The sequence below is a fragment of the Giraffa tippelskirchi genome, chromosome 9 (assembly GCF_054371585.1).
Source record: "Giraffa tippelskirchi isolate mGirTip1 chromosome 9, T2T-mGirTip1v1.2.pri, whole genome shotgun sequence".
Classification (NCBI taxonomy): Eukaryota; Metazoa; Chordata; class Mammalia; order Artiodactyla; family Giraffidae; genus Giraffa; species Giraffa tippelskirchi.
This window is the reverse complement of record NC_137283.1, coordinates 95468027-96001327: the sequence shown is the minus strand read 5'-3', so window position 1 is coordinate 96001327 and position 533301 is coordinate 95468027. Positions and strand designations below refer to the sequence as shown.

Genomic DNA, 533301 nt, shown 5'->3' with positions numbered 1-533301 from the left:
GTTGCCTTTGACTGCTATTTATGGGTTATTTAGCTAAAAATCAAGTAGTAATTGAAGCTGCGTGTCCAAGTAATTTAAATTCCTGGATGTAACCACAAGCAATCTCCACCACCAGTTTTTCCAACATTCTGTTTAGTCCTATGAGCTAGGCACTGTGCTAAACACTAAATGCTTTACTATACTATTTATTACTACATATTGCATATTATTTGGGGCTCCCTCAATATTCAGGGGTAAAGAATCCACCTACAATACAGGAAACACAGGAGACGTGGGTTTAATCGGGAAGATTCCCTGGAGGAGGAAAAGGCAATCCATTCCAGTATTTTTGCCTGGAAAATGCCATGGACAGAGGACAGTCCATGAGGTCAAAAAGAGTCAGAAACAACTGAGCAACAAAGCGCGTACACACACACACACACACACACACACACACTGTTTGAAAACACAGGGCTCATGCTGTTTACCCTATGTTTTACATTGAATTACTTAAGGAGTACCAAATGATTCTTTTGTTTTTTTACAATCACAAGGTATCTGTTTTTCATTACATAGGGAATAATTTCAAAACAGTATGAAAAGTCTTCTTTCACAACCATAAAGAGTTGGAAAGAAGTTATTAAAATATATTTTCTTAACCAAAAATTTTCTTTTGGTTTGACAGAATTAGCAAACAGCCTCATTAACTCGCTTAGGAAAATGAAAGTAGGTGTAGTAAAGAGTGCTTTTGTAAAGTGATATTTCCACCAGCAAGGGTGGTCTTTCTTCTCTTCAACACATTTAATTATTTCTATTTAATTTTACTGAGAAAAGCAATTTCTTGGGTTTAGTACTCTATAATTAATGGCTAGCATCTTTCTCAAGGTGATAATTTTCCATTAATAAGCAAGTGCCCTGCTTGATTTGCTTTATAAACTGAAACATATACTTTAAAATTAGTTAAAATACCTGATTGCAATCCTAGCAGAAGGTAACATTAGACACTTAATGAAATGATCTATAGTTTTTCTATTAAAAGCAATTATATTGCTTGAGCATATGTACTAGTCATTGAGTCATAGTATACATATTTTCTACTCACCAAACACAAACTTATGGCTCAAAAGTGGCTTTTTCTACACACTTTTAAATGAAATTTAATAGATATATCAGTGTGGAGTTTAGTGTAATGAGGCTGATTTTCATATGTTCTTATACACTAAAATTATTTTAGGCATTTAAAAAATATTCCTACATTATATTCAATCTGGAATAGCATAAAATACTACTATAAGCATATCTGCCACTATATTAGAATATAAAACAAAGCTTAATTTCCTAATTTAATATTTCCTCTCAGATGGAGCTACTGCATGGCCTTTTATCAATGATTCCATTACTATGGCTGAAATTAACAGTAACCAAATCAGAATTCTAAAGATTATTGGGGTCTCAATTTCATTCTGTAGTATCTAAGCAGATGTATGGTTAATTCTCCCCTGGCCCAAGTCCCTCTCAATGTGATGGTGTTCAGTTTTCAAAGTTTTCTTCTTTCCATTTAGAAACATGACTGAGGACTATAGTGATATATTTTAGGAACATTCCCTCTAACACAATGTTGGAATGAAGTAGAGATGGATGTCCAACTTTCTTTTGGGATGAAGTGCTGGGAGGAGGGATATTCCCCCATGCTGAGGATATTGGGTGTTTTTGCATGGTCAGCATCACCAACTTCTCTTCCGTAAATATCGCATCAACCTGACATTACTTGGGTGAGGTAAGGTTTTCCCCATTCCCACATCTTCCTCTTGACAGCACAGGCTAAGGCCTTAAAAATAGACGTTAAACAGTGAAGCCCACATTTGGAGGATACCATATTTGGAGGATGCCAATGTTCCTATCTTTGACCACTGTCCATTTCATAGCCCTAGATTTTAGATGGTCACATGCTACACTGAGAATATGTTGATGTTTTTCAGTCCCTAAGTCATGTATGACTCTTTGCGACCCCATGGACTGCAGCACACCAGTCCTCCCTCTCCGTCACTATCTTCTGGAGTTTGCCCAAGTTCGTGTCCATTGAATCGATGATGCTCTCCAACCATCTCAACTTCTGTCACCATCTTTTCCTTCCACCTTTAATCTTTCCCAGCATCAAGGCTTTTCCAAGAAGTCAACTGTTTGTATCAGGTGGCCAAAATACTGGAGATTCAGCTCCAATGAGTATTCAGCATTGATTTCCTTTAGGATTTGATCTCCTTGCTGTCCAAGGGACCCTCAAGAGTCTTCTCCGGCACCACTGTTTGAAAACATCAATTCTTTGGTGCCCTGCCTTCTTATTGTCCAACTTTCACATCCGTACATGACTGCTGGAAAGGCCATAGTTTTGAGAATATACCCCATGGATAAATAACAACTGTTCTTCAGCGTACTTAGTATTTTTCTCTAATTTGATTTAATCAACTAAACTTTGAAAATTTTGAAATCATTTTAAATTTACAAGCGTTTGTAAGAAGTATTACAGAGATCCTATGTACCGTTTAGCCAGTTCCCCGCAATGGTAACATATTACACAGCTATAGTACAAAATCACAACCATACTGACACTAATACAATCTAGCCATCTTATTTGGAGTCTTCAGTCTTACTTGTATTCATTTGTATGTTTATGTATATTTAACTTTATGCAATTTAATCATATGTATAGGACTTCCCTGGTGGTACAGTAGATAGGAATTCACCTGCTAATGCAGGGGACATGGGTTTGATCCCTGGTCCAGGAAGATTTCACATGCTAAGGAGCAATGAAGCCCATGTGCCACAGCAATTGAGCCCACACTCTAGAGCCCGAGAGCTGTAATTACTGAGCCCATGTGCAACAACTACTAAAGCCGGCACATCTAGAGCCTGTGTTCTGCAACAAGAGAAGCCACCATGATAAGAAGCCCACACACCAAGGAAAAGTAGCTCCAGCTCACTGCAACTAGAGAAAGGTGGCAACAAGGAAGACCCAGCACAGACATAAATGTTGATAAATAAATAAATACTTAAAAAATCATAAGTTTGTAAATCTACCAACACAATGACAAGACAGAACATTTTCATCATCAAGAGGATGTTTACCCTGTCTCTAAACACTGACAACCAATGATCTTTCTCCATCCCTATAATTTTATTATTTAAAAACCTTAAATACATGAAATCCAATAGCATTCATGTTTTATGATTGGCTTTATTTACTCAGTTAAATTCTTTGGAAGTTCATCCAGGTTGATGAATGTATCAATGGTCATTCTTCTTTTTGGCTAAATAGTATTCTATGGTTTAGTTATATTATTGTTTAATCTTTCACCTGTTAAAGGATATCTGCCTTCCTGTGGGTTACTTGAACATTTTTAAGATTTCATTATGATATGTTTATAGTGTTTTTGATCATATCATTTTGTATACTTTTCTTAGTGATTGCTTTGGATATCATATTTGTATGTAATTTATCATATCTACTAGTATCAATGTCTACAACTTCAACTGAAATGAAAATTTATTTACATTTTTGCTTCATAATCTTAATCACTGTTAAATATTATTGTCTTTAGTATTAGAAAGAATTATAATTTATATTGTCATATATGATTTAGAAATTTCCAGATGGTAGTTGATTGTGTTTACTCGTATTTATGCTTTTTCCACTTGTCTTTCTTCCTGATGCTCCAAGTTTTTTCTTAAATCATTTCCTTTCTCCTTGAAGAAACTCCTCTAGCCATTCTTTAAGGGTAGATCTGTTAGTGACAAATTTTTCAATTTCCTTTGCTGAGAATGCCCTTATTTTCCCTTCTTCTCTAAAGATTATTATTGTTTGTTATAGAATTATGGTTAGCAATACTTCTCTTTGAGCACTTGAAAAATGTGACACTTGCCTTCTTGCCACCATATCTTTAAATGAAGAATTTGCTATTATGCAAATTAGTGATCCTGTATATGTCATATGTTCTCTCTGCTTTTATGATATTTTTCTTTGCCTCTAATTTATCTTGATGTTTAATTAAGGTCTATCAATGTAATTTTGTTCACCTTTATTCTGTTTGGATTCACTTAACTCCTCGATCCTATCAGTTCTGACTTCTGACAATTTTTTTTTTCTGAAAACTGGAAGGTTTTCAGCCCTTATTTCTTAGAATATTTTTTTTTTTTAGCCCCACTCTCTTCTTTCTCTCTTTTTTGGACTTCAATGAACATAATATTGGATATTTTATTATTTTACCCAAGTTTCTAAGACTCTTTACTTTTTTTGTCAATCCATTTTCCTCTCTGTTGTTCAAATTGGGTAAATTCTATCTATCTCTTCTCAAGTTTACTGACTCTATCCTTTATCATTTCTATTCTACTGAAAAACCTGTTAGGGACTTTATTATTTTAGTTATTATATTTTTCAGTTCTATAATTTCTATTTCTTATAACATCTATTTTTTGCTGAGATTTTCTATTTCTTTAAAAATTTGTTTCAAGAGAATGTTTGCTGACGTATTTTTATGATGATAATTTTGTCAGATAATTCCAGCATCTGGTATATCTTGGCATTGTCATCAGCTGCTTGTCATTTAAGTTTTGATGTCATTCAAGTTGTGATCTTTCTGGTCACAAATGGTTCTTTTTGGTATAATGAGTGATTCTTAGCTAGGTAAGTGAAAGGAGTCTTAGAACTCGTACTAAGGGAGACCACTTCCTCCTGGCTACTTACTGTCAGTGGGGCTCCTGATTGATTCCTAGTGACTGGTGCCACTTGTTGATTATGGTGGAATTCCTGTTTGATCTGGGAAAAGATTCATAAACCTGGAATGCCTTCTGTTGCTATGTTGATAATCAGGAGATAATCTTCCAGTTCTAGAGGCCCTAATTAATTCGTCTTCCTCTTCCTACTTTTCAGAGTCCTTATTGGTTGCTTGCTATGTTACTTCCAGTAATTATAACTGTACTTAGTGAGGAGTAGCAGGGAGAAACAAGCTGATGCTATTTTCTCTGATCAGAAATCTCTAATTTTATTTTAAATTATTTACACAGAATCATCCAAAGAGTTAAGGCCTAGAGAAGTGATTTCTATAAAACTGATCAGCTTATTATGTATATATATATATATATATATATATATATATATATATATATACTACATAATATATATAAGTTTCAAATACATAATAAATTACAAAATAAAAAATGTTCCTCTGAAACAATTGGGCATGTCGACTGTAGTACACATACTGTACCACACTGGGAAATATTGTACTACAATATAATGAACTTAAAATAATTTGGGTTTTTCCTACTTTAATTGTTTAAAAGCTTATTTTTGTTATTTAGTCACTCAGTCATGTCTGACTCTTTTGCGAACCCATGGCCCGTAGCCCGCCAGGCTCCTCTGTCCATGGGATTTCCCAGGCAAGAATAATGGAAAGGATTGCTATTTCCTTCTCCAGGAGCTCTTCCTGACCCAGGGATTGAACTCGCATTTCCTGCATTGGCAGATGGATTCTTTACCACTGAGCCACCTGGAAAGTCCATTTAAAAGATTAACATCTCCTTTATTAATCTGGTTCTTTCTCAGAACCCAGATGCCCCTCTCAGAACACTGCTTCCATGTTGCAATGGAGAGGTAGCAACTTTGGGCACCAGTCAGCAAGTCAGAATGTGAGTCATTCCCTGCCAGATATCAAAAATGAGAATGGAGAAACTTTTAGCCCAAAGCCAGTTAAGTTCCTGTCAGCCCAGAGCAGACACAGCCATCCTTACTTCACCTCATCTAAATTCTTGACCCACAAACCTATGAGCCTAATAAAATGACTACCCTTTATGCTACTGATTTTTAGGTGGTTTATTATTCACCAGTAGATATCAGTAACAGTAGTGCTGTACATTAGTATTTTTGTAATGATCTTGATGAGATTTAGTAAAAATAGAATTATCATTTAATTACATTTGGCTGCTTAACAGTGCTTACTGAAACTTTTGTAGCTTGGAGACTGTACCATCAACACAATATTACGGTAGTGAACTGAATATTTAGTTCAATTCAACTTGCATTTGTTTAATGATAAGCATGTAGAAAACACTCTACAAATACTCTAACCTTGATATCATCATCTATTTAAAGTGCCACACTCTAGATAAGCAAAGATATTCATATAATGGTCCTTATAGAGCCACCTTTGAGCTTTAAAATGTTTAGTTTCTAGAAAAAGTTCTTTATGACCACACAGATGTTTCTTTGATGTAAACTCATTATCAAGGCCTATGACTTATTTTTGGTCAAAGAATTATGGTACATATGTCTTAGAAATCTTTAACAACTTTGGATCACTTCTTTATGTATGGAAATGTGATTTGTGAAGATTCAATTTACTCTGGAAAAGCACATTGCATTTTTATGTGAATGCTAAACTTTTACTAAGATATATTTGTGAGATTAACAACTATTTTCATGTAGTTCGTTGATTTTATTGGCACATTTTTTCTTCTTCCACAAATTGCGGTTTATATTTTCTAGCATTTGATCTACTGCTACCCATTAAACCTCCAGAGGTGGTTCTTTATCGTCTTCTATAAGATGATTGTCATCCATGTCTAATGGAGCTTTGATTGAGGAAGTTTGTTTTGATCATACACCTAAATTGGACTTTATTCTTTCAGAAACTCAGAGGGCACTGGCATGTCACAGTAAATTCTGAAAGTCTTAAACCCCAGGGCCTCATAAATAAATTTTCCAATAATATGCTCAAAGAATAAATGGTATACATTTTAATATATCCCCCAATAGGCACATCAAGAACTAAATATGCAGTCACTCTGTTCAGCCTGAGAACATCAAGATGAAGCAGGAACCATTCTTATCTGACCTTGGAGGTTGTTAAAGAAAGTTCTTTCTTCAAATGAAAACATATTTCTTATCTATATGGCAAAGTCAAATGTCCTTTGGAATATAAGCTTCTGTCAAATCAGAGTTAGAGAAATAAAAAACTCCTTTGTTAAATCAATTTAGTTATTTCCTCCAAAGTTTGTGTAACGCCAAGGATAACAATTCCTTGAAAGCAGAGTTCATGCCATTACTTCAGTTTAGCTCAAAATCTTGCCCTTTATCCAGCATGTAATAAGCACCAAATAATGTTTACTTTGAAATGAATTGAATTTCACATACAACTAAATCCTGAGGTCTACACATATCCCAATCCAACAATAATATTAGTTAATACAAGAGCAAAGATATCCTCCTCCCACTGAATTAAAAAAATTATAAATCTCTCTTTTACAGAATCTTGTCAAACTATAAGAATCTTACTGTAGCATCTTCAGTCTACATATCAGAATTTACTTACATTGCGGTTGGAATCCTGAGCATTCTTAAAATCCCACCATTCAGTTCAGTTCAGTTCAGTTCAGTCGCTCAGTCGTGTCCGACTCTTTGCGACCCCATGAATTGCAGTACGCCAGGCCTCTCTGTCCATCACCAACTCCCGGAGTCTAACCAAACTCATGTCCATCAAGTCAGTGATGCCATCCAACCATCTCATCCTCTGTCATCCCCTTCTCCTCCTGCCCCCAATCCTACCCAGCATTAGGGTCTTTTCCAATGAGTCAACTCTTTGCATGAGGTGGCCAAATTATTGGAGTTTCAGCTTCAACATCAGTCCTTCCAATGAACACCCAGGACTGATCTCCTTTAGGATGGATTGATTGGATCTCCTTGCAGTCCAAGGGACTCTCAAGAGTCTTCTCCAACACCACAGTTCAAAAGCATCAATTCTTCAGTGCTCAGCTTTCTTCACCGTCCAACTCTCACATCCATTCATGACCACTGGAAAAACCACAGCCTTGACTAGACAGACTTTTGATGGCAAAGTAATGTCTCTGCTTTTAAATATGCTATCTAGGTTGGCCATAACCTTCCTTCCAAGGAGTAAGCATCTTTTAATTTCATGGCTGCAATCACCATCTGCAGTGATTTTGGAGCCCCCAAAAATAAAGTCTGACATTGTTTCCACTGTTTCCCCATCTATTTCCCATGAAGTGATGGGACCAGATGCCATGATCTTAGTTTTCTGAACGTTGAGCTTTAAGCCAACTTTTTCACTCTCCTCTTTCACCTTCATCAAGAGGCTCTTTAGTTCTTCTTCACTTTCTGCCATAAGGGTGGTGTCATCTGCCCACTATTACTACAACGTATTTGGGAAAAAAGAGGGAGAGCCCTGCTCAGGCCCAGAGAGCAATATGAGACAAATCTGATGTGAGAAGCACCTAGCCTCTGAGGTCATGAGAATGACACTAAAACTCCCAAGAATGAAACTAATCAGATGTAGATCCAGGTTCACTTGATTTTAAACATTTTCTTTTCACTGCTAAAACTTTTGATTATCAAGTTTTAGGCAATCTCTCTCTCCTTCATTTTTAAATTACTTTCTCCATCTGGTATAGTCAAAACCATTGAACTGGGAACCAGAAGATCCTAGTAAGATATTATCTCTAAGACTTTCTCTAAATTTTCTTTATCTCTCAAAGTCTATGACTGTTACTTCCAAATGTTGAACCATATTTCATTTTATTTAACCTCTTACGTGTTATAATTATCTGGGAATTACTTGTATTGAGTATCTACAGAGTTATCAAAATCATGTGAAAGTGTGCTTTAACCTATTTGTTCTTTTGTCTTATTTGAGCTGGGTTTAAGGTGCAGTCAATGTGGTGGAAATAAATGGGTCTATCCAACTTAATCAGTGTGACTTACTTGGTGGAGGATTTTCAAATTACATTATGTAGTATATACATATAAATATCCATATGTATGCATATATTTATAATTCTGGATAGTAATTTAAGTGTATTTTATAGTACTCTTGAATAGATTGAGAGTCTCTCAAGCAACAACAAAGAAAGGAACAATTGTTTATATTCAATGGAGTTCAGAACAAAAATTGTCAACAGCAAAAAATACACAATGGTACTTTATCTTTTTTGTTGTTGTTGAAAGTTTGGTTCTGAACTCCATTGAATATAAATGTTAAATAAAATATTGCCTGTCATATCAGTAAACAAAGGGTGTCACAGTCAGCAGTGATTACATACCTCAAGTGGTGAGCCAGTGAGCCCTGAGGGAACTCAGGAAGAAAACAAAGAATACCTGCCATCTAGCAACCATCAAGACTGCAGCCACTCCCAACAGTGAGCCCTGAGGATACTCAGGATGTGAAAACACAGGATATTCATTGGCCTCAGTAGCAGATGAGGTACAGGGCTTCCCAGGTAGCTCTAGTGGTAAAGAACTTACCTACCAATGGAGGAGGCTTAAGAGATGCTGGTTTGATCCCTGGATTGGGAGGATCCCCTGGTGGAGGGCATGGAAACCCACTTCAGTATTCTTGCCTGGAGAACCCCATGGACAGAGGAGCCTTGTGGGCTACACTCCACAAGGTCACAAAGAGTTGGACACACCTGAGGTGACTTAGCATGCACACATGTAGATGAGGTACATATCAAGGAATGATTTCCATTGGCTCAGACTCTTACATCTTCCCTTACACAGAAAAGCACTAAATTTCTTAAATGGAGAAATCTAGTTTTCTTTTATTTACAGTAATCTTTTGTTTCTACCACCTGTGCTTTGTTGCAAAACTCCTTTATATCCCAGCTGCCCTCCTCACCTCCTCAGAGCAGTTCTGTCAGGGTTAGTTGAGGAGCTGCTTCCTGGGCTTGAAGTCCTCAGTATGCCCACTGAATAAAACATAACTCAAAGGCAGTGGCACTCCACTCCAGTACTCTTGCCTGGAAACTTCCATGGATGGAGGAGCCTGGTAGGCTGCAGTCCACGGGGTCGCTAAGAGTCGGACACGACTGAGCGACTTCACTTTCACTTTTCACTTTCATGCATTGGAGAAGGAAACGGCAACCCACTCCAGTATTCTTGCCTGGAGAATCCCAGGGATGGCGGAGTCTGGTGGGCTGCCGTCTATGGGGTCGCACAGAGTCGGATACAACTGAAGCGACTTGGCGGCAGCAGCAGCAAAATAAAAAAACAACGAAACATAACAATGGAACTAACTAATGGCAAAAGCAAAACTTAAATAGTAGGAATAAATTAGACCAAGCCACCTTGGGATTTCAAACAGAACTTTAGGATCCAATATTTGTCTACATTTCTCGGTTTTTAATTAGTATTTTTATTAATGTTCAGTGTAGGGGGAATCTTTTCAATAGTGCTATATATTCCATACTTTATAATTTCTTAGAGTTGTTTCCATGGGAATAGAGGCTTTGTGTATGTGTGTGTGTGTGTTACCTCAGACAGTTAGTGATGTTCTCAGGTGATACAGATGACAAAGATCATCAGGATTTGTACAATTTCGAATGAACTCCAAAACTCATTCGATCTTGGAAAATGAAGCAAAAAAGAAATGGAAATTGCACTGTGAAAATTAGCATTCAATATTGAAATTTAATGGGCTTCCCAGGTGATGCTAGTTGTAAAGAACCCATCTGCCAATGCAGGAGACATTAAGAGACGCGATTTCAATCCCTGGATCGGGAAGATCCCCTAGAGGAGGGCTTGGCAACCCACTCCAGTATTCTTGCCTGGAAAATTCCATGGACAGAGAAGCCTGGCAGGTACAGTCCATAGGGTTGCATAGAATTGGATACGATTGAAGTGACTTAGTATGTACACACACATTGAAATTTAATAGCATGATTTAGTATAATAATATATAGCATGTTAAATTATAAAATATTAGTTCTAAACAAAAAGATGGTATCTAAAACTCATATTGGATCAAGTAAAAAGAGAATTTTAAAAAGTAAATGTCAAATGGCAACATTAACATGAACTTATGACCTTTACAATAAAAAGGGATTTCTCACTTCATTAATAAAGTGATCCCCTCTTCTAAAGTCACTTGCTTAACATCAGGATTTATGCTTCACTGGTGCCTAGATTCGGATCTCTAATGCTCCTTGACAACCATTTGGAGAATAATTGGTCTCATGTCTTGATACATAAAAAATAAAGATTATCCTGGAATGTACTGTTTTCAGAAACAAGGAGACTCAGTAATTCCTGAGTTAGTATTAAAATGGACAATTTGACCATCCAGAACAGATGATTTTTACTGGACAAATTTTGACAGAGCATTAATAAGAAAAAAATGATTAAGGTCAATTGAAACATTTCTAGTATATGAGATAAGCTACAGTATTGAAGTGTTTCCCAGGTGGCGCTAGTGGTAAAGAGCCTGCCTGCCAATGCAGGAGATTTAAGAGATGCAGTTTCAATCCCTGGGTCAGGAAGATCCCCTGGAGGAGGGCACAGCAGCCCACTCCAGTATTCTTGCCAGGAAAATCCCATGGACAGAGGAGCCTGGAGGGCTACGGTCCATAGGTTGCAAAGATCTGGACACAACTAAAGTGACTTAGCATGCACACACAGTGTTGAAGGAAAACACAGGTGTAAATATGTGCTAAAAGTTAGTTTTGTCCACATGAGTATCCAATATTGTTTCCAAAAGTACATGAAGTGACTCACACAAATTATATGAGTCCAAAAGTAAAGCTGTGACCAACTTCCTAGGTACATAAGATTGAAAAGTGTTTTTTTTTTTTTTTTTTTAGTACAGCAAAAAGACCTTTAAATATGTAAGGGGGATGTTTGTTGTGTCATGTATCTGGCTTTCTTGTTTTTTTCTCTACTGGGGCTCTGGTGGCCCAGCTTGGATCTTATTTGTAGGCTGCTGTAGAACTTGTATTTTGATTGCTTGGTCGTTGCTCTGTGGGAAACCATGCATTAAAGACTGGATTGTCAGTGATAAAATGGGGGGAAAAAAAAGGAAAGGAAAGAAAAGGGAGAAGAAGAGAAGAGGAGAAAGGGAAGGAATGGGAGAGGAAAGGGGGGAAGAGATTACCTGAGTTTGGACTAATTCTGGGAAACTGAACATGAGCAATGTGTTTAACAACGGAGTATGATATGAAGACTTCCCTGCTAGCTCAGCAGTAAAGAATCTGCCTGCCAATGCAGGAGCTGCAGGTTCTTCTCTAGGTCAGGAAGAAGGAAGTGGCGATTCACTTAAGTATTCTTGCCTGGGGAACTTCCATGGATAGATGACAGCCCATGGGATGGCAAAGAGTTAGACATGATTTGAGGACTAAACAATAACAACAACAGCTGTATGTGGAGCCTGACTTGGCCTACTCCTGTCAGTTCCTAACTGGAATCACAGGCAGGGTAGACTTGGTTATAGAAGTGCTGCACCAGAATATGTGGACACAAACTGAAGTGTATTTTAATTGTAATGGAGCATAGAGTTAAATTAATAGAAATTTAACTCAGAAAGACAGAGAATTATCCATGAAATAAATACTTTCACGATCACTTGGGCAGGACAGCTTTGGAAGGGTAGGAGAGGGTAGCAGTTCTATTCAGTCACTCAGTCATGTCTGATTTTTTTATGATCCCATGGACTGTAGCAAGCCAGCCTTCCCTGTCCATCACCAACTCCTGGAGCTTACTCATACTCATGTCTATCAAGCTGGTGATGCCATCCAACCATCTCATCCTCTGTTGTCCCCTTCTCCCACCTTTGGGTCTTTTCCAATGAGTCAGTTCTTCGCATGAGGTGTCCAAAGTATTGGAGTTTCAGCTTCAACATCAGTCCTTCCAATGAACACTCAGGACTGATCTCCTTTAGGATGGACTGGTTGAATCTCCTTGCAGTCCAAGGGACTCTCAAGAGTCTTCTCCAACACCACAGTTCAAAAGCTTCAATTCTTCAGCACTCAGCTTTCTTTATAGTCCAACTTTCACATCCATACACAACTACTGGAAAAACCATAGCCTTGACTAGACAGACCTTTGCTGGCAAAGCAATGTCTCTAAAGGTCCTGTGCACACACTGCCGTACTCAGTGCTCCTGACCCCGCAGCAGGCCACCATTGACCCAATCCTCTGCTGGACACTCCTGGACACTCATGGGAAAGTCTGGGTCAGTCTCTTGTGGGGGCACTGCTCCTTTCTCCTGGGTCCTGGTGCACACAAGGTTTTGTTTGTGCCCTCCAAGAGTCCTGTTTCCCCAGTCCTGTGTAACTTCTGGCGGCTCTATGGTGGGATTAATGGCAACCTCTTCCAAGAGCGCTTATGCCATACTGAGGTCTGCTGCACCCAGAACTCTGCCCCTATGACAGGCCACTGCTGACTCATACCTCCGCAGGAGACTCTCAAACACTCAAAGACAGGTCTGACTCCATCTCTGTGGGTTCTTCTGGTGTGCACAAGGTTTTGTTTGAGCCCTCCAAGTGTCTCTGGTGGGTATAGTGTTTGATTCTAAATGTGATTTTGCCCCTCTACCGTCTTGTTGGGGCTTCTTCTTTTCCTTTTACATGGGTTATCTTTTTTTGGTGGGATCCAACATTCTCCTGTCAACTGTTGTTCAGCAGCAAGTAGTAATTTTGGAGTTCTTGCAGGAGAAGATGAGTGCACGTCCTTCCGCCATCTTGATTGTGTAAACACCATCACAGAAAACTGATCAAACTGATCACGTGGACCACAGACTTGTCTAACTCAATGAAACTACAAGCCATGCCATGTAGAGCCACCCAAGATGGATGGGTCATTGTGGAGAGTTCTGAGAAAATGTGGTCCACTGGAGAAGGGAATGGCAAACCACATCAGTATTCTTGCCTTGAGAACCCCATGAACAGGATGAAAAGGCAAAAAGATAGGTCACTGAAAGATGAACTTACCAGGTTGGTAGGTGCCCAGTATGCTACTGGAGATCAGTGGAGAAATAACCCCAAAAAGAATGAAGAGACAGAGACAAAGCAAAAACAACACCCAGTTGTGGATATAATCGATGATGGAAGTAAAGTCTGATGCTGTAAAGAACATTATTGCATAGGAACCTGGAATGTTAGGTCCATGAATCAAGGCAAATTGGAAGTGGTCAAACAGGAGACGGCAAGAGTGAACACTGACCTTTTAGGAATCAGTGAGCTAAAATGGACTGAAATGGGTGAATTTAACTCAGAGGACCATTATATCTACTACTGTGGGCAAGAATCCCTTAGAAGAAACGGAGTAGCCCACATAGTCAACAAAAGAGTCCAAAGTGCAGTACTTGGATGCATCTCAAAAACGACAGAATGATCTCTTTTTCTTTCCAAGGCAAACCATTCCATATCACTGTAATCCAAGTCTGTGCCCCAACCGGAAATGCTGAAGAAGCTGAATTTGAATGGTTCTATGAAGACCTACAAGACCTTCTCGACCTAACACCCAAAACAAATGTCCTTTTCATCATAGGGAACTGGAATGCAAAAGTTGAAAGTCAAGAAACACCTGGAGTAACAGGCAAATTTGGCCTTGGGGTACAGAATGAAGCAGGGCAAATGCTAATAGAGTTTTGCCAAGAGAACGCACTGGTCATAGCAAACACCCTCTTCCAACAACACAAGAGAAGACTCTACACGTGGACTTAACCAGATGGTCAATACTGAAATGAGACTGATTACATTCTTTGCAGCCAAAGATGTAGAAGCTCTATACAGTCTGCAAAAACAAGACCGGGAGCGGACTGGGGCTCAGATCATGAACTCCTTATTGCCAAAGAGGGACTAGGAAGCATCACCATGAACAAAGGTAGTGGAGGTGATGGAATTCCAATTGAGCTATTTCAAATCCTAAAAGATGATGCTGTGAAAGTGCTGCACTCAATATGCAGCAAATTTGGAAAACTCAGCAGTGGCCACAGGACTGGAAAACGTAAGGTTTCATTTCAGTGCCAAAGAATGATCAAATTACTGCACAATTGCACTCATCTCACATGGTAGCAAAGTAATGCCCAAAATTCTCCAAGCTAGGCTTCAACAGTATGTGAACTGTGAACTCCCAGATGTTCAAGCTGGATTTAGAGAAGGCAGAGGGGTCAGAGATCAAATTTCCAACATCTGTTGGATCATCGGAAAAGCAAGAGAGTTCCAGAAAAACATCAACTTCTGCTTTATTGACTATGCCAAAGCCTTTGACTGTGTGGATCACAACAAACTGTGGAAAATTCTTAAAGAGATGGGAGTACCAGACCACCTGACCTGCCTCCTGAAAAATCTGTATGCAGGTCAAGAAGCAACAGTTAGAACTGGAGAGGGTAGCAGTTTCATCCAAAATACACATTGTCAAATAACCCAGTAGTTTTGAGATTTCTTAAAATATAACAATTCCTTGATAATATATTGCATAATAAAATTCTTAAAATGCTTTTCTGAACAACTGGGCCTATGTAGAGATGGGGCAAGCTGCTACTCAGTTTGAAAAGTGGAAGTGAAGTCACTCAGTCGAGTCCGACTCTTTCTGACCCCATGGACTGTAGCCTACCACACTCGTCCATCCATGGGATTTTCCAGGCAAGAGTACTGGAGTGGGTTGCCATTTCCTTCTCCAGAGGATCTTCCGGACCCAGGAATCGAACCTGGGCCTCCCGCATTGTAGGCAGACGCTTTAGCATCTGAGCCACCAGGGAAGTCCAAAAAAGTGAGTGTGGTTCAGTCATGTCCCACTCTTTGCGACCCCTGGACTGTCCATTGGATTCTCCAGGCTAGAATACTGGAGTAGGTAGCTTTTCCCTTCTCCAGGCGATCTTCCCAACCCAGGGGTTGAACCCACGTCTCCCGCATTGCCGGCAGATTCTTTACCAGCTGAGCTATGAGGGAAGCCCTGTGGCTCAGATGTTAAAGCGTCTGCTTAGAATTTGGGAGACCCAGGTTCAATCTCTGGGTCGGGATGATCTCCTGGAGAAGGAAATGGCAACCCACTCTGGTATTCTTGCCTGGAAAATCTCATGGACGGAGGAGCCTGGTAGGCTACAGTCCATGGAGTCGCTACGAGTCAGACACGACTGAGCGACTTCACTCAGTTTGAAGGGCAACTATTAAGGATATGTATCAGTAATTAAATTTTCTTAGACTAGAGAGAAATTCTGGAGAAGGCAATGGCAACCCTAGTCCAGTACTCCTGCCTGGAAAATCCCGTGGACGGAGGAGCCTGGTAGGCTGCAGTCCATGGGGTCACTAAGAGTCGGACACGACTGAGCGACTTCACTTTCCCTTTCATGCACTGGAGAAGGAAATGGCAACCCACTCCAGTATTCTTGCCTGGAGAATCCAGGGATGGCGGAGCCTGGTGTGCTGCCATCTATGGGGTCGCACAGAGTCGGACATAACTGAAGCGACTTAGCAGCAGCAGGAGCAGAGAGCAGAGAGAAATTCTACCTTTATCTCACCTGCGAAGTAGGATGTTGTGGTTCATTTGCTAATCTGTGTCCAATTCTTTGCGACCCTGTGGACGGTAGCATTCAGGGCTTCCCTGTCCTTCACTATTTCCCTGAGTTTGCTCAAACTTGTGTCCATTGATTCGGTGATGCTATCTAAACATCCCATCCTCTGCAGCCCCTTTCTCCTTTTGCCTTCAACCTTTCCCAGCATCAGAGTCTTTTCCAATGAGTTGGTTCTTCATATCAGGTGGCCAAATTATTGGAGCTTCAGCTTCAGCATCAGTGAAGTGGGATGCTGACCCTAAATAATGGACTTCAAGTATATCCCAAAAGGGATTAACAAGCCTCAAAAATACATCATGAAAGCCCCTTGGACTGAATATATGTATAAAATAAGCTGCCCTGCCTTATAATGTTTTGAATATGAACTGTGTTTTCAGGGAAGGGATGGGTAATTGATCTTTTGAAAACATCGTTGCTGTGATGCCATAAGTTAAATTTGCACATGCAAGTCACAAACTGTGAGTGATATTAACAACATAGATTTTAGAGAGTCAATGCCCAAAATGAACAAAGACCTCCCCTGGTTGGGAACCAAGATCCTAGATTCTGAGGGGCAACTAAGCCTGTGCCATGCAACTACTGAAGCCATGCTCCACAATGAAGAGCCTGTTCACTGCAACAAAGATCCAGCACAGAAAAAACAAAAAAAAGACTCAAGGTAGCCTAAAAGACATGTAAAGCACAAGATACCCTAATAGAAAAGGAGGGAGGATAAAAATAGAAATTTGTGCAAAGAAGTAACATGCCTAATAGAACATGTAAAGTTATCAGGGAAATGAAAATTGAAATAAGATTTTTTTTTCTCATAATATTAGGGTAACTAAGAGCTTGTTAATATTTCCTGATGGTTAGGGTGAGAGAAAATGGGTACTTACATAAATGGTTGGTAAAAATTGTTTGGCTTTATTTGAAGTCAATTGGTAGTATTACAATTGAAATGTACCTATCTTTCAACTGAACATTTAGGATACTGATGTCAAAGAAATATATGAGAACATAAAAAAGCACATACAAAGGTGTTCACTGCTAGAGAGGGTATAAAGTTTTAATACATAGTCTCATCCTCATGGAGTTTATTTGGCTGGAAAGACATATATAAGAAAAATGTTAAACCATCATTTTTGTGTTTTTATTCAAACAATGTGTAAATATTTAGAAGGAAAAATAAAATGTGATCTGAGTTTCTCAAAAAAGATTTTATGGAGAAGGTAAAACTCTGGCTTATAAAACCATATAGGTAATTATTATTAAAAGGTGAGCCTTTATTAATTAGAATATGTTATATGAAGGTAGGTTTTTTTGGTTTGTTGTATTTATTGCTGTTTTCCAACATCTAGAAGAGTGCCTAGCATAAATTGGTCAATGAGTACATACTTTTTAAAGAAATTAAATTACAAAAAAAAAGTAAAATAATGAAAATGCTCAAATAAAGAAGCTTCCAGAGTAAAGCTAAATAAAATAATAGACAGTAGAAAAAAAATTGCCTCATTAATCCCATTATATTATAGGTAGTCAAGGAATAACAGTACCAGCTGAATAATAACACTATGGCATTTTGTTTTATTCTCTGTGAAATATGCCTCTAAAAGAATTTAAAATGACAGAGAATTTTATCATTTTAAAAACAAAGTAAGCTCAAAGTAACTCAAGGGAAACCTAAAGGCACTATGTCTAAGCAGTAAAATATTTATCCCTCCACTTTCTAAATTAAATTAATTGTTTGCTCTTTTTATAAGTAGCATTGGTATAAGCTGTCAGTTTGAATGAAACATTTTATCATTCCAGCTATATCCAAAATCAAACTTTCCTCCAAAATTTGAACTCACTTTTTCTCTATTAAAAGAAAGCTTTGAGATTTCTGTATTTCTAAAAGTATAGATCAAAGACATTGTGTTAGCATGTGCTGCATAGAAAATTAAATTCTAATATTAAAGTCCTTAGAGATTGTCTACTCCCATCCATTTTTATTTATTTTATACATAAAAGTCTAGATGAGTCTGATAGAGACTTGTCCCTGAGTTAACAACTCAGCAATCAGTCTGTCATTTTTTTCGTTGATTAAGGGTCATAACAAATTATTTACAAGTGAAATCAATGATAGTACATGTTAAGCAAAACAGCACATCTACATTAGTATGTAGCTCATATTTCCTGGGAAAAATAATGAAATTTTAGTATTGAGTACTTTCTCTAATTTTGATTGTAAGCCATACATGTAAATTTCAATATTGGACACAGCTTTCTATGTTCTTCTATTTTTTCTTTTTTCATTAAAAATTCCTGCCTTGTACTTATTTTCCTAGCATAGTTATTAATAATGACTCCTATTACTTTCAAAATATTCTAGTTAAATAATGTTATAAAGTCATCCTTGGTTTAAAGTAAATATATGCTCTTTAACTGACATTAAAGCTTTGTAAAAATTTCTAATTAGAGCCATGTCACAAGGAATAAGGACCATTACTATGGCCTTATGATGAGATATCAAGTTTGATCTGTTATATTAACTCACTTTAAAGGCCAAATATCCATTAAACGGAAAAAGTTTAAGAAAAAAAATGTAACAAGTCATCTACAACAAGCTATGGGAGATTTATTAATGATGACAGAATGCCCAAAACCATCAAAGCTTAAGTGATAACATCCTTGCATAAAAAGAACACTTCATAACAGATGGTTCATTGGTATGTAAGCATAATAAGCCCCAAAGTCAACTGAACAAGGGTATTTATTTCCTTTTAAAATAAGAATTTTCCAGTTATATATTAGTATCAATTGAGAGCTATAGAACTTGCCTAGACATACCTTCGGAGAAGGGAATGGCAACCCACTCCAGTACTCTTGCCTGGAAAATCCCATGGATGGAGGAGCCTGGTAAGCTGCAGCCCATGGGGTTGCACAGAGTGGGACACGACTGAAGCAACTTAACAGCAGTAGCAGCAGCAGACATACCTGATGAATATAAGCTGTTAAATGAAGTGCTGCCAAACTAAGACAGCCTACCTGTCATAATCAAGCTGGCTTTCTGAAATACTTTGCTGCTTCTAGTAAGTCAGGAAGATAAAGCCGTTTTTCTGAGAGTTTAGAGCTCTGTGTCCTAGTATCAATACTAACTAAGGAATAGTTCATACTTTTGAATAAATTCCCATTTTCTTTTATACATGGAAAAGTAAATACATATTTGTGGAAGTGCTTTGGAAAGATTTTCTGCTAATCATTATTCTGTTAGATGTTTAGATTTCTTAAATTATCTTAAGAAGACTTTTACCATTTCCCTTCAAAAAACCCTTTTTCAACAGCAATTTTGTCCAGTTATGTTTTTTCTTTTTATTATCAAATTCACACTCTTTATGTGGAGTCATAAATAATGATATGCACAAAGGTCAAAAGAAAAGTGAAGACAAGCAGAAGTTTTGAATTTTCCATGATTTAGATCCCTTTGAAATTAGGTGTTAATAGAATAAATAGTTGACAGGCATATTTTACATGCAGAAGAAAGTCAAGGAAAATAGTCCAGGAAATTTTCTTTCTCTCTTTTTTAAACAAGAAAGCAAACTTAGTGTTACATAGTTAACAAGAGCAATTATAATAATAGTAATACCACAGATTAGATGCTGAACAACAATGCATTACTGCAGAAGTCATTATAGTCAATAGTCATTTCCTACAATATCTTAAGCAATACGTCAGCACTCACAATTTAATTTTCTAGCAGGGGCTGAAACTCACAGACACAGAGCAATAAAGGATCAGACTAATATCATAACTCATTTCTACACTGAGCTCACTGAATATCTGGGGAAGGTCTTTCCTCATTCTCTCTCCATCACCAACTAGAGTAAATCAACTTTGTCACATGTAAAAACTGTGCAGCTAAATTTCCAACCTCTTTACAAAATGTCCAAGTTTTCTATGTCTGTAAGTTTCCTAGTCCCCTTTGTTTATTTAGGTTTCTCTGCCTCCCAGCAGAACTGTCAAAAGAGGTCAGTTTTTGGAAGATTACACAGAAATGGGAAAGCAGGAAGACAGAACAATCAAGTTACCATCATTTTTTATTCAACCACACAAGGAAATGATCCTGTTAAGGATCTTAGAATATGTTGACTAGAAAAAGAGAGAAAAGTATTTTTTCATGCTGAATAGCTATTTAAGAAGGAGGCATTTTGTCTTCTTTCAGCTAAGGGATTCATTTATTGATATATTTACTTTATGACTAAAACTCATCTTGAAGTGACAGGTTTTTTTTTTTTTTTTTAGTTTTGCATGCCTTGAAGTTTTTGTAATTTGGGAGCCTCTCTTTCTTCTTTTTTTATTGGATAAATTTGACATGTAATATTCATATGTGTGTATGTGTGTGTGTGTGACATCTTCATCCACTCATCTATGAACAAACATTTAGGTTACTCCCATGTCTTCAGTCAGTTCAGTTCAGTTGCTCAGTTGTGTCCGACTCTGTGACCCCGTGGACAGCAGCATGCCAGGTCTCCCTGTCCATTACCACCTCCTGGAGCTTACCCAAACTCATGTCCATTGAGTTGGTGATGCCATCCAACCATCTGATCCTCTGTTGTCCCATTCTCCTCCTGCCTTCAACCTTCCCAGCATCAGGGTCTTTTCAAATGAGACAGCTCTTTGCATCAGGTGGCCAAAGTACTGGCATTTCAGCTTCAACATCAGTCCTTCGAATGAACACTCAGGACTGATCTCCTTTTGGATGGACTGGTTGAATCTCCTTGCAGTCCAAGGGACTCTCAAGAGTCTTCTCCAACACCACAGTTCAAAAGCATCAGTTCTTTGGTGCTCATCCTTCTTCATGGTCCAACTCTCACATCCATACATAACTACTGGAAAAACCATAGCTTTGAGTATACAGACCTTTGCTGACAAAATAATGTCTCTGCTTTTTAATATACTCTCTAGGTTTGTCATAGGTTTTTCTTCCAAGGAGGAAGCATCTTTTAATTTCATGGCTACAGTCACCATCTGCAGTGATTTTCGAGCCCCCAAAAATAAAGTCTGCCACTGTTTCCACTGTTTCCCCATCTATTTGTCATGAAGTGATGGGACCGGATGCCATGATCTTAGTTTTCTGAATGTTGAGCTTTAAGCCGACTTTTTGACTTGCCTCTTGGCCATTGTAAATAGAGCTCAATAAACACTGGAGTATATAGGTTTTTTTGAAGTAGTGTTTTTGTCTTTTTTAGTTAAACACCCAGAAGTAAAATTGCTGGATCATATGACAGTTTTATCTTTGATTTTTTGAAGGAACTCTACACAGTTTTCCATAGTGGCTGCACCAATTTACAATCCTACCTATGGTGTGTGAGGATTCCCTTTTCTTCACATCCTTGCCAACCCTTACTTGCTGTTTTTTTGATGATAGTCTGACAGCTGTGAGGTGGTATGTCATTGTGGTTCTGATTTGTATTTCCCATGATTAGTGATGTTGAGCATCTTTTTATGTGTCTTTTGGCCACCTTTATATCTTCTTCAGAAAAATGTCTATTCAGATCCTCTGCCTGAATAGACCAATAGGTTTTTGGACTTCCCAGGTGGTTCAGTGGTAAAAGAATATGCTTGACAATACAGGAGACACAAGGGATGCGGCTTAATCTCTGGGAAGATCCCCTGGAGAAGGAAATGGCCACCCATTCTAGTATTCTTGCTTGGGAAATCCCATGGACAGAGGGGCCCCAGGCTAGAGTCCACGGGGTTGCAAAGTGTTGGACACGACTAAGTGACTGAGCATGTCTGTGTTTTCATTGAGTTGCTTGTTATTTGGTGTTAAGTTGTATGTGTGCTTTGCATATTTTAAATATTAACCCTTTATCGAATATTAAATATATTGTTTGCCAATATCTTTTCCCACTCAGTAGCTGCCACCCAATGCCACCACCCTGAGCAACTGAATAAATTCAGGTGGCACCTATTATGATGGTGAGTGCTGAGGAAATAGGAGTTTGGTTCTTTTCTGGTTAAGTCTGAGATGACTGTTAGACATCATAGTAAAGATGTTGAGTAGGAAGTTTACTATGAGACTGGAGTGAAACGTTTAAAGATCTGGCCTGGAGACATAGTTCCTGGTATTGCCAGTATAGCAATGTTATTGGACCAGAAAGATCATGATCTTGGAGATGAGCATAAAGAGAGAAAAAGCCAAAGCACTGAGGACTCAAGTCATATACATGGTATTGTTATGACCTCAGGGGTCATAACAATTAAATGCTCTATTAAATGCTCCTATTAAATGCTCTTGTTTGTATCTTTCATTTTTTTCCCCCTTGGAACTACTGCTAATCCTAATGGTAGAATAGTGAGGTCACTCAGTCGTGTCCAACTCTTTGTGACCCCATGGACTGTAGCCTACCAGGCTCCTCCATCCACAGGATTTTCCAGGCAAGAGTACTGGCTGCTGCTGCTGCTGCTAAGTCGCTTCAGTCGTGTCCGACCCTGTGCGACCCCATAGACGGCAGCCCACCAGGCTCCGCCGTCCCCAGGATTCTCCAGGCAAGAATACTGGAGTGGGTTGCCATTTCCTTCTCCAGTGCATGAAAGGGAAAGTGAAAGTGAAGACGCTCAGTCGTGGCCGACTCTTAGCGACACCATGGACTGTAGCCTACCAGGCTCCTCCATCCATGGGATTTTCCAAGCAAGAGTACTGGAGTGGGGTGCCATTGCCTTCTCCAGGGGATCTTTCCAACTCAGGGATCAAACCTGGGTCTCCTGCATTGCAGGCAGACACTTTACCATCTGAGCCACCTAACCTTATCTTAAATAAATATCATTTCCTCGTGGAAGCCTTTTCTTACCTTCTAGAGAGATCAGACACAATTCCTATAAACCCCATTGCCACTATTTAGCCTTGTGTAACACACATCATCTTCCTATACTTTGATAAATAGTATTATGTTGCATGACCCCTGAGGTCAGGTATTGTATTTGTCTTCTGTTCAGTGTACCCAGTTCTTAATCCAGTGCAAGTATGTAATGTTCTCTCAATATCTTATTCTTTAAACACAATTGACTCATTAGCCAGAAACCAATCTCTTCTGACTTTTGAGCAAGGTTTCCATTAGGACACAAGATTATCAACAAATAGTATTAACTGAAGAATTAATGTTTGAGTTTTTTTACAGAAGCTTCAGTTCTCTGCATTCACATTTCCATTCCATTGCCATTCCATTCCATTGCCATCTTGATTGAACAGTGCAATTACATACAGTGTTAATTGTCTGCTAATAGGAGGAATAATGATAAAATTACATAGTACATTCATGTAATAACACTCAAATTACTGTTTTAGATTCCTTTCCAATTTATAATCAAGTTCAGCTGATCCAATTTTTAACAAATACACTAGCAAATAGTGTTGGTATAAGTATTTTATTCAAATCAGGAATTTAAAGTATATGGTGGAATTAGGCAATGTAGCAAGATACAAAATCAACACACAAAAATTATTTGCCTTTCTGTACATTAACAATGAACAACCTGAAAAGAAAATATAACAAAAACAATTCCCTTTATAATAGCATCAAAAGGAATAAAACACTTTGAAATTAATCAAAGAGGTGAAAGACATACAATGAAAACTATAAAATATTCCTGAATGAATTTAAAGAAGATAGGTAAGTAGAAGAATTCCATGGTCATGAATGGGAAGACTTAATATTATTAACATGTTAATACTATCCCAAGAGATCTACAGAGTTCATGAGATTCTTATCAAAATTTCGGTGATTTTTTTTTTTGCAGAAATAGAAAAACTCATCCTAAAATTCATATGGAATATCAAAGGACCCTAAATAGCCAAAACAATAGCTCTAAGACTCACACTTCCTGATTTAAAGACTTACAATAAAGCTACAGTAATCAAAAGAGTGTAATACTGGCATAAAGACAAACACATAGATCAATGGGATAAAATCAGATACAGAAATAAATCCTCACATCTATGGGTCAAAATATTTTGCACAAGGGAATCAAGACCGTTGAAGAGAAAAAAGACAATCTTCAAAAACGGTACTTGGAAAACTGGATCGTCATATGTAAAAGAATCAAGTTGGACCTACCCAACAACATATACAAATATTAATTCAAAATAGATTTATGACCTAAATGTAAAGTCTAAACTATAAAACTCTTAGAAGAAAACGTAAGGCAGAAACTTCATGACACTGGATTTGGCAATAATTTCTTGGATACACACAAAAGGCACAGGTAACAAAAGAAAAAATAGACAAATTGAACTTCATAAAATTTTATTTAAATTGTGCATCAGATGACATTATTAGAATAAAAAGGCAACCCACAGAATGGGAGAAAATATTTGCATGCTTTAATATTTAGAATATATCAGTTCAGTTCAGTCACTCAGTCATGTCCGACTCTTTGTGATCCCGTGGACTGCAGCACACCAGGCTTCCCTGTCCATCACCAACTCCTGGAGCTTTGCTCAAATTCATGTCTAGCAAGTTGGTGATTTCCTTTAGGATGGACTGATTTGATCTCCTTGCAGTCCAAGGGACTCTCAAGAGTCTTCTCCAACACCACAGTTCAAAAGCATCAGTTCTTCAGTGCTCAGCTTTCTTTATGGTCCAACTGTCACATCCATAACATGACTATTGGAAAAACCATAGTTTTGACTAGATGAACCTTTGTCGTCAAAGTAATGTCTCTGCTCTTTAACATGCTGTCTAGGTTGGTCATAGCTTTTCTTCCAGGGAGCAAGCATCTTTTTAATTTCATGGCTGCAGTCACCATCTGAAGTGATTTGGAGCCCAAGAAAATAAAGTCTGTCACTGTTTCCATTGTTTCCCCATCTATTTGCCATGAAGTGATGGGATGGGATGCCGTGATCTTAGTTTTTTGAGTTTTAAGCTAGCTTTTTCACTTTCCTCTTTCACCTTCATCAAGAGACTCTTTAGTTCCTCTTTGTTTCTGCCATAAGGGTGGTGTCATCCTAAAACTCAACAATAAAACAATCCATTTCAAAGCTGGGAAAAGGACTGGAAAAGACATTTCTCTAAGGGACATATAGTAGGCCCTCTGTTATCCACAGGTTCCACATCTATGACCAGCCAACCACAGAACAAAAATATTTGATAGAAAAAAATTCTAGAATGTCCCAAAAAGCAAAACTTGAATTTGCTTCATGTTGGCAACTTTTACACAGTATTTACATTTTATTTAGAACTATTTACATTATGCTATTAGGTATTATAAGTAATCTAGAGATGATTTAAACTACACAAGAGGATGTCCATAGGTTATATGCAATGACTACTCCACTTTATTTAAGGGAATCGAACACTCATGGATTTTGGGTTTCTGCTGAGGTATTAGAATCAATCTTTCCACAGATACCAAGTGACAAATGTATACAAATGGTCAATAAGCACATGAAAATATGTTCAATATATTGTTAATTATCAGGGAAATATAAATCAAAACTACAGTGAGTTACCACCTCACATCCATAAGATGGCTGCTATCAAAAAAATAAATACAGAAAATTAGTGTTTGTAAGGATGTGGAGAAATTGGAACTCTAATACACTGCTGGTGGGAATGTAAAATGGTACAGCAGTTGTGGAAAACAGCATGATAATTCCTCAAAAAATTTAAGCTAGAATTAACATGTGATCCTGCAAGTTCACTACTATATTCAAAATAATTGAAAGCAGGGTCTTTAAGAGGTATTTGCACATTCATGTTCATAGCAACATCGTTCACAATAACTAAAATGTAGATCCCAAGTGTTCATTGAAGAATGAACCGATAAACCAAATATATATTTTATATATATATATGTGTGTGCGTATATATGTATATATATATATACACACACACACACAGACCACATTTGGTATATACTAATGAAATATTAGTCTGCCTTAAGAAAAGAAAAAAATCAAACACATGCTACAACATGGATGAACGTTGAGTTCATTATGCTAAGTAAAATAAGCCACTCACAAAGTGACAAGCATTATGTGATTCTACTTATGTGAGGTGCTCTAGAAGTACTCAAAATCATAGAGACAGTAGAATGGTACTTGCCAGGGGCTAAGGGAAGGGGCGTGGGGAATTATGTTTAATGGTTACAGCATCTCAGTTTGGCAAGATGAAAGGAGTTCTGGAGATGGATGGTAGCAATAGTCGGAAACAAATATGAATGTATTTAAACCATTGAACTCTACACTTGAAAATGGTTAAGATAGTAAATTTTATGTTATGTGTAGTGTACCACAATTTAAAAAAATGGAAAAACTATGCGAATTGGGCTAGCATTTGGGCATGATTTGGAAGCAAGGAGAATTCAGTTTTACAGTTTTAAATCTTCATTTTAAATAGCTTTGGTAAGCTTTAAACCTAGGATTTGCTGTAGGATTGGATACGGGGTGTGACAGAAAGAAAAACACATTCCCTAAATTGTTCAACCATGAGTATTCATTAAATGCAAATAGAGGCTTCCATTTAAAAAGTGGTGGAGAGATATTGAAGTTAATTTAGTTCTTGGACACTGATGTATTTATCCTAATGTTTTTCTGGTTTTTATATTAGAACCACTTTATTTTAACAATGTACATTATTTATACTAATTCTCCATACTTTTAAAGATTCTAGAAAGCTAACTTTCTCAGAGTATTCCTCAGTGGTATATAAAGATACAATATGCCTCACACTATTAAACTAAATAATTCAAGTACTTGCTCATATGTGCCTATGATCAGATAATCTCGTTTAAACAACATTTATATCTGCTTTCCTCAGAAATGTCTCTTACTACCCACTCCTTATGAATAAAGATTCAGCATTTCAGCCTGAATTTGAGGCCATTCACAACCTGAATTGTGCTCTAGTCTTTCTTCCACATTAATTTCTCACTATTGCCAAACATAAGCCACTTAAACCTCACCTCACAAGAACAGACACAGCCAATTTTCAGCCAAACACATTGCTCCTAAATCTTGCTCTGTACTTTTTTACTCATGCACATTCCTCTGCCTAGAATTCCTTTCTTTCTCCAATTCAAATTTCCAAACCCTATAGGATGAAAGTTATGAAGTTATTTCCATGCATTTCCTCTTGTATCTGTGTCTCCAGTCACTAAGCTAACACAGGATTTGCTCTTTTAAAGACTGTGCTTATTCATTTCTTCTGTATTTATTGTTTTTCACAATTCAATTCTAGATTTGTTGATTATCTTTTGTGGGCAAGATCTTATTTACAGTCACTCTGAAGATGAGGATCACATCTTATTTTTCCCTCACCACTATCATTGCATTTGTTTAATACTCTCAATAAATACTTGTTGAATGAATGGACTAATTAATGCACACTTCTGAATTTTTTTCTGACTCAAGAGATAAGTGTAGTGGACACCATTAGTATCCTGATTAATGTGACCCATTAGTACCCATTACTCACTGAATCCAGTGCCTACGATGGTGGCTAACGTCTGACACACGTGATCTTTGCATGGATTCTCTCTTGACTGATGGGTGCAACCTCAGCTGGAGAAACCTGGAGATTAACCATCATCTCATCTAGTTGGTGACTGTCTGATGGGGTGGTACAAAAGCCCAACAACACTTTCTCTAAATTGGAACAAACTTATAGAACAATTTATAGTCCAGAACCTTTTTGTGCCACTCTGCTGCCCACCATCAGGTTGAAGAGAGCTGAGCCTCTACATATTTATGCTCTTCCCCTTCTCTTTACAGGTTCATCCTGAAGCACACTTTTTCAGTAAATCATGTACATGCAAATCCTTGTTTCAGGCTCTGCTCTGTAAAGTCCAAATAAAATTTCTAGGTGGCCCAGGGAAATTGTTACAATTTAGGCCCTTTTTCTTGCATTTCAGAGGCCTAACTGGGGAATGATGTTAAGAGCTATACTGAAGCAACGTAATCTTGAGAACACCAAAGTTTCTTTTGTTCTTTGCTTTTATTTGCTTACTTTAGATGAAAAGAATCAGTCAGTTCAGTCACTCAGTCATGTCTGACTCTCTGTCATCCCATGGACTGCAGCACGCCAGGCTTCCCTGTCCATCACCAACTCCCAGAGCTTGCTCAAACTCATGTCCATTGAGTCACTGATGCCATCCAACCATCTCATCTTCTGTCGTCCCCTTCTCCTCCTGCCTTTAATCTTTCCCAGCAGCAGGGTCTTTTCCAATGAGTCAGTTTTTCGCATCAGGTGGCCAAAGTATTGGAGTTTCAGCTTCAACATCAGTCCTTCCAAAGACAAAAATAGCTATTGAAAAAATTTTAGGTGGATAAAGTCTATGCTCAGCTGTGTCTGACTCTGCGACCCTATGGACTGTAGCCCACCAGGCTCCTCTGTCCATGGGATTTCTCTGGCAAGAATACTGGAGTGAGTTGCCATTTCCTCCTCCAGGGGATCTTCCCAACCCAGAGTTCAAACCTCTATCTCCTGGGGCTCCTGCATTGGAAGGCAGATTTTTTGCCACTGAACTACTTGGGGTTTAACAGATTAGGTTTAGCTATTTCTTTAAAAACCTCAACATGAAGTTATAATTAACTTGTCTCAGTCTAAATTCTATCACGTATGAGATATATACTAACTAAACATTGATTATAGCTTCCCAGGTAGCTCAGATGGTAAAGTGTCTGCCTGCAATGTGGGATACCCGAGTTTGATCCCTGGGTCAGGAAGATATCCTGAAGAAGGAAATGACAACCCACTCCAGTATTCTTGCCTGGAAAATTCCACGGACGGAGGAGCTTGGTAGGCTACAGTCCATGGGGTCACAAAGAGTCAGACACGACTGAGTGACTTCACTTCACTTCAAACATTGATTAGCAAGAACACATGTAACATGAAAACATAAAATGAGCTATTTATGAAAACTTTAAAAGTGTTCTATAACTTTAAAAATACTAAAATAATAAGAAGTGAAAAAATGCCTTATTTTGATTACATGAAGAACAATATCTTTTGGCTTACCAGGATAAAGGTGGAAATATTTAATTAAATTTGAATATATTGACAGAGAGGCAGCATTAGGGAACTATGGTTAGTTCAACAGCATATTTTTATTATTTTGTTTGTTTGTTTTTGTTTGGCTGCACCAAGTCTTAGTCTTGGTTGGCATTTAGGATCTTCATTGCAGCATGTAGTTTTTCTCTCTTTTTGTTAGTTGTGGTGTTCCAACTCTTAGTTGCAGAATGTGGAATCTAGTTTCCTAGCCAGGGATCAAACCCAGATCCCATGCACTGGGAGTAAGAAGTCTTAGCCACTGGCCCACTGGGGAAATCCCTCAATAGTGTATCTTCAGACTTTCCAGCATATAAGTGGAAACATACATGCTTAGCTCAGTCAAAAGTGGTGAATGAAAGTGGTGAATGTTCCTGGACTAACATATTTTATTCCAACTTGAATCTCTGTGAGTGAGCTCAGCTGGGTAGAGTGTGTGAAATGAGAAAGGAAGATTAAATCTAGTAAAATATTAATATTATGGGGCTGGGTTAACATGAGGAACCCAAAAGAAGGTTCACAAGCTAGATGGAAGTTTTGTAGAGAGACGTGAGGCAGGAATCAATAGAAAAAAGATTTCAAGGAGAGGATGTTTAACAAATTTAAATTCTCCATTGAGATCATGATAAGAGTATAAAGGTATCTATAAGAATGGATAAGAGTAGAAGGTGTCTCTTGGATTTGGTAGTTAAGAGTTCACTATAAGCATTTGTGGGGTGGATTGAGCAATGAAAGGGAGATGAAGTAATGGAACAGGGAGTCCATACTCTGATTTTAACAAGTTTGACATGAGCTTCATTCATTTATTCTTCAAAGTGAAGAGTAAACTTAGGATGGTAAAACTCATTCAAAATGGGGGACCAAATGTTCCCAGATTTGGTGAGAGGTAAATTAATAAAAAAAAAAATATATTAAATAAATACCTAAAAAAACGACAAACTTGAAATGAGATTATTAATAAGAACAGGAACTATACGAAAAAACATATCTCTGACCCATCAAATGCGGCATTATGTGAAAATAACTTACTTTTTAAATAGCCCCCATGCCAACAACCCATGGGCACTCAAGCACACTGAACTACAGAATGAGGCTACATGTCAGTTTTTATGTTCCCATAGTCGCTTTTCAACATGGACCTGTGTTCTATTACTACCCTGGGATCCTAGTTTCTTCTCAGACATGTATTAATGGGATGAAGAAGAATGACCCAAGCAACAGACTGCTTCAAGTTATCTGACCTCAAGCCCATCTCCACAGGGCACCTACACCTAGAATGTGAGCTTTTCCTTTTTTGCCTTAAAAATAATGTCATTTATTAATATCTGCATGTAGGAAGGAAATGAAAGCAGCTCTTGTCCTTCATACCTCTATCTTTTCTACTTGCTTTTTAAAGTTATTTTTATTGTGATAAAACATAAATAACATAAAATTTAGTATCTTAAACATTTTGCACGTGCAGGTCAGTGGTGTTTAATGCATCCATATTGCAGTGCAGCCCTCACCACCGTCCTTCTCCATAGCTATTTTCATCTTTCAAACTGAAACTGTGTCTCCATTAAACACAATTTTCCCCCTCTCCTGAACCTTTGGCAACCACCATTTTACTTTCTGTCTCTCTGATTTTGACTGTTCTAGTATCTCATATAAGTAGAATCATACAGCGTTTGTCTGCCTTATTTACTTGGCATAATGGTCTCAAGATCCATCCAAGTTGTAGCATGTGTCAGAATTTCCTTTCCCTTTCTGCCTTTTTAAAGGTGTGCCTCAAGCAATGACATATAGGATACTGTGACAGTCCATCTACACATTGATTCTAAGTAGATTTGACCAGGCAGTAGAAGACATCATAAGTTCTTTTTTATTTAATTCTTTTTCTCATGCTGTCACCTTTTGCCTTTTGGTACAAATTCGTCTCAAACTCCTCTCCAAGTCTTTCGCCAACATAGAGCTAAGTAGACCATTTGTGATGCCACATTTACTTTGTTTTTGTGCATTTTCCCATTATAATTCTATTATAATAAGGTGAAGTCCCCTCTGAGGGGATAATCTTGAAAGTTTTATGTGTCGTTTTCAGTCTTCTAAAATCTTACCATTATCTGGTTAAAATACCAGTGGATTCTTGGCTTACTTCACTTCCCACATTTTCCTGATAGTAGCTAACTTGGATCACTTCCAACCCATTCTGGCCATTCAAAAACACCATGATTATAAAGTAATCTGCTCAGGGATCATCTAGAGTAGAATGTGGTGCTAGGGAGCTCTTAAATCTTCCCACTTTATTGCCTTAAGAGTCTGCCTTAACATGTAATATAGTGAGAAAGCCTTTGTCTAAGGCTCAGAGTCCCAGATTTCAGTCCTACTTCTGTCACATACCTACCATATGCTCTCATAGAAGTCTTGTGATTGAGTTTTTTCATTGTTAAAGGATCAGAATAATGCTTGTCCTACTGAACTGGTAAGATTGATTGCAGACTAAATAAAATAATGTGAAAAGGCTTCAAAGACTCTAAAGTACAATAAAAAGGTATGTTGTTGTCATATGTGAAAAAAGAAAGGAAGCAAGCAGGGCCTAAATTAGACGTGTCCAAATATTTGTGGCTTCTCCAGTGGCTCTGGTAAAGTGTCTGCCTGCAATGCAGGAGACCCTGGTTTGATCCCTGGGTCGGGAAGATCTCCTGGAGAAGGGAATGGCAACTCACTCCAGTATTTTGCCTGGAGAATCCTACAGACAGAAGAGCCTTGCAGGCTACAGTCCATAGGGTCACACAGAGTCAGACACGACTGAAGAGACTGAGCACAGCACACACACACAAATATTTATGATTAGGAGTTAAAAATAAACTAAGAAAAAAACGATAATTTAATTTACCGATATTATTTTCAAACCTCCAAACTTTGGAAACTGATATTCTATTTCAGGGCTTCCCAGGTGGCACTAGTGGTAAAGAATACGCCTGTCAAAGCAAGAGACATAAGAGATGTGAGTTCGATCCCTGGGTGGGGAAGATTCCCTGGTGGAGGAAATGGCAATGCACTCCAGTCTTCTTGCCTGGGAAATCCCATGGACAGAGAAACCAGGCAGGCTACAGTCCAGTTCTATTTCAACTACTAAGTGATGCCAGCCTTTCAAATACCACATTCTTTTGGGGCTCATTCTAATACTCTTTCTGAGTCTTTCAATTCCTATTTTGGCAAACTCACTAACATAGTCAACATAAAAAATGAATATAAAGGGAAATGTAGAGCGGGAAAAAATGATGAAATATTAAAAGCCCTAAACATGTATTTGCCTGAGGGCAAGAAAGCTTAAATATGTAAAATTGAAGCTTGCTGTAAGGTTCAACTATACTTTGTAGAATTAAATAGTTCTAATCAATAGTTCTAATATGTATTATGCATTTTCTTCTGTACTCAAAAAATAACATGATTTATCAACTGATGGTCAAGCTTATCCAGGAAGCAAGAGTAATTTATTACTTATTTACAGTAAAACATTAGCTTTAATACTAACGGACTTTTTGAGGTCACCTACCCCTCCTCTACTTACTGGCAGAAAATACCCAAATATATTCAAAGTACAATAATTTATTTACTGACTAGTGTTTCTATTCCTTGCTCAAAATACGAACAAGTTCTTAGTTCTCACAGAGGTATGTACATTCCACACTCTTCCCCTGTAACTTAAATCATATTCTGACATCACTAAAAATGTGCCACTTTATGTTGATTATTTCAGTCTTCTTCTTTATTGAGTTTACAATAGCTAACAAATTGGTAATTTGGCATAAGAGCAACCAACTTTGCTTTATCTTTTCCCATAATTACCAGTGATTTTGTTCCAGGCATTATATAATTAACTTACATATGGTATAACTTTTATGCCCGAAATTACATAGTACGTTGTCAAATTTAAAGTGCTATAAATAGGTATAGGTCAACAAGTCATTTACAAAGATTCACATTTGAAATTAATTTGATATGAAATACAGCATTCAGATTTTTAAAATAAAATATAGCATTCAATGTTTAAGATTTAATGCTTGTTTTGTGTTATGGATCCTCATGTACTCGTAAGATTTATAAATACCTGTCACTAGCATCAGACTGTGAGCCCCTTAAAGCTGAGACTCTTTCATTCATTTTGGCATTTTTTTCTGACTAACCATGCTTGGCAGATAGCAAGTGCCACATAAAAGATATGTTGAATGAATGAAGGAATCTTAGATGTGGCAGACGATCTTCCTACACAATAGATATTGCACTTGGGACCTAATTTTATTTGAATGCCGATTTTCCCTGCACTTACTCTAAACCAAATATAGCAATAAATATCCCTATTGACATAGTTCTAGGAATGACTATGTGATCCAGTCCCAGTCAGTAAGTTATAAAGGAGACTCCACTGGGGTTGTCTGGGGAAAGATCTTCTTTTCTAATGAAGGAGATAGCCATAAAAGTAGAATGCTCTTTATTCTGCTTGACCTTTCCTTCACTTGGGAAAATGACAGGTGAAAATGTGAAACCTTGTCCCCGAGGGCAAGACCTCCCTGATACTCTGAGGATGACAGCCCAGCAAGCAGAGATTGCTGGGAGTTGGGAAGACAAAAGGAAAGTGAAAGTGAATTTGCTCAGTTGTGTCCGACTCTTTGCGACCCCATGGATTGTAGCCTGCCAGGCTCCTCCACCCATGAGATTTTCGAGACAAGATTACTGGAGTGGGTTGCCATTTCCTTCTCCAGAGGATCTTCCCAACCCAGGGATCGAACTCGGGTCTCCCACATTGCAGGCAGACCCTTTACCATCTGAGCCACCAGGAGTCTTGTTCATGTATATTTTCACCTTTCTGCACAGTCTGGGCTTTATGAGGTCTGAGGCTAAAAGATAAGGGCCCTCCGTCTCTCCAGGGAGGAGAAGGGACAGATGCACCAGCTGTCCTATATAGGCTTTGAGACATAATTTCCAGGTTCGTCTCCTGTGGTGCAAACCCTCACTGTATGCGCAGGAGGCAGCAGGCTTCGTAGTGTTGCCTTAAGAATTGGGGGACAAGGAACCTGTGTAAGATGCTCTGCGAGGAAGTAGTGTGTTCTCTGCTCTAGAGCCTTCATATTTCCTGTCAGAGTGAATAAATATATATACACATACTCTGCCTAATACCAGGTATTTTAGAACATGTCAGGTTGGTATATCAATTCTGTAATCTCTCATGTGAGAGAATTATATGTCTTGATTTCTAAAAACATTTTTAGACAGGTGTTCCGTTACATTTAGTTAAAGACATCCTAACTGAAACAGAATTAATCTACTTCTTACTTAGACTCATATGGTGTGGCAATTTTCTTGGGAGTACTTTGACAGGACCTCTATCTAATGTATGCTTAGTTTCTTAGGAAATCCATACTATTCAGCCAAATTGTACCTTCTGTTTACCATATCTATAGCATACTGTTCAAAAATATAAGGTCTGTGTACATTCAGATCCAGGTTTTCATTCTAATTCTAGAATTTATTGGCTGCATGTGTGTGTGCTCATTTGCTAAGTCGTGTCTGACTCTTTGCAACCCCATGGACTGGGGACCTGCCAGGCTCCTCTGACCATGGGATTTCCCAGGCAAGAATACTGGAGTGGGTTGCCATTTCCTTCTCCAGGGGATCTTCCTGATGCAAGGATCTAACTCATATCTCCTGCATTGACAAGTGGATTTTTTTTTTTTTTTTTTAACCACTGAGCCACCTGGGAAGCCCAGAATTGATTTGCTATATGATACTTCACCTTTGTTCTAAGCTTGAGTGTCCCCATTTGTAAAGTGAGTAAAACAGTATTTATATCATAGGGTTTTATAAGAGTTAAATGAGATAATTTATGTAAAGTACTTAGCAGGATGCTTGGCATAGAATAAGTACTTTTTAAAACCGGTAATTTCAGTGAGTGAAATAGAAATTCAACTACCACTGCAATTACTGAGAAGTATGTCAGTGTATAATCTAGATGTATTTTTCAAATTATAAATGCTTAGCCCCTACTCCCATCACTCTCACAAAGGTAGATACTACAGTACGACTGATACTTTCACAGGGCTTTCCTAGTAGTTCAGATGGTAAAGAATCTGCCTGCAGTGCAGGAGACCCAGGTTCAATTCCTGAATCAGGAAGATCCCCTGGAGAAGGGAATGGCAACCCACTCCAGTATTCTTGCCTGGAGAATCCTGTGACAGAGGAGCCTGGTGGGCTGCAGTCGATGGGGTTGCAAAGAGTCAGACACAACTGAGCAATTAACACACTTTCATACAGAGCCAAAACAAATGGCAGAGAATCATGGCATTAATAAATCTGCTAATTTTTTATAGGTCTTCTTCAGCAGGATGATATTTTTATGTTTGCTGACAAACAACATGCTTCCTCGTGTTTCTTCTCTTTCCCGTTTGATCTGATCTCCAGACTGTTTGGTCTTCCTATCCCTAATTGTGAATGCCTTGTAGTTTGTTAAAATGTTTTCAAAATATGTTACAGAGAAATAACACCAATAGTTCCTCTCTAAGTAGCATAAACAGTGAAGATCATAGATACCACTGTTTTTCTTTATCTAATGTTTTTTTTTGGAAGTTTGCTTACTACTTCACAAACTCTTTTAGTACTGCTGTGGTAGCCACCACTGGCTCATACTATGCTTGTATCCAGGTTCTATTTTTTCCTGTATGCCTTCTTTAAGCCAAGATCCTATAGTGCACATTAGGAATAAATTTAGGCATTGTATCTTTATTTTTATTGTAATTAATCCTACTAGTTTTAATTCATTATTCCATCTTATTGGGAAACCTTGCTTATATTCTTTCATATTTTCAAAACTATAATTCTGATTATATAAATAATACTTGTGTAGGAGAAAATTTGTTGGAAATACGAAATAGTGAAATATTAGCAAAGTTTTTTTTTTTTTCTCAAAACACATCAATAAAATTCACACTGCCTAGTTGTACATCTTTCCATGTTTTTGTGCTCACATATTTATGCAAGTGCCTTAATAGGTCACATGATTTTCTTATCTTCTCTTTTAAATTTAACTGTTTGAAATATATTTTGGTACTATGTATGGCTACAACCCAGTTGTGTTATAACCAGCCTTTACTTTAAAGACAAACCATCCTTATTTTATTAAGTTCAAGATAAGAAATAGAGAGAACAGAATCAGATATAGTGACTTGTAACACACGCTGAGCACTCTCCTCCAGATTGACATCACTCTATTAATCACACTGTTTGAACACAGGTGTGCTTTCACATAGTTAAGCTATCCTTCAAAGTGTACATCTCCATCATGTTCACAGTAAAGGTTTTCATTCAATCACTTATTCATTGATTAAATTAGCTTATGAAAATAGAACTTGGGAAAAGTCTATATATTATGTAAAGCATTGCACTCTGGTATACAGATACAAATTGAATAAAAACATTCTATATCTTGAAAATACAGTTCCCTGAGAAAAAGGAGATTTATACAAATATCTCTGAAGTATGCCAATTGCTGAATGTACAAAAAGTTATGGGAGTTAAGAGGAAGAAAATTATTATTTCAAAGGGGACAAAGAAAGTTTCCATGTTATCTGAGATACTTGGATCAAATTTCAAATTGAATTCAGGAGATAGCTTGGGAGCAGATGATGGCTGAGTAAAAGATTTTAAACTATTATTACTTTGATGCTAACAGAAAGGAGAAAGCAAATGAAACATAAAGAGTAAAAATTCCATTTTTATTGTAACCATAACTCTAACCTTTGAAGAATAGCTGCCCAGAAGAAATCAACTTTGCTCAAATTTAGGACACTGCAATCTGCATATATTTGCCTCTATCTCTGCAAATCTTGATTGAGTAGAGGTTTCCAAAATCAAATAGCAAGCCTTGGATTGGTAGTTCAGTGATGACTGATCTAAGAATGTCAAGGTCTGGGGTATAGGTAGGGTGAAAAGTATATCTGAGATCTTTAGCTGGTCAGGCAGGGCTGAGTAATAGTAACATGGATATGGCATTTTGCAAAACTTAGGCTTTTTTTTTTGACAGCATGAAGGATATATGCAATTGCCAATCGCCTCTGCAGATACTGATCACTATCAAAAGAAAAGAAGTTTATGCTAATTTGTGCAGAACTCTATTATGAATCTAACTGGTGTTTTGTTTAGTTGCTAAGTTGTGTCCAACTCTTTGGTGCTCCTACAGGTTCCTCTGTCCACGGAATTTCCCAGGCAAGAACACTGGAGTAGGTTGCCATTTCCTTCTCCAGGGAATCTTCTTGACCGAGGGATCAAATTCACATCTCCTGCACTGACTGGTGGATTCTTTACCACTGAGCCACCAGGGAAGCCCCTATGACTCTAGTAATGGTAGTAGTAGTGTTAGTCGCTCAGTCATTTCTGACTCTTTGCGATCCCATTGATTGTAGCCCACCAGACTCCTCTGTCCATGGGATTCTCCAAGCATGAATTTAGTAAACTTTCTCATACTCTGGAGATGGGTTATAACTGCAGGTAAGAATTCTGTTAAGGAGTTTCTGATACAAAATAATCACAGCCAAGCTGACATGATTCTTCCCTACCCACAATTTTAGCAGTAAATAGCCTAAAAATGTTAACAATACAGAACCTTCATTCAAAGATAATCATCAGAAAGTGGATAATATCTGGATTTTACCGAAGTATTTCAAGAAAAATGGTAGAAATTAACTTTAAAACTAAGAGTGTAGGGACATGAGAAAACTTCTGGGAGGTATAGAAATGGTCTGAATCTTGTTTGTAGTGGTGCTGACTTGAGGTGAGTATATATCTGTCAAAACCCATTTTCTACTTGTACAGAGTGTCAAGGTCAGTCAGTAGAAAGCACTTAGCATTTTCTTCTTTCCTGAGCTCACAACCCTGGGCCTGTGCAATGAGGTACCTGATACTAGAAATTTACTCTTGAGGAAACTAGCATATATAATGGTAAAGTTACTTGCCTATTGCTACACAGGTATGAGCTCTAGGACACAGATTTAGGATCTAAAGTTAGCCTCTATAACAGTGGTAACTCCTATAAATGACACAAATCACCCTGTAGTTCTTAAAGGACACATTATAGCTAGCAATTGTCTGAACTCCCTGAGGAAAGAGACAACATAAGCCTAGATCATTTCTATTTTGTTATGTTATGACAAAAAATACTTATACAGTTATTATTTTCTCTGACATTACAGTTGAGAACTCCTGTGTGGATTAATTCTTGGTTTTATATCTAGGGGCTTAAATTGTTTGTAAATTTTTAAAAAATAACCTTTTTCATTAGATTATCTAAAAATGTAGGAGCCTCATAGCTCAGTTGGTAAAGAATCTGTCTGCAATGCAGGAGACCTGGGTTTGATCCCTGGTTGGGGAAGATCCCCCAGAGAAGGAAATGGCAATCCACTCCAGTATTCTTGCCTGGAGAACACCCATGGACAGAGGTGCCTGGTGGGCTACAGTCCATGGGGTCACAAAGAGGCAGAGATGACACAGCGACTAAGCACAGGAGTCATATATAATATATTTGTCATTTCTAGAGTCTTCAGCCCTTGGTCATTCTCTACTGAAATATCTGTCTGCTGCTCGGATACAATTTTCAGTGGATGCTTAGGTAAACAGAATCTGCTGAATGACACCATAAATCCCACTGCTTGGCATTGTCATGGGGACTGAAGGATATTCTAAGACTGTTAAATACATTTATTTGAAGAGAGTGCTTGGGTTTTGATCAACTGTAAGAATAGAAGAGAAAACAACAGTGTTTTGAAAAGGGAAGGGTTGTAATTCTTTCTTTTAGGAAAAGTAACTAAGCTTCTTGTGGGGAAGGTATCAGATTGAGAAAACCAAAGAACAACTGCTTTTAACAGTTAGACTTTTTGGCAGTGGTGACAGCAGACCACAGTGCAGAAGCAGATGGAAAAAAATAAATGTACCCCTAAGACAGGGCTAGATCAGATAGGCAACAACAAATAGCAGACTTCTCTTTAAAGAGGGAGCACCTTGGTATTTCAATGAGCAGGGCATCCAGCACTGGACAGCATGGGTTTGAATCTAACTCTTCTTTCTTCCCAGCCTTGTGACCTTGAAAAAGTGACATGTACACTCTGAGTCTCCATGCGGTCATTTGTACAATGATAATAATTTCCCTAACTCACATCAACTAATGACATAAGATACATGGAAACAAAAGCAGTAAATAACTACATACATGTGAACTCTTACTATATTTAAGATGGGTATCTGTGATGCAATTATAATTTATTTTTAGTACTCTTTTACATGTGTGAATTAGATGTTGGATTCTAGACCAACCAGTATCTAAATTTACAAGTTGAAAGCCAAACTTTATTCTTTAAAAGAGTTTTTTATCCATCCCTTTTAAAATTTTGCAAAACTGCATTAAATACCTGCAAGCATTATAGTTTGTGAAGATAGAGTTTAATGACAAAACTAGAAGGTTTTAATCTAATCATTCTTGCAAGTTAATTAGAACTTACTAATAATCATTGGATTCTGTATTGAGGATAGGGATGACCAAAGATCAGTTTTGTTGTAGGATTAAAACACAATTCTTATTATAGTTCTAACAAGCACAATCTTTGAGAATTTAAAAATATATTATGACATTTCTAAAACACGTTTTTATGTCTATATACTGAAGATGATGAAAACTGCTTTTCCTATCTCAAAGAAATTCATATACAACATCTAAGAATGAATCACCAACAAGGGCCTAAATGAAAACTTGGAGTTGTTCTCTCATTTTTCAAAGAACATTTACTGTTTCCTGTCTAACATACCCTAGAGTTTTCCTTTATTATTGAAAAGTTGGACTTCATCAATGGTCACTAACATTTTTATAAGTAATTTTCTTTTCTCTCAGACTGAAAAGCTTACAATCTTTATGTTGAATTTGAACTACCTCGCTTTACAAATTTAGGCTGTAAAACAGTAATAAAAATCAAAGTTCTGCACCTTCAGATCTCCCACCTGGATCTGTTGTTATCAGCGATAACAGTAACTCAATAAGAGATTCCCCGGAGGCTCAGCAGTTAAGAATCTGCCTAAATGCAGGAAATGGGTTTGATCCCTGGGTTGGGAAGATCTGTTGGAGGAGGAAATGGCTACACACTCCGTTTTCTGGAAAATCCTATGGACAGAGGAGCCTGGTGGGCTACAGTCCATGGAGTTGCAAAGAGTCAGACATAACTGAAGAGGCAGATTGAAAAAAAAAAAAAGTCAACACCCTGTGGCTCCTGGCAGAGACATATGCCTAGTCACTGAAATGTCCCAAAGACAAACTCAGGAAGTGCTTTTGAAGGAGATTGTTATCAAGATTCCAAAACCCATCTGTTCTGTGAGTCTTCTGTGCATGACACAGGCCTCATGACTTCAGTTCTAGTGGGTGGAACCTACAGAACTATGATTCAGTTCAGTTCCTTGCTTCTATCATAGTAAAACTGAAGGCTATGCCTTGTACACATGTACACACATAGTATATATGTCTACTGTATGTGTGTGTATTCTAAATTGCATTGTGAAGGAGAAGGATGAATGAAGCAGCTTGTACAGATGAAATTATGAAATATTTGGTTATGGATAATAGTTGCAGTCTTGTTAGTCCTAGGCAGAAAAATTATTTCCTAGTAATAAGAGAATCCTGAATCATGAAGATATGTAGCAAGGAATAGCAATTTTTTTTTTTACCGGTTTGCTTTGCTGCCATAGGATACTTCTCTCTAAAAGTGATCCAGAAACTTTAAATATGAGTAAGGAAATATTTGTTTCAAATTCTAACATTATTAATGCTACTTGTGTTCAGTATCAAAATAAAAAAGTTATTCAAGAAGCATCCAAAATATGCAATAAGTACTAAAACTATGTAATTTAGTATTATCTTATGGTAATGGATTGGCTTTCCAGGTGGCACTAGTGGTAAAGAATCCACTTGCCACTGCAGGAGACTCAAGAAATGTGGGTTTGATCCCTGGGTCAGGAAGATACCCTGAGTAGGGAATGGCAACCCACTGTAGTAGTCTAGCCTGGAAAATTCCATGGACAGAGGAGCCTACAGTCTATGGAACTGCGAAGAGTCGACCATGACTAAATGACTGAGCACACGTGGTAATATATTACATGTTTGTGTGAAATTCTATAGTTGACCCACTGAGCCACGATCAGAACAATACTGAAGAGATGGTTCTGATTCTTGCCTGGTGTTCAGATGATGGCGGCGCAAGTGTATTATTAGTAGTGTACACAGTAACATGAAGAATTACAGACTAATTAGTTAATGCTGACCTTCATAACAAAAATAAATCCAAACCTTACTGATTATTTAATCTGTGCTAGTACTGTGCTAAATGTTTTATAAGTATTTCTAATTTAATCCCAGCAACAATCTCATAAGATGGTTTTTGTTAGCATCTACATGTTCAGATAAAGAAATGGAGAGTGAAGTTAAGCATTTCATCCTTATTGACAAGCTGGTTAAGTGGTTGTAACTCAGTCCCTGAACTTTTTGCTTAATCACTGCAAAACTGCTATATCAGCATACTGACCATCTCAAATGACAGTGAACTTACTTACATATGTTTAACCCTATTGTATTTTTAATGTTAGATACTGTTTTTTTAAATCAAATTTAAATCCGATTTATATCCTGTCTCTAATGTATGCTTACTTTCCTATAGCTAATGTGACTGAAGAATAGCATCCAGCACAATTTCTTGTGGAACAATGTTCAGAATGACTGACTCGGTCATGTTCTGATTAAATAAAACTTTAGTGAGTGCCTATTATGTGTATAGAAATGTAAGGTAAAAAGCTGAACAAGACACAGATCAGCCCTGCAGAATCTTTCATTCCAATAATGGAGATGGCAGAAATACTGCCAACACCAAATGAAATAAAAAACAGAAGATATAATTATTACAGAATGATTATCTGCCTTATTCTAAAAGACCAGGAACAAGGTCACCTTGCCTTATGTGGCTCTTGATCACCTTTATCTATCATCACCAGATTTTTTTATCCACGCAAAGTCGGGTACATTTTTAAATCTCCTTTCCCCCTATCTCCTACACTTGAGATTTGTATCTCTCTGGAACTCTCATCAGCCCGCCAAGAATTTCTCCATAAATTCACCTTCTTTTCATGTTTTTTTCCTGGTACTCACCTACTCCCTGTCCACTAACAACACTGCTTGTCCAGAAGCCTCTCTGGACAATTGAAGTGTGTCAATTTTTTCTCCCATGTTCTATGTACCAGAGATCCTAAGAGTAGAATGAATTTCCTGCTGAATAATCCTTGCTCCTCGAAGCCCACATGTATTTTGACGTATAGGCTTCCAGGAGGAATCACCCGCCACTACTCCTCTGCCAATCTCCCTGACACTCCCTCCTGACACTCCTGCTTAATAGTTGAAAAACTGGGGATCTGGTCACTGTCTCGTTACTCCATCATCTCTCCTGTCATCAGTCTACCTTAACAGTTTTTAAATTAAAAAAAAAAACCTGTGGCCATTCTGGGTCTTCGTTGCTGTGTGTGGGCTCTCACTAGTTGCGGCAAGCGTTGGCGCCCTACTTGCAGGGCGTGGGCTTTTCACTGCAGTGGCTTCTCTTGTTGCAGAGCATGGGCTCAGGTGCACTGGCTTCAAGAATTGTGGTGCATGGACTCAGTGGCTGTGGTGTACAGCCTCAGTTGCCCTGTGGCATGTGGGATCTTCCTGGACCAGGGATTGAACCAATGTTCCCTGTATTGCAAAGCAAATTCCCAACTGTTGGACCACCAGGGAAGTCCATCTCCTGTCATTATTCCTGATGAATTAAAAAAACTAAACAAAACAAGGAGGAGGGCTTCCCTGGAGGCTCAGTGGTAAAGAATCTGCCTGCCAGTGCAGGAGACATGGGTTCGGTTCCTGATCTGAGATCATACATGCCATGGAGCAACCAAGCCTGTGCACCACAACTTCTGAGTCCCTGTGCCACAGCTACTGAAGCCCGTGGGCCCTAGAGCCCGTGCTCCACAGCAAGGGAAGCCACTGAAATGAGAAACACACTGGCCATGAGTAGAGAAAGCCTGCACAGTGACGAAAACACCCAGCACAGCCAAAGCTCAAAAAAGAAAATTACAAAAACATGGAGGACATATCATCTATTATATAACATTATATGCTATAGATGATTCATCGACTACTACGTAAGTATGTATATATACACATGTATGTGTGTTAGTGTGTGCACTTTTACCCTAGCATTCCATTTCAAGTTTCCTTCTTGCCTGGTCATTGTCAACACCTAACATACCACATTCAAACTTGTTATGTCAAACATCCCTCGCTTAGGTTTGCACTGCTTTCAGCTATCTTATTCTTGTGCCCACTTTGATGCTTCACTCCTATCAGGACTTCTCATTCATTGCTGTTACAAAATTCTCATTTTTTATCACCACACTTTTATCATCATTTCTCCCCACTTTTTTGTCTTAGATTCTATTCACTCAGATTTCAACAAATACGTGTGAAGTGTCCAAATCTGCCCAGCAGGGAATACCCTAAGTAAACTCCATGACCACCAGAAGCCCATGATTAGTGATAATGGTCCATTGCTGGAATCATTCTCCTCTCTCCACTTATTTTTCTCTGTCCACTACACTTCTCTGACAAAATATCAGTCATGCTTTTATCCAATTATTTCCTGGAGCAAATTTCTATGATTGAAAAATACAAAGCTAGTCGACCACTTCCAATTTAAATGTATAATCAAAGATTTCAGGTAGCCCTTGGCACTAAAATCCTATGGCTTCCTGGTTAGTTCATTTTGCTGCATTCTGATATAATAATTTTACCCTTTCTCCTCTAACTTCCAATACCTCATTCACCCTTTTCATTTACAGTTAGTGATCTCACCTTATCTTAAAAGACAATAGAAATATCGAGACACTATTGCAAGGGATAAATTCTTCCTGCACTTTTCTACACCTGACCTTCCACTTGGTTGTAGGCCCCATCCTTTCTCACTAATTTAAATACATTGCTTTTGCAGTTTTATTCCCCCTTCTTACTCTATTTCCTCCCAATCAAATAATTCCTAAAGCATGCCAATAAACCCAAACCTCTCTTAAATAATGTGAAAACACATGTACACATAAATAGATCTCTGTCTTTTTGTCAGTGTCTTGGTCTACCTGTATTTATATCATCTATGTCTATATCTAAACATAAAATGTTGAGTATACCACATGTATAATGTTGAATATAAAAGCAACTGAACAACATATATTGAAGATATATATATATAGCAACATATATATTGAAGATATAAAATCTTGAATTAGATTGCAGTTTTTTCATGAAAGAAAGTAATCTGAGAGATTAAATTACTCAAAATTTATCAGTATCTCATCTATCTAGATAAAATATAAGGTTATTGTAAGACATGTGACTTTGTGATCTTGAAATTTCTCAGCTGAGACAAATGTCACACCTCTGTAAGGATTACAGAAATGCAGCACACCTTAATGTATAATATATACATATACCTCATACCTATGTATTGCATATCATATCTATTTATCTATCAAAAAAGAGAAAGACAGATTTAATCCAAAAACAATCTAGGGAAATACTGCATCAGTTATTATTGCTATCTTTTTGCATTTCTATATTGACATCTAGTAAAACTAGATGCTACAAATAAGTCAGAATAATATAAAAACCTAGAATTCACTGTGAGTCAACTGAGCGACTGAACAACAACAGCAATAAAACAAATATATGTTACTTTGATTTAACAGGAAAACATGGAACATTAGAAATAATATCATTCCAGTGAAGTAGAGAGATTGAGAATTTTTGATAGATGATGGTGACCACTGATTGGAGGCTACACAATCCACGAAGATAGTGCTGGAGATCAACATGGACAAGCCCTTCCACTTCTAGAGGTATAGAAATCATGACAGGACTCAGGGATTGAGGTCACTTCTTTAACTTAGAAGATTTTTTCACCTAATTATTTCACAGTAACATGAACACAATGATGATTTAAATTTTCAGCACTACAATTTTAACAATCTCTGCATTGAGGAATGTATAGTTACATAGTGGTATAAAAAATAAAACTGGCAGGATATCTTAGAAGAAAATACATGGAAGAATATGCTTATTAATCATTTCTGCTCCACAAATGAAATAAACTAGAATGAAGCAATCACCCAACAGGGACTCTTAAAAATTCTGATGTATTAAGTCTAGTCTTCTCTTGGCCTTCTTCAAAGATGCTTAGTGTAATAGAAGCCACTTAAAACATTTATCATGAGAGCAAATGCAAAGTGATTGTGAAGCATGCAGCCTTTAAAACTCCCAGCTAAGACAGATGTCACAGCTCTGTGATGATTGCAGCAATGCCAAGACAGGTTCTTGATTTTATTATGAAAATAAAATTTCATAATGATGACAATCACTGCTGGTGAGAATGCCTTTTCTATTTTTTTTCTCTTTTGGTCTTCTTCAGTGCTCACAGAATCTAGTGTGTCAAATTTAGAAACACAACAGAATTTTTTTAACACAGAAAGTTTTACTCTTCTGTTGCTTTACAGTAGAATGAAATAAAGGGGCGGACTGTCGAGCATTTTAGGCATGCAGCCTTCCTCGTTCAGGTGCGCTTGTTGCTCCTTAGTCATCTTCTTTCCTTCTCCTTCCCTCTCTCCCTATCTCCCTTCCCCCCCGTTCCTTCTTTCTTCCCTTTCTCTCTTCCTCCCTTTTTACCTTCCTTTCTCCCTTTCTTCTTTTCCTCCATCCCACATCATTCAGTTAACATGATTTGAATGATTTCTTTGTGCCAGGAAGGTCTTTAGAAAAGTATGCAATTAGAATAGCATGTATTTTCAGCTGAAAACACAATTATGCTTTGTGAAAAGGATGGAGAGTGGTATTTTCTAGCTTTTTATGGGGTCATCAAGAAAGACATGACAGATGCATCTTCAAGGGTAAATAATGGCTCACCAGAAAAATCAGATAGAAGAAGAAACAGGATGTGACAACTCAAGAGGTTTGAAAGAGCACATGATGTACTGGGAACTGCTATTATTTTCAGTGTCTAGAGACCAAGAGGCATATGCTTGACTGCAAATGATGATGCATCATTTACATAATACTGACCTTCACATTTGGTTTGTTGATTACGGAGGGTGATTAAAATGTTTAAAACACTGTCTGTGTTTTTTGATGATGGTGGCAAGGTGTAGGGGAATTAGAGGAATCAAGTCTGAGAAAGGGAATTCAGATAACAAGCAAACATAAAAGAGGAGTGTGATGTAAAGGAAGGAGCATGGGCTTTAAAGCAGAGGATTAATTTTAAATCCAGCAGATAAAAATAATAACTAAGGTTGCTATGGTACTTTGTAAATTATCAAATATTTTACACGTATCATCTCATTTTAATTAAATTATTCAACTATGTTTAAGAAGCTCTCAGCATCTCTGGAAATGTGTTATAATCTAGCTATTATCTTCAATATACTGTAAAACTCTATAGTCTAGCCAGGCAATATCCTCTGGCAGAATTGCTTATTTCTTACTTATTCAACCTGGATAGCGTATCAGCGTTGCCCTCTTGGACAAGGACAAAATATCAATATGATGACAAAAATAATATATTCACTTCCTTTTAGCCTAAAGTATAACTATGTAAGAAATAACAAATGTAGAGTTAAGACTTTTTATATTATAAGATATTTGAAGATATTTATATCCTCCCTAGAACCTTAATTACCTCTTGAAAGTAAGTACATCCTTAAAAACCTCATGTAAAGGTGAAGGAGTTATACAAGGGAAGATAAGTTATACCCAAAGTCTTCTTAGTGAGCAAAGAAGCAGAATATTGAATCAATTATTTAACATTTTAATTTTCATGTAAAATTAACGTTTGGCTTTTCGTGTAATTTGGATAGATAGGCTATCTACATATATATGTGTATATATATATATGCTGCTGCTGCTAAGTCACATCAGTCATGTCTGACTCTGTGCGACCCCATAGACGGCAGCCCACCAGGCTCCCCTGTCCACAGGATTCTCCAGGCAAGAATACTGGAGTGGGTTGCCATTTCATTCTCCAGTGCATGAAAGTGAAAAGTGAAAGTGAAGTTGCTCAGTCATGTCTGACTCTTTGCCATCCCATGGACTTGTAGCCTATAAGGCTCCTCTGTCCATGGGATTTCCCAGGCAAGAGTACTGTAGTGGGTTACCATTGCCTTCTCTGATATAAATATAAATATATATATATATATATATAATTTAGGGGAACAAGTCTAAGAATTTGAAGTTAAAGCTAGGGCCCCTAATGACCCTTTAACTTTATAACTGATCTATCTATTTAGTGAGGAAGAGCTTTGTTGTTAAAGAGCAAAAAAATCTGGATTTCTGGTTCCAACCAGGATGGATGAATCCTACTGCATGCAATTTCTCTCTCTGATTGCAATTTAAAATTCTGAGGAATAAATAAAATGCAGCTTGGAATTTGGAAAAGTAATCCATTGCAGTTAGATAGGAGCAAGAAGGCAAAGCTTGAGGAATAACCAGTATGACAGTGAACAGTTTTTTGTTTGTACATTTTCCCCCTTTTTTATCTCCTGGATTTGACCCAAGGGTAGACCAAATTGGGGAATTATGTAGCAGGTGCACATAGCAAACTTCTAGATTTTCTTTCTGGCCTAAGGTCTAGGGGACAAAAAGCTGCCATGAACTAGAGAGCATGGGACAAATTCTTGTTCATTTTTTCTCTGTTTTCTAGTGTAGATCTGCCCTGGCGTCAACTTCAATTATGGGACAATGAGCTCACATTGTTGTAGTGAAGATGTGGGCATCTAACCTCCCTCCAGCCCAGAGAAAGCCCTCCCTCTCTGGATAAGACCATAATGATTTACTACTGAGGCTTTATGATGGGTTGTAATATCTGGTAGGTCTTATCCCCTATTATTTCTCTTACTCTTCCACCTTCCAGGGCTCTCTTGAGTATTCTAAGTTTATTTTCCACCAGAAATTTATAATCTACTGTCAAATTCCAGAAAACAAATTTATGTTTTATTTTATTGGGATACATTTATTAACATGTTAAATATATTTTCTTGAGGGAAATGGATAGTCTTTTGATATATCTGTTCTAAAAGAGATGTTTCCCATTTATTTAAGCCTATTTTTGTATCTTCAAGATATTTTAAAATTTTCCCTACTGAAGGTTATCACATTTACTCCTAAATATTTATTTGACCTTTGTGACTAGTTTTGTAAATGCAATTTATAGTTTTTTAAAATCTATGGAGACTATTGATTTTTATATGTTATTATTATTTTCTGCATTACTTTACTGTTTTCACTGATTTTTAAAATAGACTACCTTTAGTTTTCCGATTATATAATTGGCAAAATGTTATAGTAGTGATGGTAGTGAGAATTCCTGCCTTGAGATCTAGTGTTCAGAAAGAAAGATTCCTTTCACAATATTGCTGCTCACTGATAATGCATCCGGTTACTTGAGAGCTCTGATAGAAATAAACAATGAGATTAATGTTGTTTTCATGCCAGGTAACACAATCTCCATTCTGCATCCCATGAATCAAGGATTAATTTTGACTTTCAAGAGTTATTAGTTAAAAACTACATTTTATAAGGTTATAGCTGCCCTAGTGATTCCTCTGATGGATTTGGGCAAAGTCAACTGAAAACATTCAGGAAAGGATTCACTATTCTTTGTTTCTGTTGTTCAGTTGCTTAGTTGTGTCTGACTCTTTGTGACCCCATGGACTATAGCACGTCAGGCTTTCCTGTCCCTCACCATCTCCCAGAGTTTGCTCAAACTCATGTCCATTAAGTTGGTGATACCATCCAACCACCTCAACCTCTGTTGTCGCCTTCTCCTCTTGCCTTCAATCTTTTGCAGCATCAAGGTCTTTTCCAATGAGTCAGTTCTTCACATCAGGTGGCCGAAGTATTGGAGCTTCAGCTACAGCATCAGTCCTTCCAGTGAATATTCAGGGTTGGTTTGCTATAGGATTGATTGGTTTGATCTCCTTGCTGTCCAAGAGACCCTCAAGAGTCTTCTCCAACACCACAATTCAAAAGCATAAATTCTTCGGTGCTCAGCCTTCTTAATGGTCCAACTCTTACATGTGTACATGATTCAGTTCAGTTCAGTTCAGTCGCTCAGTCGTGTCCGACTCTTTGCGACCCCATGAATCGCAGCACGCCAGGCCTCCCTGTCCATCACCAACTCCAGGAGTTTACCCAAACCCATGTCCATTGAGTCGGTGATGCCATCCAACCATCTCATCCTCTGTCATCCCCCTCTCCTCATGCCCCCAATCTTTCCCAGCATTAGGGCCTTTGCCAATGAGTCAACTCTTCGCATGAGGCAGCCAAAGTACTGGAGTTTCAGCTTCAACATTAGTCCTTCCAATGAACACCCAGGACTGATCTCCTTTAGGATGGACTGGTTGGATCTCCTTGCAGTCCAAGGGATTCTCAAGAGTCTTCTCCAACACCACAGTTCAAAAGCATCAATTCTTCGGTGTTCAGCCTTCTTCACCTTCCAACTCTCACATCCATACATGACCACTGGGAAAACCATAGCCTTGACTAGACGGACCTTTGTTGGCAAAGTAATGTCTCTGCTTTTAAATATGCTATCTAGGTTGGTCATAACCTTCCTTTCAAGGAGTAAACATCTTTTAATTTCATGGCTGCAGTCACCATCTGCAGTGATTTTGGAGCCCAGAAAAATAAAGTCTGATACTGTTTCCACTGTTTCCCCATCTACTTCCCATGAAGTGATGGGACCAGATGCCATGATCTTAGTTTTCTGAATGTTGAGCTTTAAGCCAACTTTTTCACTCTCCTCTTTCACTTTCATCAAGAGGCTCTTTAGTTCTTCTTCACTTTCTGCCATAAGGGTGGTGTCATCTGCATATCTGAGGTTATTGATATTTCTCCCGGCAATCTTGATTCCAGCTTGTGTTTCTTCCAGCCCAGTGTTTCTCATGATGTACTTTGCATATGACTAGATGCCAATAGCAACATTTATGATTCATGAGAAGAGGTCATAATATCAATACTAACAGGAGTTTGGAAAAGTTGATTCCAACCCTGAGTGACTTTCAGAGGTATAAGACTTTAGTGGAGGAAGAAATTCCAGATGTTGTAGAAATAGCAAGAGAACTAGAATTAGAAGTGGAGCCACAATATGTGACTGAATTGCTGCAATCTCACTGGGGCTTCCCTTGTGGCTCAGCTGTTAAAGAATCTGTCTGCAATGTGGGGGACCTGAGTTTGATACCTGGGTTGGGACGATCCCCTGGTAAAGGGAAAGGCTACTCATTCCAGTATTCTGGCCTGAGAATTCCATGGACCGTATAGTCCATGGGGTCGCAAAGAGTTGGGCACAACTGAGCGACTTTCATTTTCACATGATAAATGAGTAGTTGCTTCTTATGGATGAACAAAGAAAGTGGTTTCTTGAGATGGAGTTTTTCCTGGCGAAGATGCTATGAAGATCACTGAAATGATCTTTCACTGAAATGATAAGAAAGGAATATTACAAAAACTTAGTTGATGAAAGTAGCAGTGGGGTTGGGAGAATTGACTCCAATTTTGAAATGTGTTCTACTTGTGCAAAATGCTGTCCAATAGCATTACCTGCTACAGAGAAATCATTTGTGAAAGAAAGAGTCAATTGATGGGATGGACTTGATTGTTGTCCTTTTTACAGAAATTGCTATAGCACCCCACCCAGCTTTCAGCGACCACCACTCTACCAATCAGAAGCCATCAACGTCAAGGCAAGACCCTTTGCCAGCTGAAAGATTATGACTCGCTGAATCTTCAGATCATGGTTATCATTTTTTAGCAGTAAAATACTTTTAATTAAGGTATGCAAGCTGTTGTTTTAGACATAGCCCTATTGTGTGCTTAATAGAGTACAGTATAATACAGACACAACTTTTATGTGCACTGAGAAACAAAATATTGTGTGACTATTTCAATATTTACTGTGGAAGTCTGGAACTGAACTTGTAATATCTCAGGATACGTCTGTATTTTTACTCGCTTTCTTCAGTTCTCCAGTAGCTGATACTGTGGTCAACCAAGTATCAGAAATGTTCTCAACAGATAAGCCATTATGGTTGTCTGGGTGACTAATCTATGTTCTATCACCCCTATGACCCTCTCTTCTCTTTTGTTTTCTCCACAATATTATCCTGACTCTCTACTCTGATATGGCTACAAAATTAGCTCTATCTACTTTCTGATTTTTAGCTCTAAACTTCCATGTAATTTGACCATTTTCCATGTTCTGGTTATTCTAGAATGAGGATGAAGTTTCATTTTATTTATCCTCCTTGTCTATGTATCTATTTTTCCCCCTGTAGAATGTGTAGAGAATCCATTTAAAAATTGCTATTATATTATCCCAGGTTGTGCTAGTGCTAAAGAATCCACCTGCCAATGCAGAAGATGCAGGAGACCTGGGTTCGATCCTAGATCAGGAAGATCCTCTGGAGGAGTGCCTGGAAACCCACTCCAGTATTCTTGCCTGAAGCATCACATGGACAGAAGAGCCAGATGGGCTACAGTCCACAGTGTCACAAAGAGTCAGAAACGACTGAAGCGACTTAGCATACAGCATGCATGCTGTTTATAAAATGGTGATCCTAACATCTCAAAGATTCATGGTGATTTTCTCTCACATAAAAAATAAGTGTTAAAAATATAAATTTGGAGAAAGCAAAGAAAGAATTCAAATGAGATATTTGCATTTCACTCATTTCTCCTTTAAGCTTCTTGCAGAAATTATTTTTCATTGTGTATATTGAGTTTTTGTGATATGTGAAAATTACTGTTGTACTGAGGTCATGACTTTTTTCCTGGGAGATGAAAGGAACCCTATGTCTTTTTTATTAAGCCCCAAACCCCTTTAATATATTTGTAGCTAAAGGATTAACAAAAGAGATGACAAATGGGGCAGAAGTTAACGTTAATTGAAAAGAATATCTCTAAAAACTAATGAAAAGAAGGGGAATAAACAGCAATACTTTTTCAGCATTAGTGTGGTTGGAATTATACAATTAACTAATTAAGAGGCAACATGAAACATTTGCTTTGAATTTTGAAAACTACCCACAACTTCATTCATTTTCACTACATCTGCTTGTATATGCACTAAGTTTGGGCATACAGCTTTCTGGATTATACAAAAGCAACATATCTCAGTAAGTTCTAAATAAACACAAAAGGAGTTAACAGTTGAAATATGGAATATGGGACAAAAACAATTATAATTATATCAGACAAAATGTTTAAAAACAGAAGGTAAATCCTGGACCAAATCAATAAAATCTAAGATTAGATTTTCAACGTTAGTTTAGAGAAGCAGAATAAGAACTTAAGTGAGCTATATAAGTGGTTGATGGAACAAAAGCAGAGCTTGTTTGTCAGTATGCTGACACCCTCAACATCCTGGCATGCCCAGTGAAAGTAGAAGATAGCACTAATGTTTCATACCGTTTTAATTCATATTTAACATCAACATTCCTTAATTAATTATTAATTTATTAATTCAGACATTACTTCTGGGTAATGCCTCCCATACCGTTCAAAGAGATAAACTCACTCATCTGTAAACAAACAAGTCTACACGTTTATCTTTATTATGTAAACAGGTGAAAAGTGGAACCTCCTATTAAACTCAGCTCTTCCTGACTAAATGAAAAGCCTTAGTCCCTGACTTTAGGTTTGCATCCTAAGCTTTTCTTGCAAGAGTTTGCACCGGGAACTACTCAAAACCGTCTACGTTTTTCAAAAGTGTAGAAGAGAAGCTTTATCACTCCAAGGCGCACATAGGTACTCCTGTGATGTAAATGTCCTATAATATTTACTGAGAGATATTTGGTTATGAAGACTGATGTATGTGGCACAATTACAGAAGTGGAGAGAAAATTTTACATTCAAAAACACTACCTATCCTTAATATTTATCGGATTTTAAAATGTTTTTTGATAGGTTTGCTTTAAACGCAAATCTAAGTGGCTAGCACTTTTATTAAGTACTTTTATTTTTTATCAGTTATTTATTTCTGCAAATAAAGAGTTGAGTTTAATAGTAAAGGGATGAGAATATCAGGCTCCTGAGGGATGGGAAGAGAGAAGCATTAGAAGGTTGATAAATCACCCTTATTTTTGTGAAGGTCAAAGAACTTGATAAATCTTGCTTTTAACTTAGACCAACATATCCAGATGAAGAGTGAAATGTTCAGTTAGTCATCTGGTTGTTTGTCAACATCACAATCACACAAGTCATTCAGAATTATGAAAAAATAATGAGTATTTAATTTTTCTTTTAGATATTTGTCATTATATAACCATAGTCATTAACACAATAATATCTACCATATGAAGTTGGAGCATGTCAGTGTTATTAACTCAAATGTTAAAAAGATAGAAATTATATTAAGACAAAGAGAATGTTATTCCTGTAGGTTAGAAGCATATTGATTGTATACATCAAAGTCTGGAATCCCCATCAAACTATAATAAATCCTTTAATTTTTGTTGTTTAATATATTAAGCCACAAATAGAGGAGAAACAATAACAGAATTTTAGAAACTAGAAAGCAGATGAAAGAAGAAAGAGGAATTAACAAAACTGAGAAGACAAATCCTAAGCAAGGGAGGCGAAAACACAGAGAACATAAATTACTTTTCTGAAAAATTTTCAAAAGTCTCAGAAAATGCCCGCCCGAAATAACTCTAGAAATTGGAGTAGGAGCGATATGAAGGTAAGGAAGACTTGAGTGAACCCTTGAGTGGAAGGGGAAGATCTGAGTGAGTATCAGCGCTCAGGTCCCTAGCAGACTCCATGCCTTCAGATGACTGCTTCCCTCCAGTGCTAGCCAAATAATGGAATGTCATTTTTGCAGTAGAAAAGAGCATGGAATCTTTGTCCTGGGGACTACGGAAATGATTAAGCCATCAGTTTCCCATGAAAAATGGGGTCATTAATTGCACTTATATATACTCAGTGTCGCATCTTGGCTCTCTTCCTTTTTTTCAACATCCAAAATGCTGGCAGCCAGAACTTTATCCCCCGACACAGATGAAAGAATAGTCTCCTGAATAATTAATAACTTCAGAGGAAATAATTAAGGATACTGACCATAGGCACTCCCTCACAAATATCTTCAGATATACAAATATCTATCTATCAAGAGATAGATCTTTCTATATTGTTTGCATATGAGGTAGCTGAAGATATCCTTTAACAAAATAGGGCAGTACTCAAGAGAGGAAGAGCCACAAAACGCCAGAAGAGAAGATCAACAGAGCAGAGTAGCACAAGGAATTTCCAGAAAAACAAAGAAAAAGAAAGTCCAGGATGTTATCTTAGTACCCGTCATGGAGGACGACCAGTGCATTTGGAATGACTCAAAGGGCATGCATGTTGAAGGCTACCACCACTATACAGTTGCTATTATTGTCATTTTTACAATCTGACAAAATAACTGGGATATATGCTCCAGCAAAATTAGAGAATACATAAAGAAAGAGAAAGACAAGAGATTTAAAAACCTGATAATTCAACTTAGAGGAAAGGCAAAGGGAATTCCAAGGGTGAAGCAAAGGACATTTCATGCTGGCAACCAGGCAGCAGAGAAAATAGAGGTCCTCAGGCAGGATGAATGCAAAAAACCATTGTAACTTATGGATGGTCTAATGTGATTGACATTGTTGAAAATTGTACTAAGAGTTTGCTGGAAGGTAGGAGAAGAATGAGCAACAGACACAAACAAGACTGAGCAGGAAATAGAAGTAATCAATGTTGCATAGGTATAGGAAAATGTAACATTCAATTATAGATAACATTTTCATGGATATTACAATGTAAACACTGAATAATGATTTAACACACATAAAATAGTTGTTGAAGTGATGAGGAAGGGGTAGCTGAGAGAATGGCAATGCTAGTAAAATCTATTACCAAAAAAAAAAAGAAAGAAAAGCCATTTCACAATCCTTGCTATTACTTTGATTGTCATTGCTACTATTAGTCTAAGAGAATTTTCATAATTTATTTACTTATTGTCTTTACAATGTACCTCATCATATCTCTAGAAACAGGAAGATAAGGATGTGGTATATTTACATGACTTGGTGTGATTCTGAATTAATATCAATGGGTCAGCACATTCAAAGTTACTAATGCAACCATAAATGTCTTTATTCATTTAACACACATTTATAGGGTACTTACTATGTGTTAGGCTCTGTTTGCAATATGAAACAGAAAAGAAAATAAATACCTTGTCTCATGAAGCTTATATCCTAGTGAAGAGAAAATAAACAGCAAGCATTAAGTTGAATGCTGATAACTTCCACAAAGAACACAAACAAGATGAAAACAAACTGGAATAATGAAGGATGCTGAATATCTCATTACATCAGATGTAAACAAACATAGCCCAGCAAAGAGTCATCATTAAAATAATCATGTGTTTAAATAAATAGACACTGTCTCAAAATTGGTTTGGCAGGTAAGTCATTACTTTGCAGGGCATGATATCCAAAACAAAGAGAAACTTTTTATTTATTTTTACTTTTGGCCTCTTGGCATGTGAGATTTTAATTCCCTGACCAGGGATAGAACCCACACTCTGTGCAGTGAAAGGGTGGAGCCCTAAACCCTGGACCACCAGGGAAGGCCAAGATAAACCTTTTAAAGGAGAGATGCCTTGTCTGTGTAAGTTCAGTCCCACCAGGGCTTGCATCATTCAAAAGCAAACTGAAACGGAAGGTTTATTCCAAAACTTATTCTAGGCATCTTAGTTTGCTTGGGCTGTCCTAACAACTTAAACCACAGAAACTTCTTGAGTCATAGTTCTGGAGTCTAGAAGTCCAAAAACAAGATGGCTACTCAAACCAAAACAACCCAGAGGGGGGGGATGGGGAGGGAAGAGGGGGGATGATCAAGTGGGAGGGGACATAGGTAAACCTATGGCTGATTCCTGTTGATGTTTGGTAGAAACCAGCAAAATATTGTAAAGTAAATATCCTTCAATTTATTTTAAAATAAATAAATTTTTAAAAAAAATCAAAATCAAGATTGCCCACAGGATCGGTTCTTTCTGAGGGCTGTAAGGAGAAGACTTGCTCCTTGTTGCATAGATGTCCATCTTCAGCTATCTGTGCACAAGACTCTGCACTGTCTTCTCTCTATGCATGTCTATCTCTGTGTTCCCCATTTCTTATTTTATAAGGACACCAGATATATCAGATTAGGATCCACTCTAATGATCTCCTTTCAACTTGATCACTTCTGTAAACTTCCTATTTTCAAATAAAGTCACATTGTGAGGTTTTAGGACTTCCACGTAGCATTTTGGAGGGGATCCATTGTAACCCATTACAGCATCGTAGTGATTAGAGTTGGAACTATTGTCATTGTCCAAGGACTATGAAGCCTCAGGTTTTCTCTAATATCTTTCCTGTAACAGTGGTACTCTGCTAGCACATTCCACTTACCTTTGGTAGTATGAATCCTTCAGGAGAACTAGCCCAATTAGGATAAAATATGATGCTACTCCTGGCACTTAGCAACTCCTCTCGTAGGGACCTGGATCCCATTTTTGGCCTCAGTGAATTGGCCTAAAGCCCTACAGTCAAGGGACTCCAATCTCAGTCTTGCTATTGACTTCCTGTTATTTGCCTCCAGCCACAAATATTTCTGACTACCCGCCTCCCAGCAGACTGGATTGTGTTAGATACTAACACCCCAAATCACGAAACAGTTTTTGGACAAGGGCATGGGCATTTAAATGGCTTCCCAGGTGGTGCTAGTGGTAAAGAATGCACCTGCCAATACACGAGAGGTAAGAGACAAGGGTTCTGTCCTTGGGTTGGGAAGATCTCCTGGAGGGGGGCATGGCAACCCATTCCAGTATTCTTGCCTGGAGAATCCCATGGATAGAGGAGCCTGGTGGGCTATGGTCCACAGGGTCACAAAAGAGTAGAACACGACCGAAGCGACTTAGCACACAGCACATGTGGCATTTAGTATCCCATCCTCACCTAGCCTTGACTTGATCCTCACTCCCAAATAGCTCAGGAAGTTGAAATCCCCGAATATGTTAGGCTGGATCCATGCCTGCCTGAGAGAATGCAAGGCAAGATGCTGCACAGAGATTCTAGATGATACTTGTTTTTAATCAGTTTTTAAAATTCAATAGAAATCTGTGATTGACTTGCAGGTATATAAGGCTTAGAAACAGCTATGTGTATTTTCTGTTTGAATATAATAAGAATTATGCAAAATATGAAGAAAAAGAAAAGAAAATTCAAGTAAGCTTATCTTACTTATATAATCTACTTATATTACCTGTCTAATCTACTTATCTTACTTAGCCTATCTTACTTACATAAAACTTGTCTAATCTTATCTAATAATTTAGGCAGGGCTAGAATGTCCTCATGAAAGTGAAAAGTGGCTCAGTTTTGTCTGACTCTTTGCCAGCCCATGGACTATACCGTCTATGAATTCTCCAGGCCAGAATACTAGAGTGGGTAGCCTTTCCCTTATCCAGGGCATCTTACCAACCCAGAGATCAAACCCAGGTCTCCAGCATTACAGGCAGATTCTTTACCAGCTGAATCACAAGGGAAGCCCAAGAATATTGGAGTGGTTAGCCTATCCCTTCTCCAGGGGATCTTCCCAACCCAGGAATCAAACTGGGGTCTCCTGCATTGCAGGCAGATTCTATACCTATTGAGCTATCCTTGTGGGTTTATAGCAATGCCCAAGGAATCCTGATTATTTTTTCTCCATCTGCACAGGAGAGAACATAGTACTCTGCCTACCTGGAGAACTTCCACAGTGTGGACCTCTGAGAACCGGGAGAAAAATGATCAGGAAAAGGGTGAAGATTCGTACTCAAATCAGCCTAGAGAGATGAACTTGACTTCCAAAAACCAGAGACTGAATATTTCACAATTGAGAAGAAAGAAGGGCTAACTGCTCAGAAGATATGAGAGAGCCACAGGAGCAACTCAGGACAGTTAAGTGTTGTGATGGCAGACTTTGTTAAAGGTTTGTGTATGTGGAGCTGAAACAATTTTGAAAACTTCCAATATGTGGTATTTATTAGTTTTTAAGAGATCCCAAAGTCTTTCTCATACCCACCCCCAGAACTGTTTCTCAAAAATCAAAGTTTGTGGACAACAGAGTTAGAGACAGATTCATAAGGAAGAATTTTGCAGATATGTCTGTGTGTAAGAATAAACACTATGTCCAAAGTCACTATAGGAAATCCATTATATTTTGGGACTATGTATCAATCACTGTAGTAGGCACTAGAGATATACTTTTATGAATAAATATGGTCCCAGTCCTCAAAAAATTGTAATGAGAGAAACATATCCAGGGACCATATAGGACCAACCATAATGGAGAGTCAAGTTATTTATTCTTGAGGGTAAGAAAGGTTTCTTTGAGCATTTAACATAAAACTGATTCTTAAAGGATAAGTAGGAGTTAAGCAAAGGAGGATGTGGGGACTATGTAGGTTGGGAGTCAGGCTATGCTAATGGGAGCATAAACACATTCCAGCGTTGCAGAAAAATATAAAGTAAAAGGGAATGGTTATAGGGAGTTGGGACAGATCAATCTGCAGGTAAAGATTGAACACAGACAATGAAGGGTGGTCTCTGATGACTTCAGACTATATTCTAGTGGCAATGGGAAGCCACCAATGGGAAACAGCAGTAGAATGACAAATTATTCTTTCAAGTGAGAGAATTAGCTTTGGTGACAGTAGGGGATATGGATTGAGAGGACAAGACTGGAGGCAGAGAGAGCACGTAGAACACTTCTATAGTTACCAGATGATGAGCGTAGGCAATCTGAGCTAAGGAAGTAGAAGTGGAGGTGGAGAGAAGTGGATGGACCCTGGGAAGGTAGAATCATTAGAATCTGTGTGGGAAGTAGTAGCTTGGGAAGAAAGGAATGGTGATAAGGAACAGCATGTGGACACAGACAGATTTCTGGCTTCAGAATCAATATCTTTGCAAATACTTTTCTTCTGAAGATTTATTTGGAAATTATTAAGCCAGATAATAGAAAATTTAAGGCTTTGGGTTATTCAGCTAAAAAATAGTAAATAGACCACTAATGTAGGATAGCAGCATCGCCAAATTAGTACAGCCCAGAAATGAGTTTGAGAAACTAGCATTTATCTAAATTACACCTTAGCAAATTGTTTGTTTGTTTGTTTTTTCATTCTTCTAGTCATTTCTGCTTTTGCTGTGGGAATAGGAGAATGTTTGTGTTTGGAACTTCAGAAACAATTTCCATGAGATATCATTGGAAAGAAGTAAATGAAGACAAGTTATCTACAAGGTTCAGGAATTATGGAAGGAACCATCACTTAGAATCAAAAGCAACTAATTTGTGTCCATTTCAAGAGATTATGGTGTGATGTTAGTTCTCATTTAAGTTCATAGTTTGAATAACCAGGCAATAGATATCATAGATTCCTTGGTTAAACATTCTGAACGATATTATGTAGTCTTTTTCTGAAGTTTAGTTGGTAATCAATATTTCTTCATTATGAATTCCACACTCATTTACCAAGCAGACACCTTGGTGTTATTTTTTGTTGACTATTTTATGAGCCTCAGTTTCTTACCACTCATCCTACTTTCTACACAGTGCTTCTTGCTATTCCTTAAGCATGTCATCAAATTACACATTTTCACAACCCCAAGCCTTTGCTGATACTTTCCGTTTTCTATTAAATTGCTTTCTACTCCCTTGTCTTCCACCTTACCACTGTCAGCTCTCCCTTTAAATGTTCCCAATCCTTCTACTGATACCACACAGGACAGAATTTAGCACATCCTTGCTAGTCTCCTATGACAGAGTGTACATGACCATTTTCACTGTTTTAAATTTATTTATAGGCCTAGCTCTCCTCCTTGACCTCAGATACTTGAAGGTGGGAACTACAGCTTCCTCACTGGGTATCATCAGCTTCAGCAACCATGCTTCGCACCCATCACACAATTTATGTTCATACATTTTTAAAATGAATTGATGTGAGATTGTTACCCAGGACTCTTACTGGAAGACCTAGTGTGTAATCTCTGAATTTTATTTCCTGGATAACATAAAAGTAACATAGGAAATGGGTAATGGTATCTTTAAAAAGAGAGACAATGCTTGGCTTTTACAGGTAAATGCAATAGGGTAGCTACTTGGGGATATAATTCTCATAGTTAAAGCCACTGGTCTAGGTTACAACTTTATAACCCTCCAATTGAGGGACAGGCTGAATCACAAGCTCTCTTGTTATACTGGCTTTCAATTTAGAGTAATTGACTTTAACCAGTCAACCATTGATCCTTTTGATGGGAACTTTCCGGCACAGATGAAATTTTCTCCAAATAAGGGTAGAAGACAAAAAAAAAAAAGAGAGAGAGAGAGAGAAACGCCTTATCTTTTCTGTGCTGGTAATGATTTTTCTTAAGTTCAGAATGGTTGCAGTGTAATTGGATGTGTTTGCTAATTTAAGTAAACCACTTATTTGCCTCATCATTAGTAAAATAGAGTCTCCCCAAAGCTCTGCAGAAATTGAACCAAATTGGGGAAACGGTGTTTGCAGGGACGGCATCAGAGGCAATGAATTGCAAGGGAGTGGAAAATTACACATGCTGATTAAATTACCTTGTCTTTAAAAAAATCAGTAGGAAAATGCTTCACCGTAGCACCTGCTTTAGAAAGGGGAGCATAGACAAGAGAATGTAGCATTTCCAGAAGTTGAGAGAAAAAGTTAAGATGCGATACAGAGACTCCAAGATTGAAAGGACAGATAGATGCGAATTCTTGAGGAGGCTGGGAACAATGATTCTAACCTAAATCTAAAGCTGATTACTATTGCTGTTCTTGTTCAGTCGCTAAGTTGTATCCTACTCTTTGCAAACCCATGGACTGAAGCATGCCAGACTTCCCTGTCCTTTACTATCTCCTGAAGTTTGCTCAAACTCATATCCATTGAGTTCATGATGCCATTCAACCATCTCATCCCCTTTTGCCTCCTTTTCCTCATGACCTCGATCTTTCCTAGCATCAGGGTCTTTTCTTTTGAGTAGGTACTTCGCATCAGGTGGCCAAAGTATTGGAGCTTCAGTTTTAGCATTAGTCCTTCCAATGAATATTCAGGGTTGATTTCCTTTAGGATGGACTGGTTTGATCTCCTTGCTGTCCAAGGGACTCTCAAGAGTCTTCTCCAGGACCACAGTTTGACAGCATCCATTCTTTGGTGCTCAGCCTTCTTTATGGTCCAACTCTCACATCCGTATGTGACAAAACCATAGCTTTGACTAGATGAACCTTTGTTGGCAAAGTAATGTCTCTGATTTTAATATGCTGTCTAGGTTGTTCACAGCTTTCTGTCTCAGGAGCAAGTGTCTTTTAATTTCATGGCTGCAATCACCATCTGAAGTGATTTTGGAGCCCAAGAAAATAAATTCTGTCACTGTTTTCATTTGATTACTATACATTGCTCCAAAAATGAAAGTCCAAGTAGGAAAGCATTGGAGGAAGATATTTTGGAATACTTAATCTTTTGGAGAACCATCTATAAAGCCCAATAAGGATGTATATTTTTGCTGCTCTCTTTCTACATTCCTTTGGTCTTTCACATCGGGAATGTCTATCTGCTGCCTAAGCTTAAACACTCTTGAGCACTCTATTTGGAAGGGTTGCTAGATTCTCTGGTCTGCTTCCTTGTGACAAGGTCAGTTCAGGAGGATGCTGAGTGTGAACTGCCAGGGCAACATTGTTTTTGGAACACAGATAAGTTGCCTGCATTAAAATAACTTATTGTTCCTGGGCTTCATTCTTGACAGAGTTCTTAATTCCTTAGCTCTGGGGGAAAAAAAAATACAAATTATCTCTGAGAGAAAATGTTCTTACCATTTTCTTCTTTAAAGTTTGCTGAGGTTGAAACAATAATTGTGGAAGACAGAGGCAGAAAAGGAAGGGGGGTTTGAGAGCATGAAGATGTGGCTGTGAGAGCAGACGAGCAGACAGGCGTAAGCCTTGGTCTGGCCCCAAGAAACTGAAAAAATGATGCTGGTAGTTGGGAAACCCATGAGCAGCTAAAACCTCATCTTTAGGTTCTGATCTGACAAAATCTTCTGGATATTTGATCAAATGATTCCCCCCCGGGGACCTTCTGCCTAGTGTGCAACCATAAAAGTGTTTCATTACTTTATTTATTATCTCAGGGTTAAAATTGCAGTGAAATTCTTGAAAAAAAAATGTACCGTTTAGAAAGTTTTTTCAGAAAATCTCATATTTGAACCAACTATTTTTAATTTCTATTACATAACAAATTATAATAAAAGCCATTATATATTTATTCAGCATTCTAATTTCTACCAACTTTCTAATTAGGCTATTTCTATTAACTGAATACATTTTTAATGAACAATAAATTTATCTCAGGGTACAGATAGTTATCAAATGACTTAATTCCTAAATTTCTTCTTTTTTCTTATAAAGCATATTTTAATATATTTACCTTGAGTTTTATTTCTAGCCCTAGTTTTACCACACAGGAAAATTTGGGGTGTTGTATGAATGCAAATCCATTTTTATCTCTTATTTTATTCTTATACCTTAATGATTTGGATGGGCTCAGCCTGAGAAACAAGGTACCTTGGCATTTCCCCTAGTCCTCATATCACTTTCTTCCTGTGATCTTATTAACCACATAATTTGCACCTGAAATGGTTTCATAGGGCTATGATGAAAGAAATTTATATCTACAAAGGCTGGTCTGGTGGTGTAAGTAGACATTATATAAAAAATGTGAATGGGGTTCTGGTATTTCCATTTCCAAACATATTGGAGTAACCATACGGTGTAACTGTCTTTGGAAATTGGAGAACAAGCTTAGCAGAACACTGATTCATGACAGGAAGGAAGCAAATGATATAAGAACAGTGATCACCACATTATTCTGTCTGGAGGAATTTTTTAAACAATAGTGAATGAGGGGGAACCCAAGCAGAACACGGCAGGCTTGCTGCACCAAGGAGAAGAGAACAGGTTAAGTCTGGACTGAAATGACAGGACTTTGCAGAGTAGACTGTCAGAGAGGATGAAGTACAAAGAAAAAGAGTTTCAATAAATGTGTATGGAGTCAGTTGATGAATACTGATGTATACTTATCTAAATCACTTCAGTTCAGTCGCTCAGTCATGTCCGACTCTTCGTGACCCCACGGACCACAGCACGGCAGGCCTCCCTGTCGATCACCAACTCCCAGAGTCTGCTCAAACTCATCTCCATTGAGTCGGTGATGCCATCCAAACATCTCATCCTCTGTCGTCCCCTTCTCCTCCTGCCTTCAATCTTTCCCAGAATCAGGGTCTTTTCAAATGAGTCAACTCTTCGCATCAGGTGGCCAAAGTATTGGGAGTTTCAGCTTCAGCATCAGTCCTTCCAATGAACTCTCAGGACTGATCTCCTTTAGGATGGACTGGTTGGATCTCCTTGCAGTCCAAGGGACTCTCAAGAGTCTTCTCCAAAAGCTTCAATTCAAAAGCATCAATCCTTCAGAGCTCAGCTTTCTTTATAGTCCAACTCTCACATCCATACATGGCTACTGGAAAAACCATAGCCTTGATGAGATGGACCTTTGTTGGCAAAGTAACGTCTCTGCTTTTTAATATGCTGTATAGGTTGGTCATAACTTTCCTTCCAAGGAGTAAGTGTCTTTTAATTTCATGGCTGCAGTCACCATCTGCAGTGATTTTGGAGCCCCCCAAAATAAAGTCAGCCACTGTTTCCACTGTCTCCCCATCTAAATGGGCTTCCATAATTCAGGGTAAAGAACACCTGGAGCCATGTAAACCTGAGCAGTTCCTTAAGCATTCTCACTGCATTCTGACCAGCTAGGATGGAGACTCCTCACTGAGTGCTAAAGACATTTAGTGGGGACTACACACAGCAGAAGACTAAAATAATGGATAGTGAAGGTTAAGAATAAGCTTTAAGGGGGAAAGCTGATCCATAAATAACTTGATTGATTTCCACAAAAAAATTTAACACCCTTTAAAGGAAGGCAAAATTTCTAGAACTCAACAAGTTTAAAAAATAACCAGCATTATTTAAATTTACTAGACATGCAAAGAATCAGAAAAATGTGTCCCATATCAGAAGATCAGTCAATGGATAAAGATCTAGAAATGACAGAAATCATGGAATTAGCAGAAAAGGACTTTAAAATAGCTATCCTAAATATACTAAAGTGTTAAAAAAAATTAGTATAATGATAAAGAAAATGTGAAAGATAAAAATCAACAAAAAGGAACACTTAAAGAAGAATTATAAAATATGTGAAATGAAATATCACGGTGCACTTATCAGCACATTACATATTGTTGATGAAAAGATTAGTGAATTTTAAGCAGAGCAATAGAAAAATTCCGAATGGAAGCATAGTAAGAAAAAGATCTAAAAGTGATGAGCAGAGCTGCAGTGATGTTGGAGACAAAATCAAGTGGTCTAACACATCTGTAATTGAGTCTTAGAATAATGAACAGCAGTAAAATATTTGAAAAAACTAATGACTAAAATTTTCAGGATTAATCAAAACCATAAACTCCCAGGAGAAAACATAGGCAGAACACTCTGACAAAAATCACCGCAATATCCTTTTGGATCCATCTCCTAGAGTAATGGAAATAAAAACAAAAATCAATAAATGGAATCTAATTGAACTCAAAACTTTTGCACAACAAAGGAAACCATAAACAAAATGAAAAGACACTTACAAAATGTGACAAAATATTTGGAAATGATGTGACCAACTGATAAGGGATTAATCTCCAAAATATATGATATATATACATAGCTCAATATCAAAAAGATAAACAACCCAATACAAAATGAGCAGAAGACCTAAATAGACATTTCTCCAAAGAAGACATACAGATGTCCAAGAAGCACATGAAAAGATTCTTAACATTGCTAATTAGTATAGAACTGCAAATTAAAACTACAGTAAGCCATCATCCCACACCAGTCAGAATGGCCATAATCAAAAAGTCTACAAACAATAAATTCTGGAGAGCGTATGGAGAAAAGAGAACCCTCCTACAATGTTGGTGGGAATGTTAATTGATATGGCCGCTATGGAGAACAGTATGCTGCTGCTGCTAAGTTGTTTCAGTCATGTCCGACTCTGTGCGATCCCATAGACGGCAGCCCACCAGGCTCCACCGTCCCTGGGATTCTCCAGGCAAGAACACTGGAGTGGGTTGCAATTTCCTTCTCCAATGCGTCAAAGTGAAAAGTGAAAGTGAAGTCGCTCAGTCGTCTCCGATTCCTAGCGACCCCATGGACTGCAGCCAACCAGGCTCCTCCATCCATGGGATTTTCCAGGCAAGAGTACTGGAGTGGGGTGCCAATGCCTTCTCCGGGAGAACAGTATGGAAGTCCCTTAAAAAACTACACATAGAGCTACCATGTAATCCAGCAATCCCACCCCCCGGAATATATCCAGAGAAAAACTTGGTTAGAAAGGATACAGTGTTCACTGCAGCTCTGTTTACAATAGCCAGGTCATGGAAGCTAACTAAATGTCCATCAACAGATGAATGGATAAAGAAGATATGGTATGTTTATATATATATACACACAATGGAATATTAGAATATTACTCAGCCGTTAGAAAGAATGAAATAATGCAAGTTGCAGCAACATGGATGAACCTGGAGATTATCATACTAAGTGATGTAAGTCAGACACAGAAAGACAAATATCATATGGCATCCTTTATATGAGGAATCTAAAAAAAATGATACAAATAAACTTATTTACGAAACAGATTCACAGACTGAGAAAATAAACTTACGGTTACCAAAGGAGAAAAATGGGAGGGAGGAAAAAATGGTGAGTTTGGGTATGACATATACACATTATTATATTTAAAATAGGAAACTACCGCACAATTGCACTCATCTCACACGCTAGTCAAGTAATGCTCAAGATTCTCCAAGCCAGGCTTCAGCAATACGTGAACCGTGAACTTCCAGATGTTCAAGCTGGTTTCAGAAAAGGCAGAGGAACCAGAGATCAAATTGCCAACATCCACTGGATCATCGAAAAAGCAAGAGAGTTCTAGAAAAACATCTATTTCTGCTTTATTGACTATGCCAAAGCCTTTGGCTGTGTGGATCACAATAAACTGTGGAAAATTCTGAAAGAGATGGGAATACCAGACCACCTGACCTGCCTCTTGAGAAACCTGTATGCAGGTCAGGAAGCAACAGTTAGAACTGGACATGGAACAACAGACTGGTGCCAAATAGGAAAAGGAGTATGTCAAGGCTGTATGTTGTCACCCTGCTTATTTAACTTATATGCAGAGTACATCATGAGAAACGCTGGGCTGGAAGAAACACAAGCTGGAATCAAGATTGCCGGGAGAAATATCAATAACCTCAGATATGCAGATGACACCACCCTTATGGCAGAAAGTGAAGAAGAACTAAAGAGCCCCTGATGAAAGTGAAAGAGGAGAGTGAAAAAGTTGGCTTAAAGCTCAAAATTCAGAAAACTAAGATCATGGCATCTGGTCCCATCACTTCATGGGAAATAGATGGGGAAAGAGTGGAAACAGTGTCAGACTTTATTTTTTTGGGCTCCAAAATCACTGCTGATGGTGATTGCAGCCATGAAATTAAAAGACGTTTACTCCTTGGAAGGAAGATTATGACCAACCTAGATAGCATATTTAAAAGCAGAGACATTACTTTGCCGACAAAGGTCCGTCTAGTCAAGGCTATGGTTTTTCCAGTGGTCATGTATGGATGTGAGAGTTGGACGGTGAAGAAAGCTGAGCACCGAAGAATTGATGCTTTTGAACTGTGGTGTTGGAGAAGACTCTTGAGAGTCCCTTGGACTGCAAGGAGATCCAACCAGTCCATCCTAAAGGCGATCAGTCCTGGGTGTTCATCGGAAGGACTGATGTTGAAGCTGAAATTCCAATACTTTGGCCACCTCATGCGAAGAGTTGACTCATTGGAAAAGACCCTAATGCTGGGAAGGATTGGGGGCAGGAGGAGAAGGGGACGACAGAGGATGAGATGGTTGGATGGCATCACCGACTCGATGGACATGGGTTTGGGTAGACTCCAGGAGTTGGTGATGGACAGGGAGGCCTGGCGTGCTGCGATTCATGGGGTCACAAAGAGTCGGACACGACTGAGCAACTGAACTGAACTGAACCAACATGGACCTACTGTATAGCACAGGGAACTCTGCTCAATATTCTGTAATAATCTAATTGGGAAAAGAATTTGAAAAAAACAGATAAATGCTTATGTATAACTGAGTTACCTTGCTGTACTCCTGAAACTAACAATAATGTTAACTAACTATACTTCAATATAAAATAACAACTGAAAAAAGAAAGCTGCAAAAAATTACAAAATAAAAGAATACATATCTTCCAAATGTTGACATACCTTACCTGATTTCAGAATGAGTTTCAGTGAAACGAAGTTTCATCGCAAGTGGATTATTAGATAGGCGTGGCCATCATCCTCTAACTCTGTCTACTACAAAATACTGCTAGGCTGAGAGCTCCTATTTGAAATATTGTTTAAGAAAAATGCACAGTTGGGGCCAATAAAGAACTCTATAGGGGTCCTTGTCTTCAAGTGTATAATAAATAACATATCATTTAATTAACAGAAAGGAACAGTAGATATAACAGAAGAAACTGAAGAAATTTTAGAAAGCAGTGGACATCTTAATGTTTTATTTATTTATCTGTTTACTTATTTTTGGCCACTCCATAAGGCTTCCCTGATCTTACTTCCCCAAACAGGGATGAAACGGGCCATGGCAGTGAAATTTCTGAGTCCTAAACAGTGTACTGCCAGGGAATTCCCACCAGTAGACATCTTAAACACAGCATAAAAAATTGTTTTTAATAACAAATTTTATTATATATAGCAAATCTTTAATCACATTCATGTCATTAAATTAATATTATTGTGGAAAGTAAAATTAGGTAGATCCCATGATTTTCATTGTGCTAACTACAGTATTAAAAACCACATCACATTTTTATTTTTTTCACATTTCAGTTCTGCTTGAAAGAAGCTTGTGATTTTAGGCAAGTCAATAAATTGCTCTAAACTTTAGTAACCCTGCTTGTCAAATTACTGGTTTATCTCTTCAAGTTCAAAATTTCTGTAATCACAATATTTTTTCCCTAAGCACTTAAAGCTATTCATAATGACTTTACTGTTTTTCAAATCAATATTATTTTATAAGTAAGAAATACATAACAATTTTCTTAAACATACATTTAAAAAGCTTAATATAACCAATCATTTCTGAAAGATGAAGTTACATATTCCTGTCATTATCAAATTAATGTTTCATTTATAAAAGAAACTAGCTCCTCATTAACTATCAGCTAGTATCTTGATCCTTTTGACTATTAATAATTACTAATATATTCTATTGTCAATCTGCTATGGAAAGAGTGTGATTCTTTATTTTAATCTAGTTAGAGTTTTATTCCATTAGATATGTGAAAAGTATCTTTATATCCCTAAAAATTGGCCTGGTAACCAAAGAATAAGAATCTTTCAGTCAGTTTCAAGATGATTTTCTCTATTTCAAAAGGCTGCTCATTACTTTACTAAAGGTGGTACCACTGAAATTAAACTACAGAAAATGTAACAATGTTGTGGTCCTATTTTCTATAGTATATATTCCATTTTATGTAAAATGTGCTATCTGCCGTTTCATACAAAATGTAAAGCACAGTCTATATTATTTGTTAAAATGTGTTAAAATGTTGTAGCAAAAAGTAATAGAAATAACTAATGAAACAAACAACATTTGCCAATTCCCACTCAACAGCCTAAAAGTTTGCAGTTAATGATGAAAAGATATGCTGTAACTAGATTTATAATAGCAATTTCAGTAGGGTTGATATCAACATGAATTAAAGTCATTTTCAGCAATTTCATGTTTAACAACTTTAGCAGAGGTAACTTGTCTGACTAAGTCATTTTAGGCATACATAAGATAAGTTTTCTTCTCACTAGACAAAGGGTTATAAGCTCTAAAGGAACTGAATAAAATGGAATGTGAAAGGGATTATCATCGATTTCAAGCAAAGATTCCTTTGAACTAAGACAAGCTAAAGACTGTTTTACATCAAAGGTACAGTTGTAAAGCTGAGGGTGTTATTAATATGAATCATGACTTTTTGATTTCTTTAAAATATTTTTTATGACTCATAATGAGATTAAAAGTTGACATTATTTCCAGAGATCTGAAATGTAGGCACCAAACTTTCATTATCCAAAACAACCAACTGGAAAACCTTTGTTTAACCATCCTCAGAATTATAGAAAGTAACAGTTACAAATGAAAATTTTTCATCTCTCAAAACAATTTGTATAACTTCCTCATCAATGCCAAAAGAGACTTGTTTGAAAAGAAACAAATGATTATAATTACAATAGTCTATGCATTGTATCAGGGCTTCCTTGATAGCTCAGTTGGTAAAGAATCCTCCTGCAATCCAGGAGATCCCAGTTACATTCCTGGGTCTGGAAGATCCACTGGAGAAGGGATAGGCTACCCACTCCAGTATTCTTGGGCTTCCCTTGTGGCTCAGCTGGTAAAGAATCCACCTGCAATGCGGGAGACCTGGGTTTGATTGCTGGGTTGGAAAGATACCCTGAAGAAGGGAAAGGCTACCCACTCCAGTATTCTGGCCTGGAGAATTCTATGGACTGTAAACTCCACGGGGTCGCAAAAAGTCGGACACTTCTTGGAAACGACATGGAACAACAAAGAGGACAAAACAAACGAACAACCTGAAAAAATCCAAACTCTTGTATGCTCAGCAAAACTTGGAAACAAAATATGAAAACTCAAAAATATATCTATGTGAAGCCAAAGGTATTCCTTAAAAAAAAAGAGAGAAAAAATCTACTTTACACAGGTCCACAAAATTTAAGCAAGTTTTACATAAAAGAGGATTTCCAAATGATCAGTAAATATATTAAAAGTTCTCAACATCATTGGTCATCAGGGAAATCCAATGTATAAGAGTAACAATGTATGACAACATAGCCCATAGAAGCTAATTAACAAAATGACAATAGCAAGTATAAGTAAGGATTTGGAGAAGCTAGAACTTTTGTACTCTGTTGTTGGAGAGCAAATTGTTACCAGTTAGAAAACTGTTTGGAATTATCTACCAAAAATGTAGATTCACCTATTGTGTATGTGAGTTGCTCAGTCATGTCTGACTTTTTGTGACCCCATGGACTGTAGCTCCACAGGCTCTTCTGTCCATGGAATTCTCCAGGCAAGAATACTGGAATGGGTTGTTGAGCCTGGAGAATCTTCCCGACTCGGATTGAACCCAGGTCTCCTGCATTGCAGGCGGATTCTTTACCATCTGAGCCACCAGGGAAGCCTTCTGTATAAGCCAACAATTCACCTCTGAGTTATAAACCCCCCACCCATCCATGCATACATTTATGCAGTATAAGAAACTAACAAGAATATTTATAGCTGTGCTGTTTTTTTAGACAAAAACCAGAGATGTCTAAATTACCACCCACAATAGAATGCGTACATACCTGAATAAGACAATGAAAAAGGATAAACTACTTCTTTACAATGTAAACGATAACAATTTGAGTGTGTCTTACCTGTATAATGACATAAAGATACCTAATTTATGATTTTATTTATATGAATGTCACAACAGTGAAGACATTTCTTTGATGATAAAGTCAGACTAGTGGTTATCCAGGGGATATTATCCAGGGGATATTTGTTTCCCAGGTGGCACTAGTGATGAAGAACCCTCCTGCCAATGCAGGAGACACAAGAGACATGGGTTCGATCCCTGTTTCGGGAAGATCCTCTGGAGAAGGAAATGGCACCCCACTCCAGTATTCTTGCCTGGAAAATTCCATGGACAAAGGAGCCTGGAGGCTACAGTCCATGGGATCACAAAGAGTTGGACACAATCAAGCACAGGGAGACATTAACTAGATGAAATATGAAAGAGGCTTCTGTAGTGCTATTAGTATTCTGTATCTTGACCTAACTGGTAGTTTTATAGAGGCTTCTAGCTCTTCACTCAAGATGTGTGCATAAGACACATTCACCTGTCTAGATCTGTCTGTACTAATAAGAAAGCTCTGTATGAGCTGGTTTAAACAAATAATTCAAGATATATTTGATAAATAAATGAAAGTACGAAACAATGTCTATGATATGTAATGTTTATGTAAGAAAAGTATCAAAATGAGAACATATATTAGTTTACATTTGTATTTTCATAGGAAGGACACACAAGAATTCATCAATGTAATTAGCTATGGGAAGTAAAGAAGTGGATGGGAAACTGAAGCAAGAAGAATGGGAGGAGAGGACACTTTCTATGTACACCTTTATAAAGTGTCATTTTGAATTTGAACAATGTTAATATATTCCCAGTTTGAAAAATAGTTTTTCATGCATAGATGTTCCAAAGATGAAAATACTTGAATTAATTATTTACTATATTTGTTCTTAAAATTGCTAGAATTGACAGTTGTCTTGTTTTTCTATGAAATATTGCCTCCTTTTTAAAGAATATAACTTCTATTCAAATCATCCCAACTCTGTCCATGATGGTATTAAATATATACAAATGATTTGTCATTGAATTCTGAATATGAGAGAGAGAGAGAGTTCTTCCTTAGCATAGACAAATGTCAATTATTTAAAGATGCAATAACATTTACTTTGACACTGCCTTCACTAAGTTACATTGCTGAAACACCTTCAGATATTCTGACAAATGTTTGATGCTGTAGCATTGTCTGGGGTCCATGGGTCGAGTGGTGTTCTATCTCAGCTTTCTATTCAGGGCACTACCTTTCCACAGATATCTTACAAGATCTATGGGTTCTGAGTCAATGATTTGAAGGACATTCTGTTGTCATTGATTTAGAATATCTGAAGTTGTTTGGGATATATTGTATACCCAATATATACAATGGGATATATAATATATAATATATATAATATTAAATGTATAAACCTTTATTTATTGCTATTACTACTTTATTAACATGAACTTCTTCTGAAATTCGTATGATATATTTATTAATATGCACTAATTCATGATTTAATTTGAGCTTTCCTTTACAATATAAACATGTTTTTGTAAGCATCTGTTTTCCTTACTTATTTTGTTAAACTACAACTTTGGTTGTGTTGAGATTAATTTAAAGAGAGTTGTTTTTCTCTTATTTGGAGCAAATATTTGGGGTCTTTCAGTGACTTATGGCTTTTTTACAGTTAAACAGTGTGGAAAAATAAAAATATTTTCATACACAAAGGAAAGTATCCACAGGAATTTCTAAATGTTTTGTCGACATGTATGATTAATGACGGTTTCCCTGATAGCTCAGTTGGTAAAGAATCTGTCTGCAATGCAGGAGACCCCGGTTCGATTCCTGGGTTGGAAAGATCTCCTGGAGGAGGGAAAGGCTACCCACTCCAGTATTCTGGCCTGGAGAATTCCATGGGATTGCAAAGAGTCGGACACAGCTGAGCTCGCTTCACTTCATAATTAATGAGGGGAGCAGGTACAAGGTAGCAGTAGTATTGATCTGAAAGGAGTAGGGCAAAGAGTGTTGTCAGGAAGCCAGTTACTGGAAAGTTGTGCTGAGTTTCTACATCTTAATGAGTGTGTAAATGACAGAGGTAGTTTATGATGGTGGAGAGTTCAACATGGAGTCACACAGGGTGGGTTATATGTGGTGGATTAGAAAACAGAAGATCCCAGGTCTCCGTCTAATTCTATTACTAGTTAGCAATGCGACCCTTTGGCATGTCACCTAACATCTCTGAGATTCAGTTCCTTTATCTCTAAAGCAAATGAATGAAACTCTTAAAGTCCCTTTAGGCTCTCATGTAGAAAAAAGCAAGTCTTTCCACATAGGATTACATTTCTAACACTGGTTACAGTTAAAAAATAAATTTTGAGATGCTGGATTAAACTAGCTAAGATTTGTAACTGTATCCTGAGGACTAAGTTAAAGGCATTTGGGAGCTAGCTGACTAATGTTCTAGGCCTGGCTTTGATGCAATTGGCTATTTTGGGGAAATTTATGCATTTCTATAAGGATTAGGTTCTTTTTCTGTATTGCCAACTGGGCTAGGTCATCTTTGAATTTTCTATCGGTAATAATATTGGTTATTCTCTTTGCTTTTTTCCAGCAAAATAACTCAAAGAAATAATCTGAGTCCCTCAACATATAGTTCTAGCTTCCAAAATATTCCCATGAGGAATTCTGACAGGGTTGTACCAGAAGGAAATAATACACTGGTGCTTTTCATGTGAATTATTTCAAAAAAGCCTGGCCCCATTATCGGGCTTTATGAAAACTAAACATAAATTTAAAACCTTAAATAATTATTTATCTTCTATAGATCTTCACCTATTAAGAGAAGGTAAAGTGTAGGTGAGAGTAAAGAATTGGAATGAGCAGCCCATACCAATTAGACAAAATGAAGAACTAAAACAATTAACTACTTACACATTCATAACCAATATGACATGAACTATGAGTGAACTACTAAAGACAACAACTTTTCAACCAACCATTTATCTTTTCATTTTAAAATGTAAAGCACAAACATGAAAGGACTAGAAATACTTTATTTGATGAAACTGTATGAACAGATGAGAGTTTAGTTAACAATTTTCATATGCTATTTCATTGTAACTTCAAGCAGATATACTGTAACAACATCGTTACTATTGTTTACAGCATAATTGATTTGTCTAATTACAAGAAGCTGTCATATTTTATTTTTTATCAAATAGTTTTTATAATGAGAATGAAAGAGACCATAACATAATGTAGAAAAGCCCTCAGAGGAACAAGTAGTGCTAATTCAAAAGAATTATTTTAGACATTTTTTTTGTCATGTCCATATTAAGATATTTTGTCAGTCTCCACAGCACATCTGTGAGGTATAAGGTTGTTTGTCCAGAAATCCTTATTTTACACACGGGAAAAATCAGCACGGTATGTTTAGCAAACTTTCCAAGGCCACATATTGTGTCAGGATAGCACTGGGAATATAATTTATCTCTGATATTTTTCTTATACACCCCAGTGCCTAACACAGTGCCTTAGAAAGAGTAAATGCTCAACAGTCATTGAATGAAAGGAATGAATGGATAAGCCATTCCTTTCCATGAAACTGAGAAAACCATCATATTTTCTCTCTATGCCTTTAGTCATTAAGTTGGACAAGCTGGAGAAGTTGAGCAATAAACTTTATCCACTGTCCTACTCATAAGTTTTTATTGTTACAAGAAAAGGCTTTATAAGATGGTACTATCTGATTGGTACTGAAGTTACACACTTCCAGGCAGCCCTCCATATGGAGTGGCATTAATCTTGGTTCATCATATCATTGGCTTTTGTGGTGAAAGTTAGGTCCACCAGCCTGTGGTCAAGACTAACCATTCACAAAAGTCCCTGAACATTCGTTGTTAATAGTTAACTTCTTACTGATGCCCTAGCCTAATGATATTCCAGTGAAACAATGTTCTACATCTTGGACCTAAAGAACTTAGTTGCAGTCCTTGAAAATAAATCACTTGGCTAGTATTGGCTCTGGCTCCTTCAGACTTTGCTGAAGATGATTAAAAAGCCAGAAAGAGTAATTCAATTTACTTCCTGAGTTAATGTGTCATAAGTTAAATTGCTACTGTAAACATAATAAAGGTCACAGTGGCATGACATTTATTCATTTATTTATTTAGACTGTACCATGTGACATGCAGGATCTCAGTTCCCTGACCAGGGATCAAATCTGTGCTCCCAGTGGTGGAAGCGTGGAATCCTAACCACTGTACTGCCAGGGAATTCCCTGGCATGACTTTTATTGTTGATAGAAAAATGTGGTTAAAAAACATAAGTGTTTATATCACCTAGAGACAAAGGATGGCAAAAGTATAGTTGTTTTCCCCAGTGATGCATCATCAAATAAGTTAAAGATTGTTATTCATTTCATTAGCACTGATAAGTAATTACCTAAAAAACAAGTAAGATATCTCATGGTGAACTTAATGGTTAAAATGTGTTCCTTCAACTTTGATGACATTCATATTTTTTTGTTTTGAACAATAAAACCTATTTAACTTCATAGAATGATCCTATTAAAGTGAAATGAAAATCTTCTTGCATCTGTCACCCAAATTTGATGACTGATCTAAAATTTCACCAAGGTGACATTTTCACTCGGGCACAGTCTGGAGAAATCTGGCTAGTCTACATCTCATTTGCTTACATTTAAACAGATAATTCACCAGACTCGCCTAATTGGATGGCATATTTCCACTGGAGTGAATTTCTTAATCGTAATTCAAGACAAATCTTAGGGATAAGATTCATTAAGCCTTTCCACTCCGTCTTATCATGTCTAAAGTTCAGAGATATTTTGAGCTCTAAAAGAGCATCACAAGGAACTTATAGCATTTTTTGGTGAACTGTTACCCATTTTTAGATAACAGTCACAACTAAAATAGATATATATACATAGAAATAAAATTAAACTATTGAATATCAACATATTGGGTAAATTGAGTTTAGATACCTACATGATGCAAAAGAGCAGCTTTTGTATAAGCTCCTATAGCCTTTAAGCTTAAAGCATAGTCTGTGTTTTCACTTAAAAGTTAATATGTAACTGAAGCCACAAATTTCACTTTGTAATTGTATCAATTATGTTTAAAAGATCATTATTAAGCAAAATTTAAATTAGTTTGTGAACAACCTTAAAGTGACTGGAAATAGAAAAACATAAGCACCCACACCCAGCAACACACAAATGACAGATTCTTGAGCGCCAGCCCCTCCAACTTGTCTGCTTATCATTCAGTCCCTCTGCTCACCCTTTCTACACCAGGCAGAAGAGTAAAATATTTTCAAAGAAATCCCCTGGACTACATGATTTCAATTGCCTGTGTCACTGTAGACAAACAAAAGATCCTATTTTCGAAGTCCTAAAGCGATTTGTGAGGGCTGTGCGTTGTGTGTCTTATTGTCGTTGTTGCTTCTGTCCTGGAGAATTTGGTTGGCCAGAGCTCTCTCCAGGGTGGTGCACAGGAGTGACAGGAAACTGAAATCCATAGCCATTGTATCCATCCAAGTAGACACACTGGAAGAAGCTGATGGGGGCTAAGAAAGAGAGCATGATGATTTATTAAAAAACAACTAGAATGTGATTAGGAACAGAGGTAAAGCATTGCAAGGCAGTCTAATTCAATGCATATGTGCATGGGTTCCACAGACAGTCTTGGCAACAGCCAGCATTCTGTCAACCAACCACAGACTTCTTGCAGCTGCCCAGGAAAGAGAATGATAATTGCAGCTTGCAGTATGTGGAATATGGGGTGGGGGAGCTAGTTAAATCCACATGAGTCTAAGGTCTTAGGAAGTAGAATAGAGCAAAGCGTGGGTAGAAAGAAGCTAAGGGAGACAACAAGAGATTTTTCTGATTTCATCACCCATGTTGTCAGCAGACTTTAATCACTAAGCTTTTTCACTGATGAAAATGATTTGGAGAAATCTTGAATTTAATTCTTCTTTCCTCTCTATCTTATCCAGAATTGTTTTCTATTTTGTTTTAGCCTCAAACAGGGGCAGTAACACAACCCGTGCCCCTGCACCCTCGCCAAGGTTGTGAGAGTCTAGGGTTAGGGGTTGGACAGGCTACAGAGAAGGATGATGGTAAAGCTGGGCCTGCATGAAGGAGGAACGGCAGCGCCAGTACTCAAAGGGGGAGAGACCATCAGAATCAGGCTACTGTCCAGCTGAGCCCTCTCATTCACAAGCACCGTCCTGACATTTATTTTATTGATGCCAAATGGCTGTGAGTGAAAATATCATTGTAGCTGCACATTCTAGATCTTCTATAAAAGGCTCATGAATGTCAAACTATAGAACTGCTTCATGGTAAGATAAAAATATTGTTTTGCTACGGTAAATCCCCCAAGTGAACTGAAAATATTTGACACTTTTGCCTTTTACTAAAAAATGAAATTATTTTATTTACTTCTTTTATTTTGAGATCATTGAAGAGTCACATGAAGTTGTAAGAAATGATACAGCCAGAGCCCACGTATCTGTCACCTAGTGCTCACCAATGGCAACATCTTTGCAAAATGAATGATACTATAATAGCCCAAACAGGAAATTGACATGAATATAATCCACCTATCTTATGTTTTAACATTTATTTATGAAATAAGAGATTTTGAGTATTATGTGATAGCCACAAATTGTTACAATTAGGTGAACAATTGGGAAAGCATTGCTAAATAAACAAAAACATGCTTAGATTGATTTTATGGATTTTGCAACCATACCTGAAAGTATTAAGACTACTTATTTATTTCTTATTTCATACAACCTGATTATAGGAAGGATTATAATTTGTTTTCTCTCATCTGTTGCAGTAGCCACAGCATCTAAACAGTGCTTAAAACATAGTAGGCTCTTGATATTTTTTCAATGATTCAGATATATTAATATAACAGGAAGTGTTTGCTATTATAGAGGTCATTTTTGTAATTTCCTTCAGAAATACATTTAAGAAAGCTTGTGGAATCCACAGAACATTACTGACATTATTTCCTCAGATAAATGTCTATTTTTTATTTCAAAAGCCTTATGTGAAGCAAGCTTTGGTTATACTTATTTAAAAAATTGCTTCCTTTAGTCTATGCAGCAAAGACTTTTATGCATATGTGAATTCAAGATGTATTGCTTTACCATCTGAAGAAAAAAATGTCTAATTTGGAAGTGCTGGAATAATAAGAAAATAGGACATTGAATTTTGTAACTGCATATGAATATTGATTGCATTATAAAATCAATGATCCCAAAGATTGAATATTAACAGCCTGCCATATATCGAGAAAAATTAAAAGGAACTTTGAATCTTAGAAGTGAGTTTCTAAGCAATTGAATTGCTAAGACCTATTTCTACATTTTTTTTCTTTTTGAGGTAAAAAATTTCAGCATATCACTTCAGCTGTCTTTTCATAAAGCAGACAGTAACACACATTTAAGCACAGATTCAGTTAGAGTGTTCAGGATCAGAGCTGTGTAGAACGGTTTACAATAAATGCCATTTCAGTCATTACTTTGTAATTCCTCCAAATATGTGCCTCTTGACTGACATGAAAAGTGCAGAACTTCTCTTTGAAATATAAGTGACCTACTTTAATGTTATTCTTCATGTATGTGCTAAGAATCTTTTTCTTCTAACGCTGGTTTTCTTAAGAGAGTCTAAACTTTCAGTTTATATGTACCAGCTACAGAATGCCTTAGTGGTTTTAATCATTTTTTTTTAAACTTACTTTTCTGCTTCTTTGTGGAAGATACATCTTCAGTTTCTTCTAGTGGATACAAAAATATGAAAGTAATTACTTTGTACATTCATAGTTATTATACAAATATGTAGGGAAATGAAAAATGTCTTAAAAGGTGCACAATATGAAAGAAACAGGAGCTATTCGCCCTCCTTATAATAAATTCTAGGTTCTTATTCAGATTCTGTTCAGTCTTTAACTACAAACTTTAGTAGGTTAAGAGCCAGTAATAGAAGAGGAGGCAATGAAAGAAAAGAATGGAAAATGCTACAGGCAATTGTTCACATAGAAACTGGTCCTGATGTGTTGGATGTTAATGGAGCACTGGCTTGACACTCATTCCTTTCTTTGAAGAGGTTTTCATGTTCAGAGTTATAGTGAGGATGGAATCTTGCTATGAAACAAATGTTTTAATCAAAATAATTTTAAACTTGTGAGAGACATGAGTTTTAATGGTCATCCTTGTCATGAAAGAATAGCAGCAAGCTGGGATCCTGTATCCTTTCTTTTCTCAGGTACTCAAGGACTCTTTTGCTGAAGTGATATGCACCATGTGTTTATGTAATGAAGGATAAATTGACACTATTCATTTGAACCCCTTTTCCCAGGTCAGAAGTTCTTAACTGGTGTACAGAGATAAACTTTCACGAGTTTCTTATAAACCTATGAAATGTTAAGATATGAACGTGTGTGTGTGTGTGTGTTTCATCTGAAGCAGGTTTTAGATTTCATCAAATTCTAAATGAGTTCAAAAAACTTCCTTCTCAAAGTGTGATCCATGAACCAGTAATTCTAACATTACTTGGAAAACTTAAATAAACACAGTTATTGGTCTCCAATATCAATTTATTTCATTTCAAAAAGATTTCCAGATGATTTGTATATAAAGTTGTTTGAGAAGTTATGTTCTAGAAGTAAAAACAAAATTAAGTTATTGTTCTTAATAATTGTTTTATAAAAACTCCAAAATTTTAGTATTCACAAATATCTTAAGTGTAAATCTTCTCATAAGAATCAAAAACCTATTCTCTTGTGTCTTTTCTCAAAGTGCTATTTTCCACACTGTTAATTAATTCCAGACACTGCCACAAAACTCGTATTTTGATGACAAGAGCACCTCTTAGGCAAACTCTTATTGTCCACAGGCAAGTCTGAAAGGAGAATAGAAAATATCTATCATATAACAGGCCCAACTAGGAAGCCAAGAAACCTTTCAGGAAAAAAATGCATTAAGTTAAATTAGTTGAAAACCTTACAATACAGATGAATAAATTTAGTCCTGGAAATACTCGCCTAAGGTCATGTACCTGGTTGTAGCAAATTTTTCTGAGGTTTGAGGTCTGTCTCCCCTCGCTCTCTCTCTTCCTCCTTCCTTCCAACTTTTCTTTATGCTACTGTTGCTAATATAGGCAAGTTATCGTGATTTTTCTTAATAAACACATGTCAATATCATATTTGAACATTTACATGGTCCTCCTGTCAAACAACATTTGGGAAATGATGATTTTGAAATATTTCTCTTATTATCTGATTGGCCTACAAATTATTTAATAATTACTTGTAAATAAATCACGTCCAATTAGTCTTCAATATATAGAGATATACAGAGATATATAATATACAGAGATATATAATATATATAGATGTATAGCATATTATGTGTTTTCCAAATAATGTACAAAAACTGTTTACAGATAAGTGTACCATCTAAACATTGCTTAGGTAAAGCTGAGAACCAGAATAGTTAAATAAAACAGAAAAAATATTACAGACAAGAAAACTCGTAGTGAACTGAAGATAAAAATCTTACCTTTAGCTTTCTTTGAAGTTGGTACATCTTCAGAATCTTCTCCTAGAGAGTAAAGAAAGATGTATCAATTCATGACCTATTTCCCAAAGAGGAGATACTGTATTTAAAGGTTTTTAAGAGATAGAAGGTCTCAATCTATAAACTTAGCATCAAGTATCTCTATGAACAAGAACTTTCTAACAAATAAGGCAGCTTGCCTGACTCGGACAGAGTGGGGAGGAAACAGATGCTGTGCCAGGCTGGTGTGGTCAGCAGGCCAACAGTCTGGTGGGGGCACGCAGGACCTGCAGTGATCCTCCCAAATGTGCCTGTCCTCCTCTGACTCCTAAAACTACCTCCCCAAACCACAGTCGCTTTTGGAATTTAGGGAATTTTAGGTAAATAAATTTATATACATATGGCAGATCAAGAGGAAATGCTCCATCCACATCTTTTGTTAGCTGACTTCTGATGATTGTAAAGACAATGAAATGGCATTAAAAGTTGAACAAAAGCTCAGACATAAACAATGACCCTTCAGGAGCATTACATATATGGCATAGTCTTTTGTGCAGTCTACTTAAAAGATACATAGTGGAATAATGTGGCAGTAATTTTAAGTAGGAGATTATTCTAATACAACATAATTAAATGATCTTTACATATTTATATCAATTTTTTAGCACTTATAATGAGTGGAAAGAGGGTAATTTTATATTATTTATTCAGATTTTGCATAATAGCTATTTATAAATAGTTAGAAAAGGGATAAATAGGTTAGTATGCAAATTTTCTCTAGTAGGACAGAAATGTGCCCTTTGGGAAGAGTTATTACTATGTAAAAGAACAAATTGGGGAAAAACAAAACTACTAGCATTTTTTAAGATGAATTATTGAAGTTTCAACCTAGTTAGTTTTTAAAATATTTAAATATAGGTTTAACCCAGTTAAATATTGGATTAAGTGGCCTTAAACTGTCCTATCAACAGTTATAAACAAAATAGTTGTATAAATGATTAAATGATATTTTTAAGTAACATAATATTTTTTAAAAATATCAGAATTCTTAGATGAATCAAATAATGATCATATTTAATTGTGTAGTAAAAAATCTTCTAATTTCTATGGAAGATGTTTACAAAATTAAAATGGTGCAAGGTCCTTGTACAAGAAAAACATATATTATTTTTGTAGACAGTAGCATACTTAAAACCAAAGCACTTATTCTCTGGATCTATTTCTTACCCCCAGGGAAATAAATGCAGATAGAATAAAAACAGCTTATTCTCTTTCCAAAAATCAGTATTCTGACCCAGAGTAAATCAACTACAGGTGATAGAAACTGGCAAGAACTGAGTCACATGTCAACTGCTCAGGCTAACCAGATGGAGAACAGAGACACAAGATAAGCTGCAAGCCTGGGGCAGTTGCCGTAGAAACACAATCTCTGTGTAAGTAACTTAACAGTAACTGGAATTTACTGAAGGAGGATCAATTCATGCGATTTTCATTACTCAGGATACAAAAAAAAAAACAAACCCCGAGAAAGGCACTACAGCCCATTTACTCTTATAACTTGTGCCCTCATTGGGCAAGTGATGGTTTGGATAAAATATTCAATACTTGACTCTGAATGGGTACAGTCATTATTATAAAAGAATTATCAAAATGTGCCAGGGAAATTTTAGGGAGTAACTTGTTTTAACGGGAGGGGTAATCAGAAAATTATTTTATAAAGAAAGTCTAACTCGAAACGACGGAGAAGGCAATGGCACCCCACTCCAGTACTCTTGCCTGGAAAATCCCATGGACAGAGGAGCCTGGTAGGCTACAGTCCATGGGGTCGCTAAGAGTCGGACACGACTGAGCGACTTCACTTTCACTTTTCCCTTTCATGCACTGGAGAAGGAAATGGCAACCCACTCCAGTATTCTTGCCTGGAGAATCCCAGGGATGGCGGAGCCTGGTGGGCTGCCGTCTGTGGGGTCGCACAGAGTCGGACACGACTGAAGCGACTTAGCAGCAGCAGCAACTCGAAACGAACTCTTTCATACAGAGGAGATTTTGACTAAAAGAGATAGTAAGCTTAAAGTGAAGGCTATCAGATGAAGAAAGACTAGATCCAGCAAAAGAAAGGCTATTCAAGGAGCGCAGGAAACACTGAAGAGGGCAGGAGAACCACATCTGGAAACGCTGGACAGGATTGTCGTGTGCAAAGTTTTTATAGGTCAGGCTGAGTTGTCTCTACATAATGTCATAGCAAGTGAAGGTTGTTCAAGAGAAAAATAATATTTTAGATGTGTTTAGTAAAAATGACAAAACTAGAATATGTGAGAATGGATTCAGAGCAAGAAATAGGGAATGCATTTTATAGGCAACCCAGAAACTAGTGATTTCTGCAACTAGGAGTCACTGAAGAAGTTGAGAGTAAATGAGGCTTTATACTGTGACTGCAAGAGATGAATACAAAAAGCGGTAACATCATTTTTGTTAAGATTGAAGAAAGACGGTGGTGCCATTTCCAGCAATGAGGAAAACCTAAGAAGTACTCATTAACTGGGAATCATGAAAAGTTAATTTTTCTATGAGTTCAGTTATGGTGTTGGCCAGTCGTGAAGTTTCAATATCTAGAATGAAGCAAGACAAGGAAGGCAAGATATCTGGAAAAGTTTAGAAGAGATATGCACTGTGTTAATGGACAAAACCGGGAGGGTTGAGACATCACTTTTAATGATGGCAATAAGAGTTAATATTTCCTAACACTTAAACCATCTCCCAGGTCCTATTAAGTAATTTCACATGTACTGGCATATTCAATCCCTACAGCACTTCTCTGACATAGGATCTCTTATTTTAAATCTCCTGTACAGACAGAGCAGAGAGGGGTTAAGTACTGCCCAAGGGCATGAAATGAGTGATTGGCAAGGCTAGGGCATGAACTCCAGCCTGCCTGGGTCAGAGCTGCTTGAATGTAGCTTTATATTTAATTCATAAAGAATGTACTGTAACCTGCCCTCCTTTGTTCTAAGCACAAATACTAACACATTTCACCTCCTCAGCAAATCTGTGAGAAGGTACTATTATTATTCCCGTTTTACAGAAGGGATCATTAAAGTCTAGAGGGTTCCAGAGCTAGTAAGGGGGGAAATCAGGATTCAGACTTCAGCATTTGGGTTCCAGAAACTGTGCTGTTAACCACCAAGCGATCCTACCTCTCAAGAACGGCCTTCTAAACTCAGTCTTCTCTGATTCTAGAACATTATATTGCCGCATTATATTGCTGTTAGCATTATATCGTTTAACAAGTATCTGCCAGAAGGCTCAGACAGAGGCAATTCACACATGAGTCACACACTTGGGCAGAGCAGAGATGAAGCAGTGTTTCCGTAAGTGTGTTCCTCTGTTCTTTCAACGATCTGTTCTCCTTTGGTGTGGATGAGTAGAAGAGTTACCTAGCTGTCTCTGGAAACAGTAATGAAGAGTAAAGGGTAGTACCTGTTCTGTTTGCCTGACCACTTTAACTTGATCATATTCCAAACAATGGAGAATAAAAATGTATTATTTTGACTTTCAAATTGAGGACTCCATCCTATACTTTCATAGAAACTGAATATCGCGTGGAGTTCAAGCCTGAAGATGTGGTGAAGAATTGGTGGGAAGCTTTGTCCAGAAGTGTGGCTGCAAATGAAAGCAGAACAAAAGCACAAGGGCTTCAGGAACAGAAAGGGTAAGAGACATTTTATACAAGGGAATCATCGGAAGATATTTGTCAGCAGGAGGAAGAGGATCTTTTAAAGTGAGAAATGAAAGTGCGGGATTGAGGGAGCAAGATCAGGGGAGACAAGAAAGGATAGAGTCAAGGAGGAATATGGAGTGATAAATCTCGGGAGAAGCAAAGCTTCTTCACTTGAGCATGAGAGGGTAGTGGTGGGTAAAAAAGTGAAAAGAAGAAAAGAGATTGTATTTTGGAGAGAAGGAAAACGTTAAAGGATACACATTAATGGCATATATTGTGTGTTTTTGTTATTTTTACAGATAACATTTTTCTATGCATTGCCCAGTCTGCTCTGCATATTCTTAGCAAACAGGATAAATAAATAAAAACTACCTAAATAATGCATGTGTGTGTACCAGCAGTTACTGTTTATTGCTACTGGCAGTCTATTCTGATTTGTGTAGAGTTTCAAGAAATGCTCATAGGTAAGCATCTGGCACCCTGAAGCACAGACACAAAAGTAGCTTAGCATGGATTTTTGTATTCTTCTTCACTCCTCTCACTTTACCTTATTCACAGCATCACCTTGTGTCTGCAGACTTATTGAAAGCTTCAAATTATTTTCCCAACTGATTTGCTATATTATGTGTAAATAGCCTGATAGAATACTATATTCTAAGAGTTTATATTTTTTCAAGACACCCTAAGAATCTACAGTAGTTCCAGGCAACAGTTGACGGCCAGTTTATTTTAGCTATCAGGTGTGAATAGCTCCTTCTACACAAGCTATTATTTAAAATGGTCATGAGTTTTAAAGAAAATTAACTGCTACACTGAGCAATATCCACAGATTCCTGGAACTGACCGCAGGGAGTAATAAAGTACTCAGAGACAGTTCACATTTGGAATCCTGCACACAGTGAAGCCAAGGGCATTCAATAAATGTGTGCAGCCCTTTCTGAGTGTCTGTTCTGTCACTCTAAGGACAAGACATGACTGTCTTGAGGGCAATGTCAGAACAACTTAACATCACCAATAAATGAATGAGGCCACATTGTTGGTACCCGAAGACTAATAATGGACAGTGACAAACATTTTACCAACTATGCCTTGTACACTGACTTTCTCTGTGCTGTGCCATGCGAAGTCCCTTCAGTTGTGTCCGACTCTTTGTGACCCCCTGAACTGTAGCCTGCCAGGCTCCTCTGTCCGTGGGATTCTCCAGGCAAGAATACTAGAGTGGGTTGCTGTGCCCTCCTCCAGGGGATTTTCCCAATCTAGGGATGGAACCCAGTCTCTTATGTCTACTGCATTGGCGGGCAGGTTCTTTACCACTAGCACCACTTGGGAAGCCCTGGGGACTTTCTCTGGGGTCTAGCAGAAGGAGTGATCAGAGGGAGTGAGCCCAGCAGCTAGCACCTATTTAAAAGGCTTCAGCCAAAAGTAACTGCTCCATTTTTTTTTTTTTTCCCTCCTGGAACAAAATCTCCATGAATTTTATCACTCGTGTTCTAAAAAAGTGGGATTGCTTTAAGTCCACACCAAAATCAGTGAGATTTTTAAATTATTATTTTATCTCATTTTTGCATCCATTTTGACACAAAAGACTTATAAGCAAAGCCTGTCTCTAACTAGGGAAGTAACTTTTTATCATCATTATCACCATCATTATCATCATCATCCTCATAGACAGCAATTAATGATCACTTACTATGCACAAATCACTTATGAACTCTATTTTATCTTAATCTTCCCAAAGTTTTGAAGAGGTAATTTTAATATCATTATTCACATTCAAAAAATAAGGCTACTGAGCACAAAGATGTTAAGCAATTTACCCAAACTTTTAAGTCAGGATGGGAACCCAGTCCATCTAAAGCCAGCTTCCCTGTTATCAGCCACTACCCTATGAGGATTTTTGTATTTCTACATATTCATTTTTAAATTGTTTTGAAGAAAAACTATACTGATATTAGTATCCATCAAAAGTCCATTCCAGCAAACAATCTCTAACAATATTCTGTTTCAGCAAGGGGCATCCAACAAAAAAAGGAGTCAATAATTTTATCCTGAATTAAGCTTTCATCCATATACTACAAGGAAGTGTGTTTTCTTTTTTTAAAGGTTTGTGTCTGTATATATTAACTGAGGGTGAGGATGGTTTTGCTTGAAAGAAGATAAAATTGAGGCTTCTATGAGTCAAGCTTTCTAAAATTTTAATAACAGATTTAGTTTTGTACAGTTGTCTAGAACTAGACTATCAGATATTTTACTTTTTAATTGATAAAAGTAAGCCATGAACCTTGGTTAAAATGAGGTCTGTGGGCAACATTAAAAATACTATTAGGCACAAATACTTCTGATAATATGGTAGACAACAACAACAACTATGAAAGTACATCTTTTGTTGCAGTGCTGGACTCAGAGGACATAACGAAAATCTCCAAACAGAATCCTTCCTCCTGCCCCAGAAACAGGGGAGAAATCCTGCTGCTACATGAAGGGTGAGGTCATCCTGAGGACAAGTGATGACATTAAAACTGGAACTCAAAAACTAAGTGTGCAAGGAGCAAAGTGGGAGTGCAGGGGCTAAGATCCTTTTTTATTTCAGGGATGGTAGGATGAAAATATAACTGACCCAGGGGGTTTTGAGAAGATAATAGCAATACAGTATTTAAATCTCCTCCAAATCCCACCATAAGAACAGATAGCAAAACCCACAGGCAATATTTACTACAAAATGAAATTAACCCTAAAATACTTGTGGATGGGAACAATCAGACAGTCAAAACCCCGCAGGGATCAATGTTTTCAGAAGAGAATGCATAAGGAATAACGGGGATTCTGAGAAACCTGAAAATAAGGAACCCTCCTACAGTTAACAGGTATTTTCTGAAAAGTGAGACTGAGTAATTTTTGATCATCAGCTGAAACTAAGAGAGACTTTGCCCAGTGTTCAGCAGGTGAGCATAAAGCGTTCACCATGAGGTCTAGTGCTCATGCCATCAGGTGCTCTATGACCTTGAGAAACTGATAAGCTAGTGCTGACTCCCAAGACAGGACACCTCAGATGGTAAGAAATTCCTAGGAGTGGGATAAATTTGAGCAGAACAGGGACAATAGAGACAAAGAAAGATAAGTTCAGATAGAAATGAGGGAAAGGAAAAAAAATGTGATTTCATAAAGTCTCAAACACAGAAAAGACCATCGTGAGTGAGAGTCCAAAGAAACAACAAACAACAAATTATATCACAAAGTACTTCAAATATTGAGATTTTCATAGTCAAAATTTAATATATATGAATGTTTTAAGAAATAAAATATAAATTTATAAATAAGAACAAGCAACAGGTGATTGTGAAAATAACAAATAAGATTTAAAAATAACTATTATAAGAAAACTATAACTTATAGGGTTCAAAAAATAATTAGGGAATATATGTTAGAACAGATCAAATTATACTACATTATGGCATAGAGACACAAGAAGATGAAAAACTTAAAAGAGGTGTTAAAAGGGAAGAAATAATGTACATACCCAACATGTTCCTAATCAGCAAAAGAAAAGAAAATGAAGACACAATGTTTGAAGAATAAAGGCTATTAATCCCTCAAATTGTTAAAAGAAGCATTTCACAATAAAAAGAAGCTCTTATTCCAATAAACTTGACTGAAACTGCAGCAGATAAAATGCAAAGAGAAAATATTTAAAGAAGCCAGAAAGAAAAGATAGATCACGTAGGAAGGAATGACAATTCAACTGATAACAGAATTCTCCCACCTCAGTGGAAGAAGAACAAACAAGACAGAGGCATAATACACTGAAAATGTTCAAAGAGTGATAACTGATGACCTAGATATGTGCCAAGCAGAAGGCTCTCAGGAATGAGGATTACTTAAAGACATCGTCGGAGAAATAAAAACAGAGTATATTTTCCACCAATAGGTTTTGCTCAAGGCACTTCTAAAGAAGATGCTCTTGAAAGAAGTAGGACAGCAAAAGGAATTCAGAGATGCAAATGAAATGGTAAATAGTGACACTGGTAAACATATGGGTAAAGACAGACACATACTGATTGAAAAAAATAATACTAATAAAATTTGACATTCATACAGTTTAAAGGTTAGAACCAAAAATACTGAACAAAATTAACATGTAAATCAGGATTAGAAATTCTAGAGAAACGTCTACTTCTGCCTCATTGACTACACTAAAGCTTTTGACTGTGTGGATCACAATAAACTGTGGAAAATTCTTAAAGAGATAGAAATACCAGCCGCCTTACCTGTCTCTTGCAAAACCTGTATGCAGGTTAAGAAGCAACAGTTAGAATCTTAAACAACTAACTGGTTCCAAACTGGGAAAGGAGTACGACAAGGCTGTATATTGTCACCCTGCTTATTTAACTTAATGCCAGGCTGGATGAATCACAACCGAAATCAAGATTGCTGGGAGAAATATCAACAACCTCAGGTATGCACATGATATCACTCCAATGGCAGAAAGTGGAGAGGCACTAAAGAGCTTCTGAATGAGGGTGAAAGAGGAGAGTGAAAAAGTTGGCTCAAAACTCAACATTCAGAAAACTAAGATCATGGCATCTGGTCCCATCACTTCATGGCAAACAGAAGGGGAAAAAGTGGAAGCAGTGACAGATTTTATTTTTGGGGGCTCCAAAATCATTGTGGATGGTGACTGTAGCCATGAAATTAGAAGATGCTTGCTCCTTGGAAGTAAAGTTATGACAAACTTAGATAGCATATTAAAAAGCATAGACATCACTTGGCCAACAAAGTTCTGTCTTGTCAAAACTATGGTTTTTCCAGAAGTCATGAATGGATGAGAGAGTTGGACCAAAAAGAAAGCTGAGCACCCAAAAACTGATGTCTTTGAATTATGGTGCTGGAGAAGACTCTTGAGAGTCCCTTGGACAGCAAGGAGTTCAAACCAGTTAATCATAAAGGAAATCAACCTTGAATGTTCATTGGAAGGACTGATGCTGAAGCTGAAGCTCCAACACTTTGGCCACCTGATGCAAAGAGCGACTCATTGGAAAAGACCCTGATGCTGGGAAAGATTGAAAGCAAAAGGAGAAGAGGACAGCAGAGAATGAGATGGTTAGATAGCATCATCAACTCAATGGACATGAATCTGAACAAACTCCAGGAGATAGTGAAGGATATCCTGGTGTGCTATGGCCATGGTGTTGCAAAGAGTCAGACACAACTTAGAGAATGAGCAACAACAATTTAATGTATATAGAATTTTGCTTCTAACCATTAGAAAATGAATATTATTCTCAATGATATATGGAAATTTACAAAACATATATTATTTCATAAGATAAAAGCTCAACACATTTCAAACAGTAGACCATTTTCTCTAATTACTACACAATTAAGTTAGAAGTTGATTAATAGAGGATGATCTTTATAATTCCCATAGGCTTGGAAATGTTAAAAGTATTTAAAATTCTAAAACATCTATGAAATATACTAATTAAACAATTACAATGGAATTAAGAAATACTTTAAAATGAATGATAATGAAAATACTACATATAAAGAAGCTTGGGAGAGGCTATTGAAGTAGTACTTGAAGAAAAATTTATTACTTGCAATATGTGTAGAAAGGGTAAAGAGTAATAAAATAAACATACATAATAAGATGTTTAAAGGAACACAAAAATCTTAAATCAGAATCAAAGCAAATATATATCAATAGTAGAATAGATTAAAACGCATTTATTCACAAAGTGCTGTACTATACAGCACTGAAAATGAACTGTAACTACATAAAACACTTAAGGATTTGAGAAGCATAGCATTAAGTAAAAAAAAAACAAACAAACAAACACCTCAGAATATATCTTACAATGTGAGATAAAATTAGAAAAAAAATCAAGAGAATTAAAAAAAAAATCAGTGTATTAGTTATTTCTATCAGGAATCAAGAGATAGGATGGAGAGAGTTCAGAAGTAAAGTCACATCATAGTATCTAGTTTTTAAATATACACTTACTTACATGTTATTTTGTTTACGTAAGATATCAAATAATAAAATACCTTTAAATAATTTGAGCTTGTGGAGAAGAAAAGTAAATTTAAATTTTAACATTAATTTGCATGCCAAGATGAATTAGAGAAAAGGATAATCATCTTTCTTGTTAAATCTTCATTTCCTGAGGAATTAATTCAGAAATGGGATGGTCCTTTTTGCTCTTTCTGTTTTTAAGTATTTAATCAATCCCACTGGTTTCAACAATGAATAAGGTAATTATAAAATAATTATTTAAATCAATGGAGATACTCTTTTTAAAAAATGGTCAAACAATTTTAATAGACCACAGAGTGATTTAATAGTCATTTAAAGTGTATGCAATTTAGCTTAGTTTGGGGGAAATATTTTGGTCAACATTAGGAAAATGAATTCAAGATACAACTGGCATTAATAACACCATTCAAACTTACTCTGTAAAAGTAAAGCAAACAATGTTTCAAGACATTTTCTGTAACTGCATCAAATTATATACTTAAGCTTTCTGCACAGTGCTAGAAATGTGACTGGCATATGTTGTGTAATAACAAAATTGATTCACTTCTTTGAAAGTTAAAGTGTTGATATGCCACCATTAGTTAATGGCATACTATTAATATTTTTATTAGCAAATCAATTAGTCTGAGATAACATAAATAATTTGATTTAGTCATGAATTAACTCTTACAGGACTTTAGGTTGTATCTGATTTCTTTAGAAAAGATCATTATTTTAATTGTTTATAAAAGGGAATTACACATAATATTAACATAAACCAAAGCATACTCAGTGTTTAAGGGTTTAAGAGAATTAGTTCCTTTTGCCACTATAGTAACACTTTATAGTTCACTGACTCATTAATAGTTTCATGATTGTCTGACAAAGTCAAACTTTCTTTCAAATAGCAGTAACACGTTCATTAGGAAATTCTGGCTTTCTGAAATTCTTGAAAATTTTCAATCCAGGGATATATAATCAATAAAAACAGGTTATGCTTTTATTAATGACAAATGGTATACTTCAGTTATGTGTAATTAAAATTCTTTAAAAGAAGTGCTTAACCTAAGATATATCAAACATGTAAATGAGGAAAAAGACTATTAGCCTTTACATCCATAGAAACTTTAATTATATCCGTGCTTATTTAAATTTTCAGACAAAATCACAAAGTAGCCGAATTTGATATCTAAAATTATCCACTATACTTTAATACTGATGCAAATTACTTATTAGTTTACCAAATTTATACACAAAAAATGCAGAACCAAAAGATGAATGAGCATTTTAAAAGTTAGAGAGCATTAAAAAGCAAATTACAAATGAAAGCAACAAAGGAAGCTATATAAAAAATGGAAATCCTGGCTAGTCCTCTGCTGGGTTTGCTTGAAGTTTTATTAAAAAGTAAATTAACTTCTGTAAAAGATTAAAATTTATCAGTATTGTGTGAAAAAGTTAAATTCATTATTTTAATATAAATATTTGATCTCAGAGACTTTACAGTGATTCAAACCTGTCTACACAGATAATTTTGGTGAGGTGCTAGCAGTAAAATCCTCACTACCTATGATTGGAGAAAAATGTTACAGAAAAAGATGTCAAAGTTAAATTTCTACATAGAATAATTTCAAGAAATGTTCTTAATACATCACTTCTTTTAAAGTACTCATTTTGAGGGGCAAGCCAACCTAGCTTTACTTAAATGTTGACTGGTAGATACTAAGAACAAAAAACTATGGATTCTTATGAAATCTTTTTGCTTAATTATAAATATAATATAAATATACTGTCAGTGTCTCAGCTATGTCAAGAACCTTGATACTCTTCTAGGTGCAAGCCTTCCCTTGGCCCGTTTGCTTTTAAAGAATGTAGTTCCTCATTCCCTTGCTTTGTTTCATGTTTTGCCGACAGGCAAGTTCCTGGGAATGATGTTTCACATAATTTTTTTGTACACAATTTTTTCTCAAAGAAGAAGTTTTCCAAAGCCTTAAAATATTAATATCAGCAAGAAATAATTACACTTTAAAATTCAAGAATGTGAATATTTGCTTTGCTTTTAATTTTTAAAGTATCAGTAATTATATCTTAAATATAGTACAGTTTCATGCCTCTTGATGTCTTCCTCAAAACTCTGTGGAAAGGTAATTTCATTATATATTTACCATACATACAAAGTAAAAAATACAGAATGAAAATTAAACGACTATTTAGAAATTAGAAATCTATATCCTTTGAAAAAATAAACCCACAGAACAAACATCAATTAAACCACAATAGTCTGTGAATCATGGAAATTTTGATTTTGCAATGTTACTTTCACTGATGTAATAAAGAAATGCTGTTATATTGCTGATTATTTTTTATTCCTAAAACAAACCTTCAGGTAGCTGAGAATCTAGTCCACCAGGATGATTTCAAGAATCTCAATCAGAGTAAGCCACGAGATTTCAGAAAGAGATACTGCTTCTCTCTTTTACATCAATCTTTTCCCACATATTAACAGTCTCCCCCATTCCCACCAAAAAAATCCAGGAATGAATAATGGTCTGTATGCATGCAGCACCAAAGCAGAAAAAAATGATATAGCAGAGGTGGAAGACCTGATTCTGTTCAGAAGACAAGAGATACAGGCACTAGGGGTGGAGAGAACGGTTGGAAGGGAGCAATGAGCACAAAGGAACTATTTCATCAACTTCCTTTAGTTAAAGACAAATAGCTAAAAAATAACTTAGAAGTCTGACAAAAGAAAAGTTACATAACATTGAAAAGAGAGCTCAGAAAAAGAACAATGGTTCTTTAGTTTAAATCATCTTTCGTATGTTCTACTTGATATGTATCTGAGGCAGTTTTTGATAATTACCTCTAAAAAGGCATGATGGAAAGTATGTGCTATAAAAACATAATTTTCATATACACACAAAACAAGCTTATTAAAATGCATTATTCCATGATGTCTTGGACATTTATATCTCCTTATCCACCAGAATCAGTATATTTTCTTCCTCACGCATTTCTCTTTTCAGTCACTACTCTTATTCTTACTACTTCTATTACTGCTATTATGAGGTTAGACTTTCCAACAATTCCTCCACATTTCACTCCTTTACATAAAATAAACCACAGCCATCTGTGGCAATAAGTCTAGAGTTCCCTGACAGGCAGGTTCTCTACCTCATAGTTTCAACCTATATGTTCTTACTTCTCACTGCTTTCTAACAGAAGCCAAAGCAATCTTAAGAAAGAAAAACTGAGCTGGAGGAATTAGGCTACCTGACTTCAGATTATACTGCAAAGCTAGAGTAATCAAAACAGCACATCACTGGCACAAAAACAGAAATTGAGATCAATGGAACAGGATAAAAAGCCCAGAAATAAACCCCCACGTATATGGTCAATTAACCTACAACAAAGGAAGTAAGAATATACAATGAAGAAAAGACAGTCTTTTCAATAAATGCTGCTGGGAAAACTGAATAGCTACATGTTAAAGAATGAAATTAGAACATTCTCTAACATCATACACAAAAACAAACTCCAAATGGACTGAAGACCTAAATTTAAGATTAGATACTATAAAACTCCTAGAGGAAAATATGGGCAGAACACTTTTTGATATAAATTGTATCTGTATCTTTTAGAATCCTTTTCCTAGAGCAATGGAAATAAAAACAAAAATAAACAAATGAAACCTAATTAAACTTAAAAACTTTTGCACAACAACAAAAAAATTATAAACAAGACAAAAAGACAATCTACAGAATGGGAGAAAATACTTGCAAATGATTCAACTAACAAGGGATTAATCTCCAAAGTATACAAACAGCTCACAGATAAATTTTTGATTGGCAACTTATGATGTGCTAAGTCTAATTAGTATCAGAATTGAATTGAATTGTAGAACAGCTGGTGTCACAGAGAAATGCTTGGTATGAAAACAATCCTACTTGCCTGGTGTCAGAAGTGTTAGGAGTGTGGTAGTAGTAGCATGACAGTAAAGGAGAAATACACAGGAGAAGTGAGTTTTTTCTTTACACCTTCTTTTGCCAATTATCCAATCCTAACCATTTTTCAAATACAAATTGTAGAATTACCTCCTAAATGAAATCCATCTTGACTACCTTTGGCCATAGGGGAAGTGTGGAGTGAGATAGTTTCAGAGGGTTTTCTGAAGATCAAATATTAACTTTGCCTGTGCATCAGTGAGACAGTGCTGTAACCTCGTAATTATTTTCCTTTTTTAAAAAAATATCTAAAGCAAGTTCATATGGAACTCTATTACTTGCAGTCAAGGAACTTTAAATGAGATATATGGCAATTACCACCTTTACTGATGGTCTTATATTGTCCTCAATACTCACTAAATATTGAACATAGCAGAAGCACTCAATAAACCCTGAGAACTGCTCTGCCCAATGCAGTAGCCACTGACCACCTGGGCTGTTAGGGAACTGAAATACAGCTAGTACAAATCAATGTGCCATAAGTGTAAAATACACCCACAATTTCAAAGGCTCAATAAAAAATTACATAAACTATCAAAATACTTCTATATAGGTTACATTTTGAAAAAATATTTGAAAACAGAGACAGATACAAATATTAAAATTGTTTTCATCTATTTGTTTTTACCCTTTTAATGTGTCTGTGCTGTGCTTAGCTTCTCAGTCATCTCCCACTCTTTGCCACCCCATGGGCTGCAGCCCGCCAGGCTCCCCTGTTCATGTGGATTCTCCAGGGAAGAATACTTGAGTGGGTTGCCATGCCCTTCTCCAGGGGATGTGCCCAACCCAGGGATTGAACCTAGGTCTCCTGCATTGCAGGAGGTTTCTTCACAGTCTGGGCCCCCAGGGAAGCCCAAGAATACTGGAGTGGGTAGTCTATCCCTTCTCCAGGGGATCTTCCCCACCCAGGAATGAAACTGGGGTCTCCAGCATTGCAGGTGGATTCTTTACCAAGTGAGCTACCAGGGAAGCCCTTTAGTGTGTCTACTTGAAAATTTAAAACTACAGATGTGGCTCTAGTGATACTGCCTTAGATAGCACTGATTTAAAATGATTTGTCTTTTTAAATCCGGAAACTTGAGAAGGAAATTTGCTATTTCCCAGAATTTTAAGATTTATAGGAAAATTCATAGTTGTATCATGTATCATTTGAGCTGCTATCTATAACTGTATCTTGGTATTTCAGAGTATATTCTGAAAGTTTGGTCAGTGTATGTTACATATAAGATTAGACCAAGTCCTAACTATGTCTTCTTTTCAGACATACAATTAAGTTAATGAACATTAGAAAACAACACCACGTGAGGATTATTGCTCAACCAGATGTGCTCTATTCCAAATGTTTAGTGATTGGGGGTTGAAGACCAAAGTAAGATTATTTTATTCCATTCAACCTCAATCACTAAAAAGACTTAAGTATTGAATGCAAGTCACTTTAATCTTCAGGCTCAAGAACATGATAAGGTATTTGTTATAAGCTATTTCAATAATGCAGTTTTGTTTTTTTAAGTTTCAACATAAATAAGATGAAAAGTCATCAAAATCCTGTCAGAAGGTTTAATATGAAATGACTCAATTTCTGAACACATTAAAAAAATAAATATTTCAAGACTTTCAGCTTGCAATTCATACTGTATGCCAAAGAGAATTTATTATCAATACAAGCAGTACTTACTTGATACTCTTGCAGGTTTTTCTACTAAAAATAAAGAAAACAAGTCTTATTTAACTCAGGTAAAATACAAAGATATTATACATCAATAGACTGCATAAAAGTATTTAATATCTTTCGACTTTCTTCCTTATTTTTCATGAGTTAGTGAATAAGTGGAGCTCTCTATTGTCTGATAACATGGATCTTTGAATAGCTTAATTGCTATTATGTGAGACATCAAAAAAGTTATTACTCATTGCAGGTGTCACAACATACTAATGCTTTTAAACACTCTTAATAAAATCATCAGGATCTTTGTTAAACTGTTTTGGTTAAACTATAATTATACCTAACACTAGTGAAATTACTTTGCATTACTTTGCATTATAATTAATTACAATAATAATTATAGATACAATGTTAGATATAATAATAATGATAATTAATCTAAATATTTGCTTTAAACTTTGCAAATTCCATAAAATACATTACTGAGAATTATTTTCCTTTTAGACATGAATAAAAACAAATACTCAATAGACTGTAAAATATTAATCTTAAAAAGCAACATGCAAAATCAACTAATTTTTAATAATCGTTTATTTATTAGTTTCAATGAGAGATTATAATTCTTCAAATATGTTTTTCCATTAAGCTGTATATATTCAGGATGAAGATATAAAGTGAAATTACTGTCTTAAATATAGCAGACTTTCTAACTTTCTGAAACAGAGAGAATGGGTAACATTCATATACCATTAATGTCTAATTTAAAGGGCTACGTTTGAAAATATAATTTTTAAGGAATCTGCATAACATGTTTTACATTAAGACTTGTAGAGTTTCAGATATATCCTAATAATTGCAAAGTTACAAAAGTTAGGTTAGTGGAATTCAGAAAAATACTTTAGAAAAGCTAATGTTATAATCTTTCCTTTCTAAATAGTATTGGCTAAAGAGACAGGAATTTAGATGCAATGAACCATTCCTTGAATGAAGCAATGAATAGAATGTGCTTATATTCTCAACTAGTTCTAAGTTAGACTTATGCTTTCAGTACAGTTCAGTCGCTCAGTCATGTCCAACTCTTTGCGATCCCATGAACCACAGCATGCCAGGCCTCCCTGTCCATCACCAACTCCCGGAGTCTACCCAAACTCATGTCCATTGAGTTGGTGATGCCATCCAACTATCTCATCCTCTGTCCTCCCCTTCTCCTCCTGCCATCAATCTTTCCCGGCATCAGGGTCTTTTCAAATGAGTCAGCTCTTCGCATCAGGTGGCCAAAGTTTTGGAATTCCAGCTTCAGCATCAGTCCTTCCACTGAACACCCAGGACTGATCTCCTTTAGGATGGACTGGTTGGATCTCCTTGCAGTCCAAGGGACTCTCAAGAGTCTTCTCCAACACCACAGTTCAAAAGCATCAATTCTTCGGTGTTCAGCTTTCTTTGTAGTCCAACTCTCACAATCCATACATGACCACTGGAAAAACCATAGCCTTGACTAGACGGACCTTTGTTGACAAAGTAATGTCTCTGCTTTTTAATATGCTGTCTAGGTTGGTCATAACTTTCCTTCCAAGGAGTAAGTGTATTTTAATTTCATGGCTGCAATCACCATCTGAAGTGATTTTGGAGCCCCCAAAAATAAAGTCAGCCACTGTTTCCGTACCTATTTGCCATGAAGTGATGGGACCAGATGCCATGATCTTAGTTTTCTGAACGTTGAGCTTTAAGCCAACTTTTTCACTCTCCTCTTTCACTTTCATCAGGGGCTCTTTAGTTCTTCTTCACTTTCTGCCATAAGGGTGGTGTCATCTGCATATCTGAGGTTATTGATATTTCTCCCAGCAATCTTGATTCCAGCTTGTGTTTCTTCCAGCCCAGCGTTTCTCATGATGTACTCTGCATATAAGTTAAATAAGCAGGGTGACAATATACAGCCTTGACGGACTCCTTTTCCTATTTGGAACCAGTCTGTTGTTCTATGTCCAGTTCTAACTGTTACTTCCTGACCTGCATACAGGTTTCTCAAGAGGCAGGTCAGGTGTTCTGGTAGTCCCACCTCTTTCAGAATTTTCCACAGTTTATTGTGATCCACATAGTCAAAGGCTTTGCCATAGTCAATAAAGCAGAAATAGATGTTTTTCTGGAACTCTCTTGCTTTTTCGATGGTCCAGCGGATGTTGGCAATTTTATCTCTGATTCCTCTGCCTTTTCTAAAACCAGCTTGTACATCTGGATGTTCATGGTTCACGTATTGCTAAAACCTGGTGGAGAATTTTGAGCATTACTTTACTAGTGTGTGAGATGAGTGCAATTGTGCGGGGGTTTCAGCATTCTTTGGCATTGCCCTTTCTTTGGGATTGGAATGAAAACTGACCTTTTCTAGTCCTGTGGCCACTGCTGAGTTTTCCAAATTTGCTGACATATTGAGTGCAGCACTTTCACAGCATCCTCTTTCAGGATTTAAAATAGCTCAACTGGAATTCCATCACCTTACTAGCTTTGTTTGTAGTGATGCTTCCTAAGGCCCACTTGACTTCACATTCCAGGATGTATGGCTCTAGGTGAGTGATCACACTATTATGATTATCTGGGTTGTGAAGATCTTTTTTGTACAGTTCTTCTGTGTATTCTTGCCACCTCTTCTTAGTATCTTCTGCTTCTGTTAGGTCCATACCATTTCTGTCCTTTATTGAGCCTATCTTTGCATGAAATTTTCCCTTTGTATCTCTAATTTTCTTGCAGAGATCTCTAGTCTTTCCTGTTGTATTGTTTTCCTCTATTTCTTTGTGTTGATCCCTGAGGAAGGCTTTCTTATATCTCCTTGTTATTCTTTGTAACTGCATTCAAATGGGTATATCTTTATCACGGCAATCCAAGTCTATGCCTCGATCAGTAACGCCGAAGAAGCTGAAGTTGAACACTTCTATGAAGACCTACAAGATCTTTTAGAACTAACACCCAAAAAAGATGTTCTTTTCATTACAGGGGACTAGAATGCAAAAGTAGGAAGTCAAGAAACACCTGGAGTAACAGGCAAATTTGACCTTGGAGTACAGAATGAAGCAGGGCAAAGGCTAATAGAGTTTTGTAAAGAGAATGCACTGGTCATAGCAAACACCCTCTTTCAACAACACAAGAGAAGACTAGACATCACCAGATGGTGAACACTGAAATCAGATTGATTATATTCTTTGCAGCCAAAGATGGAGAAGCTCTATACAGTCAGAAAAAACAAGACCAGGAGCTGACTGTGGCTCAGATCATGAACTCCTTATTGCCAAATTCAGACTTAAATTGGAGAAAGTGGGGAAATCACTAGACCATTCAGGTATGACCTAAATCAAATCCCTTATGTTTTCACATGTAACAATTTTTTCATGCCGTGTATTCATAATATGAAGATCTTAGAAATGGACTCACACAATACAGTAAGAAAGGAGCATCCATCCAGTGTCCAAATCCCTAGAATCCTTTGGATAGCCGCCCTCTAGTCAGCACTAATAGTCCACTTCCTTGGGGACAAAGTGTGGTGCCTTTTGTCTTTGAAAGTGAAACTGTAGTTGGACAGGCTTCTCTGTCCATAGGGATTCTCCAGGCAAGAGTATCGGAGTAGGTTGCCATGCCCTCCTCCAGGGGATCTTCCCAACCCAGGGATTAAACCCAGGTCTCCCACATTACAGGCAGATTCTTTATTGTCTGAGCCACCAGGGAAGCACACTTTATCTTTGGGCTGCTCTAATTGGTAGAAAGCTTTCCCTTATATTTGCCTACTACAGTGTGGTAGGATATTAAAATGTGATTGGATGGGCTTAAGTCTTTGACGCCACACCCACTTGGAGCCAACTCCTGTCTCTATAAACACTCCTAGAGGTTAGACTTCCTTCACCTAACATTAACTCAACTTTAAACTGTGAATGATCGCTGGGTCTATGCTAAGACAGAAATTGAATTAATAATAGGAAAGGCTATAGGTGTGCATTTTTGAAGTAATACATTACTTTTCATTCTTCTGGTTAAGTATCTTAAAAGATATAATGTTTTTGGAGAAATTTCCAATACAAAAATTGTGTTCTTGTATCATTTTGCAAATCTGATTTGCTCTCTTACTCTAAATGTTACACCTTAATATTACTAAAAATTGTGTCTAAATATGTCCCGTCATTTCAGGTATACACACTACAGGAAGCAGCAACAGGGACCAGTGAAAATCTAGATTCCTCCCACTCCACACTCCCAGTATACACACAGACTAGAGAGCTATATTTACTCTGAATGAACATTTTTGTTTAATTATGGCATGTTTACTTAGCATTTTAAAATCTAAAGCATTTATGTTTTGTTACATTTTGAATTAAGTAGATTCACCTAAAATTTTATGACCCAGACTAACTAATTCAGTTATAATCTTACAGTTTTATGATGATATCACCAAAACAGGTCATTCTCATTTTGGGTGAAGAACACCTGCCTGTCATGTGCATGCTAGCATCTGCCCTCTACTATCTACTTTGTATCTGTTGAATTAATTTCAAAGATAAATTTATAAATAATAAAACTACATTCATTATATTAGTTATATTTGATGTAGTTTCAGATAAACAGACTCTTGGCTCCTTCTCTTTTTACTACTCTATCATCCTTGAATGTAGTCATGCTGGGGAAGTCTTTTTGCAATAATAAATTTTTCCTTCTGATAGGTACTGGGATATCTAATGAATGTTTATGTTGTTAATAGTTTCTATTTCTTCACATTACCTAGTTTTCCACTGAAATGTAAGCATTCTGTTCGATTTCCTACCTGTCCACTTCCTCTGCTGTTAGAACTATATAAACAGCCAGACTTTCTTGCTTTAGAAAATTTAGTGTTAATATTAAGCACCAACATAACTCAGGCATCTCCACATCAACATAGCATTTGAGGATTTACAAAGGTCAAGATTACCTTCTGTCACATTGTGTAACTGAAGACTTTCTTTTCTTGTTGGCACTGTATAAAAAAGAAAATGTAAATTAAAATATGAACTTTTAAAGCAAATCTTCATAAAAAATTTGGCTCACATCAACTCTAAGCTTTAGCAACATGAGAATAATTATATGTAAATATTTTCTCAAGGTGTTTTTAAAATTTTCTCTTCTGCTAACACCTAAGAAAAATAAATGTTAGCTGAAGAGATTGTTGTAGCTGCATAAACAGAGATACGACATGAACTCAGTGATTACAGGGTATTTAAATTGAATCTGAGTCCACAGACAATGGGTAATGCTGATTAACTGAATTTAGGTATAAACCAGAAAAGTGTCTTCTTTTGTTATTAACAATCTTTTTGGTATGTCTAAGAATGCTTTCCTCCTGACTCGACAGAATATTTCTCTGATGATTAAGGCCTTTGTAAGGTTTTTAGATGACTAAACATGGAAATCAGTGATTATTACATTATGTAGTTTCCTAAATAAATAAAACTAAAGTTAAGATAAAAAAGCAGCATTGCAATGCAGCTTCTAACCAGTTGCTCACCAATGATCCAACACATGACTGCACACTGCAGGCGTGGCCTGCCATCCAATGCTCCTTTGACACTGTCATTACCACATGCTATGATTATTTACCACTTTTCTTCTTTTAATCAGGCCAGCAATCATTGCATACAGAAAGAAAAGTTTTCTTTAAAATTGAAATAAATAAATTTTGACTCAAAATATTTTGACTTCAGAAACTTTTAAACTTTTAAAAATTACCTTTTTCTTCTTTAAGATGTCTCCTTTCTGCTTTTTCTATAGAGATAAAATGGCACAGTTATATACATATTTATTCAAAATATTTTGACTTCAGAAACCTTATACTTTTAAAAATTACCTTTTTCTTCTTTAAGATGTCTCATTTCTGCTTTTTCTATAGAGAAAATGGCACAGTCATATACATATTTATTCAAAATATTTTGACTTCAGAAAACTTATACTTTTAAAAATTACCTTTTGCTTCTTTAAGATGTCTCATTTCTGCTTTTCCTATAGAGATAAAATGGTAGAGTCATATACATATTTATTCATAGGTCTTTCTAAGTTTGAAACTACATATTTTGTAGTCAATATTTACAATTCAGGAGTTATATGAAAATAACTCTATGGTGTTAATATAACAATAACAGATGGAGTTTGCTTTAAGATCTAACGTCCTGTTCCCTTTAGATATCTAATAATAATGCAATACTACACTCCTCGCATGAATAACCCCCCAAATAGCTGCATTTCTGATATACGCTTTAAAACCAATATCCATATTTTCAGGAATTGCTTTTTTTTTTTTCTTTCTTTTTTTTTTTTATAAATTTATTTATTTTAGTTGGGGGCTAATTACTTTACAATATTGTAATAGTTTTTGCCATACATTGACATGAATCAGCCATGGGTTTACATGTGTTCCCCTTCCTGGACCCTCCACCCACCTCCCTCCCCATCCCATCCCTCTGGGTCATCCCATTGCCCCGGCCCTGAGCCCTTGTCTCATGCATAGAACAAGGAATGGTGTTCTGTTTCACATATGATAATATACATGTTTCAATGCTATTCTCCCAGAACGTCCCACTAAGTGATATAATTTGTATAATTACATATTTTTGATTCCTGTGCTTTTATCACTAATTTGATATATATGCCTTAAAATGTATTTACCTTTACTTTCCTTTTCAGATTTTTCAATTTTCTTTTTTGCTAGGGGGGAAAAATAACAAGAAACCATTGGCTTAAAAACATAATTTTCTTACTCAGTTTTGGAGTAAATATTGCAGATGAAACTTAATCCCATAAGTGAAAGCGGGTCAAGGTTCTACTTTTAAAAATGTGAAGATAAAGTCTCCCTTCCTTGTGTAAGAACATGTATTTTTCTGTTATCCTTGGTTATTTGGTTTTATAAAGCACAACCCCCTCCTTTTGTTTTCTGGTTTTGTTTTTGTACATGCTTTCAAGTAAAGCTAGAGTAAGCCATGCATTTATTAATAAGTTTAAACTAGTAACAGAAAAAAACATTCAAATTTTCTATTGTTACCTTTAGGAAATGAAAATTTGATTAGTGCTATGAATACTCAATAAATTAACTGTTGAGTGAAAACAATGTAAGAGTCACAATACATCTGTGAGGAAAATGTGGACACATGCTTTTTAAATCAGAGTTTTGACTGACTGATACTTTTCTTTAACTATATTTATCAGACAAGGGTAAGAAGGACACCAATATTTAATGAGTGACAACCAAGCATGTAGTGGGAATGTTACATATGTTATTTTATTTAATACTTATCACAAGCCTTTTGGAAAGTCATTATGTCTGTTCTATAGATGAGTAAACTGGGAATCTGAGCTGTTAATGGATTTTCCCTAATGTTACACAGCTATATAGAGATTCAAATTTAAATACTATTCCTACAGATCTACGTTACCTCCTCTGGGAAAGCAAATATGTACCTGATTCTGTTACTTCCGGTGTTTTCTCTTTAGAAAAAAATAATAGAAAAAAGGAAGAAAAATGAAAGGAAAGAATAATTTTGTTTTTCCAGTAGCAGACAACTGAACTTCATTGTCATGTTATTTTGTATTAATTCCAAAAGTAGTGACAATAGACACATACTCAAAATGGCAAAGAGATACATTGGTAACTAATATTTCTGAAAACATAACTGGTATCTACTCTGGAAATAGAACCACTATACAAATTAATATTAAATAGTTTATTCATACATGGTAGAATGAATCAGTTTAAAGACCTTTGGGTGGTTTTCTCAATTACAAATTATAAATCTCCATTACATAAACTTTTAACAGGATTTGAACATGTACATGCACACATTCATTTATTAACTTTTTATAAAGCAACTTCATGTATAACAAGGACTTAGTGCAATGAGTGGGGTTAAGAGACGAGATTTTAAAATATCACAAAAATAATCTCAACTCCTAATGACTACGGTCATAGTAGTGAGACAAAATATAAAAATGTTATTTATTTGTCTTTAACCTATGATAATGTAGAATTAACCCTTCCACTTGTTTTTATGTGCACAGTATTAGTTAAGGTAATTGCATTAATTACACAGATAATGACAACAGAAGTCATTTTAGGCATTCCCTCACATAATCTGCTATAGTATAATTGGAACTCAAATATATTTTCAAATATTAATGAATAAAATACACACTATTCTTTGTCAATAGGAATCATTTATGTAGGTAATGTCATAATAGCTGTTGCATTAATAAACATAGGACAATAATTTTCACTGCATGTACAATTCAAAGAAATTATAAAATTTAAATACTTAAATAGAAAATTCTTAAAATTTTAGTATGGTACACTTACTTGGAGTTGGTTTTGGCTTGTCTAAAAAGTAAAAAAGAAAAAAAAAAAGAGAGAAAAGAAAAGGTCATTTTCTGGCTATAGGTAAAATATCAGACTTTTATATTTCCTAACTCTGTTTGAGTTAAAATAGGAAAAGGCTAACCTTATATTAAAATGAGCAATAGGCAATGTAATTTGAGCAATTTTAAAATCATGTTCTAATGAATTCCATACTCCAATAATACTTCAAAGTATACGATCTTCTTGGTCTCTTTATCCTTGTAAAGCCTCATATTTCATCTGCTGCAAAATGAATGCTTAAGATAATCTGAACTCCTTACTGTTCCTGAATGGCATAAAAGACATTCTGCTACTGTCGTTTCAGAACATATTAATACTAATTAATATTAACTATTTAAACTTTTCCAATTCAGTCTTTTGAATAAAGAAGCTGACTATAAAATCTCAAGAAAAATAAGTGAATTGTTGGTGAAAAACACAAAACTATGCCATCCAAATACATGATTTGTTTCTCAAATAAACTTTGTCTTCTGAAATTAACTAAAAGCATTAATTATGCAGTCTTACAGGTAAATATCTATTTATTAATAAAGAGCTAAATATTTCTTGATGATTGTGAAGAATTTGAATCATCCAAAATTAGATAATAGAGGAAATATAAGTTAATACAATTTTTAGAGAACTATTAGAGAAACCTATAAAAATTACATTGAATATATCATTTCACTAAAATATTTAAGGAATTTTTATCCTAAAGATAAATTTACAAAACTAGACAGATAATTATATTTATAATTGTATATCATTAAAGAAAGCTTGTCAGATAACTTAAATACAGGTCAATCAGAGACTAGTTAAGTAAACTGTGTATAACAATACAACAGAATACTTAATGAAGAAATGCTTTGTGTACTGATACAGAAAAATCTCTAAACACACTCTTAAACAGAAAACCTAGGGAAAGAGCCATTTATAGTAGATCATGACTTGTGTAAAAAAGATGAGTGTATAATTTGTAGACTGTCCCTTCTCCAGGGGATCCTCCAGACCCAGGGATCAATCTGGGTCTCCTGCATTGCAAGCAGATTCTTTACATAGTTGAGCTACCAGGGAAGCAAATTTGTAGGAAGGTATGTGTGTATATGTGGCCTTCCCTGGTGGCTCAGCTGGTCAAGAATCCACCCCCAATGTGGAGGCCTGGGTTCGAACTCTGGGTTGGGAAGATCCCCTGGAGAAGGGCATGGCAAACCACTCCAGTATTCTTCCACAGAGAATCCCCATGGACAGAGGAGCTGGTGGGATGCAGTCCATGGGGTTGCAAAGAGTTGGGCATGACTGAGTGACTAAGCACATGTTTACGTGTACATGTCTTTTACATATACTGCAGATGGATACATTAAAAAATAACAATGATTACCTATCAGACATTATTGGATACTTGGGAAATGGGAGCTGCTGGTAAAACAGGAAAAGAAGGGGAGGAGGGAAGCTTATTTTTGCAGTGAACCTCCTGTATGCCTTATTGTTGAACCATGCCAAGTATTATATATTTTACAAATTGAATTACAGTTTCAAAAGTATTAAGCTATTATAGAATTGGATGATTTCTATTTTAAGAAATTACACCAAGTTGAAATCCATGATTAATTTTCAGTGAAATATAATATGTGTGATTAGATATGATATTTTAGAGTATATCAACAGTGACGCAACATTCATGCTCATTGTCAGTCCTGTCGGACTCTTTGTGACCCCATATACTGTAGCCTACCAGGCTCCTCTGTCCATGGGATTCTCCAGGCAAGAATATTGGAGTGGGTTGCCATTTCCTACTCCAGGGGATCTTTCCAACCCAGGGATCAAACCCATGTCTCTTGTGTCTCCTGCATTGGCAGGCAGATTCTTTACCATTGTACCACCTAGGGAGCCCCAAGTCAACATTACCAGTATGATAAATGATATCAATACCGGCATCAGTAAAACACTGAATATTTTGGAAGGATCTTGTGAACCATGAAAGCAAATACTATTATGTTAACACAGCTGTATTATAATAGGATGCTTAGCATTCCATATATATTGGTTATAATATTTAGCAAACTGCTTATCAACACTACCATAGCCCTTATGTCAGATAAACTAGATCCTATTACAAAATTACAAGACTAAACATTACCAGGAAAGAAAATGAAAAGTGCTTGTATGCTTTGCTTTAATTTTCAAAGGTAATAAAAACAGTGAATTGGGATAGAATGCAAACCAAAAAGGCAAAAACACCTGTTTTTATAGACGGAGATTCTTTTCCTTGATGTTCAGCTTTTTCTAGAGAGAGAAATAAGAATTAACTCACAATCTGTAGATTGTTTGTGTAGCAAGCATTTCTTATCTATATATTTGGAGGTAATCCTCAGTTTGTATGGGAGGCATGCTCCCAAAGTCATTTGCATGTAACTTGGAACACAGAAAGCATATTGCCATGGAAACATGTTATAAACAAGACTAGGTTCATTCTCAGGGCATCCTGTAAGATACTTTGAAGATGCTAGCCCTCTTGGTATAAGAAGAGGATAGAATATGACAAAAAGGAGAATAATTGTAGGAAGATTTTTCTTTCTTTGCTGAAGCTTGAGTCATTCTTTGGAGATATTTTAAAGCAGATGATATTTGTCTTGGCATTTTATAAGCTTCCTTTTTACCTCTCTGACTTCTTCTAGGTCCCTTCTTGGCAGGACAGAAGCAGTTTGGTGCTGGTCATTCGTTTCTTGTTGAAAATTTAACCTAGACTTGCCTTATTCCAGAAAGTATCACGCTTTGTATTTTCATTTTCCTGGACTACCCTCTCATTTTAGGTTCAGTTAGAACTCTCACAGATGAATCTCAACTAAATCTAGGACATGACAACTAGAATCACAACATGTACTTAATATTCTTCTTGGACCTTTGAAAAATATTTGAATTAAAGTAAATTTTAGTATATATCTTTCTTTCATCAGAAGTAGAATTTCAAATGAAGCTGTTTAGAGTAGGATATTTTGAATGCAGTTAGGATTCTGTGGAAATAGAATAGATCACTGCCAAGTGCTAGTTCTTACTAATTACCCCCAGGTTCATTACCCCTGAGCTGTTCTGGTTTACCTGTCCTTTCCATCCCTCAGCCTGACTTTGGAGATTCTCCAAAAGCCACATTATTTTCTCCTCATCATCTTGCATCAACAGTGAAGCAGGTGGGGAACTGTGGGATCTATGTTTCATAAGATTTAATTGGGTATTTGTAAAGTAAGCATTGATAGCATTCAAGAATGAACTTCCATGATCTTAAAATTGTATAAATGTTAATGTTACACAGCATGCACAATAAAATAAGCTGATGTTCAAGTTATTAAAACTGTGATAATAATAGTACTTCAAAAGTATAATAAAGTAAAAATAATATAAACTATATATATTTTATATTGCATTCAAAATACATGCAATAAGTTCTAGGAGGTAAATACTTTCTATTTAGGCTCCACATATCTCCTGAATCACTAATATGACCTCTTAACTGTCCTAACCAAATCTATCTTTGGATCTTGTCAATTCATTCTTTATATATGATCCAGAGAACATTTGAGAGATATTCACTCATACCTTCATCTAAGCCTCTGTTTAACAAATATATATCATTCAAGAGCCAATATCACAATTCTGACACAACTTTGGACATATTTACTACTGTGACAATGGGCAAATATTCATGCTTTTATAAGACCATTGGTCACTTTTTTAACTCTCTACACCTGTAACATCTGTATCACTCCTGAGCAATGAAGTGGATGATCTTTAAAATCTATGCTCATAAGAAAATTCCATGGCTTTAATAAACAAGTGGCAAAATTTAATAATTCATAAAATTATGAAAAACAATAATACCAAAGATTACCTAACATAATTAATGCTGCTTAAAGCAAATAAATTAAAAATAGTATGTGGTTCATAATACCAAAAAGTGTATATTATTTAATTTTCTTTTGTTATTCATTACATATGTTTAAAAGATTGCCCATTTATTCTGGCTTCTTAGTGTTATTTATAGCTTGTATAGTCTCACCCTTTTAGTATTAGTAATACAATTTCCATAGATTTCTCCCAAACAATTATAGTGAATTATTAATTAGTAGTGACAGACAAAGATGTTAAATCAAAGCCATAGCAATAACAGTAATTTATCACCTACAAAAGTACTTTAGCTTTAGGCAAAACTAAAAATAATAATTGGGGAAAAATAAGCATATTGTAAAAGCTGAAATTGCCAAGTAATAGTTTTCAGATTTTATTTTCATCTCTTACTTGTTGGTTTGGGTTTGACTGTGGAGAATGAAAGAAAACAAATGACATATGATGAATACAAACTAGGGAAAAAATAATTCTTTGGCATCTGTATTTATTACTTCTTCATTTTAAGTTCTCCTTAAGATTACTTCATTCTCTCTGAACACTGTTATTTCACTGTCAGCAAATATGTTAATCACACTGCTTATTGAAAACTAAGATGCACAAACTTTTGTGTAAAATTTGAACCAATCTATATATTTGAGACACAAATACATTGGGCTAGTTTCTTCATAATCTCCAAATACCCATATAACTAAATGAGATACTCAAGGGGTCATATTAACACATTAGGGTGAAAATTAAACATGTTAACCAAAATTATGAGCTTAGGCAATGGTTGGGATACAGTACAATGGTCATATGAGGTAATGTGAAGATAGCCTTATGAGATTTCTTTCTAAAGAAATAATAGTTCACAATTTCTATAAATAATTAGTTTTCTCCTGAATTCTATTATATTTTCCTCTGAGGACTATACTTAAACCCTGATTATCATGATTATCTGTTAAAAGAAAGAAATTACTTCATAGTCCTTTTCCTTTGGAAAGATTTTTAGTAAGAAATAGGACTCTATTCATGGCCAAGTTAGTAGGATTTTCATTTTGGGACCAAATGGAGGAAATTCAGTCTTTCAAGATGTCAGCTGAGATGAAAACTTACTTTTGTTCATCCTTTTAGGACAGAACTCCAGAAGTGAAAGAGTGTATACATTTCTTTTTTTTTCTCTCACATTAAATGATGAGTTGATATTATATATTCTGTTGATCATTTTTCAAGGCAGATTTTAAAACATTATATAATCACATACAGTCTCTATGAAGTTCTCATGAATGAAAATTATTCCATCTCATACATGAACAGCAGACAGTTCCAGATTTTTGTGATTTTAAAATTGGAGAAAATGTGGTTTGAACGTGAGATTAAACACCTAATAGAACAGGATAATCAATGCATGATGCATAGCCTTCCTTGCAAATTATATGTAAGCTTAGGTCAATCACACTTTAAAAAAATAAAGTTATGTCACTAGTTTTTCACTGTTAATTTTTATTGAATATATCTCTCAGTTATTTACAAGAATCTAGAATCTTAGAACTTATGACACAAATAGCTCACACTCCAGTGAAGACGTGTGTGTGTGTGTACACCAACATAACACAAAACTGATACATAGCAGAAAAATTCGAAGCAGCTTATTTACCTGTTTTTTCTATCATGGTAGCTTTTACATGCTTGACAACTTTTTCATCTATGATAGGAAAAACATTAACACAAGTGGACATTTTAAATGCATCAGTTCAAAACAGTGACACATTTCAACCTTGATATTTTGTATTCTCTTTGAAATAACACCAATACTGAGACAACCTTAACTGTTTTCTCAATTAAACAAGTGATATCTTTTATTCAAATTGGATGGGAGCACAAAGAAAATCTGTCCAGCTGAAGATGTCCTTTGCAAGTTTCTTGCCACAAAATTTTTTCTAATTCAAATGGTTCCCTAACCCCTAATCAAAGTACACTTCATCCTTTGCCTTCACTGTATTTCACTGTACCTTTCTATTCAGGAGTACACACAAAACACATAATCCCTTTTCATTATTGAATAAGAATAGGAAGAAACAATTTTTTATCTTTCATGAGCAAGACACCTCCCTGAGAAGCCAGGCTAGCCTGAAAACCCAAGTTTTTATGTCACAAAGATGGGGAAGGGCAAAGGTGGTATATTTATGGGATGTCTTCTGTGCTGTAGATATAGTTAAAGAGATTTGGATCAAAGTAAAGGGATTAGAATAAAGATTCTATATAAAATTAAGCTTTTTAAGTATTCAGCAGTGGGAATTAATCGGTGAAATATCCTAATTGGAAAGTTTCACTTGGAAACAGAATTTAGAGTATGAACATAATCACTGAAATAAAAGATGTGGCTAGAGGGGAATGCCTTTGTTAGACACTCAGAGATGAAACTCTCTCCTGCTCTCAGGATTTCATCTCAAAAATGTGTGTCGTTTGGGACAATAAAGAAACAGGGTTTATTATTCATGATATTAGAAGGTTCTAAAAGTTGCTCCTAAAGTTTTGCTTATGTCAGTACAGACTGCTTTTCTTACCTCCCCACAATCAGGCTCTGCTTTCCTTATTTCTATTGGCTCAAATAGACTGAAAACAGATTTTCTAAAGTAAAATCTTAAAAATATAAGCAGAAGTTTCCTAAGATATGTTTGGAGAAGGTGCTTTTACCTTTTCAAAGATTCTGACCTAACCATATTCACAATGTCAGGTAGACAATTCAGCCTGGAATAAAGGACCATGTTCTACAGAACAACTGGGAATTGGTACAACCTTAAAATTAAATTCATATTTAATGGGTTAAATTAAAATTTAAATAAAGTTTCTATTCTTAAATAAAAACTAATGATTAAACTAGTCTTGGTAACTTTTCTATTTCTTTTTGTGAGCAGAACCCATTGGCTTACCTCCACTTTCTGTAAAGTGTAGAACTAGGAATAAGAAGAAAGGAAGGGAGGCAAAAATGAAGGAAAAAAGGAAGAAGGATGAGAAGCAGGAGGAAACTGCTTTCTTTTTTATTTCCTTTTCTTGAGATTTTTGGAATTGAAGATGGTCACGTTTGAATGGGCCATTCTGAATTACAAGTTTTCTAGGGATGTCTTGCCCCAAACAGAACAAAGCAAAACAAAATATAGAGCCCATTCAACTGGATGGGCATTCAGCATTCAACTGAATGCTGACAAAAATGGTCTTTGTGCTAAGCTAAGTTTCTGACAGGAAAAGATCATGAGCTATCTAGTTATATCTGGCAGGCCAAGTTCTCAGCACAAAAAAGAAACCAAAACAAAACACTGTGAAGATGACTAAAATTAGAAGCTGAGTGACTTAACACATGAATCTTCCCTAATAACTTTAGATTTGACTCTAAGCTCATCATCCTGCTAAAATTAGAACACTGGGAGACAATTTGTTACTACAAATACCACCTGCAAAATACCTGGTTTACCAGGAGAAATAGCCTTTTCTGGTTTCACTGTGTCTTGTTCTGAAAATAACAAAAAGAAAATATTTTTGGATGTGTGTGTTAGTCACTCAGTCATGACTAACAGTTGTACTCTTTACAACCCCGTGGACTGCAGCCCACCAGGTTCCCCTGTCCATGGAATTTTCCAGGCAGGAATACGGGAGTGGGTTGCCATTCCCTTCTCCAGAGGATCTTCCTGACCTAGGACTCGAACCCAGGTCTCCCACATGCAGGCAGATTCGTTTCCAGCTGAGCCATAAGGGGAGTCCAAGAATACTGGAGTGGGTAGCCTATCCCTTCTCCAGGGGAACTTCCTGATCCAGGAATCAAACTGGGGTCTCCTGCATTGCAGAAGGATTCTTTACCACCTGAGCTACCAGGGAAGTCCTTTGGATATTTAGAAGCTTTATAAATTAACATATGGTGAATTTTCTCTGTGACATGGTCCAGTGATTGATAGATTTGAACAAACGTGCCCATGGAGAAGAATTGTGCCTCAATTTTCATGTCATCCTAGTTTAGATAAAAAAAACTTTAAGGTTTTGGTTGAATGAAAACAATATACCCAGATTTCTTATTTACATTTAAGCACCTATAATTTCCAAAACATAGGCCCTAATAAAGCACAAATACTGAGGCATATATTGCGTCTATATTACTAAAATACTTAATTTTTTTGTTAAAATTCTATATTCGCTTTATAGATAAAATAAAGATACATACTGTGTATTTGAGCTTTTTCAGATGAAGCTAAAACATAAACATTTATAATATAAAAAATCAATTAATTTTGCCTGCAAAATTGTAGTATTTATAATAATAAATGAAAATTCTAAATAGTACTAGACCTAAACAGAAGTTTTAAATGATATTGGTTTTCTGATTTTAAAAAAAAAAGAGGTAAAATGCAAAATGTTTATATCGGGTAACACATACTCATCTGCAGCCAATAAATATACTCAGGAAAATAAATCATAAGACAGTAGTTTGGCATTTTTAAACCTTGGTACATTAAAAAGATATATTTTTATAAGAGTAACTAGATTCAAGTTTATGATCAGTTGTCAAGTAAGCTCTGGTGAGAATTAAAGGAAAAATATAGTATTGTACATATACATCTAGACTTGGATTGTTGAGTTTGTTGTTATTAAAGAATCCTGCTACATATTTTTTTTATAATGAAGAAATAGCATCCATACAGCTTGAGTGTTTTTTTGTTTGTTTTTGTTTTGACTTGCCTCAGGTGAGTAGCTAGATGGTACCAGAGCTAGGACTTACACACACTAAATAGCAATGTAAACTTGGAAAGATTGCTCTGATTTAGGTCAATGTTGCCTCTTGATAAAATCATTGTTAGTCTGGGACAATCTCTTAGTGAGATTACCTAGGGTTTTGAATAGACCAAACATGGGCACAATTCTAGCTTCAACGTTTATTAACTTGAAAATCTTGAGAAAATAACTTTCTAAACTTTGTCTATTGAACTGTTTCCACAGATACTAAATATGGGTAATAACTCTCATGTTACATGCCTCTCACAGTGAAATGATGAAAACTGAATCTTACACTACTCCTTAGCTCATAGCAGATGCTTGATAAGTTCTTGTTCTCTTTCAAGTCCCGGTAGTCTATGATTTTGCAACTCCGGTGTGTTATCAGAAATAAAATCACAAATTAATATGACTAACACTAGACTTTGAAGAACTCTAAGAAATGTCTCTTGAAACCTGGAGTCTCTGCTGACATTCATTTAAAGCCATATTCCAGATATTTTGCCTATGGAATATTCCCATTCTCACCTAATCCAGTGCTGTAAAAACATATGGAATAATGGAGTAGGGAAAACAGTGAGGATGTGGAAGACTGTGTAAATCCCCACTGGTGTCATTTTAGTTCTAAAATAACAGCTACATTAGCTCTGTATCTATTTAAGAATAAAATATTGTTACCTGGTTTTGCTTCCTTTTTAACTTGTGACTCTGAAGGGAAAACAAAAGACAGAAATTTTAAAATCTGAAAAAAAATAAACTAGAGCACAAATTCATTTTTGGACACTATTTTATTTCATTTACCATAATTTGAAAAAGCAGAATTTTAGTAAAACTTATCTTAATTTCCTACTGGCCTGCCAGTACTGGACTATTAAATACACAGTAGTTAAAATCATGCCATGTACTAGTGTGTCATTAAGTTGTTGCTACTGCTAATGGATTTCAACTTGAATTTTCTGTTTTCTTGAATATTGTTGTAGAGAATAGCCCCAATGTCAACATAAGATAAATGACTTGATGATAGGACTTGAAAGAATATTTTTTGAAATATATCTAGTTGTGATTCAGAAATTTAGACAATGTTATGACTTGAATTATATGCTTGTTTTCCAGTCTCTCAGTCATGTCTGACTCTGCAACCTCATGGACTGCTACATGCCAGGTTTCCCTGTCCTTCACCATCTCCTGCAGTTTGCTTAAACTATGTGCTACACACACACACAAAATATGTTTAACTCCCATTTGTTGGGTAGAAGGTGGAGTTTGTAAGTGAAGGATATGGATCTTTAGTTTAGAGAACTTGAGTAGAGTGTGGAAAATACAGCGTGGATTCTCTTCATTGCTTATAATAAAATGAGAAAGAGAAGATATATTGAGGAGTAAACTGCTATGCAAAAGGAACCAGTACTTGGTGATTGAGAAAATGCTCACCCTGACTAGATAGTGCACCCTGGAGACAGGACCAAGGGTGTGGCTGGACAGAATCATGGATCCAATCCTCCACCTCAGCAGTAGGCAGAAATAGAGATATGGTGACCCAGGGAGATCTGTGGGGGACCCTCTTGTCCAATGACTTGGATCTTCAGGAACTGAACTCAAGATGAGTCATGTTTTTGAAAATTTTATGCAAACAAAAATAATGCTGGCCTGGACAGAAGTGGACAGAAACAGGATGAAATGAAAGAATATCAACTCTAACAGCCGAGTCATGATTCAAAGGCTGGGATGATGGGACTTCCTTGGGTAGAGAGGGCAGGACTGCCATCCCAGTGGGCCGAGAGGCCAGAGTCACCATCCCCTCCCACAGGTACAGAGAACACAGCACTGAATCAGAGAGGACATTTTCAGGCTTTGATACCTAATGGAATCTTCCCCGCTATGTTTTGGATTTACTTGGGACCTGTGACCCTTTTTCTTCCTTCCAATTTTTCCCGTTTGGAATGGGAATATATATTCTAATCAGTTTCACTTTTTTTTTTTTTGGAAACAGATGATATTTTTCTAGTTTCACAAGTGGAGAGGAATTTTATGAAAGAAGAATCATACCCTGAGTTTTACCCATACTGATTTAGATAAAGAGATATGAGACTTTGAATTGATAAAGTTTTGGACTTAAGTGATGCTAAAATTACTAGGACTCTTAGGAATGTTGAAATGGGGTGAATGTATTTTGCTACATGTGAAGGACATGAACTTCAGAAGCATCACAGGGTAGACCTTTGTAAGCTGACTTGTGTCACCCTAAAAGATGCAGGCCTAATCCCCAGTACCTCAGAAACAAAAAGTGAAAGTGTTGATTGCTTGATTGTGCCCAACTCTCTGTGACCCAATGGACTGTAGCCCATCAGGGTTCTCTGTCCATGGGTTTTCACAAGCAAGAATACTGGAGTGGGTAGCCATTGCTCATACCTGCTGACATCTTGATTTCAAACATCTAACATCCAGAACTGTAACAGAATAAATTTCTGTTGTTTTTAGCCATCTACCCTGTGGTATTTTATTATAGCAACCTCATAACAATAGACTAGTTCAAAATTGGGAAAGGAGTACGTTAAGGCTGTATATGGTCACCCTGTAGACACATCATGAGAAATACCAGGCTGGATGAATCACAAGCTAGAATCATAATTTCTGGGAGAAATATCAATATTCTTAGACATGCAGATAATACCACCCTAATGGCAGAAAGCAAAGAAGAACTAAAGAGCCTCCTGATGAAATTGAAAGAGGAGAGTGGAAAAAGCCGGCTTAAAACTCAACATTCAAAAAACTAAGATCATGGCATCTGGTCCCATCATTTCATGACAAATAGATGGGGAAACAATGGAAATTTTCTTGGGCTCCAAAATCACTGGAGATGGTGACTGTAGCCATGAAATTAAAAGATAAACTTGCTTCTTGGAAGAAAAGCTATGACAAATCTAGACAGCATATTAAAAAGCAGAGACATCACTTTGCTGACAAAGGTATGTATGTCAAAGCTAGGTTTTTCCAGTAGTCACATACAGATGAAAGAGCTGGACCATAAAGAAGGCTGATGCCAGACAATTGATGCTTTTGAACTGCGGTGCTGGAGAAGACTCTTGAGAGTCCCTTGGACAGCAAGGAGATCAAACTAGTCATTCCTAAAGGAAATCAACTGTGAATATTCATTGGCAGGACTGATGCTGAAGCTGAAACTTCAATACTTTAGCCACCTGATGCAAAGGGCCAACTCATTGGAAAAGACTGTGATGCTGGGAAAGATTGAGGGCAGGAGGAGAAGGGGGCAACAGAGGATGAGATGGTTGGATGGCATCATTGACTCAATGGACAGGAGTTTGAGCAAACTCCAGGAGATAGTGAAGGACAAGAAAGCCTGGTGTGCAGCAGTCCATTGGATTCCAAAGAGTCGGATATGACTTAGTGACTGAACAACAACATAATACTAATATGGTTGGGAGACATGAGTCAAAAGTTAACTGTTTTGAAAATCATTGCTGTGTTTTCTTTTAAATAGTGCCTGCTGCCTGCTATTGCCCTCAGAAATGTTCATCTGACTCAGGAGGCCCTCAAAATTAGAAGAGTAAGAGCAGCTGTTTCTTTGATAGGATGTCTGTGTCCTATAGCATCAGCAAAAAATAGTCTTTAGTCATTTGTTTCTTCTGAACTATATAAATTTCTCAGTGATTTGACTTTTGTAAATAGGGCTTTTTTCTAGGAAAAGGTAGTATATGTTATGCTTGTTTTATTTTAAAAAGTTGTTCAAGAATAAGATTTTAGTGTAATATTTGGACTCAGACAGAATATTTGCAAAAAGGGATGCTATTCATGGGGTTTTCCGGGAGGCTCAGCTGATAGAGAATCCGCCTGCAATGCAGGAGATCCTGGTTTGATTCCTGGGTTGGGAAGATCCCCTGGAGAAGGGATAGGCTACCTACTTCAGCATTCTTGGGCTTCTCTGATGGCTCAGACAGTAAAGCATTGAACCCAGGAAGGCCTGGGTTCAATCCCTGGGTTGGGAAGATCCCCTGTAGGAGGGCATGGCAATACCCTCTAATATCCCTGCCTGGAGAATCTCCATGGACAGAGGAGCCCGGCGGGCTACAGTCCATGGGGTCGCAAAGAGTCGGACATTACTGAGTGACTGAGCACGGCCCAGCACACACTATCATTATCAATATGGAGGGCAAGTATGAATCTACACATTAAATGTACATACCTGGCTTCTCTTGTTTTTTGACTTGTGGCTCTAAAAATGAGTTAACATTAGTAATTACGATTATATAAGATATTTATTTCCTATGCTCATGCATATTTCTTTTAGATATTATTTATTATTTTCTAATCATCAATACATATAATTTTCTTCTTATGATTGCAGCAGATTAATACACACACAAGTAAAGATTCTTAATTACCAACCACAATAAAAGTTATTTTGAGAAAATATTGGAAATGTGAACTAAGGTTTTTAATGAGAAGTTAATGAAAAGTATTAATTTGTTCATCCAGGGAATGAAGGATGAAGGAAAATTTCAGCATAGCAAATCTTAAGAAATACAAGATAATCAGCACATTATACACAAAATAGTTAAACCTTTGACTTTATGCAAAACACTCAACAATAGTATCAGAGGATGAATAAGGCATGCACTTAAGAGTTTTTTAATATTTGTCATGCACATAACATACGTGGAGACTTGGGCTTGACTTCTTTGCCTAGAAAAAGTTTAAAAATTATTGAAAATGGAGTCATTTCATTGCTATTGGATCAACATTGTGTATGATAGAATACCACATATTTGAAAATCAAACACTGTAGATCCCAACTATCTTTATTTATTGAAATTTTTATAGGATATGTACTTTAATGTCCAAGCCAAGTTACTAATTGAAAACTCATTTAAAATAACAGCAGTTCAGTTTTATGGCACCATCAAAAAGATACTTTTCTCACAAACTCTTGTATATAAAGTTAACTGTTTAATCTAATGTTAAGGTAGAATATATTATTTTATTTTGAGAAATTACTTTCAGCCTTTCATTACCCAAAATGAAAAATTCAAGACTGCTGTTTTCATTTCCATTAACATTATAAATAAGTTATTTGTTCCAGTATGATATATTTTGAAGTGACTGCTGCTGAATCTGAAATTCTTGATGATCTAAAGTATACTATATGAATTTATTGCATATTGGATTCTTAGTGTAAGGGTTCTCAAATTTTCTGTGAAAGTTCATATATATATATATTTTTTTACTTTGGAGCCATGTGATCTCTGTTGGAGATCTATGGAGATTTTTTTGGAGCCACAGAAGCAGCTACAAACACTATTAGATGAATAGAATGGCTATGTTCCAATAAAACTTTATTTACACAAGCTGGTAGCCAGCCTGCAGGACATTGTTTGCCAACATCTGTCGTATCCATAGTCAATTTTAACTTTCTCTCTTGTCTCAACAAAGATTTTAACAGCAAACAAAGCACCTTTGATTCTGAATTCCCGTATAAAAAGCATTCAATACCTTTCTGTCACTGCTCAACTAAACTTCTAAAAATGTCACCTTTACTTGCTTTTTCCATTTATTGACTCCCATTTAATTATTAATTCACTATCATCTAGCATCTATTCCCAATGTTATATTTAGTAGACATCTGTGGTCACCAATTGTCCTTACTTTCCAATATCAATGAACATATGTAATTATGTGGATCACTTTCTTCTTTCTAAATTTCTGTTCACTTGTCTTCTGGGAAGGAGGAACATAACATTTTCTACTATAGTAAGATAAACATTTATACCATTCTCTTCATTCTCAAAAGTGTCCTAGTGACTTTCCCTTCTAGCTAAGATAAAGGGACTTGATTCGTTTTTGTACTTGAAACTATAGGAAACAGAAGAAGATTATATACAATAAGGTTGGACAACAGACAATAAAGGGCAGTGACTCTTAAGTGATGAAAGACAAATGAAGTGTGCTCTATGATTATCCCAGCTTAGTGTCAGACTTTATTTTTTTGGGCTCCAAAATCACTGCAGATGGTGATTGCAGCCATGAAATTAAAAGATGCTTACTCCTTGGAAGGAAAGTTATGACCAACCTAGGTAGCATATTAAAAAGCAGAGACATTACTTTGCCAACAAAAGTCCATCTAGTCAAGGCTATGGTTTTTCCAGTGGTCATGTATGGATGTGAGAGTTGGACTATAAAGAAAGCTGAACGCCGAAGAATTAATGCTTTTGAACTATGGTGTTGGAGAAGACTCTTGAGAGTCCCTTGGACTGCAAGGAGATCCAACCAGTCCATCCTAAAGGAGATCAGTCCTGGGTGTTCATTGGAAGGACTGACGTTGAAGCTGAAACTCCAATACTTTGGCCACCTGATGCGAAGAGTTGACTCACTGGAAAAGACCCTGATGCTGGGAAGGATTGAGGGCAGGAGGAGAAGGGGACGATAAGAGGATGAGATGGCTGGATGGCATCACCAACTCGATGGACATGAGTTTGGGTTGACACCAGGAGTTGGTGATGGACAGGGAGGCCTGGTGTGCTGCAGTTCATGGGGTCGCAAAGAGTCGAACACAACTGAGTGACTGAACTGAACTGAACTGAATGCTGTGAGAGAGTTGCAGCCAGTTAGTGCAGGCATGGAGCGGATTTGGTGACATCTAGCTGGGAATCTTGTGAAACCAAGACATTGAGAGATCTGGGGTCAGAGTAATGTAAAGTGTTATTTACTGAGTCATGTCTGACTCTTTGTGACCCGGTGGACAGTAGCCCACCACAGTCTCTGCCCATAGAATTCTCCAAGCAAGAATAGTAGAGTGGGTAGCCATGCCCTTCTCCAGGGGAATCTTCCTGACCCAGGTCTCCTTGTTACAGGCAGATTCTTTGCTGTCTGAGCTACCAGGGAAGCACCAGAATAATGTAAAGTAGGAAGCTAAAGATACTAGAAAGAGACAGAAAAGAGATAAAGTCTGGGGAATTTATGGAAGGCTCCCTCAAGTCTTTAGCAAGTACTGACTAGGATATGCACGTAAGGGAACTACTCAAGGTAGAGAAAGAAATACAAATATTACTACTGCAGTCTATAGTTAAGTGTTGAAGTTGGGTAGTATCAGCCCATCAGCTTTGTTTGTTTTTTTTCAGTTTTGTTTTGGCGATTCTGGATTTTATTCTGATCCATGTAAGTGCAACCCACTTCATTACTCTTACCTGGAAAATCCCACGGAGAGAGGAGCCTGGTAGGCTACAGTCCATGGGGTTGCAGGGTTGACCGTGTCTGAGCGACTTCACTTTCACTTTATGTAAACTTTAGAATTAGTCAACATGCACAAAATAACTTGCTGAGATTTTAATGGAAATTGCACTGAATCTATAGATCAAGTTGGGAAGAACTGACATCTTGATACTGAATTATCTACTTTACATTTTATAAAGGGAATATCTCACATTTATGGAAACATTTTCATTTCTTGATTTTTTTCTATCAGAGTTTTCTTCCCTCCATTTTTTTTATTAGGGTTCAGCTATCTTTTCCTCAGAAAGCATTACCTGATATGGTTGCACAACTTTTCCTCTTTATGTGTTGACATTACGTTTTGGATATCATGATCATTGTTAAGCACAATGTACTGTCTAGAACATTCATCTTCCTTCTTCATCTGGCTAAATCCTATTGATTATTCAGAGCAGCTCTGGGGTCAGTGGTGAGACTGGCCACTCATTTGACTCTTCTCCTATGAGGATGCGCTGCCCAGGCTTGGGGAAGGGGAATGCAGGGAAGGTAGATCTATTTTTCCCATGCTCCTCAGTGTATCTTTACTTATTTCTTTGCTTCACTCAGGTGTTTTAATCCCTCACCCAGAATCCTTGGCTCTTGTGAAGTTATTTTCATACACAGATAGTTGTTTGGATTGAAGTTTCTTGAGAGGAAATGAACATTAGAAATTTCTGTATCACCACCTTGCTAATGTCAGTCCTAAATATTCTTTAGCTCTTTTACATTCCTACTTTCTTGATCGTATACATTCAGTTATGACTATATAATACCAGTTTAAAATCTGATGATACTTCACAGGCAAACACACTTGCAGATATATGAACAAATAAAACACATGTAAATGTCTGTTTATACATGGTCTAAGCCTATATATTTCCTAAGGTCCATATTTAGGCTGCAATAAACATAAGGACAAGTGTAGAATGATTTTTGGAGGAGAATTGCATTAAGGCAGTGGTTTTCAAACAGCAACACCACCTGGGAATTTCAAAATGTAAATTCTTAGTCCCATCCCTGACCTTCAGAGTCATAAGCTCTAGAGGTAGGCCAGCCCATCAGGTGTATCTTACACATGTTGAAGTTTGAGAACCATTGTTTGATAACCATGACTACATTTGTTAATAGCATTTATTTAACAAAAAACTAGGGTTATTTTTTTTTTTTACAATTCTGAATTACAGCTAATGGTGTATGTTATATTTCAGCAAACATAGTTAAATTAAAATCAGAGAAAGCCTTCAATCGACTGCAATATAAATGGATAAGCTAAAAAAAGAATATGCTTATGTTGATTATAGTGTGTCAACTTTTCAATGTAGATGACAGCAATATTCTACTCAGATGTTTGTGACTGAGATCTGGAAAGTGTGATGTGAGATCAAATTCATATAAAATGAGAATATTTTATTTTTACAAAGAAAACAAAATCATTGTAACTTTGATATTCTCATGGAAGTAGTAATTGACTCCACATTCACAGAATACATTTCAAATAGTAAGCAGCACTATAATAAGTATATACAGACATAAACATATCTGTTCATTTTACTTATGGAGATTTTAGTTTTTTCTGTTTCTATTGTAGCTTTTATATTTTCTATATTATCTAAATATATTGAATTGTATTAAAAACAACATGCCAGTGCAGTATTTCCCATTTCTACCCTTACAATGCATATATTTAAAAGAATAAATGGTCATATTTAAACAAATAAAAAAAAAGAAAGTAAACAAATTAAGAGCCAACATATTCTAAAATATTAGACACATGAATGATAAAAATCACAGCATTTTAAAATTATATACATGAAACAAAAAATAGCCTATCTATATGTATACATAAAGGAATTTTGAAAGTAACATCTGACAAAATTAATAAAATTTTGACCTAGTACAATCAGAAACTATTTATTTTGTAGGATACTGGGACAGGCAGTGATAAGATATCTTAAGTGTTGGGTCTAATTCTCATTCAGACACTCATTTACTGCGGAACCTTGACATGGCCATTTAATTGGTTTGGTCCTCCTTTTCCAAAAAGAAAATAAATGTAGAAAGTTAGATTAGATGATTTCTAAGATACCATCCAGGTTTTAAAATAATATATTTACAATAAATATTAATTTAAATCTAAATATTAGATCACTTTTACTAGGGACATAGTTTAGATGGTCAACCTGAAATGTTGCAGCATTAACTCCTCTTAGGTTTATTGCTCTTTAGTAAGTCTGTTTACTCAATTCCTGATAGATCTTCTGCTGTGGAAGCACATTTGTAAGTATAAAGCAGATTAACAAACCTTGTTTTTAAGACCAGTGATTTTTGTTTCAGATATATTTCTTACACAGCTATTTAGTACAGAGCAGAAAATGGTTCTGTTGTAGATATATATCTTAGCCCAAAATAACTACTTAACAGGCACTTTGCCTTTTAAATTGACTTGAAGATTAATATCTAAACTTTGTGCTATACATATTGAATAAACAAGCCATTTGGAGGAGGCAAGGAAATGTTAAAAGGACTTTTATATATGCCTGAATCAGTTCAAAGATCCTATTACATTTTACTAGAAGTCACTATTTAGCTACATGTTTTAATAACTTTTAAAACTTTTAATTATCAAAATTAAAATGGAAAAGTATAAATGTTAAATATATAAAATACATTGCAAAACCCTAAAAGGAAATCTTCTCTGATTTGTATATGAACTTTTTCCTGTAGAGGCAACTTATCAAATGTACTATGTAAAGTTACTTGGTTGAAACAATAATACAGTATTATTTATCTAATGTTCACAAATATATTTTTAGAGATTTAATGAAAAGAGAGAGTTAGCATTATTTATGTAGTGCTGAAATCAGGAAAACAGAATACAATTAAGGCTTTTAAAAAAAGCTTTTAGTCTTCTAGAAACCATTTGGTAAGCAAGAATTGCCTTTAACACTTGAAACTAAATTTCCAGAATAATTTTATTTCATAATAGAGAGAAATGAATTATGGAAAACAAGAAGTAAAATATTGTTCATGGCATCCTTTAAATTTAAAAGTAGTATATTTTTATAGTGTTTGGAAAGTTCTTTAAGGTCTACTGTGGTTATGTACTTTCATGGATACATGAATCCAGAGAAATTTATATACAGAAACACTTTTTTTCCAGCTTCATTGGCTTTGCGTTGTTCTAAATATTCTAGGCACCAATTAATTCGTTAAACTTATTGAAGCTGTACTAACAATAAATTTCTATGGAATCTTTTCAGTTATTCAAGCATCCTACCTCTGAGAGATCTGTTCTCACAATGCGTCCTATATAGTTTATATTTTGCCTTAAATGTGTGGTGAGGGACCCTTTGAGTCCTACTTCTTAATGTTCAAAAGAGATTAAAGTGATGTTGATGAAACTATTTAGCAGCAAATGTTTTGTTTGCACCAAGACCAGGTATGACAGATTAGAGGAAGTTAAGAGAAAAGCAATATAGAAAGTTAAGAGAAGTAACAGAATAATTTTGAAGTCTTTTTTTAATGTAGAACTTAATATAGTGGTGATATCACACCATAAATATCACACCATAATTATTCAACTATTCAATCATTCATTCAGCAAGTGTTGACCCAGCATTTAGTATATGTTAAGCACTTCAGTCTCCCAAGAATACTTAGCCTATAGAACTTACCTATTAATTGAAACTGAATTATTACAAAAATGTTTAATTCTGGTGAAAGGCATAGAAATTAGATTTGGTTGAAATGCCATGCTAGGTTCATCTCAATCAAAGGGCATAGAAAATTGTATCAATTCTAGATATGACACCTATCCTTTGAAAGGTTGGAGAAAAATATAAAGAGATAAATGGACTTATTCCACTACTTTCTAAAGAAAAATGTATGTATCAACAGGAAATTCAAACTTAATAAATTCAAAAATGAAACATGATCTATTATTCTCTCCTATAACCAAGTTCCCTATCTTTGTAAGTGGTACCACATTCCACCAACAATTCCAACCAGGAAGCTAGAAGTCACCCGGTATTCTTCTCCACGCTCTGCCATCCCTATTTAATTGTTCAGTGTCCTGTTTCTTTCATTCACTAAACATATCTCGAGTGTACTTCCACTTGTTTATTTTCTCCTCAGTTTGCGCCTCCGTTATTGGCTCAAATATACCCTTTTCATCCTCCAGTTTTCTTTTCATCTGATGTCCTTTTTCCCTTCTTGCCACCTTTCACCATACCATGCTCAGTTATTAAGACAGCTCAGCTCTTGTCTCCCTCACAAAACCCTTCTTGACCTTTTTTCATGGTGGGTTAAATTTACCTGATCGGTGCTCTCCATATCCAGGGTAAACCATCAGTCCTGTACGTTGTAATTATTTGCAATACTTGTGTGTGCTGTCACTTCATTCATGTCCGACTCTGTGACACTATGGACTGTAGCCCGCCAGGCTCCTCTGTCCATGGGATTCTCCAGGCAAAAATACTGGAATGTGTTGCCATGCTCTCCTTTAGGGGATCTTCCCTACCCACGGATCGAACCCAGGTCTCATTATTTGTAATACTTAGTAATTATTTACTCATTTGTTTTTCCCAAATAAACTATGAGATTCACTAGGCAAGGACTGAAACTCTCACCTTCGTGTCCTTTGCACTTGTTTATTATCTCACATATAGTCCACAATAATTGTGTTTAATGAACAAGGGATCACTAAACTCTGTATCAGTGGAGGGTTACTCTCTTGAGTAATGCACACACTAAACACATTCCCACTGATGACCCATTGAAGATGCTGCTAAAATATTTGGGAAGGGGTTGCAAAAAAAGGGAGTTCTTTAACTCTGTGACTCTGCAATAAAGCATTATCAAAACAGAAATCTTCCATTTTCTTCTCTACATAGGATATTTTTCAAATTGTATTGTGATCACCTTGTTTTGGGATACATAAAAAAACATGTGAAAGTCTGTGCAAGGGATTTCTTATTAATGTTGTGATTATTTCATCTAAGAAAAGAAAAAATTATACTATGTTTAGGTGTGACTGCTGTGTAGTTTGGGCCTGGAATATAAAATGCAGTGAAGAGCATTTTAGATTGATCAGCATCACCTGGCACAAGCATGTTTTAACTATTATTTACGGAACTATATTACTTTGCCAACAAAGTTACGTCTAGTCAAAGCTATAATTTTTTCAGTAGTCATGTATGGATGTGAGAGTTGGACCATAAAGAAAGCTGAGGGCTGAAGAATTGATGCTTTTGAACTGTGGTGTTGGAGAAGACTCTTGAAAGTCTCTTGGACTGCAAGGAGATCCAACCAGTCCATCCTAAAGGAAATCAGTCCTGAATATTCATTGGAAGGACTGATGCTGAAGCTGAAACTCCAATACTTTGGCCACCTGAGAGAAGAACTGACTCATTTGAAAAGACCCTGATGCTGGGAGGGATTGAAGGAGGGAGGAGAAGGGGACGACAGAGAATGAGATGGTTGGATGGCATCACCGACTCGATAGACATGAATTGGAGTAAGCTCTGGGAGCTGATGATGGACAGGGAAGCCTGGCATGCTGCGGTTCATGGGGTTGCAAAGAGTTGGACATGACTGAGTGACTGGACTGAACTGAACTGAAACTATATTACCCTAAACACCCTTTCATTACATCCTGATATTTTAAGTGGGTCTTAGGGGAAAAAATAAGACAGTAAGAAATGAGCCCCCATTATGATGTAAGCTCAGTGAGATGCAATCCTTAGTTTAAAGATCAAGGCATTGATTAGGGCATGGTTTAGGGGTGGAGGGTTTGTGAGGAGAACACAGTAAAATGTCTGAATTTGGATAGGCATGTTTAAAGTTGGCAGGCATGGCCTCAAAGGAACCATTATTTTTGCCATGTTAGTTATTGGCCATATCAATTTCAGTTCCAGAGCTCTAGAATATTATATTCTGAAACCAGGGATGTGAGAATAGGAGAGACAGTAGTTAATATTATTTCATTTTGACTATACACACATAAATAGTCTCATTTTCCTTTCTTAAGATGTTTTGGGTCAAAAAGAGATTGAGGATAGGCTCAATTAATTAATAAAAACTAGTATACTTTAGAATAGCAAAGAAAATATAAACTAAGGAATATATTAACATGGGAGAAAACTGAATTTTTTGTAAATTTTGTAATATTCTATCAGAGTAACTCACAAATTAGCCTGGAGTTAGAAATCTTTCTAATAGAGTTGACTTCTTAACAGGTAAGTGTCTAAAAAGCTCTTGAGTTTTTTTTTTTTTTAATTTAGAAAAACAGATCATCAGCTTCCTCAGTGGTAAGTAATGAAGTCTTCACTAGTGAATTGCTTTTGTCACCCTTAAAGCTCTCAATTCAAATCTCATTACTACCACCTTCCTCAATTAGTTTTTGGAGTGGGTTAAAATTGGGAAGGAGAATTTTCAGTGAAAATTTTACATAAAGGGCAAAAAGAGCCCTTCTTTATTACCATAAATTACAGAAGGAAGAAAATCTTTCTGAAGAAAACATAAAAACTAAAAATTATGTCTTTTTAAGGAGTCTAAAATACATATCATTGAAGAAATATCTCTAAAGAAGATGAAATATCTAATTAGTGGTGCTTTGTTTATACTAATACATAAGTAGAGTTTGGTAATTTTAAACGAAGCCATCATTATTCTTCCTTTTTGTGTTGATAGAGAGACCTTTCCTAGGATTCATGGAGCATGAATCTTTCAACCAGCTGAGAAAAATCGTACCTGTCACAGATTGATTCAGAAGTTACTAATGGGACTGTGCTTGATTGAATTGGCTAAGACATATTTCATCTCCCAATCTCTAGAAGACATATTTCACCAGAAAAACTTAAACTACAGTACTCAAGTCATTATTATAAATGAAAAAGAGAAAATTTTAATATAGAAGTGGTCAACATCCAAAGGTCAAACAGGAAAATGGTTATATCTTTTTTCCACAAAATAAAAATCGCTCATCTGAAAGCCAATCACTTAAAAAATCTTAGACTTTTAAAAGACCATCAAATTTTAATTCCGGAAAATTGTCTCATATATTTATTAGCATAATTTATAGCTAACACACCCAGGCTAGCATTTTCAATAAAATACTGTAACATTTACTGTAACCCTCATGAATTCACTTTCTCATTTTAACAAATTAGGAGACAGGCTTCCAGGTCCATTTGACTGAACAACTAAACTCTTACTACATTTGTTCATTCAAAAACATTTACTGAATTCTCACTATGTGCTAGGAACTACTTCAGACACACGTACGAATGAAATAAACCAACAAGTTCCTGCCCGAAGGAACACAGAGTCTACTACCCCAATCTGTTATCAGTTAGTATCATCCACATTTATCTAACAATTGCTTTAGGCTTTCAATTCAAAATAGCTGTACCACCACTCTAACTTTTCTTTCCACCACTGCCCCCAACATCTCTATTTATGTTTTACTGAGAATAGAATGATAATACTGCATGCGAAGCTCGAAATTTGGCAGTAAACGATTATGTTGAATTGACCAAAAAGTTTGTTCAGGTTTGGCCAGCCTAATTTATTTGTGATGTGTTGGCAAAAGGAAGGTAAACTATATTTTATGTTACTTTGAAGTCAAATAGGACAACTTGTGAAACTGGAAGTCGTTTGCTCACTGCCGTAGAAATCAAGTTGAGTGTATTAGTGGTCATCGTTAATATGTTGAAAGAAGCTAGGTCATCCCATCTGTGAATTTTGTAACCTGGGAGTTCACTTCATATTTTTTCTGGTACATTGCCCACTTGAGCAAAATATGAAACTTAAATCACAAGATTTTATAGAACTGATTATATTATGCATGTATATGATTAAATCCTCTTGATTCATTGATTAAGTGTCCCACCAATATTGGTTATTTTTTCATTTTCCAGGATTTGAATTAGTTGGCATTCAGTAAACAGCCTTGAAATTACATGCTAAAAATTATTTCAATTTTCTTAATTTATTATTTCTCTGTGGTAATAATCCCTTTCAGAATATTATAATGACACATACCTACTGACAACTCAGTAAATATTAGTTTACAGTAGGAACAATGGTTGACCTACTGCATTTGCATGGTTGTCTGTAGGGATATATAAGAAGCATTTATCACTAATGCCACTTATCAGTGATTAGTTAAATTTCCATGTCAGCATAATTTTAATACTTTTTTTTTTTAACCCGAAAGACAATGATTGCCTCCTCTCCCAAGAATTTACAGTAGAATTTTTTGTCTTCTTGATGTGGGAAAAAATAAAAGGATATTTTGAGATAGAAATGCCTGGGTATAAATTTATTATTTGTGTTAGCATATCTTCATTGTTCTAAGTGTAACACATTGTTTCTAGTCTTTCTCATTTAGTTTATCTTCTTTTAAAAATCATTGTTGTCACTAAAAAAAAAATTGTATTAGCTTTGATCTACTGCACTATGGTAAATTAAAAAAGATACTGAAATATATTTATATTACATTATGATAGACATAAATTAATACAGCAACAAATTGGAACTAAGTTCTTTAAAACATATAGGCCAGAGATACTTTGACAACTGATAGATATGAGGACATCCTGTTTTCTTTGACTGAGTCATTCACCAACTGTATCAATATCTTAGCCAGCTGGTAAAATAAGAAGACTGCTTACCCTTGACATTCATGTCCTTCAAGCAAAATTTAAGTTTATTTATTTATTATTATTATTATTTACTTATTATTAAGTTTATTTATTTATTTATTTTAAGCTCAAATGAATGCACATGTACAAGCAGTGCCCATTTGCCTGTGCGGTGTTGGGAGAAAGGAATGACTGACTATTTAGTCACTTCCTGGATGACCTAAGCCAACCAATGCTCAGAAAGTGTGAGGCCCTTGTTGCTAGTTAGAAAGCAACCATTCAAAAGCACGTATGCACTTTGCATAAGCTAAGTTTATGGAGAGCAGATTGATGTATTTCTTGATGTATTTCTTTCTTGGAGATAAGGGCAATCATAGACGCCTATGAATTCTGTAATAGTCTTTCTCAAATTTTAACGTGCAGACTAATAACTTCGGGGACTTGCTAAAAATCCAAATTCTTATCGAGCCGTTATTGATGGGACCTAAGATTCTACGTTTCTAACAAGCAACCAGGCGATGCTGATGCTGTTTTGTGAACCACCCTTTGAATATCAAGGGTATAGATGATAATCATGTTTTTTTCTGCTTTCATAGCTGTTGAAGGAACTTTCACGTATATTATATCACATGATTTTAACAATAAGTCTGTTAGATTCGCATGGAATATATTGTTGATGAGAACTCTATTTAATAAGCTATGTTTTTTTTTTCTGGAAGTCATGTACAGATGTGACAGTTGGACCATAAAAAAGGCTGAGCACAGAAGAATTGATGCATTCAAACTGTGGTGTTGGAGAAGACTCTTGAGAGTCCCTTGGACTGCAAGGAGATCAAACCAGTTAATCCTAAAGGAAATCAGTCCTGAATATTCATTGGAAGGACTGATGTTGAAGCTGAAACTCTAATACTTTGGCCACCTGATGTAAAGAGCCAACTCATGGTAAAAGACCCTGATGCTAGGAAAGACTGAGGGCAGGAGAAGGGGGCAACAGAGGATGAGATGGTAGGACTGACTCAATGGACATGAGTTTGGGCAAACTCCTGAAGACTGAAGGACAGAGGAGCCTCGCATGCTGCAGTTCATGGGGTCGCAAAGAGCTGGACATGATTGAGTGACTGAACAACAACAGCAAAGAATCAAAGACTCGGAACTTGTGATTTGTTGTAAATCACTCCATATCTGTTGTCCTACAGCTCCTCTCTCTATATCATCTTGCCTCTATTGGTCTTTCACATTTGAAAAACTGTCTTTGCATGTGCTATACTGCGAAGCTTAGACATATGTCAAAAATAGATTTAAAAAAATATTAACTAATGCTTCCCTTTTCGTGAGGATAATTTTGGTGACCTGTTGTAGCTGTGGTGGCTTTTGAGTGACTTTCTATCTCCCCTGAGAAGGAGAAGGCTGCATAGCTCACAGCAAAGATAATACAGGAGCTGAGACACAAAGTTAGAAGAAATCCATTCAACAAACATGGCTATCACACGATATGCTAGAGAAAAACATGTACAACAAGACCAAGGCTGGAGAACTGTATGGTGTGTGTTTACAGATAGAGAAAAGGGGGAAAAAGTAAGTTGCCAAAATTGGAGGCAAGGTAAACAGGTAAGATGCTTTTGATGTGGAGCTGAAGTGAGAGCAGAATATTAAAAAATCACTGAATAGAGGAAAATTCATAGATCTGGTGATCTTTTCAAAATGTCTTTGTGGTGGGGCTGTGGTGGTAGATTGGACAAATGGAAGCCACACGAAGAAATTCGCTGGGGGCAGCATAATGCAGTGGCAATGAACTTAACACTGTGCCCCTAGAGATATCACTTAGAAAATGTAACTAACATGGGCTTGCAGTAGATCTTTGAGGTGAAGATGGAAACACAATGATTAAATCATGGTTTGTATATTTACGCAGGCAAGAGACGATGAGAACTAGAACTAGGATCTTACCAGGAGGGGAAAAAAGGAGAGACTAAATTTGGGAGACATATAACTTAGCATTTACCTGTATGTTGGGTTCTGAAAAAGGAGAAGCTAGCTGTAAATGACTCAGATGTTTAAGTCAGTGTAACTGAATTCTGAGTCAATGAGTTCCATTTTTTGAGACAAAAAAATAAAATAAAGATAATGTAAAGGACTCATTGGAAAAGACCCTAATGCTGGGTAGGATTGGGGGCAGGAGGAGAAGGGGACGACAGAGGATGAGATGGTTGGATGGCATCACCGACTCGATGAACATGGGTTTGGGTGGACTCCGGGAGTTGGTGATGGACAGAGAGGCCTGGCGTGCTGCAATTCATGGGGTCGCAGAGAGTCGGACACAACTGAGCGACTGAACTGAACTGAATGTAAAGGATATTAAATTCAGTTTTCAAGCAAAATGATGTGCAAGCAAATTAAGCATGTGAAAATATTGATGAGGCAGTTAGAAATGCAGTAATAGAACTCTGAATACTTTGTTTATGAATATTAATTTTCCTGATAAATAAAAAATTATTACTTACACAAATATTTTTTGTTTGTAATTACATTACTACTTATAATTAATGCCTATTGCTTCCTGAAAAGAATATTTAGCTATTCTCCACTTACCTAATAAAATGCATGTCCTATTTGCCATCATTTTCACTAGGGGGTAAAACCAAAGAATCTAGTGCCTAATAATATGGGATCTTCCTGACCCAAGGATGAAACCCAGGTCTCCTGCATTGCAGGCAGATTCCTTACCATCTGAGTCATGAGGGAAGCCCCATATGACATGTCAAAAATAAATAATTGCTACAATGTTGAGTCAGTTTTAAAAAATGTTGCCATCTTTTGTTGCTGTTTTATTTTTACTCTGTTGGTTAAATGTTGTAGTTTATGCCAAATAAAAAGATTTTTTTTTTCCTTTGAGGATTAAGAGATGATGAACATGGTCAGATATTATCTAAAGGTCAATATAATATGAAGAAAGGGAACTATGTCCTGTTTGGCAATGAACACATTAGTGGTCACCTTTCAGAAGAGATTTTAGGACAAAAGAGTACTCAGCAGAGGCATCCTCGCGGACACTCGGCTTTAATCTAATCTATCCTTTCAATGTTTTCTCAAAGCTGTGGGGGGGGGGGCGGTGTATATTTTCTTCCTCACCATTAAGTTAATGCCCTCCACCTATATTATGTATCCCAACCCTTGATCTGGGACAGCTCACTTGGAATTAGTATCTCCCTCTGGATTTCATGCTCCCCCTTTCCCTAGAATGCTCCACCCTATCACAAACATGAAAACGACAAACACAGTTCATTGATTCCACCTGCTGGAATATAGTATTTTGCCTCCTTTTAACAGCAAACTCCAGAAAAAAAGTAGTTGGGGTGTTCTACTTTATAAATTCTCTTATTAATTCCTCTAAGCTGCTTGCTACTTCCACCAGTTTACTAAAAATGCTTTCTAGTGATGATCCAGATGGGTGGGATGGGGGCAGGGTGGAAGGGAGGTCCACGAGGGAGAGATGTGTATGTATGGTGTAGGTTGAGTCACTAAGTTATGTCTGACTCTTGCGACCCCATGGACTGTAGCCTGCCAGGAGTTCATGAGATTTCCCAGGCAAGAATACTGGAGTGGCTTGCCATTTCCTTCTCCAGGGAATCTTTCTGAACCAGGGATCAAACCTGGGTCTCCTGCATTGCAGGCAGATTTTTTACTGACTGAGCCACCAGGGAAGCATAGCCAATTCATTTCATTGTACAGCAGAAACTAACATAACATTATAAAGCAATTATATGTCGATAAAAAAATAAAAATGCTCTTCAAGTGGTCATAAAATGACAGATTTTTGTTAAATATAAGGGCTTTTCTCAGTTATCATGCCTCTTGACATTCCTGTGACATTAAGACTATTGATTTTTCTACTGATGCTTTTTCTTGAAAGTGTCTGGCCTTTAGGATGCTGATACACTGTATCCCTATCTTCCAAGTAACACACTCTCCTTTTCCACCTGTTCTTTTTCTTTTCCAAGAAGCTGCCCTTCATTCTCTTCTCTTTTCTCTCCAAGTTCTGGTTTCTTGAAGAAATCCTTATCAGCTTTGACTTCTAATTCCAAACCTCTAAACTTATGGATACATAGTGTGAGGAATCAAAGTGAAAGTTCCCTATTGCCCAGTGTCGCTAGTACATCTCTCTCCCCCCAACCTGCAACTCCTCTGCAACTTCTACCTTTGATCACCTTCTCCATCCTTTCAAGGTTGAGACCTTGGAGTTATATATATATACCTAATGTCATCAATTTCTAGCCTTTTCCTGTGAAATAGGTTGACACTTACAAAAGTAGTGATATTAATTACACTATAGAGTGTGGTTGTGATTGTATATACTCAAATAATTAAAAGGGTGTATAACAAGAGGTTATTAGTATTTTTCAATGAGTTGCTAGATCCTGTGATTTTTAAAAACTTAATTCCTAATAATTCCACACAGGATATTAGTCATGGCCATAAAAAAATATTTAAACAATTCACTTCCTTATTGCTGCCTCTCTCTCCCTATCAATTTCACTTGCCTTTACAATACTAGATTACTATCAAAGCTCTTGAGTTGAATTTATGATTCAAAATTCTTCATGTAGAATTTCACTCTGCATGGCATTATAAGACTTAGGATGTGACTCTCTTCTCATTCACCTTCTAATCATCCTGGTTTCCTAAGTCCAGTTTTCTAGCTTTCCAGAACCAGACTCACATGTCTACACATCACTGCTGCAGTCTTGGCATCCTCTGTTCCTCTGCGGCCCCTGGAATCTCCTTTGGTTCTTGGTCCTCTCCTCACTGTCTCTTCTCAAGTTACGGTCATCCCTGCCTCTGACTAACGCTTGAATATAACTCCCATTTATTGAATCTGAACCAACTGGAAAACATCAACACTATTTCTTACAACAACTCTACCAGGTGAGTATAATGACTTTTATTCAACAGATAAAATATTGAAACTCAGAAACATTAAGTAATTTAAGTCACATCCTTAGCAAATGGCAAGAGAGTAAAATTCATGTTTTTCTACTATAAACTTGGCTTCCACCATGCTTTATAGTCACCTTCCTGCATCAGATGCTCTTGTATACTCCTAAAATCCCAGCTTAATCCATCATCTCGCTGAAGTTTCAATGATTAGTATAGACTATAGGAATGCCCCTCTCTCTAAACTCCTAGAGACTCTTCACTAATGCAACTAATTATTTGAGAGCCATCGTTCAATAGTTTCCCAGCATCAGGGTCTTTTCCAATGAAAAAACATGTGAAAGTTTGTGCAAGGGATTTCTTATTAATGTGATTATTTCATCTAAGAAAAGGAAAAAATTATACTATGTTTAGGTGTGACTGTTGTGTAGTTTGGGCCTGGAATATAAAATGCACTGAAGAGCATTTTAGATTGATTAGCACCATCTGGCACAAGCATGTTTTAATTATTATATACTGAACTATATTACTTTGCCAACAAGGGTCCGTCTAGTCAAAGTTATGGTTTTTTCAGTAGTCATGTATGGATGTGAGAGTTGGACCATAAAGAAAGCTGAGGGCTGAAGAATTGATGCTTTTGAACTGTGGTGTTAGAGAAGACTCCTGAGAGTCCCTTGGACTGCAAGGAGATCCAACCAGTCCATCCTAAAGGAGATCAGTCCTGAGTGTTCATTAGAAGGACTGATGCTGAAGCTGAAACTCCAATACTTTGGCCACCTGAGAGAAGAACTGACTCATTGGAAAAGACCCTGATGCTGGGAAGGATTGGGCAGGAGGAGAAGGGGACGACAGAGGATGAGATGGCTGGATGGCATCACTGACTCAATGGACATGCGTTTGAGCAAGTCCAGGAGTTGGTGATGGACAGGGAAGCCTGGCATGCTGCAGTACATGGAGTTGTAAAGAGTCAGACACGACTGAGTGACTGACTGACTGAATAACAGGGAATTTATAGTGCATATATTACTTTTTCCACTATATATCAAAAGTAAAATAAGCTTATGGCTTATTAAATACAGTGTTGTTTACAGGAATGGGTGACATGATGCAACTTTTAACTGACCAGCAATTTTTCACTGACAACAGTAAATGTGCTAACAATAGGAGAGCAATTTTTATACATAGCTTTTCCTTTTTTGTAGATATATCTAAAGCTCAATTATAACTTTTGATGTTAAGATTCAATGTATCATTTTGTCCTTATCATGCACTTTTTTCACTGTTTAAAATTGCTCATTTTTCATTTATCATCCAGAGAATGCATACTTTCAGATTTTATGCTGTGGCTTAGTCACTCATATAGTCTGTGACCCCATGGACTATGGCCCACCAGACTCCTCTGTCCATGGGATTCTCCAGGCAAGAATACTGGAGTGGTGTGCCATTTCCCTCTCCAGGGGATCTTCCTGACACAAGGATCAAACCGTGTCTCTTGTGTCTCTTGGCAGGTGGATTCTTTACCACTGGTGCCACCTGGGAAGCCCTTCATATTTTACAAAGTCACTCAAATGATTATGTTCATTCATTAAAAACAGAAAAACACTTAAACAATTCCTTTTGATATGTTGGCAGCACTTTTCGTACAAACGAAAATAATTCAGGTTGATATTTAACCTACACGTGGAATGGTGAAACAAGAATTACTTAAATGTATGTTAAAATGTGTAAAAATGCGCTTGAGTATATGCAAATATTTTAAAACCAATTATATGAATTTCAGGACTGGATGAAGCACAAGTTGGAATCAAGACTACAGGGAGAAATGTCAATATCCTCAGATACGCAGATGACTACCACCCTTTGGCAGAAAGTGAAGAGGAATAAAAGAGCCTCTTGATGAAAGTGAAAGAAGAGAGTGAAGAAGCTGGCTTAAAACTCAACATTAAAGAAACTAAGATCATGGCATCTGGTCCCATCACTTCATGGCAAATAGACGGGGAAACAATGGAAACTGACAGAGTTTATTTTCCTGGGCTCCAAAATCACTGCAGATGGTGACTGCAGCCGTGAAGTTAAAAGATGTGTGCTCCTTGGAAGAAAAGCTATGACCAACCTAGACAGTATATTAAAAGGCAGAGACATTACTTTGTCAATAAGGGTCCGTCTAGTCAAGGCTATGTTTTTCCAGTGGTCATGTGAGAGTTGGACCATAAAGAAAGCTGAGTGCCAAAGAATAGATGCTTTTGAACTGTGGTTTTGGAGAAGACTCTTGAGAGTCCCTTGGACTGCAAGAAGATCCCACCAGTCTATCCTAAAGGAAATCAGTCCTGAATATTCATTGGAAAGACTGATACTGAAGCAGAAGCTCCAGTACTTTGGTCACCTGATGCCTAGAGCTGACTCATTGGAAAAGACCCTGATGTTAGGAAAGATTGACTGCAAGAGGAGAAGGGGACAACAGAGGATAAGATGGTTTGATGGCATCAGCGACTTGATGGACATGAGTTTGAGCAAGCTCCAGGAGTTGGTGATGGACAGGGAAGTCTGGCATGCTGCAATTCATGGGGTCACAAAGAGTTGGACACGACTGAGCGACTGAACTGAACTGAACTGATATGAATGCCTGCATATACACTGTATCACTTTCACTGTAAGGAGAGATATAGACATAACCTTCTTTTGCATATGTAGATACAGGTGTGTAAATATCTTCATAAACATCTTCATATAGATATTTTACATCTTTATTTTCATATAGTATATAAAATATTTGGAATGGAGTTAGCCCTAGAAAGACTGTAATTAAAAGAAGTTTTTGTCAGGAATTTTAGTGTTTTCTTCCTGTCCTTTATTCTATAATGTTCCTTCTTCTAACTTTTAACACCCATCTTAAAAATGACCAGCTAATCTCTTGTCTTCTTGACTCACAAACATTTTCAGAAAGTCTCTTTTAAAAGTATTTCTATTTTCAAATTAAAGGTCAGTAAAGTAATGGATTACCTCTCCTAAAATATGTGGATATTCAAATAGTAAGGGAGAAAATGATTGAACTTTTATGTTAAACCATATGAAACTACTGTTTTTTAGGTAAAAGATGTTCAAGTGTAGGCGATTCCATAAGGTTCAACCAATTATAAGATTTAGGGATTTGTCACAATCTGGCTACATCCTCTGAAATTCAGATTGTCCCCTTAGCACTCTGAAAACAGTATTCAGTTGCCCACTAGATAAATAATAGGTTCAATACTTGGACAAACAACTAAAATTTGCTACCAGAAAACAGAACCCATATTAATTTTAGCATACATCTGTTTATTACTTATTACAATGAAAATATATGAAATACACAAGTATTTTTCAATGTTTTCAGCCTTGGACAGCCTGATCATAACACCAGCTTTGTTGATGATAAACAGAATATACATTAAAAGGTAAATCTTACAAGGTTTCCTTACCTGCTTTGGACATCTTTTCATCTTTTTTAATTTCAGGTTCTGGGGTAAAACAAACAAATTGGAAAAAAATAAGCATTTTAAAAAAATCAGTACTAAATGGAATAATAGGCAGGCTTTATTAGATTTTTCTCATTTGTTCTCAGTTTCAATTATAGTTTCATACTTTAAATAATATACAATGGAATATGTATTTGCAATAAACTATAAAATAACTTAAGCAAAAGTACTTTGATTTAAATTTCTATTAAAAACTGAAAAGTTTTAGTACACTAATCAAGAAATTTGGCATTCTGTCTTCAATAAGAGCCATCTATTATGATTCATAAATTCTCTTAGCATTGCAGATAAGGAAATTAGCCAAAATTGCTCAGGAAAAAAATATGTTGTAACTTTTCCTAATTTGAACAATTTAAGCAATTTTCTATTTTTGACTATATACATTGAATTCATGGAGCTCCACCTGGTGGTTAATTTAATCATTTCAAACTAGTATAATTATTGTTTTTACTAGTATTTGTTATTAATTTTATAAAATAAAAAAATGCCTTAACTTTGGTATAATAATATAAACACATTAAAATAAAGTATTGTCCCTTCTTACTGTCCTAGGACAATGGCATTTGTCTAGAAACTCTGTATTCTAACAACATAAAGGGAAGTCGCTCAGTCGTGTCCGACTCTTTGCGACCCCGTGGACTGTAGCCTACCAGGCTCCTTCGTCCATGGGATTCTCCAGGCAAGAATACTGGAGTGGTTTGCCATTTCCTTCTCCAGGGGATCTTCCCAACCCAGGGATCGAACCCAGGTCTCCCGCGTTGGAGGCAGACGCTTTAACCTCTGAGCCACCAGGGAAGTAAGTATAGGATAAATACATAGATAGTGTTTTGAGCTATCTTCATGACACTATCCCAACCACTGTAATAACTGTATATTTTCATATTCCCCAGGCCTTTCCCTTATTTAAACAATTTTGCCTCAGCCTCAGAGTTCTCCTTTGTTGGCATAAATTCTTGTTTTGATTAATGGAAGGGTTCTGGTACATTACAATCTTTCCTCCTTTCAAACAGCAGAAAAACTGAGCTCGTGGTTGGGCTATTACTGAGTATAAATTTTGTATCAGGCATAGTGCTAACTGGCTTTATTTGGGGCTTAGCCTAATAGGGTCTATTTTCTAAAGTTACAATTTTTTTTAAAAAAAAGCTCATTTGCTTAACTGCAGAATTGTAATAGAGAATTACATAGCCATCGACACCCTACTTCCTGTAACACTTGAATACACATCCTGTGAAAAGTGATTATCGGTACTATTATTGCACGTCCACACTCCCTGGCATGTATTTCTCTTTTTTAGTTAATACATTCATCAGCTGGGGAAGAAGTGGATTTGCTCAGTTGTGTGCGACTCTGTGATTCCATGGACTGTAGATTACCAGGCCCCACTGTCCATGGAATTTTCCAGGCAAGAATACTGGAGTGGGGTGCCATTTCCTTCTCCAAGGGATCTTCCCGGCCCAGGGATCAAACCTGGGTCTCCCACATTGCAGGCAGACGCTTTACCCTCTGAGCCACCAGGGAATCCCATACACTATTTTAATGTTTCCTATGTGCCTCAATGTTATATAAAGTTTTGTTATACATTTTTTTAAATTTAATTTTTGTTTATTGTCTGTATACTGTAATTGATTTTAAGTTCCATAAGGTCAAGAGCTGTGTCTTGTTTACCACTCAAATATCAGCATTTGGTCAAATATCTAATAGGTGGTGTTACGATCAATAAATATTGTTGAATGAATGACTGAACAAAACAGATACAGGCAAAGAAATATAGAGCAAAAAAATATATAAAAAGATGAAATGCTCCCTCCTGTGTATCTGTAGTCCTAGAAGAAATTGATTAATTCCATGGTTCTAGAGTTAAAGAAAAATTCAGTGTCCTAGGATGGGGTCCATAGGCATTTTGTTCATCATGTAGAACTGTCTGTTTGAAAGTTTTTCTTCTTACTGTACACCTGTTTTTCTCCCCGTCAATCACATTGCCACTATAATCTTGAAATGGAATCATTTTAGCCTTGATGCTTATCAAAAGATCTTCTATAAAAAATAAAAGTCGTGGGGAATATTTTTATCAGCTATGTGCACAGTACAATCAGAAACAACTTCTACCTTGTTCATGAAATTTTATAATTTTATAATTATATAAATGTCTTATCATCATTCAGCATGTAGGGGGCTATGGACCCTCTCATGATGCTGGAACTACTGACTTTTGGTGTTAAGTAAACACTAACAAGATAAACGCACAATTTAGGAATTCTTGGCAAGTGTGGAAAGAAGGCTCTTGGATGTATAATCTAGCTTTAATAGCAAGCTCATTTATTTAGTTTTGTTACCTCGGGCATAACTTAAAACCTCGTCTCAATTTTGTCACTGCTGAAATGGAGAAAATAATGTGAAACTGATCAGAGAATTAAGAGTAACATATAGAAAAAGCTTACTCATTTTAAAATTATGCTCATGAACTTAAATCACAGCGCCTCCCAAGGAAATTTTCTTTTGTTCTTACACAACTGGGATTTTACCCTTGAATATGCAAAGCAGGAACTGATAGGTGAGTATTTCTAAGGTGAACATCTCTTTTATTAGGCTACTTAGTCACTACGAACGCAGTGTCTTTGTTTTGTAGAGGGCATTTTTACTGAAGCTTGTCTTTGAGACGTATATTGAGGCCTGCTCTTAGTCATATCAAAGTGATAACTGGATATATATGTCTTATATACATAGACATATTTTATGTATATATGTTGTTGTTGTTCAGTTACTAAGTTGTGTCCAACTCTGCAAACCCATGAATTGCAGCACGCCAGGCTTCCCTGTCCTTCATCATCTCCCAGAGTTTACTCAAACTCATATCCGTTAGGTCAGTGAAGCTATCTAACCATCCCACTCTCTGCTGTCCTCTTTTCCTTCTGTCTTCAATCTTCCCCAGCATCAGGGTCTTTTCCAGTGAGTCGGCTCTATGTATACATTGTTCAGTCGCTTAGTTGTGTCCAACTGTTTGTGACCACATGGACCGCCAGGCTTCCCTGTACTTTACCAATCCCCAGAGCTTGCTCAAACTCATGTCCATTGAGTTGGTGATGCGATCCAACCAATTCATCCTCTGTCATCCCCTTCTCCTCCTGTCTTCAATATTTCTCAGCATCAGGGTCTTTTCCAATGAGTTCGCTCTCTGCATCATGTGGCCAAAGTATTAGAGCTTCAGCTTCAGTATCAGTCTTTCCAATGAATATTCAGGGTTGATTTCCTTTAGGATTGACTGGTTTAATAAAAACAATATATATGTCTATAATAATGTGTGCTCAGTCATGTTTGACTCTTTCTGACCCTATAGACTGAGACCACCAGGCTCTGATGTCAATGGGATTTTCCCAGCAAGAATACTGGAGTGGGTTGCCATTTATTCCTGCACGGAATTGTCCCAACACAGGGATCAAACTCACGTCTACCCATGTCTCCTGCATTGAAGGCAGATTCTTTACCACTGAGCCATTGGGGAAGCCCTATATATGTATACACATTTTTTTTTTTAAGTTTAGTCAAAAGGTTTCATTGAAGTTTCAGGAAACTAAGGGCAGAGATTGATGCTGAAGATTGCAATCTGGAAGTTAGAAAGAGAGAATAGGAACTTTTATTGTCACTCCATCTATACTGCTAAAACATTTTTACCATTATTATTATATAAGGAAAATATCTGGTTTCCATAAACATTTTTCACGTGAGCTCTTCATTTGAGCTTTACACACAAGCACTGCAGAAACATGGAATCAAACAATTCCCAAGCTGAATGGTTGAAGCAGACAGCCTGCCAATTCGTATGTAGCACTGAGTTTTCCAGGCTGCTGATTTCATTTATGAAATGAAAATTGCTGGTGGGCCTGGGGAGGGGAGCTTCATTAACGATTTTTCAATGTCATCAACACTACATTCTCAAGTGAAGCAGGCCAACCGAATTTCAACATGCATGTGCTTGAGTTAAAAAAAGGGTAGCAGTGGAAAACAACTTTGTTTAAGAGTCTCTGCTTTGTCTTCACAAATCAAAAAGTATAAATCCCAAGAATGTGCATTCTTCTTCAAATGTCTCCATTTTAAATACTTTGCAAGTTAGTAGCTGAATGCCACTACTCTTTCTTTTCCCAATTTTTTTTATCATTATCACACAATAAAACAATTTATCATTATCACACAATTATTTGCTTCTTCAGCACATAGGAGCTTTACATGTACAATAAAATATAATAATAATAATAATTCCTGGTTTTGCAACCAATGATGTTTTTTATATTCTACATGGCACTCAGTAAGTGTATTATATGCATTACCTAAAATTTATTTAAATAGTGTTAAATATTCATGTTAAATATTCATAAATATTTATTAGCTCTCTAACCACAGTAGAATACAAACTTCCTGAGTCCTGGGGTGATTTTTCATTTTATCTGCTATATGATAATGCCTTAGATCAGTGCTTTGCCCGATTAGGGATCAATATATATTTGTTGCATGAATGAACAATTATCTTATATAAACCTAATATTACACCCACTTTACAGATAATAATATTGAGGCTTACAATTAATAACATGAAGCTTAATACTTGTCTATGTACGCACTCCCTAGTAAGTGGAAAAACTGGTCTCTGAATGCTGATTTTTTCCAACTCCAAAATGTGAACCATTTGTAAGCACACTGCTATGGGTTCCCCTGGTGGCTCAGACAGTAAAGAATCTGTCTGCAATGAAGGAGACCTGGGTTCAATCCGTGGGTCAGGAAGATCCCCTGAAGAAGGGAATGGCTTCCAGCATTCTTGTCTGGAGAAAATCATGGGCAGAAGACCCTGGTGGGCTACAGTCTATGGGGTCACAAAGATTTGGATACAACTGAGGGACTTAAAAACACACAAGCACACTTCTATAACTACTGTTGATACAGATAGAATGAATGTTTTAAAATATTTCACACAAAAAACCTACATAGAAAGCCATGTACTACATCTCATAGGTACACAGTACTAACAGCGTCATTAAGATTATAATTGGCATGAACAGTAAAGCCATTGAGGTTTCTATTTTTTCAGCCAGTCATTAAATAATGAATCAAATAAATAATTGGAGATGGCAATGGCAACCCACTCCAGTACTCTTGCCTGGAAAATCCCATGGATGGAGGAGCCTGGTGGGCTGCAGTCCATGGAGTCACGAAGAGTCGGACACGACTGAACAACTTCACTTTCACTTTTCACTTTCATGCACTGGAGAAGGAAGTGGCAATCGGCTCCAGTGTTCTTGCCTGGAAAATCCTAGGGACGGGGGAGCCTGGTGGGCTGCTGTCTATGGGGTCGCACAGAGTCGGACACGACTGAAGCGACTTAGCAGCAGCAGCAGCAGTAGCAGCAGCATATAAACAATTTCTTAAATTAAGCTGGTTAAACTAGATAAATAAACCAACTATTGGTAGAATATTGATAGCTGCCTCACTCACTGCCAGAGTAGTATTCAATATTTAGTGACATGGAGAGACTTTACATTTAAAATCAGGTCACCAACTCCATTTATATGAAATATATAAAGGAGCTTCAGTATTGTTTTCCTTAGTCAATTGTATGTCAGTTTTGGTCTGAGGGAGTCTAGAAAGCCTGGTAGCATAGGAGGGAGGTCATGCTGCCAGGCATAGTCCCAAATGTACCTCAAGTGACTGTGTAACCTGGGCAATTCACTCTAGTGCTTCAATTTTCACATTAATGAAAAAAAAGATTGCTGTGAAAATTAGATTGAACACCTCTTGTGAAGCACTTAGAACAAAGTAAACAGTGTATGTTAGTCTCTTTACTGATATTTGAAATGATTTTTCTTATATTTTTCCACCATAATGTTAAATAAAGCATATTTAAATATAAATATATTTAAATAAAATAAAGTTATATTAAATGAAGTTACATTCATAAATTTAATCTAAATCCATGATTTTTGTATCTTTTGAGTAGTCATTTTCACTTTTCGATGAATATCTGCTACTGTTACAATTACACTCATAAACACATTTACATTTCATTGTGGTCCTCATTGGGCTTCCCTTGTTGTTCAAGTGGTAAAGAATCTGCCTGCAATGCAGGAGCCGCAGACGACACAGTTTCGATCCCTGGGTCAGGAAGATCTCCTGGAGGAAGAAATGGCAATCCACTCTGGTATTTTTGCCTGCAGAATCCTATGAGCAGAGGAGCCTGGCAGGCTTCAGTCCACGGGGTCGCAAAGAGTCGTCGGACATCACTGAAACAGCCTAGCATGCACACGCATGTGGTTCTCGTATTATTTACCAATAAATGTTTTGTCAAACACACACACACGCACACTTTCACCTTTTCTTTTCTGCGCGAGAGATAGAGCACTACTGTCACTCTAACTAGCTTCAGTATAAGATTTGGGATTTGCAACAGACTTCAGTGAACCCATGTTTCTTAACTATGTCTTAAGAGAAACTGTTGAAAATAAGAGATATATTTTAGTAGGTAGCATTTGATTCCATCTGCTGTGGATGCATGATTTTGTAATCCAGGTAAATTCAACTGTGGGAAAGACAAGCTTTGATTACCAGTCAGTTTGACTGGGATCATCTTTAGTTCATAGACTTCCAAAAAGACAAAACTGCCCTGAATTTGGGTAAAGTCACACAGAGAACCAACACCTGACAACTTCTACTCCACTTTTCATTTTATCTCTGTCTACATTTCTTTACTTCAATACTCCATGGGCTGTTTAATATTTTTCCTTTCTCTTATTTAACCATGTTCATATGCTTATGAAACCTCATGCATCTTTTATGCTCCTATTTTTCTTTCTTGAGTTTTTAAATCAGTGTTTATCTTTAGTTGTAAACTGAGGAATCCTTTCATGCATAATAAAGGGGAAAGGTGATGGTGTTCTCAAGTAATTGCCCGATCTCACCCAAAGCAAGAGATCATTTGTTGCACTGCAGTTGGAGAAAAACAAACCAAACAAACCAAAAATCCCTCAGTTTAAAACTTATTTCCCTACTTATTAACCAAATGATCTAATGCAAGGCACCTGAAACACTATAAATTTTAAATTCCTAACCTGAAATGGGAACAATGATAATTAGCTAATGTATCTGTGGCTGAAATTAGACTGAATAATTTAACACATATTTCCTGAGCATTCATGTACGAGCATATAACTCATAGATATCCACTGATTGGATGCAAACTTTGGTATGCCTCATCTAAGGCCCCACTGGAGGGCACTTCACTTTTACTCTCTTCCACCTCTCTTTACCAAGTATCCTGAGATCTTGGAGGACAAGGATTGTGTCTTCTTCATCAGTGGAATCTCATGACTAAGATATCCCCAGAATATTATAGTATCACTCAAAAGTCGTTATGAAACAAAACAATTTAAGACGTGGCTTCAAAATGCCAAGAAAATAAAATTTATAAGTTTCATTTTTAGATGGTGTAGACCAAAATATAAAGTAGAATCCTTGTCCCATTAATTAAAAATTTACACGGGTGGAAAAGACCATTAGAATGGACCCAGCAGACACACAGCACTGGGGGACATTATCTTCAGATAATTGTCTGGTAATTTCCAAGCTGCAGTTAGAGTCTCAAGCTACTGGGCACAGTGCTCTTTCCATAACATGTATGCACACATACACAAACACACCCCACCGCACCCATTCTCTCTCTGTATTTGTGTCATTGTCTGTCTCTGTCTCACCTCTCATTCCCATCAGGTCAACAGGAAAAGCAATTACACTTTATAAGCTTCTATAGGTATAGTTCTAAAATAGCTCCTGTTCGCAATACAAAAACTTAATGCATGACTCAATGCTTTATGCCTAAGCCCTGATTCAGCAACATTTCTTTGGCAAGATTCCCACAGGACTTTGATGCTCACAGAGTAAGTTTGCTGAGTGGACACCAAAAACACAAAATGAGCCAGAGGGCATTCTCTCTTTGCAGCACAGAATAAATGCATACATTTTCCCTGCCTCATTCTGTCATCATTTCATTTTTGTCCTTTGTATATGCTAAATACAGTGTACCAGGTTCCTGATGGTGTCACTCTGTCTCTGTCTAATCTTTTTTTTTATGCCTTGCTGTGTGCTATGTGCCTCATTATTCTACCTTTCCCTGAAACTTCCCAACATGAAGACTCTGTACTGAAATAAGTAAGAAATAATGTGAGGAGACTGAACATATTGTAGGTCTCACAGAGAATAGTCAGTACAAACTAGGTCCTGCAATGTTATCTGAAGATGGCAGGAGAGGTGGTTGGATTTATTTCAGGTAATGAGCCAGGTGATTTTAAACCATTCACATGGGTCAGAAAGTGGTGCAAAAATCACTTGCCAAGGTAAATAAGCAGACATTATTTTCTTTTTTCCCTTAACAAAAGAGAGTCACTTTTTCTTATTTATATCTCTGAGCACCAGCATGCATTTTCTTTGACTTGAAGTGAGAATAATTAGTTACATTAATAAAAGATCAAAGGTCATAGGTATGGATCATCCTACATCTGGTTAAATACATAAAAATAATAATGATCTGATATGAAAAACAATACATTTAAAGCTTTTTAAAAAAGTGAACAAGAAAAATAAAAATAAATTAATAAATAAAAAAACTATGATATTTAAAAAAATTTTCTTTCAAGGAGAGAAGCACATTAGAATATTTTCATAAGGTGGCTTGGAGTGACAAGAAAAATGAACACACAGAGTGAAAGTGAGGCATTTTTTTGAGGGCTTAAAGGGAAAGAATACCAAGGAAGGAATATTGAAGCTTTACATTTATAATTGTCCATATATTTCATATACATATAGTTGTACATATATTATGTATATTAATTTCTTGGATGAAGAAAATAAAATTCACAGTACTTGGATACATTAATTTTGGAAAGCCAGTGATTACAGAGAAAATTCTGGCAAGCGTAGTTGAGACTACTTCTCTTACCAACACATAACCACTTTCCATTCATTCTATCAACTTGGCAGTTTGGCCTGATGGGCTTAACTGGAAAAGTGTTAGACTGTTAATTGCTGCTTAGAATAAAAGTGCTACTGTTATTGGTACCATTCTTATCTTCAGGAAAGGAACTGTAAATAATTTTTGTTCACATGTTTGGCAGAATTCACCATGAAGCCTTCTGGTCCTGGACTTTACTTAATTAGGAGGCTTTTGATTATGTTCTCACTTGTTATTACTCTGTTCAAATTTTTTATTTCTTCATGATTCAGTCTTGGCCATTTCATGCTTTTAGACATTTACTCATATCTTCTAGGTTATCGAAGTTGTTGCCATATAAACAGTCATAGTAGTCTTTTATGATCTTTTTTTAATTTTTTGTAGCAAGAGTTATAACATCTCCTCTTTTACTGTGATTTTATTTTACTTGGCTCTTCACTCTTTTTTTTTAATCTAGCTAAAGTTTTGTCATTTTTATTGATCTTTTCAAAAGACAACTCTTGGTTCTGTTGATCTTTCTATTCTCTATTTTGTTTAAGTCTGCTCTAATCTTTTTTATTTCCTTCCTTCTACTAACTTTGGGGTTAGTTTGTTCTTTTTTTCTCTAATACCTTGAAGTATGCAGTTAGGTTGTTTATTTGAAATCTTTCTATTTTTTTAATGTAGATATTTATTGCTATGAAATTCTCTCTTAGAACTGCTTTTGATGCATTCTGGAAGTTTTGGTATGTTGTGTTTTCATTTTCATTTTTCTGAAGATATTTTCTAATCTCCCTTTTAATTTCTTCTTTTACCCATTGGATTTTTAAGAATATGTTGTTTAATTTCCATGTATCTGTGAATTTTATCATTTAAGTGTGCATGATATTATCATTATGATTCATGCTTTTTCATTGGACATTAAATGAAGGGTTTCAAGTATCCTGGCAGGCTATAGTCCATGGGTCTCAAAGAGTCAGACATGACTGAGTAACTAACACATTCACACTTTCACTTTCATTCTTTACTAAAGAAGATATGATAAGTTTTCAATCTAACAAGATTTCTTTTAAAATTAATTTTTTTTAGTAAGAATTTTAAAAATTGTAGCTGTTCTAATGTATGTGAGAATTTACTGACTCCCTCTATAGAAAGAAAGTCTGAGGTGACACCACCTCTTACAGGTGAAAGTGAAAGTCTTTGCATATAATGTTATTCTTTCTGTCAAAATGTCCAAGGACTGTCATTCACATTCAGCACCACAGGCCTGAAACTTGGTTATTTGGTAGTAAACAAATGATGACATTAAATGCATAAAATTTCAAAGCACCAATAATATCTCAGTGTATTACTACAAGAGAGCATTGTTGCTTTAAATGGTAAAATAAAAAAGATGTTAAATATACTCAAGCAGTTATTTGAAACATATAGTAATGTGAAAAGTTCAACATTAATGAAATAAGAATATAACTTTTAAAAAATGCATGTTTTCCAAAATGCTGCCTTCCCCACCATCATTGTGATCATGCAGTGGGTGGGGCTACACTAACCATCTGGGACGGGATGATGAAAAAAAAATTCCCAGAACAATGGGAGAAGACAGGAAACTCTTAAACAGATATTTCCAGTGTTCAAAGACTCAAATTAGCATCACGTGTTTTTGTTGTTGTTTATTTGCTAAGTTGTGCCTGACCCTCCTAAATTGTTTTTCATTTATATATTTATATATTCCACACACATTTCTAGTGGGGAAAAATTTTGCATTTTGCTTTCTTAATAAAACTGTGGCAATTTATAATACTTCTGTCTGTTCCTCATTTTTTAGTATTTACATCTTAGTTTTGAAAAAATTATAATGACACTGAATGATTAAATTACTTAATGCAATCAAATCTTTTCAATATAGATATTTATATAAGTGTTTATTGAAACTGACAGATCATGATAAAGAAATCTAGAGTTATTTTAAAGAAATAAATTATCTAAATCCAAAGGAATGTCTTTAGTCTTCATAATTAATTCATTCTTTTCCTCAAATAATACAATGTAACAACATTTTGCTGCCTGTTGAACATTTAACATAACATGTAAGAATTCTCCTGCAAGCAAAACACTTGAATTTACATAATATGCCAGAATAACATGAAAGTGTATGTAGCACCAAAATAACTGCTCCATAGGTGACAATAAAAATAAAGCTTTGTATATGATGATATTTTTCTAAAGTGAAACATAAATGCCTTAATAAGTTTGGAATCCTTATTGCTTTAAGTGCTTTTTAAAAAATTAAGTACATATGTGGGCTGAGAAAAAAAAAAGTATGCTGTGCTTTCTTGTTTCATTAAATAACAATTTTGTTTAATTTAAATTTAATTGAAAAATAAGAAAAATATGACTTGAGGGTATGTTTTTTATACATTGCTACACTGACTAATGGAGTCTCTCCTCCATCCTTTGTGCATCTCACCAAGTCTTCTGTCGGCTTCCCCTCCCACTGCACTTCCACATCACCTCAGCTCCAAAACATGTTTATACACGTTCATGAAAAGCTTTCTCTTTTAGTAAATTTTCAATAATTTTGAATTTTACCACTAAGCCCCTGCATATTGGTCAATAGTTCACACAGATTTCTTTTCATGGTAAAGTAGAAATGGGCTCTATTTTAACATTTAATACAGCATGGATATATTTCATGGTTTTATTGGTTCACTAATGTGTTCATTTTAATGATAAGAAATATTAGACAATTTGGAGAATTATACTATGCCCATAGAAGGTACTGGGATAATTTGAAACTAAATGTATTACATTGGACTTAACATATTTACTTATATTTTAGGGAATGTAACTTGATGGCTTATCAGAATCCACATTCCTGAGCCTAGTGTAATAGGAAGGCCAGAGGGCCAATAAGACCCCTTAGTAAGATCACAGTGCTTGACTGGGAGATCAGAGTTCTCATGCAGGTTCTGCTGCATATTATAATAACTTTGAAAAGTTTCTAGACTATTTCAGTTTTATCTATGAGGATTTTGGACCTCATCCAAAAATCCTTAGAGTTTACCTCTAAGTGTCTCCAGCTATAAAATTTGTTAGGATTTTACTGTATCTGAACAGAAAGAATGGCAAGCTATCACTGAGAAATTTTAAGTATTTTTTGTATCTTAAATCTTTGTTTTCCATGGCCATTCCTAATAGGATTCACCTTAGGATATTTATAAAATGTAGATTTTCTACTACAGACTCATAAAATCAGAATAGCATATATATTTTTTATTGAAGTATAGCTGATTTACAATGTTATGCCAATCTCTGCTATACAGCAAAGTGACTCAGTTTTACACATATACACATTCTTTTTTAATATACTTTTCCATCATGGTTTATCTCAGGAGATTGGATATAGTTCCCTGGGTTATACAGAAGGAACTTGTTTTTTATACATTCTAAGCTTTCTCAGTATCTCTGACATGGCTACTCATTCATGTGTTGTTTCATAGTACAATTTAAAATTTTACAATAGGAAATAAGTTCTTTTCCCTTTGCAGCAAAATATAGAAGTACATATGAAAGTTATACTTTTGAAAGTATAAAAGTAAATGGATCATATATCGCTTTATTGCAAATAACTGAATATGTAATAGGTGGATCAATGTGTTTTCGCATTTCACTATAGAGTAATACCTTTTTCCTTTAGGGAAGCTGGAACCTTTACTTCTTTTTCCTTAATAGGCTCTGGAAAGAAACATTGAACATGTGTTTGAAACCAAGATCAAAATACTAACACACACACAGTGGAGTCAATAAGCTATCAGTAAGGTGAACCAAGATGGAAATGATATGATGTTTTCTTTCAAAAATAATTTTAATCATAAAGAACAGTATAGAATACAACACGCCATTTTCTAGTCACATTTTTTAAAATAAATGTAAATTGCTGAATGAGGTACAATCTATGTATTCATTTAAGAGGATGAGTTTTTGGATGGCTAGGAACTTGCTTTGTCTGTGATTTTAAAAAAACACATGACTTCAGCATCTAGAAGTCTTCCAAAACTGTTATAATCAGCACTAACTTAGTTTACTTCTCTCAGGCTATGTTTCTTCAAAAAAAAATAAACAGTCAAATGGAAAACTCTGCATATATCATGTAAATTTGGTGTTTTAGTCATCAGACTCAAGTTAAACATTTCAAGAATAACACTAAAATAAAGACTGAGACAGTTTCATCTATGAACTCCCAGTGTCTTAAACATGTAGTCCTTAGTTAAAGCAAATCAAGTCAAACTCCATTTATTCTACCAGGTTCAAATACAAAATGATTCTGAACATATCATGGGTTCCAGAGAGATCTATGGGCAATGCCTTGAACAACATTATGCTCCTTCAATAACTTATTAAAACTCTGCCTTTTCTGCAACATTAAGTCTCAGTATCTATTTTACTGACAAAAGTGACTTATAATACAGTGAGAAAGGAAGGAAAGAAAGAAATCAATCCTTCCAGCCCTTTTTTTCTATTCCCTTCTATGGTGTGGGGTGGAATGCAAAAAATATGGTGGTGGTACTTGCAAATGGACAGGTCACTCAAGCAACTCAGAATTCACTGAGTCGAGGTGAGTTTGGATCATTTCAAGAATGGATTTTGGGGTTCCATTGAAAAGGTTGTGTCCCTCAAAGCAAGATTTTCTCAGCATATAAACTATAGCCTTAAATATCCATAGGCTTGTAGAATTTTTTTTAAATGGCTTTGGTGGAAAAGAAGTGTCCCTGTTGCTATTTATTGTGCTAAAAATAAATAGGATCAATTTTTTTTCTACATTTCAGCATGTGAAAATGAAATCAAGAGCCATGAATTGAATAAACACACTGAGAAGCTTCATTAACTTTTTCTTTCAGGATGATGGTGGTAATTTACTGTTTTGCATTTCCTGGCTAAACCAAAAGAATTAATGTATTGTGAAATGAGAAGTGGTGATAGGGACAGATTCCTGGTGGGGTGGGAGAATGCAATGCTTGGAACTTCAAAATTCAAAATCCAGCATGTTGATTTAAATGGATATCTGTATACAATTGTGTGAGATTAAAGTAGTTGCAAAGTACAAGACCTAAGAAGAGGGCCCATGGACTGCTTTGATTTTGAAGGAGAAAAAAAGAAGATGTGTAAAACAGATAGACTTTTTTAAGGTATCTGAAGGCCATAAACCCATCACTGTAAATTTGGGGAAAGTCCTCAGAAAATAGAAATGATTTTTATTTCCAAGTTGCTAACAGGAGGATGACTTTGCTGCCATGCTGGGTCATCTGCACTGACTTTCTTGCATCTCATTTCTACTGCGTGTTCTTTTTGACTTCAAGGGACTTTGACCTAATTTAAGAAGTCTGTAGGGTGGTCTGAGCAGTCCCTAAATACCCAAGGATGCCAAAGCTGACCAAAAATGGGAGACAGGGTTATATGGGAACTCTTCACTTTTGTGTTAGGAAGAATAAATATGCTATTGCTTTGGGTCAGCTATTAATACATTTTTTTCAACTTAACTGTCTTGTTTGTCAGGAGCAAAGCATTGGAGAGCACATTTTTGCATGTGTGTTGTTTATACAAATATGGTAGTTTCTTAACATTTAACCAAGAGCCTACAGGAAGTCTTAGTAGTCTTCATTATCAGGATCTAGAATATATTTAAAGGTGCTGGGATATAACTTGGAACTCTCAAAGTAATCTGGCAGGGGGTGGTGATGTAGAAAAGTTCACAAAGAAACATAAAGATCATTCCAGGTTTTCCATTTCCCTATACCGCTTCCAGAATCAAAGGCAGTAAGGAACTTGGGTGAGAATTCATGATGAATAAATCACTGGGGATCAGCTGCAAAGTCATCAGAAAACTTACCATTATCCTTAGCAGTAGCTTTTCTTTGGTGAGTGGGAATGGCCAAGAAAAAATGTGGTGAAGACAAATAGAAGTTGGGGGAAACCTCAGGTGCATGGTACTGGGTATCAGAATAGGAAAGAAGATAAGCTTTGCTGAGAATTCCCTGACATTAGATCCAAACATACACATGCCTGAGTCACAAAACTAGTCAATAATTCTAATGTCCATCATATTACACCAATACCAGAGGCACCTGTGGGTGCTATTATTGCATTCTCAATAAAAGAGAAATAATTAATCTCCTTGTTGCCTGGTTACAGTTTGGTTTGCAGTTCCTTGGACCATTGGTAAATCCTGCAACCTCAGATAAGTCAGACCAGTTGCAAGAAGCAAGTTGCAAGAGGATAGGGTGAATGTCAGAAGGACTACAACCAATAACAGGGGTGTTTGATTTCTGGGTGGTCAAGGCCACTTAAGCAGGGCTCTGTCCACTCGAGTATGTAGAGAAGGCTTACTAGCCCAGAGAGTCAGTAGCTGAATCAGCAGCAAAAGCCAACAAGATGTGTCTTTCTCTGGCTCTTTTTCTTTGTAATGATCATCTCCAGCCCTCTCTAAATGTCCTTAAATACACAAGCCTGATGATGTTCTCTGGGTTTCCCTGATGGCTCATATGGTAAAGAATCTGCCTACCATGCAGGGGTCCCAGGATTGATCCCTGGGTTGGGAAGATTCCTTGGAGGAGGGCACGGCAACCCACTTCAGTATTCTTGCCTGGAGAATCCCAGGGACAGAGGAGCCTGGTGGGCTGCAGTCCATGGGACAGCAAAGAGTTGGATACGACTGAGCGACTAACACATTGATGTTTCTCTAAATGCCTAATTTACTCACGGTTGTCATATCCCTAGTAAATGTGGCCCTAAATGATTTCTGTGTAATAATTCTGGTTTTAGAAATGCAGCATTGTTTCAATATGGGTTTCCTAATATGTACATGCAAGTGGAAACTATAGGAGACCAGCAAAGGTAGGCAACCTCTGGGTTGCTCCATGAAATAAGTGGTTATGTAGCAAGTGGAATTGCTGCACTCTGACTCTGCCACAGCTCAGCATCAGGTTTCAAAAACTGATTCCAGAAACAGCAACACTGCAGAGGTTAAAGTCACTGAAATTGTATGAGTAATACGCCATTTTCTCTGATTTTTCTATGTAAAGAAAATTATATTCAGAAACTAAAGGAAAAGTGACAATAAAATTCTTCTAAAGTAGCACCCAGCTTGTATATAACAAAGATAATTGAGGGCATTAACACAGCTTGAATTTAAAGAGTTTCATTTAAAATAGTTCTAAATCAATAATCATATGTAATAGACTTTTATATATACGATTTTATAGTGACCATGGAGACATCTTACAAATAGTAGAGAATTTAACACTGAGGAAAAAATATTCCCTAGGAAATTGTCTGCAATTGTACGTTAGTAACAACAACAGTAATAGAAATTACAAGAGCCTACTTCGTAAAGTGGTCAGTGTGGATTTAAATTGTCCCAGATAATGTTTTCCGGGACAGATGTTTACAACTACCATTTACAAGTAGTTTAGACTTCCGCACAAGTAATAACTGAAATTTTTTATAATCATCATTGCTTGAAAGATAGTGTTAGAGGTAAGACCCAACTTTTCTGTTGTTTTCATAGCAAACAATAATATATGGTCTAAGTATTCTTGTGACATATATGCTCAACAAAATAAGTCTATTTCATACTATACTGGAGGAAGGTTTAGATTTTGCATATATATATATATATATATATATATATATATATATATATAAAATATGGATTTTCCTGATAGTGTGTTTCAATAATACTTTTAGTTTCCACACAAACAATGACACTGTTTTTGTAAATTGCCAGATAAAGAGAGTGGAGGTGAGAAGGAATCTCTCTCTCTCAGAGAACAAGTAATCACTGGTGAAAAATGGACTGAGCTCCTCTGTGGGAATAAAGGGGAGTCACCCAATAGCAAAAGGACTATGAGTATATTTTTCCACACTGTATAGACATTTGTCTATGCGAAATAGACTTTCAAGAATAGGTAACGAGCTCTACACTCAAATCAAAATAAGGATTAGAAAATATCTGTGTTAAAATGGAATAAAGGGGTATTAAACCCAGCAGACTTAACTCTGATTCTTGCCTTTGCTTCTCACCCACAGTGTGACATTGAGTAATTTAAATTACATATAACTCAGCTTCCTTCCTTGTTTACTGAAATGTAGATATCAAGCACAGTTTGCAGAAACAAAATTTATATAGTAGAATTCAATGTGTCTGGCAAAGAGCAGATGCCCTGCTTCTGTACTTCTCTCCAATAATCCTCACACCTTTGTCTGGATAACTCCTCTCCCTTCGTACTTGAATTTAATATAACTTCTTCAGGAAAGCCTTCTCTAATTCCTCAGACTTGATTATGACATCAATAGAAAAGACCTGAAGTTTTATGTGATATTATTCTTAGAAAGAGTCTTGGAATTTGGATGGATTGAGAGAAAAGTCAATCCTTTCAAGAGATTGAAGTTGAAAATTTAAAAAAGAATGTTACGCTCTTTCATAGCAATAAGGAACCTGACAAGACTAAAGTAGACAGGACATGTCTAGAAGTCTGAAAACAGCAGAATTCAGAATTTCAATTCCCAAGTCTTCCTCCCTATTCCTAGCTTTGCCATCTTTGTTTTGCCAATGATTAGTAAGTGCTTGGAAAGATTATGCAGTAAATACATATTTAATGAATGGATAGAAGGAAGAGAACCAGAGAGCATGGAAGCAAGTCCTTCTTATACCCTTTACTTTCATTTTAACATTTTTCTTTTACCCTTTCAATTCTTAAATTTTTTTATCTTTTTTCCTTTCTCTCAGAAATTATAATAAAAGCACTTTTAGATCATGGTGAACAGAAAGTAAGTATTTAAGGGACAGATAAATAAAAAAAAAGTTGTTGGGAGCCGTTCTGGAACTATTGCCGGATGACAAAGTCACGGCACCACTCAAGAAGAAACTGCAAAGCGGTTTCTCTCCAGGATCGGAACCTTCCCTCCTTCCTGTTTCTATGCTTTTGTTGTGGCTAACTCTGTTTCATTCTTTGATGGCTGGAGTTGTAGGGGCTTCCATGATGAGGTCATGAGAGTCCAGCAAAAAGAAAAATGATCCCTTGCCCCAGAGAAACATTCCAAAAATGATTAAACCTACTGAGGCCCCTGGCTGGTGGGTCCCTAACACTCAGACAGGGAATAAGGCCATGATCATTTGGAAAACAAGCCCTAAGCCTATTGTGACCTGGCCTCATGAGGAGATTGTTATTGATGACTGGAAAACTTGGGTCATGTATCAGGGAAAATTACAGAAACTAAGCCAATTGCCTTTTCCCCTCAGAATCTAAGCATAAACAGAAAAGAAATATATAAATTGTATTGTAAATAGTTTCTAGGTAAACTGCAAAAGACTTCCCCCTGCCAGAAACAGTCTTGTAGTATGTGGATAGATGGTAAACAAGCCACCGCTGACAATGGCTGTACTATGAAAAACTTTGCCCTTAGCCACCGCTATAGTACTTATTCACTGAAGCAAGATGCTGTATTTGCTGTAGTAGCAGGCTGTATAAAATAAGTAGATGGAATAATATGATTTATAGACTATGTTTTAGTAAAATAAAAATAGGTTTCAGGGAAAACATGTAACCAAAATGTGACAATAGGCTAGGAAAAAACTTTCAACACATCTCAGAATCAGGGGATATTGATCTGAATGGAAAAATATTGTAAGAATCATTACATAGAAGATCATGTGCTATATAAATAGAGACTAAAGCAATAAAGATTACGGTCCTTGGGCCATCAAAAATTCTCTGTCTCCTTTCTTTTCCTTTCGCCGACGCCGTTCATCCCTTGGGGACCCCTGGACCAGCTGGAGCGGGACTCCGGCAAAAAGTTTTCAAATATGTGAGTGTCATGTGCAATTTTGACCGACAAGTCTGCAAGGAGATGACGTACTGTGGACACATTCAGATGCTTTTGTTAACAAGTCTCTAGTGTTATGTTAAGTTGACTCCATTACCTTTATCCTTCAGAATTGAAGAAGTCTTCCCAGATTTTTCTTTTCTAATTTCTGCAAGAAGAATCATGAGGAGAAAAGGTTACAAGGAATAACAGAGAAAAATGGCAAGTTCTTTACATCATGTTTACTGAGGGAGGCATAAAGAACCGAGGGGCTCTGCACTGATATTCAAGATAGAGGTGTCTACTGGGATAAACTGCCTGTAATATATCGAACTAAGTATGTGTAAGATAGAAAATAAGCCCACAAATTATTATAAGGGGCAGATTATGGTAGATACAAGAATATACAAATACAATGCTATGGGCTTTGGAGAAAGAAGATATGATAAGAGTATTAGCTAATACTGTCTACTTACTATGTATCACAGGGAGTGCTCTCTACTATTTAGTTACACAGTGTTCACAATAACCCTAAAAGGTATGTAGGTTCAGTTATTACCCCTGCTTTTCACACATAGGGATTAAATAACATTCCCAAGGTCATGTAGCTCTCATTAATAAATGGGAAATATGAGATTTGAACTAAATGTCTCTTTGAACTCAAACACAAAGGTATTGGCTCTGGTAGCTCAATGATGGAATCAGGAAAGGCTCTGGCAGGTGGCATTGAATAAGAGCTTGAGAGATGGAAAGGAATTAGACCAAGAGCAGCAGAGCTGAAAGGACATTTTAGGACAGAAGAGAGAATGGGGAGGCGTGGGCTGGACAGTCTGTCAGTTTGGCTGAGTCACTTGTAATCAACAGAATATAGTGGAAGTGTTGCTGTGTGAATTCCTAAGCTAAATCAGGATAAACCATGTGGTTTCTATCTGCTTCTGCTTCTCTAGGGGCACTAGCTCTGGGGGAAGCTGGCTGCCATGTAAATATTCCAGCCAACACCGCCAGGCTGGCAAGACTACATACAAGCAATCCAGTTCAACAGCCCCAGCCGAGCTCCCAGCCAATAGCTAGCATCAACTGCCAGCCAGCTAAGCAGGCCATCTCAGGCATACAGAAGTCAAATTACTTTAGATGTCCACAGTTCAAGCTTACAACTGACTGTAATCACAGGAGATATCCAAGTAAAAAACTGCTCAGTTGATCCCTCCTGAACTTCTTGATCCTCTAAGTCATGAGCAAAGTAAAATCAGCTGTCTTATATCACTAAGTTTTGATGTGGTCTGTCCACAGAAATAGTATGTGAAACAGCTTATAAATAGCAAAATATTGTACCACGCACATTACAAGTTCTCCAGTAGAGCCAAATAGATAACAGAAAAAAGATTAGTTCTACTATTAAAACTGGGGAAGGTTTTTACTGAGAAGATGCCATTTGGGTTCAGATTCCTCAGTTGACTAGAATTTCACTGGCAAGGAAATAACAACAGTTTATCAGGATGCAGGATATAAGTCAGATTTTTTAAAAGCTGAGGATCATGTAAAAAAAGGACTCCAGGAATTCTTGGTTCATTGAAGGATAGTGAAGTGAAGTCGCTCAGTCATGTCCGACTCTTTGCGACCCCATGGACTGTATGTAAGCTACCATGCTCCTCCGTCCATGGGATTTTCCAGGCAAGAGTACTGGAGTGGGTTGCCATTTCCTTCTCCAGAGGATCTTTCCAACCCAGGGATCAAACCCAGGTCTCCCTCATTGTAGGCAGACGCTTTACCATCTGAGCCACCAGGGAAGTCCATTGAAGGATAATCTACCATCAATTACGATATGGAACATAGGGAACAGAGTTCTTTGGAGGAAGACATTATCTTTGTTTTGAATATATTTTATTTCACATGTCAACAAGATACCCAAAAGTGACATGTTGCAGGGAAAAGCCAATTTTGACTCCATGTTGGAACTGTTTTTGTTTTTTTTTGACTTGCTTTTCTTTGCTTTTGTTATTATAAACATACATAATGGCCTGCTTCAGAGAATTCTGCCCTTTTGCCTGACTAAAAGTGCCTTTGTTCAGGCCCCTGTCCACCTGTGGATGGCAGGGAGGAAGAAATGAACTCATCCCTTGCCTGAGGCTTGCCATTCTAGGACATGTTTGCAAGATTCTTAGCCTTTTTACTTTGTTTCCTCACCTCCCCCCACCCCATCTTTGTTCTATAAAAGAATCTGGCATCCAGACCCTGATAAAGGTTAATTTGAGACATTAGTCTGGCATCTTCTCCGTCAGCTGACTTTACTAATAAAGTTGTATTCTTTGTCTCAACACCTCATCTCTCCGATTTATTGGCCTGTTGTGGGTGAGCAGAACAAACTTGGGACTCAGTAACAGACACGTCTTGCAAGCAGTTGGAAATACAAATGAAGTGCATATTTCATGCAAGTGTTGTAGAAGCCAAGCAGCTTGAAGTCTCATTCATAAATGGAAACTATCAATACAACTAATAACAAGATTTTTTTAAAGGCTCCAAACAAATCCTATTTACTTTTGTCACATAGATAAACTTGACTTAGTGAAAAACTAGGTATATAAGAGCAAAATAAACCATAAAGTTAAAAACAGTTTTCTTAATCATATGTAATTAAAAGAAAATTGATGTCCTGTGTTACTTTTTACCTGCATGTTTTAAATCCAATCTCACATAATTGGCCTGTTTTGACATCAATTCATATATTGGCAATAATAAACTTAATTTTACCAGCTATGCTATTGCCAGATGTTTAAAAATGAATACCACACACAAAGTGTGATCAAAATAGCCATAAATAGCAGCTAAATTTTAAATATTATAATCTACTAGATAAAAACTATTAATTTAAAGAGAAAAATATTCAATTTCAAAAATTCAGGGATTTTTCTTTTTAATTTAGGTGCCTGAATATATCTAACCAAGACAAATAAATAGAAAATAGCATTTACTTTTTCTTTTAACATTATCCTCTAAAAGATAAAATGTATATATAACAATACTGTTTCCTTCTACAAGATTTTTTTAAAAGGCTGTGAAACAGGCAAAACAAAAACCTGAAATAATGGCTAGTCATGTAATAAAAGAAATCAGCACTAGAGTTCCTCCTCAGCACATAAATGTTTTGAACGTCAAATAATGTGTATAAAGGAGATGGCAATAATTAATAATATCTTTGATTTATGCTCAGTTGCATCAGTCTTTTGGGACCCCGTGGACTGTAGCCCCCAGGCGGCTCTGTCCATGGGATTCTCCAGACAAGAATACTGGAGTGGGTTGCCACTTCCTTCTCCAGGGGATCTTCCCAACTCAGGGACTGAACTTAATGTCTCTTAGATCTCCTGCATTGGCAGGCAGGTTCTTTACCACTAGTGCCACCTTTGATTTGGCTATTAGTTATTATTCATTGTAAAAAATGATCAATACCAATTTACTATTAGTGACATTACGATATTAACAAAAATATATATGTAGAAGTGTTTTGGCTTGATGTCAATGTCAAGTGTAGCTAGAATGCAAGAAAGAAACTGAAATTGGAAGGTGTAAAAGATCCTCACAGAATTGTCAGGCAATTCAGACTTCCTGGCTGTCTGAGGAATCAAAATCAATATTCTTAACCTTTCTTTCCCAGCTAGCACTACTAAAGGGCTCAATAATATCACTTCAAAAATTATGTTTCTTTCCTCTTTTGAAAATATATAATTTGTCTGCTGATTTGAGATATTGTTTCATGAGTATCATGAATAAGATCAAGTATCCTTTTTTTTTCCCTTCTGATGGAAAGAATGGTTTTAAAGAACCATCTGGAGCACCCTATCCTTATGTTCAATGATAGGTAATTCCTCAGATCATGACTATTAATGTACATTACATCAAAATGATGTTAAAATTGTTGTATAATATTTCTATTGCTTCCTAATGTGATCCTACCTTTTTTCTAGAGTGATTCAATTGTGATCAATTATCTGATTTTTAAATATTCAATATGCAAATGCCCTACATGCATCTGTCATTGTTTTTTGTTCATCTGGACATAACATTTGACAATCAGGGATATTTTATAAAAGATATTTTATAGCATTTTAGATCCTTTTCACACTCCAAAATATGTTTTATAAATAAATACAGAGAAAAGAATTTTCAAATTGTCTAAATGGTTTAGCATTCTATGCTTATAATTCCCATGAGGAAAATATATATTTTGATGTTTTATGCAATACTAACTTTGAATATTTCTGAAAAGATGTTGTCAGTGTTTAATTTTACTCAGGATGTTGTTCATTAACTTTTAATTAAGTATAACTTGATTAGGAAGCCATTTTTAATTTTGTTTTTGTCTTAAGGATACATGTAATTATTTACCTCATTCTATAGGCTAGCTTCCGAGGGGACTCAGTGGTAAAGAATCTGCCTGTCAATGCAGAAGACACAAGAGACAAGGGTTGGATCCCTCCGTCAGGAAGATTCCCTGGAGGAGGAAAGGGCAACCCACTCCAGTATTCTTGCCTGGAGAATCCCATGGACAGTAGAGCCTGGTGCGCTACAGTCGCAAAGAGTTGGACGTGCCTGAACGACTAAACAGTAACTCTATATAAGCATCTCTAAAAGGCTTCCTTCAATTACTCAAGCATTGTGTGGTTCTAGGCAAGCTGGGCTGTGTTACCATGTTAAAACTGTCACATGAAACATGGCATAGGAATTCAAAACAACAGATATAGAACTTATTTAATGTGTAGCTTGTGATCACCATGGAGACAGAAGTTTTGTCCAATGGACTAGGTCTTCTAGCACTTTTGACAAACTCTCTCCTATGGTAATATAGTTCTTCAAATTACCTTGGCTGAGGGACTTCCTGAAGTCATCTAACTACTATTTTCCTTTGACTGAATTCTGATCCAGCTTTACAATAATGATGATTTTAGCCTGCGTAGCTTGGCTCTAAGAGGAGAATACTAATCAGAATTCTGAAGTGTACCTCAGGGGAGCATATTTTACTTTATCTATGATCAGCTCTTTTAGGAAGAATAGTAATATGCAATTACTTAAAAAGTAAAATAAGCACTCCTTTATATTTTGGGAGCTGAGGTAAACTGGGATGCCTTAGAATATAACTCTCTGAGCACTAAAGAATTTGTTTTTCAAAGAAAACTTTATTAGCCATGAATTTTTCTTATGTAATCATGTTCAACTTAAGATGTCAAATTTCTCATGATTCTTTCAAGAAGAAAATCTTTGTTAAAAGATTAATTTCCTTAAGGGCAGACAAAGTTAGGTCTTGGTCATTCCTGTATTCGCATATAATGATAAAGTATTGTTTCGTATGGTTAGACATTTGTACATAAAATCTTGCTATGATTGGAATGTTTGTTTCATCCTGAAATTGATATGCTGAGGCCTAATGCTCGATGCAACGGCATTTGGAGGTGGGGCCTCTGGGAGGTGATTATGTCATGAGACTGCAGCCCTCATGAAAGGGATTAGTGCCCTTTCTTATAAGAAGAGACATGAAAAAGATGACTTCTCTCTTCTCTCTCTCTCCCTCTCCCTCTCCCTTTCTCTCTCTGCACCATAGCAGGATATAGTAAGACATTTGTTTGCAAACCAGGAAGAGCCGCTTTATCAGGAACCAAATTGGCTGGCACCTGACCTTGGACATCCTAGCCTCCAGAAATGTGAGAAACACATTTCTGCTGTTTAAACCACCTAGTCTATAATATTTTGTGATAGCAGCCAGAGTTGACTGAGATAGATCTCTAACTCCTCACCCATTCCAGGAAGGTGGACATTATCTAGATTTTATAGATATGACAGTAGGATCTAAGAGAGGTAAATAACTTGTCCGATATTGCAACTACTAAATGGCAGTGGGAAATTTGAACCCAGATCATCAGAATAAAAATTACAGCTAAACTACTATAGTAAGTGCTGGGAGCACAGTGAAATATAAATTTGATAGCACCACAGATGACTCCTAGAAATGAAGAGTAAGCATACTTGCATCACCACCTCACAGCAATGTTCTTCATAACTGCCTGTCATAGCTTTCCAAATTCTTTTCCTGAAGCAAAGACCATGTCATCTGGCACCTACTAGGAAGTCAGTAACTATTTGTTGAATAAATTAGCCAAATTTATGCTGACCGCATTTTATCAGAAAATTTACTCTTGAATCTTTACACAAAAGCCTAATAATCATATAATCACCTTTCATGGTTAGTTATTTCCCAACTTTGCAGTCCCAAGTTGGCTAAGTTAGCAAAGTAAAATGAAATCATCAGTACTTGACAATTTTCATGGATAAAAATAAAAAAATTATATACATTTCAACTTTACTTCATGTAACAATTTGCTTTTTTTTAACCTAAGAAATCTCGAATGGTGAATTTCCAGTGTTTAATAACCTCACACACCTATATTTACATACTTAATTTCAAATAATTTGTTGTAAAAATCACTAATCATCTCATTTTAAGTGTAACATATTATATTTTCTATGACAACTATAATATTGTATATATTCTACATTGTCTTTAAAATTCTTTCTCAATTAGAAATCTTCTACAAACACATTTATGTGTGATCTGAGAAATGTCTCCTTGTCGTCTGTGTTCAAATATGAAATGTGTTTTATGAGGATATATGTATATATAATTTGAAGAAATATAATTGACTATAAGAAAAATATTAACTTAAAATTATTAATATAATAAAATGAATAGGATTTTGAAATAAATCCTTCTGCTATTCAGTATGAAACGTAAAAATATAGTACTATGAAATTCACTTAGTGGATACATTCTTTGAGATTTCCATACATTTTTTAATACATTCCTGGTCTTTGATTTATTTACTTATTAATTTTTGGCTGTGCTGGGTCTTCATCACGACGCATGGGCTCTTCCTCATTGCTATATGCAGCTCTCTCTATTTGCCGTGAGTTGAGGCTCCTCCCTGGTTGCAGAGCACAGGCTTCTTATTGTGGTGGCTTCTTTTGAGGTAGAGCAGAAGCTCTTGGCACGTAGGCTCAGTAACTGTGGAGAATGGGCCCAGCTGACCTGTGGCATGTGGGATCTTAGCTCCCAGATGAGGGATTGAATCCACGTCCCCTGCACTGGCAGGCAGACCCTCAACTGCTGGGTCACCAGGGAAGTTCCTCCCATACAATTTTTTAAATTAATGCACTATAATAATTTTTAGAGCAGAGTAATGTTTACAATAAATTGAATAAAAGTTCAGAGAGTTCCCACATATGCCCTCCCCTAATATAAATGACCATCTCCATCATCAAATCCCTAACTAATGCTGTACAGTTGTTACCATTGATATATCATTATCAATATTGATACATCACTATCAATCAAAGTCCACAGCTTACATTAGGGTTCATTCTTGGTTTTGTTAATTCTATGGATTTTGAAAAATGTATGACATTCGTATACCATAATTGTAAGATAGTAAATAGCTTCATTGCCTAGAAATCCCTTGTGCACTACCTATTCATCCCTCCCTCTTCCTAAACCCTTGGCAACCACTAAACTTTTTACTATCTCCATAGTTTTGCCTTTTCCAGAAAGTCATGTAGGTGGAGTTATACAATATGCAGATTTTCAGATTGGCTTCTTTCACTTAGAAACAGAATTTAATGTTCCTGATTATCTTTCCATGGCCTGATAGCTCACACATTTTTAACACTGGAGAAAATTCTTTTGTATGGACATAACAGAATTTATTTATCCACTCACCTATTGAAAAATATATTTGTTGGTTTCAAGTTTAGCAACCAGGCTAAAGCTGGAATATTTGTGTACATAAGTTTTCAATTTATTTGGGTAAATACCAAGGAGCATGACTGCTGGATCATGTGATACGAGTATATTTAGTTTTGTAAAAAAACACCAAACTGTCTTCCAAAGTGTCTGTACCATTTTGCATTTCCTCCAGCAAAGCATGAGAATTCCTATTGCTCCACATTCTCTCCAATATTTGATGTTTCACTGCTTTGGATTTTAGCCATTTTCATAGGTATATAGTGGTATCTCATTGTTTTAATTTGCAATTTCCTAATGATGTGTGATGTTGAGCATCTTTTCATATGCTGATTTCCCATCTATATTATCTTCTCTGATGAGGTATCTGTTTAGACAATTTTCCAGTTTTTAGAATGGGTTGCTCATTTTCTTTTTGTTGAGTTTTAAGAGTTCTTTGTGTATTTTGGATAACTGTCCTTCACCAGATATATATTTCACAAATATTTCCTCTTATTCTATGTTTTTTCTTTAACTATTCTTGACAGTATGCTTTGCAGAGAATATTTAATTTTAATAATGTCCAGCATATCAACTTTTCATTTATGGGTTGTGTCTTTTGTGTTGTGTTTAAAAAGTAATCTCCAAACCCAAGATAACCTAGATTCTCTTTTATGTTATCTTCCAGGAGTTTCATAATTTTATGTTTTACATTTAGGTCTATGATCCACTCTGAGCTAGTATTTTGATAAGGATGTAGGATTCTTACCTAGATTCTTTCTTTTTCTTTTTGCTTGTGAGTGTACACTTATTCTCATACCACTTGCTGGGAAGACTATCCTTTCTCCATTGAATTGTTTTTGCTTCTTTGTCAAAGACCAGTTGACTGTATTTTTTTATGGGTCTATTTCTGGGCTCTCCATTTTGTCCCATCAATGTTTGTTGATTCTTTCACCAATATCACACTGTTGACTACTGTAGCTTTATAATAAGTCTTGAAGTTCAGTAGTCCTCAGATTTTGTTCTTCTCCTTTGATGTTGTCTTGGCTATTCTGGGTCTTTTCTTTTTCCACATAAACTTTAGGATCAGTTTGTGGATATTCATAATATCAGTTTGTCAATACCACTGAGATTTTATCATGATTGCATAGAATCTATAGATAAATTTGGGAAGAACTGACATGTTAACAATTTGGAGCCTGCCTACTCATGAACATAGAAAAGATTATATCTTAGATTGATATTCAAGTCTTTTCTTTTTTGGTGCTAATGTAAATAGTTTTGCATTTTTTATTTTATTCATTCCAATTTCTCATTGCTGGTACATAGGAGAGCAGTTGACTTTTGCTTGTTAACCTTGTGTCTTGCAACCTTGCTATAATCACTGATTTAGTTCCAGAAGGTTTTTCTTCTTCATAATTTTCTAAATAGATGATCATATCATGCAAAAAGGCAGTTTTTTTTTTTTCCAATGGGTATGTCTTTGATTCCTTTTCTTGTCTTATTGCATTAACTAATACTTCCAGTACAATGTTGAACAACTGTGCTGAGAAGGCACATTCTTGCCTTGTTTCTTTATCTTAGTGGGTAAGCTTTATGTGACTTAACATTAAGTATGAGGTTATGAGTAGGTTTAATTGTAGATATTCTTTATCAAGTTGGAGAAGTTTGTCTTTATTCCTAGTTTGCTGAGAGATTTTATCATAACTAGTTGTTGGATTTTGTCAAATTATTTTCTGTTATCTATTGAGCTTTTTTCTTGTTTATCTTATTGATGTGATGAATTACATCAATTTATCTTCAAATGTTAAATCAGTTTTGCTTACCTAGAATGAATCACACTTGGTCATGGTGTATAACTCTTTTTATACACTGTTTAATTTGACTTGGTAATGTTTTTGACTTCTATGAATTTTTTAAGAAATCTTTAATAGTACCTTACACTTTGAATTGTATATGTGCATGTAAAAGAAACTTGAGGTCTTAGACTTTCAAAAAGGCTTTGGTTGGAGAAAAAAACAACAAGAAACTCTGCAGAACAAGAAACCCAAGTATAAGCTTCTTCACTTTAGAACAATAGAAGAATTCATTTTGGTATTTTAAAAAGGTCAACTTGATCTAGTCTATGAATATTTATTCAGTGTCTCTTTTGGATTCTGAGCTGGGTAAACAAGATGGCTGCCTGGAGTTCAGTCTATGCTGGAAGAAATCCACATAGACAGATTAAGTAGAATGATGGAGACACACACACATACACAGAGTTCTGAGCTCACAGCAGGACTGACAAACTCTACCTGATGCAACAAGAAAAGACTTCACAGAAGTACTGGTATCTATGGTCAACTCTGAAATTGCATATAATATCTGTTATCAAAGAAGAATTGGAAAGATATTTCCAATACAAGGAACAACATAAGAAAACAATGTAGTGTGAAAATTCAGGTGGCGTAAACAGTGGGTGTACAAAATGAGTGAGAAGCATGTGAGCCTAGGCTAGAAGTCACACTGAGGGTCGGTGGTAAAGAAACCTTCAGCACCTTCCTAGAGAATTAGAATTTATATCCTTCCAGTGATGAGGAGTCTTTAAAGATCTTAAGTCAAAACTTTTTTTTCTGTTATTGTATCAATGCAATTAAAGTTTACTCATGAGAGAATATGATACCTACCGAACTGACTGACAATACTTAGAAAGTCATTGTTATTTTGTTTGGAAATAGTCCAAACCAATACTGAAACCACAATTCACCAACATTTGTGGTATCCATGTTTTCTTCTCTCTTGAGACAATATCTTCTTCTGTTTCATTTTTTAAAGATTCTTTTGTATGAGTGTGTTATGGACAGAATTTCTGCATCCTCTGTGTCATTATCACTGATTCTTTTGGCTAAATTAATGTTTAGAGAATCTTCATGTCATTTCATTGGACATTCAATGGCATGCTTTGCTCCACAGATGTACTTTTTGAAACTTAAGTAAAATTTAAATATATATTTTGAAATTCAAGGGAAGTAAATACTTCAAATATTAGGATTCTATTTAGTATATTTATATAATATTCAGAAATATTTTCATACTAGAATCTGAATCTGATTTTCCTGTTTGTATATTTGCACAGATTGTACTTGCAATCAGAAAAATAAGCTTATTCTTCAGCATCTGGGACAAAGTGCAAATGTCTCATGCATGGGAGACATTTCTTACAAATGAGAATTATACAATATTAAGACTGGAAAATTCTGTACAGAATGCTTAGTAAAATAATCTCAGCTTGTAAAGGAGGCTTTCAAACAAGTAACCAGCCTAATGTCACAGAATAAATTTTTTTTGTGTTTATAAGGGATAAACCAAGCCTTAAGTTTTATTTTGAGATAACTGTATATTCTATTATTAAGGCAAATTAGTATTTCTAATCATTATTAGGTTTTAACAGCTATTTATTTTCAAGGACTAACAATACAAGTGGTAACTCCAAGCTAAGAATTGTTGACCATGATTTTTATTGCCAAGATTTCTAACGAAACTACATATGTTTTATTATGAGTTAGCTGACCTAGTAGTAGCTCTTTCTGATACAAAATCAAATGAAATGAAACCCCAAATTTGCAAGTCAAAATGATGAAAAAATTTTGAGTTATATTTTGCCATTTCATAATTCCAAAGGAGTATCTGCACTGAATTTTCAGGTTTTAAAAACTGCTTTTTCCTTAGCATATAATATACCATAATTCTACAAAAAACTGGGATAGTAATATAGCCAATAAAGTGCAATCAAATTTTATGTAGAATGGTGAAAATTTTTCATGTTTATTCCTGAAATTAGTTGATCTATAACGTGTACTTTACAATTAGAATAAAGTAACAATGCATTTTTATGCAGAGCAGATGATTTAAGATAATAGCTGCAACTTGATTTTTAGAGAATTTTAGCTTAATCTTTTAGCTTAAACTCCCATTAATTTATTATAGGATATGACATAGCAATTGATTTTAAGTAGTTTTATTCAAGATAATGTATAGTATATGCCTATAGCATATGCCTACTTTTTTTTTCCTGAATAGGCTTTTGATTGAAAATTAATTTATACATAAAAGAAAAAATTCAATAAAGAAGGGATAAAAAAATTCTCCCCAAACAATCTCTGGCTTGTAGAGATACAAATAGCCAAACAATGTTCTGGCTACTTAGGTTTGTAACATAGCAGCTTACAATATATTTTCTATTAAAAATCCCTAAGGGAACAAACCCATAGGTTATTTCAGGATAAAAGCAGGAGTAAAAGCAAATATCAATACAAAGAGAGACAAAATTAGCAGCTTAATATTCTTGAGCTTGTAAGGAGGTATTTTTTTGGTGTGCTATAAGGTAAACACTACAAAGCATTTCCTCAGATTTTATACACACTAATGCCGAATAGCAAAGGAACAAATCAAAGTCAGTTTTTCTCTCTGGAGAACAAAACTGTAATCTTCAAATATCTATACTAAATAATTAAAAATAGTTTTTACTGACCAAATCCTGGGGCTAGTGATCAAAATTCTCCATAAGTAAAAATAAGATTTCTAAGAGAATTTTTATTATAAAGAGGATGAGATGGTCTTTTACAGATTTAGGGATTTCCTAAAGAACCATAAACTTAATATTAAGATGTAGATGATGATCAAAACTATTTTAAATTGCTTTAAAATTATTAAATTATATTAAGTATTGCCAAAAGAAATCTGAAGTGCATTGCCATTAAATTCAGAAAGCATATGACAACTTTTCTTCATATTTCAATTTGATTTGACTGGGCTTTAGAAATGGTATATAAATACATTCCATTAGTTTACATAAAGATTGTTGGACATTAAATCAAGACAAAGTTCCATAATTATATATATGATAGGTGTAGCAAGAGTATATGCTTGATGGGAAAAGTTTGTTGTTGTTTTTAGGAGCCTAAAAGATGGATACAATTTCAATTAAGAAAGTATTTTGATGAATCATGGAAGGGGTAAAGTATAGACAGAGTCTTCCCCATGCAGGGGTTGAACTCAGGTCTCCCGCATTGCAGGCAGATGCTTTACCATCTGAGCCATCAGGGAAGCCACCATAGATAGAGTAGGACACATTATCCCTGGATACACTGTCTGTTCTGGTAATGTCAGGTGACTTAATTTGGCCTATCTAACAGCTAGTTCCTCTGAGTCCAGGGTTAGAAAGGTAACCTGGTGGCAAAAGAGGTGACACTAGTATAAAGTGCATGGAGAGGTTCTTGGGATAATCTTATAGTTTTAGTGTGCTTCTCCGATGAAATGCCCACAGTCTCTAAGCAAAGGAATGAAAAAGATAGGCACGTAGGTCACATTAGGCAGAGGAGTGGTTCATTTTCATAGCCAAAAAGCAGAATTATGCATAATGAAAACTGAAATGTGGACATTACACTACATCTCTCTGTGTGATTTTAACTTGACTATAGTATATCCTAAGGCTTCCCTGGTGGCTCAGTGGTAAAGAATCTGCCTGCCAATGTAGGAGACGCAGGTTCAATCCCAGGGTTGGGAAGATTCCCTGGAGTAGGAAATGGTAACCCACTTCAGTATTCTTGCCTGGGAAAATTCCATGGACAGAGGAGCCTAGCAGGCTATAGTCCATGGGGTGACAAAGAGTCAGACATGACTTAGCAATTAAACAACAACAAAAATGGTGAGAGAGAAGGGATGAGAAAGAACTTGCCATTCATGAGATCAAATGACTGTGAGAACATTCTATAAGTATTAAAACAAGAGTGAGAAATGGTGAAATATGTTATGTGAGCAAATGAGATAGTGGAAAATTGCAAAAGTTCTGTTGAAAATATACAAAATATGTAAGCAAGCAGAGTACGCTCACTTTTACAGATGATTCATGAGCTCTGTGTATAGACCATCTTTTCTCTGAAGCCCACTCCATACTCCTCATACCCATTCCCAGCGCCTAGTCTGTTGTGGGCGCTCAATAAATATTAAACAACCAAAGCACGAACTAATGTCAAAAGTTTGGAATTCACAGGAATCAATAGTGTTATTATTATCATTTAACATTTATTGAGGGTCGACAGCATGACTTCGTCCACATGTGAAAATAGGTTATTTTATAACACACATTAAGCAAATAGTTAAATACAGTATGTATCAACCACACTTTCAGTTTTACTCCATTGATCTTAAATATAAAATTGTTTCTATTTTTTTATAATGTTGACACATCATGAATTATAAATATTTATTATTTAAGTGAATAATTTTCTCTCAAGGAAATCACTACTGTTAGATATTATTAACATTCATTTGAAAGTATGGGATCAATCTACAACAAATACATATCACAGGTTCTAAATAGACCAGTTCATTTACAAAGAATAGAAGAGAATCTGAAAAGTGTCTGAGGACAGTGACAAATACACAAAGCATGCAAATAGCATTGGGTTTCACTTGCCTCTGTGACAATTTAAAACACGAATACAATGATGTGGGATACCACTGTTTACAAAACAGCAAAAAGCCAAAGAAAGACAGAAACTCTTCAAGGGGACACAAATTCCTGTACTTACAAATTTAGAAATATTTCTTCATTTTAAGCAAAATACAATTTTTATTACAGGAAGTGAACTGTATTTGATACATTTATAATCCACAATTTTACCCTTAATAAAATTACTGTGTTCAAATTTATTCTTGGTGGTTAACAGGCACTTAAATTCTATTTAATCATTTTTCATGAATATTTTTGTCATGTTTGTACTTAAGTAGATTTTGAAGTGATTTTTAATTGTTAAGAGGATGGAAAACTATACTGAATATTTCTGTAATGAAATTTTCAGCTTAATTTTGGGATACTAATTTTTCCAAGCTTATAAAGTATGTCTTCCCTTAACATTTGAGACTTAGAGTCTTAGAAATAAGTCTTTCTAGACTAGCCTTCTCATAGAGATTTTATATTCTGATATAAGGGACATACTACTTGAAAACTTCAGTGAATATAAGTTTTTTTATAATTCAAAGGAGTGGAAGATCAGCTAATTCAGCTCTAATTATTAAACCATGAAAAATAAGGATAAGGCCTTATGTTTCTATATTTACACTTATACATTGACCTCACTGGGCAATTACTAAATTTTCTCTTTCATTTTAAATTTTTTAAAAATTCACAATATAGAAGGTACAATTGCTAAAATGTAATTTATTCAAAATTTTTATCCGTATGATGGTTCACCACAAGGTTTTGTTACATAAGAATACCTTCTACAAAGATCCTAGGAATGATGTAATTAATGATCAATTAATATTTAGTTGGCTTCCCAGGTGGTGCTAGCAGTAAGGAATCTCCCTATCAATGCAGGTGATGCAAGAGAAGAGGGCTCAGTTCCTGGGTCTGGAAGATCCCCTGGAGAGGATAAAGGCAGCCCACTCCAGTATTCTTACCTGGAGAATTCCATGGACAGAGGAGCCTGGTGGACTCGAGTCCATGGGACTGCAGAGAGTCAGACACAACAGCATAGCGCAGCAGCAGCAGCAGATTTAATGATTAATTTCATCTAGTATTTTTACTTTAAAATGAGGGTAGTTGGATGATTTAATCAGTTATCTTCTGGTTTCTGAAATATTTGGCAACTTTTGCTATCAGAAATCACATGTGATTTACTAAAATATCATAACTGTACAGTATTAGAGACACAGATTATTGCAACCTGCATCACCTAATATTCCTTTCTTCAACAATTCCTCTATGTTTTTATTCAACCCACAAGTATTTATTGGATACTTCCTACATGCCAGCACTGTTAGAGTCCCTAAGAACAAATTCTTAAAGAAAGCTTTAAGTGATATTATGCACAGGTATGAGTGAAAGAAAAAGAAAGATGATATGTGAGTGATTTGATTTATTGCTATTTTCTTCACCTTTTCACTGTTAGATTGAAATCACTTTGAAGGAATAAAATTAGAAACAAGGAGCTACTGGGACTGCAATCTACAACTCAGATCATCAAAGTTAATTGTCTTGACTGGTCTCCTGCCCTGCCCTGGTAAGTAAGACATCACTGGATACTTCCTGAGAGTGACTGCTTTGATCCTCTGGCTAGTAACAAGCAAATATCACCAAAGATTTTCTTCTGAGAGAAAGCAAGATTAAAAAAGAGAGAGGGAAATTGGAGTTAGGGGCCAGGTCAATTTTGAAAAGTAATACCAAGGAGAAAAAAGTACACTAAATATGAGAAATTAAATATCAAATTAAATATCAAACAATAAATAAACCAAGCTTAATGAAATGTGAATTAACCAAGCTTAATGAAATGAAATAAACCAAGCTTAATGAAATGAAATTATATTGAAGTGGTTTCCCTGGTGGTTCAGTGGTAAAGAATCCACCTGCAATGCAGGAGATGCAGGGGACACAGGTTCAATCCCTGGGTTAGGAAGTTCCACTGGAGTAGGAAATGGCAACCCACATAGGTATTCTTGCCTGGAATATCCCATGGATAAAGGAGCCAGACTGACTGCAATCCATGGGGTCACAAAGAGTCGGACATGAGTTTGTAACTAAACCACCAGTGAAATGTGATGTATTCTTTCTAGATATAATATACAATAAATATAAAGACAAACCCTCATACAGTAGAGTGTGTTGTGATGTTTTATCTTTGGCATTCCTTGGCTCTCACTATAAGGACAGCAACATGTACTGTGGAAAATATTTGTGTCTCCTGATGCTTCTAGGTAACTTCTTTCTAAACAAAGAGAAATTGCTAATGGTGTTTATGGTGTGTGTGTGTATGTGTGTGTATCTTTAAAGTGGGGAAATTTATAAAGATTTTCTTAACACTCAAAATTCTGGTCTAGTCAATGTATGATCTTTATGAGAAGAACTGAAAACCGCATGATCCCTCAATGAATTACAGATAAAATTAGAAGTATAATTTTAGACTTTTGCAAAAGTTAACTAAATTTCTAATTCTTACATGATATGAGGACCAGTTTACACATTAACATAAAATTTTTTCACCTATCACTATATGAATTTCCCATAGCATAAAGTTTAGCTTAATCAATGCTTCCCTAGCAATCATAATGCAGAATAGGTCCAGAGGTTCAATATACACAGTTTTACATAGATCAAAAAGTGTATTTGAAACCTATTAAGAATTATGAGTAAAAGTTTGTCCCTAATAGAGTTTGTAAGTTCAAATTTAAATTAATGAAAATAACTCTTTATAAACCATTTAATTGTACTTCAATGCATTATGAACTAGTTTCAGATTATTTATACTTCTAAATATAACTAAAATCTATATAAAGAAGAGAACTACACAATAGTCAAACATCATCTCAGGAATAAATATTAGAATATTATGATGAAATCTGTAGAATATAAGTGATTTATTCTCACATAAATTCCTTAATTTATTAAAATCACAAAATATATTTTCATATAAATTATTTGTCATAGATATACCATCACAAAAATATTCAAGATATCCAAATAACTTATTTTTTGTGATCTGTGTAGTTAAAAAGTATGAATTCATTGCTTTGTAATATTTAAAACTGAAATGATTTACTAAATCAATATTAAAATGTCATTGAAAGACTCATCTTTATATAAGCCAAGTCCCTAAGTGCTTATAAAATAAAATGAATTTAATAAAAGAATGAATTATAAAATCATCCAAAGGAGTAAATTCACATCTCTAAGAGCCATTTCCAGTCTCTTAACTTTCTGAGGCAACATTATATAATTAATGAAACTGACACGAACATGAAGGTAAAAAGAAATAAAACAATCTGTGCTTAAATCAGTTATATGTTAGTACTATTATTAGTGTGGGAATTTTATATTCTAGTAAGTCTTCTCTTAATTTGCTGTGGTTATAAAAACAATTTGCAAATGCCATTAAGATGAGCAGCCAACACCTTTATACTAGAGAGGAGTAAAAGTATGAAGCTTAATGAAAGCAAAGTGATTTGATTCTCACTTATACTGAAGCTGATTTCATAAGGAAAAAGGCCTAGTAAATACTAAATACTTAACTAGGAGTTTACATTTTTTTATGTCCTTTCACATATATTTTGAACTCCACATCTTGTCAGACAGGCAGGTCAAGTATAATTAACCCTATTTTTTTAGAAAAGAAATTTAGGCTCAGAACCTTATACAAGTCAATAAGTTGAGACTGGGATCCATGCTCCTACACCTCAACTTTATATTTCAGAGACAAACATATCCACCTCAAAAAGAGGCTGACAGAAACATTCAACTGAACTCTAAAAGTCCAGGCAGTCCGCAGAAACCAAAATGAATTTGAAAACTTTTTCAATGTGATTTTTATTTTGAAAAACCCAAGGAAATCAATCCTTGACTAATTTTTTAAATTAGTCAATCCTTGACTTAGTTTACTTATCTGAAATGTGAGAGTTTGAATGATTTTCTTAATATATTTATGTAAAAATATCTAAATTTATGATATTAGGAATTTGTCTCTAAGAGGAGAAATTATTTTCATTTTAATCTTGACAAAGTTATGCTAGTTCTAACCTCATCTACTGATTATAATTAATAGTAAATATTATAATATTATAATGTATTAAAAGCCAAAGGATTGAGGGAACAACAATTAAAATTATTAGCAATGTGAGCTCTAACAGAAGGCACAACATCACCTCAAATGCTTTTACTCTATTATGCTGAAGTATTTTCCTCAAGCATATTCTAGAGTGATATATTTATTATACAGATGCATAAGTACAAAGAAAATGCATTAGTTGTAGCATTGTGATTTAGAACACTGAAATTTTAGACCTTTTGGGAGAATCAATTGCTGAAGTCGTAATACAGATTCAAGTAATTTACTTGTATTGCTGGTTTTTCACTTTGTTTTAACATATTATCTTTCAAGCAGTAGAAATTGTTCTTGCATAAACAGAATTGTGTCATCTCTGTTCTTTAAACTATGATCGGTCAGGTGATGTTAAAATCACAAATCACACAGGAAAAATGTCTACCAATTGGCCTGAAAGTTTTCCTTAAATCTTCAGCATTTCTCTTGATGTAATTAAGCAGTTTGTGGCGCTTTCCTGTTCTGAACTTACACTCAAAGTTTAGTTATACAAAAGAACAAAAACCCAGATTGCCACCTCACATTCTCCCTGGCACAGAGAAACATGCAAGGACAGTGACAGAGAGCAATCGATTTAAAGGTTATTGTCGTCCGCCTGTCTGAATCCAGTGCTTTCCTCCTCACGTTGTTGTCTTTCTAAAGAAGATAATGTCAACCTCCTTCATTTTTTTTTACCTTGCTCCACTGTCTTGGTTGTTTTCTCTTCCTTCTTTCCAGGTACAGCTGCAAAGCAGAGATAAGGTTTAAATAAAAGTTCCAATGGAAATGCTGCTTCTGCACAAAAAGGCATTTTGTAACTCATTCAATGCCAAAGATTTCTTCTAAACAGGCTATTTTGAAGCTTTTTCAATACTTCTCATTTCTCTATAATCCAACAGAAACCTACTATTATAAATCTACTCTTAACGAATTAGAGAAAAAAAAAATCCCTTGCCCTCTTCTTACTAGTTTTTACTTCTTACTAGTTTTTCCACCTTATTCTTTTACAGGTTGCTTTGATAAACAAGCTCTGTGAAGAGTTCTGCTTGACAGGATTATGATTAATCAACTTACATTCCAGGTTATTGCTGGAATCACCTAGTGTCTTGAAAATGTCAAGTAGGTGCTCCTTTAAATTCATGCTTAATATCACTTAATCAGCTCAAAGGACAGTGTAGTCATGCTTGAGATTTGCTTAAATATTAAATGAAGTCATCCCAAATCACAAGTAACCAAAAAAAAAGAAAAAAAACAGGAGTATCATTTTGGTGCTGTTTCTGATGAACTACTGAGATTTTACTGCTGTTGGTGGAGCAGTTTACCTGTTTATACATCCAAGAAATAGAGTTCAGACAAAGTTAATGTACTGAAATAGCTGATTCAAGCAAGGATCTTCAGAGGACATTGGCAACTATTAGAAGGATGAATGGGAAACTGAATATTGCCATCATATCCAAGTACCCCCTCAAGAGCTGCACAGGAAAAACTGCAACTTTGAAGTGAAAATGTGATTGTTACCAACTTCACACACTGATGAAACTTAGAACCACTCATTCATAATGGGACATCCAGACATTCTGTGCATCTAATGACACACAGTGTGATATACAACAGTATCACCTCTGAAGTATCCTTGCCGAAGCATTCAAATGGAATCAAGTTAAGCCAAAGATTAAGTTTAGTCAAACATGGGATAGAAAGAACATATTAAATAATATTCTGAAGAAACAATTACAGAAAACCTAAAGTGTATGCAGTGTAAATGACCATGATCTTTTCAAAAAGTTAATGATATTAACTAGGGTGAAAAAAAAGAAAAGTTTTCATCAGTGTGTATGCCCAGCTGTGGGATTGCTGGGTCATATGGCAGGATACAGGTTGCTTGGGGCTGGTGCACCAGGATGACCCGGAGGGATGGGATGGGGAGGGAGGAGGGAGGGGGGTTCTGGAAGGTGAACACATGTACACTCATGGCGGATTCATGTCAATGTATGGCAAAACAAATACAATATTGTAAAGTTAAAAAATAGATAAATAAACTAATTAAAAAAAAAGAAAAGTTTTATAAAACTTGCTAAATTCACTCAGTTGTTCATCTGTAGATTCTTTAGAATTTTTCAAAAAAAATTAAAAAAAGAATTTTTCAAATAGACAATTTCATCTGTGAATAAACTTTTATTTTTAAATTTTTTATTTCTGTACAGATTACTTCTTTTTCTCACATTATTGCAAGGGTTAGAATACCCAGTATAATGGGTAATACAAGTGCTGATAGCAGACATCCTTGTCTTTTCCAATTCTCAGTGAGAAATCTTTCCATTTTCTAAATTGAGTATAATATTTGTTAATAGTTTTGTATATATATTCTCAGAATAGGGAAGGTTCATTCTACTTTAATATGAAATACATCAAATGCCTCAATTATGAAAAGTTTAATTTCCCTTTATATTATTATGATTAATTATGTTGATTTCTGAAATTGCATTCCAGAAATAAAACCAAATTGGTTGCATCTTGTCTTCTGCATGTAATATCAGACTTCTTATTGTTGTTCAGTTGCTAAGCCCTATCCGATTCTTTGTGACTCCATGGACTGCAGAACACAGGCTTCCCTGTCCTTTCCAGGTCTCCTGGAGCTTGCTCAAACTCATGTTCATCTAATCAGTGATGCCATCCAACCATCTCATCATCTGTCGTCCCCTTCTCCTCCTGCCTTCAATCTTTCCTAGCATCAGGGTCTTTTCTAATGAGCCAGCTTTTTTGCATCAGGTGGCAAAAGTGTTGGAAGCTTCAGCTTCAGCATGAGCCCTTCCAATGAATTTTCAGGACTGATCTCCTTTAGGATGGACTGGTTTGATCTTTCAGTCCAAAGGACTCTCAAGAGTCTTCTCCAACACCACAGTTCAAAAGCATCAATTCTTGAGCACCCAGCCTTCTTTATGGTCCAACTCTCACATCCACATATGACTACTGGAAAAACCATAGCTTTGACCACATGGACCTTTGTTGGCAAAGTAATTCTCTGCTTCTCAATATGCTATCTAGGTTTGTCATAGCTTTTCTTCCAAGAAGCAAGCATCTTTTAACTTCGTGACTTCAGTCACTATGTGCAGTGGTTTTGGAGCCCAAAAAAATAAACTCTGTCACTGTTTCCATTGTTTCCAAAAATATTTGCCATAAAGTGATGGTACTGGACGCCACGATCTTAATTTTTTGAATGCTGTTTTAAGCCAGCTATTTCACTCTCCTCTTTCACTTTCATCAAGAGGCTCTTTAGTTCCTTTTTGCTTTCTGCCATAAGGGTGGTGTCCTCTGCATATCTGAGGTTATTGATATTTTACTGGCAATCTTGATTCTGGCTTGAACTTCATCCAGTCCAGCATTTTGCATGATGTACTCTGCATATAAGTTAAATAAGCAGGGTGACAATATATATAGCTTTGACATACTCCTTTCCCAATTTAGAACCAGTCCGTTTTTCCATCTCTGGTTCTAACTGTTGCTTATTGACCTGCATACAGGTTTCTCAGGAGGCAGGTAAGGTGGTCTGGTATTCCCATCTGTTGAAGAATTTTCCACAGTTTGTTGTTAGCCACACAGTCATATGCTTTAACATAGTAAATAAAGCAGAAGTAGATGTTTTTCTGTAATTCTCTTGCTTTTTCTATAATCCAACATCGGATGTTGGCAATTTGACCTCTGGTTCCTCTGTCTTTTCAAAACGCAGCTTGAACATCTGGAAGTTCACGGTTCATGTACTGTTGAAGCCTGGCTTGTAGAATTTTGAGCATTACTTTACTAGCGTGTGAAATGAGTGTTAATTGTGCAGTTGTTTGAACATTCTTTGGCATTGCCTTTCTTTGGGATTGGAATGAAAATTGACCTTTTTCAGTTCGGTGGCCACTGCTGAGTTTTGCAAATTTGCTCACATATTGAGTGCAGTGCTTTCACAGCATCATCTTTTAGGATTTGAAATAGCTCATCTGGAATTTCATCACCTCCATTAGTTTTGTTCACAGTGATACTTCCTAAGGCCCATTTGACTTCACATTCCAGGATGTCTGGCTCTAGATGAGTGATCACACTATTTGGATCATACCATTCGTAATGATCAACATTTGGAGGTGTCTATTTTAGGGGAAAAAGTAGATTTGTATTGTATGCCTTCAGAGACTCCAGCTACTAAAGAAACAAAGTAGCTACCATTCTTATACAGCAATGCCTTGATTATGGACAGATAGCCCTGAGATAAACTGTGAGGTGGAGAAGTTGGTTTTCTATAGTTTCAGGTTGTTTTCTTTTTATTTCCTTTACCACTGTTTAATTTACCTGCAAAGTTCCAGCCTACAGCAAACCTCAATCTCACTTTTATTACAAAGATACCAAAGGATGCTTTCTCAAATTAAAGCTAGTGGCTTTAGTATTTATATCTTACTATATAATACTATTGAGGTAACGTTGATTAATAACGTTATGTACCTTTCACATATACAAGATTATATTTCTACTTTTGAATACATTACAGAATGCTCAGCACCAAAAATTTAGTTTCCATCCATCACTATCGTTTTTACACATTTATCCCCCCCTGCACCTTCCCCACCACTCTGATCTCTATATGTACATGTTGGGTTTTGTTTTCTTTGATCATTTATTTTACTTATCTGTTTGTTTTTTATATTCTACTTATGAGTAAAATTAGATGATACATACCTTTGTCTGACTTAATTCACTTGATGCTACTTGCACGTGCCACAGCACTTTAATTTAAATATGTCTAAAATTAATCTTGTCTTCTCTCACAAAATAGTTTAATCTTTTTCATTTTTATTACAAATACCAATAATATTCTTCTAGTTGTTGTTGTTTAGTAGTTAAGTTTGTCTGACTCTTTTGTGACCCCATGGACTGTAGCCCACCTGGCTCCTCTCTCATGGTATTTCCCAGGCAAGAATACTGGGGTGGGTGGCCCTTTCCTCCTCTAATATTCTTCCAGTACTCAGCTTCAAAACTTTTTATTAGATAATTTCTGAATTTTTCCTTTGCAAAGTTGGATAGTTGTCAAGTTCCATTGAATCTATTTTATGATAGTGCTCATGTAACATCCCTTCTTTCCAATTTCATGATTAATATCAGATACTAACGCACACTGCCTACATTATTGCCAAAACTTCCTAACTAGCCTCAGTTCAGTCAGTCAGTTCAGTCACCCAGTTATGTGCAACTCTTTGCAACGCCATGGACTGCAGCACGCCAGGCCTCCCTGTCCATCGCCAACTCCCAGAGTTTACTCAAACTCATGTCCATTGAGTCGGTGATGCCATCCAACCATCTCATTGTCTGCCATCCCCTTCTCCTCCTGCCTTCAATCTTTCCCAGCATCAGGGTCTTTTCAAATGAGTCAGCTCTTTGCATCAGGTGGCCAACATATTGGAGTTTCAGCTTCAGCATTAGTCCTTCCAATGAATATTCAGGACTGATTTCCTTTAGGATGGACTGGTTGGATCTCCTTGCAGTCAAAGGGACTCTCAAGAGTCCTCTCCAACACCACAGTTCAAAAGCATCAATTCTTTGGTGCTCAGCTTTCTTTATAGTCCAACTCTCACATCCATACATGACTACTGGAAAAACCATAGCTTTGACTAGACGGATCTTTGTTGGCAAAGTAGTATCTCTGCTTTTTAATATGCTGTCTAGGTTGGTCATAATTTCTCTTCCAAGGAGCAAGCATCTTTTAATTTTCTAAAGCAAAAGTCTGAGTATCATTCCTATACTTACAATTCTTCATTGACTCCCTAGTGCTCATAAGATAGAGCTGAATTTTAAAATCAGGTCCCCTTACAGCATTATTAGCATAAGTTATATTAATTCATACTGTATTCTTGAGATTCTTATTACTCTTCACACACATCATGCAATTTTCCTCTGTTTTGCCTTCCTCTGTTACCTAGGCCCAAGATACTCTTTCAACTAATTATTATGTAACAAAAGTCTACCTGTTATTTAGGGCTTAAATTTAAAGTCACCTTTTACAGCAAATCTTTTGCTTTTCCTCAGGTAAGAATAATTTTTAAACTCCTGTGGCACTTTATCTCTATTTATCTATTTATCCTGTTGGCTTTCAAATATAAACTATGATCATACAGAAAACACTTAGATGAAAGCAAAAAAAAATGAGGCCTAAATAACTCACGGAGTCAAGCAAGATTCATATATTCATGATTTTAATTGTTCAAGTAATATCTGAATATTTCTTTAAGTTTTCACATAGTGTATGATGCATAAGTATATGTTGAATGAAAGTGAAAAGTATTTGAAAACTTCAAAACAAATATAAAACAGTAAGGTAATTATCAGATTGATGATTTAATACTATATATCTACAAATAAAATTTGACTTAAAAGCAAGTTAAGATTAAACAATTTATACGAGATATAAACTGGCACATGGTGATTAATTTAAAATATTTAATTATTTTTTTTAACTTTGAACATTTAAAACGATTGTAAAATCAGTAATTTCCACTTAACATAGTAACACAGTTCCTAGTTCAAGCCTCAATGTAGAATAATATGTAGAATAATAAAGTCCAGTGTCTTAAAAACAAAGAAAACCCAAAGGCGATTGAGGGCTGGTTACTATATGTATAGTATACATATACTATATGTATAGTAAAAGAATAGCAAGGAGAGATAAGAAAGCCTTCCTCAGCGATCAGTGCAAACAAATAGAGGAAACCAACAGATTGGGAAAGACTAGAGACCTCTTCAAGAAAATTAGAGATACCAAAGGAACATTTCATGCAAAGATAGGCTCGATAAAGGACAGAAATGGTATGGACCTAACAAAGCAAAAGATATTAAGAAGAGGTGGCAAGAATACACAGAAGAACTGTACAAAAAAGATCTTCACGACCCAGATAATCACGATGGTGTGATCACTCACCTAGAGCCAGACATCCTGGAATGTGAAGTCAAGTGGGCCTTGGGAAGCATCACTATGAACAAAGCTAGAGGAGGTGATGGAATTCCAGTTGAGCTATTTCAAATCCTCAAAGGTGATGCTGTGAAAGTGCTGCACTCGATATGCCAGCAAATTTGGAAAACTCAGCAGGGGCCACAGGACTGGAAAAGGTCAGTTTTCGTTCCAATCCCAAAGAAAGGCAATGCTAAAGAATGCTCAAACTACCACACAATTGCACTCATCTCACACGCTAGTAAAGTAATGCTCAAAATTCTCCAAGCCAGGCTTCAGCAATACGTGAACCGTGAACTTCCAGATGTTCAAGCTGGTTTTAGAAAAGGCAGAGGAACCAGAGATCAAATTGCCAATATCCGCTGGATCATCGAAAAAGCAAGAGAGTTCCAGAAAAACATCTATTTCTGCTTTATTGACTATGCCAAAGCCTTTGACTGTGTGGATCACAATAAACTGTGGAAAATTCTGAAAGAGATGGGAATACCAGACCATCTGACCTGTCTCTTGAGAAACCTGTATGTAGGTCAGGAAGCAACAGTTAGAACTGGACATGGAACAACAGACTGGTTCCAAATAGGCAAAGGAGTACGTCAAGGCTGTATATTGTCACCCTGCTTATTTAACTTCTATGCAGAGTACATCATGAGAAATGCTGGGCTGGAAGAAACACAAGCTGGAATCAAGATTGCCAAGAGAAATATCAATAACCTCAGATATGCGGATGATACCACCCTTATGGCAGTAAGTGAAGAAGAACTAAAGAGCCTCTTGATGAAGGTGAAGGAGGAGAGTGAAAAAGTTGGCTTAAAGCTCAACGTTCAGAAAACTAAGATCATGGCATTTGGTCCCATCACTCCATGGGAAATAGATGGGGAAACAGTGGAAACAGTGTCAGACTTTACTTTTTTGGGCTCCAGAATCACTGCTGATGGTGATCGCAGCCATGAAATTAAAAGATGCTTACTCCTTGGAAGGAAGGTTGTGGCCAACCTAGATAGCATGTTTAAAAGCAGAGACATTACTTTGCCAACAAAAGTCCGTCTAGTCAAGGCTATGGTTTTTCCAGTGGTCATGTATGGATGTGAGAGTTGGACGGTGAAGAAAGCTGAGCGCCGAAGAATTGATGCTTTTGAACTGTGGTGTTGGAGAAGACTCTTGAGAGTCCCTTGGACTGCAAGGAGATCCAATCAATCCATCCTAAAGAAGATCAATCCTGGGTGTTCATTGGAAGGTCTGATGTTGAAGCTGAAGCTCCAATACTTTGGCCACCTCATGCGAAGGGTTGACTCATTGGAAAAGACCCTCATGCTGAGTAGGATTGGGGGCAGGAGGAGAAGGGGACGACAGAGGATGAGATGGTTGGATGGCATCACCGACTCGATGAACATGGGTTTGGGTAGACTCCGGGAGTTGGTGATGGACAGAGAGGCCTGGCGTGCTGCAGTTCATGGGGTTGCAGAGAGTCGGACACGACTGAGCGACTGAACTGAACTGAACTAATATATGTATGATGAAACAATATATATTTCATGTGTGATTAATCGTCACTGATAAGGAGAAATGAAACCATCTGACAAATGAGAAGAGTCTCTTTTGAATGTTATGTGTCACTTGTCAAACTGGTTAAGTCCTACCTGAGTTTCAAAATATTTATGATGGCTTTGGAAGGAACACTTGTTTCTGTTAATTTTCTATAGCTGCAAGGAAATCTAATAAGTAGAGTCACATTTAAATTAATGATTGATGTATGAAATCTAAGATTAACTAGAGGCAAAGTAACTAATGCCAATACTCTGTTTTCATAAACAGGTTATTTATCTCCTTGCATTTCATTCTGAGCCTAGCAATCAGTTCTAATTAATCCCAACCAAAATGTTTGGCCTTACTCTAAACTCAGAGATCATTCTTGGTTGAATATTCCAGTGAACTAACTAAATTATTATTCAATATTAATTCAGTATGTCTGTTCACTCTAATGGGTCTTGACTAACTCCATATTATGTGTGGTCATATTTATACCCTAAATATCTAGGCTCATATTTCTACCCTAAATATCAAGTGATTCAGAGTCTGTGCATGGGTCAGCTACTAGTTTTCAAATCTTTCCTTTTTAATTCTGTCTCCAGACTGTCTTGACAATCAAAGATTTCTTGAGGCTCAGTATGTGAAAGCTAATTCCAGATAAAATCCATATACTGCTACTTGGACATCCCATTGGTCTCATTCACGGCTGAAGATTTTGAACACAATTCTACCTTGCTTCTCTTCTTGCTTCAGCATATATAGATGTCCTTACCTTATAGTTAGGGCTTCCCTGGTGAGGGAAAAGCGTCTGCCCGCAATGCGAGAAACCCGGGTTCAATCCCTGGGTCAGGAAGAGCCCGTGGAGAAAGAAATGGCAACCCACTCCAGTACTCTTGCCTGGAACATCCCATGGATGGAGAAGCTTGGTAGGCTTCATGGGGTCGCAAAGAGTCGGTCATGACGGAGTAACTTCACTTTCAGCTCACCTTGTAGTTACTAGATCCATGTACCCTGTATCCATGCCTAGATTATGACTTTCTCCGAATCTGGAGACCCTTAGCCTTGTTATTGACACCATGGTATTATCCATTCTGAAGCACCCAGGTTTTACCCACACATTACACTTAATGCTGAAAAGTAAAAGTGATTTCAGAATAAGACCTCATAAGAGAATGACATATTTTAATATGGGGTTCCAATAAATTCAAGGCTCTGCCACTTATGGCAAACTGATACCTAGTAAAACATGTCAATGAAACAGGTATCATGGTCACTTATCTCAAAAATGACATCACAAATACTAGGTTACTAAGAAAAAAGCTGTCTAGGAAACAGATTTTATTTCTATTTAATATAAATTCAGAATAATAAGTAGAGTTATTTTTGAAAAAGCAAACCCATTAAATAATTCAACTGCTTCTAATTAAGTATTATCTTACAATACAGCTTATATTTCCTTTAAGTGTTCTTTAATTTTTTGTCTTTCATCAGCATATACATGTGTATAGTAACTTATACACTAATTTATATAACTAACATATTAATTTATAATTCACTTTATTAACTAATATATACCTTTATCAATATATCCATGTATTCATTTAAATATATATGTATATAACTTGGGAATGTGGATATGTATCATATATATTTTATATCTCCCTCTAGTCCTGATACATAGTTAGTTTCTTAAAAAGCATATGAAATAAAGAGCTTTTAAGAAGAAAAATGTTAAGCCATTTTAGTGGCATATATGGAAAAGGGTATATGATATATAAAAGGTAGTGTTTGTATATGTGTATGTGGAGGACAGGGTTGCTAAACTGTGTCATGAGATTCTTCCAAAGACACTGATGTATTATTGATTTCATTTCTATTTGTAAAGTAAAATTACAAATTTCAAAATTATTCCAGTTTATTTTGAATGGAGAATACGTAAATTTCTCACCATACTGAATATTTTTAACATATATTAATGTTCTTAAAGATATTCTTTAGAGTGTCAACTAAGAGGAGTCAGTATTCACATAACAGTTGCTTCTGATTAGATGTGACAAGAAAAATAGGTTTAAAAACTTAAATTTGAAACGTCCTAACATGTTTCTTTCCAGGCAAGCATCCTAAGGAATGTATTTTCTAATTTTACACTCTTCTTGCATAAAGTGAACATTGTTTATGGAAGTTCTACTAGCCAAAGTTCTGTTTGATCAAACCCTAAACATATAAATCAGTGTACTGAGTTTGCATGCTCTCCAGATGATTGAATCCTGTGGAATTTATACAGTTGCATTTCTTCAATTTATTTTCAAAAACTAACTTAACAATGGACTATAATTACTAGCTTTAGTTTATGACCCTAAAAGAATAAAAACTTTTGGCATCAGAGCACTGAAGACAAAGCCTTGGGCGAAGTGGCTTTGTTCCATATCAGTGAAATAGTAAAATCAATAAATAAGGCTCTTCTATAAGCATTAAACAATACATCAAGTTAGCAAAAAGAAGTTATAGTCATGACATCTTTTTCTTTAAGCTGCACTGACCTTTTTTCGATGAAGCAGAACCAACCTCTTCTTTGGTTCGTTCAGTCTCTGTAAATTCATATATTAAAGAATAAGAAATGGATATTAGACATGCCAGGTAGATATCTTATAGTATTCAAAGTCAGATGACTAAAACTACCTAAAGGATAAAATGTATGTGGCACCTAAGAGCAAAGCAAGCAGCAGAGAAAACTTACACTTAATGTGCTTGAAATTTTTTTGGAACTAATTGTTAAATAAGACAGAAATTCTCTTCCAAGATACAATCCTTGTGAAAAGTGCATACCTTTACAACCCCCTGTAAGCTTAAGTAATAAAATATCACCAAAGCATTTGAAACCTCTTATTTGTCTTACTACTCATTGCATACCTCTCTCTTCATCTCAGAACATCATTGCCCGAATTTCTATATAACTCATTTTTTTATTTTTCTGTAGTTTTTTATTACATGAATTTATCTCCAAACAAAGGTAAGGCCATTATACACAGGTTGAGTTATATTGTTTAGTGATAAAACTTTTTATAAATTGAATTTTTTTTTTAATTCTTGTAATTGGCTTCCTTCAAAATGTGCTGAGATGCAGTGTTGAAATAGTTTAACAAGATGGCCTATTAGACTTTAACAGCTTTAGTGCCTTTACTGGTCTACATAAAGAAACCAAAGGCAGAGTCAACAAGATTTTTCTTGAATCAAGAAAATGATACTCAAGAGCAATTATTGTAAGAGCCAAATAACTAAATTTTCCCAAATAAGGCAATATATGTCATAGCCAATTAATATTTTTTTGCTTTGCTTCCAGGCAGTCTCTATAAAACCTTTGCCCTCGCCCCTACTAGTAGAGTTCCCCTCATGTTTTTGTCACTGCCCTATTTGATTCACTGTTTACTTAAATTAGCTGTCACAAGTCATGCTGATATGAGTAGCTGTAGTTGATTGCTTTCACTGCTGTGTAGTATTCCACTGTACACATATTCTACATATTATGTATCCATTCCCCTGCCAATGAACACTGGGTCCTGTCCAATTTTGTATTATTATAAATAATGCTGCTATAAATATTCCTGTATATGAATCCTGGTGCAAGGTGTAAGAATCTTTTAAGAAGTGAAAGTGCTAGGTCATAGCATGTGCTCTTGTTTAACTCTAAATAAATGCCATATTTTCCCAAAGTTTTACATTCACACCAACAGTATATGTACGAGTTTCTACTGTTTCATAGTATAACCATCACCAGAATGAACATTTTCCTCCATTTTTGATCAATTTGATATGTGTAAAATAGTATTATTGTGATTTTACATAAATTTTCATTATTACTAACACACTAAATCTATTTTGATAGATTCGTAGGCCATTTGTGTCTTGTTTTATTTTTGATACTTGCTTATATCTTTTACTCATTTTTTCTACTCACTGTTCTATCAAGTTCTTTGTTCTTTTTTAGTGTTTTTTTTTTTTTAACTACTAACCTCTAGTTACTTATATATGCTACAAACATCTTTTCCAAATATGTACCTTGTCTTTTATCTCTTTATGGTATCTACTGGTGGCTTTAATCTTAATATAATAAAATATATTAAATTTTTTATGACTTGAATTTGCATGTAATTTTTGAGATTCAACTGTATTTCAAAATAATATAAAAATATATCTTCCTATACTTATTTAATGCTTTGTTTTGTTCAATTCCTAAACCATCCAGAATTGATATTTTGAAATTGTACAAAGTAGGAATAAATTACTTTTTTGCAATGAATACCAACTACATAAGCAACACTCAAAAATAATCTCTCCATTTTCTATTGAAATGGCTGTTTTTTCTTACATCAGATTTTGATCAAGTGAAATTGTTTTAGGTCTCTTTTGTTCCTGTCCTACTGGAAAACGTTAGGTCTGCCCTAACACCATGCTACCCTTTAAAACACAATATCAAGAGACTGCTTTATTAATAAGACTCAAGTCACATAGCACTTGTCTCAACAGTCATACATTTTGCTGTACTCATTATACTTCCATAAAATTTATTTCTGATTTTCTCTTTGAAACTCTTTCCTCTTCCTCCCTGCTTTCTTGTTCTAAACTGAACTCAGATTCTACTTCTGCTAGTAATCCTTTATCTAGCTGGGTTTTCTTTGAACCAACCTTGACGAATATTCTTAAGCTCCAAACCATGACATTTTCCAGTTTCAGGATAGCACCCAGAACACCAACTGTGGCTTAATAAGTCGGATTAAACAAGAAGCACATCTTGCCCTACAATCTAAATCAGTCCCAGGTCTACCACAGTCTAGTTTTTATGGTACTTAAATTCCTAAACCAGCATCTGGCGTTGTATCGGTGCTATTTTAAGTTCAATCAGGCACCATCATATGTGATTTGGGTAGTGATCATATAATTTATCATCCAAACTAAGCAGGTGAAAAGAGTTGCTAGTAATTATTTTTCTGGACTAATACGAATAAACCCAGTCTTCCCTAAAGGACTGAGATAAAGTGTCATATAGGACATGCAACCTGTGGTCTAGACACATCTCACTGATATCAGATCTACTAGTTCAGGCCTATAGATCTTTTTCCCAAAAACTTCCATGATAGAATATTTAAACTGAGTAAAAAAGCCATGCAACTTTCTAAGTAATATAAGCTGTTCCCAAATAGTCTTCTAGTATCATATAGTTGAATAAATTCAAAGGTACTTTGTTTTTAAATTCTGCATACTGGATATTCCTGGAAGACCGTGACATATATTGGTAGATCAAGAGATAGATGTGTGTAGATGTGTGACTTACACATGTAGGTATTGAAATGTAGTTAAGGTGTTAAGCAGAGTCAGGCTTGGTGGCTGAGCATAACACAAAAATCTAGTGTGGTGTTAAAACTAAGAAATGAAAAATTCCTGGTTATTGTCATTTAATTCAAATTTAGACCCACAATTAAAAATAACTAGACTTTGGCTCTGATCTGGTCTTTGGTATCTTTTTTACTCATAATTCAAACTGACCACAGGCTGGTCAAATATGCACAAGAAAACATTATCAAAGCCCTGCTGTCTTTGATAAGAGGAATAAAGCAATGTATGGCAGTACTTTAAAGAGTTTGAGGAATACTGGTCCTTGAAGTGTTCTTTGGGAAAAAGAGAGTGATGTCTAATGTATTTGCCAAGCACTGTCTACTCTATTCCCTTTTGCACCAAGAGTAGTGTAAAAGATCTGCGTCTAAAAATCTACTTGTTTCATCCCCTTCCTTCTTGAAAATAACTAGTCATATCATCAACCCCTATATCATTATCCAAAATGGTGGCAAGGAGTTGGGGGGGATGTGCAGTGGACTGCAGGAAGGAAAACTGGGTGTGTTGAGGCATTTTTTTAATGCAGTATGATAATGGAAAAGGTCAATTTTCATTCCAATCCCAAAGAAAGGCAATGCCAAAGAATGTTCAAACTACTGCACAACTGTACTAATTTCACATGCTAGCAAGCTAAAGATCAAAATTCTTCAATCTAGGCTTAAACAGTATGTGAACCGAGAACTTCCAGATGTACAGCTGGATCTAGAAAAGGCAGAGGAACCAGAGATCAAACTGCCAACATTTTGTATTGTAGAAAAAACGAGAATTTCAGAAAAACATCTACTTCTGCTACAATGACTATGCTAAAGCCTTTGACTGTGTGGATCCCAAATAACTGTGGAAAATTCTTTAAGAGATGGGAATACTAGACCAACTTACCTGTTTCCTGAGAAATCTGTATGCAGGTCAGGAAGCAATGGTTAGAACCAGACATGGAACAATGGACTGGTTGAAAATTGGGAAAGGAGTACGTCAAGGCTGTATATTGTCCCCCTGCTTATTTAAATTATATGCAGAGTACATCATGTGAAATGCCAGGCTGGATAAAGCACAAGCAGGAATCAAGATTGCTGTGAGAAGTATCAATAACCTCAGATATGCAGAGGATACCACCCTATAGCAGAAAGTGAAGAGGAACCAAAGAGTCTCTTGATGAAGGTGAAAGGGGAGAGTGAAAAAGCTGTTAAAAAAAAAAAACAGCTGTTAAAAAGCTGTTTAAAAAAAACAGCTGTTAAAAAGCTGTTTAAAAATGTTTAAAACTCAACATTCAAAAAACGAAGATCATGGCATTAGGTCCCATCACTCATGTCAAAAATAGATGGGGAAACAATGGAAACAGTGACAGACTTTTTTTCTTGGGCTCCAAAATCACTGCAGATGGCGATAGCAACCATGAAATTAAAAGACCCTTGCTCCCTGGAAGAAAAGCTATGACAAACCTAGATAGCATATTAAAAAGCAGCGACATTCCTTTGCCAACAAAGGTCTGTCTAGTCAAAGCTATGGTTTTTCCAGTAGTCATGTATGGATGTGAGAGTTGGACCATAAAGACTGAGCACTGGAGAATTGATGCTTTTGAACTGAGGTGTTGGAGAAGACTCTTGAGAGTCCCTTGGACAGCAAGGAGATCAAACTAGTTGATCCTAAAGGAAATCAGTCCTGAACATTCATTGAAAGGACTGATGCTAAAGCCGAAGCTCCAATATTTTGGCCGCCTGATGTGAAGATCTACTTCACTGGAAAGGACCCTGATGCTGGGAAAGATTGAGGGCAGGAGGAGAACAGAACAACAGAGGATGAGATAGTTGGATGGCATCATCAACTCCATGGAAATGAGTTTGAGCAAACTCTGGGAGATAGTGAAGGACAGGGAAGCCTGGTGTGCTGCAGTTCATGGGGTCACAAAGAGTTGGACTCAATGTAGTGACTGAACAACAACAATTATAATGGAATCTTTATTGACTTGTAGAAATTTTAAATCTAAGTTTGGCATCTTTGTTGGTAAAAGGCATTCCTCCTCCATCCACATAATCACTGATGCATAACTTTACTCGTGGAGGCAGTAAGTGCCCTTCCGTAGTGCATGCTACATCACCGAACCTGAATGATTTCTCTTTTCTTCAAGCTCATGACACCATGAGAACATCCACCCTGTACTGATATAGCTCCAAACTAGTCTACGTCCTCCAGTGTTTTTCTTATACTAATTTTGGTTTCCTTAGGACCTAGAACAAATAATTCTACACCACAAATTCAATTCACATTCTAGTTATTTCCTTTAATTGAGTGCTGAAGACAAATTACCTTTTACTTTTTCCCTAGATTTGCATTACTCCTGTCAATCTCACCTTTCCTTGTTAATTCAATTATCCCATAAATACTTAATTTATATTAAACTATATATCTCACTGCCTCACTAGCTCTCATAATTTAAGATAATGTAAAATCATATCCTTAATATTCAGGTTATATACACAATACTATGTGCCCCATACTTTGTGAATAACAGAAGGAATTTTCAATAGTATTGGTAATGAGATGACTTAGGCATTAAGTTTATAATAGCTCACCATATATGGAAGCTATGGAAACATTCTTCCATTGTGTGGTTTCAAGACCCCCTGCCAAAAAAAAAAACACAAGTTCTTAGTTGGGGAAATGGACGGTCACATTGCTAGCAGAGATTTTAAATAATTTATTAATTGTTTTTAATTAATTGTGGCAAGAAGACACAGAAGAATTGTACAAAAAAGATCTTCATGACCCAGATAATCATGATGGTGTCATCACTCACCTAGAGCCAGACATCCTGGAATGTGAAGTCAAGTAGGCCTTAGGAAGCATCACTACAAACAAAGCTAGTGGAGGTGATAGAATTCCAGTTGAGCTATTTCAAATTCTGAAAGATGACGCTGTGAAAGTGCTGCATTCAATATGCCAGTCAATATGGAAAACTCAGCAGTGGCCACAGGACTGGAAAAGGTCAGTTTTCGTTCCAATCCCAAAGAAAGGCAATGCTAAAGAATGCTCAAACTACCACACAATTGCACTCATCTCACACACTAGTAAAGTAATGCTTAAAATTCTCCAAGCCAGCCTTCAGCAATATGTGAACCGTGAACTTCCAGATGTTCAAGCTGGTTTTAGAAAAGGCAGAGGAACCAGAGATCAAATGGCCAACATCAGCTGGATCATCGAAAAAGCAAGAGAGTACCAGAAAAACATCTATTTCTGCTTTATTGACTATGCCAAAGCCATTGTGTGTGGATCACAATAAACTGTGGAAAATTCTGAAAGAGATGGGAATACCAGACCACCTGACCTGTCTCTTGAGAAACCTGTATGTAGGTCAGGAAGCAACAGTTAGAACTGGACATGGAACAACAGACTAGTGCCAAATAGGAAAAGGAGTACGTCAAGGCTGTATATTGTCACCCTGCTTATTTAACTTATATGCAGAGTACATCATGAGAAATGCTGGGCTGGAGAAGCACAAGCTGGAATCAAGACTGCCGGGAGAAATATCAGTAACCTTGGAGAAGGCAATGGCACCCCACTCCAGTACTCTTGCCTGGAAAATCCCATGGACAGAGGAGCCTGGTAGGCTGCAGTCCATGGGGTTGCAAAGAGTTGGACATGACTGAGCGACTTCACTTTCACTTTTCACTTTCATGCATTGGAGAAGGAAATGGCAACCCACTCCAGTGTTCTTGCCTGGAGAATCCCAGGGACGGGGGAGCCTGGTGGGCTGCTGTCTACGGGGTCGCACAGAGTCGGAAACGACTGATGAGACTTAGCAGCAGCAGCAGCAGATATGCAGATGACACCACCCTTATGGCAGAAAGTGAAGAAGAACTAAAGAGCCTCTTGATAAAAGTGAAAGAGGAGAGTGAAAAAGTTGGCTTAAAGCTCAACATTCAGAAAACTAAGATCATGGCATCCAGTCCCATCACTTCATGGCAGATAGATGGGGAAACAGTGGAAACAGTGGCTGACTTTATTTTTCTGGGCTCCAAAATCACTGCAGATGGTGACTGCAGCCATGAAATTAAAAGACACTTAGTCTTTAAAGTTATGACCAACCTAGATAGCATATTAAAAAGCAGAGACATCACTTTGCAAACAAAGGTCCGTCTAGTCAAGGCTATAATTTTTCCAGTGGTCATGTATGGATGTGAGAGTTGGACTATAAAGAAAGCTGAGCGCTGAAGAATTGATGCTTTTGAACTGTGGTGTTGGAGAAGACTCTTGAGAGTCCTTTGGACTGCAAGGAGATCCAACCAGTGCATCCTAAAGGAGATCAGTCCTGGGTATTCATTGGAAGGACTGAGGTTGAAGCTGAAACTCCAATACTTTAGTCACCTGATGCGCAAAGCTGACTCATTGGAAAAGACCCTGAGGGCAGGAAGAGAAGGGGACGACGGAGTATGAGATGGCTGGATGGCATCACCGACTCAATGGACATGGGTTTGGGTGGACTCAGGGAGTTGGTGATGGACAGGGAGGCCTGGCGTGCTGCGGTTCATGGGGTCGCAAAGAGTCGGACATGATTGAGCAACTGAACTGAACTGAACTGATACTGGGAGATAATGCCTATGTAAAGTCCACATCATTCAACTATACAAGGAAATGGATATCAATTCTTTTGAGACTTTTATATTGAGTCTAAGATGATTTGGCAGGCTAAATTTGTTAATTTCCTGCAAAAGATGCTGATCTCTTCAAAACTTGATTGGATAGTGTTTCATAGACAGCAGAACTTACAGAATTTTTTTTTTCATCACAAATGAGTATTTTTATCTAAATGTCACATTTTCCTAGGAAGAAAATGTTCATTTTCAAAGTAATCTCCAATCTAAAGTTCTGAACCACTGCAGCAAAATTATCAAATTTGTTTTATATATTTTCTTGATTATGCATTTCTACAGACTGAGTATTAGCATACTAAATACTCAGTAATATGAAGTTCTAATCAGCTTATATTCAACTAAAAATTTTCATGAAAACATAAGTGGAATTTTAGATTCATGTTATACCTTTCCTTAAGGTCTAAAATGTCTATGTAAACACTTTCAACTGTAATTTTTTAAAAAGACACCAAGCTACACAGCATTATATCTTCCATTTTTCTCTGATATATTCACCAATGATATATTGTCTCATAAACCTGGCAGTAAATAAAACATGCATTCTCTTTTAGTACTAGTACTATCATTAATACTTATGTAACTCTAAATCAAAAGGAAAATATAAACATATTTACACCATGCATAAAAATGTGGTTTGATCTTAAATCTTATAGACAAAGCTTAGAGAAGCTGAAAGAATATTTTTTCCTAAGCTCACACACCATTTTTCCTAAAATAATTGTCATTAATGACCATCTGTTAGATACTTCATCTAATTGAGAAATACCAACAAAGAAAAAAGCATTTATTCTTTAGTGTATTGTCAAAGTTTCATAGATGCAAATGCCACAGTATGTTACAGTTACCAGTTGATAGTTATTAAAAATCTAAGGTTCAAGAAGGAGGGGACATATGCATACTTATGACTGATACATGTTGATGTGTGGCAGAAACCAACAATATTGTAAAGCAATCATTCTTCAATTAAAAATATATAAATTTAAAAATTTTTGAGGATAAAAGCCTTAAAAATTATGATATTGCAAGAGCAATAAATAAATAATAAAACTGTAGGGAGCTTCATTTCATTAAAGACACAATAACTTTCACTAGTAGACAAATTATGTTGCCTCCTGGTTTGACGAAGTGATTAACCATTAGGAAAATTGTCTATTATGTTTAAAAAAACTGAAAAGATCACTTATCATTCTGCACGATGGGAAACAAAAATACAAACAATTCAAAAAGGTGTTATCTAGAAAAATTAACACTTACAAATGAAAGTTCTATAGGTAAATTTTAAGAAGAACTGATTCACAAAAAATACAAGGTTGAGTAAGTATGCATATTTGTTTAACACAACACATAATCAGAGCTAGGAACAGAGTAAGTCAGCCTTAAAAATTAGCATTAGCATTGTCTAAGCAGAAAGTTAAATGAGTAAGCTGCTGAAATATGCTTTTTGTTTTTTCAAGTTTTAGTCAACATACTTGCTTTAATGTGTTTTTCACTTGGAGCTGTTAAGGACAAAAAAAATAATAAGGTCTAAATCAGTTATAAGTCTCCTTGGGTCTCTCTAAAATAGTTTTACAGCTATTTTCATTTTTAAAAAGACTGTATTATAGTCTTGTAAACTAAAGAAGAAAGTATATCTGAGAAAAAAGAACATACAATTTTGTGCTATTTTCTTTTATAAATTTTAAATATATTAGGGCTTCCCTGATACCTCAATTGGTAAAGAATTTGCCTGCAATGCAGGAGACCCTGGGTCGATTCCTGGGTCCGGAAGATCTGCTGGAGAAGGGATAGGCTACCTACTCTGGTATTCTTGGGCTTCCCTTGTGGCTCAGCCGGTAAATCTGCCTGCAATGAGGGAGACCTGGTTCGATCCCTGGGTTGGGAAAATCCCCTGGAAAAGGGAAAGGCAATGCACTCCAGTATTCTGTCCTAGAGAATTCCATGGACTCTATAGTCCATGGGGTCGTAAAGAGTCAGACAGGACTGAGCAACTTTCACTTTTACTCATGAACCACAAATTTCTGATATTCATATACCTTCTCCGAACACAGAATGCTCATTCATGACTCATTCATTTTGTTTTCCATTTTAAATTATATAAGAATCTGATTGATTTTATATATGTGCCAATGCAGTTTCCTTAAAGTCTACAAAATGGTGTGAAAAAGAAGAAAGTGAATCAATAAATTACCCAATAGTTGCAAGAAAAAGATTTCAAGAAATTTAAATTACTGCATTTTGTCAAATATTGGATAGTAATGTTTAGCTATTAAAACTCTTAAAACTGATTATACCCATCATCATTCTTCATGTCTCTCCATGTCTATATTTCTCTGATGTATGCTCTAGTTCAACTTTCTGCATATGTACACAAGTAAGAATATATGTTATGACCACATGGTGGGAACGTTACCCTGGAATACATAATGTGGTGAAAGTGAGATTATTACATATTATAAATTATTTTTGAGTTTTTCATGTTTGTTTTTTCAAAAATATATTATCATATTTGATTTTTTTTTCATCTAATCAAACATTATCAAGTGCCCAAAATGTTCCTGACATTATAATAGGCACTGTGGGGATAAAGATATAAAAAATGATCCTCATCTTCTAATTTCTATTTAAACTGGGAACTAGAAAAGGTAATATGATCATAAAAGTATGTTAAGTGCTTTTATATGGAAAATAAAATGATGCTATGAGAACTAATTGGAGAATCACCTAAATGATTTGGGTTTGCTGAGGAAGTTTTACAAACCTGAAAGAAGAATAAGAAATGTGGTTTCGAATCTGATCTGCTGTGGTTTGTGATAGGGGTAGAAGTAATTTAGCTAGATTTGCTTGGTTATTTGCGTAATATTGTAATTTCTATTTTGGGCATGTGTGCTAAGTCACTTCAATGGGGTCCAACTCTGAGACCCTATGGGCAGCAGCCAGCTAGGCTCCTCTGTGCATAGAATTTTCCAGGTAAGAATACTGGAGTGGGTTGCTGTACCTTCCTCCAGGGTTTTTTCCCAGCCTAAGGATCAAACCTGAGTCTCCTACATCTCCTGCATTGGCAGGCAGGTTCTTTACCACTAGTGCCACCCGGGAAACCCAATTTTTATTTTAATGTATCGCTAATGTAAACGCTATTTCCATTTAAATATATTATGATGGGAGGAGTGACTACTGGATATTATATGAGGCTATGACTACCTACACACATACACACACAGATCATTAAAGTTCCTTGATCAGGAAATACATTCATTTTCATTTGAAACAACAGATAGGGCAAGTTAAATGCCCAGAAACTTTAAGAAAATCATTTGATATCTACAGGTACTGAATTCTTAGTTTTTGTTTGCTTGTATGTATGTTTTTCTGCTTGTCTGATTCTCAATTTGTTTCTTTTTTCCCCCTCATTCGAATGTAAATGGACTGAAGACATAATCTGCTTCTCTCACTGCAACTACCCTGAGTACTCAAGGTGTGTTAATAAAGAACATTTTGAGTAGATAGAGAATATTTGCTACAATTAAATGTTTCATATTTAAAAACAAAGCAATATCAGATGCATTTACAGAAAGGGTTTTGCTTTTATTTTTGCTTTTTACACTAGATATAACAGGGCTTCTCACACACTGCATTGACGAACCCACTGGGGATGTTAGGAAGTTGCAGGTTCTGATTCAGTGGGTCTGGCATGGGGCCAGAGATTCTGCATCTCTAACAATCTCTCAGGAGACCCTTATGCTGCTGGTTCACAGAATGCACATTGAGTAGCAAGAATGTAACATATTACTTGGCTTCCATTTTCTTACATGGCCTTGACATCAACTTTATGTCCAGAGCTGGGAAAAATGACATCTCATAAGATGGAAGGATTTCCTGCCCTTTCTCCCTGTCATGGCCCTTACGCCCTGTCTGAGGCTGCAGCATTAATAAAGCCTGGACATCAGATAGAAAGACCTCTGCAGCCCCAGTCTGACTCACCTGACTGTTCCTTCTTTGGCGACTTTGCTGAATCAAACGAGAAAAGAAAAAAAAATTAACATTCCATGCTATTTGATGGCATTTCAGTATTCAATTTGCAAATTAATATCTCGAAATTAAGAGGATGGAGGAATTTAAAAACAGTTACCTGGTTCCACGTGTTTTTCTTTCTTTTCCGGTTCTGAAATATATTATTTTTGTTATTATTATTATTATTCCAATTTTATTTTTTCCAACTTAATTGTTCTAACACAAAGAAGCATATATGTACTAGTGCTGTATTGCACCAATAATAGCTGCCATGAAGACTAATATCAATGTATATTTAAAATAAGGTTTTCCATTTCTCCTCAGTTTTTCCTCATAGAACAACAATAAAATATTCTGAATATGAGAGGAATTAAAATTGTCCATGGATAAGAATCTAGAAAGATATTGTAAGGTCTATAAACGATGGAAAAAATTTAAATTTTCTTACTGACTAGATCAATATGAAATAAATTTGGGATAAAAAGTAAGCATAAAGGATAATTATTGCAGTTGCTTTAAAATAATCCTCAGATAAGGATGAACAGATTTCCTCTGGACTTTTTATTACAAGGTGAAATTTTCTTGTATTGAAAAGATATTTGTTTAGCTAAGACAAAGGCTTTGCTGAGGCAGATTTAAGACACTAAAAATAGACTAAGAATTTTCAGGAAGAAGCACAACACACTTCCCTTGTTTTTAGGACAAATGCTTGTTACAGAGTCCTTTTCAGATAGTGTTTCTTTTTAAGAACCCACTTTTGCCAGTATTTTATGAGACAAAGCATTATTCTGGCCTCAAGATTAAGCTGACATTTATATTAAAATAAGCACTAATTTTATAGAAGTGCAGGTACTAATTTTATATGAAGTGCTATTATCTACATTTCTATTCTTATTTTGCCTTGACAAGCTTGTCAAGTTAATTCAAATGATTGTCAAATGCTTTAACATAGACATACTAATATCTGATTTTTTAAAGAAAAAGAATGAGATTTAAGTTTTATTTAATGCATATATTTTTGAGACTAGAAGATGTTTACACTGAAAGAGTTCTTAGAACTTTATTTTAGAAACATACAGTATCATCGAATCTCCTAAGGTCATCTCATCAATCTCTCAGGTATACAGTTTTGTTTACCAGGCTTGTAGTTGTGATGGTATAATGAGCAATTCAGCCACTCCCAAGATAGCAGGCAGACAATAAAACAAATAAAACAGATGGCTTGACCAAGCATTACAAATCAAAAGGAAGAAGCACAGGTGACTTAGTTAAAATTAACAACACAATTAAGAACATTACCAAGAATTGTCTGGAAAACATGGAGTAATTAAATGCATTGCTTAATTTATTGCTGAGCTGAACCACCAACTACAAAAATATTTCGAAGAAATTTCTAAAGTGATAATAACCAAAAAATACTGGAAGTAGATTTGGGTATGCATCAGAATCAATTATGAGCTATCGGTGAGATTTCAAAGTTAAAATAAGGATCTTCCAATCATATCAGAATATTATTCTGTAAGCAGAAAAACACCAGTGTTAATTTGGGATGATATGCAAGAAAAGGCTGTCAAGCATTTATTATATGAGATAATTCAAGATGTAATTATTGAGTTGTCTTAATAAATACAAATTAATTTACCCATATATCTACAGGGACTGTGAAATCATATTTACAATTGATTTTTAAATTTTTTTTTACTTTTTATTTTGAAAAAAATATAGACCATTAGAATTGACAAAGCTATACACAGGACGGTCCCATGTACATTTCCCCCATTTCCTCTACCATGATTTGTATTAAACTGAAAAACAAAACAAAATAAATAACTAACTAGTTGTGGTTATAGCAAAATAAGAATATAGGATTGGAGAAGTATAACTGAATAAAGAAATCTTGAAGTAAAAAAAAAAGTCACTAAATCCAATAAATTAAACGATATGACTATAAGAACAACAAAAGCAGGTCCAAATGATAAACTAGAGCAAGTTAGTTAATTTATTTGGAGGAAAACTCTTTTTTCCTGCCCTTATTACTGTCCAAGTCACAACCCACAGAACTTCCCAAGGAGGGAGACGGTTGGGATGCTAAACAAATGTCTGGGAATGCATGTTTATTTATCAAACATATCAATATTCTGAAGATTATCAAGGGGTTGCAGTGTCTGTGGGAACTTTTAAATCATATAGACTGTAATAAAGTGAGTGCTTTAAGGTTACATAAATATGTTACTTAATACCATTTTTCAAATCTCCAGCTGTCCTCCATTTCCCTGCTGGTGAAGTGGTGTATAGAGTGTTTTCTATATCAGCGTGCCACTGCCCACCAGCTGCTGTGCCCACACAGCATTCTAGGACTGAAGGATCACAAACTCCTCTGTAGATAGATTGCTCCCCCTGGCTGAGCTGTGGTACAATTTCATGATTCTCTTCACAGGACTTCCCAGAGCACTTTTATGACATAAGGAGTCTCAATGTCCTATCTTTTGCCAGACCAAGTGCACATAAATCTTTTTTTTTTTAATTGGTATATATTTTTAAACATGTTTTTAATTTCTCCTAGAATCTTTAAATTGCTACTTACTGGGAAATTGATGGCTTTTAATGGCTAATTGAACAGGGTTAAATTGGTAATTGTTGTTTCTGTTTGTTCAACATACCCCATATCTTCAGAGAAGACATACATTCGCAAAAGATACAACAAGCTTTAATAATATGTGTTAAAGCAACACTGGGTGCTGCCTAAGTTATGCATCCTAAACAATGCAATTTCACAGAGCTCATAGTGCTTATAGGAAAAAAGAATCATTTTATGGACAAAATGTCATATATCATCTCAACATACCAAAATATTTGTAGATTACAAGAAGAAAGAAAGCAGAAAAGAGACTGTAAATCTAGCCTGAAAAAGAATTTCTCTTCTATTTTCTAACTACAGAACTAACCAGATTACAGAGACTACATTTACACTAATGTAATATAATACCCTTTCGGTTAATGGAACAAAGTTATATTTTTTGGTGATGACTGTGGATATTATTAGAGGACTGCATGAATTTGAACAGGACTGAAAGAAATTAGAGTGCCATGCTTTTCAGTTCACTCTGATCATCCCCTCCCCAGGTTTTATACTCTTTCATTCTAACAAAAATAAAGGGTTCCCATGCATAAAACATAGAAAAGGAAGATTCAAAACCACAAGTTTAAGAACAGCAGCAAGCCAACAGTTGTAGTAAATAGAAAAAAATATATACTTTGCATGCATTTCCTTACTTTTTCCCTTGGGTAGTTCTGTTGAAAGAAATATAAATAGAAAACTGTTGCTCATGAAATTGTCAAAGATAAAATATACTCCCCCAACATATTGATTTGATTTTAATTTTTTCAATCCCTCCCCCCATTCTCTCCCCTTAAATTTCACAGTAAGTGTTGACTTGAGGTATTGCTGACTATTATAAGTGCTTCCATAAGTTGACTGTAAAACATTATTTGACAATGGATCTAAGATGATACTGTTTAATCATTTAAAATAATAATATATTTTAGTCTTTTTAAATACATGTGAACATATAAACACTCTGTACATATAAACACATACAAACAAATACAGAAGACCCAGGTATACTTGCCACATAGTTTATGATTCTCTTCAAGACTTAAATGATTCAGTTTCATTGATACTGGTATATCCAAGATTAATTAAGTTTATGCTTTCTAGCGAAATAAAGTCGCTCAGGCACATTCAATTCTTTGTGACCCCATGGACTATACAGTCCATGCAATTCTCCAGGCCAGAATTCTGGAGTGGGCAGCCTTTCCATTCTCCAGGGGATCTTCCCAACCCGGGGATCGAATCCAGGCCTCCAGCACTGCAGGCGGATTCTTTACCAGATGAGCCTCAAGGGAAGCCCACTGGAGAAGGGAATGGAAAGCCACTTAAGTATTCATGCCTTGAGAACCCCATGACCAGTATGAAAAGGCAAAAAGATAGGACACTGAAAGATGAACTCCCCAGGTCGGTAGGTACCCAATATGCTACTAGAGATCAGTGGAGAAATAACTACAGAAAGAACGAAGGGATGGACCCAAAGCAAAAACAACACCCAGTTGTGAAGGCGACTGTTGATAGAAGCAATTTTCGATGCCGTAGAGTAATATTGCATAGGAACCTGGAATGTTAGGTCCATGAATCAGGGCAAATTGGAAGTGGTTAAACAGGAGATGACAAGACTGAACATCGACATTCTGAGAATCAGTGAACTAAAATGGACTGGAATGGGTGAATTTAACTCAGATGACCATTATATCTACTACTGTGGGCAGGAATCCCTTAGAAGACATGGAGTAGCCATCACAATCAACAAAAGAGTCCGAAATGCAGTACTTGGATGCAATCTCAAAAATGACAGAATGATCTCTGTTCGTTTCCAAGGCAAACCATTCAATATCACGGTAATTCGAGTCTATGCCCCAACCAGTAACACCGAAGAAGCTGGAGCTGAACAGTTCTATGAAGATCTACAAGACCTTCTAGAACTAACACTCAAAGAAGATGTCCTTTTCATTATAGGGGACTGGAATGCAAAAGTAGGAGTCAAGAAACAACTGGAATAACGGTCAAATTTAGCCTTGGAGTACAGAATGAAGCAGGGCAAAGGCTAATAGAGTTCTGCCAAGAAAATGCACTGGTCATAGCAAACACCCTCTTCCAACAACACAAGAGAAGACTCTACACATGGACATCACCTGATGGTCAACACTGAAATCAGACTGATTATATTCTTTGCAGCCAAAGATGGAGAAGCTCTATACAGTCAGCAAAAACAAGACCGGGAGCTGACTGTGGATCAGATCATGAACTCCTTATTGCCGAATTCAGACTGAAATTGAAGAAAGTGGAAAAAACCACTAGACCATTCAGGTATGACCTAAATCAAATTCCTTATGACTATATAGTAGAAGTGAGAAATAGATTTAAAGGACGAGACCTGATAGACAGAATACTTGATGAACTATGGATGGAGGTTCGTGACATTGTATAGGAGACAGGAATCAAGACCATCCCCAAGAAAAAGAAATGCAAAAAAGCAAAATGGCTGTCTGAGGAGGGCTTACAAGTAGATGTGAAAAGACGGGAAGTGAAAAGCAAATGAGAAAAGGAAATATATTCTCCATTTGAATGCAGAGTTCCAAAGAATAGCAAGGAGAGATAAGAAAGCCTTCCTCAGCGATCCATGCATAGAAATAGAGGAAAACAATAGAATGGGAAAGACTAGAGATCTTTTCAAGCAAATTAGAGATACCAGGGAACATTTCATGCAAAGATGGGCTCAATAAAGAACAGAAATGGTAGGGACCTAACAAAGCAGAAGATATTAAGAAGAGGTGGCAAGAATACACAGAAGAATTGTACAAAAAAGTTCTTCATGACCCAGACAATCACGATGGTGTGATCACTCACCTAGAACCAGACATCCTGGAATGTGAAGTCAAGTGGGCCTTAGGAAGCATCACTACGAACAAAGCTAGTGGAGGTGATGGAATTCCAGTTGAGCTCTTTCAAATTCTGAAAGATGACGCTGTGAAAGTGCTGCATTCACTATGCCAGTAAATATGGAAAACTAAGCAGTGGCCACAGGGCTGGAAAAGGTCAGTTTTCATTCTAATCCCAAAGAAAGGTAATGCCAAAGAATGCTCAAACTAGAACACAATTGCACTCATCTCACACACTAGTAAAGTAATGCTTAAAATTCTCCAAGTCAGCCTTCAGCAATATGTGAACCGTGAACTTCCAGATGTTCAAGCTGGTTTTAGAAAAGGCAGAGGAACCAGAGATCAAATTGCCAACATCTGCTGGATCATTGAAAAAGCAAGAAAGTTCCAGAAAAACATCTATTTCTGCTTCATTGACTATGCCAAAGCTTTGGACTGTGTGGATCACAATAAACTGTGGAAAATTCTGAAAGAGATGGGAATACCAGACCACCTGACCTGCCTCTTGAGAAACCTGTATGCAGGTCAGTAAGCAACAGTTAGAACTGGACATGGAACAACAGACTGGTTCCAAATAGGAAAAGGAGTACGTCAAGGCTGTATATTGTCACCCAGCTTATTTAACTTACATGCAGAATACATCGTGATAAACGCTATGCTGGAGGAAGCACAAGCTGGAATCAAGATTGCCAGGAGAAATATCAGTAACCTCAGATAAGCAGATGACACCACCCTTATGGCAGAAAGTGAAGAAGAACTAAAGAGTCTCTTGATGAAAGTGAAAGTGGAGAGTGAAAATGTTGGCTTAAAGCTCAACATTCAGAAAATTAAGATCATGGCATCCGGTCCCATCACTTCATGGCAGATAGATGGGAAAACAGTGGAAACAGTGGCTGACTTTATTTTTCTGGGCTCCAAAATCACTGCTGATGGTGATTGCAGCCATGAAATTAAAGACGCTTACTCCTTGGAAGGAAAGTTATGACCAACCTAGATAGCATATTAAAAAGCAGAGACATTACTTTGCCAACAAAGGTCCGTCTAGTCAAGGCTATGCTTTTCCAGTAGTCATGTATGCATGCGAGAGTTGGAGTATAAAGAAAGCTGAGTGCCGAAGAATTGATGCTTTTGAACTGTGGAGTTGGAGAAGACTCTTGAGAGTCCCTTGGACTGCCAGGAGATCCAACCAGTCCATCCTAAAGGAGATCAGTCCTGGGTGTTTACTGGAAGGACTGATCTTGAAGCTGAACCTCCAATACTTTGGCCACCTGATGCGCAGAGCTGACTCAATGGAAAAGATTCTGATGCTGAGAAAGATAGAGGGCAGGAGGAGAAGGGGATGACAGAGGGTAAGATGGCTGGATGGCATCATCGACTCGATGGACATGGGTTTGGGTGGACTTAAGGAGTTGGTGATGGACAGGGAGGCCTGGCTTGCTACGGTTCACGGGGTCACAAAGAGTCAGACACGACTGAGCAACTGAACTGAACTGAACTGAGCAAAATAAATGCTTGATACTGAACATAGCTCAATTTCTTGTCCAGCAAACATTTCTTTGAAAATAATTAATATGAAAAGCAAACATATGCAGTATTTATTTTAATTACTGCCAAATATTTTTCATAGAATTATTGTCAATAAAGACTCAACTCTTTCTCTTTCTTTCTTATTATTTCTCTCTCTTTTTAATCCCGTATATAGTTTTTTCTCTCATGTGAATTCTTTAAGAAGGAATTCTGCTTGGGATTCATTAAACATAAGAGAGAAAAAGGAAATATTCTGAATACCTTCTGTAGCTGTTTTTGTTTTCTTGGAATCTGAAAAAAATACAAATTATTGATAAAGCAGTCAAGAAAAATCAACAACTTATAAGTGCACATCAAAATGTTCATACACTCTGAAATCATTTTCAATGAAATGGATTGGTTGCATGATGTATTTCTAGAACATGGGGTTTAAAGAAAAATTATTATGTTTTTGAGAGGAGGATTATTAGGTTAAGGTAGGAAGTGAGAAACTAGAAAATATAGAAAAATACAAAGGAAGATATTCATACCTAATTTGCAAAGAAAGTACATTGTGTCTATCAAAGCTAATGACCTTTTAATAAAAAGTCAAATTGAGTAGATATACTATTTCAGTAGAGATAGTTTGGAATCCCTGAATTTAGTGGCAATTTCTTCATTTGTTCAGTCTATAGCAATCCAGGTGAAGTGCACAGTACTCTCCTTGAACTGATATATCTCCAATACAAACATGAAATGACTCCTATTATAATGAAAAGAAACAGGAGATGATGGCTCCTGGGTTACTGATGAACACAAAATCTACTTAGTAATTGCTATGTAGTAATGTATATTCAGTGATCAAAAGTCATCTCTTTAATTTTGTCTTTTGGGTATTCAGCCTATATCTGGGAAATTTTTTATTTTCAGTATTTATATCATGAAACTATCTATTCCTATCACTTGAAATTAAAAACAAGTTTTTAAAAACATGTTTATTTTAGGATTGTTGTTCAGTCGCTAATTCATTTCCAACTCTCACGACACCATGGACTGTAGCCCATCAGGCTCCTCTGTCCATGGGGTTCTCCAGAAAAGAATACTGGAATGGGTGGCCAATTCTTTCTCTATATTTTAGGATGGAGGCATCTTTCTTTTTTTGGGGGGGAGGGTAGCAGAGGCACCTTAACTTAAATTTTTGTTTAGAGTATTTTGTTCTATTTTCTTTCTTTTGTTTTCTTTTATTTATTCATTTATTTATTATTTTATTGATTGATTTTATTTTTTATTTTCTCTGTTCTTTTCTTTTCTTTCTTTGTTTTCTTTCTTTCTTTCTCTTCTGTAACTTAGTTTTGGAACGCTCTGAATATTACTGAAAATAGAATAAAAATAATGAACGATGAATTGGCACTTGCAAAAGATTGGTAACTGTTCTCTGGCTGACAATTATTTGGCTTAGAACCTACAGTAACAGATATTCACTAACATTTTGGCTAGTTAATGGATTTGTGTGCTTTTTGGTGACGTAGACAGATTATGATTATATTTACAAATGGACCTAAAATGTTTGAAGATGACAGTGAGTAGGAGACTGTTCACAAAAGGCAGTTAGATGGTCAACTGAATTGTTTCATGAGAAAATGATAATCAGCAACATATATAGTGTAGTGAAAATAATAGCCTAATTCCACAGAAGTAGAAAGATGAAAACACATTTTAGGAGAGAAACTTGGGGAAAAAAAATCTAGAAAGTGATTAAAATGAGCACGCTTTCTGAAGCAATAATTTCACTTACAGATTTCCAAGGAGAAAAATACAAACCTATGTCATAGAAAGATGCTTTGTTTCTAACATTGTTTTATACCTCTAAATAATGGGAACATTAATCAGTACCCTCCATAGAGTAGGAGAATGGTTCAGTGGATTCATAGTATATACACATAATTGAAAACTACAGTCATTAAAATGATGTTTTGCAACTTCTTTCTGAATTTCTATTTTTTCTGGAAGAGGGTTATATTTCATGTATAAGAGAAAAACAAACCTTATTTTTAAGCAATATATCCTTGAAACTATATACTTATTTATTGAATAAATATTTATTAAACACCACTGTGCTTAGCATCATTAGTAAAAAGAACTTTTGACTAAATTTTTCTTAATACTTGCCACCTCACCCTCAAAAACCAATCTTTTTCTTGCTATTCAGTTTCTCACCAGAAAGTATAATGAAGTGTGTGAAATTTGTGATCTAAAACAAATGTGCTCTGCAAAATTTCTCATTCATTTCCTTCATGAGTAAATACCCTAATTAGGTAAGCAGGCAATTCAAATACTAGAAAAATATTACATAAATGACTCCACACAAGAATGCAATAAATGTCATTTGTCATTTTACTAGTATATTTAGCTATAATGTCACTTCTATTTGGAGACATATATTCTCATATTACATGGGCTGAAAGTGTGAAGTGAACAGTTCAATGGCCAGCATGAGTTATTAATTAGTTTGGCTCCAGTATACTGGAATAGGATTTCTCCCTGAGAGGTCCTGTGATCCTCATCGAGCAATCTTTTGAGCCCAGAGTACAGCCTAATGCAAACCACGGAAAGATTATGGTGGGCACATGTCATTCAGGACTGCAACTGAAGATAAAGCTGGGGAAGAAAGGTAGAACAGATAGAGGATAAAATGGGCGTATTAGAACTAGATTATTTTCAGTCCCTCTGTTTTTAAACTAGATGCTGGCATGGGGTAGGGTGAAAAGCTTAATAAAATATTGGTAAGTCTAGAATTCCCATTGTTTTTAATCTGTTTTCCTTTTCTCTGTTAGTAAGAATAGATAACATATTGTGTCTGCTAAGTCACTTCACTCATGTCCAACTCTTTCAACCGTGTGGACTGTGTACCTGGCAGCCTCCTCTGTCCATGTGCTTCTCCAGGCAAGAATATAGGAGTGAGTTGCTATGCTTGCGTCCAGGGGATCTTCCCAACCCAGGAATCTAATCCACATGTCTTATGTTTCCTGCATTGGCAGGTGGGTTATTTACCACTAGCATCACCTGGGAAGCCCCAATAAAATATTGTATTAGATATCAATTGTTCTGTAATAAAGAGAGAAAAAGGGGGGCGGTCCTAATATGGTGGAGAAATAGGACGGGGAAACCACTTTCTCCCCCACAAACTCATCGAAAGAACATTTGAACGCTGAGCAAATTCCACAAAACAACTTCTGAATGCTGGCAGAGGACATCAGGCACCCAGAAAGGCAGCCCATTGTCTTCGAAAGGAGGTAAGACAAAATATAAAAGATAAAAAGAGAGACAAAAGAGGTAGAGATGGAGATCTGTCCCAGGAAGGGAGTATGAAAAAAGAGAGAAGTTTCCAAACACCAGGAAACACTCTCACCAGCGGGTCTGTGGTGAGCCTTGGAATCTCAGAGGGCAACATAACCAGGAGGAAAAATAAATAAGTAAGTAAATAATTAATTAAAACCCACAGATTATGTGCCTAACGGCAGCTCCCAGCGGAGAAGCAGCCCAGACACTCGCATCTGCCACTAGCAAGCGGGGGCTGGACAGGGAGGCGCGGGCTGCATTGCTTAGGGTAAAGACTGGGCCTGAAAGCCCTGAGGGCAATCTGAGGGAACTAACTTGAGATAGCAACTCAGACTGTCGGATAGCTCTCCCGCAAAAAGCCCTAACCTAAGACACTGCCAGGCCCGCTCACAGAACAAAGGACTGAGCAGAGCTAGCCAGCTGCGGACCGACCCATCCATCACCGGAGACAGGCAGGCGAGGGCAGCCAGAGCCGGAATGGGGCAATCGCAGCCCCAGAGAGGCATCCTCTACCAAACTGCAAGCAGGCTTCGTTGCTAACCAAGACTTCTTGGGATTCTGGACAGTTGACATCTGTCGGGAGGGTCGCAGCCAGAGATCAGCTCCCCAGAAGAGACACACGGCACACCTGAGAAGGCACGCCCATTGTACACCCAGATAACCAAGTGGCTAGGATGGGAGAGGCGATAAGACACGGCCTCCAACTGGGGGCAACTGTGCTAGCCAAGCACCTGGTCAGCTGAGCGGCTCGGAGCGGGGAAAGGCACAAAACGCAGGCCCAACCAAGTCTGCGCCTTTGTGGAGTACCCAAGAACCTGAACCTGAGCGGCTTTGACCTGGGAAGTGCACGCAACCAGGGCCTGCCTCAGACAGTTCATAGCAGAGCAACCTAGAGCCCGAACAGTGTAGACTGGGAAAGCACACACGCCGTGAGCAGGGGCAAACCCAGTGCGGCTGAAACACTGCGAGCACTCCCCACACACATCAGTGTTATTAGTTTGCAGTGTTCCTCCCTCCCCACAGCACGACTGAACAGTGAGACTAAAAAAAGAGTGACCACCATTGCCCCCTTGTGTCAGGGCGGAAATTAGACACTGAAGAGACCAGCAAACAAGAAGCTAAAATAAACAGAGGGAACCGCTTTGGAAGTGACAGGTGCAATACATTAAAACCCTGTTGTTAGCACCGACTACATAGGAAGGGGCCTATAGATCTTGAGAAGTATAAGCTGGATCAAGGAACTATCTGAAAATGACCTGACTCCACACTGTCTGCAACAGCTCCAGAGAAAGTCCTAGATATATTTTTTACTACTATCATTTTTGAAATTAAATTTAAAAAAATTTTTAAGTCCTCTATTACTCCTTTAATTTTCATTTTTATAACCTACTATTACCTTGCAAAAAAAAGACCCTATTTTTAAAGCAAACTTCATATATATATATTTTATAATTCTTGTGACTTTGTTTTCTTAATATTGTATTTTTGAGAATCTAACTTCTACTCTAGATTTTTAATCTTTGCTTTTTGGTATTTGTTATCAATTTTGTACCTTTAGGAACCCAATCTTCAGTACCCATTTTTACTTGGGAGCAATATTACTGGCTTGATTGCTCTCTCCCCCTTTTGACTCTCCTTTTTCTCCATCAGGTCGCCTCTATCTCCTCCCTTCCCCTTCTCTTCTCTACCCAACTCTGTGAATCTCTTTGTGTGTTCTGGGCTGTGGAGAACACTTAGGGAACTGATTACTTGATGGATCTGTCTCTCTCCTTTTGATTCCCCCTTTTATCCCCCTGGTCCCCTCTGTCTCCTTCCTCCCTCTAACTCCGTGAACATCTCTGAGGGATCCATACTATGGAGAGCACATAGGGAAGTGATTACTGGCTAGCTTGCTCTCTCTCCTTTTGATTCCCCTCACAGGGAGGCCTGCATGCTGCGATTCATGGGGCCACAAGAGTCGGACACGACTGAGTGACTGAATTGAACTGAACTGAACACTTCTCCTCCTGGTCACCTCTATCTCCCTCCTCCCTATTCTTGTCTCCTTGTAACTCTGTGTACCTCTCCGGGTGTCCCTCACTGTGGAGAAACTTTCCATCATTAACCTAGATGCTTTATCATCGGTGCTGTATAGATGGAGAAGTCTTGAGGCTACTGTAAGAATAAGACTGAAAACCAGAGGCAGGAGGCTTAAGTCCAAATCCTGAGAACACCAAAGAACTCCTGACTTCAGGGAACATTAATCGTCAGGAGCTCATCAAAAGTCTCCATACCTACACTGAAACCAAGCACCACCCAAGGGCCCACAAGTTCCAGAGCAAGACAGACCAAGCAAATTCTCCAGCAACACAGGAACATAGCCCTGAGCTTCGATATACAGGCTGCCCAAAGTCACACCAAACACCCTGACATCTCAAAACTCACTATTGGACACTTCATTGCACTCCAGAGTGAAGAAATCCAGCTCCACCCACCAGAACACCGACACAAGCTTCCATAACCAGGAAACCTTGAGAAGCCACCCATCCAACCCCACCCACAGTGAGGAACCTCCACAATAGAGGAACCACAAACTTCCAGAATACGGAAAAGCCACCCCAAACACAGCAATATAAACAAGATGAAAAGGCAGAGAAGTACTCAGCAGGTAAAGGAACAAGATAAATTCCCACCAAATCAAACAAAAGAGGAAGAGATAGGGAATCTACCTGATAAAGAATTCCAAATAATGATAGTGAAAATGATCCAAAATCTTTAAAACAAAATGGAGTTACAGATCAATAACTTGGTAACAAGGATTGAGAAGATGCAAGCAATGCTTAACAAGGACCTAGAAGAAATAAAAAAGAGTCAATATATAATCAATAATGCAATAAATGAGATCAAAAACACTGGAAGGAACCAACAGTAGAATAATGGAGGCAGAAGATAGGATAAGTGAGGTAGAAGATAGAATGGTAGAAATAAATGAAGCAAATAGGAAAAAAGAAAAAAGAATTAAAAGAAATGAGGACAACCTCAGAGACCTCTGGGACAATGTTAAATGCCCAAACATTCGAATCATAGGAGTCCCCGAAGAAGGAGACAAAAAGAAAGACTATGAGAAAATACGTGAGGAGATAATAGTTGAAAACTTCCCTAAAATGGGGAAGGAAATAGTCACCCAAGTCCAAGAAACCCAGAGAGTCTCAAACAGGATAAACCCAAGGCGAAACACCCCAAGACACATATTAATCAAATTAACAAAGATCAAACACAAAGAACAAATATTAAAAGCAGCAAGGGAAAAACAACAAATGACACACAAGGGGATTCCCATAAGGATAACAGCCTATCTTTCAATAGAAACTCTTCAGGCTAGAAGGGAATGGCAGGATATACTTAAAGTGATGAAAGAAAATAATCTATAGCCCAGATTACTGTACCCAGCAAGGATCTCATTCAAATATGAAGAAGAAATCAAAAGCTTTATAGACAAGCAAAAGCTGAGAGAATTCAGTACCACCAAACCAGCTCTCCAACAAATGCTAAAGGATCTTCTCTAGACAGGAAACACAGAAAGGGTGTATAAACTCAAACCCAAAACAACAAAGTAAATGGCAATAGGATCATACTTATCAATAATTACCTTAAATGTAAATGGGTTGAATGCCCCAAACAAAAGACAAAGACTGGCTGAATGGATACAAAAACAAGACCCCTATATATGTTGTCTACAAGAGATCCACCTCAAAACAAGTGACACATACAGATTGAAAGTGAAGGGCTGGAAAAAGATATTCCATGCAAATAGAGACCAAAAGAAAGCAGAAGTAACAATACTCATATCAGATAAAATAGACTTTAAAATAAACACTGTGAAAAGAGACAAAGAAGGACATTACATAATGATCAAAGGATTAATCCAAGAAGAAGATATAACAATTATAAATATATATGCACCCAGCATAGGAGCACTGCAATATGTAAGACAAATGCTAACAAGTATGAAAGGGGAAATTAACAATAACACAAAAATAGTGAGAGACTTTAATACCCCACTCACACCTATGGACAGATCAACTAAACAGAAAACTAACAAGGAAACACAAACTTTAAATGATACAATAGAACAGTTAGACCTAATTGATATCTATAGGACATTTCACCCCAAAACAATGAATTTCACCTTTTTCTCAAGTGTATATGGAACCTTCTCCAGGATAGAGCACATCCTGGGCCATAAATCTAGCCTTAGTAAGTTCAAGAAAAACTGAAATCAATCCAAGCATCTTTTCTGACCACAATGCAGTAAGATTAGATGTAAATTATAGGAGAAAAACTATTAAAAATTCCAACATATGGAGGTTGAACAACACACAGCTGAGTAACCAACAAATCACAGAAGAAATCAAAAAAGAAATCAAAATATGCATAGAAACGAATGAAAATGAAAACACAACAACCCAAAACCTATGGGACACTGTAAAAGCAATGCTAAGGGGAAGGTTCATAGCAATACAGGCTTACCTCAAGAAACAAGAAAAAAGTCAATTACATAACCTAACTCTACACCTAAAGCAACTAGAAACAGAAGAAATGAAGAACCCCAGGGTTAGTAGAAGGAAAGAAATCTTTAAAATTAGGGCAGAAATAAATCCAAAAGAAACAAGAGAGATCATGGCAAAAATCAACAAAGCCAAAAGCCGATTCTTTGAGAAGATAAATAAAATTGACAAACCATTAGCCAGACTCATCAAGAAACAAAGAGAGAAGAATCATATCAACAGAACTAGAAATGAAAATGGAGAGATCACAACAGACAACACAGAAATACAAAGGATCATAAGAGACTACTATCAGCAATAAAATGGACAACTTGGAAGAAATGGACAAATTCTTAGAAAAGTACAACTTTCCAAAACTGAACCAGGAAGAAATAGAAAATCTTAACAGACCTATCACAAGCATGGAAATTGAAACTGTAATCAAAAATCTTCCAGTAAACAAAAGCCTAGGACCAGACGGCTTCACAGCTGAATTCTACCAAAAATTTAGAGAAGAGCTAACACCTATCCTACTCAAACTCTTCCAGAAAATTGCAGAAGATGGTAAACTTCCAAACTCATTCAATGAGGCCACCATCACCCTAATACCAAAACCAGACAAAGATGCCATAAAAATAGAAAACTACAGGGCAATATCACTGATGAATATAGATGCAAAAATCCTTAACAAAATTCTAGCAAACAGAATCCAACAACATATTAAAAAGATCATACATCATGGCCAAGTGGGCTTTATCCCAGGGATGCAAATATTCTTCAATATCCACAAATCAATCAATGTAATACACCACATTAACAAACTGAAAGATAAAAACCATATGATTATGTCAATAGATGTAGAGAAAGCCTTTGACAAAATTCAACATCCATTTATGATAAAAACCCTCCAGAAAGCAGGAATAGAAGGAACATACCTCAACATGATAAAAGCCGTATCTGATAAACCCACAGCAAACACTATCTTCAACGGTAAAAAATTGAAAGCATTTCCCCTAATGTCAGGAACAAGACAAGGGTGCCCACTCTCACCACTACTATTCAACATAGTTTTGGAAGTTTTGGCCACAGCAATCAGAGCAGAAACAGAAATAAAAGGAATCCAGATTGGAAAAGAAGAAGTAAAACTCTCACTGTTTGCAGATGACATGACTCTCTACATAGAAAACCCTAAAGACTCCACCATAAAATTACTAAAGCTAATCAATGAATATAGTAAAGTTGCAGGATATAAAATCAACACACAGAAATCCCTTGCATTCCTATATACTAACAATGAGAAAACAGAAAGAGAAATTAAGGAAACAATTCCATTCACCATTGCAACAAAAAGAATAAAATACTTAGGAATATATCCCTAAAGAAACAAAAGACCTATATATAGAAAACTATAAAACACTGGTTAAAGAAATCAAAGATGACACAAATAGATGGAGAAATATACCGTGTTCATGGGTTGGAAGAATCAATATAGTGAAAATGAGTATACTACCCAAAGCAATCTATAGATTCAATGCAATCCCTATCAAGCTACCAATGGTATTTTTCACAGAACTAGAACAAATAATTTCACAATGTGTATGGAAATACAAAAAACCTCAAATAGCCAAAGCAATCTTGAGAAAGAAGAATGGAACTGGAGGAATCAATCTGCCTGACCTCAGGGTCTACTACAAAGCCACAGTCATCAAGACACTATGGTACTGGCACAAAGAGAGAAATATAGATCAGTGGAACAAAATAGAAAGCCCAAAGATAAATCCATGCACCTATGGACACCTTATCTTTGACAAAGGAGGCAAGAATATACAATGGAAAAAAGACAATCTCTTTAACAAGTGGTGCTGGGAAAACTGGTCAACCACTTGTAAAAGAATGAAACTAGAACACTTTCTAACACCATACACAAAAATAAACTCAAAATGGATTAAAGATCTAAACGTAAGACCAGAAACTATAAAACTCCTAGAGGAAAACATAGGCAAAACACTCTCTGACATAAACCACAGCAGGATCCTCTATGACCCACCTTCCAGAGTATTGGAAATAAAAGAAAAATAAACAAATGGGGCCTAATTAAACTGAAAAGCTTTTGCAAAACAAAAGAAACTATAAGCAAGGTGAAAAGACAGCCTTCAGAATGGGAGAAAATAATAGCAAACTAAACAATGGACAAAGAATTAATTTCAAAAATATACAAGCCACTCCTGCAGCTCAATTCCAGAAAAATAAGCGACCCAATCAAAAAACGGGCCAAAGAACTAAACAGACACTTCTCCAAAGAAGACATACAGATGGCTAACAAACACATGAAAAGATGCTCAACATCACTCATTATCAGAGAAATGAAAATCAAAACCACAATGAGGTACCATCTCACTCCGGTCAGAATGGCTGCTATCCAAAAGTCTACAAGCAATAAATGCTGGAGAGGGTGTGGAGAAAAGGGAACACTCTTACACTGCTGGTGGAAATGCAAACTAGTACAGCCACTATGGAGAACAGTGTGGAGATTCCTTAAAACCTGGAAATAGAACTGCCATTTGACCCGGCAATCCCACTACTGGGCATACACACTGAGGAATCCATAATTGAAAGAGACACGTATTCCCCAACGTTCATCGCAGCACTGTTTATAACAGCCAGGACATGGAAGCAACCTAGATGTCCATCAGCAGATGAATGGATAAGAAAGCTGTGGTACATATACACAATGGAATATTACTCAGCCATTAAAAAGAAAACATTTGAATCAGTTCTAATGAAGTGGATGAAAGTGGAGCCTATTATACAGAGTGAAGTAAGCCAAAAAGAAAAACACCAATACAGTATACTAACGCATATATATGGAATTTAGAAAAATGGTAATGATAACCCTATATGTGAGAAAGCAAAAGAGACACAGATGTATAGAACAGTCCTTTGGACTCTGTGGGAGAGGGTGAGGGTGGGATGATTTGAGAGAATGGCATTGAAACATGTATATTATCATATGTGAAACAAATCGCCACTCCAGGTTCGATGCGTGAGACAGGGTGCTTGGGGCTGGTGCACTGGGATGACCCAGAGGGATGGGATGGGGAGAGGGGTGGGAGGGGGTTCAGGATGGGGAACACATGTACACTCATGGTGGATTCATGTCAATATATGGCAAAACCACTACAATATTGTAAAGTAATTAGCCTCCAATTAAAATAGAAAAAAATAGAAAAAAAAAAAAGAAAGAAAATAACATGAACTCCAGGGTCAGGTAAAGTATATCACTTATTGAAACAGAGAAAAATATTTCACGAAGTAGAAGTGTAAAAAATAATAAGTCATGCTATTTTTAATCTAACTGGATCAATCTAATTGATCTAATCAAATTGGTCTTTAAAAAATTCAATATATTTGCTGTGAGAACTGGGGGCTATTAGTGAAATGTACTTAAAATGTCATCATAATTGCAAGTCTTTTTGTTAGGAGTCAACAGAACAGTAGATTTATGTAAGTAAATATCTGAGCAGCCAAAAATACAATGCTTGAAACTGGAAGATCACATACTGACCCTGAATAGCCATTAGTACCAGGCCTCAATACTCATGTTATTAAACTTCATTATGCTCTCTCAGCATCCTGCTGAGATGGCTTAAAATATAAAAACTTACTTGCTGAATATATCTCCCTATAGGCCATCTGCCCAATAATCTGAACAACAATCTTCTATTAAGAACACAGAGGCCCACAGCAGCTGTGATTTAAAAGCAGTGATGTATTTGCAATCTGTTCATCACTCACTCAACTTTAGCCATGTATCAGGTATGCTCTATTATGTTCATAATGATGCCAGAGAAAAATGAAATTCCAATTGGGATTGAAGGGAAAAATTAACTCTCTGATAGGCTAATAAACCAGGTAATGAAGTACACAATTTGTGAGTGTGTGTGTATGGAACTTGCCCATTGACATCCTTATTCAATTACACTATCAGTGACTTTGCATTGTTTTTCAGCATGGCTCCTCTTCAAATTTTAATGATGAAGTCCTAGAACTTAAGATTATTCTCACATGCGTTCAACTCTATTCAGTCTTGCCCTAATTACAGTAAATAATAAATCTTATCTGGCTAGTTCTCAATGGAGCTGTAGCCTTCAAAACATAACCTGTGTTGAAACAGGTTTTCCAGCCCCTAGGATTTCATCAATGAAGCTGATGTTAGATGAATGAGATCTATCTAGATCTGCTAGTGCAACTCAAGTAGCAGCTAGAGAAAATATACACTTAAGATAAAACTGTTAACATGTGTGTTGTATGTGTGTGATCAGAAATGTCCAAATCTGTGATCCCATGGACTGTAGCCCACCAGGCTCCTCTGTCCAAGGAATTTTCCTGGCAAGAATACTGGAGCAGGTTGCCATTTCCTACTCCAGGGGATCTTTCTGACCCGGGGATCAAACTCACATCTCTTTTGTCTCTTGCATTGGCAGGTGGATTCTTGACCACTGCGCCATCTGGGAAGCCCCAAATTGTTAATAATTGACTAGTAAATTCCTAGACCTAAAAAGCTCAGTGTAATATAACTCCCACATTCAAACAACTAAGATGATGGCATCTGGTCCCATCACTTCATGGCAAATAGATGGGGAAACAATGGAAACAGTGACAGACTTTGTTTTTTTTGGGCTCCAAAATCACTGCAGATGGTGACTACAGCCATTAAATTAAAAGATGCTTGCTCCTTGGAAGAAAATCTATGACAAACCTAGACAGTACATTAAAAAGCAGAGACATTACTTTGCCAACAACGGCCCATATAGTCAAAGCTGTGGTTTTTCTGGTAGTCATGTATGGATGTGAAAGTTGGGACTATAAGGAAAGCTGAGCACTGAAGGATCGATGCTTTTGAACTGTGGTGTTGGAGAATACTCTTGAGAGTCCCTTGGACTTCAAGGAGATCAAACCAGTCAATCCTAAAGGAAATCAGTCCTGAATATTCATTGGAAGGACTGATGCTGAAGCTGAAACTCCCATACTTTGGCCACCTGATGCAAAGAACAGACTCATTGGAAAAGACCCTGATGCTGGGAAAGATTTAAGGCGGGAGGAGAAGGGGATGACAGAGGATGAGATGGTTGGATAGCATCACCGACTCAATGGACATGAGTTTGAGCAAGCTTCAGGAGTTGGTGATGGACAGGGAATCCTGGCGTGCTACAGTCCATGGGGTTGCAAAGAGTTGGACACGACTGAGTGACTGAACTAAATATAACTCCCAATTGAAAAAAAAAAATCCTTCCTTGTCTGCACTGTGAAAATTTGAGTGCCTGCTCATATTTCTTGTGGCTATAATATTTAAGATTTCTGCTGCTGCTGCTGCTAAGTCGCTTCAGTCGTGTCCGACTCTGTGCGACCCCATAGATGGCAGCAGACCAGGCTCCGCCGTCCCTGGGAGTCTCCAGGCAAGAACACTGGAGTGGGTTGCCATTTCCTTCTCTAATGCATGAAAGTGAAAAGTGAAAGTGAAGTCGCTCAGTTGTGTCCAACTCTTCACGACCCCATGGACTGCAGCCTACCAGGCTCCTCTGTCCATGGGATTTTCCAAGCAAGAGTACTGGAGTGGGTCGCCAGTACCTTCTCCGATTTAAGATTCCTAGATATTACTGATTCATTCACATAATAAATATTTGTTGAGCAATGTACACTAAGGAAATGTGTTAGTCCCTGTAGGGGACAAAAATGAATTAGAGATGGTCCCTTTAGTCAAAGTCTTAAAGTCAATTAGAATAGAATGAGAATGATGCAAATAATATGAAGTACAAGGAGCATAAGTAATAGTAAGGAGGTACACACAAACTCTGAAGGAAGACTATAAATGAAAGAGAAAAAAATATTTAATTGGGAGGCTCAAACATTCCAGAGGAAAGAGAATTTATCTTGAGCCCTAAAAACACTGAGTATTCACAGAAGGAAAAGGCAAGGGCAAGATCTATTATGATAATAGCAGGAACAATAACAGCACATTGTATCTGTAAAGTTGAAAGTGCTTTACAATAGATAAAATACATAATACTTAAAGGAAGAAAGTGGGTAAGAGTACAGGACATAGGCTCCACCATGGTGCCCTGGTAACTTTTGTTCTAGGTGTACATGCCATTTAGGCAAAGGTTTGACCCACAGCTAATTCTAAGTCTGGCAGGATGCCTTGTGTCTTTCTAGAATGTAAGGGGATGAGCCTCTGAGGACTTGCTAAGAGACCATCTTCCTTGTGCCTCTCTGTTCTATTGTGTGTCAAAAGCTGTGTCAGGAACTTACTATCTCTTTTTTCTTGTAAGATCTCTGTATACACACCACAACATTGATCATATAAATGATATAATTTCCAAAATGCACTGAAATATTTCCTGTGTATGTGTATACTAATTTCTATGCCTTGATAATAAGTACATTAATACGTATTAGTTGACTTTATTATGATACTATGTAATAGTAATAACCAACTAAAACAGTTTCTCCTTCTGAGATGTATTGACTCTTAGATTCTGGTTTAAGAGAAGTAGAATGTGACCCCCAAGCTCTTATGACTATGTGAAATTGTGATTATACTAAATTTAAAATATAACACTTTTCTTATTTTTCTCAGATCAGATGAACACTAATTAGAATATAACTGTCATTTTCAAAGTCAGAAGTGATTGCTTATCTCTACATGCGATTTTTCACTGAGAAAATAAGCCTAGATTAATGAACTGGGGTGATATCTAGAAACCCTGTCTAAGAGTAGTCAGGATGTGCATTAGAAACATCTCTAAATAGAATCACAGAGATTTAGAGGGCTTTAACACTCTCCTCAGCTTGAATAAAGTTTAGACAGTGTCCCTCTTGACTACAGGCCCCTGACCTCCCTTTTATCAGAGCATTTACTTTAGAAAATTGTAAATCCTTTCTCTGTCCCTTTATAACATAAATCTTTTACAACCAGAAATACCTTTCTCAAGATCTGTAAGATATCACTTTGAAATATAATCATCAAAGGAGATGCATAGTCCTATATGCCAGTCTCTGAGGAAGGGTAGGAGCCTAATTTCCCAGGCAACAATTAGGAAATCTAGATGGCCTCATCGCATTGACCAGCTCCTACTCTAAGTAGGAGTTGAGAGTTAAAGTTGAGAGTTCGGTTTCTCCTGCTGTAAACACACCTGACCCCTTTGCAGCAGTCTTGGATAAAGTCTTCCTTGCCCATTTAAGTGCATCAGGTGCAGTCTCTCTTTGACAACAGGGAATAAAAGACTCCATATCAGGACATCCTGACAAAGGGTGGTGGAGTGCAAGGGATGGATTATGGCTTATTTGCAACTTAATAGAACAAAGTAACATCAGTTGCTTATCAGTGTCACAGATATAAGTAGTTGCTATGAGAAAATTGGTCTATATTTTACATATTTTTGACGTGTAATAAAATTTCTAATGAAATAGAAGGCCTAAGATTTTGAGAGGTGTTTCACCCCCTACACATTGAGAAAGATTAGATTAAAATTCCTGTTTAAAAAAGTGGTTCACCCTTTAGTGTAAGGAGATGTAGAAAAAACATATCCATACAAAATATATGCACATAATAGACCCAAAGTAAATATAGACAAGCTGGCAGTTAAACTTCCACTCGGATTTTTGGTAACTTGTTCACATAAAAAGCATAATGGAACTCTGCATAAAACATACCTTCCTTCTTTTCCTCTTTTTTAGTAGGTGCTGAAATTAAGGGAAAGAAAATAGCATTAGAACTATAGTAAATAACTATTCTTCAGAAAACTGGGAACATGCTAATATAGCGCATGTATTCATAAATTTAGTGGTTATCAATGAATAAACTAACCCATCCAAATTTGAAATAAGAAAGTAAGCTGAAAACAATATTCATATGAAGTAATTTTTTTAATTCAGATACAAACACAGAACAAAAAGAGAATAAAAATATGCTGTTACACAAACAAGTAGTTAAAATAATGTGTTTAGCATAATTCTATTTTAGGTTTGAAATTGTTATATCTGAGCAAATCACAATCACTTCTAAAATAAAAAGACTGAAAGTTGCTCAGTCATGTCCAACTCTTTGCAACCTCATGGACTGTATACTCCCTGGAATTCTCAAGGCCAGAATACTGAAGTGGTTAGCCTTTCCCTTCTCCAGGGGCTCTTCCCAACCCAGGTATCGAACCCAGGTCTCCTACATTGCAGGCAGATTCTTTACCAACTGAGCTATGGACTAGATCTATGCAAAAAATAACGGAATACATAAATTATCTGTGCCTAGTTACTGAAGAATTACTTACCAGTTTATTATACATAGTTATAATAACTGTATAAAATGTATCATTTCTGAAAGAGTTAATAAAAATTCCACCCTCCTTTTAGCGAATGTATACCATCATTTACAAACAGAAAAGGCACAGCACACTTTAATTATCTTTGAATCTTGACTTCCTCTGTGGTGGAATTCACCTAATCCTAGATCACAAGTCTAAACAGGATCCAAGTTATAGTTTATAAATGTTACTGGAAGCATTTGAGGGAGGCATTCAGTCAGCTGGGAGTTGTTCCAAGGGAGGTGACCCTAGGTTCTGTGTAAAGTTCGTTCTGGGGCCAAATCTATGATGCCTTAAGCCACATTAATTGAATCAGAGATTGTGTGCAACCCTTAAAGCAATTCCTTCTGAGTGGATTAGAATTTGGGGGACCACTTACAACCAATATTCAGGACTACAATTGCCAAAACACTTTCATATACATTCTCTCTTTGGCCTTCATAACAATCTTATAAGAAGGGCAGGCCAGAGCAAGGAACTAAGCCTTAGAAACATCAGATGATTTACACATGTTCACACAGTGTAGCAGACTGTGAGTGAGTAGCAGAACTGGGTATAAAAATCAGAAACAAGAGACTGAAAAGGAATATACTTAAATTTATTATATTAATGTATTACAGGTCATTTTTATCTATTTTCTAAATGGTATTAACATGCCATTATTTTTGTAGTAAAAAAGTAAATTCACAAGTAAATTAATTCTACTTGGTTCACATTTGTTTCTTTTAAAGGAGATTTAATTAATAACACACAAAATGTAGACAGGATCTATTCCTATAATGTTTTTAAGTTAAGAAATTCGCCTGTTCCAATGATATAATAAGGAGAGTAATAAAGATACTAAGATGCATTGTAGGATATCAACACTGCCCAGTAGACTTCAAAGCCATCAGGCATTATTTCAGCAAATTCTTTGGAATTGACTCAATAGACTTATTTGTAGTTAGTTCTTTACTTAACAAATAAGAATTTACTTCAAGAAACTGCATAATTTTCAAGAATCACCCACCATGTATACATTTGATTCTCTAATTCACTAAAATGTTCACATTTTACCTGGAGCTTGTACAATAAGGACAGGAACTGAATGGTGTTATCCTTTTAGATACTGCAAAGAGGATTTTGCTTAGTTTTTCTCTTACAACTATCTCCACAATGTCTCCAAAATTTAAGTTATAACCTCTCTCAACACAGATCAAAGAGTGAAGGTAGAGGGTTCTTTAAAAAAAAAAAAACTTAAAACAACACATGTCTCTCTCATGTCTTGATAATGATAACAACCTTTTATAACTATCACTAACTCTTTATATTTACTTAAGTCATCCACTTACCAACAATGCATTTTTTCCTCCAGTTTATTTTTTAGTCACGCTACAAATCCAAGTCAAGTTACCTCTGCTTCATGAGAAATCCCACTTACTGAAAATCACTTTGTCTTAATTCTTTGGCATTTATTATCTTTACAATTCAATTTAGCACTACTAGGTAGCCAATTTGTGTTATTACTTAAATTTTCCCCGTCTCCAAATTGCAATCTCCTGTAGCATACAGTCCATGGGGTCGCTAAGAGTCGGACATGACTGAGCGACTTCACTTTCACTTTTCCCTTTCATGCACTGGAGAAAGAAATGGCAACCCACTCCAGTATTCTTGCCTGGAGAATCCTAGGGACGGCGGAGCCTGGTGAGCTGCCGTCTATGGGGTTGCACAGAGTCGGACACGACTGAAGCGACTTAGCATAGCATAGCAGCCTAGAGACCTTCATTTCATAGACTTCTCAGTGCCTCAAAACACTTTGTTAAAAAAATGCTAAATGTACTTCCAAAAAAAAAAGCATGTTAAATCTTAATTATAATTAAATATGTTCATACATATACAGAATTTATATAAAACTAGGTTTAAAATATTTAGTTATAAAAATTAAAAAATAAACAGATAAACTCTACTTTTCACCCCACTACAACCACCATTAATTTTACCACTTTATCCAATAAAGATATCAGTCTTTGCTATAGCAATATTGCCACTGTTTTTAAGCTGCCTTCACACGGAGTACTTGCAAATATTAATTAGTTCTATGCATAATTTAATTGGGCAGCTGTAGTGTTATAAAACCTGTCTACAAAAGGTCTACTGAGTATGTGCACAGCACAAGTGACATTTATCCCTATTTGGTGTGTCCCTGCTTTGATGTGTCATTACAATTCAGTGAACACATATATATATCTCCTAACTCTTGCCTTGTACATGGTGTTCAATCAACACTTTCATCTAATCTTCCTAAAAGGATAGTTCTAACAAGCCTTCAAAACTCTACATGATTATTCACTCGACAATAAATCCTTTATTCTGAAAGAACAAGTTCTGAGGCTGCCTTATCCAATGTACTTGGAATTGTAAAAGTGAAGAGTCCATGGTCCCAAGCTCAAGTTTGAAGTAGATTTCCAGATATTCCTTCAATTCTCTCCCCTGTACCCTCTAAAATGAGGCTGAACTAACACTAAGTCCCAGCCTCAGGTCATAGTTCCACATCCACCATGACCTTCAGAAACCTCTGTTAAAGTAGATTGTGCTGAATGATTGTGCTTTCTTTCATAAGAACCTATGTGTTTTAACTGCAGTAATTCTTGAACCAGTAGACATTCACTTAAGGAATTTACTCATGAATAGAAAACAAAAGAGATGATGATGTTTGCCTTGCTTTTCCCATAATATTAATTACATTCCTTATCGGAACTCTTCTAAAGAAGAATCAGTTTTGTTGAGCAGCTTAATGATCAAATGAAAACTAAAACTTTGTATCATAATTCTTAACCATTCTAGCATATATATATTATATACAGCCTCATTGGTCTGATGGCTTGTCAACCCATTTTATCAAATGTTCACTAGATTGATTCAACATATAGTTGGGTTCAGGATTAAATGCAACAGGAAATTTTGGATCAAATGTAATCATGTCATGTGCTGAGAAGTCTGCTACAAGGGCCTTCTGCCTAGAAACAAATGTATCACCACCTAAATGCATCTCCTTTACTGGCCAGTACTATATAATGTGGCTTGGTGGTGGTTTAATCACTAAGTTGTGTCCTACTCTTTGCAACCCAATGGACTATAGCCTGCCAGTTTCCTCTGTCCATGGGATTTCCCAGGCAAGAACACTGTTCTGGAGTGGGTTGCCATTTCTTCCTCCAGGGGATCTTCCTGACCCAGGGATAAAACCTGGGTTTTCTGCTTGGCAGAAGGATTCTTTACACTGAGACACCTGGGAAGCCCCATAATGTGGTATAGAAAGATTTTCTCCAGCAAATATTTTACTTTTTCTTTCTTAAGAGTGTTCTATAAAGCAGACACTGGAATTAGAATAGCTTTCTCAAAGGATGTGATTTCAGGTGATAGTTAAAAAACAACATTATAGAAAAATTAAAGCAATTTTCCCAAATTTATGACTTAAAAATCATTATATTTTCTAAAGATCTCTTGAAGAAAATCATTTTTGATGCCCTAACAGTGTTAGGGCAAGTTTTCACAGATGACTCATAAAAAATAGGATGATTACTTTGTAGTCATACCTGATTTTTACAGTCTTAGTATACAGATAAAGTAATACTAATTTAATAATATTCTGACTGAGTTTTCTAGGATGACAGTAATTACAATATTAACTGAAAACACTGGAAAATGTATATATTTGTGTATCTCTGCATTATCATCATCATCATTATCCAACTATCAATTAATCTATGGTTTATTTTTGGAAGTAAAAGGAAAAGCTCATTGAAATATTTGGAGTCAAGATATGAATTCTTGGGTTGTTAATTATCTCCTCTGCAAATGCGGCATTACTCTCAGTTACACATTTTCCATTTACCAAATACGTACTTGAAATGTGTATCTTCATGAAACAAAAAATTTTTTTCTATAATGACCCAGCAGATGGTGCTATTCTGCAATAAACAGCTTGGATTTTGTCAATAAAGTGCTAAGACTTTTTTTTTTTAAGAATTTTAAAAGTGTTTTATTGCTTACCTTGTGCTGCAACTTTTATTGTCCCTTGCTTGGTTTCTGGGGCTTTACTAGGCTCTTAAGAATAAAAAGAGAAATAAATTACCATGAAATACTATTTGAGAAAGATATGTAACAACTAAAAAAGGAAAATTATAAAAACAAACATAAAAACACTGTCCTTGGCATTCAGAATTTTTGTTAAGAAATGAACACAATTATTAGGAGAAGTGCTGAGAGTTAGGCTTACTAAGACAAAAATAACTATTCCAAATAAAAGAATAAAATAAAGTTTCCCAAAACTGTTTTGCTTCACTGTTAACTGACCATAGGATACTTTGCATTTGCTTAGCACCTGATTTTGAAATTCTCAGAATTCTTTCCATATTGTTTCTGTATAATTAGCCCTGTGAAATGCATGGAGCATTTAGAGATAAAGTGACTCATTGAAGGTCATTGTGTGACTGACTAAAGCCCAGGAAAACCAAATTCCAGCACCAGCCTTTGACCAAAATGTCATTCCCTATACAACTGTGGTGCCCATCAACGTAACCATGGCCCTGGGCAACAATATGTGTTGTGAGAGAATCAGCAAGTTTCATTTTGAATTTTTCCTCATTCTTGTCTTAGGGGATTTGTTTTTTTTTTCCCCCATTTGTTCAGAATGTTCTCCTGAAAGAAACAGAGTATCAAAAAACCTCTCCACTTATAAATAATTGAATATATTATTTGACTAATTAGCATAAAAATAAAGGAGAAATAAAGATTTTAAAAAGGAATGGATCATTGCACACTTCACTAAGTAATTGTTCATGATTGTCTTTACTACATTTTCAATACTCGAATTCTCATTTAACGACATGGGAAGGAAGATTTAGTCATTTGTTTCAGATATTAATCTTTATATGTTTATTTACCACATATTTATTTAGGATCCATTATTTTTACGTACTAAGCTAGGTGTAAATGTAGTAATTGATGTACACACATGTTCAGCCTTTCATTTAATTGTCATTAAATGTTGATTATAGATTGTTTAATATTACAATTCTAGTTAGAGTTATAAAATAACAAGACTGCATCCGAATAACTTGGCCAAGAATCAAGCAAAGAATCCATGTTTCTTTGGACAAAACTGAAGGGGTTTAATTTTAATTCATGCTTTACCTCTTGTTGGTAAGATAATTATTTATCTGTATTATAATCATAGTTATGAAAATGGTAAAATTTCATTGTTTTTATATAAAATAAATATTTTTTGATCCACATATATGGTTTACATTATAACTAAATTTATTTCTTAAGACAAAATATATTCTGCCAAAATTAAATTCATAGTCCATTCTACCTATGATCTCTTTATTATTAATTTGTTTTTACCTGGAAGAAAACTCCATGCAGCTATCATGTTAGTGCTACCTTTATCACATATAGATTAGATAGTCTCAAATCAGAATTAAGATTTACATTTAGATAGTGGGGCTTCCCTAGTGGCTCAGATGGTAAAGAATTCTGCCTGCAAATCAAGAGACCAGGGTTCAATCCCTGGGTCGGGAAGATCCACTGGAGAAGGAAATGGCAACCCACTCCAGTATTCTTGCCTGGAGAATCCCATGGACAGAGGAGCCTAGTGGGCTACAGTCCACGTGGTAGCAAAGAGTCAGCAGGACTGAGTGACTAACATACCAACAGTGAATTCCTAATATATTTCTAATTCCTCAACCTTATAACTAGCATTTAGTGGTGACTTAATAAATAATTGGTGAATGAAAAGTTAGATGAAAAGATAAAATAATACATAAGAAAGAGCATTTAAAAAAAAAAAGATCATCATCTAGACTGCCCAGGTGTTTTACTACTTAAAGATCTCAACATATCAGAATTGTGGAGTAGTTCTTAATTAAAAAAAAAAAAAAACTATTTAAAAAGCCACTGTCAGTAAAGTACCTTAGCATTTTATAGTCAAATTTCCACCTATCCTTTCTTTATTTTTTAACTGTATTCTTAGATCACAGATCCTAAAAGATTCTCCATGTCTAAGATTCTGTTAGACCACCATTCTTCTGTTAGATTCTGTTATACCCAGTTGTGAATTATAGATAGCTTTTCTTAGGGCCTTATTATTAACTTTTCTCATTGATCATTCAGTTCATCTCTCAGCCTCAAATCTGTTGAGGACACATACAGAGGTGCTAAGATTTGACATTTGCTTGTGTACAGCATTTCAGTTTTCAAAACCAAGGCTTTAGGAACAGAGTAACTCTGAGACCATAAATGTACATTAAGAAGACCAGAATTCTTAAAACCCTGTAACAGTAAAAACAATTAAATCCTTACAGACAAGTTTTCATTACATATAATTTTTCAGTCTCCTTTTCATTACTGCCAACTGCAAATGACACTAGCCTTTTACTAGTCAAAATTTCAGATATATACAAAATAAAGAAGGTATAGTAAGCTCCATTTTCATTGGTATTCTCAACATTCATTCAAAAATTAAATGATAGCCAGTGTTACTTCCTCTATATTACTCACTACCTCCACTATACACATCCCAAATGAAAATTTTATTACATTTTTTTAAGTTTTTATTTGATAATTTTTATAGTTATACTTTGGAAATAAAATAGTGATTTAAACAAAAACCCAGGACAACAAGAAAATTCAACTGGTTTATAATAATTCTGAAATCCACAAATAATATTTTGTAGTTCAAAATCAGAGACAGGATGGACCTAGATTTAAGTGTCAGTGTAAGACTCCTGGGAATATTTTAACAGGAAAATATCAAAATAGTTATAGTATTTTGATAGTATTCCTAGCTTCCTGAAACATGTTGTATTTATACAAACAAATTGCTATGAATCATATTAGCCAAATATTTTAGTGTCTTCTGATTGTTTATGCTTTAAACAATCATCTAACAAACTGAAAAAATGCTGTGAGTCTGCAAATATTTTGTTAAGAAATCAATTTTGCATATAAGTTTAAATATTAATTTATTATCATGAACTTTTCATCTACAGGGCTCTGTTTATACTCTGACTTCTTTTAATGTGAAGTGTGAATCCACTGAGCTTACAAATGTAGGATTCAAATGTAACTTTAACAGTAAGTATAGTTTTGTAAATTCAGTGTCAGACAGCTTTTCAAATATGTTTCTAGTTGAAAACTGTAGGATTCAAATGTAGTATTTTTAAAAACTAATTATAAAAGTGACCAAAATTCCAGTTGACTGATTTTAAATGAGACATTAAAGTTTCATTTTTAAGATAACACAAAATTAATCTGAACTCCCTTTTTCTCTTTTCGTTGATCCTATATTATGCAGAAAGTGCTTTAATTTTAAATTTCAGAATTTTATTTTCACTAGCACATACTGCGGCCCTGATTACACTTGGGAAGTTGCAGAATTCACTATTTCAAACAAATTTCTTTTTAATTTTCATGGATTGGGAAATATAGAAATTCTTTTTAAGAATTTCTTAAGAATTTCCTAAAAACATCTAAGGAACTAAAAATTTCCCTAGGATTCAAATTAAGACTCAACCTTTTATTAATTTTCTGAAAAGGACTAGAAACATTTTTAAAAACCTGTCTGTCACTAATTATGCAATAGTACAAGGCATTTAGACTGTTAGTTGAGAAAAAGAAATATAGAAAAGTCAAATGACTTTTCCACAAACCAGAAGAAAAATTAATACTTATTAGTTCAGAAGCAAAACAGAAATATAAAAACCTCCTTGATTCTTCAAAAATAAACATCCTTTTCAAGAAATATACCAGAAACTAATGACAAATTATCCTGCAATCCAATGAGCTGCTAAATCAATCTCTAAACTATTATTTCAAGTCTTATAAGATCCAGTATTATTTTTAGGTGTAGATACTCCCCAAGTAGAAAAAGGTTGGCAATTAAGCTAAAAGTTACTACACACTTAAGAACTCTTAAGCTAACTAAACCTCTTGTGCTTGTAGCTCCAGGAAAGCATATCTCAGGGGTATTGCTCATTTCAGTAGGATAATAATCCCACCGAGATGAAATTAATCATGAAGCAGCCTTCGGCCATCCTGTCTGACCACGGGGACTGAAGCCTGAAAGGCGGGCCTATTTGCTGCCAGATATGCAAATTGCAAAAAGTGCACAATGCAGAAATATGAATAATTTATCAAAATAATCTGTTATTGCTAGAGGTTAAAAATCTGAATAAACTGGCAGCATTGCTACAATAGGTAGCATAATTTAGCTAGACTATTTTTTATTTCAGAAAATCTTACCTGATTAAGCAATGTGTTTTCTATGTTGTATTTGCCCTAGAATCTAAATGGCCTTTAATTTAGTAGCATTGCATTATTGAGTTTAATTCAGAGGAAAAAAAGGTTCTTCAAGGTTTGCTGAAATATAGTCTTGATTTTTTTTTAATGTTTAAGAATACGGACTATGTTTTCCATAAAAACCATTAAAGTATTTCTTAATTTGAAAAAAATTATTTTGATGTTTAATTAAATTTAAGTCAAAATCTACCTACAGTTTCTACATACACATGAAGTCAGATTTTTCCTTATTATTTGAAGAGAAGCAAGCATAAGGAGAAAAGAAACTGGAAAGTATCAGTGAGAATATTTACCATTAGAGAATCGAGCATTTCCTCTCAAGGCATCATGTAGCTCTCTGAATGTGTAAGAATGGCGGGTTTCTTAAACATTTAACAATTTAGAGTTGAAGATCAACGTATAAATTTATTTAAACAACTAAAAGAGGAAACCTGTTTTAATAGAAAGAGAAGCTATGAATGAGACACAGATCATTTGGCCTTTCACTTTAAAAAATATTTGGCATGTTGGGGCAAGGCTGATTCCATTTAGATCAAGATAAAGCCTCCTGCCATCCAGCTAGTAAAACAATGGAATGTGACACCATGGGGAGATGTGAGGTCCCATTCCTGGGGATGCCAGATACATATCTGTTTTAGAGAGGTCCTCAATGTATCTGCTTAAAGCAAAAAGGCAGTCCCAGATGATCACTCTAGGTCCCTTTCTACTTCTATAACACCTTCCTAAAATCAGTGACTATGAACAAAAAAATTATCTATGTTATATTTTGATGGCAAATCTCTTATTTATTTTTATTATTGAGGCTTACTTTGGTAGTCCTCCCTTATGATCACATAATTATCCTCTTTTCTTTGATTGAATCATAAAAGCAAATATTTTGACCAAGCACTTTGGACTAATTCTCTTAGAACAATTAGGACTCAAGTAGAAACTTGATTCTTTTGTTGAAATAAATGTTATGATTTGGAAAAATTATTCTAGTCCCAATATGGGTGAGTTATGTTCTCACCTAAAATTTATTTTGGCTCTTTAAGCAAAATAAAACAAAATTTTTAAAAAATCAATAATTTATTCTAGCAAATAAACTATTTTATTCTATATATACATATAATTACATCAACATATCAAGAAAACAAAATTTGTGACTGTTCAGTCATATTTTTCAGAAAAAGTTTGTCTTAAAATTTAAGATATGCTGTTGGTAGATTCTCCAACTCATAACTTGTATATAGAATGGAGAGTGATTTCCTCACTAAGTGGTATCATAGAGCATCATGATCTAAATTCAGCCCTTAAAACCACCAGCCCCTTATAACACAGGTAGCTAAACCCAGTGCTCTGTGACAACTTAGAGGGGTGGGTTGGGGTGCGGGGGCAGGACAGAGGTTCAAGGAGGGGACATATGTATACTTATTCATACATGCTCTGTTATGCAGAAACCAACACAACACTGTAAACCAATTATCCAGCAATTAAAAATAAAAAATTAAATCCATTCATTGATAATATTGTTCAACATGTCATGTTTCAACCTGTCAAAACCATTTTTGTTGGAAAAATAAAGAAATACATGTTTAATAATAAAAAATCACTAGCCCATATTGTTCTAATATTAGTAAACAGTGTCTGTGAATATTATTATTCTGTTTTTCATTTCCTAGAAAATAAGAAATATACAAGTATTCCTTTTATCTCATTACCCAATCAGGGAATGCTATAAATAAACAGAATTGTTAAATGCAAATGTATCCACAGGAAAAAATATATATGTATATATATATATGTGGATAGTGGAAACAAAAATGAAAGCAAAGACTGATTTATTTTTAAGTCTTTAACACAGTTCTTTGCACTAGAAGGCATCTAGTCAATGATTTTGTATGGATACATGAATAATGATTAGGAGATAAGTTGTTTAAAAAAAGGCATTGTTATATGCCTGAAATTCTAAATGAAATGGGTGGCAAATATGCTAATAAAACTGCTCAGACTCACTGAGTCTTTTTTTCCTCTACAATACTGCAGATGTCAAAATCTGAAGATATTATAATCTGCTTCAAAGAGAATCTATGTTTCTTGTAAAAATGGCAAAGTTTATAAAATGCAGATCTATTACAATGAAAATTAGCATGATTTCCAAAAAGAAGAATCCTTAACAGAAAGTCCTAAATCAAGCAATCTAAAGAAGAACTAACTTATATTTTTAAAGAAACACTTTTAGCTGAACTTTGTCCTCAGGTTTAACAGAAAGTTTAAGGTTGAACAACTCCCAATTTGATATTAAATGAGAAAACCTTTCTCCAAATAATTACTGAGTTCCATTACTCATTCTTGCTTCAGTATTTATTGCACTCATGCTTACTGGGGACAGGGACCATAATACTCAGTGTAAGCACTAGTTCCACCCATAGTCTGGTTAGGGATACTACACGAAAAATGCTAAATGAAAAATATAGTAATCTGAGTTCTGGATATGGGTAATTTTTAAGGCGGCAGGAAATAGGTAATGCTTAAAGGAAAGTATAGAGTCACAGGGATAAGGGAAAAAAAGTTACAAATTGAGTAACTGATACAGTATTCCTGTGGATTATGGATCAATCTGGCTGGGGCAGAAGAGTCTCCTTTGTGTTAATGAGAAGTAAAAATAAAAGTTTTCAATTCTCTAAAAGCAAATTATGGTCCAAATAATAACCTTGAAATCTCAGTAAATGAGATGTACTTTTTTCTTAGAACATTAAGAGCCATTACATTTTTTGGGCAAGGAAGTTATACAGCAATGTTTTGAAGAGGTAAGACTTTCTGTGATTGTCAGGAGAAAGGTAGCACAGGAGCCGGGTGAATTGTCACCAAAATATTCTAGTTCCAAGATGATAATTTCTAAGACTAAGTGAGTGTTCATGGAAATGAAAGAAAATAATAAGTCAGACATTTAACGGCCTTCTTTTTCTTCTTATCTAGATTGCCTGACATGTACTGAGGAGGAAAAAGAAGGCTGTTTATTAAAATATGACAGGTTTGGGGCCTGATAAACAGAACTGGTTTTAATATAATTTAATTGAAGTTCATAACACAAATACATATTGCGTTTGATATAATAGTGTAACTTCAAGTGAAAACATTGAGTAGACACTGGGAAAAAATATGGCCTTTGAAGAGAGATGGAGATTCTCACGTCATCTACATAAAGGTTAAATTAAAGTTATGCAAATGAGAGCAAACAGTTTCTCCAACGGACAAACAGAAAGCCTCCGGTTACCTTGAGAAAAATGCTGGTTAATAAGGTATAAGAACAAATCAGAGGTTAATTTCAACAAGGTCAATGAGGATATTTAAAACGTGAGGAAATAAACCTCAGGATCAAATAAAAAGAGAGTTCATTTTGATATCTAGAACATGATTTTGGAATTGGGATACAAATAGCAGGAAGACTATTGTTTTATGCTGGTCATGGCCTATCGATAACCTATGCTGTGTCAGGACAGGCCCTGATATGCTTAGTATGTGTGCAAGACACCTTCAGCAATAATCATTAGGAAACTAGTGAGGGGTTGGAAACATTACTTATCAGTCCTGGAAATTACATGACCCAATCTGGGGGTCTCAAAACAAGTTCTTGAGGGCAAAGAGAGGGAGAGAGAGAGGGTTAGCAAACCTGGAGCTCTGCCTTTGTTGGGGTCAAGGTTTTTCTGGGCTCACTGTTGATGAATATAAAACATAAGAACAGAATTTTTTTCTGGGAAAAAAGGCTTGGGAAGAGAGAAAAACAAGTGGCCCAAATGGTTGGTTATTGAATAAATCAAGATCTCTAAAAATACATAAAGAACCCTGGGTGTGGAAGTGGGCTGTGAGCCCAGAGCAAGGTACCTCTCTGAGACAGACATCTAGGAAGTGTTCGCTTATTTGAAGCAGATGACTCTGAAACCAAAACTTAAGTCAGGCACTTGAGTTAAAAAAAGGAAAAGCCAGCTGTCAGGGCTTATACTATATCTGTCTTTAAGGGCTTAAGGTGGGCAGTGACCAAATCAAGGTGAAGTGTGTTAAGTCATTTATTTGACAAGTGTGGCAAAAAACCACGGGGGGGCGGGGGGGGGAGTGGCTTGAAGGTAGCAGGAAAATCAAGCAAGCACTGTTTCCAAAATAAGGGACTCCCATTTTATTTGAAGACAGCAGAGAAAAACTTGATGGAGATAAAAATATTAAAAAGTCTGGGGGAATTTCCTGGCAGTCCAGTGGTTAGGATTCCACACTCCCACTGCAGAAGGCACAGGTTCCATACCTCGTCAGGGAACGAAGATCCCACGTGCCATGATGCAACCAAAAAATGAATTAAAAAAAAGTCTTGGAAGTGGGAAAGCTATTAAGGTGGCAAGATCCCACGATGTGAGAGAGGGCATAGTAAAATGCACAGGTGGACAGAAAGGCATCTCTTCCTCTGGAAATCAAAATCACCCTATTGAAATGTGAATCAAGCCCAACTATTTCCTGCAAGGGCAATATTGTGATCAATTATGAGTACAAGGAAGACATCCAAATTCAAAGTACATTCAATTTAACTGAAAATGGAATTTTATTAAATAAAGAAAAAAATTGAGATAAAAGGATAAAAAGAAGAAAAAACTACTAGAGGGAATAATTGAAAAAACTGCAAAAACTAGTAGCAAATAGTGATATAAAAGATGACAGTTGAAAGAAAAACTGGGAAAAATATTTGAGATTCAATTTATTATTCAAGTGACTCAGATTTTCTAATGCATAAAATTTCATTATTAAACATTGTATGTAAGTATTCTGATATATCAAGATTATAGGGCAATCTTTTTTTCTCTAAAACTAAAGAGGACTATTTGGCAAATAGTTAACAGATCTAATTAAGACAGAAAGTAATATTTGATTCTTTTCTTCTATCTGATATAAAGATTTTAATCTTATCCTTGGGCCTTTACTAACACTTTATCAGAGCAAAATATTTGGAAGAAGTGACACCTAATTTTTGAAGCTATGTATTATGAGAGATGCCACGTTTGAGGTTTTTCCTCTAATCTATTATGTAAAGTATGCAATTAATTATTTGTTTAAACATGAAGGTGATTTTATTTGCTTTTTGTTATCTCTGGGATGCTTGGGAAAATATGCACTACACATTTAGGATGAAATGTCACTGCAAGAGTCATAGATAATCATCTATATTTATTCCTAATTTTAGAGATTGAGGATTTATTGTAATTCGTGATGATCTGTTCTTTAGCGCACATTTGTGTCAGAGCTCTAAGAGCTCAAATGCTATAACTAGCAGTTCACACATGATCGATCCAGAGAAATAAATGGGCTTCACATTGTTGTCCTCCCTGGAAGGATATATCACCACTTTGTGCTCTCCTTTCCATCAGTGTTGAAGGGAATTATGTACACCTCTCGGGAACAGTAGTTCCCAATGTCAAGGATGCAGATTTAAACTTAAATTGATACTTAAAAGGAAGCCTATAGGTTCTCTTAACAGTAAAATGACAAGCTGAGGTTACTGAGGATTGACATTGCTCTGAAGCCCACATTTTCACATATTGCAGCAAATGTGCTGCTTTACCTGGGGACCAGCCAATGAAGCATAATGGGTTACTTTAGCAGCCGGTCTCTACCTTCGAATATTCAAAATCCATGCTCATATGCACAAATAAGGGAGTTAATATTCAATTACTGGAGCAAGATGCACAGAGGCATTTGAGAGCAAGTCAGTGAAAACACCTTCCCACATACTTTGGTAAAAGGCAGGGTATTAATCTTTTTCTAACAAGTGATTAAACTGAAACCCACTCTTGGAGCTGTAAGGCTTCCAAGAAGCCCATCTCCAACACCCCACAGATGGACAGGATTTCACATGACCCATTTGATGGCAGGACAAATTTTATAAACATGAACTACTATACATATCTGAGTTCAGAAGTCAAAGAAGAGTTTAAAAATCTATGTTAAGAATGAAATTACAATCGACTCTTTGTGGAGCATGAAATATTTTGAGGACTTTAACACTGGCAAGAAATTTCAGAAGCAAGCAGAATAAGTTCCTGTATTATATGATGGGGCTGGAGGGAGAAGGTAAAAACTAAGGATGCAGTAGAAGCTAACATGTTAAATCCTCAGAGCAGAGATTTAGTAAATAATCAAATATCTCTAAAACAAGCTTATATAGTGATGGGAAATTTTAGAAGTCAAGTTAATTTCAAAAAAAAAAAACAACCCTGATAACATGACAGACAAATTATTGGAAAATGCTATCACAGGAGGGTTGAACATTCCACCAATGGTCCCATATTAATGGCAATCCTCATATGTAGGCAATGCGGGAGACCAGGGTTCCATTCCTGGGTTGGAAAGATCCCCTGGAGGAGAGCACGGCAATCCACTTCAGTATTGTTGCCTGAAGAATCCCCACAGACAGAGGAGCCTGGCGGGCTGCAGTCCATGGGATCTCAAAGAGTCAGACACAACTGAGTGACTAAGCACCACACAGCACATGTATCTAACCCAAAATTTCAAGCTCTAGAACCAGAAAACACTCACTAGATGACTAATACCAAGAGGGATGTTCTATCTCTTGAATAGTGGGCAGCAACTTAGTGGTAGTACCTCAGTACTGTGTGCTGAAACGTTCAAAATATTGATTTATCTTTGCCCATACTTGAATCTCTATATCAGTCCTGGGAATATATGTTTACTCAAATTTCTAAAACTTTTATAGATTCCTCATCCATTAGTTATCGAATTTTCTAGAAGATCAGATAAACAAAAATATACAGATTAAAATCATAATCAGATATTTCTTAAACAAAGCAAAAAGCCAAAACAGAATAACAGAAAACAAAAAAAATCAAAACCTATGAATATTCTGCATATTATATTCAACAAAAGTGTATTTCACAGACATCAATACTGCTGTATGACACATTAAGTTCTAGAAAGTGCTCACCAAAATACTGTAAAGCTTACTTCTGTATTTGAGTAAAATTTCAAATTTTTGTGCATCAATAGAATTTCCAAAACCCTTTGCATAAATTATTTCACTTGATTTATGTCACAATCCTATCAGACAGGCAATCAGGCCTACATTGTCATAAACATTCTAATTCCTAGTCCAGCATGTTTTTAACACAGAAAGTCTTATCAACTCTTTTCATTTAATGTCATTGTTTCTTGGAGTTTTAAACTATAAAAATTAATATAAAGTTTAAAATTTTATAGTATATTTGTTGTATATTTTATATTATACATATATAATGAACAGAAGATAATTTCTCATTTATCCTGCTATAAATCATCTTGATAGCCATATATAAACATAGGCAAATCTTTTACCACAAACAGTTCTGGCCTTAAAAAAATAACAATGGCAATACTAACAACTAATTACTATAATACTTTATTATTGTTGTTTAGTTGCTAAGCTATGTCTGATTCTTTTGTGACCCCCACGGACTGTAGCCCACCAAGCTCTTCTGTCCATGTGATTTCCCAGGCAAGAATACTGGAGTGGATTGTCATTTTCTTCTCCAGCGGATCTTCCCAACCCAGGAATTGAACCCACATTTCCTGCCTTGGCAGGTGGGTTCTTTACCACTGAGCTGCCAGGAAACCCAGACAGTAATTTATAGAAAATCCTGTATTATTTGACTTAAACAAGAAAGAAATGCATTATTTCATGTAACAAGAAAAACAAAATAGAAGGCTGCCTTTTAATTACTTATCTTGTTGGGCATAAAATAGTGTCAATATTGCAGTATCATGCTAAATTAGTGTATTGTTATTACAAGAATATTAATTATACATGTGTTATAATTATACAATGTTCACTGTAGCACTATTTACAATAGCCAGGTCATGGAAGCAAACTAAATGTCCATCAACAGAGGAATGGATAAAGATGATGTGGTACATTTATACAATGGAATATTATTCAGCCATAAAAATGAATGAAATTGGGTCATTTATAGAGACCTGGATAGACCTAGAGACTGTCATACAGAGTGAAATAATTCAGAAAAATAAAAGCAAGTATCATATAATATTATGCAGAATTTAGAAAAATGATACAGATGAACTTATTTGCAAAGCTGAAATAGAGACACAGACATAGAGAACAATGTGTGGATAGCAAAGGGAGAATAGCACGGTGGGATGAATTGAGAGATTGGGACTGACATATATACATTACTGTATAAAGCAGATAACTAATTAAAACAGACTGAAAAGCACAGGGAACTCTACTCATTGCTCTGTGGTGACCTAAATGGGAAGGAAATCAAAAAAAGAGGGGATATATATATATATATATATGCATATAGATGATTCACTTTGTTGTACAGCAGAAACTAATACCACACTATAATGTAACCATACTCTAGTAAAAAATAATTTTTAAAAGCGGAAAAAAGAATATTAATTATAAACAAAACAATGATCTTGATAGAGGATAAAATATATTTATCCCTAAATTCTTTATATTTAAAACAATCCTTACAAAAATATGCAAATAATGGCAGCAATTGTATTAACCAAAAATAGAAGAATAAGATATAGTTCTACTACTTTTTAGTTAACTTTGGATTTATAATTTATTTACTTCTATTGAGTTTGGTTGCCTTCACATGAATTTAATCTTTGAATTGTTCTCAGAATTTTTCTTTTTATTCATTTAAAGTCTATAATATATTTTAGTGATTTTGAAATCAGATCATTTAAAGAAAAATTTTTTTAAATTTAGATTTTTTATATGTTAGAGGATTGTCGAAATAGTGAAACAAATTAATTTGGTCTAAGAAAAATCATTTCATATGATTTACATTCAGTGTTATAAACCACTGTCTCAGTTAAAAGGAGCTTGCTGGGCTTTAAAAAAGGAAGATAATCTTTGAGAGTCTCTCCTGAGATCTAACACTTAGGGAATATCTGAAAACAGAGCATGAGTTTCTCTTGCGTATTGATAAGAACAATGGTATCTTTGAATTCAATAAATGCCAAATAAAGAAATGCACAAAGAACACAGCATGCTATGCACACAAATGTTCAAAGTTATCCTACAAATGGGACCATATAGTTGATTTTAAATTAAAGTCTTAAAGAAGCAGTTCAGATATGAAATAGATCTGAAGTTAGCAATACATATATTTGATGTCTGAAGAATGAATTTAAACTGTGGCATTCCTAATTCCATTCAAGCAGGCATTGGCATATTTTTAAAAAATTAAATGATGATGGTTTCAGATGGCAGTTAACCCCTCTGTTCCTGATTATTCCTAAAGTCAAAATCTGTATACCCCTTTACACAAAAAAGAAAAAATGAAAAAGACACAGTCCTAAAAATAACATGAATTTGTTTCAATTACATGAAAATTTTATACTAAGAATTTTAGACTTAAAGTTATTTAGTTAACTTGACAACTTCTCAATGAAAGTGAAATCGCTCAGCTGTGTCTGACCCTTTGCAACCCCATGGACTACAGTCCATGGAGTTCTCCAGGCCAGAATACTGGAGTGGATAGCTTTCCCTTCTCCAAGGGAGCTTCCCAACCCAGGGATCAAACCCAGGTCTCTCACATTGCAGGCAGATTCTTTACCAGATGAGCCACAAGGGAAGCCCAAGATTACTAGAGTGGGTAGCCTATCCCTTCTCCAGCCGATCTTTCTGACCCAGGAATTGAACTGGGGTCTCCTGCACTGCAGGCAGATTCTTTACCAACTGAGCTATCAGGGAAGTCCAATGGTATAGCATATATTTGGTGTGCAAATCTAATATTTAAATATCCTACATGCTATTGTTGTTGTTCTGTGTATGACTCTTTTGCAACCCGATGGGCTGTAGCCTGCCAGGCTTCTCTGTCCATGGAATTTTCCAGACAAGAATACTGGAATACATTGCCATTTCCTCCTTCAGGGGATCTTTCCTACCCAGGGATCAACCTCAGGGCTCCTGTGTCTCCCGCATTGGCAGGTGGGTTCTTTATCATTAGCAGCACCTGGGAAGCAAATATCTCCTGGACAACCATATTTGAATTATTACATGCACCATATATAGAGAGAAGGGTTGTTACACTACAGAAATAAATTTTAAATTAATGGTATGTAACTTTTTATTTGTGTGTGTGTATGTGAAAGTTGCTCAGTCGTGTCTGACTCTTTGTGATACCATGGACTGTAGCTCACCAGGCTCCTCTGTCCCTGGAATTGTCCAGGCAAGAACACTGGAGTGAACTGTCATTTCCTTCTCCAGGGGATCTTCCTGATTCAGGGATCAAACCCGGGTCTCCCTCACTACAGGCAGATTCTTTACTGTCTGAGCCATGAAGGAAGCCCCATACTACTAAATAATAAGTTAAATGACACAAAAAAATATTTTTAGTTAAAGAAGAGAGTCTAATAACATCAAAACTGATATAAAATTCTCAATAGATTTTCAGTTTTCTAGTGTAGAAGAGGTGATATATAGATTTATGAATTTATAGATTTTAGTCATCAATTATGGTGAAAGTTATTATTTTAGTCAATATTCAGACATTATTTGCTTCCTTGATGAATTTGTATTATAATATGCTCCATAAATAGGATCAAACTTCTGCATAAATAATATATAATTTGCATTTGTATGTCTTAATGAATGAAATACCAGAGATACATTTTTAAAAACGGGTTTACATGAGAAACTAAACATGAACATTAGGTGGTCACAGCAGACAGGTTAATCTTCAAAAGTGCATCATCGAATCAAAGCAGATACTGTATTTAATAGTCTGAAAAGGCACTTATGACACATAGGGTATTATATATGAATTTAAGAAACTTCTGGGCATTGTATTCAAGGTTTTAAAAAGTCATATTTTCCACTAAACAAACATTAACCAAAAAAAAAAAACCTGTTCAGTATTATAAGTGAATATTTCACTGGAAAGATGACAACAATTGTGTGGAGTGATCATTAGGCTATATTAAGAGAGAGAGAAAAAAAAGAGAGAGAGAGAATGATGATATTTCTCTTTGACCTTAAATCATGTTGTAGCACTATGGGAATCTTGGTATATGTCTTCTAAAGTGGGGACTGAGGGGACAGAGATTCAAGCACTTGCACGTGTCTGGCACCTGGAAAAGTCTAAGGTGAGACACTGCCCCGTGAGTGGTCCACAGCAGCAAAGCGAAGATAGTGATAAGGTAACAACAGCAGGTTGAGCAAACTGAAGGTTCTTAAGCAGCTAGCTTCCAGAGGCCAGTCACAATTATGGGACAACAATCAGGTTGCTCCAGTACAGAGATTTCAAAGAATCCAAAATAGTACCTCATGAGTGAAGGAATGAATTGGTTTTGGACATCTGACACTAGGATAAGAAGGCACCAAAGTCAGATATAACACTTGAGGCAGTGAAGTACAATTGCGTCCTTCATCCCTGCTACCTCCCCTTCGCTCTGACCTTGGAGGAGAGGAAGGGTGGGTGTTGTGGCAATCAGCTGCCAGGGAGCAGAGTGAGGAACAGGGACAGGAAGCCCAGGGCACCCCACCCACACTTATAGACTTCCAAGCTCAGGGCAAGTTCAAGCTGACCAATGGGAAACTTCTTACCTGGGGTGGATGTTGGGAGCTTTCATATTAGACTGGATTTGGAAGTCTTAAATGCTAGTAGGAAAATACCATTGTTTTTATTCTGAGCATGATCAGGAGAAAATATAGGGTCTTTTTCAGATTTCACCCAATGGGGTAGAGAAAATCAAGTCTAGAGAGAAGGGTTTGCAGCGGTAGTCACTGAAAGAACAAAGGTGCTTACTGCTTACACCCAACTGAATACAGCATGTTTTAGGAACTGCAGACATATAAAAATAGCGCAGGGGCTCTCCTCCAAAGTCTTATTTGTGCTTCTTTTCCTCTCTTTTTATCTTCACATCCAACTACTCTTTTTCATCCAATCTCATACACCATCATTCCTGGAAACCACTTTGGTCCCCACAGAGCAAGTTCTCTCTCATTCCTTTGAGCCTGCATTGTACCTCATCAGGACTTTTCTTAACATATCTATACCATCTGTGTGTGATTTCATTGTTCACATATGTTCCCTTCTCTCTCCCTAATCTACGCATGCAATGAGAACAGACTTTCCGGATGCATCATTTTTCTTTTGTTGTATCTATTTCTGAGAGGAGTTAACTTAATGAGCTATTTTGCAACCCACATGTATAAATTAATTTCCAACCTCGCAACCTCAGAAGTAGCCATCCACACTCCTTGTTTTAATTTATATGGCAGAATACATTTTTAAGAGTAATATTCTCTGAAGAGAAATTTTATAGCTAATTTATAAGTGGTCCATAGAATCCTTGTTCCAACAGATGCTCTTCTCCACAAAGAGTTCTAGGTCAAAGACGTTACCTTTAAGCATGTAGAAAAGATGTTACCTTTCAGGACTTTAACATGATATATTCCACACTGAAATTCTACAGTGTAGAAACCAATTTAAGCTAACTCATTGTTTTCTAAACATATCTGATGACAGAATAGGAATAAATACATTTTGCTTCTCGCTAACACTAATGATGCTATTAATACTATATAGTCATTTATTCAATAGATGCTTATTAAATACGCACAGCTCCTTGTATCTGTGTAGAATATTTATAGTCTACACAGCTCTTTAATATACATATTCTTTAGTTAAGCGAACAAGACGGATAGTAGTCAGCAATTCAGCTTTCTGAACAATGTGGATTGGTGAAAAGAACATAAATATTGTATTCAAAAAGGTTAAGCTTAGAATCCCAGCTTTACCACAGTAGTATTTTATATCCTTGAGTATGCTTAGGTTTTCAAAGGCTCAAATTGCTCTGAGGACTAAATGAAGTGACATATGTAAAGTACTGAGCACAATACTTTGAGCATAATAGACACTTGCAGATGTATGCCTTCCACTGAGTCACTGTCGAACACTAGCAGAGAAACAAAGTTCCCTAATTATGGATAGCACTTATTAATTCTCCTTAATTTTGAACAGAAGCATGATATACGTTTTACATTGTACTCAGCTCTGTCAGTTAAAATCCAGAAACTGATTTCAAAACACAAGACTGAGATCTAGTGAGAGACAATTAAATGCCTAGCGCTGTGCACTATGTTCCATTGTAGGAACAGAACACCAATCTATCCAGAGGGGCAGGAAGGGATGATATGTTGTGGAAATAATAACTGGATACTTCAACATGTATTCAAAACAGAAGAGATGGAGAGGTGAAGATAAGGGTTCAAGATAAGGTGAAGATATGGTTTTTATCCTATAAAACCTTTCTAAAGAAAGGAGCCTCTGAAAGAAACGAGAGTGTAAGAGAGAACTGGATGACTTTAAATGAATGGAGAGAATTTTGTGTGGGGAAACAGTTATCAAGAGATGAAACTAGAGACAGAGTGGGAGAGACATCAAAACCCTTAAATTTGGACTTTATCCTAAGGACAAAGCAAAGCTTCAGCAAATTAAGTGGAGAGTAAAATAACCAGCTATGCATGATATGAATCTCTGCACTGCAAATTATGTGGTGTAGATTATGGGTTGTTCAGAATCAGCCGAGGAGGATAAAAAAGTGCACCAGACTAAAGGCAACAGTATTCTGGACTAGAACTGAGATTCTGGAGACCTAGAGCAGTAAGTAGGAAGGTGTGAGAGACAGACTTTTGAGCCATGTCTATGCCCAAGAGCAGGAAGTCACACAGAGCTCTGTATCTCCCCTCTTCTGCTACAAGCACCTAGCATCAGGGCAATAAAATATTGCCCAATGTACTTGTAAAAATCACCAAATAGTAGTATAGTAAAAACTGAAATAATGATCAAAAAAGCAAAATAATCCAAAATATATAATTAAGCATAACTATAACACTGTACTTTTCATTTATTTTATTTTCTCTTTCATTGAATCCAAAAGTGACTTCAATGCATATTTACTGTGTAGCCACAATGTATACTTAGGGAATTTATAGCAGAAGTAACAACAACAAATAAACACAGGTCAATGGAAAAATATGCTTGCATTAATTAAAAATGCACAGCTTTGTTAAAATGATAATGGATTACATCATTGTCTATATACCTGAGAGTCATAAATATCATAATTGAAAAGACTTAGGGGTGAAATAGAATTTCAATTAGAAGGAACAGATAAACTTATTCATTATGAAATAAAGAAATGAAAAGCTTAATATTTCTGAGGATCACATCATTTATTTCTTTCCCTTAATATTTCTAAATGATTCTGTGCTGTGTGCGAAATCATTTCAATCATGTCCAACTCTTGGCGACCCTATGACTGCAGCCCACCAGGCTCTTCTGTCCATGGGATTCTCCAAAGAAGAGTGCTGGAGTGGGTTGCCATGTCTGCCTCCAGGGGATCTTCCTGACCCAGGGATCGAACCTGTGTCTCTTATATCTCCTGGATTGGTAGGTGGGTTCTTTACCACTAGCACCACCTGGGAAGCCCAAATTTTGCTTAAATGACATCTATTGAACGCCAACATATATTAGCACTGTACTCGGCATTTTGACAATGATTATACTCACTACAAATGTAATAGACGGCCAGCTTTGATATTTTCAATCAGAAGAGTACCTGGCATATAATCAGTATTCAATAAATGTTGTTGAATTTATGAATAACTGCTTTGTAAGGAAGGTCGATCCTGGTAAATAAAAGGCCCTTTAAGCAAAGTGATGAGTTTGGATACTAAAGGGAGAGTCTAGAAGTAGAGACTGGAAATGGTTAGATTGCTTTAATGACTTAATGTCAAGTTTTAGAATTCCTGAGGGCAATCCAAAAGTGAGGGGATAAGGACAAGTGAGGAAAAATGAAAGCTGGAGAGGAGTCAGAGATGGCCCAAGGCTGGAGATTACCAGGCAAAGGACAACAAACAAATCCAGAGGGTATTAAATAGCAGAGATAGCCAATATTGAATCTGTATTGGTTACCATTGATTGGAGTGATCACACACACAAACACACAAATACTCTACCATCCAGAAACTTAAAAAAAAAAAAAATCAACTCTTCACATAGTTTGCATGAATGGATTTTGTGGAAATTAAAATCCTAGTAAGAAAAAAGGACAGAATCAAGAGGATTAACAAGCCAACCTACTAACTGACTCTTTGCAACTCTATGGACTGTAGCCTGCTAGGCTCCTCTATCCATAGAATTTCCTAGGCAAGAATACTGGAGTGGGTTGCTGTGGCTCAGTGAGAAAAGAATCTGGCTGACAATCCAAGAGTTGCAGGAGATGCAGGGTAGTTACCTGGATCAGGAAGATCCCCTGGAGGAGGAAATGGTAATCCACTCCAGTATTCTTGCCTAGGAAATCCTATGGACTAGAGGAGCCTGGCAGGCTACAGTCCATGGGGTCACAAGGAGTTGGACAAAACTGAGCAACTGAGCATACAGGAAGTTGCACCAACTGAACCAATTAAGTAAGAACAGGGTTCACAGCCAGGAGTGGTATTGATCATACAAAACTGGGGAATTTTAGAGCAAATGTGGGAGGGTGTGAACTTTCATGGGGCATGGGTACATTAGAGCCAGTTCATACAAGCTTAGGAGAGCCACTAACCAAATTTTCAGAAATTTCTCCAGCTGGTTGATTTCACATTGATTGCTTCAAAATGGCCATGGTGGGGTTGTTTACACCATGGAAATGAACAAATGATAACTCAGTGCTATATTTTTATCCCCAAGACTGAGACTACCAGCACACCATGGAAACTTACCTAGCTCTTAGGAAGCACAGGAATCCTAACAGATCTCCATGTTAAACTAGGACTTATTATCTGTGTTCTCAGATAAATAAAGGAATGGGGAGGGAGCAAAGGAAGGACCTAGTAAATGTAAAGAGTAGGCTGTGCTGGTCAATAGGGGTACCTTTGACAGTCACATCTGTTTTTTCAAATATAAAACTAAATAAAATTTAAAATTCAGCTTCTTAATAGTACCAGTCATACTTCAAGAGTTAAAAAGCACATGTGGTGAAAAGCCATTATTTTCAACAATGCCAATATGGAACATTCCTATCAATACAAAATGTTTAGCTGAACAGTGGTCATAGATTATCTAACTTCTGATAAATGTCACATTTTTCTTTCTAGGTTTCAAAACCCCCCAGTCATTGTGGTATGGCTTCCTCGTGAGGTGTAAACATCCTTATTTGTCTCCTAATATTGTTTAAGCAAAATATCTGATCAATATTGATTACATATCTTTACCAACAGATTGTGTTCAGTTTTTAAAAGGGTTCATCTAAAACTAACAAAAGTCTAACATAAAGCTTTTAATAATGCCCAAGAATGGAAATTTTTTAGTAAAAATGTTAGGAATAGCAATTTAAGCAAAATAATATCATTTTTAAATTAAATTATCACTATAAATCAGAAAAAATTTTAAAGTTTATATAATATAAAAAAACTTACGAATAAAGAAAAAATAATTGTGATATTAATAAATGGAAAATTTTAAATGTGGCTGCTTCCAGTAGATTAGAATATTTAAAAAATGTCTAAAATATCTTATTATTCTCTGATCAAACATATCATTACATATGTTTACTTGATGGGGGATGAGGTTGGGGAATGAAAAAAATCACATTACATAGAAAGTAGCACAAATAAAATTGACAACCTAGAGGAAATGGACAGATTCTTAGAAAAATTCAACCTTCCAAGACAGAATCAGGAAGAAACATAAATTATGAACAAGCTAATTAAAAACACTGAAATTGAAACTGTGATAAAAAATCTTCCAAAAAACAAAAGTCCAGGGCCGGATGGCTTCACAGGTGAATTCTGTCAAACATTTTAGAGAAGAGCTAATTTCTATACTTCCGTGTGTGTCTGTTAGTCACTCAGTCATGTCTGACTCTTTGTGACCCCATGGATTGCGGCCTGCCAGGATCCTCTGTCCATGGGATTGTCTAGGCAAGAATACTGGAGTGGGCTGCCCTTCCCTTCTTCAGGGGATCTTCTCAAGCCAGGAATCAAATCTAGGTCTCCAGCATTGCAGGCAAACTCTTTATCTCATTCTGAGACCACAATCACCCTGATACCAAAATCAAAGATACCACAAAAAAAGAAAAAGGCCAATATCACTGATGAACATAGATGCAAATATCTTCAACAAAATTTTCGCAAACAGAATTCAACAACATATTAAAAAGATCATACACCATGATCAAGTCGGGTTTATCCCAGAGATGCAAGAATTCTTCAATATATGTAAATCAATCAATGTGATACACCATGTTAACAAACGAAAAGATAAAAACCATATGATAATTTCAATAGATGCAGAAAAAGCTTTTGACAAAATTGAACTCCCATTTATGGTAGAGACTCTTCCAAAAATGGGAATAGAAGGAACCTATCTTAACATAATAAGGGCCATATACAACAAACAGACAGCAAACATTATTCTCAATAGTGAGAAACAGAAAGCAGTCCCTCTAAGATCATGAAGAAGACAAGGGTGCCCACTCTCACCACTATTATTCAACATAGTTTAGGAAGTCCTAGCTATGGCAATTAGAGAAGAGAAAGAAATAAAAGGAATCCAGATTGGAAAGGAAGAAGTAAAACCCACTATTTGCAGATGACATGATACTGTGCATAGAGAACCCTAAAGATACTATCAGGAAATTACTAAAACTAATCACAGGATTTAGTAAAGTTTCAGGATACAAATCAGTACACAGAAATCACTTGTATTCCTATATACTAACAATGAAAGGTCAGAAAGAGAAATTAAGAACTCAATCCCATTTACCATTGCAACTAAAAGAATAAAATATCTACGAATAAACCTACCTAAGGAGACAAAAGAGCTATATGCAGAAAACTATAAGACACTGATGAAAGAAATCAAAAATGACATAAACAGATGGAGGGATATTCCCTACTCCTGGGTTGGAAGAATCAATATTGTGAAAATGATTATACTACCAAAAACAATCTACAGATTCAATGCAATCCCTATCAAATTACCAATGGCCTTTTTCACAGAACTAGAACAAAAACTTTCACAATTTGTATGGAAACACAAAGACCTAAATAGCCAAAGCAATCTTGAGAAAGAAGAATGGAGCTGGAGGGATCAACTTACCTGATTTCAGACCATACTACAAAGCTACAATCATCATGACAGTATGGCACTGGCACAAAAACAGAAGTATAAACCAATGGAACAAAATAGAAACCCCAGAGAAAAACCCATGCACATACATGCACCTTCCCTTTGACAAAGGAGTCAAGGATATACAATGGGAAAAAGATAATCTCTTCAATAAGTGGTACTGGAAGAACTGGACAATTACATGTAAAAGAATGAAATCAGAACACTTCCTAACACCATACACAAAGACAAACTTGAAATGGATTAAAGACCTAAATATAAGACCAGAAACTACAAAACTCTTAGAAGAAAACATGGGCAGAACACTGTATAATACAAAACATAGCAAGATCCTTTATAACCCAACTCCTAGAATAATGGAACTAAAAACAAAAATATATAACTGGGACCTAGTTAAACATAAAAGTTTCTGCACAGCAAAGGAAACTATAATCTAGGTGAAAATACAACCCTCAGAATGGGAGAAAATAATAGCAAATGAAACAACTGACAAAGGATTAATTTCTAAAATATACAAGCAGCTCATACAACTCAATACCGGAAAAACAAACAACCCACTCAAAAAGTGGGCAAAAGACCTAAACAGACATTTCTCCAAAGAAGACATATGGATAGCTAATAAACACATGAAAAGATGCTCAACATCAGTCATTATTAGAGAAATGCAAATCAAAACTACAATGAGATATCGCCTCACACTGGTCAGAATGGACATAATCAAAAATTCCACAAAAAACAAGTGCTGGAGAGGGTGTGGAAAAAGAGAACCCTCTTGCACTGCTGGTGGGAATGTAAAGTGATACAGCCACTATGGAAGACAGGATGGAGATTCCTTAAAAAAATTAGGAATAAAAGCCTCATATGACCCAGCAATACACTTCTAGGCAAATATCCTGAAGAAACCAAAACCGAAAAAGACACATGTACCCCAATGCTCATCACAGCACTATTTACAATAGTTAGGACATGGAAGCAACCTAGATGCCCATGGACAGATGAATTTATAAAATAGCTGTGGTACATATATAAAATGGTATACTACCCAGTCATAAAAAAGAATACATTTGAGTCAGTTCTAATGAGGTGGATGAACCGAAAGCCTATTATACAGAGTGAAATAAGTCAGAAAGAGAAAAAACAAATATCATATATTAACACATATATATGGAATCTAGAAGGATGGTACTGATGAACCTGTTCGCAGAGCAGCAATGGAGATGGAGACACACAGAGAACAGACTTATAGACAAGGATGGGGGAGAAGAGGGAGATGGTGAGATGAATGGAGAGAGTAGCATGAAAGCATATAAACTGACCTAGGTAAATAGACAGCCAATGGGAATTTGCTGTATGATTCAGGGAACTCAAACTGGGCTCTGCAGTAACCTAGAGGAGTGGGACTGGATGGGAGATGGGAGGGAGACTCACAAGGGAGGGGACATATGTACACCTATGGTTAATTCATGTTGATGTATGACAAAAATCAAACACATATTGTAAAGCAGTCATCAATTAAAAATAAATATTAAAAAAAAACACACAGAAAGTAGCACAGAAAAAAAAAAGAGTAATAGAAATAAGAAGTCAAGACATAATAAACAGCAATTCATGGAGGAATGTGATTTTAAAAATAAAAATCTTTCAAAAGTTTAGAACCTATGCAATGAGACTTTGAAAACATCATTTTAAGGGTTTCAACACATAGTGTTCAACAAACTCTCAGTGGTAGTAATGACAATCATATAAGCACCTTAGTCTTCTAAATCAGGTGTCTTAGAGTAAGAACTGAGGGAAGTGCTGAGCTGAAGCTTGGACACATCCTTCTGTATTTGTTCCTAGGATTGACATATACATATTACGATATATTGATATAAAATAGATAACTAATAAGGACTTATTGTATAGTGCAGGGAACTCTACTCAATACTGTGTAATGGCCTATATTGGTAAAGAACATAAAAAAGACTGGATATATGCATATGTATAACTGATTCACTTTGCTGTACATCTGAAACTAACACAACATTTAAATCAATTATATTTCAATGAATTTTTATTTTTAAAATAGAAATGCTTCAAGGGCAGAGACCTGTATATTCTTGTATTTTCTGATAAAAACCATCAAATTATGAGCACCACTCTAATTGGGATTATATCTGAAATAACAACTTGGTGAAGTACCAGACAATATTGATGACAAAAAAAAAAAAATTAAGAGGACTCTTTTTTAAAAATACAGTGCTGTGATTTGAGGACTTCCAGGGTGGCATTAGTGGTAATAAACCCACCTGCCAGTGCAGGAGACATAGAAGACAAGGATTCAATCCCTGAGTTGGGAAGATCCCTTGGAGGAGGGCATGACAACCCACTCCAGTATTTTTGCCTAGAGAATCCCATGGACGGAGGAGCCTGGCAGGCCACAGTCCATAGGGGCGCAAAATGTTGGACACAACTGAAGTGACTTACCGCACACACAACTAAAGCACTCAGAAGCATTAATTTTTTTATGGTGAGATTTATTGATGACTTCACAGCCTTGAAAAAAAGCAAATTCTGCAAGAATAACTAGGGCATTGTACAGAAAGCACTCAAAAACAGAGTGGCGTTTGATATAGCCTGCTGGCAAGTGAATATAGGCCCCAGTAAGCATTCTTTCACATAAAATTATTATAAATGTTATTATGATAGCAAATGTTTCACAAACCAATGATGAGTCATGAATGAGCCTCCTACCAATAAATACTTACTAGTGCCACAATTCAAGCTTATTATCAAAGATAACTAAATCTAGATACTCTCAAGAAATGGTGCAGATCTCTACACATCACTAAGGGTTTCTGTCAGGTTGAGAGTAGTTTATTATCGAGTTGGTAAGTAGAAGTCCAAAAGATTACTAGCTCTCCCTTGTATTCAGTCCATTCTCTCCCTCTGAATCACATATCACAAGGCACCCTTTCAAAAGCTTTGCAACACATTCACCAAGTGTACATAATCTCTCTAATCTTCCAGTTCACTTTCAGATAAAGAATTAAGGTTCATTTTACATGCCTTATTTGATTTTGGTGAACCCATGCTGGGTCTTTGCAATTAGCACTTCCCCCAGGTCCCAATAAATAATCCTTTCCTAATACTTTCTGAAATATTGATCAAGGTTAACATTAAGGTTACAAGATCCTTTTTATTCAGAGTTTTTAAAAATTCTAGAGACTACTGAAGCATGATTAAAATGCAGAGTAAGTACTATATAAGAAATCACTTTACAGGATCTGCAGGTGTACCTGAAAAATATGTGAGTTAGAGAATAAAAATGTTCACAGTGCTCTGGTACTCCGAAGTTCATTGTTTAAGGGGGGTTTTCCATGGACATATATTGAATATTAGCAAGTAGTTGATGATGTGCTGAAATTATTTAACAATTAGTGAATGTATATGCAAATATCAGCTTTTCTTAAGTCTCAGAAAAATGAATCCTTGAGCTCATATGTTGTGAACATGAGTTTTGGCCAAATAGGAAATAAGAAAGTATACATGTAAGTTCCATTTTAGTACAGATGCATATATTAGGGAAAAAGCCAATATAAACAAATTCAGTAATTTGTAAAATAGCTGTGCCAAAATTCCTCTCTTTAAGGATCCTGCTTCCAACTAATAATGCAAGAATCTTTTGATTATTGTTGAAAAATCAGTACCTCAGGATAACATTAATACTGATAACATTTTTCTAGGGAAACTATAATAACAATAATATAATTTTAAACATCATGCCACTTTTACACATGTCTACATGGTAGCTTAGTCGGAGAAGAATCTGTCTGCAAAGCAGGGACTTGGGTTTGATCCCTGGTTTGGGAAGATCCCCTGCAGAAGGAAATGGAAACTCACTCCAGGATTCTTGTCTGGGAAATCACACGGACAGAGGAGCCTGGTGGGCTAGAGTCTATAGGGTCACAAGAGTCGGACATGACTTAGCAACTAAACTACCGACATACAAGAAGCAAAGTTATATGAAGTTCCTTTTTTTAGTAGTTACATGACTAAGAAGTAAAACTAGAGAATTTTAATATTTATGGAGTTCTTTTTCATTCATTCACTTAGCAAATATCTATTGAGTGTGTACTCTGTGCCAGATGCCATTCTAGGCTCTGGAAACACATTGATTAAATCCCCAGAAACTTGCCCTTTTGGAGTTTACAATTCTTTTCAGCAAAGCATAGGTTTGTTGGACATACCAGAACAGTGCTTGCTACAAAGCAAGTGTTTACTCAAATGCTTATTGATTGATCAGACTAAAGCAACTTTAGGAGCTACTAATTTTTTTCATACAAACTTTTCCATGAAATATAATTTGACCTTCAGAATATTAAGCAGAATAAATAAAACTCATAATAGTGATAAATATAGGAACTATTAATATGTATTGATTGCTTATAATATGCCAGATACTGCACTAGGTATCTGACATACGTTTTCTCATCTAATCTTCAGAAAACTCTCATGACATGGCAACTGTTACTGTCTTTCCAGATGAGGAAAGTAAGTTTGATCTGCAAGATCATAGGTGACTGAGCCAAGACTCAAACCCGGGAAGTTTAAATCCACAGCCCTTGACATAAACATATGTAACACTAAAACATAGCTATTTCTTTCCTATAGATTTATTTACATTTATTAGGTGAACATTATGTAAAACAAGTCTGTGTGCTAGCCAAATAATCACACTCCAACAATAGCTACTACACCAAATAGAATATGATGTAGTCTCTCTCTGGATTCAAGAGAATTATAGTCATATACATATGAAAGATAGATGGTACGTCACCGATGACTATACATTAGACTCATTTCTACTGAGTACGAATTTGCCTGATACCCCCTGTGTGAATCGAATTACATACATAGACAAAAATAAGTGTCAGACTAAATTAAAAGATTGCGTGTAGCACAGAAGAGCATCAGCCAGTATTTTAGCAGTTTCTAAAATCATTTTGGTTGTATATGTACTCAATAGATACATTTACCTAGGGTGATGACTATTATTGAAAGCTTCATTAGTTACCCTTAGGCCTGAATGCTTTCATTTTTGCAAATACTCTAAGATAAAGACTGATGCTTAAAAAAAAGACTGATGTTCATAAGTGTGGCCATCAGATGGCACTACTTTTCCTTTACTAAGAAGAATTTTGCATGCAAAATTCAGTGACTAATGGTCACTAGAGGCAAGGGAACAGAGCAGGAGGCAAATTAAAAAAAAAACAAAAACATTTCCAGCCAACAGAGGACTTGAGGAATGTGTTTACCATTCCTATTTTTTTTTTTTTTTTCACTTTTTAATTACTTAAACTGATTTGTACTCAGACCTTTTGAAAGCTCCCATTTGACTGGAAGGGCTTCCCTGATAGCTCAGTTGGTAAAGAATCTGCCTGCAGTGTAGGAGGTCCCGGTTCAATTCCTGGGTTGGGAAGATCTCTGGGAGAAGGGAAAGGCTACCCACTTCAGTATTTTGGCCTAGAGAATTCCATGAACTGTACAGTCCATGGGGTCGCAAAGGGTCGGACATGACTGAGAGACTTTCACTCTCACTTTTCATTTGATTGAGGATTAAAAACCTTTATGATCCAGATCTCTACAACTTGATGATCTTACCTCTTAGCACCCCCTCCTTGCTCATACCATTCCGGCTACACTGCATCTTTTACTGTCCCTTGTTCTCTGGGACATTTTCATTTACTCTTTCTTTCACATGGAATGTTTTCCACTGCCTTGTGCTCAGCTCACTCTCTTACATCATTCAAATCTCTCTTCTGATAGCAGCCCTTAGAAAGGCCTTCCCAGAGGACCCTGCAGAAAACGGCACCTTCCTCACTCTCTATGCCCTTAGCCTTATAATTCTTCCTAGCAGTTATCAACTGAACATGTTATGTTACCTACCAGACATTATAAACAGACATTTATTATGTTTCCTTTACTAGACTGGGAAGTTCTATAAGGGCAAGAGCAAGGTCTTTTCACCATTATTTCCCAGCACCTAGAAGACTGACTCTCATGGTAAGACTCAATAAGTGAAAACATAAATGAAAGAATGAATGAACGAACATCTAGGAAGAATTATAAAATTACTAAATCAACACAAATCATCTGTCAAGAGTACAGATTTGCCTTGCACCAATGCCATTCCCAGGTTGACATTTCCTTTGATACTTGTTTCGTAAGATTATTACATCATCTCTTAAAATTTGAAAGTTTCTAAATTAACCTGAGGCAAGCATGTTAAGTATACATTTCAGATGATAGTATTATTGTCCTAAACTCCTATATGTGAAATTGTGGTTTTATTTTTTAACATTTTTCAGATATTAATTTTTTGACCCCATCATCAGCACCAGAGAATGCAATTTGATTTTACTTTCAGCTGAGACAAGAATGGTTATCTTTAGGGATGAAAATTATTCTGTATATTCTAATCCATGAAGGCCAGGAGGAGCAGTGTATATAAATAGCATTGTATGAGGAGTTATTTTTGTGATTGTTTTGAAGATCGGAAATATGGTCATAGGGCCTCTTTTAATGTCTATATAAAGCAGATCCAAAAGGCCAACCAATGGGAAGAGAGAAGAATCTTTTCCCCCATTCCCCCATGTATCTTTGCTCTTTTGTACTGTAAATTGCATAGGCTGGCATTTAAATGCACAACGTCAAAGGCAAAGCGCTTGCCTTCAACCTATGCTAAAGGACAGCTGGCAAGGGGCAGAAAGAAAAATACTGCCAAAGGCTCTCCAAGCTGAACTGCCTATTGCACATAGCACCTCTCCAGTTTCTCATATTACAGTATTTGCCCTGTGGAAAAAGAAGTAGTCGCCAGAGGAGTGGCTTTTTTTCCAACGGAGCAACAGCTATATTCCACTTGTGAGACCAATAACCCCCTCCTGGCCGCCTCTGTTAAGCAAAGACACCAGGGATGATGATCTGAACCATTTCGGCCCTTAAATCACGTTTGTAACAGCAGCTATTTTTGTCCAAGGCTATTTCTACATTTTGCTTATTTGGCTCTCACAAGTAAAATTACTCATCCAGGACTGGGTAGGTGTAATGCACAAATGCAAGCGGAATTCAGACACTAATAAGGACATGCTGTAATAATTTCAATCAGAGGCAGCTTGTCATAATGGGTAGGGTAAGTGTGATAGTTATATCCCTGGTTTAGGAATATGAGCCAGCTGGCAAGAAAGGGTGGATATTCACACTATTGTCCTCCAGCAACTCAGTAGGAAAGAGACTAAAAAAATCAATTTCTGCTCACATCACCAAATACGTCTTCAGCTGTTCTTCCACATATTGTGTGTGTTGTTTGTGTGGGCGGTCAAACCGAACCTGACGGACAAGTTATTTAATCAAGACGTTGCTAAATCCACTCATAAAGTTTTTAAAAAATGTTTAGGTTTAGAAACAGAAATTAAGGATCATCTACTCCAGTTTTTAACTTTTCCTTTTTCCTGCTCCAAGGTAAGCGATGATGATGACATTCTTCCAACACCAACAGTGGTACTCTAAAAGCAGTGATGGTCAAAGAGAACACCTCTTCACACATGCCCAACTCCCACAGAGGTGCCATCTGGAATCTCATGTAGTTTGACAAAGTGTCCGCTCCCAAGATACTCGTTTCCCCTGGCCTGATCCCCAACCTCAACAGAGAGCCAGTGATACTATTTCAGACTCCTTAGTTTGAAAAGAAAAAGCAGAAGCCTGGAATGATGAAGGACTTGCTCAAGGTCACACAGGCAGTAGCAGGAGTAGACCTCACATTCAGGCTTCTGACTCCCAGCAGAGTATTCTATTTCATTGCCAATGGCCACTTCCTTTATGGGCCTAAATGAATGTTTTATTTGGTATAATGAATGGATGCTTATGTCCCCCAGCCATCCCTGAATTCACATGCTGAAGCTCTAACCCCCAATATGTTGATATTTGGAAATGGGGCCATTGGGAGGTAATCGGGATTAGATGAAGTCATGAGGTTAGGGCCCTGGTCTGAAGGGATTAGTGCCCTTTTGAGAAGAAACACCAGAGACCTTTCTCTCCCCATGAATATGCAACAAGGAAAGGCCTGCGTGCACACAGTGAGATGGTGGCTGTCTTCAAGCCAGGAGAAGACTCAGAATGAAATCTACATTGCTGGCCCTTTGATCTTAGACATCATCATCTCTAGAACTGAGAGAAATAAATTTCTAATGTTAAAGCCACCCAGTCCATGGTACTTTGTTATGGTAGTCCAACCAGACTACTAGATCACCCTGGGCAGCATAGAATCACCTGAGGATCACCAGTAGGCCCCACACCAAGCCTGCTGAATCATAATCTCTGAGTGGGTGATAGAGTCTGGTGCCTGATCCTTCTAAATCTCTGGGAAAGTATGATTTAAAAAGCTGCCTAGATACAGGTGCAATTGTCTATACCAGATACTTCTGAGAATGAAAGGGAGTGTGATAACTATACCAGTACAACAGATGCAAACTAGCATGTATGTTACCTTGATCTTGAGTGATCCTAAAGCACCCCCTGCCTCCCAGTTGCTGACGATCACTGAGGCTTTGACCCTTGTTCTGGAATCAGAGAGGACAGAGTTCAAGTGCCAATCCTTTCTTGTATAAGCAGTAGGATCTTTTACTCTTAAAAAAAATTAAAATGAATATGTGATCCTCTTTGCTCATCTGTGAAATGTGGGTAGTAATTTTCATCAGTTTGTCTTTAGTATCTGAATGGTTAAAACATTAAAAATATTAGACATGAATGTTGACATGACTGGGCCAATCTCATTTAGAGGGGAATCCTGAAGTTTTAAGGCAATAATGCAAGTAATAATAATGGGTAGAGATAAATTTAGCTTTTTTTCTCATATAGCTTAAATATGTGAAATTACAACTCTTTCAAGCAACCTAATTTCTGTTGTGCTGCTTTTGGAAAGAAATCATTTTTAAAGGCAGTTTTATAGTTGTAAGTAAATGAATGGTTTCCATAAAGTTTAGAAGTGACTCTCCTTTTGTTGTGTAATGGTGGCAAAGGATGGCAGCTCAGATGTAAGCATCCTTTCAAGTCTTCTTTCTGGTTCCACTGTCTTTCTAGAGGAGACGCCAGGACTTTTCTAACAGCAAAACTGTCTATTATTCTCTCAAAACAATTAACACAAAAACTTTTGAATTCAGTGAAGGTCAGAGGATTAATAGGTTTTATCTGCAATGTGTTTGAAAAGCTAATTAAGACTCCACATACAGCAGAGGAGACTGGGAATACAAGATTTAGCTTTTCTCGACATGACCACAGTGAGCACAAGTGAAGAGAGAAAGACAAAGTGGATGTAGAAACTTCACTGGCAGGAGGCAAATGCTTTTTAAAGGGAATAAAACTAAAAATACTTCTCCTTTGACAGAAGATGCTTCTTTTATTTATTCAATGAATGTATTCAGCATCTGCTTTATACTCACATTATTCTAGGTGCTGTATATTCAGTGTTGAACAAAACAGATATGGTCTCTCTTTTTATTATTTTTAGATTAGAGACAACCTAACAAAGAAATCACATTAAAAATTAATGAAAAGATATTTCAATTGTTAACAATGGGAAAAAAGGATATATTCTTTGGTTCCCCAAAACATTATTTAACAAAATTGACTCAACCAATCAACTTAAATATTGACATGAAAACAAGGGTGTTATTTAAAGTCATTATAACAAGATGAAACTCATTTCCCTATACTTCTTTTATATTCATTTACTACAACATTCTTCTTCCAGTTAAAAGACAGGCAATAACAGAGATCTCGAACTTCTCCGGGGAACATTATCTGCTAAAGATAGTATTTTAGCAGATATATATATATTTTTTTGTCTTGCTCTGAACCTTGGTTGCCACCCAGTGTGTCATTTTCCTTTATAAAGTTTTGAATGTCTATCTTGTCTGAGTATGTCATGTTGGGTCAGCCCCCCTTTATCTCTCACCAATACTATTTTAATAGACTTGAACTCTATAGTATTTATTAAGATTGCTTTCCAACTAGTATTTCTCTTGGTCTTTCCCCCTGACAAAATATTAGCAGGTTAATATTTATGTTATGTATATACATATTTATACACACATATATGATCACGTCAATCCCTTGCTTTTATACTTCCAGTGGCTCTCCATTATCTGCCAAATGAAGTGTAAATTAGTTAGGTATACACTCAAAGCTAATAATCAGTTTCCTTTTTAATCGGTACCTGGTTTCCCAGTTTTACCTCCCATGCTTTCCCCTTCTACTCTTTCTCTATGCTCTACATGGGCTTTTCCCCGTCTTCTTTCCACCTAATTCCTCTCATGGGACCTCAGCCATAGGAGGGAAAACACATAACCAAGTTCTGCCCACGCATCTAACATGTGACCCAAGTTTTGCTAATCAGTATATTTCTTGGGAATTTTGAGTTACATGATTTTCCTTGGGATTTAGTATTTAAAGGAAATGTAAGCCTGAAGCTTACAAAAATAATTTTGCAACAAGGTGTAGAGAGATTACATGAGACTACAGATAAGGGATAAACTGATGAGAGATGGGGGAAAAAAAGAAATCAAGATGGAAAGCCATGATAATACCACTTATTCCTCCCTTTGGACTCCCAAGGAAAGTAATCCAATAAATCTTTTTGTATAAATTAGTTTGAACAGAACTCATCATGATGAATCAGAATTCAAATGCTCCCCACAAAATAGTGGACACTCTAAATATTTTTTAAATAATTGTTAAAGTCCCCATGATCTTCACATGAAGATTGTAATGGCAAGTCATTGCTGCTCACAGTTTACACAAGGAGTAACATAAGATATAACAGTTGAATAAAACTGTACAAGGTTATATAGCAAAACTTAGGCCTAACAAAAGAAGCATTTGGTATTTTCAGTACTTACTACCTAAAGCTAAATTCTATATTACAAACCCTTTAATTTCCTCTGTTTATCTCAATAGTGACAATTTTCACAGGTTTTAAAAACTTCCTGGATCTATAATAGATACTGAAGATTATAATAGAGAGGATATGTGTTTTTAAGGGGCTGTTAGGACAAAAATAGCAAAAAAGTCGTAACAGGAATAAAGTACATTTGAAACAGAAAGGATAGTGAGCTCTTTCTAACTACAGTTACTAGAGAAACTAATAAATACAACAGCATTATGAGATGTTGTATTATCTCTGATTTGTCTTCAGCTGACTCACGGTGTTTATTAATAGCTTGGAGAGATAAACATGTTGTTAATTTTATACTCCAGTTATAAAATGACATCTTTTCAAATTAAAAGTCAAAAAGAAAGCCAGGCTTAAACTCAGAATAAAATTAAGAGAGTCATTTGGGTTTTACTTTCTACTATTATTTATAAAATAATACAAATGAGTCACCCCTATTTTTAATAATAAAATTTTTTACTCTATTAACACAAATGTTTTCTGGCAAGCAAGTGCTGAATTGATGAATACAGTTTCCTTTCTAGGTCTGATTAAAAATATACATATTTTTTCCACTCTCTAAAGCAGACTACCATGTAACAAGCACCTATGAACAAATATCGGAGAAGAATTATTTTCTATTTTAAGGATTCATGCAGCAACACAAGATTCATCAAACACAAAATTCTTGATATAAGTTATCTACCTGTATGATTTGAGTTTTTAGAATGCTATAACTATTCTAAACCTGCATGGAAATTTCATTTGGTAATGAATCTTTAGGTTGGAAATGACACAATCCCAGCATAAACTAACTTGAACAAATGGAAGAATTAACAAAATGATGTAACCTAATGGCAGGAGGTCAGGAAATGGTAGTTTCCAAGGACACCAGGACCATAGGTTTGAAATATCTTTAAAATTCTACCTTCATTCTTTGCTTCTGTGTGTCAGCATTATTTTCAAGACTGTCTGTCACAACAAGAGTGTAAATGTAACCAATGACATTCCCTGGACTCACGTTACCTAGTTTCACCACCGTAAAGGAAGAGATCACCTTTCTTTTGTCCTTTGTAAAATATCCATAGACAAGACTCTGGTCCAGCTTGGGTCATGCATCCATTGGGTAGTATGGTAGGTACACTGGTGATGATAATTTGAGCCCTCATTTGAGCTACATGGTCAGAGTTAAAGAGGACAACCATTCACCAAAAGGGCATGATGACATGAGAAGTATCAGAGGGAACTTTGGCAACCTGATGCGAAGAACTGACTCCTTAGAAAAGACCCTGATGCTGGGAAAGATTGAAGGCAGGAGGAAAAGGGGACGACAGAAGATGAGATGGTTGGATGGCATCATTGACTCGATGGACATGAATTTGAGCAAGCTCCGGGAGTTGGTGATGGACAGGGAAGTTTGGCGTGCTGCAGTTCATGAGGTCACAACGAGTCAAACACGACTGAGTGACTGAACTGAGCTGACCAAGGCATCAAATGGAACGAAATCTATCCCTCAGCTCACAGTCTTTAACTCCTTCCTGCCTTACCTCCCCTTCCCATTCCTAATTGGTATTCTGGCCTACTTCTTTCACACTGACTTTCACACATTTACACTTTCTTACTAAGATTAAATCTTTCACAGCAACCATTTTATAAGAAGGTTGAAATGCTGGCTTTTTTCATCTGCGTTATATTTTTACGGGCTCACTACAAGTTAGGGAAGAATAATTCATACATTAATTAGCTTTCTGTCTGTGATTTTATTAAAACCACTTGCTAGCTAAAAGACCTCACTTTGACTGTAGCTGTCTTTTTGATAAAAACTTGAGTGAAGCTAAAATTCATTTGAAACAGCAAATTAAAATTTTCACATACTTGTGAATTCCAAATGCTGAAACTATTGGAAATAAAAGAAATTTATTCAAAAAAAACAAATGCTTAGAAATGGTAAGAACATATGGTTAGAATCTCAAGTTAATGACCTTGGCATACATAAGTGCTACCCTGGAGTTATCTGGAGCCCTCAGTTCATGAAGCCTTTTACAGCACTGTGGAAACTAGATTTTACTCTGAGTGAGATGGAAGCCTCAACAGAGGTAGAAGTAGATGGAGATAGGTCTCCGTTGGCCTGGAGTCTCCACAACTATAATGAGTGGAGTCTCTTTTTAACATGTAGCATGAACAAGAAATAAATTTTGTCAAAATTGCTGAAATTTTTAGGTATTCTGTTGTTATGTTGTTACAGCATGACTTTGCCTACAGAAATAGATGATGGTACCTGAATGAGGGTAGTTCTTAAAGACAGTGAGAAAGGGTCCTGTATGTCAAAGGTAAAATTTACAGGATTTAACAATGAGTTGAGCAAAAGAAATAAAGGAATCACTGGTGACTAGAGAGAATTGGGCTGAAGCAGAAAAAATGTCACGATAATTTGCTGATAAGAGGAAAAGAGAGTGTAGGGAACACTAGGGTCTGTATACACGAAGATTTATTTTTTTATAAACCATATTAATTTGGGGATGTGCAATAGATATTTAAATGGAGATATGGAATAGAAAGTGGACAGGTGAGTGTGGTACTGAGGGAGTTATCAGAGCTGGAGACATACATTTGAGACTCATTATCCTAAAGATAGTATTAAAACCATGGACCTGTATGAGGTCATGTAAGAAGTGAGTGCAGAGGAAGAGACATAGGATTAAGCCCTGGGTTGCTTCCACTTTTCGATGCCAGAAAGACAGGAAGGAAATCAGCAAAAATAGACCTAGAAGGAGTGACCAGAATGTTAAAAGGAGAAAATATTGTCCAAGAGGCTGAGTGAAGAAAGAGGGATCAGCCATTAAATGCTCTTGAGAACTGAGAATTCACATTTGGATGTGGTAATGTGGAGATCAGTAGTGCCCTTAACGAGAATTGTGTGAGTCCAAAAGCCTACATACAGTGAGTACGTGAGAGACTGGAAGAAGAGTGTGGACAGCCCATAACAAGTTTAATTTCTAAAGGGGATTTGAGAAATGGGACAATAATCTGAGACAAATTGCTGTCAACAACAGGATGTGCGTTTTAATGTATAAGAGATGTTATAGCACATTAAAGGCTGCTGGGAATGACCAGTAGAAGTCAAAATGAATTTGCAGAGGAAAGAATTGCTGGAAAAACATTCCTGAGTTAGCAGACCAAAATAGCTTATTGTGTACTAGTGCAAAAGCTGTTCCTGTATGAACATTTTACTGTATTGTATTGTGTTGCATTGCATTGTATTCAGCCAAGAAGGCAGAAGCTGTTAAGGAGATGGATGAAGTACGTTAGTGGATTCCGTGGTCAGAGTTCACAAAATCTCTCTTCTAATTTTTATTTTCTAAGGGAACTAGGAAACAAGATGTTCAGCTGATAGAGAAAAAGGGTGAAAGGGTGAAGAATGATTGAAAAGGGGAGAAAAGCTTGGAAATAGTCGTCTCAGAAAGGAGAGAGCAAACTCTTAGGCTCCATTCCTAAAAACGTAACAGAATCACTTGGCAGCACCATTTCAAAAGATTCAGTATTTACTTGAAGAATGGCCACTGAACCACTGGATGTGAGGCATAATAGAGCAATAATAGGTAATATAAATTTCTAATAATATAAATATAGTGAATATACCTATTTTTAGGAAGAGGGCCCAAGTATTTCATCTATTCTTTAATAAACACATTTCACATGTTCAATGGCCCTTTTTTTGTTGCTTGCTTTGTTTTCTCCGTCCTTTGATTTGTGTAACTTGAGTATGTACCCAACTCTACAGCAGCACAGTATCTTTCAGAATAATTATTTTTATCTGCCTCTGACTCTGAGGTATTTTAGCAATGGCCTTTTCATTTGTTCATCTTTTTGACTTTTTGTTCTATGATAACATAGCTAACAGGACTATCATTGACTTACATAACTGCTACTTTTTTCTCCTAAAACTGAAATTGCTTCGAGGAAAAAATACTTCTTTTGATTACAGAAGTATTATATATGCTCCGCCATGTCTCCTTCATAACTTCCTAAAACATAATCACAATTCATATTTTCCAGCTTGAAAACTCTTTGTCTGAAAATAAAATCTGAAAGCTTTATTTCCCCTGTCTTTTGCATCACAATTGTTATACTATCCTTTCTACTTTAAGTTCATTGTCATTGGAGTTTTTCTTCTGAGATGTTTCAAGATATTTCTTTACCCTGAGGGCAATTAATCATTTTTCCATATATGTTGCATATTTTACTTCCTTTTTTCATAGTGTCCTGGGTTTATGCAGACATTAATAAAACATACTCTGATTAGATTCAGAATAATGTTTTATGCTATAGTAGACAGACAGGAGAAAGAGTCTGAATTTAGGTTATATACAGTGAACATTTACTATGACCTCATTTCCTAGAATCAACTCTTGGCCAGTATTTTTTTTAAAAAATAATAATCACCTAGCAGTTTGACAAATGGCCAAATTAAAACCATGGTTAAAAAAAAAAACAAAAACAACTTCATTTCAAAAGTTAATTCAGACATGAGTTTAATTTAGCCTGATATTTAATTTTGGAAAAATACAATCTTATGAGTCTCCCTAAATTTAACATAATTATTCTCCTTGTAGGAGAAGGCAATGGCAACCCACTCCAGTGTTCTTGCCTGGAGAATCCCAGGGATGGTGGAGCCTGGTAGGCTGCCGTCTATGGGGATGCACAGAGTCAGACACGACTGAAGCGACTTAGCAGCAGCAGCAGCAGCATTCTCCTTGTAAGATTAACCTCCACAAATCACAAGAGACATACCCCTTCTTTTGCTTCAACACTTGGAATGTTAGACTTCATTGACTGAAAAGACTTCCTATATTATCTTGTACATCCCATAGATCTTCTTTTAATTTCAACCATTGAGTCCTAACCCTCAGAGGTAGTAAAGAGTAAGTACACCTAAATAGGAGAGCACATTAAAGTTATAAACATGATGACTCCACTCTGGTTTCTTGTTTCCATATTAAATGCCTACATTCCCAAAGTAGTCCATTCTGAATATAATCTGTTTTTTTTTTTCAATCTTTTCTAAAATTTAAGACCCTTATCCAAGGAAGGTTCTAATACTACAAGGTACAGTGGAAAGATTCCACTCTTTACTCTAGACCATAATGTTCTGATTGATGAAATCTGCCGTTTCGTTTGCTTTTGAGGGGCTACATTATATTACATTAGTCTGTTTTGAGTTGCTTTCTAAAACACTTAAGTATTTTCTTCATGGATGGTAGCTAAAAAATTTCCTTATACTATTCTGTAAATAAATTAAAAAATAAAATAAAATTATCCATATTTCCACTAGCTAGAAATAGCTTCTTGAAGGGAATTCTTATGTTGTTGGGTTTTTCCTTCACGTAGTAACTATTCCATTTCATTGTGGTGTTATTATCCTAATTTAGCTTTGAGGGAACCAACTTCATCCTTCCAATTTTAGTCCAAATATCTTGGACAAGTTATTTAATTGTTCTCATTAAGGGATAGGGCCTATGGTCTAAGCTAAAATAATCAGATTATTCCTTCACTCTTATCACAAAGGTTAGCTCAGGAACAAATCCATAAGGACCAATATGACTCAATTCAGGTTTTCTGTTTGAGCTCTCAGGAAGCTGATCTATTCTTTTTCTCATAGGACATGAATAGGAGAGGACGCAGGGCAGGCCATATCTGATATGGCCAATTTGCAATCACATGGGCCAATGTTAAGGAAACAGAGTCTAAAAATGAAGAGAGATAAACCTCACGCTAATGATATCATTTGATCCCTAGGTCAAGATGAACTCAAAGATACTTTACTCGGAAACTGTGTTTGCAAAAACCAATAAATTCTCTATTTCAGATGGTCTGCCATTTGTGAAAGTAAGTATCACTAGTGATAAACCACTGTTAAAATTTTATGAGTTCCAGTCTCCTGGCTGTTAAAATATGATAAATGCATCTAGGTCAAATGCCTTATTACATAAGCCTGTGGCATCCCTGGTCTAAATCTCTAATGGGTACCAACATATTAAAAGAGACACAATTTGTATACTTAAACACTCAGTGTGAGCTCTTATATTTGCCCTACTGTGACAGTGCTCACAAACTCTTATAAATGTCTATCTGCCTCTTTTCTAAGATCTTTGAGAACAAGTACCATGTCTGTTGGGGCTTCCTAGGTGGCTCAGTGGTAAAGAAAATGCTTGCCAGTGCAGTATACATGGGTTCTATCCCTGGGTCAGGAAGACCCCCTGGAGGAGGAAATGGCAACCTACTTCAATATTTCTGCCTGGAAAATCTCCTGGTCAGAGGAACCTGACGGGCTACATTCCATAGGGTTGTAAAGAGTCAGATACGACTGAGCACGCACACACCACATCTTTTATACCGGTGTGTCTCCAATATTTAGCAAGTTTCCCTTGCAGATGTTATGCACTGATTAACTATTTGTTGAGTGAAAGAAGGAAAGAAGACATAATTTCTACAAGAAAAAAGAATCAGACTTACATCTTCTTTATTTCCTCCTTTCTTAATGCCTGTCTACAATATGATCTCAAGAGAATTAGGATAAAAAAAAAAAAAAGAAGAGGAAGAAGAAAGAAAAGTAAAAGACACTAAGGCAATCTACAATCAGCATTTCCTAGAGTTGGAAAAGATGTCAAGTGGCTAAAGACAATGAGCTTTGTCTGGTGAACTTCTTAGTGCCTTTACTCCATTACTAACTAGTAAGCCCAGCCAAGATATTCAATTGCTCCAACCTTGAGTTCCCCTTTCTATAAAATAGGTTTTATAATACCTACCTCAAGAATTGTAAGGATTAAATGAGAGCACAGTGAATAAATTTAACTGTTATTACTATTATTTTAAAGTGCCTTGATAAAAATAATTCATATTGGCTGTGCTAAGTCACTTCAGTCGTGTCCAACTTTGTGATCCTATGGACATTAGCCAGCCAGGCTCCTCTGTCCATGGAATTCTCGAGGCAAGAAGATTGGAGTGGGTTGTCACGCCCTCCTCCAGAGGATCTTTCCGACCCAGGGATCAAATCTGCATTTCTTACCTCTGTATTGGCAGGCGGGTTCTTTACCACTAGTGCCATCTGGGAAGCCCTTTATATACAGTATGTACCTGTTAATCCCAAACTCCTAATGTATTCCTTCTAGGATTATTATTCAGAGTACTCTGTCTTCCATGGCTTCTTTCGTTAATGTGACCTGATCATTCATGAGAACACTTGTGATGGGCAAGATCCTAAGAGGGTCTCCAAGATTTCCTGCTTCCTTGGTGTTCAGGCCTTGTGCTGTTCCTCAGTTGGTATATATGGTAAATTTCCTATCATGGTTATGTTATACGGCACATGCATGCATGTTTAGTTGCTCAGCTGTGACACCATGGACAGTAGCCCACAGGTTCCTCTGTCTGTGGGATTGTCCTGGCAAGATTACTGGCATGGGTTGCCATTTCCTTTTGTAGGGGATCTTCCCCACCCAGGGATCGAACCCACATCTCCTGTGGCTCCAACTGAGCTACCTGGACAGCCCTCATATTGGCACAGCTGACTAAATTATTTTGAATATCTGCTTTTGGAATTCCAAGGGAAAGAGAATTGAGTGAGATATCATTTTGAAATGTTTTAAGCTTTACTTTTACTCAAAGAAAAATCTTGTAGATTTTTCGGATGTATGATACAAAAAAAAATTACGGGGCATTTTGCATCTATATGCTAAAATCACAAGGGAAACTCATGCTACATAATTTTGCAATAAACTGGAAAAATCTTCCCATATTAAAAAAAAAAAAAGAAAAAACTGTTTCCAACATTTCACTTCCTGTCCCACTCTGTAAAATCTCATTAAAATTTAATTTATGGTGTTTGGAAGAGAAAATGTTTTAATGTTAAATTTTTTTTTTGTTTCTTGTTTCTTCAGAAAATAATTCATTCTGAATATAAACTGCAATCAAAATAATTTACCTAATATGGGTACAGGAAATACTTAAATATCATGATGTGGATGCATACAGGGAAGAAAAAGTCTAGTTATTCATTCTTTTTCATATGTATTTCAATCCTTCCTGTTGGAAAAACTTCACAGATCAGAACACAATTCCCAAATACTCAAATTTAGGGTTGATTTTATTTCTGTCTTCATTGAGAGGGTAGTCTGGATTCTTCATAAGAAACATTAAAAAGATTAAAAATAGTCTCTGTATACTAGTTTACTTTTTACAAGCCTGAATAATTTTTAATATGAACTTTTTCCCTTTCTGAGTTTTAAAATTTTATTTTAAAATTCTTTTTTTTTTAAACCAAAACTCCTTTATGTCCTTTCTGCTTTGAGCCCAAGCACACTTTTGTACTGTTCAAACGAAAGCTAGAACATGGGGGATTATATCAGAGATCCCACAGCATGTCATGACATTAAGTCCCTCTGAAGTATTTTAGCTTCTATCCGGCTAATCCAGATGTGATATAAGAGGCAATCTAGGATCATCGGAGGTAACAAGTCAGCTGACTTTCCAGTACAAAACTTTTCAGTTTTGACTTTTCAGTACAAAACTCATCCTCAAAAGAATGAGCAACTATTTTCTTATATGATTTCTGTGATTACAAAACACTAGAAAACAGATTCTCTTGACTTCAAAGCAACTCAAGCATTGTAAATGTTTTTAATATAGCCAAGCTGCCATCATCTGAACTCAGACTTGCAACCTAATCTATTTGGGAATGAAAAGCTTACTTGAAAGTAGTCTACTGTTGCCCTATAATTTTGGAGCAACCTGAAATCAAGGCTTGGACTTACTAATTAGATTAGGTCCTATTTATCCCAGAGTCCCAATTATTTACTCATCTGAACAGTTTTTAAAATAAGTTCATCTACAACATACATTAATATAATTGTTCTAATATCACTCAAAAGTGTGTGAAGTATCTGTATAATTGATATTAACTGGTAAATTGCCACAGAATATATAGAATCCTAAAAAAAATTTTTCTAGATTTCAAATTGTCTAACAAATGATGACAAGCTGATGCATTTGTCAAATCTGGCCCAAGTGGGTATGTAAAACATACAAAATTCAGATACAAGATACCTTTCTACAATCAAGTGCTTTTCAAATATAAAAAAAGATGGAGTGAACATAAAAGCTATAATATTCTCAAAATACAAGTTTGGAAAATAGAAGGTTGCTCTTTTAAACTGAAACTTAACAGTGAACACATATGAAAGATACTATATATTATCTTGCCAACTATATCTACACACAAAAATATTTCAAAAATTATTTTTAATTACAAATAAATATATTGTCACAGCTGTAAATTATTTTGAGCTCTAGTAGGTAGAAAACATATTACAAAAGTTTCTTAAAATAAAAGATGATAGCCTATGTTTGGTATGCATAGTTTTTAATGCTATGTTCAAAGCTATAAGGCTCTATAAAGTATTTTTTGCAGTTTCTCAATGACAAAGGAAGATCCTCTATGGAGAAATCAAATAGCTGAAGGTTTTAGTTTGTTCAGAATTTAATAGCATCTGCCTTATGGGGCTTCCCTGGTGGCTCAGATGGTAAAGTGTCTGCCTGCAATGTGGGAGACCCAGGTTCAATCCCTGGGTCAGGAAGATACCCTGAAGAAGGAAATGGCAACCCATTCCAGTACTCTTGCCTGGAAAATTCCATGGATGGAGGAGCCTAGTAGGCTACAGTCCATGGGGAAGCAAAGAGTTGGACACGACTGGGTGACTTCATTTTCTTTTTTTCTTTCTTATACAGTAACTGAAAATATTCTATGGAAATAGATATGATTGTTTCATTTAAACAGCACAAGCTGGATTAATCAGATCTAGTTAACTTATTACCACAAAGTATTTTAATATAAGTTCTAATGGAGTATTATAATTGAATGATTTTTTTAATTTATTTATTTTTAATTGAAAGATAATTGCTTTATGGTATTGTGTTGATTTCTACAAAACATCAACATCAATCAGCCATATGTCTACCCATGTCCCCTCCCACCTGAAATGAATGATTCTTTAAATACATTGCTGTATTTCACAAACTTACATTTTGCCATTCAGTAAGCATCAAGGACACAAACACATATTATCTAAAACTGAGTCTTTCAATTCAGAATGCATTTACTATTGGAGTTTTAGTTTTACCACAACAGCCTCCTAATCTTATATTGTATATCTTGCAAATGTATACCTTCCTTCCTAAGGCAATCCAGACAAATGCTTCTTCATAATTTGAAAAATATCAACTTTTTACTACTGGAGTGTCTATGGTGCTCTCTCTAAAAAAGGCAGATTTTTTTTTAACCTATGAGCTCATCAAACAATTAATTCTAACTTATCTCATGTTTTCAGTTATACCTCATCCCTTTAAGCATCAGTCTCTCACAAATCTGTTTATCAGGCACTAAATTCACCTCCCAAAGCAAAATTGAAGACTCTTCACTCCTTATACAGCAACACACACACATATAAAAGAAAGAAGCTCACTATTTCTGCAGGACTATAGTTCCTGATACAAAAGAAATAAATTATTTTCTTTCTTCTCATTTTTGGATCTCCATTCCAATCTGGATTTATCCTTTCACTGCTCTTGTCTTTTCTGTCATCACATCACAACTTCTAAGTAGTATTCGCCAAGTTGATAATTTGGAACTTCTCGAAACATCCATTTCTCAAGTGTCTCTATTACCAAACCCTTTTGTTTTCTTTTAACCTCTCCAGCAATTCCTTTATTGCTTTATTTTCCATTTTCTAATGTCTAGAAGTTGGGAATTCCCCAGGTCTTGATTCTGTATTCTATCCTCTTCTTTCGACACAATCTCTCCAGGTGATCTCATGCGTTCCCAGCACAATGACTGTGATCTATACGGATTGCTGTTTTTATGGTTTCCTTTCAGTATCTGCTCTGAATTTCTGAGCCATCTCTCTGACTGTTTGGAGTATATGGGCTGTGGAGCCACATTGCCAGGGTTAATGTTCTGGTCCTGACATTTACCAACTCTGTGATCTGAAGCAAGTTACTTAACCTCTCTGTGTCTTGCTGTGCTGTGCTCAGTAGCTCAGTCGTGTCCAACTCTTTGCGACCTCCATGAACGGCAGCCCACCAGACTCCTCTATCCAAAGAATTTTCCAGGCAAAAATACTGGAGCAGGTTGTCACTTCCTACTTCAGGGGATCTTCCTGTCCTAAGGATCAAACCCATGTCTCTTGGATTGATATGTCCTGCATTGACAGGTGGATTCTTTACCACTGCACCACCTGGGAAGCCCCTCTGTGTCACTAGTGCCTCAATTTTATAAGGATTATTATAATAGCTTATTTATTTCTCATAAAGATTGAATGAGTTAGTGTGTATAAAGCATTTAAAATAGTTCCTGATACAAAAGTTGAGAAAATGAAAGGAATTTGGGGGGATTTCCTGGTGGTCCAGTGGTTAGGGCTCAGCACCTTCAATGCTGGGACTAGTTCAATCCCTGGTCAAAGAACTAAGATCCTGCATGCTGCATGGTGTGGCCAAAAAATAAATTTATAAAATTTGAAAAAAATGATGTGGTGTCACATATATCTGAAACACAAACTCGAATTCTAGGGTTTTTCCATCATCAGTTCAGTTCAGTCGCTCAGTCGTGTCCGACTCTTCTCAACCCCATGAACCGCAGCACGCCAGGACTCCCTGTCCATCACCAACTGCCAGAGTCTACCCAAACCCATGTCCATTGAGTTGGTGATGCCATCCAGCCATCTCATCCTCTGTCGTCCCCTTCTCCTCCTGCCCTCAATCTTTCCCAGAATCAGGGTCTTAATGAGTCAGCTCTTCACATCAGCTGGCCAAAGTATTTGAGTTTCAGCTTCAACAGCAGTCCTTCCTAATGAACACCCAGGACTGATTTCCTTTAGGATGGACTGGGTGGATCTCCTTGAAGTCCAAGGGACTCAAGAGTCTTCTCCAACACCACAGTTCAAAAGCATCAATTCTTCGGCGTTCAGCTTTCTTTATACTTCAACTCTCACATCCATACATGACTACTGGAAAAGCATAGCCTTGACTAGACGGACATTTGTTGACAAAGTAATGTCTCTGCTTTTTAATATGCTGTCTAGGTTGGCCATAACTTTCTTTCCAGGGAGTAAGCGTCTTTTAATTTCATGGCTGCAGTCACCATCTGCAGTGATTTTGAAACCCAGAAAAATAAAGTCAGCCACTGTTTCCACTGTTTCTCCATCTATTTTCCATGAAGTGATGGGAGAAGGCAATGGCACCCTACTCCAATACTCTTGCCTGGAAAATCCCATGGACTGAGGAGCCTGGTAGGCTACAGTCCATGGGGTCGCTAGGAGTCAGACATGACTGAGCGACTTCACTTTCACTTTTCCTGTTCATGCACTGGAGAAGGAAATGGCAACCCACTCCAGTATTCTTGCCTGGAGAATCCCAGGGATGGCGGAGTCTGGTGGACTGCCGTCTATGGGGTCGCACAGAGTCGGACACGACTGAAACGACTTAGCAGCAGCAGCAGCAGATGGGACTGGATGCCATGATCTTAGTTTTCTGAATGTTGAGCTTTAAGCCAACTTTTTCACGCTCCTCTTTCACTTTCATCAAGAGGCTCTTTAGTTCTTCTTCACTTTCTGCCATAAGGGTGGTGTCATCTGCATATCTGAGGTTATTGATATTTCTCCCTGAAATCTTTATTTCAGCTTGTGCTTCAACCAGCCCAGTGTTTCTCATGATGTACTCTGCATATAAGTTAAATAAGCAGGGTGACAATATACAGCCTTGACTGACTCCTTTTCCTATTTGGAACCAGTCTGTTGTTCATGTCCAGTTCTAACTGTTGCTTCTTGATCTGTATACAGGTTTCTCAAGAGGCAAGTCAGGTGGTCTGGTATTCCATCTCTTTCAGAATTTTCCACAGTTAATTGTGATCCATACAGTCAAAGGCTTTGGCATAGTCAATAAAGCAGAAATAAATTCTTTTCTGAAAGTCTCTCACTTTCGATGATCCAGCAGATGTTGGCAATTTGATCTCTGGTTCCTCTGCCTTTTCTAAAACCAGTTTGAACATCTGGAAGTTCACGGTTCACATATTGCTGAAGCCTGGCTTGGAGAATTTTGAGCATTACTTTACTAGCGTGTGAGATGAGTGCAATTGTGTGGTAGTTTGAGCATTCTTTGGCATTGCCTTTCTTTGGGATCGGAATGAAAACTGACCTTTTCCAGTTTCCCATTACACTTTTAATAAATTCAAACACCTACACATGTCCCAGGTAATACAAGTAGTAAAGAATCCGCCTTCCAGTGCAAGAGACTCAAGAGACTTTGGTTTGATCCCTGGGTCAGGAAGATGCCCTGGAGAAGGAAATGGCAGTCCACTCCAGTATTTCTTGCCTGGAAAATTCCATGAACAGAAGAGCCTGGCAGGCTACAGTTCATGGGCTCGCAAAGGGTCCGACATGACTGAGCACACACACGTACACATGTCCCTACATATCCTGACCCCGTGTATGTCCTCTCATACACATCATACATATACACACTATCATACACACACCACACACATTCACACATCACACAAAGATGTCCTCATCAATGGCTGGATCCTTCCAGTACACTGGATTATAAATAAATGTCTCTGAGAGAGGCCGATGAACCCATTGTTCCCATTTTTATTGCCCCAGATTTGTTGCCTGCAAATCCCTTACTCCATGTTGTACATGTGGACATTATGTTTTCTTAGTCAATGTATGCCTCCCATATCAAACTGTAAGCTCCATTAGGCCAGGGCTTAATTGGTTTATCCACCTTTAGGTATACTAAGCCCTTGGTACAATAAAATAGGCATTTAATGACTATTTCCTGTAGGAATGCATGTAAGAATAAATGAATGAATTCATCCTTTTCTAGTAGCTTATTTCAGAAAAGTTAGTCTGGTTTTTCAGAATCCTTTTTATCATTTATACTTTTATTCAGATAATTCTTGGGAAAAAATCACGTTGCTACAGTTTAGGTAAAGAACAAACTACATTTGTGTGTCTCGTGAGCACCTTAAATTGCCCAATTTTATTATGTTGCTTGATTGAGCCATCTTTTGTAGCTTTTAGGGGAACTCAAAGATAGGCTTAGTCATTGTACAATTCTGGTCTTCAAAATCATTTCATATATGAATTTTATCTTCTACAACATTTCTGGAAGAATCTTATTACAGACACATTGGATAGCCTCTTTCAACTTCCATTCTTCTCTCCTTCCAATTGAAAAAATTGGAATGCAAAAAAAAAACAAACCTGTCTTCTGGACTCCCTTGCAGCACATTAAATTTTATTATTTAGATGCTCCTATAGGAGATTGAAAAAGGGCAGGAATGCTTCAGCAAACAAGGTCAGTTTAATGTGAGTAAGTGGCTGAGTCTGGCCTCAATACTTTCAGTATCTAGTCTGTGGGTGTGAAAAGACAGACCTGGAGGCAGCTTTGAAGAACAAAGCAGTTTCCTGGCCAATTGATAATCCTTGTTGCTCCATAATCCAATGCAGTCTCTTGATACCAATTTTTCCTGTCCTTACAACAATTTTTTGTGCATCCAGTTCCCTGTATGTAACCCCTATCGCTTGTATTAACTGGAGTGATATGCATATCTAGCACTTAAGCCTGATACAAACATAAAGAAGATTTTAAGTTTGTATTTCCTTTCTTCTTTGCTTTTTTTAAAATAGTATTTCTTCAGGGTGAAACATCTCATAACATTGTAAAAATATCTTAGTGATTTTTTTTCCATTTCAATCAATATTTTTAGAATGACATATTTGAGTTTTTTCACCATGGACAATTTCAAATATATACAAACAAGAAATTATTATACTAAATCTCAATGTATCAGTTATCCAGTTTCAATTCATAGACTGGCAACTATATCTCCTATAAAATCCCACCTATCTTTTCCCTAACAGATCACTAACAAAGTGTGATTAACCAGTTTCATGTATTAGAAGCTCTTTTATCAAACAATAGAACTTAAGTCTTAAATTCATTTGCATCTATATAATAGTAAAATATAACTGTAATAAAATAAAATAATAATATAACATATAAATATGCTATATAATCATACTAATATGAAAGTTAATAGAAATATAAAAAATACTGTGATAAAACCCATATATTAAATAAGCATCTAGGAATATTTTACATCTTGCAGATTTGCTACTATTTGGGACTAGAATAATGCTATCAGATGTTCTGTCATGTTCTTCTAACTATTTTAGGAAGAACGAACATATGAATTGCAGCTTTTTAAGATTTTAGGTTATTCTCAATTTCTCTTGTTATCTCTAGAAATTTTTACTATTTTCATAATTAGTTTCAAACTGGCTGTTTTTAAAGCATATTTCTCTCACATGAAAATATAGTTGGAGAATTATTAAACTCTGAAAAGAAACATGGGCTTCCCTGGTGGCAAAGACAGTAAAGAATCCACCTGCAACATGGAAGACCTGAGTTGGGATGATCCCCTGGAGGAGGGCATGGCAACCCACTCCAGTATTCTTGCCTGGAGAATCCCCATGGACAGAGGAGCCTGGTGGGTTATAGTCCATGTGGTCGCAAAGAGTCAGACACGACTGAGTGGCTAAGAACAGCACAGCACAAAAGGAAACATGAGTTGGAGTTCAACACTAACTGAATCTCTCTATCTGTCTGTCTGTCTGTCTGTCTCTCTCTCTCTCACACACACACACACACACACACACAATTTTGAGTATGTAGAAGTTGTGTTAGTGCTCAGCTGCTCAGTCACGTCTGACTCTTTGTCATCCCATGGACTGTAGCCCACCAGGCTCCTCTGTCCATGGAATTTTCTAGGCAAGAATATTGGAGTGGGTTGCCATTTCCTCTTATAGGGCATCTTCTCAACCCAGGGATTGAACCTGGGTCTCCTGGGTCTCCTGCACTGGCAGGAGGATTCTTTCCCACTAAGCACCTGGGACGCCATTTGGAAGTTAAGATCTTGCAAACAAATAACTTGTGCATATTTTAATCAGGAATTTGAACTGCTTGGTAAAAGCCAATGGTATTTCATGTAACTAAATGTAAAAATGACATAAACAAACTGAAAACTGATTCCAGGGACAAGCTTGCTTTTTCCACACTTGCTAAGCAGCCCTCCCCAGATATGCTGTGCAGTCACCCACTTCAGTTCTTGCTTCAATGGATGAGCACTGGCCTTGCAGGTAAGGATACTGGCATAATTAGTTCTCTTGCCAGTGGTGTACAGTCTCACTCTGACATGACTGCTGTGCTAATAACACAGGTCTCCTAGTAGCAAGGACTTCCCTTGTGGCTCAGACTGTAAAGCCTCTGCCTACAATGCAGGAGACCCGGGTTCGATCCCTGGGTCAGGCAGATCCTCTGGAGAAGGAAATGGCAACCCACTCCAGTATTCTTGCCTGGAAAATCCCATGGACGGAGGAGCCTGGTAGGCTACAGTCCATGGGGTCACAAAGAGTTGGACACGACTGAGCGACTTCACTTTCTTTCCTAGTAGCAAAGAAGTATCAGATTTTCCCATTACTCTCTAAACAGAAAAGCGTGGTGCCTTTCCCTTCAAAAACAAAATTCAAATCAAAACTATCACCATATACACACTATTGCATTTTGCCAAAAGCATTTTTCAGGATTTTGCATTTTCACACCTGTGATAAAGACTTTGACAATTCTAATTCAAAACTTTCCTCTGCAAACACTTCAGTAAAACTGATGGCCCAGGTAAAACCTTGTTTCTCTTTAGCACTCAGTCATATAGCTGTCACAGATACAGTGACCCAAGCAATCAACTCTCAGTATCATCATGTGGTCAGAACCATATTTTCCCTTTCTTATGATAAGATACATATTTCACCAGGAGAATAAAGAATGCTTTAAATAAAACAAGATAAATGAATGTTCAATAATAAAATTAATATAATAATAATAATTCAAGTTCAACATAATTGGCAGTCAAGTCCCCAAATCAGAGAACACATGACTATCTCTTCCTGATTATTTCATAAGCCAGGCAGTCATGTATTTTACAACATTTTTACCCTACTTATAGCACAATGTAGAGTTTTCTGTTATTTTTATTTACTACTTATTTACTGCTTACTAAGAGTAATCAATGTCTAGTTTCTCATCCTATTGTTAGGGAGTTAGAATAGGAAACAGGAGTCCAGAATGGCGGTGACTGAAAGATCAGGAAGGAAAAAGCCTGCGAAAATAGAACAAAGGGAGGTCCCAGGACCCGAGTGAGGGCCTCAGGTAAAACAAACAACACTCCAATTTACATAGGGCAGGCTCAGGGGGAGGAAAAACATATAAAAAGGGAGCCAAGGCTCTCTCTCTCTCTCTCTCTCTCTCTCCCTCTCTCCCTCTCTCTCTCCCCCTCGCCTGCTGGGGCGGTCTTCTCTTCATGACTTTGGGTTGACATGCCCTCATGCCTCGAGGATGGATTTTCCTGCTATTATCTAAATAAAATAGAGCTGTAGCACGGAGCTGCAACATCGATTTGTCTAAGAGCTATAACACGGTCCGTCCGAGACCTGAGAGCTATAACAGGGTCTGTCCAAGACCCGAGAGCTGTGACACGCTGAGGGCTTTAATGTCCGTCACTCCAAATCTTTGTTGTGATGAGACAGAACTGAGGAGCATACACTGTAATCTCCTTTTTCAGAGTCCTTTACCACATTTTTTTCCCCAACCAATGCTATTATTTCCTAAGAGAAGTCTTCACTAATGGCATCCAGCCCAGTCTGCTCTCCCCACACCAAGTCCTACCTTGGAGCTCTCTTCAATTTCACCTTCATTTAAGCTTACCTACTGACTCATTTTCAGTGGCATTGTTTTCAGCTTATTATCACACAGGGAAGATCAGGAAATCTCATTCACTTTGTGTTAATATAGCTCAGAGGAATTCGTTTGTTACCCCATGCACAAAGGCCCTAAGAGATTTGCATTTTAATAGAGGACAATTCTTTCATAATTCAAAGAAATGGAGTTTCTCTAATGGTGGAATTTCAAGCACCACTGACTGTAGTGGAGGAAATATTTGGGGTGAAAATATGCCAAACGATAATACTTGAGACTACTATCTTTTTCATCTAGATTTAGGCTTAACTTGAATAAAAGCAGATATTCATGTTTGAACAAGAGTAAAAGCAGAACTAAATTTAAAGCAAAAATCGACACTGTTGAACAACACTCTTTCTTAATGGAATGCATTATTACCTTTGTGTTCTTCACATCTCATCTTTGTAAAGTCAAGTTATACTATGTAGCTCTTCTCAGTTTCATTATGTCTTGACAAAGATGGCCTTAAAGTTCTCAGCTTCACTAAACTTAGACAGGCACCTTCTGGTCCTTAGGCTCCTGACCTTTCTTTTCTCGCATTTACTTTAGAAAACTTGTAATTGTAAATTTTTTCTCTGCTCTTTCAAGACATAAATCTTCTTAAAAGCCTTCTTCCATTTTTACAACCCAGAGTGCTTTTTTCAGAGATGTGGGAGCCACTTCTTTGAAATATAATCATCAAGAAAGATAGTACAGCCATCTCCAGGTTCTGTAGGAGGGTAGGAACCTAATTCCCTTGGGTGCCTGGCTCCAAGTTGCAGAACTACTCTCTTGACTTGAAAATAAGAGAAAGTTCACTCTGCCTCTGAGTAAGCTCAATCAGCAAACACAGATGGCTTACAATCCTCCCACCCTTTTCCAGCTCTTAAAAACTCGCTTGCTTTGGTTTCAGTGAATCCGAGTTCAGAATGAGTTCTGGTCTCTCTCTCTCCTATTGCAATAACCTTGAATAAAGTCTTAACTGTTTAACCTTGTCCTGAGCATTTTTTGCTTTAACATCCTGTACATGGACAGATTTAAGTGCCTATATTAAATCTGTTTATACTGCCCCAAGATTCCTTCATTAACGAGCATCCTGAACATAATCCAAGGAAGCAAAGAAAGTACAATACCTTTTTTTTTCACATCCATGGCAGTTTCCTTCTCAGTTTTCATTTTGACATCTTCTTTTTCTGGTAGTAAAATGTGAAAATTATAAACATCTGTTTTAATTATCATCTATTTCAGGGCACATTTTACTGACATTAACATCCAATTTATCTTGTATAGAGTGATTCTAAATTAGAGTCATAGTCACGTCAAATGTGAGTGAACTAGCACCTCTGTAACACAACAGTGGTTTTGGTGTGCTTTCCCTTCAGGGAAGGAACAAGTTTTTGTTAAGTCAAAAAAATAACCTCCCATGATTGTACAAACATTAGATAGCATTATTAATTATGATATAATCCAACAGTTTTTCTAAAGGATATTAAAAGGGGTATATTGAATGTTCTCTGGGTTATCAGGCTACCACAAGCATGTCAAAAGCTTAGAAAAGTCTTGAGATCACTTGGGACTTCAGATGCACTATTTTAAAAACATCATTAAAAAAGAACAAAATAGCCAACCAATCAACTAGTTTCTTTCCCATATATTCAATAATTTGCTCTTTTGATAGACAATTTTATTAACCTAAATTGAATAGTAATATTCATATATGATATAACCAAGAAAAGTAATGAAGTAGAATTGAGAATCATTACTAAGGAAGGAAAAAAGTAATCAGTGACACATTTTAAGAGTGTTTAGGTTTGAGTTTTCTTTTAAAAATTGATCAATCTCAACTTTATTTGGAATATTTATGTTTATTTGCTAAAAACAATAACAATAAAATTGTTAAGGGAATTTCCTTCCTAGAAAACAACAGCTTTAACAGTAACGTTGCAAATGGATACTAATTAAGATATGTTAGCTTTAAAATTGGAGAATGCAATGGCACCCCACTCCAGTACTCTTGCCTGGAAAATCCCATGGACGGAGGAGCCTGGTAGGCTATAGACCATGGGGTCACTAAGAGTCGGACACGACTGAGAGACTTCACTTTAACTTTTCCCTTTCATGCACTGGAGAAGGAAATGGCAACCCACTCCAGTATTCTTGCCTGGAGAATCCTAGGGACAGCGGAGCCTGGTGGGCTGCCGTCTATAGGGTCACACAGAGTTGGACACGACTGAAGCGATAGCAGCAGCAGCAGCAGCTTTAAAATTGCTTACCTTTCTTTTTTGTTTCAGAAGTCACTTTCTTCTCTGCTTTCTTCTTTTCTTCTTCTTTTTCTAGAGAAGAAATTCAAAATATTTCCTTTAGGAAAATTTAGTACAAAAGGAAAATCAAGTTTTGAAAGAAGAATTACTGTTAAAGTTAATTCTGCCTCCAGATAATTTTGTGACTTTGAGCAAGTGATTTAATCTCACTAAGCCTTATCTTCCTCTTTTGTAAAATAATAGTACTTCCTTTAGAGTTAGATAATGTTTACAAAACATTCTGCACATTGACTGGCTCACAGCAAGTGCATGCAATTGTAAGCGGCTAATATTCTTTACAAAAAATGAAAAAGATAGTTCAAGTTTTCTGAACCAAACAATTGTCTAGTGCCTAAAGTAAGATATTACTACTGGAAATTAAAATATAATTTCTGAGGAACAATTCTGCAGGTAAGCTAAAAGAATTCCTTTTTGTTTTCATATGTTCAGTCTCCTTAGAAATAATACGTTAGGCCATTGTGTGTGTGTTAGTCGCTCAGTTGTGTCTGACTCTTTGTGACTCCATGGGCTGTAGCCCACCAGGCTCATCTGTCCATGGAATTCTCCAGGCAAGAATACTGGAGTGGGTTGCCATTCGCTTCTCCAGGGGATCCTTCTAACCCAGGGATTGAACCCAGGCCTCCTGCATTGTGGACAAATTCTTTACTGCCTGAGTCACCAGGGAAGCCCACAGTAGGCCATTAATTATATCTATTTTGATTTTATTATTTTTCAAATCTGCCTCTTGTCAACAGACATTTGGAGTCTGGTGACATTTGCCTGGCACTGTACTGGGGACATAACTTCCACTGCCCTTTCTGAGTGGCTATATCAATCAGTGTGCTCAGACTATCTTTTTACCCAGAGGTTGCAGTAAATCTGACTGACACATAGAATGGTTTGACAGTTTGTGGGGCCTCTAGACTTCTTCATGGAAGATTTCTCTTTCAGAGATCTGAGAAAACCTTGGTCTGAGGGGCAGAAGGAAACTCAAATACTGGCCAGTGATAGCCATGTAACAACTAGACATCCCTGGACATTTTTCTGGTAAGTGCTCTCATTTCAAATAACAAAGTCATGTAGAAGTACACAGTTGTTAAAATGGAATATTCAGCCTGTTTGAGGCTGCTATAAGCACAGTTAATGTCGGAAACTGAATGATTTTTATCTTCAGTTAGTAGTGCGATTTACCTTATATTTGAAATACTTTTCTGTTTGTCATTTGTTTCCTCAACCCAAGTATAAATGCCAGGCATTCAAAGATTTTCATTACTCAGAACTATTATGAGATTGTTACTATGCTGAAGAAATTCAATGTGTAGTTCTAGTATGAATGCTTAAGTTGCCTACTAATGACTGCATCTTATTAAATACAGGAATTAATTCATTCCCTTAGGTATAGAGATTTTTTACCTACAAGATCAAGGCAACACTTTCTTTCAGTGTCAGAAGTATAATTTATAAAGAACCTCTTTTCATGATTCCTAGAGATAAGTTAGTGTGGTAGGGAGAAATATATTCACACTCTGTCTAAATGTATCTACAGTGTACCATTACAGCTCATCTAATCAGAAGTAGAAAGTCAAGAAGTCAGATTTTGATAGTTCTAGAGTCAGAAATAAACCAAGTGAATTCAACTTTGCTTTTTCCTAAAGGTTTATCCATATTAAATATGTAAATCATACTTAAAATTCTGAATAAAGATACTTTTGATTTAAGTATCAGTACTTTCAGCTTCTCTGGGGGAAATTTTATGTTGCAGGAATTTTTCCATCTTATCTAAATAGATACATATGCCAGACAATCGAATTGGCATTTGCTAATAAACATTACCATCGGATGCCATGTGCCAGAAAAGGAGTTAATCAATACACAGACTAACTGTAAACATTTCTTAGTCTCCTTAAAAATCAATGCCATAGTCATGATAAGATCACAATTTAGTATCCAACTTAGTATCTGAGTCTCTAAGTTTCATAATGTAGATGAATAAATATTCTATTAAAAAGCTCATGCCAATTAACTCATCTTATATTAAACTTGGGAATGAAAGTAGGTATTTGAGGCCATAAGATGGAAGACATTCTTTTCATTTTTTTTTAAAGAGAATTACCTTGTGTAATAAATTCTACCCTTTATATTAATATAGCTGGGATTTTATTGTGGTGATACAGTATCCTTGCTTTCGTTCAGATTGATTAATGCTTCCATTATACACTCTTCCTGTGATTATGGCCATACACTGCAAGAGTCATGAATAAGAACAGAAATTCACAAAAAGCAGGTATAAATAATGTACTTTAATAACATTTTTATGAATTAGACCTTTAAGCTGTCATTATGGGACTTACTTTATTCATGGTTAATTTATTTAAAATATCAACTTCTGAAGATCCCTGCATTTCTTCAAGTACTACCATCTATTCTCTAGGTGATCTGGCAGCAGAGAAATTAAGTTTTTCATTTATAAAAGGTACAACAGTTTAATTATATCCTTCTTGGATATAAAAGTAACCCATGTTTCTTATATGAAGACTCCCCTTCCCTTGACATTTTTCTCGTTCAGTAGTCAACAATATTCCTTTCTTTCCACCTGACTATGTACCCACATATCCAATTTCCTCCTCATGCTCTCCTCCAATTTGTTTGCTGTTTTGTTAGTAACAGCTAGAGAAGAGTTAGGACATTTTATATCATTGGTTCTCAGAGGGTTCGCAATTAAGTGTGTCCATAGAGTGTGAACTTATCAGTATACTGCCTTTCTCTGAGAAAGTGTCATAGGCCGGGAAATGATGGCTCTATCTGGTAGGGATCACAGGAAAGACTGGCTGAGAGAGAAATCCTCTCCACAATAAGCAGCTCTGAGCCACAAATATGTTATTAGCTTCTGCATAAATTAACACCAGATGAAAGAAAAATTAAATGACTTACTTTTTACTTCCTAAGCCCTTACAATGGGCTTTTCTCTTGCTTTTAAATGTTTTTATGCCATCTCAAAGCCAGAGAATGCACAATAGTTAATTATAATTGTAAAGCTTTTGAAGATGCCTGTTCCTAGCAAAAGGAGCAAACAAATGCAAATGCTTCATTTTCATCTTATGTTTTGTTCTTCCCCCTCATGCCTTTCTTGTGTAGAGATTATCTAAAATTTACATGCTTTTCTAACTCTCTGTGGCCAGGATTGATGTATTCTTGGTCCCAGTTAAGTAAATAAGGACTTGTTTCTTTCATAAAAATGCATTCCAACACACCTCGTCACTGTTACCTTGTTTCGAGTGGCAGAGGCTGACCTGGAACCCCAGTCACAGTACATCATGGAAAATTTCACACAAACAGATAAGTTCAATTACACTAATGGCTATCAGAGTTTTCCACTGTTATCTACAGAGAGGAATGAAACAAGAGACAATAGATGGGTGCTAGCAAGGGTGACTTTGGTCTGAATTCTGTCTCTGACCCCTTCTGGTTGTGACATTGTAACGTGCTGTGACACACTGAATTTCATTTACCTCATTTGGAAAATGGAACGAGTAAAATCTACCTTGCCAACTTATTGTGAAGAAACTGAGCTAAAGTGCATGGACAAGAGTGGACGTTCAAAAAAAATAATGATAGCATATATTACTATATTTTTGAAACAATCAAAATCTGACTACATATAATCTTCAGTTTTTCTAAGTGTGACATTTGTGGATACGAGTAAATACACATTAATTCTTATTTTTCTGTGTTGAGGGAGGCTATATCAGGAATATTATATATTGTGAAACTTTCAGAAAAAAATACTACTCAATTAGGAATTAACATGTTATGAAGGGGCATTGTGTTGGAATGAAGAAGTAGATTCCAGTTATTCTGTAATTAGTAGTTTCTGCATGATGCAACTGTAAGCAAATCTTCTGCCTTCAACCACAAAAGGCAGGGGGAAGGAGTAGAATATACTCCAGTCTCTCTTCACTTATCCACTCCTTTATTTCTCCAAAGGAAGTATGTCTCATCTTGCATCTATTTCCTAATTTTTCTGAGAACAGGTAACTTAAAAAGCTTCCAGTTCGTAAATAGCTGCTTATGTTCTCTAATTGCCATAGCTCAAAATTTTTTAAGGCTAGAGAAAAGTCCATTTTTAAGTTTTAACGCATATGTTTATATTTATATGTATGCATTATATATGAATACATATATACATGTGTATAAAGTCAGATGATAGTAAGGGTCAGAAAAAAATACAAAGCTAGGTTTAGAGGATTAGAATATGAAGGAATGGGAAGTGGCTTTTTTTTTTTTTTGAAGAGGAACAGGGGTATACCTTTTGGAATGAGCACAATTTGAAAAGATGCTTGAGCAAAAGTAGTCTCCTAAGGAGAAGACTCTTCCTGCAGAGGAAACATATGTGCCAAGATCTTCAAAGAGGAGCATTCTAGCTATATTCAAAGAAGAGCATGAAGACGGGAGTGGCTGGAGCGGCGGATGCGGGAGTAGAGTGGGAAGAGAAATGGTCAGAGGTGTAGCTAGGACAATCACATAGAATCTTGTTCACAATAAGAATTTTCCATTTTATCATGAGTAAGGTAGGAAGTCACTGAGAGGTTTCAAGCAGAGTAATTGTGTTGTGATGAGTTATGTTTTAAGAGGAATTCTGGCTGCTGCTGAGTGGTGGGTGTCAAGTGCCCCACTGGATTGTGCGACCATGTTGGAATGAAGACTAAGAAAGTAAAAGGATTCAGTAATAATACTCTTTTTCATGTTTTCCTTTTTCTCCCCCCCAAAATTGCCTCCAAATTTTATCTGGGACTCTTGAAGGAATGCAACATTATAGACACTTGGTGGGAACACCTCTCTTTACACTGTAATTAGGTTACTGTAATAGCAAAACTCTTCACTTGAGTTATATGGAGTAAACTAAACTGGCTTTTCAGAATCTGAATCCAATCTTTGCCTTGACTTTTCCTTTAGTGAATGCTGAATTTTTCTTAGAAGCCAGTTTTTCTCATTATCAGCTACTAACAACAATTCACAACCAGAAATTCTAGAGCATCTTCCAGTGACTACCCAGAGCCTTACAATAGCAGTTGGTTCACTTAATCAACAAATGATTAGGTAATCTTAGGTCAAACCCTTTGCCAGAGTTTGAATTTTAAACTATTCCTTCCAGGAATTTTGGGTATGAGACTAACAAGGGATAAAGTTTACAGTTATAATATGGATTTAGGGGCATTATGGGTGGAGTTAGGGTGGCTCAGATTGTAAAAAATCTGCCTGCAATGTGGAAGACCTGGGTTCAATCCCTGGGTTGGGAAGATACCCTGGAGAAGGGAATGGATAACCACTCTAGTATTCTTGCCTGGAAAATTCCATGGACAGAGGATCCTGGTGGGCTATAGTCCATGGGGTTGCTAAGAGTTGGACCTGACGGAGAGACTAACACTTCACATTCATTAAGGCAGGTAGTTCAGTTCAGTTCAATTCAGTCACACAGTTGTGTCCGACTCTTTGCAATCCCATGGACTGCAGTATGCCAGGCCGCCCTGTCCATCACCATCTCCCGGAACTTACTCAAACTCATGTCCATTGAGTTGGTGATGCCATCCAATCATCTCACCCTCTGTCGTCCCCTTTTCCTCCCGCCTTCAATCTTTCCCAGCATCAGAGTCTTTTCAGATAAGTCAGCTCTTCACATCATGTGGCCAAAGTACTGGAGTTTCAGCTTCAGCATCAGTCCTTCCAATGAATATTCAGAACTGATCTCCTTTAGGATGAACTGGTTGGATCTCCTTGCAGTCCAAGGGACTCTCAAGAGTCTTCTCCGACACCACAGTTCAAAAGCATCAATCTTCAGTGCTCAGCTTTCTTTACTGTCTAACTCTCACATCCATACGTGACTACTGGAAAAACTATAGCCTTGACTAGATGGACCTTTTTTGGCAAAGTAATGTTTCTGCTTTCTAATACACTGTCTAGGTTGGTCATAACTTTTCTTCCAAGGAGCAAGCGTCTTTTAATTTCATGGCTGCAGTCACCATCAGCAGTGATTTTGGAGCCCAGAAAAAGAAAGTCAGCCACTGTTTCCACTGTTTCCCCATCTATCTGCCACGAAATGATGGGACTGGATGCCATGATCTTAGTTTTCTGAATGTTGAGCTTTAAGCCAACTTTTTCACTTTCCCCTTTTACTTTCATCAAGAGGCTCTTTAGTTCTTCACTTTCTGCCATAAGGGTGGTGTCATCTGCATATCTGAGGTTATTGATATTTCTCCTGGCAATCTTGATTCCAGCTTGTGCTTCATCCAGCCCAGCATTTCTCATGGTGTACTCTGCATATAAGGGAGGCAGCAGAGGCCCAAACCCAAAAGCATCAAGTGAAAGTGCGAAAGCTGCTTCTGGGACAATGGTATGTGAATTCTGAGATAAGTATGCAAGAGTTACTCTCAATGCCAGCCGAAGGAGGTGCCTGCTGAGTGCCTTCTCCTGTCCAGTAGGTAAAGGCTGACAACTCTTTGTGAAACAGTACCATTCATGAAGTAGATGTCCAAAGGAATCCAGAGCTAATTAGTGTAAATCCAAACATTTTCAAGATACCAGATTATGTACACTTCTTTAAGCTTCAAAAAAGACTGTGGAAACGTGTTCTCCATGTTGCAAGGAAGAGCCAATTCAGACTCCATGATGCACATGTTTCTTGATTTTAACCTTTGCTTTTTGTTGCTTTTATTATTGTAGTCATACGTAATGCCCTGCCTCAGGGAATTCTACCCCTCTGCCTGATTATTAAACTAAAAGTGCCTTTGTTCAGCCTTTGTTCAGCTCATAGGAAGATAATCTGACCCTGTTATTGTTGTTCAGTCGCAAAGTCCTGTTGGATGTTTTGCGACTTCATGGACTCCAGCATTCCAGACTTCTCTATCCTCCACTATCTCTCAGAGTTTGCTGAAATTCATTTCCATTGAGTCAGTGATGCCATCTAATAATCTCATTCTCTGCTGCCCTCTTCTTTTGCCTTCAATCTTTCTCAGCATCAGGGTCTTTTCCAATGAGTTGGTTCTTTGCATCAGGTGGCCGAAGTATTGGAACTTCAGCATCAGTCCTTCCAATGAGTATTCAGGGTTGATTTCCTTTATGATTGACTGGCTTGATCTCCCTGCTGTCCAAAGGACTCTCAAGAGTCTTCTCCAGCACCATAATTCAAAAGCATCAATTCTTACGTGCTTAGTCTTCTTTATGGTCAACTCTCACATCAGTACATGACTACTGGAAAAACCGTAGCTTTGACTATATGGACCTCTGTTGGCAAAGTGATGTCTCTGCTTTTTAATATGCTGTTGACCCTGCCCACCTGTGAATGGCTCCAAGAGTAAAGAGGTTAGCACATCCCCTCCCTGAGGTTGGCCAGTCCAGGAGATATTTGCAAAATAATGGCCTTTTACTTTACTTCCTCAACTTCTCTCACTGCTCTCTGTTCTATAAAAGAATCTTGCATCCAGACCCTGACAAGATGGTTATTTTGAGACATTAGTCTGCTATCTTCTCAATTAGCTGGCTTTCCAAATAAAGTAGTATTCCTTGCCTCAATATCTTGTATCTCAGGTACATTGGCTTGCTGTGTGCTGAGCAGAGTGTGCTTGGACTCGGTAACATAAATAGTTATTTTATATGATCAGAACAAGGCCAAAAAATTGTGTTAGTTTGGTTTAATCAAACTGATTTTAAGGTGATATAAAATTACACTATAGTAGAATACTATAATAGAATACAGCACATGACCTTATATGTATTAGAATATATACTTAGTTTTCAGATGAAAGTCTACATATCCTTTATGTGATAAAATGGGCTCAGGAAAGATGAGTAATGCCCAAATTCACAAATCACATAAGTGACACAACAAAGATTTAAAACTAAGGATCACTGAAAACTCTGTTCTTTCCCCTACAATATGGAATATGAAGTTTGCAGTAGACTTACTCTAACAAAAAGTTACAAATGAACTGAGGCATGGGCAGAAAAGAAGTGCCAGCTTCTAACCTATCTTTGTGAAACTTGTCTTTCAGGTCTCTCACATCCAAAGTTCTCTGATATAATGACAATTTTTTTGTTTCTGATTTTAGTATGCAAAAGAAAATGCAAAGAGAAAGATTATTTGATATATTTCAAATTGCAAAAAAAGTTTGTTAATTAAAATTCACATTTGAAATGGATCGATTGTGCCCAAACCTTTCAAAAATGAAAAAAAAAAAACACTTTATAAACAATAAAACAATTGCATTATTTTTGAATGGATTATGTTTATATAGATAAAGATTGCCACATCTGTTCTTTTTCCTTCTGGTATTTATTTTTCCTCTCAATGCTTTTACATTCTGGGAAGCAAATGCTCAATTAAAGTTTATTGAGTCTTACACTCAAGGGAGAAGCTCTCCATCCACACACTCATCTCTAAATAGCTTCAAAGAGAGTATTTTGCATTTTCTTTTTTGTTCTTTTTTGATTTTATTTATTTATTTATTTATTTGGTGCTACAATTACTTGGAGTTTATATAAAACCTTTATAACCCTTTAAAAATGTAGTTTTTATGCAGAATCATTGCTTGCTGAAGATATTTCAGTATAACTTTTCTAATACATTTTTCTACAAGGGTAAGGAAAATATAAATATAAGATTCATTTCTAGTAACTGTCAATTTTCAAAATCATATTAATTACATATAATTACCTTTCCCATATTTTTATCTATATATATTTCCTACATTTGTCTGTAGCTGGAAATGAATTGTAAAAGCACTTTGTTGCATTTAAAATGTCAAGAATATCTAGAAACATCAGAGAATTGAGTTTTTCCTGTATGTGACTAAATCATTGATATTTAAGAAAAAAAATTGGTTATCATTTAAAATAAAATATACTTTACTCTAAAGTATTATTTCAAAGGTATGGCTATTTTAATAACAGATCCGTGAGAATTTAGGGCTTCAGTTACTAAATAAATTAGAAAGACTCAATAGTTATTTTGAAATAAAATTTGACTTCAAAATTACCAAAAGTTACTGGTATATTGGGCACATTTATAAGTGTGATTCTTAATTAAAGCCTTTTAATTCTTGAAATGAAGCTTAATGCATGAAAGTGAAAGTCGGTCAGTCGTGTCTGACTCTTTTAGACTCCATGGACGTCCATGGAATTCTCTAGGCCAAAATACTGGAGTGGGTAGCCTTTCCCTTCTCCAGTGGATCTTCCTAACCCAGGGATCAAACCCAGATCTGCCGCATTGCATGCAGATTCTTTACCAGCTGAGCTACAAGGGAAGCCCAAGAATACTGGAGTGGGTTACCTATCCCTTCTCCAGCAGATCTTCCTGACGCAGGAATTGAACCAGAGTCTCCTGCATTGCAGGTGGATTCTTTACCAACTGAGCTATCAGGGAAGCCCAAGCTTAATACATATCAATATTTATAAAGGAAATAAGTTCCCCTTCAAAGAATACAACTTTTCTCATTGTAATTGTTTTAATATATGGAATTCAACTTTATTTCAAATGATAGACTACATAAGTTTCATCATCGTTCATAAATTATACCAAACCATTAACGTAATTTTTGTCTTCTTCCTAATATAAGGAAGGTCTAGTCTAGTAGATCAAATTTTTTTACACAAAATTCTTACATAATTTAAGCGAGTATCTGTCACCATTTATCATGTGAACAATTGCCAAGACTCGTTACTCCATTTGGGTAAAACAGACCTGGCTTTAACAGTGCAGCCACTTTTTCCATTAGTACTGGAGAGAATGAATAATCTCACTGGGGATTCTAAGAAGTTTATAAAACAGAAAGAAACATTTAGGTTAAGCTGACACAAATAGCAAATAAATGTTTTATGATGAAAAAATGGTACTTATAAACTAGAGCTTTGGAGGGACCTGGCTCTTTCTTATAAAATGCTTTCTGAGATAAAGTTGCTGGCACAAGAAGGTTCCAATTAAAATTTCATAATAAGGAAGCTATAAAAATCACATTTACCCTTATTCACAAAACTTCTCATCCCTAATTTTCTCTTTGGTCAAAATATAGGGGAAAAAATCTAATTCTTAATATCAGCATGAAAGTTATGAAAGATATCTGATCCAAAAAGCTGGCCTTCATCAACAGAAAGCCCCTTACTCTTCCGTGATTCTTGGTTTTCATCTCTTGATTTTTTAATTTTTTATTCTGGGGATCTCCAGAATAAAAATATTGCTACTGGACTGTCAAATCAGATGACATTCCTTGCTATATTGTCAGATGTATAGGGGAAGAAAAACATAACTTCTTTATCTTATTATGTTAAGTTAATGAGTTTCACAAAAAGTATTTTTGATCAATAATGGGAAATCAAGACTATTATAACAAGATAGAAAAGTTTTAACTCTGGAGATGCAAGTTTCTTAAGAATATTTAATGTCTACTAAAAGACCAACCTAAGTAGCATATTAAAACGCGAGACATCACTTTGCCTACAAAGGTCCATATAGTCAAAGCTATGGTTTTTCCAGTAGCCATGTATGGATGTGAGAGTTGGACCATATAGAAGGCTTAGTGCCCAAGAATTGATGTTTTCAAACTGGTGCTGGAGAAGACTCTTGAGAATCCCTGGGACAGCAAGGAATTCAAACCAGTCAATTCTAAAGGAAATCGACTGCAAACACTCATTGGAAGGACTGATGCTAAAGCTGAAGCTCCGATACTTTGGTCACCTGATGGTGAAGAGCCAACTCATCGGAAAAGATCCTGATACTGGGAAAGACTGAGAGCAGGAAGAGAAGGGGGCAGCAGAGGATGAAATGGTTGGATGGCATCATCCACTCAATGGACATGAGTTTGAGCAAATTTCAGGAGACAGTGAATGACAGGGAAGCCTGGCATGCTGCAGTCCATGGGGTTGTAAAGAGTCGGACCACTGAGAGACTGAACAACAACAAAAAATGCAGATTTGTATTTCATGAAAGTGAAAGTGAAGTCGCTCAGTCATGTCCTACTCTTTGCAACCCCGTGCACTATAGCCTGCCAGACTCTTCCATTCACAGGATTTTCCAGGTAAGAATACTGGAGTGGTTGCCATTTCCTTCTCCATGGGATCTTCCCAACCCAGGGATCGAATCCGGGTCTCCTGCATTGCAGACAGACTGCTTACCATCTGAGCCACTAGGCTATTATATTTCATATATGGGATATGTCCTTACATTTCCTTTTTCTTGACACTCTTCCACCTATTTGTTTTTTGTGTTTCTATTTTTCCCCCTTAATTTAGTCAAGTCAGTTGTTAAGGCTTACCTACTTTTCCATGATACTAAGCTGAATTGTTCTAGCATATTACTCCACATAGCTGTGTTTCCTCATGCCTAGCCCTGTACAGGGCTGCAATCAAAAGAAATGGCAGTTTAAAATTCAACAAAGAGTTGAAGACACATTTAAATCTTTCCTGAGGTGTCTCAAAATAGCTAATGTTGTATGACCCAAAGCAAAATATTCTAAAGGTTCTCTCCTTATTGGACTCCCCAATCCTCGCTCATCATAGCAGCTCTTCCAAAAACCTTCTCTCTATGGAAGTGGAAGTGTTAGTCGCTCAGTCGTGTCTGACTCTCTGGGACCCCATGGACCGCAGCCCACCACGCTTCTCTGTCTATGGGATTTCCCAGGCAAGAATACTGGAGTGGGTTGTCATTTCCTTCTCTAGGGGATCTTCCCAACCCAGGGATCGAACTCAGACCTCCTGCATTGAGGGCAGACTCCTTACCATCTGAACCACCAGGGAAGCCTCTCTTTCTGGAAAGCACACTAAAAACTTACTCCAGCCCATGCTGACTCTCCTATTCCCTTCTCGAGCTCTTTTCTCACTGTCCAAATCTTATGTTTTCTTCTGGGGAATAACCCTTGTTCAAACATGAATTAATTTAATTATTTGAGCTTCCAAATTTTTTTTTGCTCAGCCAGCATATCCTGAGTCCTAAGTATAATATAAACACTCAGGAGCTGACCAGGCATATCTAGAATATTCCTTTGGCATTAAGGCGGAGGGGAAAAGCTATGAATACTTGTGTTCATATTTGTGTCCTCATCACACATGTAAGTAAGAATAATTTAAAAACTTTTTTACAAATAATTGAAAGGTGAAAGTTGAATTCAGTCTGTAGGTCAATGATTAGTGTACCAAAGTTGATTTCTTAGTCTTGGTAGGTGAATTGTGGTTATATAAAATGAAAACATTAGAGGAAAAATATATTAGAAATCTGTACATTAGTTTTACAATTACTCTGTTAATATAAAATCATCTGATAATAAAGAGTTTAAAAACAACAACAACAACAAAAAAAAAAACAACAAAATGTTGGAAAAATTTTAAGACTGAAATAGATGATTCATTTTCCCCTCAGAAGTAGGGATTAGCCCTTGTGTAACACAAAAGAAATGAAATAAATGTGTAGGGAGGAAAATGAATGAAATAAAAGCCTCAAGCATGATAAAATTGTGGAGATGAAAAAGGATTTTGAGATCATTATGCTGAAAATAAAACTTTTTAGATGAGGAAGCTGAGTCATCTCAGAGAGTTTAAGAAACTAATATGAACTAGTGGATCTTTAGTTCAGATTCCTGATTGCTATATCCTCGTTTATGGGTAGAGTATAGCAGTAGGTGACCATGATCTTCTAATCAACAAATCTAAAGGACCCTGGCCAATTTTTGTCATATCCATCTCTCTGGGACTCTTGACTTTGTTGTATCCTTTCCTTTCTCATTAATTTTTCATATTTGGCTTTCTAGTCTGTCTTCTGTTGATGTTTTTGATGGTTAATTTTATGTGATGACATTTGGTATGGTTCATTTTGACTAGGCCATAGTAACAGTTACCTGGTGAAAACCATTCTAGTTGTTGCTCTAAGGTATTTTTTAGATGTGATTAATATTTAAATCGGTAGACTTTGAGTAAAGTAGATTGTCAAACAGTTGAAGGCATTAAGAGAAAAGACTGACATTTTCTAAGGAAGAAGGAATTCTGCCTCTAGTCTGCTTTTGGACTTGAGAAAATAATATTAACTCTTCCCGGGCATGCCCTATTGACTTCAGACTTACCAGCACCCCAAATTACGTGATCACATGAACCAATTCATTAGAATAACTGTCTGTTTCTCCTCTATCCCTGCCCCTCTGGGTGTGTGTGTTTGTGTGTGTGTAGGGGGACAGAGTTGTGTGTGTGCACATATATTGTATTGGCTCTGTTTCTCTGGAGAACTCTAAAACAATGTTATTCTCACATTTTCCTTCTTGGATGCCCTAAAACTCACTCAAACTCATGACTGACCTGCCATCTAGTTATATTCAAAACTAAAATTTGTATGACACAGGATACTTTTAAGATCCCCTGTTCCTTGGGAGCTCAATAAGTATTACTAGGGACAGTAATGCTTCTCCGATCACAAATTGAGAGCATCACTGAGGTTAAACATAATTAGACAGTTTTATAATAAGAACTTCATAGTTCTCTTTAATATAACTGTATACATTAAGACTGTCCAAAAAAGGAAACACAACATATTATGCAGACCCAAAGCATTACACTATGAATTCTTTTTCACCAAGAATAACATAGAACTAGAATTCCCCACTACTTGCTTCAGGAAATGCTATGCTCAGATTAAGTTTATGACTTCAGCCTCTGTAGCTCTCTCATTTGTGAACTCCAGGCTCCTAGCTTCAGTTGTCTGCTGGAGATGACCACTTATGTGAATCCCACTCAACATGCTGCCCAACACATGGCAGAGTCTTCATTTTCTCTCCAGGTCCAATATCCACCCTCACCTTTATGGACTGTGTTAACCAAGGATTAACACAACCTCTGGATTCAGCTTAGCTTGACCAACAGGAACAATATCAAGAGATAACAGAGCAGGAAAAAAAAAGAGACAGTTGGACATTTGTTCTCCAACTACCCCCCTGGCTCACTGAGAATATTATATACATAATTTTACAAATTGTTAATGATATGTTCTTTTATTAAAGGACATATCTCTGACTGGGCATATCTCTCTTAGAGTTACAGTGTTTGGGGATTTGTAAACCTCTCCATTTCCGTGACTCCTCAGGCCTAAGACTGATAAAGCCTTCCTGAGTTGGCCAGGCTTGGGGTGCTTCACCATAACTCTGCTCAAACCGTTATGAACACTACATTCATTAAACACTCTTAATCATCCATTTTGAATGTTCCAGGGACCCTGATGCACTAAGCAAGTCTGAAACTGAACTCATTATCATCTCCCCAAACCTGTTCTTATTCTTAAGTGCCATTCATTTACCCAGGTCAGATAAGACTTTAGCAACTATGCTCAGCCCTAACTTTTAATTGCTAGCTCTAGATAATGGAATAGACTGATCTTGGGCATGAGACATTTGAATTCCAATTCCAATTATACCATTGTTACATGGTGTTATCTTAGGCAATTTACTTGATTCCTCCAATCTTCTCTTGAAATGATATAAATCATATTCACTGCTTGAAATTGTTTTGAGGGCTAAATGTGATTGTTTATAACAAAAGTAGCATGATTTTTCCTCATAAACAGTAGCCTCCTAAGTTTTTCTTACCTGAAAACCTCCAAGCTCTACCCTTCATCATCCACCCTTACTATTGCTGACTCGTCGCTGACTCATCCCCTTACTTACGGCTGACTCAGTGATCTAAAATGCAAATCTGACTGTACTACTCCTCTGCTCAGTTGTTTTAGCAGGCTCATGCAGTCTACGAGGAGGGGTAATGATTCAATTTTGTGTACAAAATTCTTTACGATATGACCAGAGTCCTACATTAAGAAATTTTATAGAGTTTCACAATTGCTGATTAATGTCATTAATGTGATTATCACATTAACTTCTACAGATATCAATAAAAATCTACCATGAAAATTAATGATTTATATGTACAAATTTGCTGATTAAAAAAATGATAATGATAATAGTAACTAATAGCTCAGTACCTAATTGTGCTAAGTTGCTATATAAATTATTTCATGCAGTCCTCATAGCAACTTTCTAAGTAAAAGAGGCACTAAAAGTAGTATGGTTTACCTATATTATCAAAATTTACAACTGGAGCTCAATTCCATTAAAAACTACACAAAGATATGTTAAGTTAACCTCAAAACAAAGGAAAATATTGTATTTCCCAAAAGTTCAACAAGATTTACTGTGTCATAGAGTTAATAGAATGAGAACCCAGGCCAAATTTCTATTTTATTATTTTATGCTTTTTGCTTCCCAGGATATATCTCAATGAAGAGCAAAGATGATAAAGTTCTCAGTTTAATAGAACTGTAAATAAAAGGTTACTAGCTCCTGTAGAACATTGTGCTCGAATGCATCCTACGGTAAGAAATTATCTCATAATAAGTTTCTTATATTGCTCCTTTCTCCTCTATACAAATACTACCAACTTACTCTTTATGGCCCAATGCAAGTCTTGTGATTTGACCACTTAGCCTTGCCTCAATCATATTTCATCTTCCTCTTAACTTTCACAGCCTTTATGACCTGTACAACTCACTTTTGAACTTCAGAAAATAATGCTTCATAGTATTATCCATTTCATGGGGACATGCCTGGTTGCCCCAAGTTTGACATCTGCATCCAGGCCATGGTCACAACCTTACACATATACAGTAGCTATTTAAACACTAGGCCACGCCATGGAGTCTTCACTCTGCTCTTAATTCATCTTACTACCAATCCACCAGCCTGAAAAAAATAAACTTGAGATCTCTGGGTGTGAAAGCAGAAAATTATCTTTGAGATTATTTAAGTTCAGTCACCACAGTTGACAGGAGAAGAAATGAGGCCCTAAAAAGTCAATCCATTTGTCAAAGATAATATAACTGATTAGTGTTAAAGTTGCAATTGGAAGCTGAGACTTCAGTCTTCTCTCTAGAGTGCTCTTGCCCACTTTTGTGTGACTGCCTTTATATTATTTACAACTGCAGTACTAAGTTAATACCAGTTATATATTTATTCAAGAAGAAGATAAGGTATATAGTAGTAGTTCACCTTACTTGATTTGGTTCCATTACAGCAAAATATGTTTGTAATGGAATATTAAAAGTAATTTAAGTATAAGATATATACCCAATAAGAGATCCCCTAACACCTTCTTTCCATATCTTTGCCAGAATAGATGTGGTGTGGACATTTTACATTAAATGTCCAGTAATCAATTACATGTGGATGAAAATTTTTAATTCTTTAGGGATCATTGAGAATATAAAATATGATTTTTGGTAGTGGTGGACTGTGTTGACTAGGAGGAGAGGAAAAAACTTACAGCAATGTTGACTAAAGAATTAGTTCAGTTCAGTCGCTCAGTCATGTCCAACTCTTTGCAATTCCATGGACTGCAGCACACCAGGTCTCACTGTCCATTGCCAACTCCCATAGTTTACTCAAACTTATATCCATTGAGTTGGTGATGCCATCCAACCATCTCATCCTCTGTCGTCCCCTTCTCCTCCCACCTTCAATCTTTCCCAGCATCAGGGTCTTTTCAAATGAGTCAGTTCTTCGCATCAGGTGGCCAAAGTATTGGAGTTTCAGCTTCAGCACCAGTCCTTTCAATGAATATTCAGGGCTGATTTCCTTTAGAATGGACTGGTTGGATTTCTTTGCAGTCCAAGGGACTCTCAAGAGTCTTCTCCAACACCACAGTTCAAAAGCATCAATTCTTCAGCACTCAGCTTTCTTTATAGTTCAACTCTCATATCCATACATGACTACTGGAAAAATCATAGCTTTGACTAGATGGACTTTTGTTGGCAAAATAATGTCTCTGTTTTTTAATATGCTGTCTGCTGCTGCTGCTGCTAAGTTGCTTCAGTCGTGTCCGAATCTGTGCGACCCCATAGACAGCAGCCCACCAGGCTCCGCCGTCCCTGGGATTCTCCAGGCAAGAACACTGGAGTGGGTTGCCATTTCCTTCTCCAATGCATGAAAGTGAAAAGTGAAAGTGAAGCCCCTCAGTGGTGTCCGACCCTTCGAGATCCCATGGACTGCAGCCTACCAGGCTCCTCCGTCCATGGGATTTTCCAGGCAAGAGTACTGGAGTGGGTTGCCATTGCCTTCTCCGATATGCTGTCTAGGTTGGTCATAATTTTTTTTCCAAGGAGAAAGCATCTTTTAATTTCATGGCTGCAGTCACCATCTGCAGTGATTTTGGAGCCCCCCAAAATAAAGTCTGTCACTGCTTCCACAGTGGAAACAGTGATTAAAGAATAACAGGATCATATCCAGCAATTGTACTTACACAAAGATTCAATGAAACAGATTTTTTTGATGCTTAGAAGGGGATGGAAAATGTCTGAAGCTCTTTTGTTGCATCGCTGAGGACTCTCTCCTAGAGCAGTCAGACTAATCTCTCCTTAGAAAAACAGCTCTGATAAACATGATAAATGGGCTCTCATGTTAAGGGTGAAAACCACCTGTGATGTTAATATAATAAGGAACCATTTGGAGAAGCAGGCGAGGTACTCACACAGACCTGTCCCACTTGTGGAATGCATGGGTAACTACAGTGGCTTGAACTTGGAAGCCTTTCGGCAACAATGAGAGCTCACAATAGATAGAAAAACTAATTCATCGCAAAATTTAACACTGTTTGAAAGATCATAAGAATTAATACTATATTGAAGGTGGTTCTCTATTTGAGTCAGTTCCAGATAAATTACGTCAATAATTAAATGCAAATTGACAACAATGACCAAAATGATTGTATGAGATCGTCATTATACAAGATCTTTTCAATGATGCTGTAGCCAATTTCCCTGGACAAAGGCCAGATGTATTCTAAAACATGTAGTGTTAAGGGCTTTCCTGGTAGTTCAGAAGGTAAAGGATCTGCCTGCAATGCAGGAGACCCTGGTTTGATCTCTGGCTCAGGAAAATTCCCTGGAGAAGGGAATGGTGACCCACTTGAGTATTCTTGCCTGGACAATCTCACGGTAGTAGGAGTCAAAGAAAAAAACTGATTTAATATACGGTTAGTTTTTACATCTGAATATTCAAAGCAAAATAATTTCATTATGGTGTACAAAGTGTGTGGTGTGGGGAGAGCAGTAAAATTTTAGGAAGACCAGAGACACCTTCAGGCCTTAGAGAAGTGACCCAAGATAAGAAGTGCATAGATATTTCATAGAATGAGAAGCAAGTGTAAGAAACTTATTGCTTTAAGTGCTATGAAAGCACAAAGGAAGCGTTTAAGGGCTTCATAGATGTGTAGAATGCTTTTCCCATAACAAGGTCTTTTTTTTCAATTTATTTTTAGATGATTTTTTTTTTTAGATTTCGACTGATAAAAGCCTAAATTGTTTCCAATCTCCTGTGAGCAAACTTAATAATCTAGTCTATATATAATCCCTCCTCTTTTAAACATTAAAATGCAAAATATGTTTAAGCTCCTACATTTTGACCTGTTTTAACTGTATTCCTCAAATCGAAGAGCATACGTTAGTGCCACATGCAAGTTCCTTTTTACATAATACCATTTTCTTGCAACTTTGTCCTAAGGAAATTCCAGACTAAAATAGTACATCAAGGACTGTGCATAATCAGCCTCACTAAAAACAGCTTGATTAATACTAAATATGTCCTAGCTCCTAATCAATTATGTTAATGAAGTCCCAGGCAGCACATCTGCAAGCACTGACAAAGCCCATGATCTCAGCGTCGCCTGATAATGTGGGCTCCTTGGGAAGCTGCTCAGTGTCAGCATGCTCAGGGCAAAAGACTGTGCCTTTCTGCAGACAAAAAGTAGATACTACTAACAAAAGCCTTGGAATCCTGCAATATTGCTAGATTATTCACTTAAACTGTATTGGGCTGCAGGATGAAATGTCAAGTAATATTTCTCTTTAAATACAACAGCAGAACCTAAGTGTCCCACTTAACAAATGACACGTTCCTTTCCAAGTGACAGACTGATAGGCAAAGCATTTGCTACATGATGGTGTATGAGCCTCTTCCAGAAGCTAAGGTGGAGTCAAACATTTGAATAATCTGCCTATCAGAATCTGTCTTAGATCGGGGAATTGGAGTCCCCAGATTTATGTCCATCTCACAACAACAGGAGAATTAGAATCTGATGAAACATAAAGGTGACAGTATTATTTACAGGCTATCTCTTGCTCTGTGAACATTTGGACAGTAAGATGGCTACTTGTCTGTTTTTTGTCTAATTATCTCAAGTCACATAAGCTATTATAGTCCAAACGTCAGAAGAAATATAACTGATCTCCCTCCCTTCTTGTTTTTGGACTATAAATTTCTTCTAAGTCAGTTACTTACCAGATAGGTAAATTGATATATATCAGTAACCAATAATGAGAGTGTTTTTTGTTGTTTTATTACCTTCAGTATACACTCAGTTATATTTGAGTTCAGTTAAGAAAAATTTTTGAAAATATTTAACTCCTATGTTATAAGCATGTATAGAAGATGATGCAAGTTAGGGATTTATGGTATTGGGAAGTCATATATGATAGAAATGAAAAAGGGAAAATCATTGATTACTAAAAAAGGAATACTTAAATAACTTATTAAACTAAACAAATTATATGAGGTAAACATTCAAGTTGCTTTACATTAACTAAACGTAAAGGTTACCAAGTGCTATGGACTGAATTGAGTCCTTCCAAAGCTCATATGTTGAAGCCCTAACCCTCCATGCAACTGGATTGGCGATATTAGCAAGTAATGAAACTTAAATGAGATCACAAGGGCGGAGTCCTTATCCAATAGAAGTTTCTTTGCTAAGAAGAGGAAGAGACACCAGGGCGTGCTCTCTGCTGTGTGACAACACAGCAAGAAAGAGACCATATACAAGACAGGAAACAGGCTCTCACTAGAATCCAATCTCAGGTACTCGCCTGAGGCTCCCAGTTTCCAGAACTGTGAGAAAATACATTTCTGTTGTTTAAGCCATCCAGTCTGCAGTATTTTGCTATGGCAGCCCTTGCAGACTAAGACACTAAGGCTGATAGGGAATTTAAGAAATTATCGTATCAAGAAGCTGTCTTCACATGATTGTCTCACACACAAAGGAAGTCTGGACCCAAGTGAGTGATGGGAGAAGGAGGTGTGAAAGTCAAGGGAGGCAGTGAGACCATCACCCTATCAAAATGATCACATTTAAAAATCAATAAATCAAAGACCTATATGGACCAAAGAAATGTGTCTTTAGCTTAGATGGATGGGAGACAAAAGTTTCAAACCTTGGACTATATCTGGACCATTCTCTAAATATTCAAGAAGTGTTGCTTATTTGGACTCTTGGAGTAAGACTTTACATGAACTTTTCATTAAATCATGGTCTCTAATAACCAAACAAATTCTTTTCTTCAGATTGGTACTGATACAGTACTGACTTACAGATTGTATTTTTATTTGAAATTTGCAACTGCTAATTCATTCAATTTGTAGCTGACCAACTCAAAATATCTTGCATATAATATATAATAAGGTTGTTATAATTTACAAGTATAATGTAACCTTTCCCTCAATCCCAGCAGCATTTCTCTTGCTCTCTTGCCTTTCTACAATGCTTAGGTATGTGGCTTGAAACCTTTTGCTTTTTCCCCACACAACTAGCAATCAGAATTTTTCCATGTGTGCCATTCCAGTTATTCTGAAGGACATTTGGCCAGTAGTAGGCCATTTAAGTGGTTACTACTAAGTTGAAAGTATTTTTAGGAATATTCAATTGCTCTCTACCTGCCTCCTAAATCAGGTAGGACTTTACTACTCAGATGAAGTACTGAACCAGAAGCAGCAGCAATATTTGGGAGCTTGGTGAAAATGCAGAATCTCAGGCCTTACCCTTGACCTAGTAAATCAGAATTTTCATTGTCACAGATCCCCAGGTGATCTGTGTATATTTAAATATTGATACACATTTCTAGTGTATTCTTGATTGACATCAGAAGATGATACGTCTATTATAGAACTGCCTGAAATCTGAATCAAAAAACATTATGCCTTCATATTACCAGAGTTGCTGATGTCTCAGAAAATATCGTTACAATCCTCAAACTCCAAAATCTGCATAGTAATGTGATAGAAAGATCCTTGGATATAGATCTAGAAAGTCAGTGCTAGAATCCAAGTCCTGCTGTTTATTAGTTTAAAAAAAATAAACTCCAAGTTAAATTTGTTAATCATTGATAATAATATCTACAGGGTTTTGAGACATCGAATGAGAAATGTGTATACCCACAGCCAACATAAAAATATTCTAAATAAATGTGAGTTGAATACAGCATAGCCACAGGCATGATTTGGTCAGAATCTGGTCAGAAAAGTACATAGAACACACTGGTATTTCAATCTAAACTTAGGAAAACTTCACCTGCTCAGCTATTCAAATCCTCCCCTGCCTACTGACTGTAACATAAGTAAATGTATTGACTGAAATATAAATGTATAGCCAAATGACTTCTGGGTCTGTGGTCAATTAGACAATGTATCTTTTACCAAGGCAAATAAAAATAAATTTAAAAACTATTTGAAGCAGGCTACCAACTTTATATGTTTGGTGTAAAATAATTGCTTAGATTTGTAGTAATTTTTACACATAAACATAAGCCAAAGGCTCTTAAAATTTAATGTATATAAGACTCAACTTAAGAGTCTGTTAAAAATATAGATTTTCCTCTCTGAATTGCCAGGGAATCTGATTCACTAGATCTAAGATGTGGTAGGAATATGTATTTTTTTAATGAGCTTTACAATTGATCCTGATGCTGGTGATCTACAAACTATTCTTTGCTGACAGTTGCAGTAAGCCAATAAAATGAAGTTAAAGAAACTCCTAAGCTCATCACTATCAAATACAATAATAAAACTTTTCCAATTGTTACAGTTTTATTATACCTTTACAACATCTCTCTGTGGTAGTATTACTATTATGAGCATCAGTGTTTTACTAATAAAACGTCTGAAAGTTTAGGTATCACATTTAAGGTCATCCAGGTAGAAAAGGGCAAAACCAGAATTTGAACCCAGATCTGTGTAATTGTAGAACACTATATTATTCTACAATAACACTGTATTATTTTCTAAGGCACAAAGTTACTACCATCTTTCTAAATAACAAGAGGTTACCAACAGAGCCTGAGTCATCTTTGTCGGAGGGGCTTGGAAGATACATAAGATGAGCTGGAAATCTCCAACATTTTCTCATAATTATTAAAAATTTATTTGGGAGTGAATTTAGGGGACAGAATATAAATAAGGTATAGAGGAGAGAATAGGCTAACATCAGTGTATAATTCCTGATCATGAGCATATAATGTTTTCTTGAGTTTCCTATTCAAGAGTTACAAGGTATATCTGTCCCTTTGACTCTATACTTCCTGGCTTGATTTCCAGAGTAAGAAGCTCGTCATCCTTCTGGAAGCTGACGGCCACTAATGTATAGTCTTAGGAGGAAATTTTTGGTGTTCTAAATAGGAGCAAGTTGTAATTTTAGGAAGAGTAAACTGTAGCTTAGACATACTAAAACTATGAGAAAATATGGATTTTGTTGCTGCAACAACTATTTTTCTTTGTTTCTCTATATTCTATCTACAAAGAGATGATCTTTGGAAAAATAAAATACTTGCCTTCAAGAGTAGGTGATGCCAGAGTTGGTCTGGAAGCTTGTTCTGTTGGTAACGGTGGTGGCATGGCTGGGCTCTGTCCTGTGCACACAATGCAGAAATAGATATTGAAAAAAAGTATTAATAAGTTTAATATACACAAATAAAATAGCTAGATCTGTCCCCAACATGCATAATTCATAATCCAAAGTAAAAATTCATATTATTATGCAATAAGAAAATTGATATTAGGTGAGATCGTCAAGTAGATACATACAAAGATTCAGTTATCTTCAGAGTCATTTCTGAATATATTTCTTTTCTTAGATATATATACAATGTCAAATATAGCTACTGGACTTTATTAACGGAAAACCTACATGTAATCAAATAAAGCAATTTATTTTCAATATGCACTTCAAATTATGGAAACTGAAATGACAGAAGCCAAGAGGAACCCTAATACATAGAAAAATCACCATTTTCTTCTTTTAACTAAAAATTCTCAAGTGATATAATAAGGCAATAAAGGAAAATTAAAATTCATAGCCTTTTGATATTGAACAGGTACATTTTCTCCTGCCAAAATAAATGACCCGCAGTTAAGTAAATAATGGGCCAAAGGGAAAATATATTCAGTTTTATAGAAACTTAAAAGCCTCCCTCGTCTCTGGGCTTATTATGAACCATAAAATCTCACAATTGTTCTGAGTACTTCCTTATCCTAAGTGATTTCTTTAATTAAACAAAACCATCCGGGCCATGAACTGTAAACATTAACTAACATATGATCCCATATGAAATGCTTGCAAAATCTTTTATCATTCATTTTCATCTCATAAACTCCTGCTGTGTGTCTCTTTTAAATCTAAGAATCAACGCGGGCATATATATGCACTTTCTAAAATCTCACTGACAAACTAGATAGTATTGAATGCTAGCAGACCTGCCTGCTTACTGGAAGTCTTCCTTTTTAGAATTTGTCAAAATCAGTTTGCTCTGGTGAATTGTGGATTAGCAGCCAGAGCTGCACACACAACACCTTCTGTGGTGGCAAGAAGGGAGGAACTCCAGGCCATCAAGCTGAGTAGAAGAGGTTAGTCGCTACTCATTGAAGGATTTACTTTCAGCTGTTAGACCCATCCAGATGGATTATTGAGCATGCCCACATGCACAAAAGCACAGCATATTTTCATGCAGGCCATGCCATATATCTAGAAAAGTATACATACATATTAGTACTGATTATTTTCCTAATGAAAGCAAAAATGGAAACACAATGTAACATGGAATTTCAATTTTTAGTAAGCAAGGAAAAGGTAAGGATGGGTGGGCACATTAAAAAAGAAGTTTGTGCCACATTGATTTTCCCTAGCTAATATTTATACAGTGCTTACTATACGTATGCCTAGAATGATCCCAAACAGTTTTGACATATGAAGTCATTTAATCTTCATAAGATGCTTAGAATGCAGGTATAATTTTCATTTTGCAATTTAAAGTGAAGTGAACAGGGATTCAGGGGCTCAGATCCTAAGAAGTGGACTTGAGGTGCTGAAACTTCCTCTCAGACTACCTCAGGCAGGTAAAGACAGTCCCATGTAAAGGGCCATCACATGTAAGGATGAAGAGAGACAGAGGAGTGGAGCTTCCACCCTGACTTTCCACCATCTTTGTAAGCCAAAGGGATGTACACTAGGGAGTATTCTCTCCCAAATCTTGCTTGAGAGTTGTTCTTGAAAAAATGTTTCTAAAATAGGATGGTATTTTGTAGCTTTTAAAATATACAGAGAATCTAGACTGAGGAAGGAGTCAATTAAATAACTAAAGCTTAAATACAAGTGACCATGAACATCCATAAATCAATTATTTCAAAATAATAAGGCTTTCATAAATATCTTCAAGGGATCCTGCTTGTTCAAACTAAACTGATTTCTCTGCTGTCAATACTTCCTTGAACAGCAGTAATGTATGATCATAGTTTGATCAGCCATTTAGGAATTTATTTTTCAATGTATTCAATTCTTTCCACAGGGAATAGTTTATAATTTAGACTACAAAATCTTCTTATATTTTCCTGGAGGAACTCTGAAGTCATTATTTTATTTTTTAACTTAGTGAGCACTTATTATATCTCAGCACAGAAAAACCATTAATCTCCAACTCTGCCTGTAAGAAGTTCCCAATATCATGGCTAAAACAGATTTACAGACATATGATTATAACATAGTGTGATGATGGGAAATAATATAAAGAGGAGATGTCACAGAAAGATTCTTGCATTTAAAAGACTGAAAAGAGTTTCCCAAGTAAAGAATGGAGGAGGAGAGGGAGGGATAGCAGACAGCAGATTATATAGTGAAAAAAAAAAAAGCCTGGATGCCAAGATACATAGAACTATTAAAACAATCAGCAGGTACTTCTGCAACATAAAATACAAAGTGCAGTTTATATCAGAAATTCTCTACAACTGTAATAAACAATATCATACTCTCTAGAATAGACAACCGCATGATGGTGAGACAGCAGACTCAGAAGGGAAGTAGCACCAAGAGAAAAAGAAAAAAAAAACAACACAGATTTTTTTTTTGCCTCTAAAGTGACAGAGCTAGGTAGCTCTGGCAGGGGAATTATTAGCTCAGAGCAAGTTTTTGTTTTGTTAATGGTCACCAAAACAAATCAGGCATGTCATACTTGAGAATGACACCTGACTCTGGTACTGACTTACAGAAAAGGCCTCTGTTATGTTCAAATAATGTCAGAAAATGCTATTGAAATTAGAGACTATTTTTTCTATATGAATGAATATAAAATTCTATGAATATAATAATTTATGGATGTAATATATTAATAACATAATTTTATAATGAAAGCAAGCTGTTTATTATAAAGACTACATGGTTGGAATCAAATAAATATGAGAGTTTCAGCTCCATTGCCTATAATCTGTGTGAATTTGAAAATGTCATGAAATATCTAAGCTTCATGGCCTTTATAAAATGAGGAGAGTTTTTGTCGGCTGTTGTGAGGATTAAGAAATGAAACATCTAACACATAGTAAATACTCAAAATATTCTTTCTCCTACAATGTATTTACAATTCATATCCCACCTAATTACACAAGAGGACTTGAAACAGACTTTTGAAGTAAGACAACAAAGACATAATAACAGATAAAATTAAACATGACAGAAATAGCAGAACTCATTTACAGGAAAGAGGCTTATCATTTTATTAGGAATATATTTCTTTGGAATTTCTGAGGATTGTTACTCTCTAAAGGAAGAATTTACGTTGTTGAAATTTACATTGGATCTCTAAAGGTGCCCTTCATTTTACAAGCTATTACCTGAAAATCCCTCTGACATTCAAACACAGTGAATTGGCTTTATTTTTGTTCCATGAGTGATTTTGACTTGCTTATTTCCATAATACCTGAATCTCATGTTTGTAAGCTCCCAATATTTTATTGTTCTGAGTTTTTTCTCACTCAAGTCAACATGATTGCTTTCGGTTTAGTCAAATTCCACTGGGGATGACATACAGTGTGCATTCCTCCTAATGATCTAAGTTACTGATGTTTTCTTTACTTTATTAGAAATAATGAATGGAATTACTCAGAATCTCAAATCAAGAAGGAGGCTATGAGCAGAATTCAGGTAATGTGAAGGAAAAAGCAATTCACAATACTGAAGTTTGATTTACCTAGTTTTTTAATCAAAGGAGATTTCCTAGTTCTAAACCATCTCTAGATAACTAAAGTCTACCTCCTAAATCTTGAAACAAATATTGAGGATATTTTTTACTCTAATGCTTGATAGCTATTTTTTTTCCCTTGGGCCCCCACTGCATTTTCAAGGAGGTACCCAGTACATCCAGGAGACTACAAACTCTTTGAAAGGCCTCCTGTGCTGCAAACAATGAAGTGATAGATCTCATGACAGAGTACCACTCTCATAAATGACCACTGAGTTAAAATTCATTTACATCTTGAAAAAGTACAAAATGTGATTAATTACAAACACCTATCCCAATTCATTCTGTCAATATTATTTAAAGCATTTGTGCATCTATTGTTGTTGTTGTTTGCTAGGTTGCTAAGTCGTGTCCGATCCTTTTACAACCCTGGAGCCTGCCAGGCTCCTCTGTTTACAGGATTTCCCAAGCAAGAAAACTGCAGGGCATTGCAATCTCCTGCCTTCTTCAGGAGATCTTTCCGACCCAGGGATCGAATTTGTGTCTCCTGCATTGGCAGGCGGATTCTTTACCACTGAGCCACCTGGGGATCTATGATGAACATAAAATGGGAAAATTTGAAATTAATAAGAAAACGACTACCAAGTACGTTAAAGCAATAGTATTGCTTTTATTTGTTGGCACAAGGTTCCTAGACTATTTTTGTAACATATAGAATAATATTTTCAAAGCTTAGACTTGAACAAATATTAAAATTAAATGAAAATATGGTTTATATTTTAGGCTGAGACATGTAGAATTGTGCTAGTGTCTTTATTAAAACAGGGACAAGTTGACCTTCAAGTTTCTTTACTGAGGGTTCCTTTCTCTGCCTTGTCCTTTTGGACTACCTCCAAAATGGAGGGAATGGAGCAGAGTGTTTAGAGTGTCAGTCACTGTTCCCTTTTCCATCCTACTTATTAAAAAAATTAAGATATCACTCATACAATAATCCCAGACTTGGTGAATTTGCTTATGAAATGAAGAATAAGGAATCTGAAGCTCAAGAGTTTGTATGAGGTGGACAGATTCAAGGTTTTTACTTCAGTCAGAGGCATCTTTATAACTCCCACTTGTGTATTGCTAAATTCTACGTATATAACTTTGCATCCCTTGTACTTGATCTTATGAAGGATACATGTAAATGGGCAATTATCACTTAACTGAGGACTCAGATGTTTCAAGGTGAAACAAGAACAGTAATGTCTCTTCCAGCTGGGTTGTTGTGAGGGTTCCTGGGCGTAACAATACACATGAAATCAGTGAGAGACCACAGGGAAGACAGGGAAGGGCTGTGTTGTTATAAAGTTTATATTAAAGATGAAGGGAGATAGGCAACAAACAAGCAAGACTGATAATTTCAGATCTCAGAAATGGAGGGACATCAAAACAGGGTGGTGAGGCAGACAATGACTGTGGGAAAGAGATGACACTGAATTGGTTAGAAAAGGAAGAACTGGGTTAGCACTAAACAGAACTCCACTAACCTATGAAGCTTTGCTCACACTGTCTCCTTTCTGTGTGTGTGCTATTCATGGTGGCAAGGTTTGAGGAGGAGGGCTTGCTTAGTGCAAAATTAAGAGGCAGCTCTTCCCAACCGGTGGGGTCACTTGCAGTTCCAGCCCATATCTTGAGATGAAAGAAAAGCAGGGGGCCTTTGTGTAAGTATACAAACTGCAGGACAACTGCACAATGTATCAAGGATCTCTGTCTCCAAAGGGGAGACACAACTTCTGACTTGAATACAAAGGAGCAAACCTCAGAAGAGGCCAGATGAAAGGATTCCTAGCAGGGAAAGGCAAGTTAAAATGCCTATGCTAGGAACAGCCTGGATTGCTTAAAGGTCACTGGTGCTGGAGAGCAGCCACAGGCTTGTATCAGAGCATTCTGGGCTGTTCCTGTGAGTTTGGATTTGTTCTATGGGTAACGGTAAACTTTTGAAGCATTTTAGTATGACATATAGGTTTTTAAAAACTCACTGGTTGCTGTGTGAAAAAAAAATAATGTTTGCAGAGGAAAAGATATGAGAAGCAGCAGAATATCAGTTGGAAACTGTTGAAATAACCCAGGTGAGAGATGACGTGAGCTTGGTCTAGGTGTTGCAGTGGAGATGTAGTTATTCCTGCAAAAAATGAACCTGAGTGCCTATTTAGTTCTAGGCACTTTCTTAGGATATGGAGTTATAGCAGTATCAATACAGACAAAATCACCTGTTTCACAGAGCTGAGATTCTACTGGGCAGAGAGAAAAAATATCAACTAAACAAGTAAAATGAAAATAAGCATCTTATTAAAAATATATCAAGGAAGAGTAATAAGGAGTGCTATTTAGAGTAATAGATGGCACTTTTAAAGATATGGTCAATGAAACACTTAGAAACTATGGATAAATGGATGGATTCAGAGTGCATTTCACACAAACTCAGCAGGATTTTTTTTAAATGAATTTGATATGGTAAGTGCAGGAAAGAAATCAAAGATGACTGACAATTTGGCTTGAGCATCTGGGGAAAAATGAGAAATATTCAGATAAGGGCAGGAAATTTCCTGTTTACTCAGCTAGATGTTATTTATGGGCTAATTGCTTAGTCATTGTTGTCACTTGAATTACATAGTTTTCCATTTTGCCAAAGGATTTATATAGAAGACATTGAAGTACAAGTCATAGTTGCTTTGTTTGATTATTCTAAAAGTATAGCATATTGGTAATTAATGTTCAAGATTTTTTTTTCATGATTTTAGAAAACTTTAAAGCAAACGGATTATTTAGTATAATTTGGTAATGCAACCCTACCATAAGGGTGTTTAAAACACCAAAACCTTCAAATACTTAGATCAAAGAGCATCCTCCAGGCCAAAATGTTTCTACTGGAATGGTTTCTTTGCATCCTGATAAAAAGTTTCCCTAATATTTCCATGTGCTATTACATATTTGCATATTTGCTTTGATGGAAAGCAAGGAATAGAAGTCAAATACATATTTCATAATTCCTTTGATTAAAAATGATAAAGGTAATAGTAGTGTGTTTTCGTCTTCATCTCCAATTTATAAGTTAGAAATAATTCTACCATGGAAAAGCCAACTAAAAAAGGAAATGAGGTTGATTGAAGATCATATCATTCTTTCATTTATTCTTATACCTTGATTATGACAGAATACCTGATATCCGGGATTTAATAAAAATAGATGCACGGAATCACAGAGTTTTAGGGTATGGAAGAGATCTTTGAAATGAGTTATTTCGACACTCTAATGTTTCAGGTGAACAAAAATAGTCTCTAGAAGGAAAAGTGGCCTAACCAAGGTTATACTTCAAAAGCATTTAAGATAAACATTTTTCACTTCATTTTATTTTTCAATTATATGAATATTTATTTGGAAGGTCAAGATAAATGCCAATTATTTTACCCATTGTCATAAATGACTGATAACACTTAGAAGATCTTTAAATATTCACTTCCTAAGATTTAAAGTCTCAGAGTTTTCTTCACTGGTTATATTCTACTTAACATTAAATAGATATTAAATTGAACTCAAGCACCCATCTTGGTCCCTGATCTCATTTTGACAATTCTAGATAGACTGTCAACTGGGAGGTTTTTAAAACCTGCAGAATTACTATTTCTTCACTTTTCTTAAATATTTCCAGAAAAGGAAAGATATTCCCATATGAATGCAGAGTTCCAAAGAATAGCAAGGAGAGATAAGAAAGCCTCCCTCAGCGATAAATGCAAAGAAATAGAGGAAAACAACAGAATGGGAAAGACTAGAGATCTCTTCAAGAAAATTAGAGATACCAAGGGAACATTTCATGCAAAGATGGGCACAATATAGGACAGAAATGGTATGGACTTAACAGAGGCAGAAGACATTAAGAAGAGGTGGCAAGAATACACGGAAGAACTGTACAAAAAAGATGTTCATGACCCACATAATCACGATGGTGTGATCACTTGCCTAGAGCTAGACATCCTGGAATGTGAAGTCAAGTAGACCTTAGGAAGCATCACTAGGAACAAAGCTAGTGGAGGTGATGGAATTCCAGTTGAGCTATTTCAAATCGTGAAAGATGATGCTGTGAAAGTGTTGCACTCAATATGCCAGAAAATTTGCAAAACTCAGCAGTGGCCACAGGACTGGAAAAGGTCAGTTTTCATTCCAATCCCAAAGAAAGGCAATGCCAAAGGATGTTCAAACTACTGCACAATTGCACTCATCTCACACGCTAGCAAAGTAATGCTCAAAATTCTCCAAGCCAGGCTTCAAAAGTATGTGAACTGTGAACTTCCAGATGTTCAAACTGGATTTAGAAAAGGCAGAGAAACCAGAGATCAAATTGCCAACAGCCTTTGGATCATTGAAAAAGCAAGTGAGTTCCAGAAAAAACATCTACTGCTTTATTGACTATGCCAAAGCCTTTCACTGTGTGGATCACAGCAAACTGTGGAAATTTCTTCAAGAGATGGGAATACCAGACATCTTACCTGCCTCCTAAGAAATCTGTATGCAGGTCAAGAAGCAACAGTTAGAACCAGACATGGAACAACAGACTGGTTTCAAATTGGGAAAGGAGTTTATATTGTCACCCTGTTATTTAACTTATATGCAGAGTCATCATGCAAAATGTCAGGCTGAATGAAGCACAAGCTGGGATCAAAATTGCTGGGAGAAGTATCAATAACCTCAGATATGCAGATGATACCACCTTTGTGGCAGAAAGTGAAGAGGAACTAAGAACCTCTTGATGAAAATGAAAGAGGAGAGTGGAAAAGCTGGCTTAAATCTCAACATTCAAAAAACAAAGATCATGGCATCTGGTCCCATCAATTCATGACAAATAGATGGGAAAACAATGGAAACAGTGAGAGACTTTATTTTCTTGGGCTCCAAAATCACTTCAGATGGTAACTGCAGCCATGAAATTAAAAGACACTTACTCCTTGGAAGAAAACGTATGACCAACTGAGATAGCATATTAAAAAGCAGAGACATTCCTTTGCCAACAAATGTCAGTCTAGTCAAAGCTATGGTTTTCCAGTAGTCATGTATGGATGTGAAAATTGGACTACAAAGAAAGCTGAGTGCCGAAGAATTGAGGCTTTTGAACTGTGGTGTTGGAGAAGACTCTTAAGAGTCCCTTGGACTGCAAGGAGATCCAACCAGTCCATCTTAAAGGAGATCAGCCCTGGGTGTTCATTGGAAGGACTGATGTTGAAGCTGAAACTCCAATACTTTGGCCACCTGATGCGAAGAGTTGACTCATTGGAAAAGACCCTAATGCTGGGAAAGATTGAGGGCAGGAGGAGAAGGGGACAACAGAGGATGAGTTTGCTGAATGGCATCACCGACTCAATGGACATGAGTTTCAGTGGACTCTGGGAGTTGGTGATGGACAGGGAGGCCTGGCGTGCTGCGATTCATGGGGTCGCAAAGAGTCGGACACAACTGACCAACTGAACTGAACTGAACTGAGACTACAGAATACTTCCAACAAAACACCTGATAAAATTAATTTTTTGTTTTCTATTTTCAATTATTTACAGTTCCAGGCCAAAGTATTTGTTTTCTTTCTGTCAGAACTTTTACCAATTTGTTTATGAGTACCAATCCTTCCATGAAAGTGAAACTTTAATGGTTTTATCCATTAGTGGGAAAAATTGAGCTGAAAGTTCAAAGATAAAGAAAAGTAGCTTCATTAGTTAAACAGCCCAATCAAGATATAACACATGCAATCTATTCTGTATCTACAGTTACCCTCAAGTGCAAAGACTATGTAAATTACCCATTGTGGTATGCTTCAAGCCTAAAGAATTACACACTTACACATGTAACTCAAAAAGAATATTAGTACCAGAATAAATTTAAGAATTTACTGAGAACCCTGAAATTCAAAGAAGCTAAACAAATTGCTACATTGACCTAAGTGACACATAAGTAGGATACATGAATGCAGATTCTCAATTCAGTGTTCTTCACAGCAGCATGTTGTCTGTTTGCATTTATTTTAGAGATAGCAATGAGGCACAAGGAACGAATAAAACAAATGATGAAATCTAGAATAATGGTAAACAATTTCAACTCAGTACAAATGCTGTTTTGTTAGGCTTTAGAATTCTATAGCCAATGATACTCATAATCACTAAGAAAAAATAGATCTTAAGTGCAGTATCCAGTATTACGGCATAATGATATTTGTAATGGACATTTTAATTCTTGTTTCATTTGAAGATGATTTGAAATACAAATAGTGATGCTTTTGACCATCAGTTATGTCAATTCAATCTTCAAAGTTATAATTAATTCAAATTAGGTTCTGAAATGCTGCTCTCCAATGTCAAACACACTTTATCAAAATGGAGTTGCCTATTTTTAAGGAGTTGAGTGATAGAAATATAACACTGACTTATTTTATTGGAAATCAATTTTTTCAAATATGACAAATGCTTAAAATATTATATTTATGTTTAAAACTTTAAGGTATAATTCAATAGAATTAAAAAGGGATAATTTTTAAGAAAAATTACAAAATTTCAATAAAATTTTGAGTTAACAATCTCAAGTTTCATTTACATCCCTAGGCATGGCCCTCCTCCTGGCGCATGCTACCTTACTGAGTAATAAGTGATGAGCTATCATTCATTTAGTTTAACTGATCATTGCTACTAAAATAGAAGGATCAGTTCTAATAAGGCTGTTGTTTACCAACCTGGTCATTATTAACATGGCATATCTCTAAATACGTTGTTGTTGTTGTTTAGTTGCTCAGTTGTGTCTGACCCTTTTGCCACCCCATAGACGGTAGTCAGGCTCCTCTGTCCATGGGATTTCCCAGACAAGAATACTGCAGTAGGCTGCCATTTCCTACTCTAGAGAATCTTCACGACTCACGGGTCAAACCTGCATCAGCAAATTGCTTGCTTTCTTTGGTAGTTGTACTGGCAAGATTTAGGAGTATGTGTCAAGTGTAAACTATAATGGAAATAGAGATTGTGAGTTTGTTTTAAATTATATCACTCAAATCAGAGTGAAGAAAAGGAAGGGAAAAAGAAAACCTAAGACACAGTGACCCCCTTTTCAGAAAACATAATTCTCCCTACAGTGCTGGAGACAATATCTATCTATCTGAGCAAATTCTGCAACTTCCTCTAGGTTCAATTTCCTAATCTACGAAGTGGGAATCTTATAACCCACTTTCTAGGGTTTAGTGTGAATTCAGTGAGATGATCCATGTGCAGCAACTTGGCACAGTGCCTGGTACACTGCTAGCTCTCAGTGAAGTGGTGAATGTTTTCCATCATCAACGTTGTCATGGCCATCTCTAACAACCCTCCAAAATCTTTTAAGGGTAGACACAGAATAACGTCAGGATGACTTCCTGAGTTTTTCTCCAGCTCTAGGCAAGCCATTGTTTTCAAGCTTCACTGTATCTTTCTTTTATCCTTATCCTCAAATACAGGGAGGTACGTTTTTAAGCTATTGTATCAAATTTGAAAGTCAGCATAGATTCTCTTTTATACAGAGATCTCATTCAAGCAGAATAGAATCAGTCTGATATCTTTCAACCACCCCGAAGTCCACACCACACAAGACTTGGCAAAGGGAAGGGATACTGCCATTATCCTATCCTTTATATACATCTGTAGGAAAATTTCTTTCCTGTCCCCCTATATTTTCTCTGACACATGAAACCATTCCATATTTAAAAGCATTTCAAAGAAATATGAAAAGCCTAAGGAAGAACCATAGAACCAATTAATACAGAATATCCTGGTTTGGGAATTTACCTTAGGAAGAAAAAAGAAGGAGTTAGCATTTTGTTTTAGTAAAGAATTTTCTACTGCTGCTTTAATGAAGATTATAAAACTCCTTATCTTTTCAACTACAAGCATATAATACAAATTTAAATATTTCAATGCTTGTGCTTAATAGATAAAGGATAAAATGGGAACATGTTAATAATTATTATGTAATAGGATGAAAGCACAATTAAATTCACAAACACATTCTCACTTGAATGACACATTTGGAAATCATCCAACTTTTCTTCCTGTTTAAAATTGTGTATAATTGATATTGTGTCATTTAAAACAATGCACACTGCTTATCCAGTGTCTGCCAGGAGGCTATTTATAATTTACACAAAAAATATCCCTCTGGGGAAAAAATCATTATTAATGTAATCATTGTCATGAATAATAGAAAATGGAAAAGATTTACATCTTATGTAACCTCCATCTAAGAGAAGATTAAATCATCAGTTTGTTTCTCACTGGATGTTTCAATATGACAATGCTGGTGCTTTTTCTATGTCTATTTTCCTCACTTTGTATAAGAGATTTCAATTATTACAAACCCTGTCTACTAAACATGTGCCTGTTACATAAACAGCATGAGTAGCTGCAAAAGCGGTGATTTATAGATGACAGTTTTTTCTTCAGGAGGGCACCATATCAACCACAAAGTCATAATATTGAATAAAATAGAGTAGTGGGGATTTAAGAAATGCAACATAAATAATTAAGTGTGAATGACAAAGGGACAGACACTAAAGTATTGTTGTCGTTAGTCACTAAGTTACATCTGAATCTTTGCGACCCCAAGGATTGCAGCACACCAGGCTACCCTGTCCTTCACTATCTCCCAGTGTTGGCTCCAACTCATGTCCATTGAGTCAGTGATGTTATTTACTCATTTCATCCTCTGTCTCAAGGAGAACTCTTGCCCTCAAATCTTTCCCAGCATCAGGGTCTTTTCCAATGTGGGGTCTAATTTGGAAGGTCACACTTGTACAGATAGTAACTATATTTGTTCAGTTTTTCTACTGCATTGACTTCTCATTTGGTATTGTAAATAAAAAAAGTTCATCTAATTATACCATTACATTTCCCCACCTTGGATTGAAAAAAATTTATCACCTGAATAAGAATCAGGCTTCCCCAGTGGCTCAGTGAAGAATCTGCCTGCTGTGCAGGAGACCTGAGTTGGATCCCTGGGTTGGGAAGATCCCTTGGAGAAGAAAATGGAACCCAACCCAGTATTCTTGCCTGGAGAATCCCATGGACAGAAGAGCCTGGTGGGCTATGGTCCAAAGGGTTGCAAATAGTTGGATATAAGGATAAATGCTAAACTCATTGTAAGCAATAAATAATAACAATCAGAATAAATCTGAAGATAAACATTGGCAAAACACTAGGACTTCACCTGTATCATGCTTGTCCGAGGTTCTGTGGCTCTTTCTTCTCTAGGTGTTCATAGTGAGTATAATCTGCATCATATGGTTTAGTCGGTAGTAGTACCTTCTTCCGTTTTCTCCATAAGCTTTCTTAATACTCTTCATTGTTTGATTTGTAACAATTTCTGACAAGATTATTGCTTCCTTTGCTTTGAAAATCATGTTACCACCACTAGCACTGAATGCATACTAGGGGTCTGTACTAGGTTTCCCTGGTAGCTCAGCTAGTAAAGAATCTGCCTGCAAAGTAGAAGACGCCAGTTCAATTCCTGGGTTGGGAAGAACCCCTGGAGAAGGGATAGGTTACCCACTTCAGTATTCTTGGCCTTTCCTGGTGCCTCAGACAGTAAAGAATCCGCCTGCAATGCAGGAGACCTGGGTTCGATCCCTGGGTTGGGAAGATCCCTTGGAAAAGGGAATGGCAACCCACTCTGGTATTCTAGACTGGAGACTCCCCATGGACAGAGAAGCCTAATGGGCTACAGTCCATGGGGTTGCAGAGTTGGACACGACTGAGCGATTAAGCACATACAGGGGTCCAGTAACTGGTGGGAGACAGATAGGATGACTTTCAACATGTCAACTTGCATATTGAGAAGGAGATAGACAAAATGTATTATCTTCAAATGTGGGATAATTATCATTACTATGTGGGAATAACAGTATCATTGCCTCAACACAGAATATTTTAGAGAACCAAAATGGCTACATTAGGCTAGACCAGCAGTCACGTGTGTACAGTGTGTCACAGAATTGATCAAAAAACCAGAGCAACTGGTTCAACAATATACAACCTGTAAAGTTAACATTAATATTGAAAAATTCATTATTGTCTTCATCTTGCACAAACATTCTATATAGGAATAAAGCTATGGACAAGGAATATTTGGTTGCCAAATTAGGTCTCTCTGAAAGTAGCTATATCAAACTACTTAGTTTATAATTATTTACATCAAAATAGGTATGGGATATATTTATTTCTGTCTATAAATAAAATAAGGGCTTCTTTTAAAATAATAAAATAAAATAAGACCTGCCTAAGAAAAAGGTTAAGAACTATGCATTTATTTGAATGGTTAGAAAATCCTAGATTCCCTGTTATTTATCTACTGGGCCACCAAATGAACCTTGGAAAAGCACTAGGAGAATATATTCACATAATCATTAGAATGCTTTTTTAATCTGCGCTCTTGCATATAAACGACAGATAAGATTATTACAAGACATGACACATTAATAAATAACACCTAATTAGTCTGATAATTCTTTGATTAAGCCCTAATTTTCCTTGCTTCTCATGCAGCAATTCAAATTACTCTGTATTATTTGTTCCTTTTCAGACTATTTTGGATCATGCTTTGAATAGTCCCAGTAGGCTACCTGAGCAGGAATTTATTCTTATTTGACAGCAGGTCCATGCCATTAATAGTGACAAGGTGAGACCAAAACCAACACTGTAACGAAAGTTCCTGCACAGCAAAGACATTCCTCTAGAATTTGACACCTCTTTCAAAAGGGGAGGAGACAAAATTCTGAGAATGTGAGAAAATGAAATGTTAGGGCTTCAGTGCAAAGAGAAAGTAATAAGAATATTATATTGTGGGGAGAATATTTACTTACTTACCTGCCCTCTCCCCAAACCTAATGCCCTTAATCACAATGACGCTGACTGAGAGGAGAGCAGTGTCAGAGGAATCGTGGGCACTCAGAAGTGCCTGGACCTATTTCTGCACATTCTAGTTCTTTATAAGGACTAGAATGTGTAATGGGTTGATTGAGACAACTGTGAAAATTGGATACATTTATTTTAAACTGATTCCTCATACTTCAAATAATCACAAGGCAACTCTCGTGGGGCCAAGTCCAGGAACTATGCTTGTCAGTGATGAGGTGTAGGCTCTCTCTCTCTCTCTCTTTTTTCTCACTTCTGTCTAATCCTATATGCTGTCTGCGGTTTACTGACTCACACAGCAAACCCAGCTTTGTTAATTCTGAGCCTCTGTCTCTAGAGGTACTACCAATAACTCCTTTAAGAATCTTTACACAAGGCCTATTTGCAACGCTTAGAAACCTGTCATCTTTCTAAATAACAGGATTATTTCCACGAATGAATAAGAAGGGCTGCTCTGGGATGATCATCAATAATTTTTTCAGCGAGATAAATATTATACATCATGAATTCAATTCAGTAAACACAGCATGTATCTGGCAAGGTATGAGGCAACAGGGATTTAAAGGCAAATTTTTCTAGAAGGTGTATTTAAGGCAGTAAAGGAAGACTTGCTACGGAGTGAATGATAATAATATGTGATAATTAAATCAGAAAGATAAGAAGTGGTGAGCAGAAAATCATAATTTTGCTATATTTGGGTACCACTGCTACCATTATACATTTAAATAGTACATATTCTGGTTAGGTAGTATTCTAAGCATATGTGTCTATGCATAAACTATTCTGTACCTTAACCCTGTGAAACAATATCTATTATCCTATTTTAATGGAGAAACAGGCATCATGCATATTTGTGTTTACTGCTCTATCCATAAAATCTGGATAGATGCATGTTCATAGAACTCATCTAGAAGACATTTAAACCAAACTCATTAATTCATATAAAGCAGGATTTTTATATGGACCTCAATTTAATACTATAAATTACATGTTATTACACCCATATTATATAGTTAGCAGAACCAATGATAGAAGACATAGGATGACTAGAACAGGCAAAATTGGTCTAGTGTACTATCTGTTGAGATGGTTCTAAAAAATATTTCCTCCTCCCTATCAAACAACCTTGGTTATGTGTTCAGTTAGTAAAGAAGAGCGAACAATTGGAAAGCGTTGGATTCTTGGTGCGCTTTGACCACCTGCTCATGTGTTCTGCAACAATTCCATTATTAGCCTCATTTGACAGAGGAGGAAACAGAGACTTAAAGAGATTGAGTAACTGGACTAAAGTTATAATTTCAAGCAAGTGGCAGAGCCTTGATTTGAAACCAAGTAGACTGGCTCTGGAGTCTGTGTGCTTAACCACATGTTCTCACTCCCTGTCATGTCCACGCATTACATGGCTACTTCTGAAGAATAAAAATAAAATAATTCAAAACAATAGAAATCAGCCAAAGGAAAAAAAGGAAGCTATTGCTCTCTTTTAGGTTATGAACAGGTCTGGTTCCTACTTACTACTGGTTTTGGTCAACAGTCATACATATTTCACTTTTCTTATTTATATTGATACCTCATTTAAGTTTCTACCTCTTGTGTGAACTTAAATTGTCAGATAGTTTGTAGCATTTTGAGTTGCAATATTAATTCTTAAATCACTTATACATAGTTGCCATCACCTGTGGGGAACCCCTTGTGCATTGTGACTCTCCTTCCAAATTATATTTTAAACTCAACAGCTGTAGCAATATTCCACAAACTTTCTTCTGTTTCTAATACCTTAAGCAGAGGACTGCCTGATCATATCTCTGAAATGATGGTTTTGCGTCACTGTCCTGCTTTAAATCTTTCAAAGGTTCTCTTCCATGACAAAAACCAGCTATGCCTGATTGACCAAGTGTCTGTAATCTATTACCACAAACATCACTTCTTATGCCCTAATGTTTTCTAATCTTAATTTATCCTCTTTCCAGTCTGGTATCATCATCACCATACAAACACATTAAAGTCACACACACTGCTATGTCCTCATTCATTTTCTCTTTCATTCATACACAAAGCAAGCCCTACGTATTCTTCAACAGTGAGTCGAATTTATCCATCTCTCAAGTTTTAGATGCATATTACCTCCTCTGAAACTTGTAATATTTATTGTCTGTATTATGAAATTTCTCAAGTTAAACTTTTTCTTTATTAGTTCCTGTTCACTCTTCCAAATAATCATACACCATACTTGTTAAGAGAGAGATCATCTTTAAGGATTCTTATGTCCTCTATTGTGCTCACTTTGGGACTGCTGAGCATACAAAAGATACTCAGTGTTTATATTCTGATTTATTTCACTCACTGTCTTGGCAACTCTGTCTCCACAACTGACTTCTCCCTGGAAATCCACAACTGATCCTCTAACAGCCTAGTTCAGAGTTTGCTGTGAGAGCTAAATGAGTGTGTGAAAGTGCCCAGAATGAACTTTAGTATTTAGCATATGGATGATTGTCAAATGACATTTGGATTGGAATTTTCACATATTCCCCTTTTGCAACTGAATATTATTTGTGGCTTTAAGAATAAGTGAATTCAAAGTCCTCTTCTCCAGCTCTGCCCCCTCCAGTGGGCACTCTCTTCCTTTACTTCCTATTTAGGGCATCTTTTGGGGTTTTCAGGCCAACAGTCTCTGTGTAAGCTTTCACTTTCCTCTCCTATGGTATCAGTATCGATAAATCCTATGAGTTTACCTTTGTAGTATTTCTAAAATCAACTTAGTTATCTTCATACCACCTGAGGTCAAGCTTTACTTCTTCTCTTTGGACTTACTTGTCCTTCCAATTTCATTCTGTCTGAACCATCTTGCATAACATATCCAATCTTGTTTCTCTTTCTAGGTCCTTTCATGACAATCAGAGTAAACCACTGGCAGTTCCTTGTCTATGTCTGGGAAGCTGAGAGATTTGATCTTACTCCTGAGGGCTTGAGGATTAGGCAGACCTGAGTTTAAATTCTCTGTCCGTGCAGTGTGTGACCTGGACAAAACACTTGAACTCTCTGTGCCTCAGTTCTCTCATCTATTTATATAAAACAGGAATAATAAAACACTACACTCAAAGTTCTATAAGGATTAAATTAGATTATTTTAAGAGCCTGTGTGCTGAGTCGCTCAGTCGTGTCTGATTGTTTGCGACACTTTGGACTATAGCCTGCCAGGCTCCTCTGTCCATGGGATTTTTCAAGACAAGAATATTGGAGTGGGTTGCCATTTCTTTCTCCAGGAGATCTTCCTGACCCAGGCATTTCCTGCATCTCTGCATTGCAGGCAGATTCTTTACCCTGAGCCATCAGGGAAGCCCATTTTAAAAACCTAGAAAAAGTCAATACTCAGTAATTGATAATCACAAAAGAACATTTCAAGATATTGTGATTCTGTGCTTTAATTATTATCCCTTCAGCCTTAAATGTTTTTAGCCTTACGTTGACATAGGCATATCCTACACATTTTTCAAGGTGCATTTCAATTTTTACCTCTTCCACAAGATTTTCTCTGACCGTTCGTACTACAACACTATCCTTTTGCAGCAGATTTCCACAGTAAAAGAGAAAGCAAAAAAGCTTGGGAAAGGACATGTGTACATATTACTTTATCATTTTAAGAATCTTAAGAAACGTATTTTATAAAAAAATTCTCAAGACGAAAAACTAAAAACAAACAAACAAAAAAACCCCACAAGCAAAGTATTTAAATCTTATTTTAATGGAAAGATGGTCCTCACATTTCTATTCTCACCATTGGTTCCCAGTGTATTATCAGGGTCCACTGAAGTCAATCTTGGTTTTTTTGTTTCTTTTTTGGAGCTATTATCACTATTCACAAAGACTAATATTCCATGTCTTATTTTTATAGATCTTCCAGGGAACAAAGTAAAATGAATTATTTTTAAACAATAAAACTCATTCTATCTTGTAATTATCATGTGGCACTACTGGTCAGTTTTAAAAGTTCAGGACACATTATGGGATATTCCTGATTTATTTTTCTTGTATCTTGAACAATTTCTATTTTGTAAACTTAGGAATTATTTCATCATTAATCATTAATTATTCCCAACAACTTTTGCAAAAAGAAAAAAATTAAGAAAATAGAATAATGATGGGATTGCCTAGAAGGATGATGTAATTGTAAAATGAATCACTATTTCATCATTTGGTTTTTTTCATTGTCTTGACTAAAGTTTTGTATCATCATTCAAGAAGGCACGAAAGTCTGGAGAAATTTTTATTGTCTATAATTTTTAGCTTCATTTAATACAGTTTAGAATTTAGAGTTTTTATTTCCCACCCATTACTGCAAAGAGAAGAATATTGACAGAGGAAGATATTTAAGTTATTGGGTGAATCAGAAGATGAATGCAAAAAGACAGTTTGTAGTACACTAAACCTTAATGATTAAGATGAAATTGAAATTGACCATTCAAGTGAAATTTAAGACGATGTATCTTCACATGAAAATGAATTTTCTCAAATTCAAGAATCAATGGGTGAACAACACATTCAAAAAGGGAATGTGGTATCTTCATCCAATTAGTTCTTCAGCTTGGACTTTATCAGGCAATAGTTTGTGACTAGAATATAAAATATCTCATTTCATTAAAACGTTATGTTATAGTACTCTTTTGCATTTTCATAAAATCTGTGTGCCAAAATTTCTGTTTTTTTAACCATACAAATGCCGAGGAAGTCAGAAGGATTAATAATGTATAAATTTAAAGATTATTGGATTTATCATTCTAATTAATGCTTATAAATCTAAAAATAAAAATGTTTTTCAATTATGGAATCAAGATGACATCTTTTCAACAAAATTATGAGCTATCAAAAATTTCAAAAATTCAATTGCTGCATTCTGATGATTCATGTTCTGAAAGAATTTGAAGTAATAATATCCCAGAGTCTATTAAAGATGTTTGAAATGTGGAACTGGTATCTACAAGGTAGATGCATTGTTAAGTTTATGCATGATAATTGATGAGCAGTTCAGTTCCTTTTGAAAGATGTTCCCCATTTGGTGTGTGTATACCTTCAAAACCAGGGAATTGATGAAATAAATGTTTAACTTTGATATGTTTAAGTTTCTAATCACAATTTTCACCACTCCTTTAATCTTACTTCTGCAAACAATTTTTAAATGATTTAAACTATTAAAAAAACATTAAGAGTTCTAGATGATAAGTGAAGATAACTATTTATTCCTACTATCCTGAGATTAACATGTACATTTTCTGAATGTCTATTGCATATCTATCTAGTTATCCTCAGTTATAAAATTATTTGTACTGTGTCTTATCTCTTTTCTGGATTATCAGCTTAGAGAGGGGATTCAACAATTGCTTTTTGAGTAAACATCAAAACTGCCAAACTTTTGCTTTGTAAAAATAATTAGATGTTTGGAACTAAAGTGCACATATTTTTTAGGAGCAGGATTTTTTTAGAGATGAGTACAGCAGGCTAAATTTTACCTAGTCTTCTCCAATATAGCCAATTGAGCTCTGAAATACGTTAGATTAAACCATTAAATAACAGTGACTATAATGCAATTACATTTGACCTCTTCTCAGCAGGATCAAACCAAAAATGCAGTTAAGCACCACTGAAGTTCAAGAAAAGGATTTTAATAAAATGAGCATACTAACTTATTCCTTGAGGCTCTTCCTAGCTATGGTCTTAAAATCCACAGAATTGGAATATGGGCTGCCAAAGAATACCTTATTATAGTCAGAAAAGATTTTGGTAGGTGAATACCTTCAATTTTAAGAGAATAAATGACACTGAAAGAAAAATAAATTACCTTGACATAAATTCTTGACTCAAGCAAAAGTCAGACAGCAGCTGGAACTTCAATGGTGGGATAACTTCTAAGGGATAAACTTTAACTTGTATTGAACTTTAATCATAATGGCTACAGAGATGAAAAGTTGGAAAAAAGTGTTAAAATTACTAAGTGAAAGCACATTAACCCTGGTCCTTGTACAGGACATTTAAATTGATTTCTTTATCTATACTGAGTATAAAAAGAGTCTGTAAGCCACGTGATTTCTTACCCATAGAAATATGTCTCTTGTTTAACCTAGTTGACTCTGTCCAGAAATGCACGCAATTTATTTGGCCCAAGTGGAAGTTGATTAAGAGGGAGAATGAAAATGCCTAACAAGATCATGACACTTCTTTCAAAGAGTCTGCCTAAATGAATGAAACTACCAGTAGGCTGTCACTTAAGAAAAATATGGTTAGCCACAAAATATGGAAAAGGAAATTGGAGTTATTGGAAAGTTGATAAAGGTTAATAAATCTAAAGGCTTCTACCTTGAACATCTGTACTATCGATTTCTAAAAACAAATAAAAGCAAAAAGATAAAAGACACTGTAAATTGAGTCTCAGTCTGGCAACCAATGTGTGCCTTGACCCATTTTAATAGTTCTCTTATAAGATAATTAATTTGTAAACATATATGTACTCCCATGTTCACTGCAGCACTATTTACAAGAGCCAAGATATGAAAGCAACCTAAGTATCCATCAATAGACGAATGGATAAAGAAGATGTGGTATATATAAACATATATATATTTCAGTGGAATATTGTCCAGCCATAAAAATGTATGAAATCTTTCCATTTGAGGCAAGATGGATGGCCCTGGAAGTTATTATACTGAAGCGAAATAAATCAGAAAGAAAAAAACAAATACCACATGTTTCCACATATATGTGGAATATAAAAAATAAAACAAATGAACAACAAAATAAAACAGAAACAAATGCTTAGACACAGAGAACAAACTGGTGGGTGCCAGAGAGGAGCGGGTCAGGCGATGCACAAAATAGATGAAGGGGATTAAGAGGTAGAAACTCACAGCTATAAAGTAAATAAATCATGGAGATGTAATGTACACATAGGGAATATAGTCAAAAGTTTTGCAAAAACTTTGTATGGTGATGGATGATAACTGGATTTATTGTGGTTATCATTTCATAATAATATTTCATAAAAACATCAAATCACTATGCTGTAAATCTGAAACTAATATAATAATACTCTACATTAATTATAACTGAATAAAAATTTTAAAATACAAAATAAATTGAAAAAAGAAAATGACAGCTAGACTCTCTAGCCCTACAGGAAAAGTAGAGGTCATCGGCTTCAGGACAGTCCCCGTGGAAGGATGGGGTCTCTCTCTCTCTTCCTCTTCTCCTCCTTCCTCCCTAAAGAAGGTTAGGGGCTATTCAAAATGCATCTTATTACACTGAGCATCTACACATTCAGAAGATATCATGGTGGGGTTGTTAGACCACTAAAAGGCAGCAGCAAAAGTATTTATTTATATTTGATAGCAGTTTTATTCATCAGTAACTCCAAACTGGAAATAACCCAGATATCCAACAACAGGGAAATACCAAAAGCATTTCTTGAAGAAACGAGCTCTTCAATGTGTAGAATATCCTAAAATTATATATTGTAGACATTTGTCTTCTAAAGTTGCTTAGTTTCAGCCTTAATAGCAAATACTAACTTTCTAGGTTTAAATAGAATTTTCTTAATTTTTCAACTTTTTGCTTCCCAGGTGGTGCAGATGGTAAAGAACCTGCCTGCAACGTGGGAGACCAGAGTTTCATCCCTGGGTCAGGAAGATCCCCTGTGGTAGAAAATGGTAACCCATGCCAATATTGTTGCCTGGAGAATTCCATGGACAGTATAATCTATGATGCTGCAAAGAGTCGGACCTGACTGAACGACTAACACTTGCACCTTCACTTCATAGAGTGAGTTAGCATAAAATAATTTTAACTAAAACAACAAAATAATCTGATCTTTACAGTTCACTCTGCCCAATTAAGATGGTCCCTGTAATTGAGGTGGGGATTGTTTCTGACTATAGGATAGTGCATATTCACTGCAGAGAAAGAGCAATTCTGTTCATCTTTAGATAGCTAAAATATTTTAAGACTATATTAGTTAGAGGCATTTTAATTGATGGGATAAAAAGGCAAAAAGTGAGACTTCCATCAAGGTGTTAGCACATTTAACAAGGTTTTTCAAATTTGAGCTGTAATTTGGGCTACTTTGGAGGGTGGGACAATATTATACCAAAAACAAAACAAAACAAACTTTATCCCACAGGAAAAAAATCAAGTTGTAGTTTTAAAAACTCATTACCAATAATTAATAATGAACTCTAACTAAACAATAACAGGTGTTCCACTAATCCCAAACAGAAACAGATGGAAGCACAAATGTTTTATAAATACTGGATACATGCAGAGCAATAAACTTGGCAGGAATTGTTTTATTCTGTAATTGTCAGTCAGAGTCAAAGTCTTATCACTTGCATTTTCTCTGAATTAATATGCCCATATTAAATCTTGTTTCTCATTCCTTATTTCTGAAAATGTGAGCCATATTTAGTGATTTCTCACTTCATCTTATGTACCATCTCACCAAAAAATATAGTATTATTAATTTTCCTTCTGTACACTTATGAAGCTTTTTTTTTTTCTAATGTATCTGTTTATTTGGCTGTGCCGGGTGTTAGTTGCAACATGTGAGATCTTTTTAGTTTTGGCATGTGGAGTCTTAGTTGTGGCATGTGGGATCTAGTTCCCTGACCAGGGATCGAACCCAGGCCCCCTGCATTGGGAGCACAGAGTCTTAGCCACTGGACCACCAGGGAAGTCCCCTTATGAAGCTTTATATAATTTTTTATATGAAACAATGAGCATACCATACATGTTTCCATTCTCCAACTTCTTCCATTTCCAGACAAGAAATAGTGATTTACATATTATTTAACTTCTTATACATTATAGCAATGAACTTTCAAACTCATGAATTCAGGCAGATGAAATAAATTATGAAGGCAACTAGAAAGTCAATGAATGATATTAAGAAATCTATTCTATGGCACTTGGGAATTTTTTTTTTGAAGAGTTTGATTATTACACAGTGCTAGAGATTTGAACTCATGGCTATTTAGAGAATGTTTACATATGACTTTAGAAGGGCTCCTCTGTATGGCTAATAGTATGGGGACTCAGAACAGATCTCTCAAGATATACCACTTTGGCATGTGGATTATTTTGAGCTAAAGGCAATCAAGATCCTACAAGCTCAAGAGAAATTACTGCCCTTCCCTTAACTAAATACAAGTATTTAAATTGGGGATTTTTTCCGGAAAAAGAGTTATTATAGGAGATATTTTTTATCTAAGTGTCCTCATCTGTATGGCAGGATAATCACCCAAGTACCTAAAATCTGCCTTTTTTTTGTATTGTCCTGTGAACTATCCTCCTGTCCTTGAGAGCCCCAGACCCCTGCCCTATTCCATAGCTCAGGGTGGCAATATGTACTCATTTTACCTTTCTGTCTGTGAACCTCTTTGGTATGTGAGATCTCTGAGCCGAGTGTGTAGTTGGGGGCGATTCCTCTGTGTGCGTGTGTGTGTGTGTGTGTGTGTGTGTGTGTGTGTCTAGCAGGGGGTGATTCCTGTATTTATATGTATGTATATCTGTATGTATCTGTGTAGCTGGGGGTAATTCCTGTATGTAGGTGTGTGTGTGTGTTTGTGTACGTGTATAGCTGGAGGTGATTCCTGTAAGTATGAAATTAAATTTTATTTTTCCCTGTTAATCTGTCTCATGTCAAGGTAATTTTTACAACCTAGAAGAGTAGAGGAAAGTTTTTTTTCCTCCCAAACAGCTGGCTTAGTTAGTGAGATAAACTTTCCTGGCTGGACTCTGCTCCCTCCAAGGCTGCTGCAGTTGAGAGATCCTAGGACATCAGACAAGTGGTAAACGTTTTTTGGTCTTTTTTCCTCAATAAAAATTTAATTAGCAGGAGAAATTATTTGCAGAGCCAGTTCATTAGACTTAGTGACTGGAAAATCTGGCAGAGTACTCTTGGTTCTATTGATCCATTTTTTCCCAGAGATGGTCGCTGTTTTTTTTGTTGTTGTTGTTATCTGTCTCTTTTGTCCTATTCTGTCCTGAGAGCTTGTTTGGCTTTATGACCTGTGAGAAAAGTCTCTTTGGTATTTGCCATCTAGAAGGTTGATGTAATTATCTGCACTTGCTAAATCAGTCAAACAGACTAGGATTTAAAGCAGCTGTAGCCAGTTGGTCCTAAGTGCAGATATCAACCGTGGCTTTGACTAGCATCTCTTTGTCCAGGCATGCCCATTCTCAGGGGAGTTTATCATAAGGATCTCAGTCTATAAGAAGCCTTTTTCATAACACCTTGTGAAAAGCTTTTTCATAGAACCTTTGTAGTTCTGTTAGTGCAGGCACTACATCATCCTTACTGCTGTGCAACAAAGGTCTCTACTTTCTTAGACTATTTTGGGGAGTGAACTTTTTTGGGTCTTTGAGGGTTGCATCTCTTTTTATTCTCCTTTGGGGACACTTCTTGCACCTATGCTTAAGCCATAGAAAGTCTAACTGGTTTGAGTCACTATTAAGATCCTATTTTCCAATTATGGGTCCTCTGAATTAGAAAGACTTCTAAATTGTTAAATTTTTAGAGAGCTGTCAAACATGTTTTATTGGTACCTATGGAAAGACCAAATTAAAAAGTGGATACAAAGCAATATAATGGCTAGCCTTAAGAACTCCCCTAATTATAAAAAAAAAGTTTCAAGAAGCAGGTTCAGATTTCCCTTATGGGTCTCACAGATGCTAACAAAAACATTAGGTTAATTAACAAGATAATGAAAAGAGGCTGCAGGGAGAGTCAAGGGACTCTTCCCAACAAGGTGAAATTTTTTAAGGGGTTATTAAGTAAGGTAAATAAACCAAGTATTGAAAGAGACGGAACAAAGAGAACTCAGAAAGAAAGAATTTCGGGACTCATCCCTGCAGGGTGGGATCCTTAGATGGTTATTAAAAACGGGATTGAGGCAGGCGAGATAGGACTGGACCCAAGGACAGCCTCCTCATTTTGAAGAAGGCAGTTTCTAGGTAAGAATAGAGAAAGGGGGGCACCATGCACCAAATGGCAAGAAGTCATACATCTTAACAATAATCACCTGGGGTCCTTGGGCAGAGAAAGAATAGCAGGAACCTCCAGAAAGACAGGAAACCACATTTGGGGGTGATAAGTGACCTGGAGGCAGACAAAGAAAGGTGGGAAAGGGCAGGAATCTCTAGCAGCCCAATGTAACCTTTTGCTCATTATGCTCTCATTACAAAATTTATCCCTACAGATAAGTTCCCATCATGCACTGATGCCAAGACACTCCTGACCAAGACCAAATAAAGATAAAAGTCCCTCAGGAAGGTGGAGCTAGAATGAAAATCTGGGAATAAGACCACAAAATCCTCCCTCCCCAGTGCATATTCTGCCCCTTCATTTCTACACTCCACATAACCAGCTAGGCAAAGCTCAGGGCAGCTACTCACCTAGTAACTGTCTGCTCTCCCTTTGACAGCATTCCATCAAAAAAAATCCTCACTTTGCTTTTTTGACTTCCCTGTCATCTCTGAATTCTTTCTGTGATGAGAGAAAGCCTACCCTTTGGGAACATCTTTGGTGAGAACAGGAGAATTTGGTTAACCTTCTGCCTCCCTTGAGCTCCAGAGGTGCTGCCTGATTTCTGCCAGGTTTCTCTCTGCTTTCTTACTGTCTGTGGCATTTTCAGACCTACTGCAGCAAGGAGTGGTATTGCGTTGAGCCATAAAAGCCACAGGACATTCACCACGAGAAATCTCCCGCAAGAGGATGTGTCAGTCGTGAATAGAGAGAGGTCTGTCCACCGGCCTCGAGGCAATTTCCACGGAGTTTCTGCGCCACAGGTAAAACACAAAACCAGAACACTGCCCCCTCCCCGCGGTTGTCCTTCTAGCGGGTATTATTGGTCCACCCATGCCTGACTATCCTCTCTGCCTCCCTACCTCACTCTATTCTCGCCTCTGCACCTTACTCAGCTGGAAATGGCGAAAAACAAACCTGCCATGCATTTTGCAGCCTCACCGCTAGTTCTCGCACTTTTTACTGTACCTGGCACGTCAGGAAGTTTCCAGCCTGTCCCACTGGCAGCTGGTGACGGGAACCACAGGAGCCTTGCCCTCTGGGTTTACCTTATCCATTATTTGATTAACTGTCCTTATGTTCAACTGTGTGGAAATCTAAAGCGAGGCCTTACCTAGCGGTCAGCGAGTCCGCACAGAGGCCCTGCCGCCATCCCTTCAGGAGCTGCCTCGGGCCACAAGCAGCATAGGTATTGGGAAGGTGCAGAGCTCCGCTTTGCGCAGTGGGGCCCATCCTGGTGGGGCTGTGTAGAGGCAGTCATCATTTGCTGCTATAGCGCGCCTAGCCACCCGGTCTTCCCTGCCACCAGCCCCTCCCCACCACGTCCCGCCCTTTGGGGCGGGGTGGCTTGGGCAGGGGTAGGTAATGCAATTGGCCATGCCCAGGGGATACAAGCCCCAGTGGCAACCCACGCCCCCCCTGCGCTTGCCTCCTCAGGGTCGATGGATTGGGAGAGTCTTCACAGGGCCCTCGGGACCTCTGTCACTTGTAAGTACAGATGTAGTGCCTGGTGCTGCCTGGTGCTGCCCTACCCCGTCCTGGGCCACCTCACATAGCCTTCTGGCAAGAGCTTGGGTGGGGGTGAGGAGGTGGAATTGAGGCCCAGTGGCACTGCCCACAAAAAGGAAGGGAAAAGAGAAAGCTTTAAACCTCCTCCTTTAATGGCCAGTGCCTATTTTCAGAAACTTGTGGCTCAGGCACTAAAGAATCCACCTGTCAATGCAGGAGACACAGGAAGCGCAGGCCCTGGGTCATGAAGATCCCCTAGAGAAGGAAATGGCAACCCACTGCAGTATTCTTGCCTGGGAAATCCCATGGAGAGAGGACCCTGGAGGGTTACAGTCCATGGGGTCTCAAAGAGTCAGACAGGACTGAGCAACTAAGACTTTCAACGCCCTTTTAGATAAAAGATGGTTCCCTAACTAAATATGTCCTAGATTGATAAGGATGTCCATTCCAGGGGAAGATACCCTGGAACAGAAGGATTAATCGTTGAACTTAGAATCTGTAGAGGAGCCTTCAGGAAAGTTGCTCATCCTAGGTACCACAGATTACAGGAAGGACACGGGCCCCAGGATGCTGGGGTCAGCAAGACTGCCATGGGTTGAGGGGAGAGGGTAGCTAACCCCCATATTGGCTAGGGTCGATTCACTAGATGCACAGGGAAGCCTGGAACCAGTCCTGTCTTAGGGAGCCCCCATGGGACCTTCTAAGGCTAAGGCTAGTGCTCCTCTATTATAGGAGCACTCTCGCCCTGAAGGAACTATGGGAAACACCTCCTCCATCCCCAAGGACTCACCTTTCAGGTGCATTCTGGGTCACTGGGATAAGTTTTCTCTAGATTCTTTAAAATTAAAAACACTCATTTTCTTTTGTAACACAGCCTTGCCCCAATGTAAACTTGAGAATCATAAGACCTGGCCAGAGAATGGAAGCCTCAACTATAACAGTATCCTACAGTTAGATATTTTTGCAAAAGGCAGGGAAACTGGACAGAACTTCATTACATTGAGGCTTTTATGGCCCTTAGAGAGAACCTGAAACTATTCAAGTCCTATGTTAGGGAACCCTGCCAATTGGGACCTATTCAGGCTTCACAAATGCCTTATTTATTGGCACCCCAGGAGAAACACAAGCTCAAGATCGACTACTCAAGTCCCAACTCTTTTGCTATCTTCAGCCCCTCTCCCACCCAATAAACCTTTTTACCCTTCTGTCCCATGCAGTCAGAGCTTCTTTGTCCCCTCTAGGAAATAGCAGGTGGGCCTCAGGAAATTACCAGAGTCCACATCATCCGAAGGGTCCTTCTTGTTATTCGCATCATCATAGCTCAGCTTACAAACATTCACTATCTGATACTATGAATGCCATTGCTAAAGGTACTGAGTCATTTGACTGTTGTATCTGTGCCCACAACCACACCTCCCCAGAGGACCTAAGTCTTTTAGGAGTCCCTGCCTCCTTGAGGAACCTGATGGAATTAACAGCAATATATGCTGGGTTCTCATTTACCACCCTAATTTTCATTAATCACAGGTAGGTGACAGACACCAACCAGACTGCTAATATCCAATATGTGGGGAATATCACTATCTGATGGAAGAATCTAGTCACTGAAATAAAGAAAACTGAAAGTCACAATAGAAGCATAATAATCAGACAAGGCCAGAATAGAGATTAGATAATATTCTAGACTATTCTAACTATTAGTATGCTTGTGAGTTTCAGTTTTGAGAAAGCAAGGGAATTACAAAAAAACATCTACTTCTGCTTCATTGACTATGCTAAAGCCTTTGACTGCAGGGATAACAACAAACTATGGAGAATTCTTAAAGAGATGCACATACCAGACCAGTTTACCTATCTCCTGAGAGACCTATATGCAGGTAAAGAAGCAACAGTTAGAACTGGACATGGAAAAACTGATTGGTTCCAATTGGGATAGGAGTATGAAATGGCTGTATATTGTCTGTGTGCTTATTTAACTTATATCCAGAATACATCATGTGAAATACCAGACTGGATGAATCACAAGCTGGAATCAAGATTGCTGGGAGAAATAACAGATTATATTTGAGAAATAACATCTCAGATATACATATGATACCACTCTAATGGCAGAAAATGAAGAGGAACTAAAGAGCCTCCTGATGAGGGTGAAAGAGGAGAGTGAAAAAGCTGGCTTAAAACTCAACATTCAGAAAACCTAAGATCATGGTATCTGGTCCCATCACTTCATGGCAAATAGAAGGGGAAAAGTGGAAGCAGTGACAGATTTTATTTTCTTGGGCTCTAAGATCACTGTGGACAGTGACTGCAGTCATGAAATTAAAAGACGCTTGCTCCTTGGAAGGAAAGCTATGACAAACCTAGACTGTATTAAAAAGCAAAAAGCAGAGATGTCACTTTGCAGGCAAAGGTCTGTATAGTCAAAGCCTTTGTTTTTCCAGTAGTCATGTATGCATGTGAGAGCTGGATTATAAAGAAGGGTGAGAAACAAAGAATTGATGCTTTTAAATTGTGATGCTGGAGAAGACTCTTGAGAGTCCCTTGGACAGCAAGGAGATCAAACTAGTTAATCCTAAAGGATATCAACACTTAATATTCATTGGAAGGACTGATGCTGAAGCTGAAGCTCCAATACTTTGGCCACATGATGCAAACAGTCAACTCACTGGAAAAGACCCTGATGCTGGGAAAGACTGAAGCAAAAGGAGAATGGGTGGCAGAAGATGAGATTGGTTACATAGCATCATCAACTCAATGGACATGAATTTGAGCAAACTCTGAGAAACAGCGAAGGATAGATGAATCTGGCGTGCTGCTGTCCATGGGATCACAAAGAGTTGGAGGTGGCTTAGTGACTGAACAACAATAAAATGTTTACTATAACTAATAACTATACTCAGATATAGTCCCATTTCTCCCTATTAATAGCAGCTGTATTGAAACCTGAGATGCTTCAGGAACCCCATGGCTTCAGAAAATTCCAATTTCGAACGATGATGCAGGAATTTCAACCTATCCTGCCTGAAGCTGAGAACTATCCACATACACTGCACAAGGTTGCTGCCTCCTTCTGTTCCCCACTTTCCATCTCCAATACTGTAACATCACCAATACCCCCATCTCTGATAGATACCAAGGAGATCTGCACCCAAAGGCAGAGACAATGCCCACACTCAGCTTGAAGCAGTTACGGAAGATGGACTATTGACCCTTTGCTCCTTAAAAGATTTTAAGGGTCCAGACTCCTTGAAGGGGGAATGTTAGAGCAGGAAGAAAGCTAGATACGAACAGAGAATGGGGTACATAGGCCAAAGGGCAGTAAACCATACATCTTGTGAACAGCACAGCTACTCAACTTATACTATGTGTTCTCTTTTTAAAAGTATAATATCCCTTAGATAAATCCTCGCTTTGCTTTCTTGAGCTCCTTGTCTCATCTCTGAATTTTTCTTCAATGAAACAAGAACGAACTTTCCAGTAACACTCATGTGTAGTCATTAGGCAAAAAGGCAAAGCCACTGAGGAAAGGCATCATCAACAAGAACATAAATTAGACTTTGACTAAACTTTGTGATATCTAAATAGGGAACCCTGATCATAAAACCCACAGAGCATGACCAAGCATGATCAATAAAAATGTCCAGGCTTCATATGACCACTATACAAGATTCCAGGTGTAGTACTCAACTGGTAACGGAAAACTTAAGGGAAGATAGCTCTCAGTATGCGTGTGTGGTGGCTTCACGAACCAGTGCACAAGAATCAAAGCTGATATAAGTAAATGAGATAATCACCTCACATCCACTTTCTCATCAATGAATGTGTGCTGTGCTTAGTCGCTCAGTCGTGTCTGATGCTTTGTGACCCCATGGACTGTAGCCCGCCAGGCTCCTATATCCATGGGGATTCTCCAGGCAAGAATGCTGGAGTAGGTTGCCATGTCCTCTTCTAGGGATTGTCCCAACCTGGGGATTGAACCAGGTCTGCCACATTGCAGGTGGATTCCTTACCATCTGAGCCACCAGGGAAGCCCCATCAATGATTATTCTGCACCTAATAGAAAAAACTCATGACTATTCAAAGGTTAAGATGAAATAAAAAGGGTAATCAGAAAACCTGAGGGGCACTCTTCACTCGCAAGCACACCCACATCCTTTTCTGAATGCATATTTTAGCTTAATAAACAGTTTTCTTGTTTCTCTTTATGCCTCTCCCTCTCTGTGTTTTCCTTTGCATTCCTTGTCCAAAATTCTTTTTGAACAGGTAGAACAATACCCTGAACCTTTAATAAAGTCATCCAGCATCAGGATGAATAAAACAGATATTGATATGATTACCATAAAGGTTTTCATATAGCTACCAAAGGATGGGTGGGCCCGAATGTCCCCCCCTTTCATCCAGCAATGTTAAAGAAATCCAGACAAGCTCATCTGTTTATCCCAGTTTGGAGAAATTAAAAAAGCTGAAAGGCAGAGATTACAGTGAGAAATCTGATCAACAATCACTAGGGGCAACCAGCCAGTTAATCAAATTAAAGATTGACAAAGGAACCAGGATTCCTTGGCTTAACCCCTCGCTGGGGACCCAACACCTTCTGCAGAAAAGTGACTCAAATGGTCTGGGGATACAAAACATAAGTTTCCAGGAAACCCTCGATATGGGAACCCCATGAACTGGTATCAATATCCACTGGTAGAGCCTCTGACTCAGGCTATAATTAGATTGAAAGAACACAGAAATGTAAGAGTTGATAAGATTATAAAAATGTGAATGTTTAAACAAGCTTTATATAAAGAAGTAATGGCAACGTTACCTGCATGTTTTATGGGAATAGATATTATGTCTGGCTGGGAAAACTTCCCCTACCCAATACTGTAAAACTAAAATTTATTCATGAAATCCTAATGGAAGCTATAATTAGTAACATAAGAGTTAATGGAATTAAGATAAAAATTTATAAGAGAACTGATAAATCTGAAAAAGCTTTATATACCGTTATTATATCTCTTTCCCCTGACTGTATTATGGGGATGGACATTGTATCTCACTGGGGAATGTTTCCTTTACCTAGTTTTGTAAAACAGAAAGCACATAAATCTGCCCTTCAAGCAATATTAATTGGACGTGCCAACAAAACTGCCTGAGCAGAACTTATAAATATTTTTATTTAAAACATAGTTAGAAGTCTCTCTGACATAAAGAAGCAAATTGAGGATGATGTAGTTCGATGGTTGATCAGCCCGTGATCTTACAAATCTTTGTAAAATTGGAAATTCAGTTCTAGAAGAAGTTCACATCCCACCCATTTCTTTTCACAGATCTCCTAACCTCCCCTGTTTAATTCAAAAGTCTTGTAATCTCTGTAGGAACTTGTATCTAGACCATCTCCAAATCTTAATACTCAATTATTTAAAAAATAGAATGGGATTTTAAAATATGAATTGCTATATAAGCACCCTTGCCCAAAATTATTGTTCAAAAATTTTTTTTGAAAATCATACGTTCTCTTTTTAATGTCTATCTATACGTATGCACATTATAGACATGGTATTTTTCTACTTCTGAGTGGTATTACTAAAATTAATTATAAAAGAGTTCAATTTAACTGGCCGAAAAACAAACAAACATAGCAAAACCCAGCACAACATTGTAAAGCAATTACTTTCTAATTAAAAATAAAAATTAAAACAAACAAGCACTATACAAATTAAGCATGTTTTCAAAGATACAGTAGAAACTAACTCAAATGTTTTTCAGGTTCACAGGAGCTACTATAATTTTTGGTAAATAAAAGTTTAAGTTTGTAATTGAATTAATACAGACAGGTCTTTAGAGTTATCAGCATTAAGTACTACATTATTCATTTGTTACCCTATTATACTAAATTTGTCAGAAAAACAACAACAGAAACAATGTAAGATGATGATTGATCTATATGATCAATCACTGTTCTTACTGTACTTATATACATAATTGGGCCAAATTTATTGAAACGACTTATTTTGCAAAGGGATTAGTCTTAATTTGGCTATATTTGATAGACATGAGGATGATTTTACAGAGAAAAATAATGTTTCAGTAATATACTTTCAGTCGCTCAGTCTACTTTTGTGGGTATTAAATTCTACTACTGTCCATTGTCTTTTGAGGTTTTGTTTTCTACCTATAAACTTGACTCCTCCTGAATTCTTCCAGTATTCACCAATATTTAGCAACAATCCTCCAAACTAAGTTTTCCAACTTTTCTTTCATTCTTTTGACTTGAAATCATTGAGGACTAAAACTGCCCATTTTCCAAAGACACGCACACTAAAGTTGGACAACTTGATATAAACTTCAGAGAAATCACCATTACAGCCCATATACAGACAGTCTTCATGCCTGTTGCTAGGGCCAATCAGAAAGATCACTAGATAGGTTCAAACTGCAAACCTAAAAAACTCATCAGATTGTCACTGCTTGTCCCTGCTCCGTCTGAAAGCGCTTCAAGTTGCACATCTAGAAACTTTCTCAACTGGAGCTGGAGTTCAGAAACTGGGTCTACAGTCTACTCCAATTACTAGCCATTATTTTTCTTTTTTTTCCATATAAATGTCTCTTATTAAATATCTTACTGCTTGCACCATAGGCCTAACTTTTGGAGCCCACCTGTATCAGTGCCTCATGGAAAGGGATACAACTTTAACTGAGATGACCTATTTTCAATACTAAGAGACTGGTTCAGAGAGACACAGCAATCTACCAATTCAAATTCTGAACTGGCAAACTTCCTGGGGAAGTTCTAAAGAGGGGAACCCTGGGGATTCAGAACAGACCTCCTCAAGATGTGCCATTTTTGCTTGTGGATTATTTTGAGCAAGGACAACAGACATCCTACAACCCCAAGAGAAACTACTTCCCCTCCCATAACTATCTACAAGGAATTAAACTGGGGGGGGGGGGTGGGTTCACAGGAAAAAAAAGTTATTACCAGAATTTTATCTATGCTATGCTATGCTAAGTCGCTTCAGTCGTGTCCGACTCTGTGCGACCCCATAGACGGCAGCTCACCAGGCTCCACCGTCCCTAGGATTCTCCAGGCAAGAATACTGGAGTGGGTTGCCAATTCTTTCTCCAGTGCATGAAATGGAAAAGTGAAAGTGAAATCGCTCAGTCGTGTCCGACTCTTAACGACCCCATGGACTGTAGCCTACCAGGCTCCTCCGTCCATGGGATTTTCCAGGCAAGAGTACTAGAGTGGGGTGCCACTGCCTTCTCCAATTTTATCTAGGTGGCCCCATCTGTATGTCAGGGCAAACATCGAAATGCCCAATATCTACTCTTTTTTATATTTTCTTGTGAATTACCTTCCTGTCCTTCAGAGCCTTGGGTGCCTATTTCATTTCTTAGTTCAGGATAGCAATATATGCCTCATTGTACTTTTCTCTCTCTGACCCTCTCGTGTATGTAGTCTTCCTATGTTTATGAAATTAGATTTGATTTTCTCCTTTTGAGCTCTCTCATGTCAGTTCAATTGTTATAGTAGCTAGAAGAGCCCAGGAAGGTAAAGGAAAGTTTCCCTCCTCCCCAACAACAACAAAACTCTCCTTAACTCATGAAGAGATGGTTTTACTGCTCCTTCTGATCTTAACACATTGTTGAATTTTCAGAATGAAACAAATGACATTGTGATTACAAAACTGCTAACATCTCTCACTGACTGGATACCACACAGTTATCTGCTTCTTGCGATTTTCTTAGAAATTGTATTTTGTAATCAATTAGTAGCTCCTACAAATAATTTTAATTTAGTAGCTCCTACAAATAATTTTAATTCAGCAATACGTGAACCGTGAACTTCCAGATGTTCAAGGTGGTTTTAGAAAAGGCAGAGGAACCAGAGATCAAATTGCCAATATCCGCTGGATCATCGAAAAAGCGAGAGAGTTCCAGAAAAACATCTATTTCTGCTTTATTGACTATGCCAAAGCCTTTGACTGTGTGGATCACAATAAACTGTGGAAAATTCTGAAAGAGATGGGAATACCAGACCATCTGACCTGTCTCTTGAGAAACCTGTATGCAGGTCAGGAAGCAACAGTTAGAACTGGACATGGAACAACAGACTGGTTCCAAATAGGAAAAGGAGTACGTCAAGGCTGTATATTGTCACCCTGCTTATTTAACTTCTATGCAGAGTACATCATGAGAAACGCTGGGCTGGAAAAAAACACAAGCTGGAATCAAGATTGCCGGGAGAAATATCAATAACCTCAGATTGCAGATGACACCACCCTTATGGCAGAAAGTGAAGAAGAACTAAAGAGCCTCTTGATAAAGGTGAAAGAGGAGAGTGAAAAAGTTGGCTTAAAGCTCAACGTTCAGAAAACTAAGATCATGGCATCTGGTCCCATCACTTCATGGGAAATAGATGGGGAAACAATGGAAACAGTGTCAGACTTTATTTTTGGGGGCTCCAAAATCACTGCTGATGGTGATTGCAGCCATGAAATTAAAAGACGCTTACTCCTTGGAAGGAAGGTTATGGCCAACCTAGATAGCATATTTAAAAGCAGAGACATTACTTTGCCAACAAAAATCCGTCTAGTCAAGGCTATGGTTTTTCCAGTGGTCATGTATGGATGTGACAGTTGGGACGGTGAAGAAAGCTGAGCGCCGAAGAATTGATGCTTTTGAACTGTGGTGTTGGAGAAGACTCTTGAGAGTCCCTTGGACTGCAAGGAGATCCAATCAATCCATCCTAAAAGAGATCAATCCTGGGTGTTCATTGGAAGGTCTGATGTTGAAGCTGAAACTCCAATACTTTGGCCACCTCATGCGAAGGGTTGACTCATTGGAAAAGACCCTAATGCTGGGTAGGATTGGGGGCGGGAGGAGAAGGGGACGACAGAGGATGAGATGGTTGGATGGCATCACCGACTCGATGAACATGGGTTTGGGTAGACTCCGGGAGTTGGTGATGGACAGAGAGGCCTGGCGTGCTGCAATTCATGGGGTCGCAAAGAGTCGGACACGACTGAGCGACTGAACTGAACTGAACAAATAATTTAAATGGAACAAAGAACACATTTTCTTCAGATGATGGTATTTAGAAACACACACTCATCAACAGTATAGACTCATTTTGTGTGTAAGTAAACAGTTAACTGATATCTTCAAGATTTGCTCTCTTAAAAAAGCAAAGTATAGTAAAGTTTCTTAAACTATCACAGCTGAATAGAATAGGCAACAGTCTGCTACTTAAAGATTGAGTTAATGGTGTATAGAGACAGAGACTTGTCAATGTTGATACATACCCTTTATGTGGAATGCTTGCCCAGACAGGCTGTGGTGAAATAAATGTATTATAGAAAAAAGTACATTGTTTTGCTTCTATTAAATGCTCTATCAACAACTTTGTAAGTTTGTTACATAATTGCAATTTTAAATGTATGAGCCCTGAAGATCAAATGAAGTTCAATGATTTGCTGAAGGTCCAATGCTAAAAAGGAATGGAGTAAAGAATGATATCTCTACTTGTGTCCAAAGCTCTCTCTTTTCACTACATTAAACTACCTTCCTCAGTGTTTCCATCTAATTTTATTATGACACTATCACATATGTTAACATTACTCATTTTTACATTTTTACAAAATGAGTAATTGTATTTTTCACTATTTTTCTCCTTATTTCAGTTTCTAACCCAATAAGAAAGTTAAAAAAGGATAAGAAAATATAAAAGAAAGTAAAGGAGGAAATTAACTTGAATAAGGTACTAAAATTAACTAAATTTTCCTGAGAGCTTAAGTTCTCATGATCTTCTAATTTTCAAGGACCTAGATGTTTCATATATACATATTTTAGATATAACATGCCTGTTTGTCCTTATACGCATGAATTATAATTGTACATTTTAGAAAGATTTCTATAAAAATAGTGAAGAAAACAAAATGCAGTTTGCTTTAAACAGTCAGCCTCAATTATTCTAATGTAAATTCGTTCCTTCCTTAACAATGCTATCTTCCTAGAAATGTTTCCCCAAACATGAACATAGTACTGTCAGTTTTTAAATCTGAAAAGACAGAGTACAAGCAATTAAGTTACTAATTCTTAATTAAGATGTTAGTAAAGAATCCCTTGGGGATTCCCAGGTGGCTCAGTGGTAAAGAATCTGCCTGCCAATGCAGGAGGTAGGGGTTCAATTCCTGGGTTGGGAAGTTCCCCTGGAGAAAAGAATGGCTACCTACTCCAGTATTCTTGCCTGGAGAATCCTATGCACAGAGGAGCCTGATGGCCTATAGTCCATGGGGTAGCAAAGAGTCTGACAGGACTAAGCAACTAATACTTTAATACCACTGTAGGGTTTACTATGGGGCTTCCCTGATGGCTCAGTGATGAAGAATCCATCTGCAGTGTAGAAGGTGTGGGCTCAATCCATGGGTCAGGAAGATCCCTTGGATAAAGAAATGGCAACCCACCCCAGTAGTCTTATCTGGAAAATTCTATGGACGGAGGAGCCTGGCAGGCTACAGTCTACAAGGTCCGCAAAAGAGTCAGACACAACGTAGCGACTAAACAACAACAAAAAGAACTCCTTTGTATACTCTGGGCAACATTTAAAGACAGGAGAGATGATAGATACATTCCTTTAGGTAAAAAGACTTCCCCAATGCTTATTAACTCCAAGGTTGACTGTCTCCATCAATAGTAGTTCTCTGGAGCGTTAACCAGGGTCATTTGCAAGTGAGAAAATCAAAAAGTTTTGAAAAAAAGATTCAATATTTGAAATATGATGGATTTTAATATGTATTCTGTACACTTCTTTAAAAAAGAACGCTTTCATTGTCACAGGTCTTTTATTCTAAGTTTGCTGAGACTAAGATGATTCAACCCTTCACTTGAAGATATTACTGAAGATATTAGCATTTTTTGTACATAAAGATATTAGTACTTTTTTGCTTTCAACTGACTTCATTTGCAATAGGTCATGCAGTCATAGAAAGTAAAATTAAATGCCCTAATGGTAGTTATTACTTCTGGTTTTTATTGGTTTACTCTAAATCTACACATGCATTATGCAATTAAAAAAAAAAAATTAAAATAACAGTTTAGTACATATAAAACAAACGATCTTGAAAGCAAAGACTGTTAAAACAGACAAATACAAGGATTATTTGGAATACCTGGTTTTAAGTCCCCATGGACAAATATGTCAATCATATATCGACAGAATGCATACTGATCTGACAAAAGTAGAAAGAAAAAAAAAATCAATGAAAAAATGTCATCAATACCTTTCTTTTTTTCTAGGGAGAAATGCCTTACAAAACAAAGTAGCATAATTCTATTTTAGTTACTACAATATTTTATGTGAAGGAATAATTTGCACACATATGAACAAAAAGAAATAATAATAAACATTTTTCTATTTATTCCATATAAAAAATACCCTTAAAAATTGAAACACACTAGTTCATAGTGATATTATAGTGGTTGTTTTTAAAAATCAAAACCTTTTTCATCAAATTTATTATCAGTCATCATATTTAAGCAATTTTTCTCATTGTTTGCATATATACTTCCAAATAATGGAACAGAAGTTTCACAAGAAACTTGGAATGTTTTATCAAATACTCACTCCCAACCCTTCACTTAATTGTCTAAATGAAGCTGCAGAAAGTTTCTTGAAAAGGAAGCATGAGGGTTAACCCCTTTGCAACCTGTCAGGTCTTCTACATGGAGATTCTCTTCAATTAGAAGAGTAAATTCAGGAGAACAAACTTAACAGCTCCAAATAGTACCATTCTTAAGGTAACTGATTGGGTAATCTTTATTAGAGGATCATCTTATAATCTTGATTAGTTTATGGTCCCTGGGAAAAGTCAAGAATAGCACAGATTTGAGCTTTTAGGGCAGACTGTCAAAAAGAATTTCAGAAGTTCTGTTTTGTTTCCTTCTAAATTAAAGACATTGCACTGAACTTTAAATTTTCACATAACTTTAGATTCTGCTGAAGTCATTCCAATCCAAATTTCAGTTGATGCATCACTGCCTAAGCTATACTGTATCTTCTTTAAAGCTTGCAGATTATTAAATGAATCTTGTTCACAATGATTTACATTTTAATGTTTTTAAATAGGCATCTTATTAATTCAATAAATCCAAAGGCAGCTTTAGTATCAAGAGAGTTTATTAAATTTATACAACATGACATACCCTTAGGTGTTTTAAATTATGCATTGATATATGAAACCTATGAAATAATGAAACGTTACTATATAAATACCCCACAAAAGGATTTTTGTAAAATTCATTGTTTTTAGAGTTTTACACTATTTTTAGAGTAATCCATTTTATTGTGAGACTCTACTAGGTATTTGAAAAAAACAAATGCACCTATTGCAGAAGATGTAAAAATATAATTCTTTTCATTAGTATCTAAATGAGTAGGCCAAAACTCATCAAGTTTCAAAAATTTGCATGGATTTTAACTGTTGAAATCAATCAACAATCACCAGTGAGGTGGGTAGTGGGAGGGAGCTAGCTCTCAGATCAGTCCAAGAATGTGTTCTTGGATGTACTGACAGTAATAACAGGGGATTCTTATCCCAGGACCAGGTAATCCTATGATACAGCAGAGAAGATTAAGGTATAGGGTATTTTCCCTTTTCTGGGTATAACCCTTTTCCTTAGTGAAATTGTAGAGTGAGCCATTTGACTCTAAGATGAAAAATGCATTTCCCTTAAATTGCAAGCTTGAGGTTGGGAAGTGAGAATTTACTAAAATTGGCAGGCTTTCCTCTTTCAGTAGCTAATGTGACTGATCATTTTAGATGTGTCCTTTCTACATCTCAAGAAGTGGTTCTCAAAAGGCAACTTAAGTACAAAAAGATGAGGACTTTGTTAAAATGCAGATTTCTTGGCCCAGTCAGGCCAAGAAAAACAACCCTCAAAACAAAAACTCTACAATTCTATGGGGTCTGGACCCTAGGAATAGGCATTTTTAACCAACTTCCCAGAGGAATCAGATTAGACCATACTTTTGGAATAACTAATGTAAAATCACTCGAAATTTCTTTTTTGACATCATTTCTAGTGTCTCTAAAGCCCTCAGCAACAACAATGGAGAAAGTATGTATCTTGGAAGTATAGAATGCAGGGACTTCTTGGAATTTGAAGGGTTTGGACACCCCCCAAATGAAATATGGTGCTTGGCCCCAAGCTGTGATAAGTTGTTTTGTATACATAACAGGTGGACTAGTTTATTGAATTAACTAAAATCTTCATGCTTCAGAGAGTCTTCTTTAACTGAATGCTGACAGTGTAATGAAGCTATATGACGTATTATTACCTAAGTAAAATGTTTATTTCTTATGCCACTATTGTCTGGATCCAAAAGTCATTTATTTAATTAATGCACCAGTAGTCCTACAAGCTTCCAATTTGAAGAAGAAAATCTCTTATGAGCTCAAGAAGGTTAATTTTTTTAATCTAGAAAATTATTTTGGTTATACCACATAGGAGGTTTCTATTATATTTAAATGATGCTGTGATGTTGCATTTTAATGGCACCAGCATATCAAGAAGATGAAAGAATTTTTACAATATTTAAAGTTAAGAATTTTTTGTGGCCACACTTTGTGGCATGCAGGATTTTAGTGTCCCCACTAGGAAAAGAACCTGTGCCCCCTGCAATGGAAGCATGAAGTCCTAGTCACTGGACCACCGGGAGTTCCCCAAGTTAAGACATTTTAAATATTTTAAATTAAGATGTCCCTTTCCACCTGTCCTGTGTGTTGACCTTAACAGTGTGTAAGAATTCTAGACAGGTATATGTTGGGCAGTCCCCAGTGTGTTTGCTTCACCTGTCTAAGGATAAAGCAAAACCAGGCCATCCTGAATTTGGAAACTGCATTTTACAGAAATGTTTCTTTAAATCCAACTCAAATGTTAAAACGGGTCATTTTTTTCCTAAAGAAAATCTGAACTGTTCTACCATTCTTTCAGTGTTATGTGACAGTAATCCACATAAGGTAATTTTATATCTCCTCATCACTTCCTAGTATTTTTTTTCTCCAAATGAACATCTTTCTAGGAATACCACATGCTGTCCATCTCTCCCCTTCCTGATCCTCAGGGAGCAGTGATAGATGTCATTCAGCTGCTGCCTTGTTGGTTGTTCCCTGTGGAGTAGCAGCTGAGAGAAAATGCATTCAGGGTGCAGAATGTTAACAGAAAAGAAATTTTAGAAAACCTCTAATGAGAGTGGGGCATATGTGGTCTGGTGCTCTATGGCAGATTCACATTAGCTACAATTTCTCTGCCTGCCATGAATAGTTGTTTAAAAAAGTGAGAAGGAAGAAAAGAAAGAGTGAGCATAGCAGTGAGGAGATTTGATTTTTCCTTCCCCACAAATTTGCCATAGCCTATGAGAAAATCAGAGAGCAATGCTTGATCACGCTGACCCTTCTTATCTTTTTTTAATCAGATTGGTCCATAAAAAACAGATTATGCAGCACATAAGAGTGTGTTTTAAGTTTAGAATAGCATGTACATATATATAAATCTTATTCCTGATGCTTTAGAAAAATATAGTGTTTATATATACAGTGTTAAAAATAACCATGTATGAATATGTATGCATGTATACTATATAATTAAATAATTTGCTACACATAAAAATCTGTGTCCAGTGAATAAAAGACCTATAGAACCTATTTATTTAAAAAGCACTATTAGAGATCTATATGCAAGAATAAATCAAATTCATTAGATCTAACTCAAGCTAAGCAAATAAATAATCCTTTGCCTAAAGGAGAAATAACTATCTTACTAAATCAAAATCAGTATCAAAGCCACCTCACAAGTAGATAATTTAGAAAGCACTATGTCTTTATCATGGTTGAGTTAAAACTATAATGCAATTATTTTAAAAACAAATGCTCTTAAATCATAACTTAATTTCTTAAATGATATATTTATATATTTGATAAGCTTTTAGAGATAAAGTTTCCATTATTTACCTAATAATACATTTACCTAATTGAGATGGCAGCTTTTCTCAATAGAGAGCCTGAATTTAGCAAAGGCATTTGTTTAGCTGATAAAATCACATTTGTGCTTTTATTTCTAACTCTTAAGTGGTAGTTGAACATCCTTTTAATAGATAAATAGCTCTTTAATGTGAAAATGAAATTAGCAGATTGAAAATGGAAAGGTAATATAATGCTATCTTCAATAATTCTGGTTACTGATAGGAATAAAATACAATATATGTGACCCAGAAAATAGATATCATTTGGAAATATTTTAGTGATGAATCCTCAGCAATAGAATATGTACCCCAATAACTAAGATACTAAAAATGAACATTGAAAAGGGTATTCATATTCTTAGTTGCTAGATGAGTATTTTGGTAATCCCATATATAAATGGAATGAATTTTTACATGCTGTATATATGGGCAAAAAATAAAAATATGCTTGGTACATTTAATCTGGTTTCATGTGATTCTTCTTAGTGTGTGTGATTATTTTTTCTTTGAAAAGACAATCTAAAATGCAAAGTATTTTAGGATCTTTATAATAATTTTAAATAAGTATATCAGTGAATCAGAAGATTAATTTTCCTACCACAATAAAATAGTCCATTCAAAATATTTTCTCTTTATTTACTATATTTTTCCTACCCAAAATACTGCATAAAAAACATACAGCTTTGCTAAAGATGATAATTAATTTTTTAATTGATTCAAGGCAATATAATCATTTTTAAAATTGAAGAAAGGCTTTTGGGCTTCAAAGACTTAATTTCACTCATGTCTCCTGCATTGTAGGCGGATCCTTTACCAGCTGAGATGCAAGGGAAGACAAAGAATACTGGACTGGGTAGCCTATCCCTTCTCCAGTGAATCTTCCTGACCCAGGAATTGAACTGGGGTCTCCTGCATTGCAGGCAGATTCTTTATCAACTGAGCTATCAGGGAATCCTCTTTAAATATCACTTTCAAATAAAATTACTTAAATACAAAAATTAGTGGGTTACTAAAAAAAGAAACTTTTCTTTCTTTTTTATCCTTTTCAAAATATATTTTCAAAAAATATACCTTTTCCTTCATATAAACAAACATTTCCAAATATTACTTTTGCATTCAGGGAAAAAAGTGATTCAAAGATAAAATATGAGAGTGGATTACAAAGACAAATACCATAGTATACAATTTCACCTTTATGTAGAATCTAAAATAAAAAGAGCATGGTTCTCAAATTCCATATCTTGCACCTTATAGTAGGAAAATTTACTTTCAGTTTCATTGTCCAAATAGTTTATTCAGTAACAACATTTTTAACTTTTTAAATGCAAATCTTATAGAAACAAGTCCTTAACTTTAGTCCTCAACTAAAATTATTAGAACTATCAGAGTAAGGAAAAAATTTTAATGTTGAAAAAACATTGATAGGAATAGTCTGTACAGAGAAGATCCCACAGTTTGTGTGGGGAGACTCAAGACTGTGTACCAACTTGCAACCAGGAGTGGACAGATTCAGGCAAGGAAAGATTCAACAAGGGCTGGAGATGTTTGACAATAAGGTCCTCAGCAAACCTCTTAAACCTACACCCTTTTATGTTTACAAATACCTTTCTTTAAAGAACGTCAAGCTTACATTCTACCTCCATTTAATTGCTCTATTTCTGTGAAGTATGGATGTAAGTTTGACGTCAGTCTTACTGAAAAGCAGCACTGTATGTAAGATACAAAGCTTTCCAAGGTCATAAATTTAGTCACTGGACAACATGGATTTAATAATTTAATGTATCTTCTGAATTATGTGCTCTTGCAGAGGTACAGGAATGTATGGATACTTTTTCTGATACTTTTTCTATATGATTTGAAGATATACCTTTTAATAAAATTGTTGTCTTTTTCCTGGATGGTTGTTCTTCAAAGAGTACACAAAGGACAAAGAGTATGTGTCTTTTAAATAATTTCAGATACTAACTCAAATTATCTTTTAAAAACGCTTCAACACGCATCTTTAGATATGTGAACACAGTTTAGCATTTCTATAAATAAATTTTAATTCCCCAATTATTGTTATTTCCTTTCAGGTATATTCACTTATACACATCTTTTACTCCCTTCTAAAGTCTGATCTTCATCTTTTTCAATTTTTAATTTCACTGCCTCTGTTTCTTGCCCAATACTCTCTTAGAACCTCTGGCTGCCTCCTCTGAATGTTTACCTTTCTGTTCATGCTTTGAAGCTGCAGCACCTTTCTCGTCCTTTTTAGGTTTGGGTGATGTTTTCTGTACTTCTTTTACTTTAGTAGCTGTTTGCTTCACCTTCTCCTGTTTCACACCTTTCACTTCCTTTTTAATCTTTTCTTCAGTCTTTTCTCTAGTCTTAGCTTTCTTCTCTTCTGTATGGAGTTAAATAAAAGTTTAATTATATAAATAAAAAAAATACATATTTTTAAACCAATGCAGCATTTTATCTTTCATTAATTATTAAGAACAATTTTGAAAGAAAGAGAAAAGAAAAACAAATTAAAAAACTGTGTCACTGACATAAATTGTGACTATTATTTGACTTTTATACAGCTTATGAAGTGGCATGTTAGAGTACTAAAAAAATGTTAACTTGAAAGTTGGACATTTTCTTAATTTGTACACAAAAACATTACTTTTTAGGTAGTCAGGAACTGAGCATATCAAAAAGGAGGCATTTGGGTTCTGCAGGGCAGGTATATACAGACATGCTCACTGAAAACCCATGTCTGTACCAAAAAGCCCAATGAAAGAGACCTTTTAAATGGATATGATCATTTTGTTCTACAAATGAACTACCTTCAAAGTCATTCAAGAAACTAAATTTTCAACACAATAGTTTTTAAAGATAACTATTGTGAATGTAAATGTAAAATGATTTGTACTGGTAATGAATATTACAAACAAAAGAATAAAATCCATTAAAAGATAACTCAAGAGACATTCAGTCTTTAATGGTTTGACTTTGAAGTAATGGAAAGAAAGTAGAAATTAAGATGTCAGCTCCTGCTTATCCTGTGTCAAAAATAATAATTCAATTGTCTTTTGAAGCCTTTGTGTGTGTGCTAAGTTGCTTCAGTTATGTCTAACTCTCTGTGACGCTATGGACTATAGCCCACCAGGCTCCTCTGCCCATGGGATTCTCCAGGCAAGGATACTGGAGTGGGTTGCCATTTCCTCCTCCAGGGATCATCTCAGCCCAGTGATCAAACCCACATGTCTTATGTCTCCTGCATTGGCAGGCAGGTTCTCCTAGTAAACAGAAAGGGCTATAAATTAGAATATATATGAATTTTGATTTATATTCTATATATTCATATTCTTAATTTTATATTAGTACATGTATTTGGAGGAAGAGGACTAGGAATGTGAACTAATGAGTCTGTGAATCTTTCACATTTTTTTTTTTAAAACAACAATAGTATAGTACATTTGGTAAAGTGTTTATAATAGATGCTGCATATAGGACATTATTTACTCTATGGGATCACACATAATCCTTGACTTCATAGTAAGTCTACTATAGTGCTGGACTCTGTCATTTGCCTATGTAATAGGTAGACTTTATTGTCATTCATGTTGAAGAATTTGATGAAAATATTATAATCAAGTTTCTTGACTTTGTACAGTAAGCAATAATTTGAGACTAAGACAAGATTATATTATGAAGTCCTACAAGGAGAAGAATAAACATGATAAAACATCACTTTGCTTATGAAACCAAAATAATCTGTGGTTCTACATTTAATTGAATGGGCTACCACCTCCCAAAGTTTCCTCAGAAACTTTGCAGGGAGATATTGATGTTGTGTTAGAGGTAGAGGGATATTTCTATGATCAAATAAATTGGGAAACATTAAGCTAAACTGCTTTCTTTTCTATGGAATTTCTCAAAGCTAACGTGTATTAAAAGTCTTCAAGGAGGTAGATTATGCTATCCACTGTTTCCCAAAGCTACTGACCATAAAACTCTCATAGAAGAATCACCCAATTAATCCACAAACTTCCAACATCTTTGTGGCTTTTGTGACTACAATCAACTGGGGATTGTCTTCTATTCCCTTTAAACCTCTAAGCCTCCTTTACTGCTTTCTGCTGCTTCCTGTAGCAGACACATACATTGTTATGACTGAAACCAACAGCTCTGTCCAGATGACTTTAAGTCAACATTGATTCAGGACCCCACAGAAAATATTTATTAGTCTCTGCCTGGAGTAGAAGTTCCTTTGAGACGGCCAACACACCTCTAAGTCATAGAATTCACATATGATCACCTAACAAACACTTCCAGAGAGCCTATCATGGCCTGGGTTCAAAGCCAGTTGCCAGAGCTCTGAAGATCAGCAGATTTCTATCTGAGGAATGTCACGTAAAAGCATGTGACACCCAATTAAAAAAAAAAAAGGAAACAAAACAAAACCAACCCTTTGATATCTAGCTTCAAAAAACAAAACCCAAAACCCTTTGATATCTAGCTTTATTATATCTCCTCTCATAGCATCTTTCCAAAAATTCCTTTCTCCAACAGACTACTTTCTTTTTTAAAAATTATCTCCTGTATTCTCTATGTGTCAAATATTGCCAGCCTATATCATCTGTATGTTCCATATTTTACAAATATATAAATCCCTTGGTGCTCAATTCATATGCAACAAATGACTCTGCCTTTAGAATTAATCATTTATTCACCCGAGATTAGATTTGTCTCAACTTTTATTTAAACACACATGCTATACCCTACTATTTATCTTGTATTACAGATGGCTTTCACATATCTGTCTTCCCTATCAGACTGAGAGAAATTTGAGAATAGGAATTTTATATATATATACATATATATATATATATTATTCATTTTGTAGCAACATAACGTCTAGCACAGTACTTTTTTCAGAGAAAATGAAGAATAAATGTTATAAATGAACAATTTTGTTTAAGAAAACAGTAAATTATCTTCAGATAACGTATACAACATAGTGACATATAGGTTACATATGTAAATATGTGTTTAGAAATGGACTTGACCACAACCTGGAAAATCTGCCAACTTGTTTTTTATTTGTACTTTTATATGTGTGAAATTATTATTGTGGGTACCTTAAATGACACCTGATCACTTCTTATAGGTAGCAGCTGACTTAAACTTAGCTTTGTAATATGAAATTAGACACAGGAAATTAAGTTTTGCTTTTAGTGCCATTATAACTTACAAATGAACACAGGTCATTTTCTTAAACATAAGACCACATCTAAAACAAATTCATTTTATCAGTGGTTTTTAAAGTATAAAATAACAAAATGTTCTCAATTTTAGACATTTTTAATGATCTTCATCTTTGAAACAGGATGATGCTGTGAAAGTGTTGCACTCAATATGTCAATATCCACTGGATCATTGAAAAAGCAAGAGAGTTGCAGAAAAACATCTATTTCTGCTTTATTGATGATACCAAAGCCTTTGACTGTGTGGATCACAATAAACTGGAAAATTCTGAAAGAGATGGGAATACCAGATAACCTGACCTGCCTCTTGAGAAACCTGTATGCAGATCAGGAAGAAACAGTTAGAATTGGACATGGAACAACAGACTGGTTCCAAATAGGAAAAGGAGTACGTCAAGGCTGTCTATTGTCACCCTGCTTATTAACTTATATGCAGAGTACATCATGAGAAATGCTGGGCTGGAGGAAGCACAAGCTGGAATCAAGATTGCCGGGAGAAATATCAATAACCTCAGACATGCAGATGACACCACCCTTATGGCAGAAAGTGAAGAAGAACTAAAGAGCCTCCTGATGAAAGTGAAAGAGGAGAGTGAAAAAGTTGGCTTAAAGCTCAACATTCAGAAAACTAAGAGCATGGCATCCGGTCCCATCACTTCATGGGAAATAGATGGGGAAACAGTGGAAACAATGGCTGACTTTATTTTTTGGGGCTCCAAAATCACTGCAGATGGTGATTGCAGCCAAGAAATTAAAAGATGCTTACTCCTTGGAAGGAAGGTTATGACCAACATAGATAGTATATTAAAAAGCAGAGACATTACTTTGCTGACAAAGTTCCATCTAGTCAAGGCTATGGTTTTTCCAGTAGTCATGTATGGATGTGAGAGTTGGACTATAAAGAAAGCTGAGCACCAAAGAATTGATGCTTTTGAATTGTGGTGTTGGAGAAGACTCTTGAGAGTCCCTTGGACTGCAAGGAGATCCAACCAGTCCATCCTAAAGGAGATCAGCCCTGGGTGTTCACTGGAAGGACTGATGGTGAAGCTGAAACTCCAATACTTTGGCCACCTGATGCAAAGAGCTGACTCATTTGAAAAGGCCCTGATGCTGGGAAGGATTGGGGGCAGGAGGATAAGGGGACGACAGAGGATGAGATGGCTGGATGGCATCACCAACTCAATGGACATGAGTTTGGGTGGGCTCTGGGAGTTGGTGATGGACAGGGAGGCCTGGTGTGCTACGATTCATGGGGTTGCAAAGAGTCGGACATGATTGACTGAACTGAACTGAACTGAATGTTTCTTCACATTAAAAATAAAAAATGGATGAGAATGCAACAATGATGTGGATATAATGTGGAAAATGCCATAGAAGTAAAGCAACACCAAATTTATATTTATTTTTATAAAATTAGATAGGTATCCTTAAATTTTGTGCTGAAATACTCTTCCTGATCTTTCTCAAAAACAATTTAACTGACATCCGCATTTAGGAGTTCATTAAGGAACAATGAAGCAAAAAGTATTGTCATGTTCAAATCACCCAGCTCAATTTAGGAAGACATTTAATTTATGACTTTTGTCAAATGGAAAACAAAATAGCCTAATCAAGAGAATGACATCAGCATATTTGATCCAATTTTGGAATACCCATTAGCAATCTGTACCAGAATCAAAATATCTTAATCAAAGAAGGGAAATCACATTATGCAATAAACACACTAACATATCTTTTGGAGTTAGGGAATAACCTATATCAACTCTCATTCATTAAGGAAATGCCAAATTTTAACTTTCTCTCACCTACTTATATTCTTATTAAAGTATTTTTGATTTTTGGTAGGCCAGGTTGACTTACCATGGCTCCCAAAGATTCCTACTTGTATAATCTTCATCCTTTGAATATGGACTGGCCTAGGAATTTGATGCTAACCAATAGTATGTAGTTTCCATGGTTAGTTTATATAATATTGCTATTTCTGTCTTACTAGGTGACTCTTTCTCTTGCTGAATTTGATGAATCCAGCAATATTGGTGAGACTCATGTGGTAAGAACTGAGGATGGCTCCTGCCAATAGCCTCCCCAAAAAACTGAGACTCTCTCAATTCAATAGGCCTTGAGGAATTGAATCTTGCCAAAAGTCATTTAAATGAACTTGGAAATAATTCTTCCCAGCTGAGCCTTCAGATGGGACTACAGCCCTGTCTGACACATTGGTCAGTCTTGTGAGACACTGTAAAGCAAAAGACTGGGCTAAGTCATGTCCAGATTCTTTGTGTAGTAATTTTTATACATCAAGAAATAATTAGTATTAAATAAATATTTGTTGAAGAAATAATTGATGCTTGAAGAATTTTATTTAATTAGCTTTGGAAAGAATACTTGATTTATATTCAGTTCATTTGGGGTTTTGTCTTAGTTCAATTACTGACTAGTTTTCAATCTGACCAAATTGTTTCTCTTCCCAGAGGTAAATTTCTTCATCTGTTAAGTTAGGTAATTAATTGGGATAATCTCTAACATCCCTACTATCTTAAAGTTTCAATCCACTCATGTTATCTTCAAAAAATGATGTTTGGCTATCTCATGGAAAAATTTAGTAAAAAATACATCTTCCTCAAATATCTAATTATTTTACATTTTGTAGATAAACATTAAATTTTGAAAATAGATTCCAATTTTTATCTACATGTTTAGTCTCTTGAAAATACTAGATTGAAATTTCCAAAATATATTGATCACATAAAACCTATATTTTAAAATACAAGGACAGATAGGAAGATAAAATGGCTACGTAGAAGGACACAGAGCTCACCTGACCCCACGAACACATCAAAAATACATCTACATGTGGAGCAATGCTCACTGAAAACAAACTGAAGACTGGCAAAAAGACTCTTTTTATAACCAAAGCTCTAAGAAAAATACACACAAAACCAGATAGGGAGGGAGGAGAAAAATTAGGTTGGACCTGCACCTCTACGAGAGGACAAAGGATTACACAGGCTTGGAGATTCCCTTTTGGGGAGTGAGCAGTTCAAAACACGTACAGGCCGTCCCAGTCCTGGGTCCAACATCAGGAGTACGAGTCCCCTTAGCTGATTTGAAAACCAGTGGGACTGACAGCAGGGCTGTAGGAAACATAGACTATGTTGGGGAAGAGCACACACATGCTCACTTTTTCCTGAAACAAGGCAGAGGAAAAAATCTGAACTGCCTGTGATTCTAGCCAGTTTCCAGCCACCACCCTAGCTCGCGCCCCAGCCTGAGCCAAACACCCCTCGAGCCATGCTTGCTCTGTGGTGCAGCTCCACACTAGGGCAAAGGCCACCATAGCTGAGGAGAGCTCATAGCTGAAAGGACAGAGCTGGCTCATCTGAATAGGGTGACAGCAGTCATTCCTGGCGCTTATAGCAGATAGGAAGTGGACCAGAATTCGGCTGGTGCTGGGACCACCCCAGCCTGCACCCTGAACCGTACTGAGCACACGCTCCAGCTCCTCTTGCTCTAACACTGGTCTGCTCTGTGCTGAAGGTGCCAATGCCCAGAGTCGGGAGAGCACACACTTAGCGGGAACAGAACCAGCTCCATTCCAAATATCAGGGCTTCTTCTGCAGCAGCTTGGGACTGGATCCAGCCCTCAACAGGGTAGTATGAGCTTCAGAACAGAGAAGAAGCCCATGCTCACACCTGGCTCTGGCCCTAGACCCTCCACGTCCAATCCCACATCCTACCACGGATGTGGTAGGACACGGAGCAGCCAGGACACCATGGGAGAATGAGACTCGTGCTCACATCAGATTCACCCCTCCCACCAAAGCCACTTGGCACATGCAGACCATAGAGTCACTCCCACACAGGACAGCCTTCAAGACTGGGCTAGGTTACTGCATCACATAATTTCATATAGATTGTTAAGAAAAATGAGAAGACAGAGGAATTTGTTTTAAATGAAAAAACAATAAATAAATTTAAAAAAAGTGAAAAAACAACAAATGAATCAGAGATAAATGGTACCAGATAGAGTTCAAAGCACTAGGAGCAAGAATGGTAACTGAATTAGTGACAGAATAGATGGACATCATGATAATTTCAACAAGGAACTACAAAACATAAAACAGAAACAGACCAAACTAAATAATACAATAACTGAAATGAAAAACACGCCAGAAGAAATTAAGAGCTGAGTAGGTAAATACAAAGTAAATAAGCTATACAACTACATAGTACAACAAGGGAATATAGTCAATATTTTATAATAGCTTTAAATGGAATATAACCTATGAAAATTCTGAATCATTATGTTATACACCTGAATACAATAAAATATTGCAAATTATAATATATTGTAAATCATTTTAATATTGTAAATCAATTATACTTCAATACAAATATATTAAAAATAAAATTATAAAAAGACAAATATATGATAGCATGTACATAAGGAATCTAAAAAATAATACAAATGAACTTGTTTACAAAACAGAACAGAATCACAGAGACAGAAAACAAGCTTACGGTTTCTAAAGGAGAAGGTAGGGAGGGATAAATTAGGAGTATGGGTTTAATAGATACATACCCCTATGTACAAACTAGATAATCAACAAGGATTTACAGTATAGCACAGGAAACTATATTCAATATCTTATAATAACCTATAATGGAAAAGAGTTTGAAAAATATTCATATACACATAACCAAATTGCTTTGGTATGTATCTGAAACTAACACAATATTTTAAATCAACTATACTTTAATAAAATATATATAAATAAAATATGAGAAAGAAAATTGAATTCAGTAGATAGGACTGCATATTTAGAAACTGTGTCTTATAGATAATCTATAATTTAGTAGATAAGATTGAATATACAGATTCTATATTTTTCTAACATCAAATAATTGACAAATTTAGAATAAGAAATAGTTAATGTAATCTTCCAAAGTTTATAACACTACATTCATATTCTGACTAGTTTTTTCTTTGGTACATTATCAAGACAGTTTAGGCCCTTACTGGCTTAAAATATTGATCAAGATGATGCATTATCCTTCTTGAAAAAAGAAATCCTTAATTTTAGTGTTCTAAAATTAAACTCAAGGTATAATACTGATTAAACTGTAAATCAGATATGTTTGTACTAGTCTGCCATTGTTCTAGAACTACCGCAAATTTAGCTGCTTAACCCAACAACCAGGATCTAATATCTCCTGGTTTCCATAGTTCAAAAGTCTTTTTACAATGTCTCTCAAACGAGTTTTTTGCTTAGGGTCCACAATGCTAAAATCAGCTTGTCAACTGCACTGCATTGCTACATGCTCTAAAGAAGGGCTGGCTTCCATACTTCTTCAACATGTTGGCAGGATTCATTCCCTTCTTACACTTTCCACGTGCCTTCCCCAATTTTCAAGCCAGTAATGGGGGCAAGTCATTTTCACACTTCAAATCTTTCTTTTCTGTCACTTCTCTATGTTTTTTAAGGTTCATGGGGATTACACTGAGCCCACCTGGATAATTCAGGAAAATCTCCATATTTTAGATCTATCTTAACTATTTCTGCAGACTGCTTTTTGCCATATAATGTAACACAGCCAAGGGGATGACAGCAAGGGGTGAAGGCCATGGGGGCCAAAATTCTGCCTGCCACATACAGGAAAGCTCTTCAATTTCTTCTCATATTTGGAAATGCTCTATTATTTTAAGTATTCACTTTTATTATTCTTTTAGATATTAAATTTCAAATGTAAGGTCAAATTAAATTTTTGGTAAAGGAAATGCTAAATGCTTACAATCATCCAGCTGCTACCCAAAATATATTGTTTTTAAAACAGAAAGTATAACTTACCTTTTGCCACTGTCTTTGTTTCTGGTTTTTCTTTTTTCTGAATTTTTTCTTTGTGAGTTGCTTAAACAGAAAATTATATATTAGTATGCACTTTTAATAGATTTCAAGACTAAGCTTTTTCTTTACCTCAGTTTTACAGCCACCAAAATCATAAGCTAGTTTGATGACATTAATGAACCTAATTCAAGAATTTAAAAAATTAATCATCAATTTAATAAAAACTATAAAAAAAAGTTAATTTCAAAGACTTGGCATTAAGACTTAGAAAGCATTTGAAAGCTAGTCTCATCCTTCTGTTTAAAGTTACCATTCTAAACAGTATTTTGGAATTGTCTCCAGGAGAGACAAACAGAAAAAAATAATTTTATAAGAATTTGTGGAAGATGTATCATTTTATCAGGAGGAAGCTCTGTCTTTACAATTAAAAGAATAATTAAATCAATATTAGAGCTTTGGTTAAGAATAGTGTGTCTTAGGACTTCCCTGGAGGTCCAGTGGTTAAGACTTCACCTTCCATGCAGGGGGTGAGGGGTCAATCTCTGGTCAGGGAGTGAAAATCCCACATGCCACATGGTAAAAAAAACCAAAACATCAAATAGAAGCAATATTGTAACAAATTGAATAAAGAGTTTAAAAATGGTCTACATTAAAAAAAAAAGTAGTATGACAATATGAATTTATTGTATTGATTTCTATTTTCCTTACATAGACTAGTAAAATCTTGTGTCTCTTAATGGCTTAAGTAAATGAGTTCAGAAAAGTACAACAGCATGTGAAGGTTATTCCTATATTTCAAATGTATTAAACAGTGCAGTTTAATAGTTACTCAAATCACATTTTTCAACATGTATATACTATTTATTAAAGATTAATAAGGAGAGTTAAAGAAATTAAAGAAAATTAAAGATAAAATAATAGATTTTAATTAAAACATCCAGGTTAAGGAAAGAGTCAAATTATTAGGGTAAAAAACTAGAGCCCTAATTATTTTCATTTTTCTAACCATATCCTATGAATATTAATGTCCATCAGTTTTACTTGTATTATAAAAGGAAAATGATGTGCTTAAAATATATATTTAAATAATTATTCTCTTAAAATACAGTCTATGAACGGTTTCCCCAGAATTTTTGAGAGATGATACAAGCCTCATAGAAATCTTAGAGGACAAGGTCCATGAGATCGTAGCAGCTATGGAGTTACTGACAGAGCAGGCGCCTTCATCTCCAGGGTTTCAGCCTTTCCACCCCTAAGCCTGCCCCATGGTCATCTCCACTACCACTTGGGGTTATGGGTAACAGTTTAGAAAATATTAGCTGAAGGAAGAATAACATTCAAGGTTATTGGGCTACAGTATGATAACTGTCTCATAAAAAGCAAACTCCTTTAATTGGTATACAGTAAATAAAAGGACACAACGGTTCTGTTTCAGCATCTCAATTTGGGTAAGTTTCCTTCAAATGTATGATTAAGCAGCACCAAATTCTCAATTAATTTTAATGAAAAGTATCTAGCCATTGTAAAGATTGAAAAAAATTACAAGAAATATGAGGTTATTTCCTTTAGTCAGAGTACACAGAACTGATGCCAATAACTCTGTGTAAGTCAGTAGCTGGTAGGAAATGGACACCTGCTTCTAGAACAGAGAAGATGACTGTACTGAAATTCATGGATATTATCACAAAGTAAACCTTAATAAAAGAACAACTATTTAGTTCAAATATTCAAATGGGAGTTTAGAATAGAGAAGAATGAAGCATGTTTCAACTGATCTGATTCCTAAGCATTGTAAATTCTAGCTAAACAGAATGCTTTACAAAATAAAATTACTCAATAAAATTTTTGTATTGTAGATACAAAAATCAGCTGAAATCTAGCCTAAATATCCTAGACATGATCTACTTTAAAACAAAAGCAAAAAAAATTAAATTATAATTTTATATCATATTAAAATGGATTTTTGATGAATTAAAGTTTAAATTTAATTAAGTTCAATTAAATATGAACTTAATTTTTAAAACTTGAGAGATATTACTAATTATTGAATTAATTCTTATATGAAGACTCAAGAGTAGAAATACCAAAAGAAAATATCAACATATCTAGCCACATAAAAATTCAAGAATATAAATACACACATGTTTATCACGCATATGTACTCACACATGTCTATTCATGTAGACAGAAACCCTTACATTAACTATGAAACTGAGAAATGCATTTGTAAATGTAATAGGCCAGTAACATATAGCCAATTTACACACACACATATCATCAGGAGAAAGAGGAAGTAAGTGTGAATAGTTACATAAATGTGTATCACTAAAAATCATATCTAAATCTTTCAATCTAAAAATAATAAGTAATCAAAAGACATAGTTAATATAGCTTAAGATATATATTTAAATATCTCCATTTAAATACTATGCAGCATTTTTAAAAGAATGAAGGAAATATCTATTTACTGATATGAAAAGATGTCTAGGATGTATTATTAAATTATAAAGCTAGAATATAGGACATGCTAAACTATATGTAAAATAGGGAGAGACAATAATATATATTGTCTTATAAATGCAAAATGAAGTTTTGAAAAGATGCTCATAAAAGTAGCTTACCATGTGTTTGTGTGGGTAGATGAGAAATAGGATCAGAGGATGGGAGCAAGGCAGGAGCAAGCTTTCATAAAGTATCTTTACATATTAAACAGTGAGCGCACATTGCTTATTCTAAACAAATAAAAGCTAAAAAAATTTTTTTTAAGTCCAGTCTAATATGTAATCACAGAATTCAAGTTAAAGTAATAAACTATACTTTTTAACCTATCAAATTAGCAATTATTTTTTGAAATTATATCCTCATTGGCTAAAAGCAGCCTCAGAACTGCCAGGGGAAAAACTGATACATTTCTAGAAAATAAACTGGTAATGGATTTCAAGAGAGTCTTAAGTATTTTATTTCCTATAACCAGAAATTGTTCTTTTTACATTCAATCCTAAGGAAAATTATCATAATATAATTTCAAAAAATAAATTCATGGTCAGCTAAAATCTAACATAAGGAAGAAAAGGTCAAACAGTGACAGGCCAATGAGTAAAAACAGCAGTAAGAATAAATCCATACCTTTCTTTTCAGGTTTTTCTTTTTCTTTTACCTTGTCTTTTTCTTTATGTGTAGCTGAAAAGAAAGACAATATTTTTCATTTAAATAAAAGGAATAAAAGATGAGATGCACGGTAGTCCTTGATGTCAAAAATTATCTACTGCCCTTGGATATTTTTCTTTAACTAGTATGAAGCTTTACATAGGTTTAAATGTTAAGATAATTATAGATATTTTAAATTCCTATTTTTATTTCATAACTAAGGTCAAATTCACACCAAAACTAGTCTGATTGCAAAGAGTATCCCTAAAATTATCCAAATCTTTAACTTCAGTTTAATGAATTGGAAAATTTTTTTTACATTTGAAAGTTGCTCAGTTGTGTCCGAGTCTTTGTGACCCCATGGAATTCTCCAGGCCAGAATACTGAAGTGGGTATTCAGTACCCACAAGGGAAGCCCCAAAATGTATTATGCTATATGCCAAAGAAGGCAACTCAATACTGGAGAAATACTAAAAATATAAAGACAAAAATACAGAGATAATCTGAATCTGAAGCAAAGAACAGTCAATCTAGTATATGCAATATATGTTAATCTTCTTCAGAAAATTTCCACACTAAAAGTTTTTGAAATTATACTGAGGTGAGACTAGAGTAATACCAAATTGTTTCAAAGAAAACAAAAGGCAATTCAATATGAGCTATGATTCACTTAATTAATATAGTAGGGCTCAAATTTAAGTCATAATCTTCCCCTATAATTTAGTCATAACTCGTATTAATGGCACCTCCAATTATCCAATCTAGTAACTTGGGACTCATCCAGGATTCATCTTTTCTTTCTCTTTTTTGTTCATTTGCCAAGTTTCTTCAATTCTACCTTTAAATATTCCTCTTACTTATCTTCTTCTATCTAATATTACATTCCCAAACTACCATTTATTTACACTAAAATATAGAAATTGGGTTAGGGTTAGGGATAGCGCTAGGGATTCCCTGATAGCTCAGCTGGTGAAGAATCTGCCCGCAATGTGGGAGATCTGGGTTCGATCCCTGGGTTGGGAAGATCCCCTGGAGAAGAGAAAGGCTACCCACTCCAGTATTCTCTCCTGGAGAATTCCATGGACTATATACAGTCTATGGGGTTGCAAAGAGTTAGATATGACTGAGCGACTTGCACTTTCACAGAAAGAGCACTGGCTGTGTGTTAAAGACTTGGCTAGTCAAGACAGACTTCATCCTTGTCAACAATGGATGATGGATGCTAAACAAATAATTACAAAGGTAATTAATTGCAGTTAGAATAATTGCTGTGAAGAAAATATTCAGGGAAGCATATCAATGTATAAAATGAGACCTAATCCAGTCTGTGTGCTTGGGAAAGGTCCACGGGTAGAAATGAGATTTAAGAATGTGAATGATGAGAAGAAATTAACCTAGTAGGGGAGTGGGAAGGAGGAAGGGAAAGAGACCATTTCAAAAGACGGACTATGATATCCTTCTTGGGTATATTATTATTATAAATATTATTACAATAATATCTGGAATAGTGTCTTGAACACTTAGATTTTGATTTTTTTGAGTCTCAGAGTAGCCTCCCTAACATGAAAATCTGATCATATGTTGATCTGATAAAGTGTTTGTTAGTATCTCCCTCCTTGCCTAGCATGATAATCTGTCTCATGGTAGGTACTATATCAAATATAAAAATATCTTATTATTCCAGTAGTTTGACATTTGCTTATCAAACCAATCTTACCTATGAGGAATTTACCCTTGAACTTTACATTCCACCTATAACAAATGCTTGGAGTCCCATAAACATATGGAACTTTGCATTTCTGCCTGCTGCGCCATCACCTAGATTTCTCACACCCACGTTTCCTCTGTTGCATACACCCTTTCAACCCTGACTCAAATGCCTCTTTCTCTGCAGAGTGTTCTTTCATCTCCACTTGTCCCAAGAAGCTGAACTCTCTTTAGAGACTATGCCCTACTATTTTATTTTTTTATCCTAGCCATCACATGGTATCAGTCACATAGTTGACTCATTAGATATTCCTGAATGAGCAAATTTCTAAAATATTATAAGAAGAGCTATTTTCATCATGTAAGTACAATTCTATTTACTGGTGATATTGTATTAATATAATACGCACTGCTTGCTTCCAATCATTAACATTTTTTACATTAAAAAAATTCTTAAATAATTAAATCTCAGTGAGAAATAGAAGAAACAAAGATGATCCCGACATTGTTTTTACTTTCCACATTCAATGATTCTTTTGGGTTTTCTAAGTTCAATATAAAAATCTCACAAAATAAGAGAGGACATCAGCACTCACACATGACTAGAGATAGCTTTGGTTCCTTTGGATCACTATTAATTAAGCTGAAAACCAAAAGAAAGTCCTGGCAAGAACAAAGCCTCTTTCAAAGTTTCTCTAGGGGAAAGGAAGTTTGCATGAGATAAGCTTTGCTTTTGAAACCCTGGTTAGCTAGACCCCCAGGAGACAACCTAATCTGTGTCTCTGCTTCTGTGAAGGACCAGACCTCTGCCACCTTGGACAGCTGGCTGTCCATTCCACTAAAGGATTTTCCAATTGACGTGTACATGGACATAAACGGAAGAATTAATATGAAGTCAAAAGAGCAAGGGGGCTGAATTCAGGCTCGAATTAGCATATTAATGCCTTATTCCTATTACTCTGGGGAAAAATCCAGTTCCTCACAGTCTACGTTTTGATTTACAGACACAGTCTTATATGCTGAAATTTCATTATCCTCCTCAGAAATGGTACCACAACACTGCTCAGTGAAGCAGCTGGAACCACATGCTCTAGGGATCTGTTCACCACAGCAGACAGCCACTGCAACTCCTTGGATGAAAACTTCAAACTTTGGCAAGACTGAACTCAGACACTAAAGTTTGATATTTCTTTGATCAAAACGGTACCACCATCAAGAACTACCTTAATAATCCCTCTAAAATAAAAGTAATCTGCTCCAACAGTTACATTAGGTCCTGCGTCTCTTTGCTTAGAACTCACAGAAGTTTTCACGTGAAAGAAGAAAAAGGTACCTTTCTCGTCACCAGCTCTGTTGGCAAGTTACATCTTAGCTAGGACAGTTTTAACTCAGAGCAGGATAAGCTTGTTGCACCTGCTAGAGTTTAATTTGTTTGTCATCCTTATTTACAAGAAACAAAAGTCCCTTCAGCATGCTGATAATTAAAAACAAACGGAATACACCAGTTGGAGCGGCCCTGATGTTTGGCATCTGAGTAGGCACGGCCACGCTGTTCCTGCACTTGCCCAGACTCTGACCTTTCCCTGACCAGAACATTCAGCTCAGCTCAACTCCAAAGTGCGCCTCTCGCCCTCCCCGTACGTCCCCTCTCCAGCACTCTGCCAGCTGTGCCCTGTGCTTTCACAGCTCTTGGTCCTGGCAATGTGCCAGGTGGACTCTGTGTCCTTTGCTGAAGTGTATCAGAGCTCACAGTGAGCTGACCCTGGGTTCTTTTAATGGGCACTACACTCCCAAGGGGCCAAGCAGTAGGCATCGAGGGCCAGGTTGTCAGAATCCTTTGCAGTTCTCTCTGCTCTCAGTTCAAACTCAAAAGTTTTGGCATCGAATGTTTTCAAGTACTGATTTATACAGGCTACTCTGTTCTTTAATTGATGGTTAGCAAGAAAATTTAATTAAGCAAAACTCTGGAACTCATACTTGATTTCAGAGCTACTGGACAGGATTAATCATGTGTATCTAAAGCAAAAGGAATCAGATAGCACATTACCTTTGAATTGTAAAAGAATTTGGGGAGCACCTTGCTGGCTCAGATGGTAAAGCATCTGCCTGCAAAGTGTAAAACCTGAGTTCCATCCCTGAGTTGGGAAAATCCAATGGCAACCCACTCCAGAATTCTTGCCTGGAAAATCCCATGGACAGAGGAGTCTGGTGGGCTACAGTCTGGGGTCATCAAGAGTTGGACACGACTGATGGAATAACACTTCACTTTCATTTGGGGAGCACAATTACCTGTAACAGATTTCGCTGATTTTTCTTTCTTTTTTAAAAAATATCTTATTATTCTTATCGCTATTTTTATTTATTTTTTGGCATGCTGCACTGCATTTGGGATTTTAGTTCCCTGGCCTGGAATTTGGGATCTTAGTTCCCAAATCAGGGACCAAATTCACACCTTCTGCATTGGAAGTGTGGAGTCTGAAAAGCTGGACCACCAGGGAAGTTCCCTTCACCAAGTTTTCTTTTAATTAACTGATCTATTTCTCAGTCTTCTGGCACTTCTGTTGTAGGAGGTATTAGCACTGAAGTGGTTTATAAATTTTAAATAGGTCAACATTTTAAACAGCTTCATAAAATTCATATATATTCACATTTCCATTCATCATTTTTTATGAAAGAGCAAGATACACATTCATTTTAAACCCATTTAAAAAAATTTTGCTTTAGCCGCCACTAAATAAAAATGCCACATGTACTCTTGGATAGTGTATATTATCTCTGTGTGCTGCTTCTTTGTAATTTTAATGTGTTGAATCTTCATTTTTTGCTAAGACAAAATGATCTACACACTTTAAATGATGATAATGAACTCAGTAGAAAAGTATTCTTGAGTAGAGAAACAGTTCTTTATGATTATACTTTTCATTTTTCTTAAAGGAAGAATTTATCATTTTCAATATAAGCACACAATTTTAGAGCTGGGAGAACCTAAGAGATCAATTAGCCTGAATTTCTTTGTCCATGGATAAAAAAATACAGCCGTCTAAGTGTCCACGGTCTGGAGAAGGCACTGGCAACCCACTCCAATACTCTTGCCTGGAAAATCCCATGAACGGAGGGGCCTGGTAGGCTGCAGTCCAGGGGGTCACTAAGAGTCGGACAAGACTGAGTGACTTCACTTTCCCTTTTCCCTTTCATGCATTAGTTTTCACACAATTGGAGAAGGAAATGGCAACCCACTCCAGTGTTCTTGCCTGGAGAATCCCAGGGACGAGCGAGCCTGATGGGCTGCCGTCTATGGGGTCGCACAGAGTTGGACACGACTGAAGCGACTTAGCAGCAGCAGCAAGTGTCCAAGGTAGAGCAGAATAAGAATACAGTTATTCTGTCGTTAAACTAGTACTCTCCCCACAAGATCATGCTGTCTTGTCTATCCCAGGTCCTGTGCAGACTTGTTCTTATGTGCCAAAGTGTGCTGATTAGATTTCCTGAGCATGTTATCTACAATCTAGCCTGCAATAATGCACACACTTTTTTTCACAGTAAAATTACACTTATTTATGTATTAAAGTGAAGATTAGGCAAATTATCTAAAGTTACATACCTCATTTGATACATATGCTTTCAATTACAAAATAGATCTTTTAATTCTAAAGGATTGGTGTTACTCCCAAATCTGATTTAATTGTAGGAGTAATTTCTCCTTCACCTGGGGCTACATGGCCACATTCAGAATCATAATCATTTCCTCAGAAAAGAATAATTGCTATGGAGGAGGAGAAGTATAGCTTTGTATAGGGCCTACTGTTCTCATTTTCCAGGTTTATCATACACAGCAGCCAGAGAAGAAAATAAAATAAATTTTGTACTTTAAGGAGTCAATTAAGTCCAGCTGAGAGAAGGCAAAAGTAAGTTTATACAACACGGGCTGACTAAATTAATCTGTGGACTTGAGAGTTCTTTCATAAAGGGCTCCAGGATACTTAGATACATTTTAATGCCCTGTCCTCTCTGGCATTTGAGTCTCAGCTTCAGCCAAATCCCTTGCCAGCCTATGATTCCAGTCCTATAATTGTTTCTCAAGAAACAGTCAATCAGGATGATTGTTCTCTATTAACCCTTTTTAAAAAAGGTCTGCTGACTTTATGCATGTGGTACTGTTAAGGTTTAATTGTGTTACGGAGAAAAGATATGTAACCTTATTTGGAAACAGAGTCTTTACAGAGGTAATCAAGTTAAAATGAGGTCAGGAGGATGGGCCCTAATCCAATTTGAGTGGTGTTGTGATGAAGAGGGGAAATTTGGATACAGAAAGAAGAATACAGCAAGAAGCGACAGAGACCCAGGAAGAAACACCATTTGAATCTGAAAGCAGAGACTAGAATGATTTGTCTACAAGCCAATGAAAGCCAGCACACCCTTCCAGTTCCCTCATCCCCCTACCCCAGTCCACCAAAGCTGGGAAAAGTCTGCAGATTCTCCTTCACAGCCCTGTGAAGAACCAACCCTGCTGAAACCTTGACTTTGGACTTCTAGTCTTTATGACTGGGAGACAAGAAACTTCTGTTATTTTATTTTATTTTATTTTTTATAAATTTATTTATTTTAGTTGGGGGCTAATTACTTTACAATATTTTAAACCACCCAGTTTTTGGTACTTTGTCACGACAGCCCTAGGAAACTAATACTAACACTAATCCCTGGACTCCTCTTGTGCTCCCTTAACAGAGTTCCTACTAGGTTCCTTAAGGAGTGACCCCCTGAACTAGCTGTTACATCATCTTCCGTTTAAGGTTCTAGAGTGCACACCTAAATCTCAAATTAAGGTCCTGCCAGAAAACCTACTCAGGAAATGAGGCAACCAGCTGTCTCCTCAAATAGCATTTCTCCTCCAGGGTATTTCCTAGTGGCTTAGACTGTAAAAGAATCTTCCTGTAACGCAGGAGACAGCAGTTTGATCCCTGGGTCGGGAAGACCCCCGGAGAAGGACATGGCAACGCACTCTAGTATTCTTGCTGGGGAAATCCCATGGACAGAGGAGCCCGGTGGACTACAGTCCATGGGGTCACAAAGAGTCGGACACAGCTGAGCAACTAACACTTTCACTTTCCTCCAGGACATCTCTTTTTGGAGCACTCACCACGTGATGGTGCGGCTGTGAACTTGGTTGTTTAGGTCTCTCATTGGACTGAGTCCTGGTCAAAGAGAACTTCGGTGGGATATACTTGAACTCTAGGCCAGGAGTTTAACTGACTATATTCTAACCATGACTTGTCATCTGAAGAGGCTGACTTGAATTCCAGCCTTACCTCCCAAACAGTAAAGGAACCAGGATGGAATCTGCATGGATATTTATATATATATATATTAAATTGGATTGTTTGTTTTTAATTACAACCTCTTTTCTTTCTTTTTAATTTTATATATTTTATTTTTGGCTGTGCTGGGTCTTCATTAATGAACAGACTTTTCTCTAGTTGAGGTGAGTGAGGGCTACTCTCCAGTTTCAGTGTGGGCTTCTCATTGTGGTGGTTTCTCTTTTTGCTGGGCACAGGCTCTAGGACATGTGGGCTCAGTAGTTCCCAGACTCTAAAGCACAGGCTCAGTAGTTGTGGCACACAGGCTTAGTTGCTCCACATCATGTAGGATCCTCCTGGAAAAGGGGTCATACCCATGTCCCCCGCATTCCCAGGTGGATTCTTTACCACTGAGCCACCAGGGGAGGCCTGGAGATATATATATACACTTTAAAACCTGTCCAGATGATTCTAAGGTCCAGTCAAGGGTGAGTACCACTTCAGGTCAAAATGACTCCTAACTTTTTAGCTTGAATAACACAGGTGAATGGTGATGTTAACTTTTAGGACAAAGAATACAGAGGAATAAAGACATTTTGTGCAACAGAAGTTAATAGACCAGCTTCTGCATAACATATCTCTTTAGACTCAGATATTTGCTGGCTTGTCTATAATCATTGCAGGCTACTATTGCCTTGGATATACTCTACCTTTCCTTATAAGAAGTCAAAGTGCTTTGATAACAAATTCCTAACTATCTATCATATATAACCATAACTGATATGGAATGTGGCATGGAGAAAATATTTATCTAGACATATGAGCAGTTACAAAACCACATTTATATTCACTGAAATACTTGGGAATATAAAGCAGGTTTTATCCTGTTCTACCTGGATGAGGAAACTAAGCAATAAAATGAAATCTTTTGTTCATACTTGCATGAAAAAAAATTGTAGAAAAAGTATCTCTGAGACCTATTTCACTGTTGAACTGAAGCTCCATTTTCTCTTTCTTGAGAAATGTTCACTTTCCCAAAATATATTTCATCTACTCAGGAAATATATTCAGGTACTAATCTCTAGCCCAGCCTTTCAGAAATTTATTTTAAACTTCAGCCAGATTCACTGTTTTAATTATGCAAAACTCACTCGTTTAATAAACCTACTCTACAGCCCGCTGCTCAAAGTCTTTAACAGCAGGATTCTAATAGAGCCAGGTCCAAAATGGAAATGGTACCATCTGTATCACCACATCCACTCCAGCAGCACTGCTATTAGATTAGTAGTACAGTCTGTAAGATAAAACAGCAGACACCCCAATCATGTGGAACCAGTTGAGTTTCTGTTTAACCTCCAGCCGATAGAAACACATAACCAGTTCAGTGATGGCTAGCTTAGTCAATCCATAGCCAAGAGCTGTGTCCAATTTCCCTGACTAAAGGAATTAAGAACCAAAAAGGCAAAGGGAGCAGAAAGAAGACATTAGTTCTCTAAGTCCAAATATATAGGTTTCAATTGAGTAACCTTCATTGTTCCTGGTTGTATAAAGAGTAGCTGACCAATCTGGAACTAATTCAAACATTAGGATTAAAGACATAATATGTGCAGAATGATTTGAACTCTTCACAAAAAGGAAGTACATGAAGTATGTTAAAAAAGAAAACACGGTATTTTAATGTAGAGTCACATACTGGTATAATTTCAGCTTAATTAGAACTTGTATGAAACCACTACTTGCAACTTTGATATTTGTGCAGATCATTTTGTACTAGTCAGTTTTTGACATAATAAATACTAGACAACATTCAATTTTTATCCAGGAAAATTCTTTCATTTTCAGTCTGCATCACACAAATTCAGTAATAATGAGGTTTTTATTTTTGCTCTGGCTCATCCAGAGACTGATGTATCTGGATCACATGAGACTGACCATGGGGGAAACTTGGGCATATTAAGAAATATGTCCTTTTGAATGTTTTTGCTTCCTATAAGTGCTTTTTTTTTTTTTCAAGTTTTAGGACTACATGGGTCACTGCTAGAAAGATGAGCTTGTAAGATGAGCAAGACAATGCTGGCCATTATTAATATGCCTTGAATTCAAGATTTCAGTTACTAGATTCAGTTGAGCTGAAAAGGATATTAATTATCACGCTGTCATTGTCTATCTACCCCTTGAGACTGTATAAGCAAGCTCTGACACCATAGCAGTCATCAGTGAGATAGCATAAAACTTATATTTCTATGCTGACGATTTCAAAGGTATTGCCTGGCATAAAAACATTCAAGTTAAGAAGAACCGAACTCTGATTTATTTTATTAACTGATTAAAGAAGGAAAATTGCTTGCTAATAGGTCAAAATATACGTTTGTGGTACTAGCTTAATAAACAAAAGCTGACTGCAAAAAACTGAAAGACTGTCATCCATTTTGAAGTTATTTTGATTCCAATAATTAAGCGTTATATATTTATACAGAGTTTCCCTAGAAGTAAACTTACTTAAACACTATCAAAAATTAGAACAAAAGAGCCCTACACATAAACACTTTCCATTCTCTCATGTAAATGTACAAAACATATACCCTGAGTAAAAATAAGATTAAACACAAAATTCAACACTCACCTTTAGTTTGTATTTTCCTTTCAGGTTTCTCCAGTTTTTCAGTCTTGTCTTTGTGTATTTCTATGAAAAATTATGAGTTACTTTTAAAAACTCGTTTTGAAAATGTACAAAATATAAATAACTATGATCTAAATATCGTAATATTACCATGAAGTCCAAATTATTTTATCCAACAAATTTATAGGTATCTAAAAGGAAAGAATCATTAAAACATATTGCCACATAAATCCTTCATTTATTGATATAAGGAAAAACTTGAAGTTACCTAAAAATTAGAGTTATTGAAAAAGCTTAAAAACTTACATCAATAAATGTTGCCACTGTTTTCAGTGCTAAATCTAATCACAAATTATAATTATGTTTTATTTCAATTATTCTCAATACAAATTAAGACTCCTTAGTAAAAATGTCATTTAGATTTAGAAAGATTTGGTTTTACATATTAAATTAAGAATTTGTGAAATGAACTGTAACTATCTAATAAGAAAAACATCTCAGAAGTATTGACTCTAATCCGTGTTTAGAATCAAAATTTGGCACTGCATTTAAGCAATAATTACTGCATACAGATAAGACACATTTCATAGAATTACTTAGCTGTTACATTTTTTCTAAATATCAGGTTTTAAGAAATAAATTCAATTTGCTGCTAGTTCAGTATATATACTTTGCCAAGGCTTAGAAAATATAGTTAATTCTGAATTTGCAGTTAATTTGGACAGAAGTAAATTTGAGATTAGAGTTTACAGATATGACTACTACCTCTGAAAGGAGAATTAGTCTTAATATCATGGTGTTTCTTAGAAAAATGCTAATGAGTTTTATTTATTTATTTATCACAACTTTATTCCACAGATGGTCTGAGATGGTGCTAATTACTGTACATTTTCTAAATTCTCCATTTGTAGGTTTGAATTTGCATTTTTATAATTTTTCTGGATGTCTAAAATCAAGATCAACTAGAGGAAAATCCTAAAATCTTCAGAAAAGATTGTTTCTTTCATTCACCTGTTAAAGAAATAATCACATTGTGAAGATCTCCTCCCCTCATTTTCCCCATTAATCAGTTATACTATTTATAAAGCCACTCTTCTACCCTTATCCCATTCATGACTTTGAAAATGGCAATGGAGATACAGAAGAGTTAAGATTTTCAACTACATTTCTGGAAAAAAAACAAAAAAAAGTCTTCAAGGTGCGTGGAACAATTTCCAAAGAGCATAAGAAACATTTACCTTCCAGCTTCTCTCATTACTATTATTTTTAATCTCTACCTTATGTCTCCAGATCTTACTCCAAAGCATGGTTTCTCATCCTAGCATTACTGATGTTTGGACTGGGAAAAATCATTATTTGGAGGTGGGTAGGGCTATTGTGTGCACTGCAGAGTACTGAGCAGCACAGCACCCTATTAAATGATTCTAGATGCTATATCATCCCTAGTCACGACTACAAAGAATGTTGTTAGATATTGTCAAATGACCTTTATTGACAATTTATATCTTTAGAGCAATAGCCTCATCACTCTTTGTCATTGTCTAGACCCATATTGTCCAATGCAGTGGCCACTAGACATGTGTACATGTTAAGGATACGATATGTGATTAATCTGAATTGAAATGTGCTATAAATGTAAGTACATATGGTTTATAAAGACTTAAAAAGAATAAAATATATCATAATTTTTGTATTAATTACATATTGGAATGATATTATTTTGGACATAATGTAGTGGTTTTATTTGTCTGTCAACTTGGCTAGGCTACGATCCCAAATCATTGAAATGAACACTAATCTAGAAGTTGAAAGTGAAAGTGAAAGTCACTCAGTTGTGTCTGACTTTTTGCGACCCCATGGAATTCTCCAGGAAAGAATACTGGAGTGGGTAAGCCTTTCCCTTCTCCAGGGGCTTTTCCCAAACCAGGTCTCCTACATTGAAGGTGGATTCTTTACCAGCTGAGCCACAAGGGAAGCCCAAGAATACTGGAGTGAGTAGCCCATCTCTTCTCCAGCAGATCTTCCTGACCCAGGAATCGAACCGGGGTCTCCTGCTTTAGAGGCAGATTCTTTACCAACTGAGCTATCAGGGAAGCCCAATGTAGAAGTTGCTATGAAGGTATTTTGCAGATATAATTAAAATTCCTAGTTTATTGATTTTTAAATAACATGATTCTGGATCATCTGGGTGGGTTTGTCTGTTTCTATTGAAAGGTCTTAAAAACAGGTTTGAGGTTTCCTGGGAGAAAGAAGAAATTCTTTGGGTGTACAACAGCTTTGGAGCATGCACATCAGCTCAAGCTTGCTCATTATTTTTACTTTCTAACTGCCTGTCCTGTGCATTCTGATTTGCTCAGCCAGTCTGCACAATCACATAGGCCAATTCCTTGCAACAAATGTCTTAATAGATAAATATATCTGCATAATTTCCTACTGGTTTTACTTCTTTGGTTGAGACCTGACTGATACTAGAGATTAAATAGGAAATATTATTCAAGTCAATTCCATATTTTTCTTTTTGTGCTGTGCTCAGTCATGTCAGACTCTTTGTGATCCCATGGACTGCAGCCCACCAGGCTCCTCTGTCCTTGGGATTCTCCAGGCAAGAACAGTGGAGTGGGTAGCCATTCCCTTCTTCAGGGGATCTTCTGGACCCAGAAATCGAACCAGGGTCTCCTGCACTTCAGGCAGATTCTTTACCCGCTGAGCTACCAGGGGAGCTCTTATTTTTTTTTTTCTTTTTACAATTTTATAATGTGGCTATTCAAAAAAAAATTAAATATACATGTGGCTCACACTATATTAGTTTTGGACAGTACTGGTCTGGTCCTGGGGTGGGCAAATTACATTTTTAGGTCATCTGCAGGGTTAAAAAGCCTCTTGAAGAAAGTGAGAGAGGAGAGTGAAAAAGTTGGCTTAAAGCTCAACATTCAGAAAACTAAGATCATGGCATCTGGTCCCATCACTTCATGGGAAGCAGATGGGGAAACAGTGGAAACAGTGGCTGACTTTATATTTTGGGGCTCCAAAATCACTGCAGATGGTGACTGCAGCCATGAAATTAAAAGATGCTTACTCCTTGGAGGGAAAGTTATGACCAATCTAGACAGCATATTAAAAAGCAGAGACATTACTTTGCCAACAAAGGTCCGTCTAGTCAAGGCTATGGTTTTTCCAGTAGTCACGTATGGATGTTAGAGTTGGATGGTGAAGAAAGCTGAGTGCCAAAGAATTGATGGTTTTGAACTGAAGTGCTGGAGAAGACTCTTGAGAGTCCCTTGGACTGCAAGGAGATCCAACCAGTCCATCCTAAAGGAGATCAGCCCTGGGTGTTCATTGGAAGGACTGATGTTGAAGCTGAAACTCCAATACTTTGGCCACCTGATGCGAAGAGCTGACTCACTGGAAAAGACCCTGATGCTGGGAAGGATTGGGGGCAGGAGGAGAAGGGGACGACAGAGGATGAGATGGCTGGATGGCATCAGACTCGATGCACATGAGTTTGGGTAAACTCCGGGAGTTGGTGATGGACAGGGAGGCCTGGTGTGCTGCAGTTCATGGGGTCGCAAAGAGTTGGGCACGACTGAGCAACTGAACTGAACTGGGTTACATCTTCTATAAATGAATTATAGAACCAAACTGAAAATGCTCCCTTCCCCATACCATTCTCCTTCCTCCCTCCTATTTGAACTACCAGAAGCAATGTAGAAGACTGGTGCCTTGTATAACTCAGTCTGATTAAACTGATTCAGAGTGGTCAAAGATTTAGAGTGAGTGGTCTTTGCAAGCACCAAGGGAATCATCCTTAAGAAATAATTTCTTATTCCCAAAGGGGATTAATTTGAATATAGAAATGGGATGAAATGTTCTAAATTAAAATTTTATATGAAATGTTGCATCTCCTGTGACTAAACTATTGTTGAAGCTATCATTACTTTTTTAGATTGACTGCTTTTCTGTGTCTCCTGACTTCCTTAATTAGTAACTGCTTGAGTCTGCAGTTTGGAACTCAGAGAAGGCCTCAGAGACTAAAGTTTCTTTTTTCCCCTACAAACAAGAAATGGGTGATACAGAGAGGCTTTCTGTCCAAGGAGCCCCTGAGGGTCCTGCTCATTACAATCTCAAGGACAAAGTCCTAACATTTTCTATTTCTGATTCTGAACTTCAACTTTCAATAAACTAAGACAGCTCTACTGATCTGGAAAGATACATTCAGATTTTTTGAAAGTGGGAGTCCCAGATTAAAACTCACACACATACACACACATGTGTGTGCACATACAAACCTCTAAGCTAACAATGAAATATAATGACTTACATAGACAATGTTTTGCAAAAATATCATCAATTTTTTTTATGTGATGATCTCTTGAAGACTTAGTATTTCTGTACACATAAGTGTAGACAAGCACAACCAACTTTGTAAAGGCATACACACATACATTTCTTTGCTTATAGATGAAAAAAGAAATTTATTTCTGATGATTCTGAATTGGAACTGATTTTGCTACTGTGAAAACACATGTCTTTGGCATAAGGCAATCAAAGCCCAGTAGATTCAGAAAAAGCTCTTTACCTTCCCCTCAACAGCCTAAATATACATGGCAAGATGGCCTGTACCAAAGAGAGAGCTATAACTAGAGATACAGAAATTCATCTGTATAATAGAACAATCTTTATTTTCCAAACATCTATTGTCCCTTCTTCTGAATGGCCTTCCTTCCCTTTGTATCCTCAGACCCCTCTCCCTTTCCTTAGCTCAGGATGCTAATTATATAAGTCTTAACTACTTGGCTGCCCTATGGGTCTCATATTTTTAATGGGGCTCCCATATGTATGAACTTTACTTTTCTCCTTTTAGTCTGTCTTATATCAATTTAATTATTAGACTAGCAAAAAACCTAGAAGAGAAAAAGAAAAAACTTTCCACCCCTACTATTCAAACTTAAGGATAAATTAAATGTCTCTGCACGTTTTATTGCAACATTACATTTTCTTTGGGGATTGTATTACATCACTATTGTCACTGTCCATGGCTATCAAATGTCCAAAGAAGCCAGTGTAGCCTCTACACAGTGTGCCTGCCAGTTCTGTCTCCTTACACTTTAGCCAGGAAATGATGACCATTCAGGCTCCTGCCCAACTGGGTAACAGCATGCTACCAATTTAGACTTCAGAAAGATCTTTTTTCTCATAAACAGATAATGCCTAATTTCTTACTCTCAATTGCCCTTGCCAACTAAGGGCCATTCGTGTGAGAATGGAAAATTAAATTTAAAGATTCAAGTCAGTAAAGTAGAAATTTATTACCCTATGGCTTTCAGCAAACCTCAAAGAAAAATAAAATTTCGTATATTAATACTGGTTTCTAGTTATTCAATAATGTCTATAGACTGGGGAATGCCTCTACCTACACAGCACAGCAGTAATGCATAGCAGCATAAAGATTCATTTAACTTTGACACTGCTTAAAAATAGTTCACTAAACCTGAACCAATTCTGGGTACAAGGGACAAAGAAGAAGGTCAAAGCAGTCATTATATACCTCCAAATGTATGTGCTTTACCTTAGGTTACAGTCCAGTGTCTCTGAGAATGTGATAAGTCTCAGGATCAGATTCTAGTTGGAATGATAAGTCATTTTGGTAACAGTAAACCTGAGAGATTGGTTTGTGTCTTAAAAAGCAAGAAGTCAAAGTATTTCAATCCCAGGTGTCAGACTATCCATAGGTCCTTAAAGGTACAGAGGTCAATTTAAAATTTTGATAATTGGAGAAGGGAAAAACAAATGGGAAAGAGTGACAGTTATCTCAATGTGTCATGAAGCAACGAAAGGAATCCCTTCATTTTGCTGAATTATTGGTAACCTTAGCTGACGTGAATCAGTTCTCCACTAGTGTTTACTGTGTTTGTAATGATACAGGGGTACTTAAGAGAAGGGCAAGTTACTTCCACAGAAATGGGAAGTGTATTCCAACTACTTTGGCTAGTCCTGACTTTCTCAATCACATTTCTCATTATCTGTAGGGAAGTATGTGTAAATATGAGAAGTGGAGAAAAAAGTAGAGGTCTTCTTTCAGATTCTTATTGTTATTCATCTCACTGTGCTAGGCTTTAAAGGCATTTAGACATTTTTCTTATTAAAGGAATCCAGAGAATTTAAACTCTGGCTTTCATGCTTTATAACTCAATGGAGATAATAAAAAATATACCCTCCTAGGTCAGGCTGTTTTTCTAAAGCCAATAACAAATAAGTAATTGGATTACAGTCCAACATTTCTGAAGAAGCATTAGTCTCAGCATCAGACTTGTTAAAGTGCTCAGAAACAAGAGAAGGAGATGTAATAACTTATTATGTTGCTGAGAAAAAAATAAACAGTATTATTTAGAGTATTCATTATTTCTGGATTGCAGTGGTTGTTAAACGATTATTTGAATAAACTATCATACTAAAGATGACATAAATCAATAAAATTCTGGCATAATTAAAATGCATTCTGTTAGAAAATTCTGGACACATAAACTATTAAAAGATCTACACAAAAATATTATCATTGCTGATATGCATTAAAATGCGGTTTAGTGTTGAAGATAATTAATGCTTGAGTCAATCTGCTCCATTCAAATATAATTCCCATACCTACTAGCTGTGCAAACTTCATTTCCTCATCTGGAAAATGAGGTTTATAATAGTACTTACCACATAGATTTAGGCTTCCCTGATGGCTCAGTAAAGAATCTGCCTGCAATGCAGGAGACCACCTGCAATGTAGGAGTCCTGGATTCAGTTCCTAGGTAGGGAAGACCCTTTGGAGAAGGAAATGGCAACCCACACTAGTACTTTTGTTTGGGAAATCCCAATGACAGAGAAGCCTGGCAGGCTACATAGTCCATGGGGTCACAAAAGAGTCGGACATGATTTAGTGACTAAACCATCAAAACCACATAGATTAACATGAGGATTAAAACAAGTTAAAATGTAAAAGATTTAGAGCAGCACCTGATATCTGATAAATACTATGTAAATATTGGCTATTATTATTATAATTGTCTCCCTTACTAAATTCTAAATTTTCTGAAGGCAAAAACTATGTCTATTTTGTTTCACGGTAAATTTTCAATAATAATTGGCACATACTAACTACTTAATAAATATATATTAAGTTAAAAAATAAATATTTGAGCAAAATTATAAACTACCAACTCCTGCACAACAAAGAAAGTTGTGGTAGATAGTATATCACCTGTTATTTATGACACAACGCTCAAACAATTTAAATACTAAAATATGAGTGGTTGAAATTTTTGAGACAGTAAAATGTTGCATTTCTCAACCTTTTTACTTTCTATTAGAAATGCTGGAGAAAGTTGCAGAATTTTACTACTGGTGGAAATTTTTAAATGTATATGAAAGATATTGTAAATTGCAACACCTGTACAAAATGGAAGGTTTTTTAAATTTGTTTATAGGAGCTTTATTTATGATTGTCAAAATTTGGAAGCAACTGAGGTATATTTCAGCAAATATGTGAAGAAATATACTGTCATACCTCCAGACATGGAATATCATTCAATATTAATATGAAAGAAAAATACATCACCAAGGCATAAAAAGATATGGAAGAAAATTAAAAGCATATTACCAATACATTTTCAAAGGATTTTTTTTCCCACAGTCATCAACATGGCTGTCAATAAGTAAGGGTTTTTTAATATTGTTTTCCTGGAACACTGAAAAGCTAAATAAAAATCAAATTAAAGGCACTGAGCATTTTTAATACTTTGCCTTAAGTTAACCATAAATGTTTACATGCAGGATATCAACTATGAACTGACATATATAATTGACAATTATACCTATAATAAAATATTGACAATTAAAATCATGTTCCTTTTAACAGAAAAAAAAAGTTGAAACAGGTTTTAAAGTGGGATATGCTATCCCATCTAACTTGAAGGGGGTAAAAATTTCTATTTCTTTTGGTCTACATGTTAAGGAATATTTCATTTCAGTTTTTCCTATTTGTGATTATGGCATTTAAGTGATAATCTGCATTCTTTTGTGTAATAACACTGCTTACATATTTATGGCATTTTATATGTAGAATAGTGACATGTTGGCATTTGTTGTATATATTTCTGTTGGATACCTGAGAGGACAGATATAAATTTTAGTGATCTTCCTGGTGGCCCAAAGTGGAACTTCTGTGTATAATGATGAATTTTCTGGTTCTCATCAAGAACTTATAGCACATAATAGCCAAAGTCTTTAAAACTCCCAATGAGAAATGAAAAATTGTTTCATTGGTTTGGTTTCCATTCTCCATCTTCAGGCTGTTTAATTCTATCAAAATGTATTTATCTAAGCTCTACATCTCCCACAGAGAAGGCGATGGCACCCCACTTCAGTACTCTTGCCTGGAAAATCCCATGGACGGAGGAGCCTGGTAGGCTACAGTTCATGGGGTTGCGAAGAGTCGGACACGACTGAGTGACTTCACTTTCACTTTTCACTTTCATGCATTGGAGAAGGAAATGGCAACCCACTCCAGTGTTCTTGCCTACAGAATCCCAGGGACGGGGGAGCCTGGTGGGCTGTCGTCTACGGGGTCGCGCAGATTCAGATATGACTGAAGCGACTTAGCAGCAGCAGCAGCAGCTACATCTCCCAGGGTGTAGTGTTAATGACAGCCTAACCAATTTTCCCAAGACTCTCTCAGCTTGACTCTCACATTTAACTTAGGAAGAGAGGCCATATGTACAAAAAACAAATAGGAAGGTTGACAGCAGCAGCAACCAACGGGACCAGAATTAGTGAAAATAGATTGTCGTAAATAAATCCAAAGAATGAGTTTACTGCAGTAAAGACTTTCTGAATTATTTTGTTATATTACATGCATTTTACTTATAATAAATTGTTATTATCTACTTATAATCATAACACAGTTTATTGTAGAGCAGTTTATAAATTTGTTTAAAAATCTTACATGGATAGTTTAAAGCACACAATTTTTTCTCTATATGACACACTGTCAATAAATTAAAAATATTATCTATTCAAGATTTTAAAATGACAGACTCAAGAAATTGAAAGGATAATCTCTGTCACCAAGGCAACCATCCTAATTCTTTTAGATGACAATCCAGTTTATTAAATTGTTCTGAGGGTTGTGGATTTTAAATAATGCCTTTGTCAAGATGTTTTCTCAATATATCTCACAAGTGCTATACAGTATAAAATATCTTTTTATAATTTTTATTTTAATATTAAAAATTCAAATTATTTATTCACTTGAACATAGAATCTATACTTGTAAGATTTTGCCAATTGTTATTAGGACACAAAAGTTCAGATAAATAACTGAACAAATTTAGTTATCTATTTAGTAGCTAGTTAAGGAATGCTAAGGGAGAATATTTTGCTGAATTCTCAGTATTTTATATAAATATACCAAAGGATGTACAGCTATTTGTATTTTAATGATTCTCATAATTTTTCTAGTGCACTGATAAACAAAAATTTTGAGGAAAGTGCACTACTAACCATTAATGAAGAGTGAAAAAGAATATTTTCTCCTCCTTAATGCATCCAGTGTTTTTGAATAAGTGAGGAAACATTCCAGGTATAGTGATAGGCAAATACTGAGGACAGTTTCCTTCAGGGTTATTGAAGCCCATACATACACATATATAAACATATATAACCCTATTTTAATATGTTTGAATGTTTGATTACTTGGCAAAATTTTCTAAAATAAGCAAAACTTTTTCAAGAAAAATAATAATCTCAGCACTGCATAGTATTGACCCCTATAAAAACTGCAAAACATATATATGTGTGCACACAATCTCATTTTTTCCATAAACCCAGCGTGTGTGTGTGTGTGTGTTAGTTGCTCAATCATGTCTGACTCTTTGCGACCCCATGGACTGTAGCTTGCCAAGCTTCTCTGTCCATGAAATTCTCCAGGCAAGAACACTGGAGTGGGTTGCTATTTCCTTTTCCACAAAACCCCAGTAATTTCTGGTTAATTCATTTTTCCTCTCTGATTTGTATTTTCCTATTTTTCTCTGCAAATTTTATTTCCCCCATTTATAAAATGAGAATACCTTCATGGATCACAGCCTTGTCATGATGAAAGAGCTTATATAACTCAGTGAAGCTATGAGCCATGACATACAGGGCCAGCCAAGATGGACAGATCATAGTGATGAGTTCTGACAAAATATGGTTGACTAGAGGAGGAAATGGCAACCCACTCTAGTATTCTTGCATGTAGAACCCCATGAACAATATAAAAAGACAAGAAAACATGACACCAGAAGATGAGCACTCCCAAGTAAGAATGAGTCCATTATGCTACTGGGGAGAGTGGAGGGCCATTACTAATAGCTCCAGAAAGAATGAAGCGATTGGGCCAAAGCAGAAACGATGCTCAGCTATGGATGTATCTGGTGGTGAACGTGAAGTCTGATGCTGTAAAGAACAATATTGCATAGGAACCTGGAATGTTAGGTTCATGAATCAAGGAAAATTAGATGTGGTCAAAGAGAAGATGGCAAGATTGAACACTGACATCTTAAGAATCAGTGAATTAAAATGGACAGGAATAGGTGAATTTAATTCAGGTGACCATTATATACACTACTGTGGACAAGAATCCCTTAGAAGGAATGAAGCAGCCCTCATAGTCCAAAATGTAGTACTTGGGTGTAATCTGAAAAAAGATAGAATGATCTCACTTTGTTTCAAAGGCAAACCATTCAACATCACAACAATCCAAGTCTATGCTGCAACCACTGATGCCAAAGAAGCTGAAACTGAGGTTTTATGAAGACCTACAGGGGCTTCCCCAGTGGCACAGTGGTAAAGAATCTGCCTGCAATGCAGGAGCTACAGGAGACTAAGGTTCAATTCCTGGGTTAGGAAGATCCCCTGGAGAAAGGAATGGCAACCCACTCCAGCATTCTTGCCTGGAGAATCCCATGGACAGAGGAGCCTGGCACAGTACAGTCCATAGAGTTGCCGAGTTGGATATGACTGAAATGACTTAGCATGCAGGCACACATGAAGACTTACAAGACCTTCTAGAAGTAACACCAAAAAAGATGTCTTTTTCACTGCAGGAGATTGGAATGCAAAACTAGCAGGTCAAGAGATAACCGGAGTAACAGACAAGTTTGGCCTTGGAGTACAAAATGAAGCAGGGCAAAGGCTCACAGTTTTGTCAAGGGAACACGTTGGTCATAGCAAACACCCTTCTCTAAAAACACAAGAGACGACTCTACACATGGACATCACCAAATGGTCAACACCTAAATCAGACTGATTATATTCTTTGCAGCCAAAGACGGAGAAGCTGTATATAGTCAGCAAAAACAAAACCTGCAGCTGACTGTGGCTCAGATCATGAGGTTCTTATTGCAAAATTCAGGCTTAAATTGAAAAAAAGTAGGGAAAATCCCTAGGCCATTCAGGTATGACCTAAATCAAACCCTGTATGATTATGCAGTGAAGGTGATGAATGGATTTAAGAGATTAGATCTGTTAGACAGAGTACCTGAAGAACTAAGAACAAAGTTGGTAACATTGTACAAGAGGTGGTGACCAAAGCCGTCCCCAAGAAAAAGAAATTCAACAAAGCAAAGTGGTTATCTGAAGAGGCTTTACAAATAGGAAAGAAGATAAGCAAAAGGCAAGGGAAAGATATCCTCAACTGAATTCAGAGTTCCAGAGAATAGCAAGGAGACATAAGAAGGCCTTCTTAAATGAAAAAATGCAAAGAAATCAAGCAAAACAATAGAATGGGAAAGAATAGAGTTCTCTTCATGAAAACTGGAGATATCAAGGGAATATTTCAGGTAAGGATGGGCACAATAAAGAACAGAATTGGTAAGGGCTTAACAGAAGCAGAAGATATTAAGAAGTGGCAAGAGTACACAGTTATACAAAAAAGGTCTTAATGACCTGGTAACCACGATGGTGTGTTCATTCACATAGAGCCAGACATCCTGGAGTGTGAAGTCAAGTGGGCCTTAGGAAGCATTACTATGAGCAAAATTAGTGGAGCTGATGGAATTTCAGCTGAGCTATTTAAAATCCTTAAAGACAATGCTGTTAAAGTACTGTACTCAAAAAGTCAGCAACTTTGGAAAATTCAGCAGTGCTCAAAGGGCTGGAAAAGGTCAGTTTTCATTCCAATCCCAAAGAAAGGCAATGCCAAAGAATGTTCAAACTAGCAAACCATTGTGCTCTTTCACATGCTAGCAAGGTAATGCTCAAAATCCTTCAAGTTAGGCTTCAGCCATATGTGAACTGAGACCATCCAGATGTACAAGCTGGGCTTAGAAAAGGCAGAGGAACCAAAGATGAAGTTGCCAACATTTGCTGGATCATGGAGAAAGCAAGGGAATTCCAAAAAAAACGTTTGTTTCATTGACAGTGCAAAAGCCTTTGACTTTGTGGATCAGTCAAAGGAAAACTGAGGAAAATTCTTGAAGAGATGGGAATATCAGACTATATTACCTGTCTCTTGAGAAACCTGTATGCAGGTCAAGAAGCAACAGTTAGAACCGGACATGGAAAAACTGACTGGTTCCAAATTGGGAAAGGAGTATGACAAGGCTATCTATTGTTAATCTGCTTATTTAACTCATATGCAGAATACATCATGTGAAATGAAGGGCTAGATGAATCACAAACTGGAATAAAGATTGCTGGGAAAAATATCAACAACCATAGATATGCAGATGATACCACTCTTATGGCAAAAAGTGAAGAGGAACTAAAGAGCCTCCTGATGAGGGTGAAAGAGGAGAGTGAAAAAGTTGGCTTAAAACTCAGCATTCGAAAAGTTAAGATCATGCATCCAGTACCATCACTTCATGGAAAATAGAAGGGGAATAAGTGGAAGCAGTGACAAATTTCATTTTCTTGGGCTCCAAGATCACTCTGGACAGTGACTGTAACTATGAAATTAAAAGATGCTTGCTCCTTGGAAGGAAAGCTATGACAATCCTAGACAGTGTATTAAAAAACAGAGACATCACTTTGCTGACAAATGTCCTTATAGTCAGAGCTATGGTTTTTCCAGTAGTCAGGAATGAGTGTGAAAATTGGACCATAAAGAAGACTGAGCATCGGAGAATAGATGCTTCTGAATTGTAGTGCTGGAGAAGACTCTTTAGAGTCTCTTGTACTGCAAGGAGATCAAACCAGTCAATTCTAAAGGAAATTAACTCTGAATATTCACTAGAAGGACTGCTGTTCCAATACTGAAGCTCCAAAACTTTGGGCACTTGATGTGAAGTACCTACTCATTGGAAAAGACTTTGATGCTAGGAAAGACAAGAGGCAAAAGGAGAAGGGACAGCAGAAAATGAGATAGTTAGCATCACCAACTCAATACACATGAATTTTAGCAAACTCTCAGAGACAGTGTAGGACAGAAAAGCCTGGTATGCTGCAGTCCATGGGGTCACAAAGAGTCAGACAGGACTTTATGACTGAACAATAGCAAAATAAAATGAGAAACTATTTCCCATGTGTTCGTAAACCAGACAGAGTTGGAAATGATTAAATAATACCTTTTTGAAGATAATTACTGGTGGAGTTTATAGATTTGGATGAGGTTTTCGTTCTGTGCATATGTGTGCTTCATATTTGATGATATACCAGACAAGATCAGTGTGGCTGTACGTCAGACTCATCTGAAAAAATTTTAAAACATATTCCTAGCTGTAGCACAAAAGTAATGTGTTTTTCATGGTGAGAAACCTTTTAGGAATCTCCAATTTAAATAAACTCTGAGGTAGTTTCAGAACCACAATCAGAAGTAGAACCTACTGTCTAAACCGATATTCCTTAAATTTTGGGGGGAATATGACTTGCCTGGGGAATCTTCTTAAAATGTAGATTCTGATTCATTTGGTCTAGATGGAGCCTGGTTCTGCATTCCTAAATCCCAGGTGATGCTAAAGCTACTGTCCCATGAAGCACATTTTTAGTCGCAAGGTCCTAGTCCAGTTGAAACTCGTGGAAAAATTATTAACATATGACTGCACAATTCAACGGCACCCCACTCCAGTACTCTTGCCTGGAAAATCCCATGGATGGAGGAGCCTGGTAGGCTGCAGACCATGGGGTTGCTAAGAGTTGGAAACCACTGAGCGACTTGACTTTCACTTTTCACTTTCATGCATTGGAGAAGGAAATGGCAACCCACTCCAGTACTCTTGCCTGGAGAATCCCAGGGACGGCAGAGCCTGGTGGGCTGCCGTCTATGGGGTCGTACAGAGTTGGACACGACTGAAGTGACCTAGTAGCAGCAGCAGCAGCACAATTCAACAACAGAATCAAAAAATATCATAGCTGGAAAGGACCTGGGCATCTGTAAGTCTAGCATCTTTGTTTTACAGATATGAGAACTGAGAATCACTGAGGTTAAGTAACTTAACCATAGTAGGTTAACAGCAGAAAGGGAACTAATACAAACATCTCTTTGTTGTGTTTATTCAAGGCTGTCTCAGTCATGTACAAAATGTTGATGTGTTCAGCTGATAGGCATCAATTATCAATAGTTATTTCAATGATCTAGGTCAACGCAAAAATGATATAGAATTAGTTTTTATTTTATTCTTTGTGGTTTAGCATTTTCTTAACAGTAAATTCATATACAAAAACAGTCACTATGTGTAAACAAAATATGCAGTTATCCACTTACCCTGAACTGTCTCCCTTACTGGTATCACAAAGCATGTTAGTCACTCATTCATGTCCGAATCTTTGTGACTCCATGGACTGTAGCCCACCAGACCCCTGTGTCCATGGAATTTTCCAGGCAAGAATATTGGAGTGGGTAGCCATTCACTTCTCCACGGGATCCTCCAGACCCAGGGATAAAACCCAGGTCTCCCGCGTTGCAGGCAGATCCTTCACCATCTAAGCCACCAAAACCTCATATTTTTATTTTTTAATTTTTTTTTGGCTTTGCCTCATGGTTTGTAGGATCTTAGATCCCCAACCAGGGATCGAACCCAGGCCCTGACAGTGAAAGCAGCAAGCTCTAACCACTCAATCACTAGGGAATCCCCCAAACCTCTTATTTTTAGAATTAATCATTGGGTTGCAATGGTTCTCACCCTGAGTGTGCATTAGAAGCACATCGTGGAGACTTAAAAAACAGATTTGCTCAAAAAATACAACTCAAACTCTGGAGATTCTGAAGGGGGAAGTGATCTGGGATTCTGAATTAAAAATAAAAGCAAAAATTAGGTGCTTTGGACATCTGTAACTTTTCTGATAGAATCAATTATTATAACAGTGACACTCTTTTAATCTTAGGAACTAATCCTTTTCCAATATCAATACAAGTATTTGGGTGATACTAAACCTAATTTTCACAGAGTCAAACACAACTGAGTGACTAAACACACAAACCCAATTTTTACTTTCAAGAGTGGGTCTATTCCCTAGGTCTTGACAAAGTGCTTGTTGCATATCCCTGACACCCTGATTGCTTGTAATAAGAGTATGTTACTTAATATGGATCAATGAGTCAACTACATCGCTTTTGCTGAAACAGATGGGAAATGGTACAAGCTCCTCTCTACAGTTGTTAAAGTAAGTAATTTTGGCCTCAAGTTTCTGGTAACTATAATTGCAACCAGGGCAGGAAAGGTTGCCAGAGAATGAAGCAAACAAAGCAGACAAAGGAAAGCAGAATCAGTAAATGAGAAGAAAAGAGTTACTAATAACACTATATAAAAAGCTGTATCTAGACATCCCTAAAGCCAGTTCTACTTTTGTAAATTTTAGTCACTTGAACCAATAATCTTTTCCAGTAAGCCAGTCTGAAATGGGCTTTAGTCTCTTGTTGAAAAAAATAAGTTTAATTAAGACAACATTTGAATCTGATGCAGAGTTTAAAATCCCTGATGGTTTTTCTGCTTTACTTCTTTTAAATCATTTGTTGCATTTTTCAACAAACCTTTCTAAAAAAAAAAAAACATAATCTGGAATAGGTAAAACTTTTAGTAAACTGCTGGCAATTCAATGCAGCACCTTAGTGTCTCATGATGTTGAAAGAGGGAACATGCAGAATCAAAGAGAGAACAATCTAGAAAACATATAAATCTAGCACGCTCTCACTCAGTTCAGTTCAGTCGCTCAGTTGTGTCTGACTCTTTGCAACCTCATGGGCTGCAGCACGCCAGGCTTCCCTGTCCTTCACCAACTCCAGGAGCTTGCTCAAACTCATGTCCATGGAGTCAGTGAGGTCATTCAACCATCTCATCCTCTGTCATCCCCTTCGATCTTTCCGAGCATCAGGGTCTTTTCCAATAAGTCTGTTCACATCAGATGGCCAAAGTATTGGAGTTTCATCCTCAGCATCTGTCCTTCCAATGAATATTCAGGACTGATTTCCTTTAGGATGGACTGATCTCCTTGCAGTCCAAGGGACTCCAACACCACAGTTCAAAAGCATCAATTCTTCAGCACTCAGCTTTCTTTGTATTCCAACTCTCACATCCATACATGACTACTGGAAAAACCACAGCTTTGACTAGATGAAACTTTTTCAGCAAACTATGTCTCTGCTTTTTAATATGCTGTCTAGGTTGGTCACAGCTTCTTCCAAGGAGTAAGCGTCTCTTAATTTCGTGACTACAATCACTATCTGCAGTGGTTTTGAAACCCAAGAAAATGAAGTCTTTCACTGTTTCCATTATTTCCCCATCTTTTTGCCATTTAGTGATGGGACCAGATGCCATGATTTTAGTTTTCTGAATGTTGAGTTTTAAGCCAACTTTTTCACTCACCTCTTTCATCAAGAGGCTCTTTAGTTCTTCTTCACTTTCTGCCATAAGGGTGGTGTCATCTGCATATCTGAGGTTATTGATATTTCTCCCAGTAATCTTGATTCCAGCTTGTGTTTCATCCAGCCTGGCATTTCGCATGATGTACTCTGCATATAAGTTAAACAGGCAGGGTGACAATATACAGCCTTGACGGACTCCTTTCCCGATTTGGAACCAATCTGTTGTTCCATGTCCAGTTTTAACTGTTGTTTCTTGACCTGCATATAGATTTCTCAGGAGGCAGGTCAGGTGGTCTGATATTCCCATCTCTTGAAGAATTTTCCAGTTTGTTGTGATCCACACAGTCAAAGGCTTTGGCATAGTCAATAAAGCAGAAGTACATGTTTTTCTGGCACTCTCTTGCTTTCTCGATGATCCAAAGGATGTTAACAATTTGATCTCTGGTTCCTCTACCTTTTCTAAGTCCAGTTTGAACACCTGGAAGTTCATGTTTCATGTACTGTTGAATCCTGACTTGGAGAATTTTGAGCATTACTTTGCTAGTGTGTGAGATGAGTGCAATTGTGTGGTAGTTTGAGCATCTTTAGCATTGCCTTTCTTTGGGATTGGTATGAAAACTGACCTTTTCCAGTCCTGTGCCCACTGCTGAGTTTTCCAAATTTGCTGGCATATTGAGTGCAGCACTTTCACAGCATCATCTTTTAGGATTTGAAATAGCTCAATTGAAATTCCATCACCTCCACTAGCTTTGTTCATAGTGATGCTTCCTAACGCCCACTTGACTTCACATTCCAGGACATCTAGGTGGGTGATCACACCATCGTGGTTATCTGGGTCATGAAGATTTTTTTTGTATAGTTCTTCCGTGTATTCTTGCCACCTCTTCTTAATATCTTCTGCTTCTGTTAGGTCCATACCATTTCTGTCCTTTATTGTGCCCATCTTTGTGTGAAATATTCCCTTGGCATCTCGAATTTTCTTCTCACTCATAGACTCTTAAAGTAGTTATCCAATCTTATTTCCAAAAGGAACTACTTAAAATGGTTGGACCACAGCTGAGTTGTCTCAGTCTTTTTATTTTCTGTGATGTTGGCAGCAAAATTTAATCCTTGGCTTTCACCGGCTTGCTCCTTTAAGCTCCAGTGTTACTAGTATTATACCCACCATTCTAGTTCCAGTTTGCTTGCCTTGGTAGAAATGAGCTCTTTTGGATCCACAATTAGCTACAGCTGCAACTCCCTAGCAAAGTGAATCTCTGGATCATTCATCAGATCTCACTTTACCTCAGGCTCCTCAGTCTTTTTCATTCTAATCCCATCTCCAGGCCCACTGTTTGTTCTCTCCTGGTTTTGCTTCCTGTCCTCACAGGTCTGATCAATATTGGGAAAGACAAGCAGAAGATAAAGCATTGAGTTCCTTCTGCAGCCTAAGGGCAATATGCAGTAGTGCAGTAATGGAGCTGAGTTTTGATCTGGACTTATTTAGATGAGCAGTCCAAAGAAAAATGTATATACTTAACAGTGTTACTAGGGCCAATCTGGTAACCAATACTCTGGGGCTATGAATTTTAACAAGTTTAGTCACCTTTCCATTCTCCCTCCTTTTTTCATGCACAGTATTTTTCAGACACTTTATGTTCAGCCTGGTGTAAGGCACCGAAGCTGCCAGCAAAGATTGATGCATTGAAATCTCTGGCACAGAAACCTGTCCATTTATCTTACTCCTGATGATGTGATACAACCTTCTGAATGGCCTAATCCTAGAGTCTTGAATATTTATGATGCTCAAATTTCCTGGCTCTTCCTTATTCACCCTGACTGCAAAGAGCTATTGCAGATTTCAATAAAATGAGAAAAATACACAATGAAAGAACTAAGTTTAAATTTACTGGACTCTTTCAACCCCAGGAGCTTTAGGGAAATTTTAAAACACGATTATAAGGAGATGTAATTTGTTTTGCTCTAAGAAGAGTCTCTTTCTCTGCCATTGGCATGCATCAGGAACAATCTTATAGAATATCAGCCTTCATATTTGAGTCCTGTTCAAACTTCAAGATAGCTCCTTGGTTCATAGAGCAAACAGTTGGGGAAAAAGGAAATTCAACATAATATAGAGGGGATTTTTTAAAGGCAGGTGATGATTTATCTCAGAAAGCTTCTATGTCCCTAAAATTGAAGACCAATTTTTCCTTCCCCAAAACACTAGTACGTATGGTTCTGAAGTACTAAAAGTATTCTGCCTTAACTTTAAAGCTGAATGTCAGGAAATGACATTATAAAATGTAGTTTCTTGTTAAGAGACAATTATTGTCTCCTAAAATCACATATCTCAAGGAACATAAATGCTGTAATGATTATTATTATATACAGATTTATTACAGAATAATGTTTAAGTAAAAATAACTGTAAAAAGAGATAAGTGTATCCATTATGTTGTACTTAAACACGTTAGTACAAAAAAGTTAAAAAGCTTCATCCTCAACAAAAATTATACTTTTTATGAATGCTCATGCAATCTCAAAAGTCAGTATCACATGAATGCTAATATAGAAATATGAAAGAAAAATCAATTAGGTTTGAGAGAAACCAGTATTTTACTTTTGAAAAAGAAAGAAAAATGCTAAGATGCCTATGCTAAATAGACATTATTTTAAACTTTGTTTTAAAAATATTGTTTATTTAGCTCCTCTGCCCATTCTTTAAATTGGATTGCTTGGTTCCCGTTGTTTCTACTTTGTTTTGTTTGTGTTTTAGATTCCAATAGATAGACCAAACTTGAGACTACAAGGCGGTGGGGTGGGGGTGCGAGGGCCAGATGAAATAGATGAAAGAGATTAAGAGGTACAAACCTCTAATGTAAAATAAATGATCACAGGAATGTAATGTACATATAGGGAATATAGTCAATATTGTTATGACTTTGTACAGCAACAAATGGTAACTGGTTTTACTGCAGTGATCATTTCATAATGCATAAAAACAATGAATCATTATGTTGTAGTAATAGAATATTGTATGTTAATTGTAACTCAACAAAATTTGTAACCTGTAATGACTTTTAAAAAAGTGATATTGCTTTATGTTTCAGATGTAATTCTTGCTGTACGTATATTTAATCTAAACTTTGGTGCTGCTGCTCACTTAATTTATGGAAAATGTTTGCTATGTTAACTAATGGGCAAAGTCAGCCTTTGTTTTCAAATTTCTTACTCAAATCAAACTTACTACTTGTCAAAAAAATACAATTTTGCTTTTCAGTTCAAAAAAATTTTAGCAGGTATTTTTAGGAAATTATTATGAAAGCAATAAATTTTGTAACATACTTTGAAGATAAATGATTAAAAATAGATGAAAATGTTTAAATTATTTGGATTTAATATAATAAGTTCATTTTATAATAAGTTATAAAACAAGACAAATCATTATTCTTACTGCACATTATTTTATTTGAACTAATGTCAGGTAAAATTTTGAAATGTTTATAAAGCTAAGATTATTTTTGAAAGTTTGATATTCCTGAAATATATATGTGAGGAGGATAGTAAATTCTGATGCTTCACTTTAGGGAATAATTTTTAGACTTTTAAATATAAAAGAAATAACTCAATAATTTTGTCAGATATCATGAAAAAAATTATAGGCAAAAGAGAATATATATTAAATCCATACATTTATATATATTTATTGAACAAATAGCATACAGTGGGTTTTTTGTTAATAGGAGGTATAAAATACATATAATGAATACACATGACATAATATATTATGTATATATATACGTGTGTGTGTGTGTATGTGTGTGTGTGTGCTCAGTTGCCCAGGCTCCTCTGTCCATGGAATTTCCCAGGCAAGAATACTGGTATGGGCTACCTCTTCCTACTCCAGGGTATCTTCTTGACCCAGGGATTGAACCCACGTCTCTTGCATCCCCTGTATCTTCTGCATTGGCAGGTGGATTTTTTTTACCACTGTGCCACCAGGGAAGCCCACATATATATACATACATTCATATATATATATATATATACACACACATACACACACACATACACATAGTGAATTGGTCCTGCAAATAGTATATAATTTAATTTTTTGTCAGTGAAAGTGTTAGTGGCTCAGTCGTGTCTGACTCTTGCGACCCCACTGACTGTAGCCTGCCAGGCTCCTCTCTCTGTGGGATTCTCCAGGCAAGAACACTGAGATGGGTTGCCATGCCCTTCACAAAATATTAAGCATTTTATACAATATATATACAAATATATACAATATATACAATCATGTCTGACTTCAATTAGATTAAATATTTCATAATATAATTGCATAAATTAGGTTTTAAATTTGTTTATGAATAATTCAGAATTAGTCTGAAATGAATCACTGAAATTTGACATCCATGGGTTTATTCAACATGTCTTTAACAGTTTGGTTGCCTTAGAAAATATCCAGTTATATTTAAAAGAATCAGTGTTAAACTGCTTTGGTTGTTTCAAAGTACTTTTTTTTTCAAAGCAGTCATTCTTCCTAGGAACAAATATTGAAAATAACTGAAAGGAACTGCTTACATTTAAATCTTTAAAAGCCATTTTCAGCTTTCAGTATTTATTTCCTATGGATATTCTTTTTGTTTTGTTCTCAAGGGACTCTCTCTCAAGAGCAATGCATTCTTTCACATTATTCAGCTAAATAAAAGGCAAAATCATTAAATGAAATTTGTCATTGCTCCTGTATCCCCACTCAACCTTATTTTTGACTTCACAACATCCCATCATGACACAGAACACCTGAGTATCAGCACCACCACTCTCCTTTAGCAGATATATGCAAGACAGGACAGGACAGCCTACTGGTCTCTTTGGTTGGCATTCTAGTAATTTGATGATGGTTGAAAGACGCTTCTTTATTTCGTAGCAAGTATTTGATAACTCTGGAGATGTTCTCAGGTAGATCAGTTTTAGGAAAGCATACAAATTAATTTGATTCCTTTAATGCTACTGGCACTCATTTATCCCTTAGAAGTGGGGTGATAACATGTCCATGATGTTTACTCTGCTGTGAAGAATGCTATTGAACAGGGTGATTACAGGTAAACAAAGCATACCCACCATACATAGCATGTAACTGTTCTAGAATATGTGATGGTATTTACAATGGTATTGGTTTTCGTAGTTAGAAGTTTTAAGTAATCAAATGATAAAAGTATATATTTTATAATGATTTGGTGCCTTTGATCCTCATCCTGGAGTGTTTGGTAATAGAAATTAATATTTAAAAATTTTGACAAGCTGAAAAATAAATATGTGTAAAGAATATAAAGACACTACGTTGAAGGCAGGAGGAGAAGTGGATGACAGAGGATGAGGTGGTTGGATGGCATCACCGACACGATGGACATGAGTTTGAGTAGGCTCCGGGAGTCGGTGATGGACAGGGAAGCCTGGCGTTCTGTAGTCCATGGGGTCGCAAAGAATCGGACACGACTGAGTGACTGAACTGAACTGAACTGAGGTACTACATTTAATACCGTAAAGCTATATTTATATATAACAACATAAACCATAGAGGAGCAGATTCTAAAGCATCATTCATATTAATAACCTGTTTAATAATCAATCCTAAAAACCTGAGATTATGTGACTGGACAATTATTCCTTATCAAATTAGAAATGCAAACTCTACCCATAAATAACAATGTGGTTGAATTTTCACTTTGGTAAAAATAGCTAGAACGGGACAAATGAAACCAACACTTTTAGCACATATAAATAAAATGTTTCACATAGACACAGGACAGTTAAATAAACAATGCTACAACCTGATAATTTAGGTAGTATAAAATGGCTAAATATTATTCAATTTATCTGAATGGGAAAGAGTACTAATGAAAAGATTAATATTCATTTAGACAGTTGAAAATCAAATATTTTTAGAGAATATAATTCTAGATTATAGAAAAACAATAAAAAAATTCTTAAAACAAAATTTTAAAATGTGAAATCTATAAAATAATCCATAAGGTAGAGATAAGCTCATAGAATCTCTCCCCAAATAATAACACAAAAATATGGCTATAAAAGCAGAATATGTATTACAAATGTTTTGCAAAATATTACATGCTGATTAAAAACTCATTGTTTCTATGATGATTCTACAAAAGAAAAGGTTTTAAATAAAAAATGTTAATTGTAGTGAAATGTATTTCCTTTGGTCCACTTCAACTAAGGATTGTTATTATATAGGTTCTGTAACAAAGTGGGGTGTGTAACATGTTTCTCTAAATGTCCATTTTCTCATGTAACTCTGAGAACAATAATATTAAGAAAATATATTCAGGTGATTTTAGTCAATTCTCTTTCTAGTAATCCTTGAAGGCATTGGTGTACATGGTTTTAAACATACATATCCTTAGACTGTTTGAACTAATGATCATTACTGACATTTTAAAAAAGCATCCTAAACAATTATTTAATAGTTTCTCTGTTGATTTGATAAAGCAAGGCAATAATTTAAGACACAACGAACAGCTTTATGTGCATTTGACATTTATGGTGAACATTTCATAAAACTTAACTTTAAAATAATCCTACCAGGAAATTAAAATCAAAAGTAATGAACAAATTCTATATTAAATACTAGATACTGATTTATGGAGAATGTGATCTTTTATGATATTCTCATAGAATTTAATTTATAAGTAGGAAAACATTTGTCCTCCTCTTTTCCACATCTAAACAGACTAAATATATATATAAACTGTAATTTCCAGACTATGACTAGTAACTCATTATATTAAACTTTGACTATGTTCTGTGCACTATCCATTGGAGATCAGCTATGAAAAGACTTTACTTTTTATCCCAAGAAGTTTATAAACTAGAGTCTCTAAACCTGGATATGATGACAAAGTCTGGAGTTCTTGGGTTCTCATCATGGATTTGTGAGTAGGGAAACCCATCCTTTCTCCTCTCAATAGCTTCATAAACACTTTCATTTCTAGATGGCATTCCCACATTTGAGTTTCACTACTTAATTTATCATTTATTGGACAAGTTACAAATTCAAATTTTCCAAATTAACATACATACACTAAGCAGATTTTATTCCAAACAGTGAGGTGATCATCATGTTTCTGCTGCTAAGTTGCTTCAGTCGTGTCCGACTCTGTGCAACCCCATAGATGGCAGCCCACCAGACTCCCCCGTCCCTGGGATTCTCCAGGCAAGAACACTGGAGTGGGTTGCCATTTCCTTCTCCAATGCATGAAAGGGAAAAGTGAAAGTGAAGTCGCTCAGTTGTGTCCGACTCTTGCAACTCCATGGACCGCAGCCTACTAGGCTCCTCCGTCCATGGGGTTTCCTAGGCAAGAGTACTGGAGTGGGGTGCCATTGCCTTGGCAAGGCCAAAGCTCCAAATTTGGATCCTATTGTTTGCATCCACGATAGGTCTAGGGAGATAGCAATAGAAGCCAGCAAGTTCCCCTCTGTAACAAATACACCCAAGAGCTACTGCTCAGCATGTGGGACAATAGTGGTTTAGGTGCTAAGTCATGTCCGACTCTTGCCACCCCATGGACTGTAGCCTGCCAGGCTCCTCTGTCCATGGGGTTTCCCAGGCAAGAATACTGGAGTGGGTTGCCATTTCCTTCTCCAGTTAGTTTTGTGGAACAATGACTAATTGCATTAAGAGTGATTTCTATGTTTCTCTCTCATACAAAATACACCTCAGGATAATATACTTCGCTTTCTATTATTCCTTCTAGACATAATTCCTACCCCTTCCTGTAAAATCTCTGAGGCTTTTTCTTCATGGTTCTCCCTTTCCCAGTCATATTGCTCCCATCTTTTGGATTTGTGACCATTCCATTCAGTGACTGAAGACCTTGATTATTCCTTCAAGGGATCCCTGTGAACCACATCCAACCACACTCAGATGACTCAATTGCTTTGTGAGGACACATGATATATACTGTCTCCAAGATTATTCTCCTCCACATTATATCAGCCACATTGTCCTAATGTTATCATCTAAAATTTAATAAAATACTGATAATAACTGAAGAAAAAGAAAAAAAACAAGTCCATAACAAAGTAAATCTATTTGAGTCATGGTGAAAATCAACATTATCATAAAAAATACTTTTTTTTTTACAAAGGTGAAACAACTAACCTTTTTTTTTCAAGGGAGGTTCCTCTACTTCTCCTAAATGAAGACAAAAACAGTAAATTAGAAAAACTTTCAGCAGAGCATAAAATTGCCTCTCAATTTTCCCATTTTCATTTGTTCATTCTTTTATAAAACATCTATTAATTTTGATAATAGTAGTCTACATATTACTTTGCCTTCCAAATTCCAAGCCTTAATATAAACTTTGCCTATGTACATTTATTTAAGATAGTTTCACTTTTATGAGTTCAATAAAATTGTGGCAGTTATCCAAATTATACATTATGGTTCGTATATCATGTTCATTTCAGTTCTCTGCTGTTTATCTCAACCTCTGACAGAAGCCAAACAAATACAAATTTAGACAAAGTCATAGAAAGGGCTAAAATAATAAGAGCTTTCCTGGTAGTCAAGGCTGAATATGTAAGCTCTGATGAGTAAAGCTGACCTTAAAAATGTCATCTAAAAGGCAGAATCACAATGCTTTGTTCTTTTCACATCCACTCAATAGAAGTTTACATGTGGTTTAAGTTTGTTATTTCCTTTTGTTCATTTATATGTAACAGAGAGTAAATAGGTTAGTTGCATAACTGCTGTGACATTTACCTCCATTTGTTTCAATCAATTTACTTTCATCGTGATTTTAGTAGGATTGCTTTTTGCTATTTACGAATACGAATTATATGCATAACATATGCTACTGCTAAGTCACCTCAGTTGTGTCCGACTCTGTGAGATCCCATAGATGGCAGCCCACCAGGCTCCCCCGTCCCTGGGATTCTCCAGGCAAGAACACTGGAGTGGGTTGCCATTTCCTTCTCCAATGCATGAAAGTGAAGTCGCTTAGTCGTGTCCAACTCTTAGCGACCCCATGGACGGCAGCCCACCAGGCTCCTCCATCCATGGGATTTTCCAGGCAAGAGTACTGGAGTGGGGTGCCATTGCCTTCTCCATGTATAACATATATATATATATACATATATGTATATTTAGTCTTACTATTATTATTTCACATTTGGGAAATAGTAACTATTTCTTTCCCGAAAAAGCATATAAATGTGAGTTTCTATTGTGGTTTTGTAGGTTTGCTTAATAAGTCTCTCTGTACTACTCTAATATAGCATTTAATTTTGACATTTTTGCCATAATGGCAGATAACCTATAAGTTGAAAGCCATATAAATACCAATTTACTGAGTTTGGCAGCCTGCTGATAGGCTATTTGCACTCAGAAATGTATTCATTTTGGTTTAGCTTGGCCCAAGTGCACATTTGTGCAGAAACTTAAGCTAACTACTGTTATACATATCAAATAGCAGTCCCAGCAGTTGGATGTCTCTGTGCTCTTTGTACCTTTATCAGTGTCCTCCTCTCTATCATCATCATCTTCTTCATCACCCTCAGATGAGATGATGTCAGACAGCAAAGAAAAGAAGCCATAGACCCAGTCCGTGGTTTCCTCCACAGCATCATGTACAAGTTTTAGAGGATCTGAGCCAATCTTGGAAATAGAGCTTGCTAAAAGTAATTAAAAACAAAGAAAAGTTTTGCAATTATTCCCAAAGAAAGCAAGAAAAGCTGATTTTCCTGATTTATTCTTTTAACACAATAAATATGTCAATTTCATTAATTTAAATATTGCTTGGCAATAGTTCTTTTTCTCATAAAGATAAATTAATTTTTGTCGTGGTATACATGTGTGTTCAATTAAAAAGAGAAGTTATTGGGTACATCTGGTACCAAACACTATAGGGTTACCCTTGAAAAGTTTACAATCCAAGTAAGCGTTCAGCACAGGGAAAAATTAAGAATGAATTAAAGTAATGCGTATTATGTTATCCAAATTGTAGCAATCCTGAGTTACAGATATTCTGGAACAGAAGAAATCATTGTTGGTCTTTATTGTACTGGAAAGCATCATGGAAAAATGGCTCTGTAAATTTTTAGACAAACAGTAAGTTCTGAGATGACTAAGATAGCTGTGACTAAAGTAAAACTGATAGGTCCATTTATTATGCTTTGTGATACATCAGGAAATATCTAGAATTGTCAGGGTAGTAATCATATCAAGTTCCAGCTAGATTCAATTGTTTTATCTTTGTTAGACACCCCAGTACCTAAAAATAGAAAAAAGCATTTGAACTTCTAGTAACTTCAGTGGATAGTATTAGGAAAAAACTGGAGTCTATAAATCTTCCCTTTCTTATATCCTAAGAGATATAAATTGTTTGTAAAATGAAAGATTAAATAATAAAAATGCAAGCAAGTAAATATACATATTAGGGGTTTCTAACACATTGTTATTCTCATTCTAACTACATGAAAATTGCTCTGAAGGAGTAAGGGTAGCCTTTAAAATCTGATTGAAAATGTGATGTAGCCAGAAACATGGTCTGAGTTGCATCTGATTTTTCAACAATCTATAATTAATTTTTAGATTTATGTTTTTCTTAATTTTAAAAGCTACTTAAGCTTTTCAGGGATTCTTCTTCCTTTGATATCTTAAGAGACTAGAATTATATCAACATATTATACTATCTAAAGGTTAAGTACGCCAAAATGAAGCTTTTACTCTGATTAAGATAGGAAATCATTGGAAGATTTGAGCAGTGGAAAAAGTGATTTGATTTATATAACTTCATTTGCCGTGTTGAGGATTGGAAGAATGCCAGGTTGGAAACAGGAAGATAAGTAAGGAGCCAAGTGAAACAATCTATAAGCCAAGAGGAAGAAGATGGTGATCTCTACATCACCCATACAGAAGGTGGTAACTGTGTGTGATGAGGTGTGATTGGAATCTGAATGTACTTAAAAGACAGAATTGATGGCATAGACTGACAGTATGGGCTGCTGGATGTGCGAGAAAGAGAGAGGTATGGAATAACTTCAAGGCTTTTGGATTGAGAAACTGGAAGAACGGAACTACTATTTACCAAAAGGGGGAGAACTAGAGAGAAACAGGGTTTGTTGGGCAGAGTATTTAAGCAGCTAATTTTTAAACTTGTTAAGTTTGAGTCGTCTTTTAGACCTTTAGGTGGAGATGTGGACATCTGTATAGTTTAATAGGATCTACAAAAATGAAGTTCTAGTTGAAGATGGAAACTTGGAAGTTCAACAGAGAATAGAAAGAACTCAAAGCTATGTGATCACTAGGAAGTGGAACTAGGAACACTCCAACATTTAGAAGATGCAAATCAGAGAGATGAGGAAAAAGCATCAGTGAATTCTGAGAAGGAAAGATGAGAGACAGACAGAGACAAAGAGACACACAGAGACAGATTAATTGAGAGGAAAGAAAAAAATAGAGTATAATGTACTAGAGATCAAGTTAAGAAATTGTTTCAATGAGGATAAAGTGAGCAGTTGGCAAACGTTGCTGATAAGTCAAGAAAGACAAAGACTTAGAATAGAACTTTAGACTTAATGATGAGGATGTCACTGGTAACCTTCAAAGGGCAACTTCAGTGAAATACATTCAAGACCAAATGGGAAAAACAATAAATATATTTTACTGTAAATGACAGTGATTGGGCAATAGTTGAAGGACTGGAACCATAGTGGGGTTTCCATTGTTTGTATTGTTCAAGAGGAAAGAATATTCTATTTTTATGCTGATGGGTAAGATCCTATAGAGAGGGAAAATAATATGAGAGAGGAAATTTCTGAGCCAAATTTTAATTTTATGCTGTTTCGGAGGATTCACAGCCCATCACAGGGATGCCAAGTTACAACTGGTCCCAGGGAAATGTACCTCCATGAATCAGTGACAGCATAACTTTACTCTTTGGACCTTATTTCACTGCATTTTGGAGAGTTTCATATGAATAAGATATGGTAGTCTGAAAGGTGAGATTAAACCTTAGAGAAAGGAAATGAAATGGAATTTTATAATTGCAATTGAGAATTTTAAAAGAACTATATGTAAGAAACTGGATTGTCCTGGCACCATTAAAGGCATTTTTAGCAGTAGTATATTTTATATCTAATGGAAGAATATTGCAAATGGGATTTTTATGATTTGAATAGATTGAGACCATTTCCCCATTCCTCTTCTTTCTAAGTGTTCACTGAGGAACTTAACAATAAAATCCAACAAAATAGATAGTTTAATTATCCTTATGCTTAAATGCACTATATATATATACGTGTGTGTGTGTGTGTGTGTGTGTGTGTACTTTGACGACATGCATATTGCGTGGTTGTAAAATCGTCAAACTGTGTTATTTTTATGAAAAAAAATGCTGGCTCGAGACTAGCTTCTGATTTGCAGTCAAATGAACAACAACTTTAAAAACATATAGGGATAGATATATCTCAAAAAAGATAGCAGTCCTCATGTTAATTCTGATTCCCTCTCAGACATCACATCCAAATTACATCAGTGGGAATAATATTATACAATGCAACTAAACCTTTTATAGATGCCTTCTTTTTTAATCATACTTTCCTACCTCTCATGTTTCCATGAGTTAAATTACATACACTGTAAAAAATATAATCATAAAAATGGTAGTAGCTAGCACTTTTAGGGTGTATATTACCTATCAGATACCATTCTAAGAACTTAAATGTATATTAACTCACTTTTTCCTTTCAAAAATCCAGTGAGGTAGGCATCTCTATTTTAAAGACAAAATTGAGACAGTGGGAATGTAAATAAGATGCCTAAGGCTACATAGCTAGTCAGTAACGGAACCAGATTTTCCTCTCTCCAGATCATGACTCAACTACTATACAATACTGCTACCAAAAAAACAAACAAAAACATTAATTCAAAATTGGTTCTAGAGTATGATGTATTTCATCCAACATCTAAGCAAGGCATTGCTGAGGCACTGAGATCCTGGAATAGTCTCCCTACTTCCTGAGCTTCTGTTATATGAGATCAGAAATGTTTCTCAATATTCAACTCACTCTTAATTGTCTCTTATGTTTCTTACAGAAAAATACACCACTGAATGCAAGGCTCCTTATAATCAGTAATTGGATTCCTGGCACTGATAAAAGAGTGCCAAGAGATGCAAGAGAGTCAAGGAAAGGTTTTAAGTTAAATAAGATTTTTATTCACCCAGTGTCTTTGAAGCCAAACTATATAGATACTTCATTTCTAAATGAGAACATACACAGGAAATTAAATTAGTCATTTTCTCTGCCTTACTCCTAAAGAACAAAGTCTGTGGTTTCATCATTATCTTTGACCATCAGTCTTACATATAATTGGCTCTTCTCTATCTTTCAAATCCTGAGAAGCATCAGCAAATGACAACATTTTACAAGCATGGGCTCTGAGTTCAGAATGATAGTGTTCAAGTTCAGCTCTCCTATCTAGTGCTGAACTGCGCAATAATGAAGACAGAAACAAAAGGAAAAATCAGTAATAATGCTTCTGTCTCTATTTACAATTTTTTCATCTCAAATTTTTGCATTAGATTTTAAATATTAGAGATGGTATTAAAATACTGGCATCTTAACTACTGAGTTGTTTGGAGCTTCTTAAATTTGGCAACCACAGTGAGTGCTTTATTTATCTGACTTAGTCCTAGTGTTTACGCCACCTGCATGCTGTATGGTGTTGAGAAAATTAGCTTTTGCCGTATCTATAAAATTCATTGATATGTCTCCTTTACTGAAGTCACTGGTCTAAACTAAGACCTCAACCTCTTATGCCTGTTGTCTCTATATTCAGCCGTCTCACACCTCAATTTATAATACGTCCAGTTCTGGCAAACAGTATTACACAGTATGATACAAAATCAAAGTACTCTGTGCTTCAGTTTGCTAGAATGAAAAATGACAATAAGAGTACCAATACTTCACGAGGCTGACATCAGTATTACATGAGATAATACATTCAAAGCAGATCGGAAAGTGCCTGGTAATTAATAAATGTCATTGTGGGAGAAGAAAGACTGCCTTTGAAATCTGAATGACCCAAGGGCTCTTTCCAGTTTGCTGGCTAGAGCTAGAGGCTTCTCCTCCCCTCAGCAGCAGGCACCGTGTATGATCTCATCTTTCTCAAGGTCCCCAAATATTGCACAACTGTCATTTCCAGTAGCCCCTGTGGTGTTTGGGACCTTAGTTCTGACTGCATGGTATCCATTCCCAAAGGAGTCACCCCTCCATCTATAAGGCCAACCTCTTGCATTCCTTAAAGAAGGAAAGAGCAACAGTGTCTCTCTGAGCCACTCCACAGGATGGCCAGAGAACCAGGCTTGTAGGCATCTTCTGACACTTTTGCCCATAAGTCTCTGTCAGAGGCTATTTATTGGGCTTCATTCAACCTTACTATACATAAACTCTTAGGTATAAAGCACCTACATAAGAGTAAAAGATGTAGTAAATGTTCAGTTCAGTTTAGTCGCTCAGTCGTGTCCGACTCTTTGTGACCCCATGAATTGCAGCACACCAGGCCTCCCTGTCCATCACCAGCTCCCGGAGTTTACCCAAACCCATGTCCATCGAGTCGGTGATGCCATCCAGCCATCTCATCCTCTGCAGTCCCCTTCTCCTCCTGCCCCCAATCCTTCCCAGCATCAGGGTCTTTTCCAATGAGTCAACTCTTTGCATGAGGTGGCCAAAGTATTGGAGTTTCAGCTTCAACATCAGACTTTCCAATGAACACCCAGGGCTGATCTCCTTTAGGATGGACTGGTTGGATCTCCTTGCAGTCCAAGGGACTCTCAAGAGTCTTCTCCAACACCACAGTTCAAAACCATCAATTCTTTGGCACTCAGCTTTCTTTATAGTCCAACTCGCACATCCATACATGACTACTGGAAAAACCATAGCCTTGACTAGACAGACCTTCATTGGCAAAGTAATGTCTCTGCTTTTTAATATGCTGTCTAGGTTGGTCATAACTTTCCTTCCAAGGAGTAAGTGTCTTTTAATTTCATGGCTGCAATTACCATCGCATGTCTTTTAATTTCATGGCTGCACCATCTGCAGTGATTTTGGAGCCCCCCAAAATAAAATGTGACACTGTTTACACGGTTTCCCCATCTATTTGCCATGAAGTGATGGGACCAGATGCCATGATCTTAGTTTTCTGAATGTTGAGCTTTAAGCAAACTTTTTCACTCTCCTCTTTCACTTTCATCAAGAAGCTCTTTAGTTCCTCTTCACTTTCTGCCATAGGGGTCGTGTCATCTGCATATCTGAGGTTATTGATATTTCTCCCAGCAATCTTGATTCCAGCTTGTGCTTCCTCCAGCCCAGTGTTTCTCATGATGTACTCTGCATATAAGTTAAATAAGCAGGGTGGCAACATACAGCCTTGACGTACTCCTTTAGTAAATGTTAGGTAATTACTAATTTAATTTTCAGAATCATCTAACTCACACATATGATAGTCTGGGCTTCCCAGGTGGCTCAGTGGTAAAGAATCTGCCTGCCATTGCAGGAAATGCAGGAGACACAGGTTCAATTCCTGGCTTGCGAAGATCCCCTGGAGTAGGAAATGGAAACCCACTCCACTATTCTTGACTGGAAACCTCCAAGGACAGAGGAGCCTGGCGGGCTACTGTCCAGGGGGCCACAGAGAGTCAAAAACGACTGGGTACACACAGCGCAGCGCAGTACGGCGGCACTCCACACGTGTCACTGCTGTAAACATCAACCTAGGGTCACGGAAGTCCTCACAGGCAACACTGGCAGAGTGTGTGGGATCCAAACACTGCTTGCATCAGGACTCATGACACAACTAGTGCTTGCCTGTTATCTGCCAGAAAATATTCACATCTAAATATCTGGATCTAATCTGAGCTAAGGATTTTTAAAGTGTCATAAACTCTACCTCAGTTAGAAAAACATTCCACTTGTACATATGTTGATGTGTATATCTTACCACATATTGGTACTCAATATAAAGTTGACTAAAAATATAAAATTCTTTTTACATAAATTATTTTGCATTTGTTATATTAAATATCTTAAACTTAGTATGATTAACGTTGTTGTTGTTTAGTCACAATGTGGCATACAACTCTTTGCAACCCCATGAACTATGTATGTGGCAGTCTCCTCTGTCCATGGAATTTCCCAGGCAAGAATACTGTAGTGGGTTGCCATTTCCTTCCCCAGGGGATCTTCCCAAACCAAGGATCAAACCTGTGTCTCCTGTATTGGTATGCAGATTCTTTATTGCTGAGCCACCAGAGAAGCCCTATAATTAACATAGTGCTATCATTTATGGGCTTGCTATCTAGTTTTGATATGTGAGGGGTGTTATTTCATAATATATAGTGGTGATTCCAGACCTAAAGAAATTATTACATTTGAAATGCAATGTAATAATTACATTATCTTTCTTCTCCTTTTCTGCCATTAAGTGTTTGAACACTTTGGTCTCTGTTGGTGAAATTTTGACCTAGTTAAGAAAAATATTAGCAAATTATGCATTATTTAATATGCTCTGAGTTACACAATAATTTTTGCTTGTTGTACTGAGATATTACTGTTTTTGTTCAGGGTAAACAGAATTCCCTAGAACTTTACCCATGCAAAATAGAGCTATCAATGTGTTTTCCCATTCCCAAGCCACCCATTAGCAGTGAAGGAATGGAAACATAGATAAGAAAAACAAGACAAAAAGATAAAATGTTCTGAATGCTGTCATAAAATAATGGTTGTCTCCACTATGTTATTAGGCTCCTTATATGCAGAAATGTAACTGAGAAAACACAAATTCTTATTCAACAGTTGAGACTTGAGAAGTCACATCATTCAGAATAGTCAACTATTTCCTAAGGGTATAAAGTCAAAATACTGATTCAGCTTATTTTTAACCAGGACACATTAGAAACAAAAAGCACTCACAGTGAATTTACTAGCCCTCTGACTCTTTGGGCCCCAGAGTCTTCAGCATTGCTGATACTAGGCACAGACATTTAAGAAATAATGAACAAAAACATGCACTTTCACATCTACTAGAAAAGTTATTGGGCTTCCCTGGTGTCTCAGTGGTTAAGAATCTGCCTGCAATGCAGGAGAACTGGGTTGGATCCCTGGGTCAGGAAGATCCTCTGGAGAAGGGAATGGCAACCCACTCCAGTATCCTTGCCTGGAGAATTCCATGGACAGAGGAGCATGGTGGGCCACGGTCCATGGGGTCACAAAGAGTTGGACATGACTAAACATGAGTGACTAAACAGCAGCAGAAAGGTCACTGTCTTCATCAAAGTGATGATTACTCAAGATATTATATTGTAAGTGTTCTAGGTCCAGTGTGAAGTAACTTTCAATTTCTCATGGGTTAGACCAACAGCCTTGAACATATCTGGCTAAACTCAGTGATTTCAGAACTGTTATCTTTAGCTGTTATCATCACAATGGAGACCCATTCAATCTCTGACAGTCATTTGCATTCCTTTTTTCTCCTGCAAGTTTATTGTTTTCATATTCTCCATTTCATTTCAAATTGAAGATAATGCCAATACAAGAGAAATGAGAAGTTACACATCCAAGGAGGTCAAGAATTCAATAAAAGTTTGATACAGCAACATTATTCCTTCATATTTAACCTCTAAACTGTATTTACAACCTTGCAAATGAAGTTTGTAAAACTTAACACTAATTGGAATTACAAAATTTTCCCATTACTTTCTCTTGAAAAATTCAGCAAATAACTATATATTTCTAAGACTGCTTCAGTTCTAGAGATAACACCTGATATTTTGGTATCCAGTAAGTCACTTTTGTTGTAACCAACATAGTGAAAAATTGTGGCCCTAAAATAGCTTTTCTAAAAATAGCTTTTCTATCCAAGAAATATTTTGAGAGGCCCATTTTTTAATATCCTTTCTTTAAAACCACTTATAGTAGCATTTCAAAATGATTTACAGTGAAGAGTTAATAGGAGTGGATATGACTGATAGGAGTTTGGAAGAAGCAAAGGTAAAAATAATAATAAAATGGAGTGGAGGCCAAAGAAAATTAAATTCAACTACTGTAGTACATGCTTTGCATTAAGTAACAGATTCTCACATGGACAAAAATATGAAATTTAATCTATGTTGCAATATTTCTTTGAAACTGAATATATAGGTTAAAATGACCTTTATATTAATTTACATTTTGTCATTTAGCAAGAAATATAAATATTAGATCAATTCCTTTCTGAACAGGAACTCATGGTTGGCACTGCTGGTAGAGAACCCACCCACCACTAAGAGATGTAGGAGACCTGGGTTTGATCCCTGGGTAGGGAAGATTCCCTGGAGGAGGGCATGGCAACCCACTCCAGTATTCTTGTCTGGAGAAGTCCATGGACAGAGGAGCCTGGCGGGCTACAGTCCATAGGGTAGCACAGAGTTGGACATGACTAAAGTGACTTAGCACGCAGGAACACAATTAAGTCATGAGTACTTTGTGAGATGCTTCTATACAGCATCTTTTAGATATTTTGCAGAGAAAAGTGTATGATGAAATCTCATTTTGATATGTTTAAACAACGTCTTTTACAAATGAGTACCATGACAATGCCATACTCAATGCTGCTAAGTCGCTTCAGTCGTGTCCGACTCTGTGCGATCCCATGGACGGCAGCCCACCAGGCTCCGCCATCCCTAGGATTCTCCAGGCAAGAATACTGGAGTGGGTTGCCATTTCCTTCTCCAGTGCATGAAAGGGAAAAGTGAAAGTGAAGTCGCTCAGTCATGTCTGACTCTTAGCGACCCCATGGACTGTAGCCTACCAGGCTCCTCCATCCATGGGATTTTCCAGGCAAGAGTACTGGAGTGGGGTGCCATTGCCTTCTCTGGCCATACTCAATAACAGATGTTATATTTTAAAAGTATGAAAACATTTTGAAAAGTTGTATGCAATCTCCTGCCCTGAATTACATAAATAATTTAACTTCAAAATCAAGTGTCTCTTGAATAGATTTTCCTTCCACTAGATTTTTAACACAGTTCACATAGAGAAGTTGAAATTACCTATTATCTTTTATCCTTACCCTCAATGAATAACCCTCAGAATATGGTGATATAAAAACCTGGATTCACAAACAGATGGAGAAATATACCGTGTTCATGGATTGGAAGAATTAATATAGTGAAAATGAGTATACTACCCAAAGCAATCTATAGATTCAATGCAATCCCTATCAAGCTACCAATGGTATTTTTCACAGAACTAGAACAAATCATCTCACAATTTGTATGGAAATATAAGAAACCTCGAATAGCCAAAGCAATCTTGAGGAAGAAGAATGGAACTGGAGGAATCAACCTGCCTGACTTCAGGCTCTACTACAAAGCCACAGTCATCAAGACAGTATGGTACTGGCACAAAGATAGAAATATAGATCAATGGAACAAAATAGAAAGCCCAGAGATAAACCCACGCACATATGGACACCTTATTTTCGACAAAGGAGGCAAGAATATACAATGGAGAAAAGACAATCTCTTTAACAAGTGGTGCTGGGAAAACTGGTCAACCACTTGTAAAAGAATGAAACTAGAACACTTCCTAACACCGTACACAAAAATAAACTCAAAATGGATTAAAGATCTAAACGTAAGACCAGAAACAATAAAACTCCTAGAGGAAAACATAGGCAAAACACTCTCCGACATAAATCACAGCAGGATCCTCCATGACCCACCTCCCAGAATATTGGAAATAAAAGCAAAAATAAACAAATGGGACCTAATTAAAATTAAAAGCTTTTGCACAACAAAGGAAACTATAAACAAGGTGAAAAGACAGCCTTCAGAATGGGAGAAAATAATAGCAAATGAAGCAACAGACAAACAATTAATATCAAAAATATACAAGCAACTTCTGCAGCTGAATTCCCGAAAAATAAACGACCCAATCAAAAAATGGGCCAAAGAACTAAACAGACATTTCTCCAAAGAAGACATACAGATGGCTAACAAACACATGAAAAGATGCTCAACATCACTCATTATTAGAGAAATGCAAATCAAAACCACAATGAGGTACCATTTCACACCAGTCAGAATGGCTGCTATCCAAAAGTCTACAAGCAATAAATGCTGGAGAGGGTGTGGAGAAAAGGGAACCCTCTTACACTGTTGGTGGGAATGCAAACTAGTACAGCCACTATGGAGAACAGTGTGGAGATTCCTTAAAAAACTGGGAATAGAACTGCCATATGACCCAGCAATCCCACTGCTGGGCATATACACCGAGGAAACCAGAATTGAAAGAGACGCGTGTACCCCAATGTTCATCGCAGCACTGTTTACAATAGCCAGGACATGGAAGCAACCTAGATGTCCATCAGCAGACGAATGGATAAGGAAGCTTTGGTACATATACACAATGGAATATTATTCGGCCATTAAAAAAAATACATTTGAATCGGTTCTACTGAGATGGATGAAACCGGAGCCCATTATACAGAGTGAAGTAAGCCAGAAAGAAAAACAACAATACAGTAATACTAATGCATATATATGGAATTTGAAAGATGGTAACGATAACCCTATATGCGAGACAGAATAAGAGACACAGATGCATGGAACAATTTTATGGGCTCTGAGGGAGAAGGTGAGGGTGGGACGTTCTGGGAGAATAGCATTGAAACATGTATATTATCATATGTGAAACAGAACACCATTCCATGTTCGATGCATGTGACAAGGGCTCAGGGCCGGGGCAATGGGATGATCCAGAAGGATGGGATGGGGAGGGAGGTGGGTGGGGGGTCCAGGAAGGGGAACACATGTAAACCCATGGCTGATTCATGTCAATGTATGGCAAAAACTATTACAATATTGTAAAGTAATTAGCCCCCAACTAAAATAAATAAATTTATAAAAAAAAAAACAAAAAAAAAACAAAAAACCTGGATTCATAAAATTCCTATGGTACTTCTAATATTCACCACATTATGAATGATTTTTACTAATGCCTGTGGTGCTGGGGTCTGAATAGGGAACAATAGGCACTTGGGAACAAAAAATGGGTGAAAAGTGAAGGTGGCAGTGGAATCTGGAGCCTGGGAAGGCTGGGATAACAAGATGGAAACTGCATCGGTCGTATGACCTCCAAGCGTCCGTCTTCAAAGAGGAGAAGCCGTCACGCTTCTCATGGAGCTAACTATGCAAGCGGCCAGGACTGACGAAGCCAAAAGGAGGCTCTGGCGGGAGCTGGGGCTGCTGCAGGAGGAGCTGCTTGTCACCACGCCAACAAGGTGAGCCAGGGGATCAGTGACAACGGAAGTGTGCAACTGCACCTGGTCTGCTGCAGTGACCTTCATGGTCCTGCTTGCCTCTGCCTCTCAAGTCTCCCACACAGTGATTCTTCAGGCTCACACAAACCCACCGCTATGCAGACAAGGGGATTCTGGAAGACACAGTCTTATCTTAGCCAAAGGGACACAACACAAATTCACCACACCTAGCTTCAATAATTATCAACATTTTCACAGTTATATATTTCTTCTCTCCCACCCTTTTCCTTTTTCTGGCTTACTAAATATTTTAAAGCAAATCTTAGATGCTTAAATTCTTAATCCAAGATCCATAAATACTTCAATATGCATGTCTTTTCCATCATTTGTCTGATAGGTTTTTGTTTGAGGTCAAAATATGTCCTAAGTAGGTTTTTATCTTTGTTTTGCCAAAGTCTGGAATCAGTTACTTCTTGAAGGAGTCATGGTTCTTTTTATTGGGAAATGGAATTTTGAGACTAAAATTTGATCAGCAGCAGTGCTCATTGAGTTGGATTGTTGTGGCAAGAAATATTAAACTTCAAAAAGGCATGTGTTTACACTGATATTTCCAAATAAAATCTGGAATTTTCACCCACCTTTTCAGCTATGATACACTCCTTCTCTTCTGTTGAGAATCTTATTTCTTAATAATATCGATTGAATTACTTCATTTTTTCCTACAGTATACCAATAACAATTTCAAATAAAATGACATCAATACTACTAATAACAATAAAAGCAGTGAATGGAGTTTCCGATCTCTTTTCGTTTCTTTTTGTACTTGAATTATACCACAATAAGGACAGAGAGTCTGAATTGTATGTTTTAAAGTTATCTGAAGTAATTATTTTCTCTGGTTATGCCAATAACTTCATATATAGTTGGATTCATTTGCTTCAGTGTGTTTTCAGATTTTAGGGCTTAAGTTATTTAAAATATAAAAAGATATTTATGAGTTGTCAAAGTCAAAAACCATTTAAGAGCACATCTTAAGAAAATTGTGGGACTTCCCTGGTGGTCCAGTGGCTAAGACTATATGCTCCTAATGCAAGGGCCACAGATTTAACCTCTGGTCAGGGAATTAGATCCCACATGCCGCAATTAAGATTGATTTCTCGAGTGCCGCACTCAGACGCGGCATCATAAGCAAATAAATACATAAATATTTTAAAAAGAAAGAGAGAAAATTGTGTTGCTATTCTGATCCCTTGCTGTAGTGTCCTCTTCTTTTGACAGTTACCTAATTTTGTTAATTTTGACTTATCCTTTATTTCATGTATTTCTCTCATATAGATACTGATATGTAAAGGAATACATCTAAAATTTTAAACAGGGGAATAATAAAATGAGATTTGCAATTTGCAGTAGTCTGGCCAAAGAATGAGCAAGGAGGCAGAGGTAAGATTAGAGGCAAAGAGAAAATATGAGACTACTCTAACAATTTGGGGGAAACTAAGGCAGGAGCTATAGAGACAAGGTCAGAGTACAAGCAGAATCAAGAGACATTTAGAAAGTAGAATCAGTTTTTTTTGATCACTGAATGTTCATGAGTAGTGGGGAAAGAATGTGAGGAGTCTCATGTTTCTAACAGAAGACACAGGAAGCTGGATTTGAAATCTAGGAGGCAGACCTAGAAAGAAACACAATCAGCCCAGTGAGGAATTTTGAGTTTGATGCTCCATCTGATTATCTTTCTAAAATTGGGGAGTGATTAGGGACAAAGATGTGAACTGGGAAGTTATTATCTGTGAAGGTCAGTTATAAGCAAACTTCTGGGTAAGTAAGTCAATTAAGAGGAAAATGAAAACACTGATGAGTTCTTTTTTTTTTTCAAAATAAAAATCACTTACTGAGTCCCATGGTGGGAAGATTGCATTTCTTAAAACTTATCTTGGATGCTTTAATTGTTTAGAATTGTATCACTGCTTTTGGCCTTTAATCTAACTATCTGACCATTTTAAGGAAGGGTTGATCCTGTTATTGGACTGAAAGCCATTTATTAAAGATAAGCAGGCTAAATATGATGGCAACTTACTTATCACTTGTATGGGAAACACAAAGTCATCACAGCAATGGAATAAGGTGGTATTGTCTAACAGGGGAAAGAAGTTAATGGTGCTAAAGAAGATTTATAAGTCATAAGAGGTTCACAGCAAAGCTACACAGTCATATATATATGTATCCATTCTCCCCCCAACTGTTTCCTGTGAACCTGAAACTATTACAACATTGTTAATAGGCTATACAATAAAAAATAAAACATTTAAATAAAGATAAAATAAAAAACAATTGGAAAAGAATAAAAATCACAGAGGTCATGTTTTTAATAAGCAAGTGTGAGTCAACAGTTCTAGTACTGCAAGATTTAACTGAGATGAAGATAACTATGCAACTTGTTCTTTTGTTCATCTGTTCCATTTCTTTATTAGGAAATCAAGTGTATATTTGAAACATTTCAGCAGAGTGATAGAATAGTGTCAGATTATCTCTTAGAGGGGCTTGGCTACAGGGACAGAAACAAAAAGGTTTGCATTAAGAGCTAAACAGGGATAATAGGGGGAGAAGGCAATGGCACCCCACTTCAGTACTCTTGCCTGGAAAATCCCATGGACGGAGGAGCCTGGTAGGCTGTAGTCCATGGGGTCGCGAAGAGTCAGACACGACTTAACGGCTTCACTTTCACTTTTCATTTTTCTGCATTGGAGAAGGACATGGCAGCCCACTCCAGTGTTCTTGCCTGGAGAATCCCATGGAGAGAGGAGCCTGGTGGGCTGCCATCTTTGGGGTTGCACAGAGTCAGACACAACTGAAGCGACTTAGCAGCAGCAGCAGGGATATAGGGAAGTGAGGGAAATTTGTAGGTCTTTTCAAGTTAGAAAACACATAAACATATGTAGAACAGAAAGAGGGAATACAGCAAAGACTGAGGATACAGGGATGAGATGGCATTTAAACTTAGAGACATTTAGATGTAGCAACATTGAAAACACACCTTCATGAGGCCTTCTCCTATCATACCATCTTCCCCCCACACACATTTCTTTAAGAGTAATAATCCCTTTTAAAAAGCAAGATCTTCCTGAAGCAGTAACTTGTACTTCTCTGTTAGAAAGCCATTAGACAGGTGGTTCTAAGACCATAGCAGCCTTTGGAAGCAAACAAAAACTAAAGCCTTTAAATGCCTCAAGGTTAAGAAATCAGATCTAAGGACAGCAAGTTGCAAAGTCAACTAGCCCTTCCCAAATAAGGCAAAGGCTTCAGCTGCAGCCAATCAAAGGACTCCCTTCCTTTGCTTCTGCCTCTTCTTCTAGGTGTGAAAGTGTTAGTCACTCAGTCCTGACTGACTTTTTGTGTTCCCAAGGACTATAGCCTGCCAGACTCCTCCGTCCATGGAATTCTCCAGGCAATAATACTGGAGCAGGTAGCCCTTCCCTTCTACAGGGGATCTTCCCGACCCAGGGATCAAACCCTGGTCTCCTGCAATGCAGGCAGATTCTTTATAACTTCTCCTAGGTGGTACAGTGGCAAAGAATCGGCCTGACAATGTAGGAAATGCAGGAAATCTGGGTTCCATTCCTGGGTCAGGAAGATCCCTGGAGTAGGAAATGGCAACCTGTTCCAGTATTCTTGCTGGGGAAATCCCATGGACAGAAGAGCCTGGCTAGCTATAGTCCATTGGGTCACAAAGAGTCAGACACGACAGCATACAGCACACTTCTCTATGTAAGTTTTTTCCGAGGTCCTGTCAGTGGAGCACTGCTAATCACTTGTGGTTTGGTGCCGTCTGATATGAATCAGCTTTTGCTCATATTCTTAACATTTTGAATTTGCCTTAGTTTATCTTTTAACACCCCTGATAACTACATATCCCCAAATCATTTTCTCTCCCTTTCTCTCTCTACCTCTCTCATCATCCTCTTCCTGTCTCTCTCTGCTCCCTCTGTGCTCTGGATACTGCCTGTATTAGATTGTGTTAGGTACTTAAATTGCAAGGTCAGGCTCCATCTGTTAGTGAGAATGATGCAAAAGGTAAAGGGTAAACACAAAGCCCCTGAAGTGCATCAGATACCAAAAATAAAACCCGTTTGAGTTACAATTTTGAAAAAAAACAAAATACTTGCAGATGTAGATACTTAGATGCATTTAAAGCAAAGAAAAACTAGGATCCTGATTTTCAAGCAATTTTAGTGAGTTCGTAAGGAGTACGTCAAGGCTGTATATTGTCACCCTGCCTATTTAAGTTATATGCAGAGTATCGTGCAAAATGCCAGGCTGGATGAAACACAAGCTGGAATCAAGATTGCCGGGAGAAATATCAGTAATCTCAGATACATAGAGGACACTGCCTTTATGGCAGAAAGTGAAGAAGAACTAAAGAGCCTCTTGATGAAAGTGAAAGAGGAGAGTGAAAAAGTTGCCTTAAAACTCAACATTCAGAAAACTAAGATCAAGACAACCAATCCCATCACTTCATAGCAAATAGATGGGGAAACAATGGAAACAGTGAGAGACTTTATTTTCTTGGGCTCCAAAATCACTGCAGATGGTGACTGCAGCCATGAAATTAAAATACGCTTGCTCCTTGGAAGAAAAGCTATGACCTAGACAGCATATTAAAAAGCAGAGACATTACTTTGCTGAAAAATGTCCATCTAGTAAAAGCTATGGTTTTTTGCAGTAGTCGTGTATGGATGTGAGAATTGGACTACAAAAAAAGCTGAGTGCTGAAGAAATGATTCCTTTAAACTGTGGTGTTGAAGAAGACTCTTGAGAGTCCCTTGGACTGCAAGGAGATCCAACCAGTCTATCCTAAAGGAGATCAGTCCTGAATATTCATTGGAAGGACTGATGCTGAAACTCCAATACTTTTGGCCACCTGATGAGAAGAACTGACTCATCGGAAAAGACCCTGATGCTGGGAAAGACTGAAGGTGGGAGGAGAAAGGGATGACAGAGGATGAGATGGTTGGATGGCATCATCAACTCGATGGACATGAATTTGAGTAAGCTCCGGGAGTTGGTGATGGACAGGGAGGCCTGGCATGCTGCAGTCCATTGGGCTGCAAACAGTCCCACAGGACTGAACGACTGAACTGACTGAATTAGTGAGTTCATTGTTTTATTGATTGCCTGAGGAAATGACTGTGACTTTTTCTAATCTACATCTGAATAGTCAGAGTATAGCTCCATTCTTGCCATTCAACATCTGAGGCCTGTGCATTTTCCTTCTGATTTTTAACATTTTTGCAATTGAAATTTTCCCACACTCATCTTCACTATTAACTAACTTCAATATTTTAAAATGTACACTTGTGTGGAAACTTAATAAAATTAAACACAAGCAACTTTAGTTTAAATCGTGTGATTAGGTCGGTGTTAAACAGTTTCACAGTATGTTTCTAAGTTGTCCTTTACTGTACCTCAACTGTTAGTTTTTGAGGCAATAAGAAGCATTAATGCAAATAAATGTACACTTCACCTTTCTTTCTCAATATGACCCCAATCAACCAATTTTTTTGCTGGCAAAATTGCATTGCAGATGTTTAAGCCTGGAATATTTCCAGCTAGCTGGAGCTAGATCCATGTCATTTTATATCCAAGGGCATTTTTTATTCCGAAATAAAAATCACAAACAACTTTTGGCTGTTGTTTTTTATTCTTTTTTTTAAAATAAATTTATTTATTTTAGTTGGGGGCTAATTACTTTACAATATTCTTATCAAGCATCTATAGAAAAATTTAAGAGTCTTATTATACTTTTATTAATAAGCATGGTGTGGATGTTATTACATCAATTGAAAAAATTAACTTTCATCCTCTTAGAAAAGTATATTATATCTGAAACATAAATACAACCCCCCCATGTTATATGAATTAATAAGGAATGAGAAAGCAAGTTTTCTGTAGATTTATATTAGTAGATTTCTACAGATTTTTTTCCAGCTATAGAATTAATTTTCTGGTAGCAGAAGAAGAGTTAAAATATCATAATACTCCAGTTAGATGATTTACTTGGATCAGTATGTTATAAACGTAGCAGACCAGTGATGAAGAAAGATATTAAATTTGAGGTTAATATAGCAATTAGCATATTCTGACTAATTATTTAATAAACATGTATTTCATCATGTCAAGGTTTGGTTTGAGAAACTCTTGATTATATTATATATTCTCTTTAGCTATTCTATCACTACATTAGCCAAAGAAATAATTTTAAAGTTATTTTCACCACATTAAAATGTAGCATGTAGGGCCATGAATTATGTACTTATTATATATCATACAAAAATAACAAACTATTTCAGAAAGGCTAGAACATTCCCTCAGTGTGAACATAAAATAGAATACTTTAATCATTGTATTTCTATTGTGTAACTGGGAAAATCTATGTATATTCAAATGATACTTAAAGTTGGAAAGTATGTAGTCAATCCATCTTTTTTGAAATATGCCTATTCATCTTTCTGATCGCTGAATATGGTTAAAGTCATGAAGAATAAATTAAAATAATACTAACTACAATTTATCTAACGATTACTATGTGCCATTCAAAATTCCAAGTGTCTTGTATATATTACTTCATTCAGTGTTCACAGAACCATATGAAGCAGATACTATCAATGCCTATAGAGAAAGAAACTGAGGCACAGAAAAGTCATGTTTCCATGGTTACACAGCTACTAACTGGAGTGAGGGCTTCAATCCAGAGCCTGCACTCCACTACTTCACTCGGGTCTTGAAGTCCATGTGTTCTTTTAGTATTGCTGTCTTGTGGTTTCCCTTATTTGCTTGCTATAGATGCTTAGCAAATAACTCCTGTTAAGCTCATACAAATTGTACTGAACAATGTGTGGCAGGCAGTCAGCAGGCTAACAAGAATAGTAAGATAAATGAGACAATCTTTACTTTGAGATGCTTAAGTTTCAATCAGGTAAACAGAAGTTTAAAAAGTGAATCCTAACACTTTCAAAGTCATCATAAAGAACAACTATGCTCATTACTCAGCATTCAGAGTGTAAAAAATGCTACCACATTTTCCTTTATATATTTACTTATATATTCATTATTTCATCTTAGCATTCATTCAGATGTTTATTGAGCTCACAGTGCTAAACACTTCTAAGTACTAGAAAAATCAAGCAGATAAAACAGTCAGTCACTTTCCTTGCAAAACTAACAGATCAGTGGAGAAGAGAGATATTAAATAAATAATCACACACAATCAAAGATATACAACTTGTAATAAGTGCTGTGAGTAAACAGTAAATGATATAATGGGGAATTAGGATAGAGTACTTTGATTTACATTGAAAGTTCAGAAAAGGTTTCTCTGAGGAAGTGAATCCAAGCACAGCATGAAACGATATTTAACAGTTGGACCATTGAAAAATAGGTATTAACATTTGATACGATTTATAATTGTATCCAACTAGATGCATTTATAAGTATGAAGTATCATCTGCCAAGGTTCAAATGAATGAAACAGAGCATTGGTATCAAATTTGGGTTTTTTTCACCTTGAAAACTGCCACCAGCAAAAACCTAGAGCCCAACATCGAACTGCTAACTTTTTATTTTGTAAGAAAATGTAATTTAAAAAGCTGTAAAAGAAACAGTATCTGCCATTATCATCATTTCAGAAGAGAATTTTAAGACCAAAAATGTATAAATAATAGAAATAAGGACACACCTTTAAAGTGGATAAATTCTTCTGTATTTTTTTCTTCATTTCATCAACAATCAACAAAATTTGATTAGGATCTGGGAACCATTGGACTACAAAAACTGCTATCTCCTTAAGGTGTTTAACAGCAGATTGGAATTAAGTAATGACATGTATCCTTTTAGATATGGTGACCAATACGACTAAATAAACCTGGGACACTGAACAGAAAATGTGGGGTTTGAGATAAGACTTGAATCAGAATAAGAAGCACACAAAATGTCAACTATTCTTGAAAACTCAGTACACAGGAGAACTGATAAAGTCTAAAATGTTGCATTTAGTGTTCCAGTTTTCCAAGTCTCCTGAAATGCAATAACTTATTCATATATATACAGTCACACAGTCATTTCTATACACACACAGAGAGAGACACACATATACATATATACATAACTATTAAATGTTAAATTTAAACATTCTGATTGACTTTGGGTCTTTCCTAAGTCATTTTCCTCTAAACTCATACCCTGACAAACAGTACACCTGTTTTACTGGGCTAAGTGCCAGGGGAAAAAAAATCAGGGAAATTAATTTTCAAGAGCGGTAGATAAATGGCACACCTCATTAGAAAATCTATTTAAAAGGCACATCAGGAGATGTCTGCAAGACTTTCATAAGAAATTGATGCTTCTTACCATCATATTCTGGCTGGCTCTCTTCTCAGATTACTGATCTTATTTCCTGGTAATAAGATTCAAATTCACGTTACATTTAATGAGTGCTTCCTATGTGCCAAGCAGGTATGTTTTACATAGATTATCTTCTCTATTTTTTCAAAATTGTTTTGAAATATTTTGTGGAATGCCTGCAAAAAATTACTTTATGTGCTTTGAGACCCCCCGGATATAGCCATATAATGATTTTCCCTTCTTATGGATGAAGATGATAATAAATTATGACCATTGTTCTTAAGTTAAGAAAAGCGACAAATCACTATAATTATTCCCATACATTCTGACCTAGAGGAAAATCATTAACATCCACAAAGGCCTGTAAGTTTGTAGTCATTTCTTTAGCAATCCTACTTGCTTGCATTTATTATTTAGAGAGAAAGTTGTATCTGTAAATAAGACAAAGAAGTCTACAAGGAGGATCAACAAAGACCACAAATTCTGATCCTGAGTCATTACATTATCAGGATACTCCTCTTGTTTTCTGGAAGGACCTCCTAGCTGAGTCTACAGAAGCTTGGGGGCAAGGCCTCTAGCAGCCTTGTGATCTCCATTCCACGCTCGCAGGTGTCCTGTTTTGGGTGATACAGTCATCGTATGGTGTGGCTTTGTGTGCTGTCTAATCTCTAATTGGAACTATGCTTCCCAGGATTCCCTTATATGAATGTTCCAGGTAACCGTTGGGTGTGAGAGAAATTTACAGGAGCTGTGGAAGACAAAATAGAAGTAATAGCCATTGTTTATTCTCTGAAGGTTGCTGTAGAGCAGGCTTTGTCTCTCATGCAATGCACATTACGACAAACATACAGGCTGATCTTGACCGGTGACAGCAGTGGACTGCATCTCTTCAAGTTCCCACTGGATTTCCTCCTTCAGCATCTCGAAACCCTGGTGTAAGGCTCGTGTGTTCCCAAGGTGGAAGGCACCAGCTTATACTGAAGCTCACCCACATCATGGTAATTAGAGGTGGGAAGAGTCAAATGAGGATTCCGTTCGTCCTTAGTCTCCCCTATTCTATTTCCATCTGTCCTTTTCAGTGAAGGGGCTCAGGATATGCTACCCCAACATGGGGCTCCATAGCATACCAATCTGGAAGAATTAGAGAAAGAGCATGTGCAAGAAGAATTTTCTGACCTTCCTCTGAAGCAGGTCATAAACCCTCCTGTGAAAGGGCACCCACTATGCCCTGAGGAAAGCAATGTCCTTGTCCCCAAAAGTCCAGAAGAATCTGAATGAACAGGCCTCACTGTGTCCTCCAGCTCATTATAGTTAGCTCAGACCCTTTTTGGTCCTGTCACATTTTTTTTTACCACTTTTCATCAAAGCAAGTACTAAAATGCTCAGGTCTAACTGCCTCTTAAGGTCTTCATTTCCTTATGAAGGGCTCCTATGTCACATAAAACTTATATTAAATAAATCTGAATGCCTTTCTCTTGTTAATTTGTCTTTTGCTAGAGGGGCCCTAGCCAAGAATTTAGAAAGAGAGAAGAAAAAGATATGTTTCTCTTCTACCGTGTCTTCAACTCTGCCGACTTCTGACCCTGCCTGTACCAGATAAATTACAATGGCCTCATCTAGACTGCTTAATCAGCTCCCATGAATGTGCAAGTCATATAAAATAAATTCCCTATTTTACATTACTTATAGTGACTCTACTCTGATCAAAGTAGACAATAGTATTATTGGAATAGTGTTTTGACATTACATTTAGTAAGAAATGAAGGGTAGGGGACATCTCTTATCTAGTATCTGATTTTGGTGTCCTAAAATTGTCCTATTTGAAAAGATGAAGCAAAGTCACAAATTTTGCAGATCAGGAATCAAGGTGCCATCCCTAGTTTACAGACAAGAAATGTAACCACCTAGTAATGCTAACTTGTAGGCTATAGAGATATAAGTGAACCCAGTCTTTTTAATTAAGCACATATTAAAAGCTACTTTTACTAGTGCTTCACAAGTAGATTATATACAGATCAACCAAATCAAATTCAGAAAATAGGGAATTGAGAAGATTGCCCAGATGAGAATCATTCTTCCCAATCCAGTACTTGCTTATGAAAACAGATTTTCATTTCTCTGTAAACATTTTTTAATATCTTGGAGCTGTATATCTACTTTTCTCAAGTGCCAGAGTAATTCAGAGCCCAAGGACAGTAAACCTGCCTGGCCTTCAGAACTATTTCTGATATGCTTTCTTCTACCACCAATCTTGTTTTTAAACATTAACAGTACATATTTCAAAGACTATTATGCAGTACAGAAGGCTCATCATAGTAATAATATTTACCCCTAGTAAATGTTTGAAAGGTACCAATTAAAAATAGCATTAGAAACATAAAAGAATCATTTACATTTTGAAACTCTCAGTGAAGTGAATGATTTTTTTTTCTGTAAAAACGTTGTTGTTGTAAAAACAACATTAAAAAGGGAGGCTAAAAACAATAAATGGAGAAAAGAAATCGGAATTTTAATATAAGTGTATGTATCCTATCCAACCAGTGGTTAATATGAGTTAGAAGTTTTATGCTATAATTATACAACGTCCTTGAACTTATATTCTTTTGGTTCTAGAAATTAATTATTCAAACTATAATTTGCAAAATGTATTTGAATTTCTTATTTGAAGAATTTATATATATATATATACATATATATACACAGAATATATATACATATATATATATAATGTATATATATACATATGTGTATATATATATCCTTGAGAATTTCAGTTTTGAGATTTTTAAGATTTAAAATCTATTGGAGAATATTTATTTTCCCAGGTCTGGTCATTATACTAGCCATTCCAATACACCATCTTTCTCTTTGCACCTATCTCTCTTTGTCAAATAAGAGAACTGAATGCTACTTCTTTAGATCTAAGCATTTATCCTAAGATACATAACTTGGCAATATAACTTTCTGACAATATAATATGTGGTAGCCAACCACCACACTGGCCCCAATGATCTTTGCCTGTGGGCACTCATACCATTGTGCAGTCTCTTCCAACACTGAGTGGGGATGAACTGTGCGACCAAAAGGATTTTGCAGAAATGGCAGTGTGATTTGCAAGTGTAGGTTATAAAGGGCATTGTGACTTCTGTCTTGCTCTTTCTTGGATCACTCAGTCTGGAAACACCAGGTGTCATGTTCTGAGGACAAACTGGCATTAACATGACAGCTGAGTGAGACATCTTGCCAATGGCTCCACAACCCCAGAAAAATTTTCAGATGTCTGCAATCCCAGCCAATGTTTTCACAGCAACTTCAAGATATACCCTACACCAGAACCACCCACCTAAGCCATCCTCAAATTCCTGACCCACAGAAACTGTGTAAAGTGATAGTTATTTATTATTCTTTACTATGCAGCCATAGATGACTATTACAAAATATGACAAGTATTTCATCTTATAAACATATTTAGTTTTCTTATTCTAATTTTGTTAAAATTGTAGCCCACCAGGCTCCTCTGTCCATGGGTACTCCAGGCAAGAATACTAGAGTAGGTTGCCATTTCCTTCTCCAGGGTATCTTCCCGACCCAGGGATCGAACTCAGGTCTCTTGCATTGAAGGCAGATTCTTTACCACCTGAGCTACAGGGAAGTCCCAAAATTTGAAGAAGAAGAAAATGGCAACCCACTCCAGTACCCTTGCCTAGAAAATTCCACAGACAGAGGAGCCTGGTGGGCTATAGTCCATAGAGTAGGAAACAGTATGATACAAGTGAGCGACTAACACACACAAAATTTTGTCAAATTAAAACTACTTAAAAATTAAATTACTTATTAATTTTTAAAGTTTCTCAAAAGCTGTATGAAATAAAATTTTTATGATAAATATGTGTTTCTTCATAATTAAGGAATTATTTCAAAATCAAAATATCAGTATAATTCATTCCTTTAAGCAATATACAGCAGAAAATACGCTACGTGACAGACACTCATGTACAGAGATGAATAAGAGAGTTTCTTCCTTGAATAAGTTTAAGTTGCTGAATGAGATGGACAAGTAAACAGATACTAATAATACAATGTGTTAGCTGCTGATAATATAGGTGCCCTTAAGGGACTAAGAAAAGGAAAGCATGGCACAGTGAATTTTTCCTAGGAAATCTGGAAACATTTAGCAAAAAAAGGGATGAATCCATCCTTCAAGAAACGAGGAATGAATCTCTTACTAGTGATATTAAAATGTACACAGTACTTTGTGATAAACCAGGTTCTGTTCTAAACACTCCACAAATAAATTCATTTATATGATTTCCTTAATAATCTTATTGCATAGGTACTAATATTATCCCCACTGTTTAGATGATGAAACAGAAGCAAAGAAATTCTAAGCAACTTTTCTCACATCACAACAACTAGAAAGTTCCAAGATCTGGATTTACTAATAATCGTGAGGAAATCCAGTACCAGAGTAAACATTCTCAGCCTCTTGCGTACACTCTCTGCTATACTGGATCATGGAATGGGAAAGGACCACGTGAGCAGAGGCGGGGAGGAGTGAGAGTGCATGTTTTCCTATGAAAGGAAACAGCTGAGAGCGGTGGGGGGTAAAATGGGGCACTTGAGCGGAATCACAAGGTGAAAACAAAGGGCTGAGCCAAGGACTTGAATTTCATGCCAGGGAATCTGTACTTGGCAAAAATACGTGATGAAATTTATGTTTTATGAAGATATCTTAAGGGCAATGTTAAAAGGGAGACACTGGATGAGGCAGGCAAGAAGAAAGTGCACTAGTACCTTTGAAAGACAATCAAGGTCTAAAGCGTAAGTAATGGAGACCGTGGTCATATGAGGAGGGAGCAAATTTATGAGGGGTACGAAGGCTGGCTGGCATACAGTATGGTCATTGATCAGGTGCCCAGCAGATTTAAAAGATGACTTGCAGGTTTCTTTTTGCAGGGAATAGAGAGATGGTTAGGTCATTAATAAATACAGAGAACTGGAGGAAGAGTCTTCACAAAGAAGATGTACTTAATAAGCACTTCTCGAAAGAAGAAATGAAGTAGTAGTAATACAGAGGTTATTTTTTTTGCCAATCAAATGAAATACCAGTAACACAGGCATTATCCATAGTTCCTCATTACAGTAGTCCAAGGAAGCTCTACTGTGGACTATAAGTGTGTCTTGCATTCAAATAATCTAACCTGAAAGTCTAATTATATGTAGCTGCTCATTTTACCAAATAATTAAGAACAAATTCAACAGTAATTTCTTTAGTACATTTATTAAAATATTAACTTTACAAATATTAGATTTACATGCAATTCTAAAATACATCTACCATAAAAATTGAAGAACTATATTTTATGACCATATTTGGTTCTAAAATTTGAATGAATGAAATTCTAAAAAAGAACAGATGAAATATAACAGTCAATTAGGCTCAAGGGAAATGAAATCTCCTAGAGAAATGTAACCAACTGATTTTCACTTAAAATTCTAGGTCATATTTTATATTATTTGCATTTTAACAGTATATTCTTTTAAGAGCCTGCTTTACACAAAGGATCAAAACAACTGCCTATTTAAAGCAGATGCTTATGGCTCTATATAAACAGTCCTTTTTGCTTTGGTTGACATCATGGGACTTGTCCCTCTGTTGTATGATGCTCATGCTCACTTTAGCCCAGCTACAATGCTATGGGGGCAGAGTCAACGCAGTCACACCTCCATGTCAATAAACCCAAGCATACATTTTTATGACTTCCCCTTACTCCTTCTAGCATTTCTTTTAACTTAGTCATTTCCTGGCACACATAGTAGATACTTGATCATAATAACTGTTGAATAAGCAAAATACCATAATGAGAAATAGAGGATCTCTTAGTGTATAGAATGCAACTTAATAGTTTCTGTGTTCTACTGATTCCACTCCTACTAAAGAAAGAACAGGTGGGTTGGGGGTGCTCAGTGCAAATATGAATGAGCACATTAAGAGGTTGATGAAATGTTTTTGCTTATGATACAAAGGCATAAGCATAAACTCATTCATCTATTCATTTAATACTTACAGATCACTTGACTGATTCCTTCCCTCAAGGAACTCAGTCAATAGGGCATGGCAGATGTGGAAATAAACAAATATAATTTAAAAAATACAAAAAGACCTTGAACAAAGAGATGAACAACATACTCAGACATTGAATAGGCCACAGTGAAAATCTAAGTTTCGTTACTTGTGATATTCCTGCGTGCGTATGTGCTAAGTCACTTTAGTCGTGTCTGACTCTATGTGATCCTATGACTATAGCCAGCCAGGTGCCTCTGTCCATGGGATTCTGCAGGTGAGAATAATGGAGTAGGTTGCCATGCACTCCTCCAGAGGATCTTCCCAACCCAGGGACTGAACCCATGTCTCCTATACTGGCAGGTGGGTTCTTTACTATTAGCACCACCTGAGAAGCCCTGTGCTACACCTATTTCACTTCAAATCTATAAAAACACATGGCTGGTCATAGTATCTCATTACAAATGATTAGAAAACTCAAAATAGGATATTTTAGTGGGAGGAGCAAGGGCTTTTCAGGTGGCTCAGTGGTAAAGAATTCACCTGCCAATGCAGAAGACATAGGAGATGTGGGTGCAATCTCTGGTTTGGGAAGATCCCCTGGAGGAGGACATGGCAACCCACTCCACTATTTTTGCTTGTCCACGGGGTCACAATGAGTCTTACATGACTGAGTGACTGGGTACAAATGCAATGGGAGGAGCAAAGAGAATATCTGGGAAGGAAGCTTGGAACCAGATGGTGAGGGGACTTACACAATTTTCCATTTATCCAAAAGTGCTTTATTTGGTTTGGTTTGGTTTTATGTTACTCCTTACACTTTACTCCTTTATAAAGGAGTACTAACCAAGTATAAGATCTACAAATTATCCTTTTTATTGGTTGATAAAATCCCTATTCCCAAACCAAATATCCACCACCACCACGCTTTGGAATCATTATCCTCACGGGACTATAGCATTTGATCAGCTCTTCAAATAAGGCTGCATTTGAAATCTAGGAGAAAAACAGACAAAGAAAAGAAGCAAAAGTGAAGATGGGAACTAGCCCTCAGTGGCCTTCAAGCATGTTTGTAGTAGGATGCTTTATTTGTGGGGAGAAGAGAAACAAAGCTAGAGCTGGAGAAAACACTGCTTTTCATGTAAGAGCCAAACTTCATGGACCTTACCTGATAAGTTTTTGTAATCCACTAAGTCAAACATAACAACGGCCACAGCTGACCATGTGATGATGAGAGCGATGACCAGAAGCCAGGCGGCTGGGGAGCTGAACGTCGTCACTATGTCCTCTGTGACTGTCCTCTTCAGCACTTTTCCAGGGGACTTGGGCACAGATCCATTCTTGCTATCTATCACAGTTGTGGTTGTAGATGCATTTCCTAATCAAACATTTGAGAAAGAATTACAGTTTAGAATTTCACATCAAATACTGATGACAAAAAACCCTCACAAAACACAGACTATATAAGTATACATAGCTCTTTTACTACATTTTCTATGGCAGAATACACCTCCTTAGTGATAGGGCCAAACTCCCTGTCCATTACCACATTTTTACTTCCTCAGCATTTACCCTCCACTCTGATACCCATAGGCCCTCATAATCGGCATTCCTAGTCTCCTAAGTTCCATAAATACTGCCATCCAGGCCACAAACTTTGTCATAACCTTCAGTCATTTTTACATCTCCCTTACCACGGCCTTTATCCACTACCATCAAGGGCAATGGCTTTTTTGGTCAAGTTGCTTTTTAATACCTTTTTCATTTATTTAGGTTCATATGTCAGGTCTAAATGCAAGCAAAATATGTCCTCTGGGAGAGATACAAAATCAGGGATAAAACAGTTCAAATGGATGAAATTCCTTTTGGATATCCTAGTTTAACAGCATAATTGACCCTCTATTGATGTCATTCATTTTTATTTGTGAAAGGGGCACAGAAGATCTAAGAGATTAATGTTGGAAAATCTTATTATATCCAAAACCTTTTTAGACTTGCTTTTAAAAGTCTACACATTAATGACTGAAAATTCAAAATATAAAAAATAGCAAAATAAATAAATAGATAATTATTTGGCTTCTTTATTAAATAATAGTTGATTTATTTGTGTTCTCAGCATCTCAAAACAACTGTTGACATATTGTTCTAATTATACATACTTTTCGGCACATGCAAATAAATACATAAACATGTTTTATTTGTTCCTGACAAGTCATCATCATACTCTGTTATTTTTTTTAACTAGGCAATACATCGTAAACATGTTTTCTTGCTGTATGTATTCCATAAAACATCACTTAAGTGGCTACATGGCATGTCATTCCGTGGCTATGCAAAATGTAGTCAAACAGCATTCTACCCTAGAACATGGCAGAATTTTTCTCAGCACTTATTAATGATTTTTCTATTAGGAGAATTTTCTAAACATAGAATTTCTGGGCAAATAATATAATTACTTTTATATCTTTTGAGAATATATGCGTATACTTGAAGGTCTATTTTAGAAAATTGTATATGCCAGCGGTCTGCTTCCTTATCCTTGACAACCCTCGGTATTACCAGTGTTCAAAATATGTGTAATCGCACAGTAGGATACTTCAACTTCATTGGCAATTCTTTGATTATTAGAGATAAGCTTTTTATAAGTTTATTCTTCATTTATATTACTTATCTTGTGAAGTTTTTTGTTCATTTTTCTAGAAAGATCCTTTTGTTGGTTTACTAAATTGTGTTCATATGTACATATATATAATTTATATGTATGTATTTTGTCTAATATATATGTATATGTACATATATAGGTTTCCCTGGTGACTCAGTGGTAAATAATTCAATGCAGGAGACATGGATTCAATCCCGGGTCAGGGAGATCCCCTGGAAGAGAGCATGGCAACTTCCTCTAGTATTCTTGCCTGGAAAATCCGATGGACAGAGGAGTCTGACTGGCTTTAGTCCATGGGGTCGCAAAAGAGTGGGACACGATTTCGTGATTAAAGCAACAACAAATGTACATATGCATATATGCATGTGTCTACACTTATATGTACTTACATGTATGTATGCATGTATACGTCAGTTCAGTTCAGTTCAGCCGTTCAGTCATGTCCGACTCTTTGTGACCCCATGAATCGCAGCACGCCAGGACTCCCTGTCCGTCACCAACTCCGAGTCCACCCAAACCCATGTCCATCGAGTCGATGATGCCATCCAGCCATCTCATCCTCTGTCATCCCCTTCTCCTCCTGCCCTCAATCTTTCCCAGCATCACGGTCTTTTCCAATGAGTCAGCTCTTTGAATCAGGTGGCCAAAGTATTGGAGTTTCAGCTTCAACATCAATCCTTCTAATGAACAGTCAGGACTGATTTCCTTCAGGATGGACTGGTTGGATCTCCTTGCAGTCCAAGGGACTCTCAAGAGTCTTCTCCAACACCACAGTTCAAAAGCATCAATTCTTCTGCACTCAGGTTTCTTTATAGTCCAACTCTCACATCCATACATGACCACTGGAAAAATCATAGCCTTGACTAGACAGACCTTAGTTGGCAAAGTAATGTCTCTGCTTTTTAATATGCTGTCTAGGTTGGTCATAACCTTTTCTTCCAAGGAGTAAGTGCCTTTTAATTTCATGGGTGCAGTCACCATCTGCAGTGATTTTGAAGCCCAGAAAAATAAAGTCAGCCACTGTTCCCACTGTTTCCCCATGGAGGAAAATGAAGTGATGGGACCGGATGCCACGATCTTAGTCTTCTGAATGTTGAGCTTTAAGCCAACTTTTTCACTCTCCTCTTTCACTTTCATCAAGAGGCTCTTTAGTTCTTCTTCACTTTCTGCCATAAGGGTGGTGTCATCTGCCTATCTGAGGTTATTGATATTTCTCCCAGCAATCTGGATTCCAGCTTGTGCTTCCTCCAGCCCAGCATTTCTCATGATGTACTCTGCATAGAAGTTAAACAAGCAGGGTGACAATATACAGCCTCGATGTACTCCTTTTCCTATTTGGAACCAGTCTGTTGTTCCATGTCCAGTTCTACCTGTTGCTTCCTGACCTGCATACAGGTTTCTCAAGAGGCAGGTCAGGTAGTCTGGTATTCTCATCTCTTTCAGGATTTTCCATAGTTTATTGTGATCCACACAGTCAAAGGCTTTGCCATAGTCAATAAAGCAGAAATAAATATTATTGTGGTACTCTCTTGCTTTTTCGATGATCCATCGGATGTTGACAATTTTATCTCTGGTTCCTCTGTCTTTTCTAAAACCAGCTTGAACATCTGGAAGTTCACGGTCCACATATTGCTGAAGCCTGCTTTGGAGAATTTTGAGCATTACTTTACTAGTGTGTGAGATGAGTGAAATTGTGCGGTAGTTTGAGCATTCTTTGGCATTGCCTTTCTTTGGGATTGGAATGAAAACTGACCTTTTCCAGTCCTGTGGCCACTGCTGAGTATTCCAGATTTGCTGGCATATTGAGTGTAGCACTTTCACAGCATCATCTTTTAGGATTTGAATAGCTCAACTGGAATTCCATCACCTCCACTAGCTTTGTTTGTAATGATGCTTCCTAAGGCCCACTTGACTTCACATTCCAGGATGTCATGTATACTTGCACGTTTATAAATAAATACACACTTAGAGGATAGTACTACTTTAACCTTATGTTGCAACTTTTTTCCTTCTACTGTTTACCTTTTCTTTTCAATGATACTTTTATGTATAAACATTTAAAAATTTTGTAACTCATGTTTCTCTTGTAAAGTTGCTGCCTTTATACGCCCAGAAAGTTGCCCCTCAGTGGAGAGCAGGCATATATGATTATATCCATAACCTTTACTCAGAGAAAGTTATCTCAAGAGGAAACTTAGAGATAATTTGTAATAAATACATCATGTTTTATTTAAGAACAATTGAAGACCAACCAGAAATTACACAGATGTTAAGTAAATGCCTAAGTACTAAGGAGAAAAAATACTTCTAACAATCCAAATATTTTTGCCAAAATCACAGCTTAACAACATATTTCATATATTTTAAATATGAGCTACGTTGTCTGCAACAATTAAAGAATTACATATGAGGAAAGTGAAAATTTTGATTAATCATATTTTAATATACAGAAGAAAATATTTTCAATTTTATCTCTAAATTATATTCCCAATTTCTTTTTTAAAAAAGCAAACTTTCAAACTTCTTTGATACTAAAATTTAAAAAAAGTTTTTTTTCCATTCCTAACCAGAAACTTTTTTGATATTTTTCACAAAATAAATTTCACCTAAATGGAATTACTCTTAGAATAATAATCTTCATTATTATCATCATTACACTGACCACCATTTCCACAGCTAGGATTATAACCACTACTGTCATTAAAAGGAAGGCCTAGCAGTGCAAGATTAACCTTGGAAGCAAAGGTTGAGGGCCTAACTCCTAAATAAATGGAGACATTTATTTCCACTTAATAAGCATGTATATTAGGCTAAGACATTTTCAATGAACCAGAAAAAAAAGAATGTTATAATTCCCTCACTGTCTTTTCTAATCAATATATTTTTTGTAATATAGGAAAAGAGGAACACATACTTTAATTGATTCATATTAATGGATGCTGTTTTACTCCATTAACAAAATTAAGAAAGATGATCAATAAAAAGTTACTTTTGTTATAGTACAAAAATTATCAGTGTAACTGAATTCTTTAAAAGTACAAAATTAAAGTTTGAACCCTCAAACAGATGTGTACACCAGGTACTTAAAGTGCAAATCCAGTTCATAAGACAATTTTTAATTGACAGAAGAAATGAAAATATCACATGCAAAATTAAGTATTCTAGTTAATAAAATTTTACCCTTTGTTTCTTTATCCATAAAATGGTAATTATATCCCCTATATATTAAAAAAAAAAAAAATAAATGACATAAAATCTAGACTGGGGAAAGAAAATCAAACACATTCAAGTGTATACATACATTTGTATGTATTAATAGCAAACACCTGGAGAAAGAAAGTGCAATCCAGGATTCTTGCCTGGGAAATCCCATGGACAGAGGAGCCTGGTGGGCTACAGTCCATGGGGTCACAAATAGTCGGACATGACTTAGTGACTAAATAACAGTAATAAATGGACATACCTAATGCAACTATTTTGAGATGACAGTGGTAAATCTAGGCATATATTTTTAAGAGTAAAAAGCTGATGAGAAACGTCAGCAGTAAAAACATTTAATTAAAATTTTAAAACACCTTTAGATATAAATCAACAATAGTAACAATAAATCTTCTCTGAAAAACTATGTGAATACATATCTCAAGCTCAAGAACTCAATTTAGTTGAAATGATACCAAGATGGAAAAATAACTTTAAAAAACAGATTTCACAGACTGTACTTGAGATGGTGTTCAAAGAAGAAAAAATTAGAAACAGCTTATATCATATCCTCTCATTGATTTTGGTGCCAAAGTCCGATCACTTCTAAATGGCAGTTCTGAAAATGGATGAATGATAGAAGTGCTTTGAAATGCGATTTAAGACTCAAGTGGGGCTACAAGTGAATCAAATCTTTGGAATAATGATTTGCAGGAGAATAAGTGAATTTTAAGTGTTTAGGAGAGGCCCACCTGAAAGCTGATATGTTGCTAATCTCCTGATTTTTAACCTCAGAAGGCTTCCTACTACAACTATATAGAGAACATGGGAAGGAATTGCTTTTGCTCTTCAGATTCACTTCAGTGAACTGTGTATTAGAGAGTATTTCTGCAGACAATGTGGTACACAGCTGCTTGCAATCTTGAAACTGAATGAATAAACTTACTGAAATTTGATACAAAATTAGTTGAACCTTGGTCCATTTTTAAAAGACAGAAAATTTTAATACAGTAAGAATTTATATATTTTCTCCTTTTTTATCAGAAAAAAATGAGAAACTATAAATTCAGGAAGTAATGCAAATTTAGAGTTAAAATATGACTTTTAATTGCTTAAAGAACTGCTTTTAATATATATTCTAAATTTTATTTCACCTTACAGTCCTGCCTAAACAATTATGGCACTATATTTTAAAGAAATAAAAAATAAAGTTAACACTAACCAATTTTTAAAATCTTTTTCATTTCTTTCATCTTCACATCTTCAAAAATTCTACTTAAGAATTAAGATTAAAAAGTGATGAAAATATATTCTGAGCATCCAACAAAACCATAAACAATTTGAAAGTAATCTGAAGGTTATTTTGTTTAAGGAAAATTATGTGCTGCCTTTGTTATGGAAACACACTAGCTTGTACCTTTCAATTTCCATTCACATTTATTTACAGAAGCCACACACATGCACAGCCAAGAGGAATAAAATTGAGGGGAAATAAATTGCCTTCTCTGACAGCTGGTCAAGATAAATGCAAAGAACAGAGTGTGTAATCTGAGATTATTTAATGTTTGAGAAGCACTTTGAAGATGACAAGAGCTAGTTATTGATACGGCAGAAAAAATGAGAGGTAAATATTACTGAGTACTTCAACATGGGTGATGCTTCTTGAAAGTTGGTGTCTCACAATTGAAGCAGAGAAGTGAGAGTATATGAAAGTATTTTCCATGACTACTTTTTCATTCCATTCCTTTTGATTTCATACAAATTAATTTGATTGCCAGATAGCCAGAATCAGCTTCAAAAGAAGTGGGGCTCTGGCTAGAGGGCCAAGAGACTCTGCTCTATAAAATAAAATTAGGGGCTGTCTATGTAGTGGTTCCAAAGACCAGCTTCACAGACAGGTTATGCATTGAAGAATAAGTCATAAGCCTTCTGAAAGAACTCACTTAACCTCATCATGCCTTGTTAATCAGATGAGGAAACCACCACGCACACTTGACCATTATTACTCCTCTGGGACAGTAGCAATGCAGTCTCTTCCAGGATGCTCAAGAAAGACACCTATACTCTAGAATGGTATAAATAAAATACTGCATATCCATTTCATAAAAGCATAAATTATGAATTCACATTTAATTGTGAGATGTGGTTTATGGAAAATTCTAACACTAAATTTTTTCTTCAAAAATTAGAGAGCAAAGAAGAGAGGAGAAGCATATACTATTCAAGGAAAAAAAATGTTATTTCAAAATTATATTAAGAATGTAATTCCCAATCACAAGAATGACCTTTACTATATTTTTAAGTGTTCCTGAAAACATGCACATAAGAAATAATTTTGGAGAAACTCTATTGAAAAGATCCTTAAGCAAATGAAGTTGAAGAGTGAAGATTTATACATTTTTTAACTTGTATATTTTATTAATCCAGTGTTTGAAGAATGTCTATATGTATAAATGCAATATTGATAACAAACACAGTTATCAAACGGGAGATGTGGCAGGAGGTGATAAATCAGAAGCTTGGGGTGAACACACACACTATATATATAAAATGGATAAGCAATGCTGCTGCTGCTGCTAAGTCGCTTCAGTCGTGTCTGACTCTGTGCGACCCCATAGACGGCAGCCCACCAGGCTCCACCGTCCCCGGGATTCTCCAGGCAAGAACACTGGAGTAGGTTGCCATTGCCTTCTCCAGGGATAAGCAATAAGAGCCTATTATATAGCACTGGGTACTCTACTCAATATTTTGTGATGACCTATATGAGAAAATAATCTAAAAAAGAAATATATGTATATGTATAACTGAATCACTTTGCTGTACACCTGAAATTAACACAACATTGTATTAAAAAATCAACTATACTACAATAAAAAATGTCTATGATATGCATAGAGATCTGTAACAACTAAATCATGCTTATTCTTGTATATATAAACTGAATGAAAAAGGATTTTGAGGGCAAGATAAATCATGACAATTCACAAAAACAATCTTTATCAAAATAATCCTAGATATTCTAATTGATATATATATGTGTAATATTAGTAAACCATAAGTAGTAATCTAACATAATTTTTAGAAGAATCTAGATTCTAAGCACTTTAAAAGAAACTATATATTCTTTCAAGGTAAAAACTGCTTTTGTCTTAAACCAGAAACTGACCCCTTGCCAATTTCAATGAAAGTCCTAAATTGCCATCTTTTCCCCCAGATCTGGGGCATGTGACTATATTTCAGAGGATGATTTGGCTACCTAAGCTATCTGGGAGATGGAGAGATACATACCTCTATTTTATATTATCTAGCACTCCTTCCTACCTACCCACTGCCTCTACTCTTCCCGCAAGTGAATTTCTTTTTCCGGGGCTGAGATTGGAAAACGAACCCTTTCTTAACCCTCAGCCATAGCAATGGGCCTTTAAGACAAGCCTGATCATCAGAGTATTTCCTCTTGCCTAGGACTGTGAAGGGATGAGGCAATCAGAAACCTCCTCATTTTTCATGGAACTGTTGGAGGACACTCTTTCTGCTGGGGTTGCCAAGCTGGTAGGATCTGCCAGTGACCCTCTAGCCCACCAGTTGAAGAATCCGCTGCTAGATGGAAACAGGCAGAGTCCAGACACCACCATGTAAGGTTCATGGTGCCAGTTGTGTTTAGAGCCACACTGATCGCTGGACTTTCCAGTTACATGAGAATATATAAACTGTTTTCATTTGGATGAGTCTACATTACCAGTCATCAGGAATTCTGATGGATGGTTTTGCTTCTACTACGAATGTAAATAATTATTTTCCTTCATTTGTTTGTGTCATAAGGAGTGATGATCAGTCAGAATAATCTAAATTATCTAGCTCTTCTTTTTTTCTTAAATCATTTTTGAAAGAAAACCTCAAATCTCACTCTTATTTTTTAAGTGGTTGTGCTATTATGGTCCTAAATGAAATGAGGTGTTCTGGTCAAGGTCAAATTTTAATATTAAAGTGCTATTTCTAGGAAGAACTCCTTTGTGTTCTGGGTGAGAGGCAGGATCTCTCTCCCTGGGCACTGACCCCTCGCTGTGATCTTCTAGCTCACCTCCCAGTACTCTTTACTGCCAGGTAATAGATGTCTCTTCTTGTATTGGCACCAGTAAGCCTACTTTTCCCCTACCTTTTGAACTTTTCTTTTTCTACACAGCAGTTCCTCTCCATTCAGAAAAATTGTTTTCTGACAAATAGCAAATTGAATTTAAAGGTGAAAAGTAATGATAAGTGCATAACTAGAATTCACTGAAAATGTATTGAACTTAAAGTACATTGTTTTACCAATCTAAAGTGGGTAAGGATTTCTGATGAATTCCTTTTTTATTTCTATTTTTTTAAAATAGAAACTCAATTCTTTTTCTTTTAAATTAACTTAATTGGAGGCTAATTACTCTATAATATTGTGGCAGCTTTTGCCATAAATCGACATGAATTGGCTTTGAGTGCACATGTGCACCCCCCTCATCCTAAACCCCCCTCCCACCTCCCTTCCCACCCCGTCCCTCTGGGTTGTCTGTGAGCACCGGCTTTGTGTGCCCTGCTTCATGCATCCAACTTGCACTGGTCATCTCTTTTACATATGGTAATATACATGTCTCACTGCTATACTCTCAAATCATCCCACCCTTGCCTTATCCCACATAGTCCAAAAGTCTGTTCTTTACATCTGTGTTTCTTTTGCTGTCTTGCATATAGGGTCTTTGTCACCATCTTTCTAAATTCCATATTATGAGTTAGTATACTGTTTTGGTGTTTCTCTTTCTGACTTCACTCTGTCTAATAGGCTCCAGTTTCATTCACCTCATTAGAACTGATTCAAATTGATTCTTTTTAATAACTGAGTAATATTCCATTGTGTATATGTACCACAGCTTTCTTATCCATTCGTCTGCTGATGGACATCTAGGTTGCTTCCATGTCCTAGTTATTGTAAACAGTGCTGCAATGAACATTGGGGTATATGTGTCTCTTTCAATTCTGGTGAAATTCCACTCTTAAAAGCCAAATTCTCTTTCAAGAATCGCCTCAAATCTCAACTCCATAATGATATTCCCCTGATCTTATTAAGTGAACACTACTGTTCTTATTTACGATTCTGTAACTATATGTGGATGACACCACCCTTATGGAAGAAGAACTAAAGAGCCTCTTGATGAAAGTGAAAGAGGAAAGTGAAAGAGTTGGCTTAGAGCTCAACGTTCAGAAAACTAAGATCCTGGCATCTGGTCCCATCACTTCATGGGAAATAGATGGGGAAACAGTGGAAACAGTGTCAGACTTTATTTTTTTGGGCTCCAGAATCACTGCTGATGGTGACTGCAGCCATGAAATTAAAAGACGCTTACTCCTTGGAAGGAAGGTTATGGCCAACCTAGATAGCATATTTAAAAGCAGAGACATTACTTTGCCAACAAAAGTCCGTCTAGTCAAGCCTATGGTTTTTCCAGTGGTCATGTATAGATGTGAGAGTTGGACGGTGAAGAAAGCTGAGCACCGAAGAATTGATGCTTTTGAACTGTGGTGTTGGAGAAGACTCTTGAGAGTCCCTTGGACTGCAAGGAGATCCAATCAATCCATCCTAAAAGAGATCAATCCTGGGTGTTCATTGGAAGGACTGATGTTGAAGCTGAAACTCCAATACTTTGGCCACCTCATGAGAAGAGTTGACTCATTGGAAAAGACCCTAATGCTGGGTAGGATTGGGGGCAGGAGGAGAAGGGGACGACAGAGGATGAGATGGTTGGATGGCATCACCAACTCGATGGACATGGGTTTGGGTAGACTCCAGGAGTTGGTGATGGACAGGGAGGCCTGGCGTGCTGCAATTCATGGGGTCGCAAAGAGTCGGACACGACTGAGCAACTGAACTGAACTGAACTGAACTAACATTTTTTATTAACATAATACATGGATGAAATTATCCCAACTCTTCTATAGTTTTTCTTTTGATTTCAACAAAGTTCCAGGTTGGAAGCAAGTCATTTACCCTTTCATAGACCTTAGCACAGCACTTATTTTACACAGCGTGGCCCCAATAAATACTTATTTAATGTGAAAAAATTCATAAGTTTTGCTAAAGCAAATCAACTAAAGAAACTGTCATGATAAATAGCATCTATTTCTACATATAGAAGGATCTGCAGGATGCAGTGAATTTGTAAGAAAAAGAAAAAACTTAAAGTGGTCCATTTTCAAGGGTGGCTGGCTTTGAGTGGAAAAATTACTACCAGCCAAACTTGCCTAACAGCTTACTTATGTAGTAGCCGTAAGGATTACAAAATTGGAAAGCCTGGGCAAACAAAGGGAGGGTGGGATGCCTAGGATTTTCATGTGGGCTCACTCTATTGGTGAGTTCAAAACAGAAGAACGGAATAGGGTTTCATGCAGACTCATTCTATTGGTGAATTCAAAACACAAGAATGGGAATAGGTCCACAGGAAAGGAGGAAGATGTCAGGGAGGGGCCTGCCCAGAAGGAGGGAGGGAACAAACCTAGGCAACGTCCTGGGAGACTCTTCACCCCACGGTACTCAGCCAAGAGGAACTGGGGGAGGAAACTGCATGCTAGGAGACAAAATTGCTTGTTGTAATGACCCTGGTTGTGCCTGCTCACCAGACACCCGATCTTGCAAGACCATCATTAAAGCCTTGCTTCCTGCTGCACCCAGTGTCTTCAAGTCCATTCTTGGGTTTGGGCTGGTGGGTTTTATTTCCCACAATTTCAATCCAGAAATAAATATAAACCAAAAGATAGTGTTATGACATGAGACAATGTTGAATTAAGATATATGTTTACTGATAGAAGTAAAAGCATATCTATTCAGAAATTTTGCCATATGCAGCAACATGGGTGGACCTGAGTATTATTCTAAGTGAAATAATTCAAACAGAGAAAGATAAATACTGTATGGTATGACTTATACATAAAATCTAAAAATACAACAAACTAGCGAATATAACATAAAAGAAGATTTAAAGATATAGAGAACAAACTAGTGGTTACTAGTGGGGAGAGGGGAGAGGAAATAAAGGGGTGGGAAGCACAAACTACTGGGTGTAAGATAGGCCCCAAGTTGTTTTGTGGGACGCAAGGAAAATAGCAAATATTTTGTGAGGACTGTAAATGGAAAGTAAAATTGTATAGAAAAAAAAAAATTAATGTTAAAAAAATTGTATCTGTTCAGGGTGCATTTCAAAAGAAGTAGAAAGTTTAGTTGGTTAAAATAATTAATTAAGGCTTCCACAGAGGAGGAACCATGAGTGGGGCAGAGAAAAACATGTTCAATCTCCTTGACTAATAAAGCTTTTATTTACTAAATAATGCCAATAATTAAAAAGAGACACTCCTTTCCAATGAGGCAATTAAAACATTATTAAGGTTGTTAAATCTCCAAAAGGTACACCATCTGGGAGGGGTTTCTACAAGCAGATTGGGCAGAATAAGTGTGCAGATGACTAAAAGTGCTGAGGATCAAGTTACAAATATGTGATGGTGCATTTTCCTAGTCAGCTAGGGATCATCACAAAATACCACAGGCTGGGTGCCTTAAACAACAGAAATTGATTTTTTCACAGTTTTGAAGGCTGCAGTCTTAGATCAGGGTGCCAGCGAGGTTAGTTTCTGGGGAGGACTCTCTTGCTGGCTTGCAGATTACGGCCTCCTCACTGGGTGCTCACATGGCAGAGAGAGCTCAGCAAGCTCTCTACTGTCTCACTGTATAGGGGAACTAATTTCATTATAAGGGCTCTACCTCACTCCAATACTTTGGCCACCTGATGCGAAGAGCTGACTCTTTTGAAAAGACCCTGATGCTGGGAAAGATTGAGGGCAGGAGGAGAAGGGGATGACAGAGGATGAGACGGTTGGATGGCATCAGTGACTCAATAGACATGCATTTGGGTAAACTCCGGGAGTTGGTGATGGACAGGGAGGCCTTGCGTGCTGCAGTTCATGGGTCGCAAAGAGTCGGACGTGACTGAGCAACTGAACTGAACCGAACCTCTATGATTTAAACTAAGCTAATTACCTCCCAACATCTTATCCCCAAGTACCATCACAGTGAGGAATAGGGCAACATGTGAACGTGGGGGACACAATTCAGCCCATAGCCTGCATGTTTCTGTTTGATTATTTAAAAATTACTCAAATATTAATATAGTTAAGCTTAATAGACAAAGCTATTTTAATAGAGCTATACCTTTCATACTAAATTAAAGGAAATCATGGCCATGGCCCCTTACTACCAGTACATGCCCAAGTAACCCAAATCAAAATGTCAGTGCAATAGCTTAGGGATGGAAATTAATCAACAAGACCCATGATGTGACTTTTTCATGGCAATGATTTTGAGAGATTCAATCAAATTCATTTTCGGAAAATAACCCATCGTGACTTCATGAGCCCAGAAATTGTTATGCAAGAAGATAAGTCATTTTGGGGTCTGATTTTCTCAGTTTGAAGTTTGACTATGGGATTGACAGAAAATCTCTCAAATTCTGTGGATTCAATTTTAGGCAAAGAAATGTTAGACACTGGTTCCTGGCAAATATGATTTGAATAGACTAGACATAAGATCCATGGGCTATATTTAGTTCTTTCGAGAAATTAATCTTCTTGTATTTTATGTTTGGGTTGACATGTTTTCTTCCTGTGGCAAATACATATAATTGAAATGCTTTACCTAGCCCCGGCAATCTTCCTGCTAAATGGCCCCACTGTCATTGAATTACAAACCCCTTGAAAGAGAAAAGGACTGAGTAATGAACCTGCTACTTCAATTTGGGACAAAATCCTAAATTCAATGCTTCAAAATCACTAGTTTTCCACAACTTGTAGACTCAGATGTGTTTTTTACATTATTTTTCTTAAATTTTCATGGAAATCAACTCTTCTATAAGAATTAATCATCTCCAGCTGCTTTTACCTCAGGAGTCCGAATCCTACCAATGTGGTGTCACAATAGCTTTTACTTTCTTTCCATTAAGAGAGTGTAACAGTCCTCCCTGCCCCAAAAGAGCACACAGCATATTTATACTCTTTTCATATGAAGGTACTCTGTAATAATAATAAGGACTTCAAGGAATGCTTCTGCTTAAAACTATAGTCATATAAAAATGATTGATTTCTCACACTGCATCACCCACTTTCAGGAAACTTAAGGAAATGAAAGAACTTTCAAGTTCTTTCAAGAAATGCAATATTTCTTTCCAGTTTACTTCTCTGGGTGAATTTTTCATGAATCAATCTGGTTTATTTTTGACATAGTTAATGTTCGTAACAGTCATGTCTGACTCTTTGCAACCCATTGGATTATAGTCCGTCTGGCTCCTCTATCCATGGATTTCTCCAAGGAAGAATACTGAAGTAGGTAGCCATTCCCTTCTCCAGAAGATTGTCTTCACCCAGGGATCGAACTCAGGTCTCCTGCATTGCAGGTGGATTCTTTACCATCTGAGCCACCAGGGAAGCCCTATTTTTGACATGGTAGTGCTTTAGTTGCTAAGTCATGACTAACTCTTTTGACTCCATGGACTGTAGCCTGCCAGGATCCTCTGTCCACGGGATTCTCCAGGCAAGAATACTGGAGTGGGTTGCCATTTCCTTCTCCAGAGGATCTTCCCGACCCAGGGATCGAACCTGGGTCTCCTGCATTGCAAGCAGACTCTTTACTGACTAAGCTATGAGGGAAGTCCACATTTTTTACATACTTGTATATAAATAGTTATACTATTTATACTTATATATAAATAGTATATATTTATACTTATATATATATACTTATATATAAATAGTTCCCAGGTAGAACTAGTAGTAAAGAACCTGCCTGCCAATGCAGGACACATAAGAGACACAGGTTCCATTCCCGGGTTGGGAAGAGCCCCTGGACGAGGACATGGCAACTCACTCCAGTAATCTTGCTGGGGAATCCCATGGACAGAAGAGCCTGGCAGGCTACAGACCATAGGATCACGAAGAGTCAGACACAACTGAAGCAACTAGGCCACACAAATATAAATAAAAATAAACCTGTGTTTTCTATTTATAAGGAATTTGTATCCATTGGTTGGAAAAGTAGTGATAATTCAACAGCATAAAATTTTCATATGTGCATGTATATGGATAAAGATATTTTATAGTATATAATCACTAAATAGGGACATAACTGATTTTATGGAGTACCTCAGGGGCTTTTAAAATAAATAAAATTTACAATGAAGTACCATTGTTTTCATGCATCTGTAATTATTAGTAATATAAACTGACACTGTCTATAGTCACTCCAGAATTAATGCTATTGCCATATTTAGATTAAAAGCAGACATATAGTTTTTTTTAAGGTTTTTATTGGAGTACAGTTGATTTAAAATGCATTAGTTTCTTCTGTATAGTGAACTGAATCTGTTATACCTATACATGTATCAGCTCTTCTTTAGATTCTTTTTCCATACCAGTCATTACTAAGTATTGAGAAGAGTTTCCTATGTTATACAATAGGTCATTATTAGCTATCGATTTTATATATTGTAGTGTATATTTATCAATCCCAATCTCCCAGTTTATCCCTCGCTCCTCCTTGTTCTTTCCCCCCTGGTAACTGTAAGTGTGTTTTCTACACCTGTAACTCTATTTCTGTTTTGTAAATAATTTCCTCACCAGGCTCCTCTATTCACAAGATTCTCCAGGCAAGGATACTGGAGTGGGTTGCCATTTCCTTCTCCAGGGGATCTTCCCGACCCAGGGATCAAATCTGGGTCTCCTGCATTGCAGGCAGGTTCTTTACCATTTGAGCCACTAGGGAATCCCCAAAATACCCTTCTGTTTCTGCTCGGTTTCAAACGGGGGACCTTTCACATGTAGGGGACTATGATAACCACTACACTATGGAAACCAAGTAAATAAGCTCACTTGTACCATGTCTTTAGATTCTATATATACGTGATATCATATGACATTTGTCTTTTTCTCTTTGACTTACTTTACTCAGTATGACAATCTCTAGGACCATCCACATTGCTACAAATTATATTATTTCTTTCTTATTTATGGCTGACTATAGACCATTGTATATATGTACCACATCTTCTTTATTCATTTCCCCTGTTTAGAATTTTTTAATATCTAGTGAAGTAAAATACTTAAATTTTGTGAGAAAAAAAAATGTATGCTTAGAATTGGGCACCATTATAATAGGATATTGTATTTTGTTTAACTTGAACCCAAATCTTCATTAAGCTATTTGATAGGTTTAGAACCAATCAGAATAACCTAGCCCAAAACTTCATCTTTCTGAACTGAGTGCATATATTCCATGAAGAAAAACACATATTGCATGAATAAAATACAGTCTGAAAAATTTATTAGAGAGGTAAGATTTGTTGCGTATTTTTTAAAATCATCTACTCTACAGGGAAAAAATCAGCTTCCTGTGCTTTCAAAGAACTTCCAAATGAGCTTGAAGCTCTTTTATGTGTTTCTGAAAAGAACATTAAGGTATTCATGCCCATATTTTAAAAATGCAAGAAATTAGGTAAACACAAACAATACTTTATACAAATCTTCTAAGGAACTTACAGGGTTTTAGAAACAGCTGATAAAGCTGCACACGTGATATGAAAGGAAACTGAAACAGAGGAATTAAAAAGAATCAGTTGAAGAGTTGAAAAGACTCCTTAGAGTCTTTTCTGAAGACAACTCATTATCAGAGTTTTCAAAGTACTGTGTATTGCTTAGTCTCTAACATTTTCATCCTCTGAATTATTTGTCCAAATAGACTTAAAATTGATCTTACATTGTATGTGAGGAGGATGCCACTCACTGGCCACTAATAAAAAGGCTTTTTCTCTAGGCAATTAAAATTCTAATACAAAAAAATGTGAGAAAGCTAAAAGATAAACAAAGATGAATGGTTTAACTTTTTCCTTCTAGCCCCTTCATACCCATCAACATTTCAGTTTTTATTGAGCAGAAGAGCAGTCATTTTACTGTGTATTCTGAAGATAAAGTTATATCCTCAGCACCTCGAGGAGTAAGAAATAAATGGAAAACTAGGCCATTATTCTCTAAGAACCTATTTGGTATTTACTGTCAGGTGGGCTTCCCAGGTGGCACTAGTGGTAAAGAATCCGCCTGCCAATGTAGGAGATTAAGAGACGCAGGTTCGATCCCTGGGTTAGGAAGATCCCCTGGAGGAGGCCAGGGCAACACACTCCAGTACTCTTGATTAGAGAATCTCATGGACAGAGGGGCCTGGCAGGCTATAGTCCATAGAGTCACAAAGAGCTGGACACGACTGAAGCGACTTAGCATGCACACACGGACTTGACTTTGGTATTCATGCTAAGGACTGGGAGAGAGGGGCCACTTTCCTCAGAGTTAATCCATGGTTACCACAATGTGTTGGGTCTGTCAATATTATACAGAACAGTGAAATTCCCTAACCTATCATTTGAAAAGCTTATCCAAATAGGATTTTACTATTGACAGACCCATATTTCTGACATTAGATCACTCAGAGCAGTTATTTCTAGGGACTGAGCATTTTTCTAGGCTTTATTTGGCTAAGCTTATCCAAGCATTGCAGCTGCATTAGTATTACCAAGCCATAGCAAATTCGGTAAAATAAGCTTTACAAAATTGTGGTTGCCCTATAGCATGCGTTTTTAGAATCTACTAAGCAGCTTTAGCTGGAGGAACATAGCTCCACTGTTTTGCTTTACAAGATTCTTGCCATCCAATGTCTCTCTCCATCTTAGAGGAGAAGAGAAATGAGAAACAATTTAGGGATCATTTTTCTTGCATAAAAATCACTTTCCCTTGTAATTTTATAACAAAAGGGAAATGCATTAAATATTCAAATATGAATATTAAACCCTTTGATTCAGTATTAGAGGAGGTTCTTCAAAGATGGCATCAAATCTTTTCTGCATCTTAGTTCTGTGGAAATGTGCCTCTTATAAAAGACTCCAGAGATTGTAAAAAGAATCAGATCATAAAAAAAAATTTGCTAAGGCAATTTTCATAAGAAAATCGTAACTGTTAACAATCTAGTCCTAAAACTGATCATAATTATGTTGCTTTAGGCTTATACAGCATCTCTACTGCAGGGAAATGAAAGACAACCACACAAGCCAGATTGTGTGTGTGTGTGTGTGTGCTGCAGGGAAATGAAAGACAACCACACAAGCCAGATTGTGTGTGTGTGTGTGTGTGTGTGTGTGTGTGTGCTGCAGGGAAATGAAAGACAACCACACAAGCCAGATTGTGTGTGTGTGTGTGTGTGTGTGTGTGTGTGTGTGTGTGTGTGTATTATTTCCTGGAATAAAACTCGGTCATTTCAGAAGCTACAGTGACTCATAAAGGGCATTTGGCTTCCAAAGGTAACTGAAATTATTCACGTAACGACTTCTGGAAATAATGTTCTTGATTACTTTCCCTCTGTTATAGAAATGTTAAATTAAAAATATATATATATGCATGTGTGTGTATTTAAACATTTGTATGCACAGCTAAACACAAACATAGTAGGTTAGGCAGACATATGCCATCAACATATTTTAATGAAATGACAGACTATCAAAACCCAAGGTAATTACAATAAGGCCACTACTTGTCCAAATTATTCATTTTTCACTAAATTGAAATACTAGATTCTTTGAACCAAATGTCTTTGCCATTCAGTCACTAAGTCATATCCAACTCGTTGTGATCCCATGAACCACAGCATGCAAGGCTTCCCTGGCCATCACTGTCTCCCAGAGTTTGCTCCAACTCAGGTCCATTGAGTCAGTGATGCCATCTAACCATCTCATCTTCTGTTGCCCCCTTCTCCTCCTGCTTTCAATCCTTCCCAGCATCAGAGTCTTGATTTTCAGTGAGTCGGCTCTTCACATCAGGTAGCCAAAGTATTGGAGCTTCAGCTTCAACATCAGTCCTTCCAGTGAATATTCAGGGTTGATTTCCTTTAGGAATGACTGGTTTGATCTCCTTGCTGTTCAAGGGACTCTCAAGAATCTTCTCCAGGCACCACAATTCAAAAGCATCATTTCTTCAGCACTCAGCCTTCTTTATGGTCCAACTCTCATATCTGTACATAGCTACAGGAAAGACTATAGACCTGACTATGCAGACCTTTGTTGGCAAAGTGATGTCTTGCTTTTAAATATGCTGTCTAGGTTTGTCATATCTTTTCTTTCAAGGAGCATCTTTTAATTTTGTGGCTGCAGTCACCATCTACAGTGATTTTGGAGACCAAGAAAATAAAATCTGCCACTTTCCCCATCTAATTGCCATGAAGTGATGGGACCAGATGCAATGATCTTAGTTTTTGAATGCTGAGTTTTAAGCCTAGTTTAAGTTTGAAGCCTAGCTTGAAGGATTTTGAGCACCACCTTGCTAGCATGTGAAATGAGTACAATTGTATGGTAGTTTGAACATTCTTTGGCATTGCCTTTCTTTTAGATTGGAGTGAAAACTGACTTTTTCCAGTTCTGTGGCCACTGCTGAGTTTTCCAAATTTGCTGCATTTTGAGTGAAGCACTTTAACTAGATATTTAACAGTTAAATAATTCTATTCCTTATCCTTTAGTCCATAAACTTTATTGCAAATAAAGATGACACATTTTACTTTTTGCCAAAGGAATCAACATTTATGGGTGTTACGCTTTCAGATAAAAATGTATGATAGATTATAGCCTTTGTTTAATTTAATTATAATGTCATAAAAAGTTTAATTGTGGCTAAATTAAAATATTTACAGTAAAAATGTTTCTTCAAAGAATATCTGCTTCTTTCACTAATCTAAGAAAAAGAAAAAAAATCTAATAATTAAAAAATGCCTAAAGTATAAATGCAATTATGCAGAGTAAAATCTTGGCTATAATATTTGCTGATTGATCCGAAGAATATTTACTCAACAAAATCCACTGGATTGGCCAAAAAGTTCATTTGGGTTTTCATAAGATTGAACAGAAAAATAACTAACTTTTTGGCTAACCCAATACTAGCCTCAATACTTAAAATACACAGAATCCTTTTAGGTTAAGAAACAACTTAAAATTCATAATGAGAAATGTCCAAAAATCAATCTGAACTTTTTTTAGTTATTTACGTAACGTATCTTTCATATTTAAAAAAGAAACAAGCTTTTCAATTTATCTGTCAATCCTAAGGAATTCTCAGTTGCCAAATGATCAAATTTCATTCTCTAACAAGATGGACTAATAATTGCGAAGCCTAAAACAAACAAGCTAGAAAAATAAGTCTAGAATATGATACCAGCCCAAAATATGCCTCTGGAATACAGAAACAATGTTAAGGTACACAGTCTGAGAGAACCATAATTCCTCATTCATAAAAAAGACAATTTTTTAATCCATTGACTCCACAGTACTAAAAATGTTTAGAGCGGAATAGAAACATTCCCTGGTGTCCTACAAATTGATTCTCATGAAATTGAAATTGAAAATAATCTATAAAATTTGTCTTGATTATGTAATGCAGAACATTTTAATGAAATCACTTATTAATTTATTCTACTGTTCATTTGTACTTCTCATAGACCTTAAGAATAGAATTTAAAAAAAAAACTCATTATTCAGGTGACACTTAAGGAATAAAGTTTTATTATTTTTCATATGGCCCTTCCTATAGTCATGCATGCCTCAGATTCCATGGCCTATAAAGCAAGCCACTGGTGAATGAGACAAAATCAGTTGGTTCTGCAATGGGTCCAGATGAAAGTCTGAATAGCTGCTAAGTGGACTTTCCATAAATAGATTTACAAACCTAAATGAGAAATTAAAAAGCACTCAAATATTCATTTTATCTTCTTTTAAAGATGGCTTTTGTTCTTCTGACAGGAAAGAGTAACTAGAAAAGGACTTGTCAGGTTATTTTTAAAAAAGAAAAAGAATATGCCACAGGTCAACAGCAAAAGACTGGGAATGGAGCAGTGAAAGAGGTACTGGAGCAGAGGTGACTAAGGGACCTCTTGGGTGTCACTTCACCTACCTACAAGGCCACCAGTCTCAAAATGTAAGTCAAGGACTGGCTTTCCATCCCTACAATGATCAAGACCAGCAGAGAGTGCAAAAGTGATACTATTCAAGGAAAACCATAGTGCTCAGCAAGTGCCATGAAAGGAATGTGACCAATAGCAAAGTCCTAAGTGCATTAAAAGGGTTTTTAAGCAGATGACAGCAAACCAGCAGGTCATATTACTGTCACCTCTACCCTTGAGGCTCTGCTATCTACCAAGCCCTTACCCTAACACTGACAAAAAGCATGAGCACAAAGAACTGCACACACCCTAGTCTCAGGCAACCCTGGCTCCCATCACTCAGCCCTCTCATTTATATGTTCTGTGCGTGAGTGCTAAGTCACCTTAGTCATGTCTGACTCTTTGCAATCCCACGGACTGCAGCCCACCAGGTTCCTCTGTCCATGGGATTCTCCAGTCAAGAATACTGGAGTGGGTTGCCATGCCCTCCTCCACGTGATCTTTCCAACCGATGGACTGTGTCTCTTATGTCTCCCGTGCGGGCAAGTGGGTTTTTTTACCACTAGCGCCATCTGGGAAGCCCTTTATATACTCTGGCCAACTCCAAATTTCTGTGATTCCTGGGACACACGGTGTCTTCTTTCTCTTCTACGAATATAAGTGGTCTGCAGCCTAGGACTGAAATGACTTCATCCAGTTGTCCATCTTACCTCTTGCTCTCTCTTCAGCACTCAGTTTTATTGGGACACAATCACACTCATTTGTTTATGACTTGTCTTTTGTCTATTTCTATGATTTCCTGCTAAGGTAGCAGAATGGAGTAGTTGCAACCTAGATCATTTGGCCCACCACAGCTAAAATACTTACGTTTGGCCCTTTATAGAAAAAGTTTGCCAATGCCTGCTCTTGGAGGAGAGTAACTGATAAAGTAAGAACTTAAAAATATATGTTAAGTGGTTACTTCCCTGGTGGTCTAATGGTTAAGAATCCGCCTGCCAAAGCGGGGGACACAGGTTCGATCCCTGATCTGGGGAGATTCCACATGCCTCAGGGCAACTAAGTCCATGTACTGCAACTACTGAAGTGGCAGACTCTTGAGCCTGTGCTCTGCAACAAGAAAAGGCACTGCACCGCAGCTGGAGAGTGGTCTCCACTCGCCAAAATTAAAGAAAGACCGCGTGCAGCAACCAAGAACCAGCAGAGCCAAAAATAATAAATAAAATTAAAAATATTTGTGTGTGTGTGTGTGTATATATATATATTTGCATGTATTAAGTGGTTTTAAAATCAGGAAATACACTAAGCTAACATTTAAAAAGACTAATTAGATATAGGGGAGGCATATGACACAGTGACATAAAAGTAGGGTTTCGTACTGGATTTGAAGTTTGAATCCTGGCTTTTCTCTTTACTATTAACTGTACCCTAGTGTTCACGTATAAAACCGAGATCATTAAAATCCTCAGAAGACTGTCAAGAAGAATAAATTTTTTAGCACAGTGTCAGGCACAATACCTTACTTCTTTCCCTCTATTACTAACCTCCCCTACCTTAATGTATTTCTGATAATAGTGATAAATATGCTTCCATAAAAATATGGCTTCTTATAACGTCTCTCTTAGGATGAAAATTACTTTAGCTCCATCCATTCATTCTTTTAGCTCTGTACATGGTATTCTGAAGTACAAAGATTAAACTGCTTATTCATGTATATAATAATTGGGGTTGTATAACTGAGAATGTAAGCCCTGGAGGCTCAGAGTTTCATCTCTTTAAAGAGACTTTACATTGCAAAATATACAACTGATGTTCAACTCATTCATAACTACCATTAAAATAAGGCCAAGAGATGTAAACAACTCAGAATGTATTTCTCCAACCAATGTTCAGAATGCATAATGTGTAAAATCATGCATTTTCATTCATATGAAAAACTCATAATGTTTTTAATGCATTCGCCGCCAATTACAAAAAGCACAGTACTGCAGTTTTTGTTAATCTCTGCCACAATTTGGTGCTATTCTTTATTCTAAACAGGCATTAGATCCCGAAGGATTTTTTCACAAGGTGGTTATTTGGAACACAAATGTATTTCCCCATTTTAATTAAAGCATGTTATGAAGTTTGGTTATGGTCTCAGTATGCCCATCAAAACCTTTCTAATATTATGCAGCTGAATTGTTATACAAATAAAACCGTAGACATCCTCATGCTTTTTAATATGTTTGTATATTATCTACATGAGGAATGGGAGCAAGTCTTAGTCAGCTTAAGCCTCAGATCTTTTGAAAGTCTTAGATATAAACCTCCAGGGTGATTTAAAAATGTCTCTCCTTGATGCTTCCAGACCACCTGCTCCGTAAATTTATCTAAGACCTAGAGGAATTTCCAGGTGACTCTGTGGGAAAGAATCTGCCTGCCAATGCAGGAGACTCAGGAGATGTGGGTTCAACCCCTGGATTGAGAAGATCTCCTGGAGCATGAAATGGCAACCTGCTCTAGCATTCCTGCCTGAACAATTCCAAGGACAGAGGAGCCTGGCAGGCTACAGTCCATTGGGTCACAAAGAGTTGGACACGACTGAGGAACTGAGCACACATGTACCATCTAATACTGCAGTTGCCTGTGGGTCTCCAGCTAGAATGTAAGCTCCCTGAAGCTTCTCACACTCTCTGTCTACTTCTGGTACCCATAGCAATGACCAGTCCTGAAAGAGTGTTAGTGAATTGTGGTGCTAACCTGAATATCGAATGCCCCACAGAGCTTTTTACATAGGAGATGCTCCAAATTTATGTGACGTGTGAGAGAATTTAACCTTCTGTGTCCTTTGTGTTCTCAGTCCCAGGCCCTTTCTCCAAGGGTACATTTGGCCTCTGCTCCTTTATCACTAGATTATCACAATGTCTGAAGCCTGTTCTCATGTCAGGGAACAGTGTGGTCCCTTTCCCTAAGCCCACAGAGGGTCTGTAGGAGCTTAATCTCAGCCACTGCCTGCAGCTCTTCAGGAGGAAGAGCCCAGAAGGGTGGAATGCTCTTCTGGGAGCAGCACCTGGGTGGAGGATGTGAAGGGAAGGGATTTAGGATCAGAAAGGAGGGCTAAGTGGGCCAACAGTGAAGTGAATGGGTGAACAGTCCTGGCAGTGGGGGCTAAAGAGAGGGCAAGGAGCTTTGTTACAGGAAAATGAAAGAGGGATAGAAACAAAGTTTGGGGGACGGGCGGGTGGTAGCTGTTCTCAGTTTTTCTGGGTCCTGAGTCTTGTTTAGGTGGAGATATACATGCAGAGATGGGAAGAAAATTCAGAGCTTTGTGTTAAAAATATTAAAAACTCATAGTGAAGATGACTGGGGAAAAGAGAGCAACTACCATCACATTCACAGATAATTGTAAGTATTGTTGGGAAGTGTTCCTAAGTACAGAACTAACTCTAGGGCTTCCCCACCACTCCCCCAACCACCCACCCCACTTTTTTGCTTTCTAAATATAAACTCTGGAGAGCAGACTTTTTAGTGGTATCTATTTGATACCATTTACTGAAATTCAACTTACCAGTTGAATAACTCAACACAACTGAAACTTTTGAAATATGAAAATATTTTTTTAAAAAACAGTGCTACATCCACTTGATTCCTTACCCTTTCCTTACTCTCTCTACTAACCAAACTTGACAAGTTTATTTGCATTAATATACAAGACAGGCCAAGAAAGACTATTTGAAGTATAGCATAACCAAATTTGAGATGATGGATATTAAGTATTTGCATATAGATTTTTAATAAAGATCTTAGTGCAAAAATTATGTATTTCCTGGATGTATAGTGGAGACAGAATTCTCATTTTATAAATAAGAAAATGTGTTGCCATCAGCAACTCTGACTTCTAAGGGCCAAAATTGATCAGCTCTTTAAGAACAACATAATGCTTTGTTATACCATCATTGACGCCTTTTGCTCACCCATGCGTGATACATGCCTAGCCACCGGGATTTAAGAATATGGTTGCCATCCTTTCTGTACCTTAGCAAGCAGGTTTCCTCATGGCAGGCACTATGTTTCTTCAGCACTAAATCAAGTGTAAGAGAATCCAAGAATGGTCTCAGTCAGGGCTCCAGATACTCTAAATGACTCATTTGTACTAAACAAAAGAACCGTCCTTTCTAAGCCTTCACAACGGCTACACCAGAGCTCAAGGCATGCTGAAGAGAGAACATGCTAGATTTATACCGTGAAAGGAAAATCAAAATGGAGTTGGTACTGGTAAGAGAGCTCCCTAGAAATGAGCCAGGAGGCTGTTGAGAAAGGGTGTGACTTGGAATCCGAACATTGTCCGCTTACAGTCTTAAAGTAGTCATCCAGAACATCTGCCCAGTGTTCCAGATACTCATGGACATTTACCCTAAATCATTCATGACAATCTGTCCCCTAAGGACAAATATTTCCCTTCTTGCATCAGAGTCAGCCGTAATTCTTATCAGACAATTTTAACAACCTTGTACTTTTTGCCTTTATAAACCCTTGACTCTTTCTCTTACCCATAATACTTTTGGTTTTATCTGATCTATGTCTTCCAAATTGTAATGCCTAAGACCCCCAAATAAATGTTTTCTTATGTGCAGCCTTCTGTGTTTCTTAGTTGACAATACTGTTTCTTGCTTCTCTGACCAGGTATTCTTCTGCAGGGCACAACCTGTGGCAGTCCCCATCTTGGTCAATATGGACAGAGAAACTGTACGTCAATAGGTAATAAATAACCATTCAGAAAGTTTTAATTTGTTTGTTGGGCTAGTAATATCATATTTTGTGCAACATTTCAGAATTTATAAAGCCAAATTCATATGAATCATATCAACTGATCTTCCTGAGGGAGACTGGGAAGCTAATCCCATTCTCACTTCAGAGAAGATAAACAGATGCTCAGAGAGATTTTGTGAAAAGTACTGGAGAACTTCCAGATGTATAAGCTGAATTGAGAAAAGGCAGGGAAATCAGAGATCAAATTATCAACATTCATTGAATCATAGAAAAAGCAAGGGAATTCCAAAAACACATCTGCTAAAGCCTTTGACTGTGTGGATCACCACAAACTTTAGAAAATTCTTAAAGCGATGGGAATACCAGACCACCTTATGTGACTCCTGAGAAACTTGTATGCAAGCCAAGAAGCACCAGCTAGAACTGGACATGAAACAATGGACTGGTTCAAAATTGGGAAAGGAATACTTTAAGGCTGTATATTGTTACCCTGCTTATTTAACTTAGATGCAGAGTAGATCATGTGAAATGACAGGCTGGATGACTCACAAGCTGGAACCAAGATTGCGGGGAGAAATATCAACAACCTCATATATGCAGATGATACCACTCTCATGGCAAAAACAAAGAGGAACTAAAGAGGGTAAAAGAGGAGAGTGAAAAAGCTGGCTTAAAACTCAACATTCAAAAAACGAAGATCATGGCATCCAGTTCCATCACTTCATGGCAAATAGATGGGGAAACAACGGAAACAGTGACAGATTTTATTTTCTTGGGCTCCCAAATCACTGCTGATGATGACTGCAGCCACGAACTTAAAAGACTCTTGCTCCTTGGAAGAAAAGCCATGACAAACCTAGACATTATATTAAAAAGCAAAGACATTGTTTTGTCGATAAAGGTCTATACAGTCAAAACTATGGTTTTTCCAGTAATCATGTATGGATGTGAGAGTTGGACCATAAAGAAGGCTGAGTGCTGAAGAATTGATGCTTTTGAACTGTGGTGTTAGAGGAGACTCTTGAGAGTCCCTTGGACTGCAAGGAGATCAAACAAGTCAATCCTAAAGGAATTCAACCCTGAATATTCATTGCAAGGATTGATGCTGAAGCTCCAGTACTTTGGCCACCTGATGCGAAGAGCCAACTCATTGGGAGCAACCCTGATACTGGGAAAGATTGAGAACAGGAGGAGAAGGGGGCGACAGAGGATGAGATGGTTGGATGGCATCACTGACTCAATGGACATGAGTTGAGCAAACTTCAGAAGATAGTGAAGGATAGGAAAGCCTGATATGTTGTAGTTCAGGGGGGTCGCAAAGAGTCGGACTTGACTTAGTGACTAAACAACAACAACTGGAAAACAGTGGTGTCAAGACCAGAACCCAGATAGTTAAGACTTAGGTATATCAGCTTGAACTAGAATATCAAGAATAATAGTGAGGCAACTATATGTCTACTGAGGTAACTATATGTCAGACACTGGTTCTAAGTCTAGAAATATAGTCCTTATTCTCATGCTGTCTATATTCTAACAAAATAAATGTACATTTGAATATGTTTTCAAGGTGAGTTTGAATAAAAAGAAAAGGTTCAAGTTTAACTAAATCTGTTGCTTCCCCCAACTCAGCTAACTCCAGGAGTTACCCTATCTCAATCTATTGCCAAATGAAGGGAAAAGAATGAAGATGCTGCTGGCAACAAAGGGAAACTGAGCTCCATAAATTCGTAATACTTACCATAAACTTCCCTCACCCCACACTTATGAAGATAGACTTTGGAAAGTGCTGTTTTCAAAATAAGACTCTCATAAATTCTGTATGCCCTGTGGACTGGTAACAACAGTCCAGTCCAGGATAAAAACCTCAAAACAACCACAAAGGCAAAACTTAGTCATTTTGTTATTTCTTCCATAATAATGACTTCATACTATTACTTTAACCAAAGGACAGTGATTATATTTAAAATAAGCATGCAATTTAGATTTATAAAATTATGCAGCAATATAAAATTAAATTTTGACTTTATGATGTATTATTCAATTTAATATAAGTTCTTATTTAAATTTCAAGTATCTAGAACTCAGATCTTTTTTATTTCAAAGGCTAATGTATAACAAAATGGTTAGATCATGGGGCTACTGAAATCTAATTACAACCATAATCCTATTCATTGTGATTTTTTTTCCTGCATGGTGGTTTTTAAACATAATCAGCACAAAAGAAATTAGAGAGACATTATAGACAAACACATGCTTGCATTTCTGTCCAAGTTTGATTTTTTCATGAATTGTGAACATACTCTAAACTGAGATCATAGACACACAATTGGAACTAGGAATGAACAACCTGACTTAGTCTTATCTGTGAGGCCATTAGTAAAAATATAAAACTTGATTTTGTCTTTCTGACCAAACTCGATCCACGTCTTATATTTTACTAAAATTTTATTACAATAAAAGATGTTTACTTGCCAATATTATACGTTCTGGCTTGTATTCTGAAAATTTATTTTTTAAGAAAATATGGAATCTTCTTTCTTGTTTACTGATAAGTTGTTCCACAACTTAATAGCCTGTTATATTCTAAACACCTAACCCATTAGGCGGAGAAGGCAACGGCACCCCACTCCAGTACTCTTGCCTGGAGAATACCATGGACACAGGAGCCTGGTGGGCTGCAGTCCATGGGGTCGCTAAGAGTCGGACACGACTGAGCGACTTCACTTTCACTTTTCACTTTCATGCATGGGAGAGGGAAATGGCAACCCACTCCAGTATTCTTGCCTGGAGAATCCCAGGGACGGGGAAGCCTTGTGGGCTGCCATCTACGGGGTCGCACAGAGTCGGACACGACTGAAGCGACTTAGCAGCAGCAGCAGCAGCAACCCATTAGGGATATATATTGGGTTCACACTTTCAAAATAACTTTTACTAAAAAGAGGCAAGTGTCAATAAGATGCCAAAATATACCCCCAAATTTACTGACTGCAAGTGAAAACATGAGGTTGAACTTAGAAGCCTGAGATAAATGTAGTATTTAAAAGCACAAGCTTTTACCTCTTTAGCAAGTCATTATACCTTTGCAATGTTCATGCTTCTTATGTGTAAATGATGATAATAATAGGAGCTATCTTATGGAGCTGTCAAAAGGATTAAATGAGACAATATCTAGCAAGCTGTTAGCACAGCATTGCTGCTGCTGCTGCTGCTAAGTCGCTTCAGTCATGTCCGACTCTGTGCGACCCCATAGACGGCAACCCACCAGGCTCTGCCGTCCCTGGGATTCTCCAGGCAAGAACACTGGAGTGGGTTGCCATTTCCCTCTCCAATGCATGAAAGTGAAAAGTGAAAGTGAAGTTGCTCAGTCGTGTCTGACTCGTAGTGACCCCATGGACTGCAGCATACCAGGCTCCTCCGTCCATGGGATTTTCCAGGCAAGAGTACTGGAGTGGGGTGCCATTGCCTTCTCCTAGCACAGCATTAGGTACATTATAAATGTTCAAAATATGAGTGTTATCATTAGCATCATTATTTACTGAATCAGAAACTAACCTGAGCTTCAGTTATCTTGTTTGTAAAAAATGTCAAGATAAAAATACCCATTCTATCTTACTTGTTCATTGCAAGTACTATCAAAAAGAGCCTTATATGAAAATGTCAGGGAAAGCCCAATAGTGACATATAAATATATTCACCATTAGGTTACCATCATTAAGTACCAATGAATCCACTGGAGAGCACTGGCCAGTGGTGAGCCACTTGATCAGGCCTTCAAGTCTTCATTGCCTTTGTTTTTCAAGCATTTATAGTGAATGGTCATTTCCCTATACTTGTATTTTTCCAATTCTAAGTACACACATTATCTATGGACTGGTGTTCAAAAATAGGTGAAGAGTTATTTCTTATATTCTGCCTTCTTAACACAACTTACATTTAGTGTACTTGATTGTCACAGAATAATGAAGAATCAGAGTATGATTGTAAAACATGAAAATTTCAACAGCTTTAGAAAAATTCTAAGAAAAAGCTCCAAGGCAGAAAGCTTAGAGAAAAAAATATGTCTTAAAAATTGTTCTTTTAAAGACCTAAATATAAGAACTAAAACCATAAAATGCCTAGAAGAGAACATAGAACACTCTGACATAAAATATAGCAATATTTACTTGGATTTGTCTCCTAAGGCAAAAGACATATAAGCAAAAATAAACAAATGGGACCTAATTAAACTTAAAATCTTGCAAGCCAGAAAAACCACTGACAAAACAAAAAGACAACCTACAAAATGGAAGACAACATTTGCAAATGATATGACGAACAAGGAATTAATATCCAAAATACATAAACAACTCATATAACTCAATATCAAAAACCATGCAACTCAAATCAAAGAATGGGCAAAAGACTAGAATAGACATTTTTTTCAAAGAAGACATACATATAGTAACAGACATATGAAAAGATGCAAATCAAAACAACGATATGTCACCTCACACCTGTCAGAATGGATATTATCAAAAAGTTTACAAATAACAAACATTGGAGGGGATGTAGGAATGCAAACTGGTACAATCACTACTGAAAACAATATGGAAGTTCCTCAAAAAACTAAAAATAACACTACCACATGATCCAGCAATTCTACTCCCAGGTATATACCTGGAAAAAAATGAAAACATTAATTCAAAAAGATACACAGCCCTAATGTTCACAGCAGCGCCATTTACAATTGCTGACACATGGAAACAATCCAAGTGCATACACACACACACACACACATATATACATGTGGAATATTATTCAGCCGTGAAAATGAAATTCTGCCATGTGCATCAATAAGGATGGACCTGAAGAGTATTATGCTTGGTGACAAAAGTCAGAGAAAGACAGATACTGTGTGTTATCAGGTGTTATTTCAGTGTCAGTGTGTTATTTCACTCATATGTGAAATCTAAAAAAAGATGATAAAAAACCAGAAATGGATTCACATATACAGAAAATAGACTAGTGGTTACTAGAGGAGAGAGGGAAGGAGGTCCAGCTTATGGGTATGGAATTAAGAGATGCAAACTACTATGTTTAAAATAGATAAGCAACAAGGGTATATTTTACACCACAGGGAATTATAGCCATTTTGTTGTAATAATTTTTAACAGAGTATGATCAGTAAAAACACAGAATCATTGTGTTTTACACCTGAATCTAATAGAATATTGTAAATCAACTATACTTCAATTAAAAAACCTGGAAAAATATTAGAACTGATAAAATGGGATAAGAAATAAATCTATAAAACAATATTTTCTCTCAAAAAATTAAAATAAAATAATGTTAGGTTACATTTTTTGAGGAAAATGTGCTAACATATTACCAAAAGCTTAAAATCACACACCTTCAAGCAATACTTTAAATTTTTACAAAGTAATTAATCATTAATTATGCTAAGCAAAGATATCACTATTTTCATATTGTTGATAATAACAAACAATGTAAGCAATTTAAATACCCAAAATAGAAGAACTGACTAAATAAACAATATAATGCAACACAATACACCCAACCAAATACTAATGAAAATTTATATTTACTGAAATAAATAGGTGCTCAGTAAATTTTTATGAAAGAAATCAAATTATAGACATTACTCAAAATATTATCTGTATTTTCTTACTTTTATACCTAAAATTATATTAATTGGATATTTAAAAAAGAATAAATTTATCCTGTCAATTTCAAAGTAATTGTTTGAATGACTTTAATTATTAAATACATTAGAGGATTAAAAAACTGTTAAGACATAGATGAAGCAAACCTGGGAAATCAATCAGTCCTCCTTTTGCTATTCTCCTAGCTGATTGTAATTGGTTCAAGATTCTCCTCAAAGTATCTCTTCTAATGGAATCCTTTCCTGGGAATGTTGCTACTTTGGTCTCTCGCTACTGCCATGGGGTGCTATTTCATGTATATGCTATCATGGTATTATATATATAAATCTTAATCATTCTCATATAAAGTTTATTGTTCTCACTATACTACATTGAAATTTCTGCTTGTTGTCCCCATTAATCCCTATCACTATCATAGTCTACAATATCTAGTTTTAAAAGAAGTGCTCAGTACATGACTGTTCAAAGGACGGATGAAATATAAAGTTTCAAGAAAAGAACAAAATTCAAACTAGAAATTACGAAAATAACTTCAATAAATTAAAATTGAAAAATCAATTTTAGTCAATTTGATTAATGTTGCAAACCAGAGAAGAAAGTGTTAAGTGATAAATCTAAATGGTTTTACATACAGCTTTAGTTTTTATTTGTTCAGTTGATTTTGTCTAACAGACTATGTAATAATTATTAAAGGTATCCAAAAATATACTGAAGTTTAACAAGTGCTATTTCTAATAGCATCTTGGTAAATGGCCAGGTATTAAAAATATTAAATAAGAAAAAGTTAAAAACGATTACATCAAAAAGCACCATAGCTAAGTCATAGTCAGGAGCCATTCTCATGATGAATTCTCTTACTCCTTAACACAGGTTTCAGCATCAAACCAGGGCTACTCTGTTGCTTCCTGTGGTTTGATAACGTCAGTCATATGGCAAAGGGAGAGCTTTGAGCCTGAAAACTCTTGTTTCAGATGCTCACATATGCATTCACTCAGCAACTATGTGTCAAAGGCCTTCCCTGGTGGCTCAGCTGGTAAAGAACTGCCTGCCAAAGCAGTAAGCCCAAGAGACTTGGGTTTGATCCCTGGGGAGGAAAGATCACCTGGAGAAAAAAATGGCAACCCACTCCAGATCTCTACCTGCAAAATTCCATAGACAGAAGAGCCTGGTAGGCTACAGTCCATGGGGCTGCAAAGAGTCAGACCCAACTGATCGTGTGCTCACACACACACACACACACACACACACACACACACACACACGTGTCAAGCATTTTGCTAGGTACTTGGGATCAAAAGGTGAGCAAATTTCCTTATGGTCTCTGCCTTCACTGGGCCAAGACTAGTAAGTAACGGAGGCATCTAGTAAATAATCATTCAAATGGACAATTGTAATCACAATGAAAGCTACAGAGAAGACATATGAATGCTATAAGATCCTATGGACTGTAGCCCACCAGGCTCCTCTCTCCACAGAATTCTCCAGGCAAGAATACTGGAGAGGGTTGCCATTCCCTTCTCCAGCAGATCTTCCTGATCCAGGGATCGAACCAGGCTTCCTCATTTCAGGCCGACCCTTTACTATCTGAGCTAACAGGGACGCATGATAAGATCCTATAATGGAGACTTAACCACAGGCACAGACAACTGAGATAAAATTCGAGGGATGAGTAGAAGTTAATTCATAACAAGAACATAAAACCCTACTTTTTCTTTTTACACAAGTACAGGGACTTTCTGGGAACAAGGTTAAAAGTCTAGTCCCTAAGACTTTTTATAGTACTTGATGAAAGGTAAATACTATTAAGCTCCCCTGAGCACCCAAGTGGTATTCTTGGATTCAAATACACCTAGGAAATCAGATTTCATCTTGAAGATATTTTGAAGCAAAACTTTTGATGAAATGACCCATGAAAGATTTGATGTGATAACTGGAAAAAACTAGAGCAAGAAAAATTTTTTCTAGTTCATTCAACCCCCACCTAACAGTACCAAACTGGCCAGTGGTCACAATTAGGTCCCTGTAGAAGCTGTATTTTAGCGGTACAAGTCTTAATCCATGAGAATCTCCTGTTTTCAGACACATCCCTCAGGACTGTGAAAATTCCTCTGTCCTATTTCTAGCAGTCAAGTTTCTTTTAATTAAATTATCCATGTGCCTAAATGCAGGAAGGGACTAAAATACACTGAATCCAAATATTATGGTCCCTGGGAAAGCAAAACCATTTATAAATAATTAAATAAAAGCATATTCCATGTCTTAACTCAGTCTCATAAGATTTAATTTTTCAACTAAGCCTGATTAATAAACAGGTTTCTGACTTATTCAACTGATGATCAGATCCTGAATTCTAGAGGCTGTAGCAGACAAATTCTAAGATGGCCTCTGTAATCTCCATCTTCAGATAATTATGTCCTTACATAATCTCCTATGGATTGTAGACATGACCTGGGACTAACTTCTAACCAACAGGACGCAGTAAAATGAAGGAATGTGTCCATTATTGTTGTTGTTCAGCTGCTCAGTTGTGACCAACTCTTTGTGACCCCATGAATTGCAGCACGCCAGGCTTCCCTGTCCTTCACTATCTCCAGGAGTTTGCTCAAACTCATATCCATTGAGTTGATGATGCCATCCAACCATCTCATCCTCTGTCGTCTCCTTCTCTTCCCGCCTTCAATCTTTCCCAGCATCAGGGTCTTTTCCAATGAGTTTGCTTTTTACATCAGGTGGCCAACTTACTGGAGCTTCAGCATCAGTCCTTCCAATGAATATTCAGGGTTGATTTCCTTTAGGATTGATTGGTTTGATCTTGCTGTCCAAGGGACTCTCAAGAGTCTTAGCCAGGACCACAGTTCAAAAGCATCAATTTTTCAGCATTCAGCCTTCCTTATGGTCCAACTCTCACATCCATACATGTCTACTGGAAAAGTCATAGTTTTGACTATATGGACTTTGGCAGTAAAGTTATATCTCTGCTTTTTAATACGCTGTCTAGCTTTGTCATAGCTTTTCTTCCAAGGTCAAGTGTTACCTTACATAATAGTGTAACACCTAATTTCCCTAGGAGACTTTGTTTTTCTCTGGTGGTTGTGTGGGAGCCCTATCTGGAAAGGAATTAAAAATAGCCCCTAGGGATTGATAGCAACTTCCAGCCAACAGGGTCTTCCAGGAACCAGCAAGAAATCGAGGCCAGTCCTGCGGTCATAAAAATGAATTCTGCCAATACCTTGTGAGTTTGGAAGTAGATCCTTCCCCCATTTAACCCTCAGATGAGACTTCAAGTTTTGTTGACACTTTTACTGCATGTTTGAGAGACCTTGAAGTAGAAGATCCAACTAACTAAGTTATGCCCAGATTAGATTCCTAAGACAGAGACTGTGAGAAAATAAATATATGGTAATTTAAGTCACTTTGATTGTGGTAATACTGTTACACAGCAACAGAAAAGTTATACAAGGGCCTGCCATGCTGAATTAAACCTAGAAACATGCAATTTACGTTAGTTATTTGTACAAGTTCTTAGAACTGGAAGAATTAAATTATTTTAGGAATTTCATAATTCTTGTGAAATACTAAAATGAGATTGGTATGTGGAAGAAAATTCAAATGCAAAAACTTTATGTATAATTAGAGGTTTTACTATAAATTTTAAATCTGAAAAAAATGCCAATAATTTTAGAATAGTCAAGAAAATCAGATTGAGAAGAACAAAAGTTACACTATATTCACAAGATGTGAGGAGGGATTAAAAAAAAGAACCATGAAACAACTGACCCTTTTGTAACTTTTCTAAATTAGAGGAATATCTTTATTATTTGAGTAAACAGAGGTAAAATAATGTTTATGTATTATTGATTGCATGTGTGTATATTTATACATACACCAACACAGATGCATGATTCTTCAAAGCTCCCATGAAGATGTTTGATCAATATAAGAGAAAATAAATAAACTAATGTTTATATTGCCCTAGTATGTGTCACACAGTGCTGGGCACTTTCATATACAGGCATATGTCAGAGACATTGTAGGTTTGGTTCCAGACCACTGTAATAGAGCAAGTGGTCTTTTTTTTTTTTTGCTTTCCCAGTGTACATACAAGTTATGTTTACACTAAGTCTATTACATGTGTGGTGGCTTTAAGAATCCACCTTCAATACAGCAGGTGTAGGAGGCGTAGGTTCAATCCCTGGGTCAGGAAGTTTCCCTGGAGAAAGAAATGGCAACCCACTCCAGTATTCTTGGCCTGGAAAATCCCACAGACAGAGAAGCTTGGTGGGCTACAGTCCATAGGGTCACAGAGAGTCGGACACAACTGAGTGACTGAACACACATCATGTCCAGAAAACCATATACACACCTTAATTTAAAAATACTTTACTGCTAAAAAATGTTAATCGTCACCTAAGCCTTCGGCGAGCCATCATCTTTTAAATGGTGGAGGGTTTTGGCTCAATGTTGATGGCTGTTCATTGATCAGGGTGGTAGTTGATAAAGGTTGGAGTCACTGTGGCTATTTTGTAAAATACACAGCAATGAAATTTACCCAATGTATTAGCACTATCTTTCACAAATAATTTCTCTATAACTTGCAATGCTATTTGATAAATTTACCCAGAGTAGAACTCCTTTCAAAATTGGAATTTTCTCAAACCCTGCACTGCTTTATAAACTAAGTGTATGTAATATTCTAAACCCTGTGTTGTCATTTCAAGAATTTTCCCATCATCTTCACCAGGAACAGATTCTATCTCAAAGGACCACTTTCTTTGCTCATCCATAAGAAGAAACTCATTTCATTCAAGTTTTATCATGAGACTGCAGCAACTCATTCCCATCTTCAGGCTCCACTTCTAATCCCAGTTCCTTTGCTACCTTCACTGCATCTGTAGTTACTTTCTATACTCGGTCTTGAACCCCTCAAAGCCATCCAAACTGAGGCTGGACTCAAGTCTTCCAAACTCCTGTTAATGTTGATATTTTGACATCTTTCCATGAATCACAAATTTTCTTAATGGCTTTAGAATGGTGAATCCTTTCCAAAATGTTTTCAATTTAGTTTGCCCAGATCCATCAGAGGAACAACTATCTTTGGTAGCTATAGCCTTACAAAATATATTTCTTAAATCATAAGATTTGAAAGTCGAAATGACTCCTTGATCCACGGGCTTCAGGATGGATGTTTTGTCAGCAGGCATGAAAACAACATAATCTCCTTCTGTGTTTCTATCAGTGCTCTTGAGTGCCCAGGTGCATTGTCTATGAACAGTAATATTTTGAAAGGAATTTTTTTTTTCCTGAGCAGTAGGTTTTAACAGTGGGCTTAAAATATCCAATAAACCATGTTGTAACGATGTGCTATCATCCAGCTTTTATTGTTCCATTTATAGAGCACAGGTAGATTAGGTTTAACATAATTATTAAGGGACCTAGGGTTTTCAAAGTAGTAAATAATCATTGGCTTCAATTTAAAGTTACCAGCTATGGCATTGGAGCATGTAAATTATCATATGTGAACCGAATCGCCAGTCCAGGTTCAACGCATGATACAGGGTGCTCGGGGCTGGTGCACTGGGATGACCCGGAGGGATGGGATGGGGAGGGAGGTGGAAGGGGGGTCCTGGAAGGGGAAAACATGTACACCCATGGTGGATTCATGTCACTGTATGGGAAAACAAATACAATATTGTAAAGTTAAAAAATAGAAAATAAACTAATTAAAAAAAATGAAATGCAGTGAATGAAAAAAAAAATAATAAAGTTACCAGCTGCATTATTATTCTTCTCTGGTAGCTCAGCTGGTAAAGAATCTACCTGCAATGCAGAAGACCCTGGTTCAATTCCTGGGTCAGGAAGATCCCCTGGAGAAGGGATAGGCTACCCACTCCAGTATTCATGGGCTTCTCTGGTGGTTCAGAGGGCACAGAATTCACCTTCAATGTGGGAAACCTGGGTTTGATCACTAGGTTGGGAAGATCCCCTCGAGGAGGGCATGACAACCCACTCCAGTATTCTTACCTGGAGAATCCTCAGGGACAGAGAAGCCTGGTGGGCTACAGTCCATGGGGTTGCAAAGAGCCGGACAAGACTGAGTGACTAAGCTCAGCACTAAGCACACACCACAGCTGCATTAGCCCCAAATAAGAGAGTCAGCCAGTTCTCTGAAGATTTGAAGCCAGGCATTAATTTACCCTCTCTAGCTATGAAAGTGCTAGATGGCATCTTTTTGCAATAGAAGGCTATTTAGTCTACAATGCAAATCTGTTGTTGAGTGTAGCCACCTTCATGAATTTATCTTAGCCAGATCTTGATATTATAACTTCCTGCAGCTTCTAAGCAGCATTTGCTGCTTCACCTTGTACTTTTATCTTATGGAGATGGCTTCTTCCCTTAAACCTGATGAATAATCTCTGCTAGTTTCAGACTTTTGCAGCTTCCTTACCTCTCTTAGCCTTCATAGGATTGAAAAAAGTTGGAGCCTTGCTCTGGATTAGCTTTGGCTTAAAAGAATGTTGTGGCTAGTTTGATATCCTATACACATCAACTTTTTTCATATCAGCAATACGGCTGTTTTGCTTTCCAATCATTCATATATTCACTGGAGTAGCACTTGTAATTTCCTTTCAGACCTTTCTGTTGCATTCACAACCTGGCTAACTGGTGCAAGAAGCCTAGCTTTCCACCTGTCTCGGTCTTTAATGTGTGCTTCTCGCCAAGTTTAATCATTCCTAGCTTTTGATTTAAAGTGAGAGAAATGCAACTCTTCCTTACACTTAAACACTTAGAGGCCACTGCAGTGTTATTAATTGGCCTAATTTCAATATCGTTAAGTCTCAGGGAATAGGGAGGGCTGAGGCGAGGGAGAGTGACTGGGGAACAGCTGATCAGTGGAACAGTCAGAGCACACATATTTATCAATTAAGTTTGCCGTCTTAAATGGGTGCATTTTGTGTTGCCCCCAAAGAATTACAGTAGTAACATCAATGATCACTGATGACAAATCATCATCACAAATAGAATAATAGTAAAAAAAAAAAAGTCTGAAATATTGTGAGAATTACCAAAATGTGACACAGAGACAAAACATAAGCAAGTGCTGGTAGACTTATTTGATGCAAAGTTGCCAGAAACCTTCAATTTGTAAAAAAATAACAATAATAAATCAGATTTAGAAAGAGCAATAAAGTGAAGCTCAATAAAATGAGGTATGCTTGTATATGCCCTATGAAGTGTCATTATAACCTTTCTAATGTAGATAAGAAAACTGCATTTCAGAAAGCTAACATGACTCACATTGTGAGTACAAGAGAGAGCAAGAGTTTAAAATCTATGACTGTTTGATCTTATACAGTTTTTTCATCAAACATTCTCAATTCACAAAGTTGGTAGTTAGTAAGCACAAACAGCATCAAGGCTGACATTCTTTTTGATTGGTTTGGGGGGGTTCTTTTTTTATGTCAGTATCTTTGCTTTATCTATAAATAAATGTTTGAAATATCAAATCTACACATTCTCAAAAAATAGCATTATTTGAAATTTATATGTTAGAAATTAATACGACTAAAAACTGAAAAACAATGTACAGCATATGGAGAAATATATTCTTTTCTTCTTGGCTCTTTCAAATTGTTAAGTAAAAAGCCTAAGAACAATGTAAAATTAGTGTTCTAAAAGACAAAGGGTCACTGTAAAGAGAATGGTGACCTGCTATTTTCAAGTTCAAAAATAGAAGAGGAAATTGTGTTAAATCCTAAGAGAAGAGACTTAGGTGAGGATATCTTGACATGAGTATATTATAAAAATAGCTTTCTAAGGAAAAATTGAGTACCCTTGAATGGAAATATTTAACCATAAGATAGATATTCATTTTCTTTGACATTTCTTATAGTATAAGTATATTTCTGCTTAGGGACAGGAGAAAGACTAGAAGTAGTTTCCAGGCACATAATTTTATAACATGAATAACTCTTGTAGTTCAACATGAAATTGCTTGAAATGACCTTGAAAACTGTTTCAACTCTACTTTCTCACAATTCTCACTATTTTATCATTATAATATACTTTCTTGTCACAGAAATACAATCAATAACTGAATTCAGCATAAGGATAAAATTAGATGCACTGAATAACAAGGAAAAGTGATACATTTGGTGAATAGTGACCTAAAGTAAGTATGAAAGGCAATTGCATCATCCTTCACTTCCGGAGATATTAGAAAATGTTAGTGAACAAATCTAAGACTCATATGGTTCAAACACGTGTGTGCTAGAAAAAACACTCATGATTTGGGGATGGTCAAGTGATGCCAGAATTAACACGAAGAAAGTCTCAATCTACATTTATACCAGGAATCATTTTTAATTCCAATTGAAATAAACTTAGAGATTCCTAGCAGTTTAATGAATAAATGCATTTAAATATATTTTTGCAAGTTTTATGTTTCTTAATTATTATAAGGAATTCAAAACCTATCATCTTAAATAGAAAACATAATCTCAGCATTAATCAATTAATGTCATCAACATTATTAATCAGCTATTTTATCTGCCTAAAACCTCATTTATTCAGATTGATTGAAACTTTTTAAAAAGGTAAGCATAGAGATAGTCTACAGTACATTATAAAGAGATAGTGTTAGATATTTTCAAAGTGTGAAGCCCCAAACCAAATACCCAATGATATTCAATGAATGTAAACTGATAATAATTACTAATTCTTAAGTGTTCAAAAGCATTTAACTAGAAGTTCATACAATTTGTATCCCTTTGCAAAATCTAAGTCATCATAAGCAACACAGAAATATCATTAAAGTGTGAAAAAACTCTTACGATTTGTCAGAAATTAAACTATTTACCACTACAAACAGATAATAAACATGAGTTGGATGGCATACAAGTAACCCAGAATTATGAACATTTCTTGTTATAAAGACTCCTACATATTCTTTAAAGAGTCAAATGAAAAATAAGTTTTAAAAAATATTCTTCCTCATTCTAGTCCTCTCCCAGGATATCCATTGGTTTATTCACTTTAGCTGAAAATTAGTTACTAAGACCAAAAGCAGAGTTTTTCCCTAATCATCTCTTGAAATGCTCTAGATCTTTTTATGCAAAATGAGGTCCAGGTACAAGCAGACTCCTCATCAACTGGAGCATGTTAGAAATGCAGATTCTTAGGCATCATCTCATCCTTACAGAGTCAGAAACAGCCTTTTAATAAGATCCTGAAGTGACTCATACACATATCAAAGTTTGGGAAGCACTGGCTTAGGTGTGTATAAATCACTTCAAACTCTCCACCATTCAAAGAACATACTAATATCACCATGGGAAAATACTTAGTTATCTTTTAAAATAACCTCAGGTTGATCCTTTTAATATTAATGCAAAGATAAATGAAAAATTTAGAAAAATTAGGTATACTTACAAAATTATTCTAAAATAAAAATATTATTTTCTGCTGACCTTAAGCTACTATTATATTTTAAATAAATGTTTTAAGTACATTTATCAAAGAATATCAACCATGAAATTATAACTTTTTATGATACAGTTACCAAATACTTTCTCTTAGTGCTTTATTCATAGTGTCGTATGGTCTAGGAATTCAATATTAATTAAAACTTTAAATTCACATTATATTCTCTGCATCACAAGATAAATACATGTATGCATGTGTGCTAAATTGCTTCAATCATGTACAACTCTTTGAGACCCTATGGATTGTAGCCTGCCAGGCTCCTCTGTTCATGGAATTCTCCAGGCAATAATACTGGAGTGGGTTGCCACGCCCACTCCAGGGTATCTTCTCAACATAGAGATGGAACCCACATCTCCTGCACTTCCTGCATAGCAGACAGATGTCTTTACCACTAAGCCACTCATGAAGCCCAAATACATGTATAGTTCGTATTTTTTCATATGAATTTATACTATAAATTCTGTATAAATATTACACATTTATGGTTTCTTATTACTTACAATTTGGCTTTGAAATTGCTTTCTTTCCATTCCAAAAATTGTCCTTTAATATTTATCAGCAAATATATTACCACCAGCATTCTGCCCTTTAATGGACATTCAGTTTCTCCAGGTCAAACTAACGAAACTTTGCTTTCCTGCAAATCTAATTTTGTTTTCTTAGTTCCAAGTTTTACTTTTCTAACTTTTATTACTTTAAGAATTTTAATTTCCTATTTTTTCACATCTTCTTGAATCTCATGATGTGATCACCTCTTTTCTTTGATGGGTTTTATTTGGAAGATGTTTCAGCACAAAGATTGTGTCAGCAGTTTAAAATCTGCAGAAACTTTATGCAAGGATATGTTAAAAATCTCAAACAAAAGAAGGAAAGTTTCAAAATACAAATATAAAAGGAAGACATATTTATTTTAGTTTGAACAGTAAGCAGAGTAACCTCACCTCTTTCACCTACCACAAACAGATCATGTTTAGCTGACATGACTGTGGGTTCCATGAAATTAAATCTCTGACCTGAATTTTTTTTTTTTTTTAACTGCAGCAGTGTCAGCTTTCTATTAATAGGCTTTTATCCAGTGGAAAATGTACATAGCTTCCTGGTGTGTGCAAACCTGGAAAGGTGAAGGATACCCATTCCAAAGAAAGGCAAAGTGTCCTGATTTAAGAACTAAGAATACATTTTAAAGAAGTTTACTTTATAATTTTCAAGGCAGTGTGGAAAATATGTATTATATTTTCTGTGTAGGCAACTAAACATGTATATGCAAATGCTATTGATTATAGAAAAAGTCACAGTTCGTGTTTCAGAAATAGCATAGAATTGAACAGAAGCAGACTAACTGTAGAGCTTTTAAGAAGAAATAAATATTGCTCCTCTTTCCTATGATTTTCAATTATCCATTTCTGAAAAACATGAACCAAAATGAAGTGCCTCTCTAAATTTGCTGATTATTAGAGAGAAAGTTATTACTGACTAGGAAACTGCATTTATTGTAAGAAAAGTCAGCATATATTTCTACAGAAAGGCCAACCTAGTTAGTCATTAATCTATGTTAATTGTCCCAATAATGAACTCTGTCACCTTGAGAGGATGACTCCTTTTTAGTCTCAGGTTTCTTATACAAATGGGAGACCTATTTATTTAAAAAAGTGACTTCGTAAAATATTTTGGTGGAAAAATTTTGCAGTTATTCTATGTCAAATTTTTCTGAGGATTCTGAAAGTTTGTCTCTTAGTACACAAGAAAGAGTTGCAGATATCAGACAAGCATTGGCATATTAAGGTTCTACTGCTGCCATAACACATTACCACAAACTCAGTGGCTTAAAATAATACAAATTTATTATCTTAGGGTTCTGTGGTACAAAAGTCCACACTGAATCCCCAGGGACTAAAATCTAGGCATTTTCAGGGCTACACTCCTTTCTGGAGACTCTAGGGGAAAGAACTCATGTCCGTACACTTTCTGACTTTGGCAGGCTACCACATCCCTTGGCTCATGGCCTCTTCCTCCATCTTGAAAGCCAATGGTGGCTGGTCAAGTCCTGACATCGCATATTCCTCTGATCACAACCAGGAAAAGACTCTCCACTTTTAAGGACTCATATGATTAGATTAGACCCACCCAGTTCATATAGAATAATTCTTCATCTCTAGGTGTAATTTACTCACACCTGCAAATTCTCTTTTGCTAGGTAAAATAATATGTTCACAAGTTCTGGGGATTAGGGAATGGATGTTTTGGAGGACTGTTATTTTGCATACCATAAATAATATTCTCTCTGTATCCATAGACATTTTGTGAGCACTTCTCAATATAAAGTGTTTAGGCCTGCTCAGTAGAGCAAAGTATTGTTGAGGATCTTAAATACAGAAATTTGCTTAAATTCTCTGGCCCACAACCAGGACATCCTTTAAGCACTATAACCAAAACAAAAAAAATGTTCACTCCTATTTGCAAAATCTCCAAATAGGGTGATAATTGAGAATTTGTTCAGAGTATATTAACAGTAGGAATTTCTTCTCTTCTTTTGCATTTTCCTCTTCCTTTTTTCCATAAGCATACCTCCAGTGACTGCTGCTGCTGCTGCTGCTGCTAAGTCGCTTCAGTCGTGTCCGACTCTGTGCGATCCCATAGATGGCAGCCCACCAGGCTCCGCCGTCCCTGGGATTCTCCAGGCAAGAATACTGGAGTGGGTTGCCATTTCCTTCTCCAGTGCATGAAAGGGAAAAGTGAAAGTGAAGTCGCTCTGTCGTGTCCGACTCTTAGCGACCCCATGGACTGTAGCCTACCAGGCTCCTCCGTCCATGGGATTTTCCACGCAAGAGTACTGGAGTGAGATGCCATTGCCTTCTCCGCTCCAGTGACTAGAACATGTTATAATAGTTAACATTTATTTAATATTTTTGATAAAAAGGAATGAATATGTGGATAAATGAATAATAAACCTGAGGTATAACAATTGTACAACTACTGAATATCATGTTGAACCTGGAAAAAACAACTATACACTGAATGTGTTATCCTTATTCAATAGATAAATATAGTATGGATTTAATTTTGCAGTCATGTATTAGAGATGCATTAGAGATCAGATTACATAGAACATTATACAGTGTATCTGTTATCTGTTGCTGCCTAACAAAATATCCCAAGTGGCCTAAAACAACTATGATTATTTACTTTGCTCTGAAATCTGCAAAATCAGTAGGTACGGCATGCCTCTGTTCTACAAATGTTCAGATGAGGTTGGCTCATCTTGACACTGGAGGATCCATTTTGAAGATAACTCACTTATATGGCTGGAAAAATTAGTGCTGGCTGTTGTCTGGAAGCTCGGCTGGGTTTACTGGCCAAAGGCCTTGTTCCTCTAATTATGTGCCTCGCCTTGGAGTGCTTGGATTTTTTTATAGCATGTCTTCAAAAGTAAATATCCCAAGAAAGCAAGATGGACATGCTGGGCACTTCTAGGATCTATCCTTGGAAATCATATAGCATCACTTTCCTTGTATTTCATTTCCTGAGGCTGTCACACAGGTTTGTTTAGTTTCAGGAGGAGGGAAAGTAGACCTAACTTTTCAGGGGAAGAAGAATCAAGATATCAAGATTTCATTATAAAAAACGTATGTGTGGTGGTATACCACACATACTGCTCCTGCCACTTGTGAAAAATAAAATGGGACACATATAGGGTTCCAAGTATGAAATGATGGGAGCTTAAATTAAAGCAAGAAAAATGTCGATAAAGAGGAAAAGACGGAATAAAGAAATGAAGAACGCAAAGGTTAGAGACTGAGCATATGGGGAAAAAAAAAAACAATCAAAATTCTGTACGGTCAGAGGAAGAGCTGATTGACAAAAAGTAAGTTTCAGTAGGAATATACTAGACTATTGGGCTTCATACACCTTCACTGTTTTCCAGACAAATAGCTCTAACTTTCTTTGATGTTTTTTCCCCATCTCTATTCTTTAGATTTCATAATCAATGAGAAGAATCTTATTGCACATAAGGCTTCCCCAGTGTCTCAGAGGTGAAGAATCTGCCTGCAGTGCAGGAGGAGCAGGAGGTGCTGGTTCCACCCCAGGCTCAAGAAGATCCATTGGAGGAGGAAATGGCAACCTGCTCCAGTATTCTCGCTGGAAAACACAAATGGACAAAGAAGCCCGATGGGCTACAGCCCACAGGGTCACAAAGAGTCAGACACGACTGAGTGACAACACACATTGCACAGAAAGGGCTTCCCAAGAGACACAAGGGTAAAGAATCCACCTGCCAGTGTGGGAGACAAAGGAGATGTGGGTTCGACCCCTGGGTCAGGAAGACCCAGGAATACTGGATTCCACATTGTTGCCTGGAAAATTCCATGGACAGAGGAGCCTGGCGGGCTACAGTCCATGGAGTCTCAAAGAGTGTACACAACTGAGCTCACACATATTGCACATAAACACAAATTTATCATAAGAATCCTCAGCTATAGAGTATTAGTTTTAAGCCTCTACACTATATGCATGACTTATGATTTATATATTTATTTCTCATATAACTGGAAATAGAGAGGAACTTGCTTAAAAGTCTGCATTTAATCAACTAGGAAGGTAGTTTTCAAGCTTTAGCATGTGTCAGAATCAATTGAAAGGATTATTAGAACATAGATTGCAATTCTCTGCTCTCAAAGTTTATGATTCAGAAAATATGGGGTATATACTTATTACTAACATAATAAGAAAGGTAGATCTTTCTAATGAGTTCTTTGACGATGCTGATGCCTCTGGCTGCTGGTCTGGTGACCACACTTTGAAAGACACTGATTTAAGATACTGCGACTTATTTGGAATTTTTCTAGTTACATCCACAAAGCTTATATGCATTCTGACATTTTGATTCAAAATAAACTGAAATTAAAAACTGAGTTGAAAAACAAAAAAGGATTGCCCATCATACTACTGACTTTCATAATTTTTCACAGAAATTTTTCACATGCATTTTTAGAGGTAGTAAAATGTTAGTTTTCCAGTAGTCATGTACAGATGTGAAAGCTGGACCATAAAGAAGGCGGAGCTCTGAAGAATTGATGCTTTCGAACTGTGGTGCTAGAGAAGACTCTTGAGAGTCCCTTGGACAGCAAGGAGATCAAACAAGTCAATTCTAAAGGAAATCAACCCTGAATGTTCATTGGAAGGACTGATGCTGAAGCTCCAATACTTTGGCCATCTGATGCAAAGAGCTGGCTCATTGGAAAAGATCCTGAAGCTGGGAAAGATTGAAGGCAGGAGGAGAAGGGAGCGACAGAGGATGAGATGGTTGGATGGCATCACCAACTCAATGGACATGAGTTTGAGCAAACTCCGGAAGATAGTGAAGGACAGGGAAGCCTGGCATGCTGCAGTCCATGGGGTTATAAAGAGTTGGACATGACTGAGTCGCTGAACAACAACAAAATATTAGTTATGAGGGTATAAAATGAGGGTGTCTCTTAATTCCTCTTTTCTCACTCACTGAAGCAGAGTTTGACTTTCTACACCAACAAAATTTACTTCTATTAAATGGGAATAGGATCATTTTTTAGGGTTTCAGTTGGCAAAATGAACATGAAATGGATAAAATTAAATTTCTGAAGTGGATTTCTTTTAAAGACAAGAGGTCCTGATCTAAAAGCAGGGAGAGCACACTGGAAACTTAAGTTACACCTGAATGTGAACAATAGCAATATCTGAATAAAAGCCATTGAAGACTGATTAAAGTTTGTGTCCATTGAATTGAAATGTACTAGACATCCTAGAAAAAAGGAGCCTGACCACCAAGAATCTGGTCATACTCGGCAGTGCCAGAGAGATCAACATGTAGAACTTGGTGAGGGTGAGTGGTCATCAGACAGATGTTTTCTACATCAGCATAAAAGAAAACAGGAACTCTTTTTTGCTGTTACTAGCACAGCTCCAAGCACAGTGAGTGGCATAAGGAGGCATCATATTTAATAAATATTTATTAAATAATCTATTTTTAGATTATTTAGACCTATTTCAGGTCTAAATGTCAGTTCTTGAGTTGTTACTTATATAGTCTCAGATACATTGGGGATTTTTCTTTTCTTTAATTTTATTGAAGAATAGTTAAATTACAATGTTGTGTTAATTACTGTTGTGCAGCAAAGTGACTCAGTTATACAAATACGTATACATTCTTTTTCATATTCTTTTCCTTTATGACTTATCACAGCATATTAAATATAGTTTCCTACGCTAAACAGTAGGATCTTGCTGTTTATCCATTGTACATATACCAGTTTGCATCTGCTAATCCCAAACTCCCAATTCTCAACTCTCTCTCACTGCCCACCTTGGCAACCACCAGTATATTCTCTATGTACATGATTCTGCTTGTATTTCATAGATTCATTTGCGTCATCTTTTTGATTCTACATATAAGTGATAGGATACGATATTTATCTTTCTCTTTCTAATTTACTTTACTGAGTATGATCATTTGTAGTGGCATCCACGTTGCTACAAATGGCATTATTTCATTATTTTTCATGGCTGAGTAGTATTCCACTATATATGTATACCACATATTTGGGAGATAACTTCTTTATATCTGAGAAGTCCTTATATTCTATTTATTCTCTCCCTGCTCCTCCATATACCCATCTTAGACTAGGTTGATTTCTTCTGAAAAACAAGCTGGGACACTTCTAGTAGATGTCCATTGAGGTCATCTTTCTCCATGTTTTTCAAGTAGCTAATAATTGAATTTAATAAGCTAAATGATAATCTACACAGTATTCAATTTGACTGAACAAGGTGTCTCCTTCATGCCTAATACACATTTTTATCACACAGTATAATGCCATGGAATGATATGCATTGAGAGTAAAACCATAGAATAATAAAACTAAAAAAAGATAAATGATTACAGCAATATTGCACATAATAGCCCTCAATTTTTAAAAAGTCCACAGGATAAACAAATTATAACATTCATACAATGAAATAGTGGGCAGCAAGAAGAATAACATAAAGTACAGCTACATACAGGCTTCCCAGGTAGCACTAGTGGTAAAGAACCTGTCTGCCAATGCAGGGAACTTCTAGAGATATGGGTTCGATCCCTGGGTCAGGAAGATTCCCCAACAGGAGGGCACGGCAACCGACTCCAATATTCTTGCCTGAAGAATCCCCATGGACAGAGGAGCCTGTTGGGCTACAGTCCACAAGGTCACAAAGATTCGAACACAACTGAAACGACTTAGCACACATGCACGCCCAGCCACATACAACAAAACAGAAGAGTAATAAAAACAGTGCTGAACTAACGCAGCAGCAAATAGGATAATATATGCTGTGTGGTTTCATTAAAGCAAAGAACAAACGTGGCAGAATTAAACTATATGATGTTGAAAGATGTAGCAAGAACCGTTAAGGAGTCAGAATAGTTGTTCCTGATGGGGGAAGAGATGGAGAATAGAAGTCTTGATTGGGAAGCAAGGTCAGTGAGAATCAGTCTATTCTTGGGCAGATGGGAATATGTTTCAGAGGTCATGGAAGTGTTGTTTTCTGATTTGGATGTATGTTTTGTGGATCAACTCCACTAATGTTTAGTAAATGTTATGCAAATATATACATGATGTATACAGCTTTCTGTGTCTATATTTTAAAAAAGTATTTTAAAGAAAAAATTTAAAACTTTTTAAAATCTGTAATGTCTCATGTTATTTCTTTTAACACTGAAATGATGAGATGGTTGGTCTTTTGAAAATCAAGTGGACAGTATCATTCAAAAACTGCCACAGCTATCTAATTATCAGGTCACTTGTAGATACTGTTCTTGAGCATTTTGGCTTCTAGATAAGTCTTATATAACAACATAATTTTAAGTGAGTCTCTACATGATTAGAAAACACACTTGACCTTTTAGTAGTGTAGCAAATGATTTAAAAAAAAAAAAAAAAACTGGAAATCCCTAAGTCGACCCAGAATTTAATATGCCATAATGTACGGTGACTATCAGGTAAAGAAATTTATTTATTTTTTTTTATAAATTTATTTAATTTAATCCACCATCAAGTTTATAATTTAACTTGTAAAACTCTATGAGGCAATTTTGCAAAGTACTGACATTAGTTTACCCATCAGAGCTGCTTCCACCTGTGCCTTTCCTCAAATTATGCTGTCACTTCTCAGCTCATTAGCTCAAGGACACAGAAAACAAGCCATCACCTTTCACTGATTTTTCTCAAGGGGGAATTGTGTTATTGCATTTAGCTCATGAATCTCTTTGACCCTTAAACTTATCATGTTTTAAGGAATTAACACTTCCTTAAAATTATTGTGCTTTTTCTCTTTCTACTATAGAATTACAAAGAGCAAATCAAGACAACCAGACATAGATCTTTTTCAGTAAAAATTTCATTATATCCCAGGTTCAGTTCAGTTCAGTTCAGTTGCTCAGTTGTGTCCAAATCTTTGCAACCCTATGGACTGCAGCATGCCAGGCTTCCCTGTCCATCACCAGCTCCAGGAGCTTGCTCAAACTCATGAACAGTGATGTCATCCAACCATCTCAACCTCTGTTGTCCCCTTCTCCTCCTGCCTTCAATCTTTCCCAGCATCAGGGTCTTTTCTAAACAACTCTATTAATTGAATTAGTGGCTATCTTTATTATAGTAACTCTTAATTGGTAACTGACTAAAGACTATTAACAAAACCTTCTTACCAATCCAAATCCTCTATATTGACCTAAAGAATCCTCTGTATAAAATTGGAAGATAACTAAGCCAGGGATTTCTCATAATTGAGTACTTTGATGCCAGCTCCTTCACAATTATTTGGACCTTTGCTCACTTCTGTCTTAGATTCTTGGTTGTTAACTGGGTTGTGGTTTAGCACCGCTATTGGAAAATGTTTGGGATTGTATGTGCAGTCAAAATCATAGTGAGAACAAATATGCTAATTGTCCTGTAATGTCTGGGAAAGACTTTTCTGCCCCAAATGTTAGTAGAGTACGTCTTCTCTAGCTTTGATTCCCCAACTTAGAAAATGCAGACAAGATATTAACTTTAAAGAAAATATACTGAATAATTGTTTGTTAAATAAATTAACTTGAAACTTTTGGCATCAAGGGATGTTGGTGAAAAACTTAGTTATTTGCTTTTATGTTGTTATCCTTTTATTAGAAAGATATTCCAAATTTTAAGTTAAATTCTACTCCTTTTGAACAGTCCCTGGTCAACCAAGTCCATCTGTTCTCCTGTTGTTCAGTTTTCCCTGATAATCATATCTCATAACCCTAATTTGTTTATTTGTTATACATTAATTTATTCTCTAGTTCTTTCATATATGTAAACTTTGTCTTAAATTTGAGGGACAAGAAACCAAAAAAATCTATCTCACAATTTTTTTTTAATTTATACTTTTATCTGTACTTTTACTTTAGGTACCTTAGAATTTCTAAACTTGTATCATATGGTTATTTATACAATGATCTCATCTTTGAGATATTGCATATCTCAAACATCAAATATTCCTATGCAATACTGCATAGGAAACTTCAATGTTAGGTCCATGAATCAAGGTAAATTGGAAATGGTCAAACAGGAGCTGGCAAGAGTGAATGTCGATATTCTAGGAATCAGTGAACTAAAATAAGACTGCAATGGGTGAATTTAACTCAGACGACCATTTTATCTACTACTGTGGGCAAGAAACCCTTAGAAGAAATAGAGTAGCCATCATGGTCACAAAAGAGTACGAAATACAGTACCTGGATGAAATCTCAAAAACGACAGAATGATCTCTGTTCGTTTCCAAAGCAAACCATTCAATTTCACGGTAATCCAAGTCTATGCCCCGACCAGTAACACTAAAGGAGCTGCAGTTGAAAGGTTCTATGAAGACCTACAAGACCTTTTAGAACTAACATCCAAAAAAGATGTCCTTTTCATTATAAGGGACTGGAATGCAAAAGTAGGAAGTCAAGAAACACCTGGAGTAACAGGCAAATTTGGCCTTGGAATACAGAATGAAGCAGGGCAAAGGCTAATAGAGTTTTGCAAAGAAAAAACTGGTCATAGCAAACACCCTCTTCCAACAACACAAGAGAAGACTCTACACATAGACATCACCAGATGGCCAACACCAAAATCAGACTGATTATATTCTTTGTAGCCAAAGATGGAGAAGCTCTAAACAGTCAGCAAAAACAAGACCAGGAGCTGACTGTGGCTCAGATCATGAACTCGTTATTGCCAAATTCAGACTTAAATTGAAGAAAATGGGGAAAACCACTAAACCATTTAGGTATGACCTAAATCAGATCCCTTATGATTATATGGTGGAAGTGACAAACAGATTTAACGGACTACATCTGATAGAGTGCCTGATGAACTATGGACAGAGGTTCATTAAATTGTACAGGAGACAGGGATCAAGACCATCCTCAGGAAAAAGAAATGCAAAAAAGCAAAATGGCTCTCTGAGGAGGCCTTACAAATAGCTGTGAAAAGAAGAGAAGCAAAAAGCAAAGAGAAAAGGAAAGATATACCCATTTGAATGCAGAGTTCCAAAGAATAGCAAGGAGAGAAAAGAAAGCCTTACTCAGCGATCAATGCAAACAAATAGAAAATAACAATAGAATGGGAAAGACTAGAGATCTCTTCAAGAAAAGTAGAGATACCAAGGGAACATTTCATGCAAATGATGGGCTCAATAAAGGACAGAAATGGTATGAACCTAACAGAAGCAGAAGATATTAAGAAGAGGTGGCAAGAATACACAGAAGAACTGTACAAAAAAGATCTTCATGACCCAGATAATCACAATGGTGTGATCACTCTCCTAGAGCTAGACATTCTGGAATGTGAACTCAAGTGGGCCTTAGGAAGTATCACTAGAAACAAAGCTAGTGGAGATGATGGAATTCCAGTTGAGCTATTTCAAATCGTGAAAGATGATGCTGTGAAACTGTTGTGCTCAATATGCAAGCAAATTTGGAAAACTCAACAGTGGCCACAGGACTGGAAAAGGTCAGTTTTCATTCCAATCCCAAAGAAAGGCAATGACAAAGAATGCTCAAATTACCACACAATTGCACTCATCTCACACACTAGTAACGTAATGCTTAAAATTCTCCAAGCCTCAGCAATACGTGAACCGTGAAATTCCAGATGTTCAAGCTGGTTTTAGAAACGGCAGAGGAACCAGAGATCAAATTGTCAACATCCGCTGGATCATCCAAAAAGCAGGAGAGTTCCAGAAAAACATCTATTTCTGCTTTGTTGACTATGCCAAAGCCTTTGACTGTGTGGATCACAATAAACTGTGGAAAATTCTGAAAGAGATGGGAATACTAGACCACCTGACCTGCCTCTTGAAAAACCTGTATGCAGTCAGGAAGCAACAGTTAGAACTAGACATGAAACAACAGACTGGTTCCAAATAGGAAAAGGAGTACTTCAAGGCTGTATATTGTCACCCTGCTTATTTAACTTCTATGCAGAGTACATCATAAGAAACACTGGGCTGGAGGAAGCACAAGCAGGAATCAAGATTGCTGGGAGAAATATCAATAACCTCATACATGTAGATGACACCACCCTTATGGCAGAAAGTGAAGAACTCAAGAGCCTCTTGATGAAAGTGAAAGAGGAGAGTGAAAAAGTTGGCTTAAAGCTCAACCTTCGGATAACTAAGATCATGGCATCTGGTCCCATCACTTCATGGCAAATAGATGGGGAAACAGTGGAAACAGTGAGAGACTTTAGTTTGGGGGGCTCCAAAATCACTGCAGATGCTGACTGAAGCCATGAAATTAAAAGATGCTTACTCCTTGGAAGGAAAGTTATGACCAACCTAGATAGCATATTAAAAAGCAGAGACATTACTTTGCCAACAAAGGTCCGTCTTGTCAAGGCTATGGTTTTTCCAGTAGTCATGTATGGACGTGCGAGTTGGACTATAAAGAAAGCTGAGCGTCGAAGAATTGATGCTTTTGAACTATGGTGTTGGAGAAGACTCTTGAGAGTCCCTTGGACTGCAGGGAGATCCAACCAGTCCATCCTAAAGGAGATTGGTCCTGGGTGTTCATTGGAAAGTCTGATGTTGAAGCTGAAACTCTAATACTTTGGCCACCTGATGCAAAGAGCTGACTCATTTGAAAAGACCCTGATGCTGGGTAAGATTGAGGGCAGGAGGAGAAGGGGATGACAGAGGATGAGATGGTTGGATGGTATCACCAACTCAATGGACATTGGTTTGGGTGGGCTCCAGGAGTTGGTGTTGGACAGAGAGGCTTGGCGTGCCAAGGTTCATGGGGTCGCAAAGAGTTGGCCGTGACTGAATTGAACTGAACTGATCTCATCTTTCCTTGAATGCTAGATTAATATATATTTTACATTTCATATATATTCAATATATATTTCCTCAAGCTGAATAAAGTTACTTGAAAAAGCAAATACTCAAAATATAAATGAGTAAGTACTTACTAAGTAAATGAATATCTTTGGGATGTCAGAAGTTTTGCCCCTCTGTACCCACAGGTGAATTACAGAGTGATGGAACAGAGATAAAATGTTCTGTTCCAAAACACCTGGGTAGTGCCAGCCTGTGTCACTCAAAGATAGGGACCCATTCTAGAGTCATTTTAAGACCTACAAGACATTTCAAATCTAGAGTCTGGACAGAAACTCAATAGTTAAATCTATCTACTTAATCAAGAGATAATTGAAATGATCTGGCAACTTTCAAAACTATTTTTTTGTAATATAACTCTTTCAGTTACTATGAACAAAGTCTCCAGAGGGTTCTGTTAACTCATTGCTTTAATCTAGTCATAGCTAGATTAAAGATTCCTGTACACATATTCTGAACCTTAGACTAAGGATTATGTCTCTTTATCTTTTTTCTTGAAAAGGGCCTTTCCCTAGCCACCTTTAAAACCTTCTTGGCTTTCTTCACTGTTTAATTCATTGCCTTCATAGGACACCTTGAGAAGACCACTGGCGTACAACAATAGTTCTCGTAGTACTTAGCACAGCACTGACCATATAATTAATCTTTATAGCTTATTTTTCACTATTTATCTGAAGAAACTTATTCAGTGGGTACCTGTTTGACAGTGAGTATTATCTCACTATTTCTTCATGAATTGGAAATCAGTTCAGTTCAGTCGCTCAGTAGTGTCTGACTCTTTGCGACCCCATGAATTGCAGCATGCCAGGCCTCTCTGTCCATCACCAACTCCCGGAGTCTACCCAAACCCATGTCCATCGAGTTGGTGATGCCATCCAACCATCTCATCCTCTGTCGTCCCCTTCTCCTCCTGCCCCCAATCCTACCCAGCATTAGGGTCTTTTCCAATGAGTCAACCCTTCGCGTGAGGTGGCCAAAGTATTGGAGTTTCAGCTTCAACATCAGACCTTCCAATGAACACCCAGGATTGATCTCTTTTAGGATGGACTGATTGGATCTCCTTGCAGTCCAAGGGACTCTCAAGAGTCTTCTCCAACACCACAGTTCAAAAGCATCAATTCTTCGGTGCTCAGCTTTCTTCACCGTCCAACTCTCACATCCATACATAACCACTGGAAAAACCATAGCCTTGACCAGACGGACTTTTGTTGGCAAAGTAATGTCTCTGCTTTTAAATATGCTATCTAGGTTGGCCATAACCTTCCTTCCAAGGAGTAAGCATCTTTTAATTTCATGGCTGCAGTCACCATCAGCAGTGATTTTGGAGCCCAAAAAAATAAAGTCTGACACTGTTTCCACTCTTTCCCCATCTATTTCCCATGAAGTGATGGGACCAGATGCCAGGATCTTAGTTTTCTGAACGTTGAGCTTTAAGCCAACTTTTTCACTTTCCTCTTTCACCTTCATCAAGAGGCTCTTTAGTTCTTCTTCACTTTCTGCCATAAGGGTGGTGTCATCCGCATATCTGAGGTTATTGATGTTTCTCCCGGCAATCTTGATTCCAGCTTGTGTTTCTTCCAGCCCAGCGTTTCTCATGATGTACTCTGCATAGAAGTTAAATAAGCAGGGTGACAATATACAGCCTTGAAGTACTCCTTTTCCTATTTGGAACCAGTCTGTTGTTCCATGTCCAGTTCTAATTGTTGCTTCCTGACCTGCATACAGGTTTCTCAAGAGACAGGTCAGATTGGAAATAGTGCTCCATAAATAAAAATGAGCTCAAATTAGAGTACTTTAGGGTCAAAAGCAGCAGTGGAGATACGGTGTGAGAACACTTAAATAGGAGGAAAATACCAGGGATCAAAACAGTTTAAAATAAATCAGGCACGTGAGACATTCAACCTTTTCAATATTAAAGCAATAGGGTACCTTAACAAAAATACAGGGTTTTTACCAAATTTCTAAGCCAGGTAACTCTGTACCTTGGTTATCCTAGGGTTTCTTCCCACAGACCACTAATTCTCACCTACCACCTATTTCTTTTTTTCTTCATCTCTACATTGATCAAACCCACTCTTGATCCCCTTACCCCTTGGCCACTGACAAGGTGGCCACCTTCACAACAACAGTTCATGCAATGCAACTGATCAGTCAAGAACAGCACACTCATTGTGAAGTTATTTTCAGCAAATTTCGATCTGTGCTCACTAATCATAAGATACATGAACAATAGCATGACTTGGTTCAACCAAATTAAACACTCATCATTCATAAATTCTGACTGAAATCATATATTTTTAAATCTGTCCAAATTAGTTTTTATCTTTCCTGCTTGTTTTCAAATCTACTACATTAGAGCCAGGGGCCTTGTGCTATTCTTCTTCACATCCCCATTGTTTGGCACTCAGCCTGATGTGTAATATGTGCTAAAATATCAACTACAAATGAACTTTTGACTTGACCTGCTGCTTTATAAATACACTTGTAGGTTGATAATTAATACCATAGATTGTAAATTCTTACTATATTTTTAATGAATGTATTTTGTTTCTCTCTAAATAAAACATCTAATACTTCTGCAGATTTAAATTCACAAGCTTGAAGTTTTACCATCTTAATGGTAACTTATAGATTTTATAGTACATTGTTTTTCCCCAGGCAATTACACATGTTAAATAAGAACAACCACAGAAAAAAATAATACTCTAGCACTGAATGTCAAAGAGTATCATATAATATTTGCCATTTTTGTCTCGACATTGTATCAAATGTCTCCCACAAACCGAAAATTATTTTAATCACATGATGATTTTATTTTAAAAAGCAAAAATAAATTTTCCAGGGAAACCTAGCTAAAAATGTATTTTGAAAGTTATATAAATAAGTGGAAACTGATTCTTTCCCATCCACAAGCTCACCAATGCCCTTGAACAAAGTTTTAAATATTAAGCGCTCTTTCCTTGTTTAGTTTTTCTCAATATTTCAGGAACCTGTGTCACAGAGAGGAGAATGATGTAATAAATGAATAGCAAAGATAAAACTGGTCTACCACAGTGAGTCTACCATAGTGAGTTCGAGCCTCATGCCATCTAAAAAAAGTTTCCCCTTTAGGTTACAAGACTATATCTTTAACTTGTTTAAGGAAAAACCAATGTGCCCCAGCCCCTGACACAGAAACTAAGTTAGGAAATATCTGAATGATACATATTTAAATGCAATATTTAAATACTTTGTGAGATAGACTCTGAGATTTATGAGGAAACAGCTCATTTACATACCAAAGGATCTTTCAAAATCGTAAATTCCTTGCGCCTTTGACAGCTTGACTTGGGGCATGGAGATGTGGAGATGTTTGATGTTTAGAGAGCATAACTTGTACAGAGAGAAGCAGGACTTCATTCATTACACATTTGCCAAGGATATTCTTTTTAACTTCCTTTGAAGATGGAAAATACTATCTTTTTGGACCAGGAAGTTCATCTATCTCTGCATAACCCTCACTTGGGGCAATACGTGTTTATGTCACATTCAAATAAGCACTTCCTATCAGAGATTATGCATGGTGCTCATATTATCGAGAGAAAATGGTAAACAGGGAGAGCAAAAATCTTTGACAGATCTTCTTACAACTTTAAGTTGAACAGAACCCAAACTCCATAAACTTAGAATTATTGTATGATGTTAATGCATAGTTACCAGATGAAGCGTTTCCCCTAACTTGCTCTTTTTAAATGTGTTACTTTAAATAATATGCATTTTTAAAAATATATTAAGCATGTCCCCAAAGGGTTTTTTTTTTAATCTGAAGGAAGAAACGAAAATAATATAACTTTAAACTCTGTAACTATAAAACTAAAAGCTTGGCTGCAATATCTAAACCATCTATGTATTCTCTTTCATACTGAAATATTCAACCCAAAGGTCAATGTAGATGATTTTAAAATTGCTTAGTCGCACTGCTTTAGGTTTCTTTCATATTAAATATTGTTAACTGATTAAAATTTAATGTAAACAGCATTGGAGACTTTAACTCTCTAAGGATTCCTAAGCTTTTAGAATAACAGCTAGAATAGCCTCAATTAACTTTTGCATTGTAAAAGTAGCATGATTTTTAAATTACAGTCACAGTGACGAGCAAAAATAAATAGGAGAAATTAAGAAGCATTTAAGCTGGCAAAGAGAACATTCTGCCATGAGTACTGTGTGCTTGGGGCAGGGGAGAAGAGTCAGTATCATAAATAATAACACAAGCCACAAGGAAAAGCTTCTTAATGAAACCCAACTAGGGCTGACACTATAAAGATGTATTTTCTGTCTACTTTCACTACCAGTTTTACAGATTCTTGTATCATGGATAGTTTGAACAACTAAAAAATGTATAATTCTCCAATGAGCACAATCTTGTAAAAAGTTGGAAAATTTCCTCTGGTCATATTAGTCACTAGTAACCAAGGTTAACTAACCGGTGTATGGCCCCTCCCCCAGCCTCCCAGACCACCTAAGGTTAAGTAGTGGACCTAGGGCTTAAACAGGATTTCTGACTTGAAACTCCACACACTTCTTACTCTATCACATTGCCTTTAATGTTTTAATGATGCCTTCCCTCAGCTCTGTACTGCTTTTCTCTCTGAGTTTTTAGTGAACTGTTAATATATAGGCCACTGTTTTTCACATTCTACTTTTCTTCTCTTTTCTAAATTCAATTTGAACAGCAGATAGAGATATTTAGTCAGACCGATGAGGTCTTTGTGATATCTGCCTTTCAGAATTTCTGTAATATTTAAAAGACATATTCACATAAGACTTTGACACTCCCTGACAATAAATATGATGTTCCTGACCGCAGCATTTTTAGGACTATTTTTTCTGGCATCATATTGATACTGGTTTTTAATCTCTTCTCAGGTTTTCACATGGATCATCTCAAAAATGATCGCTTGCTAACTAAAGTCTCTCATTAATGTCACTAATAATACTGAGAAACGTTATGAAACTAAGCAACAGATTTCCATATTATAATAAACATATCTGAAAATCATTATTTCCTGGTATGTTATTATAAATATAACGGAGATCTCTGGACACATCTCTCCAATATGAGCAGTTTTGGTTTCCATTTCAGTAACTACAGACTGTTCAATTAGAGAGTGATTTGCACTTATGAATAAATTTGGTGGCCAAGAGAGTCACTGACCTTATATTTACTACAAACATTTGTTTTCTTATATTTATTTACTAAAAACATCAGCTCTGCTCTTTTGTTTCTCTTTATTACAGAGAAGCTTGAATATTTACAAAAGTAGTCAGAATATTATAATGAAACCTTATGTACCCTTCATCAGTCCCAATGTAATTAATTCATGGCCAATCCCTACCCCACTAACAACTCATCTATTTTCTTCTCTGGCATACTATGTAGAAACAAATTTGGAATATTATGTCATCTCATCCATATTTGAGTATGTGTATCTTGCAGGGAGTCGAACATGACTTGGCAACTGAATAATAACAATAACAATCTCCAAATAATATGTAGTTTCAAAACATAACCACAATATTATTATTCCACCATAAATGTGATGATTTATTAGTATTATCTAAAATCCAGCATCTGTCAAATTTCCAATTATTTCACAGTTTTTTTTTTAAGTTTGTTTGAATCATGATCTAACAATTCTACACATTGTTGTGTGTTGCTCTGTTTTTACAGTTTTTTCAATCTATAGGCTTCCTGGGTATCTCTTTATGTTCCTAGTAACTTACTTGAACATTATTTGTGGTGCAGAGGTTACCACAGCCTGGGTTGTGCTGACTGTATAATATGATGCTGTTTGTAACATATTCTTCATTCTTCTATTTCTTGAAAATTCAAGGTTGTATTATTTTTCTTTCATTGATTTTCTTTTCTATTTTTCTTTTTCTTTCCTGTTTTTAGTCAAAAGAGTCAGTTCTAGATATTGTTTTAATGGTTGGTTATGTTTTGCCTTATATTTCACCAACAATTTTCCTTTTTGTGGCTTCTAGACATTTTTTATCCATGGATCTTTGCAGTGCCCTCTAGTGCTACAAAATGAAAAAAAAAAAAACTAACCTTCAATTAAAGGATCTGACTGAGAACAGTTCTTTTTATTTCACTGTACCTCTTACCATCACGGTCCTCCTCTTCTGAGTGTACTGGCTTGTCAATGACAATTTTAAAATGTGTTCCTGGAGCTAAAAATGATATTCTGTAGGTGGCACATTGCTTTTCTTGATCAGGAGAACATAATACAGAACAGATTAAGCTTTGAACCTAGTGCTTCCTCTTCCTCCTTTCCCACACCCAAGTCATCTCCACTTAGGTCCCCTTTCCCACCCAGGAGTCATCTCCACTCCTGGGTTTGGCGAGATAAACATAGACATGATGTAGGTTGCATCTTCTCCTCTTAATTCCACCATCTGTTACTCTGGATAATATAACTTGTGTGTGTAGTTGTTGAACATTCTGGCTGTGAATTTTTAATTTTTTTTTCTTGAGCTCATCAGTGGGTACTCTTGTGTTAAATTAGTGCAGCACATAAAATAGATGGCCATTTTTGCTCTAAATTTGGATCATCAAATCCTCTCAAATGTCTGTTACAGAGCAGTAAAATGTGGTTCAACTAATAGTAAGGGAAGAATTCCATACATAGTACAAAAACCCTTCTGAACCCTGAAGTTGTATAATAGTTCAGAAGTTGAGAGTCTGACAAAAACTTGAAAAAAAAAAATAATTTCCTTTAACTAACTCTTCTAATTTAATTGTATATAGGATGTCTACCAAGTTGAATCTATTGCACAAAATTTATATTTTCCTATATTCTGAGGGTACTTGGACCCAGAGATTCAATTATATGAATATTATCATAAAACATAATTTGATGTGTATTAGTTAACTGGCAAATTGAAAACATTACATACTTTACTTTTTAAAAAGTCTTCATCATTTCAACAAAGTCATTAAGAATTAACTAAATTTTACTTTGTTATCAAAACTACTCAAAAATTCTTTTTACCTTTTGAGTGATACATACTGTCATATAGATGCTGAAATTACTAGTTGAAAGTTCATATGAACCTCAGAAGGCAGAGCTAACTTTGGCACTTGTCTAGGAATAACTGGGCCTCTGGAAAAAAGGTACAAGGCTATTTATAGCCTGGAGCTATACCTAACCTAACCAATGTAGCAGGGCCCAAACCAGAACAGGGGTCTAGTACAAGTCCCTCTTAACCTCTGAATTAACATCAGGCTAAGTATTAGTCTCACATAACAAAAGGAAATACTCAACATGACTCTGGATTCAGAGATCTGGGTGTGAATCCTAGCTACACTGTATATAGCTGTGTGAATTTAGGCAAATTTCTAACCTCTCTAAATCTCAGCTTCTTAGTCTATAAATAGCAATGATAAAAGTACCTATCTCATTTTGCTGTCTTGAGGTTTAAATGGTCATTATTACAAGCTTAACATCTGACAAATAATGCCTACAGAGCATAATTCAGCAAAAAATGTTTTGGCCAAGTGACCCTGAATCAGTTGGCCATTCACAACTCATACAGAGGAAGGGAAACATATTCACAGGTATTTAACAACTTGTGCAAGGCTAAATGAGACATTTCTATAGATGGACGTCTTGAAGACAACCTAAAAGTCACATGATACAGAATATCTAAGGAATACGAAAAATTGCTATTTATATTGAGCTAGCAAATTCTGAACTAAAATTGGTAAAGAGTAAATTTGATATCTTCATAGAGAAATGAAAAAACACAAACTAGATTTAAGGGAGCTGACTTCTAATCTTGGCAATGCTGTGGTTTTCAGCAAGTCTCCAAACATTTGAGTAACAGTTTCTCTGTCTGAAAAATGGAGATAATAATGCCAACTTAATTGAGTTGTGTGAGGTATAAATAAGTACATAAAGTCTGGAGCAAAATGCCTGATACATAGAAATCTCTTGGTAATTACTTCTATTAATTTGGGGTGCTAGACAAAATTTGTTAGTGGAAGGTAAAAGTAAGACAATTCTCCTTATAAATATTGACTGGAAGTCTTAAACTCTGAAATCATTGTGTGCCCATACTAATGTCTGCCCAAAGATCCAAAACCACACATTCTCTTTTTCAGTTGTCTGATTGAAAACAAACCAGCTCAGCATTAGACTTGGAAGCTGTGAAGAGCACCACCTGTCTGGTTTGCTTACAGCTGTCAGAAGCAAATTTTAGATCCACCTCCCAAATTTTTACCCTAACTAGAACTGGATTGTGTCTGTATTCAAAATGCTTTAGGTTCTTTTAAAGAATCTTTTATATACATGTATTATATATACACATGTGTACATATATTTTGCATACATTCTATTTGAGTGAAATGATTGCTATCATGGTTGAATAATAAAGAGGTTTTAAGTTGTGACATATACCTTTTCAGAATAAGCATTAAAACAGAAAATATTGACTTTCATATAGAATTTATCACGTAGAGGTAAAAGACATGAGTGTGTGAAAAGAATCAGAAGCAAAAGCTTAATTACTTTATTTTTAAAATCATACTGATCTATAATGATTTTGTGCAATTCCAAACCTTTTCTCTGAATACCCACCTACACATATACACATTTTTTAGGTATATGAATCTTATATATGTGTGTGTGCACATTCATATACTTGAGTTAGAAAGGATAAACAAATTTAAGATCTCCAAGTTGACATATCATAAAGTAAAAATGGTCAAAATCAATTCTCTAAGTTTAAACATTAAGTGCAACATTTTAAGTTCATTGTGGTCTCTAGCCTTGCACCCAAACCTTGTCATTTTTGCTAGGTAAGATATTGGCCCTAACATTATATGACCATAGCTATTTATAGAGGTGTGGGTGATAACTGTTAACTAGTGGGAACTCTGGCATCACAAAGAACAGTTTCCACATGCAAAATTTCAGAGAAACCTCTTTTCATTCCCCAACACAGAGACCTGCCAGTTTGGGAGACTTCTCAACTCCCAAACCCACTTCTCTGATTCCATATGGAATCACTGATCAAGATAACTCTCTAAAAGCAACATTCTAAGAGGACGCATTGACCATCAATGGGACTGTCAATTTCTACTTTTTTTACCCCCTAGTCGATAACTATTGGAAAATGCTAGCAATACCTTCAGCCGTGATCTCAGTCATGGTGGTTGGAGAAAGAAAAAGGCAGGCAAGAATTCCGGTCAAGTGGCACTTTGCTGAATACTTTAGGACTGGAGAACTCTGATAGGGGGCTCTGTGTGAAAGCGTGAGGTCTCTTCCTTTTCCTGGCTGTTCCTGCTGCTCTTTTGTTGTCCTATTGAACTTTGTCTCTTCTCTGCAGAGTTCTCCCCCTGGAAACAGCCTGAGCCCTTTCCAGGCAGCACTTGTGGCTCAGGCAGAAGTATCAGCTTCAAATAAAAATAGCTTCATCTCCCTAGGACTCTTCAGCAATTTTTTTTTTTTTTTTTTGGCACTCTAGAGGAACACACACACACACACACACACACACACACACACACCAGTTCACTAGTTCCAAAGAGAGGCAGGCCAAAAAAAAAAAAAAAGGCAAAGGAACCAAAAGTACTGCCTAGGCCCCCGCAGTTTCCCTGAGATAATTACGGATTTGGGGATCTATGTCAGAAAACATAAAATAAAGAGTTGGAAGTAATCTTATCCATAATAGCTCAGATTTATTCTTAGTGCCCTTAATGCTCAGAACATTCCTCATCCCCTTATTTGGTGTGGGGAGGGTCCTGTAATGTCTACCAGGAGCAAAGGGGAGGGTAGTCTTGTCATTTTCTCCACGTTGTTTCCCTATTGGTCTAAATCCACTTAGCAAAAGCAGTTATTTATATAGGGCTACACTTGAAGTTGCAACTATTAAATCGTGAAGCTTTCTAGTAGGAGATTAAGATTTTCCAAACACTGGCCAATAAGAAATATGTAATGAAAAGTTGTATTGACACTTGAGCACTGATGAATTACTAGATTTTTCATTCTTTTCAATACTTTCATGAAAACAAAATACCTGAATTTATCTATGCAATAAAAGAAAGGAAAGGTGGTATAAAGTTTAGAAGTCCACAGCTCATATTTTAATAAAAAAATTCAACTTTTCTCTACCTCAACTTCAAAAAAATAAAATAAAAAGGATCATAGCACCCAACAATTAGCCAAATTGGCTGATTAGCATTTCACCTTCCCACTACTAGACAGGTGTTAATGAGCAGAGAAATATTCAATAGTTGGCAGTTAGAAGGAGAAGGAGAATCAAAGGGCATTGATAATCACACACTCTAGCCAATCTGTGAATAATCAGAGGTTGGCTACACTTATCTTTTATTTTATTCTCACATTCAACCCAATGAATGCTTGTGGTTTAAATTTTTAGCCTTAACTTGCTGCCTTTGGTTGCCAGAACCTCTTGAATTTGCATGGTACTTCAGAGATCAAAAAGCAAAGTCACACATGTTGCTTTAACATCAGGAGAGTGCTACAACAGCTGTATCCTTTGCCTCCATGTTGGCAGCTCTCTATTTGCTGCCCCAATTCCTACAAAAGAAAGTGTTCATATACCAGCTGAATAAGTGGGTTAGGGAGTAAGCAATCTTAATTAAAAAAAGAGGAAATAATTCCAGGTAGCACTCATGATTTATACAAAATTCTACACCTAGGATTAGGCTTGAGGCTTTTGACTTCAAGTCTGATCTTTCTGAAGAGGCAAGACTTATGGCTTACAATGCCATTTGCAGGTAAAGGGAACCACAACAAGTTAGGTCCACCAGTGGATGGAAAGGCTTTGCTGGTGGCTCAGTGGTAAAGAACCCACCTGATGATGTAGGAGACATGGGTTTGATCCCTGGGTTGGGAAGATACCCTGGAGGAGGAAATAGCAACCCACTCCAGTATTCTTGCCTGGGAAATCCTATGGACAGAGAAGCCTGGCAGGCTAGAGTCCAAGGGGTCACAAGAGTCGGACAAGACTTAGCTACTAAACAACAACAACAACAAAAATGGATGGGAAGATGTGAGCTCCTCCCAGCACTTCCCTAGAACACTGAGTTGGTGTCTATTTTCTACAGTGGGAAGGAGGTAGCCTAAAAGCAGAGCCCTCCTCACTTTGTCCGCAAAGGCATCTCCATGCAGTATCACCATACTGCATTTAACTTGAGGAAAGCATTGAGCTTTGAATTTCCATTTGTCAATCACTTTCATAGTCTTTCACTGTAGTTAACTGATAAAATAGTAATACCTTATGTAACTCATTAAGAACTTACATTAAAATGTTGAAACAAGACAACAGTGCAAGATCAGTGATTGATGTTACGCTTAAATTCTCCATCACTAATTTCATGTCATACTAGAAACAAAAAGAAGAGTAAAAATACTCTAGCTAAACATGTTTATGGGGTAATAAGTCTTTTAACCCATTTATTGGAAGAGTTGATGAATTTTCTTAGATATTAAGAAATCAGTGTATTTCTCATTTTGAAAAGTTACTAAAAGTTTTTCAACTTATTTGAAACCCAGTTCATAAAATATGTTTTTGAGTTTCAGATGGAACTCAGAAAAGCTTTCCAAAACAAAGCAACTGACATTCTTCTAAAGGTACACATCTCATTCTTTAGGACATTCAAAGAACAAAATATTACAAACAATACATTTATTTTTCTTCATTTTTTTTTCTTGGTTTTCTAATTTTTAACAAGTATTCGCTTTAACAGGATCTCACCAATTTATTGGGATCTTTCAACATGACCTAAAAGTGATGATTCTCGCTTCTTTCAGTGATAGCTTCTGATGTACTTTCACATTTTTCATTACTGTAGGATCAGCACAAAAACCTTATTTTGGTTTTGCATACCAGGACACTTGTTCCTATAAGCATTATTAACTGACCTGATCTTATATAAGTCAATGGCAAACCATGAAAAGTTTTTTCTCCTAGAAAAAGCTGCGTCTCCAACCTGATTATACTGATCATTACCCCTTGTGATTTTTCACTAGATATTCTAAATATTCAAGTTAGCAGCCAAAAATATTCATTCTTAGAGCATTAAAAAAAAATGTAGCTGCTCTGTCAGCTGTTATCATAAACTAACAATTGGTAAGACATACTCTGTAGTTGACTCTGAGCAAGATATTTTCATCTATGCTGAATTTTAGAATATAAAAAAGATTCAGAAGGCAAAGAGAGCTTTTTTTATGACTTTTCGTTTCCACCAAAAAAAACAATCAAAAAACAATTTTATTTTAAAAAATTAATTATTTAAAGACCATACTACATTGCGTTGTTCACTGCCAATTTGTGTTTTTATAGGGTAGTGAATAGAGATATAAATGGAAGTAAGTAGTTAGTTATCATCAGTCACTTATTTTTTAAGGACTAGGGATATTTGAGAGAAAGTAAAGTTAGAAGAAGAAGATCTTAAGGTCTTCTGTTTCTTAATTTACAGATGTGAACAGCTTACACTTGAAAAGCCTATACTTAAATTGGTGTTAAACAGAAGATAATTAAAATTTATATAATATTATATGTTTATACAGAGTGGGAGTAAATTTATGGGTATTTAATTAGGACAGAAAGTGCTCATTACCTGATCTTAAAATAATGATAGGTGTAACTTTTATAAGTTTTCAGATTAATTTTAATAGAAGGCAAAAATAACCAACTATATTGCTTGGGGAAAAAAAAGGAGGGAAGGTGGGGGACAGAACATCATAATATAAGACAGCTTTATATATTAGCTAACAAACTGCAAGCTCTGCCTTGGTTGAAGTAGCTTAGGGAGCAAATATACAAGAGAAATCCTTTACTTTTAGCTTCACAGGTGAAGAAATATGGCAAAAACAAACTAGGTGTGTAAAGAATTGGCTTATTAAACTTTAGAATGAAGAAATACAGAAGAAAAGAGGAACACTGAAAGTGAACTCAGGGACCATTTGATTGCATTTGCTTTCATCTGACCTTGTAATCCCATCACATAACCTAGAAATGAAGCTCACTTGATAAACTTAGCCTTCAGAATCACAGGAAAAGCCTCAACTGAACTATTAGTTCATTAATCTTACTTCATCTCAGCACTGCTGTTCACTTTATTTTAAATTGTTTGTGTTCTATTTGTGTCATGGAAAAATCTCATTCTGCCCTCCTTACTTTCTCTAAATGGCCTGTGCTCATTTCTTTAACCAAAGGTTGAAAGTCACTCCATAGGTTTGGCTTACCAACTGATTATTTAGAAATGGTGCAATCCAGCTCGTTTCAAATGACAGAAGGCATTCCAGTGCAATTAAAAACTTACCTCCGTTTAACTCTGACTCATGAGTAGCTGAGTCTACAGTATCAGGCTTCACACACATTTGACATTGTCAAACATTTCTCTCAGAAGCCTGCCCACGTCAATCTAGCCTTCAATTAAGAAAGGCAGTGGATGCTCTTTCTTCTTAAAGATTCCTTTCTCTGAAGAGCCAGCTTCTGTCCACTACCACTGCCCTCTTCATTAGGATTGGCAATATCCGGCAGTAGGTGCCCCTGTGGAGTCCATAATTCAGATTTTTGCTCACTGCTCTGGAGTCTATCACACATGATCTTCACTCTGTGGTCCTGGTTACTACTCAAAGGGAATTTATGGTTTGTGGTTTTTTGTTTTCTTATAAAAGCATAAATAGTTTTCTTATAAAAGATAAATTATTTGCTGCCTAGTTCTTTTTTTTTCCATGAAAAAATTATTCTGTTTATTCCACTGCAATACAAACAACAAACATCTGCCTAGTTCTTAGACACAAATTTTTCTCTAAAATTAATATAAATGGATATTTCTATTTGCTAATTTTGAAAAAACTCACATATAATCATTTTGTGTTTTACATTTTGATGCTTTGCCTTATCAATGATATAATCTGTTATACCTGTTTATCACAAATGAATACCAACTAGAGGCACTAACTTTGGAAGCCTGCCTATAAGTAAGGAAATAACATATTCATTCCATTATGTTTTCTGTGTGTGTGTCCCTCTCTCTCTCACATACACACTCTTTACTCTGCCCTCAGCACTAGGCTAGGTTTTAGTGATACCAAGATAAATAGTACAAGATTTTGTTTTCAAGAACTCATAGTCTAGCAGGTGAGTAAAAAAAGTTATACCAAAAATTATAATGCAGCCTGGTTAGTCCTAAGTACAGAAACACTATGCACTGAATGACAGGAAAGGAGTTTTAATGCAACAGGAAAGGCTTTAAGAGTAAGAAATACTCGAATTGGGTCTTAAAGTGTAAGAAATTACTTAAATAAATGATCGAGTGAGGACACACTTGCCAAATAGAGTTAAATAACTATCAAAGAATTACAAAGGTTTAACTATAATGAACTTTAAATAGTTCAGTAAGATTTGGTCACAGGGTACTTGGAAGAGAGTGCCATAAGAAGAAACAAGAGAATAAAAAAGAATTCGATACTTAAGTGCTGTATAAGTCATACTAAGATTTTTGGACTTAACTCTAACTTAGGATGACACTGCAGTATTTCAAGCAAAAACAGGAAATAATCAAATTTATCTTCCAGAAATACTGGATTCAACAACAGTGATGACCACAGTTTCCTGAAGACAATTTCAAGAGAGCCTTAGAAGTAGAAGCCGGATTAAATAATATGAGGCAAACGAGAGATCATAAAATGGAAGAGAGAACTTGGAATATACTTCAAGGAAGCTTATGTGAAAAGCTAAGGAGTGAGATGGACTAGGAATTAGGCTACTGTCCATAGGGTGGCAAAGAGTTGGACATAACTGAAGTGACTTAGCACACACCAGGTACAGCAGATTTTTTAAGATTAAGAAAACCTTGACCACATTTTCCTTTATAGGAAGGAATAAAGGAATGAGGGAGAGATAAATGACCTAGGAGAGAGGAAAGGGAAGGAATTTAGAGGAAGCATCAGGCAAATGGAAGGGTAAAGATAGAGCTCATGTGGAGAGTATTTCTGAAGAGAAATAAAATTCTTAGTAAAAAGAACTAAGATGGGACAAATGTGGATAATTTTGACTTGTGAAAGGGGAAAAGTAAAGGAATTCATGCCTGATGATATTATTTTCTGTGAGCCAGTGTCATCTGCTGAGAAATGAAGGGTTAGAGGTTAGAATGACCTCTTGAAAGAAAGTTCTGAAGGTCTCACAAGGCTGCAGAAGTAAAGAGAGAGCGGCTTCTGAAGCAAGTGCAGAGTTCCACTGAGAGGCCAACGAGGCTTAGAGACCGAGTTTGCAGTAACAAACCCACTTACGTTACTTAGTATAATCAAAGGGGCAAAAACAAAAGAACTCCAAATACACCTCCCCAACATACAAATAAAAACGTATCCCTCTCATACACCTCCCCAACATACAAATAAAAACGTATCCCTCTCACGTTAACAGGTTAGAGGACAGTTATTCACCATGGGGTCATTTACAGATTCAGGGTAACAGCAGGTCTATCATCTTTATATGGCTTCCCTCCAGTTGGCTGGAGAGGGAATGGCAACCCACTGCAGTATTCTTGCTTGGAGAATTCCATGGACAGACGAGCCTGGTGGGCTACAAAGAGTCAGACACGACTGAGTGACTAACACACCTCCAGTTGGCACAGACGGGAAAGGTTTACAAGGCTATATGGGTCAAGCCTGGAAGTAGCATAGAGCACTGCTGCTTCTACTCCATGGTGAGAATGTAATTCTTGGCCTGTCCACAAGGGGAGAGAACCAGGGCTGGCCTCGACTAGGCCTCCAGTCCTTTTACTAACACTGGATCTCTGCCACAGGCCTGTTTTTGAGTTCTCCACAGACATGTTAAGAGACTGAGCACTGGAGCAAAGAACTAGGTAGCCGGTCTGAATCCCTGGGCAAGTGTAGCCTTCAAGAAAAATTTTGGCTCAAGTTAAGCCAAGGCGAGGATAAACAAAGAGCAATACAGAGGTGACAGTTTGGGAGAAAATATATGATTGAAAAGGCCTTTATTTTCAGTAGGGTGTACAATTACCGTACATATTTATAAATCAATCTTTTCACATTCAGGATGTGGATTAGCCTTAACTGTTAAACACAGGAAGAGTTGTGACACACTATGAATATGCATGTGAATGAATTACAAAGACATACCTACCAAGAATGAAATCATTTCAAATGACTTGGTATCAGGACATTTGACTTCCGTCTTTATAAGCAGTTTTTTGGTTTTCTTTTAGCATTTGTTTATCCAAATCTCTTCTCTTTCTCTCTCTCTCTACTTGACAAAGGGAGAGTACTACCATCCAAATGTGCCCCTGCAGAGTATTTCATCAATTCAAATTAAAGATGTATTTTACAGTTGTCACTGATATATGACTTTGAGAATATGAACTGCTATATAAATGTTAAATGTTCCCATCCTCATGAAAATCACATTTCACCTCAGAGCTGTGTCTGGTTTTGCTATTCATTATTCATTTGAAGTCAGAGTTTTCCATTTCCAATATGATAATTAATTCGAATGTTATTAAATGTTGTCACAAATAGCAGATTGTCAGCTTTCCTTGACCTCCTAACGTGTATGTATTTGTTCTCATTTTAAATGGTTTATTTTTATTCTTAATCTCCTTCAAAACAAAATAGAACCATTTGCTCTGGGTCTCTAAAAATTCCATATAACAAAATAGATCCATTCCTCCTTCTTCACTCCGTACCCTTTCATTTAATAGGAGTTATTTTCTGCCTTACACGCCCCCAACAGTGTCAGTCTGACTACCTGAAAGCCAACGCATGTAGGATTTGCATTAGGAAAAAACTACGTGTTTTGTCAACTTTACATCCCACACAGAAATCGTGGGCTCTAAGTTTAGCACAGAATTTCAAACCAATATAAGTGGTATTTCATGCTGGGCACAAATTGGAGTTGTGAAAGACACTGGGGATATAAATTCATGCTGTCTTAGCACAGTCAGTAAGTTGAATATATGGTTGGATATGAAGAATAATGTAGAGAGTATCCTGGTCCCAAAATGTATCACCCAGTAGGAAAGCCTGTTATATACAAATCAAAGGTTTAGTTCTACCATTTAAAATTGAATTTGGAACTTTTCTATTAAAAGGCAAATAACATTTGGAATAAAAAATTAAGCTAGCAATTGGAAGGCACATACCCATCAGAGTCAGAAAAGCCACATTTTTCGACAACTGTGCCATTTTGTACACTTTGCTTATTTATCAGAGCATCTTTTTCTACAAGCCTGCATATAGTCTTATAACCTTCTCCAATGCAGCATTCCACGCAGCCACTACAGTTTATCCTAGTTGGCTCTGACTATGAACTTAGACGTCTTTCCAGGTGCCGCAGTGGTAAAGAATCCACCTGCCAATGCAGGAGATGCAAGAGATGTCGGTTCAATTCTTGGGTTGAGAAGAGCCCCTGCGGTAGGAAATGGCAATCCATTCTGTATTCTTGTCTGGGAAATCCCACAGACAGAGGAGCCTGGTGGGCTACAGTCCGTGGGGCCGCAAAAGAGTCAGATGCAACTGAGCACAAGCAAGAAGTATGAACTTAATAGCCAAGCCATGAGTCTGGGAAGGGATTCAGAAGGATCGGTTCAGAGGGTTGAGACCCCACTGGAAAGACTAATAGGGGCATGTCCAATGCCAAACTTCAGGAACCTCTAAATTTAGGGGCTGTTGTACGTAAGTGTTCAGAATTATAATCTGCAGAGACAATCAATTCTGACAATTCACTATCTCATTGGAACTATAAAAATCAGCAGCTACTTCAGCTGGTTCGAATTAGAAGGATATATAATTTTGTTTTTGCTTTGGAAATGTCGTGGACTACAGACACATTTGATTTAGTCACTGATTGCATTTACATTCCACTAGATTAATCTGGTAGCGTCATACTTTTTATTTTTAACAGAAAGCTTAAAAGCAAATGAATGGAAAAGAAAAATGTTATTACAAGAAAAAAATTATTAAGCACTTATTCACTGGTGGGGCACTTATTTTAAAGTGTGATTAGTTTAGTGGTGTCTAGGACATGTAAGTTTATAGTTTTAAGGATCTTAGAAACAGATGAAGCTAATTTGGTCATTTTACAGAGGAAAGAACTGAGCGTTGGAAAGACTAACTTGTAGCCTGGTGGGCTACAATTCATGGGGTTGCAAAGGGTCAGACAGGACTGAGTGGCTAAACACAGCATAGCTCCTGAATCCTAAAAAGAGGTGAAAGTGAAGTCGCTCAGTCGTGTCTGACTCTTTGCGACCCCATGGACTGTAGCCTACCAGGCTCCTCCGTCCATGGGATTTTCCAGGCAAGAGTACTGGAGTGGGTTGCCATTTCGTTCTCCAGGAGATCTTCCCCACCCAGGGATCGAACCCAGGTCTCCCGCATTGTAGACAGATGCTTTACCATCTGAGCCACCAGGGAAGTCAAAAAGAGGTAGATGGTTTTAAATATCTTTGAATCCAGGGATGTGACAGTATCACCGGTACTTTATTTTTTGGTTCTGTTCTTTGCTATATATTTACTTAATTATCTCCCACTTTGTAAAGACATTTTCTGTGTGATCAAATGGGCATTTTCCATGTGGGAATGGCTATATAAATAGCCCCTGCTTCACTCAGGTCAATTAAGATTATGACTCCAGAAGAAAGAGACAGCTGCCTTTTCCCAATATGTATATATAAATATTACTAGGAAGAATTCTTAATGGTCTGGCCTAATCACATCCTCAGTTAATCTCTGTGACCAGGAGACTGGGACACTTTGCTGCAAGCCAATCTTTTGTGGCTGGGGAGTGGCTCACTACAGTAATTGGCAGCCTCATCACAAACCTCCAGGATAAGGGAGAGGGGAGGGCAGAGAGGAGCAGTTGCCCAGGGAGGATGATGCTATTGTCAGAAGACAGTGAGGAATATTAAGCTGACCAAAACAGATGTCTCCTTGATTGTGAGTATCACTACACACACACACACACATACAGACTCATACATACTTCTTCCCAGATATGTATACCAATACAACTACCCCACGTACAATTAAAAACACATCCACCTCTTCCTCTCAACAAAAATCATGTCACTTGATTTATCTCCGAGTGATGAGAAATACTCTTGACTGGGTCAGCATATGTATTTTAGTAATTATGAATCTAAAGTTAAAAATAAATGTAAATGATCTATACTCAACATACAATGATGAGAAGAGGATAACCTCCTTAAAATGATAAAAGAAGTAACATATAGTTTGTCCCTGGTCCAGAACGTCTTGCATAGTTTGGAAGGGAACAAGGACTAATTCATTGTTTCCATTTTCTTTGAAAAATAACACACCAAAGGTGCCATCATACTATCTTAAAACTGCAGTGTCTCCTTAGCAAAATCCTCAACTTCTTCTCTGTATTCTCTTTACCTTTGTGCTTTCCTGAGGATTGGTTTTCCTTTGAAGACACATTTTCTCCCTCAGTCTGTCAAGCAGGGGTAGCATTTTCTCTTGGACCTCAAGGCCTGGAGGAGTTCTAGGTGTCATTCTTACTTCTCATTATTTTTTTCTAAAAAGGTTTCTCCTCCTTTTCTCCAAAATGCTTGCTTTTACTGTCTCTCTTCTTGTCAACATCATTTTATGTCCCAATAAGTTTCCTCGAAAAACACGGCTATCTATAAACCCCCACTGCCTAATCTATTTGCACATATTGCTTACTCTCATAAGTCCACCCATTAGGAGATGCAGGACTGAAGGGGCCTAGGAACTGCAGGCTGTTGGGAAATGATTGTTTGTATTAATAGCAAAAGTATTTAAATGTGTATTACATAGCAAGAACCATGCTTCACAGATTACCTCATGTAATCCTAGCTATCTTTTCCACTTTTCTCTAAGGTTCATTAGAGCAAGGACTCTGTCTATCCTGTTCACATAGTCATACTGTATCTCTAACACCTAGCATAGTACCAGGGCACTGATATGAGTCATAATGAAAATAATATAAATACTGAGATAGAACTGAAAATGAACTTGGGTTAAAAATATAAAATGACATCTCTTTTCCAATATTTACTTGAACCTTTTAGACTGGATTATTTTGAATGGTTTTGTGTTTGTCAAAAGGCTTTCCTAATTGAATTAGAATATTACTGTTAAACAAACACGCCTCATGAAATTGCATTCAGTTTCAGTGTTTTTTTTTCCCTTATTTGGTATAATGGATTTTTATATGAAAAGCAATTCCACCTCTAGAAATGTCAAATGGGGTAATTTGTACCAATTCTCCTACCAAGACAACATGAAAAGCTGGACAAAATATTTTTAAAAGCTTATATTTTAGAACTAATAAAACAATGAAGATTGGTATGATCCATTGAGGAGAGAGGCTCAGCTGATGAGCTTCTTTCCTTGAGATTATTTGTTATTTCAGAAGGGGCAACTGAAGGTTAGGCTGAGCTCCACTTTTGACAGTCTTCACACACTAGGAGAACAGAGGTTTGGAGCATGAGCGCTCACAAAAGAAAACAGACTTGATGAACACGCCTCACTGAAAGGCACTACCTGTGGATCCAGAACTTAGCAAAGACTGAATCCAAAATAGGCTTCCAAAGGGACTACAGCTCAGCCTCATATAATAGTAAATATAAAAATTATATTAAGGTAATTCTGAAAAGCTATTTCCCCAAGACATTTGGCCAAAGTAATAATAGTAATAATAATAAATCCTCTTTGGAGGAAAGTAATATCCTAGGGCAGAGATTATTTCTACCAATTGTTTGCAAAGATGGTTTAAGGACACAGTTTAAAATACCCAGGCAAAAAGACAGACAACAACATGAACCAGCAGAAGCAGAAACAATAGGCATTTGTAAAAGACTCTGATAAATATCAGATAGTGATAGTGACTTTAAGATAATTATGCTTACTATGTTCCTGGTCACAAAAGACAAGATGGAGAATTCTGAAGGAGAACAAATAACTGTAAGAAAACGGAAACCACAGAACTGAAAAAATACAATAACTGAAATTAAAGACTCACTTGACAGGTTTTAGAGCAGATTAAGCAAAGACTGATGTCTGGAGAAAACAGAAACAATGGTGTACAAGACAGAGATGATTGAGAGAATGTCTATTACATGTATAATTAGAATTCTCAAAAGACAGGTAATATTATGAGAGACTAATTGATAACTTCTCAGATTTGAAGAAGAAAGTCATCAAGACATAAGTCAAGAAGCTTGAAGAACCTCAGGCAGAATGAGTGCAAATAAACCACTCTCTTTACTGGCTGAGTAACAGAACCCACTGCACAGCACAGGGATCTCTGCTCAATATTATGTAAAAACCCAAAAGGGGAAAGAATTTGAAAAAGAATTGATATATGTATATGTATAACTGTATCACTTTGCTGTACACCTGAGACTAACACATTGTTAGTCAATTATAGGTCAATATAAAATAAAAAGTTATTTCCTGAAAAAATAAATTAATCACTCTCAGGCACATCAGTAAAGCCAGAGATAAAAAGGGGAAGAAGTTTTAAACATAGCAATAGAAAACTAGGAATTTCACCTGAAAAAATGCATCAGCTGAGACTAACAGGTGACTTTTACACAGAAAAAGTTCATGATAACCATAATATCAAATCAGACATGAACATTACAGGAAAGAGAAATTAAAAGTTAGCCATTCTTTATAAATACAGATGTGAAAATTCTAAATATAAATTAGTAAACCATCCCAGCAATAATGAAAGGATAATACATCCATTCATATACAATTTAGATTGGTTCCAGGAATATAAATTTGACTTAACATTAAAAAAATCAGTAATATAATTTATAACCAAATCAAGGAGAAAAAGTATATGACCATATACATAAATATAGAAAAATATTTTATATAATACAATATTCTTTGGTATATGTGTGCATGTTTACAATATTAAAAATCTTCTTTATTGTTTTTAACTTTTTTAAACTTTTAATTTTATATTAGAATATAACCAATTAACAATGTTGTAACAGTTTCAGACGGACAGCAAATGGACTCAGTCATATATATACATGTATCCCTTCTCCCCCAAACTCCCCTATCATCCAGGTTGCCACATAACATTGAGCAAAGTTCCCTGTGCTATACAATAGGATCTTGTTGATTTTCCACTTTAAAAATAGCAGTGGGTACATGTCAATCCCAAACTCCCTAACTATCCCTTCCCAGTCAACAATCATAAAGGAATCTTCTCTAATCGAATAAATGGCCATTGCACAAAACCTAGAGCAACCAACTTATCTAATTGTGAAGTGTTGAAGGTTTTCCTTGTAAAAGTGGGAATAAAACACAAATATTTCTATTTAATATTGTTGAGCTTATAATAAATAATAAGGAACAAAAAGTAAACTGTTAAAATATTTGAAAGGAGAAATACAGCTATCATTAATCATCACTGACATGATTGTGCACATAGAAAACACAAAATAACCTCCAGATAAACTATTAGAAATAATGTTAGTTTAATAGGTAAAAATTGGTAAAATAACTTTTGGAAACCAGTATTACTACTAATTCTAATCTGAAGCACATATCCAATATAAATGCAAGCACATATACCATATGTGCCACAAGAGATTTCTGTAAAAGTGGTCTTAGCAGTATTGTTAGTAATAGCCAAATACTGAAAACAAACCGAATACTCATGAACCGTAGAATGGAAAAACTGTGGTATATTTATACAATGCATTACAATTCAGTAAGGAAACTGAACAAACTACAACTGAGTGCAACATCATAGATAAATTTCACAGGCTTATGTTGAGTAAAACAATCCAGACAGAAAAGGCTACATAGCCTATGGACATCATTCTATTTGTATAATTCTTTTAAAAAATAGGCAAGTGTACATTGTAACACTTGAGAATGCATGTTTAGATAGACATCTGTCAAATAAATCAAGGAAGCAATTACCATTTAGAAGGAGTCAATCTTTTAGAAAGAGAAAAGGGTAACTATGGACAGTGGAGGGGTGGGGTATGAGATGCTGGCAGTGTTCTATTTTTTGATCTGCGTGATTACTACATGAGTATTTATTTGCTTTGTGTTGAATCACATGCATATTTTAAAAATATTTTTCTACATGTACTACAGATTTCATAATTGCAATATTTAAAACAAAATAAATGAGAATTTTTCAAGTTAAACCAGGGGCAACAAGAAATATAGCAATGGTCTTGCACTATTGCTGGAATGTAAATTGATATAGTCACTATGGAGAACTGTATGGAGATTTCTCTAAAAACTAGGAATAAAACTACCATATGACCCAGGAATACCACTATTGGGCATATACCCTGAGAAAACCATTCTTGGAAAAGACACATGTACCCCAATGTTCATTGCAGCACTATTTACAATAGTCAGGACATGGAAGCAACCTAGATGCCTACCGACAGATGAATGAATAAAGAAGTTGTGGTACATGTATACAATGGAATATTACTCGGTCATAAAAAGGAAGGAGTCTGAGTCAGTTGAGCTGAGGTAGATGAACCTAGAACTTGCTATACAGAGTAAAGTTAAGTCAGAAAGAGAAAAACATATATAGTCTATTAACGCATATATATGGAATCTAGAAAAATGGTACTGATGAACCTATTTGGAGGGTAGGAGTAGAGATACAGATGTAGAGAATTGGTGGGCATGGAGCGGGGGGAGGAGAGGAATTGAGAGAGTAGCACTGAAATATATTTACTACCATGTGTAACAGCCATATCCAGTGGGAATTTGCTGCATGATACAGGGAGCTCAGCCTGGTGCTCTGTGACAACTTAGCGGGGTAGGATGGGGTGGGAGGTTGGAGGGAGGTTCAAGAGGGAGGGGACATGGGTATACCTATGGCTGATTCATGTTGATGTACGGCAGAAACCAAGACAACAAGGCAAAACAATTATCCTCTAATTAAAAATAAACTTTAAAAAAGGAAAGATAGCAATAGTAATGATTTAAGGACAAGGCCAGGAATAGGATGAGATGAGCAAGGCACTCACTTTGGGTGAAAACTTTAAAGTTCACTAACCATAAATAAATACTCTTTTAATGTATTGCTATTGTTGTCCAGTCACTCAGTCCTTTCCGACTCTTGCGACCCCACGGACTGTATCCACCAGGCTCCTCTGTCCATGGGATTTCCTAGGCAAGAACACTGGAGTGGGTTCCCATTTCCTTCTGCAGGGGATCTTCCTGACCCAGGATCAAGCCCACGTCTCCTGCATTGCAGGCAGATTCCTTACCACTTAGCCACAAGAAAAATCTCTTTAATGTATTAAAAACTTGATGCAAAAATTCAAGATGAATGAAAATATCAAAAGGATCAATAACAAAGAACAAATATGAAGACAGGATCAATACACACCAGGGACTGTTTTGAGCTTTAACTTTTATTAACTGATTTAATCCATATAGAACTCTATGAGGTAGGCTCTATAATTATCCCTTATTTTAGTAAGAAGGAACCTCTGGTACAGAGGAAAGTATTTATTCTCCCAAGGTCATCCAGCCAATCCATGGCAAAGCCTGAGTTCAAATCCAGTTCAGACTAAGAAACCAAACTCTTAGAGATAGAATTACACTCCACCTGCCCTTTTGCAATAGTAGTGAAGGCAGTCAGATCATGAGAGCCATCTATCTTCCCTGGGTGATATTGGTTCTGACCCCCTCTACTGAGCATATGTTCTGCACATCATATGTTTGTGATTACTGTGTTCAGAGGACAGATGTAATTAAAAGGAAGAATATTAGGGAAATCAATATAATTGGGACCTTACAAAATTGTCATGAAACCTCTCTTTTCTTAAGCATGATTTCTGTGGTGTGGGGCATGTCAATCAGCCAAGAAACTCTCCTAGAATTCTCCCTATCAAATGATTCTGTCTGACGACTGTAATTCATGCTGCTCTAGGACTCCTGTGAGGGTTGGAGTAAATGTAGTATCTGCTAAACAAAGTTGAATAAAAAAAGACAGATTTATATTAATTAATTTGAAAATTATACCACAGCACATTGCTACACTTTAAAAGCAACTTAGAACTATATCACTTTTCATGTCTTTTTTTGTGTGTAAGGATGAGGACTAGGGTGGGGTGTATATGGTCTCAGGTTTTATTTACCTTCAGCAGTGCTAACTCATTAACCAAATGTCATCATTTAGACAGTTGTCTTCTGTTGAAGTAAGTTCAGTTTGAGCCAGATAAAAAGAATTCACAGTATCAGTTTGGGAAAAGTGCCCAAAACAGCTTAAATTTCAAAGGTAGCTCAAAAATTAATGAGTCCTGGTTCCCTCAAGGTGCAATAGTATGCTTTGAGAAAAGAAAAAAAAAACAAGAAAGAAAGAACAGAAAAAAATTAGGGAACTAAATAATTCCAATGAATATTAATGAAAGATGGGTACACTGCAAGCAGAGCTTCATATGTAAAAAGGAAATAGAATTTGTAAGGGAGTAAGTTTCAATAAACAGTTATTTATAGATATGGGGAAATGAGTTCTGCTGAATTTCAATCCTTAAGTTGTGACAATGTCCATTTCTTCAAACACATCAAACTTTTTGAGAAATAAAGTTTGCTATAGGCGGCCAATATATCTCCCTAGAACATAAAAAATTTCATTAAAAAACTGCTTTTAAAAAATCTTTTCTAAATAGTCAGTTTGATGGTTTCACAGAACTATAACTCTGAGCCTACATTCAGAATTTTAAAAATTGCCATCAAGTCTTTAGCCATTCTGCTTTCTGTTTTAATCTAACTGTGACATAAATAATCACTGTAAAAAAAATGAGAGTTCTACTGCAGAAATACTCTCTATATGACAATGATGAGAGCAGAGTTGAGAAAGAGGCGCTGAAAAGTGGAGATGAAATACTCAGCACTCCGTATAGAGAGGTGGTGATGGAGTTAAGGCAAGACCCAGGGTATCAATCAAGTAGGAAAAATCAGAAATAAATGCTTTAAAGTGCCACTGTGAGGAAGTCACAGTTTTCTATTCTAAACTTAAATTAGAAACCTGAGAAGCAAATTTCTCTCAGGCTCATTCTGAAATATTTTAGAATGAAAATTAATAGACAAAATGTCAGGTCCAAGACTTTAGAAAAATCTTTGTGATATTCACTTGGGCCCCAAAGCCTTTCAATTCAACTCCTCCTCATTATTTTCTTTTTTTTTTTGGTAACAAAAGGAGTTATTTTTGACTGTAAGTGTTTCCATGCAACCATCTTTGACTTTTAAAGCCAGAGATGGATCTGTCAGAGCTGTCAATATCTTTCTGTGTTTGGGATTTCAGCCTTTCATCCATCTGAACATATAAATGTAGAGCTTTTGTGCTTTGCAGTTTTGTTTTTTCATGAGCATGAATGCAAAAGAAACTGAGCTAAGAATTGCAGCTACAACTCTTCTGACGAAAAAAAAGATAATGCAAAGAGGGCCAATTTTTAAAAGAGGGAAAATGTTTGGGGCATAAGAGGTTTTGTGACTCTAGCAATATGTTTCTCTTTTCCAAATTGTTACTCATTACTGTCAATCACCTTCCTATCCTAGAATGTTAGATCCTGTCACTTGCTTTTCCAAATGCAAATGAAAAAAACATATGTCGTTTCAATCCAATCTTCAAGTTCATTTTAATTAGTTCTGGGTTTATGGTTTCTTTTTTTCCCCCCCAGCATTGAGAACTAAGTACATACAAGCAAAACGGAATACTCACCTAGCTGTGGTTCACAAAATGAAAGCTCAGATCTTTCAAGGAGATAATTTGTGCTGAATGCTGAGAGACTGCACTGAGTTGTGGACCACTCTTTCCAGGAAACGGGTGATGGTCACTGGGGCATACAAATATGAGCCACCATGATGATCCAAAACCATCCTCCGGATTGATGTTAAAATTTTCCATTCTGTCTCCATAGATTCTCCTTCCTTCAACAAACAGGAGTTGAGTCCTATTCAGGTGCTGAATAGGCCTGGGGATAAAATGGTGAACAAGTTACAGTTTCAGCTACAAAGAGACGAAGGCCTCTGAAGAAGCATTATACTAACTCTGTTGAAAATCATGCAGTTCTCTGGGCCATTACCCCACATTCACTCCTAAAGGGCTCTGTCCATGGCATTCTCTAGGCAAGAGTACTGGAGTGGGTTGCCATTTCCTCCTCCAGGGGATGTTACCAACCTGGGGATGGAACCCACATCTCTTATGTCTCCTGTACTGGCAGGTGGGTTCTTTACCACTAGTTCCACCTGGGAAGTCAGGAGCCTATTAACACATAACAAAAAAAGAACCCATTTTTGAGAAGCAATCAGAAATTCCAAGAAGTTTAGACTTTCAGCTGTTTCATTTTGAAGTCTGGGAAAGACTTCAAGCTTTACCCACACATTGACTATACAAGATAGATTAGAGTGGGAGGACATGGGAGTCCACTTACCCGCCAGGAGCTAATGAACTAGATCAAACTAGATTACTGTCCAGCCCAAACTCAATGGTTTCTCACTGCAACCGGAATAAGGCTTCCCTGCGTATATGGTTCTGCACGACACGGCCCAAAAACCTCTCTGCCCATCTCTTCCCTCTGACTAATGCTGCTGTCATGAGAGCCTCATTTCAACCTTCAAATATGTCTACCTTGTTCCCACATCAAGAAACTAGTGTGTTATTTTTGGCTTGGAATTCTCTTCCTCCAGATCATTGCATGGCTGCCCTCTCCTCACGATTCAGGTCTCAATTCACAATTCCCTGAACTAAAATAACACCCTCTCTTCTCCTCCTTAGAATCCAGTTAATCTGCCATATTTTCTTGTTTGACTTCCCTTGTTTGCTTTTACCTGAAATTATGTATATGTTTGTGCGTCTATTGAGTGTCTCATAATCCTGTAGTCATTCCATCTTCTTCACTTCTCTTTCTAGGGCTTTATGTATTGCCTGTCCTCTAAGTGGTCCTTCCAAAAAATCTGTGCTGATTGATGCACTGACTCCTTTATGATAGAAGAATGAACAGGAGCGTTTCTATGGGCACCAGTGTTTGGCGGAAACAAGAAATGTATACTAATGTCACTATAACGTCACTGCAAGCAGACTGAAGAAACTCACTATATATGAATTATATGCAGTTCAACATGATATATGATAAAAGGGAATAAATTCAGATTTTGAGAGGTGAGAAATACCCAGGGAAAAGTAACATCTCAGCTCAAATTTCAAAATAAGTAAGATATGGCCAGATTCTGGAAGAATAAGAGATGAAGGGGAGAGGCCAATTCCTACCCTCCACCCCCACTCTCCACCCCCACTCCCCCAACTGCATATATAAAGCCCAAATAGGTTTGACATTTACCAAGGAAAAAAATGAAAGTCAGTGAAACCCAGAGTAATGACATCATACTGGCATGACAAATAAATGGGAAGACTGATACTGAAAGCAGGGAATCATGTTAGAGGGCTGTTGAAGAAACCTAGGGGAAAGATAACAGCATTCTTCAACTGGGATAGATTCACAGGGTGTAGGGCAAGTTCACAGGGTAGAACTGGATAAACCAAGAGATTTAAGGTGCTATATTAATAAAATCAATAGGACTTGGTTGATTCGGTATGAGAATGAACAAAGGGAATATATTTTTTTTACCCAATCTACCTTAGTAAGCAGAATCGGATGCATCCTGGCTCTAATAACTGTCATAGAGGACCTTAAAGGAGAGACGGGTTTCAGTAGATAAGATAGTGTTCTTGTCGAGCTTAATTTGGCAGATAAATAGTCGAGTGGAGATATCTAGGAAGCTACTGGATGTACATGTCTGGAAAGATGCATTTGTGAGTTAGCCTAGAAATCATAATTAAAGTCAGGGAGGTAATGAGATCATAGAGCAATAGTTTACAAAGGGATAAAGGAATGGAAACAAATGTGGAACCCTATAACACACGGACATGTAATATTTTTTTTTAAAAAAAGGTAAAAGAGCTGGCTATGATGTTTACTTAGAGCAACCAGAAAGATTGGTAGAAAACAAACTGAATTATAAAAGCCAATGAAGGAGAACATTTCAATAATTATTCAACGATGTCAAGTGATAAGGAAAATCTCAAGTTGGATTAGGTTTCCAAAGTGGTCATGGGATTTAGTGAAGTTGCTGGTTACAATCACAAGAAAGTTTTAATGGTGTGTTGAAAATGAAAGTGGGTTCCAGAAAATGGCTCCGGAAACCTGAGTAGGAAATGGGAGCAAAATATGGCCATAATGAGTAGAGAAAATACTGTAAAGAAACTTGGCCATTGTTGTGAGCCAAATGAAAAACTGGAGTAGAGAGATGGTAAAATATCGTGTTTATGATGGAAAGTAACTTAGAATATTTAAATGATGATGGAAAAAAGCCAGTGAGGAGAGTGGTTTTGAAGATATAGGAAAAAGATAATTAACAGGGAAAGATTACTGAGGAGGTGGAAGGAATGGCTATGAAAGACTAAAATAGATTAAATTGTAAGAAGGGACACTTCTTTCTTATGAGAGGATTACAAAAGGAAAGAATATGTGTACACCAAGTAAATTATACATGTGTGGAATAGCAGAGACAAATAACTAGAAGAACACAGGGAAAATGACAGATGGTATTGATGATATAAATTTTTCAAGGCACTAGTCTATGTAAGTCTGTGATTTCCCTTCAGTGGGGCTCATCTGTCTGAATACAGAAATAAAAAGATGGTAGTTAAATTGGACAAGATTTAGGGGGTTTTGGGTATTCAGATGAAAAGGCAAGATAGCAAGCTAATTAAAACTGGTTAGAGACTGTGATCATATGATGGACTGAAAGTAAAGTAAGGAATAAAATAAATGTTAATGTAAAGTATAAGGCAGTTAACAGGCTGGCAAAATTCCAAAAAGCTGAATATTCTGACTTATCTTACTTCTCATTCTCTGTTTTTAATTCCTTCCAATAAAGTTTCATCCTTACCACTCCATAAAATAATTTTCCCTGTGAAAGCATTCATGATTTACATCTTGCCAAGTATCAGTGAATAATTCTCAGTCCTCATTTCTCTTGATTTCTCAGCAGCATTTGACACATTGATCATTCTCTCTTTCTCAAAATTCTCTTTTTACTTGCATTCCAGAACTGCACACATCTTTAGATCTGCTCCTACCTTATCAGTTACTCCTCAGTATCAATTTCCCATCTATCACCTTTATTTGAATGAGGATTTCTGGAAGCATCCAGAGCTGAATCATTAAGCTTATCTTTTCTTACTCCTTAAGTGATGTCATCAAATCTTAAGGCTTTAGATACTACCTATTTTCTGAAAGCTCCCAAACTTACATCTTTAGCACCAATTTATTTTGTTCTCACTCTCCCAATGCTTGAACCTACTGAGATGTTCAAAAAGCATCTCAGACTTAAGCTATGTAAAAGAAATTCTCAATCCTAACCTCAAAACCCATTCCTCCTTCAGCTTTTCTGATTTAATAAATGACACATCAATTAATAAGCTGCTCACACTAAAAACTTAGCATGTTATCTTTGAATCTTCTCTTTTCCTCAAGTCTAATTATCCAAATCATCATCATATAATATTGGTTTTTCCAGCAACATGTAGTAAGAAATATGTTGTGCCCATCCAAGATGTCAGGTGTAATTTGATGAGTTCATTTTTGTATGGCTAAACTGTTCTCAGAATTTTGTATGGCTTTGGTATTCAGATGTCCATAACCCAGGGTTAACCATAGGAATTTGCCTTATATTGGGGAATGACACCCTTAAAATATAAAATATGACAGTTTTCAATTCTGGTTTAGTTGCTTCTTGAGGTTGGACCTTGGTAACCTTAAGAGAAAATAAATACTGATGCCTAGAGCCACTTAAGGTTTGGTTGATGGGCCATTCATGTAGGTTCCAAAGTTATAGTTACAGTTTTTAAAGTACTGAACAAGAACAACTGTCCACAATTTAAGTTAGATTCATTTTTAAAAATTAGAATATGATTGTGCCTACAGGAGAAAGACATCTGAATCAAAAGCACTGGGGTTTGGGAAGTCCTCAGTAATTGCATGGAGCTCAGCTTTAGTGCAGGCAATGTAAGAAACAAGTTAGTGATTCTGGTTGGGGCTGGCTTGGTTAGGACAGGAGGGTCTAGAATAGCTTCAGAATCATCTGGATAGGAGTAACAGAAAAGGGAAGTTTGGCTGGGAAAGGTTAGAGGGGGGAGGGGCTGAGAGGAGCAAGGCAGGTGCAGCACTGGCAGGAGTAGAAAGCAGCAGGGGAGCAGTGGGAGAACATTTACATGTTTCTTATAGTTCAGTCAATCACTGAGGCAATTCAGAATTAGCCTTAGATAATTTGGAATCAATATCCTAGAGGGAAGCAATTTTGGAATTGCTAGTTGTTTTGAGGGCTCAAAATGCCAATTTAAATAAGCTTCCCATTCAGGCTACTTCACCTGACACCTTTTTTCTAATCATCTGTATAGATAAACTAATTAAGGATTTCAAGGAGGCCAAATTTGGCCAATTTAATTGTAAATCATTCTGGCTAACCATAGTCCAGTGAGACTGATACTCAGAAGAGAAGGGCCCACAGTTTTTATACATAAAACAATTAGGAGTTCCAGAAGAAGGCTGCCCCAGAGCCTTATCCTTAGAGAGTGAACTTCCCTTTTTCTAAGAGCAATTAATCACCAGACCAAAATGGGAAACAAAGTTCCTAAAACAGAAGCCAGTATAGAGGATATCCAAATAAAGCAGAATCTCTACCAAGATAAAGGGTTCATTCCATGTCCTGGGATCACCAAGGAAATGATAGAGAACAATGGATTATTGCAGATACCTTATTGGAATCCATGGAGGTGCCAGAGATTGGGGGTTGGTGGGGAGCAAGCAGAGACTACATAGGTTGCCTTGTATCCCACTTCTGACACCATGTATTGTCAACTAAAAAAATATAGAAAACTGCTAATAAGATTAAAGGATTTATTTGGGTTCTTAAGAATTGAAATTTGGAAGGAACCATTTAAGAAGCAACTCAAATTTCCTCTGAGCGGAGTAGAAAATGGCAGAGGTTTATAAGGACAACAGACAAAAACATTTCAAAGAAACTACACAGGAGGTTACATTTACAGAACTACAATTGGTGCTGGCAGGCTTACTGTCACTTAAAAGTAGCAGATTGGTTGCTAAGCTGTGATTTCTAGAGAGTAAAGAAAATGAGCTCCAGATTAGCCTGAAGATGACCAGGTCCAAAGTTTATATTGCATCCATTCATGGACATCTTCAAATTCCAGCTCCCTCATGGTGCTCTAGCTTCAGTTTTGCTCCCTTTGACATAAATGCCTCCATTTTGTTGTTTACAGTTCACAACAGGCATAAAATTGTTTTCAAAGTATTAAAGACACCACAAACAGCTAGCTAACATAATAGATAAGTTGAGGAATTATTTTAGAAGAGAAAAGGGGCACTTGAAGCCATAGGAATCATACTGAAATTATTTGATCTGTCCATTAATGTAACTAGTAATTTGAGTGAATAAAACTTCCTCTTCTTACCTATTAACTTTTTACAAAGTTACCACCTCAAAACATCTGTTTGCATAATGGGTCTTTCCAGTGTTCTTGAACTAAAATGTCAATTGGCAGGAAATATTTAACATTTTTAAATGCCTTGAAACTAGGGATTTGTTAATTATGTCTCCATTTTTCTGTGTTGTTACTATTTTCTTCTTTGAGCAGTTCATTTTCCTGAAGGCCATCTAATTAATGGTCAGGCACTGAATACATGCTTAGTATTAGAGTGATACAAAATCTATAATTCTGACAGTAAATTCCTAACATTTTTATGCCAGTGCTATTGAAAGTCAGCTTCCTGAACTCTGAGTGTTGTTAGAATGAATGTGATCTGACTTTTACATATGCTTGTGTGTCTCCAATCAACAGCTGAAGTCATAGAACACAAGCGCCAATTGTCCAGGTTTCGGTTAGTTGTCCACAGTGCTCAAAAAGAATAGGAAACAGACTGCTCACAATAAAGTTCCCCAAATTATATGGAGATGGGGCTCCTGAAAGAAGGGAGATAGCCATTGGATAGTAAGGTTTACACATAGTACAATGAAGTGTATTAGAATTACTTTTCAAATAAACTTAGGTCTAAAAAAAATCTACTTTAATCATTTTTCTCTTATGTCACAAAACCTTTCATTACACTCAAAAATAGCATCAATGTAAGCACTTCTAAATCTATCCTCTCTCAAAAAGTTGGGTGAGAAAACACTCATTATCTGCTTTACATATGTTAAAGTGTACTAAAAAACAAAACCTATACCTACGACTTTCCTTAATAAGACCTAGCCAACAGAAAATCCCTCTAAGATATCTTAGTTGTTTGGTTGCTAAGTCATGTCCGACTCTTTTGTGACACCCTAGACTGTAGCCTACCAGGCTCCTCTTTCCATCGGATTTCCTGGAGTGGACTGCCATTTCCTTCTCCAAAGGTATCTTTAAGCATATTATTTAGTGAAAGTGAAAGTTGTTCAGTCATGTCTGACTCTTTGCGACCCCACGGCCTATACAGTCCATGGAAATTCTCCAGGCCAGAATACTGGAGTAGGCAGCCTTTCCCTTCTCCAGGGGATCTTCCCAACCCAGTGATCAAACCCAGGTCTCCTACATTGCAGATGGATTCTTAACTAGCTGAGCCAAAAGTCATGTCTGACTCTTTTGTGACCCCGTGGACTGTAGCCTACCAGACTCCTCTTTCCATGGGATATCCTGCAGTGGATTGCCATTTCCTTCTCCAAAGGTATCTTTAAGCATATTATTTAATTTTTTGTTAAAATATTAAAACAGAATGTAGAATTCTCAAGATTCCTGGCAAGAAGGAATTATATCAAATTCTTTTTATAGTTCTTTAAAATAAATATTTCTTCTCCAAAATATAATTATTTCAATCCGGGATCATTTAGATGAAAGTAGTGAGTACCCCACAACAGCTTGAAAGAGCAGTTTTTATTCGAAAGATTTTAAGCCACTTTCTGAGAATCTAGAGTAGAAAGTAGAGCTCTGTTTAAGGTGAGTGGAGAGAGCAAGTTGGGCAGTGTTGGGAGCACAGGACTCCCAGTCCATTTGCTTCCTGAAAGCCTTTAATCTCCAGTTCTCTCTGTACATTCACCTTCTGATTCTTCCTCCAACAGCACATTGGTGGTATCTGATATTCTAAGTACAGTAGCCTCTAAGTGTCTAATGTGTTTCTTAGATTTTAAATTCTCATATATACTGAGTTCCACTCTCAAATTCTTGGGCCTTGAAACTGATTTGCACTGCATGGTTAACGTTGCCCTGGGGACACACTCATGTGCAAAATTAGTTCTTCACAAAACTGGTGGACCTTGCAGGATATTTCTATCTCTACAGAATATTTGTGCATGTGGAAAATTTTTATGACATTTGCTATGCAATGATGACCAACAGGCAAAAGCAGATATAATAAATGTATCATGTATGCTTGCACGTGTGTACATATAAAATATGTATATATATAATTTATTATTGAGAAGAACAAACCCAGCTCGTGTACGATTCTTCTATACCTTACATGCAAACAAAAGCACCAAAAATTAATACACACCTTAAAATTTCATAATTGAAAAAAATTAGTTTTTAAAATTTTTACTCTAAAATTGTACTTGCAAAGATTTTAGAGTTAAGAAGTAAGGACAGTTAAAAGGCTTCTCTAGACTCACACTGCCAGGCTTTGAATTCTGACTCTACCATTAATGTGGTATATAAACTTTAAATAAATTACTTAATCTCTCTTCCCCTCAATTTCCTCATTCACTAAATGAGGGTAATGATAATCATAGGATTGTACTAAAGATTAAAAAAGTGACTGTATGAAATACTTAAGACTCTCCCATCTGGCACACAAAAATTTAGTACATTTTAATGATTCAAATTTTGTTGTATACTTTTGTCAGGGGAGTGTGTAATTTCCTTGGTTCTTTCTCCCCACAGCTAAGGTTTGAAATGGTGGACCAGCAGGTTACAGCTCAGTTTTATTAAGCAAAGGATCCTCGAGGCATGAGGGCACGCTGACCCCAAAAAAGAAGAGGACTCAATCTTTTTATATGTTTACAAAAACAATCTGTTTATATGTAGCTCCTCTTTTTATATGTTTTGTCTCCTCTCCCTGAGCCTGCCCTATGTAAACTGGGCTAGTCAGGAGGGCTGTTTGTTTCACCTGAGGTTCTCACTCCGGTCCTCAGATTTTCTTTTGCTCCATTTTCACAGGCTTTTTCCTTTCCTTGTCTTTTAAACACTGCCATTTTGGACTCCATTTTCCTATTCTAACAACCTAACACTTTCTTTTCAGATGCCCGAGATTTCAACTTTTTTAGACACGGACTTGTAGAATATCCATTGTTTGTGGCTATAAAGTTGATTTTGTGTAAACAGTTTAATAAAATAAATTCTGTAATTATCATCAGTCTCAAAATAAATATTAACTGTAAAGCAAGTACATTTATAGAAATTTATAGCACAAATATAAATTTTTAGTTAAAAGGTTTACTGACTAACAATTTCTGACTCTCAAAGTCATATTAATTTTAAATAATTTGAGAAACAGTATACAATTAGAAAGCAAGTGGGTCACTGATAATCTCAATCATCAGAAAGAATTATTGTTACATTTTCCATTTAGTTTTTCATCTATACATATTAATAATTTAGTTGAAATCATTTATTTATACATACAATGTCATCTCTTCAATTTTCATTTAATATTAATAATGGTTTTATAAAATAATTATTTATAGAATTACTTTATAATCATATATTCCATAGATTTGTAAATAGTCCAATTTATGAACTGTTTAATATCCAGGTACTTTCTAGGCTGTTTGAGTGTTCATGAAAGTAATGAAGAAAACTATACATGTTAAATAGTTATTTAGTCAATACCTAATCCAGAGAGCCTATAAGAGTACTTTATGATTGTGTATGGTGTTAGGAAGTGTTCTAGTTTCATTCTTTTACAAGTGGTTGACCAGTTTTCCCAGCACCACTTGTTAAAGAAATTGTCTTTTCTCCATTGTATATTCTTGCCTCCTTTGTCGAAGATAAGGTGTCCATAGGTGCGTGGGTTTATCTCTGGGCTTTCTATTTTGTTCCATTGACCTATATTTCTATCTTTGTGCCAGTACCATACTGTCTTGATGACTGTGGCTTTGTAGTAGAGCCTGAAGTCAGGCAGGTTGATTCCTCCAGTTCCATTCTTCTTCCTCAAGATTGCTTTGGCTATTCGAGGTTTCTTATATTTCCATACAAATTGTGAGATGATTTGTTCTAGTTCTGTGAAAAATACCACTGGTAGCTTGATAGGGATTGCATTGAATCTATAGATTGCTTTGGGTAGTATACTCATTTTCACTATATTAATTCTTCCAATCCATGAACACAGTATATTTCTCCATTTGTTTGTGTCCTCTTTGATTTCTCTCATCAGTGTTTTATAGTTTTCTATATATAAGTCTTTTGTTTCTTTAGGTAGATATATTCCTAAGTATTTTATTCTTTTTGTTGCAATGGTGAATGGTATTGTTTCCTTAATTTCTCTTTCTGTTTTCTCATTATTGGAGTATAGGCATGCAAGGGATTTCTGTGTGTTAATTTCATATCCTGCAACTTTACTATATTCATTGATTAACTCTAGTAATTTTCTAGTAGAGTCTTTAGGGTTTTCTATGTAGAGGATCATGTCATCTGCAAACAGTGAGAGTTTTACTTCTTCTTTTCCTATCTGTATTCCTTTTATTTCTTTTTCAGCTCTGATTGCTGTGGCCAAAACTTCCAAAACTATGTTGAATAGTAGTGGTGAAAGTGGGCATCCTTGCCTTGTTCCTGACTTTAGGGGAAATGCTTTCAATTTTTCACCATTGAGGATAATGTTTGCTGTGGGGTTGTCATATATAGCTTTTATTATGTTGAGGTATGTTCCTTCTATTCCTGCTTTCTGGAGGGTTTTTATCATAAATGGATGCTGAATTTTGTCAAAGGCTTTTTCTGCATCTATTGAGATAACCATATGGTTTTTTTCTTTCAATTTGTTAATGTGGTGTATTACATTTCGGATGATTTGCGGATGTTAAAAAAACCTTGCATAACTCAAAATGGATTAAAGATCTAAACTTAAGACCAGAAACTATAAAACTCCTAGAGGAAAACATAGGCAAAACACTCTCCGACATAAATCACAGCAGGATCCTCCATGACCCACCTCCCAGAATATTGGAAATAAAAGCAAAAATAAACAAATGGGACCTAATTAAAATTAAAAACTTTTGCACAACAAAGGAAACTATAAGCAAGGTGAAAAGACAGCCTTCAGAATGGGAGAAAATAATAGCAAACGAAGCAACAGACAAACAATTAATCTCAAAAATATACAAGCAACTTCTGCAGCTGAATTCCAGAAAAATAAACGACCCAATCAAAAAATGGGCCAAAGAACTAAACATACATTTCTTCAAAGAAGACATACAGATGGCTAACAAACACATGAAAAGATGCTCAACATCACTCATTATTAGAGAAATGCAAATCAAAACCACAAGGAGGTATCATTTCACACCAGTCAGAATGGCTGCTATCCAAAAGTCTACAAGCAATAAATGCTGGAGAGGGTGTGGAGAAAAGGGAACCCTCTTACACTGTTGGTGGGAATGCAAACTAGTACAGCCACTATGGAGAACAGTGTGGAGATTCCTTAAAAAACTGGGAATAGACCTGCTGTATGACCAAGCAATCCCACTGCTGGGCATACACACCGAAGAAACCAGAATTGAAAGAGACGCATGTACCCCAATGTTCATCGCAGCACTGTTTACAATAGCCAGGACATGGAAGCAACCTAGATGTCCATCAGCAGACGAATGGATAAGGAAGCTGTGGTACATATACACAATGGAATATTACTCAGCCATTAAAAAATACATTTGAATCGGTTCTACTGAGATGGATGAAACTGGAGCCCATTATACAGAGTGAAGTAAGCCAGAAAGAAAAACACCAATACAGTATACTAATGCATATATATGGAATTTGAAAGATGGTAACGATAACCCTATATGCGAGACAGAATAAGAGACACAGATGCATAGAACAATTTTATGGACTCTGAGGGAGAAGGTGAGGGTGGGACGTTCTGGGAGAATAGCATTGAAACATGTATGTTATCATATGTGAAACAGAACACCATTCCATGTTCGATGCATGAGACAAAGGCTCAGGGCCGGGGCAATGGGATGACCCAGAGGGATGGGATGGGGAGGGAGGTGGGTGGGGGGTCCAGGAAGGGGAACACATGTAAACCCATGGCTGATTCATGTCAATGTATGGCAAAAACTATTACAATATTGTAAAGTAATTAGCCCCCAACTGAAATAAATAAATTTATTAAAAAAAAATACTTTATGAAAAAAAAATAAGAAAAAAACAAACAAACAACAACAAAAAAGAGTACTTTATGCTACCAGATTCAGTTTACTGACATTCTCAGAGGTTCCCAACGGCTTCTATACAAAATATCTCTCACCATTCCTACTGCTTTCTGACTTTATAAGACATTACTATACATATTTTGTAAACAAAACACTGATTATTGCCTCTAATGAATTCCTGCACAAAAATTAATTTTACATGTACTCAGTAATCTCAGGATATTCCTGTGTGAGAGAAGAGTTTATTAGATAAGTAGAAATCTTTACATTCAAGACTTCACTGACATGCTTTGTATATGTTGCATTAGTTTCCTATTATAACTATAACAAATTAAACTTGGAGGCTTAAAACAACAAAAAATATTTTTATACAGTTCTGGGGAACATAATTCCAAAATCAGTTTTTAGAGGTTAAAGAAAATAGAAAGTCTGATTCCTTCGAGAAATTTGGAAAGAATTTGTTTCCTTGCCTTTTTCAGTTTTTAGTGGCTGCCTGTATTCTTGCACTGTATTTCATCTTCAAAGCACATCTTTCTAATCATTGTTTCTGTTATCCCATATCTTCTTATCTGACTGACTCTTTTCACATCCCTCTTATAACAACATCTGTAATTAGACTGGTCCTACTGTATGGACCTAACAGAAGCAGAAGATATTAAGAAAAGGTGGAAATAATACACAGAAGAACTGTACAAAAAAGATCTTCACGACCCAGATAATCACAATGGTGTGATCACTCACCTAGAGACAGACATCCTGGAATGTGAAGTCAAGTGGGCCTTAGGAAGCATCACTAGAAACAAAGCAAGTGGAGGTGATGGAATTCCAGTTGAGCTATTTCAAATCCTGAAAGATGATGCTGTGAAAGTGCTGCACTCGATATGCCAGCAAATTTGGAAAACTCAGCAGTGGCCACAGGACTGGAAAAGGTCAGTTTTCATTTCAATCCCAAAGAAAGGCAATGCCAAAGAATGCTCAAACTACTGGACAATTGCACTCATCTCACACACTAGTAAAGTAATGCTCAAAATTCTCCAAGCCAGGCTTCAGCAATATGTGAACCGTGAACTTCCAGATATTCAAGCTGGTTTTAGAAAAGGGAGAGGAACCAGAAATCAAACTGCCAACATCCACTGCATCATCGAAAAAGCAAAAGAGTTCCAGAAAAACATCTATTTCTGCTTTATTGACTATGGCAAAGCCTTTGACTATGTGGATCACAATAAACTGTGGAAAATTCTGAAAGAGATGGGAGTATCAGACCACCTGACCTGCCTCTTGAGAAACCTGTATGCAGGTCAGGAAGCAACAGTTAGAACTGGACATGGAACAACAGACTGGTTCCAAATAGGAAAAGGAGTACGTCAAGGCTGTATACTGTCACCCTGCTTATATAACTTATATGCAGAGTACATCATGAGAAAGGCTGGGCTGGAGGAAGCGCAAGTTGGAATGAAGATTGCTGGGAGAAATATCAATAACCTCAGATATGCAGATGACACCACCCTTAGGACAGAAAGTGAAGAGGAACTAAAAACCCTCTTGATGAAAGTGAAAAAGGAGAGTGAAAAAGTTGGCTTAAAACTAAACCTTCAGCAAACTAGGATCATGGCATGTAGTCCCATCACTTCATGGCAAATAGATAGGGAAACAGTGGGAACAGTGTCAGACTTTATTTTGTTGGGCTCCAAAATCACTGGAGATGGTGATTGCAGCCATGAAATTAAAAGGCGCTTACTCCTTGGAAGGAAGGTTATGACCAAACTAGACAGCTTATTAAAAAGCAGAGACATTACTTGGTCAGCAAAGGTCTGTCTAGTCAAGGATATGGTCTTTCCAGTAGTCATGTATGGTTGTGAGAGTTGGACTGTGAAGAAAGCTGAGCACCAAAGAATTGATGCTTTTGAACTGTGGTGTTGGAGAAGACTCTTGAGAGTCCCTTGGACTGCAAGGAGATCCAACCAGTCCATCCTAAAGGAGATCAGCCCTGTTCATTGGAAGGACTGATGTTGAAGCTGAAACCCCAATACTTTGGCCACCTCATGCGAAAAGCTGACTCATCAGAAAAGATCCTGATGCTAGGAAGGATTGGGGGCAGGAGAAGAAGGGGATGACAGAGGATGAGATGGTTGGATGGCATCACCGACTCGATGGACATGAGTTTGGGTAAACTCTGGGAGTTGGTGATGGACAGGGAGGCCTGGCGTGCTGCCTTACATGGGGTTGCAAAGAGTTGGACACAACTGAGCGACTGAACTGAACTGAACTGCATAATCAAAGATAATCCCCCATTTCAAGATCCTTAATCACATTTGCAAGGCACATTTTGCCATAAAGGTAATTTTCAAAGATCTGGGGAATTAGGAAGTGGACCTACTAGGGAGGAGGCCTTTATTTAACCAACCACATATCTTTAGTGACCTATTCTCTAGCTAATCCCTATGGTACATTTATGGACTCTTTTTGATATTAATAGGTTGATTCCTCTTTTAGTAATATCCACAGTTATTCTGTTCTGCCAAACGCAAATTTTAATTTGTACACCACACCCAATAACTACCAAAAACAGAAAAGAAAAATGTATTGCACAATACCTAACTATATCTCTCTGTTTTGGAACACATGAAGATATTTCCAAAGTTCAAATAATCCAAATATTGCTTGTGATTATTGCAGTGATGAATGTCTTTGAGCAAAAAGCATCTGCATTTTAAATTATTCTCTTAGGAGAGATTTCTAGAAGTAGAATTATTGGGTCAAAGGATATAAATATTTTATTACTCTTAAGAACTATTGCCAAATAACTTTCCAAATATGTTGTTCTAAATGATATTCCCATAAGTAGAGTATAAGAGAGCTTATCTCATGACACACTTGCTGTCACTGAGTCTTTGCAATTAAAAGGCAAAAATTATAGCTAACATGCTAGGATAAATTAGAAGAGATGTTTCTTGAGTTGACATTTTCTTGAAGAATAATTATAGTGATTATTCTTTTCATTTTTAACTGTTTCTTTTTTCCTCAAGTTATATATTTATGGTGTTTTAACTATTATTGATTTCTTAACTTTTTTTTCTCATTTAGAATAATATCATCTGAGAATTCCTAGCAAAATACTTTGTTCTAGCATAATTATTCTTATAATAAACCAATTAATCCTATTTAGTAGTACTTTACATTGAAGTCTCTATGTTTGTCAATGCAGTTAAATATTCTGATATGACACTGAATTTTTGTATTTCTTTTCTCATCTCATTCATTTCATAATCAGACCATATTAAAACAAGGTCTGAGTCAAAGCAAAACAAACATTTATATCCAAAATTCTTAAGACTATTGAAGGTTAAGTTTGATAAAAGTTGAATAAAATTTTATTCTAGTGTTATTTATTCAGCTCAAAATTCTCCAAGCCAGGCTTCAATAGTATGTGAACCATGAACTTCCAGATGTTCAAGCTGGATTTAGAGAAGGCAAAAGAACCGGAGATCAAATTGCCAACATCCACTGGATCATCAAAAAAGCAAGAGAATTCCAAAAAACATCTACCTCTGCTTTATTGATTACACCAAAGCCTTTGACTGTGTAGATCAAAACAAACTGTGGAAAATTCTTCAAGAATGGGAACACTAGACAACCTTACCTGACTCCTGAGAAACCTGTACGCAGATCAAGAAAAAAGTTAGAACCGGACATGGAACAACTGACTGGTTCCAAGTTGGGAAAGGAGTCCGTCAAGGCTGTATATTGTCACCCTGCTTATTTAACTTATATTCAGAGCACATCATGCAAAATGCCAGGCTGGATGAAGCATAAGCTGGAATCAAGATTGCCGGGAGAAATATCAATAACCTCAGTATGCAGATGATAGCACCCTTATGGCAGAAAGGGAAGAGGAACTAAAGAGCTTCTTGAGAAAGTGAAAGAGGAGAGTGAAAATGCTGGCTTAATACTCAACATTCAAAAAACTAAGATCATAGCATCTGGTCCCATCACTTCATGGCAAATAGATGGGGAAACAATGGAAACAGTGGCAGACTTCATTTTCTTGGGCTCCAAAATCACTTCAGATAGTGACTGAAGCCATGAAATTAAAAGACGCTTGCTCCTTGGAAGAAAAGCTATGACAAATCTAGACAGCATATTAAAAAGCAGAGATATTACTTTGTCAACAAAGGTCTGTCGAGTCAAGGCTATGGTTTTTCCAGTAGTCAGGTATGGATGTGAGAGTTGGACCATAAAAAAAGCTGAGCACTGAAGAAGTGATGCTTTTGAACTGTGGTGTTGGAGAAGATTCTTGAGAGTCTCTTGGACTCCAAGGAGATCAAACCAGTCAATCCTAAAGGAAATCAGTCCTGAATATTCACTGGAAGGACTGATGTTGAAGCTGAAACTCCAATACTTTGGCCAATTGATGCAAAGAACTGAATCACTAAAAAAGACCCTGATGCTGGGTAAGACTGAAGGCAGGAGGAGAAGGGGATGACAGAGGATGAGATGGTTGGATGGTATCACCAACTCGACGGACGTGAGTTTGAGCATGCTCCAGGAGTTGGTGATGGACAGGGCTGCCTGGCGTGCTGCAGTCCATGGGAACTGAACTGAACTGATTGCTCAGCTTCACAATTTTACTCTAATTGATAGCTTTTCTTTAAATTGTTTAATAATTATTACCACCTGACTTCACAAATATTGTGTAACATCTTTCAAAAAGTGATACATTCTCTATAAATGTTTTTAAATTTGGTACATTTATAAATTAAAAAATTTTTTATCTTTCTGCCAAATCTTTTAAAGAAACTATAAAGTTATATTTTAAAATCATTGGAAGCCTGATTTCCGATAATTTTTGAAAAATATATTGAAAGAGAAACTATACTATTTTTTCGTTTTGAAGATTATGTCTAAAATTACAACCTTGAATATATATATTTTATGCTATAAAAGGATAAACATTTTTCCTAAATAATCTAAAACTTTATGATTAATAAGTTAAATAATTGATCTGGGTTATATGGTATTTATATAATTTTATAGTAGTATCCTGACTTTATTTTGATATGGCTATTTCTATACTGCTAATGTAATATTCTAAAGGAATCACATTTTGGTACATTTTAATCATGTGATATTCTATTTTCTTGTTCATTTCTCTATCTACTTGTTACTGAAAGTTGGGGTACGGCTGATTGTTGCTCAAAAACCAATAAACATGCCACCTTGCTGAAAAGGAAAGTTTCTTTTATTTCAGATGCTGGCAACTGGTGGGGAGGGTGGATGTCTGTCTAAAGGCTGACTCCCCAACCACTAAAAACAAGTGGGGCAACAGCTTTTATAGGCTGAAAGAGGGGGCAACATGCAGGAACAGCACAGTCAGCTCTGAGAGTCAGCTTCAAATGGGTCATTGGCAGTCTGACCAGCATCATCTCGATTGTTTTAGGTACAGTTAACCTTCAGTTCCAAGGTCAGCCTGTTTCCACTTCTTCAAGGCCAATTTTCAGAATTGTAGCAGCTTATGTCACGGCTTTGTTGGCAAAGTAATGTCTCTGATTTTAAATATGCTATCTAGGTTGGTCATAACCTTCCTTCCAAGGAGTAAGCGTCTTTTAATTTCATGGCTGCAATCACAATCTGCAGTGATACTGGAGCCCAGAAAAGTAAAGTCTGACACTGTTTCCACTGTTTCCCCATCTATTTCCCTTGAAGTGATGGGACCAGATGCCATGATCTTAGTTTTCTCAATGTTGAGCTTTAAGCCAACTTTTTCACTCTTCACTTTCATTTCATCAAGGGACTCTTTAGTTCTTCTTCACCTTCTGCCACAAGGGTGGTGTCATCTGCATATCTGAGGTTATTGATATTTCTCCCAGCAATCTTGATTCAGCTTATGTTTCTTCCAGCCCAGAGTTTCTCATGATGTACTCTGCATATAAGTTATATAAGCAGGGTGACAATATACAGCCTTGACGTACTCCTTCTCCTATTTGGAACCAGTCTGTTGTTCCATGTCCAGTTCTAACTGTTGCTTCCTGATCTGCATACAGGTTTCTCAAGGGGCAGGTCACGTGGTCTGGTATTCACATCTCTTTCAGAATTTTCCACAGTTTATTGTGATCCACACAGTCAAAGGCTTTGGCATAGTCAATAAAGCAGAAATAGATGTTTTTGTGAAACTCTCTTGCTTTTTCGACGATCCATCGGATGTTGGCAATTTGATCTCTGGTTCCTCTGCCTTTTCTAAAACCAGCTGGAACATCTGGAGGTTCACTGTTCACGTATTGCTGAAGCCTGGCTTGGAGAATTTTGAGCATAACTTTACTAGTGTGTGAGACGAGTGAAATTGTGCAGTAATTTTAGCATTCTTTGGCATTGCCTTTCTTTGGGATTGGAACAAAAACTTACTTTTTGCAGTCCTGTGGCCACTGCTGAATTTTCCAGATTTGCTGGCATATTGAGTGCAACACTTTCACAGCATCATCTTTCAGGATTTGAAATAGCTCAACTGGAATTCCATCACCTCCACTAGCTTTGTTCATAGTGATGCTTTCTAAGGCCCACTTGACTTCACATTCCAGGATGTCTGGCTCTAGGTGAGTGATCACACCATCGTGATTATCTGGGTCGTGAAGATCTTTTTTGTACAGTTCTTCTGTGTATTCTTGCCACCTCTTCTTAATATCTTCTGCTTCTGTTAGGTCCATACCATTTCTGTCCTTTATCGATCCCATCTTTGCATGAAATGTTCCCTTGGTATCTCTAATTTTCTTGAAGAGATCTCTAGTCTTTCCCATTCTGTTGTTTTCCTCTATTTCTTTGCATTGATAGCTGAGGAAGGCTTTCTTATCTCTCCTTGCTATTCTTTGGAACTCTGCATTCAGATGGGGATATCTTTCCTTTTCTCCTTTGCTTTTCACTTCCCTTCTTTTCACAGCTATTTGCAAGGCTTCCTCAGACAGCCATTTTGCTTTTTTGCATTTCTTTTCCATTGGGATGGTCTTGATCCCTGTCTCCTGTACAATGTCATGAACCTCTGTCCATAGTTCATCAGGCACTCTATCAGATCTAGTCCCTTAAATCTATTTGTCACTCCCACTGTATAATCATAAGGGATTTGATTTAGGTCATACCTGAATGGTCTAGTGGTTTTCCCTACTTTCTTCAATTTAAGTCTGAATTTGGCAATAAGCAGAGACATTACTTTGCCAACAAAGGTCCGTCTAGTCAAGGCTACGGTTTTTCCAGCAGTCATGTATGGATGTGAGATTTGGACAGTGAAAAAAGCTGAACACCGAAGAATTGATGCTTTTGAACTGTGGTGTTGGAGAAGACTCTTGAGAGTCCCTTGGACTGTAAGAAGATCCAACCAGTCCATCCTAAAGGAGGTCAGTCTTGGGTGTTCATTGGAAGGACTGATGTTGAAGCTGAAACTTCAATACTTTGGCCACCTCATGCAAAGAGTTGACTCATTGGAAAAGACCCTAATGCTGGGAAGGATTGGGGACAGGAGGAGAAGGGGACGACAGAGGATGAGTTGGCTGGATGGCATCACCGACTCGATGGACATGGGTTTGGGTAGACTCCGGGAGTTGGTGATGGACAGGGAGGCCTGCCGTGCTGCAGTTCATGGGGTCGCAAAGAGTCGGACACGACTGAGCAACTGAACTGAACTGAACTGATGTCACGGCTGCAGTCTGGTCACCATGTAGTTAACTTCTCCATGTGATGTTTCAGTATCTATAAGACAGCTCACCGGATATGGCTTGATATTTTATCTATAGCCCTTGTGAAGGAACTAAAGGTCCTTGACTGTGCTGAATGAGTACATCATTATTATTTGGTTTCCCCTGACTGTTTTCTTTTGCTTTCCTTCGTTTTTGCATTTTTCCCATTTCTCTGATTGAACTTATTCTCAGAGAAAGGGTAGGCTGAAGATATGGGGTGGGGGTGGGCGGTACATACCACAGGGTCTTGCTCCGTTTTACACTGCAAAGAGAGTTTCAAAAAAATTCTAAATAACAGATTGCTTTTAGAAGTTTGATTAGTAAAATATGAGATTATGATATATTTATTACACCATATTTTTATAGACATGTATATTAAGCTTCCTGAGACTGCAGTAGCAAATTGTCACAAATTCCATGACTTGAAACAACAGAAATTTCTCCTTTCACCATCCTGGAGGATAAAAGTCCCAGAGCAGTTCCACTAGATTAAAACAAATGTTGGCAGGGCAAGCTTCTTCTGGAGGCTCTTCCAGATGCTGGCAGAAGCCCACATTCTTTCACTTACAGTTGCATCACTCCATTCACTGCCTCCGTTTTCATGTCTCCTTTTCCTTCCATGTATGTATCAATCTCCTTTTATGAAACGTGTGATTGCATTTAGGGCCCACCTGGATAATCCATAATTGCTTATCTCAAAATCCTTAATTTAATCATGCTGGCAAAAGCTTGTTACCACAGAAGGAAATGATCACAGGTTCCAGGGATTAGAATCTGATACCTACAGGGGGGCCAACCTTCAACCCACTTCAACCATATCCCAACCAGCTTTTCACTAGATTTAAATCTCCAATCATCCTGTGTTAAGGAATAAAAGATTTAGGAAATGCTTTCTAAGGGTCTTGTGTTTTGGCACGTAGGTCTAAGAACCTTGGGTGCTACACAGAAAAAGAAAGACAAAGGAGCAAAGACAGTTTTCTTTTTTCTTGAACTACTGGTAGCTAATAAAGTTCACTGCTTTCTAGAGTTAGGACAAAATAGGGAGGAGGAAATATTAGCACTATAGAATATTATATTTCCCACATAAATGTGAAATGTTTGTATCTGAAAAGGGAAAATTTTTTCCAATGTGAAATAATGCCCTCAACAGCAGGCTTGGAATTGTAATCATCTGACAAAAGATGTAAATGAATACTGGGAAAATCCAACATTATGTAGTTTACACACATTAATCATTCATTTCCAAATAAAAAATTAGTATTATTATCTCAAAATGCTTTCCTATGCTTGAAATAAAAGCAAACCATGTCCATTTGGGTATTCAATTACTTTATGTCATAAAATATGTAAAGTTCTAAAACTAGTTCAGGCTCCATTTCTGTAATCTCATATTTTCTTTAATTATTTTTAAAAAGTTTATGAAGGAACATTTATCCTTTTTTGCACATATGTATAATACATTTCCATATCTTTATTTAACTCACAGAGCTGTAGTGCTTTTTTATTATAAGAAATTCAAATACCTCTCTCTCAAAGGCCTATCCTTTGAGTATCTCAGTAGCTCATAATATCAAGTTACAAAGGAGCTTGTCAAAATATATCAAGACCACGTTCTCAAACACTACAATATTTTTCTTCTACAAAACTATGCCCCCAAAATGCTATTTGAAACACATAATTGCATGTGTCTGAGGTAGTAAGATTGTGACATACTGACAGTTCAGTTTAGTCACTCAGTCGTGTCCAACTCTTTGCGACCCCGTGAACCACAGCACGCCAGGCCTCCCTGTCTATCACCAACTCCCGGAGTTTACATAAACTCATGTCCATTGAGTCACTGATGCCATCCAACCATCTCATCCTCTGTCGTCCCCTTCTCCTCCTGCCTTCAATCTTTCCCAGCATCAGGGTCTTTTCAAATGAGTCAACTCTTCCCATCAGGTGGCCAACATATTGGAGTTTCAGCTTCAACATCAGTCCTTCCAATGAACACCCAGGACTGATCTCCTTTAGGATGGACTGGTTGGATCTCCCTGCAGTCCAAGGGACTCTCAAGAGTCTTCTCCAACACCACAGTTCAAAAGCATCAATTCTTCTGTGCTCAGCTTTCTTTATAGTCCAACTCTCGCATCCATACATGACTACTGGAAAAACCACAGCCTTGACTAGATGGACCTTTGTTGACAAAGTAATGTCTCTACTTTTTAATATGGCTGTTTAGGTTGGTCATAACTTTCCTTCCAAGGAGTAAGCGTCTTTTAATTTCATGGCTTCAGTCACCATCTGCGGTGATTTTGGAGCCCCCCAAAATAAAGTCAGCCAATGTTTCCCCATCTATTTGCCATGAAGTTATGGGACCGGATGCCATGATATTAGTTTTCTGACATACTGATAAAGGCAGGACAGTTTGAAAAACTGAGGATTTCTCCTCTAGCATTTCCTCCTTCTTCCTGTTATACTGATGTCTTAAGGAGTGTCCTGGGAAACTTCATGGAGCATATGTGATATAATTTCTGAAACAGGAAAAAATTTTCAGAGTAGTATCGCATTTAAAATATTCTTGGTGATTTGGGACTTTATTTCTGCCAAATTCTCCAATGTCTGTATATAGTTTTAATCCTGAAAAAAAAATCCTCTTTCTTGATACAGCTTTGGCAATTAATATTCATATTCAACTTAGAGACATTTTCCCCACCACAGGCAGCCATTTGCTGACATTTCAACTCAGAGATTTGCAATTGGTATCTAAATGAGCTGTGACAGCTAGAAGAAAAACTACTGTTTTAAGATTTTCTTTCATATGTCAAATCATTTCATTAATTAATTTTCAATGACACATCTAATAGCATTTTTTATCATGATAAAAGTAACACAATCCAGAAACTAGTCTTTTGACATGCAATGTATTTTGATGTAAATAAAAAAATATATTAAAATTTTAAATCACACCACATTATGGGTCTCTAGTTCACTGTTTCCTTATCATTGGGTATCTACAATGTATAAGGCCTATTCAAACTATTGGAAAACACTTTGACTTTTCTAAGACAACATGCTTGATGGTTATGTATTTTGTGAAGAGACTGAGAAAAGTTTACTCACTAGAATTCCCTGAGGATGAGTGAAAAATGCAGACATTTGAAAAATTCTTCTGGCTGCCAAGCTGTCTCTAGGTGAAATCAACTGCAGTGCATAGCCTGACTACAAATTCTGGAGTTCTTTATCTACTAAGGAGCGTTCCTTATTAGAAGTGGGGCTTTTGAATGGTTATGGAACTATTTAAACCACGAAGAGGAGACTTTCCACAACAGATAGAGGGAGCAAAGCTAAAGTCACTCTAACACCTTGTAAAAGGCTATAAAACAAAGAATATTTCCTATCATCTGGTTGGTCCTACAACGATTAAGTCATTACCCACTGCAGACTCTGACGCTGAAAGAAACCCTGAAAGATGTTCACCCTGAAAGAAATTCCGGACAAAGAACAGGATGAGATACTCTGTGCTTTAGGAAAACAGGCAACAAAGGCTCCTTAGATAGTTAAATATATTTCAGGAAAAAACATTCATGAACTCAGATTTCTTGTATCTTCTCACACATAGAAAATTACTAAAATCATGAACCAATATACCTGTCCTTGTGACTGGCAGTATCTTTTTACCAAGATGTATGCTTGGCTGCACATATTCGTTAGCCAAAATCATATGTATTTTCAATTTTTCAGTCCACAGGATCTACTTGCTAGCATTTCTTGCAAATATTCTATCAAACCTCAAAAATCACAATGTGCTTGAGACAGAACTTCTGCCAAGTTCAGCAGGAGGCAGGTCTAGTCAGCCTATTTGAACTTAAGGATAGAGATACTTGGGAGGTGTCATGCTGTTTGCAGAATCCAGCTTAGATAAGATGCAAGTAGGAAGAAGTTATGAGGAGCTGTAGGAACATGCAAACATGTTTATTCTCTCCTGAGTGGCAAGGCAGCAGCAGCAGATACGCTGTATTCTCTCACGGTTGACCCAGTGGACACAGCCATAATGCCACTCAACCGCAAGAGTCTTTCAGGTGGTGCTCATATTATGCGTGCAGTGCTATCAATGATCTCAGCTGTTACGTAAGTTATTTACAAAATGTGGGGCGAGAGTGAGAAGACATGGGGTTAGAGAGCCTGATCATGCCATCTTGGTTAATTTGCTCTTTCCCTACAGGAGGTTAAGAAAGTAAGGTGAAACTAGGCGATTTAAGTAAGCCGCCACATATCCTTTTCTCAGTGGAGAAAAGAAACCATATCTGATTAAAAATTAATCTGCCTTTCAAACCATATAAAACTGCTGAGATTAAGAATCACAGAGTGCAAAAACAAAACAAAGATTTACATTTAAGGACATTTAAAAAAAATGCAGTATTTGGAAGTGGAGAGGAAAAAAATCAAAGACATGCTGAAACCCAGATGCCTAAGAGCAATACATCTTAAGAATTTTTAGATTAAATATAGTATTTTGATACTATTTAGAAGGAAAAATATATATCCATGGCACAAAATACAGATTGAAAATACATCTGTAACCAAACCTCAAACTATATAAATAACAACTTGAGATGGCCCTTAGTTCAAATATCCCTTTCATGGTGGCTTTGAAGCATTTCTCCCATGTTATAATGGAATTCCTGCAGTTCTGTTGCTTTCAGAAAATTACGAATGTAAATAACAAATTGGAATGTTTAATTCACTAGAGGACCTTCAAAAACCGTATTTAATATCACTAGATTAAGGTCTTTTGAAAAAGAACAGAGAGTTGCCAGGTTTACTCTTTGCCGATAAGAAAAGAGGATTGCCATTTTATTTGCTCTATTTGCATTTTTCTTAACTGGTGCACTTGAAATATCCACAGCTGAGAAGGTGTTGCTTTTGAATTCAAATAAGAGGATGAACCATATCTTCCTCAACCAACATTCATTCTATTCCTTTATTGACTCCTCTTTCTAAATAGCAGCTTATATTAGTTATCTTTTGACCTTACACAAAAGAAAGGCATTCAAGTGTCAGAAATGTATTCCTGATCCATAACCCCAGTGATCAGAAAACAGAGCCCCAGAAACTCTTGGGGGTTTTACACCTGCTTCTAATTTAATCACCTACTGTGACTGTTGCTCAACACCAAAATAACTCAAGTAATCTTCATCTGCCAGGAAAAAAAAGAGGAATTTTTTAAAAGGAAGCTTACTGAGAGAATTTCAACTACTCTGACACATTTCTAAGAAGAAAAAAAAAAGAACTTAAAAGCTATTTTTCAAGTGATTAACACTGATTAATTCACAACTAAAAAGATCATTTGCATAATTTTAGAATATATAATTAACTCCATGATTTGTCTGAATACTTCAGACATAAAGAGTTCAGCTTTTCGAGGTTTTTTCCCTCCCCTATGAATCAATTTACTATTTATATCCATACTTAATGTAGCTGAACCAAGGTGCTTAGTGGTCTAAACAATGTTGGGTAGAGGGAACCCAGAAAGAGTCGAGGTTAGATTAAGGGTTTCGGGGTCAAGATCTGAGTTCCAATCTTGATTCTACTATGTGCTTTGTGACTTTGAACAAGTCACTTAATCTCTCAAGACATTGTTTCCTTAGCTATAAACTGGTAATAAAATTCCAAACTCAGAAGGTTTTATACTTATCAAATGACATAATTAATGTCGGTTATACACTTAGCCTATGACTGTAGCAATAATTTGTTTCTGGTATAATTATTATCATGATAATGATGTCCAATGTTTTATCATGGAAAATATATAAATTTCAAGGCTGTGCTAAATTCATAGAACACTAAGTATTTTATTCAGTATCACAAATGATAGACTGAAGCAGTGAGGAGTGAATAAGAAAAGCAACTAGAGGACACATTTCTCCAGAATTTCTGCTCACTTCTCAAAAGCATGTGCATACTTAGAGCAGGGGTAAAAATTCATATATGTTTTGCAATTCACATTTCACAAAACCTTTTATGTTTTAAATTAGCATACAGCCACCAGAGGCTTACAGAGAATACTGGGTAAAAAAAGTTACATGGAGCCAGGATACAAGAAGCAGAAAAGAGATGAGTACCTGGGAAGTTGCAACATCAGCACAAAAAGCTCCATAAATATTATAATAAGTAGTAAGTGAGAATATTACTGGTCTATGCCCCGACTAGTAATGCTGAAGAAGCTGAAGTTGAATGGTTCTATGAAGACCTACAAGATCTTTTAGAACTAACACCCAAAAAAGATGTCCTTTTCATTATAAGGGACCGGAATGCAAAAGTAGGAAGTCAAGAAATACCTGGAGTAACAAGCAAATTTGGCCTTGGAGAACAGAATGAAGCAGGGAAAAGGCTAATAGAGTTCTGCCAAGAGAACGCACTGGTCATAGCAAACACACTCTTCCAAAAACACAAGAGAAGACTCTACACACGGACATCACCAGATGGTCAACACTGAAATCAGATTGATTATATTCTTTGCAGCCAAAGATGGAAAAGCTCTAAACAGTCAGCAAAAACAAGACCAGGAGCTGACTGTGGCTCAGATCATGAACTTCTTATTGCCAAATTCAGACTTATATTGAAGAAAGTAGGGGAAACCACTAGACCATTCACATATGACCTAAATCAAATCCCTTATGATTATACAGTAGAAGTGACAAATAGATTTAAGGGACTACATCTGATAGACAGAGCGCCTGATGAACTATGGATGGAGATTCATGACACTGTACAGGAGAGAGGGATCAAAACTACCCCCGAGAAAAAGAAATGCAAAAAAGCAAAACGACTGTCTGAGGAGGCCTTAACAAATAGCTGTGAAAAGAAGAGAAGCGAAAAGCAAAGGAGAAAAGGAAAGATATATCCATTTGAATGCAGAGTTTCAAAGAATAGCAAGGAGACATAGGAAAGCCTTCCTCAGCAATCAATGCAAAGAAATAGAGAAAAACAATAGAATAGGAAAGACTAGAGATCTCTACAAGAAAATCAGAGATACCAAGGGAACATTTCATGCAAAGATGGACTCAATAAAGGACAGAAATGGTATGGACCTACCCGAAGCAGAAGATATTAAGAGGAGATGGCAAAAATGCACAGAAGAACTGTACAAAAAAAATCTTCATGACCCAGATAATCACGATGGTGTGACCACTCACCTAGAGCCAGACATCCTGGAATGTGAAGTCAAGTGGACCTTAGGAAGTATCACTAGAAACAAAGCTAGTGGAGGTGATGGAATTCCAGTTGAGCTATTTCAAATCCTAAAAGATGATGCTGTGAAAGTGCTGCACTCAATATGCCAGCAAATCTGGAAAACTCAGCAGTGGCCACAGGACTGGAAAAGGTCAGTTTTCATTCCAATCCCAAAGAAGGGCAATGCCAAAGAATGCTCAAACTACCGCATATTGCACTCATCTCACATACTAGTAAAGTAATGCTCAAAATTCTCCAAGCCAGGCTTCAGCAGTACATGAACCATGGACTTCCAGATGTTCAAGCTGGTTTTAGAAAAGGGAGAGGAACCAGAGATCAAACTGCCAACATTCACTGGATCATCGAAAAAGCAAGAGAGTTCCAGAAAAACATCTATTTCTGCTTTATTGACTATGCCAAAGCCTTTGACTGTGTGGATCACAATAAACTGTGGAAAATTCTGAAAGAGATGGGAATACCAGACCACTTGACCTGCCTCTTGAGAAACCTGTATGCAGGTGAGGAAGCAAGTTAGAACTAGACAGGGAACAACAGACTGGTTCCAAATAGGAAAAGGAGTATGTCAAGTCTGTATATTCTCACCCTGCTTATTTAACATATATGCAGAGTACATCATGAGAAACACTGGGCTGGAAGAAGCACAAGCTGGAATCAAGATTGCTTGCAGAAATATCAATAACCTCAGATATGCAGATGACACCACCTTTATGGCAGAAAGTGAAGAAGAACTAAAGAGCCTCTTGATGAAGGTGAAAGAGGAGCGTGAAAAAGTTGGCTTAAAGCTCAACATTCAGAAAACTAGGATCATGGCATCCAGTCCCATCACTTCATGGCAAATACATGGGAAACAATGGAAACAGTGTCAGACTTTATTTTTTTGGGCTCCAAAATCACTGCAGATAGTGATTGCAGCCATGAAATTAAAAGACGCTTACTCCTTGAAAGGAAAGTTATGACCGACCTAGACAACTTATTAAAAAGCAGAGACATTACTTTGCCAACAAAGGTCCTTCTAGTCAAGGCTATGGTTGTTCCAGTAGTCATGTATGGATGTGACAGTTGGACTATAAAGAAAGCTGAGCGCCAAATAATTGATGTTTTCGAACTGTGGTTTTGGAGAAGACTCTTGAGAGTCCCTTGGACTGCAAGGAGATCCAATCAGGAAATAACCTACATTTCCAAAAGGAAATCATTCCTGGATGTTCATTGGAAGCACTGATGTTGAAGCTGAAACTCTAATACTTTGGCCACCTGATGCGAAGAGCTGACTCATTTGAAAAGACCCTGATGCTGGGAAAGATTGAAGGCAGGAGGAGAAGGGGATGACAGAGGATTAGATGGTTAGATTGTATCACTGACTCAATGGACATGAGTTTGGGTAAACTCTGGGAGTTGGTGATGGATAGGGAGGCCTGGAGTGCTGTGGTTCATGGGGTCGCAAAGAGCTGGACACGACTGAGCGGCTGAACTGGATTGAAGTGAGATTATTATAATAGTAAGTGAATTCTTATAAGAACTAAGATTTAGTGAACTCCTACCTGAGGTAGATCCAAGTTTTTTGTTGTTGTTCATTCACTCAGTCATGTGTGACTCTGTGATCCCATGGACCACAGTACTCCAGGAACCCTATCCTTCACAATCTCCCAGAGCTTGCTCAAACTCATGTCCATCAATTTCATGATACCATCCAACCATCTCATCCTCTGTCATCCCCTTCTCCTCCTGCCTTCAATCTCACCCAGCATCAGGAACTTTTCTAATGAATCAGCTCTAAGCATCAGGTGGCAGAAGTATTGGAGCTTCAGCTTCAGCATCAGTCCTTCCAATGAATATTCAGGACTGATTTCCTTTAGGGTTGACTGGTTTGATCTCCTTGTAGTCTATGATGTTCTCAAGAGTCTTCTCCAATACCACAGTGCAAAAGCATCAATTCTTTGGCACTCAGCCTTCTTTATGGTCCAACTCTCACATCCATACATGACTACTGGAAAAATCATAGCTTTGACTATATGCACCTTTGTCAGCAAAGTAATGTCTCTGCTTCTTAATATGGTGTCTACATTGCTCATAGCTTTTCTTCCAAGGAGCAAGCGTCATAATTTCATGGCTGCAGTCACTATCTGTAGTGATTTTGAAGTCCAAGAAAATGAAGTCCGTCACTGTTTCCATTGTTTCCCCATCTATTTGCCATGAAGTGATGGGCACAGATGCCATGATCTTAGTTTTTTGAACGTTGAGTTTTAAGCCAGCATTTTCACTCTCTTTTTTTTCCTGTTATCAAGAGGCTCTTTAGTTCCTCTTAACTTTCAGCCATGAGGGTGGTGTCATCTGCATATCTGAGGTTATTCGTATTTCTCCCAGCAAACTTGATTCCAGTTTGTGCTTCATCCAGCCCAGCATTTTGCATGATGTGCTCTGAATATAAGTTAAATAAGCAGGGTGACAATATACAGCCTTGACATACTCCTTTCCCAATTTTGAACCAGTCTGTTGTTCCATATTTGGTTTTAACTGTTGCTTCTTGACCTGCATACAGATTTCACAGGAAGCAGGTAAGGTGGTCTGGTATTTCCAGCTCTTGAAGAATTTTCCACAGTTTGTTGTAATCAACATAGTCAAAAGGTTTGAATTAGTCAATTAAGAAGAAGTAGATGCTTTTCTGGAATTCTCTTGCTTTTTCTCTGATACAATGGATGTTGGCAATTTGATCTCTGGTTTCTGTGCCTTTTCTAATTCTAGCTTGAACATTTGGAAACTTCTGGTTCAAGTTCTATTGAAGGCTAGCTTGAAGAATTTGAAGCATTACTTTGCTAGCGTGTGATATGAGTGTAACTGTGTGGTAGTTTGCACATTCTTTGGCATTGCCTTTCTTTGGGATTGGAATGAAAACACCTTTTCCAGTCCTGTCGTCACTGCTGAGTTTTCCAAATTTGCTGGTATATTGAATGCAGCACTTTCACAGCATCATCTTTTAGGATTTGAAATAGCTCAACTGGGATTCCATCACCTCCACTAGCTTTGTTCATAGAGATGCTTCCTAAGGCCCACTTGACTTCACATTCCAGGATGTCTAGCTCTAGGTGAGTAATCACAACATTGTGATTAACTGGGACATTAAGATCTGTTTTGCATAGTTCTTCTGTGTATTCTTGCCACTTTGTCTTAATATCTTCTGCCCCTGTTAGGTCCACACTGTTTCTGTCCTTTATTGTGCCCATCTTTGCATGAAATGTTCCCTTGGCATCTCTAATTTTCTTGAGGAGATCTCTAGTCTTTCCCATTCACTTAGGAAGGATCAATGATCCAGGTTTAGTGGGGCCAAAAACTTGCATGGTTTATGGGGTGATTTGTAAGAAAATAAATGAAAAAATATAAATACAGGTTTAGGAACAAAGCTTTGAAAGGAGTCCATGTGATTAAGGGGTCTTGAAGCTTAGCTTTCTTTGCTTCTTGGAAAGTCCACTTCTTCCTGCTTACTATATGCCCAACTCAATGAAAGTCCTATAGCAAATAATATGAAATCTAGTGGCTCAGATGGTAAACAATCCACCTGCAATGTGGGAGACCTGGGTTCGATCCCTGGATTTGGAAGATCCCCTGGAGAAGGGCATGGAAACCCACTCCAGTATTCTTGCCTGGAGTATTCCCATGGATGGAGGAGCCTGGCCAGATGGTAAACAATCCACCTGCAATGTGGGAGACCTGGGTTCGATCCCTGGATTTGGAAGATCCCCTGGAGAAGGGCATGGAAACCCACTCCAGTATTCTTGCCTGGAGTATTCCCATGGATGGAGGAGCCTGGCGGGCTAAAGTCCATTGGGTTGCAAAGAGTTGTACATAACTGAGTGACTAAACACAGCACAGCACATGAAATTAAACAGCCTCAGTCCCTATCCTGGTTCCTTCCATGAGCGCTATCAATCTGGGCAAGTTTCTTTCTTTTATTTTCCTCTTGAGCCTAATTTCTTTCTTTCACAGTGATGCCCAGGTAACTGTGTTGTAGTGAAGTTGAAAATAAATTATATATATATATATATATATACACACACACACATATATATAGTAACATATATAGTAATCGATAAGTAAGCTTACTCATTATGAGTGCTATTATTAATAACTTTTTATCATTTTACTTACAAAGCAGAAAATGTGACAATTTAGTTTATAAATTTTAGAAATGTATTGCAATTAAAATAATTGCAAAGCTAAAAAAAAAGTAAAAGCAGATGCACTCTAAATTTGACTGCAAATTCCATGCTCTTATCCATGATACGATACTCTCTTTGGAACTCAGAGTGGAAGTAGATCTTCTGAAAATTCCTAAAACTTCACAGAGGAACCAAAACAGCATGGCTTTTTAGCACTCTGCAAACAGTTTCAAAGAACTAAACCCTAAAGAAGATATTGCCCATCTGCATTCCAAATTCATGAACCAAAGCAATTGTAAATACTGAGAAAATATGGCTGTAGACATGCTAAGTGAAAATTCAGATGCTACACTGCTACTGAAGAGGTCTTCTTGAAGGTCTATATATTCATAACTTTCAGTGAGGTCCAGGGCACTTCTTTCCCATCATTTTTCCATTAAGGAAGATCACTTCAGTTCTAAATAAGCTTTCTTAGAAAGCTAGCATAAAATATTTTTAAAATGGTGAAACTTTAAGATGTCTCCAGCTTAGGAGCAATGCAGAGAAAGTGTAAGAATACATATGGTGTCTGTTGTGTAACAAGAGACATCTTACCCAGGGCAAATCCAATATACAATTTTGCTTTCCCAAGCTTCAGTATTGTCAAAAGGGCCAAAGGTAAACATGTGCTTATAAAACTTGAGAGCTCTCAGAAGGAAAACAGTGAGATTCACAAAGCATGGGTGGTTTCACACAGTTTGTGATATTTGTAACAGACAGCTTGAAGCTTATCTTGAAATCTATGAGTGTCTAGCATCTGGAGAGAGCACTCAGTAACTAAGTTATAATGTCTATCTTGCTACTTTAAATGTACTGTTCCTTCCATGTACTACCCTAAAAACAGGAAGCAGTTCCCTGATCAGTACTCCAGGTACTTGCTTTAGATGCTTCTCAGCTTATTCTCTCTCTGTGGTGTGTTACTAATTTTGCTTCTTGGTTCCCAAGGCCTATATCCCACTTTCATCTTCTCTGATGGCACATTTAGCTCCTATTCCTGGCTTCCAACTACTCTAGTCATACACTTTTGTCCAATCCTGTTTTTCTCCGAAGGTTTTTTTTTTAAGGAATTCTGGGCACAGACCACAAGGTAATATCCAAGATGTCCTAACTCTTTATCAAGTTTCTGTCCATCAATTGAACTCACTATCTCTAACCAGGAGAAGAACTTTAATGTGCTTCCCACTGGGAAAAGTCCAAGAACAATGAAGGTCTCTTACTGGAAAAGCTCAATTTAAAGGTATCTGAGAAAGAGAAAAAAAAATGTTCCTTTCCCAAGTTCAGATCATGTTGTAAGAGAGGAAAATCTCCTTAGATCTACAGTTCAAATATTTTGAGCTCTGCGATTATGAATGATGGCCACTCTAGAGCACACTACCTCCTAGTAAGGAGAACATAGAACACAAACCTTAAAGCATAAAAAGGATTAATACAAAATATATGCCCAAAGAAGAAAAGAGTTAGAGGACGTATCATTCTTGATTCTGAGACAGTATAAAGCCACCATAATCAAGGCAATTTTCCACTGGCAAAAAGATAGATGTGTTAATCAGTTGAACAGAACAGAGAATGCATAAACAGGCCTACACACAGCGATCAATTAGATTATGGCAAAAGTGTCAGGGCAATTTAATGGGAGAAAAGGAAAGTTCTTTCAACAAATGGTGTTTGCTCAACTGGATGGAAAAAGAAAAAGAAAGGAAAAAAAAAAGGAACATCAACCCAACTTCAAATAATATTTAGACCTAAAAAATCTTCTCAAAGAAAATACAAAAGAAAATTGTTGTGACCTGGGAATAGAAACTGGAGAAGGAAATGACAACCCACTCCAGTATTCTTGCCTGGAGAATCCCATGGACAGAGGGACCTGGTGGACTACCACCCACGGGGCCGCACAGAGTCGGACACGACTGAAGCAGCTGAGCAGCAGCAGCAGGGGAAAGGAAAAGCTCTTTTGGGTGGAACAAGGGAGACTCGAGCCATGCAAGAAAAATGTTAATATATACATTTGATTTTACCAACATTAAAAGCTTCTGTTCT

The 533301-nt window shown here is 36.5% G+C and overlaps 1 protein-coding gene, 3 long non-coding RNA genes and 1 other non-coding gene across 54 annotated transcripts; all 5 read right to left on the bottom strand.

Moving 5' to 3' along the window:
- Window positions 1-68406: 68406 nt before the first annotated feature.
- On the bottom strand, window positions 68407-71419 carry LOC145521702 (uncharacterized). The gene is made up of 2 exons (XR_014065605.1): window positions 70927-71419; window positions 68407-70141 (listed from the first exon to the last, which is right to left on the bottom strand). It is a non-coding gene; the product is annotated as an uncharacterized LOC145521702 (long non-coding RNA).
- A 2745-nt stretch (window positions 71420-74164) lies between these two features.
- Window positions 74165-483003, bottom strand: TRDN (triadin). 50 transcript variants are annotated; one of them, XM_081530502.1, is made up of 44 exons: window positions 482786-483003; window positions 420598-420807; window positions 393175-393339; window positions 391826-391858; window positions 366847-366906; window positions 357202-357255; window positions 354079-354138; window positions 345202-345378; window positions 339142-339201; window positions 300791-300868; window positions 278107-278166; window positions 276967-277026; window positions 224501-224554; window positions 219828-219857; window positions 204532-204561; window positions 200524-200541; window positions 197369-197401; window positions 197221-197247; window positions 194712-194738; window positions 191164-191214; window positions 185746-185793; window positions 175399-175446; window positions 156446-156496; window positions 150151-150201; window positions 137445-137483; window positions 117824-117850; window positions 117351-117380; window positions 113828-113857; window positions 112602-112628; window positions 111852-111899; window positions 110046-110093; window positions 108800-108817; window positions 106748-106792; window positions 104471-104491; window positions 103579-103605; window positions 102790-102828; window positions 102091-102126; window positions 101975-102010; window positions 101857-101892; window positions 101063-101107; window positions 96133-96156; window positions 80729-80770; window positions 78907-78945; window positions 74165-76720 (listed from the first exon to the last, which is right to left on the bottom strand). In XM_081530502.1, exons 1-44 carry the CDS (start codon window positions 482805-482807, stop codon window positions 76581-76583), a joined length of 2304 nt encoding a protein of 767 aa, XP_081386628.1. In that variant the 5' UTR covers window positions 482808-483003; the 3' UTR covers window positions 74165-76580. The 50 variants fall into 50 exon arrangements, 41 of the variants coding, with proteins under 41 accessions (XP_081386628.1, XP_081386630.1, XP_081386629.1 ...); XM_081530504.1 differs by having other exon boundaries at window positions 78907-78942; XM_081530503.1 differs by having other exon boundaries at window positions 96133-96153.
- Window positions 242713-248925, bottom strand: LOC145521698 (uncharacterized). Its single transcript, XR_014065602.1, has 2 exons — window positions 245785-248925; window positions 242713-244026 (listed from the first exon to the last, which is right to left on the bottom strand). It is a non-coding gene; the product is annotated as an uncharacterized LOC145521698 (long non-coding RNA).
- On the bottom strand, window positions 324047-324119 carry TRNAG-CCC (transfer RNA glycine (anticodon CCC)). Its single transcript has one exon. It is a non-coding gene; the product is annotated as a tRNA-Gly (tRNA).
- A 17259-nt stretch (window positions 483004-500262) lies between the features above and the next one.
- Window positions 500263-501944, bottom strand: LOC145521700 (uncharacterized). Its single transcript, XR_014065603.1, has 2 exons — window positions 501474-501944; window positions 500263-500617 (listed from the first exon to the last, which is right to left on the bottom strand). It is a non-coding gene; the product is annotated as an uncharacterized LOC145521700 (long non-coding RNA).
- Between the last annotated feature and the right edge of the window lie 31357 nt (window positions 501945-533301).

Excerpts from the sequence above, each read along its gene's own strand:
- TRDN (XM_081530502.1), bottom strand. The coding sequence starts at position 482,807 with ATGACTGAGATCACGGCTGAAG. Across the intron at positions 339,202-345,201 it reads TTCAAAGCATGAACAGAAAG|ATCAGTATGCATTCTGTCGA; the intron begins GTAAACATTCAG and ends TACTTTTGTCAG. Across the intron at positions 104,492-106,747 it reads ATCTCCGTCTATAAAAACAG|ACAAGCCAAAACCAACTCCA; the intron begins GTGTTTTTGCCT and ends TTTACTTTTTAG.